The sequence below is a fragment of the Pseudopipra pipra genome, chromosome Z (genome assembly GCF_036250125.1).
Source record: "Pseudopipra pipra isolate bDixPip1 chromosome Z, bDixPip1.hap1, whole genome shotgun sequence".
Classification (NCBI taxonomy): Eukaryota; Metazoa; Chordata; class Aves; order Passeriformes; family Pipridae; genus Pseudopipra; species Pseudopipra pipra.
Genome location: NC_087581.1, coordinates 52,827,688 through 53,340,988, shown reverse-complemented (window position 1 = coordinate 53,340,988; position 513,301 = coordinate 52,827,688). Strand labels below are relative to the sequence as shown.

Sequence of the window (513,301 nt, the reverse complement as noted above, 5' to 3'; positions counted from 1 at the left end):
TTACCAATAACGAGACTTCCAGACTCAAAGCAGAAGTCCAGACATGATCTGAAGTCAATATAGTGTTTCTACTACTTTCTGAAACAACTTTTTTTTTCCTAAAGTATATAAGGTTATATATAAATACCTTTCTGTTTAGCCTGAGGGATGAAGAAAGAAATAGAAAAGAGAGAAAAGAGCCAGAACTTGCTTAGGTTTATAGTTAGTCATTTCCTGCTCCCCTACACTTCAAGATACCTCTCTCCTTAAAATAAGATAAAAACATTCTTTTTGCTAATTTAATTTCCAAGCTGTCTACCAATTACTTGGAAAGTTATATCACTTTTGTGATATTCTCCTCAACAAAATCTTGGGTTTTCTCAGAAATTTTGTACATAAGTGGGGACAGGCTTCATGGAGAAAGCCTGTTAACACCTGTGTTTCAAATTTAATGTGGCAAAAAATTACCAGCATGCCAAAGGGAGTGACAGAGAAGTAGGTCAGTAGAAAACCACTGCAAAAACAGTCTCTGGGAGAAGGCAAACCAAGATTTTAACAGCGTGTAAAGTCATCTGTGTAGCTTAATTCTTCTCCTCAGACAAGGCTTAGAAGGAGGGACTCAACATACATGCAAGTTGACAATTCGTATGTTGATGCTGGAGGGCTGAGTGAGGGAAATGAACAACAACATAGTCAGAACAAGAGATAAGCATGGCAGTGGAAGCTATTCTCTTCAGTCTCCCATCCTGGCCCAAGTAAAATATTCTGGCACAGCAGTAGCTGAGCTGCAATAGGTCACTGGGAGCGACACACAATAGGTAGGTCGCAACAGCAACTAGAAACTACTCCCAGGCTTCCCAGTCTCAGTGTTCCCCCTCTCCAGCTCACACCTTGTGCTTCGAGTAGCTAGATATCACCTACAGCATAAACAGAAACTAACTGCATCTATTGGTATTGCCACATGCCATGCACAGGTCCCCTGGTAGCCTTCCTGCACACCCTCAGCTGGCTGTAGGAAAGCATGTGCTGCTTGTTCGGAAAATACAACTACCCAGACTGCAGGGGTAAAAGGCTCTTGACAACAAGGATGTTGTATTGATTTCAGTTAAACTAACTGAAAAGCAGAAGCTTTCTTTTACTAAAGCTTTGGACATTTCAACTTCTTGCTCTCCTATAATCTAAACAAAATCTCTCTTGTTTTCAGGAAACAGGACCATGTCAGCATGCCTCTAGGAGACTTGCTATATCAAAACCCTGATGGAGGACTCATCTCTGTTTCTTTTACTGAGCAATAACAAAAGTTTGGGGTTTTGTTTTTTTTTTTTGGATGAGTGCATTAGGGTTTTTTGTGTTGGATTGTTTTTGAATTTCATGTGGACTTTCTGTGTTCTGTGATTTTGGGTGGGGTTTTTTTGTTTGTTTGTTTTTGGGTTTTTTTTTAAATCCCAAAGTACTTACATATAAAGTATGAGAAGTTCATGTTCAGTTCTCTTTAGTGCCTGATGTGGCATATATCATCTAATTGAAAGCACAGACTGCTACACATGGTCTTCTCTCTCTCCTCTGCAAGAACCTGTCAACACTGGTTTTTTTTCCAAAGAGTATTCTGGTTTGCATATAGCATTTTATTTCATTTTACAATCACTAGTTTTTAGTAATATATCAGCAGGAATGCCTCCATCTTATCAAATAAGCTGGAATAAGCAAGAAAGAGAAACAAGCTCACAAGTAGACCTCATTTTGTCATTTTTGTTATCATTACACCTGTAGTACAACAACTTACCAAATTTTTCTGTGAGGCTGGCAAGAGGTCAAGCTTCAACGAAGTGCTAGGAACAAAAGTATGTGGAAATGGAAGTTTTTGATGGAAATATATAGACAGAGAGAAAATGAGACATCAAATGAACAAATGTAACTTTGCTGTTTAGCTTTATACCTCAAGATTTATGAGAACAAGGTAATCCCACTACAAAGCAAAAGCACCCTGCATGAGACAGCAAGGAGATGCAAGCAGTCTCCCCTGCTCTCAGTATTGTGTGTCACTGTACACCCAGGTGTCTGACAGTTTCAGAGTGCAGGACACTCCCCGCCATGCAGCTTCTCATTTACATGAATACTCACCACTTACTTGGGCAGGAGTTTGCTTGGCAGTTGAGCCAAGCAAGAATTGAGAAATTGTACATCTTTAGGCTTCACTCAGAAGCAACCTAGGGCAGCAGGCCTGTCTTGGTGACCACACACATTTCCTAGATCAGGGCCTCTGTCTGTCTGTGTTTAGTTCTAGTTGCTCCTTGAATGAATAGTAATGCTGTTAATGGGTTTTCTGTGAATCAGGTTTTGAGCTCCTGGCCGTCCAAACCCATACATTGTTACCTTCAGCTTTATTACCACTATAACTGTGTGCTTGAGAGCAAAGCCCTTGTACTCAACCTATTCTCACTCCAAAAGGAATTAAATATGGTTTTGTATATGTACTGGTACATCCTCAGTTCTTTAAATTCTACTACTCCTTGTAAACCATCTTCATTGTATACGAGCCAGACTTGAATCAAAAATTGATCTTATATGACTGGGTAGTCACTATAGCATGTAGGAAGTGATGATTCAACTTTTATTGCAATAGCTACAATGTCTAAACACTGGAAATTTAAAGATCCAAACCTTAAGAAACAAACCAAAACAAAGTCTGAGAAAGAAATGTTAAGGATTCCAGGATTTGGAAACAGAAGGATTTGTAGACTATCAGAAGTCATAAAATGGTAATTTTGGTCAAAAATCAATCCAAAGCTGTAGTACATGAGCTTATTCAATCAGTGTCAGAGTTCTTAACCTCACTACTCCCATCATCCCTGAGGTGATTAGGTTACATTCTTTTATTAAAAACAAAACCAAAAACAAACAAAAAACCAAACAAAAAAACAAACAAACAAAAAAACCCACAAACAATGGTCACTGAAACTTATTCAACTATACAGCAAGGAAAAAAAGCATTTTTTTATTTATTACTTACCAAGGTTGTATCCAGACTTGACACTTTTCAAGGAAGTAAGTCTGAAGAATGAAAAATCAGTTCATCTTACCTGCAGTAAACTATTCTGAGTGAATTCATAGTTACACTGCTGTATCCCTTTCACACAAGACGGATAAAGTTTTTTAATATACAGTAATATCACCTGAACTGATGGAAAGAGGTCCCAGACTGAGGGGAAAAGGGCCGTTCTGCTGCTTTTCAGACAATTTGGCATGTAGGAAGCTGTTTTTTTCATCAAAACAGTCCAATGGGACAGGTAAAATATGATTTTCCAGCTGCTGAATTTGTGTATAAGCTTTATTGCCTGAAACCAGATGACATGGTCAGCCAAAGCCTCTTCAGGTTTATCTGTGCCAGCTCTCAGAGCTCTGGAGCACCTCTCTCGTGAAGTCAGGCTGAGAGAGTTGGGACTATTCAGCCTGGAGAAGGGAAGGCTCCAGGGAGATCTTGTTGCAACCTACCAGTGCCTAAAGGGGCCCTGTGACAAGAAAAGTGGAGACAGATATTTTACACAGGCATGTAGTGATAGGACAACCAGGAATGACTTTAAACCGAAAGAGGGCAGGTTTAAATTAGATGTTAGGAAGAAATTCTTTGCCATGAGGGTGGTAAAACACTGGAACAGGTTGTCCGGAGAAGTTGTGGGTGCCCCATCCCTGGAATTCTTCAAGACCGGATTGGATGGAGCTTTAAGCAATCTGGTCTAGTGGAAGATGTACCTGACCATGACAGGAAGGTTGGAATCAGGTGATCATTCAGCTTCCTTCCACATCAAAGTATTCTGTGTTCCTATGATTTGAAACATGGGGTTAAAATTCCCAAGGAAATTTTCATCCTTTGTCCTACGAGACCTCTGGCCATCAGATGGCTTTCCTCTTCTAAGGTGGCTGATATATCTAAGAGTGTGTCTTAGTTTAACGTGACACAAAGGTTTGCTAAAGAGGGTGGGACAGGAAAAACCAAACTCCTCCCTCCTAGTTATTACAACTTCGAAATTAAGAGGCTTCAGGGAAAAAGGTGTGAAAAAGAAAATAACAACTCTTTAGAAAACATATATATATATATGACAAAAGAGAACAAGCAACAGTATCGCAACCAAAATTTTTACTGAAAACAACCGGGTATTAAATGTGTGGAAGCTATTATGTCATTCTTATGTCACTGCAGAAGAGGAAATAGTATTTTCCTTCTGTAAACCAGATATGAACAGCTCATGGAGACCTGCACATACTGATTATGCTGAGGCTGAATTTCAAAATAAAAAGTCAGTCTCTGTTGATCATATACAGAGTAACATGGAGTCTGAAGAAGAAAGCAAGGAAAGATTTAACTGTAGTAAAGAGTTTTCATAGTGTTATCAAGTAGTGCAGAGGGTAATAATTTAAAAAAAACCTCAAAAACAGATTGCACATTGAAGGGCAATAGAAATTCAGGCTTAGAATGGAAAACAGACTATATGCTGAATGGAGAAGAAACACTCTGGAAGATTCTCTGAAATGAAGTCTTTCAACTCCTTCATGTGCCTTAGATTGTTCTCATTTTTAAATCAGCTTTATCTGAGTGTATTTCACCACAAGTTAGTCTTTACAGTCATTAGCTGGGCATTATCCTCTCCCCCTACCCAGCTTGTCTTGCAACAATTTTATTACATTGTTTTTTGAATCTAAGAAAGCACTGTTCAAATATTTGACATTGTATACAGACTAATTTCTAGTCCTACCTCTTTCTCATGCTCCTGTTCATCAGTCATCAGAAATGTTATTGTTAGGGAAGAGTTTCAGATGTGTACTGTTATCTCTGTTCAAAGACTAGGAAAAAGAAAGCAGCAGAAAGATTTCCCAAGTGTCTAATTTTTTTCAGTATAAAAGCCAGAAGGAAACTTCCCTTCCTAAAAGCACCAAGTAATCGTTAAGGAATCCATTAAAAAAAATTCCTTTTGCAATGCCAAGATGCAGGGGCTATGTCACTTGGGCTTGCTTAGGACTTGACCGTGTAATCCCCAACCATTTTTATAACTTTGCTTTGCAAATAAGTCTGGCAAAATCTGCAAATGCAAGTATGAACTGTGCAATTAGCTCTATAGACTGTTGTGTTGTTATGCAAGAGTTGAAGCATGGCTCAATTTATCTACAGGTATGCTTACAAAATCAGTCATATTTGAAGGCATCTTACTCTGCCTGGAATTCCTTTGCTGCTGCATCAGCCCCTTTTTAGCATCGTTCCACAGACACAATATGAAGTGTTTCTTCAAAATAGAATACCCATGCTTTGAAACTATTATGAAAGCTATAGAGAACTGAGATGAAGAGAGTTTCTTTCTATTTTCATTCCTCTACTTCTCACACCTCCTACTTTTTCCCTAACATGGGAACACCACAAGTTGTCTCAGAAACATATTCACTGAGCAGCAAGCTGTCCAATGCAGGCATTTTGCATGAACGTAATAGCTGTACACAACAATCATGCAATGTTGATCAAAATTAGTAGCTGAAAGTTTGTTTGCTTAAAACAAAAATCACCAGTTTATACAGCTTATGAAAAACAGGATTATAAAACTATTTCTACTATAAATTCTCTACATCTATTACACAAGTTCACATTTTTAAGGGAAAAACAAGTTCACTTTCTATAGATTTCTGGATTAGCTGCGTCAATTAAATGAATCTTTCCACTAATAAAATTAGCCTTGATCCTGTAAACAATTTTATATACTTGTGTTATGTAATTTTAATTCCAAATTATATACAATACTTGCAACATTCTTGTGGGAAGTCACAAAACTGTTATTAATACATGATTCTGATTCATGTTGTGCAAAGACATCTCCTGTTCTTTGGAATAATTTGATGCTCATAGCACCAACTTCTCATAGCTCCTCAACTATAGCAGCAACTTAAAAGCATCAAGATCCTCTTGAAGAAAATCTTCTTTTCCTTGTTTTTCCACCTTTTTTTTTTTCATTTTCACTCTGTGATTTGGACAAATTCACTTGAATAAACAGACACTTTCTCAGTTTACACAGCTCCATACGTGCAATTATATTTAAAAGACAGATAAAATAAACATGAAGGGTGTTTTGAATTCTCAGGTATGAAGCAGATCTAAATTTTCATGTCTTTCACCCATTATTTGGGGTTTATTACTAGGAATAACCCGGTCTCCCTTGTAAGGTGTGGTCTCTGACACAGTGCAACTGACCAAATGTTGCACTAATGATTCTGCTAGGTGATCAGTTGGTCATTTTATGAAAAATAGGGTTTTGGACACTACCAAAAGCACAATAGTGTGCAGGAAGGACCAAATTGCTTGATCTGTCATTTCTATTCTAATTGTAGCATATTTCACACAGGTCAGTCTTTAAAAGCATTTAGCACATCACATTTAGCCTCAAAGTATGCTTAAACAGTTCTCATATCTCAGTAAAAAAGAAATCATTCCCAATTTCTTTTTCCCTACAGAAAAAAAAATCTATTGAATGCTATGTCTTGTTTTTTAGGACATAATTGTCCTCTTTAAAAGCTGGAACACTGTGCTACAACTCAGACTGGATGTATATTTATTGCGCAGGTATAAACCACAATTTTATAGGAAAAGCTCATGTGGAAAAATAATAACATAAATGAGCATATTCATTTTATAAAGTACAGTATTAAAAATATAAATCAAAATCAATGAGAGATAGCCTAATTTTATGGTTAAAGCAACTTAAAATATATCAGTATTTGTGGGGAGGAAGAATAGTTTTACATCCAGTTAAAGTGGTATTATTCATTAGAATCTAACATTCTAAATTCTGAGAAATAAGAAATTGTGGAAATGGTATATAATTTCCTTTCTATAATAAGATATATTTCAATCTGTAATTAGTAATTCTACCATAGGTCACAAAGTGCAGATGTATACAATATTGAAATTCACAGAAGTGCTTCAGACGCAAAAACTTTAGTGATCCAAAGTTTGGGGCTGCAAGAGTTTGAAGTTTCTATGCCATAGCACACAAGCTATCCAATGGGTTAGAACTGTTCTTTCTTTAAAAATACTAACATAAGCTAAAATAACTTTAAAACCTGAATATGATTAGGGGTTCTTTGTGCTTAAAATCAGTCTACCAGTAACAAAGTGTTAAAATAGCATGTTAGGTTTAATGTTAAAAGCATTGCAATTGGAACATTTGGAACATCCTCCAAAACCCAAATGTATGACTGTACAGACTCCTTCCCTAACCCATAGACAGAATTAACCATTGACTGATTAAAAAATGGCCTTACAAATCCCAGGTATTCAGCATTATTCCTTGGAAGTCTTCAGCACATATTTGATCCCTTCTGTGTCACAGCATCTTCCTCCAGAGCATCCAGCCAGTCAGTTTGCATGGGACAACGAAGAGCCAACCCTTGGAGGCCAGTCTTGGATGTGCAAAGATTTACACCACTGCTGAAGATTAGGCAGGGTTAGACAGCAATATTTCTTTTATTGTTTTTTTTTTTATGAGCATTTGTAAGGTTCCTTAGGTAAGACTAAGGAACCAAGAGTTTTCCAGGGTCCATCATTCCAGGGTCCATCTGCTGCTTGTAGGATAGATAAAACCGTAATTTCTCCACCTTTGCAATCTGGGAATTTTGGCAATACCCATGAATTCAGACTTCTGATAGGCTGTTGGAAGTAGTGTCATGGCAGTTGCTGCTTCCGTACAAGCAGACTGCCAGTAAAAATTTGACACTTTATTCCCAGTTGATGATGCCCTCAAATTTTTCACATCCTTATTGGCTGAGCATCAATTTAGCCTCCACTGGGAGCCAGCCAACTCCCCAGGCAAAGTAACCACCAAGAGATTTAGCAGATTTAGTTTTGTGGAAACATTTTATTCTGATTTAATATAAACTGATTTATACTTTCACTGTGATTCTGAAGTTCGTTGAGGTTTAGCATAAGAGCAGTAGGTACAGGGCACTGCTCATACAAAGATTTCTAGCCGTGTTTCTGCCTTGGCCAGAATCAGGTACGACCTTCTTTTTATACTTTCAGAGGAAACCTCTCCTGTTTTAGTCAGGACAGTCAAGTAAATTAATTTAAGATTTTTTAATATTTCTCAAACCAGGTTTAAATTGTCACCTACAAGCCACATGACATCAGTCATGTATTCAACTGTAAAGCAAGAGGCAACACTGCACAAGGCCGGTCAGAGCTATCTGAACCAGAATTTGCTACCAGAAACTAGCAATGCAGAAGGGAAAGCCTTGGAAAAGCAATCAACTGACAGATAACCACAACCTGAATCCAACATCTAGCCAACACCTGTATCACTTATAAAGGAGGGATCTCATTTTTAAGTCTAGTAAGATCATTATTCTCAATAAATAAATGACCATGAAAGCAAATCCTGGGTTAGAAACCTAAATAAAACTGAAGATAATAGAAAAGCTCCTTAGGTTGAAGGCAGTGTCTGGATGTAATAAGGGGACCATGCAGAATTGAAAGGAAAAATCTGGAAAAACTCAGAAGCGCAATTTGTTAAAGTGTTTTAATTCCCTTCCCATGACACAGCAGGGAGCCAAACAAAATCTTCTTGCATTAGAGGATGGGATGACACCAACAGGTTTGTTCCTGTGAATCAAATAATCACCCAAATTTCCATTTGGTAATCATTTAAGATTATCCAAGTGTTAATCTTCAAGGAAAGGAATCAACAGTCTTAGGGGAAAAAAATGGGAAAGTGGAATAAAAGTTTTTTATCAGGAGAAATACTGAGTATTCTTAAATCCTTCCTAAAAACATTCCTTTAGGCAATCTTCATCTTTACAGATAAAAATGAAAAAAGAAAAGGACAAAAAATCTGCATTCAGCATAACACATTTACAGAAGTAGGTAAGAAGCAAAAGTTCTCTCATGCATAATTTTCTGCATAATATTAAAAGTGGTGTGATTACATTTATGGTAATTGATAAGGTCCTTAGCTAATAAAGATCAGGGGTCAGCAGTTTAAAAGCAACAGTGGAACTTACTTTCCCCACAAAACAAAACCAAAGCAAAACAACAAAGCAACAAACAAAACCATAGAGCAGGTATATTCTTGACTTATTGTGTTTTCTAGGACATGGATTTCTTTTTGTTTACTTCTGCGTTAAATCATGATGCCATACCTTGTATTTTTTTTCCTTTTTTTTCTTCCTAATTCCCATTATTTCTTTCACCTCACACCACACTTCTGTAGAAGAGTTAAGTTTGCAGGTGGGAGATAATGATCTGTGAAGAATTGCAGGTAAAAGTATAGAAAACAGAAAGATTCAAAAATGATACACTTACATTGCCAGTTATCTCAATTTTAATGTAAGTTCTGTGATACTTGCCTTTTTTCCTTTCAAGCTTGGGCTGCCATAAATCAAAATCTATTATAAGAATCACAGTGCACTTTTAACTAAAATTCCAGACATTTCTAGCCCTCATAACTGAAAAGAAACCACAATCAAAGCCAAAAAACCCCTCAAACTTCAGAAGAGCAAAAGAAGGACTAAAGGCTAAAAAGGGAATAAAAAAGATTATTTCCCTGCCAAACTTTTTTTAAACAAGAAAACTTGAAAGCATTTTTATAATTCACAAAATATTTACAAAAAATGAAGAAACCCTTCAAACAGCTATTGCTATCCTCATACTGCCACTCAAAAAGGAATCCATTATTTAAAGTATTTTCTATTTTCTAAACAAATGATGATTAAGCCCAGTGAACACACTAAGGTAAAAATTAAGACACACTTCCCAACTGTATAGCTCTGACTGTTTAGACAGCATTAATATTTGCACCATATAATGCCTGTGGCAAAATGTAATACTAGCATGCCCTTATTTCTCACTATACCCATTCACTTCCATGTTTCCAATACTGTCTCTGTGAAAACTGTGTCTAAATATCACACCTCTTTCTCAGATTTTTTTTGAAAAACATAAACTGAAGATGCATTGGATTTGGATAGAGATTTTTATTTCTTGCAGAGTATTGGTGGTACACCGCTTAGAAGGCTAATTAGAGTTTTACATTGCATTGTGTAATTGCCTTTATATTTAGGAGTTTTTTGCAATTTTTATTCTCTTCCCATCATGTAAAAGTAGGAAAAGGTGAATAAAAGGCCTTGGAGTTCCTTAAGCATCTGAGCTTCTGCAGTGACATGCTTGCCTCTAGGGACATCTTCCCACTGGGGAACTTGCAGGACCTGCATAAACTCAGAACAATAAAATTTATGCACACACACATATTAATGAATGACAGAGTAGCCACAGGAGGATCTACACTGATGTAATTCCACTAGTATTTTTTTTCTAGGTGGACAAACTCTAGCAATGACCCATTGTTTACACTTCTTCATTAAAAGCTGTTGGCTCTTCAAGCAATTCCACTCCATGGATGATGGTATCTTTAGAGAACTCACATTAACCAAGAACTGAAATCTCTACTTTCTTCCAGTTGCATACCTTTTAGAAGCTATACAGTTTTCTATCAGCAGATGGCCATGTCGTTTTACAGCTATTTTCCCCTTCTGATTCTTTGGATTAAATGTTAAAAAGACAAAAGATCATAGCCAGCCCAATGTGATTTCTTTATGTATTTCTGTCTTGTATTTCCATCACAAGGTCAGCTTTCTTTTAAAGATTACTTAGGTAAGGTTTTTCTGCAGGCATTCAATAAATTTTAAGTGTTAACTGCAACATTTCTTAATGATAAAGTTATAGCTAAATATTAAGAAGAAAAATCATGGTCAGGTATTAGTACAAGAGGACTGCTTTCAGATTCTTGAGGTTTTCCAGAAATCCACCTGAAAACAAAGAAAACCCAGGAATTTTCTTGGGTATTATTCTGCTTTGAACTGTAGTAGCAAAAAGACTTTTCAGAAAACTGTTCCTCACACAAGTAAAATATCTGGTTGGTAATATACTCAGCTGTGATACCAAAAGCTTCGATCTGAGATCTGTGGTTCCTGCTGACAGCAGATCCTATCTCATGTCTAGAAAACTTCCTTAGGACAACACCATATCCAGGAAACATTTTAATTTTTATATATACTTTCTTCTTAGAGTCACGAGCCATTGGTATGGGGCACGGTGTTTGCTGTAAATTCTCATCAGGCTGAACAAAGACACCAGACATATGTCAGGGAATGCTTGTGCTTTTATTGTTGCCATTATTCTGGCAGCCAGCTCACTATTCAGACCAAAAGGTGTTGGCTAACAAACACTTAAATTCTCACATTTTCTCAAAAGTGGTGGCTAACAAGCCCTTAATTTTATACAGTACACTTGAATAAGTTCTCAATTCCCACAACACACTTCTCAAAGGTGCTGGCTACCAAACCACAACACATGACCAAAGGTGCTGGCTCACAATGCCACTTCTCAAAGATGTTGGTTAACAAGGCAAAACACACTTCCACAAGCTCCCCACTCCCACAACAAACTTCAATACAGACTAAGGAGTAGAACATGATAGCCACACTTTGCCCAGACAAAGCAAGGGAGGGAGAGCAATAAAGGTGAAAAAGAGAGAAAGAGAACAAAGATCACCAGTTCCTAGATATCGAATTCATCCTGCCACCTGGTGGACCAAAGCTGGGCTAAACAAAAAGAGTGTAAGAGAAAGAGAGAAAAAAGTCAGTGAGGGAGTTGGATCTATTTTATTTTATAGTTAACCTGGTGCATGTCTCTTATGCAAACTAGATTTTTTGTGTTTATTCTCATATATAGAGAAACATATTTAGAGAATAGTTTCCCTCAGAAGGATAGACTGGATTATGGCACTTAGTGCCATGGTTTAGTTGATATGCTGGTGTTAGGTCATAGGTTGGACTCAGATGATCTCAGAGGTCCTAATAATTAATTCTGTGATTCTTTGATTCTCCATGTTATTACATTGTTCCAACAAGTCAATGTCCTTCCTGAGCTGGGGACCCCAGAGCTGTGTGCGGCACTCCAGGTGGGGTCTCACCAGAACAGAGAAGAGAGGCAGAATCCCCTCCCTCAACCTGCTGGCCAAACTGCTGTTGATGCAGCCCAGGATACGATTTGCTTTCTGGGTTTTCTGGCCAGCGCACATCTGCTGGCTCTTGTCCAGCCTCTCATCCCCCAGCACCTCCAAGTCCTTCTTGTCAGGGCTGCTCTTGATCTGTCCATCCCCCAGCCTTTATCGATACCAGATCACCTCAGGTTATATTTCCCAACTGCCTTCAATGGAGCGACATAAGCTTCACAAGCCATGGTGCACTGCACCTTTTGTTTAGAGGGTGATGTCTTCAGAAAATGTGGAAATCATGGGTTTGCCTTCATGTTAGCATATCTGGGCTTACAGCTGCCAAATGGTGACAGCTGAATACTCACAAGAGCTATCTTTTAAGAACACAGAAAAGCAAATAAAGAAGTATGCCAGCTTCAGCTGGGATAGAGTTAATTTCTTCCCAGTAGCTAGTACAGTGCTGTGTTTTGGATTCAGAATGGGAATAATGTTGATAACACACTGATGTTTTGGTTTTTGCTAAGTCATGTTTATCGTAAGTCAAGAACTTTTTTCGTGTCTCATGCTCTGCCAGTGAGGAAGTACACAAAAGAAAAACTGAGAGTGAGCACAGCTGGGACAGGTGACCCAAACTGGCCAAGGGGATATTCCACACCATACAACGTTATGCTCATCATATAAACTCGGGGATTTGCATGGAAGCAGAGTTGATCTGGGTTCAGTGACAGGGTCTGGCATCAGTTAGTGAGTGGTGAGAAATTGTATTGTGCACCACTTGTTCAGTTTTTTATTTTCCCTTTTAATTATCATTAATATTATTATTTACTATTATTATTATATTTTACTTTGTTTTCAACTGTTCTTATCTCAACCTATAATTTTTACTTTTGATTCCCCTGCTCATTCTGCTGGAGTAGGGAGAGAGAGCAGGGGTTGAACGACCTTCTGCGTGATACCTAGTTGCCAGTTTGGCTTAAATCACAAGGAGGTAATTCCCTTGGTAGATTTTTCTAAGCTTTGCTGAGTTACTACAAATTTCGACTTTTCTATTACAGATCTCTTTGGCAAGCTACCCCTATTTCCCACTCATCTGTGACAGTGCCCTTCTCTCCCTTTAGGCTTTAAGGAACTCCACCAGAGCAGAGAACTTTGCCGTGACCCTTTCACCCCTTACAGCATCTGCTGGAAATGAGCTAAAAGTTTCTTTGTAAAAGGGGAGGGGAAAAAAAAGATAGTCAAATTACATCGAATAGATGTTAGTATGGTACATTAAAAGACAGACAACTCTTAATATTATTAACAAATTAGAGGACTGAAATAAACCACACTTCTTATAAAATACAAGCCTGTTATGGTTTAGCTACATTAATTCATACCATTATGTGGTTTTGGAGAAACACGGAGGACCCCCCCCCTCCCCAGGGCGGGGGTGGGGATGGAGGAGGGGTCCCGCTGGGAAAATGCTGCGAGAACTTAAGAGAATAAAGCTGCTGGCACAACGGTAGCTCGCTCTCTCTTTGTCCTGGGGCTGTGGCTCAGAGTAGTTCAGCATCCGACCACTGTAGCCGCCCCATCGGGACCCGCTGCGCTGCCGCCGCCCGCCCGCCCGCCCGCTGCTCCGTGCTCCAGTTTCCCGGATCCTGCACCACTTCGGGAATGCGCTCGCCAGCTGCTGTGGCTTGCCTGCTGTAGCTGCTTCGCTGTCGCCAGCCGGGGAAGTCCCCTTTGTGTGCGCGGTGCGCTTTTCTGCCCAAGCGCCCCGGCGCCGCACCAGCAATGACCGTTCCCGGGGCCGCCGCTCTGCGGGGCCGCCGCCATTGGCGCCGCTCGCGCAGCCGCGGCTGCCCCGCCTGTGCCGCGACCACGTGACCGCGCGGGGGCTGCGTCGCCGTCCCGGCGGAGCGGAGCGGAGCTCGTGGGGGGGGGTTGGTGACGTGTTTTTTTAAATGTTATTGCTTAATTGTTGTTTTGTTTTGTTCTCCGTTTTTAGCAAAGTTATTATGCAGTTTCCTACTCCACTCGAACACCTCATAATTTCAAAAATTTTCGTAATTTTTGGGGGGAGAGGACCTTCCATCGGAGGTCCCGCCTCCTGGGACACGCTGTGAATAAACCAAAGCAAGGTTTGCAGAAACCCAAACCCCTCATTTATTATCTTTTTAGCCCCTTGTTGTCTGCATAACATCTCATAAGTTGTGAGGAGATGGTGAAATGTCATGCCCACTGAGCAACTACCATTTGTTTCAGGGAAAAAAACCCCAACCTGTCAATTATCTTTGTATTTCCTATGGTCATAAATTATGTTCTTGTCTGGGAATTTTGCATGTGAGGTTGATTACTTATATGATGTTAGGCCAAGTTATGTTTGCACCTCTCCCTAAAGGTCTCCTCATGTTATGCTTCTATGGGAAATGCCACATCTATTAGTGGTGACAGATGAAGGGTATTTCTGTTAGTCAGGTAGCAACACCAAGAGCTTATGATACCCCCATCCCATGGGTGCCTGACTGAGCTTAGGCTGTAGCTGTTTCATGCCATTATGACCCACAGTGGAGGAACAGCAATGAGGGAAACCCTACCACTCATCACACTGCTCTGTTTGTTATTGGCCCTTTGGTGATTGCTTAAAGACGGGCTAACAGGAGCTCACCCTTCCTTCCTTGCTTCCTTACTTCCTTGCTTCCTTGCTTCCTTCTTTGTTTCCTTGCTTCCTTCCTTGTTTCCTTGTTTCCTTCCTTCCTGTATTCACATTAGAAAATTTCCTCTGGCCATATTTTTATTTGACATATTTCATATATTCAGCAGCATTTACAAGCCACACATATTTTAGGTAAAATGATTTTTAATTATCGTCAAGTTCTCCAAAGAAGGCAACTACATGTGCATTTACTTAATCTTTCTATTTCTCGGTTGCAGTTTGTCCTTCATTCACTGCTCACCTACTGTCTCAGATGGTGCCTTCTACTCTCCCTTGATATCAAATGCATGAAAACCTTATAAATTTTCCAAAATATAGAAAAGCAACCCAAACCCATGCGGTCTGATTTGTTTTGTTTGTACCTCTTAAGTAAGAATTTCCCATTTGGAGACATGCATAATCTGAGCACAGGCAAAAGAGCTAGCAAATCCAAATTTCTACTCAATTTCCCTAGCTCATCTTCAACATCTCTTCTCCTATTTGCCCACTGGACAGTGTGCCAGAATTAAAGGAGTTTCCTATTATGCACAAAGTATCAATAATCTTCCACTGCTGTCCAGCCAGCCAGAACCATAGGCTGGCTGGACAGGGAAGGCAATATAGTGTTGAGAGATTCAATTCTTTCTTCATTCAGTCCTTTTTCATGTGTATTTAGATTGGAAAAATACAAAAACTCTCTATCATAAAAATACCACAGTAAAATGACAATTTACTATATAAGACAACTTGGAAGAGTTTATGACATGTTTTGAAGTAAAACTTCTTCTCTAAATGTAAGAAACTATTTAGAAAGTTTATGGTCCCATGCAGGATGGACTGAAATGATGCGAAAACTCAATACCAACCTAAATGTGTTACGTGAAAGGTAAGATTTTGCCTGTCGATGCCTCCAAAAAAGTCATGACCCTCGTGTCTGACCTGTCAGTCAGCCTCTCATAATGAGATTGTTCACCAACAGATACACAATATCAGAGGGTGATTCGACTGCCTTGGTCGGGGGAGAGAGGAGGGTGTGCTCAGCCAACAACATGAAGACTCTTCAGCGGGCCCTGTCAAGGTATTATTGGCTGCTGGCAACTGAAAAGACTCGATCTAATAGTTCATGGAATAACACGCTTTATTAGTACCAATTGTGACAGGTTAATAAGGTCTGTGTCATTGGTGATAGGATCTGGCTGTAAAAATATGTTTAAAAGCAATCTACTGATATATATTAAGGAAGCACAAGCTCTAATCCTAAAAGCAGTATTTAACATGCCTAGAGTATAATTCTTACCCAAGGCACATCCCTGTAGGTAGAGAAGGTAAGCTCAGCCTGTCGACAGGTCCCAGCAGTTTCGTTGGAGTCTTCTCCAGCTTTCCCCCTATCCTCAACTTACTTTTGTATTATTTCTTTATGTTTAGGTGGAGCTTGAGTGGCTGTAGTCATAAATGCCTTTTGTTTCTGTTATGTGTAAAGTTCTCTCACCCTACCTAATGGAAGGGGGGTAGTTGTGGCTTGGCATCTGAAGAGGGGGTTTCAACATGTTGTTAGCTCAGCAGTGGAACACTTTGATTCTCCCTTTGCTGACAGGTACTGTACGGTCTCATGACCATGACAGTACCACAATGTTCCTCTTCCTGCTGAGATTTGAATGGAGGGGGCCACGTAGTCTCCATTCCACTCTCTGTTCCCTTCCTCTGAGCAGATGATTATCACTATATGGAGAGCATGTGGACCTCATTCCATCCAGTTGCATCTGCTTTTACCCTAGAATTCTTAGCCTCCTCTAAATTTTAACCTTATCCATCATCCCACAAAGTGTTTTAATTATACAAAACCAAGCAATGATCTCAAGTAATGCCACTTCTAAAAATGTGCTAGGGAAAACTGGAGATCCCATACAAGCAGGATGCTATAGTATTAAATTGGATGCAACCAGAATTTCTATAGAGAAATACCACTGCAAATCCAGAAATGCCAAGGTACTGTATGGTGTCAAACTTATGAGTGTTGGTTTAATTTTACATCAGTTGAACCCCTTACTGTGACATGGCTGTGGCATATTGGATCATGGATTGCCTTGACTTTCTAATTTCCTGTAATTGTGCCAGTGAAATTCTGATAAAGCAACATTCTCTGTATTAATACCCTTGTTATTTCTTGTCCAGCCAAATACTGTAATAAGAAGCCAATTATGCAATGGTATAAAGAGACACTCTGGAATGATACAAAGGAAAGTCTGTACTGATAACTAATGAAATAGCAAGTTGGGAATCTGATGGCATATATTCTCTAAAATAATTCTAATTAAAACAAAATATGGAAGTTTTAAATAAAATATTTGAAACTTCCAAAGGGGGGAAGTTGCTGTCTTCAAGCTGAATTATCTGTCTCCAGGCTGAATTTTCTCACCTTTTGTAAATGTAACTGATGTCATCAGGTAACTTCTACAATAGAAGTTACTTAATAAAGAAGAGAACTGTGTGTGTCAAGCACTGTGTAAGATTACATCACATAAATTCATTAAGTAGACAGAGCTTATGGATTAGATAGGCGGGTTCATGAAAATTTTGCTGTATAAAACATTTTTACCCTTTGGCATGCTTGATTTGTAGAAACCTCCACAATGCACCCTGCACAGAATATATGATGTTTTCTTTCTAAACTAGACTCTGTGTTTGTGGCTAGAGACCTCCCAAAATCAGCGACAAGGAGAATTCCACAAGGAATTCTATGGCATAGGAAATCTCCTTAATTTTACCAGAGGTGATTTTTTTCAAAAGCTGAAGCAGAAGGGTAAGGAGAATACTATGGAAAACTCAACATTACATGGACCGTATTTTTTTTCACTGGAACAAATGAAAAGGAAAAGGAGAAATGTATTTTGTGTTGAAACAGACATTCCATTTAACTGGAAATAAAAGGCTTTCCTTCTGTGACAGTTTTGGGAAATGGCCTTGGAAAGGTTTTCAGGACAGGGACAATTGGTTTCCCATGGGATTGACACTTGCTCTGGATCACTTCCCAGCTTTGCAATGAATGCCTTAACCACCAAGATATCATCTCAATAACTGATACCCTGGTCTACAGACATAGTCACTGGACACAGGAAAAGCTACAAGAACCATTCCCAGAACCAATCACACCATGCTGCTGACCTCCCATATGTGCCTTGGCAAGCTTCACTTTCCCCTGAAAGGAATCTTCATTTTCCATCATCCCTCCTCTGCAGCTCAGGACAGTTAAGCGAGGAAAAACCTTCATGGCTTTGGCTAGAAGTGGTTGGAGGTAATGAGGAGAGATGGAAGGGCTGTATTCAACAGCAAAATGAGCAAGGGAGAAATGATGATTTAAAGGCAAAGCTCCTGGGCCTTTGAATCTGTTATGCAGAGAAACACCATCTCCACCCAGCCCAGACAGCCTGATTGGCTCTGTTACAAAGACCACAGACCACCAGTGCAGCCTCTCCTGTTGGCATAATGCAGACAGCTGCACCCATCAGAGATGGGTTCCTGTTTGCAGAGAGGAAGTTCTCCCTATGTTCTCCTCTCTGTTTAATGAGGTTGCAGTGGACTTAATTTTATTTTGTTTTTTTCAACTTATTATGTCAGGCATTGTTTTCAGCTGAATTCTTTTTTATATACTTGAACATGTACTATTCAGAACAAAAATTTTTTGCTTGTTTTCCAAGCAACATGGTGGATATTAAGGCGGGGGCAACTTTCTGAGATAATGACTCCTGAACTGTGCTTCATAGTGTTGGTTATTCTGCTGAGAATGTGGTGTACTGACAGTTGTGATAGCAAAATTCCTCAGCTTCTCAAGTTCTGCTACTGCAAATGAATGTTGTGAGCTACAATGAATAATTTCATGCATCTGAGTGTTTTGGACTGTTCTGCAGTCCAAATGTAGGTCTTTGAAAGGGACAAGGTCACATACAAGTCTACTAAAGAGTTAGCTAAAAATAACACAAAGAATAACATTTCTCTAGACTAAAGAACTCTCAGTTTCAGAAAAGCTAAACTATTAAGAAGTATATCCTTTTTATGATTTGTGGAATACCTATGAAAATATGTTTGAAATAATTTGAAAAATGTAAAAAAATTTCAATTTGTGTGCAATTTCTAGAAAGAGGGACAGGCCACAGACTTGTAGCAGGCAGAATAAGCAGGCTGCAGGTGTTTGCATTTTGTTATCTGACTTGGAGTAAATTGGACTTCAAAACCAAAGCAAGCAAGGAAAGACTTTTATGAAGAAACTACAAAAGAATGAAAATTCCTGCTAAATGATTTTCAAATAAACCAAATAATTAAAGAATGGTAAAAGAGGAAGAGGCTCAATCACTAATTAGATAAGGTATGGTCTTCTAGAGGCAGCAATTGTTCAGAAGATTTCAGAAAAACCATAAACGAGATGCTTTGTTTTGTCCATGACGGGAATTGTGCAAAGTTGGAGTTCTTGATGTTGCATGTCCTGCTTTGTCTGTCTATATATGGCCATATATTCAAACTTGACAGAATGGGTGAAGATAAAAGCAGATTTAGATTTTTCCCGTCAATAAGACTATAGTTTTCAACTAAAGCATTGAGATCTATATCCACTCCTAAGACAAAAGACATAGAGCTCTACATGCAGACGATACACTGTGATTCAGTTTCGGGAGTGATTTAAGTAGACATTGGAATGTTTTGAGTCAAGAACAGAAATCTCTTTGTTACAAATCCATGACATAGGCTCTGAAGGAGATGCCAGAGTGGCAGTGGAATGGAGTGACAATTGTGATATCAATGTTACAAGGCTGTTGAATTAGTCATGAAGTATTTTTATTCTCCTTCTCATTTATCTGTTTGTCTTTAAGTGAACGATCTTTTTCTATACTCACTAAATATATGTCTCATGACTAAGTTATCACTTCTTTGTTTCACCGATGAGTACAGGTGGAACTGAAAAGAGAATTAGTTCATTTTTTCACTGTTATTATGGGCCAGATTGTCTGTATATCTAAAACTCCCACTAAAGGTAGCACAAGGTAGGAATGTCAAAGAATACGGGATACGGTTTTAGTTATGAAAATTTAACGAGTCTTATCTGGAGAGTTTTATAAACCACTAGTGCCCAAAAGAAACAGACTATCATTATGGAAAATGATAACATCATAACTCATCTTGTTGCACTGGACAATTTTAATAAAAAAGGAATAATTAAGACCCTCTAAATATTACATACACTATGCTCACATACAAGCTATTTACTAAAACAGATTTCAAGCTGGTATTCTGATATGTTGTGTCAACGCAATCACCACTCTATTTTACTGTTATTAAAGATAAACCAGAAACAAGCACTCCATATTTTTTCCTCTGTATGACTTTATAACGCCTCTTCCTCCCTCCCTGGAAGAGGAATAAAGTTGAAGTGAGAAGGGACAGCCCGTATCGAGAAAGACCAGGGCATGGGGTGGAGTTGGGGTAGAGCCACAGTTACTGTTGTATATATATATAACCTCAGTTATTGGCATGTGAATGTAGTCACTCCCTGTCTTCCTCAAAATTGCTTAGATAGGGATGCTCCAGAGAACTAGTGCTTTTTCTTTGCATCAGTAATTGTAACACTGTAGATAGATTCTGAAAACTGGTAGTGCTCAAAAGGTCTGCTTAACTCTTGGAGGCTGAAAGCCAAAAAGGATGTCAGACAGATTCACCTCTCCAGTTCCTGCCCTGTGGTTTGGCACTGGAGACATGGGGCTCTGGGACTGGCACTGTGATAGCAAAGGGCAGCTGTTGGTATATGTAGGAGCTTTCTTGAGCTACTGTTCCATGCACCTCTGACACATTCTGGAGCACACTAAGCTGGACAGAGGCTCTACAATGCCAAGTGTTCCTATCAGAGAGGCAAACAACCAAGGTTTCAGCTTCAGGGAGCTTTTATGTCCTCACTTTTCATTATTGAAATTTTGTTGCTTTGAGGGGGGAGAATTTTTTTTCAAAGCTCATCTTGTCCCACCAGATAAAGTAGGAAATGACTGACTGAGTCCTGTGAGCATGATGCTGTCTTCAGTTTAAAACAAATAAATGAAAATTGAACACTCCCTACCCCCACTTTCAGCCCTTCAAGAATTTTAAAAGGAGAGTTGCACCTTCAGTGAAGTGAGCAGCCAAACTCTGCTTCTGGCCCACACACGTTGCCACAAGTCTAGACTGATTGGCCAAGACATCACCATAACCACGTTTCCAAATTAGATTAGGCTTTTTGATCAAAGGACTGGGGACATTTAAGCAAGGCCATAATTTCTTAATTATACATATACAATTTGATTGGAGTAAGATTTAACACAGTGACATTCAATACTTTCATGCCAAGGGAAACAGATTCTCACTGATTCCATGGCCCTGAGCTAAAAGGAACCACAGATGCTGAAAGAAAAGTAATAAAAATAATGACTGTAGAAAAGGCATCCTACCAAATACCCAGTTTAAGCAAAATTTGAGGATGAAAGTGATAAACAGCTGACTACAAAGGCATGCCTTTATGTAATTTTTTAAATCAATGTCACTTAATGATGAACAAGCTCACCTCTAAAACCATTAGAGAAAGAAAAAATGCCTCCCTCTTTCTCAGTGCAGGTAAGCAGAAGAGAAAAAAGCAGCACGTAAAAGACTACGCCATCCATCTGAGCACTTCAGCAGCTCCTGCAATATGTTAAATTTAGTTGTCATACGAGAACAATGGTTTTTATCATGAAAGTTCTGAAAGTGTAAAAATTACTAGCCTACAGAAACAACGGTGTTATTTAAGAAACTATCTACTCAGCCTGTCTCTGCAGGAAAGGTGGAGACTGTTTTTCAGCCTACCAGCCCAAAACTACCCGTAGATCCTCTTTCAACAGTGCTTCGAAACAGCTTTGGAATGAAGTACCCTGTTGCTGGTGTTAAAAAAAGTCTCATCTCCATTAGAGCATACTTTCATACAAGCTCCCATCATACTTTACTGTAAACTCAACAATACTGAAGCCTTTTATAGTCAATACACTCCCACTACAAGAACTGGAATTTGTGCTTTTTTATAGTCCACAGTGACCGTAGGCTGGGATCAGGATAATACCTGTTAAGTTTCACGCAAGCTTTTATAATTCTGTGCATGACCTTTGGAATAAAAAGCTTAGAGACTAATGGGCAGAAAAGGGTCAGAAGCAATTAACAGCAACCTGCTTTTAAAGCAGAATAAGTAAAAGGTTTTTGGTTGGTTTTGGTTTTTGTTTATTAGTTTCTTTTGTGGGTTAGAATATAAAGTTGGCTTTGAAAAGAACATGCACTCTTTTGGACTTCTCCTGGAGCCTGCCATTTATTGCCTAAATGCCAAGAGACGTCATGACAAAGGCAGACCAGAGCAGATTCAAAGTAGGAAACAGGTTAGCATCAAAGTAGGCATGGAGAAAGTTCAAATAAATGTAGGATTTCCCTAGAGATTACTGGAAACAACTTGCAGGATGATGGGAAACCGATAAGGTAAACCAGCAACTGATGAAGTAACATGTCTAGTTCAGCCTAATCTTTCTTCATTTCATGTTTGTCACAGACTATTTTTCAGCATTGTAAGTACCATGATCAGGAAACAGTTTATGACTGATAGACATGTTAACATGTTACTGCTTCCATGTTAACTCTTAGACAGCAAATGAAAATTTGAAAGTGTAATACATCAAAGAAGTGAAGTTACAACATTACTTTTGTGTTGGCACAGTTCCACATAATGCACTGGCTGCTGCCAACAGCCACAACAAGGGCTGGGCTCAGTCTGCCAAAGGGTCCTGTTCTGAAACAAAGATGGCTATTGCTCAAGCCCTGGCTCGGAGCTGACTCCTATTTCTAGTTCTGCATAATGAAACTCTTGTCACATACTGCTGGGTCTCTCCCCTCACAGGCCTCAGGATCTCTGATAGGACTGAAACACTTAGACCTTACCCGTTCTCTCCTCCCAGCTAAGCCACTATAATCGTGGCTGTTACTCTGACCTGACTGCATTTTAATTGTTTTGTGCTCTTGGGAGTGGTTGCTAAAGTAACTGCAATTGCCATATACTTGGCCATCAAGTCAAACATTTGTCCCAGATATCTTGTCCCGACCATGTTTATATAATGCTTCAGATATGATCAATGACGGTTCTTTTTCCAGTATAAATTACAAACTTCAAGGATGTTATTAATCAGTGGGTTGGGAACTAAGGTGATGGAGCCCAGTTGTATTCCTAGCCCTTGCTTTCCTGCACATCTGGATAACACAAACAAGCAGCATGCACTTTTGACTTTTTCTGTAATCAGAAGGTTTGAGATGAACCAGGATTTAGAACTACTGAACTAAGCTAACCTTCCTGATATGGGAAACACTTTGACATAATTTCTGATTCTGTGATCTCTGCAATAGAACCAGGATATTTTCCCTGGAGCAGCAGCTGCAGAGGGAAAGATGAAGTATTGAGCCACTGTTCTCAGTTTTACTATTATATTCTGTACACGCTCAAAGAAGTCACTTTATCTGCAGTTTACCTACTATATCTGCAAAGCAGGGACAGACTGATCTGTTTATTAAATGCAAAAAGTGCATTACCTTTTCTGAAGAGAGCTAGTCAAAATGCAGAATTTCTATTCTGATTAATGCTGATTTGTCAAAAGATGAGAACTGTTGATACAAGACAATGTCAGTCATGATGGTGGGGCAGAGCATACAAAGAAAAATTTCTGGATTTAAAATCTGCCTTTGGAAAAGGAATGGAGGAGCTCCAGGAGCCTGTCCCCAGGGAAGCTGCTGAGGCAGGGGCACTGCACACTGCCACCCTGATTTGGTATCTGTAAGCCCGCTCCAGCCCCCATGTCCTTTGAAGTGCTTTTCTTCACAGTAATCAATCAAATACTTCAGTGAGGAAAACAGATAGCTCCCAGCTGGGAATTCAAGATCTTCTGGGTTTTTTTGTTTGTTTGTTTGTTTTTAAATAACATTTTCTTTTGGGAAAAAACCCCAAACAATCATTTTTAGGCATGTCATGAGATGCTCTCAGCAGGTCTCCTCCCTGAACAGAACCAGACATCAAAGACTTGCAGTGTTTTCTGGGAGCATGAGAAGAAGATGATGCAGAGTATCGCACCAGGTGGTAACACTGAGCCTAGTGTTCTGTGGGCAGACATATCCCTGGAAATGGGATGGTCAAACACTATTGGAGTAATTTCTGCCCACCACCACCACTCGATTCCAGGAACTCTCCACTGGCATACAGGGCAGCTATCTTACCCCTACATCTACACAGACAGAGGGAGAATAAAGCAGAACTGAAAGTCCTCTGCTATCTATTATCCCTTGCATAAATCCACTTACAGCAACAGAAATTTACTTCAAAGGAAATTCAAGAATATGTTAAAAATCAAAAATTGCTTGTAAACCTGCATGACTAAGCACCATCTGGCAATTCTTGTCATAACAAAGCTATTGTTTGTTTAAGTAGACTTTAGGCTTTAATTAAACACCAGGGAGCAGCACCCCTGCAAAGAAAGCTCCTGACCTCAAGCCCTGCAGATGTGAGCTTCTTCTTTTTTACTTCATTGGGAAACACATCTATTACAAACAAACACAATTTCCAGTGTTTTAACACAGACATTGGTCTAGGAGAAGAGTTTTAATGTAATTTCTTAATCTCATGGTTTAGGCCTGTCTGAGAAGGGAATGTAATCATTCAGCATTTTTTTCCCTTCATTTTTAAGCTCAAACAGGAGAGTGGCTCAGATATGCCCTTGACACAAGAACTGTTGGTCAGCTGGATTTACACCTGAATCTTCCACAAAAAATGTCATGCTGTGGAACAATTTCTTGCCTTGCTGACTAATCTATAAAACTGCAAAGAATTTAAATGTACATAATGTATAGTAAATGCAGTGATAAAGGGAGTTAATCTCTGTAAAAAGACTTGCTATGGTACAGTCTATTTAGTGCAGGTAGAAATACTCCTGCTATACTGCTGCAAGTTGTCACAATTAAACAATACTAACTAGAAAATGTTCCCTCTTAACTGGGAGCCTTTGGTATAAATTACCACGAGAGAGGAAGAGGAATGCCAATGATAACAGCAACTCCCCCATTTTCTTTCTTAGGATTGCGTTTTAGGTATGACAATCTGAACACTGAATATTGACCAAGCCTGTAAAAGGAGTCTTGATAGTGACACATCACTGTCATCAACTGTATCCTTAAGTGACCTGGAACATATTAGCATTCTGAGGTAATGTTCCCAGCTGTCTCCATGCCAAAGAATAAAGCAATCTGAAGTGAGGAGTTATGACTTCCTTTCTAGCCTTCTCACACCTCCTGTTTTAAGTCTGTGTACACCACAGACCTACTTGCCCTAACTGTGATGCAAAACTGATGACTAAATGTGATCAAGATGAGCATCAGACTATAAACAGACATAATTTTCGGTTGTAATTGCCGGCAGTATAATAAAAATAAAGGTAGTAGTAATCGTGGTAGAGCACATCACAACTATTTCTATAAAAGGCATTGAATTAATTTGAGCAGATTTTTTTTTTTCTACACTGCAATGCAATATTTAGTGGTTTATTTGGAAGAAAAGAGAAGTATGAATAAATGATGCAAAGAATCTTCCTGAAAGTGCCACAAAAGGAGGGTATCATTTTATGATTCTATGTGAAATCAATGAGGCAGTACCTGTCTATGTTATTACACATAGAAGGAGGAGCTCTTCAGGTTGTGCTGTTTGAGATTGACACACTGGATTAATTACTTTCAAATCAGAGAACAGAAAAGAAGAACTAAACCCCAAATTTTGACTCAAAACAAACTCTTAATCATCAAGTTATTCCATTTTTCAGTTCACAACTGAGGTGAGGATTTTTTTATTAGTTCTTATTCACATAAAGGATAAAACCATCAAATTGTTAGGTAATTCAGTTACCAAGAGATTTTAATCTTCAGTTGCTAAAGGGTTTAGTTTGGCATTATTGCCACTTCTAACCTCCTCCAAGGCAAAAAAATATATTTAATCCAGGATCAAAATATATTTGTCCCAGACTCTTCTCTCTCTCAGACTGTCATCTGTGGAACCCACGTCTGGGATGGAACATTCATTCATTAATTCATTCTCTCCCTTCCTCCTTCCCTCACTTCCTCCCAGCTGCTTCAGTCTTCCCAGTTCATTACAACTTATCACAGGAACCACCCTATAAATACATTGATCTCAAACCCAGCTCGCTTTGAAATTTGTTTTACCAGCTTCTTCTAACTGCTCACAGCTGGTGAGTCAATTGCTTATTATCAGCCATATCTGGTTATACTGCCTGAATATCTATTATATGCAGGCCACAGCACCTGCTTTTAAAACAGATGGCCCTAAAGTTTGCATTTAGAGCTGGTCTACTTATTTTTCACTGAGACATGTTCCCCCCAAACACATAGTTCTTAAAAATAAACTTTCCCTTTTCTACTATGAAAAGGTCTCAAAACTCACAGAATAATGCTCATGCTGTTCCCTTGGCTGAAGCAGTTTGGGATTTGAAAACCAGAGTTTGAACCATACTAAAAACTTTTTCACAACAGCTCCATTCTTAAAATTAAAGTATTTTCCTTTTTTTTTTTTTCATGCAAAAATGTATGAATGCAAGAATTTGCTCATAGTTTATGCTCACTTCTGAAAAAATAACTGGCAATTTCAACTGACTGCAGAGCACAGTAACAAGGAGTTAAGGTAAAGCTATATTAGATAAACTACAAATACATGGCTGTCGCCTGAACATCCTATGACTAAGATGTGGAGGCAGGAAAATGAATGTCCTGCATAAAAGAGTACTTATCCTGCAGTGACCTTCACCTTCAGAAATACAAGGAAAATCATACCAAAATAAGAATGGTTCAGTTTACACTTGCCCTTTATGACTGCCAGTTATAACTGAAATAATGTTTTTTCCATAGGGAAATTCTTTCCTCTGCAATGTAAACTCCGATTCTTGCTTCATGTCCCTCACTTGTCCCCAGCCTACTACGAACATGAGAGACTTCCTCCCTACACTTTAAATTTTCCATCTGCAGTGGGTCTCATCTAATTGCAAATCCAGATGAAAGAACTTCCCTTGAATTTGAAAATGCTCAACATTTTCCTGTAGTTTGTCAGATGTTTTTTGACAATTTTAAGTTGTTCTTTTGGTCTCAGTGGGTTCACAATCAGTTGTAACAGAGGAATACTGGAACACATTTAACCTATTAATACTGTTCTATTAATTTTTTTCTATTAGTCAGTGTGGAGCTTCAAATTGAAAACTTTATGGGGGGCAAGAATGGTGTGCCAAAACCTCTGTACAAAGCACAGAAAATGCAGTCCCCAGGGTGCTTTACTGAAATGCTCAAAATTTTGAAGGTTCCTCCAAAGAGCCTTGTTTTACTTCTTCTTTAAGTGGTTGCAACACATAAAGCAGATTCCTGCCAAGTATTTTCTTCTCTGACCAATAAGATGAAGCATACTGAATAACCTTATGAAAATTTTATTTTTGCCTGATAGGTTCTGCCAGACATTCAGCAGTACTCTCATTCTTTGAGTTCTAGTCAGTAAAACATCCTGGCCATCAGAGGAGACACCATGATTGCAGTTGGTAAATGCTGCAGTTTCTTCAGCCACAGGTCAAAAGATAACTATAAACCACTGTTACTGCAGCAAGTTCATTGATAGCAAGTATTGTGTGATCAACCGAAGACTCCCACAATTCTGCAGATCTATCATTTGTTTCTTGCCAGTGTTATTCATATTCTCAGGGCTTTTCATGACCTAGAAGAGAAACACCCCCCTAACAGTACTAGCTTACCTGAAAAAGTTTAATCTTATTTGACAGGTGGAAACTGAAACACACTCAAGTGTGTTTCATCCCGCTAGAAGAAAGCAGTCTGGTGCGTACCATGTTGTGCTATACCTTTTCCAATACTCCTGCTGTCCTCCTCATTTCCTTTGCTTATAAGGAGGCCCTTTCATGTGATGGAACCTGAGGACTGGGATCAAGGAAGGTAAATATTGCATGTTAAGCACATCCTGAGCAGCAGTGGTCTTGTAGATTTAATCCCTTCTAACTGCACAGTAACTAGTTGCTTTAAAATAAAAGGTGAGCTTACTCTAAAATACTTTGTATGCGGAAAATTAATAGAAAAATGAACCCTTTGACATCCTGGGTCAGGGTTTCAGTTGGTACGAGATTTTTGTTTGCCAGCACACTGACTTGATACTTGTTCTGGTCTTGGGTTGGGAGGTTCTGTAAACACTGAACTGAGAAACCTGTCAGCCTTCTGAACAGAACTTGCCACCTGTGGGAAAGTGAAAGGGAGCAAGTACTGCCTGATGGATTTCAAGTGCATGGAACAGGACGAGGATGTACCCCATTCCCTGGGACACTCCTTTAACAGTCATTCCAGACAGCATTTCCAAATCTCATCCTAGAACCTTGCCCAGTTCCCACAGCAGGACAGCCAGCACTCAGACTTTGCCTGACTTTCACAGGGGCACACCATTGTCAAAGGCAGGGCTGCAATCTAGAATCTGACTCTGCCATTGGGTAGTCAGCATCCAGGAGAATCACAGTACCGCTGCAATCCCCCAACAGTTTCAAAAAGCAATTAATTTAACATTTAAATCACCTGTGACAGAGGGTCTTCTTTCTTTGAAAGACTCAAAACCCCATTCTGAAACATGATTTGCCCCAACCAAAGCACTAGTGGTCAGTTTTTAAGAACAGTGGCTAACAGATTTTCTTACATTTAACATTGTCACATCCTTAAAATCTGATCTTTTATAGCTCTGCTGGGGTCCTGATGGGAACCTCAGCAAAGAAAGGATCCTATCCTTGTGAAAGTTACAGTACTGGATTTTGCCTGGGCTAAAAGATAGCAGACTTTAGCTGAGTGGCATTCTTCTTTTTTGCAATTTATTTTACGTCACTCCTGAAGACTGGAGATTTCATAGAACTGTTTGAATATTCCTTGCTCTCTGAAATATGTGCACTTAGATTCCCAGCAATCAACCTGACAAAAAAACCCATTGTTCATTCAAATCCCTCTGAAAGTAAAGAGGATGTTTATTCAGACCTATACATACTCTAGAATGACTTACATAAGGGTTTCTCATAACTAATGTTTAAATCTGAAGTAGGTACAAACAAAAATATAATCACTATCCTTGCATTTCTCTACATTACTCATGAGCAGCTAAACTACAATTTATTGTGCTGGGTTTGTAGCATGTCTTTTCATAGGCTAATGAAATAGTTCTCTGGAATTTTGCAAATTACTAAAGAGTGGTGCAAAGCAGACTGATGAATCCTTTATTCTAAAATAGATGAAATCATCATCGTCATGGCTGGGCTTTGCGAACAAAGATTTGGGAAGGACTCTACCCACACTTACTACAAGCACGCTGGTGGCTAAAAAGGCCAGTGCGAGATAGACAAGTCTGGTTGCAAAAGGCACAGTGGAAAGACTCCTTAGGTGGTATCAACAAGACACGGTTCTTTCTACCTTGTCTTTTCTCCTCAAGAGTGATCCTGTGTGCATTCTCAAAAGAGGCAACAGCATTATAGATAGTGTGTCTCCAGACCTCCCAGTTGGAGGCCAGAGGCCATGATGATGGTCAATATGGCCAAGGGTGAGATGTTGTTTCAGGGAGTCCTTGTATGTCCTCTTTGGGGCTCCTCTCTTGTGGCAGCCAGTGGCAAGTTCACCACAAAGCAAGATCTTAGGGAGGTGGTGGTCCTTCATCCTTGAGACGTGCCCTGCCCAACGCAGCTGTGTTCTCAGCAACATGGCCTCAATGCTTGTGACTGCTTCTTGTTCTAGAACAGATGTGTTGGTCACATAATCTGACCAGTGGATGTTTAGGATTGTGCAGAGGCAGCGTTGATGGAAGCGTTCTAGGAGACGCAGGTGGTGGCAGTAAATGACCCATGATTCAGATCCATATAAGAGAGTAGACAACACTATGATTTTGTAAACACAAAAGTTTACAGGTACTTTTCTTCAGGTGTTTATTACGCCATACTCTTTTATGGAGTTTTCCAAAAGCACTGTATGCCTTTGCTAACCTCTTGTCTATCTCTCCATCAATCTTACCATCTGAAGAGATGAGGCTCCCTAGGTAATTAAACTGCTGGACTGATTTGAGCTCTGATTGGCCAATGGTGATATGGGGATGATGGAAGACTTCCTGAGGTGCAGGTTGATAGAGAACCTCTGTCTTCTTTAAGCTGACTTCCAGCCCAAAGAGCTCATCAACATCTGCAAAGCAGGATGTTAAACGCTGCAGAGCTACTTCTGTGTGGGCGACGAGGGCGGCGTCATCAGCATAAAGCAGCTCCTGGACAAGATGGTTTAAGATCTTAGTGTGGACCTTCAGTCACCTTAGGTTGAAAAGGCTTCCATCAGCACAATATCGAATGTAGATACCGTCCTGATCCTTGAGGTCTGCCGTGGCCCTTTGGAGCATCATGCTGAAAAAGACTGTGAATAGGGTAGGAGCAAGAACGCAGCCTTGTTTCACACCGTTGGTTATTAGAAAGGGCTCAGAAAGTGCATTGCATACAGAATTAGAAAATGAACTCACTTCAAAGTGTAGTTCTTAGAAGTCCTATCTATGAACAGAAAGTTATTACACAAATTGTTTCGGAGTGTTAATCTATTGTCATAAGCAGCAGGTATTTCATAAAATGCTTTGACACAAGATGCCATGATACACTTGAAACTGGAAAGAAATTAATTTCTTGTGTCTGACCCACTTGTGTATAGGACAAAACCTAAAAGTGAGAAATCCCTTTGTCTTCTCTTAGAGAAACTGACAGCTTTGGCATGATTCAGGGCTAGCCGAGATTTTAGTCTGGGTTTTAATAAGTTGTTTTTAAAAGTGCACCCAGCCTACCCCAGTAGGTAAGAAGTACTAATATTAGTCTGTATTGCCTCTTATTTTTTACATTGGACGTGTGGGAAAAGCTAGAATAGAAATAGGAATTGTTAAAAGATTCCCACTGAAGTTGAAGAAACCATGAAAGAAGTTCAAAGCCTGGATGAACCCTGAAGCACAGGATTCAAATCAGTTTTCATTCTATTTTACTCTTATGACACTGCATTAATTTAAGTCAGAATATGTAATTTTTCCTTAGTTTTAAATAAATATAATTAAAGAAACAAGCAGTTTGGCAGGCAAATTCATCTGGGATTTTTTTTTTCCCAAAATATATATGGCTAGAAAAATTGAGCAAAATCCTGCTTTGGTTTTGATGTAAATTCCAAAACATAGACCTAGTTGAAGGAAAGAACATATTCCGCATTTCAGACATGTTTGACCATTTTTCAGTCACACAGTCTCACATTAGTATTAGTCCTGCTGTTGATTTAAGGGATCTTGTTCCAAATTTCAGGCAGAATAAATAAGACATCCAGCCTTTGAACTAATTTCACACTTGAGTATTTCAATAAGCAGAATAAATTTCTGAGTCTTGCTGATGCCTGCCTGCTTAGGGATTGAGAGTTGGGGGGATTTGGCACTACTGCAGACACTAATTCTCCTCTAGTATTCCTTTGCTGCTTTGTCAATTAATGACATGACCACTCAGATCATCTGTCAGAATACAATGGAGGCAGATTAAGATATGTTGCTGTCTTTTCAGTGGAAAAGTTAGTGCAAGATTGTACTGTTTAGGTGTCATGAACCCTCTCTGTGTTATTTTCTATATGAAATTGCTTTGTATGCAGCACTGTACTCACCTGCAATTGTGCTGGAAGGGAGTGTCTGGGGGAGAGAGGCCTATGCCTGATCTTTTCTTAATGGGGTCAGCTACCAGCCTGTGAAACAGCCTCCTGAGAAGTGTCATCCTGCTGTACTTTTATTTCAGCCTGCTAGGGCAACACACTGCCTCACCTTCCCCAGGGCAGCAGCTCTGTGGAACCAAGCTTGGCCACCGTCGTGCAGGAAGCACATCTCTCATGCATTGTCAAAGCTCCTTGCATAGAGCTCTCACACACGCAAGAAGAAAGTAGACAAGAAGAAAGTGCTGTAGCAGATTAAATATTACTGTATTCTTAGAAATTCTCAGTGCCAATGAAGATGAATAGCATTGTACATGGTGTCTGAGATTCTGAATAGCCCACTGAATGGTGGCAGAATGTAATGCTGTTAACATAACGCGACTGCTAATGCAGGAAGAATTTCAGAGTAGGGAAAGCATTGACAGGTGAGCTGGACATAAAACTGACTCAGATGATGCTTGACGGAGAAGTGTAAAACAGCAGACAACTCCTGAACCAAGAGTTAAGCCAAGCATTGTTGCCAGTGTGTACAGGTGCTTCTCCTTTCTCTTTTCCTCTGGGAAGCAATTCAGATTTGGAAACCTGAACTAGCAGTTCAGTAAAGCAATCCATCCTGGAGGTAACCTCTATTCTCTAGTGGGTTTTGAGCCTTAAGACATCATAGATGGCTTTTCTATTCAGCTTTTCCTTACTTGTTTGGCTCTGTGAATCTACTAAGCCTTAAGCACTCTTACGGCCAGACACAGATTGCTGTCAACATTCAAGGGTGTCTCTTCAGATGAGTCATGGATTTTTATGCTACTGCAGACATTTTGATACTACAATCTTGACTAAACTGACAAAGATATGAGACACATCTTGTGCAATACTTGCTCCATCTCTGTCCTGGAAGCAAGCTATCCAGGCAGTGTCAAATCCAAATCCCTTTGTCACCTCTACATTGACGTCACTGCACTGTGTTGATTTCACACTCCTGATTTAGGATCTGTTGAACTGAAACCTTATCTAACATAAAAAAAATTGACTGCTGTTTGCATCTTAGTTGTGAAACATGGGTTCACCTCTCTGTCAAGGTCAGAAAGAGTCCAACTTGGATTTATTCTTTTCTAGGTTGTTGCTTACTTAGAGTACACTTAACAACATTTAACAGGAGCAGCAGTACATATGGTAAGAGGTTGGGAAACCCAAAGAAAACCCATTTCTTGAGCTTTTTGATTGCTCTGACTTGTTCTTATATCCACAAGAGACAGGAGAGTAAAATCCTGTCAGATTACTTTATGATAGCCACTAAGAACCACTTCTTGCAGTGTAAAATAGGATTTGCGTTGAACTGAAAGTGTTTGCTGCATTTCTTAGTTTGCTGCAGCTTACTTTCTCTCAGTGTGTAGCCTTAGGGCCACAGGCAATCCAGATGCTTCTGTTTCATTTCAAAGACTCCAGAAACAATAATTGCAGCTCCTCCACTTAACAAATGTAGAAGAATTTCATAAAAGTTTTGTAAAATACAAACCTCCTTTGGTCTTAAAATCTAACGAATGCCTAGATTTCCTTAGAGATACAAGCCAATAGGTTAGGAGTAACAGGAGGTTAGGAGTACCAAGGTGGTGACTTCAGTATACTATTTCTTATCAGCATCCATTAAATGCCTGCCGTCTCTGCCATTACTCCACAAAGAGTGGAGAAGCAGTGGGCTGTCTAATGTAGTCTTCAGTAGCAGAGGTGGACTGTAGATGGGCTTCAAGTTTGAATGCATGGACAGACATGCATGGACAGACATGGACAGACATGAGATGGAGGGACATCATAAGCATCTGTTGCTAACCTCACTCAAATAGCTGCTGCATGTGTGGCTGCCTTAACTGGGATGGTTGCTTGCTTTGGGATATCAAAGGTGCTTTGGGATTTAAAAGGGGATATCAAAGGGGATATGAAAGGGCAGGTGAGAGATTCAATGCAAAAGCACACTAATGCTCTGAACTAAGTAAAATCATTATGTAAGTATCCAAGGATACTTACATAATAAGTATATAGTAAGTATATAATAAGTATATAATAAGGATACTGTGTTCAAAAAAAGAGCAGCAGGGACAAACAATGGTAGAAAAGCAGCAGCAGCATTTTTGATGCAGTGTTAGGTACCCTGCAGCTGGCTATGCCTTGTTGGAAAAGTCTTCCGCTTCCACTTTCCTTGCTACCTAGCAAGGGTAATCAAATCTGGTACCTCCCTCAGGAAATACAGCTACTAAAATCAGAGATCTTGTCTCTGAGGGCTCAAAAAACCTATGAATAAAATCCACCAGGGATGGAAGAGAATCAGTAACACCTCATTCATAGAGGAAGGAAGAAATTTGAGGATGTCTTAATTGTGTGGCTGGATAATCAAGAGAAATTGCTGGATCTAGCAAAATCCCAGGCCATTAGCAAAAAATTCTCTTCCAAATATTGAAGCTATTCTTTGAAAAATGCAGCCGGCCTGCCTTTTTAGTTATCAGGTAGGAGTTTATGTGGGCCTAGGAGATCTTCCTCAGATTTCATCTAGCTTCCATCTAGTCTTCTATAAACTTGGGGGAAAAGAATCTTCAACAGATTTTTAGTAGGTATTTTTTCTTTTTTTCCATTGTAATATGTTGTAAGGAGTATTATATTCTCTCTTTACCTCTATATTTGGTGATAAAGTAGAGCAAAAAAAAGAAAAAACCTAAGGTGTATCATTTTCTAGAGAGGAGTGAGCAATGTACGGTTGATTAGAGAATCACATTGGGTGCTTACCTCTTTCACATTTACTGACAATTTTGCTGATAAATATGCCTGTTATCAGTTTAGTTCCTGGAATATCCCTGTACAATATAAACGGAGAGTTGACTACGAGTTAAAAATAAAAGGCTTTTTATTGCATTGTTATGCAAGATGAACAAAGAGTGAGGAAAAATACATGAAAAATGAAATCTGATAAATTTTAAGTATATTAACAGTGTTTGAGTCTTCCTTATCTTCTTGGAGGTGCTCAGAAAAATCATGGTAGATTCCACCCTGAACAAATTTACAAATTTACACTCTGCTCTTAGAAAAATAAGAAGTCACAAGAATAAACATGTAAGTGAGTGGAGGGACAGTGCTAGGTAAAACACATATTTTGCAGAACTATGTTTTGGAAGTCTCTGTGGTAATAATCAGAAATTCTTTGATTACTTTGATTACTTTGAATCTATTTCGACTAGCCATTTTCTTCTTTTTTTTTTTTTTTTTTTTTGAGATCTTGGTAAATAACACACTGTAGAGTTGAAGGTTGCGGGTCACAAGTTATCCACAAGGACTTCTTTTTAGCTGTTGAACCCGAGTCATGGCACTGGCACCACAGATCTGTGATGTATAAAAGTACAAAGTACCAAGTAGGAGTGGAGAATTAACATTGGTAACAAGAAGTATAGGTAGGTAGTATGGCAGTCTGAACCCGCTGAGAAGCATGTGCATTACTCCACAAACACTTTAATAATGTAGCTAATATTACATTGCTGTTAGCTGAGTTAGCTTCTTCAGAGATTCCTACAAAATCTGCACAAACCTGCGAACTAACGTAGACTGAATCATGAGCACTTTCACCGTTACAAGGAGAACGCTGTATAGGTTTATGCAAACCAGAGAAAAAGAAATCTGCTTTGCTTTTTGCACAGGACAATTAGGTTATTTTCAATCTTCAGTTACTTTAGCCCCGGCTGTTATTTGTACCTGGGTTATCAGCAACAGAAATTTGGTAATAACTGGCATAACCACAGAAACAGTACTAATGCCACATGATGTCTTTTCAGCAGACAAATTGCCCCAAGGGCAGCTGAGTTCAGTAGTTTGAAAGCTGCAATTAGAAGACTTCCCAAGAAAAATGCTTCAGCCATCATAAACCTATTCGTGGGTGCAATATTTGCTGATTGTACCAGAGTATTCTTATTTCCTAATCATGATTCTTGAAGAAACAGACATGCAGAGCAGAAAGACCAAAAGTAATCTTACTATATGTGTCAAAAAATAAATCTTGCAAATACAACTTGGGTAGCAAGTCACTTCAGCTCTGCTTCTGTTCTGGTTATATGCTTATGCCAGGAACAATGTCAGTATATTCTCATGTCACAGAAATGAAGATTTTTATCAACTTTGTACAGGTAGTCAAAGTTTGCATATATATCTGCAGGTATAGCTGGGTTTCCAAGCCTCCCTTCAGCTGCATTTCAATCTCCATAGTCCTGTTTATCACAGAAGGAAAGGGTTTAGCTGTAACTCCACTTACCTTAACAGAGCGTAGCTATCCCTCAGGTCCTTTTTGCACAATAACTCTAGGCTGCTGTTGCTGTTGAGACTGTGGAACTTCACAACAGTAGAAACAGCTCCTCCTTTATGAATTTTCTAGTCTTCAAGTCATAGCCTTCCCATTTATCCATCTGGCTCTAATCTGTCAGCACATGGCTATTCTATGAAGCGTACTAAAACCATGAGACATATTTTAAGTGCAATTATGCTCAATAGAAGACAAAACTTTATGCATATGCATTTGGAAAACTTTATCTAGCTACTGAAGATTATCAGTAATTATTATTTTTAGAGCTTCTTTTTTGCCATATTTTTCACAGGATGCAAACAAAAATATAAATCAATATGGTGAAAATACTTCAGAAAAATGTTGTCACATAAAGATGCAGCAGTTGATTTATCTAAACATTGCACAGCATTTTTAAGATGGGCTTAAAATTAAAGGCAAGAGACTGAGCATCAGTTTTAGGTTAATATTTCTATGATCACTTTAAATGAATATGTGAATTCCTTTGTAGCTAACATGCAGATGCAAGAATTTCCATGCCAAAAAGTCTGAAATATTTTCGTCTTCTCCAGATATGAAGTTAACTGAAAATTTGAAATTTGGAATAGAACTATGAAGAAAAAAGATGTGAAAGTTTTCAAGAGATCAGTGTGTCAACTGAAATCAAAAAACCTAGAAAGTTTTTTATAAAATTAAAGATGATGCAATATTTCTTCATAAAGTCACACTTTCCATTGAGAATCACAGTTCAGAAGCTTTTGTCCTTTGTTTATGGAATTTATACACCTATGTATACATATATATATAGTGTATACACGCATATGTGTATACATGTATACACATATATCTGTATGCACTAATCTACATCAGATGAAAAATTTTCTGCAATTTCTTTCAATTGCAAATTGCTACTTACTGAGAACAGTATGACAAGAATTATTTATCGATATAACGTAACCAAAAACTTTCACAAGCTGAATCTCTATTTTACTGTTGTTCACAGAGATGTACATATCCCATGCAGGATGATTTCTGTGTACAGCATCCACAATTGCATGCACCCCATTAGAAACTCCTGAATGGAGGAAGGACTTAAAAAGAGGTGAAGGTAACTCACTACTGATTTAAAGTTTGTGAAAGTCTATAAAAATATGCATTGCAGTTATGTTTACAAAACACTGTGTCCATATTAACAGATACCATCATTTTCTCAAGTATTGTTGTGACTTGTTTACTTAAATCTGTGAGCCGCTGTTGTATTCACAAAGCAAAGCAGGACTGGGAAAAGTGGAAGGTATCCTTGAAAAATCCACGAAACACTCCGCAACAGACAGACCCAAAAGGTAAGGATGTTTAACATGTGCCTGTGCAAAGAGCAGATGGGCCCAGGAGGTTCAGACACACATCTGAGGAATGTTTGACCAACTGGGGAGGAGATTACCATAATGAAAAGGTGATGAAAGAAAGCAGTCGGAAACTCTGCCTGATCTCTGATCTGTGGATGTAGCCAGATAGCTTTTGACAGAAAGACAACAAGGGCAGGCAGAAGTCAGGCAGAGACCATATGTGGTGTTGTTGAACTGCTTTGTTTATTCATACCATCATCTCCAGGGGCCTCAGGAAATCATCAGACAAAAAGAAACACTGGAACTGTGATATCTAGCTGGTTGAATTTGGTGGCTAGTATTCTTGCTCTCTAGATAAGCCTTGAAGAGGTTAGACTCTGGCTGACCCGTGTGAAGGAAAAGTAGCCAGCATTTTCATGAACCGAATAAGTTTTCACTGAAGAGCTAGCTGCAGATTGACATTTCATATAGTCTTCTTGCACTGCAGATTTTCTGGAAACATGCCTTGCTAAGTTACAGGATGCAATATGTGCTAACACAAGTCTTCGTGAGTCTTTAATGAAATTATAAAGTAAGTCTTGTATGTTATGGAGGGTTTCTGCAGAAGGATTTCTGTAAAGGCTATGATGAGAACTATTTCCCTCTATATGAAGTGAGAGGGCAGTTGGTCTTCAAACTGGAAAGCAGCAGAATGATATCAGAGGAGAATTCTCTTAATCCTTTTGGGAACCTTCAACTGAATCTAGATAGTAGGACAAATGAACAGGAATTAGAGAAGTAGAACTTTTAAATGATAGGTTAACAGCTACCTGTGTATTTGCCAAACTCTGAGAAAGTTGATAATGAAATCATGAGCAGAATGTCTCAGTGGCCAAACTGTGGGTTAGAAGTGAAACCCTGAGCTTCATTTTATGATCCTGGAAAAATTTAGATTAAGATTTTCCAATGAAGAATTATAAGCACTTTAGAAATTAAAGAACTGACCCTTGAGTAACACAAGAAAGCTGAAAATTCATGTCTGGTGTACAGATTGCCTACATGTGCTAAAGTGTGCCTGACTTAATTAAGCTTCAAGGAAAATACAAAGAACATCACTGTATCCAGCATTTAAAAGCTTCATGAGCTGTTTATTATAGAAGTACACACTAGCTAACAATTTCAGGCAGATAACAGAGAACACAGAGGTTGAGGTTCTTTCCCAGATAAAATTTCTCTACTATTACTTAATAAGCTGGTGAGAATTCAGATTTTTTCCATTATTTCTTCAATTTATACTTTAATTTTCCATACCCACAAACTGAGAACACAAACCAAAACCAATAAACCCCTATTAATTTTTATTTTTTTAGAGTTTTTTATCAATGTCAATCTTCTATTGTTTATGACACAAGGCAGTATAAAGCATATGCTCCTGTGGAAACTAAACAGAAAAAATATGTATTTATATTGCTACTCTAACCCTGGGACAACACTTTGAAGTGGAGTGACAGAAGGAGGACCCTATGGTACAGAGGAGAAAAAAGTTTTATTTTTTCCCTTCTGTGTTTTATTGGCTAGTGAAACTCGCTTAGCTGTTGTTATAATTTAATTTTCCAAGACTCCATTTCCAATGGACAGACAGCTGATGGGTGAAAACAGAAGGTTTAAGCAAGATTAATAATCAATGCATCCAACAGAAAAGGGTCCAGATTGTCTAAGATCAGTCTTTGGTTGCTCACAGCACTTTGTCTTCAGGCTCACAGTCCAATCACTATTATTTCCATTCGAGCAGCAGAGTGACCCTGAAGGATACACTCACTGTTGGATACATCACTGCAGCACACAGAACAGTCATGAAAAGGAAGCGAAGGGAACCATGTAGCATCTGTCTCAACAGACAGGTCATGATGAATTGATGGACACAATTTGCTTTTGTACGGGTCAGACGAGAAACAACTGGTCAGCTATTGAGTCCTTCTGCCTAATTCTGCTATCTCCCTCACAGCTCTCTGGCTCTGAGAAAAACAACTCACAATTCTTTTAAAGCATATCTTTTAGATTTGATTAGTCAGATGCTGCACTGTCTCAAGAAGCTTTCCCCATTCTTTTATGCTAATGCTGAGCATGGGCAATTTCACAGAATAAAAGGTCTAATGGGTTAGAGGAGTCCAAGCAAAATCTTACAAGCAATGCAGGAGACATCTGGAGAAGGTGGACCATCCTGTTGAACAGAGCAAGCTAGGTGGAGTCTTAAGTATGTTCTCATTCAGCAAGAAAACTATTAAACTGAGGTCCAGCTCTGCAATATGAGGGATCATTTAGTCAAAGGATAACATGTATACGAATCATTAAACTGTGCTACTCAGGTAGAATTTGCCTATGATTCTAATGACCAAGACCTACATTTTTTTTCAGGAGGTCCCTCCCATCCTGCCTTGCTAGCAATAGGTCTGTAGGCCTGATATGCAGAAGTGTCAAACACCAGCATATCTCCCATTGACAAGGAAGTGGGACAGAGTGAAAGGGAAAGGCAAGTGTTAAGGTAGAATCCAGAAGTGGAGGTTCACCACACATTGGCCGCATTTGAAAATAAAATCTGCCGTGACAGACTTCAACATGTTCCTGAGAAAAAAGTAGAAGGAAGAGAATTTCACATTCAAATGCTGAGGTCACAGGGACATGGAGGAAGTATTTGATATGAACCAGCACTCATCCTGGCACACACAGGATAAACAAAGAGGTACAATCAGCACTGTATTTATGCAGCCTACAGAAAACACAGGAACAGGTTAAGTGCCACCGAAAGAGAAGACATACATGGCTGAGTTCTAGGCATGATGGGCCTCCCAGACATAGACTTGTACCCCGAACAAGGAAGAATATCTGACGTGGCACAAACCTGTTTTCAAGAAGCACATCTCTTCTCCCTCCCGCTGATATAGAAAAGAAAAAAGGAGCCTGTAATCTGTGATAAGGTAAAAAGCTGGAGGAGATGACATAATATAACTTTTGTTCACAGAAGAAAGAGTAGAATAATAAGGAAACTGCTTCTCTAGTGGATCCAGAAAGGACACTGTAGGATTTTAAACACAAGAAAGAAACACAGGAGAGGTGCAACCTACATCAAAGGACTAATCCTGCTTTGGTCCTAATATTGAACTGCAACTAACAAGTTAAGAAGGGTATCTATCCTATAGAGGACTGTAGTAAGAACTGACATGAAGCTTATCATGCACATTTAGATTTCAAATTGTGTTTATAAAGCTAGTGCTGGAAAAATTAATTTAGAATCATCCATCTTGCTAAAAATCCCCACGAAAGTGAAAACCATTAAAGGACAGTTTACCATTTTGGATGGGCTATCATATCACTGAAAAAAAAAAAGTATTTGCTGATACAGTACCAGTAGCCCCTGTATGGCAACTCTGCTATTGGCAGTGACCAAAATGGATATCCTAGTTTTCCCCACAACCATAATGTTATTCAATACTCCCTCACATCATTACTGGGCTGGGGTGAAAGGACTCTCTTGCTTCTTTGGAGAAGGGCGTTCCTTCTGTTGGAGCAAGCGTGGTGGATGGAGCAGTGTGATAATGCTGGTCCCAAGCCAAAGGGAGCAGTCTGGTTGGTGTGGCTGCAGTTGTGTTGAGCTCCACACTTTCTCTTTTTGTACACCTTTGTTATTAATATTGTTGCTGTTACTGTTTGTTTTCTTATCTCGTTGTTTCCAGTAAATTGTCCTTATTTCAGCTCATGATCTTTGCCTTTTTTGTCTCCAATTCTCCTCTCTGATCTGCTGCAGCAGGAATGGGAGAGGAAGGGGTTTTGGGGGTGAAGTGAGTGAGCATCTGTGGTTTTGGAGTCTCCATGGGGAGGCACTAAATTGGGGAATATCAATCCTAAACAACAATGGAGATGTGTTCCAGCCCACAGCATTGCTGGGAATATTTGGAGAAACGAACCACTTTCCAACTTAATGCTGGAATTACCTTACAACATAAATAAAAAAATATAGATATAAATCTACTCCTGTGATCCAGAAATGCACTGCAAATCTAAGTTAAACAGCAACAGCAATATCCGTCTTCCCATCCAATCCCTCCTAATGCACAGCTCACAAGTTCTCTGTACCTGCAAGATATACAATTCAATGCAAAATACCATGAAAATTAGATTGCCAAGGTCTTTTAATATATTGCCTTGAGTAGGAGTCACATTGAGAGAGACTAGAGAAAATTATTAATGGCTCAAAACAACAGAAGGGGTGGCAGTAAGAGGGGGAGGCAGTGAAAGTTCTGTGTAGGTGGGGCAGTGCATTGCTCCACACCCCACCTCTGGATCCTCTAGTCCAGCCTCAGAATGGCTGTCTGGCACACCAAAAGCCCCACCAAAAGCCACTGGCATACCAAAAGGCCCACCTGGGGGGGAAGTGCCCTGGGATACCAGAGCAGATAAAAACAGTTACACGTCCCATTGTCTTGTATCTTATAGTAGCTGAGACCACACTGGATCCAAGCCGTGACTATTGACCTTCCTCTGTCCCTTTCTTTTCTCTCTGTCTCTCTCTCTTTCTCTCTCCCTCTCTCTCTTTCTCCCTCTTTCTTTTCCTAACTTCCTTTTCTCAAAATCTGGGTAATTTAAAGTTGGATTTGTTAGAATTTGCTAAGTCAATGTTCTGTGTGTGATTTTGATTGAAAGTGCCTGAGTCCCTTTAAAAAGCTCATCAAGCAAGCTCAGGGCTTTACACATGTCAGGGAGACTTATATGCCATATTAACAAAATCCAACTCATTGTTGAGGATTCAACAGCATTACTCAGAAGATACAGGGAAAGCAATCATCTGAAAGAGCCATGAAACAAGGTAGAGACTGGTATTCCAAAGCTCACACACAAGACTGGCAAAGAACCATTGAACCTCCATGAGACCAAAGCGCTAGGGAGAGAACAATAGCATACCGTGTAATGAAAGTTTGCAAAGCCCAAATTACTGCAGGAAAATTAAATGATACGTTGAAAATAAAAAAACAGTATGAAGTAAATGAAAAAAGTTAATGAATGTTGAAGAAAACAACAGGCACATAAACTAAGATGATCAGATTTCTCTCCAAGATTATTAATTCCTTCCAGGCTTAATCCATATAGATGTTAACAACCAAAAGGTTCAAATTAAACACATCAGCAACTGAGCTACTTGTAGTTGTTAGATTAGAGATAAAAGTCAAAAAACAGAGATGCTTTGCTGTCTGTAGAGATAGTTGCTCTTTTGGAAGAATTTGGAATGGGAAGCTAGAACTCATTTTCCACTTAGGAAGCCTTTATTTCCATTTCCCTTCTTCATTTCAGAGCAAGTTGCAGGAAGAGTTGTAACTAAGCTATCTCTCTCCCTGGTATGCAGGAGAAACAGGGCCCCCTCAGGCCAGAGAGGGCGGGGGAGGACAGAGAGCAGATAAAAAGCCTTGGAAGTGCATGGGGAATTTGCCTTTCCTCTGAGGCCTGGTGCTGCCTGGCAGTACTGTGATGTTTGTAAGTTTTAATGTCTTTGCCTCTGAAATAAACCCTTTCTGAACCCTTTCCTCTGCCTTGGGAAGATACCTGAGTATGTTTTACCTTACACTGTCTGAAAAGAAAAAATCTACTAGACATATTAATGTAAGGACTTTTTTAATTTTAAGGAGAAATTCTAGTATAATGGCTTGCAAAATGTCTCCTCTCATGAAAAATGAGCCCGTGGAACCCCAGCCATGTGTAAAATGCAAAAAACCCCATCACTTGCAATAGCAGACAGGTAAGACCAGGACTGTGCCCAGGACTGTGTGTTGGGATGTGTGTTTTACACACTTGTAGATGCAGAGCAAAACTGCACAGCAGCATAAGTAAAACAGTATCAGGCAACAGAGCAAAGCCTAACATACCTTGAAAGTTGATTGCAACCCCATTAACCCGTCAGCTGCCTCAACAGAGACAGCTATGCTTAATGAAAGGCAAGGGGAGTCAAGGCTAGCTGCAGTTCCAACAAATTCATTTTATATTTTTGAAAAGGCAAAGATCAAACAAAATCAAAGCAAGAACATTGTTAAAAGCTCTAACCCTCTGGAAAAGAGTTGGAAAGAAGCTTTTGGAGTCATTCGCTAAACACAGAAGGAAAGAGCAAGATACATAACAAGGTGTAGTCCCCAAGCAACATGGGAATCTTGCTGTAGATGTGGGAGAAGACCCAAACCAACAATGTGGAAATTTTACACTGGCAAAAAGCAGAACATTTACATGTGTTAATTCGAATGATTTTTGATTGCAGAATTGATGTCCTGTCATAAAATTATCAAACTGTTATATTGTCCTTTTAATATAGATAGGAATTGATGCTTAGATGATTCTCAGATATTACCCTCATTCTGTGAACTCTGAGCTTTCTGGAAAGCTCATTTTTATGTGAGAATTGCAGTAATTTCCCTGAATTAGACCATCTCATTCAACAAGAGGAAGACAATACAAAAAGGTAGATTTACAGACTGTCTATTGCATGTTTTGGGCCTACATGGGTGTTAGTTATGACTCCTTAGAACAAGGTTTTTCTCCGGATGGACAGAACTTAAAGATACTTTGTGGTTTGATCAGACAATATTCCTGGCTAGAAACATAGCTCAGTGCATTTACTTTGTAAGATAATGTTAGATAGTATGATGTTTTCTAGCCAAACTTATAGAGATTATTGCCCAGGTGGACAAGTCAGCAGTAATGCACTGCATCAGAAGTAGAATAAAATATCTAATGTCTTTCTTTAGGAGTGGAATATTTGTCTTGGACAAAGAGGTGTGCCAGATAGTGAAACATTTTTATATATGTATTTTGCATACTTACTGCTAGTCACTTGAGAAGTCTACACTTGAAGAAGTTCTGTCTAGGGAAAGCCTATAAGACCAGCTCTGGCTGAAAAGCTTTTCTCTGGAGGATTTTGGAAGAGAAAAGGAATGCTACATTACATGTAACTACTTTGTGGGTGATGGTTTTTCCAGGCAAAAAAAAAGAATGGAGGAGAAGATGCATGTTGAAATTCAATGAGTGGTAGCCAACATGAAAGTTACTTCTGAAATGAACATAACACAAAAATCAGTTCTGCTTTCCTTATGAGCAGAGGAGTTCAGTTCAAATCTTGTTTATCTGCACTTCACTATGATGGCCTCATTTGCTCCTTTCACCTCCTAGAAAAGATTCAAGCCTAAACTGCAGGACACTGTCACTAAAAATCATCAGTGCTACAGAACATGCTCCAGCATATTCAAATGCTGTCAAGGTCAAATATAAGCTATTAAAATAGTATTGAAATTTTGAGGAATAAGGGCATCTTCAAACATATTTATTTTATCACTCATTATGTTTACATATTCAGTAATAGAAAAAATCATTACTCTGCAAATTTTACCCTGGGTTTAATGCAAATATGTTCTAGACTTGGAGTTTGCATTTTTTTAGGTGCTTTGCTACAGACCAAACACTTGTGACTACTTACCTATCCAAACCATGTAAACTGTAATAAAAGAGGACAGAACTTGCCTAAACTTGAATGAGAGATGTGTGGCCTTCCCCATACTGCTCATGCTGTTACACCCTTCTCCTTCATAGATGGGTCAGCAGCACTGCATTTTTAAACTCTTTGACAATCATATTTAATTTATTTAATGTAGGATGAATGTTTAATAACTATGAATTTGAAAGAAGTATTTTCTCAGTAACCACCAAGTTAATTCACTTTTGGGCCTCAGAGGTCACTTTATTGGAACAATTTTTTTTGAGGAAAGGATTTTATTTGAGACTGTCTCCATATACAGATCAAATAGTATGCAAAAAAATGTATTGTGCTGCCTAGATGACCAATCCTGTAAATTGATTTGTAAGTACTGACAGCTGTATGTGCTTTTATCATGCATGTGTGGGCAGATATCCAAAGACAGCAACAAAATAAACAAAAATTTTTTGTAGCACTTTGTCCTTACGTTTATGTTATCTTTCAATATCAAATGTTGAAGTCTTTTGAAGGGGAAAGAGAAAAGAAGAGCAGATGGATACAGAGCACACTTGGGTGCTCAATAATATTCTCATACAGGAAAAGTACTGTTCTGGAAAAGCTGTATATCCTTCCAGCATGTGATGAAAGAATTATTCAACACAGACTCTTTCAGTTCCAAGAAGATGGTTCTTTAGGATTTTTTCCCTTTGCTCTTTCTGCTGGTATCTACTGCACTTGCATCCACAGACTTCATTGAGATTTGCACAGTAAAGCTCAGGGCTGAATTTGCTACAAATGAAGACCTAAATCTCATCTTTGTACAACAAAGACAATGGCTGTCAGAACACCTTTATGTATGGGTAACCTGCTTGAGGTCCATAAATGATGTCTGTTTTTTAAATAGCTATCAAATACTCGCATTGTAAAAATCAAGGCCAAATAAGCTATATTCAGGTGGTCATTCAATTACAGAAGGTTCTAAAAGAACAACTTTGAAGAGTCTTTGCAGTGCTAATACTTTTAAAGTCTTATTCCAAGGCTTATCTGAAGGGCTGTCAAGCATTTCCCTGCAAAGGGGGGGGAAACCCACACGAAGTTTCAGAGTACAGTCATCCACCGTATAATTGTCCAGAAAAAAAAATTAAATAAAAGGAATCTAATCTCACCTGTTTACACTTCCCAAAACTCAACAATTTTTTTCTGCATTAAATGCTTCAAGAGAGGCATGCTTTTCAGAAAGGTAAACTGTACTTTAAGACACTCCACAGTAGAAAGCTGACTGTACATCAAAACATCCTTTTAATCCTTCCTTACCAGGTTTGAGCAGAACTGATGAAACATTTCTGAAGGGAGAAGTCAGAAATACTGCAAAGTAAAATTACGAATTATTTCACCAACCTATCCACAGGGAAAGACATACATAGATTTTTTTTTTTTGTTTTATTTTTCAGCACCTCTTCCTTTTGACTATCATTCTTGATAGCAGAACCGCTTCTGACGATGAACCTGAGAACCAGCTAATATCAAGAAATTACACTGAAGAAAGAAATAATATAACTTTGGCTCTCTGATTCAAGTTTTGCATCAAGATCCATTCTTGAACTGTCTTGTCTTTGGTCCCATTACTTGATGTGTAACTCTCTACGTTATCCTCTAATGTGACATAATATAGTTTAAGGAGGGGAAAAAAAGCAGCACCTTGCTATCAAAAAAATAGACAATGTGAGTAATTGTGTTCTTGAATTACAGATTATACAGGTATTTACTGATGAACAGTATGGAGAAAAAGAAAAGTCTATTAATAATAGACTATAATTTCCTTATGCTGTAGGAGTAAGGAAAAAAAAATTATTTTCATTAAAATTCTGCATGTAGCAAGGTTGGAAAGTATAACATTTTGCTTCAGTGCTAGAAGTGAAGGGATATTGATGATTTCAGAATACTGCTGTATGCAGCAAGGAACCAGGCTAAGCAACGTATTTTCCTAACATATAGAAACATACCTGAAGATAACTAACAGGACTGTAGTAAGATCACTTTGAAACAGGATCACCCTGAGCAACACAGAAAACATTTAAATTCCCTTTCACTGCAAAGGAGACATTTTCAGAGTTTTGCAGCATGTAAGCTTCACTTCTCTTTAACTGATGGGATTTTTGTCTTCATCTTTAGTTTGAAAATGCTGTCATATGGATGTGCCTGAAAAAAAATAATTATTAAGAACATTTGGAACAGAAAGACCAAGTCATCTTGGAGCACTCAAAACAATAGTCTAACTTATTCACATCATGTTCCCATGACGTAGATGGGAAAAATTATTATGCAGGTTCTGGTATATATTAAATATCAAAAGACAGATTTTAGTGAAAGATGAGTACATACACATGTCTGTATTTGCCATCACATTTTCACCTGAAAGGCCATTTTCTTAGATTATATCATGTGAAGATCTGGGTAGTTGCTGATGGTTACTATATTATGTCCATACTGTTTAAATTCAAATATTTATTTTTTTATGACTACCTTATCCTAAATCTCTGTTATGTTGGGTTTTTCCACCAGTGAAAACCTGTAAACCAAGTGCAAATTTAGTAGGGTAAGTGTGTAAGTTTCGAGCTGGCTCTCCGCCAAATTGCTGAAACCCTGCAAAAAAGCCCAGAGAGGGAAGAAAAAAACCCCGAACAGCCAAAGCTATAGCAAAAATATATATTTACAATTATATATACAATTTGAATATATTGTACACACGACAGGGAGCTCCCGAGGGGAAAAAAGGGAAAAAGGAAGGGGAAAACAGAGATAAAAAACCAAAAAGGGACAGAAACAAAAACAGATATGCACAGTCAAAAAAAACCCAGCAACTGACAAAATAAAGAACTAACAAAATCTCACCACTCCCCTTGAGAAAAGCAGGACAGCTGGACGCAGCCCAGCACTCTCCCCTCACTCGTGGCAGACACAGCAGTCACTACAGGCTTCAGCTCCAGATAAGCAAGACTGAGACAGGGACCTACCGTTCCCAAACCTCGCTGGAAGAAGAGAAGAGAGTGAGCTCTCTTATCTATGCCTTATTTATACCTGAGGTTACATAAAACAATAGCATGGAATACTTCCTTGGTCACTTCCCTAGTTCCTTCCTGCTTACAAGCTGGTCTCCAGAAAGGCCTAGACTGAAACTATCACAGTAAGCAACATCAGAAACAGAATATGCTTCTAGGGAAACACAGAATAGATCCATAGAAGTCAACTTTTGATTCCATACTTCCAGTAGAGCAAACCAAAGAAGGTTTATTTCAGAGTCCAGCTCCCCTTTTTCTTTTAACAGTGGGGTTATATTAGCAAGGATCTGATGCAGATGAGAAGAGGATCGAGGTACTCAAAACAACAGACCACACAATGCATAAAGACATCTTTGCAGGCATTTTAAATAGATGAAAGTAGATGTGAAGTAAGATAACACGTAGGTACCCCCAAAATGCCAGGCAGTGGAAGGATTGTAGGAAAATCTATTTCCAAAGTTGAGACCACTAGACTTAGAAGAATATTAACCCTAATGACACTTCCAACACCAGGCCTGGGAAAGACACTCCCCCTGCTCTTCTCAGGGCTTTTATAGTTTCTGGTCCCCCCACTCTGCATGAGGCCTTCAACATGGCTGCAGAACTTATCTTTTTCTCATACCAGGCAGCATTGCTCTGGAATGCAGGAGGAAAAAACATCTAAAACTGTATCTGGGAAAAGATGGCTCCTCTAGGCAGGAAAGCTTTCTTAAGTGCAACAAGCTCTGATCTCCTCACCATAATTCTTCTGGAAAGTCTTCTACCCTTTCAGTAGGTATCAGCTTGGACATAATGATAATAATTCCTAGCTACTATCTTCTTCTTTCCTCAAACTTTAGTGTATTTTTTAGCTGTTTGTGAACTTAAATTAAAATTTAACCTTCTGGCCAGCACCTCATCGCAGTTCATCAGAGACATCAGTCTTCATAACTGTGTTTTGTGAAGAAGCTATTTTCTCCTGCAATGTCAGGGTCCTCCTCTGCAACAGTGCTGAATTTTTCCCCCTGACTAGCAGTTGATAAAAGTTAGTATTTTTCTTTTCTTAGAGATCTCATTTACAGATAAGCTGCTTTTGATTAGAGAAAAAGAGAGCTTCACTGATACAGATAATTGAAAATTGAGCATTTTCATTTCCCCTTTAATGCATAAAATCTTCCATTCGAACTTCTTGTTCCTTGTTTATCTTCTCCATAAAGCTTGTGTGGGATACCCATGGGTTTCATTACTGCGAAAAACTTCATATAGGAAATCTTCAGTGCACTTTCTGTGCACCCCAGTTGCCCTCATGTTCTCTTCAAAATTCACTGAAATAAGACATATTTCCTAGAGACAGCAAAGAGTACTCCCTGCTAAAGAAAGTTATTGTTTCACTTTATACATTATTTCTGGTGTTAAGATCTTTTTAACTCTTTAACTGAGGGACAGACTGACTTTTTCAGTGCAAATAATATATCTGACTTTGAGTTGACCCCTCAATGTATCCCTCAATGTAGGGATATTCATAACATCTATGGACATCTTGCATTACAACAGTGGAATTTTTTGTCATCAATGGATGAATACCAAAAACATGGATGGAGTAAAATGTAGCAGATATATTGAAAAGACAGATTGAACCTGATTTATTTATCAGTTTATTATTTATTATAGCCATCCTTTGTCTCTCTCATGGGTGTGTGAATGGAATTATTTTCTGTGTCTGTAAAATAAAACTGGAAAAAGGAGGACACAGATAAAATACCACCTGAATAAAAGAAGCTGAAATCACAAATGCTTTTTTTCCTGGTTCCTAAATATATATACTGTTACAGAAGCCTTCAAACTTTTTTATGTTTTCATAACTTTTTTATGTTTTCATCCCCAGACAGAAAGGAGATTCTTGTTCTTATTTATTCTTACTATTTTAGAGCACCCTCATGAGTACTTGGCACTTCAAAGGAGTAGAGAAGGAAAAAGGGAGCTCTCAGCCTTGACGTGTATTACAGATTCCACTGCAAACAATTGCTGGAATAACAAACCCAAATAGGAAAACACAGTAGATACCAGAGTTATAGATATGGTTACACGAGCACTCAAACAAGCAGGATGAGTCAGAGAATTTAATCTTAAAAATATTTTCTTCCAGTCTTACTCCTCCCCAAATTGCTTATTATGGACTTCTGCTCTCCAAAGACTTACATACTAGATTTTCAGCTCCCTGGCAATGCAGAAGTCATTCTATCAAGATCCCAATCCACTCTGTATTTACAACTGTAGAAAGTATTAACCAGCATGAAGAGCAGGAGAAAAACTTATGCTCTACCTTCTGTCACTTTGATAAAGAAGAAATTTTTTTTCCCCTTAGAATGCACTAAAATAAGAGGGGATTGTGTGGAATTGGTGGAGATAACCTCTGGTTAGAAAATCAGAGGTGGAGAACAGAGGAGGAGAGAAGGTTTAACCAAGAGTTTAGTTAATCTGCAATTTATTTAAAAATATTAAATTTTTGCATTTAGGAACAAACATTTAAAAACTTGGGTCCCCCAAAAAATGATTAGGGCAAAATTTTAGCAGTGCCAGCCCCAGCAATGAATGGGATCTTACTTATCTTCTCAGAGTCCAGGACAGAGGTCACCATGCACACCAAAGGTAGAAAATACTCTCTTGTAAAATCCATTCCTGTTTTGCAACAGAGGGGAAATGCCCATGGCTTCCCAGACCAGTTTTCCCAGACAGTCAGCTCCTTCTTCAAGTATTTGATATTTTATTTCCAGAATGAAACTAACATCTGGGACAGGGTTTCCAAAGCCACCTTTCACCTGAAAGGCAGGTACTGAACATGCAGTGCTACACGCTGCAACCATCGTGTTGTGTGACGTTGTTCGTGGACACCTTTCCTATAACCTATTATTCCCTGTGTCAACTGTTGAAATACTGAATGGTTTATGGCACAGATGATTTTCAGAAATTTAACTACCTGAGATGATGTTTAGCCTGATTCATCTTCATTTAAGCTGACTGCAAAGTCCTGCCCAGCTGTGGAACATTTTCTCAACAGCTGAAACACCCAGTTATTATGACTAAGTTTAGTATGTTTTCTTGACATAGAAAAGGTATAAAAGACTCCACTATATTACCTTTCTCACAGCATCATTGATCAACCAAAAACTGAAAGTAATGGAAACAGGAAAGAACTCATTGGGATATTTCATTTTCTCAGATTAAATTACTGGTTCTTTGCTTATTTTGAAAAGAGTAATTGAAGTTCAGTTATAACTGTCTAAGCGTATCTTAAAATAGAAGTTACCTGATATTAATGGAAACATGAGAAGGGCTAAGTGAATAAAATCAACCCTTTAAACCCTTGGTTTATAAGTGGAGAGAAATACCATGCAGATACAAGCCAAATTCAATGACATTTTCCAGACGGCAAAGGACTATGTAAATTACAGCCACTTTTAGCAGTACAGAGTCACCATTACTACTGGATTAAAATGAAAACCATACCCAAGGTACAATGAAACAATGTAGTGGTCCAAATGTACTTTTCTCAAGTTATATTTTTTGAAATTCATGAAGGCCTCGCACTCATTCATTGTTAAACAGATACAGTGTTCTGGAAGAGACTTGTCTGGGGGGTTTTTTCCTACTTTTCTTGCTTAGTTTTTTCTTTTGGAAAAAATCCTCTCTACAGCCACATTTAGAAGGCAACGTGCTTTTCAAAATCACATCACATCCTTGTTTTCACAGAAGAAAGCCAGTGAGTCTTGTGAGCTCTATCTGCTTGGGAATCGGGGAACAAGTCATGACTGTCTCATGAGAAGGATAGATATGATAACTGTGGCTTTTGGGTGAGAACATGGTTTCTGCCTGACATTCTGAAGGACAGGTTGGACTAGTCTTGCCTCAAGCAAAGGCAAACCCATCCATGGGATTGTTTTTGCTCAAGGACCTGAGTGCACTCGATGGGTAATGTAGAGGGATGGGGATTGATGAACTCAACCCACATCCTGAGGGATGGTCAGTGACTACTGAAAGAACACCTGTGCTTGTGTATATCTGTATATATATCTATAAATACATAGCTTTCGCTAGCCACCACCTGGGACTACTGCTGCTCTTGCTAGCTACCACTGTGCCAGAATCTGTGCCAGCATCTCAGCAGAATAAATCCTTTTGATGAAATAGCCTTCCAGGTTTTGCATTTCCCCTATTTCCCATTGGTTTTATCTGGCCAAAGAGAGCATTAAACCACGCAAACTTGTTTGACAAAGTACTTCTTTTGTTCTCTTGGGCCATGTGGCACAAAGCATGGGAACAGCAGCCTTTTTCTAACCCTAGGGGTGGGGGGACAGGTAACATTTTGTTTTTGTTGCTTTTGTGATTTTTTTTGCCTTTTTTGATTCCTCTGTATTATTGTGTTACTTGATATTTTTTACCTCAGTAAAATTATGACTTTAACATTTTTAATCTCTTGCAGTCTTTGTTTTCCCCTCCACTGAAATGAGGGGGTGGTTTGAGCAGTCTTAACTTTTCTTCCTGATGAATTTTTAAAACAGTACAACTTCTTCACAGGTTTGTATCATAACAACTACAAAAGCTACCCTTTGTGCTAAATAATTTAGTCCCACATCATCTCCTATTTCCCACAATACTATTTGTACCTTACTATAGACAAAACAATGCTCTCTCTAGAAAAAAGAGATCTCTTGCTTCAGATCCCTTTGTAAACATCTGCTCTTCCCTGCTCAGACACATAGGTGGGATTTTTGTGTCCATGAACCCACAATATCTCACTTAATCATCAACTTCTCAAACACTCTACAGAAAACTAATCTATCATATTCTTTTGCCAAATTTTCACTTTAAAAACAAAAAGCAATAAAAATTCAAGAGCACACGTTTGATAAGTAAATGGTAGGTAAATTTTGTTTATTACTGTTTGAATGTATTAACAAGACAAACCTTCTGATATTAACTTTTGGAAATCCTATCAAGATCTTTGTCAAGAAAGGAGCTAGAAGTTTCAGAACTAAAGTAGTTGTTCTAGTGGGTTGCAGACCAGGGAAGATAGCTATGTGTTTATGTAAATTCATGACATTAATCCAATCCCCCAGTCTCTGAATCATTAGAGAAGCCACCAGCTGGGACTTGCAGTAGGTTCTAGGAAGCCCAACTCTGCTTATATTCCTATTTGCATAATCGTAACTATTTGGCACTCCTGTAACAATGCTACTGTGTTTCATCACGTCTTTAATTTAGTTTGCCAACACTTTATTACTCATATTAGAAAGTTTGTAAAATAATTTTTTTCCCAGTATAACTTTAACCACTGGACAGGGGTTTCTACTCCCTCTGGGTGTTCCCAAGTAAAATCAGCTCATGGCAAAACTCTCTGCAGGTGATGAACAGCAGTGATCCAGGAATAGCATAACCTTACAGCACAATTCCCTGTCATATGGAGAGACTTCCTTCCTCCCTCCACATAGAATTAAACAAGATATTTAACAAACCATAGATACACATAAAAGAAAAACTAAAATTCAACCAGTGGGTTTGCAAAATTTCATAATTCACAACAGTAGTAGAAGAATGAAAAGACACTTGCAATAAAATTTTATTGCTTCTAATATTATTAGTGATTTTCCAATGTGTCTCAAAAACATCTTATTTAGCATTTCTGAGGACAGATTTTAATTTACAAGACAGAATACTGAGCTTCGTCAAAATATTTGATATTTTGATGTATAAATAATTTTTTTTTTTTAGAAAAACAATTGAAAGACACTTAGTAAATCCAGTGCAATACTCTATGCTGTGTAGTTTTTAAAAGAATAAATGCAACAGTCCTGCTGAGGGGCAAGTCTGATGCAGACTCACCCTTAAGCCTTCTCTTTGTTTTTCCCTTTTTAAACCTTTAAGTTTGCCTGTTAATTAATCCTACTACATAAGTGGAAATATGTCCCTCAAGCACCATCTGGGAGACTTCAGTGTGTCACTCTCAGTAAAAGTCTGCCTCAAAACCATTTACTGAATCATAGGAAAAAATTTCTAGATATTGTTCAGAACGATTGTACTTGAAGTGAAGGATACATGATAAAAGCCACAAAGAAGACCCACTTTAAGTAAAGCAAATGAAAAAGAAAACATTTGGTCATGGACCAAAATTACTTTTTAAAGAACAAACCAGATTTTTTTTCAGAAGAAACTGTCCATGGTTGGGGTTTGCTTTGTTTTGGTTTTGTTTTTCAGTTATTATTTTAGTTTTATATTTATTTGAATCTACTGTATGCAGATTAAACCACTCTACCTCTTACCTTGGGTTTTTTGGTTTTGTTTTTTTTGGGTTTTGGGGGTTTTTGGGTTGGTGGTGGTGGCGGTGGTTGGTTGGTTTTTGTGGTTTTGGGTATTTTTATATACGAACAGCTAGCTTTACAAGACAAAAATTTCACTGTATGAGAAGAGGGATTGCAGCAAAAAAAAAAAGGATTCACAAGAACCTTGTTAAATAACACTGTTCACACAACTAGATAATTGTTCTTAATGCTGTTTGTTATTGAACGTTATTGAATATTATTTCATACAATAAACATATTTATGCTGGAACAATGAAAAACTCTTTTGAAAAGAGACACAAAATGTTATGTGCCTGTATCATGTTGCACTAGATTTAGGTAATTTCTATCTTCATTTTGAATGGCACGTAGTGAATTTATTTAAATTGCTCATTTCCATAACAGCCGAAACATCAGAGTCTGATGTTTTCTGAAAACAGAAGAGTGTCACTTAGGGAAAAATACGTAATGTTATGAACCAGAAACAATGCAACCGCACTAAAGAGATGATAGCATAAGTGGATGAAAATCATGGTGACAGACATGGCAAGGCCCTGATAGTGCAAGGAAAGCAGATAAAGCAACAGTTATTGCTTCATGTCTCAGTATCATGACTTCTTTCATTAAAGACAACTCCCATCCACTGGTGTTGAATGGGGTCACATTGTTACAAGTCAATTAGTGATCTTTCCAAGGAAGAGAGAGTGACTGTGTTGTGGTACCGCAAGAGAAGGTTGATGCTGAAGCCTTTGCAGATTAAGTTTGAGCATGAAAACAGACATGTTCTGGAAAAGCAGAGTTGAGAATTGGAGGATATCTTGTCTAGAGCTCTCATTAACCAGATTGCATGTATTTGCCATCATGGCCTTGTTTTGCAGAGAAAGAAATCTCAATAATAAAATCTACCTCTAAAAATAACATCATCTTTACAATAGGGTTTTTGCTTTTACATGGTTTATATCGGCACATTACTTGGCAGACTCTGCTCTGACAGCAGAAAAGAAAGCTTTAGTCTGCTATTTTTGATCTTTATCAAAAATGTACTTTCCATTCTTCTGCAAACAAATACAGAAAAATTCTGATCTCTGAAGATACAAGAGCCATTCATTTTTGAAGCTTCCTTTCCCATAGTATTATTACCTCTACTTCTAGAGATTTGTAATCTCTCTTTAGCCTCCATTGTAAGTGGCATTCAATGCCTATAGCCTACAAATACAATAGAAATGAAGGCAAATTTCAAGGTCTGTTTCTAGATGAGCTTTTCACATGTCTATTTTTGGCTTCACAAAAATAATTCTTTTCAAGGTTTGAAATAAGGGCATTCTGATATGAATGTAAAATACTTGTTTTCAACACGTTCATTTGGTATTAAAAACTACCAGTTTGTCATATAAATTGCCAAGTATGTTTTTTACTCAACTGGCTGAGCAGACATTACCAAGCTATTGGTTTGGGATAACATACAGAATCTGAGCCAAAATCTTATTTATTATTATTGATAGGCTAGCAACTGGATGATCAATTTATTGGCTTTTATGTTTTTCCATGAGCACTTTGCCTATGAAAAAATTAATGGCCTGAGTGTCTGCAGAAAGCAAACATTTTTATTTGAGGTTGTATCTTATACACTATTAAAGGCAGAACAAATCCTGTCAGTTCTTGCCCAGCTTTGGTTTAAACAGCCTGTTTAAAATTGGTTGCAGTTCCAGAGAGAACATGCTGATGTGCAGAGGAGAAATAGTACTGGAATGAGACTTCTTCCCTTCCCAAACTCATGGAAGAATGAGAGCATAGTTACTGCACTGGGTCTGATGAGGACACTGAGACAGGTAAGAGAAAGCTGGTGACAGTCCAGCACAGACAGACACATGCTGCTCAGAGCACGGTTTTGCTTAAATGGTGCAATGCCCACTAAATGAAACCTCTAAAAGAGGACACGGGAAAAAGTGGACCAACATCCTCCCACGCTAACTTAGGCCGCCTGCAGTCCAATGAAGAACTGTTCTTTCCCTAGGCCCCCTCAGGAGCTTAGATGACTGAGTAAAATCTTCCAATTAACTGTTAATATAATTCTAAAACTAAATAATATTAATATAAAAATCATGTCTTTAAAGAAAAAAATGCATTGATTGACCTATTTACATCCTATTTCCCCCTCCCCTGAGTGAAGCAAGATTTCTCATAATTCTTTAGAATAAACTATAACAGTATCAGGACAATAGAGATTCACAGAAAAACTGTATGTGTGGTACTGTTGGAAACCTCATCCCATCTGTTCATTCATCTCGTTTCCTTGGAAGGAAAGAGCAGCAATCGGGAACCTGGTTCCTTACCATGGTAGGGATTTTTTATAAAAGGACATAGCAGATAAGGAAAAAATGCCCACACACAGCACTTGCCTGCCATTTGGCCTTCTCAAGAGATATTTATCTATCTGCATATTGAGTAGCTGGATGAAAGGTCAACAATGATTGATGTGGCACTAAGTCACCATTAAAAGAAGCCTATTAAACAGAGTTAATAAGGGGACAGCAGGACTTATTTCTCACCATCTGTGAATTCTGGGACTTTTTCAAATAGTAAGACAAAAGAGGTACCCCCAAACAAATGCTGGTTGTGTATGATTTCACACTTGTTTCATCTCTATCATTTGCTTTTTAGTACTTTTTTCCTCCCATGAAAGAAGTTGAATATCCAGCCAGGGGGCAGACATGAAGTTGAGCCCTACGTTTCAAGATACCTCTGAGCAGTCCCTGGAAAAAAGACGGAAGTGCAGTCAAAATCAAAAGCAAACAATAGAACTAGATGATCTTTAAGATTCCATCTAACACAGACCATTTATTAATCTATATGAATGGACTTATTTATCAAATATTGGTTATTTATAAGAGTAATTGGAGAAACAAAGATTTTTTGCAAATGATAGAAAAGCTTGCAGGATACTTCATCCAGAACTGGTCATATCTGTCGTGCTAAAGACACAGCCCTAATTCCTTATATTTAACAGGACACACTTCATAGGCTCCTTTCTTATAAAAATAGATAATAGAAACCATAAACATCAGAGGCAAATTTCTTGTAGTGCCACAGCTTTTCAGACACCCTAGTTTGGCTGTTAGTACTGTCAATGCTGAAAATCCCACCAGACTTCAAGAGACATCAGATGATTCAGGACTGAGTACTTTCCAATTTAAACCTCAGTATGGAAACACTGTATATGTGTGTGTGCGCACATACAGCTTTTAAAGGCCGTGTTTATAAAATCTTAATTGGTACTTATCAATGCAGTAAACATATGGCATGATGATGTTTGAGATAACTTTGTCAATAATAAACAAAGTTACTTTAAGGATTAAGGTTTTAATTAGAATTTCTGTTCTCTGTTTTAAGTCCTCTATAACTTGAAATGTTCTCACGAAGCTCTATGTCATTATGTATTCTGTAGCACAAATTTTCTGTCCCGTATTTCATGCCCATCTCTCTTCACTCATATACTCTTGGGTATCAGATTCTGAATAAATATACACCGTTTTGATTCATTGCATAGCAGCAAGCATGATGAAAACAAGTCACAAAATTTTCCTCCACATATTATCCAATAGGCAATAGCAAAGATAATTGAGGTATTAATAATGAAAAATTGATCAAAAAGAAGAGACAAGATATTTCATGTATAATTGTGCTAGATGTTTGCAGGTAAGGTACAGTAAAATGTGTTTATACTCACTTATACTAGTAAGGGAGACAAAGGGTAGACAAACAACCTTAAAAGTGATAGGGAATATTCCCTTTTGAAAACTTTGACTGGCTTTAGCTATTTTGTCTTGTTAGTAAATTCCCTTTCTGACAATTTCAATCTCTCTGTGCCAGTTTAAAGATAAAACGGCAGAAGAAATGAACCCAACTCAAAAGAGATTACAAGTCAGAGTTACAATTTAATAAAAATAATACAATAAATACAATCATACCAACAAACAATTGGTTTTAACCCACAAAACCTAGATGTATAACCCAGCACCCTGGGGCATGAACAGAATGGAGTTCGTTGGCCCCTGTGCTGAGCCCCATGTGTCCAAATAAGGAAAGGAAAACCTTGGTTGGTGAGAGTGCTGTTTGCAGTCTGGTTGAGAGTGGTGGTTGCAGTCCAGTTGAGGTTCTGGTCCTCCTCTGGATCCGATGAGTGGGCCCAGAAGTCCCAAGACCTCAAGATTATATACACTCAGGTTCGAGTGGGAATGTCCAGTACCTCCCCTAGGGCGAGGAGTTCCACAATGGGTGATTGTGAGTTGTGAGATATTTTTGGAATCCTTGGTGGCCCATTAGCAGATATGACCCCTCAGGCTGGCTGTGGAGGTGCTAATGACTCCCTGGAGGGGAGTTATCACACCTGAGTCATTGGTGTGCGGACAGGAACATCATCCTATCTCACAGGTTTCTTAACACCCAGCTTATAGCCTGAGGGGTCAGGTGTGCTCTGGGCAGCTGCTGGAAATGGTCTATTGTTTAGAGTTCCTGGGAAATGACACAGAGGGTGTAGAATACACAGTTTGGGATGAACTGGTCCCTGCTGCTCTAACTAGGACACTACCTCAGTAATAAAATTAACTATATTCAAGTTTATATGATATTTTAAAGAGTGAGTGGTGCAAGGTAATGTTAGGTGATGGTAGAGAACCACTGAATGGTTGGGTTTGGAAGGGACCTCTGCAGATCATCTAGTCTAACTTCCCTGCTCAAGCAAGTCACCAGAGCAGGTGGCACAGGATCTTGTATGGGTGGGATTTGAACGTTCCCAGAGAAGGAGACTCCACAGCCTTTCTGGGCAGTCTATGCCAGTGCTCTGTCACCATCAAAGTAAACACCTTTCCTCTCACATTCAGATGGAACTTCAAGTGTTCCAGTTTGTGCCTGTTCCCCCTTATACTGCTGCTGGGCTGTACTGAACTGATACCCACCATTAAGATATTTGTATAAATTCACAAAATCACAGAATCAATTAGGTTGGAAAAGTCTTCTGAGATCATCGAATCCAACCTATGACCCAACACTACAATGTCAGCTAGACCACGTGTCCTAGTTAGGACAGCTGAGACCATCACTGGATGGGTGTAACCCAAAACTGTGTATTCTATAGCCTTCCATGCCATTTCCCAGAACTGTTATCAATGAACCATTTACACTATCTGCACATAGAGCCTGACTCCTCTGGCTATAAACTAGGTGCTAAGAGGCCTGTGAGATTGGAGTTGCTCTTGTCCTCACACCCATTAAGGAATCCCCCGCCCTGAGGGAGGTACTGAGCATTCCTGCCTGAACTGGAGGATATATAATCTTGGAGTCTTGGGACCTTTGTAACCACTCATGGGATCCAGAGGAAGACTGCAGACCACCACTCTCAACCAGACTGCAACTACCACTCTCGACCAGACTGCAACAGCACTCTCACCGATAGGTTTTTCCCTCTCCTTTTCCTTTGGACTCAGGGGGCCCAAAGAACACCACTCTGTTCATGCCCCAGGGTGCTGGGTTATATATTTGGGTTTTGTGGGTTAAAACCAATTGTTTGTCTGTATAATTGTACTTATTGTATTATTTTATTAAATTGTTATTCTGATTTATAATCTCTCTTTTGAGAGATTTGAGAGAGTTTTCATTTCCCCTGCTGGTTTACCTTTAAACCAGCGCACCACGGCACTAAGTGCCATGTCCAGTCTTTCATTAAACACTTCCCAGGAGCCTGACTCCACCACCTCTCTGGACAGCCCATTCCGATATCTAATCACCCTTTCTGTGAAGAAATTCTTCCTAATGTCCAAAGTAACCCTTCACTGGCATGGCTTGAGACTATGTCCCCTTGTCCTATCACTAGTTGCCTGGGAGAAGAGGCTGGTACCCACCTGCCTACAAACTCCTTTCAGGTAGTTGTAGAGAGTGATAAGACCCCTCCTTTCTCCAGACTAAACAACCCCAGCTCCTTCAACTGCTCCTCTCAGGACATGTGCTCCAGACCCTTCACCAGCTTCACTAACATTCTCTGGATATGCTCCAGAACCTCAATGTCCCTCCTGAACTGAAGGGCTCAGAACTGGATACAGTATTTAAGGTGTGGCCTCATCAGTGCCGAGTATGGGAGAAAATCACTTCCCTAGTCCTGCTGGCCACAATATTTCTGATAAAGGCCAGGATGCCATTGGCCTTCTTGGCCACCTAGGCACACTGCTGGCTCATGTTCATCTGGCTGTTGATCAGCACCCCAAGGTCCTTTTCTGCTGGGCCACTTTTCAGCCACTCTACCTTCACCCTGTAGTGCTGCTTGGGGTTGTTGTGGCCAAAGTGTAGGACCTGGCAGTTGGTCTTGTTGAACCTCATCCCATTGTTCTCAGTCCATCTATCCAGCCTGTCCAGGTTCCTCTGTAGAGCCTTCCTACGCTCCAGCAGATCAACACTCCAACCCAACTTGAATTTACTAATGGCAGATTCAATCCCCTCATCCAGATCATCAATAAAGATATCAAACAGGACTGGGCCCAACAGTGATCCCTGGGGGATGCCACTAGTGACTGGACTCCAGCTGGATCCACTTTCTGGATCTAACCATCCAGCAAGTTCGTAACCCAGTAAAAAGTACGCCAGTCCAAGTCATGGGCTGCAGCTTTTCCAGGAGCATGCATGGGAGACAGTGTCAAAGGCTTTGCTGAAGTCCAGGTAGACAACAACCACAGTCTTTCCACCATCCACTAGGTGGGTCACCTGATCATAAAAGGAGATCAGGTTGGTCAGGCAGGACCTGCCTTTCCTAAACCCCTGCTGGCTGAGTTTGACTCCCTGGTTGTTCTATATGTCTTGTGTGATCACACTCAAGATCACACAATCACAGAATATTCCAAGTTGGAAGGAGCCCACAAGAACAATTGAGTCTAACTCTTAAATGAATGGCCTATACAGGGATTGAGTCTACAACTTTGGCTTTATTAGCACCATGCTCTAACCAACTGAGCTAATGTTTTTGGAGATGATCTGCTCCATAACCGTGCTGGGCACTGAGAAGAGGCTGACAGGCCTGTAATCCCACAGATCCTCCTTCTGGCCCTTTTTGTGGATGGGCGTCACATTGGCCAACTTCCAGTGATCTGGGATCTCCCTGGTTAGCCAGGACTGATGATAAATTATGCAGAATGGTTTAGCAAGTTCTTCTGCCAGCTTTCTCACCACCGTAGGATGAACCCCATACAGTCCCACAGACCTGTGAGCATCTAAGTGGCACAGCAGGTCACTAACTACTTTCTCCTTGATTTCAAGCCATCAATTCTGTTCTCTGTCCCTGTCTACCAGCCCAGGAGGCCAGTTGTTCTGAGGATAATCAGTCTTACTGTTGAAGACTGAGGCAAAGAGTTAAATACCTCAGCCTTTTCTTCATCTCTGGTGACTCCCATCCAGTGAAGAATGGAAGTTTTCCTTGGTCCTCCTTTTGTTATTAGAATCTATTTATAAAAATACTTTTTGTTATCTTTTACAGAAGTGGGCAGACTAAGTTCTAACTGAGCTTTTGCCTCTCTAATTTTCTTTCTACATGATCTAATGACGTTGTTAAACACTTTCTGAGTTGCCTGCCCCTTTTTTCAAAGGTGATACACCCTCTTTTTTCCCTGAGTTCCTGCAAAAGCTCCCTGTTCATCCAGGGTGGTCTTCTTCCCTGCTGGTTCATCTGTCAGCACATAGGAATGACCTGCTCCTGCACCTTCAAGATTTTGTTCTAAAAGTACATCCAACCTTTCTGAGCCTCTTTGTTTTTAAGGGCTGCTTCCTAAGGGAGTTTCTGAATCAGTGTCCTGAATAGGCCAAAGTCTGCCCTCTGGAAGTCCAGGGTAGAGCTTTTGCTGATGTCCCTCCTTACTTCACTGAGTATTGACAACTCTATCATATTGTGATTGCTGTGCCCACAACAGCCTCCAATCACTGCATCTCTCACCAGCCCTTCATTGATAAGATCCACTCTCAGTCTTCTTCAGGCTACATAGGCCCGACTCCCTCTGCCTTTCTCATACATGAGGTGCTCCAGTCCCCTCACAATCTTCACAGGCCCCCACTGAACCTTCTCCAATAGTTCACTGCCTTTCCTGAGCGGGGGAGACCATAACTGGACACAGCACTCAAGATGCAGCCTCACCAGGGCTGAGTAGAGGTGCAGGATCACCTTCCCTTGACCTGCTGGCAATGCTCTTTGTAATGCAGCCCAGGGTACCACAGGCCTTCTTGGCTACAAGGACACACTGCTGGCTCACAGACAGCTTCTTTTCCTCTAGAACCCCCAGGGCCTTCTCAGCAGAGCTGTTTTCCAGCAGGTCACCTGTGCTGGTGCATGGGATTATTCTGTAAGTGTACGACCCTGCCCTTGCCTTTGTTGAACACAGTGATGTGAAAAGAAGACAAATCTTTCATGAAATGATTCCCAGATTATTTGAAATAAAACCTACCTTATTATTTTCCTTTCAAATAATGAGGGAGACTGAGCAGATCATGTCAAATTCTGATTTCCTGGGAACAATATTGCACAACTTAAGTTTCTCAACCTGCTTTCTTTGTCAATAATCAACTATTTAATTTAGCGCTGTTTGCCTATCTTCATATTTTGGTGCTTCTAAAATATAGGTCAGTTGCCAGACCAGTGCTGGAGACATGAGCAATAGTAATCATATACTGGCAAAAGAGAGTAGGCAGACAGAAGGACCTCCAAAAAAATCTAACAGTATCTAATTTAACCAGTGGTGGTCTGCTCTTTTACCTAACCCAGCTGCCACCTAGGCCCTAGCCTCCACCAGTTTTACACACCTCTGCAGAGCCTTCTTCAGCAGTGGAGTTTCCACAGTTGACACAAATCAGCTGTAAAATGATACAGGTTTCCTTATACCCTACTCAGTATAAGAAAAAAACAAAGCCATCACTTTTCAAGAAAAAAATGTACTGTAGGGTTAAATGTTCCACTTCAGTGGCTATCTGGACACCAAATTGTATTCATTTGGCTTTCCACAAAGTACACCACAGAGGTAGCTGATGACAATAACAGCTGGTGCTCAGGACAGAGAATTTCCCCCCAAATGTAAATCAAGGCATAGGGTAGTTTTATCAGTAGGTGAGTGAACAGCTGTTTGTCTGCTGAGGTCAGTACAGAAGGATCATTAACTTCTCCTTGAAGTGACTTTTTTTTGTACTCAGGAAACCTTGTCAAGTCATGATTACTGTTCGTGCCCTACCCACTGTTTTCTTTTGCTGTCTATCGCTGAAACTCATTTGCACTCGATGGATTTGTAGGCAAGCTGTTGACCAGCTTACAGGGACTCAGGGCTAGGTTTTTTTTTTTTCGTGGATTTTTAAGCTCCATTTGATGACACTATCGAAAACTAACTGAAGGGATTCAGCTGACATAAAACAAGGGAAAATCTGCAGACATGGGTGATAGGAAAAACAAGTAAAATCTGCATAGCAAATATCTAACTAAAACTGTGTTAGGAAAATGACTGAACATTTATTTTAGTAACAAAATCTTAGTCTAGAGGAAACACAGTGAAAAGGCAATCACTAGGTAAAGACAGAACACAATTTTCCATTTTCTTGGATATGCTCATTTCTTGGTATATCCTAAAGTAGCTTATTGAATTTAACAAACACTTGATATTGTAATGAGGTGATTGCAATCAAATTTAGGAATTAACAATCATATCTTCCCAATAAAAATCTGTAGGTTTCAGTACCATTAGTCTTAGTTTGTCCAACATTTGTTCTCAATGACATTTAGAATTGCTGAACCATGTGCTTTCCTACCCTCCAAAATTGCAGGCAATTGAAAATTAACTTTTGTATCTACGAAGGAACACAAGGATTGTAGGGGAAACAATTCATTTCAGCAGTTCAAGGGAGCAGAGGAACTTCTCCAAAACATCACTCTGAAGTAGATTGGAGAATATTAACAAGATATCCAGAAACCTGTAGTCATAACTTTGTATTAGGAGACAGGTGGACAGAGGTGTGCACTGGGAGCTTCACACCTGCCTCACCCACTTACAAATATCTACACAAGTACATAGGTCCATTATTCCAATGACTAGTTATTGTTTAGGCAACAACCAAAAAGAAGTGGTATTTTCTTGTCTCTTTCTTGAAAGCATGAGGTATTTTCACAATTTTAGATCCTCCATAATGGGCAAGGAAGAAAAGAAAAACATCCATTTCTGTGTCTCCCTTCCATCATCATGACTTGTGCATGCTAATTAAAAGTCTGTGTTCCTCTGAGCTGAACACAGGCACTCCAACATCATCAGGAGGGTCTCTCCTCCTCTCCATTACAGCTCACTCTTTTGCAGTTATTCTCACAAGCTAAGAAACCACAGACCTCTAAAACTATATACCTTAAGGAAAACTGAAGAATGCACGTTTTTTTAAGAACAAATGGGCAACATATTACATTATCCATTTCCAGAGATGTGATTATCTCATCACATACCCAATTTCTAGCCAGAATACCTATGCAGTATCACTTAACACCTGTGGAATGACTAATGGAGATACAACATGCCAGCTACCTTCCAGCCAGGTTGAAGTGTGTTATTCTTGAATTCTCATTACATTTGTTTTGATTTCTGTTTTGGGTTTATACACTTACATAACATATGCCCATCTCTACTTCAGTGAGCAGCAGTTCAACCACGGAGATGAAATCCAGTTTGCAATATCTTTCTGTATCATACAGACACCAAGGATGAGTATCTTTAACAATTGTTCTGTTTTCCTTTACTGATCCTGCTCTTCTGGTGGTATTTGCTCTCCTAGTTGGGCACAGACATATGCCATTTCAATATGTATTAACTTCACAAGGATTAGAAAGATATACAAAGGAGAACCATTTGGCAGAGAAACAGTCACCGGCTTCTTAATTAGCAGACCAACTGTCCAAACAAAAGAATGAATTGCATGCCTGGTTTACTGTGAGAGAGTAAAAGGAAACCTCAAATTACTTGATTTACAAAGAAAATGACACCTCTTCTACAGCCCACTTATTTTCACCAAGTAGTCAGGAGACACGGTAATCAGATTTTTACACAATGATGTAAATTTGGGCCTTTCCCTACCTCCTCCCCTTAAACCGCCTTCTTTTTTTGCATGTTTAGAGATTACTAAAAGCTTAATCATCTCAGACTAGTGTGATTAAAAACAAACAAAACCAATAGCAAAAAGTAAAACCAAAGTCAAGCAACTTGTCACAAACAGAGAAACATGTCCTTGTCATACAGTTCTTCATTTCTCAGTTACTGTAGCACCTTCCATTTTTTTACATTTCTCACACGTAGTTTTAAACTTCATAATTACAATGGGATTATGAAAAGACTGTAACTTGACTCAGCCAAAACTTGAATGGAGGTAGTTCCCACTACAGTGGTAGTGAAGGGAGAGAGTGTTAGAATGCTTCAAAGTTTTAATGTGTCACGGTCTCTCTGGGTATTGACCCTGGCACACAATTAAAGTGAGGATTTTTAGCTAAATAGATGGCATTTATACACAGAATATTATTGCTGACAGAAACGTCTGTGGTTATAAGACAGTGTGCAACTGTTTTAGAAGAAATCACAGACTTTTTTGTGTGTTCCTACATCCCTTCCTTCCCCCTCTGCCCCCGTATTTTAAACCAAGACTTTTCCATGTAATTCTATTTCCAGAGCTAAGTCTATCTTCAGTGACTTGCTCCAGTCGAGAAGTAGATACATCTTATGACAGCTGTCAACAACTGATGTCATTGCCTCGAGCTACATACTCAGTATGAATTAAGTATACCTACAAGTATACCTGGGCTCAGCACTGGAATCTCTGACCAGGAAAAACTACCATTTCTTTCAAAGAGCACCTTGCCAGGTAAGTCCTAGGCACCATGAACATTACTTTTCCAACCAGCAATCCTGATACAATAAAGCAGTTAAGACTATCTGTTCTGCTGGCTCAGTCCAAGGTAAGAGCAGAATCTTCTAAGCAGTAGCCTCTTTTTCTGGGTTTATGCATATAACATGCCTGCATCACAGGCAAACTTCCAAGACAGGAGTCAAGGTTTTGCTGCAGTAATACGTGTGCAGGCTACGTATATACACTACATGTCTTAAGAGGAGAACAATCATTAACTGCAAGTTTGAGAAGAGCCAGACGGAACCCAGTTGGGGAAACCTATACTGAAGCATACTATGTGCAAGGAGAGAAGGGGTCTCTCAAGCAGTTGCTCTAAGGCTGCATCAGCACCTCACTCAGGTATTTCATCCATCTGGACCAAACAATTTTACTCAGACTTTGCCCTGAGCAAAGTTTGGATCTTGCTCCAAACCCTTACCACAGGAGCAAGACAACATCTCACTCATCCCCAACTGCTTATTACCCAGCTGTACTGCCAAAGAAAGAAGATAGCAAATGATGCTCGGAAAGTAAGGAGCAGAACAACTCTTGGTTAATTTTTAATGTTGTAGGAGAAGAAGAGGAGGTTTATTTATACTTTGGATAAGTCTATGTTTAGTTGCAAGGAAATGCAGTTGCATTTACTGGAATAAGTGTTAATTCTTGAAAGAAAAGTCTTCTGAAAATTCTACTTAATCTTTGCTTGTTATAGGTAACAATAACATACATTATATGCATTGTCACACTTAATATTTAAACTGATTTGAATGAACAGATGTAATAAGCTTTCTAAAAGGAGAAACATACATTTCCCCTCTGTGTCAGCCTGTTCAAATTGAGTGTTAGCTAAGGGCTGCTGCAAAAGCCTTATTTTACTTTTCCCTAAATTTACAAGAATAAAGCAATCAGGATACAAAACACTCATGCTGCACAGTCCCAAGCTCCAGTCACAGACTGATTCTTAGATTGCTTATTGGCTTTTCTCTCTAAAATCAACAGTCTGAATTGACAGAAACATGCTTGCTGGCATTCAAATACTACTGCTATTGATACAGGTTAGGTGTAAAAGTTAACAGCACAGCCAGTATTGTTTAATGAGCTCTTAATATCTAGGTCCTTAAACTGTCCTCTGTTTCTTATTATAGACAGCTACAAGCTAGAGTGCATGCATTGACTGCAAAATAAGATTGCTCTCTAGTACTAGAGATTTTTCTCCAAGATCACAAAACAACTTCTCAGCTGCTGCTTTAATTCTCTTTTAACAGAACAGAGCATCTCCTTTAGCTCCTTGCTGTTGATTCATAAAATAGCCATGCAATGCATCATGACTTTTGTAGGTTTTAACATACATCAGGAAGTATTCATTTTCAGAAATGTTACTTTGGTGCTACTGCAAAGCAACTAAGAATGATTAAGAGAACAATACGGTACTGCTTCTCATTCAGTATTTACAACAAGCTGATTCGAAACAGAATTGAATAGCTAAAGCTAAAACAATAAGAGCCTTTTGCCATGCGTAAGCTAAATTGCTGTGAAGTCATTGAAGGCATTAGAACTACCATTAATGTGCCGACAATTACATCAGTCTATTACTGGCTTGTTTAAAAAAGAAAAAAGGAAAAAAAGCAGCAAATATCAATTTAGAAGAGAAGGTGATCTCCATGAAAAGGAAAGGGTTTTCAGCTCCCAAGTGTATTTGCAAATAGAGAAATTGCATTCCTATCCCTTACACTTTCTGAAACATTAATATTCTCTTAATATTCTATTAATATTCTCCCACAAGGAAAAGGGAAAGATAGTGATCCTACAATAACAAGAAGTCAGACATACTGAAAATAATTTTTTTTAAATTTAAATTTTTAAATTGCCTGATTACAATCCAACTTCTATCTCACTGTAAATTCTGCACCGCTTAGACAAAGATTTTGTTTCTGCTTCATACTTGCTTTTGGTAATGAATATCAAACAACATAGAGAAAATGCAATATCACAGATTTTGTGACAACTGGGTCTTGCACATCAATCTATGTTAAGCATCAGTCTCTAGAAAATGGAGATAATTTCCTGTTTCCTCTTTTCTGTATTGAAATGATGTTCTAGTACCTATTTCTTATTCCTAGACATCTTGCAGGTTTCATGCAGAGACTATCAAGCATTTCCATACAAGTGGTTACACACATAAACATGTTAAAATCATTGGTGACAGTGTTAGAGGCAGGCATCCTACAGACTGTTGTACTGAGAGTACATTGAAGCAATGAAGACAAGAAATTCACTGCCACTGCTAAGAACCTTCAGATTCTATGAAGTAATTATACCAGATAAGATGGAAGAAATAATAAAAAATGGTACAAAAAGATATTTAAGACAGAAGTTATGAAAATAATCCAAACCAGGGAAAATCCAGTACCAAGTATGGGAAACATTAAAGTGTTGCAGCAAATAACAAACTCCTATTGTTCACTTCAGACCAAGGGCACAGGGAAACATTAACTCTCACAGTTTTTCTGAAAATGAAAACGTTCTATGGGCAGCCATATGCTATATTGGAGATCTGGTTGTTAAACATAAGACTTCACATCTCCATTGCATGTCATGTCCTCTGTTCAAAAGAATTGTATTAGTATCATTAGCTCTAAACAATAAAACATACCAAATGTTCTCAAATGAAAAAATTTTATAAAAGGATGAATTCCAGGTCATTTTTATTTGGTTAAGAGCAGACTTTTTTTCTCCTTCTTATCCTTTGACAGGCAGTCAACTCAACTTGTTAAGCAGACAAAATATTTTTTGTTGGCTGGATTTTCTCACAATTTTCTGTTTTGAGAGAAGGGAATGGAGATGCCTCTGCTTAATAGTATTGGTAGCGCTGTGAAAACTGTGAAAACCAGTTCAAGCCAAAACATTCAACTGTATTTAAAATAATGCACAATCAGTGAAACACAGTGAAACACAGTGAAACACAGTGAAACACAGTGAAACACAGTGAAAACCAGTTCAAGCCAAAACATTCAACTGTATTTAAAATAATGCACAATCAGTCACAGTATAATGAAAGAGATTATGATGTAAAAAAGTTACTGGTTTTCTATGGAAACACCTTAAAATAAACAAATACACAGTCATTTTAAATAAGAATTAATCTTTAAAATTAGAATGTGGGTCTGCTTTAACTCTTTTAGTTTATCTTTGCAAGGTACAGAAATTAAGCCCTATGAATCAGTTTCTTGTCTTCATTCTTTCAGTGAGGTGTTGTTAACAAATCTCAGTAATCATAATAAATGAGCACATTAAAAACACTGCTGAGGTAATTTTAACAAGTGGTAATTTTTTAAGAAAAGGTAATTTTTTTCCTCATAAAAGTAACTCTCTTGAAGGACGAAAGAAATAGCTTAATTTTTGAGATAACAAATGACATCTGTTTCAGTGAGCAGAGAACAATCAGCAAGTGCTAGTTGCTATTTTAAAATAAAGCTCTTTATACAGAGGGAGAAAAACTCAGAGTTCATCTGGAAGAACTGAGTCCTTGCTTGGACTGTTCTAGGGGCAAAAGAACTGAGGCTGTTTTTACAGGCAGTTTTCTGTCTAACCTGCAGGATAGGCTTTTCCATGCAGGATTATTTTACTGTCACATAAATTGTATTTCACAGAACTGAAAGACTTTCACAAACTTACCAATGTAGTCCAGACTGGAGCAGGCAAGGGTGCTGCCACCCAGCCTGGACACAGCATTTGTGATTCAGAAGGCAAAAGAATCCTTGTCTTTCACACATGCTGTAGTAGTAAGTAAGTTTGTTTCCAGACAAGGATGAGATCTTGATAAAAACTGTAGGTTCACTTGAGTCAATCCCATTGCCTAGGAACGTAATTTCAGCATCTAGAGAAAGCTGTAAAATAATCTGCACAGGGCTCAAATATGGTAGTTGTTTGTAAAATAGAAAGGAATGTAGCAGTTTACAATAGTTTCCAAGGTTACTCAGGAGCCCCTGCTAGACTGCATCTCCTTTCACCTTCCCATGTCCCCGGAGCTCTCCTAATGGAGAAGCTCTGCTAAAGATATAGCAAGCTTCAAACATCACTCCTCACTTGGATGGGCAATATCTTCCCTGTTCAGGAGAATATCTGAACATTCAAGACAGACAAGATATGTTCTCCATAGCACACTTTGTTCTTTAATCTTTCCTCCCTCTCTTCTAAATCTATTCAAAAGTTGGAGGGTCTTTTCGCCTTTTCCTCTTATCCTCTCTAGTAAACAATTTTTCTCAGCAACAGAAAACAGATGATCAATACTAATGGATAAACATTAAAATGCCACTTTGGAGTAATACAGTCTTTTCCTGATAACATTCTGCAGTATTTTCAGTTGGAGCCCTGTTTAAATTTGGAGCAACTAAAGGACCCAAATGGGAAAAAGGCCTCTCATGAGCCCTTGGTAGGCAGAATAAAGAAGCTATTGAATGGGCACTGATAAAGGCAGATATGACTCCTACTTCTGAGATTGGAGAAGTATTTATATTTGGAGAGCTTTTTTTTTTCTATAGATTGTTTCTTTCATGATCTAACAGACCCTTGACAATTTATCAAGAAAAAAGATTCCCTCTTCAAGTTTCCCTATGCCCGATGTAGTGGCAATTTTCTAAATCACCCTTGTAAGTACTGAAGTGAATACTTATCATTGCCTCAAAGAAAAAGTAGGATCAAAGAAAAGAATTTTAAAAAAACCTTCAAGTTACAAATTCACTCTACCTCTGCAATCAACAGGACAAAATACTGAACTGTAACTTAATTTTGGCAAATATACTATACGTCTGTGTGAGAACAGTCAGTTCAGAGCATAAGACATCAATTATTTTCTGAGGAAAGTTGAAAGTATCAGAGTTAAAAAGAAAGTAATATTATGATTAAGACACACCTCACATTCAAAGACAGTCACAACATTTTGGGGATTAATATACAAGCCATGCTTCTTTATGGACTTTTAAAGTCACCAAAGTACTTGCTGAATGAAAACTTTTCATAACCGTTTCTCTTTCCTTAAGGATTTGACTGAAAACAACAAACAAAAACAAATAAACTAAAACAAAACAACAACAAAACCAAACCAAAACAACAACAAAAAAAAGAGGTGTTTTCTGATGAAGGAGACCTCAGAATTTGTTCAAAGAGCATTTTCTACTAGATGGGAAAATTTTTGGCCTATTACACCACTACAGGTTTCTCTGATAACATGCAGTTGTTCTGGTGAAGCAGAAAATGAATATGGCTACAAAGTCCACTATCCTTTACCTTTTGTACTGCATAATTTCCCACACGAACACCTTACCATATCAGAGTGACGATATTTTCAGGATGGTCTTATTATAAAAACAACTCTAAAGTTTTTGGCCAGGCCAGACAGCTATCAAAATTATGTGAATGCAGGCACATGCAAATATCTATTGATAGGTCAAGTTTAATTTGCTATGCTGCTTAATGAAAGATCTGCCTCCAATACCAATGCCATTTAAAATATATACACTAAAAATGCTACCATGTCAGTAAAACCTGCAAAAACTTTAACTTTTAATTAATTCTTATCTTCCCCACAATGTAGAGAAGCCACTGAAATGAGGTAAGCATGAACAAAATGGGAACTCAAATTAATTTTAAATAGTCTGATGGGAAACCTTGCCTAACTTCATCCATCTGACTGTTATCCTCTAGCCTTCCTGCTTCACTATTTAATATCTTTCCAAAGAATCCACCATCCTCTACAAAATCGTAACTTCTAAGTTTTGAACACAGAGCCCAGCAGCATCTGTCTTTACAGTCAAACAAGGGAAACAACCCCCCCCAACACATACTACAGCCACAACCATTCAGACTTTTCCAGCTACTGCAAGACACATCAACTCCTTCACGCAACTTCTGTTCTCTCCCTTTTAATAAGATTAGTTTAGAGAAAAGATGTCCTCACTCCAGGACAGTATATTCTTTATATGAACTTTATTTGATGCAGCAATTTATAAAAATAAGAAAACAGAGGTGTTAACAGATTTTGAGTCAACTCGATAGCGTTCAGGGTGTCAGAGGTGCTGTGAGAAGGTATTCTGTAGATGCTACAGTAGACTGCGAAGACACATAGAAAACTGTTGTAGACAAGCGGTTGGGGGGTAGTGTTTTGCTTTTGTTTTTTAGTTTTTTTTAACAAAGAGAAATAAAGTTCAAGAGTGGGTGAAAGTCCTGCAGTGAACTGTCTCATGACCGAACAAAAGCAGACATTAGTGCATTATTCATCCAGCAGTCTCGTCAAAGATATTCAACATGTTTAGTCATATGCCAATGTTTAAAGAGAAGGGAGCGGCACAATCAAATAAACAGAACATGTTCATAGTACAAAAAAAATACACTGAAAAAAATGGGATGAGGCAAGCCAATTATCACAGAATCACAGAATGACAGAATATGCTGAGCTGGAAGGGACCCATAAGGATCACTGAGCCCAGCTCCTGGCTCTGCACAGGACCATCCCCAAGAGCTCACACTACGTACCTGAGAGTATTGTTCATGAACTCTGTCAGGCTTGGTGCTGTCATCGCTTCCCTGGGGAGCCTGTTCCAGTGCCCAACCACTCTCTGGGTGAAGAACCTTTTTCTAATACCCAACTTAAGCCTCCGCTGACACAGCTTCAGGCCAGTCCCTCAGGTCCTAGATGCAACTAAATAACAATATAACTATAGCAATAACATTTGAAAAGTTGAGAAACCATGCAAAATTGTATACGCATTATTTTCCAGGTTATGCACAAAATTTAAGCCAGAGCTGCTTGGTAGTTGGAAGTCAGTTTTTCAAAGAATAAATCAATTGTACCCAGAGAGCAAGCAAGAGGCATGGTGGCAGTTTCTTATGCTGACTCTATTTTCAACTTTTTTACAGAAGAAATTTGTTTTGTTAAGCACCTCAGCTGTGGAAAAGAGGGATTTGAACGAAATATAATTAGATCCTTCGGCCTAGTCCTATGAGAAAACCTCTGGGCAAAGATAAATCTCATTGAAGTCAGAGAATATGTCAAGCACTCTACAGTACCTGCTTGCACAAAATCACTGGAGCAGTCCCCCTCTGTGAGTGCAACCACTCTAATCTGGGAGGTCAATGGTGTCACCTACGGCAGAACTGCATAATTTTCAGTTTCTAAGAAAAGGCAAAAATTTGGGATTTATCTATTACATGGACTCTGTCACAGCAGGAAAAAAATTATTGAAAGTCAATCTCTTCACAAAAGAATTACGCTGCTGAAGTAGTTTCCCACTGTCTTTTCCTTGAAAGTAAAATTACATTCTGTTGCAGACTACCTCTTCCATCATGCTAGCTCTGAATGAGTGATATGAAATACACACTTATCTACAAGATTTGGAAATCTGCATATTATCCCCACTAAACAGGGGTCTGTGTACTTGACTGGTTTAATCTCGTTCCCCATTGAGATCTGTAGAAATGGGAAAAATTTAGCAGTTTGACTAAATATATAGTAATTCCCAAGTCACCAGAAATGTTCAAATGTGTTTGCCTGTTAATGTGGGTTTTATTATTTGAGCTACAAAAATGAGATACACTTGAGAACCAAAGGATTACCTATTTACAGTAATAAAAAAATAAAATCATCTGTTTGAAAGACTTATTCTTTTCTAATTACATGTCATTTTATAAGTTCTCTTGGATTTATAGAATTAATTTCTTAAATGTTAGTGCTCCGAAAACAAGACTATGCTGCAGGATATTTTTGAAGTACAGTGCTAGAAAAATTATTTCATTTTTTTGCACATAATATATAGCAGACACACACAAGTTTAGAGAAAAAGTTATAAATAAATGATGTTTTGATGTAATCAAGTGCTGAAGATTTCTTTCAAATTTAGGTCAACATTTTGAATTCTAAAAGGTATTTCCAGTATTCCTGGGGACAAAGTTAAAAACACCTAAAGGATAGGGAAAGGTTTTTCTCATTGAAATGGAGACAGATTCTGGGTCAAAACCACTCAGCAGAATTTAACAGCTAGTGAAAGAGACAGTATATTTTTGATTTAGGCTTCCCTAACTGGGACCAATTAGGCCTAAACTAACATTTTACTAGCAATGACTCACCTTGCACCAGGGTGAACTGCAGTCTGAAAATGCCACATACTTTGGAAGCTATCTTTGGGTTTCTATGTCAGAGCTCATCAGGCATTTACCTGAAAGCAGGGAATGTGGCCTAGCACTGCCTCTTCTCTAATCCTGTTGAGCTGCCTTTTGTCTGACTTTTGAGCTGAGGTCACATCCTGTGATTCTTTGATACGGCCACTGTACTTTGTGAAGGACAACACAGGCCAAGAGTTGCCCTGGTTCTTACCTTTTCCACCCACCTTGTCAGGGAGTAGGTATCATCTCACCCCATGAAGAGCATCACAGCAAAAAGTTTCTTTTTCCATGCAAAATCTTTAGTTACTTATGTTGTCATGGGTTAATTAAGGTCACAGAGCAACTAGATGTGAACATTACAAACAAATGAAGTTTAAAGCTTCATTATTATGCAGTGAGTTGCACAGCACAGTTTTCTTGTGATTCATTTTATGAAGAAGTTTTGTCAGCTCTTCCTCTCCTGATAACAGCCCTCAGCTTTTCACCTTTAGTGTGACTCAGAAATATCTATAAGTTTTCACTGTGACGAAACCTACAGAAGCATCCTAGATCCATCAGAAGTAATCTAAATGCAATTTTCCTTCTCTACTAGTAATGCAAACAAACTAGTTTTGTCTCAGTCTCTTCTGTTTTCTTCTTTTCCATAATGGCATTAGACTCAGTAACAAAGTCAAAGGTAATGTAAACCGCTCACCATCAGTCAATAAAGGCTTTGCTAGTTTAGTCAGAAGATTGGTTAGTGACATGCATTGATTGAATGGGATTCATAGCCATATTTTGAAGCAACCAGAATGTGTTTGGTGGATTCAAAGTAGGACAGACAAAAATTTTTGCTATCTTATCCTGACATAATGTGGCAACGAAAAGCATTATTATGAGTCACCTTGCATACATCACTTCGGTGTTCGGCATTGCAGCAAAAAGATGGAGCACTATCTCTCAGTAACAATGTCCTTTCAAGTCCTCATCATTATGCATTAGCAGGACCCAGCAAATTATTTGCAAACAAGCTGTCAAGTGAACTTAGCCTTTTTTTCCTAGCCTGCTTTCTCCAAAGATACTCACTGTTCAAATATATTTGTTTTTTTTCCCCACAACCAGCCTGCAAAAGGCAATCTAACAGCTTCCATGTAGCTCAGCTGGCTGCATACGGTCAGGAGACCAGGTCATCTTTGCTGGCCATTCTCCAAACTAATTAACTGCTAAGTATCAGCTGCTGTTCTGCATTAAAAAGGAGAGCAAAAGCACATCAGAGATTGATAGTTTTCACATGCAAAGTCAAAATTCTTTTCACTGTAGAAATGAATCCCTACTTATTAAATGAAGGAGTTTATAATAGTAAGTTATCTCTATTGTTTTAACTTTGTAAGAGGTGTTTTTGGCATACAAAGAAGCTGTCCTTGGAGAGCTGTCCTTGGAGAGGCTGTCCTTGGAGAGGACAGCTCAGCAGAACAACTTTGTCCTCCTTACAGCACAGAAATAGATCTATTTTCAATACATGCTATCTTTAAACAGAGAATGCAATTTTTTAGGGCCCCAGCCAACCCCATAAAACTGCATCATACAATTAAATGCAAAGGGGTTCATCATAATAGTCCTGTCAAACCAAAGGGTTTGTATGAAAGGTTAACAAACACCTTTTTCAACAGAAAGGTAAGTTGTTTCAGTCTGTACAGGTGAGGGTTCATACACACGTATTCTTTTGATATTATATGGCATGAAATGGAAGAGATGTCTTAAAGGTTCCTGCCCCCTTATAATAACATTAACCCAAAATCTTGGATACTATCACAGCCAAACAAATTAAGACTAACTGGGTACAGAGCCCCTGTTAAAAGGTGACAATGACACTCCACTCAGGAGATCTCACAGAAGATCATCTTTTATAGAATGGTTTGCATTGGAAGGGGCATTTTCAGGTCACCTATCCATCCCCTTTGCAATAAGCAGGGACATCTTCAGCTAGATGCTGTTGTTCAGAGCTTCGTCCAACATGACCTTGAACGTTTCCAGGGATGGGACATCAACCACTTATCTGGGCAAGAGAAGACTGCAGAAGAGCACTGGAGAAGGTACAGGTACAGAAATGGCTTTCCAGGCTGTGTGTGTATGCCAGTATTTCATCCAGCTAGCACTTGAGATCCTGAAGGGACTTCCTAGGTGATTTCAGACAAAGGCAGCTTTGCAATGAAGATACCTTGCAGAACCTTCACTGAAAGGTGTGGGTCTGGAATAGAGAATAAAAATGACACTGACTTTCAAATATCTCCCATCTCCCTGGCTATAGCCAGTTCCCCTACCCTTTGCTTAGAAGACCTGTCACACATTCAGAGAAACAAAAGGTTCCAGAAACATTTGTTGTGAACAAATACTTACATTTTTTCCATTGTTTATCTCTTATGGCACTATATCAGGGGTTGGAACTGTGTTAGACAAGAAATGCACCTAGTGTGTTGACCTAGGGCTGGAAATGTCGTGGTCAAGTTCCATCTTTTTAAAGCCAGCCAGGTAAGCTAAAAATCTCTGGGCAAGTTACTCATGTAAAAGCTGACAGAATGTTACTCATTTACTTAAATTCATTGTTGTACTATTTATAGTTCAGTAGAATCCTCATTAATATAATTGTTGGCAACTGATTATTAGAGGTAAAATAATTAATTAATATAGCTATTTAACATGTCTGGCTTTTTGCCCTGGCATTTAGGGTCCAAGTTTGCTTTCAGGCTAACTGGGAAAATCCAGTGGATTGATAGGATTCTATTGATTTTATAATCTAATTACTTATGACAATTCTTAGATTTCACTTTGCTAATCTGAAATATTCCTTTTTTTTTTCTGATTTGCAAAAACTAGTTCTGCAAAGTAAAAGTGGCATTACAGTCTCAAACAAATTTTTCATAGGAGTATCATTTTAATTTGGACACTGTCAACCAATCCAGGTGTGGTAAAACTATCCTGGTAGTTTTCACACACACACAAAAATGTTGTAAGAAAAATGTGTTGGGAGGGAGATGTATCTGAGCTTTCATAACCAACTTTTTCCCATTAAAAGCATTCTTAAACAGACTGGACAGAAACCAAAAAAACAAAACAAAAAAACCCAGCACAGGCTGTAACAGTAGTGTCAGGTTAGCACTAATATTTACAACTGCTTGCAGGATTTCAGCTTCTATAACAAGTTTCACTATCACTGGCATTCAAAACGGGAAGAATCATAATACCCTCGTTCTTTTGCTTTTTACAGTCAACTATTTCATATAGGCTTCACAAGACTGATCCTAACTGGGTAGTGAAGCTTATTAAAACATAAGAACTGCTCATTATTATGCAAAAAAACCCAGTGCAGACCAGGTCTATTTCCTTGTCTCCTATAGCAGTGATAAGCAGAGTAAGAAGCTCAGCATAAATGTCATTTACCGCTGGCTATTCTCTCTTATTTCCAGCTCAGATGGCATGGTAAATCTGAAGTGAACTACCTTTTCAGCAAGCCCTGCAGACTTCCCTCCTGAAGACCCCATCCAGTCTCTCCTTGAATGAAGGTGAATTTCTTGTGCTTGTAGTGGCCTTGAGCAGCAGCTCCAAACTCCCATGTGATGCACAGAAATGGAGGTGCTAATTTAATTTGATTGATACTCAGTCTTATACTGGAAGAGTTCTACCTACTTTCCTCATGTCACTTAATAGACTGTAGAGCACCCATGTGTCATTGTAAGCGATCCAAATTTGGTTCTAGACAGTAACACATCCGAGGTATCCAGAAGGCTGCAATTTTTCATGTTTTTTACACCAGTGAGAATAAATCCATTACCCTGTCCATAGAAATATTACATCTTGATATTTTGTAAGCCAACAGAAATGAAGATTTAGTATGGAGCTACCTCTGCTGGAAGGACACTGTGTTTTGTACAGATCACAAGGGTGAGACTTTATCCCTCTGCCTATCATTTTAATAGACTTGATTTTAGTCCATCATGGATATGTTTTGATTGAATCACTAAAGAGAAACAGCTTATCTCAGTAGTATCTTCAGGCACGGGAGATTTAATTTAGTTTCCTGTCTTATTGCATCCGCTTGATTAAACCATTTCATCTGTGCCTCAGCTCCCTGTCTATAGAAGGATGAATGTCTCTGCTGGTCTTTACTCTTTCAAACTGAAATAATATCTCAACAAATTGAAAAATATCTCAACAATATTATTATTAAATAATAAAGGGAATTATTGATGAATTGATACTTTGGGTCTTTTAATTTTGTTTGTTTGGGGGATTTTGGGTTGTTTGTTTGTTTTCTGTTTGGGGGGATGGTTGAGTACTTACTCCTTCAGAAATAATTTGAAAGACAGAAGCAAACCCTGTCTCAAGATCGCATGAGATTGGAAATATCAAAATAGATCTTGAGGTAAATGCAGCCTAGATCTGTGTGACCCTTACACCTCTCCACTGCTAAGCTCTTTCTTCCTGAGTAACTTTTGTGTCCCTATGGGATCAATGGACAAGACAGGCCCCTTACTTAAACATTTACATAGTCTGTTGTGGATGCTTAGTTGATCAAATATTGCTCTAAACAAGACACCTGAAAGCTACCACACTCAAATCAGACTATATGAATGCCCTCATAAAATAAAACAGTCCAAAGCAACCTAAAGCCTCAAAAGACAACTCTGGAAGCCTTAGCTCACAGCACCCATCCCACCTCAAAGAAAGGGCAACGCAATACTACAGCAGCCTTGTGCAATGAAACAGTTTCCTTTCTGCAGAAAGTAAGTCATAAACTGCAGCAGAGACATAGTCTGAAATACGGGTTACTATATCAAACCAACATTTAAGGAGTAGATTGGCATCTTTTCTGCAGCTGGCACTTCCAGGCTTTACTGAACATCCACTTCAGATGTCCACTAAAGAGAGAACTCATGCTGACACATAGATAGAAATTTAGAGCTGGCCAACAGTTCCCACATAAGTTCAACATAAGTAATAGTTACTAAGAAACACTATATGTCATATATCACAAAGACACAAATTTTAATGGTTTATATTAACCTTGTCTAGGTTTAAAATCCACTTCCTTACATTACTTCCCTGCTTTTCCACACAGGTACTTACATTACTGCTGTTTACTTCCTACATTTATACTTCATTTGAAAAAGTTCAAGCCACCAACAATGCTGCAAATAAATCTTTCCATTCTCAGCAACTGGAGGTCATCACTGAATAGGTGAGAATTTATTTCTTCCTAAAACTTCCCATCAAAAAAAACTCCACACCCCCAATAAACTAAACATTTAAAAGGGGTTAAAAGAATCCAGGCATCACAAAACAACCAAATTCTGGGATTTTACTGGGCAGTTAATTTCAGACACCTTTTATCTGTGATTTAAGAAGATACTAAGAATTTAATCTCTAGGCATTCACTTAATTGTTGATTACACCTGTGAAACCTCTGGAGTTAATCAGGGGATATTTAAGAAAAGAAGACAGTCAAGGTATGACACATAACTATTTTCTGTCATCACAAACAAACACAAATAATTTAAATGATTTCCTTAGCCTGTCATTACTGAACAAAATTGTTTTTTCTTGGAGTTGATTTACCATGGCCATGGAATGTCTGTAAAATGACTTTCACTCCACTCCTTTGAATGCAGATACATCCTTCAGGAAAATGCATGTTCTCAAACACAGTCTAGAAGAAAAAGGAAACATCCTCAGCAATGAATACCTTTTGCATCACAGTAACTCACACTGTAGCAGAACCAGAGTCCAGCTGTCTCAGTGATGTAACTCCTTAGAGTACATTGTGATAGTCTGAGGTACAGGTGGAGGCATTAGGTGGGCAGTCTCCAACAGAGACAAAGAAAAATCATGGATCTTATAGGGCAATATTGTGATGTACACATGTACTGCAAAAGAAAAAAAAAAAAAAACCAAAAAAAACCCAACCAAAAATTCTTCCAACACCCTTTACAAGTTTTATTGCGAGTGAACGCTAGAGGGAGCCAGTATTTAAAACAGATTCTGGTTCCAAAGGTAACTTGCCCATAGGAGAAGGGAGAAGTACATGTTCTTCCTCTCGCCAGTCTGAAAGAACATGTTTTGTAACTTATGCCTGTTATCCTATGTGATGCTCGGCCTCCAACTTATAAATTAAGTTATACGGATGCTGTCTGAGTCCACTTATCTTGTCCCTGAGTTACAGACACTTGCTAGACTGTATGGTCTGTAAGGCTGTCTAAAAAGAAATCCAACTATAACATTTTTTATTTCCATCATTTATGATTTTTGGAGTGAAAACAAAGACATAAGATTATAATTAAAACACGTTTTAGGCAGAAAAATTAGTTTTCCTTAGTTGAACTCCAATATTAATTTGCTTTCTTTATGCCCAGGTATATCTTCGGCATAAATGAATTATGACATAAGCACCAAATTACAAAGATACACACACAAATTCTTGTAAATAATAAGTATAATTTAAAATTGCTCTTTCCAAAGAATATTTTTTTAAAGTGCTTGTGCAGTTGATGGAGCAGAAATGCACAGGACTTTGCTGGTCCATACAATCTAATCCAGGTGCCAAATTCTCAAATTTTACATGAAAAGGATTTAGAAATCTAACGAGTTTTATAGATTTTGTTCTTCTTCAGTTAAAAGCAATTCACATGAGATCCCACTATTTTTCTTGCCCACCTGGCATGCACTTCTGCAGAGTGACTGAAAAATCTTCACATCTGAAATATTATACACAGGATCAGTGTAATATAGCATGATTACAAACACACTAAAACTGGATGTTTGCTGGATTCAGCAAACATCCCCAACCACAGTACATTTGAGTCTCTTAGACCTTCAATTCCTTCTTTTCTGTGTCAGGCGAACTCTTCTAGAAATCCAGCCTGCTACTGGTAGAATACGAGGCCCGGATCTTTTCTGAGTTTTATCAGCAAAATGGCACACAGAAATAACTCAAGTGCCTTACTGCTTTATTACTCCTACCCACAATAAGTGCTATTAGCCTTTGGTTTTAATGAGCCATTCAAGCAAAACATATCAAAAGTCAAGACAGATTGCAAAGTGCCCTAGTTCTGGCCCAGATCAGTGGGAAGGGATGTGGCCAACACATTTTGTTATTCGATACTGCCCTATGTCATTGCCAGGGGATGGGGAAAAATGTGGCTGTGGTCCCCTTGGGTCAGGGTCAGGAGGGAGGATTTTTGCATGTGAATCGTTCTCTCTTTTTGTATACTTTCGTTATTAATACTGTTGCTGTTACTGTTAATTTTCTTATCTCACTGCTGTTTCAAGTACGTGTTCTTATCTCAACCCATGATCTTTGCCTTTTGTGCCTCTAATCCTCCTCACCCGTGGGAGGAGAGGAAGAGGAGGGGAGGGGCATGAGCAAGCGAGAGGCAGTGTGGTTTGGAAAGTCTGTGTGGGAGAACTAAACTGGGGAGTACCATTCCTAAACCACTACACAAAGATAAGAAATTAAGATCATAAGATAGATGAAGGAAATGAGGGGAAGGATTTAGACTGTTCCAGTAAAGCAAAAGTCTCAGGCTGATGTTCTGCAAAGACACCCCAAGAAACTATTTAGTGCCAAGGATAATGTTGCCACAGAACAATGAAGGAGTTTGCTGGTAGAAATGCTAAAAGACTGACATCAATCAAAGTTAACTGCAGCATCTTTGCTCATGCTTCATACCCTGGAGGGCTGCCATGGTGTGTCTGAGGTGTAACTGATAATGAGGCCATGATGACTGACGTAACACGTGTGCCAATGTTTGGCTTCTGAAGGCATCTTTGGTTTCCCCTCTTGCTTAGTTTTTCTTTTCTTTTTAAATACAGCTTGTCTTTTTATTTATTAATTGGAGCTTAATAAAAATGCATACTTGATCAAATTGCAAAAGCTGAGGCTAATACTGACAGCATTCCCTTTTTCCCTAAGCTGGTTGATCAGGATTCTTTATTCTCCTTTAACTGCTTCATGACTTCTTTGAAAAGGTTAAGGAGCCCAACTAATTCTTTAAAATGTAACAACACCATATTCATGTGATGCAGAGGCAAAAGGAAATAAGAAGCCCATTCCCTGACCATTACCACCTTTACAATCAATTTCACTTGTTGTAACACTATGGTTATATATTAAAAATAAAACAAACAAAAAACCCAACCATAAAACAAAAACAGCACAACAATTTACACTATTCACCTGGTTGTCACAAACTGCACATAATGTCCTTAGAGTACTCACAGTTATTTATTGCAGCTTAATTAGCTTGCTCTTATCTTCCAAGTTTATGCCAAAGGTAAAAGTAAGTCCCTAGCACTGGAGTGGGCTTGTAGCCAAATGATGTAGAAGGGAAGACTAAGAAATGCTGTAAAATGTAAGGTTCATTTGGCTTTGGACACAGTTTATGACCCAGTGCAAGCACCTCACATGCAATCTCAGTCTACAGTATGACCTCCATGCTGAGACACCATAGCAGCAAAGTAAAGATTTGTGGAAAATACACAGAGATTAAAGAAGTTTTGTTATAGGAGGTTTTAGGGATCACTAACAGCTTCTCTGTTATAATCAGGTACCTGTTAGACCAGTTAGAGAGGAAACAGTTACTGTTATCACAGGAATTTACATGATATGACTCCCTTTAACACAAAAGGTACAATTAGGTGGGGTAAGAGAGGAAAACCCAGATGGGGTAAGGGTGTAGAATTGAGCAGAAAGACTGTATCATATGTATAACTTCAAATCAGCCATTAGAGGGGCTATTCTCATGATCCCTCTTGTTTTTGCTTCCAATTCAATCCAAAGTAAAATGCCATGCTTAGAAGAGTGAAGTTTGGTAAAGATGCAGATATGGAACAGCTGCAGTGTTGGATTTTAACCCCTTCGCAAAGTAAGAGATGTAACTACCATCTAACCCCTAAATAAGTAAAGAAAAGCCATTAAGCATGTTTTGGAGTGCAGAAATTTTATGAATAAACTCAAATGATTTATTATCCTCAAATTCTCTCTCTAAAACAGGTGAAAAGGTGAATGGAAGTTAAATATCATCCTCCAACCTTTTATTCTTTTCCTCACTGTCATCTATTCTGTCCATAAAACTTACCTCTGTCTGGATGTTCTTTGACCTGAACATATGTAATGTTTTAAAAGGAGCGTTCAAAACAGAGAGCTTCATAGTCTCAGTCTTTCCCACAGAGGATGTTACGCCTATCAGAGAGTGGATTACCTAGTACAAACTGCACTGTCATGTTGACAGGTAATCTAAAATAAAGTTAGATGACAGAAGGTTTGCTTTTTTGCTTTCAGCTAGCTGAAGGAATTTCTGTTTGCTTTGTGTATGTTTATTGTAGACTACACACTACTGTATCAGGATCATTCCATTGGAACTGTTCTGTGAGGTCTTGTTCCAGTAACATAAACTCCAGAAGCTGTTTTGCTGCTCCACAAACCTGTGCCTATTGACTCCCCTGCTCATTATTAAACAATGTGACAAGAGCTGCAGACAAACAAAAAAACCCAGTAGATCTACAACCCTTCACACTTGGTCACGATGCACTTGGTCCTGTCAGTGTCGTAGTGGCCTTGCAGAGGTTGCAGGCAGTGCACTGCTCCTCCCTGAATGGGTACTGGCATGGCATGTAATCCCCTCTTCTAAAAGATGAAATTTGAAATTAAAAAGAAAAAAAAGCTCAGATGGTAGTTCCTAAATATTTTCAGATCTATTTCTGCTTACAAGCCTGGAAAGAATGGAATTAAAGACATATTTTCAAAATCATATGCATTCAAAATGTTTGCATTCCTGTACTACAATACAATGTGTTACCAAAGCACACCAAAAGTAGAGGAGCAAATTGAGGTTGTCTCTGCAAATTAGTCTCAAGAACCTGATCCTTCTGGATAATATTTCTATTTATTCTTTAGATATAACAAAAAAGCCATGATACACTGCTAACATTCTGTGTATTCAGTGGTTCTGAGATGCTTAATAGACAAATTCCAAAGAGGTGTGCAAGTAGAAGCTAACTACAGAAGAAACAGCAACCAGTTAACAACTAAAAGGAGAGGAAAAGAGAAATGGAGTAGTAAGTTTCACTCTGGCCCTGATACAGCCACACTAATACTCTCAAATTCTCTTCTTCATAAGGATTCACATTCTCACTTTCAAAAGTGAGCTGCTAGTTCCTCTTCCTCTTGATTCATTTATGTTCAAAACTCAGTAAGTGCACTCCTTCTACTTCTCCATTATTTATATATGTCTATTTCTGTGTAGCTTTTCATCCTAAATAACCTCTCTCTCTCACTATAACATTCATTAAAATTCTTAAAATAATTCCCACTATGACCTTTACCACCTCCTTGAATGTTTTTTGCCAGAAACCTGCAGTCCCTTCACACCATACAAATTGCACCGTCTGAGTAAGGCTTGTTCACATTAAGTCTAAACCACGGGGCTGAATCCTGCAAACTCTTCACAGGCCTAGTCCCTATTCAGAGGTATCCTTTATGTGTAAGGTTTCCATTTTAAGTTTAGTGCTTTATCCTTGGAAGCAGTTGGATTTCGATTTCTACCCTGGCCTTGCCTCACTGACATTTCCAATCCCATTTCCTTATATGCAAAGGGTAGATTTATTGGAAAAAAGGAAAAGGTATTTGCCAGTGTCACACATATATGTATTCTAACTTCTATAATTTGAAATTTCACTAAGAATTTTGTTTGCATGAGTCTAGGCACAACCCAATATGATCCTACTGGGGTATCATTCTGAATTTATATGTTCTGCAGCCACTGGGAGAAGGGTTGAATCAGTGTCATTCACCTAACAAAACAAATGAAATTCAAATGCTTGTTTCTACAGAAAAGGGTTAAATGTATTAATTACAAATGTCAGCAATAGCAAAGACAGCATACAGTTTTGAAATAGTGATAGAATTTTGTGTTTTAATTAAAAGGATATTTGTCATATGCAATGTAATAGAGTCAAATTAAGGAAAAATATCTATGATCAATTGACACTATCAGCTATCAGATAAAATGAAATATAAATAATGGCATGGTAGTGAGACTCTGTGATAAGCAGCAGAAGTACAGGACAAACAGTATACTTGTCCTCCTTAGCCTCCTGGTGATTTTTAGAGCTATTCAGCCACTTCCAGAAGGATATGTAAGGCTGCCAAGCCATTTCCAGAAACTGTTCTTACCCACATCAGAAAGATTTTGAAAAGCTGGACCCTACAATGGCAACTTCATGAGTTTTAAAAAAGCTTGTACCAATTGACTGTACCAATCAAAACTATGTAATCTTCTAAACAGTATACAAAATAATTTCTGTGGCTTCCACAAATGAGGACAGGGCGGAATGTGAAAAGAACCCCACCTCTGCTGATGACTGACCAACTACACCATGGAAAGATTACTATGCAGGTAAAATACAAATTCAGCTATATAAAAGGGCAGAAGTTTGGAAAACATCGATGAGTTTGCAGAGATCAGAATACAGAAGATCGGTGATATATAAAAAGAAAAATTCAGGCTCCACTGAGCCAAAAAAAATGTTTTAAATAAGGAGAAAAAAATCCAAAGAAGAGGAAATAAAAGCAAGGATCTTTTTAGGACAGAGAAATGACCATAAAAAATCAAATGCAGAGAATAGGGAGGAATACACATAAAAGAAAGAACTTAGAAGGAATGCTTTAAGGTAAGAGGAAGGAGAAAAGCAATAAAAGAAGAAGAGAAGAGACTTTCCCAGGTCAAGAAAAGGGAAAGGTCCCTGAGTGAAAGCATTGACTTTTTTACCATCCTTTAAAAAGCTTGACAATTTCTTTGGCAGAAAATGCTTGGCAGAGGAGACAGGAACAGAGCAGGAGGCTTTAGAGGAAATTCAGAAATAGCAAAGAATTGAAGGGACAAAGGTTATGCTACCTTAAGAGAAAAAAAAAATCACAGAATATTGTGAGTTGGAAGGTACCCACAAGGATCACTGAGTCCAACTCTTAAGTGAATGGCCCATATGGGGATTGAACCCATGAACTTGGCGTAAAATAAAGATATTGGTCAAGGAACAGAGAAATGGATAAAAAATGAGATATTTTTTTTTTTGTGGAATTGAAAACTGCATGATGCTCACAGGATTTTTCTTCAGCAAGGCACAGTGACACTAAAGTAGGATGAAATCAGTGAAAGTGGAACACTAAAAATGTGCAAAGAATGGTACCTTTTAAAAGGAACCCACAAAACCAAAAGAAAAAAAGGAATAATGAAAAAGATCAGGCAGGAGAGCTAAGAAAAGCTACAAAATTAATGTGAATAAGTTAAGAGGGTCAGAAGAAAGTAATTCAGTGAAAGACTGCAGTAAGCAGAAATTACAATGCCTGAGTTAGAGCATGGGTCTGTCCAGCTGATGAGCTCAAGAGACTGCAAGGGAGGGTAGCTGAGATGCTATGTAAACACAAGGGCCTTTACTGCGGAAGCCAACTGGAGAACTGAGGAGAGGGGGAAAGCCAGAATTACTGAAGGAATGGGAAGGTGAATCAAAAGAATGACAAATGAGCACAACAGAGACAGATAAGTGCAGATGAAGGAAGAATTACAGATGACAAATCCTGTCTGCATTGATATGTTATGTTACTGCTTGGGCAACTTGCAGTAGAATTGTGAAATGTTTGAAAAAAAAAGGAAGCTAAATTTGGTTTCACCCATGCCTCCTAAAAACATCCAAAAGCACTTAAAAAAGCTTCCAGTAATCAAAGTCTGTCTTGGTTCGAGAACCAAATTCACATTTCAGATTTGAATGGAGACCCAAAGTTATCTGGAATTATGTTTTGCTTATGGCTTTAAATATTAATTGATTAAATAAAGTAGCTTTTCCAAAAATACTACACACACACATACACACATTATAAGGATGACATGTTCTCTTTGAGAAACTGCTACTGGGATGATATGAAAACATCTGACAAAACCTGTAGGGCATTTATCACTCTTGTTCACCAGATTCTCTCTCCCTCCCTCCCCCCTCCCCCTCCCATCTATCCCAAACACACCTTAAAAAGGAATTGTATGGTAAGTGAAAGTGACTTGGTGCAAGAGTTTTGACACTACACCTCACATCACATCTTAGTACAGAACAATTTATAATTGTTCATTTTAATGACAATTGAAATCTACTATTCAGCTTTTTAAGGCTAAAATAGGATATCACAGATGCATGATGTGTATTTAATCACTAAACATCATTCTTTTTGTGGCTCAGAAAGCAATTAGCATACAATCAGTATGCAATCCTTTCATTAACCAGAGAATTATTGAGGTGTTTTAAGAATTCAGCTGTGGCTTGTCATATGTTCCGCATAAAGGGATACAGTAAGTGTCCTGTGAAAAGCACAGTTTCTTTTCTCTTTAATTCTGGGGCAGAAATAAGGGACACAGGCAGCAATCTGATGCTCTGTCACAAGCAGCCAGTGGTAAACCTTTCCATGGTATCATAACTCCAGCACCAGATGCCTTCTGCTTGCACTGAGATACATTCGAAGTAGGGCATGGTTATTCCTGCATGAAGGGTCGGCATTTACTAACCACTAGCCACTTGTTCCTTTCAGAATCTGTGAAGGAAAATGAGAAGGAAAACTACTCAGTTCTTGAGCATTGCTGTTTTTCAATGTTTATTTTGTTTTGTAACTGTACTGTGATTTTGCTGGACAGTTCGCCTCTGGAAGAAACTTGCAAAATCAGCAGGAAAGTCTCTAACATATCCTTGACTCATCCTACTTCTGCTTAATGCTGCAAACTACCTTGCAAAACTCCAGAGAGGCACTGCCATCCAGGCTGGAGGCTTATTCCCCCCTACTAGTTTCAATTCTCATTCTTCACTAGACTGCTGGCTCATCAGGGATTGGTGCAAGCATCAAAAAGCCCCACTCTTTTTGATGTTAATTTATAAACAATAGCTATTTAGGAAAATACAAATTCAGTTTCTGAGAGGCTTTTGAAGAAAGAGAAAAATGGTGTTTAAAACACATGAGAAGGTCATTCTTGACAAAATTGTAATCAAATATCTGTGCATTATTTGAGCTTTTCCTCATTAGATTTGAGTCCAACCTGCAAAGTACTAATGCTAATGCTCCTCAGGGAAGTCTGAGAGAGCTGTCAGCACCAAGCACCATATTTTCAACTTAAGGATCTCCTTGGGTAATTTATAAAGGCTAAAAGTGGCAATCTGGGGAAGTGAACTGGTGCTTTATATCCTTCCTCAGATTAAGCTGACTTTTGGAAAAGAAAATTTGAAATAACTTCATAAGAATTTTTGCAGAGTAAAGAAAGAATGCATGGCTCTTTAGAGACAGTAGCTACACCACAAAAAACGTTCATGGGCAAGATGCACATTTCAACAACTTTGAATGCTTCTTCAAAAGGTGATGGCCTTTGGCAGACAGCTGTGCTATTATTACTATCAAAGCTAAGTTCATCTGTATCCTGTGATTTACATTTCCTGGGACAAATATTTTGAAAAATTAAATCTCTATCTGGAGCAATAGTAACATAATTTTGGGAATGTTCAGTCCTGGCCTACTGTCTCAGTCTCTCCCCCAGCCTCAAAGTTACAGAAGTTCTCTGTGAATAAATTCTGCCAGTCTCTGAGGGAATGCAATGTACTGGAAACCCACCTTGTTCACTCAGTATTTCTACCTGATCATCTAAAGAACTTATTAACATTCACACATCCTCCCTCTTTTTTTCCTTTATCAACAAGTATTTGCATTTGAATCATAAAGTAATTGACAGACAAATGCTTGCAAAATTATTTAAGGCAGAAAGACACAAGGAAACAACCAATAAAAAAAGCCATCTTGACAGGAAACGTGGCATGTTTGCTGTAGATTACTAACTAACTTAACATGCAAAAATCTGTTCCAAACTGCTGTGAAGAGTTGGCTCAAGACACATCGTGATACCTGAAACATTAATATGTCCAATTGATACAGATATGCAAGCACAAACTTTTAACTGATGCACATAGAGTGTGACATTAAACAAAAAATTAATAGGTTGTTTAGCTCTTCTAAGATTTTCCTTTAATACGTACATGTATTTATGCATGGAATATCTTGCCAACAGAAGACACACACAGACAGAAATAGGAAAAGGGGTTTATCATTCTGTAATCCCAGCTTCTCTCTTCTTGTGACACCCTGATTTGCAGATTCAACAAGTGTATTTGCAGTAATTTGTCTCCTTAAAATTTATACACTCATCCTCTTCAATCCACAGGTATATGCCACCAAAGTTTTGTGTACAATAAGAAGAAAAAATTTGCAGTGTCCACTACGATCAATCTCTCATTTTTCTAAATGAAACCAAAAAGGTGAAAAATTAAATCCATCTGAAAACTCTGATTTATACAGAGTTTCTAGAGAACTGGAGAACAAACAATAAAATCCAAGAACATACCCTATTTCTTAAGCACTCAGTCTCTTAAAGATGATTTAGAACAGTAGACAGTGGGGCCATGTAGGGTCAAGAAATATCTCTTTAATTAGAGACACCACTAATCTGTGGTTTCTCTTACAAGCTCTGTGGGCAGGTATTTTGGATGACCAACTGCATCAGTAATCAGTACCCCACTAAAACTGCAAGAAGCACGAGCATACAGAGGATAGCATAGGTGTAATATAAGCAGCAGCTGCCCCACGTGACAATGTAACCTGTAAGCATGATGATGGGGAAAGCATTGGTGTCACACAGCCCTCTCTCCCTCCCTTCTCACACTAGCTGTGTATAATTGGTGCACTAGCAACAACTCTTCCAGATCTTTGCCCCTGTATGAGCTACATTAGCTCATCAAGCCACAGCTGAGTTATTTATTCTCCAAAATCTCACATCTCCCAGGCAAAGAGAACAAAAGATCTGCCACATCAAATTGGACAAAAGGTTTTTTTAGTATATGCATTCTGTGTTCATATGCATTGTGTGTTCACTGATGGCCATACATGGGTGCCTAGGGAGAAAATACCTGAAATCCAGATTAGGAGTGGCATTTCATTCCACTGATTTCTTTTAAGAAAGGAGACATCACTTATCCTTCATCATTTCAGCTAACCTAATGGGTCTGCTCTTAATTCTCCCATTTCTGCTCTCCAAGACCTCTAGAAATGAACATTTCTATCACACAGAATGAAAAAAACCTCCCAATATTATACTATTTTTAAGGAGGCCCCACATAGATATCTGGGTCGACTGAAAAATATGTGGAGCAATCAGCATAATTGCACACATGAAGTGTCTGTCTTCTCAAAGAAAACAAAAGGAGAAACAAAACAGAAGTGGCCTATCAAGCAAAGCAATGGACTAAGTAGCTATACCTGATCACTCTCATCACAGCTGTTTGTCCCTGTCATCGCTACAAAGCCAACTCCAGATAGGCATGCTAAAGAAAGGAAAGTTCTGGTAGCAAACTCAGTCTATCATAAGAGAGATTAGAGCTCAGGCAGTTTAAAAAATGGTTCTAAACTTTTCTAGACTGCCTTGGTCTTATTTTCGTAAACTAATCTCCCTACTCTCTATCCCCATCCAGTGCATCTTACCTTCTCTTAAGACTACAAGGTCTTCAGAAAATGATGGATGACACTTGCAGTGATCATTCAATGACTTAAGGTTCTTCCAAAGGATCTAGTTTAATTTCTTTTTGGTTTTAATTAGCCATGCATAACAACAAATAGGGCTTCACAGTCCCCTGCCCACAATTTCTTTCTGGGAACCTCAGTCCTTAAAGGCAGTACACACTGCCATAGCATTCTCTTGAAGCTAAGAGTGTGACATTTAAAAATGTACACAATAAAAAGACAGACTTACATCAGCCTCATAAACAGAAAAACTGTTATCTATATAATAGTTGCATATTGTACTCAGTTATGTTTACAGTATGGTACAAACTTACTTAACACCATCTGTAAACTGTCTTATCTGAGAACAACATATCCATGAGAAACAAAGGACATGTTAATTACTGGTGACTGAAAGGGGACAATTAAGTCTCTCTGGGTTTCTTTTCCTCTTGTTGTAGTTTAGGAATGGTACTCCCCAATTTGGTACTCCTTCTAAAACCACCCTGCTGCTCGCTCCCCTCTCCCTTTCACACTCCCACCTGCAGGTGGCTGGAGAGGAGAATTGGAGGCACAGAAGGTAAAGATGACAGCTTGACATAAGAACAGTTTACTGAAAACAGCACAAGGGCATGCATAGAGTCCTGCCCCTGGGTAGGAATAACCCCAAGTACCAGTACAGACTTATTAGAAGGACCTGGGAGTCTTGGTGGGTGACAAATTGACCATGAGCCGGCAGTGTGCCCTTGTGACCAGGAGGGCAAATAATATCCTGGTATGCATCAGGAACAGCGTGGCCAGCAGGTCAAGGGAGGTGATACTCCTCTTCTACTCAGCCCTAGTAAAGCCACATCTGGAATACTGTGTGCAGTTCTGACCTTGTCAGTACGAGAAAGACAAGGAGCTACTGGAGAGGGACCAATGGAAGGCCACAAAAATAATTAGGTGTCCGGAGATCTCTCTTATGAGGAGAAACTGCAGGAGCTGGGCCTGTTTAGTCTAGAGAAGAGAAGACTGAGAGGGGATCTCATTAATCCATAAAAATATCTCATTAGCAGGTGCCGAGAGATTGGTGCCAAACTGTTTTTAGTGGTGCCCAGTGACAGGATAAGGAACAATGGACATAAACACAAGAAGTTTCACCTCAACATGAGGAAGAACTTCTTTACGTTGAAGGTGTCAGAGCTCTGGAACAGGCCACCCAGAGAGGTTGTGGAATCTCTCTCTCTGGAGACATTCGAACCCCACCTAGACAACGTTCCTGTGTAACATGCTCTAGATGACCCTACGTTGGCATGGGGGTTGGACTAGATGACCTCCAGAGGTCTCTTTCAACATAACAATTCTGTGATTCTGGGTTTGATCTGACAAGTTTTGGGGAAATCTTTTGTTACAGGTACACTGGCTATCAGGGTTTGGGACTCCAGTCATGTCCAGCTTCTCCAGGAAAGGTTCACTTCTAATTAAATCACTAAAAGACAAAACTTCAATTATTATTTGCTTTGTTTTGTTTTCTGGAGTATAACTGGCAGTATAACATGCTGAAAGCATGTACACTTATTCATTCTGCCAACTGAACTTAAAAACCTACCCTTTCATTGACTTCAGTTCCCTGAAATGTACTCAGGAACCTCTGAGCTTCCCTCAATGTGGATGAGCACAAAGGGTCTTTCGCCTTTGAAATATATTGCCTGTCTGGGCAAACTCTCAAATATAGTGTGTCTCCTCTTCCAAAAGGGAAGAAAGAGGGACCCACCTTCCTAATGCTAATGTATTACTTTCTATTTCCTATGTATTTATTCCTTGCTGAATAAAACCTCCTCTTGCCCTTTTATTCCTCAGCCATGCCTTCACAAAAAATGGATGGAATAGGGCACATATGCTGGATCCAAAATGTTGTAGATTCATAAGAAAAAAATAGTTTGGCTAGTATAAACTCAGTCTGTGGATCCAAATTTGTTCAAAACAAAAGTATTTAAAGGATAGTTAAATATTCTGGCAGGTTTTCTGGCAGATCACATATAACCTGTCCTCCTGCAGCGACCATGAAGCCAGAATAAATACTGTACTGTGTGTTCTAGCTGATTTGACAGAAATGCAGTCATACAGTCAGGCCTGAGCCAGTCCTGTGCTGTACTAGGAGGTGATCTGGTTGTGTACAGCTCTGGTATTCCTGAACATAGAAACATAGCAAATAAAAGTAACTAAATCCTCTTTTAATCCTCCACTAAAGTTGCAAGGGATTTCTAGGAGTACAAATCACGCAGCATGGATTGTTTTGTCTTTTCTCAGTTCTGAGTGTTTTGTAAGAGTCCTCAATTCCTTCCTCAGTTTTTCTCAGGTCTTCTACTGACAAGCTCCAGGGCTCAGCATAGAGTACTACAGCAAATTCCTGACTATCCAAACATTTTATTTTGCTGTGCCTGCAGTGAGGAGAAGCTTAGCAATGGAAACCTACAGTTTAATTATTTGCTTTCAGAGGTACTGGCTTTTCTTCAGTGTAAACAAAACTGCTTTTTGTGTAATTTGTTGCCAGAAACAATGTCCAAAGTAATTTAGTGGATGGTCTAATAGCTTTCAAATTAATAGTCCAATAATTTCCCATATTGTTTAACAGTCCTGGAGAAAATCCCCTGAATTAACGGAGTTACTGTTGTTACTCTCAATGTCTGTGGTGTGCTCCATATGCATACATTCTGGCACTAAAATAAATGCTTGCTGAGTCCTAGCTCATGCAGCCCATGCTGCTCTGCTGGGCTCTAAATCTGCAGTACATACAATCATCTGTGTTTGTTTAATTAATTTATGTATTTATTTTGTGTGTGTGTGTGTGTGTGTGTGTGTAACAATTTTTATTTTCTCCACTTTACTGGAATACTGACTACCTACCTCAAATTTTCATCAGTATACAGGAAAACATCTTCTTTTACAATTTCCAGGTATTTTCTCTGTCTTTCCAGCACTCTACAGTGTTTGAAATCCGGTTTCATCAGGGGACTCAGAATCTAAAATTTCAAAATCAATTCTCTTTGAATCTGCCTTACAAGGAGAAATTGTGAATTATTCTGTTATTTCCTGTCTGACGCTCTATGCCGTCCATATCTTTTTTCCAACTTCCTGTGGAGTGTATCATTCTTCAGATAGAATTAAGCTTTCTCAATATTCTATTCTTCCTGAAGAAATTAAGGAGTGAGGGGTTTCTAAAATTCATTCCTTCCACTCAGCTCTTTTCCCAGCTTTTTTTTTTTTTTGTGTGTGTGTGGTACATTCAAGTTTCAGTTTTCCCCAGAGGCAGCGGTTTTTGCTAACATGTGTTTTAGATGGTGCCCAAATTCAACTCAAAGTGCCAAATGAAGATGGAGGAACACTCCATCAGAAAGGGTCAGACAGAAGCAGCCACATCCAGTAAAACAGAAGGATTGCAAATGTCATCAGCAGGAACTGAAAGGTGGAATAGGATCGAGCTTTACCCTGCCTCAGCCTCTAAAGCCCGTGGTTTAGGGAGGCTGCAAAGGCATGAAATAGCTGCAACCTCATTCCTAAAGCTGGTCTCTCTGCCTGTCTTCTACAGCTGTTCATTCTGTGATTTATTCTGGAGAACGGAGGAAGGATGTCATAAGTAAGGAGACAGTGGTAAACACCAGTATAAAGCTTTCTGTCTCACAGGTCAGGCTACCATAAGGGCACGTTTTAGTACAACGATGGGGAGGGAAGGTTAATTCATATCACACAGTATAAAATATTACAGAGGAAAACAACATCTAAACAATAGCTATAGACTATATGTTAGACATATAGTCTTACAATAACATGACTCTATATATTCACTATCAAAAGCCACCCATGCTCACTTGATCATGAAAAAAAGACATTCAAAGTATACTGTTTATGTGAAAAGGTACTACACAGGCACCAAGATTTACCCCATAGACATACAGGGAGCAGGAGGTAAAGGATGTGAAAAGGGATGTGATAACAGGCATGGAACAAAGCAAATTGAGCTGACATTTTGAGTATGATTGCATTCTAATATATAGTCAGCAAAACTGGACAGGAAATGTAATCAATTCAGGTTTTCTTATGCCCTTCACACTAATTCCCACCTCCAGGCAGGCCAGATATTTCACCAGAACAGTCTCTTTAGCTTTCTGCCATGGAAAGAACAACGAAGTATGAAAATGCACAAAAAGAAAGAGATCGAAAATAATTAGTTGAGTGTTTTCAATCTTTTAAAGAGAGCGGCTCCCAATGCAATGTGGGTACCACTTTATTTCACCTCGTTTTTCTTTATTTTATCCGTCTTCAATATGAATGATAGTCCTATGGCATAAATCTCACACACAAATCTTAAATTTCCTAACTTGGAGTCTGTCTAATCTAAGGATTTGATTCAGGTTGAGTATAAATAACCTCTGGTATGAATCTTACTTGTATGTCAAAGTTTGAGGTGCCTGAAACTAGGCTTGGAGGCATCTTAGTCCTATGTACACATAGAGAATGAGAAGATGACTCATTTTGGAATGCACCCAAATGTCATGAAAAAAACCCTTTAGATTATGCAGGAGTGTACCAGGTCTGATTGGGATGGAATTAAATTTCCTCACAGCAGCCAGCATGGTTTTGTGACCAAAACACTGCTGACAACTCACCCATGTTCTAGCTATTACTGAGCAGTGCTTGCACAGCTTTGAGGTTTTCTCTGTTTCTCACTCTGCTTGCTATGGGCGAGGAGGCCAAGGAACTCCACACAGAGGAGAAGAGACAGTCTAGGAGATTCCTAGAGTGTATAGACGATAATTTCCTGCTCCAGCTGGTAAATGAGCCTATCAGGGATGGAGCCCCGCTAGACCTCCTGTTCACAAACAGAGAGGGGCTGGTGGGAGATGTGGTGGTCGGTGAACATCTGGGACACAGGGATCATGAAATAACAGAGTTTTCAATACTCAGGGATGCAAGGAGGGTCATCAATAAAACCTCTACGCTGGACTTCCAGAGGGCAGATTTTGGCCTATTCAGAAGACTGGTTCAGAGTGTACCCTGGGAAACAGCCCTTGAAAACAAAGGGGTCCAGGAAGGATGGACGTACTTCAAGAAGCAAGTTTTGAAAGCACAGGAGCAGGCTGTCCCACTGTGCCAAAAGGCAAGCTGGCGGGGAAGACAACCGGCCTGGCTGAACAGAGAGATTTTGAAAGAAATTAGGGTAAAGAAGAGAGCTTACCGATTATGGAAAAAAGGGCTGATGACTCAGGAAGAATTTAGGAATATAGTTAGGTCATGTAGAAAGAAAATTAGAGGGACGAAGGCACAACTTGAACTGAATCTCACCACCTCTGTGAAGGATAAGAAAAAGTCTTTCTACAGATACATCAATAGCAAAAGGAGGGGCAAGGAAAACCTCCACTCTTTACTGGACATGGGCAGGAATATAGTTATCAAAGATGAGGAAAAGGCTGAGGTATTTAACACCTTCTTTGTCTCAGTTTTCAACAGTAAGACTGGTTCTCCTGACGACAGCTGGCTTCTGGAGCTTGTAGAAAGAGATAAGAATCTGAACAGCCCCCCTGTAATCCAAAAGGAAACAGTTAGTGACCTACTGAGCTGCTTGGATCCCCACAAGTCTATGGGACCAGATGGGATCCACCCAAGGGTGATGAGGGAGCTGGCAGAAGAGCTTGCCAAGCCTCTCTCCATCATCTACCAACAGTCCTGGTTCACTGGGGAGGTCCCATATGATTGGAAGTTGGCAAATGTCACGCCAATCCACAAAAAGGGCCGGAAGGAGGACCTGGGAAACTACAGGCCCATCAGCCTGACCTCAGTGCCTGGCAAGGTTATGGATCAGTGCAATCACACAGCACCTACAGGATGGACAAGGGATCAGACCCAGCCAGCACAGGTTTAGGAAGGGCAGGTCCTCTCTGACCAACCTGATCTCCTTTTATGATCAGGTGACCCGCTTGGTGGATGAGATCTGTGGATATGGTCTGTCTGGACTTCAGCAAGGCCTTTGACACTGTCTCCCACAGCATACTCCTGGAAAAGCTGGCAGCCCACGGCTTGGACAGGGGCACTCTCTGCTGGGTTAGGAACTGGCTGGAGGGCCAGGCCCAGAGAGAGGTGGTGAACGGGGCTGCATCCAGTTGGCAGCCAGTCACTAGTGGTGTCCCACAGGGATCAGTGTTGGACCCAGTTCTGTTTAATACCTTTATTGATGATCTGGACGAGGGGATTGAGTGTACCATTAGCAAATTTGCAGATGACACCAAGTTGGGGGGGAGTGTCAATCAGCTGGAAGGCAGGAGGGCTCTGCGGAGGGACCTGGATAGGTTGGAGAGTTGGGCTGATTCCAGCGGGATGAGGTTCAACAAGGCCAAGTGCCGGGTCCTGCACTTTGGCCACAACAACCCCATGCAGCGCTACAGGCTGGGCACAGAGTGGCTGGAGAGCAGCCAGGAAGAAAGGGACCTGGGAGTTTGGATTGACAGGAAGCTGAACATGAGCAGCAGTGTGCCCAGGTGGCCAAGAAGGCCAATGACATCCTGGCCTGGATCAGGAACAGTGTGGCCAGCAGGTCCAAGGAAGTGATTCTGCCCCTGTACTCTGCGTTGGTGAGGCCACACCTGGAGTACTGTGTCCAGTTCTGGGCCCCTCAGTTCAGGAAGGATATTGAGGTGCTGGAGCAGGTCCAGAGAAGAGCAACGAGGCTGGTGAAGGGACTCAAGCACAAGTCCTTTGAGGAGAGGCTGAGGGAGCTGGGGCTGTTCAGCCTGGAGAAGACGAAGCTCAGGGGAGACCTCATCACTCTCTACAACTCCCTGACAGGAGGTTGTAGCCAGGTGGAGGTTGGTCTCTTTTCTGAGGCAACTATCAGCAAGACAAGAGGGCATGGGGACAAGTTGTGCCAGGGGAGGTTTAGGTTAGATATTAGAAAGAATTTCTTTACAGAGAGGGTGATCAGACATTGGAATGGGCTGCCCAGGGAAGTGGTGGATTCTCCGTCCCTGGAGATTTTTAAGAAGAGACTGGATGTGGCCCTTAGTGCCATGGTCTGGTAACCGCAGTGGTAGTGGATCAAGGGTTGGACTTGATGATCTCTGAGGTCCCTTCCAACCCAGCTGATTCTATGATTCTAAGAGTCAGGGAGGGGACACAGCTGGGACAGCTGACCCTAACTGACCATCTAACATCATGCTTAGCAATAAAGACTTGGTGATAATTTTTCCAAAGTAGTCATTGCTCAGAGATTGGCTGGCCATCAGCTTGTTTTTGGGAGGTGGAGACTGGTGGTCTTTTAATCATTTGGGTTTTGCTTTTTTCTTTTTCTGCTTTTCCCCCCTTCACTTATTAAACTGTCTCTATCTTGACCCATGAGGTTTTTCTCACATTTTCTCTTCCAATCTACTCCCCCATCCTGATGAAGGGGGAGTGAATAAGCAGCTAGTGAGTGCTTAATTGCTGGCCAGGGTCAACCCACTACAAAGATTAAAGCACATAATTTTTCAGAGAAAATAAAAGAAAATATAATTATTTGTCTGCTAATTCTAAGCATAAATGAAGCATTAATCATTTTTCAAAATAGGATATGTTCAGGGGCCAGGCCATACTCCACAGCCACGCTTCAGCAGATAACAAACATTTCTCTCAGGTGCCACTCCTTTATTACTAGACACCAGATTTGGATAGCCTTGTTAGGTTTCCGCTCTGTAAAAATGGGCCTCCTAAATATGAACAGTTTTATCACTGTTCATGTCTCAATAACAGATTTAAAACCAGGCATATAAATCTTTTGCTCCTCTACAGCAAGCGCATTATCCAGACACAAAATTTCACAACACAAGAATTGAACAGGTAAGTATGTTTTATTATCCCATTTTAAAGATAAGGAAATCAGGAAAAAGACATGGAGTGTCCTGTGCAAGGCCACAGTAAGTGCTGCAGTCAGGGCTGGGTAGCTTTCCTTTCTCTAAACAGTGCTTTCAGGTATGTAGATGACACTGTGCTTCTGACAATAGTCATGTGAGTTTCCTTCTTTGCTTCTTTGGGAATCCTGAGATAGCAGAACTCTTGGAGTAGCCTATGTTTGATGCAATGTTTGCTACAATTATGTTAAAAATCCCTACTGACAACTACCTCTCCTGCATGACTCTCATACCAATTTGTGCAACTCAGAAAGGCCAGAGAGGTGCATAGTTTAATTTTGTTTATTTATACCTGCCAATTTAATCCTTTCTTCAGTAATTAAACAATGGGACTGTTTCCCCTCCCCCTTAATTAGTCACTGGCTCTTTAAACTGAACGGCAATGATCATAAGAGTTTCGTCTTTCATGTTATAGTAAAGGACTTTGAGATATTTTTTCTCCTAAGTCGTTGTTGAATTTGACATCAGTTCTATTCATCACAGAACTAGCTGCAATTAGAACAATTATGCAGATCACGTCTTTCCAGTTTAATAGCTGGTTTTTGTTTTGTTTTTCTTTTTCCTTTTTTTTCCCCTCTTACTGCAGCTTCTCTAAGCTAAAGAGGAGGATAAGGAAAGACAGACAGACACTCAAGTAGACCACCTACTGACTACGTCCCACCATGGAACTGGATAATTTGTTAAATACCTTTGAGCTGGAGGAAATTCCTACGGGGTGCCTTGCATCTCAGCTTGCCAAAGGTCATCATCACAACAGCACCCCATGCTCTCTTTCTGCTTCCCAGACAGGAAGGGGATGGCACACTCTGCAAACAGTGATAAACCCCTGTTCTCTGTGAAGTGGTTTAGAGTGGCTAACTAAACCAAACTATGAATAGAAGGGAAGCAACACAAAAAAACCCCTAGCAAATATAAAGTAGCCTGCATTGTAAAGCAGCCTGGATGTCTCAGGCACCTGTTTATTTAGCCCCTGTCTCACTAAGAGAAAAAAAGCAAGTCAGTAATTAAGACATACAGCACAATACGAGCTTACAGAGCACCTTTCAAAAAATATATCCTCAGTCACACTAGATAGTTCTATACATGTGAGATCCAGATCTTTGAAGAGCAGTGTTAACAAATTAAAAAACCCACTGTCCTACAAGGTGTAGTTACAAGCATAGTTCTGGTTCTAGAGGCCTCCTTCCTCAAAAACAACAACAACAACAAAACCAAACCAAACAAACAACCTCCCCCCTCAAAAAAACCAAAAAAAACCACAAAAAAACCAACGAACCAACAAACAAAAGCAAACCCAAACCAAAATCAAACCAACAAAACCAAACCACAAAAACAATTTAAAAGCCTGAGTATTGTCCTCAAATACTTAACTAAAAGGAAAATTAGGAGACTGAATGTCATCTGTAACATGATTATTTATTGCCTTGTCAACAATGTCTTCTAGTCCTGTTTTTTCAAAATAGCTATTAAGAAAATATATCTAATTACCTGTGAGGCAAACAAAAGTATCATGTCCTGGCTTCAAAATCATACACATACTTTATAAACAGGTGAGTTAAGTCTGAGACATCTCCTAAGTAAGTTACTCTGAGACATCTTTTAACCTTACAAATAAAATGGAGCCAGGCAATTGACCGCCCCTAAAAAAGATCATGCAGTAAGAAGATAATGAACTGTTGGCATATCAGTTGCATTTTATAATTGTATCCAAAATTTTAAAAATACCTGAACATATTCTTAAAGGAAACCTGATGGAAGATACAAGATATTGTATCTTCCATGTGAACCACTTGGCTGCATGTGAGAACTCAATTAGCAGCAAATGGTAGACATAAGTTTGCAAAATATTTTAGATAACATTTCAATATAGTAAGAGCAAAACCTTGAAAATTTGCTTTTTAGATATGTGGAATTTTGCCTGTAGATGTCAGGTGAAGATATTTATGAGGTTAAACAGAATTGGTTTTATTATTTGTTAGCTCTGGGACTGCAAAAATATATCTTACATGTGTGTGTATGCTATTCAGCCTTTTATCCCCTCTGTTCCCCTCCCTAAATAGCTCACAGACAGGGGATACATCCACATCTAAATGTGAAATAAATATTCTAATTATAAAGGTCTGACAGTGAGCTGCTGTACTCACCTTGTCAGAACCTCCAGTACAGTACATCCCTTTTGTATTGTCTTACTGGAAGAAACAGATCCAAGGAGGTTCAAATTTCACAGGTCATTCTCCTTTTGAGACTGTAGTAAGAAATGCATAATATAGACAATTTTACATCTTAACAGCTTGGGGACCTGCATCTGTCTTTTGAGAGAATTTGCAACTAGTATAAGATAATGCAGGATAAAAAAAATAAGGAGGTTTGCAGTAAAATTGATGGAGTTTATAGGTGAGCTGTAAGCTATCTTCTGTATGTCTCCATATCTTCCTATTCTGTAAGCTATGCCAAACAACAGCACAAATAGGACTGGATTCACAGGTAAATAAATACATGACACACACATATACAGACTTTCTTCACTTGGCCTGAGTATATGAGACTGATTTTAACAGCCTTTAAGACAATGTCTCTCATTAATGTCAAATGGCTATTAATCAGATCCCTGATCAAGCAGTTTGACACTAATGAGACTTATTTTAGTAAGGACTTCCTAAAAGTTTGCGTTTAAATCTTGAGGTTACTTGATCTATAGCAAAAGCCCATGTAAAATGCATGGAACAATGATATTGCCTTTAATTAGGCCTCAAATTATTTGAGTATTTATGATACTTTGACAGTCAATGAAGGACATCAGTTTTCTGAACACGTTTGAAAAGGGCAGTGTAAGCTTTTAACTTGACATGTCTAACGCACAAGAAGCTCTTCATCTACTTGCAGCTTCTGTATATCCAGACAAACAAAATGAATAATGTTGCCTGGAGCTTCCAGTGTGTCATAGCAAGTAGAGGGTCTGCAGGAGAAGGAAAATCTTAGTTATGTTTGTAACATACGGTTTCACACAGGGAAGCATGATAGGCATGAGAGGTGGCTCACAGGGTTATGAGATGCCCTCAAGTCACTCCTTGTCATTTTCATGGTCTTCTCCTAATGCACACAGGAGGAAAGAGGCAAGGAGCAATACAATAGCACACATCAAATATGTCTGGGATTTAGCTGTGCTGTTGCACTGAGGTACTATATGCTGCACTTGGTATAAATTGAGTATATCTCTTAGTCACCATTTCCTCAAATTGCTTTCCCTGGTTGCTCCAGGGGCAGCATGGCAGCCTAGTTTTCCTAATAATGATTTCATCATAAAGCCAGAATTCTGCTCAGATGATTTCAGCAGTTTTTCACAGAATGTCCAGCTACATTTCCGAATGTAACTTTTCTGATTTTGGCTTAGTTTGTTTCATGTACACTTAGAGGTGGTTTTCCAACAAATTATGCAACATGTTACCCTTAAAAAAACTTCTTCGAACATCTGGAGATAAAACTTCTGAAATAACAGTCACATTTTCATCATTTTTAGAGTCTGTCAGGCCTTGAGTTTCACTTTCTTGCCTTTCCAAGAATAAAATTGGTAATTTCTTCTGAGTTTTATCAGGTCACTCCAACTTTCTGTGATAGTCCCTGTGAATGGATTTCATTATCTAGAAAGAAGTTTCCTGAGACATTTAGTTGCTACAGCTGGCTTCCATGTGTTAACTTCTCATCCTGACAGCATCTCTCTGTGATACTAGAGATGAAAAGCTTGGCAATTGCGTTATATTGTTTTCTTTGTTTATGTTTTCCATTTCATCCTCACCTGTGGTATTACTGGAGCTAAACAAAGCATGTTCTGTTGGAGGAGGAATTCTTGTTCTCTCTCTTCAGCAGTATTCAAGCATCATTTCCTGTAGCTGAAGTAACAGTTACAATATTATTCAGAAATAGTTTTACCATCTTTGTCATCCTGAGACCGTCTTGCAGTAGTGTTAACAAAATGTGTCTGCGCATCTGAAGAACCTGAATCAGGAATGAATACATTTGGACGCACTCCAGAGATAGTCAGTCAGTGTGGTAGTTACGTGACCTGAATTAGTGCCCTCCCACAAGTATGCTGGAAACACATCACTGATTCAGTGAGCTCGATACTGTTCACTATATACTCATGTAAAGCTAGATTATTTCTTCTAATGACAACAGAGTGTGATATACGGTTAACCAGAAAACTGTCTCAGAACTAGAGCTGACCAAGCAACTCAGAACATAAAACTGACCAAGTGAGCACAGGACACTGTCTATTGCATGTTGCTGGATTTGTCTGCCACACTGGAAGTAACAAGACTGAGGATTTAGTTCATTCTACTTTTTACTAAATGTCCACTAGAAATCGTCATTTCTTATTCATTATTTTAGTGCTGGGAAAGATTATATTTTTTTATGGTTTTGTTTACTTCATGGGTGGATGGATAGATGAAGTAAAAAGTGAAGTAAGTGACACAGGGTATACCAAAGTCCATCCATGCTGGCAAGTTCTAACTGGTCATATAAATCAGAGGGTATTACTTCACTCTCTGATGGTACAAGTATCTCCTGATCAGAAGGACGTCTTCAAAAGGCCCAGTTTCTTTTGCCTCTCAGGGACAGCTAGCATGGATTGAACATTTTAAGGTGCTGTCTCTCAGGATCCCACAGACCTTGTTCAAACCATATTCTTAGAAAATAAATTGATGATTATAAGGTTAATTTGCTGCATAGCGCTTCAAAATTAGCATTTTAATGTCACAGTCATACAGTGTGCGTATCTGTAAGCATGATTTTGTTGCATTTGTGAGATGCTCATGAAAGGTTCAGAACTTAATGAACTGGTATATTGGTGGTGGTGATAAGCTATAAACTGTACATACACTCCTTACATTGTGAACATTCAAGTTTATGGCTATGACCTAAAGAACTGTCAAAAATCGGTTCACTTTGCAACATGGAAACAACATCAAATTCAGGGTGGCTCTCCAGAGATGCTTTTTTTCTTTTTAATTAAGATTTTGGCAGTGTTTTTGGGAACTGCTAACTACCAGAACTACCACTCTGTACATTAAAGAGGTCCTCTGTCTCATATTTGTTTCATGGAATAAATGCATTTCTCAGCATGAAGAAAAGCAGTGTAAATGCAAAGGGCCACAGAAAAGTGTCAGACTTTTAACAAGTATATTGTTCTCATTTGCTCTGTTCGCTCTTCAGTTGCTCAGCTGCTGCATCAAGAATTTAAAAATACAAATATGTGGCTCTGAATTACCCAACTGAGGAATCAACACAGAAGAGACAAAAAGGAACTAAGGCTGACAAGACGTGAAGAAAGAATATAGCGTTTATGAGTGCACACATCCAAATCCCTCTTCTCCCTCACAGGTTGCTTCTTCCAGTGCTGGTTTACACATAAATATCACTGTGCTGAAGATTCACCAGTGCTGTAACTTCTGATTCACGGTAAAGGTACTGTGGGACTATGCACTTTGAACATGGACTACCAGTTACAGAGCACCAGGTTATTCTCTATCATGAAAAGATTATACCTCAGGGAGGATTTCTCAGCAATTCTGTATTACATGCCATCATGGTCATTCCCATTCACAAAAACTTTCAGCTACAATGGCCCTTGTTTTTCATAGTAAACAGAGGAGAGCACAGAGAATAACATTCCAAGAGCAGGATGTACAGAATAGGTGTCTTGGAAATGAAGAGCAGAAATGATAAGATGGACAAAGAGCAAAGAGAAAAATCCTCCCACCAGCAGAAAGATGAGCAGAATAGGAAAGGGAGATAAACTACAGAAATGGGGGGTGGGCGGGAAGAAGAAAAAGATATCACAGAATATTTTGAGTTGGAAGGAATCCACAAGGATGACATGAAGAAGAAAAATTGGGAAAGGAAAGAGCTTTCATCAATGGATTGTTTTGTCCCTTGCATGAAATGAAAGAACACTAAAGAGGCCCTGACAGAAACTGTCAGTACAGCTCTGCTCTTTCGCAGGCAGAGTGCAGAGGCATCTGCAAAGATGTGCATTTTCTCTATCCATTGTAAAAGAAGCACCAGAATTGCCTCCTTAGCAAATTGGCACAGTAGAGCGAGTTTCTGAGTTATGGGATCAGCATCATCCCTTTGGAAAGAAACTTTACACACAGTGTCTGTAGCTGGGCCGTTCTTACTGGTGTCTATGTTTCTGCCCTTCATCTCCTTTTAGACTTAAAATCTGCCAGGATGTATCAAAAATAGCTGAATCTCTTTCTATTTTTGTTTAAAACTAATAAACAATTAATGGGAACTTCCATTTTTGCAGTCTTGGCATTGGTTCAACTATACTACAGCAGGGAAGAGCACATATAGTTCCACCTACTCTTCTGTTTGGTAAACTGTTTGACTTCTTCACTATTCAGGAGCAAGTTATCTGGTGAATGGTATCTTAGGAGAAAAGGATGTGCCACAGCTATGCTCTTGAACTCCCTAAAGAGAGAATTATGACAGAATTATGACAGAATTATAACAGAATTATTATTCAAACACAAACAAATAGAGGCTGTATGTCCTAAAATACCCCTTCTCAAACTCTTCCTTGTCTGAAATACAGAATTAAAAAACCTGCCATACTTCCTAAACTATAGGCTGGTGTTCTTCCAGTCTCCTTCCCCATTAATAAACTCACCATATCTTCTGTTAGACATGGGCTAAGTAGTAAATAAGATCTTTTTCAATTCAAGACCCAATAAATTACACTGAACTAGTTTCATGCAAAAGAATGCAAGCATATAATTTAAAGGAATTGTACTGGAAGGAATGGAGAGCCCCAAGCTAAAGGGATGCTCTTAAACGACTACTTCTATTCATTATCTGTGGAAAAGGTGCTCAGGTTTTCTTACATATTAAAGACATGACTTCTGCTTCCTCTCACAACAACAAGGTAGAGAAGATAGAAGATTAAGTATAATCACTCTATCATCATGAAGTTACTTACTTCACATACATATTGTTACAATAGAGCACCTGAACAAAGATAAGGGAACCAGAACTCAGAAGACAATTGCACCTCTAAAGAAGCTGAATACTAGTGAAGGGTCTGCAGTAGTCTCTGAGAGGGTTTGGGGTACAAATGGAACCAGTCCAATTAAAGCTCATGAAATGAGGGTGGGCCATGCTGGAAGATGTGAGATTATACTTTTTCTCTTTGGGTAAGGACATTTAGCTACTATTTTTTAATGATGTTTTTGAAATTGCATTGGATTCTCACTTGCCACTGGGTCACTCTTTTTAGCCACATGCCATCAACAACATATTGGTGTGAGAAAAGCATAGTAGCATTTGATGGCTTCTCTAACACTATAACAGGAAAGGAAAATCCTATAGATAGAGTAGAGCTGAGTTAGCTGTATAGAAAATTCTGGCTCATGGGACAATTTAGAAACAAGTTAACTGGAATGTTAACTCCAGTGAACTTGGGTGAATAATACCTTAACTTCTTTCACATGGATGTATTCACTCAGATAAGTTATTTCAGAAAAAAAGATCTTTCTACCATCACTTCGAAGGGGCCTATGATAATTTCCATAGTTAAAATTCATGGCCAAACACAATAAATGTTGGTTTTAAACTTAGTTTTTCCATATATTTGAGATTCTATGACTGAAACTTTACAATCCGATGAGAAGTTGGAGATGGAAAATGTGCAGTTGTTGTTCTGAAAAGAACTCAAGCTTCAGTGTTATAGGACGCTGTGTCAGGCACTAACGTCAATTGAAAAGATTCCCTGCTTCGACCTTCCTTATTTTCTCTCCATGCCTTAGCCATTCATCCTAGCTGTGCACAATATGTTATCACTACAGTTAGTACAGCTATTTGCATTGTCAACTAGATCTCTGAAACAAAAAATAAAACAAATAAAATAAGAAAAAGAGATATGCAAATTACAATTACTTTAATGACAGTTTGGATTTCAGCCCAAAAAGACACATTTGCAAAATGGAAAGATGGCAAACAAGCATGCTGGGACAGGCATCAGTACAAGCAGAAGGAGTCTGATGGCTTTGCAACAAACACTAGCGTCTTTTCAAATTATGCCTGCCAGTATGGTCATAACTATAAAGAGGTGGGAGCCACTGCTTCAAAAAAAGATAATAAACACAATCAAAGCTGGAAAGGTAAGAGTTACATTCTGCCAACAGGAGGAACAGAACAGAAAAGTGGGCAGTGCAGCCTTATTCATAAAATCAAAATAAAATCCACACAGCATATGAATAAGGCAGCATCAGTCCAATTTCAGTGATCATAAAAAGCCCAGACTCACATCTATTCCTAGGTCCAGACTCAAATTCTCATTCTTTACTACCAACAGACGAGAAATAAAGGATTCTGCCCTTTATTTCCTTCAACATATCTCTGAGTTTCTGACAATAAATTGCCCAAGGGAAAACGAGGCTTGGGTTGGAACACACCTTGACATAGGACTGCTCTACCAAACCTCTATCCCAATTTCTTTCTCTTCCTTCCTTTCTCCTGCCCCAGATTCTGCATCCCAGCTGAGTACTTTCACCCATCCTTTTCACCCTCTACATTCAGGACAGAAGGTTTTTCTCCTCTGCATTCCCAGAAAAATCATTAAAAATTGCTGTCAATTATCATGTTCACTCCCACAGTGACCAACAAGAAGTGGGAACAGCAATAAGAAGTCATGCTTTGTTGTGGACTGCATACAGGGTTAGGTATGTAGACCCTATAGTCTACACACTAGGAACAGTGAGCCAGTGAGGGTGAGCAATCTCAAAGTATTGGCTGATGAATGCGAAAAAAAAGGTATCTAATGTACAGGTGAAAACTCTCACTCAAAATTTGGACATACATAGTGGCTTTTTATGAGAACAGTGACGTACTCAAAAAAGGGATCCTGCTTCAAAGGATAAGGAGACAGGTGTTTGCTAAAGAAAAAAACTACTAATAAAGTTGATCATATGTAAAAACAGTGTTTTACCAAAAAAACCCAAATAAGCAAAAAACCCCAAAACTTTATTCTTTTTAAAAGCATTTGACGTTAAAATACGTAAAATCAGAGGCAAGCCTGAAGCATGGAAAACTGCAGATCAAAGAACTGCGTACCAGCAAATTAGACCGTATAGTGGCTGCTGTCAAGTGACCTAGCTGCACTGTTTATAAAAAACAGTAAAAACAGTTATTCTTGAAACTAAGGAAATCCAAATACTCCCTTGGATTCCAAACTATCCATCTAAGGCAATCTTTAAATGACTCCCTGACACAACCTCCACTCTCTGAAGATCTCCCTACTTTCATTTGTTATGGCCCAGACTCTCCCACTCCAAATGATGATATGTATCCCCAGTCCATTCTTAAAACATTCTCTGTTCCAGAAGGTCTTCAGGGGCTAGCACATCTGCTTGCAGGACTTCTTCCTGGAGGAACCTGAGCTGTCACTTTCTTTGAATTTATACGAATGCCCTCTGTGGTTTCCTCCTTAATTATGACCCTGGGGCACCTAACACATCTCTGGAGCATGGATCTGTGAAATACAGGAAAGTCCTGGAAAGCTGACATGAACCACAGCGCAGAGGCTGCCAGACCTGATTAGCCAGAGGGATTTTCAGGTTGAGAAAGAACTAGAAAGGCAAATGGTAGCACAAACTACAGGGAAAAGTACTAACAGGGAAGAGCAAATCACTGGTAAATCAATTTTCGAAGATATCAAGCAAACAGGGAGGTAGAGAATGAATTTTCCTCCTTTCTCCCCTTTAAAAACAATCAAAGTATGTCAGAAGATACTAGTTGCTAGTATAACACCAGTGCATAAGGGGAAAATTAATGAACCTAAGACAGAAAATCATTTAATTGGAAAACGTGGCTTTGGCTCTGCATTTTACTATTTCTATTTTATTAGGAAAACATCAATTTTAAAGGTAGGTGCACAGGTCTTGGTGAAAGAAAAAAGGAACTCCATGTTACTGTATGACTTTCTGTAAAGCATTTAACTTCTCATTCTTCATTGAGAGTGACAGCTTCCTAACTTTTGCCCACAAAGTCAGTCAACTTTGCCTACACCTTAGGTTCCTCAGAGAAAAAAATCCCACAACATTTACATTACTAAGTTGCAATAGTACTTCTCATGTCCAAATTCCTTCAAAACCTGCAATGAATCTTCAGAGCAGGTCTGAATTTCTGGACTGAATTTTACAGACAATTATTTTAACTTTCAAACAAAAGGAAGTAGATCTACAGGTTGCTCGAAGATACTGTTGTGGCTCTACGATTTAGTCCAGTTCAGGCTTGACTGGACGAACATGAGTTTTCTCTCACTTCCTCCAGGCAGGAGTACCTTCAGTACTGGTGGTGCCTGGGCCAGGTGCAGCTGACCAGCTGCATCTTCTCTGGGCCCACAGGCGCTGTGGTGCTGGAAGTGGTTCCCAGCAAGCTTGCAGAGCTGTTGGCCAGCTGCAGGGGGACAGGAACAGGGGAGCACTGGGAAGGCCGTCCTCCCCATCTGGGTCTGGACAACCCCTCCTCTGCCAAAGTGGCACCCACCCACTTTTCTTTCTGCACAGGGTGACCATCGGACAGATGGGCTGTGGGGGAAAGCTCGGCATTAAATGACAACGTCCAGTGTCTGTAAAGAGAGACCAACAGACGGGCGGCAGACAGGCTGTTCCTGTCCTGCCTGCTACTCAGGCTCACTCTCCCGGGGCCGGAAGGGCAGACCTGGACGATCGGGGCAGCTGCGGTTCCCCCCGGCCCCTCTTCGCCCCGGGCACCCCGCGAGGGCAGGGCCGGGAGGCCGCCGCCGGTGCCGGGCACGAGGCCTTGCTGCAGGCCTCGCACCTCGCCGCGGCTGCCGCAGCCCCGCCAGCGGGGCGGCAGCCTCCCGGCCCGATGGGGAAGAGGGAAGAGCGCTCGGGGGCAGCGACGCCCGGGGCCAGCTATAGCCCGGGGCCCGGGAGCGCAGAGACCAGCACAACGTGGGCCCAACGCGGCTGCCATTTCCCCTGCCCTTCGGCGCTGCGGGAGAGAGGGCGGGGAGAGGAGGCGGAGGAGAAGGAGGAGGGAGGGGAGAAGGGAGAGGGAGGTGGCCGAGCTAGAGTGCACTGAGGAGCTCAGCTGCCAACACTCACACATCGCTTGCCGCCGGAGTCCCAGTGGTCCTGGGGAGCGAGTACAGGCGAAGAAAAGCCAGACGCGGGAGAGGAGGCTGAAGACCGCTTGGCAGGGGGAAGGAAGTCAGAGCGGAGGGAAACGCGGAGAGAGGGAGAAGGAACCCTCCTCCCCGCGGAGAGACGACTTCCCATATAGCTGGGGATAGAGGGAGAAGCTGGCGCTCAGGAACTGTGAGAGAAGCTTTCCGAGCAAGTTACTCCGGAGAGCGACGGGAAGAGAAGACAGCAGCAATCACTGATCAGAACCACTATTCCCAACCCCTCATCATTTAACCCTCGGGCGGTTCAATGCACTACTCCAAGCTCTTCCTAGTTTCCTCCTCGGGGTAACTTCGGAGGACGCGCCGCCGGTGCCCCCCGGAGGTGAGGAGAAGCGTCTCGGAAGAAGGAAGAAGTTTTGTGGGGGTTGTGTGCTGAGGAGGAGAAGATGGGCTGGAAGCGCCGCTGCTGCTGGGGAGGCGGAGGCGGCGGGGACCTTCTCTGCCGGCTCGCCCTAGTGCTAGGGTTCCTGCTGCCCGCCTGCAGGACGCGCCTCTACACCAACCACTGGGCTGTGCGGATAACCGGGGGGCTCCCGGAGGCCAACAGGGTAGCGAGCAAATACGGATACGTCAATATAGGACAGGTAACCCTACTCACAACTACTTCCTAGCGGGCGCCGGCGCTGTGGCCGGCAGGCGGGCGGCAGGGTGCGCTGCCGCCGCCCTGCGCCGCCGGGACAGGGGCAAGGACAAGGGCAAGGGACGGGCAGCCCCGCGGCCGCTGCCCGACCCCGGCCCCGCCTCAGGCCCCGCCGTCGCCGCGGGGCGGCCCGCGAAGCCGCCCGGCGCCCCGGCTTCCCGGCGTGGGCCGCGGGAGGTGATGCGCGGAGGCAGGTATGCCGGAGGGGTTGGGGCTGTGGCCTCCTCTTACGAGGCGAGGTGTGAAGCGGGGCGCGGGGCGGGAAGGGGAGACCGTAGGCGAGGGGCGTCCCGCCGCCGCGCTGCCTTCGCGGGGGCTGAACTTCGCTCCGCCGCGGGCGCCCTCCTGCCCCCACCTTGCAAATTGAAAAGCGCCGGTAGAAGAGGAGCTCGTTCTGCAGCGAGTGCCCTTCTGTCTCCCCGGCAGCCAGGACGTGGCAGCTGCGGCCGCGGGGGGCGTCCCGACCCCCGCTTTGGCGGGGCGTGCGGAAGGAGGTGGTGGCAAGGGTGTCCCGGAGCGGCTGCTGGACGTGTGGCTGCCGGCGGGGTTCCGCGGGGAAGGAGACCGCACCAGAGGGCCGGGGCCGTACCTGAGCTCGCTAGATCCACACATCACACTGTCAGAAAATTCTTGGATCCAGGCAGATTTAGAAACTGCAAGTGAGTAAACACTGGATCCCGTCACACTGACTAATGCTCCCTACTACAACTAGGCACAATTCTGTATAAAATGTCCTAACACTGCTTTTTCGGATGGTGTTTATACTCAGTTTTTTGGTTATCCCTCGCAATTGCCGTCAAAATATGAACTGTATGTGTAGGATTTACAAGGTGAATGCCGAAAAAATAAACAACTCCATTGTTGTTTACAACTTGGGTGTAAACATCCAAGTACACTCTTTCTAGACAGTTTTTGCTACATGAATTGAAAAGTTAGAAATGAGCATTTACAGGTACAGAAGGCTTCGTTTTATACATGAAATTCACAAAAATGCAGCTGCATTTACACAGCAGGCATTTCATATCAATCAGATCAAAGTGAGACCCGATTATTGTTGTGTTTTAAAATGAATTCCCACTTCAGCATCATTGACTCAAAAGTCTGAAGCATATCTCCCACATGTTCCCAATCATTGCAAGCCATAATAAGACAGCTGTGCAGTCTATTAAGATAAATAATTTACATGAGAGAAGCTGGAAAATGTCACTAAGGTAGCACAAAATACGATGTGTTAAGATGCAGTTACCTGATGAAAAAATGACTACCAACTTCTCTGTTGTAGCGCTTAGGTGAGCAGGCAGTGCTACTTCCAGTTGGATGCACAAAAATTTGGGACCAAGCTTTCATGTAAAAATTGAAGTACTACCTTGAAACTACCCTTTAGGAATCCAAACACAAAATTTTTTTGCATCGATCACTTTTTTTGTGTGTGTGTTACACGTCTATTACTCAAAGTGTTTGTCTATATTCCTATCTAGGCCATTATATGCCCAGTTGGTTGCAGGATGCACTTTTCCTGGTTTTTAATTTTGTCAGGCTGGTTGGCCAATTCATAGCCTGCCTTTTTATACTTTGCATATCCAGACCTTATGTTGAACTAGGAAAAGAATGTAGTGAGCCACAATAGTTTCTTATATGTCGGTGAAAGTGCCATGCATACAACTAGGAGATATCAATAATGGATAAATTTCTGATTGGGTATACAGATGAGAATGAGAGAAAATAGAGACTATAAATAATGAAAAGCTGGAAAATACTTTACTGGGTATACAGATAAAAAGAGAGCCAATATACAGATGTAAAGAGAACCAATACCTTTATTTAGTTATAAGGGTAGGGAGAGTGCAAGTCAAAGACAGATATAAGAATATTAAATGATGAATACATGAGAAAGAAAACTTCCGTAATGGAGTGAATTAGACTGATGGGTTACTCCTTACCTTCTGGCTGTAACTAGTCTTTAATAAGAAGAAGCACACGGTGGGCATATGTGAAGAAATTCCACAGAACTTCCTGTATGTATTTTGGAATGGAGTAACTGGGTGCTAGATGTCAATTTGCTGTGCCAACATATGTCTTACCACTACTGTTACATGCACTAAGAAGTGGTGTGCATTGGCACAAAGTCCTACACAGGTTTCCTTTCATGGCCATTGTTCAGTTTCTGATAACTTCTTGCAAAATTATCTCAAATGGTATGTCCGTGACAGCACATTTATTATGTTGGTAGTCAGTCTAATGTTTGTTCTTTTATTCCCTGCTAGTGCTTGTACAATTTTCATCATACTACCCTGGTTGCTAGATAGAATTTATAATCTGAGAATTCAGAGTTTATAAAATAATCCAAATGGCTGTGGTCTGACCATATGTAGTTTAACACTTTAATATATATGGTTTAAAGCCTGTGTAAAATAACTATAACTGTATTTCTTAAACAAATAAATAAAGTGCATTGTTTTCTATAAAGCCTCTCAATCACTGTTTGTAGACTGTATGTCTTGGTAAAGATGGGTAAATAGAGTAAGATTTTGGAGAAAGTAACTTTTGGAGAAAGGGAGGGGCAGTCTGGACTGATGAGTTAGACTTGCCTGTAACAGGCTTTTTGCATATATTTGGAAAAGCAGGAAGATACTTGACACAAAAGAGAAAGTGCGAAAGAAGATGGGAATAGGGCAACTACCCACTGTTTATTATTGAGAAACAATTGCAAGCAATTTTAAAATCTCTTTGTGTGAGATGTTGAAAGACATTCTCTTAATTGAATACACTATGAAAACACTGAAAGAGATAACCAGTATGCAGAATTTTCTCATATGAAAACATTGAAAGAGATAACCAGTAAGTGGAATTTTTTCATAGGGTTACACAGTAGGTTTAATATTTTTGGTTAAATTAAAATTAAAAGCTCATCTCTAAGAAGAAAGTGTAAAAAGCTAAATCCAAATTCCACTACAGCTGTTCCAAAGAACCAACTCAGTACAAATTACCCAGAAAAATAATCTAATTAAAATGTTCAAGATAAGAGGTAGTGAAACTGTATAAAAATGGAAGTCAGTTGCAAACCAGGAGTATTCTGACAACAGTTAATTGTGTGATTAGAGGTGAAGGGAATAGTGGTAAAGAGGAGTTCTGAAGGTCTTACTCTTACCAGCCATTCTGTTAATTTTGTATTTGTGGAAAAATGGCATTGAAAAGTACACGAAGTTGATCAGTGGAGACAAGATAGTAGATCCAGGAAGGCTCTGAATTGTAAACACTGGCCAACATACCTTCTTCCAGGTTTTGTTATTTAATGCATTCCTGGTAACAGGAGGAATTTAAGTTTCCTTTTTTTTTGATGCTTGTGGGATTTGGAGAATGTCCAGCTGAGTCTTGAAATACCTTTCAAGTCCATTTTTATTGCCATGGTGGAGCTGCAAAGGCTACCTGAATGACTGGACAAGTCAATCAGAAACAGATGGCAGACAGGAGTGTTAAAAGAGGCCTTGAGAGCACCTGCTGGTGAGCAGTGGAGAACTCCTTCTACTCACACCTTCTGCTAAACTCTTGGTGCTCTCAAACTTCTGTGGTCTCCATGTCTTGTTATGGAAACTTGAAGCTTTAGCTTCTCTGTTTATTGAAAAGAGGAGCTTTGCATTAATTTTTAGGGGACAAGCATAACAGAGAAAGAATCCTCTTTTACTCTCTGTTTTTCTAGGCTATATGTTTTGATTCCTGTTTCCTACAAATTGGTCCAACATGCTGCTTGTTTATCTTCTGTTTCCTGTATTACCAATGTAAGGTGTGTCTCCTGTGTTTCACTGGACTTTAAAATAGCATTCATATGTCGTATTGGGAGGTAAATGCATAGGGGTGACTTCCTCTTCCCTCCCCCCCCCCCCCCCTCCCCAATGTATTGCAAGCTTTTCTGGCCTACCCTTGAAATGCAATTAGTAGTTTCTCTAGCAAGCAAATCCTTCTCTTGTGAAAAAAAATCTTTTCTTCTTGTTTGGGTTTTCTAAGACAGTGGTCTGGACTAGCAAGTCCTCTGGGACTGCAATAAGGAAGTATAATGCAAAACAGCCAAGGAGTTGTTCTAAGTTACATGCTGGATACAGCAATTTGGGGTATAATGCATCCCCCAGCAGCTCCTTGCGGACACGTTTTCTATCTTGCAGTGGCTGCATAAAGCAGACCTTTCTCTTAGAACAAAGTATCTGTCCCTGACTTTCGGAAACATTTCTTCCACTGTTAGTAGCCGTCAAGGATTAAGCATATAGTCTGTATAGTATGTTGTACAATTGGCTTAAATATTGTTACTACTTAGCTGTCATCAAGTGCCAGGAGTTTCTTGTTCAGGCAGTAGATTTTAATTGAAGCTTCAGGAGCACAAGAAGTTGATACCCCAAAGGTGATTGAATAATGGAAGAGATAAAAATATCTTATCTGTGGCTCCAACAAGGGAGATAAATACTGCATTATTTAGTTCAGGAGTAAACTTCAGATCCTTCTATTCCTTTTTTCTTTCTTAATTCTAGGCAGGGACTGAGGATGGGTTAGAACTTTTCCAGATCACATCTTTCCTCTCCTAATAATATTTTTCCAGTTGTTTTACTTTTCTGATCTCTTTCAGAACCTAGTAGCTTACTCCCTGCCCTTGACAAGTGACAGACTACCCTGTCCCTCCAATTTTCTTCCTTCAAGGAATACACACTATAAGCCAAAAGATACCTAAGTGTGCTAATTTTGACGTGTGGCCTAGGAGTCACAGTTAGATATACAGATGTGGTTTTTTAAATAATGTAAATGCTGATGTGATTTGCCAGTACATATTCTGTGGTGGGAGGTTTTTTTGGTATTTTCTTGTTTGTTTGTTTTATGGGTTTGCTTGGTGTTTTTTTTTATTTGGGGATTTATAGATTTAATGCCAGCAAATCACACGAAGAATTAGTAAATATTAGTTCATTTTAAACCTGAGGTTTCACTGATGGCACAGAGATGATGTTGTGTTACAAGGTCAATTGATCAGGAAAAAATAGGAGGAATGGCTGTTTTTCATTTTCCAAATGTATTCCTGATGGAAGGCTGAAGTGAATTTTGCAAACTAAATAATTCAAATTGGAAGACAAGTAAAAAAGCATTCAATTAAGGGAAAAGGAAAATTATTTTGAGCTAAAAAGCCTAAACGAAGGCTGTTGTCTTCAGCAAAGGAAGGAATTTGCTGTTATGGTCTCCACCACTTTACATGGATTGTCTCCGAAAGGGAGGATGATAGGCCTCTGTGTGCAAAGTTCAACTGCCTCATAATATAGGCGGATAATAGAAGAGACATACGCCTTAAGAGCCTGGGTGGTCACAGCGTTGAAACAGAGTATACTCTTACTAAAATTTAATACACGTAATAAGTTTAATGAAGTCCTGAATATTAAAGAGACAGGTATCAGGACTATGGTATTAAAAGCATTAATGTTAGGTGTACTCTAAGGTGTATGTGCATGCAGATATATATAGTGGGTTACACAGATACACCACGGAAAATTGAATTTTCTCTTACTCATAGCAGAAAAAAAAGTACATTTAGGGACTGGTAGAGAATAACCACCAGATAGAAAAATATTTGAAAAATGCAAGTCTGAAACAAAATTTTTCTGAGTGCTCACATGCCACAGAACCAGTATACCCACACATACCGGAGACTACAAAGGGTATTCCATGGCTTATTACTTCATACTTAGCAGAAGTTCTCTTGTCTTTGCAGTTAAAAATGAGAGGGAGGAGGGAGAGAGAACAGAACTTGGTACTACTCTTTAGGAGATGGATGAAGAAAAGGAATGGCTTCAGATGATAGAGGCAATCTAGTAGTCTTTGTATGCTGTTACAAAATGAGGAAAGATGAGAATCTTGTTTAACAGCATAGTAGTCAAGCTACAAATTATGTGATGATTTTTTTATTTAAAACCCTTAGGAAAACACTAAATTATGCTTTTGAGAATAATGATTAGTTGCAAGCCCAACTTACAAATGGCAACATTTGTGTAAACTGCTTCTGTCAAGCAAAGTACATAAAGAAGTGGGGCAGACTAGGTTAAAATGGAAGAACCAGAAGAAATCTGTAAAACGTATCGAGGTAAATCAGTAATGCTTACTGGTATACGTAGGTCTGGTATGACATCAGTCATGTCTGGTATGATATAACCTCTGACTGACAATGGCTAATAGCTGTAGATGTGAAGGGCAGGAGGGTCATCATTACAGATTGGTTTGTCCATTGCAGTGCCCTTAAAGAGAAGCAGCTGTGCCCACATGTTTGCTGGCAGATATATGCCCAGTTTTCAAAGATCTTCAGTAAGGAAGCTCCACGGCGCCTGTCTGTGGTCCTTATGCGCTGCCCCAGGGAAGTCAAAACTGTATTAGTCTTTCTGAAGTTCAAAGCCTGTGTTTCTTGTTTCTCTATGAACATAAAGAGTAGCAACATCAGAGAAGTTGTAGCATTTCCCTCTTCCTGTCACCGACTTTTATAATTTTTTCATCCATGCTCAGTCCTTACCTTTGTTTCATGTAAGCCAGACTTTCACTGACCAGTCATGCTGTTTGACTCTGGTCTTTCTAAGAGTTGCTCATTTTGAGCAAATAGCTGCCAGATCATTACAGCTGAATACAGCATAAGGATTCCTTCAGCTGTCTTCAGGATAGCACGCCTATTTATATAACCCATTACAGCGTTTGTCTATCCTGCAGCCATATGACATTCTTGACTGAGTTCAGCCTGTGATCTGCTATGGTTCAGATTGGTTCTGCTAAATTCCTAGCCCACTGTTCTCCCCCCTGAATTTATCCAGTAGGTTAATATTTGTTAGGTTAGTACCTTGCTTATGCCTTTACTGAATGTTGCCCTGCTTTTCCAGACTTGTTTTACAGTGTCTGTTTTGAATTCTGTTCCTGTCCCTCAGTGTGCTTGCATATCATCTCTGCTTCTTCATGTATGTTATCTTCCATGCCAGCGTTCAGGTCACTAGTTGAAATGTTGACCGAAACAGTTTCTAGAGGGGCTCAGTCAGACAGTTGTTTGCTGCCCTGCTGTAATAAATAGATATATTAATCTTACTTTCATAGTTTTGACCTACTGTTCCATAGTTTATTTTTGTGCTCTGCTTCAGGAATTTGGAAAGTACTATTACTCAGGTGGTACTTGAATATAGATAAAGATTTTAATTTGCAAAGCATCCACTCAAAATAAATATAAAAATCTCAATAGCATTGGATTGGACAAGATCATTATATACCTTAAGGTGTTCTTAAGTAGAATTTTTACTCCAGTTTTAAACTAGTCTGAAATTAACCAGGTTTAAAAGTGTTATGGGTTTTTTTTCCCCCAACTTACAGACTGAATTAGTCATGGCCAGTGTATCATACGTCTGTTCTTGTGCTTAAGTGGCTCATCTGTTTCATTTGCAGGGCCAGCCTTTACTTTTGCTTCTGTAGCTTTTAGTTTCGTATTAGAAGATAGACTTCTCACTCTTATAGTCATCATAATTGCTGTGTTTTGATTGACATCTGTTTGCCTCGATCAGAAATTATAGCCTGCTTGTATACAGTCTCCCCACTGCTTTGTACAATGCCATAAATAACTCTCTTTCTCAGGCAAGATATTTCCAATATCATAGTTGCATGTTTTGCAGCTGTGTTCTGTGATTGACCAGTATATCTTCCTCTTCGCCTCGAAATAATGAATTGTAAAATCACAAAGTGGAGACACATGTCAACCATGGATCTGAGTATATCACGTGGTCCCTAGTGAGGAACTGTGGTACTCTGTCACCTGCCAAACACAGGAAAAAATATCAAACAGAATCCTGCTTGCCGAAGATTTATACCTTAAGACAGTAAGCGTTTCTTTGGCAACATGCTGGACCCAATTTGACTGATATTTGCAGAATGAAAAACTGTTTGGAATGAAACATTGGCAAGTCCAGAAGAGTATCAGAGCTATAGCATGAAGCCCTGGCAGAATAGCTTGTTGTGGAAGTTCTTGTGGATTACAAGATGGTGTATGATGGAGGTGAGATTGTAAAAACCATGTTAACCAGGCAAGATCGTGGAATACACAGTTTTAAACAAATCAGGAAAGAAAAAATTCTCAGCACAGACTCTCCCATATAGAAAGAATCTGCTTCCAGGGGGATGGCATGTTTCTAAGTAAGGGATAGCCATCAACAGGAGCCTCACTTTGGTCAAATTACATTTTGTCTCCTCTTTGTTTGTTTTTTGTTTTTAGGATGTTTCTGTGCCAACAGGGAACAGGCATCACTTAGGTTTGCGTTCTGGGGCCAAATTGAAGTTATATAGATGCTGCAAGCCATAGTTAAAACCTGTGCTATATTCTTTATTCAAACTATAACAAAACCACTGGGTTTTATTTAAGAGTGCTTAGCAGGCAGTGAAAGTGTTGCAGAAGTGCTATGTGGCTAAAATTCAAGTCTAAAATTGGATAATATTCTCCTTTTAGAAATATGTCGCTTAATCAATGGTAATATGTAGCCTGCCCTCTGGATAAACCTAGAGATCATTTTTTTCTTTTATTGAGTCTTTCTTTGTAGAACATATTGACACAGTAACCTGATGTCTTAAAAACAAACAGGAAAGAAAACACACACTGTGTCACACCTCTAAAGCCAGTAGTATAACATCTAGGACATAGAGAAATAGATCCTGTAACATTTTTGTTCATGTTAAAAGCCTTTTTTCAAATAGACTTGTAAGGATGCAAGGTCGTTCTGAGTCAGTTAGAAGATCCATCTAGACACCACTGCCATAGGAACAGACAGTGGTTTTAAATTACTCTCCATGGGAGAGGATGAACAGAACAAGCATCTGATGCTTCTACCTAACACTCTCTTCAGCTGTTTTCAGGTGAGGAGCCTGCATGAGCAGGATATTGTTTCTGGATACTTAGAAGTTCGCAGTGTCTTTTTTGTCCAGATTCTTGTTCTGTCTTTGAACTAAAAGTAATCTTTCGGCATCCACAATTTTGTGTGGCAAGGATTTTAAAGTTTGCTACTTCACTATGTGGAGAACCACCTCTCTTTCATTTGTTACTTAATAACTTTGTTAGATGTTAGAAAGAGATGGTGAAAGATGATTTTTGTCCATTCTTGTATAGGTTTTTAGATTTCAAATATTTTCCTCTAACTTGTATTCTATATATTGTATTGTAATACTTTGCTGTTCTTCATACAGAAGTTGTACTATATCTTTGTCCATCTTTCTTCTGCCACTCGAAAACTTCTTCAGATTGTGTCTTCTTTGAATAGAGGGGACTAGAGCCTTGCATTTTTCTCATAGTGCCATGTTCTCTGCTTTATTCTTCATACTTCAGCTGATGCCTAGTACATAATTTGTTGTTGGGACTTCTATCAAGCTGAGTTTTTGTGGATTAGTCTGCCATAACCCTGAGATTGTCACTTCTTAATGGTACTGGGCAGCTAAGAATAGTTAGTGTGAAGCTAGGTTTGTACATCAGTTGATCCACCTTTGCCTATATTGGATTTCATTTGCCGTTTTATTGTTGTGACTCAGTTTTACAGGGACCTTCTATAGCGCATGCACAGGCAGCTGCAGCCTTTAGATCTGTCGTGGCTGACATCTGCACCTCATTTCTCCCTCTGTTCTCCATGCATACTTTTTATAATGAAATAGTGTAGGTCCCGAAAGAGGTTCTGCAGTGGTACCCAGCAGAACTCTATCAGGGCTCTCCACCCATTGCAAAAAGCTAATTGCTATTTAATAAATAAATAAATAATTATTCCTAAACTTTGTTTTCAGTCTTTTGATTGCTTACTTCTGCAAAGACCTTATGCAGTGAGTTCTTAAATTCTTAAAACCTGTTGGTGAAGGCCATTGTCAAAAACCTTTTGAAAGTTCAACCAGAGTGTATCTATTTATCTCTCTTTATCGGTTTGCTTGACCTCTTCAAAGAACATGAATAAATTCGTAAGACAGAATTTTCCTCTGTTTATTATTATTATTATTAACTATATAAGTGGTGATTTTTTATCCAAGTGAACATTAATTATCTTATTTCTTAATTTCTACTCATTTGTCTAGTAGTGACTTGGAAGTCTGTAGTGCTTCAGATCTCGTTTTAAAAATTGACATCACATTTTTGTTACGTTTTGAAATATGAAAAATGTTTTTTAAATGAGAGATTTTCAATTACTTTAATTCACTGAGTGTTTTTATTCAGCTACTCTGTCCTTATTCCTTCCACATTCTGAGCTGCAGAACATCAAGTATCGTATCTTCAGTAATTGATCTGAGCTGAACTGAAGCAAACAAATCATGCACTAAACGTTGAAAAAAGTTCAATGCTTTTGTGAATATGCTTTGCTCCAGTGAACCAAGCATGAATGAACAGCAATGGGAGGGCTTTAAGCTGGCAAAGTTCCCCTACCTCTCTTGGAAATTAGTAAGTGCCCCTTCCCTGTATGACTGAACTGCAGAATAAACTTTTTTCTTGAGCAGCCAAGCTCCACCCTGAGCCACTGGTAGTTTTATCAGTTGGGTGTAGAGTGCAACCAATGCAGATACCCACAAAGTGGTCTTACAGCTCACATTAGCTTTTTCCACTTTTGAAGTATTATACTCCATGAAGTAGCAGTTTATGAAAATCTCATTAGTCTCTTAGTAAGGATATTAGAAATGCATTTGCATGTACCCCAATTATATCAGGAAGGCTGACAGACCAGATGCGTCCCATCACCACCACAAAAGAGCTCGAAGCCCTAGCTAGCATGACAGTATTAACTGTGATACTGTATACAGTTTTCCTGTTTGCTCCTTTGTAAAGGGAGTAATTTGCTTTTCATGAATTGAAAGCACAACATTAGTAGGATTTTATTTATACCTAGTTGAAGTAAAAGTTCATTCCAGAGAAAAAATGTATGGCAATATCTAGGATTTCTTTGACAGTCTTGACATGTGCCCATCACTGCATTACTGTCATTATTTCTTTCTGCCTGTCTGACAAAGCAGTATGTTTGCTTCAGCACAGAGTAGTTTAAATTTCCATTGTCAGTGAACAACAGATTCCTTCCCATGAATCTCAGTGTATGATGAGCATGGCCAACTGACAGATCACAAAACCCGCACCTGGGAAAACTGATAACTGGATTTAAACAGAGTTGCAAAGCATTGCTTGCTATAAGAGTTAACCATTCTGTGACCTAAAAGGGCTATGGACTGTGTTGGCATCAATAAATGGTTCTACTGTTGCAACAGACTGCTCTTTTGAAAGCTTTCTTGTAGATAAATACCGTTCCAATCTTGTGAAGTTTGAGCAATTTCCATTTCTTGCCTGGCAAATATAAATACTAATCTGACACACATAACTGCACAGTAAATAGTTCTGGCAGTGACTGGCATCTGTATTGTTCTTCTGATGCTTCTTATCTTGTAGGACTCTGAAAACAAATGTTTCAAAATGGAAATGTAAATCCATTTATAAAGAATACATGGTTTTAACCAATTCACTGCTATCGTTCTTAACGATCATCTTTTCCCTATTTCGGTATTTTGGTATTTTATATGTAGTATCAATGTATTAAACAAATATACAGTAGAAGCTTTGATCCTTTCTCCAAGAAAAAAAATTCTTCGAGTTAGACAGCTAAGCATTCACTCAGCCCTCGGGTTGTAAGATTCTGCTGTTCAAACAAGAAGGCCACCAAGGAATGTTCTTTAAATGTGTGAAATGGATAGTGTCTGAAAGCTGTAACCTGTTTTTCATTAGTTTATGAATTGAATATCAGCTCTCATTGGCTTTTCTCTGCAGTGTGAAGTAATTTAGAAGCTTAAGATACTGCTTAATTAGATTAACTACACTTAATCTAAAATGTAGGCCTCATGGAGGTCTGGGTTTAAAAAAAAATTGTTGTTTCTTCCTTAAATTCCCATTGCAGCTCCCATTAAATACAGTGAAAGATTCCAATGAATCCAGTGAAAGCTGAATTGAATCTTCCAGCACTATAAAAAATGGTACAGCGGGAGACACCTGTGTATGTCTGAATTAATGACACTTTTTTGTTTGGTTTTTATTGTTGTGATTGCAAATAGCTACTTGAAGTGGAATATTATGAGACTATGCTAGAATTAACAGTCCCTCGGTGTGCTGTAATACTTTTGAAATACTCACTAATTGTTAGTTAGGATGATCTAGATGCTTTTATTTCTTACTAGGGTTGAATGCTGCATAATGCAATAATTTTAGGGATTTTTTTTTTGGTCTAGTTTGCTTACTTGCTTTTTCTTTTAGTGTATCTTTAGATCCTGTGAAAGAGAAATTTTTTGTTTTCATATTAAACTGTTACGTGAATTGCTGTTGCTGCAGTTGTCTTATCGAAGTCAATGGGATTACATGTGGTTGTGGAGACCGCTTATATAAATAAAGGATGCTGGCAAACCTTACTTTTACACAAAAAAGTATAAACTTTTGTACAACTCTAGCATTAACCAAATAAGATAGGTGAATGTGTCAGTAACGTGTGCACAAGTTGCATGCTTCTCTATATTTGGTTCAGCATGTTGTCCAGAGTTGAAGATATCAGACTTTGCTAGAGTTCAAAGTTGAAGGAGTATAATCTAGGTTCATCGTGTTGGAATTAGTGCTTACATACGCCCCACAGATGAATATAACTCAGATATTCCCATGAGTCACTTCTTTATTACTTTGTTAAATTATATTGGTGATAGAAGAGGAAATTGCTTAAATCAAGTCTCATGAGAAAGAGTTAAAGAAAACCTTGTATTTACTATGACCAATAAGAGCTGAGTTCGGATTTGTAAGACCAAGTACAGCATGAAAAGGTTTATTGCTGGCAATATACATATTCACTGGAAACAGTGTGACCAATTTAGGTCACCACATTAGTAATTTTGAATGTTACAAATTCTCTTGCTATTAATGTGCTTACTAATTTTATATTGATGTTTAAATAACTGGATAGAGATTTAACAGTATTTCTGACTTTGTTAAAAAATAAAACCTATTTTTTAATTACCATTTATACTGTTTGCATGAATGAAATAGTTTTGTCAGAACTTTGTCAACTCTCATTCTTATGCTTTATTATAATTACATATCAGAGAGTACAGGTGAAGAAGCATTACAAAGAAACAATAATCCTTAGACTCTGGAGTGGTTGATTATGTACGGAATATGGCAGTTCTGTTTGCTACTTAAATAAACATTCATGATACTGCATGAATATCCATCCTCATTGTCTCATCAGTTTACATGTTTCAGAGATACAACATGAAATAGGATTGAAAGTCAGTAAAATAGTGACAAAGCTCATTTTGGATGATGCAATATGTCATTTAGATGTTTTAAATTACAGAGTAGTGAGTTAGGAACAGGAAAAAGGATTTCAGAAAGCAGTGGCAATTTGTTTGGCCTCCTCAAAATGTTAAATGTATTTGTTTCCTTTTCGATGGCTTCATTTGTGGAGGCTGTGTACTGAAAAAAATATTACTATACTGGAACTGGCTCCCCAGAGAAGTGGTCACAGTACCAAGCCTGACAGAGTTCAAGAAGCATTTGGATAATGCTCTCAAGCACATGGTGTGATGCTTGGGGATTGTCCTGTGCAGAGCTAAGAGCTGGACTCAATGATCCTTGTGGATCCCTTCCAATTCAACATATTCTGTGATTCTATGATATTGTCTAACAGCTCCTTTGCAGATAAAAGAATATGTTTTTTATGGCTTGAACTTGCAAATGCTTGATTACTGCATTGAAGTCAGTCGAAATACAGCAGAGGTTAATTTTGTTTGTTCATCATAATATAAATACACTACTTTTTCCTTGAAGAAATAAGGTGATGACTCATCAGGCTTGAACTACCAGTTTGCATTATTCTGTTTTCTGTATTGAAAAGAAAGTATAGAAAAGATTAATGGGAATGAAGGCAGTAATTGATTTCCTTTTGAGAATTTTCACAAAAAATGTAATGTTGCCCTGGAACTGCAAACCCACGATCAGAGGTTGCTGAGCAACCTTGCATTGCTTTATTTGACAGGGACATGAACTTGCCAATTGCTGCAACGCCACATTAGGCGAAGCTCGCAGTGAGACTGGGGTTGCAGTTATTAATGCCTATCATTGTACTTGAGTGGTAACATTTCATGTGACAGATGTAGCAATGGGTTCCTTCACCATTTCCCTCCAAATGTTTTAGGTTCATATATCTCTTGGAAAACGAAACCTGCAATTCATAAAACCCTGCCCCCTACCACTCCCTGCGCAATAATTAAGGACCTTATGTTCATTAATTTTTAGCTACTTTTAAAAATATTGTTCTAATAATCATAACGTGTTTATCAGTCATAGAGAAAAGGTGGATGAAACCCTTACGGACCTTGAAAGAAAGTTTCAAGTACTATAGTGAGATTTTTTTTCCAATTTAATGTTTGAACAATCAACACATATCTTCAACTTCTCACATTTTATTCATTCTTAGCATCACTGAGGGCATATTTGTATGCCCTCATCTCCAGGGAAGGGATACCACATAGCAGATGTTCAGAGGGTGCTAATGCGCAGCACACCTCAGGTTCAAGGAGGGCTGCCAGCTCTTTGTCCTCCCATAAAGACTGATGCATGTTCTTCTCGGAGCTGCAACGGGGAAGGGTGGGGCCAAGCTCAGGCCCTGCTTCCATCATAATTTTTGGAAGGAATATGTATTTACTGTAGTCTGCTGTTACCTGTGAGGTGTAAGGAACAGTTCTCTTCACTGCTTGTCTATGTAGAACTCAAAACATCATTTTCACCTGAACTTTATTCAGACAGCTTTTCCTTGGCTTTATTTACCTGGGATTTATGTTTTTATGATTTGGCTTCAGTATTCTTCTTTTTTTCCCTGCACTTTTTGAAGTAGCATTGTTTTTAGTGAAATATGATCAAAATGTCTTTTTTATTTGAAGAGAATCAGTTAACCTCTCCCACCTTTTAGAACTCAATAAGGCAGAAAGTAATTTCAACAACAACAGGATTTATAAAAATATATAATATAAAAAAGGTTCCACAATCCTCTTTGGAAGGATTGTTCATCCTATATAGCAGGAAATTTATTAAAGTTTATTAAATTTATTAATAAATCAGTGTAATTTAGTGTGTGTTAGAATAAAGCTTTGATACAGTTCAAATGTATATATTTTAATATCTAAATTAATCTTACCTCCTGGTTTGTACTAAAACTTAGTTGTGGCTTAGTTGAACTTGACAAAACTTTTGGTGTTTTTTTTTAATGATGTAAAACACTTTATGTTGCTATTTGCTATTTTGTTGTTAGGGTTTTTTTGCTTTATTTCTCCAAGTAATTCCACATGTTAGATAAGTTTACCGACAGAGCACTAGAGGTACTGTAATGTCAAAAAGCAGAATTTCATTTGACAATATTGGTTTTAAAATACATCTCTACAAAGTAACCTTTATGCAGAAGATAGGATGTAGGAAGCTTTTACCAATTTACCTCAACTTTTTGAAAGTTATAGGTCAATTAGGAGTTTCAGGGGAAACTTAACTGGTTTTATATTGCTAAATATATTTTATAATATATTTTTAATAAAACATTTATCTATTTAGAGAAGTAGAATTTTGATATTGAAAAACATTTTAGAATAAATCTAACTAGGAATTCAGAATTCTAAATTTAAATTTAGATTTTAATTTTAATTATAGTTTAGAATTGAGACTATAAATATGTTTAGATTATACTCTGGAATGCAGTAGAAAGCCTTGAAAAGAAAAACTGTGAGAAAAACTATTTTTTAGAGATAATCCAAAATGAAATATAACAACTCAAGTGTTTCCATTGCAAATTGAAATTTTTTTTGACGTTCTTTTTAAGCTGCGTTTTTACTTAGTTTAGCTACAGTAGTATTTTCTGAGAATTTTAAAGCTTCCTAACATATAGATAAAAATTCAAATTCATATTGAAATTGTCAAAGTGACTGTGAAAAAAACTTTTATATTGAATTAGAATGATATCAAGAATTATAATCAATCTCAGAATATACTGACAAAGGCACATTAAAATTTAAAGGCTGAAGTTTATTTTTCAATTGAAAGAGTTATTCTGTTACTTTATTTTAAAAGCAAAATACAGCAGCATGTAAGCAACAGCAGTGACATTATCTGAAAGAACATAATGCAGAGCTACTTTATTTTAATGGCTGTTATTAATTTTTGACATTAGCTGTTTAAAAACCCAAACTGTACTTTTGTAGCTCAAAGTAAATACCCGGACAAAATTTCTCCATAATGAAACATAAATGAAAAATAAAAAAATCTGGAGTGGTGTATTTTAATTCAGTGAGGTGATATGTTTTTCTTCCTATTTAAACAGGAGAGGGAATGTCAATGGTTAAGTGATAAACCATTAGCATGTTTCTACAATGTTGAAGAGATGCAAACTGATTTGTTTCTGTGAAAATTTTGATGTTTCTCCTGTAATAGCTGTGTATTTTTTAAATTTATTTGCCTATTTTGGAGTTTTGTTTGTTTTTCAGTGTTTGGGTGGTTCAAAAGGGAACCTCATTTTTACAGCTGAACTATCCTGTCCTCCAGACCAAAGGTTTAATAAACTGAGCAAGAACTCTTGATTACAGTATAGGGTTTTTTCTGTCCAGGAAACTCAAAAAATGCTTCAAGAAGGAGAAGTGTTTTTAAGACCAAGCCCAGCTTGTTCAGTGTCACTATTCAGGAACAGCAACATCAGTTCCCTTTAAAACAAACCTGAAGCAAAAAGAACGTGGGAGAAACAAAGATATGAACTGGCAAGTTAGGCTGTTCCTACCTCGAGCACATACAGAGATGTCTTCACAGTTTGAGCTGTTGAATTTTTGTTAGTTAATTCAGCTTAAAATAGTAGTGAAAACTGGGTTACTTGGGCATTTAAGCGTAGGTGGAATTCAAGCTTATAGTGTAGTCTGGGTTGTGTCTGCAGTGACAATGTGTGTTCACGCCCACAGCATCTTCTTTCTGCTGTTGGTTTGAATTGTTCTACTTAAATAACTTCGGACACTGTATCCCATCTGGTAGATATTCGTCTAGTGTACAGATTCAGACACTCTCTAATACAGAGTCTAAACATCATTATTTTGTCTTTTAGACTATTAATCAGAGCAGTATTATCTCTGCCACTGCAGTTCAAGATGACCGTAGTGTTCAGTAGGTGGTTTCAGCTTTTTTTTTTAATGTTTTTTGTTTTTTGTTTTTTTTTTAATGCCTGTAGTAATCCAGGCACAGTTTTAACTTATACAGCGTAGTGTAGGATATCAGCCCAACAGGTGGGTAGCAGACAGCCCAAATATTTGGATAGAGGCCTTGTCTTAGAAGTTGGAATTTTAGATTTCAGGCTGAAAAAAGTCTGGAGGGCCTGTGCTTATCTGCCCTAAATCAATTTTTGTGAGAGCCACAAATTGTCTAAAACCGAAAGAGGTTCAATCTTTCACTTCAGTGAGGTGAACATCTGTGGGAAAACCTTCCTATTACTTCTTGTGAATGACACACAGTAGGTGAAATTCCCCATTATTATGCAAAAAAACCCCAAACAACAAAACCATAAAAAAGCTTTCAGTCTGAGGTTTTATTTGGGAGAGAAAGAGCCCCCATCTCAGTCTGCAGCTCAGATGGGGGAGCAGCTCTGTGGTTGTCCTTATGGTGGTTGCTCTTCCAGCCTCAGTGTGCTGGATCTGTTGGTGGTGACCCAACAGTAGGGTTTTGGACAAGAAAGGTGAAGGTTGGGAAAGTGTTGTCACTGTGAAAAAAACCCACCCTAGCTCCCACAAAAACTCCAATACACAGTTTTGCTTCTTACAATACAAATCAAGTTTAGGTTCCACATCTTGAATGAACGTGCCCTTTACAGATATGAGTGCTTTAATTTGAGTAGGTCAGTGAACAGCTAATAACCTCTGCAGGGTTTCCTTGCCCATAAATGCTGAGATGGGAACCCTGGATTTAAGAGTCTTAGTGCTTAAGTCTGGAGGGACACAAGAAGGAAAGGGGTGGCAGTTTTCTGTAGTATCAGTGTGAACCTTTCTATACTTATAGATAACAAGGGGCCAACAGGGATCAGTAAAGGCTGTGGGCTCACTTCGTAAGATTTCCTGTTTAAATTTTAAGTGCTCCTTGCATTTGGTCTTGTTAAACCTTATGAGATTCCCATAGGCCCAATTTTCGAGCTTGTTCTGGTCCCTCTGGATGGCATCCGGTCCCTAATGTGTCAACCGCAGCTTGGTGTCATCCAGGCTGTTCCATGATTCTATGAAAATGTTAAAAATGTTGTCACATTATGCAGAGTACACCAGAAATGATAATTCAGAGAAAAATGAAAATGCTTTAGTCTGAAGAAATTTAAAAGTTTGAAATAGAGTTGAAGTGATTTTGTTAAAATGAGGTGATAATAGTAAACCTGATAAACTTTCTTCATGTCTCTGTTTTTGATATTTTCTTCTGACAGGGACTGTAGCGGTTTGGAAATTTTTGCAAGACAGGAAGGGTCATATCTTCAACCCTGTGTGAAATACATCGATTCACCAATTTATAGTGTTTTATGTTCCAGGTCTGCACAGGGTGTTTCTTCACTTCTTTGGCTCTTCTAGTGCTTTACAGAGTTCAGAACCAAATTTGGAGCTGATCTGTCTTCCTTTCCAAAATCCATTTAGAACAAAAGTCATTAAAGACTGGAGAAACAGGGACCCAATTCACTGAATCAGCAACATATTGTTTTCCATTCAGCCCACTGGGAGAAGAACACTTTGCAGCTAGATGTGCTGCATCAACATGTGTCTCTTAAAAAAAAAAGCTAAGAAGCATCTCTTAGGTTCCTTCACAGTAGCTGGAGCAACTTTCCTACTCATGTTCAGCTGCACAGAAGTTTCAGCTGTATTTTCAGAGCTTAGTCACATATGTCAGCTTGGTGATCACATAAATACATTTGAAGTATATTTAATAGTTAGCTTTAGCATTTGTGTTTCCCTAGAGAGTTCATGAGGACACAATGCAGATGTAGATGAGTTAATTCAGCACTTATGTACTAAATTAGACTATAAAAGAATATATGGGAGAAATGTTTTTCAAGAATAAGCTCAGAAAGTTTGGCTCTTGTTTTGTATATCTTTAAAATTCAAACATTTTCTCAACTTTAAATAGAAAATAAGACATGATAAATATAAAATTAATGTGAATATGTGGATGCTTTGGTTTTCTGGGATGCCACTTTGATATTGTAGCATTGTTACTTCCAGAAATTATTTCATCCTTGAATAAATACAGTATAGTGCAACTAAAACGTATATATAGATCTCTTTAAAATGTTCAGTCATGAATATTACTTCTAAAGAGATTAATTCTCACCTGCCCCTGCTGTCCGTTCTTCTTACTTTTGACCAGGCAATATTTCCCTGTTTCTTTTTAAAGACTGGATCTGTCCCGCAAATTAAAAAGGAGGTTAAAAAGATTTCCCAAGGATGGAAGTGTTAAATTGCCATCAGTTTCTAGTAGTATCAGAGTAGTTAGCTCAGGATTCTGGTGTTTCTGTCTTTGCATTGCTTTTCTCTGAGAGTGCCCCTAGAACCTGGAAGTTTATAAAAAACAATTTAACAAGAACATACATAATGATAAGTTTTATTATGCTTTAGTTCCATGGTTTTGCTCTTCCCCTAGTGGTCCAAGGATTTGGAAGGTCTGAGTAAATTCCCAGTAAGGGAAAAGAAGGCAACAAAATTTTTAATAATGCTGGTGTAACTTTGCTGTGAGAGGCACGGTAAATATGAATTAGATTTCATTTAAAAAAATTGGGATCCTTTTAATTCCTTGACAGTTATGAGCTAAAGCTGTAAATCTCACAGTTATGAGCTAAAGCTGTAAATCTCACAATTTTAAATAACCACTGCTAGTATTAATAATTGTTATTATCTAAAACTCTGGTGCTTGGAAGACATGGCATTGCAATTACCACATGATATTCCCAGGACTTAGTTCTATCTCCAGCTCAAGGTCTCACAGGGAGTACAGCTGTCAAGGATGACAAAGCCTCATGCTGTCCTATTTGGGCTGGAAGGTAGAACACACAGATCCCTCCAGTCTCTTCTGGTAGAAGCTAAACTGTAGGACCTCCAGAAGTGCTATTAGGTCATCTCCTAAATTTGCTGTTTTGGGTGCCCTCAGAGTGGTCAGCTAGGGCTAGCCTTTGGTAAATAACTAGAAAAATAAACCCCTCAAACTAATGCGAGGACTGGGTGATACTGAGACCTTTGTAACACAAAACAGGATGGATGCTTATTTTCCCTATAATATGACCTTTCTGTTTATGCAATTCTTTGAAGTGGTAAAATACAGTTACCTGTCTGAGCTGAGTCCTTTCACTAATATGTATGCTTCTGTAGACACACACTGATAAAGTAGTGGCTTTCTAATTTACTCTCAAGATGGCAAGATCTATAAAAGTTCAGCAACCTTTGTAGAATAGCCTGTTATGGTGAATATGTGCTTCACAGGTTTCTGAGGACTTAAGAAGCAAGAATAGCATTACTTCCCAGCAGTTAGCACTTCAACCCTGTTTGAAGCTACTGATCAGTCCAGGAAACATCCAGGAAGTAACTGATTACAACCCTCTGTCTCAGGGTAGCATGCTATCACCTGCACTAGTGCTAAGCCTGGCACCAAACTTCAGTGGTTGATATAAATGCTGGTAATTCAAAAAGGGTGCAGCAGAAACCTGGCGATACAGAACTGTGCTACAGGCTGTTAAAATCAGAAAAAAATTCAGTTGCTGTACTGAAAATGAATGGCTTAGAACAGAACAGAATTTAATAGGGTAGGATAGAATAGAATTGGAAGGGATCTACAGTGGTCATCTAGTTGACTGATTTGAGGCTTGACCAATAGTTACATCACGTTATTAAGGGTATCGTCTAAATGTCTCTTAGATACTGATGGTCATGGGGCATTGATGACCTCCCCAGAAAGCCTGTTTCACTGTTTGACAATCCTTCTGGTAAAGTAACGGTTCCTAAACTCCAGTGTGAACCTCCCCTGTTGGCACTCTGAACCATTCCCACACATCCTATCCCTGGATGCCAGGGCAAGAGATCAGCACCTCCCTCTCCTTGTTCCCTTTTCAGGAAGCTGTAGAGAGCAATGAGATTGCCCCTCAGCCTCCTGTTCTCCAAACCAGACAAATTCAGAGTGTTTAGGTCCACTTAACAAGCCATGCCTTCCAGGCCATTCACGAGCTTTGTTGCCTTCCTCTGGACACATTCAAGGACCTTCACATCCTTAAATTGTGGGCCCCAGAACTGCACACAGTACTCCAAATGAGGCCCACCAAAGCTGAATACAGTGAGATAACCACCTCCTTTGTCTGGCTGGTTATGCTGTGTTTGACGCATCCCAGGATATAGTTTGGCCTCGCAGCTGCCTGGGTACATGGCTGAGTCACATTGAGCTTAATGTCAACCAACACCCTAGATCCCTCTCTCAGCTCTGCTCTCCAGCCACTCCTCTCCCATTTTACACTTGTACCTGACATTACTTCATCCTCAATGCAGAATCCAGCATTTCAACTTTTTAAATTTCATTCCATTAATCATAGCCTAATGCTCTGATCTGTTCAGATCCCTCTGCAGGGCCTCTGGTCCCTCAAGAGAGTCAACAGTATCTCCCAGTTTGGTATAATCAGCAAACTTAAATTCTATATCCAGATTGTTGATAAATATATTGAACAGAACTACTTCTAAGATTGAGCCCTGAAGAGCAGCTGGGGTGACCGATCACCAGCCAGACGTAGCCCTGTTCACTACAGCCATGCTACGGAGTTGTACCACTTCAGCTGGAATTGCCTTTCAAAGAGAAGGCAGCATGAAAATTATTCCAGTGCTAATATATTTTAATTAGACTTAGATAAGCCAATTCCTTTTTAATTTATGATAAACTGACTTTTTTTAACTGAATGTTTTGTTTATTTGACTTCAACTAAATGTAAGTCACTCCTCCTAAAATGAAGATATTGATGAACCAACTGCACATATTTGGGTTAATATCTTAGACCCTGTTGCAGTTTTCCCCATTAGGCAAATTGATTTAAATTGTTGAGATTTTCTGTCAATGTTTCTTAATAGTATACTTTGATATTGTCTCAAGATTTTTGTTTTCTAATATTCTAAAAGTATATTCTTGGAATTTTTCACTAAGTTATTTCCAGTTCTCTTTGAGTCTTTACTCTTGAACTTTCAAGTTTCCTACATGTGTGTTCTTATAGATGCAAATTCAGAATACTGTGGGATTTTTTAAGATTAAAGTTTCCAAGTGTTGCTCCATCCTTTCTGGTGATTCCATTAATCTCTGTTTACAAAACCAAGCCTGTTTCCTGAGGTCACTTTGAGTTTCAACTTGAAATGGCAGTAAGCTCAATTTTTCCCTTTTTTTACTCATGATTGAGGAACTTGAAACTAAATTATTAAATGTCATACAAGATTTGCAGTGCGATAGTAGGTCAAATTCCAAATTATTTGGAAAGACATTCTCCCAAAGATGGTGAGACTGAATGTTTGTTTTTACTTGAGTGAAGCTGAAGTTTCAAATTATGAATGTTTAGATAGTGATGACTCTGAAAGGAAAATTTCTTTTTCAAATTGTGAAGGCCATCTTAGTTTAATATTTATGTTGCTACTGTGTACTGAAGGGATGAATAAAAAGCATTTTTATTGTACCATTGTGAAATTGTGAAATTTGCTGTTTTGCATTAGTTGATTTTGTACCTCAAGCAAGTTATTATCCTATGAAGTTATCATTTCCATCTTTCTTTCTTTTACTTCTTTTTTGCCTGCATTTGGTAGAAAGAGAAAGATATTCTTGTCAGATAGTCTGATGCTGTGAATATCCTTTTAATAATTTAATTATATAAATAACCAAATCTAGTCTATTTTACAGTACATTTCCTTAAGCAAACTAGCTGAAATGCTTTTTAATAACCCTATAGCCATTTGATGATTGAAATACTTGCCATTTGAGGACAGTTTGGATATAGATTGATATAGAATTACTTAAAGTACTGCATATAAATTAAACATTAAAAAGGTAGATACAGCCAGACTAAGCAGCTCAGTTATAATCTTCGGTTATGCAGCTACTGCCTGAAGGATACTCCATCTATTTCATATCGTATGTCTTTCTTTTGAAAGATGATCAGTGGGTTCAAGTAACATTTCAGCACACAGGAAATTGCATAATTTATAGACTTTAAGAAATGAAAAACAGAAAACCAGTTTTCATAAATTAAGTCTCCTTATCCTCTTTTCTTCCCTGCTCTTACAGATTGGAACACTGAAGGATTACTACCACTTCTACCATAGTAAAACAATTAAAAGGTCAGTTCTCTCAAGTAGAGGTACCCACAGCTTCATTTCAATGGAACCAAAGGTAAGAAACTCCACACATGTGTCTGAGGAAAAAGCCTTTGCATTTTTTATATGAAATATTATCCCAGAGGACATTCATCTCAATGGCATACAGCATTACAAGAATTGACACACTATCTGTTTTCTAAGGTTCTGCTTCTCATTAAAACAAAGTGAAGACAATACCATGCTATTAAGTATGTGCTGCTCTTGGAACATGAGGTCCAACATTATTCCTGGATGAGTACAGGAATTTTGTTAATGCACTAATCACTGTACTGTGCCTCTCTGCAAAACCACACGCATAACATTTATGTCTACAGATCCCCTTCTGTAAAACAACTAGCTTTCAAAATGAAAATGAGCAATGTGGGATGGTACAATGTTTCAGGGAAGTTTCTCTTGCTTTTTTTTGGTCTTTTTTCTAGACTTGGTTTATGAGGGATTAAGAAGAATACTCTATTCTGTGGTCCTTTTGGTAGTTCCTGCTGTTCTTAATTTTGAGATCTGTTTGAAAAATAGTGCCATTTCTTTGTAGTATACACTATAATAGGTAACTGTCAACATAATTTAATTACTGATTTATACTTAAGTATGATATCCTCTTGTATCTTTACTCAGGACACACTTTGGTTTTAATCCTTTAATTTCAATGATTAGTAGCTTCATCACTAACTGTAGAATTGGATTTCCTCTGGTTTTCTTTCAGAAAGGAAGTTTGGTGAAGATCTGATTAGCTTTTTTTATGCTGTTCATGCAATGCAGTTTTGCCAACAGCCCCCCAAGCAAGCAGTGTGGTCATAACAGAGTCAAGCTTTTTTAAAGTTATTGGATGATGACCGTTGTCTGTGAAGGATTTGTCAGGTTTTACTCGACAAATAATTTAGGAGAAGTAAAAGTTACCAGTAAAAGAGTTTGAAGACTCTACAAATTGAAGTAGAGTTTGAAGACTCTACAATATTTCTGCAGTCTGGAAAGCTGTATTTAGAGCTGAAGTTCCTCTTGAGGATGGGACAAGACTAGGAAAGTGCACACAAGGCTATGTTCACTTCTGTGTTAAGGCTGAACTGCTTAACCCTTAAGAGCACCAGTAGCTCTGCTGAGCAGTGTATATTGGGAATTAGTTAGCAAATGATCAGGACCTAAATCTCTGTTCCCATCAGTACTGATGCCCACCATTCAAACAACAAGCACTGCACACAGAATAGGTGAAAATGCGAAAGGAAGGGAAAGTGTTCACGTCTGTGTCAGTCCATGCTCTTTCTGTGTACACAGAGTGGGAGAGATTTACACACAAGTGCGCAAGTTCACGTGAATGTACCACCATAAACTTTGGTGTTAAACCCAGCTTCCAGATACCACTTCTGCACCACTGGCAAAGCTAAGACTACTTTGGCAAGAATAGTAAGAGACTCTAAGGCACAGCAGAAAATCAGAATTATCATTTATTTTCCAGTGCTTTCCATATTACGCCATTTAGACTTGTCCCCAATATGTGCTAATGCTGGTATGGAACTTCTGAATTTCTGAATCATTGTTACATATCACTTTAATATTGAGAAGCTCTGGTGAGGGTCATGTTAATGATTCTGTACCCAAAGAGAAACCAACAGTCTAATACCTAGATCTGGCAAAAAGTGTTTGTGCTTCACTTTGTGACTGGATCACTGAACCTGAGCTTGAGAACTCTTGTGTGGCTGCAGACATGTCAATATATGGACATGCATTTGTAACATGATGACCACTTTGTCCTCAGCGTGTATAACGTTTAATGATTATTAAAGCAGATTGGCAATTAATTGTATTATATAAGCTGGTCCTTTTAAAATAAAAGGTTTAATATTAAATAAGGCGCATTGCATTGCTGTGAGAATTTGAAAGGACCATCACTACTGTATTTATGAGTATGATGGTATCTAATGCCAATATTTGCAGCAGATTAGATAACGTGTGTATTTGTGAACAAAGAAACACTGAGCTTTGTTTATTTTCCACGTAATTTAATGGTAGTTTACTTAATGCTTAAAATCTCTCTGTAGCACGCACTTAACTTGTTCTGTGCTTGCTTCAGACCTGGATCACTAATTTGCTTCTTTATAAAATTTTAAATGATGGAATTCTTATTGAATGGCAATTTATTATGTAAATAGCTGGCATATAATGGAAGAACCATTATGAAATTTGGTATTTCTGAGCAATTTGCATGGATAGTGTTTGATTTCATTGTGTGAATGCACAATGAAAGATGTAGAAGTAATAGAAAATCTTGCTATCGTGGATTTCAATTAATGAATTGCTTTGAAGATCTTTCTTCTGGAAAAGCCTCTTGACACTATTATAAAAGCTATGAATAGATCCAACAGAACAAAATAATTGGACATGGCACTTAGTACTGTGGTCTAGTTGACAAGGTGGTGATTGGTCAAAGGTTGGGCTTGATGATATTGGAGGTATTTACCATCCTTTATGATTCTGTGATAAACTTCAGACATGTGAATTACACATTTTGACGATTTCCTCAGCATTAACCTGTATTAAGCGCATACCATCTGTATTTAGATGAAAAGATAAAGGATATGCAGTATAACACAATTTTGTCCATTATCTCCATTATCATCCACATCCTTGCCTAGAAATGCTACGTTTTCATCTAAAAATGTAAAGAATTAAGTTTTTTTAGGAAGAAATGCCCAAGTGAGGTTTTAATTTCCTTAACATAGATTGTAATATAGAAAATATGAAACATTGTTTTATCTACATCATCTTTTCTAGGCCAGTGTATAGTTATGTGGTGTTTCTTATGTGTTGATAGGGAAACAGAAGTGAAAGAAGTCTGTGGATTCGAAGGAGAGATCAGTACTATGCATCAAAGCTAATAACTGAATGAAATCTATTACAGAGGTTTCTGGTCTCTCCAGCTCATGTGCTGTTTGTAGTTGGCCTTGGGCAGGGGTCAATGAAAGCACCATACCATGAATTGAGAGCCTTTTTTAGCTCCATAGGGTTTGCTCTGCAGAGTTATTTTGGTGATGTTACAATGCACGAAACAATGGGAGCAGGAGCGAAAAGGAAGTGGGAAGAATCAGTCCATAGCTGAAAGGTATCATGAAGCTCTAATTCAACTATTAATTAGTTGAGTGTATTGCTGGTAGGGCCTGTATTGAAAGCAGAGTATTACGGCACTTCCAGGGGTGGGAATAAGGAGCTGAGGTGCTGGGTTTGCTGCTGTGGTGAAATAAAGAATCACAAAGTTAGAAATATTGCAAACAAAGATTGAAAATACAGTCTGAAATTCAGACTTTACATAAATAAAAAGCATAAGGAAAATCAGGTGGAGCTCTTCTAGTGAAGAGTTTGCAATTCTGATGAAATGAGAGTCGATGTGCCTAGGCATGACAATATTACAGGGAATTTAAATGGACAGCATATCTGAGAAAGCTGTCTTTTTATACTGAACTGTTACATAAGATGAGTTTTAGTGACAAGCTGTGATAATGAATTTGTGACTCATATGGTAAAAAATATCCCACAGAATAAGTATTAATCCTAGAAGATGACAATTCTTAAGGTAATAAAAGGCAGCTTTAAGAGGGATAATATATTCAAACAGATATACTAAAGTTTGTTCCATTTTGCTTATGAGATCCCCAGTGTTTCACATCTCAATGGAGATCTGAAAAAGACATGGACCATAGTGATGCTCAGAAATGTAGAATTAAAAATTTGTGTTCCTGTAAAGTGTCATATTTATCAATTTTGCAGCATTAGTGTTTGTTTATCAATCTCTACTAAGATGGCAGCTCAGAGTTTTTTCATTTTAATTAATTTCAGGTAGATTTATTTGGGGTTTGAACTATTGATGGGTCAGGTTCATTCATCTTTGAGAAATAGAAAGATTTCAACTGAAATAAGAGGTAAAGCTGCCTAATTTTAGGAAGATACTCTGCTGGAGCATGATTTTGCAGAAGTGTCATACCTTTGTCAACTCTTCTCCGGGATCAGAATACCTGGGAAAACAATACTCCAGACATTTACATGTTATCCAGCCTGAACTCACCACATACAGAGCAGATCAGTATGACGTGGTGATAAAAAAATGTTAGAACGGGGAAGGAAAGGGAAGAAGTCTTAACCTTTGCAATAACAAGCTGAACAGAACTCTTGATAGCAGCATGTAAAATGTTGGCAAGCATATCTTTGATTACACCAAATGATCTGAGCTGTCTTCAGGGCATAGGAAAGTAATGGCAGAATCCAGGACAGTTGTGTTCTTGAGAGGGTGGAGGGGAGCAGAATTAAAGCAGCCACGAGTAACCTAGGGCTTCTAAAAGCCAGCACTATGGACTTGAAGCTTAGAGAAATTCAGATGAGAACGTTGTTATTTGTAAGATTGTGTTTCATATTGGCAATGCTATGTGTTTAGTTGTTAAAGCTTAGTGAACAAGAAGATTTTATTAGCCAAATAACTCAACAGTTAAAGAGTGGGATCAGGTGAGTTACTGATGTCTGTGTGGGTAGCCCTAACATATACAAGCACACAGGGGACCAAGGGTCAATACAATGCTACTTGGTTGCAAAATAATAGGAACTGTCGTGCTGTTTTCATGTTCAGAGTTTGACTGGAAGTTTAAGTTAGTTATTAAATAATGCACCTCAGGAAGTCTTCCATCATCCCCATATCACCATTGGCCAATCAGTGCTCAAATCAGTCCAGCAGTTCAATTACCTAGGCAGCCTCATCTCCTCGGATGGGTAAGATTGATGGGGAGATAGACAACAGGTTAGCAAAGGCATATAGTGCTTTCAGAAAGCTTCATAAAAGAGTCTGGCATAATAAACACTTGAAGAAAAGTACAAAGATCAGTGTTTACAGAGCCATTGTGCTGTCTACTCTTTTATATGGTTCTGAGTCATGGGTCATTTACCGCCACCACCTGCAACTCCTAGAACGCTTCCATCAACGCTGCCTCCGTACAATCCTAAACATCCACTGGTCAGATTATGTGACTAATAATACATCTGTTCTAGAACAAGCAGCAGTCACAAGTATTGAGGCCATGTTACTGAGAACACAGCTGCGCTGGGCAGGACATGTCTCCAGGATGAAGGACCACCACCTCCCTAAGATCTTGCTTTATGGTGAACTTGCCACTGGCTGCCACAAGAGAGGAGCCCTGAAGAAAAGATACAAAAAGACTCCCTGAAACAACATCTCAGCCTTGGCCATATTGATCATCATAACTGGTCTACTCTGGCCTCCAATCAGGAGGTCTGGAGACACACCATCTATAACGCTGCTGCTTCCTTTGAGAACACACGCAGGATCACTCTTGAGGAGAAAAGACAATGCAGAAAGAACCATGTCTTGCAGAGTATGTCACCTAAGGAGTCTTTCTGCTCTGCCTTTTGCAATCGGATACGTCTGTCTCGTATTGGCCTCATTAGCCACCAACGTGCTTGTAAAAAATGTGGATAGAGCCTTCCCAGATCTTTGTTTGCGAAGCCCAGCCATGATGATGATGATTTACTACTGTGGACCCTTTATTTAATTGCCTCAAAAAGCTTTACTTGAGCAATCCTTCCATCTTTAACTTAGTAAAAATCAAAAATAAGACTTGCTATTTCCAAGGAGCCTGTTATTGGGTGAGTTAGAACCTGAACTGAATTGCAATGAATGAGAGGGGATAGCAACATCTCCCTATGTCACCTGCCTCTGAATTATTAATTTCATGTAAACATGAGCAGATAGTCCTACAACTTGGGGGGTTTTTTCCACTGCTTTTTGAAATATGAAGTTGCTGTTCACTGACAAAGAACTCTGGTAGATCCTGCTGTAATTAGACATTAACAAAGCTTTTATTCTTCAGAAATTAACCTGTCTCATTAGTGTGACAATTAACTTCATTAAATATTTCTACCTATTGTAGATAAATGAAGAGAAATTACCTTTATGTGACAAAATTTGGTGACTGAAGAACTCTTATTTCCTCTTACAGAAGCACTGGATTTGACCAGCACAGAAAAAAGGGAAGCCCGCATATATTTATGTGATATTGGCTTTTCATCTTTAAGTTACAGTTCACCTAAGGTTCAGGCTTAAACTGGTTTCGTATTCACCACACACTGTTCCATGTACAGAAAAGGAACACCAAATTTTAGGTTGCTATCCTTCAGAACAATTAGAAGTTTCACCCTACTTTCTCAAGTGTTTCGGGTATTGGGTTGGTGCAGAACCCACCTGGAGTGCAGCATCCAACTCTAGAATCCTCAGTGCAGGAAGGACATAGCCTTGTTGAAGGAAGTCCAGAGAAGGACCACAAAGACTGAGGACTGGAGTACCTCTTCTATGAGGAAAGACTGAGAGTTGAGTTCTTTGTCCAGGAGAAGAGAAGAGTCCAGGGAGACTTTATTGCAACTTTCAGTACTTATGGGGGATCAATAAGAAAAATTGGGACAAACTTTTTAGCTGGGCCTGTAGCTATAGGTCAAGAGGCAAGGGTTTTAAACTAAAAGAGGGTTGATTCTGATTAGTTATAAAAAAGAAATTTTTTACAATGAGGGTGGTGAAACCCTGAAACAGGTTGCCCAGAGGTGGTAGGTGACCCACCAAATTTTGTCACATAATGGTAATTTCTCTTCATTTATCTACAATAGGTAGAAATATTTAATGAAGTTAATTGTCACACTAATGAGACAGGCTAATTTCTGAAGAATGAAAGCTTTGTTAATGTCTAATTCTTTTACTATATAATGTGATAACTGACTTTGCTGTTAGAACTTAAAGAAACAAAAAATAATCACTGAAGCTTCCCAGTGGAATTACCTTTTGATGTCTTCTACTAAACACAGCAAAATGACCCATAGGAATTCAATGTAATATAATTTTAGAAAGGAGAAATGTTCACTGTGGGGAAATATGGAAGTTTTTCTTGAAATATATTAGTATTTGATTTCCCTTTAATCATGACTATCCCAGTTGTTGGCACCTGCCTCAAAGGGGTTTTGTCCCTCAGTATATCTAATTGCAGGTGCTTTAAAAAGAAATATTAAATTAGATTCCAGTTTCTGGTTGCCAAGTCATTTTACAGATCTCCTTGGCAATGACAATGTCATTGTTAACTTTTGGAAGAGAATTGGAAAATTTTTTGAGATGTTTTAGCTGGTTCACTTCCTAATTAGTGTAGTGAATGAGGACCATCCCCCCCTCCCCCCCCAAAAAAACCCAACCAAACATTATTCTGCAGGATTATGGTCTTTAGCTATTTTCACATTATTATTTTCTTAAGATGGTAAAGCGATTAGCAAGGGAATTGAAAGACCACAGGATGGCAAGGAGTTGTGTCAGGATTTTGATCAGGGGGGTTTTTTTGGGGAAAAAACCTTCAGTACCTCAGCCTTTTTATGAATTTTTTGCAACATCACAGAAACCCAGTGTCAGACCAGCTGTTAAATATTCCATTCCTGCTCTCAGCAGTCTTTAGAGATTGTGGTAGAGCTACTGTTATGGTCTGTAGACTTCATGGTCAAGGAGGAAGATGTCAGCTGACTCTAAAGTGGCAGGCAAGGAATCAGCCATCTCTCAGAGAAGTGGCTAAAGCATTGGGTTCCTTTTTGTTTAATGTATTGAAATAATGAGAACAAGGAGGAAAAAAACTCTGTCCGTATATTGCTTCATCAGAGGACACGGCAGCATTGCAACCATGGAGTTAAAGTTTGGAGAAATTATTTGGGCCGCATGCGCTCCAGTATGGTGCAGCACACTATGAGAGTCTTCAGCTGGCAATAGCTTTGAGCAGGGACTAGTAGAGATTGCATCTGCTTTGGCTGAGAGTGCAAAAGGTACACGTGGCATGTTGAATGGCTAACTTAATTAGGCATCACTGCTGTTCAGCTTGTGTACCTTGAGTTAGAATGGTTTGGGTTGGAAGGGACCTGAAAGATCACCTGGTTCTAGCTCCAGTTTAGAGTTACCTAAATCCTTTCTGAAGTCTTTTCATTCTGGGATAAGATTTTCTCTACGCTTCTCTGTCAGAATGCTTTCTTGCTTAATGGCACATCTGTCTGGTTGGCTCTCCCTGTGCAAACTGGGAATGCTCATTCTCACTCAAAGTGTGACCAAAGGGACGTACAGTGCATGTGCAGGCAGATCACATAGACTCATGCAGCTTTGTTTTGCAAGTGCAAATGATATTTAAAAAGACCCAAACAAACAACAACAAAACCAAACTCAAGGAAAAGCCATTTGCAGCCTAAAAAGAAAAGGGTGTTACATTCCTCTCACAGTTCAGGAGCTGCTCAGCCTTAACAATGACAAAAGTACTTTAGGTAGATTTATGTGTGGGAAATTTAAGCCCATAAGATTACAATTTCATCATAGCAGTTATAAATATGTAAAAGCCGAGGGTTGTAAAGAAAAGCTCTTGACAGTCTTTAGTCCTTAGGTGCTAGTAGGTGTTAATATTTCAGTTTCTTTACAGTTCTAGTAAAGCAGTGCATACTTCTATGTTTTTTAGCAGCAAAGTGGGTTTATAGGGGAAAAATGATAGGATGACTAAATTTTTTTTAAAAATAAGGAGAATTAGTCCTTTAATTTTTAATCTGTATTCTAAGAACAGCGGAAGACAGCGGCCCTGACAGCTGCAGTGGTGTTGTGTTACGCTAAGTGTGCTTCAGCTGTAGTTGGAGTCAGTTTGCAAATTGGTGGTTTGGCTACTGGGCTATAAAATTGCTGGATGTTAGAAAGAGTCAGAAGAGGAGCAGCTGAAGAGATCGTAGTTTTGAACCATGGAAAGATGCACCATTCTGGAAGCAGCTGATCCTGCAAGGCCAAATGTCAGAATATCAGCGGGGAAAGATTGAAAGAAAATATATTTTGGATAGGCGCATCTTTGAACATACTGTCTACAAATGCAACAGAACAGGTTCTATACATCATTTCCTGAGGAGATCCAGCTTCCTCTGATGCTGATGATATTGGTTGTAGTGTAGGATGTTAATAAAAAAAAGGATTGAAGTTCCTTTTTTTTTTTATGCTTTTGCATTTGGAAAACATTCTGGCAGTAATGTATGTTCCTGACTTAATGCTCAAGATTTTTCTGCATCTGTCTGCCTGCTTCTACAGGCAAGACAATCATGTTTAATTCCAGTGGTTGTTGTCTCACCCAACTATTCTAAATGGTGGACAGCAAGAAATCATGAACTGCATAGATAAGATAAGGCAGGAACCGGGAGCTGGAAAGACGTCCCTCCCCAAAACAAAGCAAAAAAAAGAATCTCCCCACTACCCAGCCTTTTTTATGTAAAAACCTCCTTTCTCTTGCAATCATTTTAAAAGCCAATGCCACTGGAAAGCCACTAATCATCCTTGGCTGATCTGTTACACTCCAGCAGTTTTAATGGCTCAGAGGAGGTGCCAGGCACCTACATCCTGTTCACAGCTGTGCTGCTTGAATGTGTGCAGCCTTCATCATACAACTTTGCTCCTTCCTGCTTCTGACTCCCCACCTGCAAAACGTTAACAATGCTGACGCTTGAATAAAAACTTCTGCAAATGGCAAATGCACAAGTGCTATGTATTTTATTCTGTGGAATTGTATTTCTCTTGTTGTCGTTTTACGAAGCATTTTACGAATACAAGCAACATTTTAGTAGAATAAAACACTCATTCTAAATCCATATAATCCACTTAAAGCAGTCATATCCATTGGTGTGTTGACTGTTGCTTACATAAGCTGTGTTTAACCTACATTATTGTTAGACATTATTTCTCCTGGTTGTTTTTTTTTTTTTTACTCTGAGGAGGAATAAATGCTGTCACTCACATTGACACTGAAGTTCTAAATAAACATAAAGACCAGAATATTGGTTTATCTGTACTTTTGTAAAGGATACAAATTAAAAATTTCTTATTAAGTGGGTTTACCAAACTGAGACTCAATCTCCTGTATCATCCACAGATGTTATAACAATTTTGTGTGATTGTATAATAAAACCAGAATTTCCAGATTCTAAAAGTTTTCTGTTTTCCAGGCTGTTCTTAAGAAACTATTCTCCAAAATACTGTTCTCAATACACTCATAGTCTGTAAAATCAAAAGGAAACATTATGATCATACACTCAAACCATCTTTGACTACATGTCACGTGGCTCATCAGAATTAATTCCTATTTGGTGCAGAGCATAGGTTTTAGAAGTTTTCCAATTTCGATTAAAACTCTGCCAACAATGCAAAGTATCCAGAAGGTTTTAGGATGTTCTGTTTTTGCTTTATGTGAGGTTATGTAGCTTCAACTTTCAACCATTTCACATTGCTGTAACTATTTGTGAGTCTTAAGAATACTCCTGTTTAGCAGTTTGATGACCTGCAAATGTGTTTGGACACTGTGACCTAAAAGGCTTCCCTTTTCTCAGCTAGGAACACATCCTAATACCACTTCTTGTGGATCTGTTTTTCTCTTCTTTTTGTCATATTTGGGCTTATTTCTTGAGTCCTTGCTGTATCCCTTGAGTTTGATGCAGGAAGCTAGCAGCAGATTTGCAGCCCTGCTCAGCTTAGAGGTATGGTAAATTTACATGTCATTTTATGATCCCAAATGCACTGTAATGAAGTAGTCTGAAGAAGACATTTGAGTAATTTGGTATTGTCGCCATTGCGAGAGACTGAGATTTCTTACCATCTCTTTTGACTTTCACACTGTCCTGGCAAATAGTGGAAATGCAGTCAGGTGATTAGAGCTGTTGTGTGATGCTAATATATGTTTGTTATTCCACCATTATGCAGTTTTGTATTTCAGCCCTCCTATTGGGATAAAGGAACTGCATGAATGTTTAGAAATACAATAATAGTACTAATAGGAAACCATTGCAATTTTTGAAGCTCCTGAAATGTCTTCCTTGGTGAGAACAGACATCTTCTACAGTATCTCATATTCTATCCAACAAAGCTTAAGTTTGTATGCTTTAGAAGATACATGTTTGCACATTTGAAGTTTGTCTTGGTTTGGAAAAAAATGGTTTTATAAGGACAGAGAATATTCATAGACAGTAATCATATGAAGAATCACATTTATGTGGGGCCATTTTGAAGTCCTTTTATCCCAACAGAAGACAAAGTAGAAATAGCTGATAAAGAATGCTATTGAATCATATTGAAGCATAGATGGCAGAAATTTTGTCAAGTCTGTAGAGACCATGCTGCAACCCTGTAAGTGGTCTGATTGGAAACTGAAAAGCTTTAGTATATGCAGTTTAAAATCTATCCCGTAAATGATAGCCATGGATATAAAAATCTTTATTTTCTTTTTCTCAATTTATAATATTACAAGTGTTGTGTATTATGAATCCATAACAGAATGACTGTACTCGACACATTTCAAATGTCAGAATGTGCACAGGGGCCATCCCAAAGTTGCAAAATGGAAATGTTGCCCTTGTTTCAGCTGGGGCTTTAAAATAAATAAAACCGGTAACTAGCAGGTTCATTAATCAAGCATCACTCCAGCCTTTTTGTTGTCTGATTTGCAGAAATTGAGACATAAGGCCTCCTTGGAAGCAGTGTCAGCATTTTGCAGGGTGTGAAAATAGTGCTTCAGTTGGAAAAATATTTGACTTTATTCAGCCTACTGAATGTAGGAAAAGAAACTTCAGTCCTTTTTCATTTGACTGGGGATTGGACTGCAATGTTTCCTTAGGCTGGTTGCATGTGTCTTTCACAGTTTATTTTAAATGGTGCTGATAATGATGTTTAAGAGATACAATAATCAATGTTTTAATAGCAGATAACTTTGCTGATAGCTGCAAGGCTGGAGTTCAGTACAGAAAGAGCCAGCTTGTTCCAGAGGTGACAATGCTGACAATTATCCTCTATTGATTTGAAGTGATAGATCAGAGACAAACTGTCATCATGGCTAGGCTTCACGAACGAAGATTCAGAGACAAACACACTGGCCACGAAAGTGTGGTGTTCCCCAGTGCTCAATATCGGGGTCAGCCCTGTTTATTATCTTCATTAACAATCTGGATGAGTACTGAGTGCACCCTCAGCAAATTTGCAGATGACAGCAAGTTGGGTAGGAGTGTTGATCTGCTGGAGGGTAGGAGGGTGCTGCAGAGGGATCTGGACAGGCTGGATCAGTAGGTCGAGGCCAGTGATATCAGATTCAATAAGGCAAAGTACCAGGTCCTGCCCTTGGCTTACAACAACCCCATATAGGCTGGGGAAGGAATGGCTGGAAAGCTGACTGGCAAAAAAGGACGTGGCAGTGCTGGTCGACAGTGGCTGAACGTAAGTCATCAGTGTGCCCAGGTGGCCAAAAAGGCCAGTGACATCACTGGCTTGTATCAGAAATAGTGTGGCCAGCAGGACTAGAGCAGTGATTGTCCCCCTGTACTCGGCACTGGGGAGGCTGCATCTTGAGTTCGTTGTCCGGTTCTAAGCCCCTCACCTCAAGAAAGACATTGAGGTGCTGGAGCAAGTCCAGAGATGAGCAACAAGGCTGGTGAAGGATCTAGAGAGCAGGTCATATGAGGAGCTGCTGAGGGAGCTGGGGATGCAGAAGAAGAGGCTCAGGGTAGACCTTATTCTTCTCTACAGCTGCCTGAAGGAAGGTTGTAGGAAGGTGGGAATCAGTCTTTTCTCTCTGGTAACAAGTAAGAGAATGAGAGAAAATGGCCTCAAGTTGTGTCTGGGGAGGTTTAGATTACATATTCAGAAATTTTGTTTCCCAGAAAGGGTTGTAAAGCATTGGAACAGAACTGCCTAGGGAAGTGGTGGAGTCACCATCTCTGGAACTGTTGAAAAAACCTGTGGATATGGCATTTGAGGATGGTTTAATGATGAACATGGTGGTGGTGCTAGATTGATGGTTGGACTTGATGGTCTCAAGGGTCTCTTCCAACATTAATGATTCTATGATTCTAAGTAAGAGTAATTGTTAAGTTGTACTACAAAGGTATCTGAAATGCCAGAGAACTAGTGAAATTGGGTGATGTAAAATATGCCACTGATACTTCCATAAAATGTAAAATCCAATAGAACACTGATCAGTGAAGAGACTACTGAGGAGATGTATTTACTTTGCTAATTCCAGTATACCACTGTTCAATGTTATATATCACTTAATTATAAATTAGCACATGCAGATATCTGAAGGACTTAAATGATTTATGACAAGAGCTATAGGACTAGTGTAAGGAAAGAAAAAATTCCATCCAAAATTTCTATAATTTTTTGATAGATATACTAATTGGTATGGTAAAATAAGCATGAGACACAAGATATTTCAGCTGCTAAATGTTATACTCCAAAGCTATTTAAGTTTAGAGAGCTTAAAGTTTTATCCCCTAGTGGACATTGAATCAGCCTTTCAGTATATTAAGAAGACGCAATTTTAGGCCTAAATTAGATGGAGTTGTGACATATCAGTTTACGTTCAGAGTGATATTAACAGTAATCCTCATGGTATATTGAAATTCAAGATTATAGTATTGCAGGACTAGATATTACTAGATACTAACATTGTGTTCAATGGTGTAAGCAGAACTTTAGGTACTGTACCAAACAGACCTATGAATAAGAGATCTCTTTTTAAATTGTGTTCAGAATTGTGAGTTTGTAGCTCTTGCTACAAGGTGAGTTATATGACCTGTGGCTAAAAATTATAAACTATCTTGTATAAACATAGTTTATACAAGATATATACAAGTTGCTTTTAAGCTCATGCAGTAGAGACTTTTGCTCAGTATTTCGAGGCTGAATAATTTTAGAAACTGAACTAGAACATCTGAGCTGGTTAGGGCACTTCAGATCTTAGGAAGGGAAAAATCCTCAGCTGCTTGAGACATGCTTTGCCTGTGACAGCTGGGGCTGGTGCTGCTGGAAGACACCAACCAGGAGCCCAAGTTCCCTGAAACTTGTTCTCAGCTCTGCCACAAAGCTGCTGTGATTTTCATCCTGTAATTTTGAGCTGCTCTATGGTCTGATGTGGTACAATGCACAAGAAGGGAGGAGGTTGGGCAGAGGCAGTGGCCATGTTCACTCATTAGTTACTTCAGTTGTAGCTGTGAATAGAAAACCTGTCAAGACTACCCCAAGAAGAGAAAATGTGGATCCTTTTGCCTTTCATTGTTCCCTGTTTTTCCAGTCAGACGTGAATCCTGCAACAGATACACTGAGCTTCCCTAGAATTTTAGTGTGATGCTTGCCCTCCCCAGCAGCCCTGGCTGCTAATAAACTGCCTTGGGACAGAGCCTCTGTATCTGCATCACTAGCCACACTGTTCCCTTTTCACAACTTACTCCTCTACAGTTTTACTCCTAAAGGATGAAGAAGAATTTGTTGCCACACAGTTTTAGACTGATAAGTATGGATTTATGCGAAGAGCTCTGAGCTCTAGGGGTAGGAAGACTGCAGTGGAAAGACAAAGGGTATTTCCATTATATTAAAATCCACAGCTGTAGACTATCCTACCTCATGGATGTGGAACTATACTGCTACTGCTACAGTTCATTGCAATTATATAGCAAAGCAGATAGAAACCACTGAAGTCATATCAGGACTGACTGGCTTTTTTGTGGCTATAAGGTGGAAAAATGTGCATTGAATTTCAGCTTTTGTCCATGGGTGACACTATGGTAGCTTGCCCTTCTGTTGTGCAAGATGTGTGTCTTTGGGCTTAAGTGGTAATTTCAAGGATTCTCTGCTGCCTTCTTTCCTCTTCTGCTTTTCTGTTTTCTGCTCAGCCTGTATTAACATCTGTTTCTTTTTTTATCTTGCTTTTTTTCAGAATGTGTAGCATAATTATGGCAACTGCTTTGATTGTGGATTGTCATTGATCCTTGCTGAAGAAGCACTTTGTCAATCAGCAAAAATGCATCACATAGCACTGCTGGAGTCCCTGACTTTTTATCCAACTTTAGAACCCTACATTTGTGAAATGGTATCTGCAATTAATTTTCCCTACTCTTGACCTATGTCAACATCTGCTTTACCCAACTGTCTTCATCTGTTTTTATGATGCAAACTGACTGTTGCTCTTATCAGTCAAAGAATACTGATAGGTTAAGAAAATATCTTTGTTTTTAATTATGATCAAATAACCCGCACAAAATTCTTCTTAAGCTGAGCAGTACAGTTTTGGAGGTCTTAATTTTGTGATTGCACGTGGATAGCCAGAAGTGTAACAGTCTTCATCACTTTTCCTGCATTCCTGAATAATGGCTTCGGCCTCAGTTGTTCACTAACCAGGATATGTCCTCCTATGCCCTTCAACCCTAAATCTACTGACTTTTTGTTTTTTCATTACAAGGTGAAATGCAAAAAGAGAATGCTGTTGAATGATATGCTTAAGTAGAGCTGGTATCACAGAAAACTTCATTACGGGACAGCGAAGGTACTTACTGGTTTTGTTAGAAACATAGAACCATAAAATGGTTTGAGTTGGAAGGGACATTAAAGATCATCTTGTTCCAACCCTCCTGCCACAGGCAGGAACACCTCCCACTAGACCAGGCTGCTCAAAGCTCCGTCCAACATGGCCTTGAACATTTGCAGGGATGGGGTATCTACAACTTCTCTGAGCAACCTGTTCCAGTGCCTCACCATCCTCAGAGTAAAGAACTTTCACCTAATATCCAGTCTAAACCCACTCTCTTTCTGTTTAAAACCATTTCCCCTCATTCTATCACTACACTCCCTGATAAAGAGTCCTTCCCTGTCTTTCCTGTAGGCCCCCTTCAACCCCTTCAAGAGCTGGAAGGTTACTGTAAGGTCTCCCCAGAGACCTTCTGTAGGTTAAACAACCTGAACTGTCTCAGAATTTCCTCATAGGAGTGGTTTTCTAGCCACCTAGTCATCTTCATGGCCCTCCTCTGGATATGCTCAAACAGGTATATGTCTGTTTTATCCTGGGGACCCCAGAGCTGGATGCAGCACTACAGGTGGGGTCTTAAGAATGTATAGTATAGATGGAGAATCATCTCCCTTGACCTGCTGGCCATACTTCTTTTGACACAGCTCAGCATACAGTTGGCCTTCTGGGATGCGAGTGCACACTGCTGGGTCATGTTCAGTTTTTCATCCAACAGTATGCCCAAGTACTTTTCCACAGAGCTACTCTCAGTCTCATCACCCAGCCTGTATCCAGCTACAGGACTACCCTTATCCAAGTGTAGGACCTTATAATTGGTCTTGTTGATTTTCATGTGATTCACATGGGCCCACCTCTCAAGTCTGTCAAGGTCCCTCTGGATGGCATCCTTTCCCACTAAGGTACTGCAGAATCACAGAAGGGATTGGAAGGGATCCACAAGGATCATTGAGTCCATCTCTTAGCCCTGCAAGGACTGTCCCCAAGAGTCACATCAGGTTCATCATCCAAACACTTCTTGAACTCCATCAGGCTTGGTGCTGTGACCACTTCCCTGGGGAACCTGTTCTAGTACCCCAGCCACCGTATGAGTGAAGAACCTTTTCCTAAGATCCAACCTAAACTACTCCTGACATAATTTCAGACCATTCCCTCAAGTCCTGTCACTGGTCACCACAGAGAAGAGATCAGTGCCTGTCCCTCTTCCTCCCCTCATGAGAAAGTTGTAGACTGCAATGAGGTCTCCTGTCACAGCCCGGGAGAGTAAAGGTCTGACCACAGAGATAGAGTGAGGCAAAGTGATCCTTTATTACAGGGGCACACAGGCTTTTATAGGGTATTGAGGGAACTTGCCAGAAGGGTAGGTAGAACTTGGGAGGAGCATGCTAAACAGGGACATACAAGGGAAAAAGGGGAAGGTCTTAACTAGAAATGGGGAGAAACAACCATATAAGGAGTGACCAAATAAGGGAATGCCGCATTGCAGCAACTGGGAGCCAATCAGAAACAAGGGGGAAAGCAAGGGTACAGAACAAGGGGGAATTTTTATATAAATGAATTAAAGGGGTACATTAAAAGGTATAAACCACAATGCCATGAAGCATAGACTTTAACATAACATCCACACAGCTCCAGTTTTCATCTGAAGGTGGTAAAAGTGGTATCTTCTAGAGTTCCACAGATTTCCTTTACTGTCTCTTGTTCAGACTTCCACATTTCGTAGCTATCAGGATTTTGGTTCTCCTCAGTCTCCTCTTCTCTAGGTCGAACACACCAAGTGACCTCAGTCACTCCTCATACGGCTTCCCCTCAAGGCCCTTCGCCATCTTCATTGCCCTCCTTTGGACACTCTTTAATAGCTTCATATCTTTCTTATATTGTGGTGCTCAAAACTGCCACAATATTCAAGGTGAGGCCTCACCAGTGCAGAGCAGAGCGGGACAATCCCCTCCCTCCACTGGGTGGCTATGAGGTGCCTGATGCCCTCAGGACATGGTTGACCCTCCTGGCTGCCAGGGCACTGCTGACTCATATTCAACTGGCCATCAACCAGGACCCCCAGCTCCCTTTCCATGGCACTGCTTTCCAACATCTCATTCCCCTGTCTGTATAAACTGGAGTTTCTGGGTTTGCCCCATCCCAGGTGTAGAATCCAGCACTTCCCTTGTTGAACTTCATATGGTTGGTGATTGCCAAGTCCTCTAATTTTGTCGAGGTCTCTCTGCAGAACCTCCCTGCCTTTGAGGGAGTCAACAGCTCTTTCCACTTTTGTGTTGTCTGCAGACCTGCTTAGCATCCCTTCCAGTTCTGCATCCGAGTCATTTATGAAGATGCTGAAGAGCACAGGGCCTGAGAGGGAGCCCTGCAGAACCCCACTAGTGACAGGTCACCAGTCTCATGTTACCCTGTTCACTATTACCCTCTGTGCTTGACCCGAGAGCCAATTGCTCACCCACTACGTGATGTGTTTATCCAGCTGTGGGCTGGAGACTTTGTCCAGAAGGACATTGTGAGAGACAGTATTGAAAGCTTTACTGAAATCCAAAAAGTAGGAACTGTTAGAACAATTCTTCTCCTATGGCCTGCTCTGGGACAAGCACAGTCTCACGTTCTGTCCCTGAGAGTGCCATCCTCACTCCTGTCCTTTTCCAGGAGAGTCTGTCAGAAATCACATGTGTGTGAGTGTTGAGATCCTTTAGGCAAGTCAAGAATGAAGTGTGCTAGATACAGCATGAGAACAACTTCACTAGGAGGGAGAATGCTCAGCCAGAACAATTCCTCTGCAGACAAACTAACAGTGCTGCAATGCTGTTCAGTGCCAGCTTTCCACATGGATGATTGTTACGCCTTTTGCTGATCTGTCCTGGCTCCATTCAGATTCACTGCTGGCTGGATGTTACTTTCCACAGCCCGTATCTGAGTTTTCTCTCTCTTTTTTCTTTTTATTCTATAGTGTTCCTGTGACAGCTGCTTTCTTGTTATCTGTGGAGGAATTTCTGATTTCTTCTTACAGGCGTAGAACAGACTAAGGTGAATGATGGCAATATGAGGCTTACAGTTACATGTACATTTGGGAGTGGCACCTTCAGAATCTCTTCTGCACAGACTGCATCCCCACACCTTCATGCTTAATTTTGCAGCATAAAAGTCAGAGACTCTGGTATGAAATTTATAACCTACTTCAGAATTAGGAAGTTTTTTTTAACCCAAGCATGTTTTCCTCAAAATGGAAAGGATTACACCTTCAGCTTGCCTGTAATTTCTACTTATAGTAATGGCATTTTCACATACTGGACTTGAGACATTTTTAATAATTTTGAAATATTTATTCAAACAGATCCCCTCATAGTATACTTGAAAAAATACTCTCTCACAACAGGGTCTAGTCTTTGTATGTTAAAAATCATGCTGCTTTGACAAATTGGTGATTTTTTTTTCAGCATGTGATTTTTTTTTTCATTTTTCAAACTTTTTTCCCCACAGTTTAAAACACTGGGTGAGGGAGATCTTACTGCAGCATACCTGCATGGGGCTCCCTTCCCAAGAATTTTATTGAATCAGTGAGGCTGAAAATGGTAGAAAGTAGTTTTGATTCACACAGAGATAACATTTTATTTCAAATTTTAGCACTTAAGTAAAGAAGAAGAGTGCTTGAATTAGCTCAGAGCAGCTTTTATTGCCATAGCAGTATTCTATGCAAGTCTGTGAAGAAGAGCTGCATGATGCACAGAACAACCCTATGAGTGCTGAAGTGAGTAGACTAGAAATGATGATTTTTTTAAAATAGTTTGATCTTCAGTCTGGCTCAGGTTTGATTTCTAGACAGTCAGGAAATGGAACTTTTGAAGCAGAAGTCAATGGGAAAACGTCCACTGTTCCCCCCTCAGTAAGTGTGACTTGATGGAAATCTTAAAATGTACCTCATTGCAAAGACTCTCCTTTTGACAAGAAATGGGAATCTGTATAATAATCAGATATATTATTTCAAAGCCTTTGGATTAGAAAGTGTGGACACCTTTCAAAAGAAAATATTTTTATACAAATGAACTGTTTTCGTACAGAATGAAACAAGATAGGCAAGGCATTCAGCAGTAACATGTGGATGAATACTCATAAAATACTCAAAGGCAATATATGTCACAATACTAAAATAACTGCCGAGTCTTGACCTTGTTTTCAGTAATAAAACCCAGTGATTGTACAATTTAGAGTAAGCTATTCTATTTAAATAACAGTGATATTTTTGTAAACAAAATTTTATGCAATGGCATGTCAGATGAGTAAATTGCCTTGTAGTGATGTTTTAAATTATATTGTAGAAGGTTGTATCAATACAACCTCAAATAGAAACAATTAGTCAGCAAATCTCAACATAAGGTGTTTGCTAGAAGTCTTCCAGATAAAGCTATAAATAGGACTGTGATCGGGCATGTTGGGATTCTTTAGATTTCTCTGTCTCCCCCTTACCTGTGCACAATGACTGACTGAAAGTGGTCAGTTTGACTTCCCCTTTCACTGATGTAGTTATCTGTAATGTTAGAGGTGAGTCTGAATGTTTCACACCAGGCTTGTCTAGTTTGAAGAAAAGGAGGCTGAGAAGCAACTTCATTGCACTCTACAGCTTCCTGGGGAGGGGACAACAATAGGGAGGTGCTAATCTCTTCCTCCTGATATCCGGTGATGGAACGTGTGGGAATGGTTCAGAGCTGCATCAGGGGAGATTCACACTGGAGTTTAGGAAGAATTTTTTTACCAAGGTGTAAGCATTGGATCAGGCTTCCTAGAAAGGTGGTTGATGCCCCAAGCCCATTCACTACTCTTGTCATTTGGACGATACCCTCAGTACTATGCTTTAATATTTGTTCAGCCCTGAGTTGGTGTATCAGGACGAAGTTGGGATGTTACTTTTTGGCCTGTGTTTGGCCCTAGCCACCTGCAGTGAGTTTATGCTTTCTCCTGCCAAGTCTTCTGATAAAGCAGTGAACTTGGCCTTGGAGGGAGAGCTTCTGTGTAAACTGTTTTAATTGGTCTGTTGTGATTGGTCAATTGCTCGTCAGGGGCAGTTGGAGGACAAAGTGATGATGATGGTGCTGAAGGCCATCCCCCAGACTCAGTTGGGAAGACCCCCCCAAATCACTGCGCCTGCATGGGGGACTTTCCAAGGTGCTCACGCGCGCGCAGGAGGGGTGCACTTACATAACAGAAGGGGTGGGATTCAGAGCCCTGACGGGGCGGTGCTGGCCACACCTCTCCGGGGCAGGTGCTCTCAAAAACTTTATAAAAAAAACCAGAGACGCTTCTTGGGGTTCGACGGGCTCTTCACGATGGACCAAGTTGCTTTCAGTGGGGACGCCTGCTTGAAGTGGGAGCCTGCCACCCCCCATGAACCCGCAGCTGCTGCAGAGAGATTTCATTATTGGTTAGGATGGGTAAGACTTGTTTACAGGTGATACCTTGGTGAGTATGGGGGGGAAGCCTTCTTCCTAGGGTCTTTTGGTGCACTTTTTCCTCCGCCCCAATCCTTCTCCCTCAGGCGCCTGTTTTGTTTTCTCCCTTTTCCCTGGTTTGCCACCTTTTCCTAATAAATAGCTATTATTTTTGCCAACTAGCAACGGTGTTTGGTTTATTCACGTACCAGAATCTCTCGAACCTGTGTTTTTCCCCTTGGCTTATTCCCTTCCCTGTTACAGTTGGTCAGGCAGTTGGACTAGATGATCATTGTAAGTCCCTTCCAGCTAAAATATTCGTGTCAGGTTTATTCCATTCCATTCCATTCCATTCCATTCCATTCCATTCCATTCCATTCCATTCCATTCCATTCCATTCCATTCCATTCCATTCCATCATTAAGGAGCTACCTGCCCTATCTTCTGTTCTGCATATTTAGGAAAACATGCCATTTACCCACATCAGTATTTGTATGAAATTAAATGGCTATTTTACTTAGAGCAATTCTGTGCATCCATAAAATTGTCATTAGGTCCTGTGGGAAGACAAGAAGTTATGTTTCTTTTACTGTATTTGAGTCTGATCATGCAAGCTGCACAGTCTTTCTGCAAAATTACCGTTTCATATGTTTTCCCTAATTTTGCTAGGAGCTAGGGAAATAAGAATTATGGGCAACATCTAGCATGTAATAAGGGCATGCCCTGCAACAGATACTTTTTTAGTCAAAGGTGGTAGATAAGGAGCATCTTATCTATATTTATCCATACCTAATTAAAATATAACAACTTACTATACTGTGGACTTGCAGATTAACTCAGTTGATACAAACTCTTGTACAAATTCAAGCATGTACATAAATACGCACATATATTCAAAAATCTTTATGAATTAAATTCTATATGTTCCAATAAACTGGAAGTGTGCAGTGCTGCAGTTTTTATGATTGCTTGGACTAAATAACTGATAAGTGTTCTCCATAATATTGTCTGGAATGAAGGAAATGGAGAAAAGGAATTAATTGGGCTTTTATTTGAGGCAGCAATGTATGCATGTATCAGTTTACACAAGTACTATGCTGCTGTTATGTTTCAGTCTTTTTAATGATCAGCAGATATTTGTCGCTGAATAGGCAGTAAATCAATGGAGACCAGATATTTTCACAGTAAACAGTAAAGAGTTTTGCAGTTTGTCTAGTCAGGAAAACTCCTTTCATTTAACCATATAGAAATGGTATTAAGTTGCTGAAGTTCTGCTTAAACTTTTGTGTTGCACAGGCTTGTGGTATATTTTACACTTCTTTTGCTCCACTAACAAAAGAAAGGTGTTTTCCCAAAACTTCTTACAGTTAATCGTAGTTCTTATAGAAAGCTTGATGCACAGGAGTCCTTGATGCAAAATTAGATGCCTAGGGTCTCTGCTTTACGGTTCCTCTACCCAATAGTAGTGTTGGTGAATGCCTTCTTTCATTAATGTTTATGCGTGTAAGTTAGAGATAGCAGTGGTAGAGGGTTTAATCTCTTCTGCTGAGTCTATCTCATTATTTGTGTCTTTGTGGACACTTTTGCAACACTGTGAGACTCAGTATATTGGTGGTAGGCATTTTTAATTTCTCCATGAAGACTCAAGATAGGAGAGAGTTACCGTGCATGGCATGGTGTGCTCTGTGTGGTCTTGGCCTGTGAAGTGTAGAAATGTGTTGGCTTAAACAACTTTCTCTCTATGGCTAGCATACTCATCTGGTTAATCCCTTCAGCAAAGTGTGAGTCAAGGTAACAGTAAATATTCTTGCAGTGTAAAAGCCTGAGACCCCTCACTCAGTTGACTTGTTTCTACCATTAAGACCCAAATCTCATAATGAGGCCTGGAAGGTGGATCTGTATAAGCCCTGAAAACCATGGTTGCTTTTTCAGATCCATTAAAGCTTTTTTTCGTTAATGAGTGCTAAATAGTAGTAACAGAAGAAGAGAGGCCCATAATCTATGGCAGTCCAGGCAGCAGGGCAGTCAGAGACAAAACATTATATAGGATGCCTTTCTCTTGGCTTGTGATGTGTTGAGAGGTATGGGCTACCTGAAAAAAAGAAACTTTGAAGAAAAATAATCTTTTCTTGTGAGGGTCTGGGAAAAAAAAAAAGCATGTAACAACAGCAAAATACAGGATAATGGGGTTCATTGTAAGTCAGTAATAAATCAGCCTTTTTCATGGAGGAGAAAGCTAGTTAAGAGGATTGTTGATTCCACTTTAAAGCAACCCTAAGGCCTGGTGCTTACCAAAGTCTTTTGACTCTCCCTTGTTTGGCCTTTGCCTCCAGACTTTGTTACTGTCAGATGGTGCCTAAGGCCGATTAGTTCTCACCTCCTGCTGAGGACATCTCTGGATCCTGTGAGATCTGAAGGGAGAAGTCAGCTCTTGGCTTCTCATCAGGGCATCCACCAAGATGGATTTCAGACTGAACTGAAAGAGGAGGACCGTAAGCTGGAGAGAAAGGCACACTTGCAAATTTCCCCATTCTCATAGAAGCATAAAGCGACTTTGGATTGTTCCTATAAGATTTAACAAAGAATTGGATATTATTGTGGTCACTACCTGATAGTCTGTGTTTGTAGACTGCATAGTATCTCCTCTATAAGAATTCTCTTGACCCTGAAGTCAAATCTGGGGAAGGACAAAATTTAATTTTTTCTTTATGAAGAAAACCAGGAAGCCTTGCTAGCCTGTGTTAGGACTGTCCTAGGAATCCTCTCTGAACGAATTTGAGGATGTCTTCCTGTATTTTTATCGGACCAAGAAGCAGAGGCCAGAGTGATATGATAGATCTAAGGATTTGAACCTCTGTTGTGAATGCACAGTACAAAGATTAGCCTGCTGAGGGGGAAAATATAAATACCATCTCTTACCAGTGGCAAAGAAATATAAACTTCTTTTATATATTTGTATGGTTTTTTACATACACAGATATTCATAAACAGCACAAATAAAAGGTGCAGAGTTGGCTGGTAGGAGGAGATGACTGTCTTGCTTGAAGAGAGGTGAATTGAATTTTTCAAGTTATTTCCCTTGTGGCAATTAGGCAGAAATATGAGCTGCTAGATGTGTGTAAATATAACTAGGATTTCTCTGTGCTTGGTTTATATTATTTACATTTATAGAAACTAGCTTCCCTTTAGAATAGCTAATGCAGAAATAACTACAGAGTTCTCTCTGCTTTAAGGTTGATACCACTTTTGGTGTCACCCTTTTTGGATGTGTCATGAATCTTTAAAGAGGTGTCAGACAAACAAGCATATAACTTTCAGAATTAGATTTTAACCCTTTTATTTCTTTTCCTGTTTCATGCTCTTTTTTTGTGGTTGTTTTAATTTAAGCTATTGCTCAGTACTGAGCTGTTTCTCCCAGGGGAGAGCTAGTATAAAATAAAGTGCCAAAGTGCCTCTCTGAGAGAATCATGACAAAGAGTCACTTTACTAAAAATAAAATTCACTTTTTGTTTTTTTTCGTTCCACATGAATGGTGATTTAGATATTGATCAAGTGAATGTTTGAGTATATTTCTTAATGTTTTTGTTTTCCAGATCAGAAAAATAAATCTAAAAATAAAACCAAACTCACTCTCTTAGAAATTCAATTAATTCCTCATTGTAATATATGCCATATTATGTGTAGGAATTCATCTTTATAAATTCAAAAGAAGCACTAGTCTGATAATAAAAAATAGTAAAATCATAGTATTTAAAAGATGATAGCCAATGAAGTTCTTCTAGCTGGGTATTTAAGCAGTTGTTCAGGTAGATTTTTAACACTCACTAAATTGGATATATTTCTTAGTGAACAGTATGCCAAGGTGAGCTGCACATTTCCACTGCCAAAACGAACTCTTTAAAATGAAATATGTCTTGGGAGTATGATAATGGGAAACATCCCAAGATTTCACACATTTCTTGATAATCTCCATGGAACCCTAACACTTTCCATATGTTTTCCTGGTTGGCAGGTGGAGTGGATACAACAGCAGGTGGTTAAAAGACGGATAAAGAGGGATTATAAAGCTGGTGGTACCCAATCCACTTATTTCAATGATCCCAAATGGCCAAGCATGTGGTACATGGTAAGTACATACAGGGCCATTGGCTCTGTTTCATTCTAATGTTTAGTTGTCTGGTTTGATATTTCAAAAGGGGACAGAAGAGTATGTTTGGAAAAAGCAAGTTTGGGAATTTTTATGTGACTAATGAATGTTTACGAACTCCTTACAAATATTACAAAGAATTCCCAGTGAGCCCTGCAATAGAAAACATTTATTAATGCATTCGTTCATTAATTCTTCCTATTGCTAGTTGTCTTGGGAATTACTTATTAGAGGATAAGCTTTCAACAGTGAGAATGGAAGGAACTTAGCCACAGCTTGTGAGAACCCACTTGTATTCAATGCATAATTCACTGTCCCCAACAGAAATGTATTGTGTCCTGAAACAGGAAAAAAGAGACACAGACGCTGACCATTCAGTGTTACAATTACATTCTTTTTAATAATGAACAATTGCATTGTTGAAATAAATGGACTGTTGGTGCTGTTTCCTATCTGTTTTCTCTCCATCTTGTTTAGTTCCAGGATGAGGTTGTTATAACTATGGGGGTTTTTAAGAGATTCATTGTGCAGTTTGAAAACAACTTTTATCCAAAATGTAGTTCTTTTCAGCTGTTTGTGAAAGCAATATTATTTTGGGTCAAGGGATCATGGCAAGTCTTTTTCCCACTTTATTGAAATGTGTATACTTGTCTGTCTCCTTTAATATGTACATTTATTCAATCTACCTGTCCTATAAATATGTGCATAAGGTGACAGACAGATTCCAATTTTTAAAAAATTAAAAAAAAAATTATTTCAATGTTTTAAATTGAAACTAGAAAACAACAACTTATCTTTAGTTAGTCTGCTGTTACTACTACGGACTTTCAGCTCTGTGTTAGACTAGAAAGAGGGAGCCCAAACTTTAAGAGAATCATAGTAGTCAAGGAAAAGCCCACTGTATATCATGTATGGTAGCTTATGTAATTTTTCCTTTGTGCTCCTAGATTTATATACAAAGTTTTTAGTGCCAGCATAGCTTTTTGATGAAACTAGATTAGTGGAATGTTTTTTAACTGGTAATAGATGCTTTAGCAGTTGCCTCTAATTTTGATCAGAAGGGTAGCAGTTTCCTATTAATAAATCAGTTGTATTGTATAGCCACATAGTTAGCAGCTCCCCCACAATTGCCAGTCTAACACAGAAAACACTTTAAGGCAGTAAATGGACTTTACTGTTTGTCTTTTACAGCTTTCATAATTTCTCATTTCTATCCCTGTGGAAGAAAGTCCTCACTTTCAGAACTTCTGTGAAGGGGCAGTTCCAGATGCATTGCTTTTACATCCACTGAATAACCCCATTTATTTGCAATATCTTCAGTGGTAGTGGTTTGATGACATTTTGTTGAAAGAGATCAGTAAGGTATTAGCAACTATGCTGTTTCATCAGAGAGAATAGCTAAAAATATGTGAATGGGTTGATTTCAGGACTAACTTGGGTCATTACCAGATACCCTCATGTGACTGTGTTTGTGATTCTTACTATAGCTACTTTTGTTAATCTTTCTTACCTTTATAAGTTGAAGGGAAAAAAGGGAGTTCAAGGTTATTTAGTGGTTTCAGTCATTGCTATGTCATAAAGAGGTTTTTAGTTGCTGTCTGCAGACGTGTTGTTGAGAAAGTAATAAGAGCACTATCGTATACAGATTTGCATCTGAATTAATAAGTAACTTCATTGTGGGTTAAGATTTAGACCTTTGGCCCTTGAACTGGGACAATCTCTAACAAGGCTGTTAATGTAGTTCAGATTTGTTGACACAAGTCCTTTTATTCAAAGACTTTTTCAAGCCGTATCTTGAGTTTTTCCTCCCCAAGCTTTTTCTTCACAAGTACCATCCTTTGTTATTTTAATTGTCTAGGCTAGAAATAATACATTTTTGTTTGTGTGATATCCATGACAAGAAGTTAGAAGAGGGATTCAGGTCTTCTTTGTCTTTTGGGCCATCACAAAGTTTAAAAGAATCCCTCAAGAGCTGTAATGTGAACAAATTAGAAGGTCTTTTTTTAATCACTCTATTTTTCTCCATTTACACTGAAGGCATTCCTAGAAAGAGCAAAGTGATTAAGAATATAGTTCTTTAGTGCCTTCTGGTTTTGTGGAAGCTGAAGCAGAAAGTGCCTTCAGACCCCAAAGTATACTTTTACTTTTCATGACCAGGGCATTATTTAAGGAAAAATTACAGTTTCTAATGCTTTCTAATAACAAGGATAAGGTGATTTACTTTTGAGTTCCCTCCCTCAAAGCAAGGAAAGTTGGGAAAAAACCCTATTTCTTTAGCATAACCTCTGAATCTGGTGGCATCTTTGCTTAAGAGTAGAGTAGAATATTTTTATAGATTTAGTAACATATGAAACTTCACCTATCCAACTATTATTCAAAACCAGCTTGCTCAGAGTGAACTGATAGCAAAGAAGTAAAGAAAGTCCCTAGTTAAAATACCTTTCCAAATTTTGAGTCAGAAGAGAGCTAAGTCCTGTATACCATCCCCAGAGCTCAGCTGCCTTTGTATCATCATGTTAAATCTAATGAATTTCTTCTCTTTCATTGATGTTGACAAAATAGCCTGGTAGTCAGTAACTGGATGAACTATATACAATCAGTGTGCATAACTTAAGAGGTCAAAGTTAGCTGTTCTGTATCTGAAACTGTTTTACTTAACTTGAAATAACAACAATGTCTTCTGAACGACTAAGACAACTTTGTGGCTAATCAATTTCACTGTACCTGCCAGTTGGTTAAATGAGTTTTCTCATCTTGCCTGCATACGAAAACTATAGGTTTTAAAAACTAGAGGAAGTAAATATATAAAAAAAATTAGAAGTATACGCAAAGTTGTGGTTAATATAACTAACTTTAACAGACTTCACTCAGAGTACTGTCCCTGTTGATTATTTCTTTTTGTTCCCCACTTCAGAAGAGCTTTGTAGTGATCAGCTGAAACTGGAATCACACAGGCACATAAGCACACCTTTCTGCGGCTGCAGTCTAGCTCTGCTGTGATGATGGGCTCCATGGCATAGTTTTTGAACATAGAATGTAACAGCAATAAATTAATTTAGCTATTGTTTATTTTTTAACAAATTATCTTCAGATTACAAAGTTGCTGATTATGTCTTTGCAGTCAGTTCAAACAGGTACAAATCTTTTTCAACACTGATGAAGGATAATCCTCTACAGTACTGTTACCGTCCCTTCTACTGTTGATAATAATTGCTAGTTTTGAAATAATTCTGTAATTTGGAGAAGTTTCCAGGTTCTTCACCACCACTCTGTATGTGGTTCTTCCCACTCCCTAGTTAGTGATGGGCAGGAACCGAACAAGTAAAAGGATATTTCTGTGGGACTGAGAATAGGCTGGAGGAGAGTATGATATTTTGAGATGTGAGTCTGGAGGGAGAGGCACTGTTCTGTTAAAGCACCTAAGAATAAATAAGATAGTTAAAGAGTACAAGCCAGGTTTTTTTCTTATCATTGGATGCTACCTCGTCAGAGTAAGAGGAAATATTATTCCCTGTAGCTGGGAAAGATGCAGCACTGTGAGAGATAAAAAGCGGAAAGCTGGAACTTCTGCTGCAGTAAATAAATGGGACATGATGGTACTCCTCTGAGAAAGGAGTACCAAAATCACTGTGCAACAAAAAAAGTAAATAACTTTAAAAAATATGTTATACTCAGAGAAGAAGCTAGCCAGGGCCTCTACTATGCATACTTGAGGGTCATCCTGAATATTTTTGTAGCAATGAAACTTACCTGAGAATGTAGGGAAGTAGCTGACTGTCACTAAGGTTGTAAACCAGAGCAAGAAGTGGAACACAGGAACTTGTCTGTCAGCTTCTCAGATAGAAAATAGATGAGATTGTCACATTCCTAAGCTGCTTGGAATAGAGGAACACCACCTATTACATATCTAAGCCAAAGAAAAGGCTGTCTTCTAAGTGTCATTGCTAAATATATCCCACACCAAGAAAAAGTATGATTCAAGGCCTCGTTGAAGTAAAACTTCCATTTTATTTTACGTGTATGTCATGGTTTAGGAATGGTATTCCCCAATTTAGTGTTCCCACTCCAAATCATATGCCACTCGTTCCTCCTGCTTCCCCCTCCCCCTTCATGGGGCTGGAGAGAAGTAGTGCAGGCACAAAAGGCAAAGATCTCGGGTTGAGATAAGAACAGTTTACTGGAAACAGCAATGAAATAAGAAAATGTACAGTAACATCAAAAATACTAATGACAGAGAGTACAAGAAAAAAACCAATTCACACGGAAACCACCCCCATCTCCCCCCTCCCCCCCCCCCCAAAAAAAAAAAGGCAATACCCAGCTGCTCCTGGCTGTGCCCTCCTGGCTTCTGCAGAAATTAAGCCTGTCCTGACTGGAACCAGGACAGGTCCACAGTGAGATCAGCTGTTCTGTCTTAAATCATTTTAAAGCCTGTTTGTGCTGTTGATCCCTACAAAGACAGTACCTCTTCTTTTGAAAATTATTTTCCTTTCTCAAAATCTTTTTCCTTTTCTCAACGTTTGTTATTTTCTTTTCACATTTATTCCACTTACAAATCAGTGCTTTGGGAGAGAAGGCAAAAGAGTAAAGCTAGAAGCAGATGACTACAGAGTCTTCTGTTTGGAACCCAAAACAAGGGCTTTTGTAAACTGCCTTGTAGGTCTTCATAGTCTGCTACTTTTCTGTGAGAGGCAGGAAATATAAAGGGCTAGAAGACAGCAAATTTTGTGCAGTCATCTTAAAAATAAGAAAAATATATTAGGTAGTCATAATGAAAACATTAAATTTTCTTAAAAGTCTTCTGAAAAGACTCTAATAGAAATACTCTAATAGAAATCTGTAAACCTAAGAAAACTGCAATGCCTGGCTGTGCTGTTTCTCCAACTGGTTATGTGTCTCAGTTTGAAGAGACTGGAATGTTTGTTAAAGAGGATGAGTTATGAGACAGACCAAACTCTTTTCTCTCAGCAACTGTAAATTCAAAAATTAAGGGGCTTTAATCGAGGAAGTGTGGAAAATAAGAAGAAATAACAACCCTTTATTAAAAGATATATGTATGTTGGCAAGAACAGTAACAGAACATAAAAACTAAACAATAGTCCTGTACCCAGAAGTCCCCTTCAAACAAAAGAAAAGGTCTGAACACTTCTCTGTCCTTCAGCGCAGTTCTAATCCCGGCCAGCAGGGGGCGCTGTTGGGTCACTGGAGGTGCAGAGCCTGCAGTGCTCGGTGTTGCCCTGCAGGGGGCGCTGTCGGGCTCTGGCGGTCACCGCGCGGGGAGGGGTCTGGGGGTGTCTCGGGTTGCGGGAGAAGCCGAAAAGAAAATGGGGACCCTTCCCCCAGTGGAAGAAAGGGGGAAAGGAAAGCAGTCCACCCCCAATGGAACTCACTGTTATTCCCAGATGACGGTGTCTCAAGGCTCCTCTTCTCTCTTCCTCAGTGGGCACAGAGCTCTCCAATGAAAACATGGTAGGCTCTGGCTGGAGTCACGAGGCAGTGTGCAAAGCCAGCCAAGACCAGTGATCCTGCTTCACCAGGGCGGGAAGCCAGAAACACAGGCCTCTAGGCCTTTTCTCCAAATGTACCCATGCAGACCCCCGTCTCCATCCTTCCCACAGCAGAGCAGGGGAAGAAAAATTCCACTCCTGGGATTTATAGCCTATAACATTATGTTATGACTTAGCTCTGGGAGCTTTCCAAAAGGCATTCCTGATTTCCAAAACTGGACTAAAAGAATAAACAGATCCACAAATGCAAAGTGTTTTAGGGGATTCAAGGTGGAAGAGCATAATAGCGGTGCCAGCAGTGCACAATAAAACAGGTGTCTGACCACAGTGGAAATGAACATTTACCAATTACTTAGTGAATTGCTTGAATTAGACAGCTATATAATATTGTTGCACAATTCTAGATGTAGAGTGATGTTACTAAGGTTTTTAGAAAGCTGTTGAAGATAGAAGATTTGCTGAGAAGCCTAGCTCATCAGCCAGTATTTATCAGCCATCATATTTATCAGTTTATTTCCACTGTAAGATTTCTGATATAGACAGATGAAATATAATTTATGCCGTAATTGAGAGCAATTCACGCAAGTGAATGTGTACTGAATTAGTTGCATCTAGGGCTGGCTACCTTGAGCTCTGATGCTGAAACAAAAACCCAGGAAAAATAGCTTACTTTTCACTTTCAGTGAGGACTGTGTAGCAAGCATTGTTTTGCGTTTCAATGACAGGTCTGGTGAACCCAGCTTACTTCAGAAAATCCATACAGTACGCTACATAGTGCTCTTCAATTATATTTGTGCGTTCTCAACTGAGCTATACTGGTATTCACAGGAAAGGAGAGACACTCCTACTCTGACACAGTATAGTTGACCCTGGATGGCAGCCAGAATAAGGGTTTATCAGCAGTGGGTAGTGTGAGTTTCCTGAGATCCTATAGCTGTGAAAGAAGATGGAGGTGAAGAGTTAGATAGGTGAGTTTTCTCCCTTATGCATTGTGTCTCACTGATGAGATCTGTGGGGAGTTGCCTTGTCTTGTGGTTCTCGAAATGCAAGCAGCAGAGCAGGGAAAAAGATTTTACATCCCTGGCCTGGCCACTAATGAGGTTAGCTAAGGCAAGTGGGACTTTGAAAGAGTCGGAGGAACAAAGGAAGGAATGACAGGAGCTTGATAAGATGAAGTAGAAGGTGGTGAAGGGAGAAGGAGAGGTCACAGTGGATCTGAGTGCCGGCCTGGGTACAGGGGAGACAGAATTAAGGATAGAATTTCTCCTGCCATATGCTAACACCACAGCAAATGAATAAATGTCACCCTCCTTTACAACCTCCTAAAAATTTATTTGGCAGCTAAGGAAAAACCTCACTCTCTTTTTATTACTCTCCAGAGAATTGTTCTCTCTTTCTTTCCATCTGTGGAGTGGAAACAAAATCATTGTTCTTTCTTGAGGTGGCATGGCATTTTTGAAAGTGTTTTGCATATTTTATAACTTGGTTTGGTTGTTGCATGCACTTCCATACTTGTGGTTTTTATTGCATGAAAAGATTAAGCTTCTGGTGTTTTATGAAGTTAAGAAGATGATCTGTGACTTAACTTCAGCAGAAGTGCTGCTAGAAAGAACCAAACTACCTGTCAAAACATTACCTTGCAAATCTGAATGTGGAAACGTCTTGTTCTCTGTGGACAAGGTAGAACAGTAGCATAAGGTCAGGTAATATACAATTTGACCTAAATTAATTTCCTGTTGGAAGATGACAGCCTACTTTAGGTAACCAAAAACCTGTAGAAGTGGATTTATCCATATCTACTGAAAAGAGATTATTAGTGCAAATAGTTTAACAAGATTAGCAAATAGTTGGGAGACAGACTGACCAGATTGGATTCTTGATCTGTTCTCTGGGACATTCAGTTCTGGCTTCTAGATCAGCAACCTCAGAAGTGCCCAGAAAACATAAAATGGAAACCAGCACCATTTGGGAGTTGTGCCAGCTTTTTCACTGAAGTAAGAAGAAGCAATACTGAAATAATTTCCATACTTGCTTTGTGAGAGATTTTCCTGCATGTCAAAGGTTTGTTAATAAATCATATAGCAATAGCACACATTCCTCTGCCTACTTACTACAGTGATTGTATTTTCAAGGTCATATTATTCACTTCTATCTTTCAAGACTTTATTTAAAAGTGTTTTTTTTTTTCTTTTGCTGGACAGCAACTGAGTCATGTTAAGAAACTCTGGGTGCTTGTCTGTATAATGTTCTTTGTGAAATACCATTTGTGTATAATGTTGTGTTTTTCTGAACTGCCTTCTTCTGAGTAGTTTCTGCAATTAGTAAGGAAATGATAGTGCCACAAAATATTTGCTGAATTTCTAAATATGACATTTGATAAATATCTGCCTTTAGTTTTTATATGTCATACTGGGGCACATTTTGATATATTTCAGTTTTTATCTTTCACTGCACTTCAGGAAAACCATTAATGTATATACATTACCTGGAAGTAATTTTTTTCACTTTACAAAGGAAAAAGAATTTGCCCATCATCACTTTCTAAGATCAGTATCCAAGACCATCTGCTTAGTTAGGTATTTTCATATTTTTTTTAAATCAAAATCAAGTAATATCAAACAGCAAAACAATTCCTTTTGTTGCACAATACTGAGTACTCTATTAAGTTACTGAAAAAAAGAGAGGTAATTTAATTAATAGTGAGAAATACTGGTTTGTTTCAAACACTTTATGTCTTGTTTTACTATTGCTTGCATACTAAAATTGCAGATATTTCAGGAAATATGTCTATTAGGTAAGGTATTTTAACTAGGAAATATACATTAGGAAAGGTATTTTATCTACTTAACTAATATTTTGTAGCATTTTTCATGTAAAGAACACTGTGCAAACATTAGGAACCCAAAAATAACCAAAAATGCACAGCCACAGTACAGAATTGATTTTGAGGCTTGCCTATCTTGTGGTCTTATTCATAAAGAATGAACTAGTGTGACATGTTCAGTTTGCCCTGACTAGAAGCAACTCATAACCTATGAGACTTTAATGAATTTCTGACACGAACAGTTACTATATTACATCTCATTCAGGAAGCAAAAACTGGTGTTATGCTTCTGTAAGCCAATTTCCTAGCTGTTGAGTACAGATGATCAAGGAGTCTGGGGGACACTTTTAAGTCATATAATTTATTTTTAGGTACTACCATGAGGGGGAGGGAGTTGAACATAATGGTTCTTATGGGTGGGTCCCTTTCAACTTTAGATATTCCATGAGGAGTTGGTTCTATGAGGAGAGCTTGATCCATGTCAGAGGAGAAACTGGAGAACCACTATTTACCTCTAGGATGTTAGATCTTGTACCAGTTAGAAACCATTATGCGCCTCCTTACTGAAGACAGGTGCCATATAGACCCCATAGAACTGGATCATCAAAATTCCAACTTTCCTGATTCCTGCATCTGTGTTCTAACCTGTCTTCCTGTATATCACATGAGCAAATGTTGTTACTAAAATTACAAGTATGCAGAGCACTTTAGTTCTTGCTGACCCTTTTTTGACCTTAATTCATGTTCCCTTTTTTCTATGTTTTAAAAAATACCCCAACCCCACAACAACAGCAACCAACATGCCCCCCCCCAAACAATAGAAGAAGCAAACACAGTGAGGACAGACACTTTATTAAAGTATGTTCTGCACCACTTCATTAAACACAGGTAATCCTTGGCATTACTTGTAGCTACTTCTGATGTAATGAAATCTCTGCTATGCATTACGTCTGCTGCTTGAGCTCTGTGAAGAGGATTAACTAAGACATCATCTACATGAATTGAAATGTGGACAGAGAAATTAATATAGCCTACTTAGAAAGTGTTACAGCCCTTACATCTTGGTAAGGAATCGGTCTGCGTACAGAAAACACAATACTGGAAAAAACCCCTAAATTCTTGTAGACTACAGAATTTGGGTCTCAAGACTCAAGACCCTTTTCTGATGATGGTTTCCCAAGGCATCAGGCAAGCTTGAGGCTTTGTGTGTCACATCCTAGGACTTACAGTATCTTTGACCCTAGCATCCTATCCCCATCCTTTGCATTATCTCTTAAGACTACTTGAACTACAGAGGAAAAAGAACCCCAAACAACAAAAGAACACTAACAAAAAAATTCAAATCATCACTTAAAGAAAGAGGGATCAGAACTTTTCTTCTAACAATACTGAGAAATTAGATTGGTTCAGCTTTCTTGAGGATCTTGACATTCAGTGTATGGTATCTATCCTCTTAGTTTTAATTATTAGGTGTATTTTCTACTCTCATGTGCTTTTCCTGTTTAAGACAGTTTCTGCAGTTTCCATCTGCTCCCACTTCAGATTGGTGATGAACAGTAGAAGGATGAAAGTATTGTGAAAGTGAAAGCATTCTTCTACTTTATTCCTGTCCTTTGAAAATGTTTGCCCAAACACACCGTAATTGAACCCTTGTCATTGATACTGACCAGTGAGAGAGAACAAAGATCTGAAAGATCTTTTAAACCCACTCCCATTAGGCATGAGATGTGGTCTGCTTTCACTGTGTCTGGCTGCTGCTGCTTTTCCAGTATTCAGAAGTTTCAAGTACTGACCTCACTATGTGAAGTAGCTTTGACCTTGTTTGGGTCTTCAAACATGCTGATAGCATGGTCTTCAAACATGCTGATAGACCATGTTATACATCATGTAAATGTTGTAGTTTAGGTTCTCTTGTTGAATTTCCCCATGGTGCCATGGGTTTTTTGGGGGTGCTCACCGATAGCAGCATGTGCCACCAGCAGGGAACTAGCCATGGAGAGGGAGAGGAGCAGACACAGGGGAAGACAAGATCCCTGGGGCAAAGGTCCCACAAGAAGTGGGAAGAATAAAAAGTGGGCAGATCCACCTTCACTCTTTCTGACCTGGACTGCTGTTGGGAAGCCGCCAGCAGCTGCGGGGGGACCTGTTTTGCGCTCCTGCTTTGCGCATCCCGCACCACTCTGGAGCCGCACCCACCAGAGATGTGTTGTCTCTCACCAGAGCCCCCCACCCCACTGCCTGCCATCCTTTGCTGCACAGAGCCTGTGCCGTCCCTTGCCCACTGCCGATTCAGAAGCAGCAGGTGTTGTCTGCTGATCAAGACCGTGGCACCTGCTCACCAGTGCTGCAGCGTCCGGAGTCAGTGAGCCCTGCCACTCTCACGGACCTTGCCCACTGCTGGCTCCAGAGCAGCAGTTTCCACTAGTCAAGACTGCAGCACCTGCCTGAACCATAGCATCCAGAGTTGCTGCATGTTTTCTCTGCCTGCTGCCCCACACTGGTTTTCCTGCCGCCTGCCATGCCGTGGGGGGAACCTGCCATTTTTCTTTGTTATTGTTTGGTTGTAGTTTTGTTCTGTTTTGTTCTCTGTTTTTAGTGAACTGTTATTCATTTCTACACTTTTGCTCGAAAGTCTCATATCAAATTTGCATAATTCGGGGGGAGGGCTTTCTATTCAATTGGAGGTCCCACTTCCCAGGCAGACATTGTCTTAAAAACAAGACAGTAAACTATAACCAATGACACAATCTGAGGACTAATTCAACATCTGTTCTCATGAATGAGTCTACAAGGGTGGCCAAAAACACTTTGTAAGCTTGGTTTGTTACTATGCCAAGCCCTAGAAAAAGTCTTCCATTGTCTCAACATTTGAAAGACTTACACACAAGATTTATCTCACAGTCTAATAGAAAAAATAAAATGAAGGCTGAGTTATGCATCTCTTCTCAGCTCTTAGCAGGTAGAAGTTGTGCATTTTTCTTCTAGGCATTTGTCTGTAGGGGTGTGGCTAGGAAATTGATTCAAATAGAAAAATTCAATTAAAAGGAATACATGCAATGATGGTATTGAGCAGATTTCCCCCATTTCTCCTTTTGGTAGCAAGGTAGCATCCTTTTGTGATTATAGTCACACTGTGTGAAGTTGGTCAGTTAATTCATGTGTTGGTTTTTGGGGGAGAGGCAAGGAGGAAAATATTTACTGTGGATTGAAAAATTCTCAAATTGTGGTATCTATGTTAAATCCTGGCATCCATAAATCGAAGGATTATAGGTTAGCTGAGAGAAAGTGGCTGAACAGAGGAAAAAGAACAGGTGTTTTGGCTGTTGATAAGTAAAAAAAGAGAGATCTTTAATGATAAAGTGCTACCTGTAATGATGTTGTTAAAAAGATGATGTGCAACAAAGTATACAGTCATGTGATCAGATTCCATGCACTTCATTGGAATTAGGCATCCACCTGAATAATTTGCATATCAAGGGTAGATTTAGGCATGTTCCTAAACCTAGCGGTGTACTTTAAGGTTCTGTCGATTTTTCTCAGTGTCCTTCAAGCTAACATTAATTGACTGCTAACTGGCCCAAATTTTGTGTTTTAATAAGCCTGTTATTACATTAGTTGGTTTTGTGGATTTTTCTGTGTCAAGACCTAAATCTATATAGGAATTGGCCAGGATGTCTGTGACAAGACTTTGAAATGGATCTTCAGTTGAATTAATATAAAAGCTTTATTTATTGTTATATATTTATTTAAATGTATTATATATGCAGCATCAGGGTTATAGAACCAAACCCAACTTTCTTCTTGCTTTTCTTAGAAACCTTTTTTCTTTGAAAGTTCTCATATCAATAGCAGAGCAAACACACAAACTTTTTTTTTCTGTTTTAAAGCAATCCATATCTATATAGTGATGCTTATCAATTAAAATTTCTAAAATTTTGTTTCAGAAGTGACAAAAAATCTTTCCACATTTTTTTCGAAAATGTTGTCACCCCTTCCTACATGTATATATGTTGCATTAACTTTGGCTTAAAATACACTCCATTGCTTTCCAGGTAGTCCTCAGAGATCAGAGGGGCGAGGTGTGGGCAGGCCTCATTTCTGATTAAAATCAATTCAGTGCCTTAACTCTGGTGGAGTTCAATAAGAATTTGTATGAGCAGATTCACAAATAGTGCAATTAACCGTTATAGGACTATAAGTCTGGTTGAGTTCAAAAGGAACTTACACAAACACAGATTCACCAATAAACCACAGTTTATTGGAGCAACAAATTATAGATTCTTTCATATTGCCAGTGATACATTCACTAGACCTGCACAATATAAGTACAGCACTGTTCCCCTGTATGTGTACAAGTGTTCCCAACTATACTCCAACACGGAGGCACAAATCCTACTGAAGAGGTGTCCCTGCTTTGGGGAGGAGAGAGGAGCAAGCCCATTGTCTGGTCTGCAAGGTGCTTGTATTCTCATCCTCTGCCCTAGAGGATTTCAAATGCCAATTTATACTTTTGGGAGTAGTGGAGGTGAGACTGTAGTCAAATATTCTGTAACTTCCATAAGTGGTGTGGTGGACAGCCATTTTATATGTAAATGAGATACTGAGAGTAACTGGGAGATTACAAAGACTATTGGTCTTGTGCAAAGGCAGAACAGAACACATGACAAGTTAGTATCAGTCCTTCTTCCACCTGGATCATTGTGGCACTAAGGGTCATCCTCCACCTGATAACCTATCACCCCATCAGCAGTCTGTCATACTCGTGGTAATTCCTTATCCACACAGTTCATGAAATATCTCATAGCTGTAGGCTTTGTTCCTCCAAAATGTCTAAAGGGGAAAAAAGTTCAAAATATCACCTAATTTGAATGTTTCATGTCAATTCTGTGCTTATATCTCCACAGCTACTCATGTTTGGAGAGACCGGTTCATTTGAGTAGCTTGTTGCCTCTCCAAAGAGATAGTGAATAGGTCCCTGCTCATTGCAGAGAGGTTGAACTAGATGACCTCTTCCAACCCAACACAATCTATGATTCCCTTTTGACATTATTGCTTTGCATATATAATTGAGTTTTAGTCATAGTAATTAATATTTTCACATGTATTTAGAGTGGATTTATTCATTATATGCTTATATTTAAGCTGGCCCAGGCTGCCCCTGGAATGTGTGCTTTGTGGCGGTGCGGGCCCAGGCCGCCCCCGGAACGCGTGCTTCATGGCGGCGTGGCCCCGGGCCGCCCCTGGAAGGTGTGCTTCACGGCGGCGTGGCCCCGGGCCGCCCCTGGAAGGTGTGCTTCACGGCGGCGTGGCCCTGGGCCGCCCCTGGAAGGTGTGCTTCGCAGCGGTGCGGGCCCAGGCTGCCCCCAGAATGCATGCTTTGCAGCGACGCTGCCCGAGGCCGCCCCTGGGCACGTGCGCAGTGGCGTGGTGTAACAGTTCGTTTGGATACATGTCCGGAATAAAGACAGGTGCCAGAAATATTCAAACACACAAAATATCTTTTATTACAGTGAGAATAATAATAATAATAATAAACTTAGCAAGAGGAATTAAAAACTAAAAGAAAGGATACAAAATAACTACCTTATCGGGTGGCATTAAAACAAAAACTATGAACAGCATTTAATACAGTATTAACTAGTGAAAAGGGATACCAAAAAAGGATCTTAACACAATATTATGGATAACACGATATTGGTTAATAAAAAGGGAAATTAAAGGAAAAATACTATAAACATAAAAGGGGAATTAAAGGAACACTAAAAGGGTATTTAAAAAGTTTGTTCTCTCAGTTGCTTCCTATCAAAAAACTGTGCTTACCCACACAGACAGGCCAGGGCTGTCAGGATCTGCAGCAGCTGGTCGGTGCCTGTGCTTAGCAGGCGTCCCCGCGGAGCAACACAGTCTCGGTGGTAGGATGAGTATCGCTCGAGCTCAGCAGTCCCGACACCCCATTGTTATCAGTTCCCCATTACACTACGTAGGGCCAGTACGCAGTATAAGGTGATGCCTGAATGGCAGCCAAACACCACCTAATCATTACCTAATGGCAATAGTCTACTCATGCCCTACTTGTAGGGCAAGGGGCGAGCGACCCCTGCCCACATAATCTTCCTCCCATCATCATCTTTCTCACCCCTATGTATGACCTCTACCATTGTGTTTCAAGGGTAGATGTATCTATCTTGCAGTATGTAGCAAAACCAAGGAAGAACTCAGCTCTGATAATAGGAGATATCAAGCTGACTTGCTAAAAAGCACAATGGACCTTACAAGCTTTTGCCATGAAGTTACATTGTACCATCCTTATCGATGGGGAGGAAAGGACAGACTGCTCCTAGACCAATGTGATCAGGCAATATGTCAATTTATTGTTTAAATCAGTTAACTTTTATACAGTTTAGTTTGTTTAGGGCACGTGCTTGTAATAAGATGATTGGATAGCTCAGTCTGTGCACGCGTCTCATGTCCCCAGTTCATTGGACTTGATGTTCTGTCCACGCGATCTGAAATCATCCTTGGCATAGAAACCTCTTTCTAATTAATCTGCTTTTAGGGTTTTACTAAATTTGCAGGTGTTTCATTATCTTCAGTTTCTCAAGGTTTTCTTTCTATAAACATATTATGTTCTCAAACCTTATAATTAGACACACAGCTAACAAGTATAAGCATCACACATTTTCACACAGTCTATAAGTATAAACAATACACGCTTGCCACTTCCATGGCAAGCAAGGCCTACAGAGTGCAGGAAAAATTGTTCACAGAAATCTCTCTGTCCCGGCGACACATACTCTAGCTGGTTTCACATCCTAATATGATTCCTTTCTCACGCCTCTATGCTCCATTGATCATCTAATTCAAAAGTACCCCCCTTACATGTGGTCCGGCCCTGGGCGCTGGGCCCAGCCCCGGGCGCGGAAAGGAGCGAGAGAATGGGAGCTTTGCCTGTGCGGACAGTGCCATCATGGGAGTTGAGAGGGGAGCCCCGGAACACACAAGAAGAGAAGGACAACTCTAAACCCGGGGCAGATGGAGCTCATTCAGCCCTGTAAGGTCGTCTGTCTAAGAGAAGGTCACTCTAAACAAACCTACATCCTGAGGACCTCGCTGCCACCGTCCAAGCTCGCTCGGCCCCGGCAGATGAACCTCAGGATTAAAGGGTGGGCTCAGTTCAGCGCACACTGTGTCTCACCTAAAAAATCCATTGCGCAGGCTCAAAGGCCTTACCCACATTTGCAAAGCCCTGTATCACCAGCACGCTTGTAACAAATGTGGGTAGAGACCTTTCCCAAATCTTCGTTCACAAAGACTGGCCATGATGATGATGATATTTAAGCCAGCATGAAACTGCATAAGCTGAAGCTTTCTCTCAAAGGATTTGAATATAGTCAAATGGCAGAAAAAAGTTTATTTCTCCCATATCATACTCCTTACTGAGGCTTCTGTGGAGTTCTTGACACAGAACTGCTTTAGTCCCAGCAGAGATGCTTCAGAGCCAGCATCAGGATCTGAACTCCTCTGGTTAATTCTCTGGTTTGATTGAGCATTGTCTTAATGATTAACTATTAAAAATCTTACACCTTTTAGTTGCATATTTATCTTGCTCTGTACTTGTTAGGGCATTCTCTACTAGATTAAATAAATACTTGGCCTTCAAAAATATCATCTCTGTTGAGTTACTTGCACACTGCGATCAAGTCGTGTCTTCACCTGTCAGATACAATAAGTTCTTTGAGCTTGTTAAAAATCTCTGTAAGTTGTGTTTACAGCACTTATTTCAGAAAACAAGCATCAAGAAAACAAGCAACAACTCATTGCTCATTTTCCAATAACATCCTTTGTGAAACATCAGTACAATCAATGATACATGTTTCAACCACTACTGTGTTTCTGTACACTCTCATTTTATGCCTTGCACTCTCAATCAACTACAGGGCATAATTTTGTATATGATTTTCTATAAAATTATGTTACAAATACACTGTCTCAGTCTGAAGGGACTGGAATGTTTGCTAAAGAGGACGAGATATGAGATAAACCAATTTTCTCTCTCTCAGCAATTGTAAATTCAAAATTAAGGGGCTTTAATCGAGGAAGTGTGGAAAAAACCAGAAGAAATAACAACCCTTTATTAAAAGATATATGTATGTTGGCAAAAACAGTAACAGAACACAAAAAAAACTAGACAGTAGTCCTGTACCCATAAGTCCCCTTCAAAAAAAAAAAAAAAAAAAAAAAAAAAAAAAGTCTGGATGAATACTTCTCTGTCCTTTAGCGCAGTCCTAATTGTGGCCTGCAGGGGGCGCTGTTGGGCTCTGGTGGTCACCACGCAAGGAGGGGGTCTGGGGGGTGGTCTCGGATCATGGGAGAAGCCGAAAGGAAAATGGAGACCCTTCCCCCCAGTGGGAGAAGGGCAGAAGGAAAAAAAGCAGTCCACCCTCAATGGGACTCACTGTTGTTCTGAGATGACGGTGTTCCAAGACTCTCCCCTTCTCTCCCAGCAACCACAGACCTCTCTGATGAAAAACCCAGTAGGTCCCTGCTGGAGTCACAAGGCAATGGTGGTCAGGCCACCAATGGTGGTGCAAGGCCAGTGGTCAGGCCTCACCAGGACGAAAGAACCAGAAAGACTGGCTCCCAGGCTTTTCCTCCAGAAATGCCCGGACACAGTCCCTGTCTCCGTCCTGGCGAGAGAACTTAGCCGTCTGACCTCTCCTCCCTAAGAGCGGCCAGCTACCCCCAAAATCTCAAACTCCTTTCCCCCCTTACTCCAGCCTTCGAGTGGGCCATTAGCTAGGAATGCAGCTCAGCTGGCTATACCTTTTGTAAAGTTAATAACCTCCCCTTCCCCCTTCCCATTCCAACTCCATTTTTTCTTACAGTGAAGCAGGGAAAGAAAAATTCACCTCTCAGATTTATAACCTATAACACACACCTTCACCTTCATAAGTGATCCAGATCACTGTCTCTGTTGCTATCCATACTTTCCACTCTACTAACTTTTCTGTCATCAGATTTGAGAATGTGCTATGTAAGAACATAGTTTCATCTTTCCTGAACTACAAGGAAGCACTGGAGCCTCCTAAGTTTTGAGACATAATAATTGTGCATGGTAAGTAACATTCCCTTAAAGAAAATGACTAAAACTGTATGTTAAGCCATCATAATGGATTCAAAATACAAACTGTTATGTCACATCTTCTGTTAGCTTACTTATGAGTGACTATGTTATTAAATGCTTACAGATTCATACTTAGTCTCTAATGGATCCAAAGATCTCACTGCAGTTTTAAAATAAGCAAAAACATTTTTGTAACATGGTTTGTTTCTATGGTAGAACATAGTAGTTGAAAAAAAACAAGTAGTTTACTGGAGGTCCATTATATTTCCCTGAGAATGCCCCCTTTTATTTGGAAGAGCATTTCTAACTTTGCAATGTATTTTTGTGCACATTCATTTTAAAATAGTATTTCCAGTTAAGCAGCAGAGTCAGTAGGAGAAACAAAACAACGAGGAAAAAGAAGATCCATTTACCTCTGTTTTGAAAATGGAGTAAGCTGAGAGTCAGAAGGCCAACTGACAGGAATCACAGAAGATATCCATAATGATGGTGGGAATGACAAGGGAGAACGCAGAGAGCATTGTAACATAAGAAATACAAAGAGCAGTTTGTAACTGTAGTACTAGGAAAATTGATTTTATATGCAAGTGGGAGAAGTTCCTTCATGGCACTGCTGCAGTCAATGCCATCTATGTGTCTTTAGTAATAAAGTCAGGTTTTTGTTTAGTAGCAGCTCCCCAAGTCCCTAAAGTCCTTTTACTAGATATTGGTCTGTGTTCCGTTCTCCGTAAAAAGTGTGCAAATACGTTGGATTTCTCCAGAACCTTTCTGCAATATCTGTATTTTCTGAGATAGCTTGAATCCTGATACTCTGATGGGATTTCCTGTAAGACACTGCAATTTTGGCAACATTTTTAACTTCGCTGTCTATTTTGCACAACTCTTCGTGCACAGCTGTGTCATATATCTCTAGACTAACCTTCTTCAGCATGGCAGAAGAACTTTAAAATTTAATCAGCTGAAATTTAGTCAAATTTCCTGAGACAGTAGGAAGAGTAATTGTGTGATACTTCCTTGTTGTCCTAGTTAGAACAGCTGGGACCGATTCATCACTGGATGGGTATAGCCCAAAACTGTGTATTCTATGGCCCTCCATGCCATTTCCCAGAAACTGTTGTCGGGGGGGGGGGGGCTGCCTGTGGGGGGAGAATGTTTCTGTCCTCATACCCTTTTATGGAATTCCCCGCTCTGAGCATCCTCATACCCTTTTATGGAATTCCCCGCTCTGAGGGAAGGATTGACCATTCCTTTTGTGGAATTCCCTGCTCTGAGGGAAGGATTGACCATTCCTGCCTGAACTGGAGAATATATAAACCTGGAGTTTCAGAACCTTTCTACCACTCGTGGGATCCAGAGGAAGACTGCAGCTCACCGCTCTCAACCAGCCTGAGACCACCACCCTCCACTGGACTGCGATCACCACTTTTGACCAGACTGCAACAACTCTCCCACCAGCAGGTTTTTCCCGTCTCCCTTTACTTTGGACTCAAGGGGGGGCCCAAGGAACACCACTTTGTTCATGCCCCAGGGTTCTGGGTTATACATTTGGGTTTTGTGGGTTAAAACCAATTGTTTGTATAATTGTACTTACTGTATTATTTTAATAAATTGTTATTCTGACTTATAATCTCTCTTTTGAGTTGAGTTCATTTCCCCTACTGGTTAACTTTTAAACCAGCACACTTGTCTTATGCAAAACTTTTGGGTTTGTTTTTTTTTTTTTTGTTCTTGAATAGCTTTTCCCTTTTCTTCCCAGGTCTCCTTAGATTTCTCTAGGTTGGGTCTCTCATTTCTGCAGTATGATCTCGTCTGCAAAATGTAACTAGCCACCCCCTCTGGTGGTTTGGCCGTATCTTCCCAGGTTTCTCTTACATTACACAGTGGGCCTTGCATTCATGAGCCATAGCGTGGTCAAATGGTGAAGAGCCCATTGGTGCCTACAGCACTTACTTCCCTATAGGCAAACTAAAATAGCAGCCATTTATCTTAGTCTGATTCTCTACTATTGATGAAGTTGCACAGCATGCATTTCCAGTGTTAGATTAAACATTTCTATAAGGTAGTCTAAGGAGGGTATGAAGTGATTTTTATACTTCTGTCTCAAGAGAGTAGTTTCAAGAGCAAAAGGTTTGTCCTCTGGCAAGTTATAATCTCCTGTAGTATACCAACCCAGCAAATAATGGGACCAAGGGTACAATAACCTGATGGCTTTTTATGGTTCTTGGGGAAAAGGCTTCTAGGTATCAAGTAGCAGAGATGTTTATTGCTGAACTGAAGATGCTGTGAAACAGTTCCAGCCTCAGGAATGCCACATGCCTACAACAAGGAAAAACTCCTTCTCCATTACTAACAATAGAAGATGGGGCTGTCATCATATTCTGACCTATAAGTGCCCTGCATTTCCTAACCACTTCTGTTCCTTGAGACATGCATCTTTCCTTCAGCCTACTGAACAAGTCCTGTTGTCTCACATCCCTCCCTCTCTTTGTCCCTCATCCCTCCCTCTCATTGTCCTTCTCTCCCTCATTGTCCCCCCAGGACGTTCCACCATTAACACCACATGTCATCAGGCTATTGCCTCATGGATCAGAGGGACCAGACCACAACATAAAACAGAAAAAATAGGACTGCATTAGTGCAACAGTCCTTAAAAGTTAGGTACAAGCACTCAGAGCCATGGCCCGTGTAGAAAGAAGTGATATTAGACGAAATTGCAGCTGGGAGAGAAACTTTGCTGTCTGAAGACTAGAAGTGGAGGGGTTCCCACTCCTAAAAAGAGTGTGCTGTCATCAGCCTGTGAAACATGGACATACAGGGCTTCCCTGAATTAGCTGGTATTTAAACCAGTACCAGTACACCATTATTGACTTTTAAAAAGTGCCAGTGATGAAAAAGTGATGGAATTGTCTTGAACAAAAATTTAACACATTATGAATTTTTCTATTTTTGTTAAGAATAGCAGTTTAATCAGAGCCAAAGAGTAACATTTATGAGCTCCTTATTTTTCACTGTAAAATCCAATATATATAGGCTTGTAAATTATTCTTTTCTCACTATAGCCATCAGATATTTTCTAATACTAATTTGCTGTTCTCCTTCATTGTTTAAACAAGCAAAAGTAATATATGTCTGTGATTGTTTTATTTGTCTCTAATTATATTTTTTTGTTAACGAATCAATAATGCTTAAGGACCAAATTAATCTCTGAAATAAATTAGATTAACCCTCTGAAGTTGCACAAGCAATAAATTGGTGTTTAATATGATGCAGTGTTGAAATATTTCTCTTGATATACACAGATAAAAAAAAAGTAGTAATTCAGTAAAGCATGACTCCAGAAGTCAGATATAATAAGTGCAAAATAATCTTTTATTTGAGATGAATCAGACTTTGTATTATCTGCCCACTCCTGTTAGAGCTTACAAATATAGTGTGTGGCAACAATCAGAAATTATTTAAAGATGTAACTCAAGAAAATACTTTTCCCATGCAGTTAGCAACTACCGTTTATCATGCACTAAGTATCAGATTATGTCTGAAAAAAATAAAAAAAAAATTCTACAAATATACCTTCTCTTTCTAAAAATCCTTATTTCATCTTCTGTTTTTTGATAAAAAAAATCAAAAAAATGTGAGAAATACTTTTTTAAAGAAACATTATTTTAATATTTAGAAAATGTAACTTTCAGGTGCTTACTCTAGAGAAGCCAAAAAAATCATTTCATTAGTTCACATTGTCTTTACAGGACAAGAAGCTCTTCAAAGCCTGTTATCATGATTTCTATTACATTACATGAGCCATTTTAAAAATGAGCCTACCTTTCCAACTTTCTCAGTTACAACCCTGCTTACTTCTTTCATTCCACTTTAAAATTGGATCCCATAAAGAACATAATAAAAAAGATATTATTTCTCTTTTTTTGCAGGAAAAAAGAATAATTGGCAGGTTTTAACTTAAAACTGCTCAAACCTGTACCTCAGAAAGCTGAATGTAGCATTAGGATGTCTCCTCTACTAAAAAGCTTATAAACTTTTCTGCCTATGCATTTGCCTGGACCACCGAAGAGTGCCAAATGCTGCACATTGCATTCCCTTCAAACAAGAGATAGATGATCACTTCTTTAACTCCACAAAATGTCAGAATCTGCCTTGTGTGTCCCCTTTCTCTCTGCTTGTGTTGATCAAAGTCAAGCCATAGGTCCTTGATTGTCCTTCCTCTATGAGTGGTCTTGTGCAACTTCTGCCCTCTCCATGCTTGCAGGTTAGTAGCTGACGTAACACCCTAATGTAGAGAACGTGACTGTAGTATTCTTGTTTCTGTCTGTGCTGAAGACCATTTAATTACTACTCTAATGAAACCAGACTTTGTTGTTGTTTTTGTTGCTCGTGTTCTTCTCAATACACAATGAGTCTATCTTTTCTAATCCCTGACTGGGTACTAGTATTTCAGAGCTTTCCTGGGATCAGAAGCATAGTTCCACTAAATAGGATCCAAGATTTGTCAAACTCACGATAGTCTTTAAAATTGTGTCTTTCATCTTATTGTGTTTCTCTGTATCTCCTTACGTATTGACTAAATCTTGTCAAAGAAGTCCTTGTAACTCAAAAACCACAGGAAATCATTGCAAGGTACTTCATGAAGACTTCAGAGAGCACAATATGCTATTTCTGAGAGACTGCATGCCACAGGATTAGAAACTTCTGTTTCTACTCTGTTTTTATAGACTAACGGGCATTGGAAAAGACAGAACAGAATTTTAGTCATTGTTATTGTAATTTGATTTTAATCTCTGGAATTGAAAAACATTTTGACCATTGATATGTTACTTGGTTTTTCAGTTTTCAGTTCTGTTCCTGATCCCTAACTGAATACACCAAGACTTCAACCACAAAAATTAGTGCAACAGACGAGAAGCATTAGGATAATGATAGTGGCCATAGGTTAGTTTCACAAAATAGCTATGAGAGTCCAAGCCCATGTCTGATACTGAGTTCAACATGCAAGCTTCAGAAAACCTTTCTAATATTGTCTGCTTGTTAATTGCAAAAAGGCAGGCTTCCAAATTGTCTGTCAAAAGATATCAAAGATACATCTAGAGTAAGAGAGATTTTTTCTTTTTATGTTTATAAGCCTTGAATTTCAAGTATAAGAAATGTTAAACATTTGAAATTTTTCATACAATGTCCTTCCTTCCTGTGTGTACTTCAAGCGTCTTCCACCCTTGTTTCGATTAAATACCAATGATTGTATCATTAATGTTTTCCATTTAAACAGTCCAAAGAAAAACATCATCCTTTGAATGCCTTTTAAAAATCTCAATATAATTACTCTAAGTAACTGGGCGAGAGATTGATTATTCCTTTTGATGGTATTCTCCAGGCAATAGATGACAACAATGTATGTTGAAATAGTGCTGACTTAATCCAGTTGCCTAGTTATGGTACTAGTGCAGGAAATTTCTCAGTTATTTTATCTGTTTTGAGAGGGGAAAAATTCAGTAGAATAATCTGTTTTATACTGTTACCTTTAAAGTTCAGAAAACAACAGTTCAAAGATTAACTGATCTAATAAAATCTTCCAACCACTCTGTATTTGTACAGTATCATGACAAGGTTTGGTTTGATTCTAAAAAAGAAAACAGGAAAATTCAGTACTTGCCCATTGGTACAAAATTCAGTCACTCTGGATCACATAACTTTTGTTATCATGACAGATATTTACTATTTTTTATTTGGATAACACTGTAAATTGAAACAGTACTTCCAAATTAATTAAGAAACAGCCTTCTGCTAACACTGTGATAATGTAATTTGGATTGGTGGTAAAGAAGCAGCATGTGGTTAAAGAAAAATTATGTAATGGAACCCAGAAAATTTCCTTACAGGAAATGTTTTTGAAGGAAAGAGGAGTTTTAACCCAACCCAGCAACTAAGCACCATGCAGTAGCTCGCTCACTCATTCACCAGTGGGATCGGGGAGAGGACTGGAAGGATAAAAGCAAGAAAACTCATGCGTCAAGATAAAAACCAGTTTAATAAGGAAAGCTAAAGCTGGACACACTAGCAAAACAAAACAGGGAATTCATTCACCACTTCCCAAGTGTTCAGCCATCTCCAGGACAGCAGGCCTCCATCATGTGTAACATTGACTTGGGAAGACAAATACCATGAACTCAGAATGTTTCCCCCTTTGTGCTTCTCCCCCCCAGCTCTATGTGCTGAGCATGACACCCTGTGGTCTGGAATATCCTTTTTGTCAGTTGCGGTCAGCTGTCCCATCTGTGTCCCCTTCCAACTTCTTGCCCATCCCCAGCCTCCTCACCGAGGGATTCGTGTGAGGAGAAAAAAAGGCCTTGGCTCTGATAAGCACTGCTAAACAATTACAAAAACATCCCTGTTTTATCAGCACTGTGTTCATCAAAAATCCCAAACACAGAATCATACTAGCCGTTGTGAAGAGAATTAACTCTATCCCAGCCAAAACCAGTACAAGGAGACAGGAAAGAGTGCAAGGGAAACTGAGTAATAGATGTCATCTTAGGTGCTGTTCAATGTGGAATGGCATATCTATACCATATTAGATAGTTCTTAAAGAGTAATTGCACTCCAAGATTTAAAGTGTTCCTGATTAAAGACAAATCTGACTGCTTTGAAAGGAAAGTGCCCATTCTCATTTATCTGGAGAAAATCAAACACCAATCTGGAGGAAGGTATAGTTTGTGGTTAAAATGTGGGAATCTGAGATCAGATGTTGAACTAAACAAAATGGGCATTTCAGTGGTAAAAGACAGTATTGGAAGAGAAAAACAAGGCTAGAAACAGGCAGAAAAAACCATAAATAATTGATAGGAGGAAGAGAAGTAGGGAACAGAGGGGAAAAAAAGCCAAAGATGCTATTTTAAATAGGATGTGAGAAGAAGTTAGGTATTTTAACCACAGTTACTGAACTCTTCATCTACTGTTGAACTGCTCCCATTTGGATGCTTCTCTGCTGCCTTTGCGTTTTGTATCTGTATGTTACATATGCTGTGATCCAAAGTTATAAGTGGGCCCACAGTTAAATCTGCTTTACCCCTGCAATTTCTTTAATGCAGAAAGATTTTGTTTAAACTAGATTTCTGCCCAGTCTTGGAGCAGAACAAGACAACTTAGGTATCAATTTGGCCTCGTGTGTCTGAGAGAATCATCAGAGCACACAGTAAAGCAAGAGATGTGTCTTGTGTTTGTCTTCATGCGTGTAGCAAAGCCCCCTTTGGTTACCATCACAAAAGCAGAAGTTCATGTAAGGAGAGTGAATGGACTCATTAAGGGAAATAGTGGTGACCTCATGGAGATCCAAAGTGCTTGCAAGGGAGTGGGGATTAAAACACCCATATGCTTACTCAGCCTGTGTGGTTTAGCTGGCATGGAAGCAAAATAACAAGTTCATCCCATAGGAAGAGAGGACAAGACAGTGAGCAAAGGGTCATTTGGCATTTCAGAGAAGGGGATAAAAAGGCACAGTGTCATGGCCCAGTAAACCTGACTGGAGGTCAGAGCCAGCAGTGCTGATTGCCTGTTGTAGCTCACTCTTGAGTGTACCCTATGGCTTGGAGGCTGGTGCTTCCACCTTCTTGTCTCCTTGTCTTAACATCAGCAAAATGTGAGGGATGATATTAATACTTTTGCAGGTATTTTCTGATGCTTACTTTAGTAACATTTTGAAAAAGACATAGGTACTTGGAAACATTAAATTAATTTAACCATCTTGTTTGTGCATTAGAAATCCTCGTGTACAGCCATTACACTGAGTGTAGAGATGGCGGATTTAAACTGTAACTAATTTCGTAAAGCCAGCAGCATGAGCATTTCCAAGCAAGACAGAGAACAGAAGTGTTAAGAATGACCTGCACATTCCTTGGAACTGGTCTCTGAAGTCCTTCAGGCTCCTTTGTGTGGGGATAAACAGACAGAGACAGACAGATATTTGAAGGCACAAGGGAAAGACCATGAGAGAGACTTTATGCTCTGTACATATATATATATGTGTATATATATATATATATGTATGTGTACGCATAGTGCCTAATATATAATCTTGCTTTAGTAATAGCAAATAACCACTCTTAAATTGTCTGGTTCGAGTGGTAAAGTGGAGAAAAAGGAGGGGGAAAATTATGACTTAATAGTAATCTGATGTCAATTTGCACGTAGGATGTCTAACAGTTCTTCGGTGTGCTCACATTTGGGAGAAGACAGGAAGACTAAATCAAGGTGGAGTGCACCCCTTGGAATGTATTTATACTCCTTATATACTGTAGAGTGACAAGACATGAGGCTAAAGTGGGGACATTAGGCAGTGGGGCAGGAAGTGAGATGGAGCATGCTCTGTGGCCACTGTTGCTACGATGTTTCTTTTTAAATTTTTTTTCTTCCTCCCACCCTTTGCCTTTCCCCTTCTCTGCACCCCATCTCTTTTATGTTTTTGCCTGTTGCTCTGTCTGAGCCTGGAGAAGCTAAAGGAAAGCAGTACTGATGAGGGGCTCCCTGAACTAACTTCACCAGGTGGGCCTCTGCATCTGGGTTAGAGTCACTAATGAGGTGTTAAAAATACCTGGAGGTCATGTCTCATTGCCGCAGCAAGCCAGGTTTCTTCACGTGGCCTGGGTGCATTCATGTCAAGGAGGAGACTTCCAGTTTTAATGGACCCTAAACTTACTTTCTCCACCACACTGGACTTCACTGCTCTGAAAGCCGTACCCCAGGCTGCTTTCAATCCACACTATCCACAATTCATCCAACCCCCTAAGTTGCAAGTTTTTCAGAGTGTCGTTTTTGTTACAGGTTCTCAGCTGCTGCTTATCTCCTACTGATACTGCGCAAAACCTGCCAAAAGCCTTCTTTTTACATGGAAACTAATCTGGATTAGTTTCCAAACTGTCTGTCTAAATTGTACAGCATGTAAGCTCCAAAAAGCAAGGGTTTTTTTTCATGACCATGTTTGTACAGGCATTTGTCTACTTTTATCCACATATGGTTTGTTTTTCTGAAAAAAAAGGAAATAAAATATTTCAAAATGATCATGCTTAACAGCCAGGAATAGATGCTTTGTTTTACACATGGCTTCTAGCAATTCAGTACAGCTTCCCTTTTTTATTGCTTAGCATGAAGAGTAATTTGAAAGAGAAGTAAGCAAGACGAGCAGTTTTCATATAATTTGCATCTCTTTCAAGTTGTTTTCTGTCTGTAAAGGTATTGATGTTGTATAGATGCTTTTCCAAACAGTATGTTCATGTGCCAATATAAATGGTAATGTTAATGTAAGTAGAATAATGTCTCAACCCCTCAATGCTCAGTAATCTGCAATATCCGACATCTTTGTCTCCTCTTCTCTCCCCAGCACTGCAGTGATAACACCCACCATTGCCAGTCAGATATGAATATAGTAGGTGCTTGGAAGAGAGGTTACACTGGAAAGAATGTTGTGGTCACCATCCTAGATGACGGCATCGAAAGAAACCATCCAGACTTGATGCAGAATTATGTGAGTGTCCACAAGAGTCCTGGTTTTCTGCTGTGTTGTTACTCAGAAAAAATTAGCTTCTGGAAAGATGGAGAGAGGCAGGAGAGAAGGAGGAAGAATCAGTCAAGTGTTTCCTCAAATGTTAACACCAATGGGAGGAAGGAAAACAATTTTTGGTCATCTGTATTGTTTTAGTTAAGACTGTATTCAGTCTGAACATATTTAATATCTGGATGCTTCTTGTCCTGAATTTCTGAAGGACTGGAACCAATTTTTGAATATTTTTTCTCTCTTTTACGATTTTTTTTTACTTAATATGCTCACACTCTCAGAACATAGAACTGGAATGCACTGCTTTTCAGTTAATGCGTACATCTGAAGTTCATTTTTGGCCAATACATTTAGTCAGTGAGACAGTAGCTTCTCTCAAAGACAGTAATTTTACAGTAATCCTTCTGTGTATTCATTTTTAAAGCTATTTATCTTACTTCTAGAAACAAAAAAGTACATGACCAGTTATGATTCACTCAGTTAAAACCAAGTGTAGAATATCTTGTAGTCTTTCTAATGCATATATCTTAACACTACCAAGTCCTTCACAATTTGTGATAGAGCTGTGTCCTTTGTTTTCTGTGTCCTATGTCTCATGTTGCCTCAGGAGGTTTTCTTTTGCTTGTGGTTCACCACATTTAGATGATTGGTTTAATGTAACTTGGAGGCTGGGTAACATAAGGAGAAGCTGCTTCTCTAGTGGGTGACTTCTTGTGTTAGTGTCAGAGTTAGAAGCTGTTCAGAGCATTAGGGCCACACTGTGCTGGTGTGATTTGTCTTATCCTTTGGGAGTAGGCATTATCTGAAAGCATAATGAGGGCTTTATGGTTTTTCTGAAATAAAGTGTGCACAATGTACATACACACAAGGTAAGAAATCAAGCAAATATATTTGGATTGAGCTGAAGGTGACCAGTGCAAGGCATGCATATACCTTCACTCCCATTACAGATATGTCTTGTTAAAGAGCCGTGAACACATGCATTTTGTCAGTAAGCTTATCATCTTGATAGAGCATTAGAGAGGTGAAGGTAAAAAGAACGTCTTTAACAACCCATTAAAACCTATGATGTCCACAGGTTAAAGCCACTTATTTTAAATTGGCCCTATTTACATCTTTCCCATGCTACACATGGAACTCAGCTTTGAGGATGGCAGGCAATTGACTGATTTGTCAATGTATGTTTGATCCTAATGCATGACACATTTTTCGTTTTAATATGTGATGTTATTTAAACAAAGCAGATAAAATTTTACCTCCTCAGTGAATGGCCTGGATTGTATCATATATCACCTCATCCCAGTAATGTCTTTCCACTGAATTTAAAGCAACTATTTACTTCCTTAGCACCTCCTCTCTCCGTTTCCTCACACCAACAAGGAATTCCCCCAAAGCAATATGCATTGTTTGTTTGATCACAAATACCTTCTGGATGTCAGATTATAGGTGGTGTGGCTGCAAACAGGAGTATTTGATGTGGATATGGTAACTGGTTTTGAACACAGAATTGTTTTAAAATGTCTGCTTGCATACCACATGCTACCACATCTATTAGTGGGATGCATACAAACCAGGAACTATTTTGTCTATATTTTCAGCTGTAAGAATACTGGTAAATATGGAATAAAAAGACAGAGATATCTTGCAAATATTTGAAACAGTTATGCTTCAGGGGAAATGGGGAGACAGTTTGTGTTGCATTTCAAGGTGCAATTTTATAACAATATCCTTAACAAAATTATATTATTTTTATTCCTTGAAACAGTGGCTGAAATTTCAGTCACTGCTGTGCAGATAGTTTCTTGAATCTTAAAACATTTAGCAAAATCTCAGTTTTGAGAATGAACTCTCTTAACTTCCAGAAGGTTCTTAGAAGAAATGTAGTCTTCTGGTTAAATGAAAAACCATTTTGTATTTCCTCTCTGATGTTGGAACTATAGTTTTTCAGAGCATTTGTTATCCTTCTCTGTTTTCCAGAATTAAAATAAAATATATAAATCCCGTAATTATTAAATATATAATCCTTTATTAAAACACACAGTCATCATAAAGCGAGATAAATGTTAGTTAGCTTGATTACTCTGTTGTAGGAACCTGCTGAAGAATGTATAGGCCACATAAGTCAATGGCTACTTAATGAGAAACTGATTTTCTTTCTCTTATTGGCTACAGGATTCACAAGCCAGTTTTGATGTTAATGGAAATGATTTTGACCCTATGCCTCGATATGATGCCAGCAACGAGAACAAGTAAGGCACTATGACACTCTTGACATTTTCGATCCAAGTTATCAGGTAGAAATTACCAATTCTTCTATGAAAGTCTATAAAACTTGATTCCTCATAAAGCAGAATGATTTGCTTTAAATTTTTTCTGAAATACTTATTTTTGTCTTTTCCGTGCATACTGTATGACTCTTTGAAAGCATTTGAAGCAACCTGAAAACACATAAAAATTAGTCTGAGAGTTCTGGGCATGCAAAATGAACCATATTCAATCCCCTTGGGAGGCAGAATATATGGGATGACTCTTACTTTTCTCTGATATTTCATTGAGTTATTGGGGGGTTATGTGTGACAACTGTCTTAGTTTCTGACCTTCTTGAACTTTGTAGACTCTGTGTATTGAAGAAGTAGACAAGTTAATTGAGGTTGGGGTTTTTTTCCCATCTAATGGTGTCTTTTAAAGTGAAGGAGATTTTTCATGTGGAGTTTGATAGAAACCTTATAAACCCAGAAGTGCCACATAACTAGTTGGAGATATCTCCATGAATGATATATATCCCCTTCAGAACTCTGCTTTCCAATGTTTCTTATTCCAGCATTGCTCTCTGGATGTGCTGTGTTGAAGGCTGGGGGAAATTCTGGGAGGACACCTCACCTCAGGAACTGGGCCACTTTTCTGCCTTCGTAGGTGTTTGAAGGCAGTATTTGTTGGTTATATTTTCTTAACTAGGTGCTTGGCAGAAAGAAATACCTTGTGGAATTGCATCATTTGGGGGAAGGAGAATCCTATTAGTTTTTAATATAGTGACTGTGCATTTTGTTTTCTTGAAGTTTGGGTTGTTTTTTTAATTATGGAAAGCAATATTTTGTGGCTAATAAAAGATATCTTTGGCATGGCTTATGAGAGGTCTGAGGACTACCAACAGGGTAATGATAAATGTGCTAGTTATTTGAAAACAAAGTATGAATAGAGGAAAATAAGTTGTTTACAGCCCAGAAATGCAGGCATTTCCACTCAGCATGCTGCAACAACTAGTTTGTATGATTGACCCCTTTAGCGTCAGCCCTAGCTTTGAACTACATGTCTGATATTAGAGCCCTGTAAACAGTGTTGGAAGAGCAACAACTAGTTTGTATGATTGACCCCTTTAGCGTCAGCCCTAGCTTTGAACTACATGTCTGATATTAGAGCCCTGTAAACAGTGTTGGAAGAGCAGAACTGTGGCTGCATGATTACCACAAAGGAGTAGTAACCTCCACTCATCTGATATTTGCACTTTTCTCCTTTCCCCAGCCTTTGTGCAGTTCTCCAGAGTGAATCATGATGAAAACTATGCTGCCAACAGCAGTAACAGCAAATTGCATTTTAAGTCAGGCCAGGCAGCTCAGCTGCATTCAGCTCAGCCTGAGGTCAGAGGAGAGTGAGACTGACACAAGTGGGGAAAATCGCCTGAATCTCTTGCTGGAAGTGCCAGTTGCAGGGAACTGAGGTGACTGTCTGACAATGCCCTGAGTGCCTGTGATTGATGTCCACCAAACTGAATGTGATGGACAGGCATTTGCCATCAGTGACTTCCAAGGAGTTTTGAGGAAAGATGGGACAATCAGCCTGGCTCTCTGCGAGTACTCCTCAGCTGAGCTGCTGGTTTGCATCACAGCACATCCCTCTCTCTTGCTGTCCACCACCCACCTATTTCTGCACACACTTCAGGGACACATCCTGGCTCATCTGTGTGAAGATGTTGCTCTTCTTGGAGTTGGGACATGAGAGGGCACACTTGGAGACATCCAAATTGAAGTGAATTTGGACTGATTAATTTCTCTCCTAGAGCTGGGGGGTTTTAGTTTTCATACCCTGCATCCCTCTTGAATACTTTTACTGCCCAACTCTCAGGGTCCTGCAGTGAAATATGATGGTGAGAGGACAGAAGCTGTGCTGTACTGAGCTTTGTCAGTGTTATCAGGAGGTACAGTGTCAGTGTAGAATCAGCTTTTGGACACGGAGGATACATGGAACATGTTTTCAGAGTAAGATTACTTGGCAGCCTATAACCTCTGCTTAGAAGCTCAATGTTTCCAATAAGCAGATACACTGAGCCTGGTAAACAGCATATAACCATCTTCAACTTTTGCGTATGTCACCCTTTTTCCCCAGTTGCCCCTGAACTCAAAGGAATTAAAAATACCACATAGGTGCTGAAAAGCACTACTAACAGCCTGTGTATATTTTTTGTGTCTAAAATGTCTTCAGAAATTGGGGCAAGGTTCAGATTGTCCAGCATATGTGGTTATTTGGCATTAGATACTTAAGTTGTGCCTGGAGCTAAACACAACCAGGGAACATTCTGAAAGCCATGTTTTGCAAAGATGTCATAATGTGTAAATTGGTTTGGTTGATTCCTGCTTCCTGCTATAGCAACTGGACAACGTTGCATAATGGTGATTTTTGTCTTCCAGTAAAGGTGGGATGTACAAATGCGCCATTATTTTATGAAATTATCTAGTTTATTCTGCCTCATTTTATAATCCAACCTTAAGGGATGGGATGATAAAGAGTAAAAAGAATGGCTGTAAAAATAAGCAAGTGTCTCTGGACAGCTTTTCATGCAGCTGTGAAATATCAGGGTACTGGGTCTGTGTGCTAGCTTTTCGCTTTTAATCAGCTGAGGCTAATGGGTGAGGAAAAGAAATGAGAAAAAATTAACTGTAGATTGCTTCAGGGTAAACACCAGAGTGGCACTTTCCAAAATTATATTTTGAAGGTTTTACATGAAACTTTCTATTAGCTAAGTAGTGTAGGAGGGTAGAAATAAGCATTAGACTAATCTTTCAAGGCTTGTAAAATCAGGGTGGGATGATAGTTTCTTTAACTACTATGGTATGCAGGAGTCCTGCCAGAAGTTTACTTTGGTTTCTACAAATTGGCAGCAAATCATGAAGCTTGTAAATGGTACAGGCCTAGAGTTCCCTATTGCTCAGAGGCTAAAGACAGCAGTCAGCTGTGGATTAAGTCATTCCTGCTATGCAAAGCATCTTGTTTTGGTTTACTGCAGAGTACAGCTGCTTTATTTTTTTTTTTCTATTATTCCACTGCTATCTGCTAACATCTATATTTAAAAAACTAAGCATTGTCAGTCACAGGTCCATAGGCAGAGTGCAGATGGGATCACTGAAATGGTACAGTGCCCATTGTATAGCTTCAGGAATAAAGCAGTACTATTCATAGTATTAAACATTTTTCTGTTTCAGCTAAACACAAATGAGTTTTTCTGTTTCATGAGAAATTTCTCAGGGATTATATTACAAAGCTTAGGTCTTGCTATGGTGACAGGTGCTTTTATAAAAAGAAGACCTTTTGAAAAAGCTCTCTTAAATAATACCCGTTGACTTTAGTGCACTTCTTGTTAAACTTACGTAAGAAAAAGTAAGTAAGCTGGTTTTTCTGTTTTGGAGATACTGAGTCACTCTTTGGATGTCTCTTCAACATTTTTCAGTGATACATCCCACTATATAAATAACTTATTCAAAAACCTTCTAAATTGTCTTTTAATGAGTGTTAGATTCAACAATTCTTGTTGTTCAAAAATCATTAGAAACACAAGTTTTTCTGTCTAAACTTTGCGATATGAGGACAACTTTACATCTTATCTCACAAAAAAAAAAATACAAAATATTTGACAGGAAGATCAGCTTCTATTTCCTCCTGGATGGTCAATAAAAGAAGATTAAAAAGCTTCATTTACTGCTGTGACACTGTTGAGTGCAGACACCTGAAGAACTGAGCACACTCAAACACAGGGAGCCTGAAAGCTCTCAATACTGGCTTGAAAGTACATCTCAAAAGGTTCCCACAGCAGCAGTGTGGAAAGGAGTGCTGACAACCGGGACTACCTCTCTCTGCGGTTTATGCATTTTGGCTGCTGTTATGCACCTGTTGCTATTGCTGCAGAAAAAACTGAAGGGGAGATAAACTGTATGGAGAAGCACTGCTGCACCATCTTGCGCTTTCTAAAAATCAATTCTGCAGTCCAATGGCTAGTCATTTTTGCTTGTGCCTGCACAAGACTTTCAAACAGGACTGAGCTGCAGGTCCCAAGGCTCAAACTTGCAAGGAGGACCTGGGAGAGGCAGTGATGAAGATGTATAAGGAGGCTGGAAATAAGTTGGCTTAAGGTGTCAGTGCTTAGGCAACAGCCTTTTTTCAGAAGGAATCTCTATCATGTCTGCTTTTTTTCTGTACCCTGACTGTTCATCTTGACTTTCTCCAATCTCTGGATGCTTAAAAAACAAAGCATTCAGTGATGTTGTCAACTGACAGAGTGTGGCCTGTCAGTTGATTGTCAGAAAAGCACCTCTGATAGCACAGAAATATTCCTTAATGGGAAGGTAATTGAGGCTAGAGAATTAACTTACATGTAAATGTATTTCAGTTAATAGATCAAATGCTTACACTGAGTGTAGTATGGTTATTTCCAGGTACCAGTGACTGAATAACAGGTGTCTAGTGTGTCTCAGTGTCACTACAAATTTAATGGACTTCAATTAGGATTCTTAGCAAACTGCAAATTTTGGATTGTTTTCTCTGATGTGAAATATTTTTGGGAAGGTTTTGTTTTCTGTTTTATTTGCCTTTTCATTGCGCAGAAGTGTGGAGATTTTTAAATAAAAGGATATTTCTCAAGCCCCTGAGGTATCTCCAGCTGATATATATTGGTGTGGACGAAAAACATAAATCAGGATAAATAATGACTCATAATATACTGTCATTACAAAACCTTATGAAACACAAGATGTGGAATGGAAGATAAAATACCAAAGTACAGAAGGGTATCTGTAACAGAGCAGGCTCATGGACATGAATTTAAGGTGACCAGTCCTTAAGAATGAAGAAGTCCAGGAAGGCTGGACATACTTCAAGATGGAGGTCTTAAAGGCACAGGAGCAGGCTGTCCCTATGTACAGAAAGATGAGCTGTCAGGGAAGAAGACTGACCTGGCTGAATAGAAACTCAGAGATAAAAAAAGGGTTTATGCCTTTGGAAGAAGGGGCAGGCAACTCAGGAAGAGTACAAGGACACCGTTAGACCGTGTAGAGAGAAAATTAGAAAGGCAAAAGGTCAACTAGAGCTCCATCGGGCTGCTGCTGTAAAAGATAATAAAATGTGCTTTTATAAATACAACAGAAGAAGAGCCAGGGAAAATCTCCATTCTTTATTGGACCTGTGGGGGAACTTTATCACCAGGGTTGAAGAAAATTATGTAGTACTTAGTGCCTTCTTTGCCTCAGTCTTTAACAGTAAGACGTCAAGGCAACTGGTCCTCTGAGGTGGTAGACAGGGACAGGGAGAAGAATAGACCCCCTGTAATTCAGGAGAAAGTATTTTGTGACTGGCTGTGCCACTAAGACACTCACAAGTTTGTGGAACTGGGTGGAATTCATTGAAAGGTACTGAAGAAGCTGGTGGAAGAGCTCACTAAGCCACTGTCTGTCATCTATCATCAGTCCTGTCTAACTGGAGAGGTCCCACATGGCTGGAGGCTGGCCAGTGTGACGCCCATCCACAAGAAGGACCAGAAGGATGTTCTGAGGATCTGCAGGCCTGTTAGCCTGACCTCAGTGCCAGGCTAGGTTATGGAACTGATCATCTTGAGTGCAATCATATGGCACATGCAGGACTGCCAAGGGATCAGGCCCAGCCAGCATGGGTTTAGGAAAGGTGAGTCCTGCCTGACCAATCCTGTTCTCCTTTTATGACCAGGAGACCTGCCAACTGGATCAGGGAAAGGCAGTGGATGTAGTTTACCTGAACTTCAGCAAAGCCTTTGATTCTATCTGCCATAGTGTTCTCCCGTAAAAGCTGACAGCCCATGGCTTGGACAGGTGCACTCCTTGCTGGGTTGAAAAACTGGATGGGTGGCCTGGCCCAAACAGTGATGGTGAATGGTGCTGCATCCAGCTGGCTGTCAGTCGCTAATGGTGTCCCCAGGGCTTAGCGTTGGGCTCAGTCCTGTTTAATATCTTTACTGATGATTTGTGTGAGGGGATCAAGTGTACACTCAGTAGATTTGTGAATGACACCAAGTTGGGTGCAAGTCCACTGGTCCACTGGACAGTAGGAAGGCTCTGCAGAGGGATCAAGACAGGCTGGATCGATGGGACAAAACCAGTGGTATGAGGTTCAACAAGACCAAGTGCCAGGTCCTACCCTTGGGTCACAACAACCCCAGGCACCGCTACAGGCTGGAGGAAGAGTGACTGGAAAGCAGCCGAGGGAGAACAACCTGGATATGCTGGTCAACAGCCAGCAAAACATGAGCCAGCAACCAGGTAGCCAAGAAGTCCAGTGGCATCCTGGCTTGTATCAAGAATGTGTGGCCAGTAGGACTAGGGAAATGATTGTCCTCCTGTACTTGGCATTAGTAAGGTCACACCTCGACTTCTATTTCCCATTCTGGGCCCTTCAGTTCAAGAAAAATGTTGAGATGCTGGAGCATGTCCAGAAATGGACAACAAAACTGGTGATGGGCCTAGAGAGTAAGCCATATGAGGAATGACTGAGGGAGCTGGGGGTGTTTAGTCTGGATAAAAGGAGGCTCAGGGGAGACCTTATCTCTCTCCACTATTGTCTGAAAGGAGGTTGTAGCAAAGTGAGGGTTGGCCTCTTCTATCAGGCAACTAGTGACAGGACAAGAGGACGTAGCCTCAAGCTGTGTCAGAGGAAGTTCAGGTTGGATATCAGGAAGAATTTCTTCATGGAATGGATTGTTAAACATTGGAATGGACTGCTTAGTGAGATGGTGGATTCACCATCCCTGAAGGTGTTCAGGAAATGACTGGACGTGGAGCTTAGTGCCATGATCTTGTTCCCAAGATCAAAGGTTGACCTCAATGATGTTGTAGGTCTTTTTGAACTTGAGTGATTCTGTGATTCAGTGAAAGAATGTAGGCATTAGTGTAAGTTACAGTTCTGTGTTTTATATTTGTGACCAAACCAGTGTTGATAGTGCTGAACTGTACTTGCACAGCACCAAGGCCGCCTCAGTTTCTCACACTGCCCCCTCAAGCAAGAAGGCTGGTGGGGAACAAGAGGCTTTAAAGTGACACAGCTGGGACAATTGATTCCAACTGAATAAAGTGATATCCCATGGGATATAATGTCATGCTCAGTACTAAAGCTGGGGAACTGTTTATTGGAGAATGACTGGGCGTTAGGTCTGCAGGTGGAACACTCCGAGCAATTGCCTATGCCTCACTTAATTATGTTTTATTTCTTTTTTTCCCCCTTTATTTATTGAATTGTTTTTATCTCAAATGACAAGTTTTTCTCAGATTTGCTCTTCCAATTCTTCCATCCATCCCAATGGGAAGAGGGAGCAAGAGACTGGGAGGGAGTTAGCTGCCTGCTGAGGTCCATACCCCAGCCTTTTAATAATGTACTAGTTTCCAAGAGTTTGTTAGCTAATAGCTTTGGAAGGCTGTTTTATTGTAACAGATATCTGAAGCACTGTTCCTGCAAGCTTGATTGAACAGTTCTGTGGTGAGATAAGTTTTTGCATATGTAGGAGACATTCTGGTATAAGAGACTTCTGGTCCAGAGAAATAGCCACATGTAGAGCTGTTGCAGAGCTGCTGATCCTACAGTTGCTGTGCTCGTCTGTTTGTCTGTGAAAAGCATCACGTAACAGACAGGGCAATGCAGATAGAAAAAAAAAAAAGAAGAAAAGTAGAAAAACATCTTTACTCTTCACCTCCTCTAACTCATATAATTTCTGGTATTGCATGTAGCAATAGTAGATACATTTGTCAGAAGAATTTTTGGTGTCTGCAGATGTTAGATATACAGCACATTTCAAATACACAGGAAGCTATCACGAAAACACTTCTTCATGCTCAATTAGGATGCAGTGTCAAGTCTTCTGATTCACAGGGTGGACCTCTACCATGGGAAAGCATTAATGTGGAACAAAACATTCCTGCCTTAGTAAAATATTCCTGCCTCTTACTGCTTTAAATGAAATTAGTTAGTTCGTGCAGACTTGCTGAAAAATTGCAGTCTGAAGTCTTATTCCTGGCTTGATTTACAGATGTGATATGATGATTTGCTTACAAAACAAGGAGAAGTGTGTACAATTTAAGTATTTGTTCTGAAGTTATCATTGTTAAGCTGTGACTATTCTAGTAGAGATGTTCCTTCTAGTCTTCGATTTGCAATTCAAGGTCTTGGTACCTCTTCAGTAGAATGAGAATACAAGTATTTTCTTACATCCAAAAAGTATTATTTTTAAAGACTGTTAACAATCTCCAATCAGCCACAGTTAGAGACAGATTCCAGGCTAACCTTCAAACTAGGCTCAAAACCCATTCCTCAGTTTCTGCAGATTCCCCTCCTGAATCAATTTGGCACCATATTAAAAACAGCATCCTGCAATCCTCCGAAGAATCCTTAGGGTTCTCCCTCAAGAAGAACAAAGACTGGTTCGATGAAAACAATCAAGAAATCTAGGACTTGTTGAGGAAGAAGAGAACCACCCATCAAGCACACCTTGCACTGCCATCCTGTCACACAAGAAAAACAGCCTTTTGTCTCGCATGCAGCAAGCTCCAGCAGAAACTCCGTGACATCCAGAACAAGTAGTGGATCGATCTAGCTGTAAAAACTCAACTATGCACAGATACAGGTGATCACAAGGGATTCTATGAGGCCCTGAAAACAGCACACGGGCCTACATACCAGGTACAAAGCCCTCTACATACCAGCGCTGATGGTCAAACACTTCTAACAGATAAAACCTCCATTATGAATCGATGGTCTGAACACTTTCAGACTCTTTTCAGCACCAACCGTGTAGTCCAAGACTCAGCAATTCACACAACAGCCAGTAAAGTATGATTTAGATACTGCCTTTTGTAATCGGACATGCCTATCTCATATTGGCCTTTTTAGCCACCAATGCGCTTGCAACAAATGTGGGTAGAGCCCTTCCCAAATCTTTATTCGCGAAGACTAGCCATGAAAAAGATGTTATAGCAAAAGGTGATGAAATGCAAGCAGATGTAAATGCAAATTTGCACAGTTTAGTTCACTTTTCCGAAAAACAGATTAACTACTTTATCCATCCAAAGCTCTTCTTTATGCTTACTCTCTAGGTAACATGGTGAAGCTAGTACATAGTAAACTTACTCAAGTCTAAGAATGTTCACTATAGGTGGTACATTTTGAATTTCTAGCAGCAGCTTTCTAAAAAGCTTTATTCATTGTGTCCAAGCCTGTGTTTTCTAAGAATAGTAGTATCTTGGATAAATATTGGCAGACTTTCTTAGAAATAGCAAATACATGGCGTAGGCAAAAGTAATAACTATGTCACTATTCCAGTTCTTACTCTAAATCTTTTAAAAACTATAGAAAATTATAATAGATCATTAACTTTGGATAGCTGTATATTCAGAAACACTGACAACTGTTCATTAGTGAAACTGAATAAATAAATCAAAAGTTTAAATTAATAGGAACCATTCAGAAAACATACCAAGAGTTACTGATCTGTGTTAAGTAATATTAGAAGTGACACCAACTTGTTTTGCAATCCGAAGCCTTATTCCCAAATTAGGATTAATTTTAGACTTTAAAAACATTAGCAAAACCTTAAACTATGCTCATTATCCATTTATTTGCATGTGAAGAATTAGTGTAGGGAGTCATTTTTCAAATCTCTTTTTAAATGTACTTATATCAGGTAGAAATGTTTTATTTTTGAGATGAACAAGAGTAAATTAAGGCAATATAAAACATGGGTAAAATAGTATAAGAAGCTGTCTGCAAAGATTTTTGCTCATTTAAATACACTTACTTTTACATCTTTCCACTTAAATCAGAGTTTGTGTCCCACCTTACAAGAAAACCAGGGAAGAGCAACCATACACCCACATTTATTCCTTCTTCTCCCCAAGGAAACAAGGTGTTTCTACTCTGTGGAAACAAAGTGGATTTCAGCCAGAGATACTTGAAGCATTGAATGACCAATGTTAACCCAAAGTAACCAAAGGTTACTTTACTGCTGTTATTTTCTGGCAGTGTTAATATATGAAAGAGGGATAGTGCCCCAGAAAAGAAGGAAATGGTACTGAGAAAGTGGTTTTTGCTATTTGATGTTTTTAGCAATTGCCTTGGAAGTTTCAAGGATTCCTTTATTTGAGCAAGAATACGGTGTTACTTTACTGTTACTCAAAGTTAAGCCAATAAGGTTATTAAGATGCTGCAAAATCTAACTTCTAGGATTGTGTTCTAGTCACAGAGACTGTTGGAGACTGGGAACAGGCAATTTAATTTTTGTATTGAACCAGTAATTCCAAGTGTAAAAATTAGCTAAGTTAACCATTTTCAAAAAGTAATTCTAGTATTTTTTCTTCTTTAAAAGTACATTCCTGGTTTTGTCTTCCTTCCCTCATTAATCTGCATAATGTAGTAGTTCCCCTTACCTTTTTGTTAGCCAAGATTTGAAATTGGGCTTTTGTTTGTCCTTTTTTTCTGTGTGTCATGAGCAATGTGATGAAACTGTCCTTGTTCTGTGACTTTCCATCCCTTCTACAGCCTCTCAATCAGTTTGATTTTGGTTATAAAAAGAACATGTTGCTTATGTGGCAGAGGAACCTTGAAGTCTAAGCAGCTTCATATTCTTCAGTTTCAAAAGCAGACAAAATAGTACTTTTCATTAGGTGTATCATTAGGTAGGGTTATACTGTTCCAGGGTAATTCTGGACTTGATGTTGCTGTGAAACAGATGAAGGTCCAGTGCACAATAACTAATCTGTACTGGTTTTACTTGTAATTTGCTTTAGTGAATGAGTACAAGAATCAGATTGCCCACCTTACGAAGGTTGCTGTACAATTAATGTAAAAGGGCGTATGAGAAAAAAAACTCAGCTGAAAGTTTTACTGTTTGATGGTTATTGACCTGTTTTATTTATTCTCACCAATGTCTTTTTTTCCTCCAGAAAAGAGGTTGAATTAAAATTTTCCCTTGGATTAAAGCATACTAAGATATCAGTAAAGGATTCTTTTTATTTTTGATACACTAAACTATACACTTGGCTAAATATATTATTTGCAGATTTTTCTCATTCTGTGTCATATTTCACTGGCCCAGTCAGACCATCTGTTCGTTGTTTGTTTTGCCTTTGGTAGAAAATGCAGAAAAAATGCATAATTGTTTTTACATTCAGATTAATTTGCCCACTCACAAAAACAAAACTGTAAAATGCTAATTATGTTGTAGAGGCATATTCCTTTCCTGGGCTTATATCAGAACTTCACAAATTAACATATGTGACAAATTAGCTGCTAACAGCTAACAAATACTGAGAGTGGCAAGGCAGCACTACTGTTACCCATGCTGTTAAGTTTAAGGTTCGTGTGCCTGACATGTGAAGTGTTCCATGTGTTTGTTTTAATGCTGTCATCTTTGATTTTCTTTATGAGAGGTAGATGAGATATTTTCAAGTTATTCTAAAAGTAACTTCCCATGATCATGCATGAAGTCTTTAGGGACCTTGACTCAAGAGACCTTCAAGTCCTGTGCTGTAACTACATTACAACACTATGATGCTCAGAAACAGGATCCTGCTTGTGATGACACCCGAGTCTTTGGCATTTTTCCTGATATCTCACATTGGAGATTTGTGTAACTTGTTTTTCACATTTACTCTTTCTCTCTTTCTCCAGTGTTAATATCCAAAGATTTCTCCTTTGGGAAGTAGCTTTATTCGTACTATTCAGCTGTAGCAGGTTGTGTTTTAAAGGCAAAAGATTGATGTTTTCCTTGCCTATGCTTTTAAGTTCTGACACTTCCTTTATATGTCCTTTTATTCATTTGTTCCTAGAACAACATCCCACCCTAGTGCCAATTTGGAAAGTATTTTTCACCTTTCAGATTATTGGAGACAATTTATATATGAACAGCTCTACAACATTATTTCTTCTGCACTACAGAAGATGTTACTCTGGAATGCAATAAATTGCATTTGTGATGATTGCTGTTAAAATATATATTTTCTCCAGCTGTTATTACATTGTGGTCCTTTAAATACCGCATTTCCCTGTTTAAAAGTGTAATCCAGTGTAAGAGAGCGCTTTGAAAATATTTGAAAATTAACTAAGTAAGAGTTCTGCAAAAAATGAATACCGACTCAGTTATTTTCCTACAAGTAGCAATGGCTACTTAAAATTCCATTCCTTCTCTCCCCATAGATGTTTGACAATTGTTATAACACCTACAGTTAATTCCTATAATATTCAATCTCCACCAACCACATAATTTAGTTCATGTTACATGTGGCATTCCTGGAATTCTATTGTAATTTATAATAGTGACTAAGTTGGGTTTTTTTTCTTAATACCAGTACTTTGTCTTTATGCGTAGGAAGTATATTTATATGTAATTATGCTTAGAAAGGAAGTTGACAGTTATCAAAAACAGGCTGTTCAAGCACAGCCTATTAAAACATAACCCTGCTCAATCCCTCGCTGTTTTCTTCATTTGTTTACAAAGTAATTCCTGTGCTGCATATCTCTTAGAAAACCTCAGTAAATTACTCATATGCACAGAGCTGTTTGTGATGGGCTTGCATTGAAGTACTCTGAAACTGCTTTTTCCTTAAGTTTCCATTCTGAAAAGACTCGTTGGTGACAGGTTGAAGTGGGCTGAACTATAACATTGTAGTGTCGTGAAAAGCTGGGGGTTTCAAATGCTCTAGTCCCCTAAGCTTTTTCTCTTCTTGATGAACTTAATGAAATGCAGGGCCTATTTATATGGCAGAAGCTTTTCAAATTACTAGAAATTGTTTTCACTACTTCTGAATATTTTCTTGCTCTAAACATTCAGAGCCAAGTTTAATTAGCTTTTATCTCCACGGTGTTGCTTGTTTCTTATGCCGCTGCCTCCTCCTCCTCCTTCGTCGTCTTCTTTTCCTTCTCCTTCTCCATCATCTTCTTTTATTACTGTACTGTGTGATATCAGCTTATGACATGATAACATCAAGGTCAGAGAGGGTCATTTGGGATGTCTATTCACTGTTGCTCTCCTACTCTTACCTTGGGCACTCTCTTTGGGAGTCCAATAAAAATTGTACCCAGTTGGTGGGGGAACAGAGGAGGATAATTTTCCCCAGCTTTTCACCCCGTTTTCTTCCTTCATGCCCATTACAATGGCTTTTGAGATTTTTTAATTCCCTTTGGATGTTAAGGAAAGCATGTACTTATTGCTAAGCCTTCCAGGTCTCCTCAGTGTAGTCCACACCATGTATAGAGACAGGAAAGATTTCTAAGAAGCTTATTCAGAGGTCTGCCCTGAAGGTGGATAGTCATGAATGACATGGAATGTGGAAGAAAATTGGCCAGTTTGGCAAGAAGTTCTCCACTCCAATCACTTGGAAGTTCACCCCTATCAGGACCTTTATCAGGACCCTGATAAAGTGACAGAATATTTGCAAGGAGAATGCTATGGCAGTTCCATAGAGAAGCAACTTACTACAGTATTCCGGGGTCTGACTACTATTTATCAGATTCTGTGCTTGTCAGTGGACAGCACCCTCAGTGAGAGGAGGAGGAAAGCAAATCAACAGCGACCATGACCACTCAAACTGCAGCTGAACCAAAGAAACAACCTATGATGGTAGCAGTTGCCCCTATATAGAAGGAGAAATCCAAGACCAGATCAGTTTGCTAAGTGAAGCCTGAAGAAGAAAAAGGGCCCTAAGAACAGGAGAAGGAGGCAGAGCCAATCACCTGATCCCTATGCCCTTGAGCTGCAAGGTATGCGAGAATATTTCAGCTGCCGGTTGAGAGAGAGCCCCTGGTGACCTGGCTGCTCTGATGCTGGGATGTCACAGCCAGTGATATGAAACTAGGTGGTAGTGAAGCCAGGCAGTTGGGATCCTTGTCTCAGGATATGGGCATTGACAAGGGGATTGGGAAGAGGACAGCTCTGGAGGTGACTGTCAACTGTGAGTACTCTCTCAAGGATAATCCAGTAGTGCGCCCAAATAACAAGCAGTCCCCTGTAGATCCAGGTGAGTTCCAGCATACACAATCCACGTGGCAGAAGTTCCTGTGGAGTGTGCCATTTTCGTGAGCCAACTCGTTGGCATTGATGTTAGTGAAAGAAGGAGAGCAGTGCGTCAGGTGGCTACTCAGCTCTAGCAATATGAAGATAATCTCTTTTCCTCCCTACCAGCCTGCACCTTGTCTGTGGAAAGACTGTCCAAGACTGCAGACAGATTGGAAAGATTCAAGTAAGTTAGAGAGGAAATGTCTCATGCCCCACCAGTATGGACTGCAGTCTCTGCTATTGGGAGCAAGCGCCCCCTGATCAAGAGAGAGGGTACAAACCACGAAGTAACCTGTGGTGTTACCTGCATGACCAAAGAGACGACATGAGGCAGTGAGACATAAGGCAGTGAGATGGAAAACGCACCTCTGCCCTAACAGCATGGGTATATGAGTTGAAAGGAAGAGCAACCACCACAGGAAAGCATAAATGCCACTCCAGTTTCAGTGGGCAAGTCCTCACACAGAATAGGAGGCCTGATTTTACCTCTGATTCTCTTCAAGGGATGTCCATTACTTATTTACAAGGAGCAAGCAACAAGTACTATGAACAGAACTAGAAGGGTCCTGCCTTCAGCCAGGTGGAGGAAAGGAACGATTGGATCTATTGGACTGGCTCATCAGACCCACAGGAGTAAAGGCTTTAGTTGACACTGGCAGATGATGTACCCTGATGCCATCAAGATCTGTAGGGGAAAAATCCATCTCTGTTTCGGGGGTGACAGGGGAATCCCAACAGCTGACTGTACTGGAAGCTGAAGTGAGCCCGACTGGGAATGAATGGCAAAAACACCCCCTTGTGACTGGCCCAGAGGCCCCGTGTAGTCTTGGCATAGATTATCTCAGGAGAGGGTATTTCAAGGATCAAAAAGGCATTGTTGGGCTTTTGGGATGGCTTCTGTGGAGACAGAGGAAATTAGACAACAGAATACCTTTCTGGGTCTCTCAGGGAACTCTTCTGCTGTGGCACTGCTGAGGGCTAAAGAACGACAGGTAGTGATCACTACCACAGCAGTGCACTGTTGACAATACTGCACCAGCTGGGATTCTGTGACCCCCAAACATGAGATGATTGATGAATTGGAGAGCCACGGAGAAGTCAGCAAGACTCACTCACTCTTTAAGTCCCATATGGCCAGTGCATAAATCCAGTGGAGAGTGGAGACTGACAGTAGACTGTCATTGCATGAAGGAAGTCACATCACCACTCAGTGCTGCTGTGTGAGACGTGCTGAAACTTCAGTACAAGCTGGAGTCCAAGACAGCAAAGTGGTGCCACCATTGACATTGCTAATGCGTTTTTCTCCATTCTTTGGCTTCAAGAGTGCAGGCCATTTTGCTTTCAGCTGGTGTGGTGTCCAGTACGCTTGGAGACGACTGCCCAAAGGATGGAAACACAGCCCTACTATTTGCCATGGACTGACCCAGACTGCACTGGAAAAGGGTGAGGCAAGAACACTTGCAGTACATTGATGATATCATTGTGTGGGGCAACACAGCAAAGGAAGTTTTTAAGAAAGGGGTAGAAGATAATTCAGATCCTCCTGAAGGCCAGTCTGGCCATAAAGCAAAGTAAGGCCAAAGGACCTTCCCAGGATATTCAGATTTTAGAAGTAAAGTGGCAAGATGGATGTCATCAGATTCCAACAGATGTGGTCAACAAAACAGCAGCTATTTCCCAAGCAAGCAGAAAAAAGGAAACACAGGCTTTCCTAGGCCTGGGGTTTATGGAGAGTGCATATTCCACATTACAGTCAGATTGTAAGCCCTCTCTATCATGTGACCCACAAGAAGGTAATTTCAAGTGTGGTCCTGAACAAAACCAAGATTTTGAATTAATTGAACTAGAGATTGCTCTTGCAGAAGACCTTGGATCAGTCAGGACAGGACAAAATGTGAAAAATGTCCTCTACACTGCAGTTGGGGAGAACAGTCCTTCCTGGAGTCTCTGGCAAAAAGTACCAGTGGAGGCCCAAGGACAACCTCTGGGGTTCTGGGATTGGGGATACAAAGGATCTGAGGCCTGTTACACCCCAACTGAAGAAGAGATACTGGCAGCTTATGAAGGGGTTTGAGCTGTGTCGTAAGTGATTGGCACCAAAGCACAGCTCCTCCTGGCACACCAACTGTGTTGGGCTGGATGTTCAAAGGGAAAGTCCCTTCCACACAACATGCCACTGATGTTATGTGGAGTAAGTGGATCGAAATAATCACGCAGTGAGCTCAAATAGCAAACCCCAGTCAGTCAGGGATCTTGGAAGTCATCACAAACTGGCCCAAAAGCAAAAATTTCGGGGTAGTATCAGAAGAGGAGGAGGAGAAGGTGACACGTGCTGAGGAGGCCCCACCATGTAATCAGCTCTCTTTACTGGCAATTCCTGCTGTATTGTAGAGATACATCAAAAATGGAATTTTTGATGCTCTATGGAATCTTACACAGTGAGTCACAGAAGCTGTTGAGGGACAAGGAGGATCAAGTCAAGTTGCAGAGCTGAAAGCTGTCCAGTTGGCTTTAGATACCACTTAACAAGAGAAATGGGTGGTGTTCTATCTCTACTCCCAACTCGCGGGTGGTAGCAAATGCTCTGTGGGGATGGAAAAAGATGAATTAGCAGCGCAGAGGGAAACCCATCTGGGCATCGCTGCCTGGGTAGAGAAGTTGGCTGTAAAATATGTCATGTAGATGCACTCCCAAGAGTTGGGCTACTGAAGAACATCACAACAATGGACAGGTGGATCGGGCTGTCAAGACTAAAGTGTCTCAGGTGGATCGGGACTGGTAACATAAGGGTGAATTGTTTCTGGCTTGTTTGGCCCAGGACACCTCAGGTCATCAGGGAAGAGGTGCAATGAACAGATGGGCTTGTGACAGTATTTCCCAGGTTTTCCATTACTCTGAAACATGTGCTGCACTCGAGCAGGCCAAGTGGGTTAAGCCTCTGGGGTATGATGAACAATGGTCAAAATATATATATGGGGAGGCCTGGCAGATTGATTGTATCACACTTCTGCAAACCTGCAAAGGCAAGCAGTACATGCTTACAATGGTAAAAGTATCCACTGGTGGCTGGAGACATACCCTGTGCTTCACACCCCTGCCAGGAGCCTTGAAAAGCAGGTTCTGTGGCAACACGGCACCCCAGAAAGAATTGAGCTGGACAGCTGGATTCATTTCAAAAATAGCCTCATAGACACCTGGGCCAGAGAGCATGGAATTGAGTGGGTGTATCATATTCCCTATCATGTTCTCACCTCTAGGAAAATTGAATGGTACAATGGACTGTTAAAAACCACATTGAAAGCAATGAGACCTTCAAGCATTGAGATCTGTATTTAGCAAAGGCCACCTGGTTAGATAACACTGGAGACTATACCAATAGAGCTGGCCCTGCCCAATCAAAACCTCCACATACCATAGAAGGGGATTAAGTCCCCATGGTGCACTTGAGGAATGTGTTAGGGAAACCTGCCTCAAGCAAAGACAAACCCATCTATGGGATTGGTTTTGCTCGAGGACTTGAGTGCACTTGGTGGGTAATACAGATTGATGGGGAGACATGATGTGTACCTCAAGGGGATTTGATTTTTGGGGGAGAACAGTCTGTAATTTTCAATTCTGTACTGTTGGTTGCTGAATGACACTGCCACTGGATGCCATAACCATGGACAATGAGTATGGTCTGCTCCAGATATACCAGTCGTGAGCTCCTGATCCAGCTTACAACCTCCTGACAGCACACCAGCCCTCCTGGAAGCCCCAGAAGACATCTAGGATGGATAGAACCCACAGTCATGGATTAAATAAAGTCAGCAGACACCTTGGAGGAACAGCAGTTCACTATGGAAATGATATCTGTGCTTGTGTTTATATGTATATAAATGTATATAGTTGGAAGGTGTAGGCTCTGGGATAATGTCCTGGTTCTGGCCAGGACAGGGTGAATTTTTGAAGCAGCCAGGAGGAGGCATGTCTGGGACACTGGAGGTTGTTCTATACCACCTCACATCACTGTCAGGGGCAGGGGAATGGGACTGTCTTCCAGGGGGGAGGAGTTCCTTCAGGTCAAGAAAACATGGTTGAGGGAGCCATCTGATATTGTGTCAAGGGGAAGGCGGAGCGTTCCATCTGAATCATTACTCTTCTTATACCCTCTATTAATTAATATTGTTGCTAATACTGTTCATTTTCTTATTAGTGTTTCCAGTAAATTGTTCTTATCTCAACCCATGATCTTTGCATTTTGCAATTTTCCAATTCTCCTCTCATCCTACCACAGCAAGGAGGGGAGGGGAAAACAGGGGAGCAAGAGCATCAGTGTGGTCTGGAGAGTCTTAGTGAGAGCTCTGAGTTGGGGAGTACCATTCCTAAAGCATGAAAAATTATTACTTAAGGGACCCATAAAAGATATCCTATTAAAAACAAATTAAGTTTCATATATTATTAATTCATACAGTGGGAAGTGATTGTAAGAAGTGCACTTTTATACATATGACCTTGAAATTAATAAAACAACTTTTTTTATTTCCATTTTAAATGTAGAATGCAATTAACAGCGCATCATCAGTGTTAAAGACAGAAGAGAAGAAAGTATTAAATATCTCTGCCTTTCTATGTCCCTTTTTGTGAGACTCTTCTTACTGTATAATGGGTCAATGTTATTTCTGTGCAGTGCCTTTTGCTATTAACATATTAAAAAAAGATTTTGATTTTCTCCACAATATTGGTCAGCTTTAACTCTAATTGAGCTTTGGCCACATGAATTTTCTCTGTACAGTGGCAAGCAGCATCTCTTTATTCCTCCCATGTCATTTGACCTTGCTTCCACTGGCCATACACTTTCTTTCTTTGCCTTTGCTCTGAAAGAAGATCCCTGCTCAGTCAAACTGACTTTCTACCTTGTCTGCTTGACTTCTGATATTTTGGAATCGCCTGCTCCTGTTCTGTTAGGCAGTGGTACTTAAAAAGTGACCAGCACTGATGGACGCCAGCACCTTCAAAAGCGTTTTCCCAGGGAATCTTACTGACTACTTCCTTAAGCAGCCTGAATCTGATTTCCTCATATCCAAGATTGAAGTTTTGATGGCACTCTCCTGTTACCAGAGATTGCTGCATGGTTTCTGTGGCCAAAATGATCACCTATTGCCACTTAAATCAAGAGCCCCTCTCTTTTGACAAATCAAATCAAAGCAACAAATCAAGGAGGGCAGCTTTTCTAGTCATCTCTCTTAGTACCTGTACCATGAAGTTATCATACAGGTATTTTAGGAATCTTTTGGGCCTGTTTGTACAAGCTGTATGGTATTCCCAGTTAATATCTGGGAATTGAAGTCCCCCATAAGGACAAGGCAGTCGATTCAGAGATGTCCCTTAGTTCCTTAAAGATTTAACTCATCACTGTCATCATTCTGGCTGGATGGCTTATGGTAGACCTCCACAATTACATCAACTTTGTTTGTCCCTTAGTCCTCATGCCGAGGCTCTCTATGTGGCATTTCCAGCTGCAGGCGCCATACATTCCAGCCCTTCCATTACATACACTACTACTACCCTGTCTTGCCTGCCCTTCCTTATTCGTCCTGCAGAGCCTGTAACCATCCACCATGGTACTTCAGTCACAGAACTCATCCCACAAGGTTTTGCTTATGCCAGTGATGCCATCTCTCTTGGACTGGGTCAAAGCTTCTGTCTCCTCTTGCTTGTTTCTCATGCAGGATACGTTGGTGCTAGGAACATTTCAAGTGCAGTTCATTGTAGCCAACACATTGGGAAGCAGACTGAAGGATCTCACTAGCACTAAGTCCCTCAAATTTTGGTGTTCCATTGCATTATCACTGGCAAGCCTGATTTTGTCCCCTTCCTCCTTCCAATCTAGTTTAAAGCTCTATCAATCAGCCCTGCTAACTCCAGTGCAAAAAAGAAAATGGCATCCCATCAGGTGTTAGTAGAACTGGTGTTGCACACTGTACTTGGCCCTGGGGTGACTAGCGTGTTTGATGATACAGTGGAAATCTAACCCTCTCAACCAGGGCTCATTGGATGTAGCTATCGAAGTAGCAGGTAGTACTTGGAACCAAGGAGATGTTTGAGCTGTTTCTGCCATTCTTCTTCAGAAACTCTCCCTCCTCCAAGTGTGGCTTCTATCTGTCCACTTTCTCTACTGAAAAACCTTCCTCCCATCACTGCTTCTCAAACTTGGTACCCATGAGGGATTTCTTGGCAATACGACCTCCCTCTGGGAAGCTGCAGCTTCGCCACATGCATTTCACTAGGCAGGGAATGATTTATTAATAAATTATCTGCACTGAGCTGATGTGTGCAGGTATTTGTATATTTCCAGAGTGTAGTCGTATGTGCTTTGGTATTTGAGTGATAACACCTCAAAACTTATATTGACACCCAACAAAATCCTAATGAGAAGAAGGGATGTTTGGGAATTGGATCTTGTAAAGAATTCTTAAGACAGACATTTTCCTTTAAATATTAATGCATTTTTAAAAGACACTACTTCAAACACAGAGCTATTTACTGAAGCTGCTTACTTCAGGCTTTTCAAAATAATTCAGCAAATGGATGACATTGGTTTATCAATTAAAGTCAAATAGGCTTTCTTCAAATGAAGAAGAATTAGGCTTTAAAATTAGTCTTCATATGAAAAGTAAGCTTCAAATTTAGTCTTGAAAAATGTTCTGGTCAAGTTTGGCGACCAAATAATGAATTGTGACAGATAAATAGGAAATTAGTTGAGATATACATATAATTGTGAAACCTTTATCCAGCTTTAGTATTTATCAGTATACAACTTGTCACTTTGATTTTGTGAATAAAGATTACACTTTTCTCATAGATTATGTGTATCTTACTTGTCTAATAAATGAAATTATCTTCTTTGAAATTCTAACAGTTTAGCATTGCTTAATTTTTTTTGTTTCCTCTCTTTTTTTCCCAGGCCTATTTGTTATTTTTCTTGTTTTATATTAATCTATTCCAAACAAGTTATCTTAGTGTTTCCCATTTAAGTGTCTCAAAAAGATAGCGGGAAGAAGTTGTGCTAATAATAACGAAATAAGGAGTGACTCTACCCAAAACAAGCTCTACCAGGGGAAAGCAACGCTGATTCTTGTCTGTTAAATAAACATCACCTTTACTTCAAACACACTTGTGTTCTCTAGATGTGTGTGTAAGCAGTCTGTCAACCAGCACCAGCAGAAGAGTGCCTGTGTACACAACTGACCTTTGTTAGCCTTCTCTAAAGCTTACTATGTTGTTATTTATTTTTTGCTTTGACTTTTTAAACTTCTTTCTTTATGGGTACTGAAGCCTTATATTATCTTGATATCTTTGTCTCATCGACTCCCCGTCTCTTTTCCTGTCTGGTCTGAAACTCTGTATCTCCTCTCCACAGCACATCTCTAAAGTTCCCTGCCTGCTCCTTCTTGCTTGTGTCACATTTCTGCAATGGAGCTGCTTAACTGCACAAGGGTGAGGGCATGATTTACTGGTAGAAAACACACTGTGAAACCCATGTTGCCACAAAAATCACAAAAAGCAGGGACTGCTTTCCTGCCATGGGGACCTTATGGATGACCACTGTCACCTGGTAGAGAGCATGGATCAGGGGTGGGCAAGGCATACCACTGGGGCTTTGCACAGTGGGGAAGGGACTGAGCAAACACTGGAGATTTTGTGTTTTCCTTCAGCAGCTTCTTGAGATTGTACACTTGCAGTCCAGCTCTGCTTCCAGGCCCATAGTATACCTCTACTGGTGAAAGGTTCTTCAGACATTTTTTCTGCTTCTAGAAAGGCAACAGGCTTGCAGAGTTGGCCCAAGGCACAACCAAGACATGCCTATACAGAAGCTTTGAGCATACCTGGCATACAGCCAGTCTTAGGCTTATCTCTAAACAACAGTGTGGGCATTAGTGCCATCTCATCTTCCTTGGGGAAGAGTATGCCCACTAGAGGTTGGGTGGAGATACACATACTAGCAATACAAGTGGTTGTGAGTGAATGCTGGACAAACATTGTCTAAATGTAAGATCTGGTTCAAAATCAAGAACTGATATCTAAGACTCCTCTCTGTTGCTGTGAATTATGTATCATCATTGTATGTCTTTATTATAAAGTGTTTGTGTTTCCAGTAGGCACGAAGAATTTAATGTGATTGTGGTAATGATGTTAAAATGTGTTCAGAGGAATACTGTAACATAGGTATAAATTGCTGTAAGGGCTTGAGTAGTGCAAGACATTGTGGATAGTTGTGCATTTAGTGTCTAAGAATAACTAAAGTCCAAGACTTCAATCCCAGTGGTTTATGCTTACTTGGAAAAATGTTTGTCTGACTGCAGGCATGGAACCCGTTGTGCTGGAGAAGTGGCAGCCACAGCAAACAACTCACACTGCACAGTAGGAATCGCCTTTAATGCCAAGATTGGAGGTATGTGAAACAATCTCCCACCAAAAACAAAAAAAGTAATCAAAGAGCCATTTGTGATAAATGGTGCATTCAGACCCTTCTCAACAAGAGAAGGAGATTTGTATGGACAACAAACCTAGCTGTGTTAGCAAGTAAAGCTCATTTGTGGAGTATCAGTATCAGTACTGAAGGAGTTTGTGTGCAGTGGCCCTTCTGCAGTGCTCTCTGGAACACTGCCTCTCAGTACAAACCAAAAAAATAGAAAGGTGAGGCTTTTGATGGAAACACAAACCCCAGAATTAGGACATTTGGATTTTCTCACATATTCAGAGCTCTAAGCGGTGAACTTTGACAAACCATAAGTAAATGCACACATCAGGAATATTGCCTTGCATATTGTTTCCAAAAAAACACCGTCAAAACATAATGCATTATTGTGTTGTTTGACTGTGGTTGGAGAGAATGTTCTTTTGATCCCTCTATATTATCAGATTATTGCCTAGAAAACAAGATTCAATCACACATTTTTTGTTCATTCAGCCAAGAGTTCCAAGAGGTTTCTGTGAATTCATAGTCATTGGCTGCTCAGTAAAGATCTTTAGTTTAGTTTGTGGTGATGATTATCAAGATGTCATCTATATGTCTCCTAGGATGTAGCCTCTCTGTGACAGGTTGTAACACTTCTAGTGAAGTTTTATCCTGAACTTTAGATGAAGTCATGGGATTGGTATATTGGCTTTCAGTGGAAAGACCTGTAGCTCAAACTCATTAACTGTTGATTTTTGAAATAGAGCCTAAAATAGAGCCCATCTGTGAAAACAGAAGCATGTTTACCTATATATACACCAGAGAACAGTTCAAAAATATGAGCAGGCAGAGTTGAGGCCATGTTTCTGCAATTAATAATACTGCATCTGTTCTCTACTAGATCAGTACAAGTTTGATCCAAATCAAATGTGAGCACATCTGCATTTCAAATTAGCCAAAGCACACATCAACATCCTCATGTCAGCTTTCTGTTTTCCTGCTGGCTTCAAGAGGGTAGACAATACCTGATCCAGCGTAAATGTTGTGGGTTGACCTTGGCCGGATTCTAGGCACCTACTAAAGTCGCTCTGAGCTGGGAGAAGTCACACAGGCAAAACAAACTCAACTTGGGGTTAATACTAAAAATTATTACTAATAGGATAAGATCTAAAGAGTGAGAAATAAAACAGTCTTAAACACACTTTCCAACCACCCCTCCTTCCTTCCATGTTCTCCCTCCTCCCCCTGCAGCAGTGCAGGGAGACAAGTCCACCCATCAGGCAACAGTTCTTCCAAATCTGCTGTCCCGTAGGTCACTCTTCCATGTGCTACAGGGGGACAGCCTGTTTCACCATGGTCTTCACCACAGGTTACAGGGAGGGGCATAACTCTGAGTCCTTCCCCTGCTCCGTGGGGTCCCTCCCATGAGTAACAGTCCTTGACAGACCTCTCCAACGTGGGTCCATCCCTCAGGCAGTAGTTTTTCCATATTTACTGTCACAAGAGTCATTTCTCCATCCTTCATAGGATGCAGTCCTTCATAGGATGCACTGTACTGTTGTAGATCCCCCACAGGGCTACGAGTCCTACCCAGGAATAACCTGCTTCAGCATGGATTTTCCTCTCCATGGGCCACAAGTCTCTTGAAGGACTCTGCTCCATCCTGGGCCTTCCACAGGGGGTAACGGCCTTCTTCCATGCATCCATCTGCTCCCGCTTGGGCTTGGCTGCACTGCGGCAGGCCACCCCAGCCCAGTCCGGCTCGACTTGCCTGGGGAGGGAAAGGGAGGGCAATGCCCGCCGGCAGGGGCCACTCTGCCACCCTGGCCTAGCCTGCAGGGCACCCACTCCACCCCTCCTCACAGTTCACCTTGGGGGCTTTGGCGCTCACAGTGCTGTTCGGCTCCTTGGGCAGGATGGGCTCCAGCATGGGCTGCTCGCAGGGTGGGCCCGGGAGCTGTGGAGCCATTCTCCATGGGGCCGCATGTCCCGGGCCCGGCCCCGGCCACCCCTTTGCAGGGGCCACCGGTGCCTGCTCCGGGCTGGGTGCCAAGAGGCCTGGGCTGGGCTGCCGCTGCCTTCCCCCCAACCCCTCCCCCGCCCTCGCTGTGGGAGAGGCGGTGGAGCCACCCAGGAGCTTTGGTCAGCTCTCCCCTGGCTCAAAAAATTCTTATGCACAACAGCTTGTTCTTAAATATGTTATCACAGAGACGTGATTATTGGCTCTCCCTTGGCCAGGAGTAGGAAGTCCCTCCTGTAGCCAGCTATCACTGGGGGGGGAAGACTTCTAGCAGCTTCTAACCAAAGCCACCCTAGGTAGCCACCCCCGCTACCAAAAACGCAGCCACTTCAACCCACAACAATAAGGTTAGAGTGATGCAGGAAAAAAAATTCCCCTCAGGTGGAGAGCCTGCCTGCACAAAACTACTACGCTGTCAGAATGATTTAGAAAATCAGAACTGGTCAAGCGAGTGAGTTTATGGCAGATGAACAGGTTGTCTCATGTGGACATGGCATTTCATCATGTACCAGCAGCTATGAAATCAGCATTTGTTGAGTTGTCAAACCAGAATCAGAAGAGACTTAGTGCACTGATAGAGATAAGAGATGGCTTCTGGAGAAGTTTCATTTGTGAATGGAATAGTCACACAACTTGCAACAGCTTTGGCATGGCCTTGATGTTAAGCTTCCTCTTCCACTAGTGGAATTTACTTAAGAGTTTTGCTGCTGCTGACCTATATTTGGTATGCCTCAGAAAAGCCATAAGCTACACATTTAAATGTGCAATGGCTGTGTTCCTCTCCACAGGCCAGATAAAGAGTAAAAATATCGAATCATATCATGCTGAACTAGTATTCAGCTTGCTTGTTTCCCAGGGATTTAAAGACCCTCCTGGGGCTTTCTTGAAGAAGAAACTAGAGTTAAGGTAAAGCAATTACATTCTCCTTGCATAGAGGAGCACCTGCTGACAGGTTGTGATGTTGAATTTGCTCCATCAAGATAAGTATTTTTTACTTCAAACCAAAAAGCATCTCTGGACACATAAGGGATCCAAAGGAGATAAAGCAAAAGAGAAAAAAGTCTGTTCCATTAAATACTGGCAGGTGAACAAATCCAATTAATGATCTTTATGATCAGAAGTTGTTAACAAGGCACCCATCAATAATGTTCCTTTTTTTCCTAAATGTGTTTGTCCTCCTTTTCTCATTTCTGAACATTTAAAAACTTCTGACAACAAGTAGGTAAAAAACAGGATTCTTAGAAAGTCTAAGCTTTCTCTTACAATGGTGTAAGTGAGGACGTAATCTGCTGAAGAGAAAATTTGAGTAAAATTACAGTCTGGACCTTCAGTTTTTTACAGGTTGTGACAAGTTTCTTATAAAAAATTGTGAAAGTTTTTGCTTAGCTAAGCTGCAGTCCCTTTTACTACAAGACAAACCAGTGCACTAAAGGGCTAGATCATTTTTTCAGAGTTATTCTCTGCAGTAATCACACAAAACAAGTTACCATGTACAGAGCTTGTGAGACTTTTTATAGCATGTGAGACTTTTTGGTTAGCATGCTATTATTGTTGCAAACTGATTGTGGAAATTGCAAAGCATCTGTGGGGGTTTGGGTGCTTAGCTACCTGGCTGGGCTCAAGTCCTGATGGGAAAACAGTTACACTGAATTATGGCACAACAGGTGTATATTGTCATCAGTTGATGAGGAATTAGTTTAGCTGTTTCTTTAAGTTTAAGGCAGATGCTGATTAAAAACAAGCATTTTAAAAGAAAACTTGCTTTCAGCTCAGTTTTGCATGTTTTCTGTGATTCACTGAAATTTTGTTCTGAGTAAAATGCCACTTATAATTTGGGAATTACTGCAAATGTTGGGAAAAGTTTGCAGGTCTCTAAAGTCTTAGGCAGAACAGTCTGCAAATGCAGTCTTTTAATTGCCTTCTGGACAGCTTTTGTTGCCCTATCACCACGTGCCAAATGCAATATGAAGGTTTTGTGATCAGCAGAATTAAGTACTACAGACATTGGGAAGAGGGAGGGAGAGAGGAAGGAAGGAAGGAAGGAAGGGAGGGAGAGAGGAAGGAAGGAAGGAAGATTATTTTCATTGTAAATAGCCAGTGAGATGTCTGTTATTCAAAGTCATCTTTCATAGAATCACAAAATCATTTAGGGTGGAAAAGAGCTCTTAAGATCACTGAGTCCAGCCTTTGACTGACCACCACCTTGTCAACTAGACCACAGCACTTAGTGTCTCATCTAGTCATTTCTGGCACAGCTTGAGGCTGTGTCCTCTCATCCTGTCACTAGTTGCCTGATAGAAGAGGGCAACCCCTATCTTGCTACAGCCTCCTTTCAGACAATAGTGGAGAGTGATAAGGTCTCCCCTGAGCCTCCTTTTATCCAGACTAAACACCCCCAGCTCCCTCAGTCATTCCTTGTATGACTTACTCTCTAGGCCCATCACCAGCTTTGTTGTCCATTTCTGGACATGCTCCAGCATCTCAGTATCTTTCTTGAAGTGAAGGGCCCAGGACTGGACACAGAACTTGAGATGCAGCCTCACCAGTGCCCAGTACAAAAGTACAATCACTTCCCTAGTCCTTCTGGCCACACATTCTTGATACAAGCTAGGATGCCATTGGCCTTCTTGGCCACCTGGCTGCACTGCTGTCTCACGTTTAGCTGGCTGTTGACCAGCACATCGAGGTTCTTTTTCCTGGGCTGCTTTCCAGCCACTCTTCCCCCAGCCTGTAGTGGTGCCTGGGGTTGTTGTGACCCAGGGGCAGGACCTGGCACTTGGCCTTGTGGAACCTCACACAGTTGATCTTGACCAACAGCTTTGAAGCGTGTCTGTCCGTTGTTAGCCAGAGAGAACAACACCTAAGTCACAGCCTTGTCGCTGTTGGTTTAGAGTAGACCACTTCACCATCAGCAAAAAAATTCTGGTGTGGATTAATTCAGGTGCCAGTTGCAGAATTTGGAATTACTGTTCACCAGTTGTATATAGCATTTAGATTTGCTACACAGTTACAGAGCCGTAAAGGAAAGTTTTATTTTCCTTCTTTCAAAACCAATGTACCTTTATTGTCTTTATTTAGAACTGATTTTTTAATTATTAGTATTTTAGTGTGCTTTAAAGAAATTGAGAACACAACTTCCACCCTGCATTAATTTTCTGAGGTAGAAAAAAAACAAACACTAGAATCCCAGAGCTGGTTTAATGACCTTTTTCATAAAGTCCATAGTGCGATCACAGTTTGTAAAAGTTTATTATCTCACAAAACATGGGCAGCTTTTGTGTGAACTGAGAAATACAATCACTTTTCATTTTTGAGCCAAATAGAGTAAGGAAAAAGATAAGTCCTCTTTCAACAAAGCAACCCTTTTGTTAATTGGAAGTTAAAGTCTTGGTAAACAAGAAAAGTTTCTTTAATCTGAGCTCATAAGCAAAATGAAATGTGTCTGTATTTAAAAATATGTAAATTTGGCCTATAAATAGCAGTGGCCTTTTAAAGGGGATGGCATCTGGCTTGTTAATTTTGGAAGTAATAATTCCTCTGTATTATCATACAGTTATATTAAATTTTTATTTAATATTTAGCCTCCCTTTGATCACATCACACTAACTGTATGTAGGTCCTTTTTCTTGTTCAGGTTAAAACTGGCATTGGTGGTTTTATCAGTCAGATTTAACTGTAGTCAAAGTGTTAGAGTTAGTCAAAAGAACAACTTCCAATCTTTCTCGGTTTTCAGATTTTAACCTACTTTATTCAGTCTAGTAATCTTAAAACATCATGAGGCCTTTCACTTTAGAAGTGCTGGCACATTGACTTGTCCAAAGCCACATGAATGGATTCTTTTAACACAAGAATTTCAGATTATACCTTAAAAAAGCAGCTTCTGCAAGAGAAGGATATTCACAATGTTGTAATTTCAGGTTGAATAATGTTACATATTTATTCATAACTTCCTGTAGTTGCCTTGCTATACTGTGTGGTACTTGTTGTGTACAACAAGAGTTCTCCCCAGTTTCTTCCTTGTGGCCTCATACATGAAGGAATAATCCCAAGGTTATTTGTCAGTAGAGATCCTTTTATTACATCTGTTAACATGGTTAGAACTGTGAATGACTCAAAGTAGATGCTGCCAGTTCAATGCAGTATAAAACGAGAAAGAAAATAATTTGTTATCTTTAAGTGACACATACAAACATTTCAAGGTTCAAGTATTTTTTAAATTTTCTTTAGCCTAAAACTCTGCTGTGGAACTTTGAAGGCTGTATAATGGATAAATGACATGTAGATAATTTTTAAAACATGAAGAAGGACCAAAATATTTCAACCTTTTTGTATTTTTTTCATCAAGAGATATTTTTCCATGGAAAAATATATATCAAAACAGATTTTTTGCTTCTTTTCTCTAATAACAGTAAAAATTCTTATAATCATTCATTCCAATGTTATACACAACAATTTTCCCCAGGGGAAAACAAATAAGAAACATTCTGAGTTGGTCAGTCCTGTTCATTGTATCTTTTGTTCTGAAGGTGTACGGATGCTGGATGGAGATGTGACAGATATGGTAGAAGCAAAGTCTCTAAGCCTTAATCCCCAGCACATCCACATTTACAGTGCCAGCTGGGGGCCTGATGACGATGGTAAGACTGTGGATGGTCCTGCTTCTCTAGCACGTCAGGCCTTTGAGAATGGCATCAGAATGGTAAGTTTGCATCGAAGTGCATCTCCTGGATCTGCTCTCATGTGCAAGTAAAAGGGTACTTGTGCCCAGTATGTGCAAGTGCACAGCATAGGGAAAAGGAAAGGATTCTGAAGGAAAGAAGAAAACTTCCTTTGCATAAAACTAAAAATGCATTTTCCTTTGATAGTGACCTGGTAGTCAGTCCTGAGGTATCAGCTCTGTTCATTTTCAACTGAAATACATCATCGTCAATGTCCTTAAAACTACTCTGAGGTAGTGATGTAATTCTACAAAAATAAGACGACTGAATAATGCTACTTTGCACAGAAGTGCCAGCTCATCAAATCTGAGTTTTAAGGAAATTCTAAAGCAAAACCTTTGTCTGCTTTTCTTTCTGTCTTCCTTCCTTTCTTTCATTCATTTGTTTCACTTGATTTCTTAGTATAAGAAGTTGAGGTCTAAAGAAAGTCTAAAGCTATGTTTCTCAGAGAACTCACAATACTGTGATTAAGGAGACACTAATGGAACTGCAGAATGCAGGAGAACTTGTCCAAAAAAGTTTTATGTTTAAACATGTATATGTGTTAGTTTAAATGTCATATTTCCTGTAGGGAAGACAACTGTGAAAAGTTCAGCCTGAATTTCTGTACCAGAAGGACTCAGCCATTTCCTTATTGAAATCTCAAAGCACTCAAGCTGGAAATAAATGTGATATAAATCAAGAATGTGGAATAATTTGCTAAGAACATGAATCTTGCATACAAACATTATTGTTCCATTGTTATTATTAGCAGTAATATGAGAAGATACCCTACAGAACCGAGATGAATTTAATTTTACCATTGTTCTATATATTTTAAGTAAGTATCGGTCTATAGTGGAAACAGAGTATTTAATTTTAAAATTCGGAGGTAGTCTTTTTCTGATAACAGTGTGGAAAAAGTATGCTATATTTTTTTGAGAAATAGTAGAAGTCATATTTAATGCAAGTCAAATTATTATTTTTGCAATTTATTTTCTATTTCATTTTATCAGCATCTTATTCTGCCTGTAGGTGCCCATGAAGAGTTGAGTAGACCTAAATATTTCCATATTTGGATATTTTGTCTGGCTCTGACTACAAATGCATTTTCATTTCTACTCAAGAAATAGAAGTTCTTTTTAAAACTTACATGAAAATGTACTGATAAGAAATGCAAAACATTTAAGGTTACTTTCTAGTTTTCATCCTTTAATATATAATATAGACTGAAAGATTGTAAATGTATGTTGCAATTACCACCTTCCCTAATAGGCTGTTTCCAGACCAAAAATTACTTCAAGATGAACCTGTTCTCTTTTTAATAAACTGTGCCTTCCCATGTTCAGGCAAAGGTATTTTTTCTATATTTCATTTCACTGTCAGAAGCTGTGTCATTTTAAAAGATGGCAAATGGAAGAAGAAAAGATTAGTTTTCTTTTTTGGGAGAAGAAAAGATTAATTTCCTTTTTAATAAAATATTCATAAAATGAGATCATTGTTCAAGGTCGTGACTAGATACACGGCCAAACCTAGATTTCCCTAAGCAGTCACAGTAATTGTGCAATAATAATAGGGAGACAAATATGCTTATTATGTTGTGTCCAGATCTTGACTTCCCTTTTTCAGAAATATTGAACTGAATATACTGAGCATCTAGGATAGCATCTGTGGTGTAAATTAAAATAAGATCAGTACAGGAAACTTTCACAAAACCTTCTTTCTGATCTACAGGAAGTTTCAAGATCAGTATTCTTAATTTATTATGCGTATACATGTACAACTGTATATCACATTTTTAAAATGGAACAGCAGAGGGAATTATCAAGAATTTTTAAAAGCATCTGAAAAGTAAATTATGCCCTCTTGTTTAATTAGGAAAATCAAAGGTAGTGCTGAATAATAACTTTGAGTAAAGTATAAGTGAATTGAATTATTAATTTAATTTATTATAATCATTAAGTAAAAATGAAATGGATGCAAGAGCCACTGTTTTTTGTTGAGTTTGCTGAGAGACTGGGATCCATTTAAAAAATGTCTGGTTTATCTTAAGTGCATATTATTCCAATTTACAGCTCGTGCAGAGTGTTTTATAAGTATTACTATTTTGAAATCTGCTGAGCTATTATGATTACTCCTTCCAAATCCTGCAGATAATAACAAAGATGACTGCATAGTTTTTCTATAAAGTTACACAGAGATAATATATGCCTTGAATTAAAATAGAAAAATCTATTTAAAGAAAGGTTACTTAGGGTAAATGAGTTTATTAAATGACAACCTAACCCATAAGTTAAATATGCTTTAAAAATTCTGCCCAGGATCAAGGTAAAGGAAGAGGAAAACAGTTTTTAAACCTGTCTCAAGTACCATGATTTTGTGTAATCTCTAAGGGTATTTTGTTTAATTCTATTAAATTTGCATACCTGAGTTCAAAGAGAAAGCTTAGAGACTCTACTACCAAACAATTTCTATGCAGATACAAAACTCCCTTTGTATCATGCTTTCAGTTGACAAGGTCCTTTCTTGAAAATAGTATAGCCATAAGGGTTGAAAATTTTCAAGGCTTGTGTTTTCAATACCAGTGTATTAGAAGTATTAGACCTAATAATCTTAAGAAAAAATCCATTGTAATCATGCAGAACATGCCTGAAAAAATATCTGACAAAGGGTGGTCTATCCAGAATTAATATATTGAATATCACATTTCACCCTCTGTTCAAGAACAAACAAAAGCCTTTCCTTGATTCAGAAAGATAAAATCTTAAGTACCATTAGATTTTAAGATGCCTGTCTGTATCTCTCACAGTCTATAAGTACAATGCTGTACACACTTGAGGGACTTGGTCTTGCTGATTCATGGCTCTGCAGTGCAGCATTCAGGCTGGTTCATTTATATTCATACAAATAAGCCTGTTATTCTGGGATAAGTGTCGACATCACTTGGAGAGGAATGCATTTCAGATATTCAGACTTGTTCTCTCACTGCTGTTTGGCAAAGACCTTATAGTCAAGTTTCTGGACACGTGACCCCTGTGGACGTTCTGTGTTGCAGGGTTTAGAAAATCTAATAGGTCACCTCTCCAAACATCTCACCAGCTGCATGCTTGTTCATTCTGTAGTACCCATAAGAAAGTACAAATCAGCAACAGGGCAGGTCATCCTTAATATAAACTAAGAGGGTGGAGAGGAAGGGAAATCCACGTGGAAACTTTTGGCACAGAGGCCTTCATCTTATTGCCATGACACCATTCTGTTAAGCAAGCTGGACACAAGCCAAATATTTGATGGACATTAATGACCAGATTCTGTGTGGCTGAACCTCTTGTGCAAACTCAGCTTGATGCCTTGCCTCCCATCATCACTGCCCCTTCTCATCTGTCTCGCTTCACCAACTTTGGCTGCAGAGTGTGTTCAAAGTGCTTGCTGGGAGCAGAAAGGCTGTCTCACAATCACTACAGAAGCCTCCAACCCACATGCAGGAGAGAGGAAGAAAAACAAAAAAAGGGAAAGGAGAAATTAAGAAAAATAATTTCACATTTTATTATTATTGTTGTTGTTATTAGCATTACTACTACTACTACTACTACTACTACTACTACTACTACTACTACTACTACTACTACTATATGGTTCTGCTCCAAAAGTGGCAAGAGATTGCCACTTGCTCTGCAAGTGTCCAGACAAAGGTGATACTCCCTGTGTTGTACCCCGGATGTTTCTATTAAATTTATTTGTCTTACCATCACATCTTTTCATCATTCTGAGTAGGATGTGTTGCCTACACAAAGTGGAGTTATTCTGTTTTGCTTTGCCAGAGAATTGCATTACAAAAATCAGAAGTTACTTCAGGAAGACTTCTAGTCAAATGTGTCAAAATATTTTCCAAAATGCCTGTTCTTTAATACATTTAAAGTGATGCACAGAGGTTTAGATGAGATTTTTTAAAACTGTGTATTGTGTTTACTCATCTTGTACAGCTGCTGTTTGAAACTGAATAACACATATCTGTGTGTATGCATATCTCATATATATCATATGTAGATACATTTTGTATGCACAAGACCTCTTGGACATTTTCAATTAGTTGGCAAAAAACTACTTGGTGAAGATCAATCAGAAGAATTAGTGCTGTGTTTGGGGATGGTTTCAGAAGATATGTCTTCCAGTATGCTGCTGTAACCTAGTGCTAGGTCCTGGCATTTCTCTCTTATATGATTTGAAAATATACTGTGTATCCTGATTGCATCTCTCATATAAAGTCTGAACATGTGATGATATTTTTACTTCAACATACTGAGTTAAGGGCCCCCTGGTGGTCTGGTGGTTAGGATGCAGCACTCTCACCGCTGCAACCCAGGTTCGATTCCTTGTCAGGGAAACTTCCCCGGGCAGATGGAGTTCGTCAGCCCTGTAAGGCCATCCATCTAAGAGAAGGTCACTCTAAACAAACCTACATCCTGAGGACCTCGCTGCCACCGTCCAAGCTCGCTCGGCCTCGGCAGATGAACCTCAGGATTAAAGGGTGGGCTCAGTTCAGCGCACACTGTGTCTCACCTAAAAAATCCACTGCGCAGGCTCAAAGGGTAAAGACCTTTCCCAAATCTTCGCTCACGAAGACTGGCCATGCAACTGAGTTAAACTTTGTCAGCTGTGTACTAGAGGTGGATGCTGATTATAAACCAGAATTAGAAAAAGTCCTATGATGTTTTAACATTGTTTTTATTCCTTCTGATGTCACAAGACATAGCACCATTGGCTTGAAATAATATTCGTAGTTCTAACATCTGTCATCTAGACCTGTCTTTCTTGTAAGTCCAATCAGTAAAATTCTGTCCAGTTATTGCTTCATCAGTATCTCTGTTTTCCTGATTCATCTGTTAATTTATGGTTTCTGTACATCTTTTGTAAAGAGCCAGTCTTAACTGAAGTCTTACGTCCATGGCTGTGCAAGGCACTGGCAACCATCACTACTGAAAATGTATAGCTTGTTACTCATCTAAGTTTCTTATTTTTCTTTCCACTTTTGCTGTATTTCTGGGGCGTCTTAACGGTGTTAGAAAACTCCACATGCAAGTAATTACAGATTTCGGCCAAGTGATCTCTTGGATAAATTAAATTGAAACATAGGAATATAAGACAGGAAATGACCGGGTAGCTTTCTCTGTTTTAGTTGGGAAACCATTTCACAACCATTACTAATCTATTGGCTAGAGACTTCCTTCTAAGTTGCAACTGGATTTACTCATGTGCAGTTTTCTGTCCCTTTGTTCCTAGGCCTAAACTGTGCCTCAGCTTAAATACTTTTGCTCCTTCCATTTTTGTTTCTGATATATTTCTAGAACAGAGTCTCCTTTCAGACTTCATTTCAATGTGACAAACAAGCCACACTCATTAGTCACTTAAAAACTAGGCTGTCCATCTCATTGATCATCAGAGTACTGCTTCTCCACATCTTCCAGCCTGAATTCTTGCCTTGCATACAGGTGGTTGCAATTACTAGATTCACTAGATGCTCTTTCTTTTTTATGTCAAAAGCACCTAATAAATTTGTTTCCCTGGCTCATCCTTGAAATACTCTACTCCTAACTTTTTTGATCCCTGTGTTTGTCCAGCAGAGCCCATATCATTTCAAGCACAACCATTTCCACTTCCACCTGTGGAATAATGTTCATTTTCTTTTGTTTCATTAGTGATTTCTTTTAGGGCTTGTCATGTTTTGCAGAAACCAGATAGACTGGTTCTCATACATCCCTCTGCATAAAATAAGTTATCAGACAAAAACTTAACAGATTTATCTGAAATTCTAAAGTATGTGTTGCATTTTAACCTTTTTTCCCCATTAATACTGGTGCCCGTTACTGTCCTTTAAAATCTGTTCTACAACCTTTACAGTAATGCTTTGTATATTCAGTTTCTTTCTGTTAGTCAGAATTTGCAAAACACGTTCATTCCTTTGGTTCTTTCTGAAACACATTCTGTTTTCTGTCAGTGTTTTTTCAAGTGTGGATACCATAGTGGGGCATATAAGTTTTAGCATCCCTATTCCATGGACATGTTCATATAGATCCTACTGACGAATCCAATAAGCAGACTGTTTTAGGGTAGTTCATTGCCAGTTGATTATCTTCCATGACCCTAAACTCTCTTTCAAAGTCACCACTTTGCAACAGTTTGTCCACCTTCCTGTATGTCTTACCAATAAGCTTAGTTTCTAGGTCTTACTACGTTGCATTTGGCAGATATATGTATCTCAGGATGCCTTAATGACTCTTTAGATGTGGTTTATACTTGATATGCTGTAGTTTTCTACAAACTGGGATTGTCCAGAGAAAATGAGGTTAGGTGATAACCTTAACACATCATTAAGCAAATAGTAGCAATCCTTTGTTTGTACAGTTAGCAACTTTCTGTATTCAGACTAAGTACAATTAGGGATATTGCCTTCCAGTACATGAAGTAATATTTAGGCTCAGTGACACCTAGATGATCTTTGATACCATGTGCTTTATTTTGTTTTGGAAATCAGTAAACAGAGCTAACCTTAAAATTGCTCTCCTTTGCTTGCTGTGAAAAATGAGCCTTTTCACAGACAGTCAGCATGTAGTACAAAAAAAATGCAGAAAAAAGAAAGAATATATCAGAAACATTCTTACGTTGCATTCGATGGAATATAAAAGTCCTAACAGACAGTAAAATTTGTAATGAGAGCTACAGGAAAATATATATCAAAATGTCCACTTTTCTTACAATGTCACAAGGTATACTGGAAACCAAAACTGTTTAGTTACCTCATCCCATCTCACACATACATGGAAACTGTTGTAACAAGCCAGAATAGCATTACTGGTTTTGGACTTGTCAAAAGTCTCTCTGGTTTTGTGTAACCAGCCTGAAGCAGGTAATATATTGAACATAAAACCCCACACACCATTCTTTTTGTGGGGTATATCCTGATTTGGAAACCAATACTGAAAAGCAGCTTTGGCAAATGAGTCTCTTTTCATACATTACATACATTATAGAGAGTGCATATTTGAAACATGAATCTAGTTTCTTTGTGTGATCAAATCACATATCCACTTTACTCATATTTGAACAACAGCAGTATCTACATATTTCTGTGTGTCATGTAGGAAAAACTAGATTTCTGGAATGGAAATTGCTGGAAGTTTAGTGTCAAGAGTTTTCTGTGCAAAGAATTTAACCTAAGTTTAAGGCACAAAACTGTGAGGGCAATATTTTTCACACAGTCTAAGTACATTGTTTCTTCTTAAATTAATGCTGCGGGAGATGAACTGTACATTACTGCAGCCCTCAGTCCGCAGATGTAGAGGTGGAGCAGTAACATTTTCCTGCGTATCTAGTGAAAAGAGCTGAATTTGCAGAAAATTTGAGGTTCTTTTTGTTAAACTCCGGAAGTTAAACAGACATCTCTAAACTTGAAGTTTTGCATAAGGAGGCATCTGACATAAGTAGTGAAACAACAGCTGTGTGGATCTGGTGGCCATGGGCTCCTTTCTTGAGTGTTTAATCAGATAGTAGTATAAAGGCAATGAGAACTACCTGAACCCGCTTGTTAGAACGGGTGCTTGTGTGTGATATCCATCTCATACCCAGTCCTCACGCTGGTGGCTTTCCTATGCACTGCCTGTTAACTTTGGCTTTGCATGCAGAGACAATTTCAACTGTCATTAACTAGAGACTCCTTGTACAACAGAAATTTTGCTCTTGTGTTATCACATTGTTTTTGCAACATACAACTGGCTTTGTTGTTACCCGACACTGTTACCCAACAACAGTGGTAATGATACTATGGAGAGAGAGCCTGAAGCAGAACTGTGATTCCTGCAGCCCTGAAGCTGCCTCACTTTTGCTTAGGTAAATGAGAAATTCATTCCAGTATTCCACATTTTCAGATTTCAGGTTTCAGCCAGTTCTTTTGGTTGCACTTCAAGCGGTAATTATAGCTCTGTGGGGAATATCTTGGAGCTGTTTAGACTGTCTTTCCATTGAAGAGTAAAGTAAAAAATACACAACATGAAGGCTACATATCAAATTATTCCACTGATATATCCCAGAAATTATTGTGTTAATGGGTAGGTGCTTGTGGTCATTCAGTATGGGATTTTTTTATACTCAGATTAAGATATTTTCCCACTTCAGTATTTAAAAGGTATCATATCCTATGACCTAATAAAATACATTTTTCCTTTTTTTAACCTTGTTAATTATTTTGTCTTTCATTTTCTTATTTAAAAGAAGTAGCCAAAACCTTACTTTTCTGAGCAACCACTTGCTTTTTCAACAAAATAACTACTTTTTGTAAATAGTAATATAGTTTTGCATTTTATATATATTATGTGTATATTTATTGCTGTGTTCCAGCAATAGGAAATATTTCTTTACTTTCTAGTTTCCCTAAGAGTAAAAACATGACTGCTAATATGAAAACATAGGTCTCATTTTTGGACATTCCCTCAAACATGTATCTTTATTAATGCACATCTGTTTGGCTTATTACTGATTTCCTCATAAATACCATAGTTGTGCATTTTTAGTTATTTGATGCACAAACATGAATTTTTTCTGAGAGTGTGGATACCTCAACCAAATTAATGACCTCAGAAATGTCTCCTTTTGTTCATAAATTTTTACTTCTAATACCCAAGGAGGCTGGTTTTTTTAAAAAAAAATAATGTCTTTGGCTGGCTTCTGGTACCACTTCGTAATTGCTGGCGTGGACTTTCAGCTTTGCGTTGTCTGTTTCAGAGGGATTCCTCCTTTCAAGTTCAGTGCTGTGCAATCTACGGCAAAGTCTTTTAAGAGTGGTGTGCCAGACTACTTTTCATTTCCAGATTAGAGGTTAAATGGACTGGAGGAGCTAAATATAACAGGAGCTAGGAGTTGCTGTTTGTCAAAAGCAAAACACTGACAGTCAACTGCTTGGCAGCATTGTGTCTCTACACAGGGCGGCACTGTCCAGCTCCCAGGAAGTACAGAAATCTGGAAGCAAGGAGATGATGCCTCTCACAGGTGAATTTCTCAGGATGCTGTGATCCTTGGTGCCTTGACCTACAGTAATTGTACTATGCTTAACCCAAAATCATGTCTGTATAGTAGGTTTTTTAGGTCTCCAGAATACTGGCCTCTGTTTTGCACATTCAGTTATGAACATTTCCTCTTTAGGAATTAGTTTTTAAGGAAGAGGTCATGCTATGGGCTACTTTTTCCAGTTTCCACTTCAGTATAAATTTCACTTCCTGGCAGTAGTTTTTGTTCTTGGAAACATTAAGTAATTTTAGAACAGTATTGGGGAGAATAGAGGAAATTAAATGTTTAGGTTCTAGGTGTGGATAGAATGTCCTTCCTTCTCTCTGCATTTAATGTTTTCATTATTTGTTTTCTGCCCATGGGTGTACAATTTCCAGCATATTAATGCCAAATTGCGTCTCCCTGTCTGCAACCCTTGTAACTCTAATTACTCCAGGTCAGTGGTTCTGTCCTTTGTCTTTCCTACTCCTTCATATTTTCTTCTTTGTCCCTTTGTAAATTTGATCACTTCTATTAAGACAGCAATTGACCTCATACGTGGGGAGACTTATTGGGGCATTTGATTCCTGGGCAGGAAGTAATCAGGATTCAAGGGTGGATTAAGGCAGCTTGACTTGTAAAGCACTGAACAAACGTAGAGTCTAAGCTATATGAAATACTGTGGTTGAAACTTAGTCCACTGGCTCAAATTACATCTTGTGGATGGAAACTGTTTTTATTAGATGGAAGCAACTCGATTGTCTTTAGATGATTGTCTTTAGATGAACATGTGAAGATCTCTACATTATGAAGGTTCCTGCCAGTACCACTAAGGCATTCACTCATAAAGGCATATGTGCTTTATATGTATGCACATACACAAACACACACACATGCACTTGGAGTGGGGGGGTGTTCTGATAATATTGGAAATTCTGCAGATGTCATTATGAACATGTTCATACTGGCTCTGATTCTTGGCAGACTTAACACATCCTGGAAAAACCCAAAAAACTTTTGTATCACTTACCTGCTTGCAACCCACTGACCAAGGAAAAGGAGGCATTAGCAGAAAAAAAAGCCAGAATGCCCCAGGATTGTTCTGTCATGCTTTTACAAGTGCAATTTCTGTCTTGGGGCCTCTTTGTCAAAGACCTGATGAGTCCATTTCATTTAAGATCAGCTGTCTGTTGAGCACACTGGCTTTGCCCAGAAAATGCACTAGAAAATTGAACTGTGGCTGGGTCAATAGCAAGCTGTAGTTGTCAGTGAAAGACTTTCTTTTGCATAATGGAACAGATGATTTTTTTTTAATTATCTGACATTTTATGCAATTTAAGAAAGCAAACAAAACAAAAGGAAAACATTTCACAATGGTCTAATTGTTGCACTGACAAGCACAAATGCAATTATGCAGAGTTTATAAGAGGGAGTCCCTAGCTATCGTGGCAAATGGAAGAGCAGAAACAGATCTATACCTAGAGGAAGAAGCAATGTATTTTTAACATCATGGGACACAGTGAGCATACTTTGCTGAACATCCAATCAGCCCTGGTCTGTGCCTCTTTGGTAGTTCACTAATTCTTAGTTTTGCTCAAGGTCTACCAGTATGGTTTGTAAATGCACCTTTGCTTTTGAGTAATAAATGATGCATGGCTTCTTGGCAGCTCAGGGCTTGATTTTTCATTGTGACACCCTTGGGCATCTGGCAAATGACAGATGACAGATTTAGATAAACAGTAAAAGCTACATAGTACCTTGCATGTGTGTTTGTGTTAACTTCCTAACGCAGTCCAAATGTTATTTAACTTCGTTTATTTAAAGGAGACCAGTTGGGAATGACATAAAGTAGGACAGCTGATGCTGTTGCTCTATTTACTTGTTTGGCATAGTTACTAACAAGTTTTTATTTTCCTAAGCATTTTATTATTATTAAGCATTTTATTATTATTCCTAAGCATTTTATTTTTATTTTCCTAAGCACTCTGCTTTAGTCTACTGAACTAAAGCAGAGTGTTTGGAAACAGAGAGAAAGAAGAAACCAAATGGTAGGCAGTAAATGTAAACTAGAATTTATTTACTGGACAAATTATTTTAGTTGGGTTCATAGAATCATGGAATCATAGAATTATCAAGGGTGGAATGTTACCTGAAATTGAATAAATAATTTTCTAGACAATGTTAGTATAGAAAGATAAAAAAGTAGCTCTTTAATAAAACATTCTCAGTGCACAAAGATAGCATATGCACACACACAGACACAGGTGATACGAACTTAAAGTATCATCTAATTGAAATATCTAACTATTACCTCATGGGGATACAAGCAGCCTGAAAATTATCTGTCCACCAGATTCTCCTGCAGGCTCATCCCAGAATTGGATTGGTGGGCCCAAGACCCCATATCTGCCTCCCACAAAAGTCTTCATCAACTCTCTCTGTCCTGTTTGGCCCTCTTTCAAGGGTTCTGGGCCTTCTCTGATAGGTTTGACTCTTTTATATCAAGCAGTGTGCCTCTTGTGTCTTATTCTGAGAACATTTTATACAGATAAAATATTCTTTACCTTGCTACAACCTTTCTCCATTGGAATTCTTGACAAGAAATATTAAACAATATTTCAGGACTAATACAAAGGTACTTAGCTAAAGTGCTACTGAAAGTGCTAAAAGAGTTATACTAAAATCGTAGCTTTTAAGGCATCAGAAAGACATTCAAGATCATCCAGTCCAACTGTCCACCCACTACTACCGCTGTAACCTGTAAAACATATCACTCAGCACCAAATCCAGACACCTCTTGAACGCAAGTGTTATTTTTAAGGCTGCTATTTGCTTTGACAAATAGCTTCTAGGAACAAGATGTTTAGCATGTTTTCTAGTCTGAAGGTAATGCTGCTGTTTTCTGTGAACCGCTGCGGTGTTATATGTGCAATATTGCAGTGCATTAGAGGACTGGGCTTTGTGACATCCAGAACAAGTAGTGGATCAATCTAGCAGAAAAGATTCAATTATGTGCAGATACAGGTGATTACAAAGGATTCTATGAGGCTTTGAAAACAGCATACAGACCTACATACAGGTCCAAAGCCCTCTACTCAGCGCTGATGGTCAGGTGCTTCACACAGATAAAATCTCCATTCTGAATTGTTAGTCTGAACACTTTCAGACTCTTTTCAGTACTAGCCGTGTAGTCCAAGACTCAGCAATTCAGTTCATCACACAGCACCCAGTGAAGAATGAACTGGATATTGCCCCCACTATGGGAGAAACTCTTAAGGCCATTCGGCAGGTGAAAACTGGCAAGGCAGCTGGGGTTGATGGAATTCCACCTGAAGTCTGGAAGCATGGGGGCCAAGCACTCCATGCTAAATTTCACAAGTTTGTGGTGCACTGTTGGGAACTAGGCAAACTACCATCAGACCTTCGTGATGCAGTCATCATCACTTTGTATAAGAAGAAAGGAATTAAATTAGGCTGTTCAAATTACCGTGGTATTACTCTGCTCTCCATTGCTGGCAAAATCCTGGCAAGAATAGTCTTGAACAGACTAATACTTGCTATAGCAGAAGGAATTCTACCCAAAAGCCAATGTGGTTTCAGAGCCAACAGGAGTACCACAGACATGGTATTTGTTCTCAGACAACTGCAAGAGAAGTGTAGGGAACAGAACAAAGGTCTCTATGTAACCTTTGTTGATCTCACCAAGGCTTTCGATACTGTGAGCAGAAAAGGTTTATGGCAGATTTTGGAATGTTTAGGATGTCCCCCCAAGTTCCTTAAAATGATCATCTCACTCCATGAGGATCAGCACAGCCGAGTCAGATACAGTGATGCACTTTCTGAGCCCTTTTTAATAACCAATGATGTGAAACAAGGCTGCGTTCTCGCTCCTACCCTATTCACAATCTTTTTCAGCATGATGCTCCAAAGGGCCACGGCAGACCTTGATGATCAGGACGGTATCTACATTCGATATCGTACCGATGGAAGCTTTTTCAACCTAAGGCAGCTGAAGGCCCACACTAAGACCTTAAATCATCTTGTCTGGGAGCTGTTTTATGCTGACGACGCTGCCCTTGTCGCCCACACAGAAGTAGCTCTGCAGCGTTTAACATCCTGCTTTGCTGAGGCTACTGAGCTCTTTGGGCTGGAAGTCAGCTTAAAGAAGACAGAAGTTCTCTATCAACCTGCACCTCAGGAAATCTTCCATCATCCCCATATCACCATTGGTGAATCAGAGCTCAAATCAGTCCAGCAGTTTAATTACCTAGGTAGCCTCATCTCCTTGTATGTTAAGATTGATGGAGAGATAGACAACAGGTTAGCAAAGGCATATAGAGCATTCAGAAAACTCCATAAAAGAGTTTGGCAAAATAAACACTTGAAGAAAAGTACCAAGATCAGTGTTTACAGAGCCATAGTGCTGTCTACTCTTTTATATGGATCGGAATCATGGGTCATCTACTGCCTGCGACTCCTAGAACACTTCCATCAACGCTGCCTAAACATCCACTGGTCAGATTATGTGACTAATATGTCTGTTCTAGAACAAGCAGCAGTTACGAGTATTGAGGCCATGTTGCTGAGAACACAGCTGTGATGGGCAGGACACGTCTCCAGGATGAAGGACCACCGCCTCTCTTAAGATCTTGCTTTATGGTGAACTTGCCACCGGCTGCCGCAAGAGAGGAGCCCCAAAGAGAAGATACAAGGACTCCCTGAAACAACATCTCAACCTTGACCATATTGATCTTCATCACTGGTCTACTCTGGCCTTCAATCGGGAGGCCTGGAGACACACCATCTATAATGCTGCTGCTTCTTTTGAGGACACACGCAGGATCACTCTTGAGGAGAAAAAACAACACAGAAAGAATCTTGTCTTGCCAATACCATCCAAGGAGTCTTTCTACTGTGCCTTTTGCAACTGCATTTGTCTATCTCGCATTGGCCTCATTAGCCACCAGCGTGCTTGTAGCAAACGTGGGTAGAGCCCTCTCCAAATCTTCGTTCGCAAAGCCTAGCCATGAAAAAGAGGACTGGGAATTCTTTCTCTGTATGTATTAGAAAGTACTCATTTCCATTAGTCAGTGCACCTGATACTTTATTGCAATAAAAGAGACATTTATCCTTTACATATGTGCAGAACACATTAGTTTTAAAGAAATATTTGCTATAATTTGTTTACCAAAAAAACTTAGCATGAGAAGGTAAATTCAGGTGCAAATGGCTGTTATTTTTAAAGCCCTACCATTACTATTAAAATCTAAATTGATGTTTACTTTTTTTAAAATACTGAATCACAGAATTTCTAAGATCCATGGGCATGTTTTCATCAGGACGACATTTTGTGGCCAATTCACATACCTGTTTCTACAGCTCGTTGTTCACTGATAGCACAGCAGCATAAGTATGCATCTAAAGAAATAGAGACACATTCTTTGTGCAGACAAGCTAATAATTCAAGGATTAATTCTGTGAAATTTTCACTAAGTAGAGTCATATCCTACAGTGAAAAGATTTTCATTGCATGAATGGGGCAAGTCATGTTATATTGCTGTTTGCATACAGAACCAGCTGATGGTGACAGCAGAAAAATGACAGATGGACTGTTGTTGCTAGGACGTTTTTCTGAGTGAATATCTTTTTGATAACTTCTTTTACAAAACCTTTCTTTTTTAAAAAAAAGTGGAATTTGGAATTGGCTTACCCCAAATTCTCATTTCGTCTCTCTTGGTTGTATTGGTGGGTTATTCTGAATTTCCCATGGGGTATTGATTTGGCCAAACGTAATTACATAATACTGCTTTCAAGACATGCATGTGAAGAAAAAAAAAAGTTAAAATATGTAAAAATCTCCAAATAGCAGATACTTCTGAAAATTCATTTAAAAGGTTTTGATGGAATATTTTGACATGTTCTGGAGGTAACAGTGTGGCTGTATGGTAAACTTGTTTCTGTGTATTCTAACTGTGTATGTATATATACTGACTTTTTTGGGTGGAGCGTATGTAGGAGAGAGTTGGTTTTTAAGCGAGCAGGACCAGACAGAAATCTGTTCCTGACTCTGAAACATATGGAAGAATTGATAGGCAAACCACAAATTACCATTTCCATTGAGGAGGCAGATACTGCTGGGAAGCATGATTTAATTTCAAGAGGTGATGGGATGGAACCAAAATAAAACCAGTAAAAATCAACCAGGATCACATAAAAAAGTAACAAACCAACATATTATTAGGGTAATCCTCCATCCTATTCCTCAGAAACATCAGAGAGGCCTATCTTCTGTCTCCCTGATCTGCTGGTACAATAAATTGGTGAATATGTGTGAAATAATTTTTCCATTTACCCTTCCTTTAGTCTGTTTCATCAGATGTTTTCAGAATGGTAGTGTAAGATTTGCAAAGGGGTATGACCTGCTTGTAGAATGAAAGGAAAGTGGTTCATAAAAGAGGCCCATGCAGTTGCAAATCACATCCCATTGGCTTTGGGAGGCTCTGAATTGGACTCTGCTAGCTGGAAAAAGCAGGGAGAACCCCAAATGGAAAGAGGGTTTTGATTTGACAAGAGTTCATAATGTTGGGAAGTAGAGCTGTAACATTTCATCAAGGTTGTCTTAAAAAAAAATTAAAAAAAACCACAAAAAGTGTTGCTATTTTGCAACTTTTGTTGATGCAGTAGCCAAGACTAACTAAAGGAAATGAAAAACAATGAAATATTCAGATTGATTTAGTCTGAAGAATGTGGATTTCATTGTACATATAACTTGGCATTCTGACATTTTTTTCACTGCTTGAATTGGTTTTTTTAATGAAAATTTGCATTTTATAGACATAACCTTATGTAAATACTAACCAGGAGAAGTTACTATTTAACTTAGTTTGCTTGAAAGAAGAGTCCAGGTATTATACTTTCACTAAACTCACAAATTATCTCCATGATATTTGAAAAGTCCTGGCTGTCAGGTGAAGGCCCAGGTGACTGGAAAAAGGGAACATTGTACCCATCTTTAAAAAGGGTAGAAAGGAGGACTCTCGGAACTACTGACCTGTCAACCTCACCTCTGTGCCTGAGAAGATTATGGAACAGATCCTCCTAGAAGCAATGCTGAGGCACATGCAGGACAGGGAGGTGATTTGGGACAGCCAACATGGCTTCACAAAGGGCAAGTCCTGCCTGACCAACCTAGTGACCACCTATGTGTCTACACAGGTGACTGAGTGACTGCATCACTATTGCGTGACTACATCAGTGGACAAGGGAAGGGTTACAGATGTCATTTACCAGGACTTCTGTAATGCCTTTGGCCTGGTCCCCCACAGCATCCTTCTCTCTAGATTGGAGAGAGATGGATTTGATGACTGTTAGATATAAGTGTTGGACAGTCACATCCAGAGGATAGTGGTCAATGACTCGGAGTCACGATGGACATCAGTGACAAGTGGTGTTCCTCAGGGGTTCATATATATTGGGACCAGTGTTTTTTTAATATCTTCATTATAAGATATAAGGAATCAAGTGCACCTTCAGCATATGTGCAAATGGCACCAAGCTGAGTGGTACAGTTGAAACACCTGAAGGACAGGATGCCATTCAGAGGGACGTGGACAAGCTCAAGAAATGGGCCAATAGGAATGTCATGAGGTTTAATAAGACCAAGTGCAAGGTGCTGCACCTGGGTCAGGGTGCAGCATGTCAATACAGATTGGGGGATGAACAGATTGAAAGCAGCCCTGCTAAGAAGGACTTGGGGGTGCAGGTGGATGAGAGGCTGGACATGAGCCAGCACTGTGCACTTGCAGCCCAGAAAACCAGCTATATCCTGGGCTGCATAAACAGCCGCGTGGCCAGCAGGTCAAGAGAGGTGATTCTATTCCTCTTCTCCACTCTAGTGAAGCACTGGAGCACTGGAGCACTGCATCCAGTTCTAGGCCCCCAGTGCAGGAAGAACATTGACCTGTTGGAGCAAGTCTGGGGGGAAGGCCACCAAGATGATTAGAGGGATGAAGCACATCTCCTTTGAGGAAAAACTGAGAAAATTGGTTTTGTTCAGCCTGAAAAAGAGAAGGTGACCTAATTGCAGCCTGAAGAAAAATGAAGAGAGAGTTTTTACAAGAGCATGTAGTGACAGGACAAGGTGGAATGGTTTCAAACTGAAAGAGAGGAGGTTTAGATTAAATATTAAGAAAAAATTATTTACTGTGAGGGGGCTGAGGCACTGAACAGGTTGTCCAGAGAAGTTGTGGACATCCCATCCATGGAAGTGTTCAAGGCCAGACTGGATAGGGCTCTGAGTAACCTGGTCCAGTGAAAGGTGTCTCTGTCCATTGGAGTGAGGCTGGGACCAGAAGATCTTTAATGTCCCTTAATGGGGACGTTAATAGTAGATTAATAAATTCATCTGTGTTTGAGCCTGGACTGTGAAGTGTGACAGTTTTTTGTCTTACATTAATGTCGGTTCAGTTATGCTCAGCACAGAAAGCCTTAGCAAAACCCCTCTGAGCATTTAGATTGAATTAATTTTTGATTTGTGCAAAAAATTGTTTTATGCCTTATTTTATCATGGGCCCGTAGTGGTGGGCTTATCCAAAAGCCAGGCAGATGCAACATGATGAGTTGCAAGCACATGAGGTATAGGTGAGACTGTTAGCACACTTGTAGATGTACCATGCTTTGCAAGAGTGTCTTGTAAGAAAGGGTGACACTATTTAGCTTAATCAAAAATAAGTTAATGCTGATAATTAGTCATACAGTTGCATGAATCTGAATTTCATTCACTGACGTGAAATATGTAAATATAAATAAGGAAAAACCCAATTAACCATATATCAATTCTCGTATATCAACGATACATGTTACTGATCACCTTCTCTTTTCATATCAATACCTGTATAAGAGTATTAGCACCACTAAAATGTTTTGATTCATTTGAACACTATATAACTTTGTATATTAAGAAAATGTCAAGGGGAGATTACCTATTTTAAATTATGAATATACCTAATTAACTTGTCCAACTAGTCATATGTTTGAAATAACATGCTGAACTAATGATCTAGTGCTTCCTTAGAATAGATTTATAAGAATTAGTTTTGTCCATTTTTGTTTATATGTTGTGTTGTGCATTTAGCAGTCATAATGGACTAGGTGGGTTGGACTAGGTACTTGAGGTCCCTTGCCATCTCAGGTATTCTGTGATTCTGTGATTTATAGTGTGTGTGAAAAATGGTGCTGTGGTTCACAGTGTATAATGTTACCCAAAAAACCCAGTGCCTCAGGCAACCCAAGAAGAAACAGCTGAGAGCATCCTAATAAAAAGTATTGTGCATTATGAAGAGTTTTTTTTTCAAGTATGGTATTTATTTTCCTTTTTGCAACACAGTATGATATTCTAATGCTTCATCTGAGTTTTCAGCACCTCTTTTGTGGTACATTGGAATAGTATAGATGCAGACCAACGAACAAAAGTTTGTATAAAAGTTGCTTGTAAAGCTGTGTTCATACTACTCATTTTCTGAATTTTTCTAATGTCTGATTCTGAACTCTGCTAAATCCTGTTTTCATTTCAGATTCTTCTCAGTGAAATTGCTTATTTTCTTTTTCTCATGAGATGCCTTTTTGGGGGAAAAGACCTGTCTATTAAGCAGTTGAGAGGGAAGAGAATTATTGATCAAATCTTTTTTACTGTTTCCGAACAGGGTCGAAGAGGCTTAGGTTCAGTTTTTGTTTGGGCATCTGGAAATGGTGGAAGAAGTCGAGACCACTGCTCCTGTGATGGCTACACCAATAGCATCTACACTATTTCAATAAGCAGCACAGCTGAAAGTGGGAAGAAGCCATGGTATCTGGAAGAATGTGCATCCACACTGGCTACAACATACAGCAGCGGGGAATCCTATGACAGGAAAATAGTATGGGGTTTACTTATTTTCTTTAATGTGTATGTGATTATATTTGTTCAGTGACTTTGGAGGGAGAGAGAGAAAGGGAAATAACTTGTAATAATATCCTCTGTTTTAAATCCAGTTATCAATAGTTTTCAGATTTTACACTCATGATATTAACAGTTTGTCTATGTACCGCTCTATTTTCTCAGATTTATTTTGATCCAGCATCATTCCTCTTTTACATTCAGTGATGGTAATTTGCTCATATTGCTGTCTATTCTGGCAGAAATATATTGTAAGGAAAATTAACTCAGTGCTCATCTTTCCTGTGTTGTTCCTTATGTCATTCCTAAGCAGCCAGCATCCATTTTCCGTAATGTACTCATCTTTTCCGGAAAACAGCAAATTGTTTTAATTCTGTTTGATAATCTGTTGATACCATTAGTATTTGTACACTGTATCTGACTTTGCAAAATGAGTGCATTCAGTATAATTTCCAGTATTCAACATACTAATCCTTTTAACCTTTTAAACCCTTGTAATGAGGTAAATGAGGTTTGCTAATGTTTTCCTCTTCCCTGCTTATTTATTCTAGTGTTTAACTTACAGAACTTAATTACTTCAGAAGGTTGAGGGATTTGAAAGGGGGTTTTTTCCCCCGTATGTTTTCTTAAGTACTCATCTAACATTGCCTTCTTTCTGGTCCTTAACAGATTCCTCTCTTGGTGTCAGTGAAGAGTTAAAAATATGTGCCACTATATTTTGTTAATGCTGTCTGCCTTGTCTTTCAAGGATTCTGGGATGCTGGCCATCTGTTCTTGGATTCTTCCTTATTTTCAGATTATCTAATTTTTGTTTTAAACTTGTTCTGAGGTACTTCTTTGTTCCAGTAATTTTTCTGTTCATTACTTGCTTCTCTTCACTGAAACCTTATCTTTCTCTTCCTGGCATGTTTCTTGTTCTCTCTGATAAATAGTAATAAAGAAAAAAAATTACTGTGCCTCCTAGGAGTTCTCACTTCTGTAATTAAATTCCCTTCACTGTCCTCTAAAAGACTTTCACTAACATCTTCATGTCTAAGTGATAGTAATACAGTGTAAGGTGAACTGAAGTGATTGCATTCCTCCACCCTGAGCTCTTAGCCAGGTCTTGTAGGACTTCCCTGAGTCCATCAAATCCAGCAGTTGCTATCACCTCAACAATAACTTTCTCAAATACAATCAATCTTGCTTTCAAAGGTTTCAGTGACAGAAAATCCACTTAAATTTAGGGCAAGTGGTTTTAATTACCCATTGCCATTAAAAATATTCTCATTTGTTCTCTGAGCTCCTCTAACTTCTATTTCTTAGCATTTGGTGTCACTGATTTTATTGCACTCCAATTGTTTACTGTCTTCTCTCTGCCCATGTAGCCTGAACGATTAATCACTTTTAATAGCTTTTAATAACTTTTAATAACTGTCTTCCATCATTCTATGTAAGATATGTTTTCTTATAAACTCTCTCATGTTATGAACTTTGAACATCCAGACTGGACACACCAGTCACGTAGTATTGAGTGACAAAAGCACTGTGTCTGTGAGTTAAAAGGATTAGTATGTTGAATATTGGAAGGTATATTGAATGCACTCATTTTGCAGAGACAGATGCAGAGTAAAATTACTGATGGTATCAACAGATATCTGTGAGAAGTCAGGGGTTTTTTTGTGGGTTTTGTTTGTTTGTTTGTTTTTTGTCACGTAACTCAGAACAAACTCCAATATCATGTAAGATTCTATAGTGTCATAGTACAGAAATACCTATGCAAGATTGAGGGACAGTGGATGGTTATGATGGTCTAGTGTCATGTTCCACAGTTCCTTCCTATCTTTCCTTGCAGTTCTTTAGTTGAGTATCTTCCTTTTTTTTTCCTTCTGTGTTATTCTATCCAATATGTGCAGAATATATTATAAGGTAAATGAACAAACAGTGAGCAAACGTTAGGAACTCATTGTGTGGACTAAAAATTCTTATAAAAATTATTTTGATTAATAGATCACCCACACTTTTATAACCTCACAAAAGAGTTTTTTTCTTTTTTCATTGCTACCCATTTTTGAAAATTGCTTGCTACAAATATAGGATGTAATTTTAGAAGTTTTCCTAGTCTGGAGTTCTAATTTTGTCTTCTGCAATGATAGCTTGAAATATTTTAAGCTAACAATTACAGTTAAACACACACTGATGTTACCATCTTGCAAGAGTTCCTTGTTTTTCAGGGATTGTACTCCAAGCACACTTGACTGTACACTGTACTGAATTTTATTGCAGTAACAATTAGCCCCTTATGGACCAAGTTTCCACCCTTTCTGTATATTGAAATGCCCAAAGCATACAAACATCTCAAAGATGCAGCTACATGTATGCCTTTTACACAGACTCTCAGAGAAAAGAATTACTTTTGAATGTTTTCAAGTGCAGCTGCCAAATGCTGGCATAGGTATAGGTGTAGAAACTCACAGTCTGGGACAAAGGCAAATTAACAGTAGGTAAAGACTATAAAATTATACTTCTTTATAGATGTATTTCTCATAACTCAGTGAGTGCAGAAGTATTGGCTAATAGTATGGAGTTGTCAAGGTATTTTTCCTATTATTCTCTTCTCTACCACTTTGAATATCATAAGATAATGCTGGAAGATAGCTTCCCCACTCCAGACCATGTAGCTAGGATAGGTTAAGTACCACCTAATATAGTTATTTATATGGTTCTTTCACTTATCAAGCATATTGCACAAATGCATTTCCTTTGAATTCCTTTTTCAAATTATTTCCTTAAGCACAAAGGATTTTACATATGAAAGTTCCTCACAGATATAATTCACAAGCCTATAATTCAGACTTAACTGCTGAAAATAATCTGTCCACCTGTTTTGTTGTTTTGTGATAAATGCCAAAATCTGCTGATTTTCTTTCTCTTCTAAGTTATGTTTTTTCCTTGCTGACTAACTGCTACTCTAAGCAGAACTCAAAACTGAAACAATGAAAAAAACCAAACCAGTCTCCTGCCAGTTCTTAAAACACAAAAGCCTGCTCTCCTTCAGAAATTCACTCAGGTTATCAAGGTATGCACAAGATATACACAGAATATCATGTGGCACCTTCAGTTTTAGGTATATATGGACACACAAGCTATATAGAATGAACAGTAAGTGCATTTTTGTTAAAGCCTTTTCACTTCTGGGGACATAGATTCATAGAAATCAACGTGTCTTGAAGAACTGTAGCAGAAAGTAGAAGATTATTCAATTGGATCAAAAAACGCATGTCATGAAATAGGAAATAGCAAGAAATGCAGAGGCTTGGGAGGGGGCGAGTGAGCATGTCCTCTGCTAGGGGAAATCCAATTTTTGACCTTCATTATTAACCTCTCAGTCAGCGAAACTATGGAAAGAGTGGTGATACAACCTTAATAATGACTATACAGAAATGGCATCTCCTTAGCTCTCCAGACCAAGTTGCTTCTATAAAACCATTACATTGTCTAGAGTTTTCCCTTTAATACATGTCTAGTTTTTCTGAAAGCTTTGTTCTACTGCCTATGGGAGGTAATACAGTGCATTGTGATGATTCATGTAATTTTTGTCTTCCTTTCATCAGTGTGTGTCTGAGGTTGTTAATTTCATGTTGATTAAACTAGGCAGTACCAGAAACATTGTCATTGTCTTCAATGAAACTTGGTTGATTCAACTGATTTAGAAGTGGATATAACTCATGCCCCTAGAAATATTGCATGGATTTTCTTGGGCAGTTTAGTCAGCATTTTCCCTGATCAGCAATTGTTACAAAGGTACTTCAAGCATACATTCGTATTATACTCAACAAAAGATTAAAAAATTTCTCCTTCTGCCCACACTATTGATCAGAATGACTGCTAGTATACACTAATTGCAGCTTCATGGTGCTGTCAAACACCACATCCTTTTATTGAGGTTATAATGTTGATATCATGTTGTCTGGGAATTTGGGGCACCATTTTTCTTCTTGAAACTTACTCACCTGTTGGTGGTCCAGTATTCACTTTTCTTGGGATGAATGTAGCAGTTCTCTGACAGTGAATCCAGTGTGCTGAAAAACATGTCTTGGATGTTGGAGGTAGTTTACATCCAAACATCTCAGCTCCTTTCAGTAACTTTCCTTTGAATTAGCTCAAATGGGATTTCTGCTTACAAAGCTTTCCCTACCCATTTTTTGCTGAAATATTTGCTCAAAGAGAGATCAGGGTCTGTAGTTCAAATTGCCACCACAGCATCTGTTTAGAACATAAGGGAAAATGTTACCAAATAAAGACATGTCATGGATTGTTGTGCTTGATATCTGTAGTTACAGGACAGTGAAATCACTCTGGAAGGATGCTCTCCCAGAGAATGAGAAACGAATATAGCAAAATTTGGTATGTGTTTCAGTGTAGTGAGAGAGGCTGTCCCTTAGGGAAAAGCTGCTGAAAGAGTACTTTTCCCTGCCTGAGGTCCTGTAGGCTTTACTATCCTCTAGTCCTCCAAGAAAAGCACCTGCTGCACCACTTTTATGCAGGGAACAGAGTACTAGGATACAAAAGCCACAAGCATGTATTAAATCGCATTTTCTGCCCTCTCTTTTTTCTGGCTTTCCTTCTGGTCCTTACCACGACACTGGCCACTCTTTTTCCAAATGGGATATCTGAATTGCATATATCTCTGCATGGGTGCATGTCATCCTCTAGTTCTTGAACATGTCAGTCCCACCTGCAAAATCACTACTTGGATTTGCACATATAGGCAATGCGTTGTTAGGAGTGTTCCTGCTGCAGTTTCATCTCTTAATGTTGTCAGGGCATTTATGGTATTTGCATGGATAAGGCTTTTCCGAACACTGTTAATTTTCATTGTCTAAATTAATACACACTCAATAGGCAAGAACGCAAGAGATAAAGAAATTATAGAAATATTTTCTTTATGAGGTTCCAACTTTTAGCTGATGACAGATAAAGAATTATTTATGAAGAATATTAAATAATAGGGGAAAAAAGGTTCTTTCTAGGCTTTATAAGTCAAGAAATCTGGCCTCTGACAAGTTCGCTAATTTAAGGATCCAACATTATAAATGCTTTAATCTGTCTTTTTCAATTTCTAGAAACTTTCATTTTCTTTCACTTGCTCACTACTCATTTTCAACAATCATTTCCTTGGTGCTGTTAGCTCCTTCTCTATTAGAAGTCTTTTGTGTTAGCTTGCATATGCTTACATTTTGTGAGAATTTTCAGCAGCCTTATACAAATCATGTAATATGTATGTTACTGAATATGGCTAATGTAAAGTGTAGAACCTATAGCTCCTATATGCATTTGCTTATATTCTGCTGAGACAGGATGTAGATAATTTTTCAGATCATGTTTTGCGTATTTTGAGGTGTCAAAGCTGGATGGGCATTTTCACATGCCTAGTGATTTTTTGTGGTTTTCTGATCCTCCAGTCCTCTCCTCCCCCATTTTTGTGCATATCCGTATTGGAAATGGAGCACAATACTGGTGAATTAAGACACAATAATTCTGTGTGCTTAGATAAGAAGCTGTGTAGCAACTTCTCCTCTGCCCCTCAGGCAGATATTTTACATCTTGCAGTGACTGAAATTCTGAGAATAAGGTTTGGTGTCACTCACTCTCACACCTTCATGGAGGTTTCGGTGCTGTGGACTGCTGTCTTCTAACAACTGTTCTCAAGTCTGTGTGGGTTTTGCTTAAGCTTCTGTTAGGTAGTAGTGACATCTTGCCTCTACTGCGTTGCCCTTGCTAGGAACCACTTCTTCAGGAAGACAAGCATAGAGTAATCACTTTAGATTAACAGTTCCATCAAAGAAGCAGGATTTAGAGTAAACACATTTTTGGTTGTGATTTACTGTCCAACAGAAAGAATCTGTATAAAATTCATTATTAGATGGAAGCATCCCAAAACTTCAGTAGAAGACTGTGCCTCTAGTTGGTATTACACATCACAGTGTAGACATTCACTTAGATTACATAAAAAAATACAGGGCATCATATAATTATTTATACATAATACATAGCAATTAAAAACTGAAAATATCTAATGGGCTGGTGATGGCTGGGCCAAATTTGTGATTACCATTAGCATTTTCCAATTAATTACTACTTAGTTTCATGTGATTTATTGCATAAGGCATGAAGGAATGATTAAACACGGTACTTAGCATGAGCCCAACTGTATTCTCTTCTGTCTCTTATTTCCAGTGTGATTTCTGGCAACCTAGTTAACCTCCATACCTCTTTTATAGTCTGTACATAGGGAGCACTATAAGATTTAGTTCATTCCTGTTCGTAAGGCACTTTGAGATTCTTGAAGTGTTCTATAAATCCAAGAGGGGCAGAGTTCTAACAGTGCAGTTTCAAACCCCTCTGCATGTTTTTCTAGTTTAAAAGCCTCTTTGTTGAGCATGCCATGAAAAAAAAAAAAAAGGAAGTAACTTATGTATTCAGAACAATATAGAGAACACCTCTATATTGTGACTTCACAAGTGACTTCAAGCTGAGAACATGTAGCATTATGTTTTCAGACACCTCTTTTTTTTCCTTTCCCTGCAATGAAAGAAGAAAATACCCTCCACATACATGTGACTCATACAAGCAAATAAAACCTGCTCTTATTTCTGAAGTTGTGTTCTAAATTTCACACATTCAATTTCTTCCAGATCACCACAGACCTGAGGCAGCGTTGCACAGACAGCCATACTGGAACTTCAGCCTCTGCACCTATGGCTGCAGGCATCATTGCCCTGGCACTGGAAGCAAAGTAAGATCTGAGTTGTACTCTGAAAAAAAAAAATTAAACATACAGAAGGATCTTTCTGATTTGTCCGGCACCTTTATACAAGGGATCTCAAAGTTCTTTGGAAACTTTGTTATCATAATTTACAGTACCCTTCTGAGAGCAGGAAAGATCTCCGTGCTTATTTCACATGCAGGAAAGCTAACACTGTGGAGGTGTCAACAGAGTACTCAGTGTTGAAGTAACTTGAAACATTGTTGAGCACAAGTGGTTTCCATTAAATGATGTGTAGCATCCTCACAGTGTTGTAAAGCACCTCACAGTGCTGCCCATCTGCCCTGCTCTGCAGGCTACTGTAGGTCACCTCCTGCATTCATCAGCTTCCTCTTAGCAATTCTTGAACATTGAAGGAGGTTTTGGGATGATGTTAGGCTAGCCTGATAATATAATATAAAAAGTAAAAATTCTCAACTTAATCATGCTCACACAAATCTGTTTTTTAACATGGGTTAAGTTCCTCAGCTCTAAAAACCATGGATAATGTAGTTCAGAAGACCTTTAACCTTTAGCTCAGAAACATTTCTGTCTTACAAATGTTTTCTCAACTGCATGATTTTGTTCTTTATGTCTAATATATATATCTTTAATGTGCTTCATGGAGCAGCAAAAATATGGGAGATTTTTCAGGTAAATCTATATTTGAAAACCTTTTGAATTAGTTTGTGCTCTTTTGGATAAGATTTGCAGGTTTAAGGTGGAATGCTCCACCCCAAATCCTACTCAAAATCAAGTATTTCTAAGCACTAGGAGATAGATTCCGTTAAATTCTGAAGAAAACTAGTTTCCTCTGGGAGCAGCCATTTCCTTTGAATGCAGTAAACAATTTGGACACAATGGTAATTTCAAATTGTATGTAATTTGTAACATAGAATTATGTTTCCATGTTTCATATTACTGTTTTGAAGACAGCTTGGCCCAATATTCAGCACAGAATACTTTTTTGGTGTTGAGTTATAATAATAATAATAATAATAATAATAATAATTTGTAATTGAAGACCTGACATAATCTTAAGTGGTGAAGCACTTGTGTCAATATAATTATTTTTTCTTAATGCAGTCCTTAGAAACAGAGGTATTTTGAAAAGTCAATATAATGCTATTGTGGGTTTTTTAATCTCTTCTTAATCTGTTTTAAAATCATTAAATTCATTCCAAACAATCTGGTAGTGCAGATAAAATTGCAAGTGTGTACATTTCATTTTACTGAATGTTTTTCTTACTATTTCTTAACGAACTGAGGTTGCTCATAATTGTTTTTTTAATGTGATATTTTGTATGCATTTTCTAACAAATTATTCTTGTAATTGAAAGTTTCATAAAGTTTTAGCACTCAAGACATACTAACAATCTATTTCTGATTGTGACATCTTAACACACACTGAGAAGCTTCCACTTTTTTCTCTGTGAACTTTGGTGAATATACCAGTGGGAAATCCATGTTAGTATTTTTTATGGACTAGTATTTTTTTTCCAAATTAATAGTTGCTATGATAGGCACAAAGACAAGACTATTAAAGCTTCAAATGTGGTGGTGGAGATAAAATGTGCCAGTAACTAAATATCCTAGGCACTTTTTGTATTTGTAGTACTCTGTTCCATGGTGCTAACAAGAGTTTCAGGGTGAAAATGTGTTGATTTTGCCTCCTTTCAGACTCTGTTCCATTTCATTATATGGAGGGGTTTTATTTTTTCTGTATCTTAGCCTATGTATTTCAGTAGATCCAAAGGAATTACATTAATAATATCACAGATGTGGTTTTATTCATTTATATTCCATTCACTAATTTTTTCTCCTATGTGTACTTAAAATATGCTGTTACTGCTGCTGTCCACAACCATTAAAGAAAATAATTTTTTTTTTTAAAGTTAAAAAAAAAAAAGAGAGAGAGAGAAATTAGGGAGAGAAATATTTCCTGGTTTCCCATGCCAGTTTTTTTTTATTTAGGTTGGAGAAATTTTTGGTCTGTGAAGTTATAGATTATGTAGTAAGGCCTTTAATATTGCAGGGAGATCATATCATGATATATTGAATTTTAATGTCTGGGATTTGTTTATAAGGAATCTATTCAGATTATTTTATGCAGTTTTTAAATGGTAATTCTAATTTATGTGATTTGAAATTTTGGAATGTATTTTTCACCTGTGATACCTGCCAAGTGAGGTGACCCTAACTAAATGCTGGAAATTAAAGTATGCAAAAAGAAGCTTTGAAGCCATCTAAGCATTTTCTGCAGTACTTTTAAAATACATGGGATTTAAAGGACACATGAAATGGCAACATAGTGCAACTGCTTATTGGAACTAGTTCGCATTCAAACAGACTTTGTATTTTTATGAACTCTTCCTTAAATTCTGTGTTAGTACCTGTACTAATGGTACTAAGTGCTTATATGAGATTTTTTTAAAAGACAAGATGGAAAGGGGTTTTGCAAGTTTAATTACATTCTCCATACAGCAAGCTTCTTAAAAATTGTTGCACTTAGTCCTGAACATTTCTTGACTATGTTTGTAATAATGAATAGTTTCATTCCACTTTGTGCTGGAAAACACAATAAATTATACCATGGAAGGGTTTCAAGCCTATGAGGTCAGTTTTCCCCAGTAGCCAAGTTCTGTTCCTGGGAGACATCAGGAGTTGAACAGAGCACTAGTATGGCCTGGATGTGAGTTAGAACAGCCAAGAGGTTGCTTCAGCTCACATGCAAAGGTACATTAAACCAATGGAAAATGAGCAAGGCAGATTTACACTACAACCTTCCACTTTCTTTCTTTGACAAGCCCCAGATGGTAGGATTGGCGAATAGCTGATGGAGGATCTCTGGCTTTCCTACTGATTTGAACCCTCCAGTTAGCTGTTCCTTCCAACTGGGATCTGCTCCCGAAATCCTGGTAACAAATTGTTTGGGGATGATGTTCTGCATGCTACCCCAATTTCTAATTATGTGAACACTTTTTTTTTTTTTTTGGATCCAGTATTTAAGTATCAAATGACGTGTTTTCCTTCAGGAATGAAAGAATTGTAGCTGAGTTTCAGATTGTTTGTTTGGAATCCCTGCAGGTGCAATACAGAGTTGTAGATAGACAACAATTGCCACTCAAAGACAGGCAGTATGAGTAAATGCTTGCTTGTGTATTGCACTTCTTAGTCATTACAAAATATCAAGTTTTTCTAATTGTAAACCTGCAAATAAGTATAATCAATTTAGTCCACAGAAGCAGCAATGTTGTTACTAAAAATAAACTACTTGCATTACACAGTACCATCTACACTTGGTACCAGAAATACCTTTTCTCATTGATGAAAAGTTTGAATTTGGAATTTGGGGCAATCAGAGTCAGAAGAGACAGTATGCCCGCCCATATTTGTTCTATTGTTCTTCCTTTGAAGAAGCCAAATTTAAAAAAAAACCCAAAAACCAAAACCTGATGTTTCTGAAGACAGAAAAATACATTATACATCCCCAATTGAACTGCATGTTCCACTGTCTGTAAGCCAATGCATATTTTCCTACCCAAGGTATATAAACTGCAGTTTCATGACTAAGAATCAGCAGCTGAAATGGAAGTTGTCTGCTGTGTTTCTACTGTGTGGTATGCTCAGTGGTATGGCTTTGGAGAGAGTTTATTTTCTTCTATGACTCTCTTCACATGAGCAATATAGAATCATAGAATGGTTTGGGTTGGAAGGGATCTTAAAGATCATCTAGTTCCAAATCCCCTCCAATGGGCAGAGACACCTTTCATTAGACAAGGTTTCTCAGAGCTCCATCCAGTCTGGCCTTTACATTTTTGGAGTAGTTTGCTCTTAATACTGAAGTATCTGAAAAACATAACCATTAATAAATTCTTAATTTAGAACCTGTGTTGCTCTTGAGCTTTAACCACCTCTGAAATTGCAGTTATTTGTTTCCCATTTTAAGGTCCTCTTTCCAGTTACATGTAAAGTTGCCAAAGAATAATCATTAGTGCTGAAATTTTTTATTTAACTTGCTGTAAACATCTTTAAAGAAAATTCCATCCAGGCATTTCTTAAATTCAGTCTAGACTAACAACAAATAATGTTTGATTGCGATAATTTTTAAGTTTGTTATTGAGATTTTCTGTGTTTGTGCTTTGGAGCAACAGCTAGAAATAAAACAAGTGGTTAGCCATTGTTCTGATGCCAGGGCAGTGCCTTTAACTTTTAAAGGCTTTTCAAAAATCTCAGTTGACATTTTCTCAGTTGAGACTTTTAAGAGTTTGGCAGCTCTATCCCCTGTAATTTCTTGGCTCTCCAAGTGTTCCCCAGACCCAGCTTTTAGAGGCTTCTCTCTGAAGTTACTCTTGGGGTGCTGCTGGCTGTTCACCTTGAAAGCAGGGAGCCCATCTGCTTTTTTCTGTCACCATTCTAGCAGGAGGAAAATGAGGAAGGTGGAAGACAAGCAGTTTCACAGGACTGCAGTCTCCCTGAATTCAGTCTTTTGAGATTCCATCTACAACAGTGTCATAGCTCAACTGTATTAGAAGTGATCAGCATCACTGGACTTGGAAGAAAGGTCAAATCAATATCCTGGCTACCGTGCTAACCATATCTTCCTGCATTAAACTAAAATAATGTAAGCCTTCCCCACCTGCACAGCTATAGCTGGTTCTAAAAGTGGCAACTAACTTAAGGTTTTGCTGACATTTCCTGTTATTCAGCAGACTGTTTGCACTGTCTTTTGGACAGTCCTGTTTCATTCTTCCTTTGGAGAAGGCACGATAAAGGTTGTGATTCAGATACCTTTCTCTCAAGGGTTTTCTCTTCCCAATTTCATTATTATCAGCCTGCAGTTAGGCCACTGTTTGTTTGATTTTTGGCACTTACAATTTTTTTATCTTTGGGAAAAATGCAATACTCTGTAGGCTCTGAATCTTCCACCTCTGTGTGAACAGCGTATTTGGCACAGGTACACCAGAACACCATTGCTGGTGGATGTGTTGCTGCCTACCCTACTGTTAATCTAAAGGGATACATCTGTCATATCCTGTCGCAATTTCTCTGGGTTGTATCCTAAAAACCAATATAAAGATAATGCAAAAGATGGAGTTTTGTTTTTTTCTTTCACACTGAGGGTGGTAAAACACTGAAACTCTTAGTCCACAGAGGTGGTGGATGCCCCATCCCTGGAAACATTCAAGGTTAGGTCGGATGGGGTTCTGAGCAATCTGATCTAAACATACTCATAGTATGTTTAACATATGAGTGATGTGCTGAAGTTATTTAGTGAATGTTCGAATGGTAGTGTGCCTTTTCACAGTGAAATCCGTCAAATATCACTACACTTCAGAATGTGATTGGTTTAAATGATGTGTTCTTAATGAGTGTTAGTCAGCAATTTGTTTTCACACGTGTATCACTACTCTTCTTTCTCCAGTACCTAACTTAAGCTTTTAATGGAAAAAGAGGAGAAATATGATAATGAGTCTAAAAGGCTGTTGATAGCAATTTTGATCGTAGAGACATATTTTCAAAAAATGTCATTAATTGCACATCTTTTTAAACAGAGTTTTACTGGGTATGCCATTAAAGCTACTGGTAACTGACCTTTGACATACAGTACCTTCAGTTGCCATTAATTGTTTTTTTAAGGGATTGTCATCGTCAGTCAGACTTGGGTTTCTTTCAAAGGGGATTGGGTAAAATTCAACACAAATCAGAAATTAGCAGTAGTGACGCATTTCTGACAAGATATTTGGAACTCAGAAAAGCAGTGTGAGCAAAGAAGGAACTGAAATCTAACTCTGAAGTAAACAAATAGTTTTGTTTGATATACCAGTTGAATGAACAGTGGCTTACCAGGTCGGAAAATGAAGGAGAAACTTAAGTTGCATTTATGGGGAAAGACTTACGTGCTAATCACCAAGTACATAGTGTTCATTTCTTTCCTAGCAGGAAGTTAACAGGATTACGTGCAGAGTTACATGACAATTAGAACATATGGGGCTGTCAGACATGTCAAAACACAGACCTGTCAAAACACGTCAATAATGTATCCATGACTGGCTAAATACTTGTTAAACACTGGAGTCCATTTTTCTATTTTCTTATTTTCAGGATTGAAAATAATGGTGTAGACCATTTAAACACATAAGCACAACAACAGAGGCTGACCTAATGACTCATTGCTTCTGAAATTCTGTGCTACAAAAGAAATCTGCACATTGATTCTTTATATGACCTAGGAAAGAAGAACGTATCCCATTAGCATAGCTAAAATAATCCTGTGCATGGGTCTATATATTGGAGTCATTGGGACAGGTAGTAGGGTTGTAGATCTCATAGGAAAATTTGGCTGATTACTATTTCTTATGGCTTTTTTTTGAATTTATCAATTTAAAGGTGGCGCTATGTGATAAAAATGATCTCTTACTGCTCTAAAAGATGTCTAAGACACAGAGACTCTTTTATAGCAATAATTATTCACGTCTGTTCTCTCATAGCTAGGATTTCCAAAGAAGGTTATTTGATAATTCCGAATTGAATGGTGCACCCTGTGATACTGTATTTTACCTCAATCCTTTGAGAAAAGTTTATGTATTCTTTCAGCACTTCTCATCACACTGCTATTTTTGCAAGAAACATTTTTTTTCATATAGGCCATATTTATCACATTCAAATTGCTGATTATGAAGATAATGTAGCAATCATTATTCATGTTGCTAACCATATAATTTTGCTAAAAAAAAAAAAAGCAGCAACAAAGTTTTGTCCTGTTTATTTATTGCATTGAGTGATATTTTTTCCACCTGTTATTTACTCTGAACAATTATTATTGGCACAGTATCACTATGCCAAAGGATAGACCCTGAATTCTGTACTATTTTCTGTATTAGCCCAGTTGTCACTAGGGAGACTACTTGTGGAATGAAGAAATCAAATTTGGCCAAAAAGGACGATCTACTCATAATTTCTAAAGATCCTGCTTAAAGATATAATTACTGTAATATATTTTATTCTTCTTACTTCATAAATATTTTGAGAAGCCTGAAGGACGAGAGTTGTACCTTAGAGTATCACTGTTGGTAAAGGACACAGCATTCATTATTTTTTAACTGCTGCACAAGCATTTTGGTATGCACTTCTGCTTATTCTGGTTTGATTTTGAGTATTGTGTGGTATGTATAATCCCAAGGCAATTTTAGATGAGACATTGAGAAATAAAATCACTGGAAGGAAAATGTCCATTTTTTTAAATCAGTCAATTAGTTTGATAACTGTTCTTGTTAATGCATTTGTTCATCTCAAGATATTTAGCCATTAATTCTTCTGAGATTATTCAAATAGTAAATCAATTAACATGAGTGGCACCTTGTCTGGACCTGAAGCCCTCATGGCTAGCAAAAAACTGTTTACTCACTTAGGAGCCAATTTTGACATGTTTTACAAATCCTTGACCAATTCTGTGATTTTTGCGGATGCTTTAAAATTGACTTCTAGTCTATCTTGTTTAAAAATAAGAAAAAAAGTCCTTCTTTCTTCAAATGAACTGCTATTTTGACGTAATTCCAGTTTCTATATTTTTCTTTTTTCTTTTTTTTTCTTCTTCTTTTTTTGGTTCAAGTTTCTGCAAAAAAATAATGGCAAATAATTGCAGACCTATTTTGTTTCAAATGAAGTGTCTACTGTAGAGAGAAGATTTCAATCTGACTACAGTGAAGGAGCTACAGTAGGCTTCAGAAACTGATTTCAGTGTTGTTCATGTGCTGTTAAATCTCTTAGATATAAATATGCCCAAGCTGCCATTCCTTGTGAAGAAAATATAGAAATCTTATGGATTACACAGTAAGCAAGCAGATTTGGATATTGCATAAGGGTCAGACTGATTTAACTATATACAATGTTGTGTCCTGGAAATCAGATTTTTGATCAAGATTTTCTGGCATAGAAAATCTTACATTATTTATTATTATTATTATTATTATTATTATTATTATTATTAGAAAATAGAACAGCAAATGGCTCAGTTTTCAAGATCTGCCATGATTTTGTTTTTAGAAATAAATCATAATTCTGAGAGATAATCTCATTTGTTGACTGATCAACTAAGTCCAGTTTATGTGAGGCTGATATTATAAAGTGAAAACTGCTATATCCTTACATCCTTTATCTAAACATAGTTAGATCCACCATTAAGTCCATCATTCCTCTTTAAATAGTCAGTTTAGTGTTCCCTGTCTTGATTCCCTGCTTTAGAAGTTGAGAAGAGTATTTTAGTGCCTTGTTGTTTTTCACCACTATCATGGACAACTTGCTTTATAAAATAGCAAATTGGTCAGATTCCAGGTTATAAAGAATGTAGCTCTCGGGATTCCTGGAGGTCTTCCTGAATTCTTGAAACATGTTTTTCTAAGACTTTACACTGGCTCCCAGTGAAATTCCTGAGGTGGTATAAAATCTTTTTTTTTTTTCTTGAAGCATGTTACGTGACTGTACAAGCATGCCCTATCTTGCAAACCCTTAATGCTCCTTACATTCCATAAGGTTTTTTTTAATCTTCTTTTTCAGTAATTTTTACCGACTCAGTTGGATAAACAATTACTGTCATTCTAGTCCAACAATCTAGTGTGAGAAATCGCACCATAAGAAAAAAAAGTACCTATGGGCATATTAATGTTTTAAAAAATGATCAGGGACAGAAAGCATAAGCTCTCATTAAATACAACAGAATATTTTAAATATCGTAATACCCTTATATCTTGTAGCCAAAACCAGAGAAATTGAATGGCTGTGAATTGATAGAGTTTGAAAGAAATTACAAAAAATCTGGCTACAATTAATGAGATGTTTATTTAAAACTCACCTTCCTTCTTGAGATTATTCCATCTCCTCTTTCTGTTTCAACCACAAACATAAACAGGACTTTCTGTGTTGACTCTAAAAAAATACGTGCCACTTCCTGTGGTGCCCCAGATGTTGGTGGAAAGGTGCTAGGTTACATCATCCTTCCCAGAGTCCACACAAACCCACTGGGAAATGTTCTCCTGTGGAAAATTTACATTCAGAATAAAAATCATATTACTGCAAAGGAAATGAGAAAAATATGTATAGTTCCATGTTTTTTCACTTTTGTTTCATTATGCCATACAATCTTGTCACTTAAAAGAATTCTGACATTTTCAGGCAATTCCTACTTGTTTTCAAGCATATGGTTTATAAGGCTGTAGGAAAATAAAACATATGAGTTACATGTGACTGAATGTCATATATGTCCCAAATTTTTCTCTTCTGTATGGAATGATAGTCCATGATTTTGCAACTTGTTTTCATTTTCAGTAATTCCACCAACACAAGTTAATTTCCGTTGTTTAATACCCAAGAATTTATATCTACATGCACACAGAACACAGGCTAGGAGGGAGGTTTTCTATAAACAAGTTGACTACTGGTTTGCAGTAACTCCTCTGCACCTACTGCCTTCCCCTAAAGCTGCAGCTTGTGGAAGCTGAAATTTATCACCTGAAAAACTAAACTGGTGCATCTTGAATGAAAAACAAAGTCTCCATTTCTTCACAGATTGTCTAATGTATTCACTGATTGTTTTCTAATTGCTTGATTTTGGCTCACAGGATAAGCAAGATTCTACTTCCATGTGTAAGTGCTATAAAGCACTGATTACCCAAGTATTTCCAAAAAGACATTGCTTTGAGAAAACAAGTCCTGGAAGGTGTGAACAGTGTGTGTGGGATGCCAATCCGTGCAATATTCATTTCTGTACATCAAACAGAGAGACGAGTGAGATTTTTCTGTCTTCTCTGTCAGGAAGACTTAAAACATTTCTGCATGTTTGTTGTTGCCCTCTGTGTGTTTTATCAAATTATTTCTCTTTGAAATTTCTTGTAACATGACTATGTAATTTGTAGCTCTTGGAACTTGTTTTAGTTGTATAGGGTCACTCCATGTGACAGCAATGTCCCCCTCATCCCAGAATGTGACTCATTCACAGTCACCCCTGGGCTGACCTTCCCCACACTCCTATGGCTGTTGTTTTGGTGTACTTTCTACCAACAAATGGAAACAAGAGCCCAAGTATAATGCCATAAAGATAAGTGCTGAGACTGAGTCACTTTTCTGATGGTCCAAATGACTTCCTAGTCTGAGAGACACAAGAGCATGTGTTAAGAAACTGAACCAAGGTTTCCCAGGTTTTCAGTGACTGCCAGTCCTGGTCAATGTGGACTGCCAATTTTGGGTCTGATAAACTCCATTCCAGTCTGTCTTCATCATTACAGTTGAGTGGAATTGTGGCAGTGCATGCAATAGGGGCAGATAATGATCCTCTGAGAATGATACTTAGTGACTGGTGTTCTACACCACAGTACTTTTTCCTCTTCCTTGTTTAGTGGCTCAGTTTATCATTCCCTCTGTTAAACTGCATTTTTAAAGACAATGCTATTGATCTTCTCACAGATAATAGAAAAACTGAAAAATTGGAAGGAGAAAGAAAAAATACCCCGATGATTGTGCATGTAGATCATCTTCTAAGTAAAGAAATTCTCCTTGATGTGGATATAGAAGAAACAGGAAAACTGCAGTCCCTAAAGATTTGCCCTAGTCCTGCAAGATAAAATGTGTATTAAAAACAGCGAGGATACAGATGGCATCTTCTTTCATCTTTTGGGTGGACAGGTTATTAGGAATCCCTTAAAGGAGTACACATCTATGCAATCAGCTACTTGTTCTGCAGTCCCTTGAAGTAATACATATCTGTGCAATCACGTACTTGCTCTGTAACTATCCAGCTGTCCAGATGCAGTGCTGACTGCTTGGTCCTCTTGAAAAATATGCATAGACCCTCAGAATTCCAAGACCAGGGGTAGTAGACAAATTAATAGCAAGAGAGGCACCTGGAATAAGTTCAGTAGGAACTGGGAGTCTAAAGGAATTGCCAGCTCGAGCTAGCAGTTAGTGAGGTTTAGTAGAGCTTTTCAGCAAGCCAGAAGTTTGATTTCTTCTCCTTTGCACTGACTGGAGTGCAGTAGTTGGTGGTCATAAAAGTTGCCTCTGTGTGAAATGTGCTCCTTCATCTTCCCTTAGGTTTTTATATAATAGAATGTTATCGTATATTGTTACAGTCTGCTTATTTCAAACCTCACAGATGTATAAATAATTTCATGTAGTATTTCTGTAAAATTAGGACATATTCTTTTGAATGGAGCAAAGGAAAGCAGAGAAGGTAAATGATGGTTGTTTTGCTTTGGATACTTTTCAGCTTACATGACCTCGTATCCCTACATCCTGGTAAAATATGTCTGATCTGTGACTTTGTCTTTCCCCTTTTTCATAGTCCATTTCTGACCTGGAGAGACATACAGCACATTATTGTCAGGACTTCACGTGCAGGACATCTGAATGCTAATGACTGGAAAACCAATGCAGCTGGCTATAAGGGTGAGAGCTTTCTTTCTTCTTTGCCATCACAATATATTATTTGATATTTTTGAAGAAGAAATAATCTCAAGTAGTTTGTCTGACTCCCTATGCTGTGTGTAGTTTGGAGACTTTTCAGTCTCAATCTGACTGGGCCTATCTTCTTTCTCTTACATAAGGGAAACCTTTTAGAAGGACTAAACCAAAAAATGTCAGCTACAAAATGCATTGGCCAGATCTTCTTAGTCCCTTTAAATCCTGTCTCATGTGCTGCTGGCAGAAGACAAAGTAAATTAGTGGTGTATTTATATTTTATAGCTAGTATTCTGATAAAATAGTCTATAGTTGAAGATACAACAATTTCTGAATTCCATCCGTGTTCTCATTCAGAATTATTGGCAATTTTGATTTAAAATGACAAAATGGTATTTTAAACTTTTTTTCTTTATGATCAACCCTATATTATTTGTATGTAGGATTTCTGTCAGATTTAGGATAAAATAAAATCTTGAGCTATCATGACTTTTAATGGGACCTACTATACTGCTTAGTCACCTGTTTTCTAAAAATCTTGTTTTCTAAAAATTTAGTTTTCTAAAATCTTGTACAGTCTTGTAAATTTGATTAAAGCTACATCTTTTAAATATGTTTTCACTTTTGTAATGCAAGTAGAGGTAAATGCTTGTGCCATTAAATAGGATATATATTTTCAGGATGGGTTAAAACTGAACCTTGAATCCTTACAATGTTGTATTTCAACGCAGATTGTCTGCTGATTCCCATTCACTGCATTATTACTGCTTTCAATTTGTATTGCATCCAAACAAAACCTTGGAATGGCTTCTTTCTGATTTTCTTTTCACGAGAATTCCACCCAAGACTGACATAGTTTTTTGAAGATGAGACTTGATCCGTTTTGTGCCGAGATCTCCCAAGAGATAAATGTAATATACAAGAATCATCAAATCTTTACCCTGGTTTCACTTTAAAACTGAAGCCTAGATTTAATCTATTTCAGATCAAGGCACTGTTACCATAGAGCATCTTTAATATATAATTCTGACCTATGACATTTCAGCTGCAATGGAACAGAAATCAAACAAAAAAAACCAACTTGTTTTTGGATCTAAACCAGTCTCTAACTACAGAGGATAGATTTAGAAATAGATACTTAACTTGAGCCCCCTAATCATTTGAAGGTTCATATGTTCAAGGGCCTGATTTTGTCCCAGTTAAAAGTGCATGCCCACACACAAAAAACATATGTAATGAGAAATACATACTTCCTTAATTGCAATAACATTACAATATTTGTTATTGTGAAACATCTCCCAGGATTTAAAAAGTTTTGGCAGGAGATCGTTGCTGTGTTGTTACTGTATCATCAGTTTGTTGAAGATATATGAAGGTCAAAGAACACTTTTCAAGTAGCATAAAGCAGAGATTTTTTTTTTCTATAACTCACTTCCAAATTCTATATTTTTATGTTTTTCCAGTTGTTGCCTAAGAGAGTCAAACACCCTGGTAGATATTTCACAGCAGCTGTCACTCATTATCAAAGGAAAGGTCACACTAACACAACCAGCAGTAGCAGTATTGGCAGCAGGACTTACACTGTGGGACCACTGGAGCTTGCTTATTCTGAATCCATGGAGCCACACATTTTTTCTATGCATTATAGCATATGTGTATAGTAAAGAGAAGGGGTGGAAGGATGTTTCTTCTCCACCTATGTTAAGTCATGAATATAGATAAGCTCAGCTGGGTAACTCGGATTCAGAAAAAACGGCTTGACCTGACAACACTCCACTGTAGACTCCATGGTGGAATTGAAAAAGAGGAAGACAATCTAAATGCCTTTACCTCTGTACAGCTCAGGAGTCAACCTTAACCCAAATAAAAACAGTAGTTTTAGCTTAAATTATTTTAGCAACTTAGGCTGAGCACATGGTTCCAATAAAAATACAGCTCTCTTTAAACCTCTATTGGTTTTGGAAGAAGGAGAAGCAAAGATTTAGATTAAATCACAACATCCGAACCTGAATTAAAAGGGGGATTTGCACACTGCTGCTTGCAAGACTGAAACAGGTTTTTTTACTATTGCACATGCCAATATTTAGGATAATATTACACTATTATCCTTCACTATCACAAAGATAGTGAATCCACATAGAACCCTTAAAGTGTGGTTTTTCATAGATGAACTACTCTGATCAGAATGAGTTCTTTAAGGAATTGTATCATAATTTTGTTGATAACAAGATACATATTTCTTCCACAGTGTGTTCTTAAGAAGAGAAGGGATGGGAGATTATTTTTAATTATCTGAAGGAGAGACAGTCACAAGTATCAGTCTGCTTTTCTTCAATGCATACTAGCGGAGGAAGAAGAAAACAAGAATAAAAAGAGAGACAGGCTTGCCCCTTTAGAAATGAGAACTGAAAGGGTAAAAAGCAGCAAAACTTGGAAAAACCTCTCACTCAACAAAGGGTCAGCAAGAACTGGTAACTGAAAGTGGGTCAGCATGCCATTTCAGAGGGCTGTTTTGCTGGTCTGCATGGCAACCCTCTCCCTTTCTATAGTCCCAGGCAGTGTTTTACTACTGCAGAACACACAGAAGGAGCTCACGGATGTCATTACTGGTTTCAAGCTCTCCTTTTTTTACTCTCTTACATTTATACAAAGGAAGATTAATTCATGAAAAACACTTGAGCCAACCAGTGATTTGCTAAAGCAGTTCTTGTTATTTGTTTAATTTTCTGGCAAGTAAACAACATTCGTTAAATGCATGTCAAAAGAATTAACTCAGAAATGAACAAGAATTTTTTTCTTTTTTTTTTTTAGTTGTTTTCTTGTGAGACAGCATGTATCTTTTCTCAGGAACTTGTTACTTGGTAGTCTCAAAAAGAAAGACTTGAATGCTCATTTCAGGATCTTCTCTGGTTAGTTAGTTTGTCAATAGAGGGAGCTTTTAATAATTAAAGCTGTTAATTACTGATTTTATGGAAAAATACTTGAGAACATCTGTTTTTGTGAAGATATCAAAACTGCTGATCTGTTTCTGCTATGGCAGATTGTATGCAAAGGCTCCTTGTTCTACCAGCTGTTTAGTCAACAGCAGAGCCTGCAACTGCATTCATAAAAAGGAAATTCTGTGTTAATTCTAATCTGTCTCTGGGTTGAAAGATACAAAATGAAACACTGCAGTTTTAAGCAAAATGATCAAACCATGTGAGCAGTTCTTTGTAAATGAAGCTCCAAATACTGTCAAAAACTGCCTTTGGAGAAACAGACCATTCACTAATTTGTTGGGAGATTTTTAGAGAACATACTTCTCTCTTCCTAGCTCTAAAGCGTAGACAATAACACTTCAGTACAGTGAAATAAAATGCTAGTGAAAGATAAGATAAAATGAAATCAAAACTCTCGCCACTTTTTTCAATTCCAGACCATTCCTAGGCCCAGTGGAGATATTATTCCTACAGAAACTGAGTCACCTCAATTGCCAAGGAGTAAGAGACTACCAGAGTTATGTCACATCCCTTTAGGTTAGCTGGAGTATCTTGCTACTTCCACCAAAGAGTGACCAGTGAAAAGGATTAGTCACTTAATGTTTTACAGCTTTTTAATATAATTGCTTAATTAAAATATTAAATAAAATTGGTGATTATTCTTGTTGTAAGTAGAACATTAACAGTCTGGGAGTGAGAAATAGGCAAGCCTATCTAGACTCCTAAATAAGAGACCTAGACTGGACAGATTTAAATAGTGGTAACCAGTAGCCAGGAACAAATTCAGAAATGAGATAGAAAATCTTCACACACAATGTGTTCTCTGCATTTCAGAGAACACAAATAAACTATTCGTATTTAAAGTTTTCAGTAACTTTAAAATATAAATAAATTTTAAATTATGTTTTAAAAATGTCAGAAGTTGGCATAAGACTTTTGAAAAATAGCAAGCCCTTTTGAGTGGTTATATCAATAAATCAAAGCTCTTCATATATCAAAAGACCTTCCAGTCTTACAGATGCTTCCTGATATTTTCACATGCCGTTGGCAGCCAATATCAACTCTGTCCAGCCCTAATACCCATACACACAGTGGATGGAGCAAGGGAAACAGGAGCTTTGAGTTTGGCTGTTGTAATATCCCACCTCTGTTTGTTGTCAATCAAACACCAAACACAGGAAGTTGCACTGGTCTCTGTAAGAATGAGGAAGATCATATTCTATGCAAGCTAGACTAGGTGATTTTTTGTGCTTGAAATATTAAGGGAAGAAGACCAGCCTGGCTGAACAGAAAACTTTGCCTGGAATGCAGGAGAAAAAGGTCAGTGTATCACCTGTGGGAGACCATTGGCAGGATACTCAGGAGGACTACATACAAGGGTATCATGAACCGCATGCAGTGAGAAAATTGGAAGGGATAAAGCCCAGCTAGAACTCAGTTTGGCTCCTACAGTAAAAGGCAACACAAAATGTTTCTATAAATACGTTAACAACAAAAGGAGGGTTAAGGAGAATCTCCTTTATTGTATGCAGGAGGAAAGAAAGAGACAAAGGATGAGGAAAAAGATGAAGTAGTTAATACCTTCTTTGCCTCAGTCTTGAATAACAAGACCTGTTGTTCTCTGGGTACCCAGCCCCCTGAGCTGGAAGACAGGAGTGGGAAGAAGAATGAAACCCCCACAGTCGAAGCGCAAATGGTCAGTGACCTGCTATATCACCTAGACACACACAAGTCTCTGCGATCAATTGGGATCCACCCAAGGGTACTGAAGGAACTGGGGCAACAGCCCACTACTTTGCATCATTTACCAGCTGTCCTGGTTAACTGGAGAGGTCCCAGTTGACTCGAAGTTAGCAAATATGATGCCCATCTACAAGAAGGATCAGAAGAAGGATGTGGGGAACTACAGACCTATCAGTCCGACCTCGGTGCCAGGGAAGGTCATCTTGAGTGCCATCATGTGACACGTACAGAACAAACTTTGACACTGTTTCCCACAGCATTCTCCTGGAGACACTGGCTGCTTATGGCTCAGATGGGTGCCCAGTTTGCTGGTGCCCAGTTTGCTAGATGGCCAAGCCCAGAGAATGGTTGGGAATTGAGTTAAATCTAGCTGGTGGCCAACCACTTGTAGTGTTTCCTAGGGCTGAGTACTGGGGCCAGTTCTGTTTAGTGTCTTTACCAATAACGTGGTCAAGGGGATTGTGTGCACCCCCAGTCAGTTTGCAGATGACACTGAAGTGGGTGGGAGTGTTGATCAGCTGAAGGAAAGGAAGACTCTACAGAGGGTTCTGGAAGGGCTGGACTGATGGGCCAAGGTCAGTTGTATGAGGTTCAATAAGGTGAAGTTCTGGGTCCCGTACTTCAGTCACAACAGCCAGTGCTACAGGCTGGGGGAGGAGTGGCTGGAAAGCTACCCAGCATAAAAGAATCTGGGGTGCTGATCAGCAGAGGCTGAACATGAGCCAGCAGTGTGCCCAGATGGCCAAGAAGGCCAATAACATCCTGGCTTGGATCAGAAATAGTGTCGTCCTATACTCAGCACCAGTGAGGCTGCACCTCAAGTCCTATATTCAGTTTTGGGGCCCTCACAACAAGAAAGACGTTGAGATGCTTGAGCATGTCCAGAGAAGGGCAACAGAGGTGCTAAGTCTGATGAGGAGCTGCTGAGGGAGCCAGGCTTGTTTAGCCTGGAAAAAAAGGAGGCTTGGGAGGTCCTTATCTTTCTCTGCAACTACCTGAAAAGAGATCATAGCATGGTGGGAGTTGGTGTAACAAGCAGTAGAACGAGAGGAAGTGGCCTCAAGTTGTGTCAGGGGGGGTTTAGATTGAATATTTAGGAAAATTTCTTCTCTGAAAGGGTTGTCAAGCATTGGAACAGACTGCCCAGGGAAGTGGTAGAGCCACCATCCCTGGAAGTATTTAAATGTTGTATTGATGTAGCATGTGGGGACATGGTTTAGTACTTGGCAGTGTAAGGTTAGTGGTTGGACTTGATGATTATAAGGATCTTTTCCAATCTAAATGATTCTGATTCTAAGTAGGCAGCTGACAGCAAGAGTTCTGGAAAAGCAAATGTATTTTTGGAAAAGGCAATCTAGCCCCGTATCCATGACTGTCTTCAACAGATTGGTAGATATAAAGTCTGAGGAGAGATGTTGGCACTTATATAGATAATAATTAGTCTTCTATTAGCTGAATTGCTTAGATTAATTGGAACTTTTTTGCATTATAACTCCTGATTGGAAGTTGTTTGAAGTCAAAGCAGCGTTTAGATTAGTATCTGGAAAGGAGGTAATTAAACTAGCTCCAATTACTAGCTAGTCTAACAGTGGCTGAAAGTGTCTCCCCCAGCACTGACAGAACATGTAGGATAGGAAAGGTCTGTGTCCTCAGGAATCTCATCCACATTTAAATATCATAGGAATCACAGAGTCAATAACATAACCTTTAGAAGTGCTTCATACAGAAATCATTGTCATGGCTAGAGAAAAATCCATGGTGGGATTTGGAAATCAAGATGGTTGACGAAAAGTGGTGTAAGAACATGTGTATTTTAGCCGCCAAGTTTAAAATTACTGTCATGTTTTTGGAGGGACACTGCAACCTTTCTAGTTGACTGTTGTTTCCTTCCCACATGTAGCAGTTCGGTTTGCAGCTATAAATAAAGTCTTCCTTAACATAATATTAAAATTGCATTAAGAATTTTTCTGTGTTTCATATGTTAAACCCAAACAAATTGCCAGGTAACTGAGCTCTGCTAGCCTTGAGTGAAACTAAAATATGTCTTTGGGATTTGGGGAAGGGAGCTGGAAAATATATTGCACTATGCAGCCTAGGTTGTGGTTGTTGGAATTTTTTTCTCTCTAACACAAACTGAAGTCCACACAATGTTGTTTCCAGTTGAAAGACATTTAAGATTAGGAGTACGTCTGTATAGTTCCAGAAATGGAGGTGTACAAAGCAGGAGAGGGAATCTTGCAGAGAAATAAAGAGGCATAATTACTTTTCCCAGCCTCAAACTCTTCATTATCAAAGCTTCTCATTTACTCGTTGAGTCTGCAACACTGTTTTCTTCTGTCTCTGAAAAGCAAGAAATGAATCTGTGAATGTAAAACAGATTTTAAGCAGAAACCTCAAGCCTGTGTTGGGATACATAAAGGAAAGTGGATGGACATTTGGTCTTAGAGTTGGTTGCTTTCCTGGGGTCATATATTGTGAGTCAGACTTACCAGTTTTTTAAAATGTAAATTAAATGGCTCTAAAGTAGGAATAACAGCAGGCAAGATGCATAATTAAGCTTTACATTTGTATTATAATATAACACTCAGAATTGTCACCAAACTATGATCAGCATAGCAGACAAAGTATTTAAACTAGTAGTGCCTCAGCTCGAGAACTGAGATGACTTTGTCTTAGATATAAAGCTATGCATAATTACTATGCTCTACAGCTCCCTAGTATTCCCAGCATTGCCAAGTAGACTTACAGCACTAACAGGATGCATACCATGGGAATGATAACCTTTGACATTACTTCCTTTTAAGAAGCCCAACTCAGACCTTTATGAAAACTCTGCAAAGGACTGGGGGGTAGGGAGGAAGGGGAGGGTTAAAAGTCTTCTCCTGTGGACTCATAACCTAAGAGTCTGCCATGTAATGTGAAATGGAAATTCCTACTTGGCAGTATTAAGAAAGAAGAACCAGGATCAAACAATTTAAAAAATGACTGATAAAGTGATACAATTCTCCAAAGCACAAGTTCTTAATTATAGATGTTGAACACGGAATTTTAAAAGAAAAGTCTTTGAAAGTTATATGCATTTGCATGACCTCTTTATATAATAATTATTGGTGCAGTACACTTCTGCTAACGTTATAGGTAAATATCTAGCCATGCTTGTATACATCCAGGGCAATGGTGGACATCTTATGTGTGGGGTAATTCTATTGTTTTAAAAAAACAACAAGCACTTGCCTTTAAGAACACCAAAGCTTTTCACTGCTGTTGCATTGCTGTAGATTCTTTCAGTAATTGCAAAACTAGTTGTAGTTTTCTTATCAGAGTGTGCCCACTTTAATGGAACTAGGATTCAGGCTGATTAGGAAGAAGATCACACCATCTACAATGTAGTGTTTTAAGCCCTTAAGACATCCTGTCATGGTGTAGAATTTCTCATAATAGTAGGGGGCTACAACTCAGATCAGTTAGGTGCCCTCCAGAAAAATCGGCTTTTGAGGAGTCACTTTTAAGTGAGATGATGCTGAACTTCATCCGCAATTGCCCAGCTATGTCTGTAGACTTGGCTTACTGTTTATCTTCCATTTGCATCAGGTTACTGATGAGAATCTACTACATAGCTCTATGGGAATAGTATGAAGTCGGCTCAGTTAATTAATTTCTCTGCTTTAGGATAAGATTGGTAAAATTTTAGTTCTAAAAATCAGCATCATTATTATTAAACAATTTGCAAAAGGTTTTATTTTGATTTTTCTGAGTATTTGTATATCCTTCCTCTGCCAAAATCAGTCAGGAATTAGTTTGAGTGTAAATATCCTGCTGGAGCTCTGACACTTCAGAAGAGACAGAGCCATTGTGTGGGACAGAACAAGAAGGATACCATGTGCCTGATACATCTGACAGCACAGAAATGCTGTCTTTGTGTTTCCTGATAGCAATCTGTTGGGATTTCCACTTACAGTGCCTTTGATTCATGTGTCATAACCTATTCTGAGCTGAAGCCTAGCACAAAAGGTGTTTTTATTGTTTTATACAATGAAATTACATTTGGCTGCTTTTGAGCTACCAAGGAATTCTAAATGTACCTCTGAGGGTAAATTTTCTCCTAATAGAGGAAATGAGTACATTCTTTTAAAAGGTGTTCCATGGTGCAGTCACAAAATGGCTTTTTTTGTTTAAAGAAAATTTGCAAACTGCCATGCTTTTCAATGGATCTTTGTGCTTTTTGTAAAAAAAAAAGAAAATAAAAGTCCAGTTTAAAAAGACTACTCGTAGTTAAAGAATTATAGTTTCTATTACTGTAGATGCTTCTTAGCCAACTTTATTTTGGCAAACATTTTTTCTCCCCTTTAAATGCATATAATCCTCAGATTTATTCCATTCACATAAGCTGACTTATTTCAAGGGATATAAATGAATGTCTTCAGTAGAGGCTTTATGATTTACTGCCAAATTCTGCTGCAGAGAAGCAACAGCTTGTCCATCCTAGCAATTACCAGCCAGCACTAGTCAGGTTTTCTGTTTCTGTCACAACTTTGCTCCTTTGGAGGCAGAGAAGTAAGCCAGGCTTCCTGGTCACTGCTTTTCAGCAAGGCTCACTGGTGTTTTCTCTGGCTGGTTAAAATGTCCCCATATGCAGGACACAGTAGATACCATGTGCTCTGAGGACTGTGTTAACCTGGCTTACTCATTCCTAAACAAGTGCTGGGAAGTAAATTAGAGGATGGGGTGGAAAAAACTGCGAGTAGGGGGAAAACTTGTCATGGCTGTGCTTGGTACACATGCTCACTGTGGACTGTGGACCAGCTGAATCCCAATACTAAGAGCTTCTGTCCATAAGCTGCTAACACTCATGAGCAGGGGATCTATTTGGGTGGTACGCACTGTCGCTACTAGTAGAGCCTGACTCTGATGGCCCAAAAGTGAATTTCACTTTTAGTCCATTCTGTCAACCAATGTCTACTTAATAACCACATGAGTTTTAAATTCCTGAAATAAATAAAAAGTGCCAGGATATGAATGCAAATGGAATCTTGAATTTAATTCTGTAATGTTTTAAGATGGTGTGTTCTAGGGCTATTTTTTGAAATGGCTGCAAAGTCTCATAGAAGGTGATGCAGTGTCGGAGTTGCATACAAGCTATTCACTAAGGAACACTGGCTCCTGGAGATTTAGATTCTACTAGCTATCCTGCTAGTGTTCTTGGGCAATCTATACTGTATTTTATCAATGAAGAGGAGCTTTTTGGAAGAAAATAAAAATGAAAATTTTTTTTGTCGAACCTATTATCAAGTAAAGCCGTGGTTAGTATATTATTGAAGAAATTATTTGTACTAATGCAAAAATCAGAAATTAACATAAACACAACTGGAAACTTAAAAGCAATTTTTAAAGTATTCTGTTAGCACCTTTCTGACTATGAAAGAGTTCAAAGGGCTGGAGCACCTCTCCTATGAAGAAAGGTTGAGAGAGCTGGGGTTGTTCAGCCTGGAGAAGAGAAGACTCCAGAGAGACCATATTGTGGCCTTTTAATATATAAAGAGTGCTTAAAGAAAGATGGAAAGAGGCTTTTTACCAAGGCCTGTAGTGACAAGACAAGGGACAACTGTTTTAAAGGGAATGAAGATGGATTTAGGTTGGACATAATGAAGACCATTTTTATAAGAGGTGATTGGTAACAGCCTGCATGGCTTTACAGAGAGGAAATCATGCCTGACAAATCTGGTGACCTGTGACAGGACTTCAGCATTGGTGGATAAGGGCAGAAGCGCAAAGCATTTGACATTCCTGCACAACGTCCTTGTCTCCAAATTGGAGACACATGGATTTGATGGATGGACCATTCAGTGGTCCAGTTGGCTGAATATACATACGAAGAGTTGTGGTCAATGGCTCCTTGTCCACATGGAGACCACTGGAGACCAGTGACAAGTGGTGTCCCTCAGGGATTTGTATTGGGGCCAATACTGTTCACCATCTTTGTTGGTGACATGGAGAGTGGAATTAAGTGCACCCTCATCGGATTTGTGGACAACACCAAGCTGGTGCAGTCAACATGCTGGAGGGAACAGAGGCCATCCCGAGGGACCTGGACAGGCTTGAGAGGTGAGCTGAGGCAAACCTCATGAAGCTCAACAAAGTGAAGTTCAAGATCCTACACCTGGGTTTCAGCAATCCCAGACACACCTAGAGGTTGAGCAGAAAAGTGATTGAAAGCAGCCCTGCAGAGAAAGACTTGGGAGTGATGGTTGATGAAAAGCTCACCATGAGCCAGCAGTGTGCACTTGCAGCCCAGAAAGCCAACCAAATCCTGGGCTGCATCAAAAGGAGCATGGCGAGCAGGTCAAGGGAGGTGATTCTCCTCCTCTACTGTGCTCTTGTGAGACCCTGCTTGGATTACTGCGTTGAGTTCTGGTGTCCCCAACATAAGGACATGGAACTGTTGGAGCAAGTCCAGAGGAGGGCCATGAAGTTGTTAAGAGAACTGGAGCACCTCCCCTATGAAGACAGACTGAGAAAGCTGGGGCTGTTCAGCCTGGAGAAGTTTACGTGGAGAGCCCATGGCAACCTTCCAGTATCTAAAGGGGGCCTACAGGGAAGCCAGCGAGGGACTCTTCATCAGGAGCTGTAGTGATAGGACAAGGAGCAATGGGTGCAAATTGACAGAGAGGAAATTTAGGTTAGATATGAGGAAGAAATTTTTTACTGTGAGGGTGGTTATACTCTGCAACAAATTGTCCAGGGAGGTTGTGGGTGCCCCAGCCGTGGCAGCGTTTACGGCCAGGTTGAATAAGGCCTTGAGCAACCTGGTCTAGTGAGAGGTGACCCTGCCTATGGAATTGAGGTGGGACTAGGTGATCTTTAAGATCCATTCCAACCCCTTAACATTCTATGATACTATGATTCTGTGATGAGGATGGTGAGGCACTGGAACAGATTGCCCAGAGAAGCTGTTGGATGCCCCGTCCCTGGAAGTACACAAGACCAGGTTGCACAGGGCTTTCAGCAGCCTGGTCTAGTGGAATGTGTCCCTGCCTGCAGCACGGAGGTCAGAGTAGCTGAGTTTTAAAGGTCCATTTCAACCCAGACCACTCTATGATTCTATGATTCTATGGTTCTATGATTCTGTGATTCTATGATTCTATGATATAGAGGCCCTTCAGATTCTCATTGTGCATCTTTGTAGCTGCCACTTTTTAGGCAAATCTATTGGGCAACTTTCTGTTCTTCACAACCTTATCTAATGTGCTGGTAAGTGTAAGAATTCAATCTTCCAGCATCCCTGCTGAGTCTTCAAAAAATCATGGATTTCAGGGAATTCTGTGGGAAAGGACTTAGTTTGCCCTTTGCTTTGTTTTTAAGTAGAAAAATTGAGGGATCAGTTCTGTATAAAATACAAAAAATATGCTTAACTGGAAAAGCATGAGGAAATTGGTTTTAAAAGCAAGAGTGAAAAACCATGTTCTTGCATGGCTGTGTTACTGGCTTGTAAAACAGTTATGTGTTTCAGAAATCACCCCCGGTTATCACAGATTTCTCGTCATATATTGACATGAAGTAGCAATATGGCTGAAAGAAGATGAATTTTTATTCAAGATCAGTGTTCTCTTAGATAGGACATGACAAAACAAAACAGTGTAAGCCATGTCGTCATAACATTTCTCCTTTTTTGTGCCTTAATTTTCATTAGACAATTGTTTTTCCTAGTTGAAACATTTCTGTATACTAAGCAACTGACAGAGAAGCAATATAGAATTATTAAAGCGGTACAGAATTAAATCTTTCTTTTTGCAATTAAAATGTGAAATGTAAAAGGTTGGTCAGTTTAAAGTATTTTTGGGATGAGAGTCTCACATCTTCTAGACTTGCTAAGCAACATTTAAGAAAACCACAGTATGAGGGATATTTTAGATTCCTATTCAGTCAATCTCATTTTGGATCAAGATCCTATAGTAACATAAACAAACAAGTTATAATAGTTTACAATCAAACAGATTAATCTAGTTAAGGAAGCTGCATATTCCTCATTTGACAATCTGAAATTATTACCATTTCTCTGATGTAGCATTTGGTATGTGTATACAAAGTATTTATATTTCAGATGATACTTTCACAGTATATAGAATACTATATAGGAAAGGCCAAAAATATACCAGGGAGAAAGTATTCTGCAATGCTTTTGTCGGATGAGTAAAACAGCAAGGGAGGCTTAGCATCTAAGTTACTGATGAAACATCTTCATGACAGGCAATAAAACTGCAGCCTAACAAATCCAGTTTAGCTGCACTGGAAATGTTGTTTTTTCAGTGTCTGAAGTCTGCATGATTCTGTGTTATGGTTTATCAAGACCGGCTGTTCATATTTCTCTTAGTCAAGTCAAGTGGGGTATACATTCTGCCTTTAGATTTGGGGATAGCTTTGCATACTCTTTGTATATAAATGAGAAAGTTAATGAATTTTCAATAGCAGTTTCAGACAAAAACAGAGGGATTATGAAGAAACTGGGGAAGTCTCTCCAGCAGCTGAGAAGGCCTTGATTTCATGGTGCACTAGTGGAGGAATTGCTGCAGAGATTAATAAATGAAGTCCTGAGAAACGTTATTTTCTTTAGTGATAAGATTAAAGAGATCAGTTAAAACCCAGTATTTACACTGTGTTGTGAGAGGCAAGTTTTTCTCTGAAACATGTCCTGCATCTGTAAAGCTCTGTGTATGCCTGTTATTTTGCAGAAATATAAATGATGAGTTACATTGCTGCATGAGTAGAGAGAGAATTCAAGACAGTTCTACCAATGGACAGCTTGATCACAAGATGATCACATTTTTTAATGCCTCAGTTGAGCAAGAGCAACCCTCCTTAGTGGACTCTTGCACTACTCCTTAGTCACCAGCTTACATTGCACAAACCTCGCATTTGTATTTTTTTCTCCAAAAGATAAATGTCTTCTTACAAAACAGCCCAATATTCCATCTGATGTCCTTAATGATTCCTAGCATCAACTGAACACAGCAGGAATTCACGACAGTGATAATGTAGAGCAATTGGGTTAGTGCAAGGTCTGGAGACATTTTGCACTTGCAATTAACTTATCTCAGTCTGCCGTCATCAGTACCTTTCAGATACTGCTTTTATATCTGGGTTAGCAGAAGTCAGCTCAGTACCATTTGCAAACAAATCAGTGGCAGTTCCAGGTGTTTCCCAGAAGACATTTATGGCCCCATGAGGACTATTCAGGTAATTTTTAACCTCAGAGAGATACACCTTGGTACAGCAATACTAGCATGTATGCAGATGAAAAAACACAATTTGAAGGCAGTAGAGAACAAAATCTGCTTTCTTCTATAAGACACATCTACTTTGTCTAACTCTGTGATTATTTCCTAAATTGCTGTTACTTAGTCTTTGAAAATTATGGACCTCTACTGGTACCATCAGTTGCTAACCAACCCACTGCATCAAGGGCTTTGAAGTGCAAATGTTGCAGGCAGCCAAATGTCAGCTGTCCACATCCCTGACTGTCAGGAAGTTTTTATTTCAATGCAAAAGCCTTTCAAGGAAATAATGTACTTCTGTTTCAGCTGTGGAAAGAAAAGAAGCAAGCAGATGCAGAAATTCTCACTCCCACCTCTGCTCTCATGCAAAAGAGTTTAAGCATTGAATCATGGACAGTTAACACAACCACATAGACTTGATTGGTAATTTTTTCTCCTGAATGAAAATTACTCCTAAATTCTATGTCCCAAGTAATTGTTAGGATGGGAAAGATAGAAAGTTCACTCTTTAGATTTTATTTGCATTTTTAATGTGCATATTAGGGCAAAAAGATTCTAGGATGAGTAGATTAAAAGTCACTTAAGTTTCCATCAAAAGGTCACTGCTTAGTGGTGGCAAAGTTAGGTGCTCTTCTGCCCTTATTTCTGGGTAAGAGAAGGTGAGTTGAGGAGAATCTTGGCTCTTCTTTGAGCTCAGTAGTTGGGTTGAACACACACATATATATAGAACTGGACATTCTGAGTGCTAAGTCAATGTAAGTTGCTAATTGTCAGGAATTAAAAATACGTTTTCTGTGAGTTAGCTGAAAAAAATTTTCCATTCCTGAAAATTTAATCCTCACTATTTGAATGTACTATACAGAGTAACTGTGTACAGTTACAGACTATGTGAGTTAAGACTTGTTCCTCCTGCTGATTTTCAGAGATGACAGGAGGATTATTAATTAAAATTCTAGTGTACGAACAGACAAATGTCTTCACAGATAAATATGTGCTCATAATCAGATGCAGTTTTTGCAAGATGGCATCTAAGACTAAGGAGATTTCCATCACAGGAGTCTTCTTGACAGTACAAAAAGTTTCTTCATTTGAACTTTCCTTGCCATCTTTCTGGCTGCCTCTCCCCGCATGTAAAAATAGAACATCTCTTTCTCTATCCATTTGTTTTTGAAATACATGAAAGAGAATTCAGAAAGCTGAAGGACGGCTGAATTTAATTATTTTCATGTATTTTAGTTGTGTTTCATTTCTGAACAGGATGCATGCCTCATTTGGCAGAAGAGCAGTAGTTGTCTCCTAAGGAACATTTCCATCCTATGTGCACTTCAGTTTGGGGCTTAGGGGGAAGGAGATGGGAAGAAAACCAGTTCATTACACAGTCATTACACCTTGCAGTATTTTCCACTGAAGAACCCTTTTCACCTGGCAGTTTCAGACAGTATTAGGTACTGCCATGTTTGGAAGATGAGATCCTTAAACACTGATTATCTTTATGCTTTCAACTGTATTTGTTTGATAAGGTTGGGGATTTTTTGGGGGTAAGAGTCCTTTGAATTCTGTTTTGGCAATAGATAGAAATTGCTATCACAAACCCTCTGCAAAGTGCAGTTGGGATGACTTACACCATGCTTTATTGCATTGTTGGTTAAAATAGCACTTACATTTTTCTGAGGGTTTCCCGGTAGCGCTGTCCTGGTAGCAAGCAAAACTCATTTATTGATATTACCAATCTAATCTCCTCCCTGTGGAAGCTTTTTTCTTTCACTCCTTCTGCTGTCAGAACTTTATCAAAAGCCCTAACTTGACACAATAAAACATGTCTAGCAGCTCTTCTAATTCAGCAAGATACATTTGCAAGGTTCTGTTTTGATTGGAAGAGCATCCAAAACCATACAGCTGATTCAATAAGTGCTTTTCACCCTCATCATGCACAGCTTTAGGGAACTGTTGGCTCTACCTGGTTGTTTGATCAGTGGCAACCATATTGCATACAGGAACAGGAGAGCATCTACATGCTGCTTACACTCAGGGAAGTTAAGAGAATACAACAGTTACAAAAGACAGTCTGTTCCATCTTAAATTTATTGTCTCAGTTACCTTTAATACAGGTACATGCCCATGTTTGGTACTGGAGTAACAGAAATAACCTTCCTCTGGTTTTTTACACCTTTTAATATTATCTCTTATAAGAGGGCAAAATTAAGGCGCATGGACAAAGGGTAATCAGAGGCAATTCTACTCTCTGGCCTTCTGCAGTTCTAATGGTAGGTAGCTCCTACCATGCTAGATAGCAATGTAAGTAGCTCCTCATGCCACTTCTGTAAGAAAGCAGTGAACAGGTTTAGTGAACAAATTAGGTATAGTCATTAATGTTTCTGGCAGTGAGATTTTATGAGCTTTGAGAGAAAGCAAGGAAGAAGTAGAAAAGAAGCAGCTGCTGTTAGGATGTGACTCTCTGGAATTAATCTATGATGAAAACCAAAGTTTTTTGTTATAACTGCAACCATTCTGTTTGTACCTTGCAGTGAGCCACCTCTATGGATTTGGACTGATGGATGCTGAAGCAATGGTGATAGAAGCAGAAAAGTGGACAACAGTCCCTCCACAGCATGTGTGTGTGGAGAACACAGATCGGCAAATCAAGTAATACCCGCTACCAAAACTCTTGCTGGCATAAATTTATGGAAAGAGTTTGGGTATAATTTACCCCTCCCTTGCATTTTGAAAGCTATACCGGGAATCTCTGTCACATTCACAGATGTCGGGTCATTTGCCTGTAAACATTGTTCCTTGTAGTGCTTGGGGAAGGGCCCTAGTTTAAAGAACACCTATAAGGTGTAAAACAGGCCAGACTGGATAACAATAAATTTTGATGTAGATGATGCACCAAAGAACAATGTTTGGTTGAGTGCACTTCAGTCACCCTTATAAGAAAAGTACAGACTTACCAGTCCAGGATCTAACAAGCAAATACGCTTTCCATACTCTCTCAAATAGTCTTAGGAGAGTCTCTAGCTCAGAGCCTAAGACTAAACTTTTTCACTAGCTAGGATAGGGTGTCTGTAGAACCAGGCTTAAGAGCAAAATTCTCTTTGTGCACTGTATGGATATAGAGACAGCATCAGTTATAAGGCACACTTTCAAAGCATTAAGATTATTGTTTGATAATTATATGTGACAGGCTTTATCCATAACTGGTGTAGTCTGCAAGGATACCATGCCAATTTAAAACACATGCCATTCAGTACAGTTAATATGTAATACTTGCTGTTATGTAAGCAAGGACTATAACTATGCCAGGCATTTCCTGGGGTTTAGCAACCAGCTGTGATCCCATGACAATCCTAGCAATTCTCAGCTGGCCACTAATCCACAAAAATGTTCTGTCCGAAAGACTTATTCCTATTTTACCTTGTGTACATGCTTAACAGAAATACAGGCCATTAGCCATTAGCTGCAGCAAAATAATTACCCTGTGATGATATTTTTAGGTAGGAAGTACATATTAAAACTAATGGTTGTAGGCTACCGAATTCTCAGTTGTCCCACACTGTCATTCACTACTAAACAAAAAATGTGTGGTTGTCTATTTTACACAAAAAGCAAGAAATGATAATGTTGTTTGCTATGTTTCTATTATAGAACAATACGACCTGACAGCGTTGTCCGTTCAATTTACAAAGCCACTGGCTGTTCAGATAATCCTAACCACCATGTGATCTACTTGGAGCATGTGGTTGTGCGCATCACTATTACTCACCCTCGGCGTGGAGACTTGGCAATTTACCTAACCTCTCCATCTGGAACTAGGTCACAGCTCTTGGCCAACAGGTATAGTATGACAACACAGCTTCACAGTACAGTCAGCATGCAGAGCCTGTGCTGAGATGTCCATGTCAGCAAAGAATAGACAAGTCATTACAGCAGGGTTGCTGGCAGACACAGACTAATTATTTTTTCCAATAGACCTGGGCAGAGTGAAGTACAAATGAACTCAAAAATTGTGATCTCCGTGGAAGAGTAGTCTGTAAAACTGTTGAAGGATATAATCTCAAAAATAAAGATTAGTTAATTTTTATAGTCTTTTGTGGTTCACAAGTTGTTAGATAGCTGGAAATGTGAAGAAAATAGTAACAGGCTCAGTGTTTATAAGGAAGATGAATTGAAGTGTTTCTATGTATTGTAGCCATTTATTTTTCATTTTGCTCCTTTCTTTTCCATTTTTTTTGCTAGGAATAAAAATCAGATAGAATAGTGGTTCTTTACTGCTATTTTCTTTAAGTTCCTGGTGTTACCAATTTCTGTATCCTGTTTTTCAAAGTAAATATACTCAACCCATGAAAAGCTCATAATAGGACAACACTGACATTTTCTTGGAAGAAAACATTGACAGACTTTGCAGGTAAATCTCGCTAAATCCATGGTCAACACCACCACCTCCTACCAGAGATGATTAAGGCACTAAGACACATCAGAAACCTTCTCACACTTTACCCCATTTACAAATGTGCAAATAAGTTACATTTGCACTAAGAAATGCTTCTATAGTTCTCCATGTGGCTAGAAATATTCTTCCCAATGGGACCATAGTATGATAGGGAATCCTTTTTTCCTTAGTGACTTGCAGATTTAGATGACGGCCATTCTGTTAGACACAATGCTTGGCTCCCAAATAAAAGTTGATGTTAGTGATGTTATATGTCTCAGAAACTGCAAAAACTGCCATATATCAAACCTGTGTTGTAAGAACTCTTCTGCCATCATGCTTAAGTCTTCTCAAAAGTTTATATCCCTAGTCCTACTCTCCAGGACTTTTAATGAACTGGAAATGGCCTGCATTCCAGACTGCTCTTCATCCACACTTCCACAGCTAGAAATGCTGACTGTCTAGCTCTGGAAACTTGTGTGTCCTCCTGTACCTCAGTGGTAGAAGGACTTATCTTTCCTCTTGGAAAAAAAAGGACTTGTTTGGAGACAGTCAGATGGACATGATTCTGACTGAAGTGTGAATGTCCATTTTCATTAGAGATTATGTTAATATAAAAGAAAAGGTGTACTGAAAATACTCTTCAAGCTATAGACATTAATTCATCAAATGGACAGAAAGTTGTCTTGGAATTTTGGGGTTCTCTAGAATATCTACTCTGCCATCAGAGCCTTGCTGATAAAAGCACATAGGCACACACATCTGTGTATCTCCCTGCTACACTACTACACTGAACAAAGAATTTGTCCTCTGCTAACCAGTGCAGAGGCAGGCTTCTCTTGTTAGTTATGAAACAGGCTTTTGTTTTTCTGTTTGAAGAAATCCTTTTTTAGTTTTCTTTTCAATTTTCATGCAGCGGTCCTTCCTTGTTCCAAAGTGAAAAAAATTGAAAGTCCTCCAACTAGGTATCCAAACAAAACAATCTTGTGTAAACCCAGTGGTCTTAACATAGCTAACTTTTGGCTCTAGGCTTTCATGTGTTGCAGCTGACCCACAGCAAGAGGGATAAACATTCCAGTATTCACAGTTCATCTCTGGTGATGACTGTTCTGTGGAATAGGTACAAAATTTGATTCAGTCAGTTTCTCTGTAACCCCTGCTCCACAGAAAGTAATTACTTTTCAAACCTGTCATAGGGAGAGAGAATGCAAATATATGTTTTAAAATAAGGGGAAGTTCAGCTGGTTTTTTATACTACAGTATCACAAGACTAGCCAGAAAACAAAGAAACCTGAAAGGCCTTTTCATGTTTTGGCACTTCCCAAAAACCAAATTATTCATGACAGAGCTCGTAAAGTCACACCAGAAATTCCCTTCCCATGGGAACTTCAGAGATATACTGACTAGTAATCACATTTTGCTGAAACAAACAACTCTGGGCTACTAATATTAGAGATAAATGTATATTGCACATTCTAGGTCTGAAATACCTAGAGCCTTCACAAGCCCTTTCTTAGCGTAAAGAAATGGATATGAATACAATACTTTTCAAAATGGTATTTCAAAAAGGCTTATTTTATTTGGTCTGGCTGTAAGAAGTCATACGGCTTAAAGGTCTGGAAATCAGTAGTATGCTGAATGTTGTTAAGTGTATGTTTTAGCATCATTTTATAGAATAAAACTTGAAGTAGGAATGTTGTTGTTCACTAATATGAAAACTTAGTTATGAGGTTCTTGATTCTTAAAGTATTAAAAATCAGAATAAATGCATTCATGTAAGCATGCATGGAGAGATACGTTGGCAGCAAGCAGTCTGGCTTTTTTTAAATAGGCAGAGGTCACAGACACTCTTATACATTGCTGCTACCTGACTTAGATGCTTTCTCAGACGTACAAGACTTTTTAATGCACACATACATGATTAATAACAGCAATATCAGCTGTTTTTACTGAACCCAGGGAAAACCTCATTGCTTTACTGTTAATCATTTGGGTTTAATTTGAAACAGTTTGCTGGTAAAACGTATTTAAGTGCAAAAGGTATATTTTACATGTGCACTTCTTCTCCCCCAATTCTGGATGAAAAGTCATTGTGTGTAGATTCTGGTGCATTGACAAGTAGGTCCCTCAAGGCAGTATCTGGCCTTTTTTCTGCATATTTTATCCCTAATGTTGGCATCCCCTAAAATTACTTCAGTAAGAAAATTTGTTAGTCAGAGTCAATATGGATTCCTTTGCAGTCATTTGGTGGATTACACTGTCACTGGCTTGAGCTTTATGTGCATTCTTCAAAAACTACATTACAAGGAACATCTGCTTTGTTGTTTCGAAAGTGCTAAACATGATTACATTGGATGTACTGCAGCAGAGGAAAATAAAGGCTACGAAAGTGCTGGCTGGTGTGAGGATGAGGCTACAGTTAAGACCAATGGGGAACAGTATCCCCTTTTTGAAAACAATTGGTCATTGGATTTGGCAGCGTCAGTTTCTGAGTGTTTTTTGAGACATACCAAGGTCAGTTCTAACAAACATTCAGTACAGGGAGGCTATGGAGGGGAGGCTAAACACAAAGGGGATAGAAGAAGCAAACTTAGGGCCCATTTGTCTCCCACTGAGGTCATGGCTTATTTAATTCTTGCCTTTAAATTTAAAGCAGCTGTTGCCACTTGAACTGCATAACTGAAATATCTCAGCCACGTGGTGGCAACTTTCCAGGCCACTAGCTTCCTATGCTTATATGGCCCTGACATTAATAATACTTCTGTTCACTAACAAAGGGAAGTATTTTCATGACCATCTTTTTCCTATCGTGAAACCTTAGACAATCAGTAAATTTTAATAATACCCTCCTCTGCAGGAGACTCTTAGACCAAAACCAAGATATTCTTATCTAATCTTACTCACTAGGTTGCGTCGTAAAAAGTCTTGGCAATCAAAAGTAGAAGAAACCTTTCTTTATAGGTGCACATCTTTATTGCAATACTCTAATATTAAACAAAAACAACATTACATTTTATGTATCCAAATCTGATGAAAAGTATAGGGCCAACCTGCATGCTGAGTGTCCCTGTTATACAGTAACTGAAAAGATCTCTGAGGTGGTATTATTAAGTCCACAATATATAGTAATCTGTAACAGTCAATTAACAATTCATCAGACCGCGTACTAATCATTTACTTATCCATGATAATCTGTTTGATAAGTATGTCCTTGATATGAATTTTGACTTGGCATCTATTGGGACAGGTACAATTTCAGAAGAATTTGTAACAGAAAGTTAGGAATTCAGTTTTCGCTAGGAAGGCTTTCTGCCTAAATGGTAACTCTTTCTCAAAGGCAGTTTCAGTGCTTTCTCCCCTCACAGAGCAAGAGAAGTTGTCAGTCTCTCTCCCTGATACGTGAGAGGAGACATGCCCTAACAGACATGCACAGAGGTCTCGGGAAGGCAGGGGAGAAACAGAGAGGATAAAAGGGGTCCTGAGGGGGCAGGAACTCGCCTTTTGCCCCTGAAGGCCCGATTCGCCGCATTGTAAAAAAGTGGTCCTTGCGTCTGAAATAAACCTTTTTTTCAATCCTTCCACTGCCTTGGCATTCTTGGGAAGAATATCTGCATACGTTTACCTTACAGCATCAACCTGACAAATAACAAAGTTACCATCTTAACTGGTTCCATGCTCCTTAAAAGATCCTATTCCATATATATTTCTTTCTGGATAAGGAAAGTACACCTGAACATCTGATCATTTAATTCATTCGTTTAACATCACCTAAAATGCAGTCCTTGTATTGCCTCAAAGGTTCTTTGATTTGAGAGTTTAGTGCATAAGCAAAGCAACTCAGAAATACTTGGACCATTGTGTATGTACAACATGCACGTACAGACAGCCTCAGTCAGTATATTTCTGCTTTGTTTTTGATTGTTCTTTTGATCTGTCTGTAGCTTTTTGACTCATTTGCAGAAACACAGTACATATATTCAAAGATTCAAATTTAGACTTTACCTTATAAAATTCAAATCTTTCCCAAAGCTGTATTCTTTAAAAAAGCTAGGCAGTTTTCTCTGAAATAATATTACCAGATTTTCACCATTTCCATGGGTGGAAGCTTACAGTTCCAATCATAGCATATTTTAGGTAAGGATGTTTTTATAAACACAAGATTTTTGTCTTTTCGTCCCAAAATTGCTTAAAAGAATGATGCATTATTAAAATGGAAATCTGACAACAATTTAAAATTTCAAAATAAGACAAACATACTCCAACAAAAACTATTATGCAAAATATTAGGCTAATTAGAGTAAAAATAAACAGCAGCTTGTGTTTAGATGTATGCAAATAGAAGCACAGAGGATACAAAATTTACAGTGTAATTGCACAGTAGTTGTATAATACTATATATTTGCAGAACCACAGAATCAGAGAATATGCTGAGTTGGAAGGGATCCATATGGATTATCGAGTCCAACCCTTAGCCCTGCACAGGACCATCCCCAAGATTCACACCATGTGCCTGAGAGTGTTGTCCAATGCTTCTTGAACCCTGTCAGGCTTGGTGCTGTGATCACTTCTCTGGGGAACCTGTTCAGTGCCCAGCCACCCTCTGGGTGAAGAACCTTTTTCTAATATCCAATCTAAATCTCCCCTGACTTGATTCAGGCCATTCCCTTCGGTCCTGTCGCTGGTCACCACAGAGAAGAGATCAGTGCCTGCCCCTCCTCTTCCCCTCATGAGGAGACTGCAATGAAGTCTCCCCTCAGTCTCCTCTTCTCCCGGCCAAACACACCAAGTGACCTCAGCCGCCCCTCAGATAGCTTCTTCTCAAGGCCCTTCACCATCTTTGTTGTCCTCCTTTAGACACTTTCTAATAGCTTAATATCTTTCTTATATTGTGGTGCCCCAAACTGCCACAATATTCAACGTGAGGCCTCACCAGTGCAGAAAGAGAGCGGGACAATCACCTCCCTTGACCGACTGGTGATCTCATTCTGCAATCTGTATGTACATCTGGGGTTGTCCCATCCCAGGTGCAGAATCTGGCACTTCCCCTTGTTGAACTTCATATGGTTGGTGATTGCCCAATCCTCTAATTTGTTGAGATCTCTCTGCAGGGCCTCCCTGCCTTAAAGGGAGTCAACAGCTCCTCCAAGTTTTGTATCATCTGCAGACTTACTTAGCATCCCTTCCAGTCCTGCATCCAAGTCATTTATGAAGATGTTGAAGAGCACAGGGTCTAAGATGGAGCCCACTAGTGACAGGTCACTGGTCTGATGTTACCCTGTTTACTGTTACCCTCTGTGCTCGACCTGTGAGCATAGGGGAATAGTGAATTGGGTAATCTAGTTGCCTCGATGGCAAAGAGAAATATTGCTGCCTTGTTGCACTGACAGGGTGTTTAGAAAGTAATACATTAGTTATCAGACAACAACAATATGACAACAGTATGACAATTTGACTAACAGTTGGAAATAATCTCTGTAATGACGTAAAATGAACATACTCACATGCAAATTCTGGGTAATAACTGTGTAATAATTTCTACCTTTTCAGTAAACAATAAGTGCCACGTGTTTGTGAGATTTTGCTGTATTCAGAGAACTGATTTAACAGTGACATGAAACAGGCCCATTCTGCTGCCAGAATATATTTACATATACACACGTAGGTGCACATACAGAGGCACAGAACTGCATCAGAAGAAATTCTCACACAATTATCAGTGAAAATTAAGATAATTCTAAATATATATTTTAATTTAATTTTATGAGTTCTAATAGATTAGAATACTATCATCATCATGGCTGGGCTTTGTGAACGAAGATTTGGGAAGGGCTCTACCCACATTTGTTACAAGCGCGTTGGTGGCTAAAAAGGTCAATACGAGATAGGCGTGTCCGGTTGCAAAAGGCACAGCAGAAAGACTCCTTAGGTGGTGTATTCTGCAAGACACGATTCTTTCTGTGTTGTCTTTTCTCCTCAAGGGTGATCCTGCGTGCGTTCTCAAAGGCATGAGCAGCAGTGTTATAGATGGTGTGTCTCCAGACCTCCCGATTGGAGGCCAGAGTAGACCAGTTATGATGATCAGTATGGCCAAAGCTGAGATGTTGTTTCAGGGAGTCCTTGTATCTTCTCTTTGGGGCTCCTCTCTTGCGGCAGCTGGTGGCAAGTTCACCATAAAGCAAGATCTTAGGGAGGCGGTGGTCCTTCATCCTGGAGACGTGCCCTGCCCAACGCAGCTGTGTTCTCAGTAACATGGCCTCAATAAATACTATTATAGGCATTCATTTAAAATGGAAAAAGCACAAATGGCAAGTTGAATATGAGTCACCAGTGTGCCCTGGCAGCCAGGAGGGCCAACCATGTCCTGGGGGCCATCGGGTCAGTCGAGGGAGGTGATTGCCCCACTTGACACTGTACTGTTGTATTCCCACCTCGAGTACTGTGTGCAGGTTTGGGCACCACAATATAAGAAAGATGCAAAGCTATAGGAGAGTGTCCAAAGGAGAGCTACAAAAATGGTGAAGAGTCTAGAGGGAAAGCCATATGAGGAGCAGCTGAGATCACTTGGTTTGTTCAGTCTGGAGAAGAGAATGAGGGGAGACCTGTAGCAGCCTACGTCTTCCTTACAAGGAGAAGCAGAGAGGCAGGCATCGATCTCCTCTCTGGTGACCAGTGACAGGACCCAAGGGAATAGCATGAAGCTGTGTCTGGGGAGTTAGGTTGCATATTAGGAAAAGGTTCTTCACCCAGGGGGTGATTGGGCACTGGAACAGGCTCCCCAGGGAAGTGGTCATGACACTAAGCCTGCCAGAGTTCAAGAATTTTTGGACAATGCTCTCAGGCACATGATGTGATTATGGGGACTGTCTTGTGTAGGGCCAGGAGGTGAACTTTGATGATCCTTGTAGATCCCTTCCAACTCTATGATGCTATGTTTCTGTGTTTGAAATGAGAGCATGAAAATCAGCTTTTGGCTGAGCCCTATAAAGTGCATGGTCTATACAGTTTCTATGGCAGTAAGTGTGGATATACTGTACCTGACCCCATGCCTCTGACTGACCCAAGCTCCCAGCAAGAACTATGGTGTTTTATTCATATTCTTTGTGGCGGTTTTCACCAGAAGCATTCTTACAAAAGTATCCCATTTTCCCAATGCTTGCTGAACTTCACCACCTTTTGAGAATAAAGCTTGAAATTAGCTTAGAAAATAACAGTCAAAAGTCACAAGTGCAAATGTCATAAATGTTAATCTAGACCAATGCTGGATTTTTCTCTGTTTTATGGGAAAGCATTTTAAATCGATTGGATTTTCTGCTGTAGACATCTTGTTTAATTAAAAAATATTTAAGCATGGCTATTACTGGTGGAATTTTCACACATAAAGACCAAATTAAAGTAGTGATAAATATAATACATACGTATATATGCATGTATAAAAGATATACATACATATAGCAAAAGGAGGGGCAAGGAAAACCTCCATTCTTTACTGGACATGGGCAGGAATATAGTTATCAAAGATGAGGAAAAGGCTGAGGTATTTAACACCTTCTTTGTCTCAGTTTTCAACAGTAAGACTGGTTCTCCTGACGACAGCTGGCTTCTGGAGCTTGTAGAAAGAGATAAGAATCTGAACAGCCCCCCTGTAATCCAAAAGGAAACAGTTAGTGACCTACTGAGCTGCTTGGATCCCCACAAGTCTATGGGACCAGATGGGATCCACCCAAGGGTGATGAGGGAGCTGGCAGAAGAGTTCGCCAAGCCTCTCTCCATCATCTACCAACAGTCCTGGTTCACTGGGGAGATCCCATATGATTGGAAGTTGGCAAATGTCACGCCAATCCACAAAAAGGGCCGGAAGGAGGACCTGGGAAACTACAGGCCCATCAGCCTGACCTCAGTGCCTGGCAAGGTTATGGAGCAGATCATCCTCAGTGCAATCACACAGCACCTACAGGATGGACAAGGGATCAGACCCAGCCAGCACGGGTTTAGGAGGGACAGGTCCTATCTGACCAACCTGATCTCTTTTTACGATCAGGTGACCCACCTGGTGGATGAGGGGAAGGTTGTGGATGTAGTCTGTCTGGACTTCAGCAAAGCCTTTGACACTGTCACCCACAGCATACTCCTGGAAAAGCTGGCAGCCCACAGCTTGGACAGGGGCACTCTGTGCTGGGTTAGGAACTGGCTGGAGGGCCAGGCCCAGAGAGAGGTGGTGAACGGGGCTGCATCCAGTTGGCAGCCAGTCACTAGTGGTGTCCCCCAGGGATCAGTGTTGGACCCAGTTCTGTTTAATATCTTTACTGATGATCTGGATGAGGGGATTGAGTCCATCATCAGCAAATTTGCAGATGACACCAAGTTGGGGGGGAGTGTCGATCAGCTGGAAGGCAGGAGGGCTCTGCAGAGGGACCTGGATAGGTTGGAGAGTTGGGCTGATTCCAACAGGATGAGGCTCAACAAGGCCAAGTGCCGGGTCCTGCACTTTGGCCACAACAACCCCCTGCAGCGCTACAGGCTGGGGACAGAGTGGCTGGAGAGCAACCAGACAGAGAGGGACCTGGGAGTTTGGATTGACAGGAAGCTGAACATGAGCCAGAGTGTGCCCAGGTGGCCAAGAAGGCCAATGACATCCTGGCCTGGATCAGGAACAGTGTGGCCAGCAGGTCCAAGGAAGTGATTCTGCCCCTGTACTCAGTGCTGGTGAGGCCACACCTGGAGTACTGTGTCTAGTTCTGGGCCCCTCAGTTCAGGAAGGATATTGAGGTGCTGGAGCAGGTCCAGAGAAGAGCAACGAGGCTGGTGAAGGGACTCAAGCACAAGTCCTATGAGGGAGCTGGGACTGTTCAGCCTGGAGAAGAGGAGGCTCAGGGGAGACCTCATCACTCTCTACAACTCCCTAACAGAAGGCTGTAGCCAGGTGGGGGTTGGTTTCTTTTCCCAGGCAACTATCAGTAAGACAAGAGGGCATGGTCTCAAGTTGTGCCAGGGGAGGTTTAGGTTAGATATTAGAAAGAATTTTTTTACAGAGAGGGTAATCAGACACTGGAATGGGCTGCCCAGGGAAGTGGTGGATTCTCTGTCCCTGGAGGTTTTTAAGAAGAGACTGGATGTGGTACTTAGTGCCATGGTCTAGCAGCCGCAGCGGTGTTGGATCAAGGGTTGGACTTGATGATCTCGGAGGTCCCTTCCAACCCAGCTGATTCTATGATTCTATGATCTGTGTGTGTATATATATACACAATATATGAATGTATGTATATACACAAATACATAAAAATACATATATGAGAATGTATTGATATATATGTATTTTTAAAACCCGAGCCATGCGATTTTATTGGAGGCAACAGTCTTGATTAGAGTTCACTTCTCCAGTAGTTTTGGGGTACCAAGCGACCTTCTGTGAACACTGAATAAAAGTGCAAATTCTCTTGTGTCTAATCTCTGACCAGGAAGGGTCCTCCTTTCCCTTCTCATACGGGATCAGCATCACATTGCAGTGTCTGAAATAGAACTTAGGCCTGGATTATGATATTTCTAGTATCAGGGTTCCGACCTCTTCACTCAAGATCTAGGTAATTAAATTATGGTATTGTTTTTTGTTAGATGAAAACATCAGATGCCATTAGTCTCTCACTGTTACCCAAACTCAGTTCTGTCAAGTGTTTGAAGAGGGTGATACCTTGGTCGTTTGAGGATTGAGGCCAGTGTCTCAGTTACATTTCACTTCCTCACCTGAAGTTGCATATATTGTCTCTGTTGTCTCAGTTACTTAATAGTTTTTACTGGTTTTAAACCCCTTTTAAGTATTCCAATCCAAAGGCAAAAATAAATGTTACTGAAATTTTCTGACTTCTAAGTTGTTTGTATTTACAGTATGTTGTTAATGTGATGGAATTCTGTATTATATGCAGTTTTCCCAAGACCTATGAATCCTTATATTAAATAGCATTAGCAATTATGATTTTTTGCAATGAATTCTCTTTTAAGTTACAAAAAACAATGTCAGGTAAAGATTTCTCTTCCACTCTTTCTACCTTCTACTCTTGAATGTACTTGCAATACATGTGAGAAAGCCATCCTGAATAATGTAAAGGCACAGATGTATGAACTGGCTGATTAGGATACTCTTCAAGACTATGCATCCTCAGAGGCATAGCTCCACAGAAAAGAAGTTTCCTTGAAATAATGTCCTGATTTGTTTTAGGCTATTTGATCATTCCATGGAAGGATTCAAAAACTGGGAGTTTATGACTACTCATTGCTGGAGTGAAAAAGCAGCAGGTGACTGGATCTTGGAAATCTGTGACACTCCATCTCAGCTGAGAAATTTCAAGACTCCAGGTATGACTGTAACCTTTATTTGGGCTCTGTGAATTCTGAAGAATGCTTGCTGTTTTCCACCTTTTATTTACAGCTGAAACATCTCATTGCCTTTAGTGTGAAGGCAGTGTTGGTAAGAGCATTATTCTTAATTTCAGTTATCAATGCACTCTTAATTTTTATGTCACTGTTATTTGCCATTTAAGACACATGGTTCATTTTTATTCTAAACTTATTCCTGGTTTCCAGGAAAATTTCATGAGGATAGAGAGTAAAATTCCCTCTTTCTTGCAGTTGCATGTGTTGTATCAAAAAATAGAAAGAGTTGTCAGTGCTTTAAAGAAAGCCAAATCTTTACTAGTCACAGTTTACAAGAAAAAAGATACAAAACTGCCTGAAACCTCCTGTGCCACATTTGAATGAAATTATGGTATCTCCATCTGTGTTCAACACAAGTTAGAGCAGCTCAGAGTTACTCTGCTGTAAGAGTTTTGCCTGTCACTTTCATGACTGATATAGGGCCTGTATTTACTTGGCCTATATCGACTGTATAGGGCCCAGGAATTTATTTTCATGTTGTTTTTCTTTGCTTTGTATTTATTAGCCTACCCATAAGAAAAAGTGGCATTTATAATTTTTTACATAACTAAAAAATCTCACTTTACAAGAGAAAGAAATTCACATCTCCTTATCACTGGTAGGTTGCATGGTGGTCCTGTGTGTATGGAAGGAGTGCTCAGACCTGGCATTTATCCATTCATGAACCATGCTCCTAGAAGATTTTTTTGGGGCTGCAGGCACTTTTTCTTCTTTTAATTCCCACATGCTTACTTATATTTGCTATATAAGGGATTATGAGAGATAAAGTTATGAATGATAAGCATATACTTGCTTTTGGATTTACTGAAAAGTCAAACTTTTAAAACTATTTTGAATTAGGTACATTATACACAGACAAAAATGCCACTGTTTATGTATGAATAGTGAATATAGTCCCTCCTTTGGAATGTCACATCAAAGTAGGTGGAAACCCTTTAATAAAAATATGCAAAGGTGAAATGTCATTTAAGCAATTAATCTAGATTAAAACAGTTTAAAGAGATGAATACTACTGATTTATTGGAAATCATTTATCACTAAATCTAAGTTAACACTGATTGGATTTCATATCAGAATGTTATAACATTGAAAGTGGCAAATATAGTTGATTACTGCTTCCTGATAAATAAAAACTACTTATAAGAATTGTGCTGTGAAATATATTTAGGATTACAATGACATTACCAATAAACTTAGTTTATAATTGTTGTAGTTTAACCCCAGCTGACAAGTACTATGCAACTGTTAGCTTACCACCCCCCATCCAGTGGGATAGGGAGGAGAATCAGAAAATGGTAAAACCTGTGGATTGAAATAAGAACAGCTTAATAATGGAAATAAAGTAAAATACAATCATAGTGATAATAATAATACTAATGATAATCCTGGTAATGAAAATGGAGATAAAAAAAGAGAGAGGGAAATAAAACACAAGAAAAACACATGATGCATAAATACAGTTGTTTACCACCTGCTGACAGATGCCAGACCCTGACTCCCATCATCATCTCCCAGCTATTTCCCCCCAGTTAACATACTGGACATGATATTCTATGTTATGGAATATCCTTTTGGTTAGGTTATTTTATCTGTTGTGGCCATGCTTCCTCCCACCTTCTTGTGCACCTGCTTCCTGGCAGATCATGGGAAACTGTAAAGTCCTTGACTTAAAGTCAGCACTAGTTAGCAACAGCTAAAACATCAGTGCGTTATCAGTGCTGTTTTCCCTCTAAATCCAGAACACAGCACTGTACCGGCTTCTAGGAAATAAATTAACTCTGTCCCAGCTGAAACCAGGACAGTAATTCAGTGAAATAAAGGAGGCATTTCATCTCAGGCAGCTAAATAAACTCACAAAGCAGTAAGTTTTCTGATTTCCTAAAAATACATTCTGAATTCTAAAGACACAGATGTTAACTGGAAGTATTGGAAGCTATAAAAATATATCTCTGTGAACTCATTAATAAAGGATATTGAAGTATGTTTGTTCTTAAGTTGGTAGGTTATTGGAAGTCATTAAAATTATTCAAATGAGCCTTGGTAAGTATAAGTACTTCTATTGTTTCTACTACACGGAAAAGCATACATAAACATTGACTAAAATGTGAACTGAAGTGCTTAAAGGCTTTGAGTTTAAAATCAGAAAGTCTAGCATGATAGGCCATGTGCATGTAGTTGACTATTCTAGAAGAATGTTAATTGTTTCAATTCTACTTTGACTGAGAAAGGCCCCTTAATGTTTCTGCCACCAGATATAGGGATGAAGTACTTTGGCTTCCTCTTTATTGAAATTTGGCTTGTTAAATTAATCAGATTGGAAAGAAGCCTTTGTGTAGTTCACCTGTTCAAGGTAAATGTGCCTTTCAGGGAGGTCAGGGTGTCCAGTCACTCCCGCAGCTTACAGACTCAGTGGGACTATTTCCATCATGACTTAGAAGAAACCAGGGCTCAGGAGGAATTCTAATGTATGATCACAGAATTGTCCAGTCTCCTTCCTTTTCCAGTTAGTGCGTAGGCCAAATTCAATTGGCTTTATATGTTTTACTTTGGACAAAAATGAACCTACTCATTTAAAAATTATGACAAAATGGAAGTGCAGATTTTACGCGGCTTAGATGATTTTCTGTCTTAAAAAATCTTAGCACACAGATCAGTCTCACTCAACTGCTGTTGTTCAAATTGAATGAGAATTTTAGTTCTTTATTTCTACTCTACTTTAGCTCTGTCATGTTCTGATAGCCAGTCTCAACTTTTTAGGAAAGTTTTCTGTCTGTCTGTTAAATCATCTCTTATTGCCTGACTCAGTTGTCTGCATAAACTGATTTTAGTTTTTTTAGGATGGTAAACCAGCAGTCATAAGCCAAAAATTTTGAAACGCTTTTACATAATATGAGGCTAATAAGTCCCTAATGAAGACCAAGATAACAGATGATTTTCAAAATTGCTGAGCAGCGAACAACTTTTGGTCTGTGGTAACTATTTACACTATGACCAGTGTTATTTAAATGTTATCTGTATAGTCATGTGTTTAACTTTAGGCATTATCATCCCCTAGAGCTCTGGAAGGAAACACTAGCATTGCCAGTATTTCGAATTTCACTTTATCACCACTGATCACTTCTCACAATAGCTTTACAGTGGTGAAAGGTTCTTAGCCTAAGTGATGTTAATTGCACCACTAGGGGAGAAGCAAAGTTTCCAGTACACTAAAAAGGGGCACTCATTTAGAAAAGCAGCCATAGACTATAAGCAGAACTGCTCAGGGCTTCATGAGGAGGTGTGATGTTTGGGTTTATTTTAAATTTTCAGTGCTTTAGAATTTGATAGAGGGGAGCCAGTAAGCAACAACTAAGTAGTTTAATTTTAACCAGATTACTAAAAAGAGACAAAAATTAATGTTTTTCAACTCCATCTTGCACTTTTGATTCCTGACACATGCAGGAACATCTCTAGTGTGAAGGATAAGTTAGGGTATCTCTTCACCTTTATGTGTACCAATAGTTCATCCAACAGGCATGAAGAAAAACCACAGAGCAATGCATTTCAGCTCTTCCCTTGTTTTCTCTTTCCTGGCACACACCCTTCACTAAAAAAGAGGTAGCATGGAGCTATTTTGCAAATTTTTAATGTGGGCTATTCTCCAGACGTATTTTGCAGCCTTTTTACATCACCAGGACAGTCTCAAAGTGGTCAGCTACATTTCCAGCTTTACACTTCAAAGCCCGTGCTGCACACTCCTGGTTTACATATGTAGTTGTATAGGTCTTACCACTTTATTGGTTTCAATACTTTACATATATTCTTCTCAATGCTGTAGTGGCTAATCTCATGGATTCTTTTGCTCTGTAAGAACTAAAGCCTAAACATGCAAACCTTGAAGAAAAGACACAATAAGGCCAGGGGATTTGGAGAAAGTAGACCTGCCCAACCAGGGTGTGTGGAGGAAGCTAATCTAAAAGAATCCTACTGGAGAGCTTACTCTCTACTTTCTTTTAACCACAATGTGAAACGCTGCTTGTGAGACTATTTAGGTTTTTACATGCATTTGGATTTCATAAGATACAGTGTGGTTGTGAATTTGCATCCTAGTTCATTATATACTGTCTAGTAATACATCCCCATCTTTCCAGAGCAGTGTTTGCCTTCTGTTGGAAGCTGTCTAGTAACTCTTCTGTTCAAAAAGATTTGGAAATGCCTGTCGTATATTAGTGGTGGATAAACTCAGCTGTTTGAGCATTTTGGGATTAGTCTCCACACTGAACAGAACATGAAGTAAACAAAAGGTGCTTAAACACAATTTATGATGCCTCTCCAGTTTATCACACTTGATTTCTCCATCATACTTCCTTCTTGTTTGTGTTCTATGCATGTGTTTGTTTAGCTATTGAAAGGTCTTATAATTAAGAGTTGCCATTTTCATGTAATCAAACTGAGAACAAAGAGTCAATGTGTCATCATATCCCTGCACTGGCAAAGTGATGCCACATCTGTTATCTGTCAAGAAGTGCAGAGTGCAGTTCATAAAAGATTATGATTTCTGCATTTAATTCTGTAGAGTTTATGGAGATGAACATGTGCTTACTGTGAAGCATTGTGATATGCTCTTTCTCTTCTAGATACAGTATGGGACCTTTGTTACACATACAAAATACAAGCAGGGTAAAGGATTATTCTAGCCAAACTAAATGATGGAATCAGCCAAAAATGGGGAAAGAAAAATTTTGGTCTAAATGTGCATACTTCATTTATTCATTATAAAAGTGTGCATGTCTGTGGATGTACTTAGTTATTGAAATCATTTCATTGTGCAAATTAAACCAACCTTGAGGCAAATTCATTTCTTTGCTGGCAAGTCACATGAATTTTTCCCCTATTTATTTACTGAACAAAGGCAGCTAATCTCCTGAGAGACCCTACATTATTCCCCTTACTGCCTTTTTTGCATTACATATACATTCAAAGCGACAATCCTTCCTACAGTAATATTAGTACAAGACCTTCCATATGTGTAAGGTCCAGACACAGTACACTTAGGAGCATCTGTGATTATTTTCAGTGGGTTCTTGCAAATATATTGACCAGTGCTCTGGAAGTAGTATGTAATCAACCCTTGGGAAGTTAGGTGAGCTTTGGCTCATAATCAAGACAAGGATGAAAAGATCTGAATAACATAGCAAAACACACATTTTTTGATTGCACCCAGTATGTTATGGTTTACATGCTGTAGATGTGGGTTAAAAGACAAAAAGGACAGAGACTGGACATGGAGAAGCTCTATCTTTGAAAAGGCTGTAGAGATGACTGCATACTTGGTTAAAAACGAGCTCCCTATGTGACTTCTTGTCTAAAAAGAAAAGTGCCATTAAGGACTCAGCTGGATCTCTCTAAAGGACTTCAAGATGGAACTTGATTCCCACATGTCTATAGAGGAAGAAAATAAATGATTTGGGTCTTTTTAATCTACCAAGGCTTTAAGACCTACATGTATGTGGATAGGAAAAAACAATTTAAAAATAAGGTTCATGCAGTTTTTACAGCCAAAGTAATTAGCCAGTAGTTTGGCCACAGGTGTGGTAGACTCATCACAGCAGTTAATTTATTTAATTAAATGCCTCTCTAAAGAAAGTAATATTTTGATTCGGCTCTGAAAAGCTGGAAGCTACTGTGTGACACAACAGCTGTGTGATGTAGTCTCTGATCTGTAGTTTCTTCTCAATAACTGAATATAGAGCAGAGAAGATTTTATATGACATTTAGAAATTTTCTGTCGTTTAGAAAGATTAAATTGGGTTGGCAAAAGACATGGAGATAACAGATTTCCCTCTTTAGCCCTAGTATAAACTATTTAAAACAGATTTCCCTCTTTAGCCCTAGTATAAACTATTTAAAACAATTGGTCTGTGATCTGTCAGGTAGTGGACTTATTGTTGCTTACTGCTTGAAGGATGCATGTAAAATCAGAGAGATGCATATTGTCTTTGTCATGCCAATGGAGATTACCAGACAACACAGGGGAAAATAGAGAAAATCACAAATAAAGTGATTCAAATTAATTTGGTTGCACACATTGAAAAAGTCCAAGTGAACAATATTTCAAATTATTGAGTATCATTAAAATAAAATTTAATTGAATTTAATGTTACATGTTTTTGGTTTGTTTTTTTTTTTTTAGAAGAGTGATATCTGGATTACATTTCTCATTAAATGATAGTTCTAAGGGAAGAGCATTTTAACCACAGAACAGCCTCCAAAACAGGATCTTTCAAATTCAACTAGCTATCTCAACACGGATAAATATGAACAAGAAAATAGAATTATACCAAGCTTATGTTCCACTTTTCAAGCCAGAATATGGGGTTTATGCATCATTACTTTAGGAATTATTTCACGCCCGAGTCCTTTTGCTCTTTCTCAAAACTAATTCACCAAGTAATGTAGACAGAAAGGTGGGAATGGGAAGTCTACCCTTTGTGTTCTGACTGCCTAAATTGATGACTTGATACACCTTTACCTTTTTATTCTTTCCCCAAAAAAAACTTATCAAAAAGCCAGGTAATGCTTTGGGCAGCCAAACAATTTTTTTTCTTCATTCAAGTATTAAGAGGATAAAATGTTAGTGATGATAACAGACAATACAGTGATATATCTGCCAAATAACTGGGGCAAATAAATAAGAAATTATGCTGGTTTGTAGGGACACTGATGTTTTTCCCTGGAGATTTTAAAAAAAGCTACTTCCTGTTTATCAAGTTGTGTCCTATAAGTCAGTGAAAAGTACTCTTATGTAACCCCTTTCTTAAGTCACAATTCTGAATACAGCTACTTAGCTAAAAGATCTCAAATAATAAATAATTACTGCACAATTAATAATGCTCTGAGGAGAAAGTGAAATCCAGATGCATGCAATGAAAATATAGTATAAAGACCTGATTGAAGAAAATATGCTTTCTCAGTTTATTGTAAAACAAGTATTGCACTGAAGACACTTATTTGAAGAGCAGTGTCATCTGTACCTACTCACGACATCATGCTTGAAAGTGATGTATTTTTGTAAGACACAGTTCTGAAAGTAGATTTTAAAATACTTAACTTCTAGGCAAATTGAAAGAGTGGTCCTTAGTACTGTATGGAACATCCATCCAGCCTTACTCACCAAGAAATGATTTTCCGAAAGTGGAAAGAGTGCGCTCTAGTCCAGTTGAAGACCCTACAGAAGATTATGCAACAGACGACTATTCAGGTGTGTACATTCATTGACTCTGATCGAGCATTTACTGAACACTTTATAGGTTGAAGGATGACCTCAAAGTCTGCATATGTAAAATGTTCAGTGAATTGGATTCTTCATTGAAGACGAGAAGTATTTGTTTCACAGTTTAAAGTTAGGTGTTTTCATTTTATCCTTATGAGTAAGCATAAAGTTATATATTAAGCTACAATTAACATACTATGAAGAATGCAGTGTTTTGCACATAAGAATACAAAGCTATATATACATACATATGCACATATATGTGTATATATGTGTCTATATACATATATACATATATGTGCATATGTATGTGTATATTTATGCACATACATATATATACATATATACATATATGTGTATGTGTATATATATATGAAGAACATTAACTTCTACATCTGTGTTGTTTCCCACTGATCCCTATAGAATTGTTTCAGCCTTAATAGTGTTAGATTTTTGGCACTGCAAAATAAGTCAAGTTGGCAGTTTCCCACACGTAATCCACCATTAGGAGCGCTATTTACATTCTCTTTCCACAGCATGTCAGTTCCACAGTCTCTGTTTTAGATGGAGAGCTGCAGTAGTCCTTGTTTTAATAGGTGATGAAAAACTACTATCTCTGCTGTAAAGGTCACTAACTTCTTAAGTTTTTATATGAAGCAAACTCGCTTTACTTCAAGTTTAGCTGCTAGAAGAAATTTGAAGGTGACTGGCAAAGTCATTTCATTCAAGAGAAAGCAGCGATCCTGAAAGTTATAATTTTGGTCACAGGCATTGTTCTTCTGCATAAAGGCAGGAGTTGATGGTTCTCTCCTCCCATAACAGGAAGGATCTATTTGAAAACTGTAAGCACAGAATCATAGGATATCTCAAGTTGGAATGACTCCATAACAATCATCAAGTCCAACATGAGTGTAGGTGAGATGGAAGCCTTGCTAATCAGCAAGTACTATGTTAGGCTTTTGCAGAGTGTAGCAAACAGAGCATAGGGACCCTTGGTATCTGGTTCATTGGGTCTTGGACCAGTTGTTACCCAGTTGGTAACCTGAGTAGCCACTGATCATTATGTCCATAATTTATGCTGACCTGCTTTTTATAAGTGATTTTGCTACTCATTCCTAATTATGATTTACAGAAGCCTTTGCGTATTTCAAATAAAATGCAGAATTATTTGTTACCCCTTGAGAAAGCATCAGTTCAGATCCAGAAATAGTTTCTCTTTGATAAATTCTATAGAGGATGCCCCACCTGCTAAAAATTATAAATCACTGTGAATAAATACTAATACCAGGATTGCGTGGTCTTTAGGTACTAAAAAGACTTTCTTTTCTTTTTTTTTCTTTTTTTTTCTTTTTTTTCTTTTTTTTTGGTGGAACTAAATTACTATTTGGAATTCAAATCAAACAGGTGTTTCGGAAACTTCCCTGTCCAACCATCCAGGAGCCGCCCTGGCAGTCACACTCACACTACCTGAGCTAGGGCCAAGGTCCCTTCACAGATGAACACACCACACTCACACAGTCAGACCAGGCTTCCATACTGGCTCGACGCTAGGTTTCCCACAGCAGAGTCTTAGACTTCCTGATCCTTAAAATACTTCAATCTTGGTGCAACAACTAAATAACTAAATAACAGCTCGAGCTGGGTGCCTTTGAAGAGGGAGGACCCCTAACAAAGGAAACTCTGGGCTTTTATACTCTTACAGTTTACGCCCACAAGAAAGTCTCGAGGGCTTGGGTTCCTTGGTGCTTGCTGTGTCTCTGAGTGTCCAGTCACCTGTCCAGCACCACAAGTCCCCATGCTCTCTGTTTTGCAGAGGCTCAGCAGTTCACTGCTCTTGCCTGGGCCCCCTGCCACCCAGAGCTCAATCTGCAGCTTTTACTGCAGTTTGAAAACCAAGCTACCTGTACTGAATGTATTCCTCAACACAGGGAAACAGAGTAATCGAATTTCTGCAATAAAATACCACATTTTAAAGTTTGATAAGTACTAAATGAGTACTTTATCACTTTGTCCCTCTTTATTCTCGTTTTATTACAGGTCCCTGCAATGCAGAATGTAGTAAAGTAGGTTGTGATGGGCCAGGACCAGATCATTGTACTGACTGTCTTCACTATTACTACAAATCTAAGAACAACACAAGGTAACACGAAGAGAAAAAACACTTTACATTATTGATTTCTTAGTGTATATCCTAACTCTTCTCTGCTGCAGTCATGGATAATTCATTTTCCACTGAATTTGAAAAATTTTCTAAACTAAAAAAACCCTAGCTAATCAGAATTCAAAGTACAGCTTTCGAACACCCTTCACTGATTATTTCCCCACCTCCTTTTTTTTTTCATAAAAGGCTGTCTTTCTATATATGTTTATATATAAGACTAATAGCTACTACAGCTTCTGTGATGAAGTGAAAAAGACAAGAAATATAGATGGTCAAAAAAGATACTGTATGACTGACTGACAGGGCATTTGCTAGTGAGATAGCGTATGCTGCAGGCAATTAAATGTGGGAAGAGGGAGGTTGACACAATGCTTTGAAGGGTTACAACTAGTAAACATGTGATCATTAGAAGAGCAAAAATAGTGAGAAATACTTCTGCTTTGCAGTCATGGTCCAGGAATGTGGTGGCAGGTTATTTCATTAACGACTCTGCCTTTTCTTCCCTGCTGTCTGCAGGATCTGTGTTTCGACCTGCCCACCTGGTCACTACAATGCAGACAAGAAACGATGTAAAAAGTGCTCACCCAATTGTGAAACCTGTGTTGGAGGCCATAATGACCAGTGCATGACCTGTAAATCTGGCTACTACCTGAATGAAGTAACCAATAGCTGTATTACCAACTGCCCTGATGGGTTTTACCTGGATAAGAGTTAGTATTTCTTGTTGTTTTTGTATTGTGGACTACAGAATTTGATCTGGGGAGGTTGCTGGAATACTTATAAGTAGGAAAAGTGTATGTAGATGTATCTCTCTCTTATTCTGTTCTTATTATTATATTGTTACCAAGTGTGATCAAGAATCTCATGAAAAATGTTCCATTATTTTAAAAACCATGTTTAAAAATCATGTTTAGTGACAGGATATCTTTTCATCTGGGAGTGACTGGCAGTAACAGTAGCAGAATTGAGGCAAGTGACAGCTCAAGACCAGTAATCCTCTGCCATGATTGATACCTACCTTCAGCTTCCTCCTGTGATTGCCAAGAAACTGACCGTGTTTAATTTCCAGCTTTGGCTAGCAAAAATACTTAGACATACGTTTAAACCTGTGCTTAAGACTGCAGTGACTTTGATTATCTTTAGACACTCCGTATAAGATAAATATATTCTCAGGAGCTTTGTTCATCTGGGTGCCTAGCCTTTTGCTTTCTTGTCATGAAGCTGTGTGTTTATTTTTGAGAATTAGTAAAAACAGGTGCTACCTTAATTTTTCTATTTTCACTAAGTGAGAACTACAGTAAAGGTAATTCCTTTCCACATAATTAAAATGGATAGATGAAAATTTAGGATTAAGTGGGAAAATTGGGTTTTTCTTCTCAGAAAGGTACATGTCACTGAATCTGAAAAGACAGCAGGGCTGAAGAGATAGAGACATTTGTTAAAGGGAGCTCTTGAGATTAAAAGGTAGGTGTTAAGTAATTCATATATTTACTTTGTTAAGCTGAGATCTGTTTATACAGGTATGTCTCTTAGCATGAAATCAGGAAGAGGACAGACTGCCTGCAGGACAGCCTCTTTAACACATGGCATATCATTACTGCATATCACTGCTATATGAGAAGATTATTTAAGTCCATATTATAAATTGTGAATGTAAATTTAAAATATTTAGGAAACTTTATAATGACCTTAAAACATATTTTTCTCAGAGTGCAGCTATTAGTTCAGATGTATAGAAATACAGTAAACCATTCAATGTTTGATGGAAAAAGGTAATGCTAGGCAGAATTTAACTATTTCAGTCTAGCTTGATGATGTCAAATTAGAAAGCAGTAAGTCATGCAATAATATATTCATACAGTTTTATCAGACAAAACTGATCAAGGCTTTCTGGGCTTTTTTCTTTTGTAGATAAGATTGTTTGTCGAAAATGTAGTGAAAACTGTAAGACCTGTGTTGAATTCCAAATCTGCACAGAATGCAGACATGGCCTAAGGTAAGTAAATTATGGATGTCACTAAACATAATACCAGAAGAGGTATACAAGGCTGTGGATACACAAGGAAGGACATCTGATAGCTATTTAACCTTGATGGCCTTTATGTCAACTGTTACAATGCTGTTTAGTCTGTAATACCGTATTTTCTTGTGTGCCAGTTTGGCTAACAACTGATTTTTAGAAGGCCTTTCATTTCAGATAACATAAAAGTCACAGTCATGTGGAAAGCTGGATTCTTTACTTTTTTGACCTACAGTATGTCAGTGCAGGGTTATTTTAGAGGTAGAACTGATGAATTATAGTAATTTTTCTAATTCGTTCATGTGGTAGTCAGAAATTATTTTCTTATCTTTATTGTATTTCTTCTTATATCCAATCATTAGCTTATCTCAAGTACCTCAGGCTCAATTCTATACTGTATAGTGTTCACATATTTTAAACAGTAGTGGAGATTTTTTTTTCTTCATAGGGGAACTTAATCATTCTTGAAAATGATAGGTAAAACCTACAAAACAGCAGTACATATTTCAAGCTTCTTTATGAATGAATGACCTTTTGATCCAAGCAGCAAAAGTCAAAAATCTTGCAACATTCATGACAGAATGTATGCTGGCTTAGTGCCACAAAAAAATATGAAGTCAGTATTCAATATGTATAGGATATTCTTTCAGAATATGAGCCTTGAACATTTTAACACCAAGGTTTTAGCCCCCAGTAAAGTGGATTTTCATGTCTTAATAAAAGCTCAGTGTTTTTTTCTAGAACATCAATAGCTGGATTTCTTTATTGAAATTGAAATACAAAAAAAAAAAATCAAAAGAACCCAACCTTCATGTTTTCTTGGGCAATATTAGCAAACTGAGGGTAAATTTTGGTAACATTTTTAAAAAACACCATCTGTGTGGATGATAAATAGAGCCTTACGGGACATGCATTTCGTACTGCATAGTTCTTCAGATCTTTCAGCATTTTCTTGGCAGAGTTATCAATGGGCAGAGCCTTCTTTGAGTGGGTCTTGAGAGGCCTGGATTCCAGTGTTGCTCCATTACTGGCCCATTAAACAAACTTGGGCAAATTATTAGTTTTCCCATCTGTAAAAACATGATAATGCTATGTGCCTTGTAAAGTTCTTTGAGGTGTATGACTGAGGAAAAATAACAGGAAAACAAGAGTTGTTAGTTCTGTTGAATTGCTAGTTTGCTTTCTAAGCTGGGACTGTGTAGACTCTTGAAAATTTCCGGTGGTGCTGAGCGTACCTGACTTTTGCTGGATCCAGTCTGTAGAACATGTTAGCACTCAGGGTGGTAAACCCCAGAGCTGAAGAGCATTTTTAGAGAAAGTGTTAAATTGGATGAACACTGAAGTTCCACAGAAGATGGTAAACATGGCAGAGAAGTCCTAGTTTAAAAAATAAATAAATTTTAAAAAACAAACCCAAACTCAACAAACTGCTATAGGCACCTTATAACACAAAAACAATAAACAGTCCTTAGAAGAATGCATGAAAGTGTGACTCTCTGTGCTATTTCTTTTCCTTCTGTTACTTTTGTGCTCTCTCAAAAGTGCCTGCAGGCAGAATACCTCCAGCTGTAATCTTGACAAATCTCACAAGACACACAGTACTGGCATTCAGTTAGGAGGTTTCAAGAGAAACTGCTGTTGCAGAAATTGTGATTTCTTTCACTATGAATGTATTCTTAACCTGTGCTGTAGCACAGTATCAGGAGATCCTGGTGGTCTTTCAGAGAAGCATGAGAGAGAAGTATTAACAAGTCCTTTAGCATTTTTTTTAATACAGTGATGTTGACCCTTTACCAAATTCCTCATGGATAATTCCATGTTACATGCCTGAATTTTTGGTGGTTTTTGTCATTGTTCGTTTTTTGTCTGTCCCCTGTTACTTGGTAGTATTTACAAGGAGTTTGTAAACAACTTCTGTATTTCCCCATGGGCAAAACTGCTTTTCATTCCCACTTGAAGTGATTGATGTCTCTAAATTTATAAAATATGACCAATGAAGGAAGGCGATGAATCGGAATATGTTGATTTTTCTTTGATTAAAAGAGAACTACTGGATTGTGCATGATCTTGTTGTCGTCTGTTGCTGTTATCTGCCCAAACACTGTGCATTTTTTTCTTTTTACAATAGCTTGCATGGCACTAAATGTGCTATCCGCTGTGAAGAAGGAAAATACCATAATGGCAAAGAATGTGAAACATGCCACCGTTCTTGTGCAACATGTGCAGGTACCCCAGCATCTGTGTAATTTCCTTTCCTGTAGGATTTTAGCTCTGATTTTATTCCACTCTATCACAGTTACAGTATAAAGTGATTGTATGTATGTGAAAACTTCATTTTCTTGGTAGCTTTTTAATATATTTTAATATGGTAAATTTGTTTTGGCTAGCATGGAAATCAAGGTTTTTAATTTAAAGAGTTTATACATTCCTTTTTTGACTGGTTGGGTTTTTTAGATTTTTTTAATTTTTTTTTTTTAATTTTGATAGAGCTTATTATGATTTACAATAATGCCCTCCATTTGCTAGATTTTGCAGGAGCTTTAGAACTACAAAGAGTCATTTATTTCAGGAAAAGGTACACTGAAATTATGTAATGCTGTTTATTCTAACAACGTATATGCATTCTAACAATTTCTCTGTGGTCTAAGGTGCTGGAGTAGATGCCTGTATAAACTGCACACAGGGTTATTTTATGGAAGATGGAAGATGTGTGCAGTCTTGTAGTAGTGGTTATTACCTTGATCACTCTACTGAAAGTGGATACAAAAGCTGCAAAAGGTATGATCAGTGGCTAATGTATCTGAAGTTTGGCAGCGTAGTAGCTATTACACTGTTGAAAAAGATAATATTTATGAGAAGATAAAATACTGTTGACTTCAAAAGTAGAAAAAAATATATTGCATGCTAAGGAGGTGACGGAAAAGCTATTATTATTATTATTGTTACTATTATTGTTGTTGTTGTTATTGTTATTTATTTTAATCTGATTTATATTCATATAGGTCTTCTGAAAGTATTTTTTCTTATAAAGTGTGACTTTCCTTATAAAGTTTTCTTTAAAGTGTGACCTTCATTTTAAACAGTCTGCAGTGAAAAAAATTTACAAATCTGACAGAGGATCTGCATTTCTTAGTAGCAAACAAAAATAGTCAAACTAGGGGGGTTTTAATTGCAAGTTAATTACTATTTACAAAGACCATTTTAGTTCTTACACTACATATTCACAAACATAGCAGAAATATATTTCTAAAGTACTGTCCAGGATAGCTTATCTAACTCAGTGTAGAAAAGGCTGGAGAAATCTTGGGCAAAGTTGTGCTGTGTAAGGAAGGGATTTTTTTTTTATTCCATTCTTCATTAAACAAATATCGTTTGTTGCCCTTTGGGGTCATTGACTCACTTTGAATTTGGGGTGGGAAGGGAGTCGCCATGTGTTTAAGTATATTCCACACAAAAAAAATAATCAAAATGCAATGAAAATACAATGGAGTCGGGTGATGAAAGGACTGGGCAGCACGTCAGTCACTCTATCCTGCAGCTTTCCTCATGCCTTTTTGGCGCATGTATGCACGATCAGTTTAATACTTTTCATTGATTATTTCTGCATAGTACCAGCACACTAGAATAATGCAGCTATTTAGTAAAAACATTTGAATAGAAAGTTAATGGAAAGACGCAGGACTGGGTTACAGGGGTAGCTAATTTTATATCATCATAATTATTAGTAGTAGCAATATTGTAGCACCTGATAGCTCTAGAAACAGCAAACAATCCTTTTCAATACAGAAAAGGTATATAGAAACTCTTGCGTTTGGAGGGGCTGGAAGACCAACTGCTGCCATTGTCTTTCAGATGCGATGCCAGCTGTTTGGATTGTAGTGGTCAAGGAGACAGAAACTGTACAAGCTGTCCAAGTGGCTATAACCTAGACACTGGTGCCTGCGTGATGGGAACAGTATGCAAGGATGGTAAGTGCTATTCTGTGCAAAGATCCATTTTACCACTGCCAGCTTCTTCTTTTATGTGTATTGGGTTGGTTTGGTCTGTTTCTTTTCTTCTCTGAGTGTTGGTTTAAAGTTGGAGTTACATTTTTTAAGTTTTTCAGGTGTATGAAAAGGAGAACACTACGTTTGCATGTAGATTAGTCACATCCACTTTACCTGAATTTTCCAAATATCATTTTTCCCCCTGCCAACAACCTATTTTTCCTTCCTTATCATTTTTTCAAGGCCAATGCTTTCAACAGATTTTTATATGAAGACCCTAGAGTACTATTAATTTTACTATTACATTTATCTATTTCACCACTTTAGCTGTGAAAATGCTGGTAAGTAAAAACCATTTAAAGTGCCTGCAGTATTGCTTGAATTGCGTGAAAGGGTGAGAACAAAAGAATTCTGAAATAGGGAGCATGCAATTTAGGGTGATTTGAACTTCCTCCAAATTCTTTGTACCAACCAAGATAGCATTCTTATTGCATATGATTGGCATAATTATTCACTAATATTCATTTCTTTTAAATGTCACAATTACAGAGACACTTAGATAACATTGTGCTTCCCTGAAGATGTTACTGTGTGAATTACTTGTAGATAGAGCCCACTAAGTGCAATCTAACAGGAGAATCACACCAGAACAAAGTCCAAGAAGATATGTGACATCAGACATAGTAAAAATTAACAGTGACTCTTGGGTCCAGCTTGTTTCCACTGGATTTAGTAAGAGTTTTACCAAAGACTTGAAAAGAAAAAAGAAAGGGCACAGGTGAGAGTCTTCTTTCTGTGGACCCTCGCAGTTCCTGTTGGAATTTAGTCCTTCAAACTTTGAAAATACCCTGTCCATTGTAAAATTACATTACAGGTACTGGTAAATTAGTCATGAGACTTTTTCACATCAGGAGATTGGAAGAGTCATTGTAATCTAGAGCAATTCTAGAAGTAGCCAGATATAGACAGACAAATGAAGAAGAAACGTAATGCTAAGAATTTTGAATAAGTGGTCTCAATATGGTATTGCAATTGATTTCTACAATGCAAACATTTGAAATACCAGCTTGGTCTTTATTATGGCTGGATAAATCCATCTTCATTTATACGCATGCAACGTCAGTCACATACATGTGAAGTTGCCCACGACCCCATCTCAGTACTGTCTCTACCATTCTTCCCAATGCAGCTCTCATGAGAGCAACACATTGGTTTGCTGGCCTTCAGGCAATTGCAGTGCACCATGCTGGATCACACCACACACCATGTGTTCTCAACAGTGTAGGAGAGCTAAGGAAAATCAGAAGCATTTTTTTTTCCTGTTAATTTACAAAGCAGAGAGGGTCTCATTACAATCAAGCACTGGTTACTAGTTTAACTCACTCTACAGGATTTGTATTTCTGTTGACAATTTTGATTTCTGTGGTTTGATTGTTTTATTCTTTTGATTCATAAAAATTGAGAACAAATTCCTTTGCTGTAAATATCACTGTTTTCTAATTATTCTCTTTCTAATCTTTTTTTCCTTTTTACAAATGGATACAAATCATTCCCTGTCGGACCACACAATACCTCTCCCTGAAAAAAAAAATGCTGTTGACTGGAATCCTTTTGATGGACCAAATTTCCTATTTGCTACCTGCTCTTGAATGGTCTCTTCAACCAAATCTGCCTGTCTGACCAATTAAACCTTCCTCCATTGTACACGCCATGCTCTCCAAATCCTCAACCTCTCCTCCTTCTCTTGCTGCTACCCTCTGGAAGCCACGGAAGAGTCCTGGGCCGAGGGAGGATTCTGTATGCTGGTGAAAAAGAACAATCTCTGCCAGCGGAAAGTGCTTCAGCAATTGTGTTGCAGAACATGTAAACAAAAGGGGTAAAATGACACCTCTCAGCATCCTCCTGCTCCTATAGACTTATAGATTAATCCATATTATTGAAAAATGAAAAAAGGAAAAAAGGAAAAAAAAAAAGGAAAGAAAGAAAACCACGTTTCTCTCTCTCCCTCTTCTTTGTCTGGGGAGATGGTGAACTGTTTGTTGGAACTTAAATGGAAAAACTACAACACACCTACCTTTCATAACTGGGTGTCTAGAGCTGAGCATCCAGGATCGCAGAGTCAGTATTGTGTGACCAAAGCATCTGATGCCAAAATTAACATTTAACTCTTGATTTGATTTCCTGTCAACCTTAGGATTATTCCTGTTTTTTGAAAGTCCTTTTTCTTCCCTTTTTTTCCTGCTGCTTTCCACTTCAAGATGTTTAAAGAGTGTTTCAAGAATACAACACAAGTTTACATGGATTAAAACTAAACAATACAAAAAAGTTTGCATTAGTCTTTTTTTGTGCAGTGTGTATTGACAGGGGGAACTTGAGTTCCTGAGGGGATCAGAAACATCATTAGTGCAGGACTAAGTTCTGCCCCTTTTGTAATAGTATTTTAAAAAATGAAAAGTGAACATTTCTGAACACATTTCTTTCTTGCTTCCTCTGCTGTATGCTGTTTTTTTTATCATATGCAGTATGTATATATGTTTGCCCAAAATGGGGTTTTGATCATATAGATTTCAGTTTTAGACAGCTAGCTTATTAACAGATATGCTAGGATTTTTATTTTATTTTTTTAAATTGTCAAAGCTATTTCAAACAAACTTAAAAAAAATTGTTCCTGTAGTGGACAAGTTTAGGAGATACTACTTCTCTTGATTTGCATAAGTGAGAGTAATGTATATGCTCAGAAGTCAGAAAACATTGCTAACATGTAAGAAGTATTCATAAATTATTTTTGTCTTGTAATGTTCATTTAAAAAAAGGGGATATTATCATGCAGATATGTGGAACTATTTCGTAGTGCCCATATGTAAATGCCAGTGTGACTGTGTGTGACAGGATGTGTTTACAGGACTGAATTTATAATTGTGCCAAATACAACTCCAGGTATAATTGCATAAAGGGCAGTAAACCAGTGGTTCTCTTGGTGTCGTGATGGGCCTGAATCTGCTTTAACTGCTCACAATAGAAATTTCAGCAGGAATAGTCCTCATGAGGCCAGTGGAGTTACCTCTCATGGTCCTGGGTGATGAGAAAAGTGGCCCAGCCTCACTCTTTCCTACCCAGGCACATGGCTGCCAGTACAAGTTTCTGTTTAATTTATCTTCATCAGCTTCACTCAGCATACAGTTCAAAAGACAGTCATTTCACAGGAAACAGAAAATTGAACTTCAAAGATACTGTTTACAGGGGATAATACTTAAAACATACAAAGTGTCTTTTTCAGCATTCCAGGACATACAAACAGAGAATGGATTGAATCTAAGAACGTAAATCTTGGAAAATAAAGGGGATAAAAAATTATCAAAAATTATTGTGGAAGCTTTACAAATGAATGGATACAAACTTCTGTAGGTAATGTCCTCTTTAGCAGGGAGCAGGTAAACTATTACAACCTGGTTCGATATGACAGGGGGCAGTCAGGCTCCTTTGGTGCCCATTACAAATTTCCAGATAAACATTCAAATTTGTGCTAGTTTAACTACTAGTCTGTTGCTGCCTCATTTCTCAGTATAACGTGTTTAACTAGAACATAATGCTTTCAAAGTTTAACTTAATATTATATATATTATATATAAATATATATTCATTATTGAGATTTAATTATGTAATGGATTGTAAAGAATTTTTTTGGATACTTTCAAATGTCTCTAACACTATTATAGAGAAGAAATTAATAACTTTGTTTTCTTTAAAAAATCTGACACATTGTTTTAATCAAATTCATTTTTACTGAAAAAATACTGTACATGTGTAAAATGTTCAGTTGTTATTTGTAAAATAGGGTAGTTCTGTTGTAATTGATAATGGCCAAAATCAATGTTATTCCATATTTTATTTTTTCTATTAAATTAACCTAAATTCCTCTTCTTTTGGTCTGGAAAAACATGTTGATCTGTATGTTAAATATCTTTGTTGAAAGTCATAGGTAGCTCTGTGGTATAGAGTACTTAGGTTTCACACACAAGTCATTGAAACAAATTCAGACGTTAAAGGTGTTTAATTTTATTGCAGATTTTTTTTTTGTTTAAGTGATGGGATTTATGGTTGCACCTGTGTCTGTTTTATGTGGAGAACACGTTTTGCATAGTATAAGTAGAGCCGTGTCTGAACCCTAGTGTATAACAATGTTGAGTTCCTCTGATCTGTAAGGGTTTGTGATGGGTCTAATCTCTTGCATGCTTAGGATTAAAAAGCATAATTTGTAACTGTCTGTTGGCTCAGACAGTTTAGAAGGAAGGTTTCATCTTTGCAGTCACGCATGGCCATTTGTACAGTGTCATATTGAGGTCTGTTCATGTGCTAGTGCTCACAACCAGTACACCTCAGAACACTGACTACCGCTTGAGAACTGTGGGCTATCTGTCCTTTCCGGACCAAAAGGGCTCCCAGTAGCCTCATTTGTTACCCCTGCAAGGTGAGATCCTTCATTGGCCTTAGCTGATGCTCTGGTTCATTTACCACTTAGTCCCACAGCCTGAGTGGAGACTAAAGTGGCAACTAATCCAAGAAGTCATGTATTCAGATGGTGTTTTAATCACATCCAATGAGGCCATGTAAAGAATTTCCTGTAAAAAACCACTACCTTTTGGCCTCAGACATCTCATTGTCACTGACCGGTTTTGACCTGGTGTCAAAAAAAGGAGTTAAGTAATCATTCTGAGTTTCCCAGTCAGTCCCCAAAAGCAAGCATATGTGGAACGGCACATTTTTAGCAGAAGTTTGGTAAGACCACACCTGGAAAAAAGGTTGGCCTAACCCTTACAGCAATGCCATATGAAGATCTGCTTCTTTCAGCTCCCACCCTACCTTCATCTTCCAAATGGCATGAGAAATTCAGTCAAACATGGTGTCTTTTATTGTCAAGACTTTGTCCAAGTTTTTGGATAGGAAATGCACAAATAGTGATAATAAACTTTTTATAAGTCTGCTCCAGAGGTTTTATCTACAGATGTTGAGCAAACAAGTAAGCAAACATGAGTTTTAGGCTGAAAACCAGTGCTTTCTGGTGCCAGCTCAGACTCTGATCATTTTTATTTGTTATGCCTTAATAGCTGTGGTCAGATAAAAGCAAAATTTGTAAGCAGCACTGTAGTTAGTTTTTGTACCAGAGGATTGCTGCAGAAGCAGGTTTGCAATTGAAAGAAGCTAGTTTGTTCCCAGCTGCAGAGTTTTCTTAAGTGATCAATCCTCCTTGTCTGATTCAGTGATGAGTAGTTTGGAGCGTTCAGGGTTTGACACTGTTGTTGTGGAACAGATATGGACCATTTTAGAAAAATCAGAAGCTGCTAAGTATGAACAAAATAACACTTTGTGTCTAAAATGACGTAAAGTGGATTGCATCAGATTAAACCTTTCCACTGATTTCACTTTATTTATATCACAAGTCAAAAAACAAGGACAAATTGAAGATCCTGTTATAGTTAAAACATGATATTTTCCAGTTCATGTTTGTTTAGGAGAATCCTTGATTTAAATGGAAAACTAAACACCCATCTAGACCTCTTTTTTACTAAAAGTCTCAAAGATTTCTAGTAAAGACAGCTAGGGTCAAAAAAAACCCCAAAATACTCATACGTGTGCTAACAAAAGTTTAGCATGCCCCAGACCTGCAGAACAGCCTGCAGAAGCTTGTTGGGTGAGGGTGTCATTTTATAGTATGTGTTTCTTTCCATTTCTGCAGTGAAGTTACAACCTTCCTCTCTTTTTAGCTGCAACTCTCCACCTCAGGCACACATCAGTGTTGTGGGATCAGATACCTGCCAGAATAGGTCAGTGGAAACGTTATGCTTCTGAGCAGTAGCTCATGACTCTTGGCTTAGCCCTTGCCTACCCACACACCGCTATCACTGGCACTCCCTGCCTCTTTCTGGAAAGGCTTTGCAAACCTTCCCTCCGTAAAGCACACTATTTTCTAATAAAGATTTCCCTATGAGACCCAGACTATCCCAATCTTTATTGGTATTGCAACTTTCCAATGTTGTGTCAAATTCCCAAGCAATCCTTGCAACTGAATATATGTGTAATAGCAGACTTCTGTTTGTTCCACATTGCCACATAATATGAGGTAGGAACAGTAGGAGCCTTGAAGGTGAGTAGTCCTTTATACAGAGGCACTAGAGCTGACTACAGCAATTTCATCCATCACTAAATACAACTTCCAACTGTCGATGACTAAGTTAATCCTCTTAATAGCAATCTGTTACTTTTTAATGAAAATAATTAACTGAATGATGGTCAGAAGGCCTGTTATAAATTCAAGATTCCTGTAAAGACATTTAAGAGATTGCTTGTATGAGTCAAAGCTTTTTAGTTGCAGTGCAACTCACCAAACAGTAATTTGTCTGTGATCCATTACCTTGCCTTATATTTATATTGGATATGCCATTGTCATGTCAGTGGTACAGAATGAATTAAGAAAAGTTCTGCCATTAGATGTTTGTGCAAGATACGTTACACAAGCATTAAAAATGTTTTACAGCATCCAAGAAAAATCCTAGTCAAGTTTTCATCAAAAAGAAACTCACACCCAACAACTTGCATGACCTTGTTCAGATTATAGAGCTGAAATTGCATTTTCTTATGAACATTTTCTTTAACAGGGGAAAAATATCTGTTAGGCATAATTTTAATTACTTGTCTTACTTAAACTATTCTGTGAGATTTCAATTTCTGATTGAAATAATTGATTATCTGATTATTTAAAACCTGTCATTAGAGTCTGTTGGGGCTTAAATCCTCCTCATTAGCAAGGACTAAAGAGTCATGAGTAGCAACATAGTGTATCTAAGAATGAGCTAAGGCTCTGAACCTGTTAGCACTGTGTCCAACCCTTGAAGTGCAATCAACACCCACGTTTCCTCCATTGGTTCTACCGATGAGGAAAGAGGATTCAGATCTATCATAGGCCTCAGACATTTCTGTGATGTCTCAGAGCACAGTAATATTGGGTCTCACTAGAAAAACTGTTCTGAAATCCTCAGGATAGAGCCAGAGAGATTGCAGTAATATTCACCTGCTGTGCAAGTGTAGCAGACACTACCACAGTGTTAATATTTCATAGCCAAGCTATGGTTGAAACGATCCTGAAGGACTTCCTTTCTGGATTAAAAAGCAATGTTTTACATCATAAAAACAGAGCCAGATTTCACTTCTAGAATAGGAATTGTGGTCAAAGGAAAACATATTATAGTGAGGAGGCTCTGATATTTAAAAAAATAATTTGAGTAAGCAACAAATGCAGCTTCTTGGTGCCCTACCAAAGACTGGGTTTTGTTGGTTTTTGGCAGCAAATACATAAGCAGCTCATATATTTGCTGCCAAAGAGGAGCAAGGCGGTTTAGAAGAATGCCCCTCATACAATAACATATTGGGTTTTTTTCAGTGTTTGGGGATGGATTTATTGAAGGTCTTCTGGGAAACCAACAACACTTTTCAAAGAAAAAATATTCCCCCATCACAAAACACAGTAGACAGAAATAATCTGATTAAGTACCCATTTTTCCAGTCACCCTGAGGGTGAGAAGCCAGAACATTGACAAGCAGTGAATACTTATTTACACAAGAAGAATTAATGGCTCCATCGTGCAGATTCAACAGTAACACTGAATGTTCACTGGAGTGTAATTAATGTGATTTAGTTACAATTCAGATAATACTGCATATCTTTTCTATTTACAATTGTCCGTGGCCTGCCCCCTGCCCTCTGCTTGATGCCTGTAGATGCTCTTTGACAGATGAGTTGGAAAGAAGGTATAGCACCTGGCTGCCAATCCACATGGATCATGGATCCATGAGTCTGTCAGCAGTGGTGCTTATGACTATGCTAATGGGCTGTTCTGTGCAATGCCACTGGATCAAAGACAAGTAACTCAAATATTCATTCCCAAATAAAGTAGCCTCTTTTCTACTCAAAGAGCAAGGCCATACAACCAAAGGTGTGTAAATGCTACTCTTGCTATGTCTGCCTTTAGCACAGCCTCTCTGAACACTTTCAATCCCAAGGCTGAAAGGAGGGCTCGGAGTCGTCATTGCCAAACAGTGTCACAAAGCCTCTCTACAGCTATATCTGAATTAGAAGAGCTGTATAACTTATCCATTTCTACACCCTCAACATGGAATGTGTGATCATTAAAGGAAATGAAATCTATAATCATTAAAAATAAATTACCTGCCCATTCCTGAGGTGTTTATAGTGGAGACCAGGAACCGGGACGATTTTAAGCAAGGGAAGAGCACCAAAGTCAGTGTATTGAGCTGGCTGAACAGTTAGAGATGGGAATAAAATTTACACCTTTATACCACTCGTTAAAAGATTTAACTTGGTCTGCTCCTTACTTCAAAGGAGGAACTTTCACCTTTAGGACAAATTTCTTGCAGGCTTTCAAGAGTGTTCATCTCTGAAAATTAAACAGAAATTCCCTTTGATTAACAGTATGAATCTATGTTGCTACATCTTAGTAGGACAATAGTTGGCCTGCTGAAATCTTCCCAGTTATCAGCAGACCAGCAGATCTGTGTTCATATCCTGATTAAGTTGAAGAAGACCAGTACAACAGCCTGTGCAGGGATCTCTTAGTTTAAGATGGAAGACACCACTGAAGCACTACCCATTCAGCTTTTCCCATTTCAGGTGTATGTCTATTCAAGTCAGACTGCAGAAATCCTGTGGACAGGGCAGGCTCTGTAGATGCAAATTATGTACTCCTTTCTATTTAGGAGAGAGATGCTGGGTTACCTTGCTTGCCGCAACGTATGTTTTCCCCCAGCATTAAAAGATTCTATCTTTAATGTACTCCAGGTGCTAATAACACCAGATTTACACAAAGCATGCCATCATCTTCCACATTTCTTATTTATATTTTACAAGAAATTACCTAGATTTCCAAAGCAGTACTATCAGCACTATGAGATAATTTTCAGTGAGGTTCAGTGCCTCTGTTCCACTGGCCCTTTAGAAAGTTCTCAGCTACTGAGCTTCATAAAGAATGGGAAGCTTGACAGCATCAGACAGGAAAAAATTTCCAGTTAGAAAGCTGAAGAAATGGAGAAGGTAAATATACTTCTTTCCGTTGTGAGTCTAAAAGTTTGATAGTGCTATAGTATTTCCCTCTCCTTCTTAAAGTGAGAAGGGCACAAATCAAAGCATTATCAATACAGGTCCATACAGATTGCTCCATTCCCTTTCCCCCTTTCTCATGGGGCTGTCAAATTTCAGGCTCCAGGTGGGCAGCAGTAAACTTTGCCAGCCTCTGACATATGTGCTTACACAGGGAAAGGAGAAACCATGAACCCATCCAGCTTTTTCATCCAGGCCTCCATGTATTCAGGACAAATGGAATTTTAAAGCAAATTTTTAAATGCCTAAAGAATTAGTACAAATGGAGATTTAAAGCTGATTTTTTTAAATGCTAAAAAATGTCTTTCTGGAGTCTGTTTATGCCTATTCAATACCCCTGAGGGCTCTGGCTCTTCAATGGGTTTCTAAAAACAATTGTATTAATATTACATAGAAGTGAGCAAAGAAATGTGCAGAATGAAGAGAGAGAAAAATCACGTTGTGTCAGAAAAAAATAAGGTAGCTTTGGCTAATATAACTTTTTATTCTGCAGGGAAAATAATAGAGGAATGTGTAAGATAGTGTAGTTAATAAAGGTAATTTCCTCACTACTGCCAGTCATGATTAATGCTGACCCGAGCCTCTGTGTGATCTCAGCTAGTCCTGTAACAAAAGGACCTTTCATCCTAAAACCACACTCAGCACACAGCAGTTCAGGGAAGAGGTGTGCAACCCTTTTCAAAGTTCTGCATTGTCTCTTGGCACAAGGGGAGGGTTTAGTGACTTAGGAGTCAACATCCTGTTTTCAGCCTTATTGTTCATCACTTCTTAGGGCACTTTTGAAAAGAAGATTTCCCAACCTGAATGATTCTCATCACCCCAAATGATAACATCCCAATGTTTTGCCCATGAAGAGTATCTTCTTTGTCCCCTCTGCACATCCAAATAGGGAGATAGAAATTTGGTCATTGTGTAAAATGACTAAGGGGGGAGAGAATAATTATCAGGAAACTGAAAACTGAAGCTAGACAAATAACTGGAAACCAGGCTCCAATTTTGTATAACTGCCAAATCTGGGGGTAAAGGAAATGTCTTCATCTTGAAAATGTTAGGACATGGAGATTATGGCAAGATTTCTTTCAGAGAGCTGTAATCTATCAAACACTTAAGACTTTGTGCTAAGCAGAGGAGTAACTTTAAACTAAAGAATCCTCAGGGTGAATTTTAATGTGTTACTATGTACAAGGTAGTCTGAGTTATGTACTTAAGCTTTATGGATAAGTGTTTCTTCAGAAAACTCGAGCTGATCCCACAAGCCAGACAAAATAAAACGTGTCAAGGCCAAACATGAAAAAAGCAGAGCTCTCTCTAAGACCAATTTCTTTCAGCTCTCGCAGGTAATTGATGAAAAACAATTCTGATCAATTTTTGTTTATCTGCTCTGTCAAAACTTTATAATCTGTAAGATTACATGCAAAAAACCCAAGTATAAAATCCATATCTAGGTTCCCATGAAAGTAAACAAGGAAAACAGAGCAAATAAGGTAATTTTTTCTATTTATTATAAAAGAAAAGCCACTGCAGAAATGCTATAGAAGATAATCAAATTAATATTAGATAAAGTGAAGTTTTGATCAAGAAAAGTGGAGAAATAACATGACTTGCAGTGTCTAAGTGTCACTGGGAGACAACAAGAGAAAAAGATTTACGAGAGCCACCACATAAAAGTCCATATCTCCAGGCATAACTTACAAGGATATTCACACCTTCATATATCCTGTGCTGTCAATGAATTACACAGCTTTTGGAAAGCAAGAGAGAAATAGTGACAAGATAAAGGTACAGTTGATACTGCTTATGCAAAGACATAGCAACTGTGACAGTGCTCTAGACTGGGACTCGAGAGACGGGTTCTAGTTTGCTATTGCACCCTAATTTAATGATCTTACTGGGCTTCTTAATGGGAGATAATAGTGCCTGCCTCATTCTAGAACATATCACATTCAACTGATAGGAGCTCAGTGCTAAGTGTGGGGCTCTTGTATGCAGTTAAAGGCACAGCCTGCAACCTGATGTAGCCCAGATGTGGAGTTAAACATTTCTAACAGCGGACAAAAAAATTGTACATTAAAATCGTTGCATTATCAGGAATCACGTTGTTTAACAAATCCTTATTTCTACAGCATCTTCATTCCTTTTTTTTATCAAGGTGAGAAATATTTTTTGTCAAGATATCAAGGTAAGAGAGTTGAAAAAGAAATTAAGGATAAATATGGGATGATCCAAAGTAACTGATGAGCATTGTCTGATTGAAAGCACACCTAAGACACGTTTCTGAGAGTATCCCTCCATTAGGTATGTTTGACAGATAAAGAATTTTAATACAGAAAAAAAAAAGATTAGAAAAAGGTTGAGGCTTGCTTAATCATTACTTATCTAGCAAGATTTGTAAAGAAATAAATTGCTCACAGGGAATTCTAGCAGATGTTTAAACTGCCCTGTGGAGTAGTTTAAAAGTCTTCTTTTTCAAATTTCAGTGTTAAGTCTTCTTTTTCAAATTTCAGTGTTAACTCTCTGAATATCCACTGAAAACTATTTCATTAATGTTCAATAGCAGATCTACAGTTCTAGATGTGACTTGCAATTCAGAGGGCCCAACATGCAAGTATTTTCTGGTGCACAGTCTTATGCTTTAAAATGCTCCAGCTTAGAGCATAAAGTAAGTGCAGAACTGATCTTCCTGGCACTATTCCAGCACAGCTGAAATTAATTACAGCACTTCGAATGAAAGGCGTAACAAAGAAATAACTGAAACCTTTTCAAACTAAGCATGTCTACCATGTGAGAAGGATTTAATCACGCATAGCTGAGGTGTATGAATTAGTAGCTCAGGCCCAATGGATAATCAAACAGTTAGTGTGGGCAAATAAACTGAAAGACCAGAGAAACAGAAAGGTTTTCTAATACATATCACGTAACAACATCAGAGATGCAATTATATAATAAAGTCACCCCGACAGATTTCCTGGAGATGTAAAACAAATAGTATAAAGCACGGAGCCACAAGACCTGCAGCAGGAAATCTTTCCAGATATTGCATTTTTTCATGGTTGTGTTATTGTCTAAATGTATGTGTATGTTTGTGGGTGTAGATACTGCATTTTTTCATGGTTGTGTTATTGTCAAAATATATGTGTGTGTCATATACATATACATAGATATAGATAGATAGACAGATAGACAGACAGATAGATTAGATAGATAGATAGATTAGATAGATAGATAGATAGATAGATAGATAGATAGATAGATAGATAGATAGATAGATAGATAGATAGATAGATAGATAGATAGATAGATGGATGAAATTTGTCCTAGATTCAGTCAGGACAGGGTTAATTTTTTACAGTAGCCAGGAAAGGGGAATGGCTAGACCCTAATGTTATTCAATACCATCTCACATCACTTGTGAGGGGTGGGGGTAAGGGACTTGCTTCACCATTTTCTGTGGGGGGAGAAAGCATGGTGGGTTAGAAAGTCTGGAACTGGTTTACCTTTTTACATTTACATTGTTTCTTTGTCTTATATGTTTTGTTATTAATATTATTGCTGTTACTGTTGGTTTTCTTATCTCATTGCTGTTTCCAGTAAGTTGTGCTTATCTCAACCCATGATTTTCACCTTTTTGTGCCTCCAGCTCTCAACTTCATCCCTGGAATGGGAAGGGAGAGGGGAAGCAAGGGGAGTGAGCAAGTAGAGTCTGGTTTGGGAGAGTCTCAGTGGGGGCACTGAACTGGAGAGTACTATTCCTAAACCATGACCAAATTATATATTAAATCTCATAAGGCATTTGAGAACCTGGGGTTCCATGTTATATCCTCTAAATACATATCAGAAAGACTTAAGAGGATTACAATAACCAAATCTGTAGTGGTCTGAAAAACTACAAGACAGTAGACCACATTATTTTTTTTCTAGAAAGTGATAGATATGCATCAATACAACAAGTTATCTGAGTAATATGTAGAAACATTGAGAGTCCTGCTGAATTCTGTGTCTAACAGCTTTTCTAATGTTTTCATTTTTAGTCCTTTATAAAGTAATCAGTCATACAAGATGCAGCACTGCAGTTCAGAAATGCTACACTAATTCTATTGAACTAGTCAATTTACATGATTTGGACTATATGAGCATACATGGGATTACCTAAATGTATGTAAACGTATATAATATATATATACACATACAAAATGCTCTTTGGATAATGAGAACTATAAAAATGTGTGAACATGTATGTATACAAAGATTTTTGTTTCCCTGATCTCATCAGGAGACCGTTCATTTTCTCCCAGTTCTGAACTTCTTCCCAGTTAGCGCTGATCCCGAAACAGCCTCTGGGAAGGACTGCCTTCATGTTTTATATGGTTCTGTCACTGGCTTTTGGCTTGTCTTTTATTTTTCCCTTTCTTCAGGAGCCACACAAACCTTTACAAAATGAAAATTATATCTTTACCTACATTTTGGGTACCTTAGGTTTCACCCACAGTTGGCTTGATATTCCAGTTGGTATGCTTTTATAACTATACTATTCCCATTCCCTTAAGCATGGAAGTACTATCCTAGCTCATATCTCACACCTGTGGTTTCAACCGTTAAAAAATTTGTTAATACAGTTTAATATGTAGTAAAAAACGCAATGAACAGAGAACACAATTTGTGGTATTTTAGAAACTTTTTCTTCCAGAAATTGTTTTAAATTGATACCAGTAGCTGCTTGTACAGTGCCTTTGCTCTTCAAATATAGGGAGCTCATTGAAACTGAGAGCCAAAACCAAGTCATTCCACACTTGTATTTTTAGTCCTGAAGTTCACTGTATTTGCCAAATCTGGGTTTTCCAGCAGCAATGCAAATGGAAAGAGTTTCTCCATATTGAAGTATCCATAGAAACTGCAGGGTTTATGTATTATATAGGACATTTTGCCCAGCCTCTTCCATTACTCAAAAATGAAGGAACAGCCAATTCTCTAAATATATAGACTCAGTTACAATAAATTTTCCCAAAACAAACTGACATAAAAGACTAATCTTGAGCTTTATAAAACTGTGATGTATTGATTTACTGTTCTCACATGATGGTGCACACAGATACAGTATATATTCATACTTACCAAATTAATATCTCTGCTCTAAGAACATAAAGCAGCTTACCATTTGTACCAGTGTTTTACTTAATATTCAGTAAATAAAGAGGCAAACTTTACACTTCAGCACTGTAGTAGAACTAGTGTATTCATGATCTAGAAATGTTTATATCTTTATCTCAGTTTTAAGGTAACAGTCCATATGATACAAATTTTTTTTCACGTCCAAATGTGCACTTTGGCACTAAGTTTTGTTTCAGCCTAAATGAGAGCCTAGGTCCATTTCGTACGGAATCTTCCATCAGCAGCTTGGGATGGGGCAAAATACACTGTAGCTAGAGTTTTAGGAAGCACCAACATGTCTCTGACTAACAGAAGATTGCTCAAGTCCATCTCCTCATGTAACATACCCCCACCCATGACAGCACACTCTTTATGCTGCAGCTTACAATCAGGCTCATGTTGCAGCTGCACCTAAAGACATTATGTAATGAATACTCCTTGGTAGCACTGGTTTTGATGGAACTTTCCATAGTGAATCTTAAAGAATCTCACCAGTTCAAATGATGCAAAATAAATAACATTAACAAGAACAACAAGAATCACTCTGTCAAATTCACATGGGAAAAAACTAATTAATAAAAAGCTAAATTAATAAGCACTAGAAACTACCTAGTCTGAGTATCCTGGTTCCCCAAGGGAGCCAGTACTTGTTTTCCTGATGCCACAGGGAAATGTGCTCATTTCAGTAATTCAAAATAGATCTAATTCCTTTCCTTTTTTCCAGCCTGGCTAGGTGCTTTTCTTTCCTTTCTTTTTTTTTCAATTGTGAGATGTTGGTCTGAAATAAACAAAATTTTTTCTACTAGGGGAATATCTTGATGATTCCCAAGAATGCCAGTTGTGTGAAGCATCCTGTCAGAAGTGCACTGGACCTGAGTCAGACAACTGCATCAGCTGCCTACTTACAAGGTAATTATCTCCTAGCACAGAGCAGTACAAAGATTTCACATCATCATCTGGAGAAGTGGCTGTATTGTATTTCGCACTAGCTTACAGAGTCAACTAAAGAAGCAAGCAATGACTAGGGCAAACAAAACCAGGACAAGTAAGAAAACAATTTTTATGGGAACATGACAGTTGGTTACACAAGCAGGTAATGTTTAGCAGCATGATTCCCACAGATAAAGAAAAATTCCTTTTAATATGTAAAATAGCCTTGCTTTCATTGTCATCCTTTTGAAATCATAATTGCTGGAATCACAGCAATGAAAAAATTAACAAGAATCTAGGGCATTTGCACAGCTATGGAGCTTGGCACAAGGCATGAATATGGACGCTGAGGCTAGCAATAGGCTAATTTGGGAGATATTCATAGCACCTAAACATCATCCCCTAGCTGAGGTGTTATGCATGAATTAGGTTGATATTTGTAAACTGCCGTGGGGAGTGAACAGAACTAGAAAGAAGCTTCTCCACAGGACGCTGCAGATCAGAGGTTTGTGTTTAGGTCATCTCACACATAATCCAGGAGGCTACTGGTTTAAAATTCATGTCCTACTCATAGCTGTAGTCTCACACCAGTAACTGGTTCTGTTGCACTGGATTGCATTGTAGCCAGTTGATATTTGTGCTGGTATGAAATCAGGATCAGATCCTGTTAAGGCAAGAAAAAAACTGACCAAGCAATCCTGCAATTTGCCCCGAAATTATCTATGATATGACTATGCTAATGAAAGGCACACCAGGATCAATGGAGTCCAAACAAATTCATAATTGAGAAAACATTAATTAATTAATAATTAAGGTATTGTACATCAGAAACGACAGCAGAGGAAATCAAGGTAGAATTTTGGAGGGTGGAGTGGATTTCTCCCATTCACAATGGCATTTAAATTAGATTGTCTGTGCTTCCTTGCAACCTATATTGTGTACTTTACATAGAGTTATTTGCAAAGCAAAGAAGGAACTGAACATTATTGTGCTAAAACACCCAGATGTTTGCAGTGATGACATCTTTGTGATCTCTTGGAAGGGTGCTGCTGTAGCCCCTGTGATAAGTTCTCTAACAATTCTAAATTTTGGTATCTAAGGTTTCAAAAAAGTTTCTGTGATCCTTCTGCACATTATGAAAGCTGTTAGAAAAAAACATATTAAATGGGAAAGCCTATAGTAAAAAGAAAAATAATAAAGAAAAATCTTGCCCAGAGGTTAAAGAGTTCCATATGAAAATTCAGCATAGATGTCATCTTATTTCGTAATAAAATCAGTTAGATCATTCGACAAATGAAATTGCTGTTACCAATTAAAAAAAAAAATAAAGAAAAAAAAAAAAAGAAAAAGAAAAGGAGAAAAAAAAAAGAAGAAAAAAATGGAATTGTGTTTTTTTCTCCAGCCAAATTGATTTTCACAAAATTCTTTGTCCGTGTTTACTGTTGGAGCTACAAAGGTCAGTGGCAAGATCTGACCATTAGGGTGTCTCCCATTAGAGGCAACATAAAAAAAAGCAAGAAAAACTTACTTTACCACTGTGTGAGCTGTCTGTAAGGATGGTTATCATAACAGCCAGCACATGTAGCTGAACTCAGTGCATGCCATATAAGCATAGCACAGCTACCTCCAGTACCTCTGTCACATTGTTTCATTTGCAAAGAAACCAAACAGAAAGGGCTGCATGAAGAAATGAATAATAGTCTCTGGGCATAGATATACGAGCTACAGTCTGCATAGGACTATCTTGCTGTCAGACTCTAGAGTAGAAATACATCTTTGCTGAATTCTTCATATACCCATACAAGTGTCTCCCTGATTCCCTCAAGCAGCCTGCCTTCAACCTCACAAGTATTTTTATTCAATGTCTAAGTCTGCTTTGCCACTTGCACTTCAGGAAGGCATGACACCTTGTTCTTCTACCTTCACACTTCATAAGCCTAGACTTTTCAAATCATGGTAAAATTTAAATGGTTTCAAGACATTCGAGTTTTAAACTCTGCAGATATTTTCTCTTTTCAGAATAAATCCAACAATGATCATAGCAACTCAAATTTACGAAGGCATATTCCAGACATTCTTTAATGCCATTGTCTGGCTCCAAAAAAGCATGCATTTTCTTAATATTACGGAGAGCCTACTGTTGCCAAGTGTACAGAAAAGCTCAAAGCCTGTACTAACATCCGGTGCTCAGCTTTTCTAGAAACTGATTCCCAAGTCCTCAGATACAAAAGTGATCCAAGCAGTTAAGTGTGGAGGATTGCAGCCTCTCTTTTCTTACTTTCTTAATTACACAAACACTGTCAAAATTTAGCCAACTTTATTTTATATTCTTTTAATACTCAAATATGAACTGATGCTTTTCTATTTTTCTCCAAGCAGATTAAAACAGTAGACATTAAGTAGCAGTGAAAAATGGACCATAAATGTCTTCACATAAAAGAATTCTTTAGCAAAATACTTAATTATCCAGTGAAAGGCGAACATTCAGCAGCATAAGTCCTAAGTGTTTGTAGATATGTGTCCTGATTCTGGACAGGACAGAGTTAAGGACCTGGAGGTTATTCTATACTACCTCACAGTAGTTCTGGGGGCAGGCAGAAAAGAGTCCCTTTCCGGGTCATGTAGCATGGCGCAGTCAGGTGTTGTTTGGAGTTCCACAATGGTATAGTGATAAGCACTCGCATGTGAGTCTTTTGCCAGTTGTACCCTTTGTTATCAATATTGTTGCTGTTCCTGTTTGTTTTCTTATTTCATTGCTGTTTCCATTAAATTGTTTTTATCTTAATCCATGTTCTTTGCCTTTTGTGCCTCCAATTCTCCTCTCCAGCCGGCTGCAGGGGATGGGGTTGGGGGAGTGTGCAAGCAGCGCATGGTTTGGAGTGTTTTGGTGAGAGCACGAAACTGGGGAATACCATTGCTAAACCACGACAGCCTTATTTGGTGCCCAATGTGACACATGAAGGGTTGAGACAGAAACAGATCTGCCCAGAGTAGGCTGGAGACAAATTTGAGCTAAGAATTTCTTGTATTAGGTCCAGAGGCACTGGTTGCAATATTGCTTGGTCTGCTCACATGGTTGTGGTACCTAATCATATATGTATTTCCATATATGCACTTTATGCTCCTAGCAGTGTTCTTTTTCAGAGGACAGAGAAAGATCAGGATTACTTTGTTGCCATACTGTGTGATATCAACTTATGACATGATAACATCAGCGGCAAGGAGGGTCATTTAGTATATTCAGTGTGGCTCTCCTACCCTTATCTCGGGCACTACCTTTGAGAGGCCATTAACAATCATACTCGGTGGGGAGAACAGGGGTCAGTGATTTTCCCCAGCTTTTTCTTCTTCAGAACTGTTACAATAGCTTTTGAGAATTTTGAATTTCCTGTGGATGTTAAGGAAAGTATGCTCTTGTTGCTATGTCTCCTATGTCTCCTCAGTACGGTCTATATCATGTTTAGAGTCAGTACAGTGAACACCAAGTTTAGAGTCAGGACAGAGTTCAAAGAAGGTCATTCAGAGATTGACCCTGAGGGCAACTAGTCATGAGTGGTACAGAACGTGGGAGAAAACGGGCCAGTTTTGGGGGAAATTGTCTGCTCCAATCATTAGGAAGTTCATCCATAAGCAGATACAGGACCCTGATAAAGTGACAGAATATTTGCAAGGAAAATGCTGTGGCAACTCCTTAAAGGAGCAACTTACTGAATTGTGCTGGGCCCTTGCTACTATTTATTGGGACACTACTTGTCACTAGACCACACTCAGTGAGAGAAGGACCAACAGGTCCAGGAAAGTGATTCGTCCCCTGTACTCAGCCCTGGGGAGGCCATACCTGGAGTACTGTGTCCAGTTCTGGGCCCCTCAGTTCAGGAAGGATATTGAGGTGCTAGAGCAGGTCCAGAGAAGAGCAACAAGGCTGGTGAAGGGACTTGAGCACAAGTCCTATGAGGAGAGGCTGAGGGAGCTGGGGTTGTTCAGCCTGGAAAAGAGGAGGCTCAGCGGGAGACCTCATCGCTCTCTACAACTCCCTGAAAAGAGGGGACCTGCCCTCTTCCTGGGACCTGCCCAGGAAATTCAGTTTTTAGGAGTAAAGTGGCAAGATGGATGTAATAAGATTCCAACAGATGTGGTCAACAAAACAGCAGCTATTTCCCCAGCAAGCAGCAAAAAATGAAACAGAGGCTTTCCTAGGCACTGTGGGTTTAAGGAGAGTGCATATTCCACATTATAGTCAGATTGTAAGCCCTCTCTATCATGTGACTCACAAGAAGAATGATTTTAAGTGGGGGCCTGAAAAACAACAAGCTTTTGAGCAAATTAAGTAGGAGATTGTTCATGCAGTAGCTCTTGGGCCAGTCAGGACAGGACAAGATGTGAAAAATGTTCTCTACATTGCAGCTGGGGAGAATGGTTCCTTCCTGGAACTCCTGGAACTCCTTCTTGGAGTCTCTGGCAAAAAGTACCAGTGGAGACTCAAGGATTCTGGAGTGCTGGATTGACTGGTGTTCTGGAGTCAGAGATACAAAGGATCTGAGGCCTGTTACACCCTAACTAAAAAAGACATATTGGTAGCTTATGAAGGGATTTGAGCTGCTTTAAAAGTGATTAGAAGCATAGCTCCTCCTGGCACCCCAGCTGCCAGTGTTGGGCTGGATGTTCAAAGGGAAAGTCCCTTCCACACATCATGCCACTGATACTACGTGGATCATGCTGATCACATAGCAAGCTTGAATAGGAAACCCTACTCGACCAGTGATCTTGGAAGCCATCATGAACTAAGCTGAAGGTGAAAATTTCGAACTCTCATCGTCAGAGGAGGAGAAGGAGGTGACACATGCTGAGGAGGCCCCCAAGTTTAATCAACTACCACAAAATGAAAAGCAACATGCTCTCTTTACTGACATTTCCTGCCCTATTGTAGGGATACATCAAAAATGGAAAGCTACAGTATGGAGTCCTATGTCATGAGTCACAGAATCTACTGAGGGACAAGGTGGATCAAGTCAGGTTGCAGACCTGAAAGGCACTCAGCTAACTTTAGATATCACTGCATGAGAGAAATGGCCAGTGCTCTACCTTTGCACTGACTCGTGGATGGTAGCAAATGTCCTGTGGGGTTGGCTAGACTGATGGAGAAAGATTAATTAGGAGGATAGAGGTAAACTTACCTGGGCTGCTGAATTGTGGCAAGGCGTCACTGTCTGGGTAGAGAAGATGGCTGTAAAAGTACATTATTGTAGATGCACACGTACCCAAGAGTCGGGCTACTGAAGAACATCACAACAATGGACAGGTGAATCGGGCTGCCAAGATTAAAATATCTCAGGGGATCTGGACTGACAGCATGAGTGAATTATTTCTGGCTCAGTGGGCCTGTGATGCCTCAGGTCATTAGGGAAGAGATGCAACATAGAGATAGGGTCATGATCAAGGGGAGGACTCAACCATGCACACTCCCAGGTTATCTATAACTCTGAAACGTGCTGCAATCAAGCAGGCCAATCTAACCCTCTGTAGTATGGTGAATGATGACTGAAATATAAATATATGGAGACCTGGCAGATATGATTACATCACACTCCAGCAAACACGCCAAGCAAACGGTACATGCTTACGATGTTGGAAACATCCACTGGAGGCATACCCTGTGCCTCACACCACTGCTTGGAACACCCCCTTGGGCCTTGAAAAGCAAGTCCTGTGCCAACATGACACCTCAGAAAGAACTGAGTTGGACAACAGGAACTCATTTAAAATAGCCTCATAGAAAGCATGGTGTTGAGTAGATATATCACATTCTCTATCATATACTCACCTCTGGGAAAATTGAACAGTACAATGGACTATAAAAACCACATTGAAAGCAATGGATGGGGGAACCTTCAAACATTAGGACCTACATTTAACAAAGGGCAGCTAGTTAGTTAACGCTAGAGTCTCTACCAATCCAGCTGTCCCTGCCCAATCAAAACCCCCACCAGAAGGGGATAAAGTCTCTGTGGTGCATATGAGAAATATGTTAGGGAAGACACTTTGGATTAGTCCTGCCTCAAGCAAAAGTAAACCCATTGTTGGGATTGTTTTTCCTCAAGGACCTGGGTGCACTTGGTAGGTAAAGCAGAGGGACAGGGAAACATGATGTGTACCTCAAGGGGATTAGATTTTTGGGTGAGAACAGTCTGTAATGTTGAGTTGTATAATATTGGTTGCTAAATGACACTGCCACTGTATGCCATAACTACCATGGACAATGAGGATGGACTGCTCCAGATACACCAGCTGTGAGCTCCTGATGCACCTTGCAACCATCTGACAGTACTCCTCCCCTGAAAGACATCTAGGATGGATAGAACCCACAGTCATGGACTAAATGAACTCAGGAGCCATCTTGGAGGGACAACTATTGGCTATGGAAATGACACCTGTTCTTCTGTATATACATATATATATATGTGTGTGTGTGTGTGTGTGTGTGTGTACATATATAGAGATATATATATGTATAATTGGAAGTTGGAATATCTGGGCTTGACAAAGACGGTATAAAATAAGAGGTGGATAATGTCCTGGTTTCAGTCACAACAGGGTTCATTTTTGCAGGAGGGGCATGTTCAGAACTATCTCTCATCATTTCCAGGGGTAGGGGAAGGAGTCCCTTTCCAGGTCGCATAGTATGGTGTGGTCAAGCTGGGAGGCTTCGTGGTATAGTGGTGAGAGGTTAATCATTTGCCTATTGTACAATTTGTTATTAATATTGTTCTTGTTTGTTTTCTTATTTCATTGCTGTTTGCAGTAAATTGTTCTTACCTCAGACTGTGATCTTTATCTTTTGTGCCTCCAATTCTCTTCTCCATCCTGCTGCAAGGGAGAGGGAGGAGTACAGGGAAGTGAATGAGTGGCACATGGTTTGGAGTGTTTCACTGAGAGCACAAAATTGGGGAATATCATTCCTAAAGCTTGACAATATGCGAGTGAAAAAGTACAGCTCCTAAAGGCCAAGATTCAGATGGATGTTTGACTTTATCTACAAATCATTTTACTGAAGTCATAGTACTTTTCAAAGGGAGTCTTAAAAGTAAAACAGGTGGATTATTCATTCACAGAGAAAGACCAAGTTCTGCTTACTTTCTAGCAGACATAAATGACTACTGCATGGACTATGGTATAAGTACATCTAGGTAAAGGATCAAAAGGTAATTTTTCTCAGAAAAAATCTCAAAGAAAAATAATCTTTGAAGTCTAAGATTCAAGTTCAAAACACTTCATATAGTAAATACTATGAATAGGATTGGGAAAACGAAGGATTAAAGTTCAAATACTCTTGTAAATAGAGTGAGGGAAGAATATATTGAGTTTCTTTTTAGCTTCCTTTAAATTTAACGAACAAGTAGTTGCTAAATTTGTAATCATGCTTTATCTTCTTTAAAAGAGTCTTTGACGATGGTCGCTGTGTTGTGCAATGCCCTAGAGGAAAGTTTGAATTCAAAGGACAATGTCATGTGTGCCATCACACCTGCCTGGATTGCAGTGGAAGTGAACCTAACAAATGCACCTCTTGTGGAACAGGTAAGAAATATTTCTTCTTGACAGTTTTTTTCCCCTCCCTTGGCCTCCAAGTTCCCTTTTCCCTCAGCTCTCAGGGCCAGTTTTTAAGAGTCAATAAAATGAGTAGCGCTTTTGCTACCAACCTGTGTCGTAATCTTGTTGTAACTCTGAAGGGTATTGGAACTCAATTTGTTTTTTAAATAGTACAAGAAAACACAACTCCGTATTGTCCTTGCAACTTAATGCATTTCTGTTGGTATATTTTCAAGAGGAGCTACGTTAACAGAAACAGAAAGAACAGCACGGGGCGGGGGGGGGGGGGGGGGGGGGAATGGACAGAAAACCTATGTAGCCTGTTTCTGGAAAAGAAATTTCCATACATGCCTCCCCCAGCCTCTGCACAGGATGTGCTATACTGCAAGTTTGCACAAGCAGGCAGGGAGCCAGGCTACTTTCCATAACATCTGTCTGGGGAAGGCTAAGAAACAAACATGGTGGGTTCCACTGCAGATTGCTGTGTCCCTACAGCTGAACAAACAGAGTTTGCAAAGAGAAGCTTACCACTAACAGACATTTTTATAGAACTTAGGTTGAGAGGCAGGCAAATGTAGTTAGATTTGTGGAAATTCAAAAAAGCAACCCTTCTCCTTTTGAAGCTCCATTTTAAAAATTATTCTGTCTTGTCTCTGTAACACCTAATGGCTGTAACACCTGAGGCTGTGACATACAAGTATGTTAACTAGCCTGAGCTTCCTTTGGAAATAAGTATTTAATTTCTAATATACTTGATAAAGAGCAATTTTTAATGAGCTTTATTCTGAGGACTCACAATGGATTCACAGCCTTTTTAATTTCACCTGCTACTTCCATTTCAGTCCTAGTCATCAGTGTCCCAGGCTTTATTTAGTAATAAGTGTTTAGATTACAAGCAAACACTAGCATAGCTGGCAATTAGTTATACTGATTATGATATTGGCTTTTTCACTTTGGGAAATGTGACTCAGTAGGTGACATTTTCAAACAGTACTTCAGGCCTAATATGACAGCAAGTGTGTATAGTTGTTCCTTAGGTCTGTTCCTTGTTGTAGACAGAAGTTCTTGTGTTTCTGTGCATTAAGAAATGAAGACATTGATGAGATTCACACCCTTAGGAGTCTGGAAAAGTTAATTATAAAAATTTTTGCGTGAAAAATAAAAGAAACAAAGACAGTGCTTCTGCTATTATTGCTATTATTGCTACTATTGCAGCAATTAGTCTCTATTGCTGCAATTATTATTATACTGCAAGCACTTTCAAAAATAAATAATGGTAAGCAAATTCTTGCTCTGCAGTTAAGGCAATGAAATACACTTAGCACAGTAGTGTATGTAATTTATATTGAAGGGTAACCTATTAGAAAACTACCCATGTTACAGCAGATGGCACATGGAGTTATGGGTGTTTCCACAGGTTTCATTCAGAAGGATTTGAAGCAGGGGACCTCCCAGTTCCTGTGCACTACAGAATGCTAATGTACTGATAGCAAATAGCTGCATATTTGCTATTCAAATTAAAATCTAGATGATTCGCTAGGGTAAAGATTACAGTTGAATATTCTAAGGACGAAGACTGGTCTTTTCCAAAGGTGAAGTGAGGCACTTTGCTTTCCTAATAGTAATTCTATACCTGTATGTACAATGCAGTACAAATACTCATTTTTCCTCTGCAAGGGAAACTCAGTTGTGGAAAAGTGTTGATCATTATTTTACTATGTTGATGGATGCAAATACTCATTATTCAAGCATGACATCTTTATAAGCCATAAGTCTGCAAGAAAGCGGAATGTTTGAGGTCCTGAAACTCTTATAGATGTTAACTCATCTGGCGTAAAACTGTACAAATCTAGCAGTCAGTGTCTCAACCACAGAACCAGTGTTTTGTAAAGCTTCTTCTTATACTGAAATGCCTTCTATGGCTGACAACTTTTTCCTATTTGTTTGTCACACAGACAGAAGAGGGACTGAACGTTTCTTATATCGAGGGGAGTGCAGAGAGGGCTGTCCTCCAGGTCACTACCATGCAGAGCATACCTGTATGCCTTGTTCTGGCCACTGTGAGGTGTGCCTGAACTCCCATCACTGTAAAAGATGTTTCAGAGGCTACTACCTTACTGAAAATATGTGTCAGAAGCATAGTTGTAAAGAAGGTAAGCATCCTTCAGCAGGAGTTAACAAATATTCTATTAAATTTGCTACAGAAATCTGGTTAAGCATATTAACCAAATCCTGTTTTGGAATATACAATCACACCTGACCTCAAGGCCCTGAAGTTCCTACTCTGATTCCCTTCTAATGTCATGTTAATGTAAAATAGCAGTATTTTCCTCAAATTGAGTGGGGTTACACAAGAACAAATGAGAAAACAAATTTCTGTGAGTATTTCTCCTTTTTTGATTTGAATCAAGTTTATTTCCAGGAACCTTCCTGAGTCCTTCCAGATGTAGCCCTTTCATTATCTAAAATTAACCCATTTTGATGATTTGCAAAACACAGGTGAAGTGGAAGATCCTGACTCTGAAGACTGCATACCATGTTCAGATGGATGCCAGCATTGCAAAGAGGGTAAATATTCCCTTTATTAATCTTTATTCTTATTCTTAAAGTAGGGAAAAAGTAGTTCTCCTCACTCTTTTCACAAGTTTAAGTGCAAGCTGCTGAGTAATTAGTCAAGAGACGTTAAGGGAGAGTATCTGTACTATCTTTGTTGAAGCTATCGGATGTTATTTCCCCATGCTAGTATTTTCAATGTTCTTCACAACACTTATGACTTAAAATTCTTTTTTACTCTTCTGAAACAGTTTAGTGTCAATCTGTGTTTCGAATTAAGGTGAAATGCATGATGCATAGGAATTTTTCTTAAAAATAGTAATTGCAAGTAATTCAGAGAATGATCTTTGTACATTAACTTAATAAACTTGCATAAAGAGACTGGAAGGCTATTCATACAGAAAAATGGCATACAGAAAGAGAGGTTGTGCTCATTTACATTTTTTTCTCAGATGATCACTGATATCCTAAATATTAATCATCCATAACATTTGCTACATATATACTCTCAGATTCTTGCACTTAAAGTTCTGACTTAATATAGGCCCTTTAAAGCTTGAAGATCAACAGAATGGCTGCAGGTAAAACAAAGAGTAAATTAGTTTTCACTGCTGTGTAAAGTCAGAAGTATTAAGATGCCAGAGACTAATAATGGACAGTGTATTAAGGAAACTCTTTGATGGTTATGATGCATATATTATTGAGAGTCAAAGACAATGCTTTATTGTTAGCTCTGTTTGGAACAGAAGCACCAGCAGAGGGCTAAAAGCGCAGTCCCAAGCAGATTTTGCAAATTACTGTGTTTTCCTGAAATAAAGCACAACCTGTAAGCTTCAACTTACTATAAGTCTGGTAGATATGCTGTTTTCTTGTGTTTCTGCTCTCAATATTCAATGAGTTTTCAGGCATATCAATAACTTAATTCATAGATAAGTTGAGTAGAGTAATAAGTTTTTCATGTCTAATCAGAAAGCTAGAGAGAGAGACTTTCATAAAAAAAACCCAACAAAACAAACCTAAAACTGAACTGCTTGTCTCATAGAAGAAATTGATTATTTTGAAAGCTGTAAAGAAATTGCACTGCCATAAAAATACTTCAAGTACTAAAACATCTAGATGAGAAAATAAGGAATGTGATACATTTAGTTTCATATCTAAATGGTCTTTCTACAGACACTCTTAAAAATTAAGTGAATGCCACGTGGTCTTGCAATCTCTTTTTGTCTTATCTTCCTTGCAACACCACTGATGAATTCAATCTGAGTAAGAATTGCAGAGCAGGTATAGGAATTGTTCAATGCTATGAACGTTTCAACTAGAAGTGTAGTGGAGAAAAAAAGAGAAATTTAGTCATTATAGCAATTGGAATCAAAATTATATAGTTCACATATTGAAAAGTAGTTATTCATATATATAAATGCAAATACATTTTGTGCATATTTGTGGATCTACAGAAAACCCAAGACCGTTCTCTCACAGAAAATCTCCCAGCACCTGCTCTTTCTGAAGTGTTTTGAGATCCTTCAATATAAACTCTAAGAAATAAAAGTAATTAACTTCCTTAGGAAGTTATACTGAACACAGAGTGACTTAAAGAGTTTTTATTAATTCAAAAGGGAATATCAGGCCACCACGACATTACATTGTAAATAGGGAGCAATGAAATGTAAGTGGTTCTCTTACTGTCTACAAATTACAAAGATTATTATATTTTTCTCTTTTTTGTAGACACAAATCTAGTTTTTAGGAGCGATAGATAAGCTAATTAAGAACTACCTGTTTTCATACTAGCCTGAAAGACACACATTTTTTATTCCAAAATTTTTTTCACAAGGCACCAAATAATAAATTAAACCACTATCTGCAGTCTTGGTCAGTTTTGTCCTACTTGGCACAGGAGAGAAAATTAATAAGATTTGTTGCCTTTTGGCATGGTGCCAGAGGCCAGCAGAATAGAGCAAGTAGTGGAGGCAGACTGTGTGGGCAACCTCTCTTCTTGATCAGTAGTGACACTACATACAGTTTAAGACACAGGTATTATACTTTTATATTGGTTTGATACTCCTACATCCCATATCAAGTATTTCATAGGAGAGTGTAAAACCCACCCAGTAAGTAACACTGCAGGTTATTCTTCACCAGGTATGAGGAGGAATACTGACAGTGTTTGTAATATTTTCTGAAATCCTTATGGAATATAGTTTTCCTCCAAGCTTGGAGTCAGTTTTGTTTTAAGGCACCTGTGTGGCAAATATGTCCTTATTGTATCAACACTGGAGGCTAAGAGCAAAGATAGGAACTGTCAGAGAGACTTAATCAAGGACAGGTAAGTCTGTGTAGTTTAAATACAAATGATGATTTATTTTAAATTCAGTCAGTTCTTTTCTTTCTGATTTGCTTCATTGATTGCTTGTATTCTGAGGAGATAAAGAACCTTTATTGCTCATAAATACCATTCTGCCTGCAGGCACCGACGAGATGTGGCACATGTAATAGGAACATTGCCTTAGAAAGCACTAATCACAAAAATATCTATGGCTTTTTGTACACAGTGTCCAAACAATGGCTATAGATATTAGGGTTCACCTTCGTACCTTCTTCTGCCCACATACTCTTGAGTGCATTTGACTCTGCTTGATGCCATACTAGCCTAATTGGCATGCTTATGTGCACATTTTCCCACGAGGTCTGAAAGGCAGACTCTTTCACAGGCATTGAAATCTGAAGGGATAGCCAAAGAAGTCAAGTCTTAAGGGTAACTTCAGTACGGATGTTTAATTCTGAAGTCTTACAAGTTTCAAATATATCCCTACTGCAAATGCAAGTAAAGACAAACACAAAATCGGACAAAGTGTCTAAGAAAGTGTGCTAAATACATCACAAGTCCACGCTGCCAAGATTATCTTTATGGTTTTGGTACCTCAGCTCTGGTAACCCAATTCTGGACACTCTGAGACTACTTTTTAGAGCAGCAATGAACTATTGCCCCCTCTGGTGCAGAAGTATCCATGGGATCTTTATCTTATATGTAGATATACAATATCTATGGATTTGCATATGTACACTTCACTAGCAGAAACTGCCACACCATTAACTAATACTGCTAACTAACTATAAACACCTACTTCATTGAGGAGGAAGATGTTTGCAATACATGGAATTCAGGTGGATCATTGATAAATTCATAGTAATCGACTGAAGGATAGGTCTTCCTCTCAGAAGCAATTGTGAAAGTCAGCCGTTCTCCCAATTTGTGTGCCAATTTTCCTGCCAGTGATCTCCCATGGAGCCACACTTTCCTGACCCACTTCTTAATTACTTGCTGATTCTTTTCCACTCACCTCACCCAACTTGTGAACGTACATCATCACATGACATGAAGAGTTCTCATGGCTTCCCACAGACTACTCATCTCCATGAAGAAAAATACAATGTATATCAACTTTTGACGCATGCAGATTTCTGCAGAGAGCAGCATGACATGGCTTTCCAATCTTTACACTAGGACTATTTTCAAAGGCTAACACTCAGAATAAAGTGCTCCTCAGTAGGGTGCAAAGTGAAGAATGTTCAGCAAACACTTTTGAAGACACCTTACAAAAGAAACAAACATTGAGAAACCCCATGGAGCATTGTCCCTGACAATAAAGGCCTACCAAAAAGGCATTTAGGCCCAAGTTTGTCCCCTTGCTCCAGTAAAGTAGAATCATAGAATCATAGAATCAGCCCAGTTGGAAAAGGCCTCTGAGACCATCAATTCCAACCTTTGATCCACTACTGCCGTGGTTACCAGACCATGGCACTAAGTGCCACATCCAGTCTCATCTTAAAAACCTCCAGGGATGGAGAATCCACCTCTTCCCTGGGCAGCCCATTCCAATGCTTGATTACCCTTTCTGTAAGGAATTTCTTCCTAATATCTAATCTACACCTCCCCTGGCACAGCTTAAGACCATGTCCTCTTGTCTTACTGATAGCTGCCCGGGAGAAGAGACCAACACCACCTGGCTACAACCTCCTTTCAGGGAGTTGTAGAGAGTGATGAGGTCTCCCCTGAGCCTCCTCTTCTCCAGGCTGAACAACCCCAGCTCCCTCAGCCTCTCCTCATAGGACTTGTGCTCAAGTCCCTTCACCAGCCTCGTTGCTCTTCTCTGGACCTGCTCCAGCACCTCAATATCCTTCCTGAACTGAGGGGCCCAGAACTGGACACAGTACTCCAGGCGTGGCCTCCCCAGGGCTGAGTACAGGGGACGAATCACTTCCCTGGACCTGTTGGCCACACTGTTCCTGATCCAGGTCAGGATGTCATTGGTCTTTTTGGCCACCTGGGCACACTGTTCAACTTCCTGTCAATCGAAACTCCCAAGTCTCTCTCTGCCTGGCTGCTCTCCAGCCACTCTGTCCCCAAGCTGTAGCACCGCACGGGGTTGTTTTGGCCAAAGGGGAGGACCCTGAGTGGCCAAAGTGGAGAGCCTGAGCAGCTTTCAGAGATCACCCAGAACCTAACTATTTCCTTTGGTCGGGGTTATAAGGTCTATGTGCAAACATAAAGCTATAAAGGCAGAAAGTGAGAATAAATACCACCCAAATGATCCACAAGATCCCTTATACAGAGTGAGATGGAAGAAAATACAGTCTATAAGGCAGTGAGAGTGAGAAGAAAGGTATTTGGAGAAGATTTAAGGAACCTGTGAGGTAGCCAAAAGAGCAGCACTTTGAACCGACTCAAGCTTACAGGTACAGATTTATCATTACATGATAAATGAGTGAAAATTGATCTGGTTCCCACAGCAACCTAAGAAAAACAAAGGAAAACTTAATTTCTTCAAATCATGCCTGATGATGAATAGACCTTGGCTTTCAAGACACCAAGCAAAATTATGATGAGGATCCTTTTTTATCTCAGAGTAAATCTTCTGCAAGAGGTTAATCTTGCAGAGGAGGTTTTAGACTTTTTTCCACAAGCTGGAGTCAGAATATGCAATCTGTGAGAAAAGAATGCCCAGCACATTTTGGAACCGTGCTCTGAATTTCAGTACTGATGTTTCAGTGTAGGTAGAACATTACATTAGAGTATGCTGTCTTTTGTAGAGTATAGATAAAAGAGAATTTCCTTGTACATTGAAGATACAAGATGTATGTATTTAAGAAAACTTCATTTTTTGGTAATTTTTCTTTCTTTGGGAAAAAAAATTACTTCCTGAGTAAAATCCAGGCTAAGTGAAAGCCATTGGAAAAACTTACGATATGAGATTGAACCATAAACTCTGAAAACACAGAATATTCCAGATTTTAGTTTAAAGTTCTCCACAGAAATAAGAGCACAGAAGAAAACTACTGGATCAGACCAGAACTTCATCTAGCTCAGAACCCACTGAACAAACAATTAATGTATTTGTAAAATTACTTATACAACAAAACATGTATTGCTATTTCTTCTACAATTCGCAGTTGAGGAACTGAATGAATCGAAATAGTCAAGAAATGTTAGTTGCTGAATCATTCTGCTGGAATCACTGAATTAAAAATACATTAAAACAAATATAACCTAAACCATCTGCCAAGCAGACCCTCTTTTCAAGGAAGCTTGCTGCCTCCCTGGGGCCCAAATCAGAGATCTCATAAAAAACCTGATTAGGTTAGTAGAGCCTTCAAAATACAGGCTACTGCTGTTTTCACATTGGTACCAGTGATGTTTCAACAAGAAGATCAAGGTCAATCAAAAGAGATTCCAGGACCCTGGAAAGACCAAGTGGTAGGTCCTACACCTTGGCCACAATAACTCCCTGCAGTACTACAAGCTGGGGGTAGAGTGGCTGGAAAGTGACACAACAGAAAAGGACCTGGGAGTACTGGTCGACAGCCATCTGAACATGAGCCAGCGATGTGCCCAGGTGGCCAAGAAGGCCAGTGCCATCCTGGCCTATGTCAGAAATAGTGTGGCTAGAAGGACTAAGGAAGTGATTCTTCCCCCTGTACTCTGCCTTGTGGCAATCAGCCTCTTCTTTCAGGCAACTAGTGACAGGATAAGAGACATAGACTTAAGGTGCACCAGGGGAGGTTTAGTTCGGACATTACAGAAATGATGATTAGACATTGGAATGGACTGCCCAAGGAGGCAGTGGAGCCATCATTCCTGGAAGTGTTTAAGAGAAGACTGGACATGGCACTTAGTGCCATAGACTAATTGATGTGGTGGTGTTTGGTCAAAGGTTGACTCACTGATCTTAGAGGCCTTTTCCAGCCTAACTGATTCTGTTATTCTTGATTCAGGAGCGCAGGTAGTGTTTTCCTCAATCCTCCCACAAACAGAGAGGGATGTTGGAAGGAACAGGTGAGCCGGAGACATAAACACTTGACTCCAAGACTAGTGCTTCCATCAGAACTTTGGTTTTTTATAATCACAGGATTCTTCACCTGGGATAGAGGAGTTCTGGACATGAGTATAGACTGGGAGAGGAGTGGCTGGAAAACAGCCCCGCAGAGAGGAACCTGGGAATGCTGCTTGACATTAGGTTCAATGTGACTCAGCTATGTGTCCAGGCAGCCAACGGGGGCAAACTGCATCCTGGGGTGCATCAAACACAGCATATGCCACTGTATTCACCCATGGTGGGCATCACCTGAGGTACTGTGTGTAGATAGTTGGAAGGCCTGGAAGGCCAGTCATATAAAGAATGGCAAAGGACTCTGGGTTTCTTTAGACTGGAGAAAAGGAGTCCGAGGGGTGACTCCATTGCTCTCTACAGCTTCTTAAAGAGGAGAAGTGGAGAGGGAAGTGCTAATCTATTCTCCCTTGTGTCCAGTGAGAGGACATGTAGAAACAATTCTGAGCTGCATTAAGGAGGTTTAGACTGGACGTCAAGAAGCATTTCTTTAACCACAAGAGTGGTCAAACACTGGAACAGGGTTGACCAACTAGGTGGTTGATGCCTGAAGTCTGTCAGTGTTTCAGAGGCATTTGGACAATGTCCTTAATAATGTGCTTTAACTGTTGTTCAGACCTGAATTGGTAGGCAGTTGGACTAGATGATCATTGTAGGTACCTTCCAACTAGAACCATTCTATTCTATTCTAACAACTCTACCTCATTGTGTACTCAATTCTTTGGGCTTATACCAGTCTAAAGCTCAGCCTCTTGATCTTTCAAATAAGGAATTGCATCATAGAACCACTTATTGACTGTAGCATTGGATTCTCCCCATATAGAGAAGATGGCTCCAAAGAGTTCTTCATGCATAAATATGTTTTTAATGGGGGACCAACAGAATCCAGATGTTCAAATTAGTGGTTAAACCTGTATTGATGTCTGACATCAATTTAGGACCTTTGGCCCTAAATCTCTATTACTGCTTGTAGGAAAGCATCCTTTGGGTAATGCTTTTCACTCAAAGGAACTACCTGTGTAGTAGGAAACTATTCAAACACAAGGGATAGTCTCAACGCAATGTTCATGTTCAGAAAATGCAACTCAACACACAGAAAGTTCAGTTTTAGTAGTGTTCAGCTTTCTTGCATCTTGAAATCATCACACTGAGATTTTGCCAGGTGGAAACCATGGCGAGTAGAGTAAGATCAAAAGATAACAGAACATCTGAGTGATAGAATACAACCTAAGACAAACTGCTGACGTCCTGATCTCATTTCTGTTGAAGTACTCTTTTCTTTTGCTAGGAGTAGGAATGAACTCTAGTTCTTCTTTGTAGCCCTGTAAGCAATAACTTCTCTGCTTGAAGTCACACTTTGGAGCTTCATATGCATTGCAAATCTCACTACAGACTGGGCCAACAATGTCTGGTCAGATACTAGGGAGTTCTCACCCAATACATAGTTTTTCAGTCAGTTTTTTTTAATTGAGATGCCATAAAAACTAAAGAAAATGTGGTCTAGCATAGTTAAAACATATAATTATTCTTGCTGGTGATATATGACAATTTATAGTTCATTTTTTTAGATTAATCTAAATTATTGTTCAGGGGTGTAAAAGACAAATGAAGTTGAGCAGTAACTTCTGAAATTAAACAACTACTGCAGGCTGGCCATTAAAGGAAAACTGCAATGTAATACAAAATAATTTTCACTACATTTAATTAACTGGAAAAGAAATGTAAACTAGATATTAAGTCCCAGGTACAGAATATCCTGAACTACTACTGAATGCAAAATAAGTTGAATGTATTCAGCACACTCCAAGCTTATGTCTGAGTCAATTAATAGTTAAAGAAATTAATTTTTTAAAAAAATTCATAAACGAAACAGGAAGCTAAAACAAAAAGTCAGATCCTGCAGAATGTACTGTTGCACCCTACTTCAACTCTCTGCTTTATTGTATACAGTAGATAAACTCTGCATATGAGTCACAGCAAGATCTGGGTCTAGTTGAATGAAATCCTTTGAATAAATGCTACTCCAAAGTACAGTGGGCTAGCCAGGTAAAGTTTCCAGAATTAGGATCTATCTAAATACCGTGAACACTCAGACAGAGTGAAAGAGTGACAAGGATGTCCAAAATGGTCTGGAACTAATTTTTAATGTGGAATAACATATGTATTAAATATTTTATTAAGCCTCTATAGTAATGTTAAAAAAAACCACAGACAAACAAAACCCAAAAAAACCAAATTACACTGTTCCTTGACATATTTGAAGCAAAATACCCTTCCAGCATAACAATACTGTGCTTTTAACATTAATGCCCATACTGCAATCCCAGAGTAGAAAAGAACACAAATTCACTTCAAATCAGAGAGTCCTAACAGAATGCATGACTGTTTGACCTTTCACCAGTATTTAATCTTGACACATACCTTTTCTGTATTATAACATATCTGTACTCCAAATGATTTGTACCTGAGAAGGCTAGGTGTGGAGAAGGGAACAGGAATATCAGTTTATTACACACAAGGGAAGAAAACAAATTACTTTTTCTATGAACTCTAGACAATATTTACTTACCTAAAAAAAAGACAATGAAACCAGAACGGAACAGGGGAGTATTTTGTGTCTAAGGTCTTATGTTTTAAAAATAGTTGAATGCTGCTTTCAATGCTATCAAAATCACTTTTCTTTCTGTCTTTAAAAGAGTGACAAAGATAAAATCAATACAAATGGAAACTCTAAAATATAGATAAAATATTAATAGCTGTCAAGACAAGAAGTCTTTTGGAGCATGACATCATATAGATCAACCCCCTTTGCACCACAGAGATCTCATTACTCAGTGAACATAGGATGTTGATTACCACTAATCCAAGAACTGATTGTGGCAGATTTTAAAGGAGGACAGTCTTAAAGAACAAACCACATGCATATATCCATAAAATTCCCAAAACTTAGTTAATTCTTATAATTAATTTCTAAGATTTTGCAAACATTACACATGTTACATATAAAATTTGCTATTGCAGCAATAGTTACTTATTTAGTCTCCTCTTTGCTGTCTATTAGATAGTTGCCCTCTTTGCATTCCTTTACAAATTATGTTAATTATTCCTCAACAGTTTAAATTCAGAAACTATGACTAAGTACAGAAGGTAATAGATCTTCTCTTTAGTGGATGTGTCTTTGATAGAAAGAGGAATGTTTCAGTAAGGGTTGATAAATGCCATAAAAAAGCCTCTAAATTAACTCACACTAACATAGTCCAATGAGTGCATGTTTTCATTTTGCAAAATTGTCAAGAAATTCTCCCCTGCTCCTGCCGCCAAAATCTTAGGTTGAAGAAAGCTTCAGTTCACTCCCAAATGAAATACAGCAAAGCAACTATTCTTATGAAATTTGTGGCCTTCTAATAAGGCATTTACTATTACCACTTCTGTCTAAACTTCGTGTAAGCAGCAGAATACAAGTTCTATTAGTGATACTTTTTTTTTTGCCCTCTCCACACTATGTATTCCAACTCACAATCTAAATTAACTATTTTTATCCATGTTTTACCAGATATTTTCCTTTAGATCCTAAACCAACTCAAAATATGTTATCTTTACTTAATGGTCACTTACCTAATACTTGTTTCTTCTAATCTCTTTCCAGAGAAAAACCATAAATTTTGTCTTTCTTTGCAATTACTGCTGAGATCTGACTCAAACTGAGCTACATAGATAGTCATCCATACAGGTAAAACTGAGAGGGCAGTTAGGAAGAAACAGTCATCAGAACATCCCACAGGCAAGAAAGGAAAGAGTCCTTTCTCCATAAAAGCCAGAAAGTCCATGGAGAATTAGTTACCAAACCCACAAATAAATTTAATGATCTCTTTTGGTGTGTCCTTGTCTCAGTTTAAAGGAGACTGAAGTGTTTTGCTAAGGAGGATGAGTTATGCAGTAGACCAAACTCCTCTCTCTCAGCAATTGTAAATCCAAAATTAAGAGGCTCCAATCGAGGAAGTATGGAAAAAGGGAAAATAGCAACCCTTTATTAAAGGATATATGTGTATTGGCAGAACAACAAAAGAACATAAAAACAACTAAACAATAGTCCTGTAACCAAAAGTCCCCTTCAAAAAGGAAACAGTCTGATACTTCTCTGTCCTCTGGCACAATTCCGATCAGAGCTGGCAGGGGACACTGTGGGATCACTGGAGGAGCAGAGCCTGCAGTGCTAGGTGTTGGTCAGCAGGGGGCGCTGCTGAGCTCTGGATTGCCGGAAAAGCTGAAAATGGAGATTTCCCCCCCACAGAGGAGGGAAGGGGGAAAAGGGGAAAGAAGGGCGGTTTCTTTCCCACGAAACTCATATTGTCTTCGGCTGGCTGTGGCTGGGACTTCCCCCTTTCCTCGATGAGCACAAACTGCTGCCAAAACACAGGATCAGAGGAGGGAAAAAGAAAAACTACCCCTTCCCCAAAAGGTTCCTCTGCAGGATGAACCAAACTTCTCCCATGAAATCTGAGCAGGTCCGGCTGGCGACAGAGCAGACCATAGGCAAGCCGAGGCCGGAGAACAGCCAGACGACCAGGTCAAGAGCAAAACAGCCTCAGAGCTTTTCCAGCACACACTTTGCCCCCATTAAGGCAAAGAGTGAAGTGCCCCCCGTTTGCAAGGAGAGGAGGAGAAAAACTTCTACCCCCATCCTGCAGTTTTGGAAGGTCCATCAGCCTGGAGTACAAGTCTGCCAGCTAGTTCTTTTGTATAGTCAATTACCTCTTCCCCCTGCCTCGTTCCCCTCCCTCGTTCAACATCCTTCTTTTACAGCAGGACAGGGGAAAGGAAAATTTCTGCTTGGATTTTTAGAATAAGTAAACCTATGACAGTACTCTATTTTTTTTTCCATCAACAAAAGAGAAGGACTGTATGTACCAATATTATAATAATTTTCAAAAGGTATAAATACTCTTATTTATCACTGGATCCTAACAATACTATGTAAACACTTCAAATGCAAAAAACCACACAAGTGAATTGAGGAAAATAATGTCTCAAGAAGTCTCCTCATTTAGAAACAATATTAATATTTCATAAATCACTCAAAATGAAGTCCTGGACAAACCAAATGCCTTTTACCTGGAACTAAAACAAGACTTCATAGAGAGCAAAGAACAGTAGATCAGGTCATTGCTGTTTCTCTTTGTACTTTAAACACTAAAAGGAATATTTTAACAGATCTGCAACATTTCTGGGTAAAACCTTACGCCTCACAGACAAATTGCTAGAACTAGTTGCAAAACCAAGTGTGTGTTGCCTAATGAGTTTGCATGTGTGGAGTGTGTTTTATTGTAACACAGTTCTAACAGATGCAGTGAAAATTTTGCACTATGTGTACTGTTAATACCAAAAATAATTTTTGGCATTTCATAGTAGAACAATTTATAAATACATTCATCCCACTTGTTATATTTCCTTCCATTCTGCTCCCATTGGGAACTTTGGTTAAGGTGAAAGAAAAGAAAGCTAATAGACAACAATAGAAGGAAGGTTATAGAAAATATTCTTTATGTTGTGAGCATGAAGCCACATCCATAATTTTAACAGTTTTAAATGTTCCTGTTCATTCAACAAAATTTTTGAATACAAAAATTAATTTTCTGATGAGAAAATTTCCCCAAAAGGCTTACACCTCCCCCACCACTACCCCCTCCCCAAATACAGAAAGGTGCTTGTCTAGCTCAGTATTTTTAAGGTTAAATTGATTGCTTAGATGTCCTTGAAAAGTTTGCTTTTAGAAGTGTCAAATGCTTTTAACTTATCTCTGCAACAAATAAAGAGGATGAAATTACAAATTTAGATAAGTTAAATCTCCTTTTAGGAGTTCATTTGACCCAATCTGAGTCCCTGTGAACATTCTGTTTTTCAGATCATCACTTCCTAAGCATTCATCATCTTCTAGGTACCTATTGGGGTTCATAATGAGGACTAAAAAGCCACAGGTTTTTATGAACCTATGAACATAGAGGCCAGAATCTGATTGTGGAAGAGTGTATCTCCAAAAAAACTGTAAACAGAGATTCAGAAACAACAATGTTCTTGTTATGGCTGTAGCTATTTTAGTGTTAGAAATATTGAAATAAAAATGTTGTAGCAATAATTCTTTTTAGCATTCTGGTTTTAACTCTGAAAATTATTTACAGAATTTTATATTTTTAATTTCAGATGATCCAAGAACCTGTATAACATGCATTCAGAACTATTATATGTAAGTATAGCTTTTCATGCCTACACTTTTTTCTAAAGCAAAAACACATGGTACACTACATAGACCTGTGCTCTGTATGTTGTCTCATTCCTTAAATTGCCTATCTGAGAACAGTAACTTTGGAAAAGACTTGGGAAATGCTGGAAACTCACCAATCACTCAGAATTAAGGCTTGTTTAACCTTAGGGACTGATGTGAACTTTACATAAATGAAGAGAGGACTATGAAGAATGGGTCTAAAAATTAAATAGTGCTTTGTGACTGGATTTCAACTAGTTTGCTCTTAGTATGTTGTGTCCAGTTCTGGTATGTGCTGTTCATTAGACATAAAAATGTATGGAGTTTATGCAGAGGAAAAAATAATTCATTAAAAGTTTAACTTAAGTGGAGAGAAAAGAACTCTACTGCTTTTCAAAGAGACAGTTAAGAGATCTCTGTAAAAATTACCATGACAAAAGAAAGTGTTGGTTACAATCTATCTACAAACTACAGCATTGGATTATATGTTTTCACAAGTCATCAGCTCTTTACAACAGCAATACAGTAATTTCTAATTAAGCATGTGTTCATTTTTGTGCTTTCATTTAAAAATCAAATTAGTTATTCTTAAGAATCATGAGATTAGAAAACATGTCTTTGTCAGTTGAATAAGTAACATAACCACAAATACAATTTGAATCCTCATTATAGGAATTATTTCTGTTAACTAAGATGACATTAGAACTTTATGATTACCACTCCTAGAAACACACAGAAAACAAACTCAATGGCCTCAAAAGAACTTATTGATGATGTTCTACTTTGTCTTGCAGGTATAAGCAGTATTGCTATAAATACTGCCCAGAAAACACCTACAGAGATGAAGGTTCTCTGCAGTGTAGAGATTGTCCTAGCAACTGTGATAGCTGTGACAAGGACAAATGTGACTCCTGTGAGGAAGGCTTTTATCTCTCAGGTAAGCAAAGTACCAAGTATGGCATACCTACAAAAATATTTTAGACCTTTTCTTTAGGGAAAGATTCTGAATCCAAATTCTTGAATTCTTAAATCTATTCTATGTCAGACAGTGGAGGCTGAGGGGAGTTAACCTTTTGCAAAATCAAGCATTTGAACTAATGTAGGGTGGTTATGTTAGCCAGTGGTGTAATTTGATTCAAAGGATCCATATATTTGAATTTCCACTCTTTGGGGTATATAAAAAAGTTTTGTATTTGATTCAGATTTTGTCTTTAACTATGGAAAGACACTTAAATATTTCCTTTCTATTCGCAAGTCTAGTTTTACTTCGACTTTCAGATGCATGTGGAGTAACAAGCCTTAAAAACTCTGAAATAAGTTCAGTTAAAACCACTAAATTCCACACCAGGTTCACACAAGACTAGGAGTTTCTTAGCTTTATTAAGAAGACGTAAATCAGGCGGGTCTGGTTCAGACATGGTGCCAAAAATTAATCACAGGAATTTCTGAGATTATAGTATTCTTTTGCATTGCCTGCTGAAGGTGCCTAGTAGTGGCATCACACTCATGGAAAACTGTGGTCACAACCAGAGGTGATCTGTTGGTCTACAATTTTATTAACTGAAATCAGAGGAAGTTGAAAAAGCTATCAGTGTAACAATTTCCAGGACCTTTGGTATGACAATCCTTAAACTGAATCAGGATTACCTGAGTTTAATTTTATATTCAGCAGAAACTAGAGATCCCAAAAATCTGCATATATCTAAAATTGATTTTCTATTGGGACTATATAATAATTGGGACTCAAACACAAAACTTTTATCCAGACCTGGACTTCCATAAGATTTGTATGTACTAGGATTTAGCATACTGATTAAAGCCCAGCATGATATAAATTTAAGTGCAGATTGGTTTGAAGTTTGTGAAGCTTGCGTAAGCAACTGAACTGAATTTAGGTTTCATACTAAAAAAATTTGAGTTCATGTAGCTGCAAAAAATAACATGTGTTCTTATATACTGGTTCTTTTCCTTAAACCATTTCTTGCTGGAGACAGAGATAAGCTATACATGAGGTACCTCCTTGCAGGGTTGACAGGGGTCAGTATGATAACAGTATGATAAGTAGACATATGCTATGTCTATTGCAGGTGGCACATGTGTGAGTGAGTGTGGAGACGGCTTCTTCGCTGACGACATCTCTAGAGAATGCGAACCTTGCCACAGGAACTGTGCAACCTGTGTTGGGTACAGTCATGAGAACTGTACTGGGTGCAAAAACAGTTTCCAGTTATCTCATGGGCAGTGTCTGAATCCAAGAAATTCTCAGTCAGTGGGAAAGTTCTGGAGCCGTAAGTTGCAACAGATTCCATAATCTTTTCTGTTTCTTTGAAGACTACTAAACAATTTGAAATAGTATAACAAGATCTTGCAGATCAAGTGAAATTGCACTGTTATCAAACTTGCTGTAATTTTAAAAGTATAAATGACCAAACCCATTGGTTTCACAGAGTGAAATCCATCTTCCTGCAAATAGCATAACATTTCAATATAACGTGTTTCTTATCTGTGAGTTATCTTATCTGAATAGATAAAAGATTAGAAATATAACAGATAAAAAGACAAAACATATGAAAAGGGTAAAATATAGATAATAGATTAGGGTACTGGGATTTCCTTATCTAAACTAGTTGAAGCCTTATGGGCTGTGTCTTAGAGTATCTTTGTGGCTATTGGTTCCCTACATAGAAGTCAATATAAGTTGAACTCGATGATCCTCATGGGTCTCTTCAAACTTGGCATATTCTGTGATTCTTTGAAAATAATCTAATATGTGGCTCTGTGTGGGGGTAGTGTATGCTAAAAAAAGCTCTCTCTTTTCTTTTCCCTGCTCTTCCCTAGATAGACATGCACTGCTTTCTGAGAGACCAAACATGGGCTGTAGAACTATATTCTGGCATTCTGCTCTCACACAGGATGTTACCACAATCTTCACAAAATAATCAGTTCTTTCTTGGTGCCCTCATCCCTAGCATGGGAAAAGCAATTCTCTGTTCCAAAAAGGCCCAAATAATCCAAAAACTATTTGGAAGAAAAATGCTTTTAAAACTAAAGATGTTGAGGGGAATGCTTTGTAATAGTTTTAAAAATTATTTTCCCTCAGGAGCATCTTTAAATGCATTACAGTACTGTCACAAATTTATGAAGAAAGCTTTAAATGAAGAGTGTATATGTAGAATATTCGTCATTCCCATTATGCCAGTTATATAAAGTACAATTGAATGTTTATGTTGCCAAATGAAATTGCTAATGGAATAAATGGAACTTTCAAATAGAATAATGGAGCAATAGTAGAATATTCTGGGAGATTTAGGGATTTACATCACTAAGGGTCTTTAAGAACAAATGAAAAGTATCTGACAGGGATGTTCACTGAATGAAGCAAGAGACAAGATTAATAGCTATATTTTTGAATCAAATATACATTTTCTTCTGATCCCTATGTCTTTATTTGAATGAAACACATCAAAGAATGACTATCCTTAGAACTGTGTGATCTTGTACTAAAAATTAAAATACAGTGACAAGTATTTTCAGGAAAAATATTTACCATTTCTATTCATTGCCTATCTGATGGAGAAATGTTGTTGTTTCAAAAGGAATAACTTTTCTTCATTTCAAAAAAACCCACAGAACTAAAAATGAGAAATATTACTAGAAAGTTGACCTCCTATATTCATTTCCTTGTGTTTAATGCATATAAGCAAGTATTTTTTTTCAATTTGAGACTGTCTACATCAGTGCCATGGGAAGAGCATATCTGCAGTCTGGTCTATGTATTGGTTATTTCTTTCTCACACTGTAAAACAACGTGGCTTCTTGTCAGCTTTTTTCCTTTGAGCAGACATCTGATGCAGTTCTGTATATATCAGCATTGCTGATATATACAATCAATGATATATTGCTGTGCTGTGAAACTACTTTCTAGTGACTGCTCCAAAGTCGCAGGATTCCTGCTGCAGCTGGAGATGGGATGCCAGGGAACATGGCTGGTGGCTCTACACCTTTCTGTGAATAGACTTGCTGCGATTCCTTCAGTGTGGCAGCTGCTGTACCATATAACTGCTGGGAAAATGATGTTGAACTTGTTGAAATCCTGAGCCTTTTCTGTCAAGGATAGGCTTCCAAATACTAGTAGTCTTCAAGTAAAAATGTTAACGTAGTTGTTACTGTCTTTCCTGAAGTTACACTCTTAATAACTACACTTATCTACATTTTGTGAAGTTTCCTGTTAAGACATTCTAAGATCATCCAGTTCTCATAATAGTAATTTTCATTGTCTAATTAAGAACAGAATCTAAATAATTGAATTTTTGGCTAGACTGTCAGTCATTCATTTCTTTTGATGATGCAGTCAGGGAACAGATGTCAGATGAGTCCAGATTTCCAACTGTCTGAAAATCCTTGTTGCATGCTAAAAATCCTTAACAAAAAATACAGGATTTAGGCAGGCAGGACTAAAACACATTTAGCTCTAGCAATGCATCACACCAACAGGATAGTTCCTGGTTAGAGACTGGAGTATGTTTCACACTCTAATAATATTTTTAAAAATTTCAAAGGGGCGGGGAGGAAACAAAACCAAAAACCAAACCAAGCCAAAAATCCAAAAGTTTCACAATCTCTTACAGTTATTTTCTTCCTCATCTAAATCTTTCTGATAACCAATAAAACTTAGGAAAGGCAGTCACTATCCTTGTCTACACTATTCCGTAGGATTAGTACAAGCACGGATAAAATGAAAACGTATCTGTGCTCCTTGAAGCTTACTGTCAGTGAAGATTTTGGTATTCATACCTGTACAGAAAACATCCCTGGGCCCAGAACAAGTGAGTCCTCTCCATCTCTTTTTAAGCATATCTGCAGGGTCTCATCTTTTCCATTCTTTACTTCAAAGATCATGGAGACAGAGAAAGTACTTTTTCTTTCATACAAAGGGACAAAATCCATAGCATCTTTCCAAGTTTTTCACTTGTTAACCTGGACAAATCTACAAATATTTTATCAAATTTTACTCTATGTTTGTTTGTTTCTTTCTTTGTTTCTTAGTTTTCTTAAAATACACTTTGATTTCCTCCAGGGTTATTTTTTCTTAGCAAAATACAAGGATCTTCCATCTCATCTGTTGTCACGCTCCTTTTCTATGGGTAGCAGTAACGTGGGGCCTTTATATAATAAATGGAGTCAGCTCTCCGATGAGGTGGCAATCAAAGAGGCTTTAATTCAAAGCCAGCACTCTTTTTATCCCTTAAAACCATGTGACCTTGTGACCAGTGGGGTTGTCTATTCCGGTGCATGTCCCCTGGGCTTCCTTGCCCTCAGTGTGTCCCCTGCAGCCCTGGACTCGCCTCCTACAGGTAGCCTGTCATGCAGCACAGGCATCATCTGAGAAGCTTGATGATATTAGAATACTGCAGATGATATTAGAATACTTTCATGTTTGCTCACCAGCCAGTGTGGGCAAGGTTGCGGCTGATATTAGACATTTGACTCTCATCCTGTCTGCCCGTTTATCAATATACACTTCTTCCACTGAGTGCTCAGCATCCTCAACACATTTACATTGGTGCAGCACCCTGGCAGAGCTTGCCTGAATTAAAGAATCTGATTAAAGAACACAGGCCACATGATTACTACTCCCCCTGCTTTGTGAGACTGAGCTAGGCCTAGGAGGCCAAGTATTAAATAAAAAACCTTGCCCTTGTCACAGGAATGAAGATATCATATCACCAAGCTCATCCTCAGTACATGGCCTGCTCCAGAAAATGCAGGAATACAATACAACTAGGACAATAACCAAAATTTCCAAATCTAGTACTTTACATCAGCTTTTACTATGTTACTTTTCTATTTACTCTTTTTCTTTAGAAAAGTACTATTAGAGAGATGAGGTATTAGACCTTGAATTGTATTTACAAATAATGAAACCATTTATCTTTGCCTCTTACAGTCACATGGATTCAGCGGGTTCCACTGTGGGGTTAGTGACTGTGTTGACATACAATTTGGAACAATGTGATTTCTGGGAAACAGATTGTTTTGTTAGTTCCAAGGCTAACATAAATTAAAGGGTAGTACATCAGAACCTGCAATGGAGAAATCAACCCAAAGTCTGACTTCCTTTGCAATTTGAGAGACTAGTCCATCTAGTGTTAAAACCTTTGTGAAAGTGGAATGCATCTTTTTTTTTCCATATTGAAGCTTTCCCTTCATTTCTTATGCAAGGATGAATGATAGATCTGTTTTATGAATTTTTATAAGCAAACACTCCAGCAACCAAAACATTCTATTAAAAAAGAGACTTTTTCGAATTATATTTACTTTGTGGGTATATTCTGCTGGGCAGAGTTCAGCTCATATCAGGAATCCCTAAAAAGTCATATTCAGTCTGAAAAAACGCAACAGACTATGTCTGTTATTCAGGCTTTTAAAAAGACAGGGTAAGCTAAGAAAGGGAGAAAGGAAAAAGAAACTAAATGAACAACTGAACTCTGTGTTTCTATTGTGAAACATCTGTATTTTTTCTCATGTACTAGATGATGAAATGACTTTGGAAGCCAGGAAACACACTAGTGTAAGCTTAATTCACCAAGTCAATACACATACCATTTCAACTGGATCAGATGTTTTCCAAGTTCTGCAAAACAGTGATCACTGAAATGCTGCACTCTAAAAACAGTTAATTCCTTGGTTTAGTCTGCCATATTTTTATGAAAAGTGTGCTGGTTTAAAAGTAAACTGGTGGGAGAAATGAACCCAACTCAAGAGAGAGTACAGGTCAGAGTTGCAATTTACAAAAAAGAATTACAATAAATACAATGATACAGAGAAAACTGGTTTTAACCCACAAAGACAGATGTGTAACCCTGCACCCTGCAACAAGAACAGAACGGTGTTTGTTAACCTCTGTGCTGAACACCGTGTGGCCCCTGTGGGTGCAAAGAGGAAGGGAAACCTGTTGGTCCAGATGATGGTCTCAGTTCTGTTGAAGTAATGATTGCAGTCTTGTTGAGAGTGGCAATGGCACTCCTGTTGGAGTTCTGGGCCTCCTCTGGATCCAACGGGTGGTATCAGAAGTCCCAAAATCCCAAGATTATATATGCTCAGGTTTAGGTGGAAATGCCCAGTACTTCCCCCAGGGTAGGGAGTTTCACAATGGGTGATCTAACTCTGTGAATCATTGGATATATTTGAAGTATTTGATGGTCTAGGTGTTGAGCTGCCTATTATGCCAGTCCAGTATGGCCCATTAGCAGAGATGACCCCTCAGGCTGGGTGTGACGGTGCAATGCCTCCCTAGAGGGGAGTTATCACAGCAGAGTCATAGATGTGAAGCCAAAGAAACACTCCTTGCAGAGTTCTTTAACAACCAGCTTGTAGCCTGAGGTGTCAGGTGTGGTCTGGGCAGCTGCTGCAAATGATCCATTATTAACAGTCCATCAGAAATGACATAGTGAGTGTAGATTACACAGTTTTGGTTATACCCACATAGTGATAAACTGGTCAGAAGTCTGTCTAGGACAGAAACTGGATATGGAATGAGGTCTATTTCTGATGAAAATTAAAATGGAACAAGTGCTTCTTTACGTACAGATAATATGTGCTGTAGCAAATTACATATCCAAATAGCATCTGGTTCAGTTTACTATTACATACCACACCCAATAATAAGAGCAATCTCCCATCAGCAGCCATTGACATATCCTGTGTATTTTCCTTTTCCTAAATACAGAGTGAACAAAATCAGTAAAAATGTACTGGTTGAGAAAAACAATAATACACGCTTTAAAAATATTACTTAAAGGACCTCAATGCAGCTCTGCAGATATATATATAAAGGTCTCAGAATGTGGAAAGGGGGAAAAAAGCAGGAATGGGATATGCAAAAGACAGAAGAGAAATCATCAGCAGAAGAGGACAGGTCTTCTAAATATGAAAATGCTATAGCATTTAGAGTGCAGAATTAGAGCATCATGGGAAGAGGTAGGATACCTTTTTAAGCATCATCTATATGTGAAATTTCAGGTTGTTTAGAAGCAAGCAAAAATTATTCATTATCACATATGTTCTTAAGCACGCCAAATTCACAATCTAGCTATTTGTTTGTAAAATAATACTATCATTGTTTCAAGATAATTAGAGTGGGAATTAATGGTTACTGGAGAGTGTGATTCACTTCCCAGCACGCCTATACTTTCCTGGAATTTACAGTTCACATAAATCTTCAAAATGGGATTGGTCTAGTATTTTATTGCTAATTTGTATATTGTTTTCAATGCAATTACCTCTTGGAGATAAGTAACCTGTTTTTGTGTTTTCATTCATGATAGTATTGGTTTTGTAAGGACAATGCCATGCACAGAATAAAATCTAACAAACTAAGTCACATTTCGGTTGGATCACATTCAAATCACATGCATAGTAAAAGGCAGACAGGTCATCTTCTAAAAGGAATGTGCTTGCAGTTACAAACAGCCATGGCACTTAATTTTCTTCTGCATTCCTTCCTGCACTTATTGTGCTATGGCCCAATTACAAAATATACCGTAAATACACAATCCTTGTAGAAATCATTATGTAAAAGCTAAGGGTATTACAAATGTACACAGAGACCTACTTCAATAGCAACTTAAAAATAGAAGTTTTTAAGTCCCCTTTTTACTCATAGAAAAGGATGAATAAATGAGATTTAAAATTAAGGAAATAAACCACCTTTTATCAATCTGAACACTAACTGCTTGCAATACCTGACATAAAGGTCCATTTTCCATAAGGAGCAGGTAGAGAAAGCAAGGTGGACAGCACAAAGAGGATAAATATATACTAGAAAGGACTCTTACAATACAGTTGTGGATCTGAATGAAATTATAGAAGAATTATAAGGCAATTCAAATGCTTTTATGTTAAAGGCATGCCTCTTTATACATGACCATATCTTTGCTCATATGTCCTCAGGTTTTGTAGAGGGTTTCGTAGGGTTTTTTGAACAAACTTTACATTTTCCAGAATAAGCAACGAGAATGTGAAGAGGACCATACTTTCCACATGGACCTATGTTTTTCACCCTGAATATTTTTGAGGATTCATTTAATCTTTCTCTCAAATCAGATTGAAAATTTTGGGAGCTCAAATGAAGATGATTTAAGCAAAAATAAAGGAAACATAGGGACATTGTGTTAAATGGAACTAAAATTTTACTCATTTTTCCTTGATTCATTTTGCAGTCACAGTTAAAGTCTAACAGTACTAGGTTTCAAGAAACTTTGCCATTGTCTCAATAATGATGCACAAGCCCAAATGAGAAAAGAGAAAAAAAAATATTTTTCAGTCTTTCCCCACCTGTCCAGTTTGACAATCCCTTGAATAAACTGTGTGTGCAAGAGCACTGTGATAGCTTCAGAGCTGCAGTGATGTTTAGTGCAAGTAATGATATGGTGGGATTCAGTTTCTCAGTTTCTAGAAAAGAATAGTAGATACTTAGCTGGGTCAAAAAAAGAATATCCTTGTAAAGGTCATTCATTTTGACCTTTAAAAAAAAGAAGAGCAGAACAGCCTAATAATAAACCACAGTGTTCTTTCACAGTCAATGTCCCACAGTTGGTACATGGATGGTTTACAACTGTACTGGTTTTAAAAACTCAGCAGTAAAAAATTAACCCCACTTGGATGCCCTCCTCCCACCCCCTTTCTAGCAGCGGGAGAAGCACTAGGGGAGTCCAGAAGCAGGAGTCACAACTTTCCTGAGAAAAACTCACAATAAACACAACAATACAGAGGGAATAATTTAACCAACAAAGGCGAGATGTAGCCTGGCCGCCCCCCAGAACAAAAGAAAACAAATGGCAGCCACTAGCATGCTGCACTCCATGTGGGCCCCCAGGAACAAAGGGCAAAAATTGGGGATGGCTTCCACACTGATCATTTTCCTCCCCACAGCCAGACAAAACTACAGGGAATAGGGGCAAAGCAAAAAACCTGCAAAGCCATTTCATCAAAAAGCAGCTATGCTGCTGAGCTGCTCACTCTATGTCACTTGGCAAAGCTCAGGTCCCAGTTGTAACAGCAGTGCTGGTGTTCTCTTATCTCCATGGTGTGGCAGGAGCAAATGAGGGTGGGATGCAGCGCAGTGGTGAGCGGTCAGTCTCTCTGTCTCTCTCTGACTCTCTCCCTGCTGTGGTAACCGGTGGTGGTGGCAGTAGCAGTGGTAAAAAGCAGTGGTGGCAGCAGTGGTGGCAGTGCCAGCAAAGGGTCTCTCCTGGCAGCAGCAAGCCGACTCCCACTGTGCTCCCCTAGTTTTTTGTTCTGCTCAGCTCCTCTGGGCTGGAAGTTACCCCTGCTGCTCCATTCTCCCACAGCAACCTCCCCACACTGGAGCCATCTTTTCAGCACCACAGCAGAGCTGTGGCTTGAAAAGCGATGGGTAAGGGACTGGTGGCGGTGGCGTTGTGGTTCCAAGTGGTGGCCACCTCTCTCCAGAGCTGAGGAAGAGAAAGCTTCAGCTTCCACCTGCAGCTTTTAAAGGGACCAGTCCGGTCCTTTCCTCAACCCAGGCAAGAAAAAAAAGGGTTCCATTTCCTTCACCTCTGAGTTCCCTGATGAACAAAAAGCTCCCCCACTCTGCCAGTGGTGATGTGGGTGATGTGGAATAAACAATGCTGAAAAACTCCACCACTGTTTCTCTATAATCATTACAACAGCATCATATGTGTATGGCTCCTACATTTAGAAGTTTCATTGGCCACTGTAAGAGATACAGAGTGAAATTTGGATCCCCAAGTCCTTTAGGGGAAAGAAAATAAAACCCAACAGATAAAACCAGTAATTTTCAAGCTTTTCATTTGTCATCAGTCCAAAGTCCAAGGCAATACACATTGCATGACCATTTTTCAGTTTTGTACGGCTATTCTTTGGAAGATCTGGTTACATTATCTGAAGTAGTGTGCACAGGTTTATGTAAAAAAAATTGTTGCATCACATTTTCCCATTCGGAGAACTTTTTGCTGTGCAGGAAAATTACATTGAGAAACTTCACATTATTCTAAATGTGTGCTGCATTTGGGTTTTCTCATAAATAAAAGCCTATTTCCAGTCACATTTAACCTATCCAGAATTTAAAAAGAATAAATAATCTTTTTCACAGATTTCTTCTGTTGATACTAAAGTTGAGGAATTTAAATACTTATATTTGACTGGAAGATAAAGGTTGTTTACCTTGCCAACTATCAGAACCCAATTCCTTGTTCACATTCCCCTCTGGTGGCAACTAGTATATATTACAGAATATAGCACATACTGCAAAGGGTAAATGTTAAACAGAAATAAAAACTACTTTACTGAAAAATATCTTTATTTTTAATTGTAAGTCTTGAAACATTTTGAAACAATGACCTCTTTTAAATACACTTCAGCAATAGCTAACAAAGTCTCTGCTTAACCTCAACTTCCTGCTATTTACCTTCATTCAAGAACAGCAAAAGAGAGAAGCTCTGCATAAATAAAGTGAGGATAACAGAAAACCTAGTAACATCAAACATCCAAATTTTCTGGAGTATTCCTTATATTCTTACAGGCACAATCAAAATGGACCCTTTTTAAAGTTTTGTTGAATAATGAAGAGTCAGGAAAAACATGAAGTTAAGAAGTAGTCTCTCAAAAAAATTTTTTGACAGTGAATTTGTGCATCTCACAAAAGTAAGCAATGATCTCTTTTAAGATTATTTAGATGAGAAAACTCAAGACACTTGTGCACTATATGGCTTAAAAAAAGACTCAAACTGCCCTCTGCACTCAGGAGCACTAAAACAGACTAGAATCCTCTTAGAACAGCATGTTGTAACCCGAAATATAGAAAGTAGGTCTTCAGCAGGGGAAAAAAACCCATAGAAGTTATGTCAGCAGGAGTCAGAAAGGATCTAAATTCACAGGACCTGCTGTTGCAAAAAGCCGTACAAGACACTCATATCTACATGCTTAAAAGAGCTAGGAAAAGAAAAACGAAATACTTTTTCTCCTCAAGAAGGATGAACTGTACAGGCAAATAAAGATAGTATTTTAAATTTATTTTGTAACTCTAGCTTATCACTGAGCATACTACATACTACACTGAACATACATACTACACAACTATTAATCTGCACGTGAATATATAACTTATACATAGAGGGTGCAAAGTACAGAGCCTAATCAGAGTTTTCAAGAAATCTCCTTTCACCCTAAATGTTCAATGAATCTGACAACTGCGTCCCCAACAGAAGGAATGTCATGGCAAAGAGCCCCAGAGCTCAGTTATACTGTTGATACCAGAAGATGGGGCATTTTATTTCTGCTTTGGGTGGCACTGAACTCACAACATGCACCAAGGTTTCCTTGCCTCTCCAGTCCTTCATCAATTTCTACGCCTGTGCTGCAAATTCAGAGATTACTTAATAGTAAATCTCTCCACTTCTTGTGCTCCTAGTGCTTATATATAATTTCCACTTGTTCTTATTCCACAAGCTAGTCGCTTCCTCACTTAGTCTTGTCTTTCCAAAGAGCTTTACCAGAGGTTTTAATTTTGCACGCTCAGATTACTTGATACTATACCCCTCTGTTTCAGCTGTGGTCAATATGGAGTCACAAAGCTAACACAGACCAAGTACACACAGTTTGTGTATTCAAACACAGGGGTTTAATGTCAGGTTCTTACAGTGCTTGAGGCTGCCCATCTCAAAATTCAGTTTCAGGCACTTTCTACCTCTTCTGTTCCTTTGAAGTTGAAAATTGTCTTCAGTCAGCACTCACTGAAATACTGTCGTAGTCCCACCTCTCTCAGTCCTTGATAGATTTCTGACTCACTATGTCACCAATGCTTTTGGCTACTAAAACCAATGCTAAAGCTATATGGTCTTTTGTGGAGTATACCAGGGTCTAATATTTTGTCCATTGACCTCAGACTTGGCAAACCCAGTCTGCAGTCTGGACTGTCACAACTCACATTCACCCTGGCAACATGCAGCTTTCATCTGTTACGTACATTATCGTGTGGATCCTATGACCTGTGCCTGGGCCCTGCAAACACTGGGTCCTTGTTCAGGGAGTTCAGAGATGCTGTAGCCAGAATGGTAGTGACAAGGAAAACTCTGCTAATCTCCTGATAAATCTGAAGTGGCTTTATACTGTGCTAGTTGCCAGCAAGAATAACACTATAGGCTTTCACTGTACAAGTGGTATGCACAAGTGTTGCGACCCACCCCAGAAGGAGAGGGTAACCCAGATTCTTATTAATAAATCCCTTGAGGCAGATTAGAGTGAAACAGCACTGAAAAATATCTAAACACTTACACGAAGCGTTTATTTTAGAACAATTTTGTTTCAAAGGTAAACAGGTATGTTGTTGTTTTGGGTGTTAGCAGTACAGCAGTATTACAGCATCTATAGCAATATAGCATTATCAAAGCATAGCAATATTAAAGCATCTATAGCTATATAGCAATATTAAAGCATAGTGATACAGTACTATTAAAGCATAAAGATAACACTTAAGGAAATGCATAAGGGAGAGAAAGGGAAAGAAAGGAAAAAGGTGGAAAAATATATATAGTCACTGCCCACTGGATCCAGTGATAAAACTTGGTAGGTACAGCTTCCACATTGGTTGGTTGAAGTGGTGGCCTTGCACTGTTGGGGCTGGGGCAAGCCGCCCATAAAACTCAAAGGTGTTATGAGTTATTATATATTTCTAGCTCAGGTGGGAACACCTTGTACCTCCCCAGGGTGGGGAGTCTTACAATGGATAGTGTCACGGCACATGTGACTGAGTCTCTGACGTCTTCTAAAACAGCTGCAGCTGCCTATTGTGTCAGCACCAATCATGGTCCCTCATGGTCCAACATTTGAGATGCATAGCCCAGGCTAGATGTGCGGAGTTATCATGTGAAGGGAGGACACTGGCACGATAAGAGGGATTCTCCCACCTTGCTGGGCTTGCCTCTTCTTAGCCTCTTCCCTTATTTGGAAATCCAGCTTGTAGCTTCAGGTATGCATCTGCACCCAGGAGAGTTGGACAATGGCACCCACTTACCTGATGTGAAGGTCCTTTGGCAGTGTTCAGGGAAAGGCAGGCTTTACTGGGTGAGCAGCTGCTTCTTTTCAGTTCGCAAAAGTCTTTTGATGGTCTGAGAATGTGTAAGTCATTAACTGTTTCAGTCTCTGACAACAAGTAGTCCTGGTAAAGAATCATAGAACTATAGACTCATAGAATCATAGATTTATAGAATCAACCAGGTTGGAAAAGACCTCCAAGATCATCAAGTCCAACCCTTGATCCAACACCCCCATGGTTACTAGACCATGGCATTGAGTGCCACATCCAGTCTCATCTTAAAAACCTCCAGGGATGGAGAATCCACCACCTTCCTGGACAGCCCATTCCAAGGTCTGATTACTCTCTTTGTAAAGAATTTCTTCCTAATATCTAACCTAAACCTCCCCTGGCACAGCTTAAGACCATGCCCTCTTGTCCTACTGCTGGTTGCCTAGGAGACTGACGCCCACCTGGCTACACCTTCCTTTCAGGGAGTTGTAGAGAGTGACGAGGTCTCCCCTGAGCCTCCTCTTCTCCAGGCTGAACAATCCCAACTCCCTCAGCCTCTCCTCACAAGACTTGTGTTTAAGTCCCTTCACCAGCCTTGTTGCTCTTCTCTGGACCTGCTCCAGCGCCTCAATATCCTTCCTGAACCGAGGGGCCCAAATGACTAACCATGTCCTTGCTGAGTGACCTACAATTAAACATCCAGGTTTTGATCTGCTGTGCTGTCCATGGACCCCCATACTGGGAGTTTTTTTCACTACAGGAAGTTTTTGAGATGTTCTGAGCTGGTGGCAGGGTCAGACATGGTTATGGCATACTGTTATGAACTCTCACCCAGTCACATTAAATGTGGATCTACTTTTTTCACTGAAATAGCTATGGCTCAGTTCATTTAGCAGTAGAGTTATAAGAAATAATAATCATCGAGATTTTTATTATTATTCCTTCTTCTGGCCCTTGCCATGTTATGCACTCTCTCAGTTTAATGAGACTGAAGTGTTTTGCTAAGGAGGATGAGTTATGAGGTAGATCAAACTCCTCTCTCTAAGCAATTGTAAGTCTGAAATTGAGGAAGTACGGAGAAAGAAAAAATAACAGCCCTTAATTAAAGGATATACGTGTATTGGCAGAACAACAAAAGAACACAAAAACAACCAAACAATAATCCTGTACTCAAAAAAGTCCTCTTCAAAAAGGAAAGAGTTCAATACTTCCTGTCCTTTGGTGCAATTCTAACCATGATCAGCAGGGGCACCGTTGGATCCCTGGAGGAGCAGAGCCTGCAGTGCTCGGTGTTGGTCAGCAGGGGGCGCTGTTGGGCTCTGGCGGTTGCCACGTGAGGCCCCGGAGCGCGGGAGAAGCCGAAAATGGAGATCTTCCACACACCGAGAAGGGGAAGGGGAAAAGGGGAAAAAAGGCTGTTCCCACAAAACTCACACTGTCTGCAGCTGGCTGTGGCTGGGAATTTCCCCTTTTCCTTGATGAACACATGCCACTGCCAACACGGGAGTGGAGGAGGGAGAAGATGACCTCCTCCCCAAAGGGTTCCTCTGCAGATGGGTCAAGCCTCTCCGATGAAATCCAAGCAGGTCTGGGCTGGGGGCAGAAGAGGGTGCAGGAAAAACGGAGGAAACTGGGGCGAGAAAACAGCCAGATGACCAGGCTGAAAACAGAGTGAACCTCCGACCTCTCAAACACACATCTTGCCTGGGTTAAGGCAAAAGTGAAGCGCCCCTGTTTCCAAGGAGAAAGGAAAAAAACCTCATCACCCCTCCCCACAGTCTTAGGAGGGCCATCAGTTTGGAATGCAGGCCTGCCAGTTAGTTCTTTTGTGTGTGTCAATTACCCTAGGCAAACCCCTTCTGCCTCCCTCATTCAACATCTGTCCTTTACAGCAATGCAGGGGAAAGAAAAATTCCCCACTTGGTTTTTTAGAACAAGTAAACCTATGACATGCACATATACACTTTTCATATGCTTTAATAAAATGCCCACCATTTCCCCTTGTGTGAAAGGGCTTTATATAAATTTTCTGTTCTCCTCCGTTGTCTTTTTACTTGAAGCATTCGCTTTCATAACTTTTATTCAAAATATCAATATTCTAACTACCTTGCCATAACAGGTACAACGAAAAAATAAAGTGATACGCTGCATATGGCTAATTGTTACTGTCAATCAGTCTATCAACCTACAGAAAACATATATATATAATTGGCAGGATGAGTTGGGTGTGCTAACTGAGGTGCGTAGCTCAGTCTGCACCCAACTTCTGTTTTAAACTTTATTTTTTATTTTTAGAAAAATCAAAAGACTAATAATTATTTTTTCATCAGACATCTGTCCAAAATACAGAGCTGCATATTGGGACCTGCCACATTGCATAGCACATTTTGTTTGTATTAAGTATGATCCTCAAATCCCCTTGTCATTTAGAGCTGATGGTTATGCAAACCATAATCATCAAAGACTCATAATCAAAGTCTTGGTTTTCCACACACATAAAACTCCATTTGACACACGCTGGACTCTTCCTTTTGGAGGAAAATAGCAGGTAGTATCTTTGGGGAAGAACTATTTAACAGATAGTATTTCCAAACCTCAACAAATTAGAGAGATGGACAATCACCAACCATATGAATTTTAACAAGGGCAAGTGCTGGATTCTGCACCTGGGATGGGGCAACCCTGATTGTATGATGGACTAAGAAACAAGAAGCTGGAGAACAGTGCTACAGAAAGAGACCTGGGGATCCTGGTTGATGGCAAGTTGAATATGAGTGAACAGTGTGACCTGGCAGCCAGGAGGGCCAACCCTGTGCTAGGGGGCATTAGGCACAGCATTGCTAGCTGGTCAAAGGAGGCAATTGTCCTGCTCTGCTCTGCTTTGCACTGCTGTGGCCTCACCTTGAATATTGTACACAGTTTTGGGCACCACAATATAAAAAAGATATTAAGCTCTTAGAGAGCATCCCAAGGAGGGCAATGAGGATGGTGAGGGGTCTGAAGGGGAAGCCTGATAAGGAGCAGCTGAGGTCACCTGGTTTGTTCAACCTGAAGAAGAAGAGACTAATAGGAGACCTCCTTGTGGTCTTCAACATCCTCATGAGGGAAAGCAGAGGGGCAGGTACTGATCTCTTCACTATCATGACAGGACTCGAGGAAATGGCATGAAGCTGAGTCACAGGACCTAAAGGGTGGCTGAGAAGTGGAACAGGCTCCCTAGGGAAGTAGTTACAGCGCTGAGCCTGTCTGAGTTCAAGAAGCATTTGGACAACATATGGTGTGATTCTTGGGGTCACAAGCTAGATTTTGATGATCCTGATGGGTTCCTTCCAACTCAGTCTATTCTACTCATAGTTTTCTTTCTTAGTTACAAGGCAGTGGTCTTTTGCAACAAGTTAGTTCAAAATGTCCTTACTAAACCAAATTTATATACTTTTTGGATCTTCCTGTTTGCAATCTATTAGGATTACATATCTGTATTTGGATTTGGAGCACTACATTGAAACTAATATTATTGGGCTCATTATTAAAATTAATTACATAATTATTATTGTTGTAATTTGTGATAAGCAGTCCAGAACAGTGGCCTAGTGAATCTCAGGAAAACATTTATATTTTCCTTAAATACAATTCTTAACTTACCATTTAGAGAGAGCAGTCTAACACAATCATCAGGTTCTTCAACCCTGTGAATTCCAAAAATTCAGAGGTACATTTTCAGAACAGCTTAGGAGAAGTCATAGGAAATGTCCCTCCTAAAGGAGGGGAATTTAACAAAAACAGATGATGGTAAAAAATAAACTTTTTTCCCTGTCATCCCAGATGCAAAAAGGAAATTGCTGTCCTGTGACTCTTCATGTAGGACCTGTGAGAAATCTGCTGATATGTGTACTACATGTCCAGAAGGTAAGACTTCAGCTTCCTTGGGTAAGTTTTGCAAAAGACCATAATATTCGGTATCCTACACCCTACCAGGGAATGTTTCTGTCAATAGTCACTAGAAAGTTCCTTAACAGCTGAAAGGATAGGCAGGGAATCAGACAATCAGCACCTGGAGTCAGGCATCAGCACATGCCTTTGGCAATATGGGTTAAAAAATTGTCAGGTAAATGGTGTTCCTTTCCTTTCAATCAAAAGTTGTAGATATGATGCAGCAGTTACCAAACAGGGATTTATTCAGGAATATGTACTTGATAATCCTGATGATTCCTTCTAACCATAAATTTCAGTGAAGTCTGAGCAAAATACTTCAGGAAATTGCTTAAAGAATGTTTCATTCATGCTTTTAAGCATCCATGTTGAATTTTGAGAAGTAGAAAGCTTCTTTTATAGCCATCCAAGGCAGGAATCTTTTAAATATATTTCTAATTGATGCATTTACCCACCTGGGTTGCTCTTTTTCCAGGAAAATTTCTTATCCATGATACCTGTGTTTCTCTGTGCCCTCAAAAAACTTTTGGCAACATTGCAAGTGGAAAGTGTGAGATGTGCAGGGATGGTTGTGAGGTATGTTCTGACCAATGGCATTGTCAGAAGTGTCAGGCTGAACAGGACAAGCTTCTCTTCCTCCACAAAGGCAGATGTTTACTGGAGTGCCCTGAGTAAGTAATGCCTGCTGGATAACTGGTCCTTATTTTTTCACTGTGCTCCTTCTCTTTGAAGTTCAGATCCATTATAAACCTTTCAAGGAAGACCTTAATGTAACCTAAGGTACCAGAAACTGCCACACTGTAAAAATAATTTACAGTCTGCCTGAATAAACAGCATTTTCACTTGGTTAGAGAAAAATCAAAAGTGAAGCCAAGATATGAAATCCTATGACAGATGGAACAGCTCCCATTGATTTCAATAGGACTGTGGTGCTTCAAGATGGTTCTTTATGGTGAATACAAATAAGCCTCTAGTCATTCTTCAGATTTGTTCCTTCCTCAAAGTAGTGCAGAGAAGCGGTATGAATCAGAAAGTTAACCTATCAGAGTCCGATATGGAAATACAGTGCTTAAGGCTTTGACTCATATTCTTTATTTTTTCCTGTAATAAATGAAATTCAAAAAGAGAAATTCCCATTTGACTGCAACTGATATTAGACAGATACTCAGACACATGAGTAGAGCGGGTTCTGCCTTTTCTGTGCTTTTTTAATCAGCATTCTTCATAATCAGCATACACATAAAACCTGTACTACCCAGCATGAAAATCTTGCTTAGTTAACCTTTTTCTTCACAAAAATGTGCAACACCTACTTTTCTTGCAATCAGTGCAAATTCTTTGCCACTATATTTCTGGTAATTTTGTCAAATTAAATAGTGAATGCCAGTGGAACACGTTTTGTTCATGAAATGTCAGAGTAAATACAAAGTAATGGTACTAAAGCCAACTGTAGTCCAGAAACAACTTTTAATATCAGAAACTGTGGCATACAAGCAAAGATAACATTTTGGCATTAATATGCATGTTGTGAGTACCAATGCCCCAGTTATCCTATGCAGTGAGTATAACACAATTAAATCTTTTTGTATAGCACTAATCTTTGCAGGCATTATTATCCCCCTTTTTCCCAAATTCTAGACTGTAAATAATGGCTTCTCATGATTCAACAAAGTTCTCCTGTTTTAAACTCTGGTTTGAGACTCCGAGGCAAATTTCTTGAGGCATAACTACTCTCCCCTGGAGCAGAGGATTATATGAGAAATTTTTTTAGGGGGTTGGTTCGGTTTGATTTTTTTGAGTTTTGGGACATGCTGTAAGGAGTAAAGAGAATTGGCTTACTGCACTGGTAATTTTTAACAGAGGAATTTTCAAAGACCAGACTGAATACTCAACACAGAAACAAGAGATGACAGGACTGTGAGAAATAGATGCAGAATCTTGACAAAGGTTAGAAGAAAAAAAAAAAAAAAAAAGATGAAAATAGATGGCAGGCACAGCTCTTCCTGTCTTTTCTCTAACCTTACTCCTAATGCATCTCCCCAGCCTTTCCTTGGAAAGATTACCTCCGAGAAGGAAAGGAGAAGCACCCTTCTACAGGGAAAAACAAGCTTGTTAATGTAAAGTACATATTCTGGAACTAATTTCTATCTCATCTTCTTCCCTAGTTTTCACCAATGGCTCTACATATATGGATTAGCAGTCAGCTGAAAATGTCAACTTGCTTGTCCTTTAATCTTGTAACATTGGTTTTAAGAGTTTAGACAGCCTCTCTTTCTATACATCTTCTCCTGAAATACAAGTGCAATTTTTTCTGTATTGTCTTTATGACAGTAACTGTGGCTGTCTACATTTGCTCTCACACCACAGATACCAATGAAACATAACCCCTCTTCATCACGTCTATCCTGCCTTCACACTACCAGGGTTTTCTCTTTCCTTTCACCCCTCTAGGGCCAATGAGATTGTATTTCTCTGTCTTTCTCTGGTATCACCATTGCAAGTCAGCTGCGCAAGACTAGAAATTGCACCTTTCTTTTCCCAAAGATCTATCTTATGTAAAGGAGGAAATAAAGAAATGAGCAAGTAAGAAAGTTCAACGTCCCTTAGAGAATATGTACAAGAAAAAAGGAAGGTCAGATGCCCTGCATCTGCACTAATCATGCACATTTTCTTTTCACAGACACAGGGGATTTAAGTGGAGGACAGGTAACAAGTTGTATGAGAAACCTGTAAGATCCAGAGAAATGTGTGTGCTGGGAAAGTCTCCTTGAGAGTTCTTATAGCCTGGACTGTTTGATAACTCTACATTGACCAGAAGTCTGCTTTGTGTTTTTTGTTTTTGTTTTTTTCCTTCAATAGTGGATATTTTAATGATTCTGGGACTTGCAAGGAATGCAGTGGATCCTGTAAGACATGCACAGGAAATGCAACCAAATGCCTGTCCTGTAAAAGCCCTTTGCTTTTGGAGAACTGGAAATGTAAACCTACCTGTTCAGAGAAGCATTTTGCCTCTGAAGGAATCTGCAAACACTGCCCTGAAATGTGTCAGGAATGCATTCACAATGAAATATGCAAAGGTATTACAAAGAATTGGTCTTGACTTGGCTAAAATCCACCTAGATCTGTCTGGAGACAGACTGACAGAAACATAGATCGGAATTGAAGTTCTGTAATGTGCAAAAATAAAAAAAGAAGTGATATGCATATCATTTCTATTCTCTAAGACAGAGGCAAAACAACTGGTGCTTTATGATGAGACTCAGTCAAATGATTAATCTGTAAAGATTTCGCGTTGCTTTACCTGTTTCCATTGTTCCTCAGAGATTCCTATTCATTTCATTCTATTTCTGATCTAGTGTATACATATCTAAACACTTACATATGCATTTATACCAGTGTGAAATACAGAACATTTCTTTCCTTATTTGGTTGAACTTCACATCCCCTAACGATTTTTGCAAATGACTGTTGGAGAAAGAAATTTCCGTAGTGAAACATATTAGGAAAGCCTGGGATATCCTGGTGAGGCTGAATGCCCCCTCAAAAATTTCCAGCATAGTTGATATTAAGTTAGCTGTTCTGGAAAACAAACATATTAAACCAAGTACTGGTAACAAAAGTAGCAGCTGATTCACAGCTCAAAGACAAACATTCAGGTCAATATACTCTAGACAAACTCACATTTTAATAATAAGCTAAACAAAACTTCAGACGTGGACATTCCTGATTTTGCTGAAAGTTCATAATGCAGGTACAGTATACCAGGAAAAGGCTATCTATATTCAGTGGTAAATGGTTTAGTTAATATCAGCAAACCTGAACCAGTGAATTTGATTCACAGTCTCTTAATATAGCACAGAAGATACCATGTGAGGATTAGGCCAATATGAGTGTTTTGAAGAGGAAGGAGTTGAAAAAGAAAGTCTCGAGCTGTTCTGTCGCCTTCTGTTATGACAGATAATGCAGAAATGATGGTTTCCTAGGATTTATTCATTCCATCACTAAGAGGATGAGAATTAGCTGCCACTTTGCTTACCCGTTTTCTGGTCTCCCCTGTAGAGTGTATGGACCAGTTCCTCCTGCACGAGGGGAAGTGTGTGCAGGAATGCCCTTCACACTTCTATGCTGAAGACAAGCACTGCTTTCCCTGCCATGCCGACTGCAAGGATTGCAATGGGCCAGATTCCAACGACTGCACAGCATGCACCTTCAGCTTGTTTGTCCTCTACAATGGCATGTGTTTTGAAGAATGCCCTGAAGGGAGTTACTATGAAGAAGCCACTGGAGACTGTCAAGGTTGGCAGCTGTTGTTTTCCCCAAAACAGTACTGAGATACAAATGGGTCTGTTTAAAGGCCATGTTCAAAAAGTGTGTGTGCCAGCTAAGGTCGATACCAGTGTCCTGGAATCAAAGGAGGTAGCTAATGCAGAAAAATAACAAGGCTTGTCTCAGAACAGCAAAATTTGAAGAAAGCAGAGAGGGAGGTAGCAGAGCTACATATGTTTAATATTATGGGCAACCACTATGGTAAAATGCTGAGAATTGCCAGAGACCATATGTTGCAAAACCAGTACTGGTTCAGAAAAAAATGTAAGGAACTGTCTGCACAAGATTGACAATAATTTCTTTCAGCCTTTCATCCTGAGATGACAACTGCTTCTTTCAAAATTAAAGCTGTAATAATACTCTGAGATGCAGCAAGAAGTGGTGATGTTCCTGTTGTTTGTCCATTTCAGCATGCAACAGGATATGCCAGACTTGTTCTTCTTCCAATGCCTGCCTTACTTGCAGAAATGGCCAGATACTGAACCGTGATGGGCACTGTGTGGTATCTGAGTACTGCTCTCCCACTGAGTTCTACGCTGAGGAAACTCAGACTTGCAAGTCTTGTCACAAGAAATGCTTCCACTGCTCAGGACCCACTGAACACCAGTGTCTTAGCTGTGCAAATAACCACTATCTTCTTGGTAAGTATCTCGCTCCTGCCTCTAGATTTCATTCTACACCCAAAGCATGAAGTAGGCAAGTCTCTGTCACATTTATAAAATATCTAGGGCTACATCGACCAATAAATACTGTAAAGTTGACCTGACAAGTAGGTAAATTGTGCAGAGATAATTTCTTCTGTGAGGTTACCTGGAAACTCTTTATGAGACTGGGCTTGCCACTGAGGCCAAAGACGGACTTTTAAGTAGCAACAAACTCCATGGCTAAACAAAACTCATATGTTTAATTTCCTTGGTATGTACTGTTCCTGTTTTTTCCTGACCTTAAAAAAAAAAAAAGAAGGCTATCCTTAGCATCTTTTTTTTTTGTTTGGTTTTATTTGTTTGTTTGTTTGGGGAGTTGTTGGTTTTTTGTGGGAGTTGGGTTTTTTTGTAACTGTATCCACAAAGGGCTCACATTTTCATGTTGACTTGTTTAATCTGTGCAGAGGTCTGATGAGTAAAGAAATACATAAACAGAGCTGTTAAAAAGTGATATATGGATCCCTAGGTCAGTATCTAGTGGGTGGCTGAGGTGCAAAGCTACTTTTCCGACTTGAAGCAAAAGACTATACTGTCTCAGAAACTAATTTGTAAAAGGCATTAAATCCTAGAACTTAAAAATTGCTTCTTTGCATATTCTTCTAAAAGTAAACAAAAAATTTAGAAAACAACTGGGAGAAAAAAAGCATTACCATATATGCTTAGCCTTATAAGGTCTCTGAGGGTCTTCATCAAGGGTCTTGGTGGTCTTTCCTGTCTGGAGCCCCTCAGAGTTCTAAATGACCTCCTTGTGAACTTCTTCAAGACAATTCACCTAGTTATACAGTAACTGGGTGTTGCCTGACTGGCTGCCTCAGTTCCCCTCCTCATTTTTTCTTTAAATCACTTGGCTCAGCTATCTGTAGTTACTGTGTTGTAAATACTATCAGTTCTTTTACATCTCTAAGCCTCAACATCACTGGGATAAGATTTCTTTTTATTATTCCGAAAGAGATCACATCTTCTGTTTATTATTATGTTTATACATTTATATTCCCTAAAGTAAAAAACTTATTTGTTCTGCAGAGCCTGCTAATATACATAAGACACCAAAATGAGGATCAATAAATTAACAAGACTTAGAAGAATCAAAAAATAATTTCTATATCCCAACATTTGCTTTTCTTGTTCTGGTACATGTATATCAGCATCTCCTGTTACAGAGTTTGTGCTCATACAGAGCACAACTGTATGAGTTGTTTTATAGCAGCAGATACTGAATATGATGCATTATTCTGCATTGTTGTCTGTGCAGATACAACCTGTGTTGAAACATGTCCAGATGGATATTATGCTGATAGTGACGAGGGGCAATGTTCTGCATGTCACAGTGCCTGTGTCACTTGCACTGGAAGATACAGCTCACAGTGCCTTTCCTGCAAACCGGGTTGGTACAGACAAGGAAAAGGATGCGTAAACCAGTGTCCATCAGGGTAAGGTCCAAGATCTTTTGCTAAGAGCTGTACCACAGAGAGAGCTTTGAGAAATTAGATCACTCAGCAGTATTCTACTTCAGTAGAACTGTGTTTTGTTTCAGGTGAAAATTTCTTATGTTGTCCCACTACAGAGGTGGTAGAAAACCTCTCCTCACAGTAGAAAACTCTCAGTTGGTGCCCAAGTTGGGACCATTTTGATATGGTGTGGACATTCTTATACTCCGGAGGTGATCTGAGGCTATATCTATACAGAACAGTGTGAACCAGAATAAGTATATGAACTTATCTGTCCATCAGCTTGAGCACAGGAAGCAGTGTAACTTTCCTCAAGAACCTTTGCAGCTTCCCCTGAAGTTTCGATGAAGTTACTTTTTTTTGCATTTAGTGAATGTTTATAATGGGTGATAATAAAAACAACCATTAAAACACCTCTCAACTGAGCACTCGTAATTCTAGACAGAAACTTCTTTAATGAATCCATTTAAGTTCAAAATGTGAATTCAGTGTGCTCTTGTGACTATATCTCAGAAATTCAAATTTAGAAAGTGGACCTATGATTTCTGTTTCAGATCCCTTTAGTTTAAAAGTAGAGTACGATTGCACTGGCTGTTAAATTATCATCCCATTAAACTGGAGGTCTACAATGACCGCATTTTAGCAAAACCCCAATGTATCAATTCTTCTTTTTACCTGAGAGCATAACCTGGGTGAATAGAGTCAAAGCAGAGTTGGGCTTTTTTGAGCTCTGCCTATTTATATAGTTTGTGACTGAATTCACTCTAGATTTTAGAAAGTATTGCTTTATACACCTTCAGTGTACAAAGTCTTGCTTTATAGCTGGACTCCAATAGCCCAGGAAAATTAAAAGGAAATTAATTCTATTTTCACTGAGATTGCAAGTAATTACTGTGTTCACATTAAAATAATTTTTATACATTGATGTAATCACAGTAAAAAGCTAAGAATTAAATATGTTTTGGTTTTCCTGTCACTGCTGAGCTTTATGCAAAGTTATGACTATCTGATCTGTTTCAGGTATTTTGCACAAAATTCCACTGGCTTATGTGAGAGATGCCACAAGAGTTGTAAGGAGTGTACGGGACCTCAACCCACAGATTGTCTTTTATGTGATACATATTTCTACCTGTTGCACTCGAAGAATGAATGTGTTAGCTCTTGTCCTCAGTACTACTATGAAAACAAGGACAACAATGTCTGTGAAAGATGCCACCCTTCCTGTCTAACTTGTGAAGGTAAAAGCTTACACTCTGCTTTGAGCAAAAAAGGCGTCACTGAAACACCTGTAATCTCTCCTCCAAGATTTGGAAACACTTCACAAAGATACATTACACGTACAGTGCTACAAACCTGGGAATGACCTAAGTAGCTACAGTGGGTGACGCAGACCTCTCCCTGGCCCTGGGTGACTTGCTGCACTGACTGTTCCCTGCTGCCACCTTACTTTTACAGTATTGAACAACTGAGATGAAAATAAGGATATGAATTCCTGCCAAGCGGTCCGCAGGGCTTCCTCAAGCACAGAGCACAAATGTAAAGACAGCCACTTAACAGGGAGGGCTGGAACTGAGTTCCGTTGCCAAGTCAATGAAGGAAAACAAATGGACAACGGTAATGCATTTTCCGTCAGCCAAGCCTCTCTCAAAGATGCCCATGAGCTTCAAAAAATGGGCTCTGTTAGCTGCAGACCTCATTTCTCACACAAATGCTGAATAATAAGTGAAATATACCTTACTCTCTGAGCCATCCTACTGTATGCTGCTATGTAAAAGTCAAGCCAAGGAACCTAATTCCAACCACACATCTGCACAGTCTGCACAGTGGAACCTAATTCCAACCACACAACACACAGTCTGAAGAGTAAAGACCCATAGAGCATATCTTTAGGGTAAAAAAAAATATATATATAGTGACACACATGTATTCAGATTCTTAGTTTTCCTAATTAATCTATTTCTGAAGTAAGCAGCATTAATCAGTTAGTTAGCAGGGCTAATAAGTATGGATTTTGTGAAGGACAGCTTTTGGCTAAGGTTCTCCACAATTTTACTTCAGCGCACTGACCTAATTGATTTTCTTGAATGTGTCAGAGCTTCCCTGTACAACTGATTCCAGAATCATCTTTTCATGAATATAAAAACACATAAATACATTTTGTGGGCACATAAAAAACTAAGACAAGGCCCAAACTTCTTCTAATACCAACCACTTTCTAATACCAAACTCTTCATGCTGAACTCCTCACCAGTGATTCTTATTGTTGACAAATACCCTTTTGTTTTAGTGGTAGTGGTCAGTATGATTTTTAAAGGAAGTTAGCTGACAATTTTGCTGTTGTAATCTTGTTGTTTCATTTGCTCTTCTAGGAAAGGGAGCATTCAGCTGCACATCTTGCGTATGGAGCTACAGTTTATTAGGTGGAATGTGCAACTCGGACTGTTTTGTAGGTGAATACAAAGTCCAGGAGACACCGGGACAAGAGGTACCCCTTTGTAGGCTTTTTCTGCTGTGAATCTTACACAATACTAGGAACAGATTGCTCTTTGCTGAGTTTTTAAGTGTGCTTATCTTTAAGTATGTTTATCTGTTTGTTTCTCTTTCTGGGGTTGTCGACTATAGAGTAATCCTCTATAGTCAACAATGATATCAAAACATTGTTTGATGATATCATATCGTGAAAAAAATCAACTATATTAGTCAAAGAGCTAATATCATTATATATATCAGTATAACTGAGATTTGCCCATGGATTTCTGATGCCTTTTCTGTAAGAAATCATTTTGCATTTCTGATTGAGGGCTTTGCTGGCACAAACCTCTAGTGGAGGGACAGGCTAAAGTTAACAGAGTTGTATATTTAGAAGAATAGGACCACAGTTAGATTTATATCTAACTGTGCCACAAGTCTGGGCACTCCAGCTTCCAGATTTCCACACCAACTGCCTTCCAAAAATGTTTATTCAAGAGTATATTGTGAAAGCATAGCAGCTTGCCTGAGATGTTGCATACCCTGGAGTCTCTGGCCTGGAATATCCCCTTAGCAGGGCTACTTCACACCAGTGAGAAAACAGCCTAAGAGCTGGAGACCACAGAGATCCTCAGGTCTTTGCAAAAGCTTTAACTCTAAGAAATTATGATCTGCTATGATTCTCCCATCTTGCGCAGGTTCTTCAATCCAGGATAAGCAGTCTTGCAAGTCTGACAGCAAGTTTGGTGAAAGTTTATTAGAGTTTCCAAATCCTCACAGTGGGGTCCTTGGTCCCACAGCAGAAAAATAAAGTTTTTTCTCCAGTCAGCCAGGAATTGTGAATGCTGGAAACTCTGAAACACCTGACCTCAGAGCATTCTGCAAGGCATGTGTGACCACAGCGACCTTTGGTGGTCTTTGTACACAGAGGGTCCTAGCAGCCTATCTGGAATTTGAGAAGAGTATTTTAATCTAACCTGGTTTTGTAGAAAAGAACGAATGCAATCTAATAGAAATCTGTTTTGATAGAAAATTTCCAGCCATCTTTATTCCTTATTTCTGCTCATTCTCCGGTTAGAAAGAAAATACATTCTCTCAGCAGTCTTTTTTTTTTCTTTCCCTGGGATATTTCATGTTGCTTCTTCCATGTCAGTTACTTTTAATGATACTCTTGAAGAAGCTTCTGGAAAGTCACTTTACCATCATTACTGCTGAACTACCATAGATCTGCTAGCGTGGGACTAGTAAAACAAAAACACACTTTCTGGCCCAAAGAGCTTGCAGTTTGAATAAACTTTACCTTCCTGTCTAGCTAGATGAGATCTCTAATCTCCAACAATTTATCCCATCCCCCTACAAGCAGACCATTGAGAACTCAGGAAATAGGAAATTTTAGATTTGCTACTGTATTTGCCATTGACACTCATGGTGCCCAGAGATGATTACCCAGATAGTGAATGACAGGACAGAACCTATCAGGTCAGATCCCAAGAATCCAAAATGAAAGGTGCATTGCTTGTGTTCTGTGTTTGAAGGAGGATGAACCCAAGTGTGAGAAATGCGACAGCTCATGCACTGAGTGCAAGGGACCTGGTCCTCTCAACTGCACAGTCTGTCCAGCTAGCATGCAGCTCTACCTAGAGGAAAGCCGCTGCCTGCCCTGCTGCAGTGACTCTGATCCAGCAGGCAACACAGAGTGCTGTGACTGCAGTGAAACACAAGGTAGGACCATGCAGTAGAAGAGCAGTAATAGTGCCGAAGGGTTTTATGGCTGATTAGGCTGACATTTAAAAATCAAAAGGAGAATAGACCAAAAATATGCTGCTGAGCTGTTGGCAGTGTGTTTCTACTGCTCCATCACCAGAATGAGAAAGGCTTTACAAAAATAACAGCAATCGCAACTGATGCTGGAGATGGCAACTTCTCTCACTCACAATCATTATGTCAAATAGCCAGGCATTTTATAAACCAGATGACTGAGAAGTGCTTGCTTCAATGAGTAGAAATCTGAATAATTTCATTTGTGTGCCTGCCTGCTAGCTTTTCTGATTCTTTCTGATTATTTTGAATCAAATAAAGAAGAATAGGTATCTCAACAACCTTGTTGACATCCTTACAGTATCACAGCTACAAAAATACAGTTGTGCTACTGGAAAAGTAAGCTATCTAGTCAAATGATTTTAAAAATGTAAACAGGCCTAAACACTGTACTGGGCTTTTTAAGACAGATATACCACACACACACACACACAAACACATGCACGCAAGCTCATATAATCTTTTTTATTTTTTTTTAACTGCTGTTGTAGATGACTGTGTGTTACAGAACACTGTACCCCCCAAGAGAAAAAGCAAAACTACTTTCTTTGTTATCATTTGCATTTTGCTTCTCCTTGTCATTGGAGCCATTGTATTCATCTGGAGAAGATCAAGAGCCAAAACCCAGGTTGTCAATAAAGGTGGGTATGAAAAACTGACAAATCACTCCAAAACCTTTCCTTCCTCTGTGAGCAACTACCACAAGAGTCCCAGTTACCAGGAGGATCAAGTGATTGAGTACAGAGATAGAGAAAATGAGGATGATGATGATGAAGAAGATGACATTGTATACATGAGCCAGGACGGCACAATCTATCGCAAATTTAAATATGGACTTTTGGAGGATGATGAGGAAGATGAACTTGAATATGATGATGAAAGTTATTCATTTAGATAAGTTTTTACTAACTTACTAGTAGTAAATTGGTACTGCTCTGTTGTTTTTCTTATGAAATTACAGCAATTTAGTTAAGTATATTTAGTTACTTGATAGCATGCTGACCTCCAAATTTTTTGCTAATAGTTATTGTGAGAGCAGAATGGTTTCTAAAAACATTTTTTCTTAAAGCTTTGCATAAATCCTTTCTAGACTTTTAAATATCACTCCAGATATAGTCTGGTTAAGAGATTATGTTTCTGTGCATTTGTGTGGAGAATAATTCCTTTCCCAATATGTATTTGTGTGCATTATAAGTAATACAAACTTTGCTTCAAATCATGCACACACACTTATTAAGAACCTTGTCAATCACTACCAGAAATGTGATAAGCAAAATGAATTTGATAAGCAAAATGAATGTATCTACCTTATGAATGCCACTGGGATAGGGTGACAGTAGTTTACTACTTTGTGATTATAGTTACTCAGCAGTTCATGATAGAGTAGGTAACTTGGCTGACTTTACCTAGGTTTTCTTCATTGGCGTCACCTGGTGCATCTGTGTTCCCTGAAGCCAACACGTTTCTCTTTATAACCCTTATAGCACTCTTTCCAGGGAATTTGGGCATCTATGATGTGAAGTTTTAAGATTTCTGATGGTGACTATTCCTCACAACCATACGGTATTCACAGTTTATATGAAATATAACTGAAATATTTTATATATCAGCCTCTGATTAAAACTTACCGTGAGTGTTTGTCAACTAATCTTTCATTGTACTAGATTTACCACAAAGGGGAGTATTGTTAATAAGCGTGGCGTACACATACATGTGCCCCAAGCAGCTTTTCTATTTCTGTTAGAAATGGCTCAGGGTGTTCAGAAAAGAGCAAAGGGGATATTTAACACTTATTTGATAACTTGAAAGAACACAGAAATATGATTTTTAATTATTATTATTATTATGATAAAACATTTTAAAGAAAAGTATGCTTTGTGGCCCTTTGTTGTGAAAGAATAAATCCTTTACTGTCTTAAAAATGCTGTTATTTGTTAAGTTTCATTCACCTTCAGAGTTCCTTTAGATTTCCAGTGAAAAGAACTGCTCTAGAATGATAAACCAATTAGATTTAGTGTCTACAAAGGAATTGTGTGAAAATACCCATTTTATGGCTCAATACCTCAGTGGAATTTTTTGCATTAAGTATTCCCAAAGACCTCAAGATAGTTCCATCTGTAAGATTAATGAAGTTTTATGGTGAGGTTTGAATTTTAACCTTCTAGTCATTTCACCTCCAGTAAGGGAGAGGAATGTCATGTGACTTCACAAAAGCTGGAACAAGTAGCTATATTTATCAAAAGTTGTATGACAGCAAGGTACTTTGGAAAGATGGATGTTATCTTTCACTTCAAGTTTTGAAAAATTGGAACAGGAAAAAAAGAGTGAAAAATCAGTTTGAAAGGTCATACTACTATCCTGCTTTCCTAAACTTGTTTGGATTAACAATATGCTTTATTAATGTTGCTAGTGGCTTACAATACATCTGTAAGAATTTGCTTTGGCCTGACTTACCTCCTCACATTTCAAAGGCTTATTCCTAGCTATGCCTGAGCATCTGAAACCATTGTGATAGATGTAATGAGCATTTAGTTTATGGGCTCTTAGATTATGAAATTATATTATTATGAAATAGGCACATAAATCTGGCAGGTCAACAAATGGTTAAAGCAACGTGCTGTAGTCAGGACTTTGGTTACTCGGATCATGGGACTTGTTTAGCCAAGTCTGGTTTCCTTGGAGGCTGATGGAGTCAATCTGACATGGAAGGAAAAAAGTATCTTTGGTTAGGGACTTGCCAGATTGGTGAAGGGGGCTTTAAACCAGATTTCTTAAGGGAGGGAGTCATCTATCCATCCCAATCCTGCCAGTTAGATGCCAACACCTGTAATGGATGCCTGGAAGAGTGCAATGGCATTCCAGATACTGCAGCCAGAAAATCAGCTTTATCTGAGGCCCAGCTCAGATGCCTGTACACAAATGTATGTGGTATGGAGAACAAACAAAGAGGAACTAGAGACATGCACATGCCTGCAAGGGTATGATATTGGTGCCATCACAGAGACATCATGGGATGGCTCCTATGACTGGAGCATTGGAATGGAAGGTTTTAGCTTTTTAGGAAAGATCTTCTTTAAGGTCCATTCCAATCCCTTAACATGCTATAATTAACTTCATCATCACTTCATGAAAACAGTTTCTGACATTTTGTTAACCCAAAAGGTAAAAAACTATCAGCAAAATGCAAATAAGGACTCATTTTGTAAAACTTGCAAGTCAATATTTCTGGGGGAAAAAAAAGGAACTCTGAAATTTTCTCAAATGCCAGTGTCTTTAAAATGGCAGATAATTGCCTTGAAGGTGACTCAGTCTTCTCAGAAGAGCAGTAAAAAACTGATGAATTAAGTTAGAAGGATATGATAGGTGAAAGAGAATCACATTCAAAATTATTATATTTTTTTAAAGTTTCAAAATAGTGCTGAAGGAGACAAAAATTTAGCAACCTGTATCAATTTACAGTGTTTACAATTAAAAAATCCCTGCTAAGAGTCCACGAGAAGACCAAGAAAATAAAAGTTTGTTACTTGACACAAGGAGGAAATAATTCAAGTTGCACTTCTAAAGAAACTTCACGGAAAACTGATTACAACGAAGGAAGACAGTGAAAAACAGGCAGAGAATACGGCACAAAAAGGGAATATTGTTTTTCTGAATTATTTTATGGTCTTCCTTAGTCTGAGTTCCTTACACTCTTTCCTGAAATAAAGGCAGAGAACATCAAATCCAGCTTTTGAATCCTGCAATTCCTTAGCCGATACAAAACCAATTCTCTTTTTTCCTGCTTTCTCCTCCAACCACCACAGTGAGGATGTCCCAAAGGAAACAAACAACTTTGAAAAACAAAGCTGTTATGGTATCTCTTCCACTAAACTCATTAATTTTCTTTTAATCAGCCCAAAATTTCTGTTAACTTTAGCAAATTTCTCTAACCCTCCTGTTTCTCAAGTTCTTTTCCATCTCATGCCTTCCTCCTGCACCTCTTTCTTGGCTGTTCTTTTTCATTCAAGGAGTTTCCAAAGTCCTTCTGTCACCAACAATTTTACTTTCTCTAGTCTTTTCTTAGGGAACACTCTCTCTTTCAGTAGGAAAGCTCTTTCAAAAAGATCTCATACAAATCACATCTCCTACATAGTTTCACTAACCACTTACCTCTCATGCAATCAAGTAACTTGATTTCAAGAGCAAGTGTAAGCTACCATGGTTCTTTACCCACTGTTTCCACAGAGTTACATAAGCAGGGAAAAGCTTTCTCTTCCCTGACTCTATCCTAAAGTTTTGCTAAAAAGGTGGTGAAGACCAAGACCAAGTGAGACTACATTCTCACTTGTATACCATGTATTTTCCCCTAGGTCATAGAATCATAGAGTTATAGAATACCCTGAGCTGGAAGGGATCATATTTTGAGGCACTTGGTTTTCTCATGAAAAATAACAGGTGTTTCAAATACATATTTTCGTATTTACAAAAAGTTTTCTTAGCAATCAAATTCCACACTTTTAAAGTTACCTATAGAAGAATTCTGATTAACCATAGTAAGTATTTATTTCACTTAGGTCACCCTGTTGGGGTGGGGATAGGATGGGGACAGAATATCTTTCAGAGTAGACCAGATTTAACTGTTGATTCTTTCATGTCCCCTTAACCTTTTATGTGTGCATGTTCTTTCAAGCCTGAAGTTAAAGGAGTAACAAGACATGCAGCCCGATGAGGAGTAGACAGATATTCCAAGGGAAGGCTCAAAAACAGTTTTGAACTGCAAGACTTTAGGAAGCTTTTCCACTTTTTTCCAAATTAGTACATATATATGACAATAATAAGCAATCATATCAAATACCTGATTACTAAACATTCTGACTGTACACAGACATACAGTAACAAGGTACATAGGTGTTAAGATGCAAAATTAATGGGACATATACACACATGCAACTTCTGTTCTCCTTTCAAAGTAGGTACTGGATGTTCCTATTTTATTGATTGTTTACTACTGATCAGAAATATCTACAAAGTTGCCCAACACATTTTGGCAGATTGTACCATAGATATTATGATTTCACTAATTGTTAACATGACAAAAGACAATTTTTCCCCATGGAAAAGATATGTTATGAAGTAGGCAGTAACTGTGAATTTTTTCCCCCCAGCATCCCTTTTCAGATTTAGGTCTATACTTGAGGAACATCTCCTCTTGGACCTTAACAAACAAACAGATGCACTTATTATCTCTTTGCATTATTTTGCAGGGTTATATTACACATTTAATCGAATAGTAAAAAGGAAAATAAGTATTATTTTATTCTACCTAATTTATATTGCTTATTTAGCATCTAGATAGTCAGATTTTCCTTTTCAGGTAGAGTTAACATACCATACTTAACTAAGAACCACTACACTAAATATTTCTTGCTCTTTTTGCTCCATTTTTTTTCTAGTGTTTCTCCATTGTTGTTCACTGTGTGTCATGTCTAGAATCCTCATCCAATTACGTTTTCTGAATCCTTTCTTCTCCTTCTTGTCATCAGTTCCCAGTTCTTTTTTTCTGATGCAAAAAACTATGTTAGTAATTTTAGTATCTCATCAAGAGTAACAAAACACTGAAAAGTCCTGATATAACTCTTACTGTATTCGTTGCACTGGATTTTACCTTCTCGCAGTGCCAAATCTATGCACTGTGGAAATGCAAGCTAATCATAAACTCAAAACAAATAATAATTAAAAAAAATAGTACTTAACTTTGCAACTCTCAGGCATGCAAAAGAAAGTAGAATTAAATTCTCAGACATTACAGAAGATGACCCTTATGTGAAGTCAGCACCTTCAGGTATGTAACTAATCATGTATTAATTGTCATTTTCAGCAACATTTATAAAGTTCTAGTCTCCCTAAAAACACAAATCTTTCCAAATACTCTTCTAGATCAACAGATAATGCAACATCTTTAAACATCACACTAATAAGTACAGCTTTCTGTTTATAATTTGTCTTTCATACTTCCACTGTGGGTTTTTGGAGGATGCATATTCCAGATTAGAGTCAGATTGTAAACCCCCTCTATCAAGTGACAAGGAACAATTTTAAGTGGGGTCCTGAACAACAAGCTTTTCAATAAATTACACAGGATATTGTTCATGCAGTAGCCCTTGGGCCAGTCAAGACAGGACAAAAGAAGAGGAGCCTGGAGAAGAGGAGGCTCAGGGGAATCCTCATCACTCTCTACAACTCCTGAAAAGAGGTTGTAGCCAGGTGGGCGTCGGTCTCTTCTCCCAGGCAGCTCTCAGTAAGACAAGAGGGTATGGTCTTAAACTGTGCCAGGGGAGGTTTAGGTTGGATATTGGGAAGAAATTCTTTACAGAGGGGGTAATCAGGCATTGGAATGGGCTGCCCAGGGAAGTGGTGGATTCTCCATCCCTGGAGGTTTTTAAGATGAGACTGGATGTGGCACTTAGTGCCATGGTCTGGTAACCATGGGGTGTTGGATCAAAGGTTGGACTTGATGATCTCAGAGGTCCCTTCAAACCCAACTGATTCAATGATTCTATGATTAGATATGAAAAATGTTCTCTACACTGCAGCTGGGGAGAATGATCCTTCCTGGAGTCTCTGGCAAAAAGCACCAGGGGAGAGTCGAGGATGACCCCGTAGGGTTCTGGAGCCAGCAGTACAAAGTATTTGAGGCTTGTTACACTCCAGCTGAAAAAGAAATACTGGTAGCTCATGAAGGGCAAAGTCCTTTCTATACATCACGCAACTGATGCTATGTGGAGTAAGTGGGTTGCATTAATCACACAACAAGCTCAAACAGGAAACCCCAGTCAACCAAGGATCTTGCAAGTCATCACAAACTGTCTCAAAAAGGAAAATTTTAAACTATCATCATCAGCGGAGAGGAAAAAGTAACACATGGTGACCAGGCCCTACCCAGCAACCAGAAAATGAAAAGCAATATGCTCTCTTTACTGACATTCCTGCCGTAATCTAGGGATACACGGAAAATGAAAAGCTGATGTTTGGAGTCTTAGGAGGCAAGTGTCAGCTATTGAGGGACAAGGTGGATCAAGTCAGGTTGCAGAGCTGAAAGTCATCCAGCTGGCTTTTGGGTATTGCTGAATGAGAGAAATGGCCAGCACTCTATGTCTGCACTGACTCATGGATGATGGAAAATGCTTTGTGGGGGTGGCAAAATGATGGAAAAAGACAAATTGGCAGCAGAGAGGTAAACCCACGTGGGCTGCTGAATTGTGGCAAGATATCACTGCCTAAGTAGAGAAGTTGATTGTAAAAGTACGTCATGTAGATGCACACGTACCTGAGAGTCAGGCTACTGAAGAACATTGCAACAATGGACAGGTGGATTGGGCTCCCAAGATTAAAGTGTCTCAGGTGGATCTGGACTGGCAACATAAGGGTGAATATTGCTGGCTTGGTGATGACACCTCAGGTCATCAGGGAAGAGACACAATGGACAGATGGGCTCATGATTGAGGGGTCGACTTAACCATGCACTATTTCCCAGGTTATCCATAGCTGTGAAACATGTGCTGAAATCGAGCAGGCCATACTTCTGTAATATGTTGAACAATGGTCAAAATATAAATATGGGGAGGCCTGGCACATTGGTTATATCACACTCCTGCAAACCCACCAAGGAAAGCACTATGTGCTTATGATGGTAGAAGCAACCATTGGATGGCTGAAGACCTCCCCTGTCCCTCATGTCACTGCCTGGAGCACCATCTTGATCCTTGAAAAGTGTAAGTCCTGTAGCGACATAGTACCCCAGAAAGAGTTGAGTCAGACAAGAGGATTCACTTCCTAAATAGCTTCATCAGACCTTGGCCAAAGAGCATAGTATTGAGCGGGTATATCATACTCCCTATCATGCACCAACATCTGAAAACTAAACAGTACAATGGAGTGTTAAGGTGGGACCCTCAAACATTGGGATCTACATTTAGCAAAGATCATCTGGTTCTACCGGTTGACCTGGCTCTGCCCAATCAAAACCTTTGCATACCACAGAAGGTGATAAAGTCTCCATGGTGCATATGAGAAATATGTTAGGAAAAACACTTTGGATTAGTCCTGCCTCAAACAAAGGCAAACCCATCTGTGGGATTGTTTTTGCTCAAGGACCAAGGTACACTTTTTGGGTAGCACAGAAGGATGAGGAAACATGATGAGTACCTCAAAGGGATTTGATTTTTGGGTGAGAACAGTCTGCTATGTTGAATTGTATGATCTTGGATTCTGAATGACACTGCTAGTGGATGCTGTAACTACCATGGACAGTGAGTATGAATTGTTCCAGATATACCAGTCCTGAGCTCCTGATGCAGCTTGCAAACAGCTGACAGCACACCAGCCCTCCTGTCCTGAAAGACATCTAGGATGGACAGAACCCACAGGCATGGACTAAATGAACTCAACAGATGTTCTGGAGGGACAGCTATTGGCTAAAGGAATAATATTCATGCTTTTGTGTGTTTATATACATACATAAATATATGTGTGTGTGTGTGTGTGTGTGTGTGTAGTTGGAAGGTGTAGGCTCTGGGCATGATGTAGATGGTATAGAATAAGGGGTGGATAATATCCTGGTCCCAGCTAAGACAGGGTTAACTTTTGCAGCATCCAGGAGGAAAATGGCTAGCACTCTGGGGTTATTGTGTACCACCTTACGTCGTGCAGAGGGATCATGGAGAGGGATGCGTTTCTTGGTCTTTTCAGTTTGATGTGGGTTCTACGTGGTGAGAAATTACATGCGAATCATTTGTTTATCTTGCACACACTGTTATTACTACTGTTGATACTGGGTGTTTTTCTCATTTCATCGCTGTTTCAAATAATTTGTTCTTATCTCAACCCTTTTTCTGCCTCCATTTCTCCTCGCCACCCTGCCACAGGGATGACACAGGGGGAAAGTGAGCAAGCAATGCATTGCAACACGTTGCAACGCATGCTCTCTGGGGTGTTTCTGAGGGAACACTAAGCTGGGGAATACCATTCCTAAACCACAGCACTATTACACAACAAAGCAGTGATTGTCACAGATTAGAAACTGAATAAACTATTTTCAGGAGATGCTATATGTCTAAGTGTCTTAGTTTAAAGGCAAATACTGGGGCAGAGACTCCAACAAACAGATCACCTCTCCTTTTTTTAAAAAAATATCTCCTTCATCAACAATACCGAGACAAAATGCGAGGAGTTACAGGTGAAAAAATAAGTTTACTGACAAGAAATAAAGAAGCAACAACACAAAACCAAAATGGTAAACAACAGAGAGTACTTCCAGTCTCCTCCCCCTTTTGTACACATACAAAAATGGTGACCAACACATGCTCTCTTCATCAGCCCCGCCCTCTCTAGGAGAACAAAGAAAAAGTATTGTGGCAAAGAAGATTCCGAAGAAATGCTGATCTCCTGCTCCACTGGGCTGCACTCTACACAGCTCTGCAAGGGTTTGGGCTCTGCACAGCTTGGCTGGGCTCAGCTCCGTACTGTTTCTCCACTCATGTATGGAGCCACATGGCTGGTAGGGCTTATGTGCCTGCTTCCTTTTATTTCTCCCGCACTGGGGAAGAAAGATGGCTCTGAGGTGGTGAGAGTTCTGGTTCCGCCCAGGCAGCCAGGACTACCATGGCATGCTCCATCCCCCTGCCCCACCCAGCTGTGGCAAAGGTGTCACTCTTAAAGGAAAAGTTTATCCAAAACAGTGTTGGAATAAAAAGGGAATAAAATACAAAACCTACTTTAATCGTGACACTAAGGTAGGGTAAGAATTAAAAAGGATACCAACTCTTATTTTTAGATAGCAATTTAGAAATGGCTTTCTGAGAAGAATACCAAAGTTACCAAATACCAAATTATTAAAAATATCAAAATAATACAAGGTCTTTTGAAAAAAACTTTCAAAGTTCACCTACTGCAGCCTTGTCATTATTTAATTTAGTCAGAGTTATCTGATACACATCTGCATCTATTCAAAGAAATAAGAACTTTCTTCTCTTTCATCCCAGTACAACCTCTCAATGCAGATGTGGCGAGGTGGCAAAAATACCAGTAAAATAGACTAGACGCTTGGTATCTTTGGCAAATTTCTCTCACCTTCTTGCTTTTCAATCATTTTTTTCTATCTCAAGATCTTTTTGTTTTCTCTTTCCTTCCCCTTGTACCTCTTTCTTTACTCTTCTTGTCCATCCATAGTTTCCAGTAAAATAGATTTCACACTAGTGTTACTCTTTAGTAGAAACCTTTTTAATGACATTTCCCTTTCTAGCATTTTAATTCACTGTGTTCATCTAAAAAATTGTGTTTGACAGTTTCTATGTCCAGAATACGTAATTGCCGAAAAATTGCTGAAATCAATAGTATGGATTTAGTTTAACAATATTTGAGGGTTTCACGGAATGATAGAGAGATAGGGGAAAGTGAGAGGGGAAGAGAGAGAAAGAAAGTGACAGAGAAATAGATTAAGTAGAAGAAAAAGATACCATCACTGTAGATTCCAATGACATCTCATTGCTCCTCCTCTTCTGGTCTTCTTGGTGGCTGCAGACTGTACCTGCAAGGAGTGGTGGAGTTTATATTGTGTGGAGGCTAGGTGGAAATGCCTCCTGTACCTACCCTGGATAATGTAATACTGGACAGTGGGACATTTCATGAGTCTTTCACACCTTCTAAGATGTTGTATCTAATACATCAACATAATTGAATCAATCATGGCCCAGTGTGATCCATCATCTGAGGTGAATAGCTCAGGCTAGGTGTGAATGTCTTTGGTGTTCCCAGGAGGGGTTTTCACAGCTGAGTCATCACGTAAGGGAGAACATTGGCACGATAAGAAGGACTATCCCACCTTGAAGGATTTGCCTCTTATCGGCCTCTTATCTGGAAATTCAGTTTGTAGCTTCAGGTATGCACCTGGGATAGCTGGACAATAGTACCCCTTATCTTACTTTAAGGTCCTTTCACAGTCCAAATTAGTGGGCATATTCAGGGAGGGATGGGCTTCTGTACATGAGCAGTTGTTTCTTTGCAGGTTGCTACAGTGGACAAAAGTCTTTTTGTGATCTTAACAATGTTTAAGCCATTAACCATTTGAGTCTATTACACATAGGAAATCTGTTCTAAAGTAAAAAGGATACCAACTCAATACAGGTTCCATATAGGGTCATAGGATCATAAAATGGTTTGGATTGTAAGAGACCTTAAAGATAATCTAGTTCCAACACCCCTGTTATGCGCAGGGACATCTTTCAGTAGACCAGGTTGCTCCAGGGATGGGGCATCCACAGTTTCTCTGGGCACCATGATCCAGTGCTTCACCAACCTCACAGTAAAGAATCTCTTCCAAAAGTACATATATCTGTTTCCAGTAAGGCTCCAAATTTTGAATGTAGGTAGGCACACAATAAACCTGTATATATAACTATTGCAGACTATTTGTCTGGGCATGTTGTACCTTCACATTTTCCAGATGTGAAGGCATGTTGCATTTTAACATCTGCTAAGCATACGAGATAGATATGCTTAGTCAAATGAATGCAATTCCATTTCCTCTAACTTGAAGGTAAACATGCAAAGAACACTTTATTCCTTTACTGTGTACACATTTCATACTTCTGGTAAGAGCTGTGAGTAAACCACATTTCTCAAGTTTTCCTGTTGCTACTGTTCTTCACTCTCAAGCACAGTGTTTTTAAACCAAATGATAAAAGGAATCTCAGGAAGTAGCATTCATTTGCTGCTACAGAGTAGTGTTACTAAGACAACCAGCTGGGATTTCTGCAACAAACACATGAAAGTGCCTGTAATGGTTTTGAGTCTAGGCCTTCCTTCCTGGCAACCAGGAAGGAAGGAAGGAAGTATTCCATCCTATTCCTTCACGTAATCAAACATATAAATAGACAGAGAGAGAAGCCTCTTCCTCTCTTCTCTTCCGGCGAGGTTTGGAGACAGCAGACTCCGGCAGCCGGTCTCGCTCCTGTGGGGGAGCTGAGGCCTGGTCGGGCCTATGGGGCCTGTTGTTTCTGCCGATCCGGGGTCTGGTAGCGTGGTGGTGGTGTTTGGTGCGATTGTGCTATCTCGAGGAAAGTATTAAGATTTTCTTTGGCTAGTTCTTTATTGAGTGTGTATATGTGTTTTTATGTTTTTTTTTGTTTTGTCCCTTTTCCCTTTCCCTTTGGGGGTGTTGGGGGTTTCTTTCTCATGTGTATATAGTCTTTGTTACTGTATATAAATGTAATGGAATTGTAAATATATTTATATATTGCTTTAGCTCTCTTATTTCAGGTCTCTTGGTTTTTTTTTTTCTCTCTTTTCCCTTGGTTTTTTTGGGGAGGAAGCTTTTACTGTGGTGTTGGAGACTTGGCAGGAAGCCAGTTCCAAACCACAACAGTACTGATAAAAAATAATTTTAAAACACAGCTATGATCTTAGCTACAATATCACAATTAATATTTTTTTTAAAAGGAGTTCTCAACAATACAATATGTTGACAAGCATGGCTATTATTTACTCTTCCATAAGAGTAAAATAAAAAGTAAGAGCCTGACATTGCTATATTCTCAAGTACGCCTCCCTACACCAGGGAGAAAAAAGTTTGAAAAAAACTCTCCCATCACCAATCAGTTCTGAAGCAGGGAAAAAAAGTAACTCACTTTCCTCAAAATTGTTGTACAGATTTTCAACATGCATCAAGTAGGAGTCCATTAAATTGTTCTTGGTAGGTTTTGTGGTTTGGGGGAAGGAGGGTCTTTGGGAGGGGTGAAGGGGGAGTTTGATTGAATTTCTTTGTTGTGTTTCATGTTCTTGGATTGGGTTGGGGTTTTTTGTAAGTATACCTGACAGCAGGTAGGTTAATTTAATTTTAATATTTTCCTATAAGAAAGGCTTAAAATGTCCAGACAATGGTTAGAATAAATCTGTCAGTGTCTGTGGAGAGTTAAATTTATAAACAACCATAGCAACATAATTCTGCTTATTCTAATAAATAGTTTTGTAGTAGTCATTCTTTTCTTCCTCAAGATTTGTGTTTCCCTTCTACCTTTGCCACTAATGAGCAATTCATACAAATAATCAAGTTTTGGTTTGAGTCCTGCACAGCTATAAGGACTGCTTAGTTGATCAAGGCCTTTTCCCAAACACCCTATGAGATTGGCAGCAAGTTAAAACATTATGAATTAAAGCCCTAGCAGGTTGACAGTGCCCACAACAGAGAATTCCCATAGAGCTATCCTGTGGGGGGTAGATTTAGAAGCACACACACTGCATATACACTATATATATATACCTACTATACAATTTTTACAAATATTTTCCAAATCACTTTTCATTTTCACAGTACCACTTCTATTTATCTATGCAAATATTTCAGAGTGGTAAGGGCCTCAATAACATAACAAATACTCAATATCTACTAAAATGTTGATGTATTATTCTGAGAATCACAGAATGGTTGGACTTGGAAGTCACCTTTAAAGGTCATCTCCTCCAAACCCCCAGTAATCAATCAGGAACATCTTTAAGTAGATTAGGTTTCTCAGAGCCCTGTCCAACCTGATTTTGAATGTTTCCAGGGATGGAGCATCCATAACCTCTCTGGGAAAGCTGGTCTCACCAGACTCCTCTAGTTTGAAACCATTACCCCTTTTCCTATTGCAACAGGAGTGGACAAAAAATTTGTCCCCATCTTTCTTATAGCCCGGCTCAAAATATTGAAAGTGTCAGAAAGGCCCCTCCAGAACCTTCCTTCTCCAAGGCTGAACTCTAACTCTCTCAGTCTTTCCCCATAGGAGGGCTGTTCCATTACTCAGAATATCTTTGTGGCCTTCTCTGGACACACTCCAACTGGTCTTGCCTGTGCTGAGGCCCCCAGAAATGGATGCAGTACTCCAGGTACCTCTCTCACTAGAGGAGAGTAGAGGTGCAGAGTCACCTCCCTTAACAACTGCTGGTCATTCTGCTTTTGATGCAGCATAGGATGTGGCTGGCTTTCTGTGTTGCAAGCTCATATTGCTGGCTCATGTCCAGGCTCTCATTCACCAAAGTCCTTCTCAGCAGAGCTGCTCTCGATCTGTTCATCCCCCAGCCTATATGGAGATTGGGTGTTGCTCCAACCCAGGTGCATCATCTTGCACTTGGCCTTGTTGAACTTCCTGATGTTCCCATTGGCACATTTCTCAAGCTTATCCAGGTCCTTCTGGATGGTATCCTGTCTCTCAGGTGTGTCAGCTGGACCATGAAGATTATGTCGTGTAAAATTGCTGAGGGTGCACTCAATCTTACTGTCTGTCATTGGTGAAGATTTTGAATACTGAGCCCTGAGGGACACCACTTGTCACTGACCTCCATCTGGACATTGAGCTGTTGACTACTACCCTCTGGATGCAACCATCCAAACAATTCCTCATCCACCAAAGAGTCCACCTATCAAATTCTTGCCTCCTAATGTGATCACTCTACTGTAGAAGGCCACTAGATTGGTCAGGCAGGAGTTGCCCTTGGTGAAGCTGTGATGGCTGTCTTGGATGACCTCCTTATCGTCCATGTGCCTTAGCTTAGCTTTAGGAGGTGAGAGTTGGGACTGTTGAGCCTGGAGCATAGAAGGCTCCAGGGAGACTTTCTAGCACTTTCCAATACATAAAGGGGGCTACAAGAGAACAGGAGAGGGAGTTTTTAGAAGGGCAGTTAGACATCAGTTATTACTGGGTCAGAACCACCTTGGGGCAGGGGGTGGTGTGGAGGGGGAAGGGATGGGTCGATCCTCACGGAGGTGGGGTGGCGTCATATCCCTCATGGTAGGCCCCTGGAACTGACATGGGGAAACTCCGGAATAGCCGTCAGTCACAAAAGCCTGGGCAAACTATAACACACCACAACTCCTGGAGCCCCTAACCCAGCCTCAGATTGGCAGGGATGGTGAGAACACTGCCCCTCACCCTGGCCTAGAACCCCAGAGTGGCTGGTGGGTCAGAAACCCCATCTGGAGGGGTTGGCCATAGACACCAGAGCAGATAAAAACACAGGCACGTGTTTGCCTCATGTTGCAGCCCTGCCACTTGGACTTGTGCGAGCCAGTCTTCTACAAGGCTTCAGTGGCAGCTATCTCTCCCTTCTCTCCTTCTCTCTTCTTGCTCCTCTGCTTCTGTTTCTTTGCTCCTTTCTTGATGTTTAGGGTGGCTTGGAGCTGGAGGGATTGGATCTTGATGTAAGTGTTGTGGAACTGGTTGGATTTTGCCTTAAGTGTTGTGGATTAATAGTGTATGCCGAGTTAGTATTGTGGTGGAACATTTTTGTCTAGCTTGTGTGGTGTCCTTTTGAACTTTGACCAAGTTCCCTTATTTGCTCCCCTAACTTAATAAAGAAATCCCTTGGGAACAAGCACGTGGCTTATCTTGAGGTATTAAAGAACCTTATATCTATAAATTTAAGGAAAACTCCTAGCCAAGCCCATGAGCTGGCAGCTCCCTGAGGCCAGAGTCTTATGAGGGCATGTGATAAGACAAGCATGTAGGTTTAGAATACATTTTATGACAAAATTCTTCATTGTGAGGGTGGTGAGGCACTGGAACAGATGTACTCCCAGGGTACTACGTCCTACCCTTTTTAAAAATAGGTGCAATATTTCCATTTTTCCAGCCACCCCTAACTGCTAAAACTTAATTCCCAAAGACTGTCACTGATCTACAGCCAAAAATTTGGATCTGACCTGCACTTAGTGCAGAGGGCTGACAGGATTTTTCTGTGCCTTACACTTAAACTTCAACCTGAAGTCACTCATTTCGCTGTCAGTATAGTGAACAATCCAGAATTTTTCCTCATCTAGGCAGCTGCTAACAGTAACCAAAATTCAGTTGCCTTTACTTACCTCCTCTGCCTTAGAGGCCAGAAAGCAGAAGTAGTTATACTAGCTCTGCATCCTTTAAGTGTGAATTCTTGCAATGTACCACCTTTCTCCCTAACTTTCACTTCCCGAACTTCCATGAAACACTTCCTCAGAAGGCAACTACACAGAGTTATGTGTTGTCATATGCACAATCAACTAGGCAGAAGTATCTCACATTCCAGTAACTCAATGAGTAACAGTCATTTCCTCTATTTCAATTAAAACTATAAGAAATAATTCCGATTAAAATGAGAGCTACAACCATGACAACTCTACAAGATATCAAAAATAGGAACTATTGTGAATTTTTCTTGTTTCTGTTATCAAATCATTGGCATCCTCCATCACAGGTGTATTTTTGACTCCATCAATATAAAAAATTTCTAAGGTGCTACCTACAATGTGAATGGAAGAAAGACATAAAATTGTGTCTGAAATCCTGACAGTCTTCACTGAATTTTTTAACTCTGCACACTCAGGGGCAGAAAAGGTGACAACTACCTTTGGTCTTGTTCCACATGTGCTAAGATCTCTAAATGATCGTTAGCATTTGGATGCACGAGTTTTCCTTAAAGCTCTAAAATAGCCTTCTCTTTTTTGCATGACTGGTTAAATGATCACGTAACATAAACAAATTTAAATCATTGTGTATGGTTTTAGCATTCAGTTCCAATCCCAATTAGCTACACATGTTCTGCTGACAGGCAGTTAGGTATAATACAGCTACTTGCTCACTTCTCCCACACCCCTGCAGTGAGTGGGACAGGGAAAGAAGAATATCAAGATAAAAGCAAGAGCATTTGTAGGTCAAGAAAAAAAATAAATTAATAAACTAAGGGGAAGGGAAGGGGAAGGGGAAAGGGGAAGAGGAAAGGAAAGGGGAAGGATTCCCAAACAAAACAGGGCCAATCTCCCTAAATCCTCTCTTCTCTATTTTATTGCTCAGCATGACCATTATATAGCATGGAATAGCTCCGGTTAGTTCAGGGTATTTTTTTAGTTGTGTCCCCTCCCAACATCTTGCACAGCCCTAATCTATTCACTGGGGGAGCAGAGCAAGAAACAGAGAAGGCTTTGATGCTGTGCCAGGACCATTCAGAAATAGCTAAAACAGTATGTTACGTTCACTGTTTTCATTGGAAATCTGAAACACAGCACCATAAGATCTGCTATGAAGAAAATTAACTCCATCCCAGCCAGACCCAGTACACACACACACAAGTATCATATATCAAATGATGCATGATACATGCTAGTACAAAGAGCTCCAGGAGATGAAAAAAAACCACATGGTTTTGTTGAATCATTAAGGTTTACTGGTTTGCCTTCTGGCAGATGAACGAAATTGTCCTCTTTGGGTTTAAGACATTCAGCTGTTTCTTTGCTCCTTCAATGCCTTCTTGGATTAAGTGCCCCTGCAAAGAGAGAAGACAAGCAATACTTAAAAGCTGGTCTAAATTCTGAACACAATAGCAAGTGAAAAACAGTGCACTACAGAACACTAGAAAACAATCACAGAGACATAACACATTTGTTATTATGAAGTTGGAAAGACAACATTGTTTCTAAAATGACATGCTTTTATACTTCTGACACTGCTCTAAACACTATATTGTTTGTGGTCCAAGCCATCTTACTAAAAAAAAAAAAACTAAACAGAATTTCATTGCTTAAATTTTAACACAGATACATTTTTTAAAAGAAATGGGCAGACTAGGCTTTTACAACAGGCTCATGATTTTCAAGCTACTCTACAGATGACTGACATGAAAACAAAATTTTTAGACTGAAATTTATAACTAGTCATGCTTCGGAAGTTGTGGGGTTTTTCTTATTTTAATATGACCAATCTATAGATTAGTAGATTCAGCCTAAACATTTTATGGAAAAGTAAAAGGTAAAACAAAAAAATTGTATAATATTTAAGTTAGAAGGGACCCATAAGGATCACTGAGTCCAACTGCCAATCCCTGCTAGAACAACCTAAAACTAAACCATATGACTAAGAGCATCATCAGATGCTCCTTGAACTCTGACAGACTTGGTGCTGTGACCAATTCCCTGGGGAATCTGTTCCAGTGACTAAACATCCTCTGGGTGAAGAACCTTTTCCTAACGTCCAATCTGAGTTTCCCTCGAAGCAGCTTCTTTATTCTCTTTACTTGTGTCCTGTTGCTGGTCCCCAGAGAGAGGAGATCAGCAGCTTCCCCCTTCCTGCACCACTTGAGGAAGCTGTATGCTGTGATGGGGGTCATGCCTGTGCTTCTCCTAGCTAAACAAACCAAGTAACCTCAGCCACTCCTCAGAAGTCTTGCCCTCAAGGCCCTTCACCATCTGGGACCCTTTCCTCTGGACACACTCTAGAGTCTGATTGTATTGAGGCGCTCAAACTGTAAGCAGTACTTGAAGTGGAGACAATCAGTGCAGAGTAGAATAGGAGAATCACCTCCCTCGGCACAGCTGGCAACAGTTTGCCTGATGCACCTCAGTGCACAGTTGGCCCTCCTGGCTGCCAGGGCACACTGCTCATTCACAGTCAACTTGCCACTGACCAGGTCCCTTACTCTGAGGCTGTTCTCCAGCCTCTCATCCCCCAGTTTGCACATACACTCAGGATTACCCCATCCCAGATGGAGAATTCAGCAATTGCTCTTGTTAAATTTCAAGTGGTTGGTGGTTGCCCATGTCTGTAGTCTACCCAGTTCTCTCGGTAAGGCCCCTATATCCTTGAAAAATAGCTACAAGATACAGCCAATTATGAGAAACAGCTGCCCTACATGAAACAGCTGATTGTGAAAACAAAGAGAGAACAATGACACAGTACATTCAAAAAGCAAGTCCACGAAAAATAAAACATTAGTTTGAGGCCTGAAATACTGATCTAAAGATCTGAAATTTTTTTACTATTTATTACGTTCAAGAGCAACTATCCAAAGAATCTCTTCATAAAAGTTGTCTTTGAAAGTACGCATAACATGTTTCCTTTTATTTCCCTGTTGAGCTAATATCTCTTATTTGAATTCTCTCCTACATATACCAAGAAAATTGAGACCTAGTTGAACATGTATAATACAAGATTAAGAGGCTATTTTTTAACCTAATATGTAAAAATGAATTAAATTATTATTTTAGTCACTTGCCTTTTTTCATGTTGCATTTTAAGTTATTCACATTCAGGATTGCTAGGATTGACTTAAAAAACTACAAATCTGAACTAGAATAGGTTCCTTTCTGATTGAAAGGAATAAGCCGAAGGCTTTAACCAAACAACTGTTTGACTTTAACTTCACAAACACACACACACACACACACACACACACACTCTCTTACTTCTGATTAGAGTTCTTCATGCATAGTTTTGTGCTGATTCTAAAGAATTTAGTTAGTGGATTTCAAACTTAGTTCATATGCTGAAAAAACTTTCCTCTCACATTCCCTCATACTAATAAGTCATATAAAAGCATAAATGGAAAATTCTCTAAGTTTATATTAACAGATGTTGTCACATATCCAGTACCTTAAGACCTAGGAGTGCCTGGTAAGACTTGTGCAAAAGGCCTTCTGACTTCAGCCTATCTTTAAAAATGAGTGAAATCTGTTTGAATTACACCTCTATCTATATTCAGACAAGTCAAACAGAGAAGGGCAATGGGACAGTACAGTACTCTTTAGGACAACTGCTATTGCTCTACTTTTTAATATCTGCATTGCATTGTTTGCTTCACATTTCCTTTCTTTTAGCCACTTCCAGTGCATGGTCCCTTTGACCTAAACTGTTGGAGTACAACAAGTTTATAAGAGCTGACATTTTCCAAAGTGCCATAACAGCCCCACGCACAGTACATATGATCACACTGTGCCCTGGTTCTCTGTGTGCCCCCTCACCAGCAGGGATGCCACCTCCCCACACCAGAAGCATGGGAGATGCCTCAAAGCAGTAATTCTGGTTTTGGCTTTACTTTCAGAAGAGCTCAAATGCATCACAACACGGCTGATATAAGGGTAACAGGTTTCTTTTGTTATGTAATTATGACGAACTGTAGCTGTTTGACAAAGAAAAGTAATTTTGTATTCTCCAATGATTTGTCAGACTAGCACTATAGAGATTTCCTTCAGGAAAATAAATACAGACAGAAACACTCATCCTATATTGACTCTGTAATTCCTTAATTTATTGTTTCCAGTCACTTTTCATGTTTCAATATGTCACAACACTGCTTAAAAATGGCTAGGTGACTAAGGCTTTTTTTTCTACTGGCCTGATCCAGCTAAAATAATCTGAATTTGCATAAGTATCATTCAAGATAGCAGACAGACATGCATATCCAGTCTGCACTACAAAGCAGACAGCCCTAAGCTGGTCCCTTATGTCAGTGTTATAGATGCCAAATAATTTAGGACCGCTATAATGCACTTGTGCATATTTATATAAAAGCATATCAATATCTTGAAAGATCATCAAATATCTTGAATTGATTTCCTGTTAATTTCCAATTATTTCACTAAAGCACAGTTGCTTGCTTTACAAGTTTGATATAACTAGTTACAAAAATGCTGCAGAAGTTACTTCTAATTTTATTGGCTAATTTAAGTTTATATCTAATTTTCAGTTTATATCTAAGTTTAAGTTTATATCTAATTGCATATATCTAATATACTTATATCTAATTGCATTGAAGCTGATGGTAGCCAATTAATCCTAATGATGGAGAATTCTCTTGAAAAACTGATAAAGGTTTGGGAAGTGGGCTCCTGAGAGATTATGACAGGGACTTTCATAGGCAAGGGCAAGCACCTAGCACCCAGCACTGGTGCTGCCAGCTGCCCAGGATAGGTTAAGGCCACAAATAGCTTTCTGTCCTGGAACCTTTTTCATGTAACTCCTCCCCGAACCTCTTCAAGTTTTGCCTGCTCTGTGCAAGTTTCAGATCCCCAAAGGGGATGACAGTGCCTTTCTTCTTGGCAAGGGGAAGCAACCTACCCCAAGCCTTTGTGGTGCCCACCATAGGCTGTCCGGGAGAGGGAAAGGCCAGCTACAGCTTTCTGTCCTGGCGTGTTTTGTGTGAGAGAAATTGCTAGACACTTGCAATTTTGGATGTGGTCTGCAAAATTCTGAGATCCTGAGAGATGATGTCGGTCCCTTTCCTTGGGGAGGAATGCACCTCTCTCCCTGGTGCATCCTCTCTCCAAGGGGAGCTAAAGGCCTGCAACAGCTTGGTTTTTTTCTTACCATTTCTGTGTGAGCTCTCTGCAGGTGTTTGGAGAGTTGGAGATTTCATCCCAACTTCAGGGGTGAGCTGAACATGGATAAGAGCGCCTTACCTTCGGATGGAAAGGACTTATCCCTGGTATTATTGGTATAGGAGACAGGCTGCCCAGGGGATATAATGTGGGAGCGCATCCCCGGCCCCATTCCCTTCTGGGGGAGGTATCCACATTTTGGGACCTTTCTCCTGAAAGGCGATGGAAATACCTTTTCTCAGCAGGAAAGCACCTAGCCCCAGCTTTGGCGGCAGCAGAGGCTAGGCTGCCCAAGGGAGGTAAAGCCCCCAGTTACTGAAGGGGATAAGAATGCCTTTCCTTGGCAAGAAAGGCGGTTAGTACCAGGCTTGGTGGTGCTCATGAAAGGCTGGCTGCCCAGGAGAGGTAAAGGCCTCCAGTCAGCTTTCTGTTCTGGAACATTTTGTGGGGGAGCAGTCCCATGGTGCCTTCAATAGTGGTGATAGTGTGCAAATTTCAGAGTTTGTCTCCTGAAACAGGATGACAGTGTCTCTCCTGGAGATGGAGAGCACCTGGCCCCAGTGCCACTGGTGCAGCTGGTTGGCTGCCCAAGGAAGGTGAGAGTCAGGGCAAAACTAGTTGCTAGATTAGCCTTTCTCATCACAGGCTTTTAACTACATCCTTGGTCTATGGACATTCCTTCTCAGATATATGTACCATAACATTTTTTCACTCACAGATCACAGTTTCTAACCTGAAAGAAACCAGGGGCTAATCCCTGCAAAAGCTCCTAGAACAAAAAGCCACCACTGATTTTTCACTTTCCTCTGCAACCAGAGAACTGCACCAAACACATGGCTGCATTACACTTCTCACCTATTCATACTGTCACACTCTCAATCTCACAGGCTAAATCAAAAATGAAATGTTTCGAACTACACCATGTAAAGTGTGCCATGAGAGAAAGGTTTCAGTGACCCACCCTTCTAATTGCAAACTTCTTTGCTCTTGTCAGTCAAGTGGCAGCCACTTTCCCCTCACAGCCTGTCAACTGTAAAACCCATGGTGCTCTGCACATTCTTTTCGGCTAGATGTACCATAAAGCACTTTCAGTCTCACAGAGTCTGATACACTTCTCACACAGAAAAACACACAGCTACTGAATTTCCTGTTCACCGTGCAGCCTTTCATGAACATGCCACACACTGGGGCTATGCGCCTTCCTTCTCAGCTCTATGTACCCTCACATTTTTTCACTCTGTCAGATCCCAGCTTCAAACTTTAAAATGCCCAACAGATACTCTCTTAAGAAAAAGATACTAGAACAAAAACTAGCTTTGGCATTAACCTTCCCCTGCTGCCTAGAAACTACACTCAATAGTGTTGCTCAACACTTTCTTCTGACCTACTTGTACTACCACACTCTTGCAGTCTGAATGTAAACTGAGAAGTTTCCAGCCCCAGCTCACACATATAAATGTGCTAGGACAAAATGTTTGCTTGCATCTTGCCCACTATGCTTTCTGTCCTCGAATTTTTTGAGTGGAACTCCTCCCCCAACCTCTTCAAGTTTTGCCTGCTCTGTGCAAGTTTCAGATGCGGGCTCCCAAAGGGGATGACAGCGCCTTTCTTCTTGGTAAGGGGAAGCAACCTAGCCCAAGCCTTTGTGGTGCCCACCATAGGCTGTCTGGGAGAGGGAAAGGCCAGCTACAGCTTTCTGTCCTGGCATGTTTTGTGTGAGAGAAACATTTGCAGTTTTGGATATGGTCTGCAAAATTCTGAGCTGGGATCCTGAGAGATGATGCCAGTCCCTTTCCTTGGGAAGAAACACGCCTCTCCCTCAGTGCTGGTGGTGCAGAGATCGGCTGCCCAAGGGGAGCTAAAGGCCTGCAACAGCTTGCTTTTATTCTTACCATTTCTGCGGAAGCTCTTCATGGATGTTTGGGAATTTGGAGATTTCTTCCCAACTTTGGTGTCTACACTGTTCACATGTTCTCACTCTGCTCTTTCCTTGTTGCAATTTTAATCTGCGCAATAACTTTCTTTCTATTCTTAAATATGTTATCATAGAGGAGTTACTATCATTCCTAATCAGCTCAGCCTTGGCCAGCGGCAGGAAGCCCATCCTGGAGCCAGCTGGCATTGGCTCCACCAGACACAGGGGAAGCTTCTAGCAGCTTCTAACAGAAGCCACCCCTGTACCCCCTCCCGCTACCAAAATCTTGCCACAGAAACCCAATATGTTTCAAAATCCAATGACGTTTTTGCAGTTAGACACTATCACTGATGACTTACCAACCTTATTGACCTGTCATAATTTGTATTATTAAAGAGTGTTATTCCTTAAGCTGTTAGAGTCCTTTATAAGGTGCTAGCAGTGGCCAGCAACAAATAACGCATTGGGAAGATTCGCCGAGGTGTCTCCACACTGTTGGCAGTCGAATCACCCTCTAATCCAGTGAATCTGTTCAGTGAAGATTTCCCCTTACAGGACTCTGTCAGACTAGCTGGACATAAGGGTTTTGGCTTACCTGAGGCACTGACAGACAAATAAAACACTAAGGGTCAAGAAAAGCTCTCCTCTCTAAGGGTCAGGCAACCCCCCCTTACCTTTCTCATGACAACCCCAAAATTGCAGACCTAAGAGGGAGTCTTGAAACACCCTACTCCTGAGGACTTCCAGTTTTCTTACCTAGGCCGTTACCAGAGTCTCCTCGCTGAAGAAGTTGCAATAGGGGCACTGAGTCAGGGAGCAGCAACACTGCTAGCCAGCACCATAAATCACTGCTATGTTCAGGCTGCATTGCCAGGTCACTTTTTTCATCCTCTGAACTCCTTTGCAAGATACCTCCAGCTCACAGTGAACGCCTTTACCAAACCATCACTGTCTCAGTCACCATCAGCTGCATACTAGAAAAAATGAGAATGGGCACCACTGTGCTCCATCCCATAGTTCTGATTTGATAAATAGCAAAGCTTGCTGGAAAAGTGGTGGGTAAAGACTCTTCCAGGATAAAATGACAAATTATGCATTTCATAAGCATTGTATTTTGAAAAATGATCTGACAACAGCAAAACAGTCCAAAGACTATTTAGCCATGAGTAGAATGTATAAAGTCAAAAGTAATTTTTTTTCCAGCACAAAATGCCTCATCCATCTAAAATGAATCTTTTGATAAGATCTGTTTAATAATCAGAGTTGATGTCAGGGTGCTACAATCCAGCTAGGCCCACAGGAACATTTCAGATCAGGATTTCAGCAAAAGATTTCCACACACACATGCTTTTCTCTTGGTTGCAGTGCAGAGAGAAGCAACCAAGCCATGAGGTTTCATGTGATGAACATGCCCTTCACCCATCCTTGAGAAACCACTTGGGGAAAGAACAGTCTTCCATCATGCCAAGCAAAGTCCATGGAAACGGGTGGCAAAATTAACTATCCACACGCCTGGCACTGCTGCAGCTTCTCCCATCTGGCCCAGGCCCTGGGGCTGTCCCTGCTCCTGCATGCCATGAGGGCAGCAGCCACACGACCCCCCGTCCAGGAACATCACTGTTGAACATAATATGCTGAACATATTATGCTTCTGTTTCTCTAAAATGTCCAGGCATGGGAGGCTTTTTGTTCTGCAAAACTGAAACCTAGGCATTTTGTTGTTCACAATTTTAGTATTTTTTCCATTTCCATTTTATTTTGACCTTTAACTAAGCCATGATGAATTTGACCCTATTGATTTCAGATAATTTTATCCAGCTAATCAAGACTACTTTGAATTTTAGCCTGTTTTCAGAAGGGTTGATAGCTCTCCCCAGGTGCATTTTCTCATGTTTAATAAGAAAAAGGTGCCTACTCCTGCATTCAAAGTACTAAAAAAGTAAAAGACTTACTAAAGAACTAAAAAACAGAACTACATAAAATTCTTGCAGACGTTATTTATCAGCCTTCCCACTTTTTGATTTTTGGAATCTACAACTGAGCTTGATTTTAGCCAGTTTTGAACTTAACTTACAGTAATTTTGTCTAGACTCTATTTCCACATGAAAGTAGATCGGATAGGCCATTGTCCAAGTGCATTCAAAGTCTGGATTTCACCTTTTTTTTTTTTTTAACAGCTAGGCTAGTTATCCTGACAAAGGCAGCAGAGTGTTATTTTTACGTGATTTCTTGGCAAATTTACAGTGGCAGTCTCTTACCTCTTTAGTGACCATGAGGACCTTGTATTTACAAAAATACATTTTTGTTCAACAGAACAATGGTACCTCTCTCAGCAGAAGCTGACCAGGCCAATGCCCTTGGTAGCCTCAGGTATGTCTCAGAAAGCTGTGTTGACCTGAATACATCTAATCAATAAGTTTGAACCTGCTGGCATTCCAGCCACAGTCTTTCACTCCACAGTCTCTCTTCAGTGTTAATACTGCATAACTCACTTGGCATGTTTGAAAAACAGATTTTTTCCTTTGTTACCTGGCCAGCCTTGCATGCTGCACACCTCATTTGATTAATGTTACAATAATGCAGATGCATAAGCATAACTAACACAGTAACTGAATACAACTGTATTGTTAAATCCATCTGTTTTACACTTAAATTAGCTCAGTTCTAAACCAACATAGACATATTATTTATTGCCAACAGATACAGGAAGGTGGTTAGGGGCTTTTCCTTTCTCTCTCTTGCTCTTCAGAACAAAAGTTCACACATAAATGACAAATAACTTGCAAAAGTCAAAAGTTTTTTCTTTTAACAAGTTAACATTTTCTTTTTAAACAAGCATTTTAAGAAGACTATATACAAGAAGTACTAATGTAGGCATACTGAGTGCCTACTGTTGACTCACATACCACAGTACCACCTTGCGAACAAGCATCCCTACTTCCTGACATGGTAGCTCCGGTGTTTCCTGCATTGTCTGGAAGCCTGCCCCATGCACTGGGCTTCTTTAGACAGTCTGTGACACAAGATGTAGTTGCAAGAAGGTTTTTTTTCCAATTTTTCTTCCATTTCAGAAAGTACCTCAAAATGGCACTTTTGTAAACCTAACATTAGTGCATCTTAAAAGCTCATGTCTTCAAAGAAAGCACTGTCCACAGAAGTGACAAAATACAATTTCCCCTAATAATTTTTTAAACATTCAAGCATTAAAAAAAGAACACCCAAAATACACCCAGTTCACCGTAATTTTATTTTACTGTATTCTGTACAATGTATTGCACTTTGTTCAGATCTCTGGAAAGCAATCAATTTCTTTATTCTTCTCCCTCTTGAACAAACATTCATATGGACATAAATACTTTCTCTAAGTATGCAGCCCATTTATTTTAAGTAATTTCATGCCTACCTGAACTCATTTTAACCAGATTTATCATGGCATGTGCTACAGAGTTTGAAGGCTTTTTTAACTATTAGTTTGCTCCTTGCCTATGATATATAATAAAAAAATAAAATTCTGCCATAGCAGCAAGTTGTATAAGGTTAGCAGTAATGTCCTGTGGACACAAAGACAGAAAATAGTTAAAACCCTCATCAGTATATACCTAATTCCAGTGTGGTAAGTTGTTTATGGAATGCATGTGGAGTGCTTAGCCATCAGAAAATATGTGTCCTTTTTATGTTTAGTCTTACTAGCTTACTGCTACTGCTAGGTATTTAATAACAGATTTAGAAAAGGATTTATGTATTAAGTATGTCATTCTGAATTGGTACTATAGCAGCAAGCACTGTTATCAAGAATAAGCAAACTTAAGTGCTGCTATAATTATATTTCTCCTTAAGCAGAAGAGTTACTATCTAAATCCTGTCTTCTTCCAAAACTACTTTAGTTTTTCGTCACATCCCTGGAAAAATGTGAAATAGTATTTTTATGTTAACTCTTCCTGTAAGCTTCGATTCTGTCTTCTCTGTTTATATTTTAGGTTTCAGTTCTCCACTCACTGATGCACATTAAAGCATTGACAGGACTTAAAGAATGCCATGAATTGTTTCAAAACACTGTCAAAGAAGGAAATTTCCGTAAAATAAGCCACCACTACTGGAACTTGTGATAAGAACCAGGTCTGGTAAGACAGATCTGGGTAACCTACTCGAACAAAGATTCCCACTGTGGAAAACGGTGAGAAAGGAAAGCATTAATTATAGACATAAATGAAGGTAAGGTTTGAAATTAGCACACTGGACAAAATTCCACTGTGGAAGCTGTGAGAAAGAAAACAACTGCTTACACTCATGCCATCCCAAGTTGTGGGAACATCTGAGACTCCCTGTGAATATCTGGGACTTGGACTACATAAAAGCAGTACCCAAAAAGCACGACATTGGGACTCTCATCACTGAGAAGACCAGAAGGACCAGTGAGATCCTGTTAGAATCCATGTGGTGATGATATCTTTACCTTTTTCTTTCTACTTAATCTGTCTCTCCCTTTCTCTCTCTCTCTCTCTTTCTATTTCTATCTTTCTCTCTACCTCATATTTACTGCTAAATAAAACCATACTATTGACTTTGGCACATGGTCTCATTTGCATCTTAATTCGGGCAGAAGCATCTTTTAATAATGGGATCCTAACAAGCATTTATTTGCAAAATCTAACTGCATAACAGAGATGCAGTTTTCATCTTATGCTATGCAAATCACACTATCACCTTTCAAAGAACTACTCTACTCACAGATTTGGTTAGAGGATTTTTGGGTTTGGTTTTTTGTTCTATTTTCCAACCGTGACCAGAGATCAGATTCCCCTCCACATGTGCAATGAGGAGCCTATGCACATTATGAAATTTTAAACAAGCAAGGAGTGGTAAGTACCAGATCTAAAAGCAAGAGGTTAGCAGTCAGATGTTGAAAAGATGGAGAGTCAGTCATGTATATGATACAGGAACACTGACATAGTTAAGTACTTGAATAAACCGCATCTATGTTAGACCAGTACTCGTTATTAACTTTTTGATTATATTTTAACTGCTATAGCTTCTCTTAAGTGGATGAATGTTGCAGTTCGAGGGGTTTCTGGGGGGGTCACTGCCGGCCACTCTGTGAAGGTTTTCACAGCTGGAATCACCCCCCCATCACCCGTCCCTTGTGGCAGGGACAGGCGGCGGAGGTACTTAAGCCAGGAGACAGAGACCATGTAGCACGCAGGGAATCCAGCAGCAAAGAAGGGCCTTTATTCAAATTTCCCGCAGCTTATAAGGTCTGCTGGGCCAAGGAGGGGATTCCCATTTGGCTAGCCAATGCAAGGAGACAATATAATAACTATGGCAACACAGAAACCAATGGTAGACAAGTGAGTTAACAACTTCCAAACCCCGGCAGATGAATGTGTATTTAATGTGGACCTATAATCAATCTGACAAATTCCACTGTAACCGGTAGCTTACTTCACTAGATTTTATAATCTTTACTCCGTCCTTATAAATGGAAATTCCTATTGAGATTTAATGCTTAATACTCTGTATTTTTGTAATCAGCTAAATATTCCATACACATAATTAGTATTTACACATTATCCTTCTTGTGTTCATTTAAGTGTTACAGAACAATAACATCTAAAACACTAGTTTTGTTATGCTGGCATTATATAAAATGCTCTTGGTTCCCTAACACAAAGCAGTAACTGTTTGGGAATCTTTACTTTCAATAGCTTATATAAGACAATAATTCTAATACTTGAAATACAGTATAATATTACAAATGCATAGTGTTTTCATATCCTCAGTCATATTAAATCCAGGTTGTTTCTGTCTACTCCCCAAGCCATTTGTCAATTGCATTCTCATATTTTTTTTGTTCCTTTAACCAGTCTTGATGCCACCTAAGGTTCGCAATAACACTTGAGTAATTCTGACCCAAACTTTGTTTCCAACTGATAAACTGTCGTTTGTTATACTCCTGAACAGAAGAAGAAACCTTTGGATAGTTTACTATAGAACGGAGTAGTTTGTCCAAGGAATGTACAATTAGTGGGAATTTTATGGCAACATTTGTTAGCTCATCTGGATCAGCAGTAAGATCTGGAACAAACAAAAAGCCAGTTAAGACTGTATTTAATTAAATTAATGAGTTAGTCAGGATATAAAAGTTGTAACATACCAAATAGTTGTGGCAGTACTGAACAGCCATCCGAGTACGCGATATATTTCCATTTGCCAGTTCGCAGCATATACACAGAAGAATTCACATTGCACCCATGGAACTCACTCAGCACCCAAGAGGGTCGAGGTCCTCTTGGCGACACTTCACTCTCAGTCTTTTTATGGAGCAGCGGTATAAGAGAATATCCACTGAGGTTCTGTGGGACAGGAATTCTTGCTATATCTAAGGAAAGATATATAAAACCAAAAAGCTATTGCAGTTTCCATGATTAAAAAAAGCCTAACACAATGCTACAGTTGTCTGAACATTTTATTTTTATAACAAGATGTACATTCCTAATTATTATTCTTGTAGAACAAAGAAACACCAAAATACACAATGAAGAAACTTTAGGGAACTTCCTGAGGCAAGCTGCCCACCATCTTGATCAAATTCACTATCATCTATGTCTAACAGAAGTTTGTGAAAAGAAATCACAATAACCTCCTTTGATGGGTGGTGCTTTTTTATTTTCTAATCATGGTTGTAAACATTTCTCTTCCGCTTTGACTGCACTAGGCAGGAGAAAAAGAATGTCACAGTATGAAAAGACCCCAAAAGCTCCACATTCAACATGGCGTAGCATTCATTCCTTTAACAATAACAGTGCTAAGCTGCTATGTAGCATTCTTCAGCAGTGAATATTGAAATGCTTTACAAAGGTGGTTGTTATGGTTATCATCTGTAACTGGTGGGGAAACTGAGAAGCAGGGGCACTTGCTTCTCTTGCAGGACTGGAGATAAAGATGGTATCAGAGGTAGTATCAAGACAGTGCATGTATGGAAAACACTGGTGACTCCATAACCCACTAGATGACGCTCAGAAGATGCTGTAATATCCATAAGCTCCTCAGCATCAACTTACATCACAAGTGTCTCTAGGTCCCAAAGATCAGGTCAATATTAAAATGCTGCAAAGGTTTGTCAAAGACATTCTGAAAAACATAATCGAGAATCCCAACCATGTCACCTAAACTTCAGCATGTCCTAAAAAACAGGTATGACAGTAATTTTTTAATCACCACACTGAACATCATCTATAGACATTCAAAATTCAACATTTTCCATTTCACAGAGCACAGTGGTAGTATTTAATCTTCAGTTCTATGCCAAGTAGCGATACTCTGTGCATACAAATTGCCCATAGGTGACTTCCTTTGTCAGCACACATCTTCCTTTTTGTCCTCCGTCCATCCAGCATCTGACTAAGCGCTAGAAAGACTTGTAATGTGTAAACTCAGCAGTTTCCAATGAATGGGAAAGAAGAAATGCATACTACATTTAAACAAATGAAAAAGGGATATAGGCTCTTCTGTTATCCTAAATCAGTAATGCTATTAGTTGAAGTAACTGCATGTGCAAAGAATATTCCCGGTACCTTCAGCAGTTCCTGCTTTTCCAATAGAAAGCCAAAGGTACTTTCATACAGACCAAGAAACCCCGTGTTGCCTGGAGGAAAGGTTATATAACATCCTGTTAAAAAATGCAAGAGCTGTTGCACTTCCATCTGAATTATAGGTATCACACAGATTCTGCTGGAATCAAAACATCTGTGCCTATTCACAAAGTTACTAAAGGTGGAAGTCTTGAGCAAAGCATTTGGATGGCATCTTAAGAAAGATTATTTCCCTTAGACGACACAAAGCAAAGGGATTATATTTATCACAAAAATAGGATTGAAATCTGTTTCCTCATTAGCCAGCAGTAGCATACAAACTGAGGACATAATAGACCACAGAGGTAGTTCTTCACGTTTTCACAGTCACCTCAACATATATGCCTTTTTGACATTCAGTTTACAGAAAAGGGGAACTGCCAGAAGAGAAGGAAAGGATTATACACACAGAGTTCTGGGGGGCAGAGGGGGAAACAGAAGGAAAAGATAGAAAGATGTTAAACCACCTGGCCAATTATTTCATTTGGGGAAAGGGGACAAAGAAGAAAAAAAGGAGGTTTTTAACTCTTTACATATGATACCATAACTTCATCATCATCATCATCATGGCTAGGCTTTGCAAACAAAGATCTGGGAAGGACACTACCCACATTTGCTACAAGCGTGCTGGTGGCTAAAGAGGCCAATGTGAGATAGACAAGTCCAGCTGCAAAAGGCACAGCAGAAAGACTCCTTGGATGGTATTGGCAAGACATGATTCTTTCTGCGTTGTCTTTTCTCCTTGAGAGCGATCCTGCGTGTGTTCTCAAAGGAAGCAGCAGCGTTATAGATGGTGTGTCTCCAGGCCTCCCGATTGAAGGCCAGAGTAGACCAGTTATGAAGGTCAATATGGCCGAGGTTGAGATGTTGTTTTAGGGAGTCCTTGTATCTTTTCTTCGGGGCTCCTCTCTTGCAGCAGCCAGTGGCAAGTTCACCATAAAGCAAGATCTTAGGGAGGCGGTGGTCCTTCATCCTGGAGACGTGTCCTGCCCAGCGCAGCTGTGTTCTCAGCAACATGGTCTCAATACTCGTAACTGCTGCTTGTTCTAGAACAGACCTATTAGTCACATAATCTGACCAGTGGATGTTTAGGATTGTACGGAGACAGTGTTGATGGAAGTGTTCTAGGAGTTGCAGGTGGTGGTGGTAGATGACCCATGATTCCGATCCATATAAGAGAGTAGACAGCACTATGGCTCTGTAAACACTGATCTTTGTGCTTTTCTTCAGGTGTTTATTTCGCCAAACTCTTTTATGGAGTTTCCTGAAAGCTCTGTATGCCTTTGCTAACCTGTTGTCTATCTCTCCATCAATCTTACCATCCAAGGAGATGAGGCTACCTAGGTAATTAAACTGCTGGACTGATTTGAGCTCTGATTGGCCAGTGGTGATATGGGGATGATGGAAGACTTCCTAAGGTGCAGGTTGATAGAAAACATCTGTCTTCTTTAAGCTGACTTCCAGCCCAAAAAGCTCAGCAGCATCTGCAAAGCAGGATGTTAAAGTAGCAGCGGAGCTACTTCTGTGTGGGCGACAAGGGCGGCGTCATCAGTGTAAAACAGCTCCCAGACAAGATGGTTTAAGGTCTTACTGTGGGCCTTCAGTCGCCTTAGGTTGAAAAGGCTTCCATCAGTACGGTATTGAATGTAGATACCATTTTCTTCATTGAGGTCTGCCATGGCCCTTTGGAGCATCATGCTGAAAAAGACTGTGAATAGGGTTGGTGCAAAAACACAGCCTTGTTTCACACCATTGGTTATTAGAAAGGGCTCAGAAAGTGCATCGCCATATCTGACTAGGCCATCCTGAGCCTCATGGAGTGAGACGATCATTTTAAGGAACTTGGGGGGACAACCTAAACATTCCAAAATCTGCCATAGACCTTTTCTGCTGACAGTATCGAAAGCCTTGGTGAGGTCAACAAAGGTTACATAGAGTCCTTTGTTCTGTTCCCTACACTTCTCTTGCAGTTGTCTGAGAACAAACACCATGTCTATGGTACTCTTGTTGGCTCTGAAACCACACTGGCTTTCAGGTAGAATTCCTTCTGCTATAGTGGGTATTAGTCTGTTCAAAAGTATTCTTGCCAGGATTTCACCAGCAATGGAGAGCAGAGTAATACCATGGTAATTTGAACAGTCTGATTTATCTCCTTTCTTCTTATACAAGGTGATGATGACTGCATCATGAAGGTCTGATGGTAGTTTGCCTAGTTCCCAACAACGCACCACAAACTTGTGAAATTTAGCATGGAGTGCTTGGCCCCCATGCTTCCAGATTTCAGGTGGAATTCCATCAACCCCAGCTGCCTTGCCAGTTTTCACCTGTTGTATGGCCTTAAGAGTTTCTCCCATAGTGGGGGCAATATCCAGTTCATTCTTCACTGGTTGCTGTGTGATGGACTGAATTGCTGAGTCTTGGACTACACGGCTAGTACTGAAAAGAGTCTGAAAGTGTTCAGACCATTGATTCAGAATAGAGATTTTATCTGTGTGAAGCACCTGACCATCTGCACTGAGTAGAGGGCTTTGGACCTGATATGTAGGCCCGTATGCTGTTTTCAGGGCCTCATAGAATCCTCTGTAATCACCTGTATCAGCACATAATTGAATTTTTCCTGCTAGATTGATCCACCACTTGTTCTGGATGTCACGGAGTTTCTGTTGGAGCTTGCTGCATGCAAGATGAAAGGCTGCTTTTCTTACATGACAAGATGGCTGAGCAAGGTGTGCTTGGTGAGCAATTCTCTTCTTCCTCAACAATTCCTGGATCTCTTGATTGTTTTCATCAAACCAGTCCTTGTTCTTCTTGTAGGAGAACCCTAAAGACTCTTCAGAGGATTTGATATCAAATTTGAAAGAAAAAGCCACTCAGATTTTATATCCTATTTTCAACTGGATAACAGGATTTTTTGCTGACATTCACTGCTAGAAGTACAGTTTTATCTACTGCCCCATGTTCTCTCAGCCAACTGCAGTGTACACGTGACACATCTTAAAGAGAAAGCTTTGCAGACTGGCTTGAAAAGAACGCTTTTCTGATTGGTAGCCTAAAAGATCACAGATAGTCTCAAATGGCAACTTCACCTGATGTTTAGTTTCAATGAGAGTCATCTCTTGCATGGTTTATCACAGACAACTGTTTAAAACTTCATTCTTAAAAGTAATTTCAATCCAAGTAATTTAATGTCAGTTCTTTTCATTTGAGTCTCTGTCCCATACTAAGTACTTTCATATCTAATAAGGTAAGAATGGGTATCCATTATTATATCTTATTTCCTTGCCCAGATCAATTGTATATTTCTTATATATAGCCTATTGTTCTTCCACACACTCTTCATAAAAGACATTCCTTTGATAAGCTAATGAACCTGCCATCCTTTCAGGTTTAATCTCATCTCTTGATGCGTTTACACTGCAGTTATGTTGTAGGTCAGAAATTCAGGAGAATTTTTCTTCCCCTGCTCCACTGCGAGAAAAAAACGGAGTGAGTGGGGGGAAGAGAGTCAATTAGCTTTACAAAAGATCTGGTCGAATTCCTGGCCACTGGCCCATCAGAGGTTGGGGGGAGCTGGTTGACTGGACAGAGGAGAGACTCAGACTGCTGGGTTCTCTTTTGAGGACGGAGATAGGGTCTGTGTTCGGTGCATTTTGAGAGAAGGCCTGGAAGCCTGGTTGTCTGGCTTCCCGTCCTGGTCAGCCCTGACTGCTGGCCTCAACTTGCCTGCGAGCTGTCTTGTCTCCAGCCCGGACCTGCTGTGTTTTCATCAGAGAGTCTCTGTGCTTGCTGGGAGAAAAGGAGGAGCTTTTGGAGTCCTGCTGGGGGTGAACTGCTTTTGTTACCCCTTCCTTCCATTGGGGGAAGGGTCCCCCATTTCGGCTCCTCCCGCGACCCGAGACCAACCCCCCGACCTCTCTCCCCGCACGGTGACCTCTAGAGCCCAACAGCGCCCCCTGCAGGCCGCGATTAGGACTGTGCTAAGGGACAGAGAAGTATTCATTCAGACTTTTTTTTTTTCTAGGACTACTATCTAAGGTTTTTTTGTGTTCTGTTACTGTTTTTTGCCAACATACATATATCTTTTAATAAAGGGTTGTTATTTCTTCTGGTTTTTTTCCATACTTCCTCGATTAAAGCCCCTTAATTTTGAATTTACAATTGCTGAGAGAGAGGAGTTTGGTCTATCTCATAACTCATTCTCTTTAGCAAACATTCCATTCCAGTCTCCTCAGACTGAGACAAGTTTCTACAGTAAACTGTTAGGTATGAAGGCTAGCAAGGATTATACATATCTAAATGGCATCCAAGGAGGCATAATTCTGACTATAATACAAATGCATAATAATGGTAACTGGGAAAAAAAATTTCATTTGAAATTACTTAACTCACCAAGCATAGTAGGATATATATCCACAAGAGATACTACATTTGGTATTTCCTGCTGTTCTTTTACACCTGGCCCCATAACTAAAAGAGGAACATGGGAACTTCCTTCATACATGCTCATTTTATAGAACTGACGATGTTCCATAGCAAGTTCTCCATGGTCTGCAGTGAATATAACGACTGCTTTTCTAAGAAGCCCTGTATCTCCCAGAGCTGAAATAATCTCACCTGCAACGACAAAAAGGTACCGAAAAGGATACATTGAAAATACTTCTTCCAACTTCTGTACCTGCAAAGCAGCATGTAAACCTCTAGGAATCCTCCTAGTCAGAGGGCTGAAATCTCCTCTCTTTTTGCACATACATTTGTGCAATGAAAATATGACATACACTCCTCTCCTTTTGCATGTACATTTGTGCAACAAAGACAGGGCCAAGATCAATGAAGTCAGTAATTAAGCAAAGCACTTATGCATCTTAAATATTAAAACACTAGAAGGATTCTTTCTTAAACAAACTGGTCAAAATACATTACAAAATGAACACCCCAGCTTGCAATCCCTTCATTCCCTAAAACTGTCAGGCTTCCACTGATCTCTTTTCATTCATAAAATGAGGAAGAGCAATTCTGTGTCTTTGAATTCAATTTATCAGCCTAACATGTCTAAAAGATCAGCTTATTTATTCATGAATTTCATACTAGTAGGCAAGCAAATTCTTGTTCATTCATGGTCACTTTTCAAATTAAGAAACAAAATAAATTAAGACCAATTTGCATTGTCATTTTTGTGTATGTAGACCTTATGGCAAACTAGGAAGAATTCTGAAAGTCCAATGAATTATTTCTTAATTGTCAATAATATGCTGCTAAGGGACACTCCAAATGTAACCTTATTGTTTAGTCTACGTGTAACAGCTGTTATCTAGTCTACGCATTTGAAATCAATCTCTAAGAACTACTTATGCACTAAAATTATCTTTCCTTACAGCTCTTCTTTGTCAGTCTGTCTCCTCCACAAAAATGTTTCCATTATTTCAGTTAGCATTTAATCAAAGAGCATTTAGTTCCTCTTGTACATGGGTCATGCAATGTTTTGCTGCTGGTTTTCAACAGAGTCTCTGACTTGTGGTTGTGATTACTTTTCAGAGTGCACTGAATTCACCTTGCAAGAACCTTATAAGCTATCCCATTATTTGTCATATAGATTGATTAAGCAACATCCACATGACTCACCAGGTCTGAACTGAGGTGGTTTGTTTTCTATTTTTTCCCCAAGGATCAGCCCTATCAGCATTTTCCTTAAAAAAGCAAAACTAGAAAACTCACTGTATAATGAAATATTACCTACCCAGCATGGCATCTGTCTCTGCACACATAGCATAATAAAATGCTCTAATATTTCTCACTTCTTCCTCTGTAAACTCTCCTGTGCAATTCTTGGTGTACGATGAGTAATAGTCTACTGGATGCATCTCAGAGAGAGAAGACCACTTGGGTATTTTAATAGATTCATAATTTACCTAAAAATAAGAGGAAATAACCATCACTTTAGCAACCGAACAAAACACATTTTTTTAACACAGATTTAATTAAAAACTTTTTCACATAAATGCACAGTTCTCAGTTTACGGTCCAGGAAACACCACCTGCTTATCTGTTATGTGGTGCTGCTACCTTGTCTGTACTTCACTGCGGCTTCCACAGGTAGCAAGTAATTTTAAAAAATCATCTAGAAACTAAGGCTAGGAGCCAGAAATGTGTGCTTTACCAGCTGTTGTATTATTTTAAGAGAGAGAGCACAGAACAGTCTTCTAGAACTGTACTCCTGAGTAAGTACAGAAGTATTGGCATAGTGTCTTCATTAACTGTATGACAACTATAAACCTCATGTAACAAAAAGATTGGGTGTTATGTGGGACAACATGGAAATTCATGCAGTCTGGGAAAGTCTCCAGGACAGCGATGACAAGTCTTGACATCTTGAAGAAAAGAACTGACTATATTAATCCAATTTTCTAATACTTTTCTACTTGTTTCTACAGATGTCAATCCATTTACTTATAAAGAAATGCAAGATCAGTGTGAAACTAAGAAGCCAATACATTTCAAGTAGTGATGGATATATTCACACTGGCATACTCACAGATATTGTGTGCTGCAGTACTAGATTTAGAGCCTCCAAGTTTGACATATACATTTAGTCTAGGCTGTCATACCTATAAGCATTCCCTTATGTAAGTGCTGCATTTAACAGTTAATAATTTCTATATAGTAGACTTAAAGCACAAATCACCACAAAAGCAGAGAAGATGTAATCTTAGTATGGAAAACTTAAATTTATTAAAAACTAAACCCACACCTGTTGCCTTTGTTTACCTCTGAAAATCTCTAACAAACAGATCTGAGGACTAGATTATGGCACAGCAACTCCAGTGTCTGTGGAGCACATTCCCGGGGCTGCAGTCACAGCTCCACAACTTGGCTGGCCCCAAACATGGGCAACACTGGTTCCTGATAAAATAACTGAGATACTTACTGTCCAAGAGGCTCTGTACAGCACAAAAGCAATCAGATCAAAGTTGTCCCTGGAAACATTACATTTACTTGGAGTATCAATCCCATGTTGTATTGGAACACATGGCCAAGTATGGATAATGAAGAGCTGCCTGGAGAGCTTGTAGCACAGTGCCTGTCTCTTGAGCCTATGGTATATCTTTGACCATATGTTAATGTCCTTGTGTTCCAATACCCACAACATTCCACCTTCCACAATGTCAATATTATCTTTTAATATCTAGCAGATGTATTAAGCCATAGAATCGTAGAATCATTAAGGTTGGACAAGACCTCTAAGATCATCAAGCTCAACCATTAACCCACTACTGCCAAGCCCACCACCTAAACTGTGTCCCCAAGTGTCACATCTAGATGTCTTTTAAATCCCTTCAAGAAAGGTGAATCCACCACTACCTTGGGCAGTCTGTTCTAGTGCTTGCCAAGTATTTCGGTGAAGAAATTTTTCCTAATATCCAATCTAAATGGTCCCTGGTGCAATTCGAGGCCATTTCCTCTCATTCTATCACTTGTTACTTGGAGGAACAGACTGACAGCTAAACAAGTTGGTAAGACTGCAAGAGTTAAAGTGCCCACAGGCATAAAACCTGGCTTTGTAATACTCAAACAAGCACACCAAAATCTAAGTTTCCTTAGGCTCTACAGAAAATAGGCTGCTAGAAGAAATCATGGAAGATAAAATAATAGCAGACAACTGCTGCAGTCATCTTCCTACTGCTTAAGGTACTTGGCTACATAAAGTTACATTTTAGACTTCTCAAATCGTATTTATTAGCTTCTTAAGATATAATAGGAGCAAAAAGTGTCCCTCTCTATCCATGATTCTTTTCTACAGAACTACAACCAGGATGCACAAAGTCATAATCCTTTCGTCTGTATGCAGCAATTCATAGCTAGGAAAGCCAGATCCCCTGAAAAAGTGACAGCTTGTGCAAAATACAGGGGACACAAGGTTTCACAAACATAGCATGTTGATACTCAGTTCTGTATTAGAGCCCCAGTAAACAGACATTTAATTCAGTTCTTCATCTATGCAAACTTCTTCATAAGATCATATCTGTGATTTTCAAAGACTGCTTCTTCATGACCAAAATACAGCTACATCCCAGAAGAACCAGCCAGTGTTCAATAAATGATAATATGTAGTTCACACAACACAGTATGTATATGTAGTTGTGCAAAGGACCTCAGCAAACTATGGAGTTTAAGTACTCTCTCTAACTGGATTAAGGATGACACAAAAATTTGTCAGAGACGTTATAACTGTCTGTGACTTGAAAATGGTAGCCCCCCCTTCCCAAGACACATCTAACCTAGCAATTAGCACCTAGCAAGTTTTCCTTAATAACTAAGCTAGATCTTGTTTTTGTAAATGAAGGGTTTTTTCTCCATGTTCTTCCTCTCCCGACAAACTTTTCACCATTCCCAAAAGAACCCACAATCCTCACTATTACGAAGAAATTCAAAGAAATACAACCTTCATTTGTATATCTTTTTTTGTAAGTATTTGTATTTTTGGTGCACCTACATATTTAGCAGTTCTCCACTAGAGAAAGCCACAAATTATACACAGTGCATATGGAGAGTTTTTCTGAGGTATAAAGTCTTTTCTAACCTAATTCTAGTGCTTCAGCTGCAGAGAATATTTCATGCCTTTCTGCAATGCAATCTGTTGTAACACATTGATATTTTATGGCAGATAATGGCAACTGGAGACCATGAAATAGAGGAAAAAGTATTTCTTCTTTGAAATGGAGTGGTGTTTGTTAGCTTTACACATACAGACATAATGGGACTTTTTTGTGCTCTACAATCATTGCAAACCTAGAGTAGCACAGGAAAAGTTGACCAAAAACAAAGACTTCTGTTGTGTCTTATTTTGCTTCATGGTCTATGTTCATGAAGAAAAGATATAAGGACTCCCTGAAACAACATCTCAGCCTCGGCCATATTGATCACCATAACTGGTCTACTCTGGCCGCAAACCGGGAGGCCTGGAGACACACCATCTATAACGCTGCCGTTTCCTTTGAGAATGCACGCAGGATCACTCTTGAGGAGAAAAGACAACGCAGAAAGAATCGTATCCTGCTGAATACAGCACCTAAGGAGTCTTTCTGCTGTGCCTTTTGCAATCAGACATGTCTATCTCGTATTGGCCTCACAAGTCACCAGCGTGCCTGTAACAAACGTGGATAGTGCCTTCCTAAATCTTTGTTCGCGAAGCCTGGACATGATGGTCTAGGTTCATACTGCAGGAAAAGTTAATCTTTCACGGTAAAACTCAGACAAAATGGTTACCTATAACATCATTTATAACAAGAAGAATACAGAATATTCATAACAATGAACTTCAGACCACTAACTGAAAATAATTGACAGCTATAATTTTGTTCTTTTTACATTTCTGGCTATTCAACTCCAAACTTCTTTATTGATTCAGTGACTACTGCTACAAACCCTTTCCAACAACAGAGAGGAATTTCTCCCTTCTATTTGCCTAGCCTTAAATCAGAATTCTAACACATCTTTCTTACTGTATATTGAAATATGAAAACTCAGTATGGCTTGAAAAATCAGGAATAAAATACTGTATGTAAAAAGTACAGTTATTAGTAGATTCATATTGAAATTTCATCTTCACATACCTTTTCAAGCCAATAGGGAGATGTTAAAAATGTAGAGGATCCAAAATTTTCTCCTGCATAGGGTGATGGGTATGGGTGTGGTAAATTTAGTCCCAAGTAAAGAACAAATGGTTGAGTAAGGTTAATAGCTTCTTCCTTTATCCAGTTTACTGCTTTATCAGTATTCCGCCAATCTGCTTCCATCACTCTAACCCGCTTCCTATCACCTGTAAGATTTACCATGGGTCTCCCTTCTTGCCGGAGCAGGAAGTGAACATCCCTAGTCCAAGCTTCCACACGGTTACTGAAAATACATACACAAGATACATACTCAGCAGAAAATGTTTTCTTCACTTTTCCTCCAAGCAAAAAGCATTATGAATTCCTGAAAACCTTTCCTATACTTTTAGCTGCAATCTATCTGTAATTCCTACCTAAAGGAAAATTGTTATTCAATTGAGCTATAGCTATTGTGCCTCTATTTTATACTCCAACTTTCAGCCTTTCTTTCCTGCTTCTGAATCTTCTTTCTATTTATCATCACTTCATGTCAGAAGGGCTCTTCTCACATCTAAAAAATAATATTTAGAAATAGCATCTCCATCTTATTGACACTGCTCTGCATTCTGGCATGGATTCACAAGCTATTTATTTGGTAAGGAGGGCCTTAGATTTTTTTTATTGAAAAGGATTCAATGAGAAATAACTTGCCTGGTGAGGCTGCCTTTAGAAACAACATTTTTAAACACACTTAAGACAAAAATCTGTAAGAGTGATTTATCTTGTTCATTTACTTTAGATGTAGTTGATAAATGCTATTGAGGAGAAGCGTGTAGAGAAAGCAAGAAGGGGGGTAAAAAAAGGCAATATTTTGATGATAAAATACTTTTGGAACAGATTTTCTAATGCCATGACAATTATTACCTCTCCAAAACACTGGGAAATCTGAGTTGCAGATGTCCTTGTTTCTTTGCTAGAATGAATGATGCTACAACTGAGGGAGGAAACAGCCCATCTAAGACCTTGACTAATCTTTATCTTGTTCATGGCAATTTCGGTAAAACCAAAGAAATTCTAAAAGGAAGTATGAAACTGCTGAAAATTTGATCATACACTTAAATCCAAACAAAGCACTATTATTGTTTAGAGAGCACCTAACCAGTTTTATCCCCACAGGAATTTTACCAGTGCACTTTTAACCTCCAGAAAAGCTATTCAGAATTATCTGTAACAATTCTTTTTTATTTTAACTTCTTGTTTAGGCTCACACTTCCAAGCTAAACAGGCTTAAACAAATTACTTAGAATAAATAAAGGTTGCTAGATGGTCCACAGAGAAAGCATGTTGCACAAACATTGAAATGAAATTATGGTAAGGGAGTGTGTGTGTAAAATTGCATCTAATGCCATAATACTGACTTAAACATAAAAAAATATTATGTAGACCATAAACCAGTCAGATTATCCAGTCAGACTGAGATTAGGATCAAATTAAAAGAACAAAATCCTCTCAAAACTGAAAAACAAAAAAATCCCCCCCAAAAACCCAACCCAAACCCAAACCCAAAAAACCAAACTCAAAAACCCAATCCAAACCAAAACCACTCCCACAAAAAAACTCCAATAAAATCCCACTTCAGACCCTTTACACATTCTGGAGCAACAAAGGAGTCATTTTGACACATCCAAGAGGAAAACTAATCCTCAGGCAGAACAGGACATGCCAAAATAAGGCTCTTCAAAAAGCCAGGTGGAGTACTGAAAAAGAGTGCAATACTAGATCCAAATCTACAGTTTAAAATGAAAGAGCAAGGACTTGACAGATAATTATTTAAGACCTTTGGAAGTTAATGTCAATTTTCCACTTTTTCAATGGGAATGAAAAGAGATCACATCTCCTTTGCTAGCAGATAGTACTCCAGTGATTGTAACAAATATACAACCAAAAAAAAGCCATATATAAAGGATATAGCAATGCAACATTGAAGACACAGCATAATGAACTACCATCATTATTGACCCAAATGAAAGTGACTACATGAGAGTCAGTAATTACACTTATTTTAAATGAAATAGCCATCAATACTCAAAAGCATACATGGAGTCTTTTTGACAGAAAGCAGAGGCTTGATTTATACTACAGTCCAGAGGCTGAAGATTCAGTTCTTTCACTGTGTTAGTATATATTTCCTAGAAAACCTCTTCTCCAAATCTCATTAATTCACAGCTATGAAAAATTATCTTATGAGGAAGTCACATTCAAGTGGCTCCTTTTCATTATACATTTGTATTTTTAAGATACGTAAACTTCCATAGTTAGAGAGATGATCTGTGTTAGCAATGAACTATTCGCAATAGGTTAGAACAAAGTAGAATTGATTTATGTCACCTAACCTAATTGTTGAAGCAGAAAAGTTAACAAGTTTTTTTTTACGTAGGTAAACATGGGATTAGGGAGCAGAAGTGGTTTTATTGTCCAAAGAAGCAACATATATGCTTAAGAAAAATTTCTAAAGAGATAATACTGCTTGCTGAATCTTGCACTAGCTGAACTGTTCTATGTCCCTTTGCTAGTCTCCCTTTTAACAGGAAATTAAAACAGCAGGACATTTTAATTATCTCCACAACAAACAGGAATCTTTGTTATAAGTCCTCTACACTGTTGAGATATTACCAGCTACTTAGGGTTTTCAAATGTCTACAAAGACGCCATGCTGGGAACAGGATGTGCATTTTTCTCTGACTGAGGAATTGTACTTGTAGTTTTCATTTTTCAGATTAAAAATGTTGTAAACTGCCATTTTCAAATTTGTCTTGTGTAGGCATAAAAAGGCTGACTAACTATGCGTTTATTTTCATTTGTTCTCAACCACTACCTGCACTTATTCAAATAACATTAAGTACAGATCTCAAACTTTCACTGAACAGAAAGTTAAAACAAATGTGTAAAAAGTTTGTAGTAGGCGAAAAGGTAGGGTCAAGACATAGAAAAAAAGATAATTAAAAACTGCAATACCATAGACTTCACAGTATTTTCCTATTATATCTGAAGTGCCTAAATTTAGCCTGATAGGACCAAGACTTATGCAAAAGTGATGTCATTATATGGTTATATCATAATTTTTGTTTGTGAGACTCAAACCCTATCATCACTGAAGTAGATACATCCCTACATGCCAGAATGAGGAAAATAAAAGCACACCAACGTAACTGATACTGATGCTGCCGTTTTGAAAAGCACTGAACTGGCTTAATTTGTTTCTCATCTGTGAAGACTCATGACAAAATTAGAATTTAGAATAATACAATGAGAACCATGCAAATGTGAGAGTACCAGACATAATGAGAGCAAGCTTAAAGCATCAATAGTGAGAGAACATGAATGACATCAGCAAAACAGATCAGTACTGAAGAAGGGGATTTCAATGTTAAGATCACTGTACAGATGATGAGTCAGCAGCATTCTGATAGCAGAATGGCAACCAGTTCATCACGCACTCCGTATGCCATTTCTCTTTCTGTTATTTGAATGAGCAGAGTAAAATAGGATAGCTGTAATAAGTAAACAAAAAGGGTATTTGACTAATGTTCCTGTAGACTAAAGCCACCAAGATTTCATGTTAAAATATCACGGCATATCAACTTCTCACTCCTACAAAGTGTAAAATACCTAGGCAAAACGCCATTTCATCATTGCCGATCAACATGAAAATAGGAGAGATCTCATCAGGTGACATCAGTTACCCTATGACATGCCAGAAATCCTGTTCAGACTATTTGAACATGAACTATTATTTGTATGTTTGTGGCTATGAGATTGTGAGCTGGCACACTTTACCAACATAAAAAATTAAGCAATATAAAAATTACATTCCTCTTCTATACAGTCTTACATTACAGTTTTCTTACATATTTCTTACACAATAGAATTTATTTGAGAACTAAGGAGTATCTACTTGTTCAGCTTTGCACACCTCAGTCTGGAGTCAGAGTTCACCTCAATGGCTGACAATGAAAGCAATACTTCTGGAATCCAGGCACTTACGTACAACTTTATTTCAGTGCCACCTCATGTTCCACTTATCACATGAACAGCCATGAAATTTTAGAATTATTTAGAGCTGCTCTTCTTTAAACCTGGAGTGACTTTATAGATTAAACATATCTCAATGTTGTGCTACATTTCTTCTATCTCAGTGAAGGGTAGGGTGAATGTATACTACCAGTATTTAGGCAACACAGAATTTTCTCTGCACAAAAGTGATTCAGAAGAGAAGTACAAGCGTCTGTATATTACAGCAGATAATTTTCATTTGTTGGGTAATATTACTTTACTAAAAATCAATTCTAGAAATGCTGAAGCATGATTCACCCACAGAATCATCTGTCTTGCTTCATTACACAGAACAAAATCTGTCCCTTTGCCATCTCAAAGAATCATCTCTTACTGGCACTTTACAGTATGCTCTTAAGACTATTTTGAAAAGTATGAATGCCTGAGATAGTCACAACAAATAATCTCTATGCTACAAATATACAAATACCCATAAGCAACCATCTTAATGTTGTTTCTTGCCAGAGAGAAGAATTTCACAACATTCATATAAGGAGGCACAAAGAATAAGAACAATACTGCAATGGATAACTTTCTAGTACTTTGTACCTTGTACAAGTACTTGTTTCTCACCAGAAAGAATAAATAAAATCAAGAAAAATGCAGAATAATGAAAAAAAGAACACAGGTTGAACACTCACCAGATAACAATCATATGCTAAGTTATTAAGAAGAGCTGCAGACAGTGACAAGCAAGAAGCATAAGAAACATACAAATATGTACACTCTCTGGTAAAATAAGTAAACATGAAGTTTTTGCTGTAAGTCATTTGAATAATCCCTTACATGCAGCATAGAACTGGTATATAGAAAAATGGGAAAAAAGCTTGCTTTTTCTTTTTTGACAGTCTTAAACTTGAAAGTATTACTTTGGCCAGATTCTGAAGTGGATACTATCTATCAAGTATTTTGTCATTAAAAGCAGTGTATACATACCCATAAGCAACCACCTTAATATTGCTTAACATACTAATAACTACTAATGTCACCTTTCAACTTCTAACAGCTCATTTTACTGAGGGAACTCTAACCTGTTTAATATAAAAGAAAAAGCTACTATTTATACTATTTCAACAACAGACATCATTACTAATCAGTGAGACAGAGCATCTTCATAAAAACTACATAGAAAGAAGACACCATTTTTTGTCCCAACTATCCAGACATATTATGATTATTATTTTTTTAACATAATGCACTTATTCTCTAAATGTTTAACTATGTTTCATTAATTTTTGTAATTCCTAGTCACAGTAAGCTTTAAAGCATAGGAAGTACAGCTCTATTGGTTTTGCATGGTAAGGTTTTGGTAACAGGGGGCCTACAAGAGTGGCTACTCTGAGAAGCTGCTAGAAATCTCCCCCATTTCAGTTAGAGCCAATGCCAGCCAGCTCCAAAATGGACCCACCACTGGCCAAGGCCGATCCAATCAGCAACAGTGGTAGTGCCTGCAGGATAACATATTTCATATTTAAGAAGGAGAGGGGAAAACTGCACAGCATCAGCAGCCAGAGGAGACGGGAGTGCATCCCGTGGAAGGGACCCACAGTGAGGCAGTTCGTGAAGAACTTCAGCCCATGGGAAGGAATTGGAGAAGTGTGTGGAGGACTGTCTCCAGCAGGAGGGACCTCACACTGGAGTAGAAGAATGTGAGGACTCCTCTCCCTGAGGAGGAAGGAGAGGTAGAGACAACATATGAGCACAGTCTGTGCTCCCTGTCTCCCTATGCTGCTGAGGGGATTAGGTACAGAATTTGGGAGCGAAGTGATCTTGGGTAGAAGGGAAGGGTGGGGGAAGGTGTTTTAAGATTTGGTTTTACTTCTCATTGCCTTGTTCTGAATTCTAATTGGCAAAAAATTAAATTAATTTTTCTGAGTTAAGTCTGTTTTGCCTGTGTGCCTGAGTGATCTCTCTATATCCTTATTTTCAGCATTAAATCTTCCATTATATTTTCTCTTCCCTGCCCAGATGAGGAAGGGCAGTGAAGGAGCACCTTTGGTGGGCACTTGGTGTACATCTAGGGTCAACCCACCACAACAGTGCAAATCTGTGAACATTTATGGCCTTCAAAAAAAACCACAAAACCTCTCATGTTTTGTGATGATAGATTTAATATTAAATTATTACAATTATGTTTTTTTGTTCTGCTTTTCTTACACTGCTAGTATAACGCAGAAGCCAGGAAGTCTCAAAGCAAGGCAAAAACGGTTTATGAATTTCACTTAGGGAGCAATACCAGTGATAAAAAATAACCATTCATGTTGGGCAAAACCAGTTTTGATATCACCTTCCACATACAGGTGCATGGGATATGCTTGCTTCTGCATAAAGTCGCAGGACAGATCTCTGTTAGGTATCTAGCACAATTTCTTTTAAATTAAAGCTACTACTATTTCAATCAGAGATAGAAATCATGTAACAGATCATTACATGGTTTGTTCACTACTGTCCATTTCATAGCAGAAAAATCTATCTGATTACCTAACTGAATGATGTCCAGAAGTATAGTCCAATTTCCCAAACTTCTGTGTGTGGTAGCCATGCTGCTCCATGAGATCCATCCATGTTATGTAATCTGGATCTAGACCTTTGAAGTTATTCCAAGATTCTGTTAAATGGGTGAAAAGACCACTCCACATAGCTGGGGGAAAAAAATAAAATTTTGATGAGTAATTGGTACCCCCTACCTGTATACTTGAGGAGGAATTAATCTTCTCATTATTACAGAGGTTAGAAGTCCACATTGTGATCCAATAGAGCAAGAAATACAAAGTATTACTCTTTCAAATATTGTCATAATCAATATAAAGTAACAAAATTTACTCAAATAATCCCCAGAATTGCAAAAGAAGGTCCCATCCTTCCAGGTGCTAAGCAATCACTAAGTCAAGGTATTCTTAGACCAGAAAATATTCCTATTGATTTCTGAAAGAAAATGGCATGGTAGTACAGATCCCCATCCAACAGTCCTCTACTTACATGTTTTTCAGAGTATTATTTCCCCTTACTACAGTTAGATTTTAATATGAGTTTAGGTATATTTGTGAAGGGAATGAGAATATAATGTTTTCATAAATACCATATGCCCTCAATTTTATCCTTTTTAGGTAATGTACTTCACTACCAGCTGCAGAAACAAAGTAAGAATATTTAAGATACCAAGAAGAAGTGAAACCAAGGGAAGAAACTATAACGGAAGATTGTTTTAGTCAATACCTATTTCTTTGCTGCTTATTGAGAATTGTTCACTCTTTCACTCACTAATTTAGAGTTAAAGGGAATCCTAAAATGAAACTAAGTCATTCCACAAGCAATAAAAATATCCTGTAAGCATAGTGCATCAACCCACATGGCAATACTCCTCTTTCCCCACCCCAAAGTCCTCTTTCTCACCATGTCTTCTGGTATCATCCCCAACACCTCCATATGAGATGTACCCTCACTTCCTTGCAGCTTTTTGTAAGCCAGTGGCTAAACAAAAGCTGTCCTGCTGGTTCAGAGCCCCACATGTGATAACTGACCAGTGGCCACAGCCACCCAAAAAGCTACGCAGTCTTCATCACTGGGAGCAATAGCTGCCATATTCACAAAACTTGATAAGATTAAATGACACAAAGCTATTACTCTCAGCAACAAAAATTGGCTGAAAGATACAAAAATCAAGAAAAAGAAAAAAAGACTGTTCATGTAACCTTGCCCACTTAAAATGGGACCTTGAGAAAAAGGTTATCAATAAAGTGAATACTAAAAATGTAAAACTATATTTGACAGCGTTTGCCTACTGTCTCATCCAGTGTATGCTTTGAGAGAAAGGATCCCCCTCACAGCTACAGATGAGGGATGGTCTTTGCAACTGAAAGGACTAGACACATTTTAAGATTGAGGAATACAGTTTCTTTTTATCTTCCCAGCAAATTCTGCAACTAAAATTGAACAAAGAAAAACAAGTGCATTAAGTAAAGAAAAATCCTGAAGAATTCAATTAAAGCTACTGAAAGATACATCATGTATCTAAAAGTGTGTTTGGAATAAATGTCATTGGAAGACAGTGATAACAGCCATCACTTTATTCAGATATCATTATTACTTTTTGCCAAGAACAGGAAAGATATTTATTAACTTTTTATTGGAATGGGAGAGTAGGTCTGAGGGTAGTTTCAGCATTGCAGCAGACAAATCAATGATTTCGCTACAAATCCTGAAGATTTGTTTAGACTGGAGAAGAGGAGGCTTAGAGGAGACCTCATCACTCTCTACAACTCCCTGAAGCGAGGTTGTAGCCAGGTGGGCATCAGTCTCTTCTCCCAGGCAACCAGCAGTAAGACAAGAGGGCATGGTCTTAAGCTGTGCCAGGGGAGGTTTAGGTTGGATATTAGGAAGAAATTTTTTACAGAGAGAGTAATAAGACATTGGAATGGGCTGCCCAGGGAGGTGGATTCTCTGTCCCTGGAGGTTTTTAAGACAAGACTGGATGTGGCACTTAGTGCCATGGTCTAGTAACCACAGTGGTGTTCGATCAAGGGTTGGACTTGATGATCTCAGAGGTCTTTTCCAACCTGTCTATGATTCTATGATTTTTTTAAAAATCTGAAGCTTCAGTGGAGTTTGCGAAAAGATTTGGAAGCTTACGCTTACCTGAAAAAGACAGTACAAAAAATGAAAAGAAAGGAGGAAGCATAAGAAACAGGAAAGAGAAACAGATGAAACAGGAGAATACTGTAAAAATTCAGACACAAACTAGAAAAAAAAAAGGAAAAACAAAACAAGTCCCCCTCAATTAAAAGCTTTGACATTTCCCATCATTACCATATATTTAAATTGACATGTGGAAGCATTTATCTGATGTTTTGCTTGCTTTTACCTGCACGCGAAGGACAACAAATTGGAGAATTGGTATAGGCATTGAGAAAGACAGCGCCATATCTTTTCATAAAATTTACGGATGGTAAATCCACAGTCTGATTTCCTGGAAAAAACGTCAAGCGTCCATCCTGCAATCAAACAGAGAAAAACAACATATAAACAACCATTACCACAAACTATTGGCTGCATTAATTCATAGATTTGTTACTGTAGTGGGTTTCTGTGGCTCGATTTTGGTACTGGGGGGGGATACAGGGGTGCCTTCTGTTAGAAGCTGCTAGAAGCTTCCCCTGTCCCATGGAGCCAATGTCAGTCTGCTCCAGGATGGGCTTCCTTCCGCTGGCCAAGGCCAAGCCAATTAGGACTGATAGTAACACCTCTGTGATAACATAGTTAAGAACAGAAGGCTGTTGCACAGGAAGAATTCCAGCCAGGGAAGAGCTGAATGAGAACATGTGAACAACAATGCAGACACCAAGGTCAGTGCAGAAGGAGGGGAAGGAGGTGCTCCAGGCACCAGAGCTGAGGCCCCTGCAGCCCGTGGTGCAGACCATGGTGGAGCAGCTGTGCCCCTGCAGCCCATGGAGGACCATCGGGGTGCAGAGACCCACCTGCAGTCCCTGGAGGAGCCCATGCTGGAGCAGGTGGATGCATGAAGGAGGCTGTGACCCCCGTGGGAGGCCCAGGATGGAGCAGGGTCCTGCCGGAGACCTGCAGTCCATGGAAAGGGAAGCCCACGCTGGAGCAGGTTTTTCCCGGGTAGGACTTGTGGCCCCTGTAGGGGACCCACGTCAGTGCAGCTCATTGGTGAAGGACTGCACCCCATGGAGGAGTGACCCACGGGACAGCAGTTTGGGAAGAGCTGCTGCCCTAGGGATGGACTCACGCTGGAGAGACCCATCAAGGATTGTCTCCCATGGGAGGGATCCCACAGGAGCAAGGGAAGGACTCCTGTCTCTGAGCAGTGGCAGAAACAATTGACCATAACCCCCATTCCTCGTCTCCCTGCACCGCTGGGGAGGGAGAACATGGAATGAAGGAGGGGTGGGGGGAAGATGTTTTTAAGATTGTTTTATTTCTCAATCTTTGGCTCTTACCCTGTTAGTAATAAATTTAGGTAATACCCCCACTTTGAGCCTGTTTTGCCCATGAAGGTAATCAGTATCTGATCTCTCCCAACTGTTATCTCAACTTATGAATCCTTAGCTGGTTTTTTTCTCTCTCTCTCCTCTGTCCAGTTGCAAAGGGAGAGTGAGAGAGTGGCTTTAGTGGGTACCTGGCATGCAGGTACCTGGCTAGGGTCGACCCACTAGTTACCCTGAACTTGCTTAAATGCTGCCATTTCTACTCAGGTATGAAAAATATTGTTGAGAAGTTTTAATTAGATCAATATAAAATGGATTACTTATGAAAAAGTGCAACATAAAAGATAACTGGGCTTCTTCATAGTAAAATTAATTCCTTTCCATCACTACACATTTTCTAAGCTCCAGTTTTAGGGAGTAGGGTCCTACGATGACACATTCAATTCGAATAGGTACAGTGAAAGATGACAAGGAGTCAAGCTGAATCCTAACACAGATGTGTGCACTAGTATATATTTCTATGAAACCATCCCTGATCCCTCATCATTTTTAAAGGTCTATCCACAGCACAACTCCGAACTTATTTTAATCTACGTACTGGAAAAGTACTGAGAAAGCTGAAGAAAGGCTATTCTCCCACTGAAATGCCATGCACAGTGGTTCCCTTTTGATACTTGCATATTGATAATTTAATTTTTGCCTTTTGTTTGGATAAAGTTTTTAATCAGTAATTTTAAAAAGACAAACCATTTCAAATAGGTACTTTTACAGAAAAAAGTTATAATCACTTGAAACCAGGTTGCATGCAGACTGCTCTATTTCAGGTCATTCTTTTGTCCAGTCACTTTTATTCCTTTCCTTTCCAGTCACTTTATTTCCTTTCCTTTCCTATCCTGGTTCAGTAAGATGTCCCAATACAGTCCAAGCCTGACTGGCTCTTCAGTGTACAGGCAGGTGACAGCGAATCTGCATAGTTTTAACTGCAGAAGAAAGCAATTCCCTCCATACATTTTCTGGCAGAAATACTCTGGGATAACATGGCATAGTAGAGAGAGTCACTTCATTTGGCATCAGTAGAGCTAACTGTGGCACCCCAGCCTCTGAAATCAGAACACGACAAACAAGTCGTCACCTAATTTTATACACTACTAGAAAAGGCAACTAGAACAAGCACTCAGTAGGACAAACTGGAAGTAAAGCTGTAATCTGCAACAGGAACTTGAAAGAAATTTTGGGCTGAAAGTGCTCTTCAGAAAGTTGTCCTGGTTCCAGCCAGGACAGGGCTAATTTTTGCCGGAAGGAGCATGGCTAGGACATGGAGGTTATTTTATATTACCTCGTGTCATTTTCTGAAAAGGTGTCCCTTCTAGGTGAGGGTAGCATGGTAGCAGTATCGTTGGGCTCCAGTATTGTCAGGCTCTGCGTGGTCCAGGGGTGAGCATTCACATGTGAATCTTCTTGTACTGTCTCTTACTAATACTGTTGCTGTTCCTTATCTCACTGCTGTTTCCAGTAAATTGTTCTTATCTCAACCCGGGATGTCTACCTTTTGTGCTTCCACTTCTCCTCTCCAGCCCACCACAGGGGAGGGTGAGAGAGAAGGCAGAGTGAGCAAGCAGCAAGTGGTTTGCAGTGCATACCATTCCTAAACTGTGACAAAAGTACACAACTGATGCATAATCCCGTCAACAATATATTCTTAAGTTTCTTCAACGGTTTGCACAGCTGGAGATAAGAGTTCATTATATTGATACTGTGACACAATATTCAGTGAGACATTAGCAAAAGAATTCCGTATACTTTGTGTCATGGTATACTTCCTATACTGAGACATGATGACCGTTTCTATAGGTGATGCAGGTATTCAGTGAAAGTTCTGTTCTTGAACAGGCTGAGAAACTCAACAGCTATTTCTGGAAACTTGTCCTCTAAGAATTATGTAAAATTTGCAGGTTTTGACATACCTAAGGAAATAAAATTGTTTTAACACAAACAAGCACATTTAATCCAGGAACTTGAGCAGCATTGCAAGCAAAGCCTCACATCATCCAGTTTACTTCAAGTAGCAATTCAGGAGCTGAATTGCTAGCACATTCCTCCAGGAAACGTGCAAAAAGCACAATGCCTGATGTGACACAGCAGCAGAAAGCTGGCTGTTCAAGTAAAAGGTCACTGTTCAGGAGGCCAAACACAGTCTAGCATCACTGAAAAGAAAATTTTTATCACACTTGACAACATAGGTGTGCATCTTTCATAGGCAGCATGACCCACAACAAAAGCAGGCACACTTTCTAACGAAAGCCCAGACATTTCAACAGCTTGCAAGACCTCTTTTTTCCAGAAAAACTGTTAGTTTCAACAGTACCTGTTCTCTACTAGTGATGTAATGAAAATGGTTAATCTATTTCTGCCTTCAAACCCATCTCAGAAAAAAAAACTTACACAACACAACCTTTAACATATTCTTTGTATGCACCATGTAGACATGACGCTTTTCAAAAACAGCACTTTGTTCTTGATCGTTTATGTAAGAATTTCAAAACATCTGGGATTTTACATTTCTTTTTTGTAAGGTTTACCTCATTAATCCCTGTAATATAGTCATGAAAATATTCCTGTTTACAGGTGACATAGAGAAGTATAACTAAGACTTGTCTGCAGCTTCTGCTAGTATCTGGAGACAAAAATGGACATTGACCAACCCCAAGGACCATAAATATTGTAAATTCAACTGTTTGTAAATAAGAGTTTTAGTAAAAGCCGAACATTTGGAGAAAAAGCATGCATTACTTTGTAATTTTAAGAGAGATTATATACTCAAAATAAAATAAACAAAGAATACAGTCAGTCTATACAGAGCTATTGCATTAGTAAACAAGAAGCTATTTCTTTATCTTTGAAATCACAGTGTATGTCTTTTAAGATAGGGTTTGAAAAAAGATAATACACATTTACCAAATATTTAGGAAGAATTCATCCCAAGAAGCTCAGGCAGCAAGCAAGAAGTCAAGTGTTCTGTGCAGTCAAGGATGGAATTCTGAGAAGGCCAGGAATCAAGACTTCTCAACAGTGAATGAGAAGCGATGAGATATGAAAGCCCTTGGAAGTAATACCACAGAGCTTATGTCTGATTTCATAGTAAGGAGAGCTCATATGAGGCAGAGAAACCAAGGCTCCTCAGAGTAAAACCTACATCAAAGCACTTCCAGTGTGCTGGGTGGGCAATTAGAAGCATGGTGAGAAAAGTGTGAAAAATGTGCTGTCTTTAGGTGTGTCCAAGGAAACATACTTAGTATTAGTTAGTGGAAAAAAAAAAAAAGTCTTTTCTACCTGTCTGGGTGTTAAACCAAATGCATCAATAAAACACTGTAATGAAGTCACTAGATACCTACTGATTCCTCTATTCTTTTAGCTGTAGATACACATCTGACAAGTTTATTGTGTTGTTATACCTTATAAGGCCCTGAGTAAACCAACAGTCAGTCATTTCATCTGTGAATACAGAAATTCTCTATCCCATCTCTTGAGGAGACCTAGTGTTTTTATGATTTACAATAGCAAGGATAACAGGGTTTAAAGTGACTTTCTTTTCGGCTTTTCAAGTCAACAGAAGAGCATTCACTTTACACACCAGCTATGCTCCAGTAGCAGCTGTCGTGCCCTGCAGTACTGCTGACATGCCCCTCTCTACCCCAAGTTGTGGTGACAAGCTGTACGTATCACACTAGACCGGAGGAACCACCTGTGCAGAGGTTTCTGACTATTGTAATGAATCAGATGCAAGCATGGAGCACATTCCTGGAAGAAAGGCGAGTTTGGTTTGAAACACTAAAGGTTACCGAGTGGCTCTGAGACACAGCCGGCCTGCCCTTGTAGTCCCAAGCGAGACTTCCGCCCCGCGGAGGTGCTGGAGAGCTAAAACCAGCCTTGTTGGCGCACGCCTGTGGCTCTAGCCTGGATAAGGCACCGGTATGGCCTCGTTGCCGCATCTTCGGCGGCACCACTCGGGCCGCTGCCGAGTGTTTTCCCGCCCTTCCTCACCCGTGCGGCGGCCCAGCCCCGCGCCGTCGGGCTGCCCCCCTTCCCAGCCACTCACCAAGGAGTCGCAGGTCACCAGCACCACGCTGGACCGGGGCTGGCCCCCAGGAGCGGCGGGCCGCGGCCTCGCCCCCGCCCCGGCGGCCATGAGGAGCAGCGCCAGCCCGGCTCGCCCCAGCGGCTCTCCGCCCCGCATTGTCCCGACACCCTGCCCCCCGCTCCCGGACCGAGAGGAGCAGCAGCTCCGAAAGCAGCTCCCAGGGCCCCGGTCGCAGCGAAGGACTGGACACCGCCGCACCGCGGCCTACAACTCCCACGGTGCCCCGGGGCGGAGGACTGACTACATCTCCCAGGGTGCCTCATGAGGCGGGAACTATATCTCCCACAGTGCCCGGAAAAAATGGCGGTTGACTGGGTGTATCGCAATCCTGAGGTAAGAGTGCGCCTGCGCGCGGTCGGCAGTGCCAAGTGGCGGAGGCGCTGGTGGGTGGAGGTGAAGCAGAGGGGTGGCGAAGGGTCGTGGTGGCGGTGGTGGCGGCCCGGCTTAGTCTGCCGCGGCTTTCCCTGCCGCGAGGGCCGGCGGCCCGGCCTGCGGCGGGCGAGCGGCTGCGCTCGGAGGGACTGCGGGCGCGGATCGCTTCCCAAGGCGCCCCGCAGGCCCAGGGCCCCGCCCGCGGCCCAGGTTGGGCGGCCTTGCTCCAGGGACTGACCGCCTCCGCGGTGCCAGGCTTTCCGCTGAAGCGACGTGTATTTTCTCCGTAGGTGGCAGTGGGGCTCCTGCTGGACAGTGCCCGCGGCAGGGTGCGGTTTTGATGAGCGAGACGTCACTGCCTTCATAAAAGCAAATTTATCTCCAGGAGCTGCTGAGCAATGCAAGTTCAACAGGTTTCTTTTTAGGTTTTAAAGGAGTCTTGGAAATTGGCTCTCATCCCATGTCCTTTCAGTACTAAATTAACACTGGGCCCTTCAACCATTCTTTATTTCTGCTTTTCAGCTGCTAAAAAAGTTTTTTTGTTCTTCGTCTGGTCACCTTTCCCATCTCTTTTGGTGCTAGCACCAGTGCTATTGTTTCTCAGCGTCATCCCATCTAGGCAGCTTTGACTATGGTGTTTCTAAAGTTTATTTAAGGCAAAATATTTACCACATACACTGAAACAATGCATGATTATTGGAGTTCAAAAGCATGATGTCTCTTTGATGTGTCCTGAAATACTTATTCTTTTTCAATTCACGGCTGTAGTCAGAAGCAGAATCTGGAGTAAGAGTGTGTCAAGGGAGAGGACCATGGTGAGCCACACCAGAGCGTGACAGGCTGGCCATAGTGCTGCTGTAGAGAGCATGCAAGAAAAGCCCTGCCCTGATCCTTAGCAATCCTTTAAACACATATGCAGGGCAATATGCTGCTTAAGTGCAATTTGCTGATTACTTTCTTTTATAAACAGGAATTACTATATGCAGGATGTTTTTCTCATAAGTCTAATGAAGGCCTCTTATAACACCTCTCCTCTACTTAAATTTATCTTAAACTGTAACAAAAGTTTCATTCTGGAGTAGCTACTTTGTATCATTTAAGTGTTTGGAATATTGAGGGTATCCTGTCTTGGAGCTAAACCTGAGTAATTTTACCCATGTTACTTTTATTTATCAGGTGTTAGCACTGTATGCATTTTAGCATATTACACTATATTTCTGTGTTTAAAATGCTCTCTGTGCAATTGCAGTAGGATATAAACATTTTGTATGTGTCAGTATATATTTTTACAAGAACTGATTATATGCCTTTTTTATTTAGCAGCCACAATGTCAAATAAAGAGGTGAAAGCAGCATTAAAGAGTGCTAGAGATGCAATACGAAATAAAGAATATAAGGAAGCCTTAAAACATTGCAAGGTAATGAATTTTTTTACTTGGAAGGTAAATATTTTGCAGGGGTTGTTTTCTCTTCCCATATCCCTACAGCTGTATGGACCTGCTAAGCGTGGAGTACTTTATTGATATAACATTTGAGATGGATTTTCAGATTTAACTTCATTGATCATTCGTGTTAGTTTCCCATGCATAAACTTTAATTCCTCTTCCTTTTGCATTTGCTTACATGTGGTGATAAGAGTATTAAATCTAGAATGAGAGAAATAGAAATCAGTTTGTAATCCAGACCTCACAAGAGTGCTTGAATTGCTAAGCTACAGATATGGTTACTAGCAAAACACTTCAGATATAAAGCATTTTCTGGCATAAAAAGATGAAGTTACTAATCTGAGTGTCCTCCTAAAAATTACTTAACTTCTAGGATTGCCCTATAGAATAATTCTCCAAACTGTAAGTGATAAAATGCAATACCTGGATCTATAAGTTACATTTCTCTCATCAGTTTCACTTAAAATTGTGTAACTCTAGGCAGTCTTGAAGCAAGAAAAAAATAATTACAATGCTTGGGTATTCATTGGCCTGGCAGCTGCTGAGTTAGAGCAACCTGATCAGGCCAAAGGAGCATATAAGAAGGCTATTGAACTTGAACCAAACCAGTTACTGGCATGGCAGGTACGTGAATGTCTATTTTTTATTTCCCTAAAAAGTGTCACTATGGAGTTAAAATAAAGGAACAAATCAGAGTTAAGACTTCTATATTCTTTTCTTGAGGCCCTCAGTTCCACAGAAGCTTTGGAGTAGCTGAGGTTCATATTACTTGTGTGTGCAATGTAAAGTCATGGTGAACTTTAGTTTCAGTATATTTGAGTTTGTGTTTCTTGTGTAGACTACATAGCTGTGAAACATGTAAGGGAAAACATGAATTGAAACAAATACAGTAAATTTGTTGATATAAAAATTTCCTTGCTTGTAGCTCAAGAAACCTTTGACAGTGCTCCTCTTATAGGAGATAAAATGTTTTATCTAGTAACATAGTTTTCCACTTTTCAGCATCAAGTGGATTGTTAATGAATTTTGTTGATACTTAAAAGCAGAAGTGTATGTTTAAAATAGCTATGTGCTGGGTGGTGTGTACATTACAGCCTATTACAATATAGAGTTACAACATACAGTTGTGTAATTTGGAGATTTGTGAAGCATAATGTTGCATATTGAGTCTATTGCTTATATCAACAATCAATGTTTTTCTAAGGTAATCAGGTTCTTAGTATTTTCACTATAAATACTATTTTAAAGTATAATTGTTGGGGCCAGAATTCAGTATATGTTGAAATTTCCTCACTTTTGCAGTCAGGTTCTGGCTTTCTTGTTACAATACTTGGGTGTTTATATATATATATATATATATAATATTTTTTGCATATTATATCGATTTTATCATACAGCCAAGTGTACTTTGCATATTACCTATTTTGCAGACAAGATCATGTAATATATGTAAGTTCCAAAGAGTTGTTGGTATTAATTGAGTGAGGAAAGCTTTTCACTTAATATGAGTAGAATTCAGAAGGTTATGCAGAATTCTGCTCAGCAATTTTTACATTAACACTGGACCCCATTTTAGGCAATGGAGTAATTTTTATAGGCAGAACTGGTAGTGGTCTCATAATGCATGACCATTGACATAAAATCTTACTTATTTTTATGCTTTTTTTTAAGGGATTAGCAAATTTATATGAGAAACCCAACCAAACAGATGTCAAAGGAGACTTAGCAGATGTTTACCAAAAACTCTTGGAACTCTACAAAAGGTAAAGGACATTAAATGCCTTAGTTCAGTCTAAGATTTATAGTTTAGTGAATGCCATTGCTGATATACAGTACAGACTTTGATTTTTTTTTTTTAAAGCCTTCTCATGTCAGTGGATCAGCACTTTTTACTAAGGTTTTCTCTACCAAATAAGGTTTCTTGTTTCTTCACTTTTGGTAAGGCAAAAACTCTTAGTTTAATTGGACCTGAGGTTAGTAGTTTAACGAATTCCTTATTATCCTATTCCTGTGTAAACTCACTGCCTTGAAGCGTTTAGCTCTGATTGTTCATTGCCTGCATTAATAAATAGGCTTATTTTTCTCTGCTTTAAGATCACAGAATATATGTCATCTGACTCAAAGAGATACAGTTCTAAACAAATTTAACTCAGCTATCACTTTAACTGACAGAAGTGTTCAGCTTGTTTGCTTTATTTGAAAATTGATCAAAAAGAAATGTACAGTCCTTAAAAGTATTTTTTTTTTCTTATTCAGAGCAGCAATGAATAAAACCAAGAGGGAGATATGGAGCATTTATTCTAAATATTAGTTTGACAACTGAACCTACTGAAAATTTTTCACCAGAATTTGGAAAACATCATACTATTATGTGAAAAACTTAGCTTGTTTTTTTTGGATTTTCTTCCTCCTTTCTAGTGGTGACAAACAGAAATGGTGTGATGTATGTAACAAGCTTGTGGAACTATATCATCAAGAAAAAAAGTATTTAGAGGTAGGTCAAGTACTTTACTTTCTCTCTTCTAACAAGAATTTTCAATTTGATCAGAAGTAATTGTTTTTCATCAGGGAATCCCCACTTTTTGGGCCACAGATGACTTAAGATCTCCTTGTGGACCGCAGCCAGGAAGAACTGATTTTAACTGTATTTCTTTCTTTTCCACTCTGTAAAACTTGGATGCAATCCATTAAACCGTCAGAAGGTGACAAGGCTATCAGAATACAGACTGAAAGGGTGGAATATAATTTTTCTGTTATATTTCTAGAAGTCACGAATCGTCTCAAATGCACATTTACGTGCAATATATGTGAGTCAGGTGTCATTTGACTTGCTTGGCCAATTCTAGGTGTCTGATTAATCCTTCACTGGTGTGGTGATCCCCTCCTAGACTGTCCCTCCCTGATCCTTCATTCCAGAGGGTAAGGTAGGATACATACACAACTTGAACTCGATTGCATGAGTCTTATGTACTGCATTCCCAGCAGAACAATAAGGACACAAAAAGCCACTCAAGAGCTTTGCAGAAATAATCATGACCCTTGTCAGTGCCATGAGGTGGAGTTGTTGAATGCCTGAGTAGTTCAACAGTAATATTTCCTGCAGTCTCTGTAATAATGTTACAGAATGAGTATTTTGGAGGTATGCTAGTGACTTTTCCTTTGCTCTTTGAAAAGGTTGCTTTCTTACAAGATGGTACATCGTTGTACTCCCTGTCATCTTCCCACCTTACCTACAACAATGAAAAATGAAAAAATTTACATATCACATAGCATCAGGCTCAAGACTATTAATTTGTTCCAAAGCCGCTTTTTATACCAGTTTCTGAAACTCAATTCAATGCTAATAATTTAGATATGAAAGGAGACTTGCTCTATGTGGAGCAGGAAACTGAAGTTAGCCTTTGCAGTCGTATTTTTTCTTTTAAGTTCTGTTGACTATTCCACACTGGAATTTCAATATGTACTGCTGCTGCTGTTCTCTTTCTGTTCATAAGGCTTATTCCTTCAGAGTTTATTGAAGGACTGCTTAGATCTATTTCTGCTGTTGATTTCCTCCAGGAACCAGAGTCAGAATTCATACTTTTAATGTTCTCTATCTTATTTTCTGTACCTTGAAGGTGGACAGGTCCCATACAGTGGTTTGGGACTTGTTACTGCTTTAATCAGAAAGCAGGTAAATCTGGGTTGTTACTTTAAATATTACTCTGTTGTCTATCTTAGTGTAAGGGGCCTCTGGTGGTCTAGTGGTTAGAGTGCAGGACTCGCACCGCTGCGACCCGGGTTCAATTCCCGGCCCCCCGGGCAGCTGGAGCTCGTCAGCCTTGTATGGCAACCCAGCTACGTCCTGGGGACCTCACTGCCACTGTCCAAGCTTTGCTCGGCCCCGGCAGATGAACCTCAGGATTAAAGGGTGGGCTCAGTTCAGCGCACGCTGTGTCTCACCTAAAAAATCCACTGCGCAGGCTCGAAGGGTTTATGACCTTTCCCAAATCTTCGCTTGCGAAGACTGGCCATTATTATTACTATCTTAGTGTGGTAGAGTTGAGTATGCTTGCATTGGACCTCCAGTTCTCTGAAGAGTAACAGCGTGGTTCATTTGTTCCTGTTGACAGGTGGCTGAAACATGGCAGAAACTAATACAAATGAGACAGGAGGAAGGTGCAGAAAAGGCAGAGCTTCATCAGCTTTGGAAGAAGATGATCCAGTTACTGAAAGACGGTACAAGGAACCAGGATAATAAGACTGAGCAGTTGGTAATGTTTCTCACTCCTCCTTCAACTAGATAAATATATATGTACAATGCAGTTAGGACCTCAGTTGAAGCCTGTTTGTCTGAATTGACTGTCTCAATATTCAGTGGTACTAAGCTTCTCCAACAAAAACAACAATTTTGCAGCAGCCTGAGATGGGCCTTAGGTACAATGAGGCACCTAAATTCTTCATGAACTGCTCCAGCATGGGTCGCTTCCACTGAGTGCAGTCCTTCAGGAACAGACTGCTCCAGCATGGATCCTTTCCTTGCTCTCGCATATTCTCACTCCTCTCCCTGCCTGTAATTGCTGTTGCACCAGTTTCTTCCCCTTCTTAAGTGTCTTTTCCCAGGGCACTGCCACCATTGCTGATGGGCTCGGCCTTGGCCATCAGCGAGTCTGTCTTGGAACCAGCTGGCATTGGCTCTGTCGGACATGGGCAGAGTTTCTAGCAGCTTCTCACAGAAGCTGCTCCACTAGCTCCCGTGCTTACCAAAACCTTGCTTGCAAAACCAATACAGACATTCCTCAAAACAACAAACTTCCCCCCCTGCTTTCCTCCAGGGTGGAAGAGATAGCTTTGTGCTGGTTTTCCATTTCTTTGTACCTATTGTTTATCAGATAGTTTGCTATAGATTTTAAGCTCTCACTTTTTAGGAAAGCATCAAAGCTTATTGAAGCAAACAGAATGATCACGAATTATACTCATCCTTGTGTCCTCTATGGACAAAGTTGTAGCAGTGATGGTCCTTGTATAACAAGGAAGAAGTACACCCACCTCGTGGGTGGTGGGACAAAGAGACTTTATTTCAAACTTGGCGCGGTTTTATTCCTTAACACCATGTGACTTCTTTAACCAACTAGTTTACTTATGTTGGGGCATGCTCTCTTGGGCTTTCCTGCTTCGGCACATCCCTTGTGCCTCAGACACACAAAGTTTATTTTGTTTTATCTTTGTATCTGTTCTTGCAAGATGAACCTCCTTCAACACGAAGGGTGGAAATTTTTCGTCTCTGGTCTGGTTGGTAACAGTGCTCCAGAAAGGCAGAAAATATAAATTGAAGCCATTTCAGACAGCAGAAAATTGAGTCTGGATCTCTGCTTTTGAGAAGCCATATGTTATAACTTATGAGCTACTAGAGAAAAGAGGTGCTGCAGGCAGCACTGGTTTCTTTTTTGGTAATAAAAAAGAACTTTAAAATAGAAAAAAAATTGCATAAGTGTCGGAATTGGGTTTCACATGCAGACCTACAGTACACTTTACTGCAGTTTTGAGTAAAGCACCTGAACCTGGAAGGATGTGGCACTGAAGGCAATGCACTATTCCATATTTCATGGACAAGCTGTGGGCAACTTTTTGGTTAGCATGCTTGTTTGGAAGCCTCCACTCTGGTGTCTGTGTTCTCCAAACTATAAGGAGTCAAGAAAAAAAAGACTAGATTTCTAGATTAGGGCAGAGAGAAGGGCTTACAGCTAACTGTAGAGGATAGTAACCTAAGTTCCTTCTTTTAGTTGGGATTAGGTTTGAAGAAGAATGTATATTCTTACAAATTTCGCCTTGTGCCGTCTTATGTTATGTAGCAGTGTATTGTTGCTTCATCTTGTACAAGACAATTAAAATGTTTTAGGTCCTGAGTACTGCTTCATTATAAGGAACTTGCTTTGTGAGTTTCTCTGTTCATAGAAACATAGTGAATGGGATCTAGATAATACGTAACTATCTAGTTAACTATGGAAGGGCTGGAAAGCATGTCCTCCAAGGAGCAGATGATAACTTTGAGTTTGTCTTGTTTGGAGAAGAGGAGTCTGGGGTGACCTTTGCTGTCTGCAGCTTCCTGAGGAAGAGAAGGTGGAAAGGGAGATGGTGAACTCTTCTCCCTGGGATCTAGTAATCTAATATGGGAATGGTTCACAGGACTTGCCACATGGGAGCACTGTTTTACAAAAAGAATGATCAGACACTGAAATGCCCTTTCTAGAAAGTCAGTGTTCAAGAGGCATTTGGTCAATGCCCTTAATAACATGCTTTAGCTTTTGGTCAGATCTGAAGTGGTGAGGCATGTGGTCTAAATAATTATCGTATCTTCCTTCCAACTGAAATATCCTATTCTATGAAGATAACATTTCCCTGGAGTCATTATTTTTTGCACTTTGACTTTTTTCTTTTGATGCAGCTTTTGACCGCATTTGAACATGCAGTGAACTCTGCTGACACCATTCCTGGCGAAGACCACCAAAATCTTTACAAAGACTTTATCCAGTGCTTGTCAAAAGTAAGGTTATGTTAAGGTATCTTAATCAGTGAATAAATAATATCTCACATCTGATAGTTCACAAAAATAACTATTTACTTTTCTTCCTTCCAAGTTTCCTCATGAAGCAGCTAGGTTGGAAAAGGCCTGTAATGATATGATGGCTTTGTATCCTACCATGAGTTATCCTTTAGAAGTACTTTGCTTGCACTTTGTTAATTCAGGTGAGTAGGATGGATTTAGGCATTTCTGGGGCTTAAATTATTTCTTTTATAGTTAGTTTTGTTACAATCTGTTTCCAAGTTTTTGTCCTTCATAACGTGATACAAGTACACTCTTTACTGCTATGTTATGTTTCTGGAAATGAAGTATTTGGTCCTATGACTTGCTATTTCCTAGCTCTGTAACTGAGTGTGACTGTAAATTGACAAAAAACTTCTGTGAATTAGGTCCAACTCTGGCAATGTGTGAGGTCTTAAAGAAGGAACGCTGTGCAAAACTTGAAAGCAGTCTCTCTAGAAAAACGAAGGTTAGCTTCTTGAGAAAATGAGTGTATTACCTGGGCAGAGGATGGGCTACACTTAGGTTATTCTTGACACGGATTATCTCTCTTGGTGGAAAAAAAAAACCCAAACAAATGTTTGTGAAATTTTCTTAAAAAGTGTACCTTGTGAATAGGAAATAAACAGATCTGTTTAGATATGTGTTCTAAGCAGAAAAGGAGAATCTTTCCAGGGCGGGGGAGGGACAGGTTGGTAGGAACGAAACGTGATGTGTTTGGAAGTGCAGGGATCTGAAAGTATGCAGTTGCTATTTTCAGTACTTCACTAAACAGTGCAGTAGTGTTGGACACTTTCTCAGCATTTTCAAAGATACTTACTAGATTTTGGTATTTAATTTATTTCTTAAGGCATCAGAAGTTGATTTTATTTTTAAAACAAGGAAAGAAGATCAGGAAAAGAAAACACCTCTGGTTTATATAAAAGGAAATAACTTTTAGCTTAGGCAGAAAAATGCCTTTTCCAGTTTTGAAAGTAAGCTTCATGAGATAATGCAGCAGCAGAAAACAAGAGCGAATTTTTGACTTGTATTAAAAAGGATGAAGACAACCAGACTAAATTCGTAAAACATTTGAAAATGCTTAATGTTTTGAAGAAACAGGCAGAAACTAATTTCAAAGGAAGAAGTTGGCACAGTTCTTGTATACCAGTACTCTGACAACGTCACCCTCCCACAGGCTTGTTGGAGTGGGAAGGATGCTTATATTTTAGTAAGGCTGTTTGTTTATATCTGAGTCATTCCAACTATGTCTTAGTCCTTCATGCCCTGCACTTGTAGGCTTGTAACTCAGTCTTTAAGTCCCCTTTACCAAATGCAAATCAAAGGCAACTATTATGTCACATGAATTAATAATTTTTAAAAGAAAATAATAGTCCAAAGATTTTTGCTGTAAATCACAATTGTTCCTTTTAGCACTGCCAAGACTACAATCATAGCTAAACACTAGTGTCAAAAGTTAGTGGTATCAGTTAAAATTAGACAAAGACATTATATGGTGTCACAGCAAGGTTGTTTCAGCAAGCTCATCACAGAAGATTTGTAGTTACACAAGGCCTACTCTGGAAAGAAATTATTTTGATTTATTTGTGGTAGATTTTGACATGTGGGTACTCACCTGGACTTAAATGAAAAGCATATGAAGGAGTTAGTTTTTATTAATAAAGGAAGTATACCTGTAGTAATTTAACAGAAGTGGTTATTCAGGTTTCAGACTGTCAGTTTATTTTGTTTGGGGATAATGAGTGTTTATATTACTGCTGGGTTTTTGGGTTGTTTATGGGATATAGTGATAAGTATGTAATGCCTTTCGAAAACTACTTTGAACTCAAAGGTCATTTAAGTAGATAAGGTATGCTGTTGCATTTTTTTTAATCTAAAACTCTATAAAATGTGTCTTTTTCTGGAACCAGGTACTTTGTCAGAAGAGGCCCTGCACTGTTTTTCTAGGCTTTTGGAGATGGACGCAAGTAGTGGTCCAGGCATCATTGGTTTTGGTATAAAATGCCTCCAAGAAAAGAAATACAAGGAGGCTGTTAAGAGTCTTACTGAAGGTAAATATGTAATATGTGGTATAAGTAGTCTGTAACTTGAACACCAACTAGTTTATACGGAATAGATATATATATCTTACACTTGCATAGTACTTTGCCAGTTCTAAGACCAGCCTTTAAGAGGGTACTCATACTTTCTCTAATTGAGTGTTGAATTTTTTTAAAATATAGCTTAAGTATAACATCTCTGAAGTCTGTCATTGGTGTTATAGTCAGCTCTGTAGTGTTTTAATGTAAACTCTTTTTAATCCTACTGTTATTGGGGAAATTTCTAGATGAAACAATAAATAGAGCAATAGCAATAAATGAAGGAATGTGGAATTTATAAAGTAAAATGTAATACACCTTCTCTAATTGAATCACTGCATTTCTCTGCCTGAACAAAGATGAATTTCCTTTGAAGTTACTTCATTTTAAGACCTCTTGAACACTTGCTTTGGATCAATACTTACATTAAGTATCTAAAAAGAGATATTCGAAGAATTTCTTTTTGTTGTTGTTGTTTTACAGCAGCCATATTTGCTGAGGAGTTGGCTTACTCATCTGTCATTAACTTGCTTGTATTGAAATGGTAAAGCTCTTTGTAAAGTATTCATAAGTAAACTACTGGGAAAATGAGACTCCCCACCCTCACTGTGCTGGCTATGGCAGCTTATTGTGAATATTGGCTAAATAACTATTTGGGATGTAAATGTTCATGAATCAGTCAGGCAGCATTGTGATATCCTGCATCCATTCTCCTAGGTTTAGAATGAGATTGTTTCTGAAACTGAACTTTGGAATATTCTGCAGTATCGTACCCAGAGTGAAATAATGTCTTGCCTAAAATGTGAAATAAAATTTCATGTGCTTAAGAGGAAAAAGTGCTCCATGAAAAGCAAATTCTTAGGCTTAAATGGCCACTGTATGTTTTGATGAAACATACATCATGTTTTTGACAAAATATAGTATTTTTATTTTAATTAATATTAATTTTCCCCTATTTTTACTTTTACATGAGGGAAGAATGCAAAGAACAAGGCCGTTGGTATAATGTATCAATGTATAAAGCTCGGAAATTTTGTCTTTCCCGATGAGCCAAATGTTTGCATCTTAGGCATCGAAGCTTCCAGGCATTATGGTTATATTTTAGAAGACAGAAATTCAGTTTTATTAATGAATCTTTAATTAAGGCAGGTTCATTAAGAAGTTTCAGTGAAACACTCTTGCCATCCTAATTTTTGTTGTCTTGAAGTTCTATAGGCCTTTTCTGGTTTCTAAGAAAAACTTTATAAAGCAATCTATAGGTTTGATCAACAACAAAGTGAAGGATTTTCTTCTTTTTGAAAGAAAAGTGTACCTTAAGCCAGTGTTTTGTATTTTCTCACTTTACCCCCTTTTTTTTTTCAGTGTATGTGACAATATATGCAAAATTAAGCCTAACTGAAACTTACATGCTTCTTAGTTTTTGCCTTCTTGCATGGAGGCGTGTATGTCTAAAACTGTCAAAATAAGACTCAACAAGATTTGCAGTTAATTTTTTCCTTTTCTGATTGATAATGTTTTTGATGGCATTATATGGTAATACGACATCTCCCAACTATAGTTTCTTAGCAACCCTAAGCAACTTTTTTAATTGCCTTTCTTAAATTCCGACTAGGTTTACAGAAGACTAACCAGTGTCCAGCAGCCTGGCATTATTTAGCAGAGGCACAGGTGAAAATTCACAAATACAGAAACGCTGTCCTGTCCTGCAATCAAGGTAACTGCTTGCTAACTGAAAGAGCAACTGCAGAGGTACACTGCTTTATCTGGTTGAGCCAGTGTGGCCTTTGTGTCCTAGGTCTGAGTTAGCAGCAGGCATAGTCCCTTGCTTTTTGCAGTCTCACAGCTTTTGCTGCTTCTCTTGGTTTATGGCAGCTGAACAGTACCTTATGCTGCTTAATCTCAGGAAGAGAGAAAATGCTTGGCTAATCGGAACCAGAAAGCTGTCTGATGGTTGACATTTAGAAGGTTTGCATGTTCTGATGTGCTGCTTCAGCTGGTGATTGACCAATGCTGCCAAACAACAAATAATTTCCCGAAACCACAAGGGTATGTGTCACCAGTATTTAGTCTGGTAGACTTTGTATTACAACCTGAAAGATAAGTTTTCAATCAAGTTAATGTAAAATGCAGAAATGATGCATAGTACACTGCATCTGAGAAAACCTCACGCAGTGTAAAACTTCATCTGTGCTAGCTGGGAATGAGGGCAGTTATTATGATCCAGTGATGCATGTCTAATCTGAACAGAGCCACTATCTGATGGTTATAAATGAAGGAGCAGCCAAAGTAGACTTTTTTAGTGACAGAGACAAATGCAATGAAAAATTTCTCAAGAAAGACTTGAAGAGGCAAAAGTATGCCAACCTGGCTGAACAGTCATGGTAAATTATTGAAAGCAAGGGAAAGTACTTGCCAAGGATGGAGATTCAAAAGACATGTGAATTTGGGTGGAGGAAATATGAAAACTGAACAAAGCAGGTAAAAAGAAATTGATTGCAGAAAGTATGAAAATGTGGTAATTCTTTTCCCATCTTTCCCTACTTAAGAATTGACCAAGGATTATGAAGAGGAAAATGCTGGAGTACTAAGAGGTTTAAGGAGTTGCTTGCTTAAATTGTCTTGGCACATGAATGCTTGGAAGTAGATAGCATGGCTCTAACTTTTAAAAAGGGTTGTAGGAAAGTTCAGAGAAGCCACTGACAAGTCTAGTGTGTTAAATGGTTGACTTAGATAAAACTGGAATTTTTAGAGTTAGAGAATTGATGTAGAAAAAGTATTTTGGGGATAGACAGCATGGCTTTTATAAAGTTGCCTTTTTTTTAGAACCCCTTGAAAGAGCATGTGAGCACATAGATAAGGGAGACTTCCAGGTAGTAATTGATAAGATCTCTTACGTGACTGGTTTCCCTGTGGGTTTGTATTCAGGAAGGATATTGAGGTGCTGGAGCAAGTCCAGAGAAGAGCAACAAGGCTGGTGAAGGGACTCAAGCACAAGTCCTATGAGGAGAGGCTGAGGGAGCTGGGGTTGTTCAGCCTGGAGAAGAGGAGGCTCAGGGGAGACCTCATCACTCTCTACAACTCCCTGAAGCGAGGTTGTAGCCAGGTGGGGGTTGGTCTCTTCTCCCAGGCAACCAGCAGTAAGACAAGAGGGCATGGTCTTAAGCTGTGCCAGTGGAGGTTTAGGTTGGATATTAGGAAGAATTTTTTTACAGAGGGGGTAATCAGACCTTGGAATGGGCTGCCCAGGGAGGTGGTGGATTCTCCATCCCTGGAGGTTTTTAAGATGAGACTGGATGTGGCACTTAGTGCCATGGTCTAGTAACCACAGTGGTGTTGGATCAAGGGTTGGACTTGATGATCTCAGAGGTCTTTTCCAACCTGTCTATGATTCTATGATTCTAAAAAAACTAAGTTGCCTTGGGTTAAGAGTTAAAGTTGTATCATTGAGTGTTGGGTTTTTTGTTTTAAATAAGTTAAAAGGTAGAGCACGGTATAGTAATTATGTCTGTTTTCAGGCTGGAAGGAGGTGTCTGACATTTTCAGCAATACCTGTGCCTTTTATGATTGTTGAGTAATAAGGTTATAGTTTACTTCTATTCAAAGTAGGCTGCAAAACTTTGAGGGGATTACCTGAGTGTGTAACTAAGTGTTAGAAAAATTAATAAAATTCTATAGTCTTAAATGCAGAAGCATAGAGCTGTGGGAAGAAGTGTTCCCACAAAGGTATCCTACAGTCTTGTTGAAGTAGAGTGCAGAAGGGTCCTCATTCTGTATGAAAAAATAGGACTGCTTCTTTCATCTTCTATGCTTTACAGGGAAGTCAAATATTAGCAATTTCAGGGAAGGAAATGGTTAGTGAAACAGATCGGCGGCATGGTGCAATCTGTGTGCAGTTTTGATACCCATCCACCCCATCTCAAAAAGAAAATAATAGTAGAAGTTAACAGACTAATAAATAAGGATGATCAAATATATGAAAAATGCAGCATATGAGAAGTAAATAGACTTTCAAGTCCTTTTCCAACCTGGAGAAGAGAAAAATGTGAAATCTGTGAAGGTGCAAGTGATACGGAATATAAATAAAGTGTTTTGTTTTCTTATGTGAGGTCTTGTTAGTACCAAATGCAACTAAAATGGCAGGCTCAGAACAAACAAAGTTTTGTTTCTCAATGCAAAGGGTAAGTTAAGGTATTGCTCTTTGCTAAAAGATGCAGTTGATGCAGACATTTTCCTTGAGTCCAAAGAATCTGTGGAAAGTTGGAGAGAATTCTGGGGAAGCATTGCTTTTTGCTTGGCCTGTCTTACTGGCTGTATCAAGTCAGACAAAAGTTCATTATACATGAAAATAAAAACAATTAGTTGAATTATGCAGGAACTTCTTGCTTTTGGAGAATCCTGAAGCTCAAAAAGTTACCTTCATTCTCTGAAGTGAGATTATACTGTGCACTGGAAAAGTAAGCAGTACTGTGTAGAAAGGTACAAAGCACAGAGGTAAATCCCTGGTTTCAGTAATATTATTTTCTTTAAATACTGAAGTGTAAAACGACTTGTCTGTTGAAAGGTCATTGTTTCTTCAGAACTCAAATGGGACAGAAGATAGCATTCCATTTATACGGCCAGCAGCTAGAAAGCAATCAGTGTCCATGTGTCTAAGAGGACCTCCATAAAATTGATTTAGTTTTTAAACTTGAATGAATTGAAATTTTACAGGACAATTTCTTAAATATGGGGGAGAGCAGTTCAAATGGTGCTTTATTAGGCTGAAAAATTGGAATGAACAAGATTTTAAATATATTTAGAACAGTGCTGCTCTTTGTAGTTTTGTTTTTTCCTAGCTTTACTTGATGAAAGGTTCTTCTTGTCAACAGCTCTTGAGGCTCTTGAAATTCCTGAGGGTCCTAATCTTCGGTGGAAGAATCTTGTCCTTCAGTTGAAAGCAGAGACTTTGATTAAAATAGCTGATGCTGCAGAAGAAGCCATTAAAGCACTTGAGCAGGTATTTTCATGGACTAAAATGCTGTAGTTTTTTTAAATTTTAAAAAGTGCTCTCATCTTTCTGTACTCAAGTAGTGTATTTCTATCCCTGCCTCCTTTCTACATTCATGTGGTTTAGACCGTTCCTACCAGCTATAGTGTAACTCAAACATTTCTTTCATCTCTGCTTTTTAGGGGTTTTTTTAGGCTCTTTTTCACTCACAATTCTAATTTTAGAAGTTGTTGCTTTTGACATTGTCTGTTCTTGCTCACTGCTGCTGGGCTCATGCAAGTTCTGTGGCTGCTGTTTGCTTTAATTTGAATTATTGTTATAATCCTGCTTCGTATGTCCTTTGTTCACTTGTCATTAGTCATGAAGATACTTTAAGATAGCATGGTTGCTTCCCCTTGTTTTTTGTCTCACAGTTTCATTGTTTTTTGTTGTTCTTCGTGCTTCTGTACCTTTGTCCTTGCTCTCTACTATCTTATACTTGTTCTTTGTCAGAATTATTCTGTCTTAAGTCTTTTCTGGTGTAATAGAGAAAGCATGCAAATGTTTTCTTTTCATTATCTTCATGCAATCTGCCTGCTTTTCACACCTTTGATTTCTTAGTGTGGGGAGAGAATGAATTGATGGTGTTTATTACTTGATTTTCTAGATTGTAGATGCAAGCAGTGATCCAGTGATTTCAGCTATAAGGGGCCAGGCTTATCTAAACAAAGGTTTAATGGATGAGGCTTCTAAGGTTAGTGCTTTATTGTTATTCCTATAAGCTAAGTGCAGTTCTGGGTTTCATGGAGGAAATAACTAGGAAACAATTACATCCTTTTTCAGATTTCACAAGAGCTTCTGTTGTCCCACCCTGATCTGGCTGAGTCCCATGCCCTAGATGGTTACATCCATTATTCCCAAAAGAACTATGAACAAGCAGAAAGAAGGTAGACTTTTTTTTTTCTGTCCTCTAACAGGGAAATGTTATGGGGGAGTAGAATATAGAGTTTTGCAGCTTTTCAGAATTTGTCTGATCTGGCCTGTGTTCCTTTCATTTAGTTTTCTGAATGCTATTGAAAGAAAGGCAGAAACTGCAGAGTATCATCAGTACTTGGGGCTCACATACTGGTTCATGAGTGATGAGACAAAAAAAGACAAAGGAAAAGCACTCACTCAGTTCTTGAAGGTAAAGACTGCTTTAACTGTTCATGTAGAATTAGTGTTTTTCTATATCAGAAACCAAATATGGAAAATATGCTGAATGGAGTGACAGACTTGAATATTCTGCTTGTTACAATATATAAGCCTCCAGAGCCTGTAAACCAATTTCAGCTGTGCAAAAAGGCACTGTAGGGAGCTGTGCAGCTACCTGGAATCTCCCTGGTTTTGTTTTCTTCTTTTCACCTACTTCTTGAGGCCTTTGAATTAGCCAAACATAGTGGTGATTTCCACAATCTTCATTCCTCGACAGTTGGAATGTTGAGGCCTCTTGGTGACCAGCGTAGATCTTTGAAGACATTTAGAAACGGGGAGGGTAATATTCAAACTAGAAGAAAAGTGAGGAAGGAAAAAAGTTGAGAATGGTATTATAGATTCAGTCGGTCCATGGATTTAAGTCTGTAAACCCCCACAATTTATATGCTTTTCCCGATCTTTTGCTTTTTAGTGATTGTGGCTTTTTCTCTGAACATAGATTTTAATGTCAATCCAAAAGATTTAGCCTGACATCTGTATTGATAACATGGGAGTACACAAAAAAAGCATTATAAACCATATAACTTCATGATAGGTATTAACAACTAAAGTCATTGCCTACTGTTTGCACTTCAATTACAGCAGAGTGTACTAGTGAGCGTAATTGAAGTGGATAGTACTTTTGGTTTTAAAATATTTTGTGTTCTTTATTATTATTGACAAAGTTGTTTGCTGCTGCTTGGAGGCTGTGGGTTCTTAAGTATAAACAAATCAGCCAAGGGCATCTAAGAGGGAACTTAAACTTTAGAAAAGGCTGGAGTTAATTGGGATGTAATATAGCCAGAATATGAGCATACTGGTTGAAACAGTAGAATATGAAAATTATGGGATGTTAACTAGCACAAATAGTTTGTTAGTACTTCGTGTACAAAATGCTTTGTGTCATGAGGCTTGTAGCATATTTTGCAGATACTTAAAACTCACGTAATCTGGGTGAATCTAAAATAGTTTGAAAACTCAGTATATCACAGAAAGGGCTTCAAAAAGTTGATAAGCAGAGATTAAACAAGTAGTTATCACTGGACCTGTCTATCACTATAATCTTTCAAAATGCTGTCTTATGTTGTGTTCATATTTCCTTACAGGCTGCAAAATTGGACAGCTACTTGGGAAGTGCCTTTTTTTATTTAGGTAACTACTACAGAGACATTGCTGGAGATAAAAGTAGAGCTCGTGGTTGCTATAAAAAGGCTTTTGAACTGGACGAAATGGATGAAGAATCTGGAACAGCAGCTGTAGACTTAAGTGTGGAACTTGGAGACATGGTATTGTGCATTCAGAATTTCAGATTACTGCTGTTTTGTTTTTCTATTAGTCCTTCTCTTTGAGGAATCACTTCAGGTTTCCTTTGTATTTGAGAATAAGATCTGAAAACAGATATTCTGTCATTGCTTATTAGCTTTCGTAGGTGGACCTGCTTCAATTTTATGCTCCAATTTTGAACTAAATTTCTCTGGGGAGAAGGGTAGGAGAACCATTGGAGTCATCACATGAGTGATGTAGATGAGGAATTTTTTCAGCAGGAAACATGAAAAGAAAGCTAGGGCATTTTCCATATTTAGATTGTGTCACTTCTTTTTTCCATCCTCCACCTTGCTGCTTTCAGGAAAAGCATACAAAGTCATTAGAACATTTAAAAAACATATATTGTTTACTAACTTGACATTTTTGGTGCTTTGTTAGGATACTGCTCTGTCAATCCTGAATGAGGTAACTGAAAAAGCAAGCCCTGGTACAGCAAAATGGGCTTGGCTTCATCGTGGACTTTATTACCTGAGAAGTGGTCAGCCATCACAAGCAGTAGCTGAGTAAGAGAACTGGTGATTGGTTTAAGTCCTTTTCTATAAATCCCAATGAAACGGTCTTTGATCATAGCAAGTTTTGAAAATAAGTTAGCTGATTATAGGATTGCTTGTACTAAACAATGGGAAATGAGTCTGAGCGAGCTGCATCTGTCTTCTGTTCCAGAATTCTTAGAATGTAGTCCTGTTATCATAGCAGTGTTCTGTATGAAAACTGTGCCTGTACCAGGCATAGACGAGCCTGGTATAGCACTGAATAATGAGCCACGGTTAGGTACAAAGCCTAAACTTGTGTAATGTCCTCTGAAGATGAAAGTGATACTATGCTGTGTTTAAAAGTTCTGTATAATTGTACATTTGTGTCCTGAGAGTGTATAATGCAGAATTAGTGTTCTGAGAGTATGTAATGCAAGGAAATATTTTATGTTAAATTGTATCACCTTTTATTTAAATAAATTTATATCTTCAAATCTTCAGTTTGCAGGCAGCTCTCAGAGCTGATCCAAAGGATTCCAACTGCTGGGAGTCTCTAGGGGAGGCTTATTTGAACAGAGGTAGCTACTCAACAGCTCTGAAATCCTTCAGGAGAGCAAGTGAGCTGAACCCAGGGCTCATGTACAGCACTTACAGAGCTGCAGCACTTGAGCAGATTCTAGGCAAATATGAAAATGCTATAGCTACCTATCAACAAATTTTGAAGAAGACAGAAAACTATGTGCCTGCGCTGAAAGGTAATGTGTCTGAATTTGAAAGTATTAACTCTTTCTCCCTCTACACACTGTAGTGCTTCAGTCTTTTGAAGGGTTCTTGGGGTATTGAGGTTTTCCTGCATGGAAGGATAGGGTTATATATTGGGTATGTAGAGCCATGTGATCCCCTGCATGAAAGCTAGTTTGTAGTAACCCTCAAATATCTGAAGAACTCTTAAATCATGATGAGTGGGAGTGATTATTTCTCTTTCAAGTAAATATGAAAGGTAATTAATCCTTGGCCTACCAGGCCAAGTGGGTGGAAGAATTGAAGATAGACAGAGGAAGACAGCTAACAGTGCTGCAGTTTCACCTAATCAGTAAAACATTGGCTCAATGGGCAATGGAATCAGACTGCTGTTTCAAAGAGGAGGGCATATACTACTTTTCTGCTGCTCCTGATCACGCATTCCTCAATTCTTGTGTTAACCTAGTGATCCAGAACACTGAGCTTCTGCAAGTACCGAAAAATAGCAGTAAATCCCAAGAGGTCTCACAAGTGCTAGAGATGGCAAGAGGTAGAAATCTTCAATATACATAGCTAGAAGCAGAGAGAAATGGGTCAACTGGAACTTCTTCCTGGTGATGGAACTGTGATTCTAAAATTATATAATACGGGGATTATGTAAAATTTTAGTAACAAATTAACAAATAACAAAACAATTATCAAAATAACAAATAACAATGAATAATTGTTCTGTTTGCATTTTCCCTGCCACTTAGTCTTCAGTCGTTCTCACCCTATATCCCTCTCTGAAAAAGATGTTTTTTGCTCCTTGATACTGGTATGAATCTTCAAGTATTCCTTCATTGTATGTAAGGCCTATTGATTTTTGGGTGAATCTAAACTGATTGTTGTAAGACTTAAGTCAGAAGTGTTGGGTTATTATTAACAGTAGGCTTTTGGTTGAAAGAGTTGGTCTGGTTGACGCCTCTACTTCCTCCTGTATAACTTCATTGATTGGATTTTTCCAGACTAAAGTGACATGTAAAGGTACAGGGTACAATAGCATGAGGAAAATAGCTTCAGAACTGTCAGTGTAATAGAGTGAATGGTACTCATATCCAGTGATTTACTGCCCAACAGAATCACTGCTGGTGCCAGCAAGATATAAACCAAGCAGTTACTGGTTCCAAAATGCTAGAATTTGTGCCATGAGATGCAGTTCCTTTTTAACAGTGGGATTTATTTCCATTTGTGGTGGGTTGACCTTGGTTTCCAATCTTCAGAGTGCAGAGAGGCAAATCATGTCTCTCAATCCACAAGTGCGGAGAGGAGAAAAGTTCAAATATAGCCGAAGCAAGATTAAGACACAAACGAGGCCAAATGTTGGTAACCAAAACTATAATTCACTTTTATTCCCTATTAAAGAGGAGAGAAGGGAGGAAATATGAAAGTAGGAAAAAGCAAAAGGTAATTACAGAAAGCAAGGTACAGTCACCACCATGGATCCAGTGGCATTCTATAGATCCATTCCTCTTCTGTCCTTCAGTGGCGGAGATCTCTGTCCGGGCATGTCAGGCACTTGCTTATATACAGGCTGGGTGGCGTGCTTTATGGTAGGCTATAGCAATGGCACGTTTGCCATGTATAGGCTTACAGCAATGGTACGTCCGCCACAGAGTCAGTAGCAATAACACGTTTACTGCACGTAGGGATTGGTGTTCACGCGACATTCATGTGGTACACTTAGAGTCTGTAGGTTAAAGCATTGATATCTACATGACATGTGTGTGATATACCTTGTTTGTGCACAGAGTCTGCAGGTTGTGGTTAACTGAACAGCTTGTTTTTGCAACCGTTGTCTGGCTGCAAGTCTTTATGGTGGAGCTTAGGTGATGGTGAAACAAATTGGTTTTTAGCAGTTCTCTATTTTTTTGATAGTTCTCTACACCTTGTCTGGACACCAGCTGCCCACCGAGCTGTTCTGTCACTCCCCTTCTCAGCAGGATGTGAGCAGAGGAGAAAATAAGATGGAAAAAAATCATGGGGCAAGATAAATGTAGTTTAATAAAGCAAAAGCAAAAGCAAAGGCCATATGCGGAAGCAGAGGAAAACAAAATTTATTCTTTATTTCCCATCAGTAGGCAAAATCCTACCACTTCTCGTGAAGTGGGACTTCAGTCTGCCTAGTGTTGCTCTAGAAAACAAATGTAATAACAAATGCCCCCCTACCTCTTCCACCTTTCTCTTAGCTTTTATTGCTGAACAGATGTGATACGATATGGAATATCCCTTTGGTCAGCATGAGTCAGATGTCCTGAGTGTGTCTGCTCTCAAGATTTTGGTCACCCCCAGCCTACTACTGAAGTGGGGGATGGCAGAGAGACCGCCTTGGTGCTGTTCCAAACACTGCTCATCAGCACCCAAAGCCAGACCCAGTGCACCATATGAAGTAAATTCATACATAAATAGGATTAAATAATGTTGGCTTCAAGTATTCCTGAAAAAAAGACTTTCCCTTTTGCCTACTGTGACACTCTTTTTTCTTCTTTTGTGTTTCAGGAATGATTTTTGACATGTGTAAACTGCAAGTTGTTGTATTTGCCAACACAGAGCAGATTGCTCATGAGGGGTTTACTTACTATTTGAGGACAAACCTAAAGCTTAAATGCTATGGGTTTTATAATTAATTATGTTTTTTTTAATATGCAAATTATTCTGCAGTTCACACTTGACAAGATAGATTAAAAGCAAAATCTCTGTTGTGAGCATTGTGGATCTTTTGATTTTGTGATAAATTTATAATCTGTGCAGGGCATAAATCTTTTTATAAAGCTGAACACTGAGCAGGCTTCCACCCTTCCTCCCCACCTTATTTTTAAGCATATCATAAAAGCATCTCTTTTCATAGAGGATATTTTCTTTTATTTTCAGGACTTGGTGAATGCTATCTCATGCTGGCAAGATCAGCACTTGATAACTATTTGGATAGGAAGGCTGTGGATTACATAGAGCAGGCTCTTGAATATTTTACAAGGTTAGTACTAAATACTCACTTATTTAATTTCTGATGGGATTGTGCAGGACAGGCAGAAAAATAAAAGTTAAGCGTTTTAGGATTTTCAGTTAAACTGAATCAAATGGACCATGGCTTCTAATCTAGAAGTGAGCATATGCTTATTGAAAATGGTTTGAATAATTTCTAAATGTAGGCTTCTTAAATGAATGGCTATTATAGAGTTTTGGTTTTTTCTGTTTAAAGATACAGAATCATTTGATTATAACAAAAGTGTGAAATGACACACAGTTCTTTTCAGCAGTCCTGATATTTAGGACTGGAAGGAGGGGATTCCTACCAAAAATAGTGTATAAGAGGAAAATATTCCTTCCTTCCCTCAATCTTTTTGTTTTACATTTCATATAAAATGCTTTAGTGTCCTAATTTAAGTCTTGAAATAACTACTGTTGGAAAAGAAGGTCCATCAGGTTTCTGCAGATGAGTCGTGTCTTGTAATATGACATGGTAGTTCTCTAAAATGCAAGGAGTGTGTAGTCAGCTGACATGTTGATAGATAATGGCTACTTTTTAGAATTTTAGTCCCGACGATGTTGGAATATATTGGCATTTTGCAGTTTCTCTTTTTTTATTATTTCTTTTTTGATTTTGACCTTTTAGACCTATAGCTTGAATAGGAAGAAACTGAATTAAAAAAAATAAAACAGCTCATTGATGAATTGCATTTGAGATTCTGCCACTCTTCAAAGTGGCGAACTTCTCTTCAGAAAAGGATATTGAAGTGCCTGAATGAGTGTTGGGTGGGTTTTCTGTTTAATTAATTACAGGGCAATAAAGCACCGTCCTGATATATCTTGCCTCTGGAAACTTCTTGGAGATACCTGTACTAGCGTGCATGTTATTTCACCAAGCAAAGTGCATGTTCAAGTACTAGGATCCCTTCTTTGGGGAAAAATGGGTAAAAACGCAGACAAACAGATGCTGAAGAAAAATGAGCTGCTCATACTGGGAGGAAGGTAATACTTTTTTTTATTATCAAGAGCTCCTAGGCAGCTTGAGACTCTATATTCTAGAGTACCTAATTTCTGGAAAATGAAAAACATGCTGATCTGTTGACACCTGCACAGTGGGTAAATAGATTCCTGTGTTTCTTCCAAGTTACACTACTCATTTCAGGGTATGTTTCTTGTATTGCTACAGTGGCTATCAGCACTTCATCTAGCACCTGCTTTTCTCCTTGTTTCTGTCTCCAGAGCATGACTATATCCTCCCTGCTATTCCACAAATCAAGCCTCTTTAAATGGAGTGATTGTAGTATTTGCTAACTAATTCTCCCAGGACAACTGAAGTCCAAGATAACACTTTTAGCTTTCTGTCTGTACTTCATTCTTATAAAAATGTCATAAATTTAGAGGTTTAGAGTACACTGGAAGAGGAAATTCCTCGTTTCAAAGTTCATGATCTAGAAAATATTTGCAGTATTTCTGCAGCCTCTTCTGTGACTCCCTCTGAGCTTTTTGGAGCTGGATGTGTAAGATGAAGAAATGTAGCTGCTTAGTGAATCTCAAACACTATCTGTAAAGTCAGATAGTTCCTGGGGGAAGTCTGATAAACTGTAAAAATGACTGAGGTTGTTTTAAGTAAAAGCATGCATAATGTAACAGACAGAGCTTTGATTTAATGCACACCTACATAACCACACCTGTGGCTTCACAAGTGGTGGGGACTACAGACTGCCTTTAGACCAGGATAGATTCTGTGATGATAATGTATTAGTTGATTTTTGCTTCCCATACTTGTCTGATTTTGTTTTGCTGGTTTAGATTTTTAAGCACTCTTTTGAATGTTCTTTTGGGTTTCTGCTCTTTATGTAGCGACTTGGAATAATTGATTCTGTGATTCATGTTTCTGTAGGTGTTATGGCAGAGCTTTAAAATTGATGCCTTTGCCTAGCATATGGTGTGATCTTGGAATAAATTATTATCGACAAGCAGAGCACCTCACAGCAATGGGCACTGACATGAATGAGATCAGTGAACTGCTAGAGAAGTCTTTGCAGGTATTGCCTGTTTTTCCTGGTACATTCTTTAAATTGATGTTCATGCTTCTCTTCATATTCTCTCTGTCCACAATAAAACGTACATCTCTGAATAAGTTTTTGCTCTCCTAATGATTATAATCCACATTTGAATTTCTTCCAGTGTCTCAAAAAAGCTGTAAGACTTGACAGCAAAAATCATCTTTTTTGGAATGCACTTGGTGTAGTTGCTTCTTGTAGTGGTAAGTCTTCAGCAAAAGGCCTAGCTCTGTATTAACCTAAATTGGAAGGCAACTTGACTAATGGTGTTTTGAAATTCAGTTAAATCTAGCTCTCCTTTTTTCTTTCTCCCCCCAGCTATTGGGAATTATGCTCTTGCTCAACATTCGTTCATCAAGTCTGTTCAAGCTGAGCAAATTGTAAGTGCTGTAGGCAGCTTCCATCTGTTTCAAGTGGGCATTTAAAACTTCTACCCTGATGCAGTGTTATTTTTGCATAGTGATTTTAACCTTATCTGTTCTATCTAGAATATTGTTGCCTGGACCAACTTGGGGGTTTTGTATCTGGCAACTGGAAACATTGAGGTAATCTATTTCCCATCCTCAAATATTATTTCCCTTTCCATTTTTTTCTAAGGGTGTATCTGCAGATGGGAGTGTGGGGAAGCTGAGAATAAAGTCCCTTTCAAATTCAAGAAACATTCTTCCTTCAAAAGAAATTAAACTGTTACCCACACTTTACTTTAGGAACACAAATGGATTACATATTTGTTCTGGAGGGAGTAAGGTTAAGTGTGAACTTCTGCTGCATTGATGAGGTTGCTGTGCAAGCAACTGGATGGAATGAAAACTTACTGGAAGGACTGAGAAGTGATTAGTCAAACTGGAGCATGCCAGGTTTAACAAAGAACTTTTAGTTGTCACAGACTGAACTTTCAGTGTTTGAGTTCCCATAAGTAGCTACTTTCTGTTCATCAGCAGATGTGTGATTTACTGTGACACTCTAACCTTACAGAGTTTCTCTGGAGGAAAATTACAGTACATCCTAAGTGAAGCCTGGAGCTCTTATGCAGCTAAAGAACATCCTGTCCTATTTGCTGGTTAGAATTAAATAAATCTTATTTAATTGTAAATCTGATGGTCAGAATTTTTTTTAATAAAAGTAACTTGATACTACAGGCTGCTTGCTGCTTAGACTACTAATGCTAACACTTCCTTCACCTTGTGCCAAATTGAGGAACTCTTAAGCATATGCAGTCAATAGGGAGATGCCTTGTCCGTGATAATCAGTTTTATGCTTTTGAAAATGCATGTGTTTAACTGCTTGTGTTACAGAAAAGCAAATTTTCAAAACTGGATCCTCCCAGAGTCATATTTTTAAATATTACTTGTTCCAAGGGTTAATTTAGCTTCTGAACTCTTTTGGTGTTATGAGAAGGAAGTATATTTGGAAGAGAGGGTAACTTTCATGTTGTAAAGTTTTGAATGTTTTTTTAAATTTTATTTAAGAGTAAACCTGTTTATTTCTCTGGGCAATGCATTGTTCTGTGTGGCACAGTCAATGTTTTAGTGGTGACCTAATTTGATCCATTAAATCTCTTCTAATATCTGATAATGTTAATACTCGTGTGTACTCAGAAGTACCCTGTTACCGTACCAGGCAGTTCAATAGCACTGTTATCTTTGTTTTACAGCAAGCTCATGAAGCCTTCAAGGTAGCCCAGTCTCTGGAGCCTTCTTACTTGCTGTGTTGGATTGGACAGGTATGATGAAAAATCATAAAACTTTGCACCAAAACCAGTTGTCAAAGAGTAGACTTGAGCTTCCTCCTAATAATTGGCACGTATTCATGTTCCTAAAAATTGTTTGAAGTAAAGGGAACTTATACTTCCTTGAAGATGGATAGGACCTTTATTTCATTGTATCACTTTTGGTGATACATTTTATTTATTTCATTGTATCACCTTTGGTGATAGAACGGAAGCTACATTCATAAGATACATTGGCATAATGGCTGATGATGTGAGTTCAGTAAGAAACTACCAACAAAGCAATCACTGTTTGTGCTCTGAGGCTTTTTATTGACAACTGTCCACAAAGCGCTGTCTTCGTAAGGTGATAGTTATTTCAGCTTCAGCTGTACCACTAGTTCATTATGTGGAACCACCTAACTCTCTTCTCAGCCCCTCCTTTCTAACACCACTGTTAAAACAAGTAAGCCTCTAAAGTACCTTGGACAAAGCACTTCTCAGTTTTTGGGAAGTCCCTTCCTCCCCTACCATTGAGAGCTGATGTACCCCTACTGGTATCTAGGCTGTCTGTGAATAGTTGAGGTACTTGTGACTCATACTCTTATGATCATTATAGGTGCACTTCATAATGCTAATAATCATCTAATTGAAGCTGGATTCTAGAAGAGAACTCTCACCATCACATGTTGAAAATTCAGCTCCTGTCAGATGTTGTTATAAGTTGTTCTAACACACACAAGTCTTTGTATTGAAGAATGTAGAGTAGCAAAGAAGACTTTGAATTACTGATATGGTAGAAACTGCTTGTGATCCTTTTAATTTTGTTCAATTTATTTCTAAAATCTTCCTTGGAGAGTATGAGGAAAAGAAAGTGTCTTCATGTTGAATGTTTAAGATATGCCTGACATAACATGAGTTTTCTGTCAATGTCACGATTTTAAAGTACCTGACCACAGCTCCTTCTTCTCTATAGGCTCTTATTGCAGAGACGGTAGGCAGCTATGACACTATGGATCTCTTCAGGCACACAACTGAACTCAATATGCATGTGAGTATAACAGTTGTATTGTTCTGAAGTTTTTGTATATCCAATCTCTCCACTTAGGAGATTTAATTTTTTTAAAAATATGTATCTCTTCTATCAGCAGAGGGGGTCAGACAGAATGCTCTTAGGTCAATGTGATCAGGCAAAATGTCCACTTTATTAGAGGACCGACAGCTTATATGCTCTCTGTGACACACAGACATGTGATTCTTCCCCAGGTTACATTGGATACATAAGGAAAACATACTGTGGTGTACAGTACTAATTGGATAACAGCAGGTGTCCATAAAACTTGTTTTCCTGCCAGAACAACTCCTCCTTCACCTTGGCGCAAGGCCTGCAGCCATATTAGTGGCACAGTATATTTTTTACTGTCTGCACCCAGCCATGCCAAGGTAAAGGTCTCAGAAATGCAATAGAAATTGTTCACACAATTTCTATCCTCCGACACTCTTCAATAGTAAAACTGTTACAGTCATGTTTCAAATGAGATTGGGTTATTTTCATTTTGTTGTTCCTGGCTTACACTGGCACTGTATACCAGGCAGTTATTGTGTTAAATGTCTTAGTCCCAAGGGTCCAAGAAATTAGTTCCGTAAGTAATGAGAAAACATTCTTCGTGTTCAGACTTGGACATAGATCAAAGGCATAAATTATAAGCCTTTCAGGAGAGAACAAGGACCTTGAGTTCCAAGAAAGTAGAGGACTTACTCCCTTAAAGCTTTTTTTGTTGTCATCCCTACAGTGATGCAGCAAATTGTAAGAAAATTTAAGAATTTACTTTGCCCAAAGGGCAAGTTAAAAGTGTGTGTGGAGTAATTCAGTTTGGTATTTTCTTCTGCTTAACAGTGATACAGATTTTTGGCCAAAACTCTGTTCTAAAACACAAAATTGTTATTATAATCTCTAATTATTTTGCTGTATCTTGAGCAGGTTTAATGACTCCTCTTTTGGGGGTTGTTTGTTTGTTTCTTGAGGCTGAGGGAGCAAAAGGCTATGCCCACTGGGTATGTTCAACACTGCAGAACAAAGCCAACAGAAACTCTGAACTATATCTGTACAACATTGTACAAATGAATGCAATTCCAGCAGCCCAGGTGGTATTGAGCAAATATACAGGTAGGTAGTTTAAATACCCTTCTAACCTGTCACGCCTAACAGATGCATTCAGAATGAACAGATAAACCTATAGTAGTATCTGGACAAGAGAGGTCTGGCTGAGCTGGGGAGAGGCTTTTGAGCTGTAAAGTAATCAAAACAGGGTAAGCAGACCGTTGACTTTTATTATCACACAAAAATGAAGCAGATGTGAGTTCTGTTTGCCTACTCATTTGAGTAGATTTTGTTTCAAAGACCAATGAAAATAGGGACCAAGGCCTTGTCGTGCTTGTCATAAGGCGTTTGCTCTCAGACTCCCTTTGCATGTGTCTGTATGCATAGGTGCAGATAGATGCTAAGTCCTCTGCGCCATGATGCTTGGCCGAAGACTGTTCCTGGGTGCTGTGTAACTCCATAGCCTCAAGCATATGATTGTGTTAACCTTCAGTAGGTGACAGACCATGGTTTTGCACATGGTTCCAAGCCAGCCTACCCATTGGAGTAGGCTTGCGTATGTCTAACCTTGAAAGTAGGCATAGCAAATGTGGATTTTCATTAATCTGCAATTATTACTGTAAATAAATCATTTGAGTAATCTGTTGCTGACTTTTGAGAGCTAAAAAATAAGGTGCAAGCCCTCTAAATGAGATAAATGTGAGACTATATTTCTTTGTGCCATCGCTGTTCGTAAGTGGACTGCTGGAGGGGCTTCCTTCCCTAGTCTGGGAAGAAAATCTGAGATGAGATGACAGCTCAGAAGTCTGAGCTCAGAATGACAGCTCAGAAGCCTTACCCATTTTGTAATTCTGTGATTAATTGCTAAGGTTAGAAGAAACCAGAGTTGGTCATCTGGCCCAACCTCCCTGCTCAAGACCAGAGTCATCCTAGAGCACTTAGCACAGAATGCTTCCAGAGGTGTAATATTAAAAATAAACAATAGGATTCTATTAGTATTTTATTAGGGTCAATACGAGATGAATACTTTCCTATTTCATTAGGGAAAAAAATGTGTGTGCTGAGAAACTTAAAATATTTTGAGTGCATTAATTCTGTGTCATATTTTAAGCATTTTTGAGCTAACCTGATGTCATGTTGTGAGTCTTCTATCCCTTCTGTGTTTGCCTGCAGCTTGTCAAAATTATTCTAGTGAGCAACTGACAGAAGCACTTGGCAAAGGGTTTTGTACATAGGTGTATACTATAGCTTCAAGGTAGCAAGCTTTTTGTAATGCTTTTTCACAGTTCTTTCTGATCTTGTTCTCCTGTTGTCAATTCTGATTTTCTAGAAAGAAATCCAGACGATGCATCTGCTTTCACAATGCTTGGTTATTTGAATGAGTATCTACATCTGAAACAGCAGGCAGCGTATGCCTATGAGAGGTAAACTGTACACCCTTGGAAAGCTTATAGAAGCTCATTGACCTCTTTTCCATGCACCAGCTGAAAAACTTAAGGGTTTTTCTCTTCCTTAAATAAACAAACCTTACTTTGTCAGTTCAGCAGTACATTTCAGCTAAGTAGGGGGAGGTGTGGGGATGTTCTTATACCAAATTTGGAAATGCAGAACACAGAACTGGAAAAGTAAAGATGTTCCAAGGCTTATGTGTCTTACCAGGACATTTAACTAATTCACTGTGTGGGATTTAAGTAAAATCTTGGGAATAGGTAAGCTTGGTTTTAGTTTTATTCTCTGTCCCATTCTAATTAACGGATGTGGTTGGGCTTTGGGGTTTTTTTCCCTTCTCTCTTGTTTTCAAGTGGTAGAGGAATGTAGCAATGAAACCATGTTTGGTGAACGTGTTTGTTGACGCATTAAAACAGTAAAATAAGCTCTGTTTGTGTTTAATGAGCATAGAAAAGCTTCTGCATAAAACAGTTGTCCATTCTGCTCTGAGAACTATTCTCAAATATGCAAATGGTAATTGTTTTTCATTGTGGTTAATTTCAGGGCAGCTTCATTGCTGAAAAACTCTGAGGATACTGAAAAATACAATACAGCAATACAAAACTATGGCAGGTCACTGTGGTAAGTGTTGACATATTTTCCAAGCTCCTGACTTCAGTTTTGGATGGAGTGAGTGCAGTGGCACAAAACATGGTGAGGCTTAAAGATGAAAGGTCATTGCTAAAAGTAATCTATTAAACATCATTCTTAACAGGTTTGACTGAACTTCGTATTTGCTCCAGAAATGTGTAGTGTATTAAAAAAAAAAAATCAAATTGCAAGAAATTGCTGTATGTCTGAGGTATCAGTGATTCTTTTATCATGATTCTTTTATCATTAGCTTGATACTATGGTGGCTTAATGTAACCTATACAATGTAACTGTTGTATAGTCTCCAGAATAAATTGTGATTATATTTTTTTTTTAGTTTTTTTTACAGTCTCCACATGTGAGATCTGTAATAGGTTTAGCCTAAATAAAATAGCTACTTCGAGGTTTATTTAAGATCCCTTCTGCCTGCCCTTTGAATTTGTATTGAGTTGTACAACCTGCAGCATGTGTGGTTGGGGTGTTGCGTACATGTGTGTGATTTTTCTGCTGATGAACCCCTCTGCTATAGTCCTGCTCACAATTCTAAGTTCCCTTCATGATACCATTCTAGTTCTGAGGGAATGCAGGACACAAGTCTTAATAGATGAAGACTTTCAGTCTTTTCTTTCATATGAGATAGTTCAAGCTGTGCTAATTAGATATTTGTTAGCTCTCTTGAGAAACCTCATATTCTTAAGTTTCTGTACATGATCCTGGAACTTCTTGCCTTTAGTGATGTGATAAGTCATTAACTTCAGAGAATATTTTAGAAGCAATTCTAAAGCTGTATGTGTGTTGATTTCTGTGTAAAACTTAGACAAGAGTAAAGCTCTAGTAATTATTAAGTAGTTTAATAAGCACAATCCTGTATTATTTCCTTCATAGTGGTCTTAGAACAAGACTGCTGTAAGGTCTGTCTGTATGTGCACTTGCCTGTCTGTGTGCATGCATAGTTTGATTTGCTTTTTTCGTGCTTCTCTTCTGCTATTTTCTCCACTTCCATTGCGTTGACCATTAAGTGACATCTGTTGTGCAGATGGGGAGGACTTTTTCCTATCAATTATTCTTCATGCAACCGATAGGTGGAAAGATTAACTGCTATAACTGAAGAAGGGTGGTGAACATTGCACATTCTTGTCCTAATATTGCTCTTTTCCTGTGGTGTCTGCTTAAAACTACTGTATAAAAGAGGATACTGGTCTTCAAGGACAGTTTATCTGAATCATAGCAGCTGTTGCTACATGCTTCATACCAGTAATTTTGTTTTTTTCACAGTGCCCTTGATCTGTGTGATAAGGCCATTGAAGTTTATGCATCAATACCCCTAACTGAGTTTGATGGCATTGTGGGGCTAGCATTAGCTTACTTCAAGAAAGGACTCTTAGAAGAAAGTATCAAAGGTAAAATTCAGAGCATTATGAGGCACTTCCCTAGAGGTTAATCCTAACAAAATTTGTTTATCTGACCAACTTAGCTGTCACTCAGTTTATTTTGTTCTTTCAGTCCTCGTGCGTAAGTACAAACTCCACAACTGTTTTAATAGCTTGAGTACCATGTGCAGTTTTGGGCACCACATAAAGCATACAAAGGAGCACCACGTGGATGGTGAAGGGTCTGTAGGGGAAAGGCTTTTATGAGGAGTGGCTGAGGTCACTTGGTTTGTTCAGCCTGGAGAAGAGAAGACTGAGGGAAGACCTCATTACAGTCTTCAGCATCCTCTGGAGGGGAAGCAGTGGGGCAGGTACAGATGTCTTCAATCTCATGAAAAGTGACAGGACTCGAGAAAATGGCATGAAGCTCAACGGGGGGGGTTAAGTTAGATAATCAGGAAACTACCCTTCACCGAGAGGGTAGTTGAGCACTGGAACAGGTTGCCCAGGGAAGGTAATGGCACCAAGCCTGTGTGAGTTCAAGTTTGGACAATGGTTTCAGGCACACAGTGTGATTCTTGGGGTGTCCTGCTCAGGGTCAGGAGTTGGACTCGATAGTCCTGATGAGTCCCCTCCAACTCAGCCTATTCTGTGATAATCATTAGGCAGTTCAGCAGGGTGCTAGAAACCATTCAAATGTACTAAGGGAAGCTACATTTCTTCAAGTGCTTAATTCTTGTCCATTAAGCTCTTTTTATCTTAGCCTCCCTTGATCTCAAATAAAATTACTTTCCTGGATGAATCATTCCTAGTCTTGAGAAAAGAAGACTGAGAGGTGATCTCATCAATATATGTATCTCGAAGACAGGTGTCAAGAGGATGGTGCCAGACTGTGGTGGTGCCCAGTGACAAGTCAAGGAGTAATGGACATAAACTAGATAAGTTCCACCTCAACCTGAGGAAGAACTTCTTTACATTAAAGAAAGTTGCTGTGCACTAGAACAGGCTGCCCAGGGAAGTTGTGGAGTCTCCCTCTCTGGAGACTTTCAAAACCCACCTGCACAGTTCCTGTGTCACCTGCTCTAGGTGACCCTGGCTTGGCAGAGGGGTTGGACTAGATGATCTCCAGAGATCCTTTCCAACTCTAACTATTCTGTGATAGGAGATTAATGTGTTGTTCTAAGCACTTTAGCTTTAGTGATAAATATGATTCTGTGTCATGGTCTGCAATGCTAAGATGTGAGACTTCACAAAAACATATTGAATTATCACTGTTGAAGTGTAAGCACTCAGAAAGGAACAGCTATGTCAGTGTTTTAAGTAATCTTGTATTTTGATTGGAGTGATGTGTGCCCATCTGAAGTGCTATTTCATAAATGAGCTATCACAGGGAAGTATTGCTACTGGGTTCTTGAGGCTTTTTCTTAGTATCTCTATACTGCTTTTCAGTTCTGTTTCCACTTGCTACATATTAAACAACTCCCAGGCTCTCAGCAGTAGATCTGAGAGTCTTAATTGAATTTTTTTGTCTTCTGCTTACGATTTGAGGTGTGAAAATATATCAAACCTGAACCCAAAGTGTCTCTCTCTTTTCTAATACCATGCTTTACAAGGGTTGTTTTTTCTTCTACTTCAATTCTGAGTCTTGAATTTTTACCAGCCTATGAAAAAGCCCTGTCTGTTGCTGAGTCTGAAAAAGATAGAGCACATATCCTGACTGCCTTGGCAATAATAGAATATAAACAGGACAAAGTGGATGCTGCAAAGACACTGCTGTTTAAATGGTGAGTAGAGGGAATAATAATCAGAATGTGATATCTTATAGTGCTGCTGAATCCTCACATTTCATTTTTGTGAGAACTCAGGTGGATATTTTCTTTTTGTATTGCAGAATAATAGTGGAAATGGATGCAGTGCTCTTACTTCTGTGATATATCTGTTTTTGTTTTATGGCCTGTGTTTTCTACATTTTTAAAGCAGTATGGAGTGGAAGGGCTGAGCAGTTTGGATGTCCAGCATCCTTGAATGATAGTTTTGAAAACTTTATCTTTTAAGATGATATTACTTTGTAGTTTACCTAAGCACTAGGCAGTATTTTTGCTCTTTTGCTGTAAGAGCTCTATATGGCTAGTGAAAACAATTTCAATTTCAATAGTAGGAAATCTCCAGAACAGTTGTGTTCCAAGCATCATAGACCAGGACAAGCCTGTAGCTTCCCCATGAAAAGAAACAGATCTGTATTAGTTGTGCTGTTAAGTGGTGAATGTTTGTGTTTTTTTTTCAGATCTGTGTAACCTAAAAGCCTGTGCATCATCGTTAGTCTCCTGGTAGCTTCAGATTAAGAGTTAACATCTCAGCCTCTCAGGGTCAACCCTTTGTCAGTAGAGAACTCCAGTAGTGACAGTACAGTACACCATTTTGCCAGCAGACTCCTAACATTACTGAAATAGTGAAGGTCCATTATCTAGTACACTCTAAATCCAAAGTTACTCATGATTAGGTAGCTAGGAACCTGATATTTCCTACATCCTATAAATCACTGCAGACTTCTGTTTTTGTCATAATTATCAACAATGAGAGTTTTCTAGATGACCTTTTTTGTGTTTAAAAAAAAAAGTAGTTAATGGTTTAGGAAAGAAACATCACAGTGAATATGTCTAGATCTGAATTGGAAGCACAGTGCTGCAAAGGTATATGGTGGATTTTAGTAATAAGAACAAAAATGGTGCATTCTGGTCCAAGAGACAGATGTCCCTGCTGTCTGGAATTCATGCTAGATGACTTAAAGGGCCTCAATAGGACCCTGAACAAGAAGCTACCTTTTTAATTTCTCATAGCCAGCTTGGCACAGAGGCTTTTAATAGTGAGTATGTCTTGATATCCTCCTAATATGATAGAATACCATTTCTTACTTGTCAAAGAGTGCCTTCTGCTTAACAGCTCTTGATTTTTTCTTGCTTAAGTCTGAAAATAAAACATAGAATCAGAAGCTTATATTCTTGTCTTTTTTGAAGACAAAAATAATCATTAAGGGCTTGATTAGGAACCTGTAGCTACCTGATCCTGAAGGATATAGATCTAGCTTGATCCACAGTCCCACAGTGAGAGACTTAATTCTGTATATCATTCATGATACATAGGAGCAAGAGGACTCAGAAATACACAAGTACTCTAATGTTAACAGCAAATTTAATTTGTGCTCCAAAATAATGTCTCTTTCCCTCTCTCTGGTTCAACAGCTCATTAAAGGAACCTAGTATGGAAAGTCTGAAGGCTTTGTGCACACTAGGACTGGTAAAACAGGATGCAACACTTGCAACAGCAGCCCTAAAAGAATTACTGAAGCATGAAAAAGGGGATGATGGAATTTATGAGCGGTGCCTTACTGCATCTGCTATTTATGCATTACAAGGTAGAAATGTGAGGGTCCAGAGAGAAGTCTCCAAAGCAGTACACAGGTAGGTACTTTGTCTGGCTTTAGATTGCCCTGTAAATGTATTGCTTTGATTACATTGAACAGTAAGCAAACCTCTGTTTACTTGCATCATTCTTCTAGAAAAAAAAAAATTGTTTTTCAAAGGTGAAGTCCTCGCTTAAGGTTGTAGCATCAGCTGACAGAAGCTTGCTTTCTGATTTATGGCAGAAGTTTCATGGCTTATTCAGTATTTTCTGGTTTTGGTGACTTCTTTGATAGCTAGATTAGTTCAGTGTTCTGTGAAAGCATCTTTCATCATATGTAGCATAACCTTCAGTCTAGAAAAGTCTCAAGGGTCTTTATTTAATATTTAAAACCAGCCTTTGAAGCTATCTGTTCCATTAGCTGAATGTCTGTATTTAAATGTGTTTTGATTAGCCTTACCATTCTGTTCCTTTAAGAAAAACACACTTCAGTCTCTCCAAGTGTTTTTGGAAACTATTCTTCATGCAAATTATATTTCTCCAACTACAATTAAAATTCCTTGCTCTTCACACTATGGGGACAAGACCTGTAGTCCTAAAGTTTCTTTTCTTTCCATGAATATTGATATGCATATTGTACATTTTGTTTCTTTAGTTAGCAATATAACTTCAATATTGTGTTGTTTGTTTTGAATTACTACCCATGTCTATTTTCCACTGCACTTCATTGTTTTCATAATAGAGAAATTTGCTATCTATAGCAACTGCCTACTGAGTCATGGAAAACCAGGTGCATATCTAAATCGGAAAGTCTAATATCCTTTTTTTTCCCCAGTAACCCAGATAATCCTGCCCTCTGGTCTCTTCTATCTCGAGTAGTTCCACTGTCTGCATCACAAAAGGCAAAAGTAAGTGCATTGCTCTAAGATGTCTGGTGTTTACATCCTGGGTAGTCTGTGTTGTTTTTTAAGTAAAAAAACTCCCGACCTTTCAGTATGTGGACTTTCACTAGTTAATATGAAATCTTAAGGCTTGCATACACAGCAGTGCACAACCACATACAGAAGTTATATACTATTATTTGCATCTTTCATGAGGTAACAGCTCTTGATCTTGAAATAAACTTAGAGGAAAAGTCTGCTAGAATTATTCCAACAATAAAAGGCTGTACTATGTATAATTTTTTGTTTAGTTTTATAGAGATGTGTGTAAATAAATATATATTAAAATTTATGTGTTCAATTTGATTAATCTAGTCAGTTTCACTTTTTGCATTAGCCAATGTTTCCTTGCCACTTTTGTGCTTACTATTATCTTTTCTCCAAATAAATACTCTTTGTCTTAATTTATGTTAATTATGTAAAGAGAAATAGCACCTGAAAACTAACTCCTTTGTATATGGGGCTAATATCTGAAACAAATCATATGAATAAGCTCTAATCCTGAATGTCTCTTCCTAATTTTTTATGAGATTGTGCTATAAGCAAGGAAAATACCTCATTTTGCAAATTCTGTATTCATGATTAACAAAGATAAAAAGATACCTGCATTATATTTTGCATAAAATTAATTAGTAACCAAATTAACCATGTAACCAAATTAATTGGATTTTTTTTTAATCTTGCAGGGGGGAGCTGTGGCAGGAAGTATCGCACATATAATCGATGCAAAGCATGGAAAGGTTTGGCTTTCTTAAAATGAAGATTTTGTAATTCCATAAACAATCCTAAAGTTAATTCCATCTGATCACTTACAGTTTTAGGTGACTCTTATGTTCTCTTTTGTAGGAAGTCCTGCTGAATATTGCAGTTAATCAATTGGCAGCAGGTCACATGCTAGAAGATGAGAAAAACAACCCTATAAAAAATATCCAGAGGGCCATCCACATCTGTCCAGGTTACTCTTGTTCTCAAACACAGTAGTGATTTTTTAATTTTTACCCATCAAAAGGAAAATTACTGGATTAAGAAAAGTAGATTTCGTTTCTTGGTTTGGTTTATTGTTTAGGGTTATCCATGTACATTTTGGGGAGAATGCTTAGAATTGAAATTTTCATTGTCATTCCAAATCATTCCCATTTAATTCCCATTGTCATTCCCATTCCAATGGGAATTAAACCAGACAAGAAGAAAAATATCATTGGGTTTTAAGGCTTATTCTGAAAATATGGGCAATTTCTTAATCCCTCAGTAGGAGAAGACATTAGTATTATTTAGTATGTTAGCAAAATTCCCTTAGAATTACCTTATGCAACACCAAGCAGCAGAGAATTACTCATCTAGCTTGAGAATTTGAATTGGAAAGGTTCTGTTACAATGTGCGGGTTATGAACTATAGACAACTGTTCTCTTACTAAATGGTGTTCTTCCTTAAGTGTATGGAGCAAAAACCTAGCTTGGTTTTCAATTTCTAGTTTGCATGATGGAATACCAAAATGCTGTTTCTTCTGCAGTCATTTTTCTCTGATGCGGAAGGGTGACTGCAAGTAAAAAATTTCAGTTACTTTCCTACAGGAACACACAAGAATATGACTGCTAATCAAAAGCAGTATACTTTGCATTTTACTTTGTTGAATCTTCAAGCTTTGTTTCATTTTGCTGGGAAATTTAATTATCTTAGGGATGAAAATGTACATACATGAAATCTTTAAATAATCACTGTTCAGTTCATGACAGAGACTACTCTTCCAGTAGTAGGTGTTCTTCAGAGGGCTAGGTTAAGGTAAAGCTGACAGTGGAATTAGCTGGCAGTGGAAGTAGGCACTTAGTGCTGTAACTTCCATGTTATTGGTCAGACGAAACTGATTCTGTGTGACTGAAAGCTGTGGATGGCATCTTGGGATTTTTGCTGCCACCGTTACAGCACTAAGTGATAGCCAAGGTTAATCTGTGTAGTCAGACATAAACTGGCAGCTTCAGGTTAGCACACTGGTGTTTATGTAAAAATTCATTGGTTGATTTTAGGAACAGAATCTTCCTTTTATAATCTGGCAAATCTTACTAGTTAGAGACAAGTAGTTATCAGCTTCCTTGGGCTGAGTTCTATTACTTGTCTTGTTGTTGCTATCTCTTATTTACAGTGTATAGTTCCATTGATAGCTATGTTTTTATGCTTTATCTGGTAAAGACCATTCTAAATGAACTACCAGTGTATTTAGAATGGCACAAGTTGCCTTTGACCATTCTTTTCTAGATAATCCTACTGCCTGGGCAGTGCTAATGGCAGCCTGTCATGCTGAAAACACTGTTGTCTGTCTAAACAACACTCAGCCGAAACGAACAGGTCTAGAGATGACACTTGTGTCTACAGTTTCAGCCAAAAGTAAGCTATACAAGTTTTCTAATTAAAAAAAAATAAATAAAATTGATCTGAGCTTGCATTACTATTCTGAACTTGCAAAGAGGCTGAGGATTGCTCAGTCGTGAGTTGAGCTGTAACCGTATTGTACACATAAAAAATGCTAAATTCTAATGCACAGCTAGGGTTAATTACTTAATGGCAGCTTGCTTTCCCCTCCAAAGCCTCAAACGGTTTTCTAAAATAGTACTTCTGAACTCTGATGTCTAAATGGATGGTTGTGGGTATATTACATTGCAGCAACACTGCTTATGAGGAAAGACTAAAGTACCCTTGAGTTCTGTAACTTTTCCAGTAAAGGCTCAGTCTTGCTCAATGTCCATAGTGTTTTGAAAACTGGAATTAAAATTCCATGTTTGATTAATTATTCCTGAATCGTTAACTCAAATGGTGTATGCATTTTTCCCATCTTGCTTTTAATTTTGCCATCTTTCAATATTCCTTCTAATGAAGAAAGTCATGTCAGATTAAAACTCTAGTGTTTTAACTGTCTTTACAGCTGGGGAAAGTAACCTTCCTCATAATTATGTCCATATTCTGGAAGACTGGTGTCTCTGTCAAGCTATTACCAGTCTAGAGGAGACCGGTAAACTATCAGAAGCTGAAGCTCTTTGTAACAAGGTATGATGGTATCACGCTGGCAGATTGTGGTAGAATTGTAAAAATCATTTGTGTGCATTATACAAAAAGGTAATCTTTGAATTAGCAACTGTCTGTTCCATCAGAGCTACAAATACAGTAGTTCACAGAATATTCTGAGTTGTAAGGGATCATTGAGTCCAACTCTTAAGTGAATGGCCCATGGGGGCATTGAACCTGCAAGGTTGGCATTATTAGCACCATGCTCTACTCAGCTGAACTAGTTGTTGGTATATTCTCCCTTCACCAAGATGCTGCTTCTGTTTGCAACACTGAAACTGTGTTAATAGTTGAAACAAGTAGTATATGTCATGATAAAGATAAATCTGCTCTTTCTGCCTAGAATTAACCTAGAATTATGCAAAACATTACAGAAATTTGAGGCAAGAAGTTCATGTGGGAGACTTTGCCTGGGACTTTACTTCCTGCTGGGTTGTGTTGTTACTTTGTTTCAGAGCCACAAGGTTTTGTAAAAAGAAAAGTCTTGAGGAAATGCAGCTGGGGAAGGGGATTGGGGTGTTATCAACATTGAAGTGTGTGTTTCATGTGTTCATGAACAGAAGACTTGGCAAAAGATAAGCAAAAAAACTGTTGAACTCATCAGCACACATCCTTGACTTTCATGAAGGAAAATTACTAATCCCATGCAAATGTGCTCCTTGGTTTTGGCATTTCTGTATTAACAGGGATGAGAGTTAAAAAAAAAACACAAAAAAAGCCAAAACAAACAGATTTGTTGAACATGCTGGTTTTCAGGGGAAAGTACTTTCTTGTCTCTCTGTTTGCTTGGTGAGAAGGTGTTTTTCTTTTCTGGCCACCATGTTTACTGACCTGTCTTCTATTAATGATTAATGATTCTGTTAAAGATCAGAGATTTCTAAACATACAAAGTATGTCCTTCCCCCCATCTTGTCATGGGGGGTGGTTATGGAGGGTTTTGCATGTGTTTTGTTGGTTAAATTGCTTGGGGAGAGGACAGTCAGTGCCTGCAGTTACTGAAGAAAAAGGGGAACATCCTCTGGTACCACAGACTCTCAGTAACAGTTTTGGACCCTGAAATTCTCAGAAAGCCATATAACTAGGGATGGTGAGTCAGGCACTGCTGTCATTCAGTTTGAGATAGGCAGCGTGATTCCGCACTTGTTCATGAGGGAAAATTGCAGCAAATTTAGGAGCTTCTATTGTGTTTCAGAAAGTCTCTGCATTCTTTATAAAGCAGCAGCTTGTTAAGGATTCACAGGCAACATATTTCATTTTATAAAAAAAAGAGATGTGTGAAAAGTACAAGTTGTTTCTTAAATCTGCTTTGAATTATAATTCTTGAAAGTATTCTGATTTGAGCAGGAAAAATAACATGAAGTGAGGCTTGCTGAAGCTTCACATACTTCACCTGAGAAGGGTAAAGCAACGGATGGCTGGTTTTCTGTCTTTGCTATTTTGTGTGTTTTTTCAAAAAAATGCTCTCTAGGGACCTACTGTTACGGAACAGGAAGTGTTTAGTAAAGTACTTCTGTTCCAGGGAGAATAAATCATCTTACCTGGGAGAACTGAAACTGCTTGAAACACAGTCAAAGTCACAGGTTTTTACCTCTATTAATAGGCCCACACTGGTAATGATTGACAAACCAAATAAGAACTGTCTTTCAGACAGTCTAAGACTGCCTGAAATAATAACCAAATAACTAAGAGTAGGACATATACAAAATTTGGGATAGACTTCAGATGTATTTTGAGGAGAGTAAAAAAAGTTAACTGTTTTCATGGGTCAATCCCTGGAACACTGCTTTGTGCAGAGGAAGAGGAAACTGCTATTTTGCAAACATCCTGAGAATGCTTTCAGTGCAGTTTTCTGTACAGAACAAAATGGAAAGATGTAAGTTTCTTTGATATTTGGGAATAATAATTCTGATTGTTTTGGTCTTAGGCTTTAAAAAGCTGCCCTGAGCACCCAGCTCTGTTTTTGCTTTTGAGACAAGTTCAGTGTAAGCAGCTATTGAAGTCTCACAAAGAACTTCCAGGCAACATCCTGGAGGAGCTTCGCAAGACAGTCATGACCAGTCCAACTTCAGTTGCCGCCTGGCAAGTAAGTGTGCATCCTTTCCCTGACTGATGTGCCACTCTCACACCCACTGTAAGAGGGTAAACATTAGTTTCACTGCTTGGTTTTATTTATCTGCTGACAGTCAATGACAGAAAAAATAGCTTGTATTTGGGTTGTTATAAAGTTGAAACATCATGTTAGATTTATTTAATAGTTGAAATAATAAGAACCACTAGTAAGGATAAGCAGACAGGTGAATTAAAAACTTGAGATAAATCCCTAGCACCTGTGTCTTTAGGGAACTGTGATTTGACATGTAAGCAGAAAACAGTGAAATATTTCATAACTCATAAGACTAGATGGAAGTAAAGGGTTTCCTAATGTAGTAATATACAGTTCCTTATTCAGGATCTGAAAACCTGAATAAGTCTCTTCCAGTCACCTTATTTGGGAGAATTGAAATCGCTTGAAACACAGTCAAGCGATTCTCCATAATCTCCTGACTTCAGATGTCACTGTTCTTTTGAGTAAGTTGATTTTGCAGAGAAGAGAAATCACTCCCAGTAACAGTGTTCACTGACTCCCTTCTATGGCACCATGAGTGATCCCTTTTAGTAGATATGAAGATGCTATTACTCACTTCATATGCTGCTTCTGTGAGACAGTCTGAGAAGTCTGTCTCACAAATGCCAAGAGATCTTTCTGGTGATGCAGCACATATGTTTGTTTATTTTCTAACAGTTGGTTCTAGTTACAGTTATTGTCTTCCTTTTCCAATGTAAGTAGCATATTGTTAAGAAAAATTCTGTGAGCTTTTAGAGTCCTTTATGTAGTTGAGAGATTTATGGCGCTCTCTCTGCCTATTGATAAAATAAAACCCTGCTTGTAGTACTGAAGTTGATTTCAGTCTTAGAAGACCAGTGCAAGGCTGCTGTAGAGATCGTTATCTCACTTGTTTCAGGGCTGCACATCCTCTTCTCTTCTGAAACACAGGAGTATCATTTCTGTAAAGATACTTTTTTGATGCATTTTTCACTGATTTGTGAGACTTCCTCTTTCTGATCTACAGAACTCATTCAGATTGGATTTGCAAAATAGAGGGCATGCTAGACATGATTGTATCCTCTATTTTCGTAACACATTTTGGAAATTAAATTAGGGCTTGTATACATTCTTCAAGCATCCCTTGCATAGCCAAGTCATCTTGCTTACCAGCAGGGATAAGTGAACTGAAAGTGTATATGATGTAGGGAGTGGGAGGGCTTGATTGTTTTGGTCTTCTTAATCCAGGCCACAGATAAGCTACCTCTGAGGAAGATCTTTTCAGTTCTAATTAAAGAAGGTATTTCTTAGGGCTTAGATAGCATTCTGAAAAAGCCTGGCTGCTAGATCTGTTCGTAGTGGATAAATATATGCTTTTATGTTTTCTGTCTTTAGACTTCCTAAGAGTTTGATAAATGTTTTGTCTTACTCAGAAGTATCCACTGTGATGCCTTACAGTTTTTACTCGATTATAGGGGCCCTTAACTATTCTTTTTGCTGAAGTTTTTGGCTTTTGTCTTAGTAGTTGTTTTGCAGGACTTAGGAGTGCTGCTGAACTGCTATTCTGATGGCTATTCTACTTTTTGTGCTGTGGCTTATCAGGAAAATAGAGAGAAGCACATCTGGTAGAGTTGCCTTTGTACCTTTGCATAAGGGTTCTCTTCTTCACATCTTGGGAGCTAGACATCTTCAGCTGCAAAGAACTGAGGCCAAGGGAAGCTTTTTTTTCTTCACATGAATGAATGTTTTACTTTACAAAGCAGTCCTGCAGCTCGATGTCAAGAATGCACAGTCTCACTAGTGCTAATTAATGCTTTCTAATGTGTCTAGTGGATAAGTAACTTCTGAGCACCAGAAAGGGTTAATAATTTTTGTCCCTTGTAACACCAGGCAGTCTTTAGCTAGCAAAAGTCTAAAGACCATTGCTCAAAAGCAAGGGAATTTTTTTTTTTTATAAGAAATTGCTTTGTTTGCTTGATGATCCAGCAAAGAATATTTCTAGATGTGGCTTACACATTTTCATGCAGGCAGCAGAGGCATGAAACTCTGCCTCCAAGTGTCTTATTTCCTTTGTCCCATCTGTCTTCTACGGCATGACTCAGCTGATTCAGAAACTGTGTAACGCAAGTCTACACCCATCACCTGGATTCATGCTCATGTCATAATGTCTTTCTTCCTGGCATAACTCAAATGCACTGAGAAAATCTATCAAAAAGGTGTCCGTGAGTGGTCTAGGGAACTCCCAGAATAAGTTACTGTAGTGAGGTGTACTGCCAGTTATGCAGCACACTACATTTTTCTGCAGGGCAGTGCGCAGTATATTGTTGGAATGAGGTATGGGTGCATGGTGGTGTTTTTAGCTAATAGTATGCTGTGGTACTCTCATAGATTGAACTAAATGATATTGTCTAAGGGCTGTGTGTTTTGGTGGCTCCATAACTGATTTTGTTGGATGTTTATTTTCAGTGGCTGGCAAAAGTATATCAGTCTCAGAGAATGATGATTGGAGCAGAGATGTGTTACAGAAAGAGTCTGCAGTTGGCGTCACAGCAGGGCAGCTGGAACGGGAAGTTATCCAGTCTGCTCAGGCTAGCTATGCTCGCACTGGAAATCTGCATGGTAGGATAACCAGTATAATGTAACTGCATGATTTAAGAGGAGTTGCTGGAATGTAGGGCTTCTGTAGTCTTTAAATGAAGCCCCTGTTTAAATCACTTTGCATTTTATGAATGACAGCTAGAGAATAAAGTGAGACTCCAAGGAGTTACAGTGAAATAATCACATAGAACCACTATGTACAGAAAGAGGCTAACTTGTTCAATAAGACTTACTTGTCTAATAACAGTTTCAGTTGGATCATCCAAATCGATGTACCCTTCAAGTATCTGTCCTCTTTTTCAGAAAACTGCCTCAATAAACATTTTTTTCTGCACTGGTGCCTGGAGACATCAGTCACATTTCAAGTAATTTTATGCCATATGGTCATTTCCAGATATGGTGCCTTGCCTTGTAGTGTAAAAACAATCTAAGGGAAGTGTACGTTGTGGTGTAAAGAAAATTACTCTGTTCCTTGCAGCGAGGGGCAAGGTGAACATACCTCAGATTCTCGGCAAGGGCAAGGTGAACATACCTCAGATTCTCGGCAAGTGTTTATTCTCTTTAAGCATAGTCACTCCAGAAACTTGAAGTGCACTACCAGATTGCTTTAAAGCCTAGTGTAAAATGTAGATACTGCTGTGATCTTGGCTAACACTTTTTCATGTATTTTAACAGATGACCCAGCTAAGAGCCATAATCAAAATCAGGCAAAGCAACCCCATCTATCCTGAGATCTTATATAAGAAAAGGCAGTCAGTTTTACAGAGGATAAAGCTGCAAAGCTGTTATGCCTTGTGGGAGAAGAGAATCACCCTCAGTGTAGACAAGTTTCTTTCTCACAGGGCCTATGCTTCAAAAGGTTAAATTTGTCAAGTGGCAGTATTTTTCCTGCCATGAATATTCTGTCAGTTTTCTAGTGGTCTGATCCCTGTTTCTTATTGCTCTGAAATGCTTCCACAGGTCACAAAGTACCTTCTAACTTAATTAATACTACTTCTTTAAGTGCTGGCCTGAATGGCTTAAGAATGCACATGACTTTGTTTAAAATGAGATTAGTATGAATTTGATTATCTCATCTCTGCTTTCTGAAAGAGCAGAGCAACTGATAAGTGGATTTCTTTTCGGACTCTCTAATCTGCACTGATTTAATGAAATGTGCGAGAGCCTGGTGAAAAAGTTCTGTGTTTGAAAATTGCTTGTCTCCCAGTTATCTGTCCAAATGAAGTATAGTAGTTTGAATGCTATCCAGACACACTGGGCATAATAAGGTTTTTCTTAAGCCAGTTTTATTTTTTCTTTTCTTTTCTTGTTTGCTCAAAAGTCGTTTTGTTAAGTAATTACCATCTTGGAATTGGTTTTCACTGTTGGTAAAAAATCTCACTTCTGGGGATAAATTCTACATTCTAGAATAGTCTTGTATATGGGATGAAGATTTACAAGCTGAAGAGCAAACAAGGGTTTCTGAAGCATTACTAAAACTTGTGTGGAAAAAACACAAGGATTGTTTGCATAAATGAGGAACTGGAATGCTGGCAAGCTTGGTCCTATGTCAAGTTAACATAACTTTTCCAGGCACTTCTAACCACTGTTTGTGGTTTTTTAAAAGGTATCTTTCTAACCTGCCAAATACTTTATATAACTCAGAACTGCTTGAATTAAACCTTCTTTCTAGAGAGCTGCAAACACACTACAATAAAGTCCTTTTTTGTTTTTTGGGGGGTTTTTTTTGGCTTGTTTGTTTGTTTTTTATTTTATTATTTTTTCCCCCTTTATTTTTCACTTTTATAATAGGCTAATGTCTCAAATGAGCACTGGCCATCCTTGGTTCAGGAGGCAACAACAGAAGCTTTGAAACTTTCTCCTTGCCCCCTGGCAGCTCTGCTTCAAGCCCTGCTACAGTATAATCGCAAAATGGGAGCAAGGTATGCATGATCTGTTAAGTTCTAAGTGGAATACACTGTCTAAAAATACACATTATCCCCAGATCTAACTCCAAGAACTAAAAGAAAATTGAAAGCAGGAATTAATTCTTATGGGAGTTAAAAAGGAGAGGAGAGAAAGTAGTGTGGGAAGCAGCTGAATCTTCCTCTATTTGTGGGAAAAAAAATGTATATGACCTTCCTACTAAGAGAAAAACGGCTATAAGACAATTTTTATTTTAATAGCATGTTACATAAATAAATTAATCAGGAAGAATACACATTCTTAAAAATGCTGTAAAATAGCACAGTGGAAATGCATATCACTACCCTATATACTGTTGGTATTAATTTTGATCCTGAATTGGCCTCCAGTCAAAGTTCATGCCTATTCCTGAACAACCAAGAGCACATTGTGGCTTTTTGAGGAAGGGAAAGAAGATTTGAGGAAGGGGTACTTGGAATCTTCCTATGTAGTGAATTTGGTTCTTAGATCTTTTATAGTATTTTTGTTTAAGATAGGGAAAGTTGGAATTTTTTTATGGTTTTGTTCAATAATTCACCTGTTTTGTAGATAATTCTGACAAACTGGCTTACTTTCTCCATTGGCATTTAAGAAGGCAGCCTAATGTGATTGTGATAGTTGTCAATTATAATAAAATTAAGATAAAAACTTATTTAATCAATTAAAATTGGTCTTATTACAATTTCAGATATTAATTTATGTGAACAGTATATCACAAGATCTAATTGATCTGCCTAGGTGTTTCAAAATCCTGAAACAAGAAATTAATCTTAAATACAAATTAGAAACTTAAAACAGTTAAATCACAATCTACTGGAAAATCATGTTGTTTATAACGGACAGAATGTAAAGAACAAGAGTCAAAGCTGATGGAGCACCAGTGAATTATTATGAGATTCCTAAACATAATTGGCAGTTTTTACCAGATTTCTAATGACACTGTGAATTTGAAAATGTATTGGTTGGGTATAAACTGTTGGTGTTGGAAGGTAGTATCAGCCAAATAGAACTTCAGACTTCGTGTAATACTCTATTCCAATTTCCTTCTCTTCTGCAATTTCACATCCTGTCTCTGTGTTTGCAGGAACTGCAGTACCTTTTGTGAGTGCCTGGATTAAATATATTTGTGTATAATATTAAGTTCTATTGGTATCACTAAATTCTAGTACCTGCTTCTTTCAAGTGCAGTGTTATTTCCTAGGTCTTAAAGAGGAAAACACCTGCTGTAATTGTTCAACAGATTACATACTGAAATCAGAGACTGTGCTGAAATCACAGGTGTCATGATGTTTATCATGCTCTTACAGGACTTGTGAAATCTTGAGTGTAATATATTAGCCATAACAATGGAGGCAGAATTCCGTAGCATTCTAGATGCAACTACATAGGAAACAAAGGGATGTACAACTCTAGACTCACTTTGTTGGGCAGTATGGAAATAAAGATGTGACCTTATATTACTTCTGACTGTTGTTGCTTGCTCTGGTATGTTACATGCAGCCTAGTCAGTTGCATTTGATTTGGATTATGTTATGATTATATTTCTAGGGAGACTCGACGAATGTTGGAAAGAGTGGTTTATCAGCCAGGGAATCCAGAAACTATTGTGTCGGTGGCACGCTGGTACCTCCTGCAACATCTGTATGCCAAAGAGGATTGTGAATTAATAGATGTAAGACAGTACATTTTATACAGAAATTCAATCTATTTACATTTTATATTACATTTACAACTTGAAAGAGGATAGAAGCAGGCTAAGGAGGTTCTGGCTTACCTGCTCTTAAGGTGCGATGTATAAAGGTTCTATATTGAAAAAATGTACTTTGGTTTTTGAAATTTACACTAGTTTGTTTGAAAGTCTTCCATTCCTCCATACAATAATAATGAAAAATAAAGTGTCTAGTCCAAACTTGCAAGAATTCTACTAGTGGCTCTTCAGTAGACACGAGGACCATTTAATCAAAATTTTACCAGAACGTACAAATGTACTAAAAGATACACGCTCTAGCCTGGGTGTAACTTGGAGTATCCCTGACTCAAAAGATCTGAGCAGTAGGATGCTGTACGTTCTGTATTGAGGACTTATATCTGTAATGGTACATTATTTCAGTACATAGTAAATGGTACATTAGTTTCTGTTGACAGGACTTCACAATTGGATTTGGCCAAATTTATAAATTCACTCAGTTCTTTCATGTAATGCAAATGGGCAGTCATTCATTTTGACCTGCAACTGGAATGACTTTGCTAGTCAAACTCTGAATACACTCTCCTAGTAACCTCCTCACTGCAGCCACTGTCATGATGAGTCTTTTGCCTAGATCATTAGCTGTTTCCTGGTGAATGTTGAATCCAATAAAAAGTAAATTTGGAGGTACAGCATATAAATAGGCTCAGCACTGACAAAAATCCATACACAGACATGGAGGTTCATAAAAAAAATCTAGAATTAATGATTTCAGATGATTCTGGTATGATCTCACTGCACTTCCTTTTGCAAAGTCATCTGTACTCCCTGCCAAAGAATATGATGATAATGACTGAAGATTCGTTTGATCCTACTTAATGGTTTTCCTTTTAATAGGTATAATGTGATTGGATTACAAGAGAAGTGCTAGAAGCTTAGGAACATTAGGCTGTTGTGCAAGCTTTTTTAAATAAGAGAAAAGCTCTAAGTATGGTATGTGGAAAAAAAATCAAGGAAATGTGAATTTTAGAGAGGGAGGGAAAAGAATATCTGGCAAGCTTTTAAGTTGCTGCAGAGAATACTCCAGTCTGGCAAATGGAGACTTATACAAAGGTTCTAGCAGGAGACAACTGTATGTCAGCAGGAAGATAGGTCTCATATAGCTCTGCCTGTTTAATTGCCAGCACTTAACTAACTTGTCAAACTTAGTTTCAGCCTCAAGTAACAAATGATGCTGTTAACAGAGCATTGGTAGTGACTACAGGTTTAGCAAGTCACTGTAGTGTGAGGTTTTGATCTTTTAAGAAAACTGATGTGTAATGTTGAATGTTTTCTATCTGGGCTTTATGGGTGAGGTAATCTATTATGGAAACTGTCTCAAAGGAATGAAAATACATTTGAGATTGCCTGTAAAATACTAGCAGTAAAAATCTTAATTTCTCAGTTTTTCATTGTTTGTTTTTCTACGCAGGTGCTTATAGAAAATGCCAAAGCTAATGGAGATGTTAGAGCTCTGGAACTAAATGAGAAGTTGTCAGCAAGCGCCTAGTATGGACTATCTCAAGCAAAATAATCTAACATTCATCTAACTTAACTAGTTCACCTTCCAGAAACGTATATGGTTTGGGCTATTGTATTTGTTTGTCTGGTTTTGTTTTTTTCTGTTTCATCAACTGCAACTTTGTCCTTAGTTTTACTTCTTCTTGAACAAAAGTAGGCTATTTTCTTGTTGAGTTATATAACCCATAAAATCACACTTTACTTAGAAAAGAAAATCCTGATTTTTTCTTTTGTTTGCTTCTTCACCTAAACTTCATTGCTATTCACAATAGAGAGTATTTTTCTGTATTTCCCCCTTGGTCACACACAAAAGTACAATATTTCCAATGAGGTCCTGAACAGCAGCAAGCTTTTAAACAGATTAAGCAGGAGATTGCACACACATGGCACTCGGACCAGTCAGGACAGAACCAAATGTGAAAAATGTACTTCATTCCACAGCCGTACCCAAAAATCGAGCTAATGAAGAACATCACAACAACAAACAAGCAGACTGAGCTGCACAAGTCAAGGTGTCGCAAGTAGATCTAGACTGGCAGCATAAGGGAGAGTTGTTCTGAGCTCAATGGGCACATGATGTTTCAGGCCATCAGGGTAGAGATGCAAGTTATAGATGGGCATGAGACTGAGGAGTGGATCTAACCATGGACACTAAGTTATCCATGATTGTGAGACATGCACTGCTATTAACAAGCAAAGAGAGTGAAGCCCTTATGGTATGGTGGACATTGGGATAAGTGTAGATATGGGGAGGTCTGGCAGGTTGACTATATCACACTGCCACAGACCCGCCACGGTAAGCACTATGTGCTCACCATGGTGGAAGCAACCACTAGATGGCTAGAGACTTATCCAGTGCTTCACACAACTGCCCGAAATACTATTCTGGGTCTTGAAAAGCAAGTGGCACCCCAGAGCACATTGAGTCAGACAATAGGACTCATTTCAAAAACAGTTTAGTTACTACTTGGGCCAGGAAACATGGCATTGAATGGGTATATCATATCCCATATCATGCACCAGCTGCAGGAAAAGTTGAGCGATGCAACAAATTGCTGAAAACTAATCATCATCATCATCATGGCCAGGCTTCGCGAACAAAGATTTAGGAAGGCTCTATTCACGTTTGTTACAAGCGCACTGGTGGCTTATGAGGCCAATACGAGATAGACATGTCCGATTGCAAAAAGCACAGCAGAAAGACTCCTTAGGTGGTATATTCTGCAATACACGATTCTTTCTGCATTGTCTTTTCTCCTCGAGAGTGATCCTGCGTGCTTTCTCAAAGGAAACGGCAGCGTTATAGATGGTGTGTCTCCAGACCTCCCGACTTGAGGCCAGAGTAGACCAGTTATGGTGATCAATATGGCCAAGGCTGAGATGTTGTTTCAGGGAGTCCTTGTATCTGTTCTTCGGAGCTCCTCTCTTGCAGCAGCCAGTGGCAAGTTCACCATAGAGCAGGATCTTAGGGAGGCGGTGGTCCTTCATCCTGGAGACATGTCCTGCCCAAAACATCTGTGTTCTCAGCAACATGGCCTCAATGCTTGTGACTGCTGCTTGTTCTAAAACAGATGTATTGGTCACATAATCTGACCAGTGGATGTTTAGGATTGTACGGAGACAGCGTTGATGGAAGCGTTCTAGGAGACGCAGGTGGTGGTGGTAGACGACCCATGATTCAGAACCATATAAAAGAGTAGACAGCACAATGGCTCTGTAAACACTGATCTTTGTACTTTTCTTCAAGTGTTTATAACGCCAGACTCTTTTATGGAGTTTTCCAAAAGCACTGTATGCCTTTGCTAACCTCTTGTCTATCTCCCCATCAATCTTAACATACAAGGAGATGAGGCTACCTAGGTAATTAAACTGCTGGACTGATTTGAGCTCTGATTGGCCAATGGTGATATGGGGATGATGGAAGACTTCCTGAGGTGTCGGTTGATAGAGAACTTCTGTCTTCTTTAAGCTGACTTCCAGCCCAAAGAGCTCAGCAGCGTCTGCAAAGCAGGATGTTAAACACTGCAGAGCTGCTTCTGTGTGGGCGACGAGGGCGGCGTCATCAGCATAAAGCAGCTCCCAGACAAGATGATTTAAGGTCTTAGTGTGGGCCCTCAGTCGCCTTAGGTTGAAAAGGCTTCCATCAGTACAATATCGAATGTAGATACCGTCCTGATCATCAAGCTCTGCCGTGGCCCTTTGGAGCATCATGCTGAAAAAGACTGTGAATAGGGTTGGAGCGAGAACGCAGCCTTGTTTCACACCATTGGTAATTAGAAAGGGCTCAGAAAGTGTATCGCCATATCTGACTTGGCCTTGCTGATCCTCATGGAGTGATATGATCATTTTAAGGAATTTAGGGGGACATCCTAAACATTCCAAAATCTGCCACAGGCCTTTTCTGCTCACAGTATCAAAAGCCTTGGTGAGGTCAACAAAGGTTACATAGAGACCTTTGTTCTGTTCCCTACACTTCTCTTGCAGTTGTCTGAGAACAAATACCATATCTGTGGTACTCCTGTTGGCTCTGAAACCACACTGGCTTTCAGGTAGAATTCCTTCTGCAATAGCAGGTATTAGTCTGTTTAAGAGTAATCTTGCCAGGATTTTGCCAGCAATGGAGAGCAGAGTAATACCGCAGTAATCTGAGCAATCAGATTGAATTCCTTTCTTCTTATACAAGGTGATGATGACTGCGTCTCGAAGGTCTGATGGTAGTTTGCCTAGTTCCCAACAGCACACCACAAACTTGTGAAATTTGGCATGGAGCGCTTGGCCCCCATGTTTCCAGACTTCGGGTGGTATTCCAGCTGCCTTACCAATTTTCACCTGCTCTATGGCCTTGAGGGTTTCTCCTAAAGTGGGGGGAGTATCCAATTCATACTTCACTGGTGATTGTGTGATGGACTGAATTGCTGAGTCCTGGACTACACAGTTTGTACTGAAAAGGGTCTGAAAGTGTTCAGACCATCGATTCAGAATGGAGGTTTTATCTGTTAGAAGCGTTTGACCATCAGCACTGAGTAGAGGGCTTTGTACCTGGTATTAGCCCGTATGCTGTTTTCAAGGCCTCATAGAATCCTTTGTGATCTCCCGAATCTGCACATAATTGAGTTTTTTCAGCTAGATCGATCCACCACTTGTTCTGGATGTCACGGAGTTTCTGTTGGAGCTTGCTGCATGCGAGACAAAAGGCTGTTTTTCTTGTGTGACAGGATGGCAGTGCAAGGTGTGCTTGGTGGGCGGTTCTCTTCTTCCTCAACAAGTCCTGGATTTCTTGATTGTTTTCGTCAAACCAGTCCTTGTTCTTCTTGAGGGAGAACCCTACGGATTCTTCGGAGGATTGCAGGATGCTGTTTTTAATATGGTGCCAAAGTGTTTCAGGAGAGGAATCTGCAGAATCTGTGGAATGGTTTTCAAGCCTAGTTTGAAGGTTTGCCTGGAATCTGTCTCTAACTGTGGCTGATTGGCGATTGTTTACTTGGAGTCTTCTCCTTGGGATATTGCCCCTTTTAGGTTTGAATTTGAGATTGAAGTTGAGTTTGCAGCGCACAAGCCGATGGTCTGTTTGGCATTCTGCATTGGGCATCACGTGGGTATGGAGGACATCGCGAACATCTCTCCGTCGCACCAGTACATAATCGATGAGGTGCCAATGCTTAGATCTGGGGTGCATCCAGGTTGTCTTCAGACTATCTTTCTGCTGAAAGGTAGTATTAGTGATGGTGAGCTGTTGCTCCACACAGAATTCTAGAAGTCGACCATTATTGTTGCCGTTTCCAACACCATGCTTGCCTAATATTCCTTTCCAGGCTTCAAAATTTTTACCTACTCTGGCGTTGAAATCACCAAGGATAATGATCTTATCCTCTGCAGGCACCTTTTGGGTAAGGCGGCGCAGGTCAGTGTAAAATTCATCTTCTTCAGCAGGGTCAGCTTGGAGAGTTGGGGCATATATACTAAAGAGGACAACATGTTGCTTGTTGGGGAGTGGAAGGCGTAGGAAGATAATGCGGACCTGTTGGCAGATTATCGAGTTTTGGAACAATAGAGTTTTTGATCATGAAGCCAACTCCCACGGTCTGCGGGGGTGAGGGAAATGGGAGCACGGCACTGCAATGAGGGTCAGGACACAGTTGAGGGTTCAGGAAGCAATGCTGACTTTATTAAGGGTAACAGTGACTTAAATAAGGTAGGTTCAGGGGGTGGACTCAGGCTTAGGGAGGAGCAAGAGACAGGCAGCTCAGGGAGAGTAGTGGTTGGGAGACAGGGGAAAGGTGGGTGGCAACCTTGGGTCTCCAGGGGAATGGGCCAATGGGAGCTCTCTCCACACTGCAGCAAACTGTAGCCAATCAGGTGCGGAGGAGCGGGAAAGCAGGGGAGGACAAGGGAGTAAACAAGTTTAGGCGGGAAAATGTGAGGGAAGAAGGCGACAATATGGAGGATATAAAATTTTCAACAATAAACTGGGGTACATAGGAATTCACCACAATATAACAACAAACTGGGGTGAAACTGGGGAAAAACTGTCCCGTCCAACATGAGAATGTCCATTTAGTTTTCATATATTTTTCTCCACGCCTGGTATTTCTCCCACTCTGATTCTTCCTCCGCCACAGCCAACTCCTGAGATACGCTTTTCGGTTCTGGGTTTACCTGACCAAAAGTATGTGTAACCAGCACCATGTTCTCTGAGGCTGCCTTCCTCGTGAAGGCGAACTTCACTGAGGGCAGCAATGTCGATCTTAAGACGAGCCAGTTCATGGGCGATTATGGCAGAACGACGCTCAGGACGTCCTCTATCCGCAGAATCGAGCATGGTTCTGATGTTCCAACATGCTAGAGTTAATTTAGGTACACCTTTGGAGGCAGGTGCATGCCTTTGTCTTTTGATCTTTGTGCGACTGCATTGGAAGAAGATGCCCGTTGGCCTGCAGTTAACCAAATGGGTGAAGGTGGAGATGAGCTTTGTTTAGGCCACCTTTTCTAGGCCCCTCTCTGAGTGGAGCAAGCAGTGCTCTCCTTGTAAAGGCTGCTTGGACATTCAGGATGCTGCCCAAAGAGACTGTCATCTCCGGTCAGTCTCAAATGACCAATATCCTGGACCACATGCATGCAGGGCTAGGTCTGTGGCTTCCAGTGCACCTTTCACCTGCTGTTTTGACCCTTGCCCGTCGCTACAGGGCTTTCTGCATGTGGGTAAAGCCTTCAAGCCTGCGCAATGGATTTTTTAGGTGAGATGCAGTATACGTGGAACTGAACCCACCCTTTAATCCTAAGGTTTAGGGCCAAGTGAGCTTGGACGGTGGCAGTGAGGTCCTCAGGACATAGGTTTAATTAGAGTGACCTTCTTTTAGATGGATGGCCTTACAGGGTTAAGCGAGCTCCATCTGCCCGGGTTTAGGATTAGAGTTTTTCTTCTCCTAGGATGACTGCCAGAAGGCTAACGAGCTCATCCTACCCAAGGATGTATTATATCTGACCCTGCTGTTTTGACCTGTCTGGCATGGGTGACCCTACTGAAGTCATGTACCATCACCAGCATAGTTTGCAACCACATGGGGTACACAGGCTACAATCCTACTATTAAAACGATTAGGGCAAGTCTTACATTTCCTACTTTTCTGCCACCTGTCTATATTCAATCCCAGGGAAACACCCAGGATCAACCCTTTGTCCTGACCACCCTTTCAGGATGTAACAAATATATCCGGAACATACTGAACCTGGGCAGTAGCTGCAGGTGAGCCAAAAACAAAACCATTCCAGCCCCTGTACCCACCTAGGGCTCGAGTACTTCTCCAGGCCCCAGCCCGGCCGAGACCCCCAACCCCCAGAGAAAACCATTATCCATCCTGACCTTATCCTCCCCGCACCGTTTTACCTTGTATCTTCCCATGCACCACGTACCTGCCCACCCTCCAGTCCAAGGACCCCCACGGCCTGCCCGGTACCCTTCCCCTCCCCCCCATTCCCCCAAACCAGAGTGGCAAACCTCTGTGTGCTTTGAGGCTTCCACTCTCCATTCTCATGAGGGCACAAAGCCATGCTGGCGAAGCTCCCTCTCTCCTTTCTCCTGCTGGGGGGGAGGATGGGGGGTGCGGCGGCCCCGCGCAGGCCCAGGGGCGGCCCCGGGCCGCACGGGCCTGATGGCGGGGGGGGCCCAGGGGCGGCCCACAGGCCCGAGGGGGAAGGGACCCCACATGGGTGACCCGCGGGCTTCCAACCTGCTGAAAACTACTCTGAAGGCATTGGGTGGGGGGACTTTCAAAAAACTGGGATCAGCATCTAGCAAAGGCTACTTGGCTAGTCAACACTAGAGGCTCCATCAATCAAGCAGGCCCTGCCTGAACAGAGCCCCTTCACACTGTGGATGGAGACAAAGTCCCAGTAATTCACTTGAGAGGTATGTTAGGTAAAGCAGTTTGGGTTAACCCTTCCTCAAGCAAAGGCAAACCTATTTGTGGGATTGTCTTTGCTCGAGGACCTGGATACACTTAGTGGATAATGACAGAAAATGGGGAAACTCAGTGTGTGCCTCAAGGAGATTTAACCTTGGGAAAAATCTACTTTGTATTCTGAATTGTATGTTGCAGGAAAAGTCACCGGACAAGGAAGATCCGAACTAAGCTGATGCTGGTGCTCAATGAGACCACCATAGTAGACAAGACCTGTACAAGCGCGGGATATAGGCAAATAATGGGGATATGGGCATGGCATAAAATGGTATGGAATAAGGGGTGGAAATTGTAATGTGTTTATGTAGTAAAATAACAGTTCCTCTTTCCAGGAGGAACAGGATATTCTATACCATGTTACATCAGTCCAGCTATAAGAGGGAAGGGAGAATTAGCTCGGCCCTTCTTCTTTCTTCCAGGATGGCCCTGTAGGCAGCTACATCTGTCCAAGATGCCATTCTGTGTGGGGGAGGTAGAATTTTTTACTGTTAGTTTCCTTTGCTAGTGTGTTTGTAGCGTTATTAGTCTCCATGTAAATATAAACTTTATTCCTTGGTAAGCCCGGGTTTTTCACAGTTTTTTTTGTTTCCCCTTGGGGGGACAGCGCAGGCTCAGTGGACAGCTGGCTTTCAGCCAAGGTAAACAGCCACACACTGTCATTTTAACAGGAAAAGTAAGCTCAGTAGACTAGGGCTTCTACTCTGCAGAAGTGAGTAGAAACCTCTGACTGTCAAGAATCCCTTCTTATCTCTTGTCACTCACTCCCTTCACTCCTGATCACTTTCATTCTCCCACCTTCCTTAAAAAGATTATTTACTGTAAATTTAGATCAGTTGTGTTTCCCTTTACAGCTTGGTGTCATACAGTCTTGAACTATCAGTTATCGCAAATATTAAAAAAAATGTTGCCTAAAGAGATCATGGAGAAAAAGACTCTAGGCCAATTTAGCATATAAGATAAGATAAAAAGAGCTGGTCCTTTAATCAGGCCTCAAGCCTGGGGGAAAACACACAACACACATGCCCCAGACAGTGGTTCTATGATTTTATAATAAGGTCCATCCAATCCCAGATCTATCCACTCCCTGGTCCTGCCCAGTTCTGCCCCGTGATACACCCCTCCAGGAACTGGATTTGGGATCTTTGGGACCCCTTCTTCCTCATCTTCATCTTCTTCCCAGAACATAACAGTCCTTGGAGCTCCTCCAAAGTTCTGGGCTTAAAGGTTGCTGTGTCTGTGTGATATCTTCTGGTCCAGGCTTAGGGTGCGATGTTCTTAAACAGAGGTGTTTTTTCTTCAATTCTACTTTGAAAAGAAGACTAAACACACTAATAGAATTTAGAGGGATTGATATGAAATGGGGTAATAGGGTTGGGTATATATTAACTATTATATTAAAGGGTAAGGGATATAATACAGCTACATTAAAATCTACATTTACTACACAACTACTTCTAAAATCTACAAAAGTTAAAAAATCCAAAAAGCTCTGAGGCATCAAAAGGGAATGTTGCAAAACCAAGATTTGTAACTCTCAAGAATAGCTGTAACTTTTTTTAGCTTGCTGCTATTAAAAACCTGAAAAAATTCTTGCAGCCTATCATTTGTATCCTTGGCATATGTTCTTTATATGTGTGCCTCCCACTTTGGTGTCATCACCAGCCTGATGGCAGCATGGTAAGCGACTGTCTGCCCCTGTGAATCCTTCTGTGTGAGCCTATACTTTATTAGCACTAAGCCTTAAATACTTTCTAACATCTTGAAGAACAGACAAATGACAACAGGCCAGAGAAACCAATTAAGTAACTGTTAACTGTGAATAATCTGTATTAGGAAAAAAAGTAGTAATACAGTGTTTTTTCACTTCAGAAGATCATGAACTTACTTTTATTGTGAACAGGGATGAACTCCTTGAATAAGATAATTATACACCCTAAAATCGTATTACAGGCCCTGTAGGAAAAAAACCCACAAATCTCTACCACCTACTTCATTAAAAGTGCTCAGGGAACATGAGTTTAAACTTAAGCTTCTGTAAAGTTCAACAACATGAGGTAAAAATCTTGCTCTCATATTTTAACAATGTCCCTTCCAAATTGGCACCTTGTAGCAAGTCTGCTGTAGCACTGAAAAAACTTGTGAATTCACACAAATTGAAGCAACCCTTTATTTATACTGTTTTATACTGTCGTAGAGCTCAGCAAAGTAATGTACAAAGGCACATAAGCATCACTGAGTTGGGGAATTGAGAATTGTTTATTGTTTTGCTGCTTGAGAAGTCATACCTTCAGCTGCTCTTGCTGTAAAGGGGGAAAAAATAAACGTTCTCCAACTGTAATTTATTATGTTGGCTTATGCTGAAGGCAGAATGGAATGAGATCCAATGAATTTGAAGGTAGAACTTTCCACTTCTTCAGATAGAAAGGATTTCATATGCTGCTTATAAACATGAGAAAAAAGCTTCCTTCTGAGAATTTTATTGATTGATTTGTTTATGCATTATGTCCTGAGAATTGCTGAGTTTGATTAATACTCCACCTTTGAGCTTCTCTCAGAATGGTATCACAGTGTTGAGTGGGCAATTGCATTAATTTAGAGTGTCTTCCTAACCTTAGGAAAACACAGATACGTTCTTCTCTCTCCCCAACATTTTTTTTTTATACCTTTCAACTTTTTTTTAAGTTTACGGACATAAAGCTCATGAAAACTGTTTTAATACTGCAAAAAGGCACCCTTCCAAGAAGTACAGCCCTAATCCTGCAGCCCAGCTGAATATCGTCCTGGATGTCTAGAATTTACCTTTCCTTCTCAACTCATTTAACTGAAGAGCTCTCCGTTAAATAACTTTTAAATTTAGTGTTCTGAGGGGAAAGATGAATCATTTTGAGTTTGGTTGCAGTGTGGACTGACATACTGAGATAACTCCTTTATGCTGGGAAGTCACTCAATAGTAATATATTGAAATATATATTCATGTATGATCTGAATTTATAATTAGGCCCTGAAACCCTTCTGCTTTAATTGTACAAATCAGTGCTTAGATAAAACATTTGTTTGTGCCATACTGCCATGTGAAATGATAGATGGATAGATGGATAGATGGATGGATGGATGGATGGATGGATGGATGGATGGATGGATGGATGGATGGATGGATAGATAGATAGATAGATAGATAGATAGATAGATAGATAGATAGATAGATAGATAGATAGGAAATATGCAGTGATACTTCTCTCCTTTTCTCTCTTCCATGGTTAGACTCTGGCTTTTTTTCCATGCTGTGTGCTTTTAGAAACACATTCATCAATAACCTTGTATTTCGCCTTTTTGATGTTCTTCAGTATACTGCGAACTGCAGCATCCAGGGGTCTCAGTGGGGGATAGATACACCAAACCTTACCTGCTTCACTGGCAGCCAAGTACATGGACAAAAAACAGTAAGCCTAGAAGGATCTAGAGATGGGCATTTTGGGATGCTGCCCTCCGCCCCAAATGTTTTGCTATTTTGCACAAATGGACTTCAGGCCTACAGTGAGGGCAGAGCCCCTGCTAATGGACCAAACATACAGCAGGACTAAAATATGGATCCAGAGGAGCTCAGAAAAGGCTGCATGTTGTTGAGATTTCAGTGTTGCTAGTTTCCTGCTGCTTGTTGGAAATGTGACAAAGACAGACCTGGCCTGAAAGCAGAGTGTAATGCTCCAAGTCTTTCCCGTGCAGTTTATCTCCAAAGAGCCTGACCACAAACAAAATGCAGAAAGGTCATCTGCAACCTTTGTTGACTTTTACAAGATGTGTGTGATTTCTGTCACTTTTTACTCACTAGAGAAGGTTTAAAAGTACCAAAATTTTTGCCTGCAGGAACAACATGATTAATTGCTGAAGCAACATTCCCTACTAACTGCATTGTTTTGCATTCAGCTGTCATGCTGTGCAGGCCTGGCATCTCAGAAAGGCCACCTGCAATTCATGGCTTGAGAAACCTGCCTTTCCATAGAGCAAGGAGCATAAGGGACTTGCAATATGGACTATTAGAGGACAATTATCTGAGTCCACTTGAATCTTTTTCTCTGGGCAACGGACTACTTTACAGAAACAAATATACTGTAGAAATTGAGGTTTCTATTGCAATTGTATTGTGAACACTTTTTTTGGTCTCCCTGCTGAAGAACTGTATTAGCTTCTGTTGGGAAATTATACTGGTGTGGTTTTTTGTCCTGCTTCCAGAGTTTTTCTCCTTATTTCCAGACTCTTTTTCTTTGTTTTGAAGCAAAACAAACCTTCAAACCACCACTAACTTTTATTCAGTCAAACAGAGAAGATAAATCCCTCCGGTTCTGTCTAGGGGCTTGCCCATGGAAGACTGGGGCTACATCCATCCTCATGGAATTGCCTCTGGTCATTTTTCCTTTTAACTCCTGTGCCCGTACTGATAAAGCATAGGTGGGTTTTCTCTCCCATTTACTCATGTCTTCCCCATGTTTGTGGGATAAACCACAGGTTGCCCTGTGTAGCGTACCCTCTCTCTCTAGCCAGGGGATGCCTGTTCTGGATAGCAGGGCTCCATTTTTCACTGGTGAGACATGGACAATGCTCTCTTTAAACTACTCTCTTGAGTTTTTTGTGGTCATAGTTGCCCAGAGGTCCACAACTAATTTCTCGGCAGAAGAGATATGGGCCCATAGTGGGGCATGGACAATCTAATTATATGTCCTGAGTGTACTCATCATAGAGCCTACTGTTTCTTTGTTTTCATTCCAGTGCATTGTCACCAGGAAATCAGCATATATGGTGGCCCTGCACATCGAGGTTCCACAACATCTGTGATGGACACTTGACCTTGTCAGGGTCACTATTGCATTGCTTGTCCCTTGTGAAAAGTATCTCTAACAATGCCATTTCTCTCAGACATTGGATCCCATCTTCCATGGTCTCCCAGGTACAAAGGTGATTCCCCTGCAGATTGTCTCTGTGAGCAAACCTCTCTCTTATGCTTCTTAAAAGCCGTGTTTGGAGATGGAGGGGTTCTGACTCCCTAGTTAGTACCCACATCCTGAGACAGGGATCCTAAATGCCTTGCTTTGCTACCGCCAAGCAGTGCACCTTCACCCATAAGATTCCAGACTCAAATCAATGAAGTCAGAATAGGTTCATCCAGTCCTTGAGTGATGTCTCTCCACAAATTACAGAAATTATCAAATTAAAGATACTCGGTGATTATTTCTGGGTCTGTTATTTGTGAGGGTCTCACCTCCCCATCGTCATCTACTGGGTGAAACAATTTGGTCTTGTATTTTCTCATTTGGATAGGGGCAACCTCCATTGGCTTGCATTGTCCTTCTGGTTCTGTTACACTGAGTTGCCATGGTGTCAGGTGTTTTGTTTTCTTTCTTTTCCTCCTGAAGGTGCTGCACCATACCAAGCAGCTTTCGTGTCTTAGGTTTACTTGTTCTAAAAAACCAAGCAGGAAATTTTTTTCTTTCCCCTTGCCTCTCTGTAAAAGAAAGATGTTGAATGGGGGAGGGTGGTTTGCCTTGGGTGATTGATCGACACAAAAGAACCAACTAGCAGACCTGCATGCCAAGCTGATGGCCCTCCTAAAAATTGTGAGAAGGGGTAATGAGTTTTTTTTCTTCCCTACTCAGAAATGGGGCGCTTCACTTCTGCCTTAACTCAGGTAAGGTGTGTGTTTGAGGGGTCAGAGGTTCACTTTGTTTTCAGCCTGGTCATCTGGCTGTTTTCTGGCCTCGGCTTGCCTGCACCCTGTTCTGCCCCCAGCCCAGACCTGCTCGGACTTCATTGGAGGGGTTTGACCCACCTGCAGAGGAACTTTTTGAGGAGGAAGTCGGCCTTCTCCCTCCTCTGCTCCCGTGTTGGCAGTGGCATGTGTTCATTGACAAAAAGGGAGAATTCCAGGCCACAGCCAGCTGCAGACAGTGTGAGTTTTGTGGGAACAGCCTTTTTTCCCCTTTTCCCCTTCCCCTTCTCGGTGTGTGGAAGATCTCCATTTTCGGCTTCTCCCGCGCTCCGGGGCCTCACGTGGCAACCGCCAGAGCCCAACAGCGCCCCCTGCTGACCAACACCGAGCACTGCAGGCTCTGCTCCTCCAGGGATCCAACAGTGCCCCTGCTGATCATAGTTAGAATTGCACCAAAAGGCAAAAGGTACTGAACTGTTTCCCTTTTTGAAGGGGATTTTTGGGTATAGGATTATTGTTTGGTTGTTTTTGTGTTCTTCTGTTGTTCTGCCAATACATATATATGTTATTTTTCCTTTTTCCATACTTCCTCAATTGAAGCCTCTTAATTTTGGATTTACAATTGCTTAGAGGGAGAAGTTTGGTCTTCCTCATAACTCATCCTACTTAGCAAAACACTTCAGTCTGATTAAACTGAGACATTTCAGTAGCCAGGGCTCCACGTGCAACCACAAGCTGCTCCTCCATAGCTCTACCATGGCACTTTCTCCTCACTGATCTCAACATCTTGACAGGGTCCTGCAGTTCTTCAAGGGTGAATTTCCAGGTCACTGGAGCAGTAACAATCTCCAAGAACTTACCCATGTATTCCCATAACCCATGCCAATCAAAACTCCTGGACACATTCCAGACAGCTCTTAGTCCTACTTTCAGACGTAAGATAGAGCAAAATATGCAAACTGCCAAACATCTCGAACATCCAGAGGGAATTTAAACTCTTTAAAAACGGTTGTAGTGAACCTGAAGGAGAAGTAGGTGAAGGACTGGGGGAAAAATGCTCCCCTGCATTTCTCCCCCAGATTGGGTGCCATTATCACTAAAATTCCAGGGATAACAGCTTTAGGTTAGGGTAGGAACACAACCCTGAAAACACATTCCAGAGGAGACTTATAGACATAGAATTTACAACCCCATGAATCTAAGTTACAAACTGAAAAACAGCTACAGCTACCTTGGTTTTAGAACCTGTTTTGACATAAACACCTATGAATGGAAAATACACATGCAGGAATACATGCCAAATAAACAGGAATAAATTGAACGTGATGCCTGAGGGGTTGTATATCCAATGCACAGATGGATTATTCAAAACTGTTACTCTTTTTCCACGTTTTCTCTGAATGCCCTACGTTGGGAAACACCAAATTATTCTCGTGGTTTACTGACAGTTATGTCCCAGGGTGTAGGACCTCTAATGGAATAGAAAACCCTTCCCCCTCGAATTACAAAAATTTTGAAATTATGAGGTGTTTGAGTGAAGTATGGAAAATGAATATCAGTTTTACTAAAAACAGAGAACAAAACAGAACAAAGAAAAAGCAAACTGTAGTGGTTTGGTTTAGACCGCTTCCTGGCAACCAGGTCAAAACTAAGGAAGTATCCATATCCCAATATTCCATTCTATTTTCTATGTAAGCAGAAATATAAATAGAAGGGGGAAGGAAGTTAGAAGGTTAGATCTCTTCCGGTAGAGTAGGAGAAGGCAGACAGTCTCCCTGTTACTTTTTCCCAATTCGAGAGGACGGATCTGGTGGTGTGGACTTTGCGTTCTTAAGGAAAGTGTTAAGATTTTTGTTTGCTAGTTCTTTCTTGGCATGTATATCTGGGTTTTTTGGTTTTTCTGGGGTGTTGGGGTTCTCTTTCTTATATGTATATAGTTGTTTTGTAATCGTATATAACTGTCATGGCTGGGCTTCACGAACGAAGATTTGGGAAGGCTCTATCCACATTTGTTACAAGCACGTTGGTGACTTATGAGGCCAATACGAGACAGACATATCCGATTGCAAAAGGCACAGCAGAAAGACTCCTTAGATAGTAAATTCTGCAAGACATGGTTCTTTCTGCATTGCCTTTTCTCCTCGAGAGTGATCCTGTGTGTGTTCTCAAAGGAAGCAGCAGCGTTATAGATGGTGTGTCTCCAGGCCTCCTGATTGGAGGCCAGAGTAGACCAGTTATGTTGATCAATATGGCCGAGGCTGAGATGTTGTTTCAGGGAGTCCTTGTATCTTTTCTTCGGGGCTCCTCTCTTGCAGCAGCCAGTGGCAAGTTCACCATAGAGCAGGATCTTAGGGAGGCGGTGGTCCTCCATCCTGGAGACGTGGTATATAAGTGTAAATATATATATATACACTGCTTTGATTTTTTTGTTTTGGTCTTTTGGTTTTTTTTTTTCTTTCTTCTTACCTTTCCTTCCCCTGTGTTCATAGGAGGGGGGGGGGGGGAAGCCTCTTGCTGCGGTTTGGGCTCTTGGCGGGGAGCCAAGTCCAAACTACCACACAAACAATAGTAGAGAAAATGTCACCTAAAACCATCCTCAGTTTTGTGCCAGTGAGATGGTGGCACTGTCCCGACCCAGTCACACAATCACAATGCAGCTGGAGCAGAGTTGTGGCTGCGCAAGCGGGCAATGTGTGAAAAGTTCACCAAGGAGACTCCTGAGTTCCTCAAGTGTGGCTGCAGCGGCAGTGCTGGCAGCAGCAACGACAGTGACATGGAAGCAGTGGCTCCAAGCAGAGGTGCCGGCAGCAGCAGTAGCAGCAGCACTGGTGGAAGCAACAACAGCGATGTGGAAGTGGTGGCTCCAGGTAGAGGCACTGGTGGCAGCAGTGGCAATGGGGCTGCCCATAGCAATGGCAGCAACATGGAAGCGGTGGCTCCAGGCAGCAGGAAAAAAGCCACATCTCCAATCAGTGGGAAGCTGGAATGGGGCGGCAGCAGCTGCGGCAATGGCTGCGAACAGCGGGGAAACAGCATGGCTCCGATCAGTGGGGAAGTGGCAGGGGGTGGCAGCAGCTTTGGCAGCGAGGAGGCAGAATCTGGGGCGAATGGCCAGAACCAAAAAGAAAACCCATGACAGGAGAGAGAAGCCCAACTGCACTCCTGCCCTTGCATCACCCACCAGAATGAGAGAGAGGGTGTTCAGGCCATGCCAGCAAACTTATCCTACTGAGTTCTCACAGTATCTCCTGGCAGGACCTCCCTGCCCTCGCCCTATATGGGGAGGAAGGTAGGGAGGTGCTCCTCACACCCTCCAAAACAACAGGATGGTATGAAAAATTGCAACAAATATAATCTTCTTCATTTAGCTAAACTCTTACATAAACCTTCTTAATAATCTATCTCATTATTCTATTGAATAACATGGACATGCAATAGCAGCTTGGGTTGCAAGCTATTTGCTATAGGAGCTATCTTCCAATACATTGGACAATACCAAGGACGATTATGTAAACTGCAATTGACTTCAGGTTTGTGATGCGGAAGGAAATAAATACTGTCTGTCTTCAAGACAAAGGATATTGTTTGCTTTTAAAGTTATTTTTTTCATTGAGCATTGGGAGTTTTTCTTTGATTTGTTTTTTCCCAAGACTGCAGTCTTCACTCAAAAGCTCTGCATTTCCCATTGGACACTGTTGCTCTGCAGTCTGCCTACCAGATAACAAAGTTGGTACCATGGAACTCCCAGAGCTGCAGCAACTGTAAATAAGATCTACTAGTCATTTGAGTTGAACACTGTTTTCTTGCATGTTTCTGGGAGAATGGGAGCTCAGCCTCACCAGCTGTTTATGTGTCTGTGTAGGTGTATAAAAAGAGAGATAGGAGTGTGTAGACACACTTTTTTCCAAAACAGAGCTACAGAGCACCTGATGCACCTTTTTTGGATCACTGTACAGTCAAATATTGTCACTAAAGACTGGAGAATTGTAGAATTGTAAGCTGTTGTTACCTAGCTGATTGCAATAACTCTCAAATTACAACGTAGCTCTTTACATTTGTTCAGCATCTCATATAGGTGTTAACTTCCTACCAAGTAAGCAACCTTGTATTTTTTCTTAAAATGTGTATTGTAACATGGCAGCCAATGACATTTTTCTTTTTGGAAAAGTTGTCTCATATGGATTCATTTTGTCACTGCTGCAGTCTGGTTTGTGTTCAACCAAATTGCTTCATAGTGCTTAGAATCTTATAAATTCCAGACATGTCTCTCATTTCCAAGATGCCAATCTGTGTTAAAGCAGGAACAGCTGCTGAGACATTTAAGAGGCTGCCTCTGTCTCCTTCATGCTGCTCTGCACCTCTTCAGTAGCCTCTTTTCCCCCTTTTGTGGAGTCAGAGGACTGTCAAGGGAAAGAGCAATTCTTGGACTTGAGTTTGAACACAATCATGGCCAAAGTTTGGTATAAACAGTTCTCTTTTGTCCTTAATTTCCACTAGCAGGAATTTGAAGTTAGGAACTCTTTTGGCACCAAAATCTTTTATCCTGAAATTTCTTAACCACAGCTTTCTTTGAGCTCACTCAGAAGATCTTGTAGACACTAAGCCTTGCCCTGTCAAGATGCACAAAGACCTTAACTAAAAGAGAGCTTGGTTTACTACAGCCTTCAAGCCGGGTTTGTGGGTTGGTTGCAGATGATGAAGGAATTGGAGCTGAAGTGAAGAGCTGGAGTCCTCTATCACAGACAACCTGGAAAATGAGAACCAGATGCTCGAGTTCCAGCTGAGAACATGCAAGATGTGAAATAATCCTGAAGTGATTCTCACCCATCTGTTCTCTTGAAGAGACAGCTGAGTTATTTCTTTTTGGATAACCTGCTATGTCCACTGTGCTTTCCATGAGCAGCTGCAAATGAAGGGTATTACTATAGGTAAGATTTGAGTGATGCAGAGTACATTACAGTGGGTGAAATCTTCTTTTGTGAAGACTATGTATTCAGTGCCAGGTGAAAGTCTTTTTATTTGCTGCTGGAAGTTGAACAGCCAGAATCATCTGGTAAAGTAGCTCATGCTTTGTGAGAGACATTACTGTGACTATCCCCATAAAAAGCACTGCATGTATCAGCAATGTCATCTGACTGCTTCCTTCTTCACTTGCTCAATGCATGGTCTGTGTTGGTAGCTGTAACTCACCAAGATGCTGTTGGTTGAGAATGGGGAGTAAAGCATGGAAATAACATAAAACCATCAAACATGATCACAGCAGCAGGATCTGTGCAAGAGTGAATGACTTCTGACTCCCTATGAGGGTTGAGGATCTTGCTAACAGAAGAAATAGGTGCTCTTAAAAAAATCTGGAAAACAGGTTGTGAAATTGCCTTTAAATGGTCTTATCTTGAAACTCTTAGGTGGGGAATGCAACTCGTGTGCGAAAAGCCACACCGACTGTTTGCAAAGACAAATGGGCTAACCCATACACCTTTGTATATGGGGTTTGGGAGAGAGAGTAATTTTAATATCCGTCTCTACTGGAAAGTGGTTTCTTCAGTAGCAAGTTACTGTAGAAATATCTTTCTAAAATAACTTGCATGAAATCCCATTCTCACCTGATCTATATTCATTTTGCACTTCCTCAAGCTCCTTTCTGATCTGTCTTTTAAATCTGGCAATTCTTACATGAAGTCTTTTTTCATCGTTTTTCATGTGGTTCAACTGCTTTTCTTATTTCTGTGGTTTATCCATTTATTCTAGCTTTAGTGACAGAATTAGGAGCTTTTCATCTACTCTTTTTTTCTACCCTTTAAATACAAAATACAGGTTTATAATAAGACACTTTACTTATGCCACATTAACCTGCCTTCTCCCACCCATACATTCAATTGGTCTTTCTCTCTAATTCTGTGTCTGACAGCACTGAATAAATGCAAGGTGAGGTCTGGTACCCTGGAGAATGTGTCGATCTTCTCTTCCCCAACAAATCAAATAAACAGGGAAATTAGAGCTGGGCCAGGACAAGGGTGCTTTTTAAATTTGTATTTTATTTATTTATTTATTTATTTAAATCTAGTGATTTGCTCTCACATTGTGCAATGTGAGACTGAACTCAAATAACCCTTTTCAGGTTGCTTTCTGGCATCCATCTCAAGCCCAAGCTTTCTGACTGAAGAAGTGCAACACCGTGGTGTAAACGCAGTTCAGCTGCTGGCATAAATAAGAAGGCTGACCCCTGTAAGAGCTACCTAACTGAGGGTTGGAGGCAATTCTCCCTCAGAAGCATGCTCAAACGTGATCTGCACAGCTGCCCACCCCTTCCTTAATCTTCAAGTTGCATGAAGTCAACTCCAACTCTGGTAAATATGGTCAAAATCCTCTGACCTTCTTTAGCCCTTGCAACCTAAGGTAGTCCTGTGGCCCCGATGCAATGGCTCTGCCTCCCAAGGAAGGTTTTTGCAAACCTGGCAGAATTGCAGTATTGGAACATACTCTGAGTTTACCAACATTGCTGTGTGGTGCAGGTGGCTGATGAAGTGAGTCAGCTCCAGAAATAACCAAGCTGCTGCTCTGTGTTCCCAGAATGGGAGCATGTAGCCTGCCAGATGCATCATCCCTCTGGATGGCATATCTTGTCAGACTGATGTACATAGGAGCATTGCTGAAGGCAAGCTGCCAGGGCCTACTGCTGAGAAGTGCTCAACCAAACTCTTGCAGAGCCTTTGGTTCTTTGATATCTTGAATCGCATAAAGAGAAAAGGCTACACACTTTTTTTTTTTCTCAAGAGAACTTCTTTTAATTTAGTGTGAAAATAGGCATTTTGGCAAAAGGGTTTTACAGGACTAACAAACAACCCAACACACAACGACCCACAAATTAGTGAAATACAATCCACTGGTTTTAAGTTACCCACAAGAGGAAGAAAAGAGTAAAGGAAGAGCAGAGAAAAGAAGAAGTGGAGAGAAGAAAGAGAGAAAAAATAGTTACTGCCAAGAGTCACATGGTGGCAGCTTCCAGGAGAGAAGGCAGGACAAAATGGAGGCCCTGTGCACCTCTATTTATATGGTTTCGCTACTGTGGCCACCGGTCCCAGGTGGGCATCCGATTCACTGACCCCTCACTGCCCTCCTAGCCAAAATGAGGGGTGCTGCAGCCAATTAGAGGCTCCAGAGAGCGTGGTGTGGGTTGGTTGCCTTAGTGGCAACAGCATGCCAGCATTTCTCCAAAGCAGGCTTTTTTGAAGCATATTCTTCCTGCTTTGGGGAAGATTTAGACTATGAGTGAGTCACATTTACTGACAGAACCTTTCTTTTTATTTTAATTCTTGAGAAATCAATGTTGTTCAACCACTGTCATTTACTATGTGCCAGGAGAAATTCTCCAAACCTCCACTAATTCTGTAAAGGCTTTGATTGACATGTCTCACTTTACTGTTATCTGCATTGTCAGTGGTCTATCCCTATCAAATTCTGACAACCAAAACACACAAATCAAGCATACACCTGAGATTAGGACTTAGAGAAATGTAATTTACAACCAAGGGAAAAGATGAGATTTAGATGCTGATAGCATCTTAGAGATGCTTCTAGCAAAACCATACTGTAGGTACTGAATCTGGATAGTGTTAGACGAACTGGATGATTTAAAATAAGTAAGTGCTTTAATAACATTGTGTACTACCATAACATCAAATTCTTGAAAATAAAATCAGGTCTTTAGGCAGGAGAAGGGCATCATGATTTTCCAGCACAGAACCATCAGTCAGTTTAAATAAATGTGAACCTGGACTTCATTCCAGTCTGTACTGAGTTTTATGAGGCATTTTAGCAATTTTTGATTATGCAGAAGTTTGTATAAATTAGAATATTTGCATCAGGAAAAGTAAGAAGTAAACCCAAACTTGAGTCTTGATGTTATATGTTAGATGATAATACAGCTCGTTCCTTATTTTCCTTGAACAAAATCTCCTGCACTATCTGTAATTTTCTTGAATTCAATCTCCACACTCCAATAAAACTGAAAGCAAATACAATCCAAACCCTCTAATTAAAACACTACCAAAACTCATTAATCTGCTCTTTATTTCATTTTTCTTCTTTTTTTTCTTTTACTTTCCCTAGTTATCTCCCCTCTGTTTTCATAGGAAACGGCAAGTACCACTGTACAATAAAAAAATCAAAATTTAACTAAAAGGTAGAGGTTATGGTACCAGAATGGTCATGGCTTCAGAGTAGTTTTCTGCTGCTGAACATAGTGCTGGATGGACCATGGGCTAGAGCTACGCTACTAAAGCAAAGAAGGTACTCGTCAGTGTGTGTCCTGGCTGAGCTTTTTAATGATGTTCATGATAGTCTGGGTGTGGTTTTTCAGCAGCCACAGCGCATCAGTCTCCCTGGAGACTTCCACTTCCCTGGAGATAGGAGACGATGTCATCTTTGATTCAGAAAGCCTGATGGAGGAGGAAAGCAATGATCTCCTTGGTGGATAATTGCTCTTCTAGCAGGTAAGTCATGTCTCCAAGGCAAAGAGGAGGGGAAGGATCTCTCCGGTGAACACCAAAAACGCCTGCTACTCTTCTCCAGCAGCCCAAAGGCAGCACACCTGGGGTTGCTGCAAGCTATGTTTCCACTTCTGCATGTTGCTGGTCAGAAGGCTAAATAAAATTATGTAAAATTAAATAAAATTAAACAAATTACCCTCATTTCATGCTGAGGGTCAGCTGAGGCACTTCTCTGCAGCTCTGCAGGACTAATGATTCTCTCTAAACTTGCAGGAAATTCAAAACTTTGAGGACTAAACTTCCATCAGATCTGTCTGACATGCCCAAGGAATTAAAAACCAAGGAGTTATAAAACTGTTAACAGCACAGCAACTTAATTTTCCTCAACAAGCAGACCAACAGCAATGCAGTGATATAACAGGGAAGTGTTGCACATAGGGAGCAAAATATTCAAATGGGGCAAATACATCTGAATTTTCTTTTTTTATTATTGCTACTGTGAAGTAAGATAACATGCAGGTACCCCTGAAATGCCAGGCAGTGAAGGAGTTCAGGAAAATTTATTCCAAAAGTTGAGAATGCTAGACTTACAAAAAATTTCTTGCAGTGCTGCAAAAAGCACTGGGCCTGAGAGAAAGAGAAGAAAAGTCACGCCTTCTGTTCTTCTTCAGGCTTTATCACTGCTGGCCCCCTTCAGCTCTCCCCGCTGGCTGCAGAGGGCCATAGCACGTCTGCGAGTGTTATCTCTCCCCTCACATACAGGAGAGAGAGCCTGAGAGCCTCTCTGGAATGTGGGGGGAGAAATCATCAAAACTGCCTTTGAGAAAAATGTTTCTTTTAGGTAGAAAAGCCTTCCTAAGCAAATAACTCTGCCTCCTTGTAGTAAATCTTTCACAAGATTATTCTATTGTCAGAGTTACTTTTTTTCATCATTGTTCGCACTCCTCAGAGTGCTTTAGGAAAAAAAAAAGACTCAGAACATTTCCTAACAGACTCCTCTACATTTTAAACTTTGGGAAAAATTAATTCAGGGGCCTAAAGGGTTAGAGACAGCACAAAACTATCAATAAAATTCAGAGGAGAAATATTTATAAATGTGACATCAAGGAGAGCTAATCAATTTGTCATTACTTAAAGTTGTTCCCTCAACCCTATGAAGAAAAAGTAAATTGTTGTGATGGTACTTTCAAGGAGAAATCAACTTGTGCCTTCAACACACAAGAACTTTGAACAGTCTAGGTAGATGTAATTCCATCTTCATTTCTCTGCTTATTCAGTAGATAGCAGGCAGGGATGTGGCTTACGGAGAATCTGGACTTCTTCTGGTTAAGCTCTTGATAGAGGTGTGAGAGAAAATATATCTAAGACATAAACATTGTTCTAGGACACTGCTGTCATTCCTGACACAGGGATGTTTTCATCAGTATCCTTTCCTGACCAGCCACCTCCACCATCCCTGTATGGTGCCAATGACAAAAACAAGTCCTGCTAGCTGATCAAAGGTCTGGGCTGAGAAAGTAGAGGTGCTCCTCAGAGATGAAAAATGGCTCCTGCCCAACCTGAGTTGTTGAGCTGTTGACTGAGTTAATTCATATATTGCACAAATCACTTATTTTTGTTTGGCTTCTGGAAATTCACATCCAGGGAAGAGTTTTTATAACCAGTAAAGTGCAGTTTGCCAGTGACTCTGCGTCCTGAAATTTTTGCCTGCTGCGAGTAGAACAGTTTGCACTTTCGGTGCAGGTTGTGGTGCTGGTGTCTCAGTCACTCCTTCTTCCCCATTATAACCTAGTTGGATTTTAGCACTTATCTGAGAACCCAGGGCCATACCTACTGTGCAGAAGCTCTGTTAAAAAACACTGAGTCTAGTTTTTAAGAACTGTTTGAAACACACAGTAAATCAGTCCACAGAATGGTTTCACTGGAGATATTTTAACTCAGATCTTGAAAAGGCCTTCAAAACCTTGCAGAAATTTACTACATATAAATTACAGTACTATATATTGTAATGAAGTATACTATATATAAATTATGTGCAGCTGCTGTTGCTGTATAATGATGACTTTTCACCTCCTAGCTCAGATACAATAAACATTTACAATACTTCAGCATGGAGCAAAAAAATGCCCGTAAAAAAAAAGCTCAAAGCTAGCCCTGTATCTGTTTTTTCCTGCTCACAAAAATTATCCACAGCACCTTCCATGCTTGCAGAAGCTTCAGACAAAAGCCAGAGAGAAGGAGGTCAGTGAGCTGTGAGACTCAACTGCTCTGAGACTGGTGACCTTGAAGAGTCATTGAAGATAATTGTTGAGGACCAGGAATCAGAATGGGAACAATTTCAGGAATGGAAAAAGATGTACAGTGATTGAAAGGACTTTATGATATGGACTTTACTGTTATTATGTGTTTATAAATATACATATTGTATGTTTCCCCAGGATTTGTATTTCCCGGGCACGCCCAGGCATGCCTGCTTCCCTGCTTCCCTGCTCCCTTCTCTGATAGGCTGCAGAAGCTGCAGAGAGGAGACAGTTACCATTCGCCCTTTCCTTCCCCGGTTCCTCCCATGTTCCTCCCCCTTTGTCTGTGTCCCTCCCCCGATTTGTTCCCCCATTTGTCTGTCTCATGCTCCACCCCATGTTCTAGCCCTTTCCCTGCCTGAACTCATAAAAACCCCGTGCACACCTCAATAAAGCATTCCATTTGCACCTCTACTTTGACTCCAGACCCGTTCGTGCTGTGCCATGGCCCCATTCCCCTCCCCCTTCGGACCGTGGCAGATAATGGCTTAAAATTTCATAGTTTGGCCAATAAAATAAAGAAATTAGGGTGCCAGCATTTTTTGAAGAATTCTTGTTAGCTTATTCTTCTGGCTAGTGAAATGAGCAGGTCAAATATTTCAGATATGGCATTGAGATTATTTCTCAAGCCAAAGCCACATGATGTCAAGCAAAGCATGGACTTGTGAGGCAGCCAAGAGGCTGTGTATCAGAAGCAGTGCTCAGCACCACCATAGGGCAAGAGCTCCAGCAGCACTCACCAATGGTACCTGCTGCACCTCAGCAGGATGGAGGTCAGATTTATCTTTGTGCTAACTCCAGCATGAAATCAGTGCCATGACTTTACCTCCTTTGGTTATTGAGATGCTTCTAGCAGACATGCATGTGGACACAGAGTCACCCTGAGAAGGGAGGATGGAAAAGCCATGCAAGATAGCTCCAGCAGTTCTAAAATGAATGTGCATACAGGTGTGCAGAGATACAAGCCTACTCGTGAGCTTAAAATTCAGAAAATTCTTAATATTCATTGGCTGTGAAACACTTCTGGTCTAGTGGTAGGTGGTCACTGGGATCTGTCTCCTGAATTTTTATTTAGACCAGGCTGAAACTTAGGAATTAATGGTCCTGTGCAGGGCCAGGAGTTGAACTCAGTGATGCTTGTGGGTCCTTCTCATCTCAGCATATTCTATGATTCTGCGAAACATGAGCTGTCTCTTACCAAACCAAATAAAACCCAGAGAAGCTGGAATGCCTTGCAAAGCTGGCTTCAGTGTTGTTGAGTATACTGAGTACAGTGAGAACACAGAGTATCATTGAGTAGAGCATTTAAGAGGAGGAAAAACAGGCATCAACGAGAACTTTCTGGGAAAATGGCTCAGACTGGGAGGGCTGCAGATGATCTCTGCTGTTAAGCTGAAAGCTGTGCTCCAGGGGCAGTGGGCGGCTGTCTGCTGAGTGACCAAAGCCCTTCCCGTATCTGCCTCTATAAGACTGCTAATATGCAAACTGAGAAAAGTCCACAGAGTTTGGGGATGCCCTTGGTAGGAGTACATATGGTCTTAGTGCATCATGGAGGCAGTACAGACACTACAGTTGGGGTCAGAGCATGGGCTTCAGCTGTGAGTATTCTATTTTTCCTTCCTGATTCATCCTTTAGTTTGCTTACTTCAGTTTTCCTAGGACTAGAAGTATCCCCTGAGAAGGTGCAGAGAGAAGCACTCTGGAGATATCTCGGATTCCAAATTAGCTCCAAATCTATTAGGCCACAATCAGTTACAATTGACAGGAAAATCCGAAATTTAAATGATCTCCAGAAGTTGTTGGGAGCCATTAACTGGATATGTCCTGTGCTAAGGATCACAACCAGTGATCTGCACCCCCTGTTCGAATTATTAAGAGGAGATGCAGATCTGTTCTCCCAAAGATCCCTGACTCCAGAAGCGGAAGAAGCCCTCTCTATTGTAGAGGAGAAAATATCTGATCGGCAAACAAATCGAAGGACGGAGGGACTGCCATCCTCTTTGGCCATCCTGGGCCAATTTTTGGTGAATTACAAGGACTTCTACTTATGGGGATGGCTATTCCTACCTCACCAATTCCAAAAAACTATTGTGACAATGGTAGAAATGATTGACAAATTACTTTTTGAGGGGCGTACAAGAAGCTTAGAACTCAATGGAAGAGAACCAGATTATGTCTATCTCCCATTGACTTCTGAGCAGCTTGAGCAGCGTTTCCAAGCTTGGAGAGACTTGTATGCTTGAGGAAAACAACAACTTACGGACTTCCATGTTTTTACCCCAGTTCTGAACACAGTTTAATGTACCCATATATATATTTTTGTACTAACCCCCTTGATTTGTGTTACCCCAGACTTTTCTGAACTTGTCCCCAGTTGTTTCCCGACAAAAGTTGTTTACTCCCTTGCTCTCCCCTGCTTTCCTGCTCATCCCACACTGATTGGTCAAAAAATGCTGCAGTGCGGAGTCAGCTCCCATTGGTCCCAAGCACCTGACTCCTCCCAGGTTCCTCCCTCCTTCTCCCTACTCCCCAGTCCTGTTGTACCCTGAGATGTCCATCCTATGCTCCGCCCCGGTTATCGGACCTCCCTCACCTGAACCCTATATAAGTTCTCGTTCCTCTTAATAAAGCGGCCTTTGCACCCCAACCTTCCACCTTGTCGGACCCCTCTGTGCAGTGTTGCGTCCCTATTTCCTTCTGCACCGGGCCGTGGCAAATAACCACTAAAAACCCCAAACTACGTGATTTAAATAAAAGCATAATAAAAATTCTAAGTATGCATGGGTAAGGAATGACTAAAGTGGCCACTTATGTATGAATGTGAAAGCTCTATGAATGCGAGAAGTTGTGTGAACATGACTTGGAAATACTTTGTGCTTCATGTGCCTTGAGCAAATTACACTTGCATAACACAACACTCGTTCTCTAAGGGCCCTTTCCTTGAAATGGAGTTGAATTTCTACCAATTACATTGGGGAAGTGGAAGTCGATGTTCAACCCAGTTGTGCTGAAGCCCTAAGATAATAAAGTTGTTGTTTATCCCAAATACATGTTGCCGTGGAATTTAAGTGCTGAAAAAATCTCCCGGAGCAGTTAATTAGGGGTGAGATAAGAAAGGGTTTATTTTGCCAAGGCTCAGATGTTACAAGACGCACGCCCGGGCCATGCCTGAGATGTTACATTTTATAATACCATCCATCCAATCCCTGGATATAATACCATCCATCCAAGGGCTCCCTGGTGGTCTAGTGGTTAGGATGTGGTGCTTTCACCGCCGCGGCCCGGGTTTGATTCCTGGTCAGGGACCCCGGGCAGATGGAGCTTGTCAGCCCTGTAAGGCCATCCATCTAAGAGAAGGTCACTCTAAACAAACCTACGTCCTGAGGAGCTCGCTGCCACTGTCCGAGCTTCGCTCGGCCCCGGCAGATGAACCTCAGGATTAAAGGGTGGGCTCAGTTCAGCGCACACTGTGTCTCACCTAAATAATCCACTGCGCAGGGTCGAAGGCTAAAGACCTTTCCCAAATCTTCGCTCGCTAAGACTGGCCATACATACATACATCCAATCCCAGATGTGTCCACCCTGTGGCCTTTACTCTGGACCGCCCCGGGTCCACCCCGAGAATTGAGTCGGGGGGCTTTTTGAGACCCCCTGTTCATCCAATCTTCCTCTCCCTCAGAGCACAAAGGGTACATAGTTACCTAATTCTTGACTGTATTCTGTGGTTTAGGCCCTGATATGCTGTTCTGCCAACAATCTAGGCCTCACCTTGACAAAAGACTAAACATTTCTGCTGTCTTGAGGGGTATGAGTGATATAGGGAGCATAGAATGGGGTAAGAGGGTTAAGGAATGTGTAAACAAGGGTGCTACAGAGAAAGGGAAAGGGACAAGGGACAAAGGGGGGGGGACTGATGCTTTTAAAATCTACTTATAAAACTTGCAAGGCTTACCAATATTAGAAAAATAAACAAACATTAGGGGCTTAAGGCATCATACACATAAAACCTTAGGTAGAAAGTCCTAAGTGAACTTGCGTATTACAAATTCTAAAGGTTGCACTGTTTATGGAGTTATAAAAGTTGCACTGTTAGTAAAGTTTTATGAACAATTTCAAGAAAGACCTTATCATGTTAGGCCCTGATTACACACAAATAAGTTTAAGAAAAAAGTTAATAATTGTTATGTTGCTTGTCGTAATGTTAAAAATTGTTCTACCACTTGTAATAAAAAAGAAAGGGGGATATGTAGGGGTCGGGTTTCAGGAAAGGTGCTGAACAGCACCTGGGAGATGTAGTTTCCCAAGCACTCTATCACATGGGCAGTGATATCCCCATGGTGATTGGTTGTTAAGGTCACACGGTGTGACGTGTTAACATATATCTAAGCTGTTGTCTCATTTGAATAAAGAGGATTTAGCAGTGAACCCTCAACCATCTAGCTGGGTCTGTATAATTTATTTACTTATTATACTAATAAGCAATAGGGGCACTGAATTGGGGAGTATCATTCCTGAAATATGACACAATATTATCAGCAGAAGTCCTTTGTCATGAGTATATGAGCTCTGCATGTGATAAAGGTGTAATTTCACATTATTGATATTACTACATCACTAATAGTAATGCAATTATTATTGTTATTATTGTTATCAATGTTATAATAATAATATTAATATAATGATATAATATTGACTTTAAACAGACTATTATAAATAAAAAAAAATTGAACATGTGGGTTGCTAGTCTTCTGTAAAATATGCCATGGCATGTTTTTATCAATGAATTATCAGTCCCTGTTTGGGTGAGTATGATATTAACACTGGACATACCAAACCAAAACTTTTAATTTTGGCCAGGTAACTAAGACAAATAAGGAATGGCTGAGCAGCTCTAAAATAGGTCACCCTTCTCATAATCTCTGCTCTTGTTCAAAATAATTTGTTCTTTCAGTCACTGTGTAGGAGTAGAAAAGACTTTACGTAATGAAGCTCAGCACAGTGAGTTTAAGTCCCTTTGATCACTCTCCCAACGCTTGCTAGTCCTCACAGCAGGCAACTGTGGGAGTGAGTGGGATCGGACTAGACAAGTCATCACCGGCCACTGCAGGAAACAAGTGGCACTGGCTTCAGGATCTGCTGACCTGTGCATGAGGACAACTCTCTGTTGAGATGCTGTCTGTGTGCTTTAGCTCAGCTATTAGACTGCTTCCTTGGGCAGCTGGCTGCTTATATCCCTAGTATTCTTGTAATAATGGTGTCACAGTTATTTCAGAAATTGCAGTACGTGCAGTGGTTGAGGCAGGGTCAGTTTTAGCATGATCTCCTCTGTTGGTCAACACTTTACTCATATCTTTGAGAGATTTAATGAGAGCATGAGACGGCCTGTACGAACTTCAGTGCAGAATGACACTCTTGATAGCCATGGAGAAGGATAATTACTGTGGGTTAAAGCTTGAAATACAAGCATGAAATCATCTCCACAGAGAGAGCAGACATGGTCATGTTCTTCTAAAATGTATTGAGACTCACAAAAATATCAACAGGAGTGAGGTTATTTTGGTTAGAGAAAAAAAGAGTTGACTTGAGAAATGTGTTGTGGGATGTAATTGAAGGAAGAAATTTGGCTTACAGTTGTTGGCAGGAATTAAAGATATTTGGTTCAAATACTTTTCAGTCAAAAAAATATAGAACATTTTGTTGCCAATAGAGTAAACCAAAATTGATGGAAACTGGCATGGAGTCTAGGATGGGAAAAAGCACAAAGAAAATAATCATAAGGAAGTCTAGGGGCGTTGCCTAGACACCACCAACGTGAAAGTAGGATAAGTTGCTAAAGAGAAGGGGAACTTGCCCTCATGCTGGATGAAAGTAGAAGAAAAAACATGTCTCAAATCCCATCCTGTTCCAGAATGGTAAAATACTAGAGTTAGATTTATCAAAAATATCAACCTTCCTCATCACTCAAAAATTACTCTGAGTATATTTGATTTTAAAATTTCTTCCATTTATAGTTCTGGGATTTTTGGCTGAACATTGTGATGACTAACAAGAATTATGCAATTTACCCAGGGAAATTAAAAGCTTCTATGAAAATCATGCAAAGTTTTCCTGTACTCATAAATACTGCTTAACACCAACCTGTCTTTTTGATTGAGTTTCGTTTAAACTGATGGAACATGGAAATATAAATAATTTTCTTGTAAAAAATCAAAGTGTATATAAAATGTACAGTGTAATAAAGGTAATGTTAGTGCAAATTACATGACATTCCTATGGCTGTGAATATTTAAGTCCCTGTCAATGAATGTCAGCTATGTCACACTTACCAAGATAGAAGGATGTAGGTAGTTGTAGTAAAATCAGATGAATTTTGCAAAGCATTACTAAGTAAACATCTCACCAACACATTTTTCCATGAAATCTAAGATATTTAATCTACTTAACCACATGTCAAACAACTTTTCACCGAAACTATCACTCCAAAAAATGTTGATGGTTGATTTCTCCAGTTTTGTGGAGGCCACTGATATGGTGACCCTTTTCATCTGTTTCCTACAGAAGGACATGCAGGACATAACCAAAGGCAGTCAATAGCCTCCTCTGTTAAGGAAGAAGCAAAATATCCCAATTACCACCCTTAAGTAGTGCTAGGACAGCTCGGGTAACCTTAACTCCCAGTGCAAAGTACAGCAGAGAGGGCTACGTTACTTTTTCCTACCTGGCAGTGAATTTCTAAAGCTATGATGACGGAGAACATTTGTGTATTCCAGCAGAAAATACTCATAAACTCACGTATTGTTTTAACACATCTTTATCATTTGATCTAAATTCTATTTAGAAAATTTGTAAATGACTGGATTTGTCATTTTTATGGCTTATTTATGCAGTCCCAAACGACTTGATGTCAAGTGGTGGTCTACATATTTATTGTTATCTTCCTATGCGTAACAAGACAGGGTTGTCTTGTTCTGCATATTCACTAAGGAAAATGTTTCCTGCATTAATGTGTCATCATATATTAATTCAGATGAATGCTTGAAGATGTCTAAGAAGGGTTCATCAGCTGCAACAAGGGAGGAGGCACAGAAAAATTCACTAGAAATTCCTTCAGAATATTGCTACCTTTTATTGTACCCCATCTTGGCTTAACCTTGAAGTGCAGTTTGACCTGAATTCAGCTAAAAGAAATGTCATTTTGACTTATTTCAAACAGGCATCATCCTGCCTACTGCCCATATCCAGGCAGGCATGCAGTCTGGAGATCTCGGTGGATGGCAGGTTATTTAGGTCTGTGCAAGGAAGCAGCCCAGTAAACAATCCCATGTGAGTTCTAATTACATGAGCTGCAAAGTGGTGGTAATGATGGCTGTGGACAGCAGGCTTTCTCAGCATGCAACAGTCCACTTTCATTAAACAAGGAAAACCTGCAGCCTTGTCTACACATACTATTGTTAATCTCAGTCAAGTGTCGCAGGGCTATTTCAGGTGGGAATAATGTGGACGTGGGTCCTGTTGCAAAATTACTTCTGTAGCAATGAGTTTACTAATACACAGACTAGGCTCGAAAATCATTCTATAGATTCTATAGATCCCTCTCCTGAAGCACTTGGCACCATATTAAAAAGAGCATCCAGCAGTCCTCTGAAGAATCCGTAGGGTTCTCCTTCAAGAAGAACAAGGACTGGTTTGATGAAAACAATCAAGAGATCCCGGAATTGCTGAGGAAGAAGAGAACTGCTCATCAAGCACACCTTGCAATGCCTTCCTGTCACGTAAGAAAAGCAGCCTTTCATCTTGCATGCAGCAAGCTCCAACAGAAACTCCATGACATCCAGAACAAGTAGTGGATCAATCTAGCAGAAAAACTCAATTATGCGCAGATACTGGTGATCACAGAGGATTCTATGAGGCCTTGAAAACAGCATATGGGCCCTCTACTCAGCACAGATGGTCAAACACTTCTGACAGACAAAACCTCCATTCTGAATCGATGGTCTGAACACTTTCAGACCCTTTTCAGTACCAACCGTGTAGTCCAAGACTCAGCAATTCAGTCTATCACACAACAATTGGTGAAATACGAATTGGATACTGCCCCCACTTTAGGAGAAACCCTCAAGGCCATACAGCAGGTGAAAATCAGCAAGGTAGCTGGGGTTGATGGAATTCCACCTGAAATCTGGAAGCACGGCGGCCAAGCACTCCATGCTAAATTTCACGAGTTTGTGGTGCGCTGTTGGGAATTAGGCAAACTACCATCAGACCTTCGTGATGCAGTCATCATCACCTTGTATAAGAAGAAAGGAGTTAAATCAGACTGTTCAAATTACCATGGTATTACTCTGCTCTCCACTGCTGGCAAAATCCTGGCAAGAATACTTTTGAACAGACTAATACCCGCTATTGCAGAAGGAATTCTACCTGAAAGCCAGTGTGGTTTCAGAGCCAACAGGAGTACCACAGACATGGTATTTGTTCTCAGACAACTGCAAGAGAAGTGTAGGGAACAGAACAAAGGTCTCTATGTAACCTTTGTTGATCTCACCAAGGCTTTTGATACTGTGAGCAGAAAAGGCCTGTGGCAGATTTTGGAATGTTTAGGATGTCCCCCTAAATTCCTTAAAATGATCATCTCACTCCATGAGGCTCAGCACGGCCAAGTCAGATATGGCAATGCACTTTCTGAGCCCTTTCTAATAACTAATGGTGTGAAACAAGGCTGCGTTCTTGCACCAACCCTATTCACAGTCTTCTTCAGCATGATGCTCCAAAGGGCCACGGCAGAGCTCGATGATCAGGACGGTATCTACATTCGATATCGTACTGATGGAAGCCTATTCAACCTAAGGTGACTGAAAGCCCACACCAAGACCTTAAATCATCTTGTCCGGGAGCTGCTCTATGCTGATGACGCCGCCATTGTTGCCCACATGGAAGCAGGTCTGCAGCGTTTAACATCCTGCTTTGCAGATGCTGCTGAGCTCTTTGGGCTGGAAGTCAGCTTAAAGAAGACAGAAGTTCTCTATCAACCTGCACCTCAGGAAGTCTTCCATCATCCGCATATCACCATTGGCCAATCAGAGCTCAAATCAGTCCAGCAGTTTAATTACCTCATCTCCTTGTATGTTAAGATTGATGGGGAGATAGACAAGAGGTTAGCAAAGGCATATAGTGCTTTTGGAAAACTCCATAAAAGAGTCTGGCATAATAAACACCTGAAGAAAAGTACAAAGATCAGTGTTTACAGAGCCATTGTGCTGTCTACTCTCTTATATGGATCCGAATCATGGGTCATCTGCCGCCACCACCTGCGTCTCCTAGAACGCTTCCATCAACACTGTCTCCGTACAATCCTAAACATCCACTGTTCAGATTATGTGACTAATATGTTTATTCTAGAACAAGAAGCAGTCACAAGCATTGAGGCCATGTTGCTGAGAACACAAGTGCGTTGGGCAGGACACGTCTCCAGGATGGAGGACCACCGCCTCCCTAAGATCTTGCTTTACGGTGAACTTGCCACCGGCTGCTGCAAGAGAGGAGCCCCGAAGATACAAGGACTCCCTGAAGCAACATCTTAGCCTTGGCCGTATTGATCACCATAACTGGTCTACTCTGGCCTCAAACCGGGAGGCCTGGAGACACACCATCTATAACGCTGCTGCTTCCTTTGAGAAAGCACACAGGATTGCTCTCAAGGAGAAAAGACAACGCAGAAAGAATCGTGCCTTGCAGAATATACCACCTAAGGAATCCTTCTGCTGTGCCTTTTGTAATTGGACATGTCTATCTCGTATTGGCCTTATTAGCCACCAGTGTGCTTGTAACAAACGTGGGTAGAGCCTTCCCAAATATTTGTTCGCAAAGCCTAGCCATGATGATGACAGAATAGTCTCCTCTTATGGTAACCATGTACTCACATTCTATTTCTTACAAAATGTAGCCCTTTTCCTAGTAGAGAGACATCAAATTTTGGGTAAAATAACAGTTGGCTGTATTTTGTCATTCTTTTCTCCCTGACTGTAAAACGCTGCATTAAATAAGCGTCTCAACATGTCTATGAAGTAAGTGTTACATTAATTAAGATATGCATGGCCCTGGAAAGTCTCCTGCAGATCTAAGAACTCATACCATAGCAGAATAAAAAACAAGCCAGCTTTCTGTACACTAAAGAAACCAAATAAGAAATGGATCTGTACACCAGACTATTACAGTGCTCAAAGTGAAAGGCAGAGAAATATTTTTTTATAAGCTCTATTCCACACCATCATTTTCCACTGGAAATCCATACCAATAACAAGACACTAGAAAGAACAAGCTAGAAAGACCCACTGTAAAACTTAGATTAAAAGTGAATAATATGGCCCTTATATCCATTTCGGCTTCTTTTTTTGGTAAACTAATTTAAAACTAAAAATTATGCATGTTACAGGGAGTTTGAATTTTACAAGATGTTGTTTTGTTCTTTGTGTTTAGAAACATGTCTGTCTTGGAAACAGGATCTGGAGACTAGCAGGTGAGAATCATGACAGAGTAAGTGTACTTCAGCATCCCAGCCCTCATGATTAGGGATAAAAAAATAATTATCTTTATTGTTACTGTGTTTTTTCCTAAACAGTTTTCAGACCTGCTGAACAACCTGCTAAGGGATTTTTTCAGAGAGGAAAGATGCTAGGCTATAGTATATTCCATCTCAGATGTTTTGGGTCACTGGTATTAAACCTGGGGTAGTGTTACGACTAACCCAAAACGTCAGAGACGAAAGATGCTACATCCTTAAAGCCCTTAAAAGGATGGTGTTAAAGAATATACATCCAACCCATACTGCAGCATAAGGAAAGAAAAAGCAACAAAAAGGACTGCTGCTGTGTCCTGTAGTTAATTTTTGTCTTACTGAAGATGACATGACTGATCAATAGATATTTTTTGTCATACATACAAGGTTTTCTTCACAAACACTGAATTCAGAAGTGTAGTTGCTCTTTCCTGAAAGTTGGTACAGGAACTGTCCTGTCTCAGAAGGGTACTATAGTGCAAGCCTGCACGAGACCTTTGGAAACATGAATATATTGGTTTGACAAAGGTGTGTAGAAATGCAGGTGAGATTCCACTGGGGTGCCCTTGCTGGCACTCCTGGGGCTGCAGGTGACCTTGGCTTCCACCAGCACCTCAGCAGGGAGGCTGGGGACACCAGCACCTCTCAGGCAAGTATCATCTGCACTGCTGGGAAGCTGGTTTTGAAATGGGACTCCCACAAACATTCAGGGTTTTCAGGATTCTGGATGTGCAGAAAGGGCTGTAGCCCTAAATTCCAGGAGCTGTAGCTCGTCAGAGAGCTTTGCAGCTTAGGCTGTCTGGTACAAATTAATTTCCAGGTTTTTCTAAAAGTCATCTGGATGAGTTTTCTGTATGTGTCAGTGTATAGTTAAATGCCTTAAGGTCAAATAATCAGGCATTCATATCATGGGATAGCTCTGTACATCACCATCTAAACAGTGCACACTGTTTAAATACCTAAACAGTACTGTTCTCTCCAAAAGTGCAAAGTCTACAAAAATGTGAACATTGAAGTAGTTGCCAGTGAACCTGTATTGTAGCTATTTGTACATCTAAATTTGTACATCTAATTTTTAAATAAAAATTAATATTTTTTTAATCAATTTGTTTTATGGATTGTAGTCGCCATTTCTGGAATGCATTATGCATCAAATGATTTCTAACAACATTCAATCATTCATTAACCTTTTTGATCTAGCTGAAAATGTTCACATTAATTTCATTAGACAAATATTAATTTTTTTCTATGTGTAATTATCCTTTGACCAGCTGTTGTCATGGGTTCTTTGAGAAAAACACATGAAAAGAACTCATTATGAAAGAGAAATCATTAAACTTAATTCCTAATTTCCTGCCAATGACTGAGTTTCTCGTGGTTCTCATGGATACTTTCAAGGACGGAGAAAATATCAACAAGAGAAAAAGCACATCACAAGTAAGAAACAAATGAAATATTTTTTTGAAAAAGATGTCTTTATCTATCTAGTATAAGCAAACAGGAAAATGTGCAAGTGTTGCTTAGATGGATTTTCCCCTCCTACTTTTCATCATAATATTCCCTTCAAGTGTTCTGACACTTTGAACTTCTTACATCTGACACTCGGAGTTAAAATGTGCTGTGACAGACTGTAGGACTCAATTTGACAAAATTTCTGATTTTGCTAGAAATGAAAAGGCAAAGAGAACTCTGAAAAAGTAGACAAGTCAAAAGAAGAGATAATGACAGATTAAATAACATGCAGAAAAGAATTAAAAGACAGAGAGACGCTTGGAAGGATTAGTGGCAGTGAAATGATGGAAAGGGCATGTGGGCTATGAGAGCACTTGCAATGTGGTTATTCCTCACAAGAAGAATTTGGGTATCAGAGGATAAAGGCAGCTCACCCACCTTCCATATATTGAGATGCTGTTGGAAGAGCTTATCATGCTGTAAGAATGAGCTATAGCTTGGCACAAATATGTAGCCTTGAATCCCTATTATATCCCACATCTACACACAATGGTCAAAAGGAACAAAATGCTCACTATGCTGCTCCACGGGGACAGGCAGAAGGAACAATCTCATTGGGAGAGTTTATCATCCTGCAACTACTAGATGCATAAAAGCTGTGAAAGCAGTAATGTATTAACCTTGAGAGACGAAATTTTTCCTGTGCAAACCATAAGGTATGGAAAACCTTTCAAGTCAAACAGTAATTTCTAGTTTTCTTCCAAATTCTGGGTGCTAAGAAGTCTCTTTTATGTAGCACAACCAAACCAGGTTGGTCTTAGAAGATGCCTGTCTCCTAAATGCCAGCTACTTTTGGCTTTTTGTATAATTACAAAGTCCTGACATAAGCAGTCTAGACAATTAGTTTGGTCCTTCCCAGTTAAAGGTGTGGGACTGATATCTCATGCAGCACAGCTCTGCTGTTCTGCCTCTTACTTCTCTACTAACCCAGTTCCTGTCCATCAGAAAACATAGCACAAAGTGGGGAAACAGAGGCAAACCCTCTTGATCTCTGGGTTTCCCCTGTGTACTTATAAATATACACATACGTGGGTATAATTCCACACATTTAGTGGAAAAAACGTATCTGTATTGTTCTTTGTTTCAAAACTATTTTCTTCTGCTCAAAAATATTCCCATTACAGATTACAGCAGTTCGGACCACTATGCCAAGCAAATCATCTTACACAGATATTCTTTTTTTCTCCTTGTTTGATATATTTTAAACTACCTTTCTTTCAGGTAGTCTACTTTTTCTAAATATCTGCTTTTCCGGGTTAAGTTCTCTGATCATAACTTTTCAGGCAATGGGGATTTCTTAAATTATCTGCTCAAAGTAAAAATGCTGTTCTGCAAAGTAGCAGAACAAGGATTGGGAATACTTACTCTGCTACTGTATAACTAGTAGATTTGCTTTTAATAGGTTTGCAAGTAAAAAGAACATAAAGTTCTGCAGAAAATTAGCTTACCTGAATTGAATAATGGGGCTGTTGCCAGATTAGAGGGACAACTCCTCTCCTCTTCTTGGAGTACCCCCACATCTTCAGTGTTGTCTCCCCAGGACCACATGAATACGTGAAATGCTCTGGCATCTTCTTGCAACCTCCTAGTGAAAATGCTATACACCTGAAAACTGCCCATTTTCAGTACTGCCTGGCTGCGTTTCATACAGCAGATACTTCAGCAATATGAGAAGTCCACTTTTCTTGTAAACAGATTATAACAAAATATAGGGAAAAAACAGATTGTGTTTTTTTTTCATTTGCAATCCATCAGCTATACAGAGATACACAGGGATAAACAGAGCTAAACAGAGAGCGATACAAACAGATATACAGAGATACTACATTGACTCAGAAAGACATCAAAAATTTTGAAATGCTGAAGTTTTTAAGCAGGAAACAGTTTTATGTCTGTGTATGCTGTTCAAATATTTAAGATCAATCAGGAAAATGTCCATCACCTTATAAAAGCATCAAATCACTTTCCAGAATAATTGCTAGTGTGATGCACCCCAGTGATTCACCCACAATGCATCAACCCAGGTCCATGATGCTTCTCAATTCAACAGATATGAACGGGCCAGAAACTTTCAACAATGCTCAAGTACTGCTTTTTGGGGCTTCAGAGTGTTCTCTGGTGCATAAAATTGTTCAGCCAGAAGCTAAAAGGCTTTTCAGCTTCATTTTCAGACAGAGTCTGTTTCAGATGTATTCACAAATGTAAAAATACTGCTCTCCTAATTTCATATGAGACAAACCAGTAATTACACCTGTTGCCTTAACACATCTACTTTTGTTTTGTCTTTTATTGATGCCTTCTTGTACAAGACAAGAAGTTAGCTCTGTCTGACAACGAGCCTTTTCTGATCAGTAATGAGTACAAAGAAGGGTAAGCTGTAGTTCCAGTAACACATCAAGGAGAACAGGTGCTGAATATTAGTAGGTATACCTATTCTTCTTGATTGTATATGACAAAGTTCTAGGTTAACATGTTGGAAAGTTTTTGATTGCAGTTATGAAACAAGCTCACATTAGAATGTACATACCCAGGACTGAACATGCAAAATGAAGTGCCCATTTTGCATTTTGGACGACATAGATTTCACAAAGGTGTGATCTCAATCACTTGTAAGCCATTTACATGACACTGATCAGTTTCCTGAAAATTTTTGCTTGGTGGGAAAATCGCAAGAGTCATGCCTAGTCTTAGTGGGTGGGTATTTTGGTTTATTGACAATGTGTCCCAGGAGGTGGGACCTCCAATGGAATAGAAACTTGTCCCCCTAAATTACAAAGTTTTTTTAAATTATGAGGCATTCCACTGGAACATGAAAATTAATAACAATTTTACGAAAAACAAAGAACAAACCAGAACAAAACACAACTAAACAATAACAGAAAAAAATTGTCACCCAAAATGCAACACAGTCCCAACGTGGTCACATGATCACGATGAGGCAGAGTTGCAGCTGCATGAGTGGCAACAACGGTTGTGGCAGCCACGCGGGAATGGTGACTCTGGGCAGAGATGCTGGCGGCAGTGGCAGCAGTGGCAGCAGCAGTGAAGCAGGTCCCCATGGAGGTTGGCAGTGGGCAGGTGGTGGCAGCAAAGCAGGTACCTGTGGCAACTGGCAGCAGGCGGGCGGCGGCAGCAAAGCAGATCCCCACAGCTACAATGGGCAGGTGGCGAACTCCTCTGAGCCACAGCCCCAGGACAAAGAGAGACAGTTCCTGTCTCATCAGCCGCTTCTATCCTTCTTGAACTCTCACAGTATCTGTGATTCAGATTATATATATATTTACATGCAAGTTCCAAATGATTCTCCAATCAACTTTTTCCTTTTCCACTACTCCTAATGCCAGTGCTGGGATGCAGCAGGAAATGAAGGAGACCACAGGAGTCCTCCACAGTCTCTCATTTCAACTGAAATTGCTCATTGTGTTGCAGGACCCCAGTGCCACTAGCAGAATCAAGAGGCAATTCTAAATGTAAGCATTGTTAAGTCAAAAAAACCCTATAAAAATCCTTACATCTCCTTGGGATATTGAGAGCTTACAAAGGAAGAAGGCTGTTGGGAGGGGAAGTGATTTTAAGCAGAAATGACCTATGAATATGACCTATGAATAAGTTTAAGAGACAAGAAAAAAATTAGTTTCTCTGAATTTGTTCAATGGTAGTTGAAATAGATTAAGTGTATTGACCATAAAGATCAGTAAATGTTCAGGGTATTGCAGTATTGGAACTCTCATTTATGGTGTATGCAGTCAGTTCCTCATATAATTTATACAGGGTCAACAGGAGACACCTGAAAGAATGAGCAGGAATTGAAAAATGGGCACCCCTGATGATGCTTCAACAGAGATGTGAAAGTTGTCAGGGACTACTGCCAAGAAGATTTACTCTGAACATCCAAGATACTTAACATGTAGATGAACACACAGACATGCTTTTTTGTCAAAGGGTAAAAATACAGAATACTGACAAAGACTAAAACTGTTGCCCTTTTTAACTGTAAAAAGAATTAAGATAGCTAAGGAGCCAAGCAGAATTTGAGGCTGAGATGGCAACAGAAGATGAATATGGAAAGTATCTACAGTTTATAATTTTTAATATTTCCTTTTGTTTCTAAAGCTAAAATAAATGACATTCTGATTCTAAGAAGACTTTGAACTCAATGGCTACTGTGCATGCAAAGGAAGGAAATAAAGAAGCCTGAACTTAATACCTGGAGAGACATAGGAGTTACAAAGACATAGGTTCCACAGTGAATCATGACATTTCTCTGAAAGCTAGGCAAAGACCTAAAAGCAAGACTCATACAGAAGAGATTTCAGAAGGACTGAAAGAGGAAAGAGCTACAGCTGTCCCACTAACTCTGATAGATACTGAAGGAAACACCAAAACCTGTCCTAAAGAAAATGTTGAGGAGCAGTGGAAGTATTTTAAGGTTTTGCCATTGATCTAATAGTTTATGAACTTGGGATTTTGCAATGATATAAAACTACTTGAGTCAATCATTAAAAATAATTTTAAAGGCCAACATGACTATTAGTAGTGAATCATAAGAACTGATGAGTTTTACCATATAGAAATAAAAATCTAAGGCTAAAGCTGAGAAGAATCATAGAATCAAAAAGAACAATTGATGGACATATTTTATTTTGCAAAAATACTTGTCATGCTGGCAAGATAGAGCGTCACAGAATAGGCCAAAATATTTAATACTACAGAATACCCAACAAACCATTTAAGGATATCATTTTCTTTACATATATTTTTCATATTATAAAACGAACACAGATACAATATAAAATAGGCCAAGAGTAGTTTGAAGTGTATCAAATACAGATTTGTCAATATTTATATGTATTAACTAGGGAAATACTGAAGATGCCAGACAAGTTTAGAATAAAAATGAAGCCCTATAAAAATTCTAAATTAATATTAAAATTTAGTACTAACATTGCTGCAATTTAAACCAGAACTCAAAAATAAAAGAGCTGTATATTCAGTGTTGCAGATCTGAATCACAGATTCATAGAATGGTTTGGGTTGGAAAGAACCTGAAGGATCATTTTGTTCCTTGAACACTTCAACAATTCCAGTGATGAGGCATTCACAGCTTCTCTGGCAACCTGTTCTGTGCCTCACCACCCTCACAGTGAAGCTTTCTTCCTAGTATCTAATTTAAATCTACCGTCTTTCAGTTTAAAGCCGTTACCTCCTGTCCTTTCCCTATCTGAAGGGGAAAAACATCTGCTAACATCAGGAGTGCCCGATCTTGATACTTGGTCCTCTAGTAGGTCAGCTGTTGGACGTGCCCTAAGAGACTCCTACGACTGGTGGAAGAGACTTAATGAGGAGAGATCGGAGGGAGAAGAAAATATCTCGCAGTGCACTTATGCTGTCATGCACAAGATATGATTATCATAACCACAAGAGTGTCTGTTTCCAGTGTTTTACTTGGTTGTGCAATTGTTCTCTTGTTGGCATAATGTGTTTTATTATGAGAATATATGATTTCCTTCTCTGTACCCATTACCTTTTCTCCTATTGCTTCTATACAAACCCTTTCCCTATTTGTCCATGTTTAGATAGGTTCCGCCCCTTGTTACCATGATTGGCTGCTCTTTTGAGTACTCCTCCCAATCTCCTCCCTAAGTTCTAGAAAGATCCCTGCTCTCTGTTTATAAGCCTGCGTCCGTGTTCAATAAAGGGCCATTTTGTGCCACATTGTGACTTGCATGCAGAGTGGTCCTTCTGGGTCTTGCATAAGGGAGGTTGCAGCTCTCCCCCCCTCAGTCAGCCTGCTTCTTCTCAGCTGTGAGAACATCTTACTGGATTTTCCACCATTGTGTGTAGACTGGAATATGGTCTGACTACATGGTTTGAATTGCTGCACATGGCTTGTGATACACCAATGCTGTGTGACTCTGCTTTTTCTCTCCTTTATTCCCAGGAGCTGCATTAGACCTTCCTGTACATGTTATTAAAGAAACTGTGTCAGGTATCAACAACAACAATCAAAGAAATAGTTAAGGAACATTAGCAGAAAGCAAGCAATACAGTTAAAATATTAGAGACAAAGATATACATGAAATGAAGGGAAATTAATCTCCAGTAAATTGACTCAATTTTTCATAACAATTCAACTTAGACTCTTCCCAGTACTTTGTGATAAGGAGGGTTCTCTCACTTCAGGAATACATTTTGAAACCTGCACTATCCTAGGTTAATGGCTGAATCTGTACTGTTATCATTACAGCCAAAAAACCCCGTAGCTGGATAAAATACTCAAAACTACATTAAGATGATGAAACATTTTGTGGAGCTAAGTTGCAACTGGTTTTGTGAGAAGTTATGTTTAGTCAAATTAGAAGAGCAGGAACAGGATTACTGGTATAAAATGCAAGAAGAAATGTACTCATTACTGTGCAGCTGTGGGTGAAAACAGGACTTGTAGTACTGTCTACAGCTAAGGTTGCCTGAAGCTTCAGGCACACTTTCAATACTTGTAATATTCCAAAGCTCTTCACTATTCTGGCTACAATATTCTGTACTGGCTACAACAGTCTATTTCTTGACTCTCACTGAATCTCAATTAGAAAGTTTCAGGTAAAAATATTTTCACTGTGGAGAACAAGAGTTAAAGAGTATGTGTTTGTCTGTATAATATGAAACTTCTTACAATGGGATGGGGAGAACTCATTGCCTGAGATACTGTTTAACATGACAAGACTTGAATTTGTTTACTGGGATGCCTATGTTCATTTGTTAGTGTGGAGATAAAATCAAGCAAAAACCAACATTTGAGGGTGTACTTAAAAATTATGTTACAGACAAGAACTTTTCCATCTGAAACACAAGTCTGATGAAAAAAGAAACACAAATCATAATAATTCAGACTGAAGAAACACGAGAAAGAACAAGGCAAAATGATGTGCAAGTGGTGTTAAAAATGTGGTTCTAGACTAGAAGAACAAAATCATACTCAGCTTTTGAGCCAAAGGCCATCTTCCAATACTGCCTTCAAATATGTCTGGTATGTATTTCCATATTACCATTCTCGCTGTATTTTATATTCTGAATGATGGGAGAAGAGAGGGTGTTTCAAAAGGAGGTGTTAGTTAAAAAATTAAGTGTCTTTTGAAATATAAATACCTATAAATAAATATCAGAAGCAACAAAGTAACATTTTTTTTCAAGAAATAAGGAAAACCAAACCAAAACAAAGACTTTTATTTGACCTAAATAACTAGAGAAATCTGGGGCTTTGGGTCAGAGTCTTAAAAAGCATTAGAAAATATTTAAAAAAAAATGCATGGTGCTTAGTATTGGGCAGTACATTTGTTTTATCAGTTTAAATTAAACTAATTAGAGTAATGACATATATAGATAGATGAAATACAGCTCTGACAAGACTGATAGCTGCCTTACCCAGAAAATGTTCTTCCTTTTTGATACATATACTTTATATGTTGGAAATAAAAAACATATTCTCCTTGGTTTCCTGTTTGAAATACCACGTCATTCTTTTATGTTTGTTTGTTTGTTCTGTTTTGTTTTAGCTTACAAAACTTTGAAGCAATATGGTGTAAACAAGTATTTTCAGATAGCCTTCTTTTATTTCTAAGGCTAATAAAGGTTTATTTGTACGTTTAGAAGTATCATTCTCATCTGCACAGGTGTTAAACCCATGGTTTTGTTAAACATTGAGATTTCTATTTGAATGTTGTTTGAAGTCTTCCTGTGATCTTTCTGCTAGGTTCTGCTTCAACTTAAACAAACATAGCTCAGAGAGAATTCAATGTGCAGAATGACTCATTTTGTTGTAAAACTGTTTATAGTGAACTGATTTGAATTAACTCTAGAATAATCTCACTCTGCCTGTTGCAGCAGAGCCATATACTGGCTTCTCATCCCAGATGTCCTTCAACCCCAAGACAATGGGTATTTCTGCAACTAAACAGCCTAAACTCCTTTGATCCTTTTATAAGCAAATCTACTTGCTAGTTGGATAAAAAGGAGGTGAATTAGACCAATTTGGAAATTACAGTGTAATGTCAGGACTTTAATGTAAGGAAAGCTTATGCTGGTTTATGTGGAAGAAGAATCAGGAGGCTTGCCAGCACGTTATTTGGGACCACTCAATGCACAGATCATAAAAACACAGTGCAAGCCATATTGAGGCTTGTGTACACCTCTCCCAGACAATGAGCATCCATGTACTGTTCTACTTGCGAGATTACTTTCTGTAGGGAATATGTCTACAGAAACAACAAACTTCTGGTCTTTCTTTTTCTTGAAAAGGAAAATGTGATCACTTGTGAAAATAACTCTCATTTAAAGATATCAGAATAGTTCAGTATTTTGACAAATAACAATTTCTTTTGAACAGAATATTGTAGTTCTCTATACCTATTGGCTTTGTGAAAAGAGTATTAATTTTAACAGAAAACGCTGTTTACCTGAAAAGCTGCTTATTCTATGTTTTGACTATAATGTGAAAACAAAAAGTGATACATAAGGCACATGTATATATTGAAATACTTCTGTAGTCTTTTTCACTCGCTGGGGAAGAACTAAATTCATATTTTATTCTCTTGATTCCTGCTCATTGAGTAAACCCATTATTTACAAGAAAGCAAACCTTTTAAAGAGCTTCCATTTTAGCACATTTCTTCTTTAATTTAAAGATGTCATTTCAAAAATTCTGACACATAAACTTCCTCCAGACCTTGATCCATTCGAGCTTTGCTACCTGATGGTTTTGCTTTTAGGTAGTAGAAGCTAATAATTTAGATTTACTTACAGGGATCAAAGTAGGCTGACCTATCTGTCATTTTCTATCTTGATTTTTTTTTTTTTCCTATGACTATCTTTGGCTTTTTCTGGTCCTGAAATGTCATTTATCTGACAGGACTCATCAAAAACAACCTCCAGTGGTTCAGAGGTTATTTTGGCTATTTTTCTCAAATACTTTAGATATAATTCCAAGCCCCCAATCATTTGAAAGCACCCATTTTATCTCAATACCTTTAATTTGTATTCTTCCTGTTCTGTTCAGGAAAAGTTGTACTATCAAACGCCTGGCTGCAAACTTTTTTGGGAAAGTTGAATACAGGTGGCCAAAACCTCAATGGTGTGAAGAAGTGTCTTTTGAAATGAAACCCAAAAGTACGCTACAGAAACGTATGGCTCACTGTACACCAAAAGATTTCTTTTGCTTGTTTGTTTCATGGAACGTAAAGACTTGTTCTGAAATCACCCTGCTGGTATTATTTTAATTAAAAAAAAGACACTTTAGATAGCGTTAAGCATCCAAAAATGCAGTGACGGGGCTACTAATCCAGTATGCTGTAATGAGAAAACAACTTTTTTTTTAATTTAAAAAATACGAGACTGGCAAACGCCCATATCTGGCGGGTTCTGCCTGGCCGTGCTCTGCATTTT

At 39.3% G+C, this 513,301-nt stretch overlaps 3 protein-coding genes, 3 long non-coding RNA genes and 1 other non-coding gene across 22 annotated transcripts; 4 read left to right on the top strand and 3 right to left on the bottom strand.

The window, feature by feature from the left end:
• Positions 1-44,888: 44,888 nt before the first annotated feature.
• On the bottom strand, positions 44,889-47,955 carry LOC135406802 (uncharacterized). The gene is made up of 4 exons (XR_010426481.1): positions 47,543-47,955; positions 46,654-46,849; positions 45,817-45,993; positions 44,889-45,439 (listed from the first exon to the last, which is right to left on the bottom strand). It is a non-coding gene; the product is annotated as an uncharacterized LOC135406802 (long non-coding RNA).
• A 3,275-nt stretch (positions 47,956-51,230) lies between these two features.
• Positions 51,231-57,379, top strand: LOC135406902 (uncharacterized). The gene is made up of 2 exons (XR_010426566.1): positions 51,231-52,263; positions 56,685-57,379. It is a non-coding gene; the product is annotated as an uncharacterized LOC135406902 (long non-coding RNA).
• A 49,165-nt stretch (positions 57,380-106,544) lies between these two features.
• On the bottom strand, positions 106,545-109,858 carry LOC135406990 (uncharacterized). The gene is made up of 2 exons (XR_010426616.1): positions 109,757-109,858; positions 106,545-109,254 (listed from the first exon to the last, which is right to left on the bottom strand). It is a non-coding gene; the product is annotated as an uncharacterized LOC135406990 (long non-coding RNA).
• PCSK5 (proprotein convertase subtilisin/kexin type 5) lies at positions 109,692-367,511 on the top strand. Of its 8 annotated transcripts, none has more exons than XM_064641613.1 (37): positions 109,693-110,161; positions 133,836-133,940; positions 158,722-158,835; positions 185,691-185,834; positions 188,037-188,113; positions 210,537-210,625; positions 217,178-217,350; positions 236,083-236,295; positions 242,993-243,093; positions 254,438-254,541; positions 271,069-271,186; positions 272,186-272,374; positions 283,180-283,316; positions 290,491-290,634; positions 292,684-292,786; positions 293,324-293,517; positions 294,719-294,803; positions 296,956-297,053; positions 297,476-297,605; positions 298,680-298,795; positions 313,934-314,036; positions 321,493-321,629; positions 323,597-323,794; positions 324,141-324,209; positions 336,779-336,821; positions 337,634-337,776; positions 338,927-339,127; positions 354,730-354,813; positions 355,313-355,508; positions 357,697-357,914; positions 358,897-359,133; positions 359,574-359,804; positions 361,120-361,297; positions 362,336-362,553; positions 363,685-363,800; positions 365,320-365,506; positions 366,094-367,511. In XM_064641613.1, the coding sequence occupies exons 2-37, from the start codon at positions 133,929-133,931 to the stop codon at positions 366,498-366,500; spliced, it is 5,307 nt and encodes a 1,768-aa protein (XP_064497683.1). In that variant the 5' UTR covers positions 109,693-110,161; positions 133,836-133,928; the 3' UTR covers positions 366,501-367,511. The 8 variants fall into 8 exon arrangements, with proteins under 8 accessions (XP_064497680.1, XP_064497683.1, XP_064497679.1 ...); XM_064641609.1 differs by having other exon boundaries at positions 109,693-110,423; positions 366,094-367,510; XM_064641612.1 differs by lacking the exon at positions 109,693-110,161 and adding an exon at positions 110,540-110,673.
• Positions 367,512-374,810: 7,299 nt separating this feature from the next.
• ARSK (arylsulfatase family member K) lies at positions 374,811-420,270 on the bottom strand. 5 transcript variants are annotated; one of them, XR_010426574.1, is made up of 10 exons: positions 420,020-420,270; positions 414,837-414,966; positions 412,457-412,616; positions 405,884-406,166; positions 402,010-402,181; positions 400,665-400,889; positions 394,799-395,023; positions 382,781-382,906; positions 376,096-376,166; positions 374,811-375,291 (listed from the first exon to the last, which is right to left on the bottom strand). XR_010426574.1 is itself a non-coding variant. In XM_064641493.1 (8 exons), the coding sequence occupies exons 1-8, from the start codon at positions 420,155-420,157 to the stop codon at positions 382,881-382,883; spliced, it is 1,359 nt and encodes a 452-aa protein (XP_064497563.1). In that variant the 5' UTR covers positions 420,158-420,270; the 3' UTR covers positions 374,811-382,880. The 5 variants fall into 5 exon arrangements, 2 of the variants coding, with proteins under 2 accessions (XP_064497563.1, XP_064497562.1); XR_010426575.1 differs by having other exon boundaries at positions 374,811-375,176; XR_010426573.1 differs by having other exon boundaries at positions 374,811-376,166.
• SKIC3 (SKI3 subunit of superkiller complex) lies at positions 420,262-469,066 on the top strand. 5 transcript variants are annotated; one of them, XM_064641487.1, is made up of 42 exons: positions 420,262-420,394; positions 420,724-420,833; positions 421,754-421,851; positions 422,359-422,502; positions 423,550-423,641; positions 424,297-424,372; positions 425,991-426,131; positions 428,303-428,401; positions 428,496-428,604; positions 430,351-430,491; positions 432,131-432,232; positions 435,387-435,514; positions 436,152-436,238; positions 436,328-436,431; positions 436,544-436,670; positions 437,824-438,003; positions 438,422-438,546; positions 439,018-439,271; positions 442,168-442,270; positions 443,077-443,265; positions 444,164-444,308; positions 444,451-444,529; positions 444,645-444,706; positions 444,815-444,871; positions 445,981-446,049; positions 447,011-447,085; positions 448,060-448,201; positions 449,466-449,559; positions 450,128-450,205; positions 451,490-451,614; positions 453,245-453,368; positions 454,824-455,042; positions 455,819-455,891; positions 456,611-456,664; positions 456,771-456,879; positions 458,176-458,304; positions 458,840-458,961; positions 460,904-461,062; positions 463,529-463,681; positions 465,452-465,582; positions 467,153-467,276; positions 468,763-469,066. In XM_064641487.1, the coding sequence occupies exons 3-42, from the start codon at positions 421,762-421,764 to the stop codon at positions 468,838-468,840; spliced, it is 4,692 nt and encodes a 1,563-aa protein (XP_064497557.1). In that variant the 5' UTR covers positions 420,262-420,394; positions 420,724-420,833; positions 421,754-421,761; the 3' UTR covers positions 468,841-469,066. The 5 variants fall into 5 exon arrangements, with proteins under 5 accessions (XP_064497557.1, XP_064497559.1, XP_064497558.1 ...); XM_064641489.1 differs by lacking the exon at positions 420,262-420,394 and adding an exon at positions 420,425-420,444; XM_064641488.1 differs by lacking the exon at positions 420,262-420,394 and adding an exon at positions 420,497-420,643.
• A 25,967-nt stretch (positions 469,067-495,033) lies between these two features.
• Positions 495,034-495,105, top strand: TRNAE-UUC (transfer RNA glutamic acid (anticodon UUC)). Its single transcript has one exon. It is a non-coding gene; the product is annotated as a tRNA-Glu (tRNA).
• Positions 495,106-513,301: the final 18,196 nt, after the last annotated feature.

What these genes read in the sequence shown, in the direction of transcription:
- ARSK (XM_064641492.1), bottom strand. Translation starts at nt 420,157, where the DNA reads ATGCGGGGCGGAGAGCCGCTGGGGCGAGCCGGGCTGGCGCTGCTCCTC. An exon ending in TGGTGACCTGCGACTCCTTG is followed by an intron (nt 414,967 to 420,019) that starts GTGAGTGGCTGG and finishes GTTTGATTGCAG; the next exon opens with GATGGACGCTTGACGTTTTT. An exon ending in AGTACTGCCACAACTATTTG is followed by an intron (nt 394,720 to 394,798) that starts GTATGTTACAAC and finishes TGTTTGTTCCAG; the next exon opens with ATCTTACTGCTGATCCAGAT.
- SKIC3 (XM_064641487.1), top strand. Translation starts at nt 421,762, where the DNA reads ATGTCAAATAAAGAGGTGAAAGCAGCATTAAAGAGTGCTAGAGATGCA. An exon ending in TGTTAAGAGTCTTACTGAAG is followed by an intron (nt 430,492 to 432,130) that starts GTAAATATGTAA and finishes AATTCCGACTAG; the next exon opens with GTTTACAGAAGACTAACCAG. An exon ending in AATCGCAAAATGGGAGCAAG is followed by an intron (nt 465,583 to 467,152) that starts GTATGCATGATC and finishes TTATATTTCTAG; the next exon opens with GGAGACTCGACGAATGTTGG.
- PCSK5 (XM_064641609.1), top strand. Translation starts at nt 110,226, where the DNA reads ATGGGCTGGAAGCGCCGCTGCTGCTGGGGAGGCGGAGGCGGCGGGGAC. An exon ending in AACACAGATCGGCAAATCAA is followed by an intron (nt 271,187 to 272,185) that starts GTAATACCCGCT and finishes TTTCTATTATAG; the next exon opens with AACAATACGACCTGACAGCG. An exon ending in GTGTACTACATGTCCAGAAG is followed by an intron (nt 354,814 to 355,312) that starts GTAAGACTTCAG and finishes CTCTTTTTCCAG; the next exon opens with GAAAATTTCTTATCCATGAT.